This window comes from Ascaphus truei, chromosome 5 (genome assembly GCF_040206685.1).
Source record: "Ascaphus truei isolate aAscTru1 chromosome 5, aAscTru1.hap1, whole genome shotgun sequence".
Classification (NCBI taxonomy): Eukaryota; Metazoa; Chordata; class Amphibia; order Anura; family Ascaphidae; genus Ascaphus; species Ascaphus truei.
In genome coordinates, this window is record NC_134487.1 from 30,023,694 (window position 1) to 30,568,693 (window position 545,000).

The following is a 545,000-nucleotide window of genomic DNA, read 5'->3' on the forward strand; positions in this document are numbered from 1 at the left end:
CCCTTTCTTCTATCCATTTGTTTTCAGGTGTATCGAATATTAAATATTATATTTGAATATGTGATAGACTCAATTCAATTATGTGCTTTAATTTTAAATTTGCATTTGTTATCAGGATTTGTATGGCAGAATTTACTTTAAGTATATTAATACTGGGATTGATGTTTATTAAATATTATAATGTTGTATAAAATTGTTTAGATCTGCTATACCCAGTCCTGTTATACAGTTTTTATTGTGTTTTTAATTTATACATCCACTGTGATGATTGTGTTACTCAGGTAACCTGTTGTCCATTTGATTGGGCGGTTATACAGGTGTACTGGATTAACACACACTATTTAGGATGTCCTTTTCAACTGCCAGGTCACTCTTTGACAAAGGTCCTGCGGACCGAAACGCGTCAGAGGACCTGACAGCACGCTGTTTGAATAAAGTCTACTTTTAATCCACCATCAGCCTCTCTCCACTTCCCATTGCTGTGCTGCCGTTTGCCTGTCCCGTTTGCGGGAAGATTTCTCTAATTAAGGGTTTAACCCACCCTCCCCCGCTGCCCACGCTCCCTACCCGGGGATACCACCCCCACTACCCATTGATTGGCACAGTGTTAAAGCATGCCCATATTTAACACTATAGCAATACATGAGAAAGCTAAAAAAAAAAAAAACAGGCCGAAAATAAAACACAGTATTACATATGTAGCCCCGAGGTGAAATTTGACTTTCTGGCCCCCCTCCGCGAGTGCCATGCGGTAGCGGATGCCGCCGCAGGCTGCGACGGACCCGCCGGCACTTCGCGAGGGTGGGGGCAGTGCAGGGAGCAGATCGCGCTTGTGGTTGCCGGGGACGCGATCGGGCCGTCGCTAGGGCCGCGATCGCGTTGCCACCGGCTCGGCGGCTTGAGAAGAGGGCGCCGCCATTGCGCGTTAGTTCGCGCATGCGCAGTAGGTACAAAGCGCGCGATAGGACTCCAGGGATAGGGAGAGATCGCGCGAGAGTAGGGAAGTGTAGAGGGAGAGTGAGGCGGCCATTAGGGGTTCGCGCATGCGCAGGAGAAGCACGCACGCGGCCCCAATGCTTAGACAGCCCCCTGGGAACTACAATTCCCAGGAGGCTTAGGGAGACAGGCATCAGGTGCCTGAGAGTGGCCAATAGGGCTGGAGGAAGCTCAGCCCGGGAATATAGATACATTTCCCGGGCTTTGCATGCATCAGTCAGGCAGAGGAGAAGGAAGGAGTAGGAAGGGTGCAGGGAGCGCGTGGCTCCTGCATCAGGTAAGGGTTCTCCCTAGATCCCAGGCAGGCCCCAATTCCCAGGAAGGGCAGGGGGTAACTGAAGAGGGACGCCTTAGCTAGGAGGTGACCCTTGGGTGTGGAAGGTGCAGGTTTGGCAGTGCCACAGCGGAGAGGGCTGTGGGCACTGTCAAAGAGGCACAGTGTGCAAGCAGTAGATTTGCTGCGGGATCCAGGTGGCTGTGTGTGATTGCAGCTGTCTGTGTGTGTGTCGCTGCATGTGCTGGGCGCAGTGCGTGCAGTGTGTGTGAAGTGTGTGTGAATCCCTGCAGGCTGACAGTGTGAGCTGAGTGTTGGCTGCAGGTGCGTTAGGCTGTTAGGATTCAGCAGTTACAGTTGAGACTGGGTAGCTAGGGGAAGGGGGGGCAGGTATTGGTTCACAGGCCCTAGGAGTTTTCCCCAAGCCATCCCAGGTTGCGGTTCCTCAGGGACAGGCCCTAGGTTAGGGTTGCTGTCACTCTAGAAGTAGTTAGGCAGAAAGCTGATAGCGGCGGTTGCTGTGCCCGTGCGACGGTGGTGTTACCGAGAGACTGCTGAGTTCCCGGGAAGCGGTGGGACCCTCGTTGGGGGTCCCCCGGCGGAAGTACCTGAATAGGATCAGACGGACGTCTGACCCTTTGAGAAGTGCGTTGCGGTCCCGAGCATCGGAGTGCTCGGAAGGTACTTCATTATTAAGTGCACCAACAGGCCTATTCACATAGTGACTGCGCAGTCACCCACGACCTCCGTAGGATTTACGAGACATTGGGGTGTGGGGTGATCACAGGACACTGGGTGGGGGGACACCAGACATTGGGCTGAGGTGATGCGGATAGAGCATCGGGTTATGTTATGTTATGCAATGTGTTATGGTATGTGATATGTGTTCTCAAGTAAAGTGTTAGTATTGTTTTATCTACGTGTGTTATGGTATTTCTTACTCAGGGCTATCTTTCCTAACGGGGGATCCTGGGTAAGTGGAGGCGCTGCACCAGAGGTATGGTAAGGGTTTCCCCAGGCTCCCAGCTAGCGGAGGCTCAGATCTCCTGGAGCCACAGGTGTTACGCAGTACAGTAGTCCCTTAGAGCAGGTGTGTTGCAGGGAAAGGGACCGGTTAGACCACGAAGGGGCCAATGAAAGATTGGGTGGGTCGGCCGGTTCACAAAAAGGGCTACACATAGAAAATAAAAACCCATTAAAAATGCCAAAAAAACAATTGATTGGCAAGGTGGACACCCATGCCCTGTGAGCATGAGCTGCCACCATGCCAGGCAATATACAACCTGGCAATCACCAAAACACACCTCAAATTAAAACACATTCAATTTTAAGCTTAAAAATGTCAAAATAACAATACTGTAGTGTTTTAAATTAAATAAAACCCCAGCGATCGCCTGTTAGAGGTGCATGGGTAGAGTGACTGATTCAGCCTATTTCTTACTGCGCGTCTCTGACAGACCTGTAGATCCCGGTAGAATGAATACATGGGTCATTAGTCTGTCATGGCAAATGTTGAAAGTATTTTGGAGAGATCTCGAAAACCAATTAGAGAAATGGTGGATAACGGCCGCTGCATCTGTAGGCCAAAGCTCTGCCCCAACTCTTGTAGTGGAGTACTGTAGGGCAGCCCATAACCAGGAACCCTTCCTATTAATAAGAGCTCTGGTGACATTGCAAAGCAGGACGATCTCCAGTGTGGAACCCCTCACTCTTCAGAGACCACGTATGCAGCTGCCGGTGGTGAGGAGAGAGGGGAGTTGTGTCGGAGGCCCACATCGTGGGACGCTGTGTCTGCCTCCATCCAGGGAGTGAGGCAAATGTTGCACGAGCATCAAAGGGAAGGTACCCAACTGTGCACCAAACAACACTAAGTGGGGTAGTGCTACCTTTCACACACTATTGCACTGCATGGCTTTCCCAGGATTGGGAGTAGGGAGAAGGGATTGACATTGTGGGTTATCATTACTATTGCATTGTGTGTTATTATTACTGTTGTTTCTATATGTGTTGTGTTTATGCCCTGTTGGTAAAGTTTATTATGGTTTACATTATCGTGTGTGTGGTAATTCACCACAAGTATAGTTTCCTGTGAGGGGCCATCCCGTCTGTGGCAGGATCCTCACAGGTGGAGGCGCTGCGCCCTGCACCCCGAGCTCCCTATACGCGGAGGCTCAGGTCTTCTGTATACTAAACAGGTTAGCATCCTAACACCACATTGCCCGCTGATATCTCCTAGAGGGGGATAGGTTAGTTACACACACACACACACATATATATATATATATATATATATATATATATATACATCCTTCTGGCGTTCTATATTAATTTGTTAATTTACTTGCCTACTTTTAAGACTACTGAAATAATAACTCCCAGCACCTTTACCTCTATAGTAGTTGACATTATATAGTTACATATAGTAGTTACATAGTAGATTAGGCTGATAAATACATATGTCCATCGAGTTCAACCTACAGTATGTTAAATTTAGACAATTGACACTTATCCCATATTTGTATTGACAGTATTTGATCCAGAGAAAGGCAAGCAAAAAAACAGTGAAACATTATCCAATGTTGTTTCATAAGAGGAAAAATTAATTCCTTCCTGACTTAAATAATGACAATCAGATTTTACCCTGGATCAACATCCTTCCATGTTTACTTATTTGATATATCCCTGCATACCGTTCCTTTCTAAAAAGATATGCAAACTTTTTTTTTTAAAGATATTTATTGTATCTGTCATCACAGTCTCCATAGGTAATGAATTCCACATTTTAACTACAACTTACTGTTAAGAACCATTTCCTTTGTTGCTGGTGAGCTATCCTTTCCTCCAACCTTAAGGTATGACCCAGTGTAGTTTGTACTGCCCTTGGGAAGACTAGGTCTTTTGAAAGCTCCTTGTATTGACCCTGAATATATTTGTATAGAGTTATTATAACTCCTGTTAGGTGCCTTTTTTCTAATGTTAACAAATCTAATTTAGCTAGCCTCTCCTCGTGTCAGATTTTCCATCCCCTTTATTAATTTTGTGGCTTTTCTCTGCACTTTTTCTAGTTCCATAAAAAAAATGGCGTGGTGCCCAAAACAATACTTTATATTTAAGGAGTGGTCTTACTAATGCTTCATACAAGGGTATAATTACGCTTACTTCCCTTCCATCTATACTTTGTTTATTGCAAGATAAGATCGTGTTTGCCTTTGAAGCTATAGCCTGACATTGGGCACTATTGCAAAGCCTTTGGTCTACAAGCACTCCTAAATCCTTCTCCATCAAGGATTGGCCTTATTTTACCCCATTTAATTTGTAAGTAGCCTGTTTATTCTTGTTTTCCAAATGCAAAACCGTACATGTATCTGTATTAAACCTCGTCTGCCATTTACCTACCCAGGTTTTCAGTCTATCCAAGTCCTTCTCGAGAGAAGTTACATCCTGCTCGGATTATACTACCTTACACAATTTAGTGTCAGTGTCATCATCAAAGATGGAGACTTTGCTCTCTATGCCAACCTTAAGGTCATTTATAAATAAGTTCAAAAGCCGGGGTCCCGGTGTCGATCCTTAAGGTACTCCGCTTATAACTTAAGCCCAACCTGAAAAGGTTCAATTTACGACACCTCTCTGTTGTCTATCCATCAAACAATTTTCAATCTAGATGAAAATATTTTAACTGAAACAAATTTTATTTTATTTTGTACACAAACCTCGTGTGGCACCGTATCAAAAGTATTTGCAAAATCTAAGTAGACATCAACTGCATTAGCCTGGTCTAAAATCCTACCTACCTCCTCAAATAAAAGATTTATTTGACATGACCTATCCTTCATATATCCCTGCTGACTATTACTAATAATTTTGTTATCTATTAGTTATTCCTGAATATTATCCCATCCATCCTCCTCTGTATTTACCAAGGAGGATGGAATTGTAGTTGCCACACTTTTGACCATTCCTCTAAGCTACCTACATGATTAATTATTTTATTTATTCCCCCACTGGAGTGTTAACCTGTTGCAGATCTTTGAGTCATCTGCAAAAAGGCATACTTTCCCCCCCAGACCATTTATGATTTCAAGAATAAAGATATTAAAAAGAGCACCAGTGCAGATCCCAGAGTTACTCCTCTGGTCACCTTCCCCTCCTCTGAATGTTCTCCATTTACCAGAACTCTGTCACCTATCCTTCAACCAATGTATTTCATCAATCTTTAATATGGGACTGTATCAAATGCCTTACTAAAATCTAGGTAAACTACATTTACTGCTCAACCCTCCCTGATCTATTATCATAGGCCTCGGTCCCGCTGCGCTCGGTGGCGCGGGCGGCCATGTCGCGTGTTCCCCACCAGCAGGGGAATCCTCGTGAGCCGGTCCTGGTCCCCCCTGGCGGCACAGCTGACTACACGCTGTGGCGCGTCAGCCGCTAGGAGACACAAGAGAATGGTGTTTCCTAGCGTTGACGCGTCACGTGGTGTGGCTGTGAGCCAATGGGGAGGGGAGGCTTCGGGAGGAGGCGAGGCTTCGGGGAGCGGGGAGGAGTATGGAGTGAAAGCAGGTAAGTGCCTGTCTGTGTGTGTGTGTCTGAGTGCGTGCGTGCCTGTCTGTGTGTGTATGTGTGTGCCTGAGTGCGTGAGTGCCTGCCTCTGTCTGTGTGTGTGTGTGTATGAGTGCGTGAGTGCCTGCCTCTGTCTGTGTGTGTGTGTGCCTGCCTCTGTGTGTGTGTGTGTGTGTGTGTGTGTGTGTGTGTGTGTGTGTGTGTGTGTGTGTGTGTGTGTGTGTGTGTGTGTGTGTGTGTGTGTGTGTGTATGTATGTATAGCCTGGAGCTCCCGTGGCTCCTGGAGACCCCCCTCCCATGGAGCAGCTCAAGCGCGGGTGCCGAACGACCCGACGGCTGCTTCCAAGGGTGGGGGCTGGAGCAGGGAGTAGCGCGGCTTCTCCTGCCTGCGGCCGGTTGCCGGGGACGCGATCGGGCCGTTTCTAAGGCCGCAATCGCGTCTCTAAGGTCCCGGCTGCCGGACCAGCAGGGCGCCGCCATTGTAGTGAGGATTGCGCAGGGACGCGTAGGCGCATGTAGAGCCCCAGAGACATGGATAGTTCGCGCGAGCATAGGGACAGCTCAGGGAGAAGAGAGAAAGCCCGGGAAAGCTTGCGCACGCGCAGTGGAGGGTAAGGAAAGCCCGCGAACCCCTAGCCTACCAGGGAAGGCTCTGAGCTGGGACTACATATCCCATGAGCCTCTGTATGCCCCATGTGACACCAGGGAGCCAATAGGGCTTAGGGAGCTCCTGGGGAAAAGGATACATTTCGCGGGCAGAGAGCTGCATAGTCAGTCAGGAAGAAGTCAGAGGAAGGAACAGACAAGGGAAGGAGGTAGGGTGTAGGAGAGAGGGACTCCCCTGTATTAGACCAGAACCCCCTTGGTCCAAGATAGTTCAGCTCTCCAGTAAGGTGAGTGTTGCCAGGGGCAGCCCTCAGGTTAGGGACCCTGCCACTTACATTAGTGGGAGCTGGAAAAAGGAAGTCCGCAGTTAAGAGAGTTGGAGTCAGGGAGCTGTAGGGAAGGAAGGGTGCGGGGAGCGAGTGCAGCTTCTGCCCCATATAGGTACCTACACTCCAGGTAGGCCCCAACTCCCCACTAGTTGGGTGGGTAACTGCTTAGGGAGGTCCTAGATAGGGACGCGGCCCCTAGTTTGGAGTGCTGCCTTGTCAGAGTCACAGCGGGCAGTGCTGTGAGGTCTGACAGGCAGGCACCTTGTTGCGCAGCACGTTGGCTGCAGCCTCCAGTGAGCTACAGCTTGCTGCTGTAGGCGCTGGGACTAGTTAGAGAGTAGTGAGGCTGAAGGGACTTGGGTAATTAGGGGAGTGGGACAGGTCATTACCCCCTGCAGGCCATAGGAGTTCCCCAAGCCACTACAGGTTGCTGTACCACAGGGACAGGCCCTAGGTTAGGGTTCCTGTCACGTTAGTACCACTTATATAGATAGGGACACAGCGGCTGCTGCTGTTCCTGTGGAGCGGTTGGACCCACGTTGGGGTCCACAGAGACGGTTCCAGAGTGGGACCACCCTAGCGGTCCGCACGTGCAAGGAGTTCGGGTGGAGGATCAGACGGATTCATCACACGTCTGACCCTTTGAGAAGATTGTTGCTGACCCAAGCACCGGAGTGCTCGGCAGGTATTATACCATCATATGTGCACCAACAGGCCTAGAGGTTCTTAGTGACTGCACAGTCACCCATTGACTATCTCTGTAGGAGTACGGGACATTGGGTGGGGTTCTTGGGACACTGGGTGGGATCACCTAGTGTTGGGGAATCGTCCTGCGAGACGTCACTGTTAGTGTCTCCTCGTGAGAGGGACACAGTTTATTATTATTTGTTAGTAAAGTCCTTAGTTATATAATCACTGTGTGTGTGGTTTCTGAGTGGGTTCCTATGTAGGGTCATTCTACATTCCCATAGAATCCTACATAGGTGGAGGCGCTGAAAGAAGATACGTTCCAGAGGATTCACCCCAGGCTCTCACTAGCGGAGGCTCAGACTTCCTGTGAGCCTGCAGGTATACGCACAACACCGGTAACACCGCATGTTCTACTCACCCACACTATATATGCGATTGGGTGGGGTGGAATACCCGTTACATATGTATGAGTGCCTGCGTGTGTTTAATACTTACCCTCAGCAGCTCCAGCTCCAGCCCGAGTCCGTGGAGGGAGGGGGGGGGGATAGTAGCGGGTCCCTCCGCTCAAGCCACGCCCCCCCTCCCTGTCAAACCTCCCACTCCCGCCTACCTACCGCTCTGGCTCCCGCTCCCTACAGACCGCATATCGCGGTCTGTGTATGTCAGCGCACCGCCTGTCTGCAGTGCGGGTGCGCTGATTTTGGGAGCGGGGCCTTAGCCTTAGACTTCATTTTTACCACTTTTCTTATTGTGGCAGATTTTTCTGTCATGAGTTTGCAGATCCAGTCAGTGCACTGGCATAAGGGATAAAGAGGCAGCTGTCACAAACTGCAGGAGATGATTGTGTCCAAATTCTGGATTGGAGCTGAATTGGAGCTGGCCAAGTGCATGAATTGCCGTTGATCGCCAGGAACTTTTCATTTACAGTCTTTACTGAAGAATACAAGTAGCATACAAACGACCCCAAACATCTTGCCTAGCAAGGGTACTTAGATACCGGCAGTGGTGCCGGAGAATCTATACCAGGGGTTTGTTTGTTTAAGGATCAAAACACATGGCTTTACATTCTTACCATTGACCTCTAGCTCTATCCATGGACCCAGTGCTCTTCAGTACTCTGCTCCTTATGCTAAAGTAGAGATCAGGAAACTTGACTAGTTGCTCTATCCTGGATTCACACCCATATGCAGTATCTGCAGAAATAATATATAACTTATTCTATCCAGTGTTGCAAGGGTTAAGTAATGAGCAATGTTTAGAAAATTGCAAATGTTGCTATTTTTAACAGATCTTGGAAAATCATTTGTCTCTTAGAGCAATGGGGTGTGCAAAGTTTGCAATGAAATCCAGTGTGGAATGGAACGGGGACAACTCACTGGTGCAGTATTCCTAGATTTTGCAAAGGCTTTTGATACAGTTGATCATGCTATCCTGCTTAACAAACTCCAGAGCTCTGGAATAGGGAAGCATGCTTTAAACTGGTTTCAGTCCTACCTATCAGGAAGATCCCAACATGTGTCCATCTCAGGCTCTAACTCCAACCCCCTGGATATCACCTGTGGTGTCCCGCAAGGCTCTGTTCTGGGGCCCCTACTCTTCTCAGTGTTCATTAATGATCTTCCCACAGCTTGTAAGGAAGCCTCAATACACATGTATGCAGATGACACAATCCTATATGGACACAGCCATAGCCTCTCTGACCTTCAACACATACTCTAGTCTGACTTTTTGAGACTCGAAAACTGGATTTCCCAAAACAAACTGTTTTTAAACACTGACAAGACTGTAACAATGGTATTTGGGACCAAGACTAAATTTGTAAAGCTTCCAGTGACTGAGCTCCTGATTAGAACCAACGCTAACACCACCCTAACACCTGTCACTAGTTTTAAATACCTGGGCTTATGGTTTGACTCCCACTTAACATTCGGGATGCACATTGATACCTTGACAACCAAGACCTATGCCAAACTAGGGGTACTTTACAGGAACAAATCCTCCCTAAGTCTCCTGGTCAGAAAGCGTATCGCACAGCAGATGCTAATGCCAATTATTGACTATGGAGACATAGTATATGGCTCGGCTCCTCAAACCCACCTTTCTGCAGGGTGTGTTGCAATCCAGTACTCACCTCTGCAGACAGAGATATGGCTATCCATACCTCTCCCCTTATCATCTTTTCCTCTGCCCCCCTATCCTTCTACGATTACAGTGTAGTATTGCAAGGGGGAGATAGATGTAATTATCAGCCATATGGATCTCAGGCAAGATGGTAATGCCTTTATTTATCTGGCATCACCATTTAAACAGTTGTATACATTTTATTGGAGTTGCTGCTGCTCTCACCTGCATGTATATAAACATACTCTACTCATATGGTATGCGTTAATATTGGCCTGCCCTGGGTACTTCAACAAGGGGCAAACTATCCCCAAGATGTGTGCAAGCCACGTCACTCCCGAGATTAATCAATAAACTGCGAGACTGACAATGCATCTGATAGCCTAGCAGGCGACATAGGGGAGACACTCCCCCAACAGTCGCCATAACAACCAGTAGCTACTTAAAGTGCACGTTTACTATGTGCCTATACCTTTGAGAAAGCGCGATCACGCGCGAAACGTGCGTCAGGTGACCAGAACGTGGTGACGTCACCGCACCCAAGATGGCACCTCCGCGGCTGCAGCTGCTACTTTGAAACTGGGACACTTCTTCCTGGGCATCCTGCCTGCTTTCCCTTCCACTCGGGGAAGCAACGAAGGGGCTATGAACTTAGACAGCATCCAGGAGCTAAGTATAACACTTGAATAGCCTGTCAGATGCCTATGTCTAGGGAACTGGGACTACACAGCACTATATACCCTGCCTCCCTCCACATATAGCCACCATTCCACAATCACATCACTTGTGCAGGACATAGGGATCAATGGTTTAATCCCCAACACTAAGGGGCTGAGTCAGGGGTACTATTTACTTATTGTGAACAGCATTAGCTACTCATTTTCTATATATGCTCACATGTATGGAGATATAATACTACTAACCATTCAGTGAGTCCTACAACCTGTGTACTCATTAATAACTAATATTGACCCTGTTTGCCCTATGTCTTTTACTGGTTTCAAGTAAGGAGACTATGTTAATGATCTCTGCGCTAAATTATTAGCATGTTAATGAGGCTATAACTGGATACGGTCCTTGAACCGTGCCTCTGGGCATTCATAAGAGCACATTTTGTGCCTGCCCTTTGCAGAGCATTAACACCATCTAGCCAATTATTTTATAATATTCTGTATATTCGTACATTATTTTATGTGTGGTTATGTATTCACTTTATTTTCTTTTTGTTGTTGTTGACTTCACCCTGTTCTGGAGTTATTCTATACCCACCCTCAAAGTGGTCTAGTGATTACACACAGATTTATACTATCTGACCAGTCGGCTTTTAGTTTATCACCCCTTCAGATTTAGTTTCGGTATACCTGTACCATCCCAGGTTTATTGAATTATTGATAATAGGATTTCCATAGGTATTATGGGCTTTTTAGTCTGGAGTTTATACAGGGGATTTTCTAAGCGAGTAAGCCCACTTTAGGGTGGAGTACTGTTACTATCTTCCTACTAATGTTGAAGATTCTGTTGGTTTGTTAACAAGGGGCTGGTCCTGGACTATTTATACCACACACCTCTATACAAATATGTTTTAACTTTCTTATGTGATTAAAAGGTTTTTAACTATAATTACCACATCACCCATTTAGCCACTCTGAGTGCATTCAAGGAGGTATCTTTTGTTTGTTTGTTTCTCCTGATTAGAACCAACGCTAACACCACCCTAACACCTGTCACTAGTTTTAAATACCTGGGCTTATGGTTTGACTCCCACTTAACATTCGGGATGCACATTGATACCCTGACAACCAAGACCTATGCCAAACTAGGGGTACTTTACAGGAACAAATCCTCCCTAAGTCTCCTGGTCAGAAAGCGTATCGCACAGCAGATGCTAATGCCAATAATTGACGATGGAGACATAGTATATGGCTCGGCACCTCAAACCCACCTTAGCAAACTTGACACCCTCTACAATTCAATTTGTCATTTTGTTCTCCAATGCAACTACAACACACATCACTGCGAAATGCTCAAAGAACTAGATTGGTCAACACTAGAGTCTAGGCGCAAAGTTCACCTTTCCTGTCTTGCCTTTAAATTCTTCATGGGCAAGCTACCCAGCTACCTGAACAAGCTCCTCACCCCTACCACTTGCAGCACTTATCACCTGAGATCAGACTCCAAAAGACTGTTCATGGTCCCAAGGCTCAACAAAGTATCCGGACGTTCCTCCTTCTCCTACCGTGCACCCCAAAACTGGAACAACCTACCAGAGACTCTCACATCCACAACCAGTTTAAGTTCTTTCAAATCTAAGACTGTCTCACATTTTAACCTGGTCTGTAACTGTTTCATACGCTCATAATATATATTTTCTTTAACTGTACACGCAATGTCTTATACATAATGTATACCCTGTTCATTTATGTAACTGTACTTGTAACCATGTATTATTTGTTTTACTCTGTGCCTAGGACATACTTGAAAACGAGAGGTAACTCTCAATGTATTACTTCCTGGTAAAATATTTTATAAATAAATAAAATTAAAAAAAAGTTGGGGGCGTGCCTCCCCTGGGATTCGCTGTGAGGGGCGCAGGGTTTACAGAGGCCCCGTTCACTTCCCAAAGGCATTTCAATTAATGCCAGGGGAGCTGCAAGGCCTCTGTTAACTTCTCCTTACCTGGTTCAGACGCTCCTGGTGACGTGTCACCAGAGCAACACGGCGTCAAATGATGCCACGGGGTCTTGTGACGTCGCATTGCTGTGGAAACGTGATATAATGACGCCAGGACATCAGAGTCAAGGTAAGCAGGGAGGGGGGGCGAGGAGAGGGGTACAGCAGGCAGGGGGCGCAGGGAAAAAAGACTGCGCTCTCCTGTCTTGAGAACGTGCATGCTCTCTGTATGAGAACGTGCATGCTCTCAATGGATTTATTTTCCAGAGGTCAGGACATGGAGGACGGTCTCAATAATGGCCACAGATTCCTGAATCTGATGCAGGAAAAATGCATTTACAGCCACTTCTGTCTAACAGCTAAGGAAATGAAGGGGTTAAACACCCGTGCCAGGCTTATTGTGGGTAGCGGGGTTGGTGAAAATGTTATTTGGCCTTTGGTGGGGGTTTAGGCCTTGCGGAGGGGTTGCGAATGGAGTTAACCCCTTCATTACTATAGCAGTTAATACCGCTAAGTTAAGTTCCACGGGTGTTCCCCATGGGTGGCTGGGGGTCCATGGTCATCCCCATGGGTTTCTGGGGGCCCTTGGGGGTTCCCACGGGGTTCTGGGGGTCCTCGGGTTGTCCCTGTTGGTCCCTCGGGCCCCCACAGCTGTGGGGCGCCCAGTTCTTCCCTGCAGGTGTCCCCCGTGGGTCCTTGGGTAGTACCCGTGGGTCCCCACTGCCTGCGGTACCAATCCTGTATGTAAAAAATAAAATCATGGCCTACATTTCAATAAATACACCCCCTCCTCCCCCACCACCCCCAACAGAACACATACAGTACAGTAATGGGCAAAATAACTATTATCCAGATATGAATAATAGATTATTTGCCCATTAATAAACACAACATTAGCCGGCATAAATAAAGTGAATACAACCGTTCTACTTACCCCTGGCAATGTACTGCAGGTCCCTGTCCTCTGTTGCCAGAAAAATACATAGCAAAATACATTCTAATGTCCCCTAACCCTTTAATCACCTTAGCGGTTAATAACTGCTATAGTAATTAAGAGGTTAACCCACCCTTAACCCACCCTCCCCCTCTACCCACCCGGGAGGCCAAACCACCCACCCTGGACCCACTATACCCACCCATTGAGCAGTATAGTGGTACATCATGCGCATATAATATAGGCCTGCTAAGCCCTATAGCACTCAATGGGCACCCTAATCAAAAAACTTTAATGCACAAAAGACACAATAATAAAACATACAAAAACACCTAAACACCCCAATTTAATAAATTAAAACACTAGCCAACAAATGCAATTAATACAAGCACAACAATGAATTCATTCCACCCTTAACCAACAAAGAAATTAATTAATAAAACAACTAGGCTAAACAACAAGGAATTAATTCAACCATTACCCAACAAAGCAATTAATTAATAAAATAACTCGGTACCACAACCATTAAAAGCAGCACCCAACACAAGACATCATTAATTTAAAAAGATAATCAATCGCCAAAAAAATGACAAACAATTATAGCCACATAATAAACATACATAGAAACAATTAAAACCAAATTATTGGCCTAATAATGTATTGATCTGTACCGTAAAGTGGTACAGACTAATACATTATCAATCAATATGCAATGAAATAATTACCAACAAATAAATAAGCACGAAAAACCTGTACAAAAATACATTTACATACATTCAATATTTGACTTACCTTTAGAAGCGTTGGCCCTCCAAATCCCGGGGAATAAGGAAGCTCACGTACCACGAAGGCCTGAAACTGCATCCAATGCCGTCCAAATGGTAGATCCACAACACTATGTTGTCTCGTCGGCTTCTTGGGCTCAAATGAGGCGTCACAGCCTTAAATATGGCTTGTGACATCACATTTGGGCGGGAAATGGTTCAACAGCCATCTGATTGGCTTTTAAAACCATGTGCCATTTTTTTTTTAATGACGTCATTTAAAGGGAATGATGCCAGCCAATCAGAATGGCTGTGCTTCATTTCCCTTTAACATGACGTCACTAAATCCAAGCTGGCCGGCGTCAGATCGTGGGAACTAAATACCCAATCTGATTGGTTGTAACAGGTCCCATTATGGGGTGCCAGTATCTCCTATGCATTTGATATCCACGGTCACGTGATCGGGACATTTCCATGCATAGGAGATACCGGCACCCTATAACGGGGCCTGTATCTTGGGAAGTAGGGGGACCCTGAACCTGAATACAACACGGTTCTGCTCCAGAGACCCCCTGCTCATCTACACTAGGAATAACATTTATTTAAAAAACATAAATTTTGGGTGAGATTAGCGCTGGGAGAGGCGGCTCTCTCTGAGCAGCTCTTTCTGCAGCAGAAATGCACAAGAGAAATTGGGAGAAATGAACCCCCTGTGACACTAACAGATATGTCCATGTGAATTGCGTGCAAAGTGTAGCACCTTGAATCTTGATCCCACTCAAAAGACAGCTTAATTAGCCCTTTCGTGTGTCATCCCACGTAGTCAACCACTAATGATACATCACTTCATATGCATGTTCAATAGCCTAACACATAGGTAAATCTTATATGAACTTTAGAAAAGGTGTTCTGTGACCAGTGACTTGATTGTAGCAAACAAATGTCTAAAAGTATACCAATAAGTTGGTTACTCACTTGTTTGAACTGTGGGACTCCGGGAGCTGTCGGTGTGCTCCTACCAGGTAGATGCAGCATAAAGAAAGAGGTTGGAACGGTGGGGCAACTGCCACGAGTGGAAAGATGGAGATCGGACTGCTGGCTTCACAGTACACAAAAATGTATTGTAGGCACATAAAATGTAGCAAGAGAAACCTCTTACGCGTTTCGTGAGGGTGACCGCACTTTATCAAAGACTCTTTGATAAACTCTTACCTGTTTCCAAGCAGACATATCTCTGCAGACAGCCATAATGTGGCTTATTTATAAACACACTTTTGCATCTGGAAGGTAGCAACATAGTATTGGGCTCTTTGATGCACACATTTAGACATACTCAACTAACTGTGGCATTATACTCCTGATGGGATATTAACCCAATCAGTATACGTTGCTCAGTTTTGGCTTAGGAGGAGCCAAATATTTTTGCTATACAGCTTACCCACCACCCATGTTTTTAATGCACTTGTATATACCCTTCACTTGACTTAGGATTTTTATTATGTGAATAAAATGTTATTATTTGTCATTGCTTTGGCATATATAGTGTTATTATTACCTTGGACTATACATTGTCCAACCCATTTATGCCCCCATTGAGTGCAACACATTGGGATTCTTTCCCGGCCAGCACTTGTGTTTGACCGGACTCTGTATATATACATTTAGATAAACATTTAACTACATAACCAAATGATAGAAGAGTTGGCTTTTGTGTTCTATTTTTTGTTACGAGATCAGAAATTGTCACAATGCCAGAAAATCCTTCTCGGACATAATAGGGAGTTCTTATAACCAGAACAAACAGGGTCAGTCTAAAGAAGCCTCAACCTTTCCAATAGGTTTCTCGGGCAACAGAAGTGTGCATTACAATGGGCCTAACAGTAAAAGGTAGACAAATCTTCAGTGACTTCCCATGTTCTAAATACATTCAAAGGGAAACTTCCTCAGAGGGAACAGATCACTTCTGACAGCTGGGTTCTCGTTGACATCCAAAGGGACTTATCCCTTCCTCTCATCCAGCGCCCTTTTCTTGGATTCTCATTCACACAGTGAAAATGCAGTATTGCAATTGTAATGGGACAGCTCTATCAATTGCCCTAGGTCAGAACAAAATAGAACTGACCGACATGTCAAAATGGAGGTGGATAAGTTCCCAGATTGCTTACACTTCTCTGTCTTTAACATAAAACCTCTCAACCCCTTTATTTGCCACAAATCATTTGTTTTCAAACTCTAGTTCAGAGTCAGAGCTTTGCAAATCAGGATTTAGATTTGAATTCTAGAGTATATTGGAAACCCGTGTAGGGATTTGCATTGTGGAGCACGGAGTGAGGTAGATGTATCTAGCAGACACTGAATATGTGGGAGCACAAGAGAGAAAATCTTAGAATGGCACATCACAGAAGAAATGATGATTCCAACGTAAAGATAAATCTTTATTTGATCAGAAATTTAATTAGACTGGGAGACTGATTGTAATGTTACAGAGATCTATTTATAAGTGATGTCCGACATATAGACACACATTACACACTTATAGTGTGTATCGAGAACCCATACCTAATGTGACTAAAGTGAAATATACAAAAAAATATATAATAAAATATGAGCTGCGTCTGAGGTATAGTAAGACTTCGAACTAAGATTAAAGTTAATTGCTATGTATTTTAAGAAAAAAACTGCGTATTAACATTCAAAACTGTTTAAGTACTAATCCTGAATTGCTTGATAGCTAACTAGAGGATAAGTATGACACTGTATGATCAGTAGTCACTATCTAGTCATAAAGTAGAGAAGTAGAACTAAAGGATGAATATATATATATATTTTATATGCTTTAAACTTCTGCTACTTTGTAAGTAGAGATCTACTTTTGCGCAGTAACAAATACAAAAACATACTTCACCATATTTTGTCTCTTTTCCACTCTTTATTTCAGAGAACTCAATTAAGGATTCTAAGATTATCCCCAGTCTATCAATGCTCATATTTTAATTGTTTAGTCAACAATTTGCGCCTGTGTTTTCCCCTTTTCCCCACATATATATATATATATATATATATATATATATATATATATACACAGTGTTCGACAAATCACCCAAAAATCTACTCGCCCAACCAAAAAATCTACTCGCCACCTAGTCCCACCCCCAACCCCGCCCTAGTCCCACCCCCAACCCCGCCCCTAGTCCCGCCCCCAACCCCGCTTTAAAATAAAATATATAATTAAAATACATTTAATAAATTCCTAGTCAGAACAACATTCGTTTTTGACAAATGTATTTAGTGTGTGTGTGTGTGTGTGTAAGTGTCGGATCTAGAAATAAAAGCCAGGTGTGAATGACTAGTTTCCTGAACCCCTTAATCAGTGTCTGGACGTCCCCGCTTCACAATATCTAAAGCAGCAATCCCGCCTGGGATCTTACCTGATCCGCAGTCCCTCAATGTCCAGGTACCTCATTCCCGCAATGTTATAAGTTGGAGGGGATGTGTTCCCTACCTGTCTTCTGGGTTAGGGGGGGGGTTCCGATGTCTTCCGTGTGAAGCTTGAGTCAGATCTGGAAGAAAGCAGTATAGGTTATTTTGGTGTAGTATAGGACAGTTAAGATATATAGGGTAAATAAGATATCCAGATACAGAGAGGGGGAGAGAGAGGGGGAGAGAGAGAGGGAGAGAGAGGGGGAGAGAGAGGGGGAGAGAGAGGGGGAGAGAGGAAGAGAGGGAGAGAGAGGAAGAGAGGGAGAGAGAGGAAGAGAGGGAGAGAGAGGAAGAGAGGAAGAGAGGGAGAGAGAGGGAGAGAGGGAGAGAGGGAGAGAGGGAGAGAGAGGAAGAGAGGGAGAGAGAGGAAGAGAGGGAGAGAGAGGAAGAGAGGGAGAGAGAGGAAGAGAGGGAGAGAGAGGGAGAGAGAGGAAGAGAGGGAGAGAGAGGGAGAGAGAGGAAGAGAGGGAGAGAGAGGAAGAGAGGGAGAGAGAGGAAGAGAGGGAGAGAGAGGAAGAGAGAGAGGAAGAGAGAGAGGAAGAGAGAGAGAGAGAGAGGAAGAGAGAGAGAGAGAGGAAGAGAGGGAGGGAGAGGAAGAGAGAGGAAGAGAGGGAGAGAGAGAGAGAGAGGGAGAGAGAGGGAGAGAGAGGGAGAGAGAGGGAGAGAGAGAATGAGAGAGAGGAGAGAGAGAAAGAGAAAAAAGAGACAGAGGAGGGAGAGAGAAAAAGAGACAGAGGAGGGAGAGAGAAAAAGAGACAGAGGAGGGAGAGAGAAAAAGAGAGAGGAGGGAGAGAGAAAAAGAGACAGGAGAGAGAAGGAGACAGAGGGGGAGAGAAAGAGAGGGGAGATGGGGGAGACCAGAGAGAGGGGAGACCAGAGAGAGGGGAGACGGGGGAGACCAGAGAGAGGGGAGACGGGGGAGACCAGAGAGAGGGGGGAGACCAGAGAGAGGGGGGAGACCAGAGAGAGGGGAGATGGGGGAGACCAGAGAGAGGGGAGACCAGAGAGGGGGGAGATCAGAGAGAGGGGAGACCAGAGGGGGAGACCAGAGAGAGGGGAGACGGGGGAGACCAGAGAGAGGGGAGACGGGGGGAGACCAGAGAGAGGGGAGATGGGGGGAGACCAGAGAGAGGGGGGCAGGGGTGACTGACTGACCGGGGCAGGGGTGACTGACTGACCGGGGCAGGGGTGACTGACTGACCGGGGCAGGGGTGACTGACTGACCGGGGCAGGGGTGACTGACTGACCGGGGCAGAGGTGACTGACTGACCAGGGCAGGGGTGACTGACTGACCTGGGCAGGGGTGACTGACTGATTGGGGGGGGGGGGGGAGGTACCTCTGGTGTCACACATACTCCCATACACACATACACATTCTCCTATATATATATACATACACACACACACACATACACACTCTCACATACATACACACTCCCACACACATATATACACACACACACATATATACACCTATATACACACATATATACACACCTATATAAACACACACAGGCAGTGACCAGCACCACCACGCTCCCCCGCCCATCTCCTGCTCCGCTCCCACATGAGGGGCATCCCCCGCTCCCATCACCCGGCGCGCTCTCTGACGCGGGACCTGGGGGAAGCGGGGGGGGGAAGCGGGGGGAGGGGGGGAAGCGGGGGGAGGGGGGGAAGCGGGGGGAGGGGGGGAAGCGGGGACATGAGGGGGCATCCCCTGCTCCCATCACCCGGCGCGCTCTCTGACGCGGGACCGGGGGGAAGCGGGGGGGGGGGAAAGCGGGGACATGAGGGGGCATCCCCTGCTCCCATCACCCGGCACGCTCTCTTACGCGGGACCGGGGGGAAGCGGGGGGGGGAAGCGGGGACATGAGGGGGCATCCCCCGCTCACATCACCCGGCGCGCTCTCTGACGCGGGACCGGGGGGGAAGCGGGGACATGAGGGGGCATCACCCGCTCCCATCACCCGGCGCGCTCTCTGACGTGGGACCGGGGGGAAGCGGGGGGGGGAAGCGGGGACATGAGGGGGCATCCCCTGCTCCCATCACCCGGCGCGCTCTCTTACGCGGGACCGGGGGGAAGCGGGGACATGAGGGGGCATCACCCGCTCCCATCACCCGGCGCGCTCTCTGACGTGGGACCGGGGGGAAGCGGGGGGGGGGAAGCGGGGACATGAGGGGGCATCCCCCGCTCCCATCACCCGCCGCGCTCTCTGACACGGGACCGGGGGGGAAGCGGGGGGGGGGGACATGAGGGGGCATCCCCCGCTCCCATCACCATAACTGCAGGCAGCAGGAGCACCGGGGAGGGGAGGGAGGTGGAGGAAGGCACAGATAATACTTACTGTGTCCTCCATCCTCCATGGGAAAAAAATGGCCGCTCGTTGGGGGCTGGCTCATATAGAGCCTGGCCGCGCGCCCACAAAGCCTGGGAGCGCGCGCCAATCATCTGTCAGGCAGGGGGAGTTTTTTTTTTTTTTTTTCAGCCAGCGCGAGCAGGGAAATTTCAGCGCGAGCAGGGAAAATTTAAAAAACAAAACACGTGTGCTGCTTGGGCCAATAGTTACTCGCCCAGGGGTTAAATCCACCCGCCCCGGGCGAGTAAATGTATAGGATTGTCGAACACTGTATATATATATATATATATATATATATATATATATATATATATATATATATATATATATACACAGCTCAAACCCCTTATAACGCTGTGCTTGCGGTCCAAAGAATCACATTGCGTTATAAGCGGATCGCGTTAGAAATAATGTACAATTGTATGCATTGTACAATAAAGTATTTAAGATACCAATAATCGTGCTGTAAAGTATTCATAAATATGATAATTGGGAGCCACGCTTGCATCGTGTTAAAAGCGGATTCGCATTGTAACGGATAGCGTTGTAACGGGGATTAGCTATATATATATTCATACGTTACCGTTCCGAGGTCTGGCAAACCCTGAGGAAGGTCCCGTTCTGTAGGACCAAAACGTTGGGCTTTTTGATGTATCACTATTATCACTAATACACATTTGAAATACTTCTAAACAGAGTGCTGTCTCTTGATTACCAGACCTAGGAACAGTAACATATGAATACATTATCTATATGGGACAAGCACCTGCAGCCTACCAGCTTCTATAGGAGTGCCAACTGCTTTATCTGACTATATATATATATATATATATATATATATATATATACTGTATATATATATATATATAAATATATATGTAGCCCTGATGTAAATTTTCTCTTTCTGGCCCCCATCCGCGAGTGCCGTGCGGTAGCAGGTGCCGCCGGAGGCTTTGACGGACCCGCCGGCACTTCGCGAGGGTGGGGGCCAGTGCAGGGAGCAGATCGGAGCTGTGGTTGCCGGGGACGCGATCGGGCCGTCGCTAGGGCCGCGATCGCGTTGCCACCGGCTCGGCGGCTAGGAGAGAGTGCGCCGCCATTGCGCGTAGGTTCGCACATGCGCAGGAGGCGGCCAGCGCGCGATAGGACTCCAGGGCTAGGGAGAGATCGCGCGAGAGTAGGGAAGGTAGTAGAGAGGTTGAGGCGGCCATTAGGGGTTCGCGCATGCGCAAAGGAAGCGCGCACGCGGCCCCAATGCATTAGGCAGCCCCTGGGAACTACAACTCCCAGGAGGCTTAGGGAGACAGAGGTCAGGTGCTCCCTAGTGGCCAATTGGACTGCAGGAAGCTCAGCCCGGGAATATAGATACATTTCCCGGGCTTTGCAACAGTCAGTCAGGGCAGAGCAGAGGAAGGAGTAGGATGGGTGCAGGGAGCGCGTGGCTCCTGCATCAGGTAAGGGTCCTCCCTAGATTCCCAGGCAGGCCCCAATTCCCGGGTAAGGGCAGGGGGTAACTGAAGAGGGACGCCTTAACTAGGGAGGTGACCCTTGAGTGTGGAAGGTGCTGGTTTGGCAGTGTCGCAGCGGAGAGAGCTGTGGGCACTGTCAAAGAGGCACAGTGTGCTAGCAGTGTGGTTGCTGCGGGATCCAGGGGCTGTGTGTGATTGCAGCTGCCTGTGAGTAGTGTCGCTGTATGTGCTGGGCACAGTGCGTGCAGTGTGTGTGAAGTGTGGATCCCTGCAGGCTGACAGTGTGAGCGGTGTGTCAGCTGCAGGTGCTTTGGGAGTAGCTAGTTAATAGCTAGTAGCAGTTACAGTTAGGACTGGGTAGCTGGGGGAAGGGGGGCAGGTTATGTTCACAGGCCCTAGGAGTTTTCCCCAAGCCATCCCAGGTTGCGGTTCTTCAGGGACAGGCCCTAGGTTAGGGTTGCTGTCACTCTAGCAGTAGTCAGTGATAGGAAGGCGGTTGCTGTTCCCATGCGGTTGGTGTTGCCGTGATCCGGTTGCAGTTCCCGTGAAGCGGTGGGACCCTCGTTGGGGTCCACCGGCAGAGTACCTGGAAAGGATCAGACGGACGTCTGACCCTTTTAGAAGAGAGTTGCGGTCCCGAGCATCGGAGTGCTCGGAAGGTATCTTCAATATTATAAAGTGCACCAACTGGGCCCTAGCTTAACATAGTGACTGCGCAGTCACCCACGACCTTTCGCAGGATTGCGGGACATTGGGTGTGGGGTGATCACAGGACACTGGGTGGGGAATACCAGACATTGGGCTGAGGGGATGCGGATAGAGCATCCGGTTATGTTATGATGTTATGTACTGTGTTATGTGTTATTAAGTAAAGTGTTAGCTATTGTTTTATATCTACGTGTGTTATGGTATTTCTTATTCAGGGCTATCTTTCCTAACGGGGGATCCTGGGTAAGTGGAGGCGCTGCACCAGGTAACGTTAAGGGTTTCCCCAGGCTCCCAGCTAGCGGAGGCTCAGATCTCCTGGAGCCACACAGGTTATGCAGTACCAGTAGTCCTTTAGAGCAGGTGTGTTGCAGGGAAAGGGACCGGTTAGACCACGAGGGGCCAATGTGAGATTGGGTGGGTCGGCCGGTTCACAAAAAGGGCTACATTTGGAGGCGCTGCTGAGATATCAGACCTGGGGTGCCCTGTACATGTTTTTCTAAATTTGTGTCCTATTTTTGTTCCGCCATGGGGAAGCCCTCAAGGCGGAGGAAGCCACGTGCTAAGTTCCCGGCCGCGCGGGAAAATGTTGCCAACAGTCATCCAGGACTGGCGGGAAAACCCGAGCCCCGCCCCCACACTGTGAGTGACTTAGTACAGAGCTCGCAACACTCCCTGGAAGAGAGTACTGGATACAGAGAGAATTGCTCGCCGTCGTATGGATCCTGGCAGACCAAGGCTGGGAGCGTATCCTTTTTGTTGTGTCCATGTACAATACAAACATTGAGTATCTGGGGTAGTATGGACCTTAATATTTTGGCGTGCATGGTAAAAATGCGGTTGGAAGACGCGAACGAGGAGGGGTACCTAGACTGTTTTTGTAACCAAGGTGACTGCTCGTCTTGTAATTTGGCTTGGGGGCGTATATGTGGCTACTGCAGGGTACCGACCCTGCAACCCAAACGGCCGCAGCCTACAGAACGGCCAGTGGGAGGGGACACTGTTGTAGAAATGGAGTGTCCTTCCCCTGAGAAGGAAATAGACTGCCAGGGGTTACACTCCAATGTGTATATGCCCTAGCGAGCGCCAGGAATAGATGAAGTTGTGCTAGCGTGTCCCTGCCTGCAAAAAGCCCGTGCCTCGAGAGCAGTCCTGTCGCAGTTACCGCTCGACTTCAAGAACATCGAGTTGGATGGAGAACTGGGTATCCAGTGTTTTATGCCAAATTGTGACTGTCCTAGGGAGGCACTGGAGTGGGGGCCTCAATGTGAGTGTTGCGGGGCCTGGTTCCTACAGCCTATCCTGCCCCAGGCGGCGGAACCAGCCGAGGAAGAAGAGGAGGAGCCGGACCTCTCTCCTGAAGTAAGTGATGAGTGTCCCCAGTCTGTTCTACTTCCAGAGGCCGCCGGGGACCCGTGTGTCCAGACCACTGTTGCAGACCCTCTCAAAGGGGACGTGCAAATGGAGGAGCAGGAACCTCTGATGGCGGAACCTGCGGAGGAAGAGGCGCCTGATGGTGCTACCGAGGTGGGTGAAGCCGCTACTGATTTGTCCACTTCAGCCATGGAGGTGGTGGAGGGCCCGTGTGCCCAAATGAACTTTCTAGACGCTGAGCCAGAGCCGCCGAAGGCGGAGCTCCAGATGTCGGAACCCCAGATGTCGGTTCCAGACCCGGTTCCCGAGCAGGAACCCCCGAGACCAGAACCCCAGATTCCGGAAGGCCAGGGTAAGGTGCTTGTACCCCCGCCCATGTGTGATGATTCTAGCGACCCACCGAGCGTGGTGATGCGCCTGCCGGCGGACCACTCCAGTGAGGTCACCGAAGCGACCGTCTCAACTGATCCAGACAATGATGTGGGCACGTGTGCCCTGCAACTGACAGTCCGGCCTATCAACGAGGTACCAGCGGTCCCAGGCTTGGGATCAGTACCTGCCGACAACGACAGGGGTAAGTTGACTGCCCCAGGGGTGTCGGGTGTGAGCTCCCCGGTGATCGTGGAGCCTGGTGACTCCAGAGGTAGGGTCACCCGGGCGATGGGCTCACCCCGTCATCGCGTCCTGGTGGAGGTGTCTCCCCCAGAAGATCTCTGCAGATCATGGAATGAACTCGACCTCATGAAGGTATCCGGTGTAGCGGACCGGAGCGACCCATACTCCTGTGAGAGGAGTCTCCAAACGGGCCTACCCGAAGAAGTGGTGCCATCCGCGGACGAAGTCACCGTTAAAGGGATTGTTGGAGCGGACAAAGACTCTGTGGAGACCGCTCTGGTAGTTGTGGCCTCTCCCAGGTGCGCGATGGAGCGCTATGTTCGCCATGTGGTGGATCGAGGAAAGAGACTGAGCCTCCCTGTCTCCCGTGAGACGAGACCGGAGGAACCGGAAAGGGTCAATACCCCGGACCCCTTACTATTTTTTCTGCGAGGGGGAGAAGGTGGGTTGGTGCAAGGGACAGGTCTTGAGCTCCAAAAGACTCACAGGAGTCAAGGTGGGATACCCTCACCCAATCTGTTAGGGGCACTCCACTCTGAGACTCAGCTGGCCTCGGGTATCCATATGAGGATTGATGACAAAATGCATGTTACATGTGATGTGATTTATGCCATGTATTTTCCATTATATAATTCTCTGTACGGTTGCTACCCAAGCGAGGACGTTGGGATTCTGCGAAGGGGAGAATGTAGCCCTGATGTAAATTTTTTTCTTTCTGGCCCCCCTCCGCGAGTGCCGTGCGGTAGCAGGTGCCGCCGGAGGCTTTGACGGACCCGCCGGCACTTCGCGAGGGTGGGGGCCAGGGCAGGGAGCAGATCGGAGCTGTGGTTGCCGGGGACGCGATCGGGCCGTCGCTAGGGCCGCGATCGCGTTGCCACCGGCTCGGCGGCTAGGAGAGAGTGCGCCACCATTGCGCGTAGGTTCGCACATGCGCAGGAGGCGGCCAGCGCGCGATAGGACTCCAGGGCTAGGGAGAGATCGCGCGAGAGTAGGGAAGGTAGTAGAGAGGTTGAGGCGGCCATTAGGGGTTCGCGCATGCGCAAAGGAAGCGCGCACGCGGCCCCAATGCATTAGGCAGCCCCTGGGAACTACAACTCCCAGGAGGCTTAGGGAGACAGAGGTCAGGTGCTCCCTAGTGGCCAATAGGACTGCAGGAAGCTCAGCCCGGGAATATAGATACATTTCCCGGGCTTTGCAACAGTCAGTCAGGGCAGAGCAGAGGAAGGAGTAGGAAGGGTGCAGGGAGCGTGTGGCTCCTGCATCAGGTAAGGGTCCTCCCTAGATTCCCAGGCAGGCCCCAATTCCCGGGTAAGGGCAGGGGGTAACTGAAGAGGGACGCCTTAACTAGGGAGGTGACCCTTAAGTGTGGAAGGTGCTGGTTTGGCAGTGTCGCAGCGGAGAGAGCTGTGGGCACTGTCAAAGAGGCACAGTGTGCTAGCAGTGTGGTTGCTGCGGGATCCAGGGGCTGTGTGTGATTGCAGCTGCCTGTGAGTAGTGTCGCTGTATGTGCTGGGCACAGTGCGTGCAGTGTGTGTGAAGTGTGGATCCCTGCAGGCTGACAGTGTGAGCGGTGTGTCAGCTGCAGGTGCTTTGGGAGTAGCTAGTTAATAGCTAGTAGCAGTTACAGTTAGGACTGGGTAGCTGGGGGAAGGGGGGCAGGTTATGTTCACAGGCCCTAGGAGTTTTCCCCAAGCCATCCCAGGTTGCGGTTCTTCAGGGACAGGCCCTAGGTTAGGGTTGCTGTCACTCTAGCAGTAGTCAGTGATAGGAAGGCGGTTGCTGTTCCCATGCGGTTGGTGTTGCCGTGATCCGGTTGCAGTTCCCGTGAAGCGGTGGGACCCTCGTTGGGGTCCACCGGCAGAGTACCTGGAAAGGATCAGACGGACGTCTGACCCTTTTAGAAGAGAGTTGCGGTCCCGAGCATCGGAGTGCTCGGAAGGTATCTTCAATATTATAAAGTGCACCAACTGGGCCCTAGCTTAACATAGTGACTGCGCAGTCACCCACGACCTTTCGCAGGATTGCGGGACATTGGGTGTGGGGTGATCACAGGACACTGGGTGGGGAATACCAGACATTGGGCTGAGGGGATGCGGATAGAGCATCCGGTTATGTTATGATGTTATGTACTGTGTTATGTGTTATTAAGTAAAGTGTTAGCTATTGTTTTATATCTACGTGTGTTATGGTATTTCTTATTCAGGGCTATCTTTCCTAACGGGGGATCCTGGGTAAGTGGAGGCGCTGCACCAGGTAACGTTAAGGGTTTCCCCAGGCTCCCAGCTAGCGGAGGCTCAGATCTCCTGGAGCCACACAGGTTATGCAGTACCAGTAGTCCTTTAGAGCAGGTGTGTTGCAGGGAAAGGGACCGGTTAGACCACGAGGGGCCAATGTGAAATTGGGTGGGTCGGCCGGTTCACAAAAAGGGCTACATATATAACACACACAAATAGTAGCACTTTAAAAGGTGATAAAAAAAATAATAGTGCAATGTTAAAATAATAACTAGATAAATTAGTTGTGATAACAAATAATCCCTACTAAATAAATAATAAATAACCACTGTGATAAATGAAAAGACTAATGTCTTAAATCCAAAAGGATAAAATCCAAATAGTTCCACTCTGTGAACTTCAAGATAGGTGAAAATTGCAGCAAACAGATCCTTGGAGTATTTTGCAGCTTCAAAGAAAGTGGTATAGCCACCCACTGTAGAATCTAAGAACAAAAAACAAAGAGAAGCGCAGGCTCCATAGCATATAACTGTGTAAAATTGATGCACATTTATTAAAACAAGCAGTCCCAAGGAATTGCACTTACAGGATAATAAAAGAACACATTCATGCGAAAGAGAAATCTCTAAAGGGAGTCCCGAATATACAGGGTGCACTGAACAAATGGTATCCGCATGCAGCTCCTGCCACGAGCTGGCTTCATACCCTAAGCACGCACGCACCGTATCACCTGTCCTTATTAGGGATTCTTCCCACACCTGTCTCCTGCATCCATTCAGCCAACCACAGTCTAGTTTACTCACGTGTCTTGTTCAACCTGCTGCTCTCGTTGGTCCTTGCTCCCTTTATATGCTCAGCTGCCACACTGGCAAATTGACTGAGAATAAACCTTCCTGCTAGCGAAGTGTTCACTGTTGTCTTGCCTCCACTGTCTTGTCCTGCTCCTTGTTCCTTGTTCCTTGTTCCAGACCTTGGATACTCTACCGGACTCCGCTCTTCTGTTCTCCTGACCTTGGCTATGTACGACCATCCGCACCTCTCCAATACTGACCTCGGCAAAGTACCAGGACGATCCGCCTCTCTCCAATCCAGACCACGGCTAAGTACCGCCTACGATCCGCTACTCTCCAACACCAAACTCGGCAAGTATTACTGACCATCCAGACCTCTCCTACCCTGACCCAGCTACCTCGACCAATCTACACTTCAGACACGGCCAAGCAGCTGTGGGTTGGTGTTATAACAAATCCCCACCCCGGGCTTGTGGTCACGCCTTGTTTGTGGTGAGCACTCCGTTACAGGTAGATCCTATTAGTAACAGCATGGTAGAACATAGGAACACTTTTTTTTCTCCTTATAAAAAATCTTTGTTGGTCAGAATTATGTAACGGGTAAGCTTATGGCTGTTTTTGCTATCTTGTATCTGGGCCTGTATTGTGGTAAGCAGGGGACCTAGATTGTTTTTGTCTCGCTCTCTTCAGAATGTCGCAGCTCTTACTGCGTGGGATGCCTGGCTAGTGTTAGGCCAATTAAATACCTGGGGTGTGTTGTATGGTGGACTCTACCTCAGTTGTGTGAAAAGTAAGAAACCTAATGTGTCAGGTGATTGCTCTTTTCTATTGGGGCACAGCTGGTGTTGGATCTTGGCCCACTTTTTTCCGCCCATGCCAGCATCCACAAAGGACCCCCTTTTAGGCAGGTTTCCTGGAGCCCATTGAAACCGGCCAGAGAGACACTGTTTTGTGTTGAACTAAGCATTCCCCTCATAGCTGAAACAGTTCCGCTACGGTGCCACACGAAGTTATTCTACACATCTTACCAGGTCAACATTTTATGGGTTTGGATCATAACTGACCCTTATTAGGGGAAATTAATGTGCACACAGTGCCTTTTAGCCTGCATCCCCTGGCAAGCTTGGGTGCATTAGAGTATGGCTCATTTGGCAGGAGGGGATCTAGCTCCCACCTTCCGATGTAGAGTACACAAAGTACGTGTAGATTGTCCATGATGAGCCCCAACAGCCACCAACTCCACACCCCTCGATCTTTCCTGTTCATATTCTGCTAAGAAAGATATTCCCTCGGTCTACAAACCTGCCGAGTAGGGACTACAGCGTAAACTCATCCTGCTGGGACCACATTGACTGTTTAAAGCTCTTGCACAATTAACCACCATGAAGATGGGAGGGGGAGATGGAAGGATGCGCTCCCACAGTCAGGCCAGGTGAATTCCTTCAGATCCAACCATAGCCTTTTTCTTAACTGCTTAATACTGTCTTGGTGCATTCCCTCTTTAAAATGAAGTCGTCCAGATCACTCAAAGTCTCTCTGGGGATCTCTGGTGTCTCTGCCGGTAGCACTGTGCCGAGGCGTCGCATGAACTCCGGAACACAAGCAGTAATTATTTTGTTCTAAAATACTGGAAGCGGATAATTTCCTTGAGATTCTCTCCTGTTTGGGGTTTAGGCCCTGTGGCAGCGATCTAGGGACAATGCTTCAACTGTGCAATATGGAAAAATGGCTGTGAGCCACCTCAAAAGGTATTCATCCATCTCCAAGACCGACTTCGGGTCTCCCTGCATCTGGAGATTATCACGATTCTGTGTGTCTTCCTGCCTCTTGGTTATGTCCCGCATCTGTGCCTGGAGACGTTCCAGGCCCTGGTCCATTTCGTTTTGCCCTGCAATTGTTTCATCCATGTTTTCTCCGGTGTATCTGTTCAATCAGGCCGGCCATTTCTTGTTTGACTTCTTGCAGTGCTAACTGAAACTCAGAGTGAAGCAGGAACTTATGGTTATTGAATCTTCATGTCTCATTTTGTGCTGTTAAGTTCGTTATTTGGAAGCTCCTCTTCTCCTATCTCTGATTCAGAGCATGCATGTGGCGTGAGGCCTCCTGTTTGGGTGCCATGTGAGGTTTATTGGTGGTCAAAAACACTCCTAAGTTCTTCTGAGGCTTCTTTTTACCTCTTTTGGAGGTGAACATTAATGATTTTGTGGGTTTAGATATACTAAATTGCCCAGAGTGCCATGGAGCTCAAACTCTATGCTGCAATCTTCATCAGGTTCCGGAGCGCCCCTCCCCCCCCCACCCCTCCCACCATGAAATAACTTTTTGTTGTTGTGTATCTTGCTATATGTTATTTCTTGCTTTCTTTTGGCATTTCTCTATTTATACTTCGCTAAAAGGTCAACTCTATTTAGGGAATTCACCTTCAGAAATGATTGATCTACTGTACTAATTTCTCCCTTATCTGAAAACTTGGCTTTCAATAAGAATAATTGCCTATTAAAATCCTCGTTTGAAGAGCAGTTCAGTTTTAGTCAGCTAAACTGTCCATAAAGAAATTAATCAATTTATTGTAATAGTTACTGATTGCTTCTAGATAGCTGTTACAGGACATCAGTTTTAAGTGCACATTTGTCTTAAGATGTTCATACTCCTCTAGTGAAAGAGTGAAGTCCAAAAAGACAACAGATATAGGGTCAACCACAAATGAAAAATATTAAGCCTGAACCATGATAGTTAAAGTGTGAAAGCAACTGAAACAATTCATACTCATCCCCATCCCAAATAATAAGATATCATTATGTAACAGCCATAGTATATAAGGCTCGGCCTATAGAGTTTGCCCGTGCAGATAGAACTGTCTTTCCAGAAACCCATGAATATACATTGGCGTAACCTGGGGTGAACATGGTCCCAATGGCCGTTCCACAGATCTGTGGAGGTAAAAACAATTGGGAAATAAAAACTTAGGATGACATGAAATAAATTGAATATTGTACAGCAAAAATTGTTTGTGTTGAGTGTATAGTGCTATATTTGTATAAAAAATATTTTACAACATATTGCATGTCGACCACTTCTATTAAATTTTCCACTCAATTTTGGAGATTGAGTCGATGACATGCAGCAAATTGCTGATGTATGATGGTTAAGTGACCACATAAGATTGAAGGTAGTGCTCCACATTCTTGGACAGGCTGGATGTTATCAACCTGATCCCCGATATAATGGTTTTTCCTGGTGGATTTAAAAGGCTCTCGTGCACCGTGGGTAGGTGATAAAAAAATAGATATTAGGATTACAGTATATATAAAAAATATGTAATCCAAACACAAATTTGAAGTAATGTTATAGTGAATATCTACGTGCAAACTATTAATATTGAATCAAGCATGTAAATATGTGTCAAAATATTGAAAACCTTAATATACAATTCCAGTGATAACAATAAAAATATTATAAATATAAAATGTAATTAAAGCATTGTTGTATAAAGGATATATGGGAATCCATGAGTCTCAATCAGGAACTCTTATGTCCGTCAACATTTTCAAGAAATAGAAAAATATGGAGAAAGAGGGCAGCTTCTTGAAGGATGTTACCGGAACAAAATGAATAGCTAAAATGCAAAGAAAAAAAGTGTGCGCTCCATAGTGTAAAAACATTTAATTACACAGCTGAAACTATTGCTCACTTACAAGATAAAAGATAGATATCAGCATAAATGCAAGACAGTGCTTGTTACCAGCTGTCCCGGGGTTGTATACAGGTGTCTTGTAGTGTTCACAGGGCTAGACAGCACACAGGAAAATCCACATGCAGTTTCTATGTTGTTCACACAAGGGACCAATTTCATATAGTCCTCTCGGCAAACTTTTTCTCACCCACTCCGAGGTACTCCACAGTTTCAACACAACAAACGGAATGACGCGAGCAAAGTCGGAAAGATTGGACATCCAACACGTTTCGTCACTGATGACGTGACTTCATCAGGATTGTTCACTCCTCCAACATGTGGCCTCTTATAGTCCCCCAGTAAATTATCAGCCGATCACAACAGAGCTAGACAATCTCTTCTCATGTGCAGTTTCTATAAAAGGTGCAGTGAACATTACAAATAACAAAATTGATCAATATGCTAAAACAATAGATATATGTTGTCACATTATAAACAACACAAACCCTCCTACATTTTGACTTATTTCTACAATGTATTGGTAGCCACGTTTCCAAAAATGCTTATCATAATTAGGGAGAAATTATATAGAGTAAAGCGGTATATTATTTATTTACTTTCTAAATTGTTTACAAACAAAGCTTATTGCATGCTTATTGCATGCTTATTGCATGCTAAACTGGAGCAATTCTAATACAGAAAAAGAGAATCAACAATGCTTTCATTTAATTTGTGTTCTGAACACATTTATTTCACAACACGCTTTTCTCCCAACCAGGCTCCAAGTGTTTCACAAGAACAATAAAGCGTGTGACAGGCAGCACTGGATGTAGAGTTTTACAGGCAGGGTCCCTGCCCCAATGATTTTATAATCTATGTTTGGTGCCTGAGGCACAGGCAGATAGGGTCAAGGGGAGCCGATGCATGGATTTGATTGGAGATCCTCTGCTTGCCATTCAGTGGCCTTATTTCAGAGTCAGTGCCTTTGCTCACTAAACCAATCCTTCACCACCCTCCCCCCCACCCCCCGAACAAAGTTGCTATTCGTGGTCTGGTTTTGCACAAATGTTGCAGCTGTAACTTTAATACACACTGCCATTTAATAATGTCAATTGCTGTGCTTTTTTACTTTGGTTTATATTTCCTTTCCCATTTTTACTCTACTCACTTCCATGCCTCAGATGTGAATTACACGAGTTTCAAAAAAGGTTGAATTTGTAACTTTGTATGTGTTGAAAAAGTAAAGATAGTAGATAGAATGACAATATTATTTACCCATTTTAGATCCTACTCAGAATGTAGTACTTAATAGTATACCAGCAAATTATACAATGGTAATTCAGCACATGGCATTTAAACTCTGAAAGGAATCTATGAGCATGAACTTCGACCTTACAGAAGGGCACTCCTGCCTAGATACTCTGAACAAGGTAAGATCTGTTGCATGTCAAGGAGCATCTAACTATTTCAGCATGCTGTCTACAAAATTAAATCATTTGCAAAAAAATTCACTGACATTAATTATAGCTGATCAAGAGTAATGTGGTTTTTCCATAAATTGGGAGGGAAATATGTGCGTGATTTACGCATATGCATGTGCTACATATCTAAATGTACATATTAACCATAAAAGGATGCTGATTGCTAAAATAACTATAAGAGCATTTTTGGGGGGTTATTGTCATATAAAAAATATGTCAGACACAAAACCTCACCATTAATAGTACCTTGAAAAGAAGGACAAAACATCTGTCCAAATATACAAATGTACTGTGCTTTTGTTTTCAAGTACAATGGTTCAAGTCCCAACATGAAAATATTTACAGTGGTTTGGAAGAAATATCACAATCAGATAAGATCTGAGATGGAATAACTTAGTTCATAAGGAATTTATGAAGCCCGTTTCCTTTGTTTGCTTTTCAAACCATGACACAAACTTGTAATTGCTACAGTGATTTATGAGGGGGGGGAAAAAGCACAAACGTAAGTTACTTGAAGTTTTTAAAAATGCAATTTTTACAAGAAACAATTATATATTAGACACAGCAGTTAAATGCATATCTACGTATATAAAATACAGATTTCACTGCATGAGCCTGCAAATGTATGCAGTACTCTGCATTATAACAGCATAGCACAGTTAAAATAAATGAAATGTATTTAGTTAACTCCCTTGTCAAAGGGGTAAATAAGAATTGAAACCATTACAGGTTTTTTTTTCACAGATTGCTAAATTGCAAGATGTTCACTTCTGTTTGTTGTTACATTTTGGAGGAGGAAATACAGAGATTAAAGACAGATAAGAGTGGATTTATAACTCCAGATTAAGACAAAAGGCAGTTTGATTGTTAAAGAGAGTGTGATGTGATTGAGGATGTAACACAAATGGGGGAAAGACATTTAACAGTTTTGTGTTATCTGCCCTGCCAGCACATTCACTGTCCTTAGAGTACAGCCCTGAAAAATCAACCACCTCCATTGTTGATATATTCAGATGAAGAAAAGTGCATCGTGCTCCCCACATCCACTAACATTACTTAGTAAGGTTTAGCTCAACAGCATAAACTGGAATCAAGACAAAGTCAACATTGTCAAACCATCTCAAGTCATGTAAAATGTATTTTAAAAAATCGGAATGACAGCTATGCTATTTTAAGGCTAGCTACCTAAGCAGTTGTTTTTGCAATCACCATAAACTCTTAAGAAACACTAACTTTAGTCTTCAATAGCTTTCTTCCTCATTAGCAAAGCAATGCAGATCATTCCTGGCCTTTTTACAAGTCATACATGCATGTCTACAACAATATTGAGATGGTGGTTGGTGAAGTCACAGGTAAGGTGAAACATTCTTTTCATAAGACATTTACAGGATTTCCCCACAAATGCATATGTCTGGGGCTGACCTACAACAACCTTTAAGGAACCAGCACTGTTTATTATAGCTTTCTCACTTTTTGGAGGAATGGATGGATCATTGCTTTAGGGAAAATGACTGCTAGGTTAATAATTCAAGTACATGCAGCCCATTATGGCTGCCTTCATTTGAACTACTTTGCACCAAAGCGGAGCAATTTCTGCAATGAGGGGTCAGATCTCCATTGCATGTTTAAAAACCTTAGTCGCTTTTATAAAAACACAGGAATGTAGGGTGTTCTCAGGTTAAGTATAAAAGTAGGATTAGTTTTCTAAATCCCTGCATGGAATTAGTAGAACTTCCCTAAAGCAACTGCTTGCCTAAATCTTAATGTGAAGACAAAAAAGGAATCCTTGAACTATTGGATAAAGCAAAGGAGCTAAAAGTTTGATGGATGAGAGTGGGAGAGTCAAGAGCTAGAGATAAGCTTTTTTTTTTTTTTACAGTTTGATGTTAGCCAGTGTTGTTTTGACCTCTATTTACACACGAAAACACACTTAGTCAAATTAGAACAGCAGTAATATAGTGTGCTGTAAAAACAGTGTTAGAACATTGGGCAATGAAAATCTTATTTTAAGCTAAATGGGCTTTAGGTAATGTATACAAAGTTATTCTTCCACCGGTTACTTACTTCAACATCTAAGATGACCAAACCTAAATGTCTTTGCAGCCAAATCCTACCTCATCAATTAGTCAGGATTTATCAGTTGCTTTAGAAGGTGGGGTAGGGTTGTTTGGGCAGGCTATGCAATTACTTAATTTGTCAACTGACCGCAATCCTTTAAAGTAGACCCAGCATGTAGTTTTCATATGTTTTCAGTACACTACGGGTGCCATTTCGTTCTCTTTTTAAAGCTTTGAAAGGGCTTTCAAAGCATAATTTTCAATGTTAGCGGTGCATTAAAGCTCTGCCAGCTACTAACTAATGCAGGGGCAGCCAACTCCAGTCCTGAAGAGCTACCAACAGGTTAGGTTTTCCGGATGTCCCTGCTTCCGTACGTAAGTGGCTCAGTTGAAGCCTGAGCCACTGATTGAGCCGCCTGTGCTGAAGCAGGGATATCCAGAAAACCCAACCTGTTGGTTGCTCTTGAGTACTGGAGTTGGCTACCCCTGGTCAAGTAGAAAAAGAAGGGCTAAACCCAAAGTGATGCTGCAAACACTGTGTCTAGTAATATCCGTGGAACTGTTGAAATATCGTCATAAGTATAATGCCGGTATCTGAATGACTGAGGCAATAATAGTCCGTTCACTAAGCCTAGTATGTGTGGGATAGTGCAGCAACCACCGCACCTAAACTCCATCCGGAGGTAGCAGCCCGCGGGGAACAACAAGATGATCCGTACCCGCGTGATAAGAGTCCTGCGATGAACAGATCTCCCCCTCTCAGCAGGTGCCTGTGTCTCCTCCAGCGGTGTCACTGCTGGTGAGTGGAATGCCGTAACCACACTGGCGAAGAAAGGACCGGAACGCTGCTGGGGAGTAAATACAATGGATAAGCAGCTGTATGCAAAACTCTTTGATAAAGCGCCTCTGCGGCGGGAAAAGCGTAAGAGTATTTTAGATTTGTGTCTTCATTTTTGGCATATATGCCTAATAAATAGTTATTGTAAAAGTTTTTTGCCTCCAGCACTTGCTTACATTTACAGTGCTCTACCTTCCACTCCTTCTACCCCTGGTCAAGACACACTGCTATTTTAACAAGATCCTTCCTCTGCATTTGTTTATTTTACCCTCTTTCTAGATAATCAACTGGGAGTATACTTTAAAATATCCAAACTGCACTGTTATACTAAATTTGTGCATGAATCAAGTCAACAGAATACACAGCATTTTCTACATCTGGTTCTGCTCCTTTTCACAAAAGTAGACATTAGATAGGGGGATATTTATTATAATTAATTAACATTTATTGATTTATAGCACAAACCAGGTATGCTGCACTTTACAGTGGAAACATAACTACTACTTAAATGATCATTTTTATAGTTTATTTGGAAAGCGCCAACATATTCCGCAGAGCGGTAGAATGGGAGTACAGAAGTTTGATGATTACATAAACAGAGTTACATACAAATAAGGACAAATGTACACATAGATACAATAGGTAATGAGGGTCCTGCTTGTGAGCGCTTACACTCTAGAGGCAGGGAATGAAAGTACATATGCAATCAGGAATAAGATCATTAAGAATTAATAATATTAAGGGTTGCTAGGTGTCCAGTATTGAAACGGACTGTCCTGTATTTGTACACTCTGTCCAGTAAAATATTAGAGGTAATTCTGGATGTGTGTGTCCGGTATTACCTCTCTGGACATAGTGACCTGACCGGCTGTGGGATTTCCCTGAGCAGGTGGAGAGCAGGGCTGTTGCTATGGGGCTGGGATGCTTTCTCCATCCTGATGAGCTGCTGCTGGGCAATGCAGCCAATCAGGAGGAGATGGCAGGAGCCCAGAGGTGGGGCCAGGGAGAGGAGGAAACAGCATGGAGCGGAGAGAGGTGTGTGATTCTCTTGCGCGTGTCCCGCCTTTCACCATTGTGTCCAATATTTTTATCCCTGACACAAGGTACTCAAATTTGAAATGGTTGTCCATATTTATTTAAGTATCTTGGCTGCAAAACTGGTGTAAAAACAGCCCCAGGTTTAACCGAGATAAACAAAATTCCACTCCCTTTTCTTTGCGCATACAATGCTTTTGTTTCTCCTTTCAAACACATAACTTTGAAGATGCGTTCTGTGATGGGAATACCTGTTAACTGGGAACTGAAGTGAAACCCTACAGATTATGTCACATAGGTCACTGATCAGCTTTTTAAATGGTAATGTTATTAGGTTAGAATCAACATAGGTCATATTTGATCACTCAACCTAGAGATGAAGGGATTTCCCTGCCTGTGTCAAACTACTGAGCCATTCAACTGACTAGCTTACTGGTGCTTGATTAATGCGACAGCTATCCTAACAGAACATCGACAATTTTTTTACTTCGACAGAAAATAAACCCTTCTGTCTTATCAAAAGAACACTTTTTTTGTCAACATTTTCTTTTAGTGACCTGCTCTTGTTCTCTTTGACCTGCTAACTATTTTATTAGACGTACATTGCAAAATTATTATTTAAAGGAACATTAAGAGAAAAGAATTAGGTTGAGAATGAGAAGAAATCAACACAAACATTGAATCAAGAAATAGAAAAATACATTTACAATGAATATCTTGAAAACAATTGCAGGGATTCACTAAGGGTCACTAAGGGGCACTACCCCAGTGTAGTGGGTCAAAAAAAACTTTTTCATAAATAACATAGTGTAATTGGCTGCATTCAATCACCCTTAAAGTAACTGTCTTACTTATTTGTGTCTTGTGAAAAAATAAATATGGATTTTAACTGGGAACTCTTGATTCAAGCATGCCAGCAACTTATGCTTATCTTAAGGTTATTGACTGATTACCCCATAATTACTTGGTAAACAAAGACACAGCAAAGCTAACAGTTTACCTGGGGCTTTGACGACTGTCAAACAGTCATGTCACCAAAATGAATTAGATAAAGATTGGAAATAGTCATCAAGGCATTTGTTTACCGTGGAAATGTTAACGGTTTCAAAACGGATTGTAAGAATACTTGTCACATTTCAACCAAAATAAATTGTTACGGTTAAAACATTTTAAACATGCCACTGTCCCGAATCCTCTTCTACAGGGCTGTCCCTTATATTGGAAGTGTTGTGATATCTGGTTACATCATACCTTCTACATATCTGGTAATATCATCACTTATTTTTTTACAAACCTATTCACTAAAGCAGAGAAAATAAACGTTGTGCAGCAGAAATATTGTTATAGCGGTCAGTGCATACAATGAGCATGTAAATAAGTAATTATTACAAGTTACTTATTCACATGCTATTCATTAAAATCCGATACTTAGCAGCATCGGGATACTGCCAACAATAACTACCATGTTTTATCGCCCACCCCAGACTGGTTTAAGGCATAGTAATCTTGAGGAAAATATCCACCAGGGTGGAAAAATCGCAGTGCACTGCAAGAACGGGCTAAAGCAAAAAGCTACTAAAAACAGTTAATTAATCTCGTTGCATGAGCAGTGCAAACGGGACCAAAAGACCTCTGATGTGTTTCGTGCTATAGGCACTTTATCGAAGTGGCTCTAGGCATATCTTGACTACGAATATAATGACAAACAGATAAATTAGACCGTTCTCGCTAGGTGTATCCTAATAATGAAAGTAGAAGATAAAGCAGGTGCATGGAGATATACTGTATGATCATGTAACAGTTTTGATCCAAGAAGGATCAAAAGATTCTCCATCTAATTGCACTCAATGCTGGAACTGATTATGAAGACAACAGTGGTCTACCAGATCATTTTACTGTAAGTCAGTCAAGTGACCCATTAGAATCGGAACATTAGAGCAAAATAATACAATGTTATTACATCAATTATATTCAATACAATCAAAAGATTAAAAACATATGTACAATATTAAATTTCCCTGTAGTCGAGTGGATAATAGAGTAGCAATTAATGGTGCTATATACCTCAAATGGGTTAAATAGACTCAATAAACTTTATACTAACATCATACATACTAATATTGTAATTCCTGCTCAGTGGTATATATATATATATATATATATATATATATATATATATATATATATATATATATATTCCCTAAGACGGGATATCAGAGATTTAACAACATTTACTGAATGTGTTGCTGTGCCCTCTGGCAATGAAAGAACTGGCTTCTTGGGTTGCAGAATCCCTGTACTGTGATGCTTAACATGCACTGGGGAGCTCCTAATGCAAGGGGTAAGCAACGCCAGTCCTCAAGGGCCACCAACAGGTCAGGTTTTCGAAGTCAAAGACTGAGTCACTGATTGAGCCACCTGTGCTGAAGCAGGGACATCATGAAAAATTGACCTGTGGGTGGCCCTTCAGGACTGAAGTTGCCCACCCCTGTCCTAAAAGGAGATTAACAAAGCTATGATAAGGGGTGTTGGAGCTCAATCAACATTAACTGCCATTCAAGTCAGTAGCCGTTAACCCCAGATCGAGCTCTCATACCCCTTATTGGAGCTTCATGAATCTCCAATGTGAATTCACTGTATAACCCTGTTCTTTTAATGTAACCATGTATTTTTTATAACTCTGTTCCTGGGACATTCTTGAAAACGAGAGGTAACTCTCAATGTATTACTTCCTGGTAAAACATTTTTATAAATAAAAATAAAAGAACTAATGCCAATAATGGGTTTAATGGTAAAATCTTGATATATAATAAAAAGAGAAGTATAAGACATTGAAATCACAACTGAGATGCTGAGGAAAAAGGGTTATTACGTATCTTCTTTCACCCAACACCAGCGATAAGGTAATAGGATTATGAATGTCCTATCACTGTCAGGGAGGGTGTAGAAGCTAAGATAGTAAAGACAAGGCAGAAGATAAAGGAACTAAAATAACTCAAAACTCTCAGTTTACATGGTTTTTAAACATCCTCCCAGACAACTTTCATATATATAACTTGATATACTTTTGTGTAAAGACATACAGTACAGTTTGTGTAGTACAAAGATTTAAACCATTGAACTTCACGGATGTTAGTTCATTTTGGTCCCATGTGGGGCTACAATCACTCGTGTGTTTTTATTATTTAGATGTGGCTATTAACTTTTCCAATGTAGGAGCGAATCCCTCGCTCTAAAAGCAAAAAAATATTGTATACAATAAATGCTGATGCAAGGCTGATAAAAGGATGCTGCAGACTTCCCACATTTACATTGTTTAGGGAAACTTAACAACCTACTCTTAAAACATATGGCATCCACATTTAAACTTCAAAAAATGTGATGTTTAAACAAAACTTCTCCAAAAATTAATGACTACTGAAAATTTTCACTGAGAGATTCCATCCAGATGCAAAAAAAGAGGAGTAAGTCATTTTGTAAAGGGAAATATTTTTAACAGAAAATACTAAAAAAAAAAAACTACCCCATGCAGCTGTGTCTACTACTAGTTAAATAGTAACCCCCTTAGTCCAAATACTTACCAGAAGAACGTGTGTAGTTTTGAACTCAATAGGGGGTGACATTTGGTAAAATAGGCATGTGGGGTTGGAGTTACATATATGACAAGAGCTGAACAGATGACATATTGGGTTCATTTACATTCCTGCCAACTAATTCCATGTCAGTTGTGTTATTACAATCCAGGGAGAAGGAGTGGCTCAGTGAGTAAAGACACTGACTGGCACTGAGTTTGAAGCTGGAGGACCTGGAGAATTCCCAGTGTCAGCTCCTTGTGGCCTTGGGCAAGTCACTTTATCTCCCTGTGCCGCCTCAGGCACCAAAATCATAGATCGTAAGCTCCACGGGGCAGGGACCTGTGCCAGCAAAATGTCTCTGTAAAGCGCTACGTAAATTTATTTATTTATTTATAAAATATTTTACCAGGAAATAATACATTGAGAGTTACCTCTCGTTTTCAAGTATGTCCTGGGCACAGAGTAAAACAAATAATACGTGGTTACAAATACAGTTACATAAATGAACAGGGTATACATTATATACAAGACATTGCATGCACAGTTAGAGAAAATATATATTATGGGCGTATGAAACAGTTACAGACCAGATTAAAATGTGAGACAGCCTTAATTTAGAAAGAACTTAAACTGGTGGTGGATTCGAGTGTCTCTGGTAGGTTGTTCCAGTTTTGGGGTGCACGGAAGGAGAAGGAGGAACGTCCGGATACTTTGTTGAGCCTTGGGACCATGAATAGTCTTTTGGAGTCTGATCTCAGGTGATAAGTGCTGCAAGTGGTAGGGGTGAGGAGCTTGTTCAGATAGCTGGGTAGCTTGCCCATGAAGAATTTAAAGGCAAGACAGGAAAGGTGAACTTTGCGCCTAGACTCTAGTGTTGACCAATCTAGTTCTTTGAGCATTTCGCAGTGATGTGTGTTGTAGTTGCATTGGAGAACAAAACGACAAATTGAATTGTAGAGGGTGTCAAGTTTGCTAAAGTGGGTTTGAGGAGCCGAGCCATATACTATGTCTCCATAGTCAATAATTGGCTGCTAGTAAAACTAGCAGCGCTATACAAGAACATATTATTATTATTTTTATATATTTCTGTTTTTGATTTTTATTCTACCTGAGGAAGGCGGCATGTCCTCATTTAATGTTTCACCCTTTTATTTGCATGAAGATTATGTAAAATCTATTGTGTCATAATTGTAATGTGTGTGGCTCCCCTTTTATTTACATTTATTTACAATTCAAGCATACTTCAAGTAATGTTTTCTGTTTACATAGGAGTTTTGATTTTATTTTAATAATTCACAGGACGATTTAAAACATATGCTGCATTAGCAGCAAAGTGAATGCACTCAGGCATAAAACATCTTATCTAACAGTTTTAATGTTTATTTAATTGGTTAACCAATCTCTGCAAGCAAGCTCAGTAATGTAATGAACTTGAATGATAAAATATGTTTAATAGCTTTTCAAATTCATGGTGCAAAGTCTGAATCCTTCAAGCATGTTCCACGGAACATACAATGCATGCTGCTTTGTTAGGATGTGTGTGTGTGTGTGTGTGTGTGTGTGTGTGTGTGTGTGTGTGTGTGTGTGTGTGTGTGTGTGTGTGTGTGTGTGTGTGTGTGTGTGTGTGTGTGTGTGTGTGTGTGTGTGTGTGTGTGTGTGTTCAACACTTACCTGGATGTGCTATGTCTCCTTTACCAATTCTATGGGTTTGGGTGACGCATTACCTATGTCATGCACTCTCTAATATAGTGGTTTCCAACCTTTTTTTGGTTAAGGAACCCTAATGGAAATTCTGAGGAACCTATAACCCTCTGTAATAGCAACTCTGTGATCAAATGCATTGTAAATTCTTCTGTATTTGATACAATTTTCAAATGGAATCCATACAACAAGGGAGTGGGGGACACATACCAAGGAAAGAAGGAGAAATTGGCATAGGGTAGTATATCACAGAAGATGGACAATTGTGACAGTAAAACTCCTATGGTTACAAGCCAGTAGAGTAAGAAGGCATTTCCAACACTGTGGCAGATGTAGATGACTAAATTCACTCGTACCAGTGAACCAAAAAAGAAATGGCAATAATAGGGCAGATGGTACTAGAAACTTTTATAAACGGCACATAGCCAGCAAATAACCCTACAGATTTGAGGCTTACATCAATTAAAAAACTCAACTCGTTTCTCTGTCAAACAGATATAAAACACTGAGCCTGACTACAATTACAACTATGTTAATTGGCATTTGTTTTAGCATGTCTATAGACAATACTCTACAAAGACATGCTAAAACAAATGTCAATTAACATAGTTGCAATTGTGGCCGAACACCCCACCTTCGCTAAGTTATGGGGGTATGAGATTTACTCTATCGTATATATGCATCAATATTGGTCTTTCATACAGTGATAAGTTCACATTAGTGACGGTTAATAATTAAAAAGATTGTATTTATTGGATCTAATATCTGTCTTTATGTTTATGTCTCCTTCCTACCGACCGCCATATGGACTCATTTTCCTCATGTGAGTATACAATTAGATCTGGATGATTCTATACGAGTCCATTAGTATAGTCAGGCTCAGTGGGTTATAACATATATTTTTATATGATATAATATGGGACTCATGAATTCTACTAGTGTTAAATATGTGTCTATATTATTTTATGTGTTTTATATCTTTTATGTATTTTTGTATTATCATATTAATGTATTGATGTTGTTTAGGACTATGTATACAATTGTATTAAAACTGAATATGTTTATTAATGGAGGTGCAATATAATTCTTATGACTAATAGACTTATGCACTGAATCAGATACACAGACATTGATAGCAATTGTCAAAATATTAGAATCCTGATCTCGATGGGGTATATATAGTTCAGTAGGTGAAGGTGGGGGCCAGAAACTCCAGACGAAGCTACTTGACAGAGAAACACGTTGAGTTTGAGAGTTTGCAACGGCCCCATCGGAGACTCAGGAGAGAGAAGCAGTGCAGAGGAGAGCGTCATCCTGGTCACCGAGCGACCGTAACCGGATCCAGGAAGTGACGTCACTGGAAGACGAAGTTCCGCAGAGGGTGGTGAGAACGTGACTCACCTCACTTGCAAGACTCGCTGTTTGAGCACTACCATTGCTTTTATATTTTTTAATTGGTATAAGCCTCAAATCTGTAGGGTTATTTGCTGGCTATGTGCTGCCGTTTATAAAAGTTTCTAGTACCATCTGCACTATCATTGACATTTCTTTTCTGGGTCACTGGTACGAGTTAATTGTGTCATCTACATCTGCCACAGTTTTGGAAATGCCTTCTTACTCTACTGGTTTGTGTGTAAAACCATTGGAGTCTTACAGTCACAATTGTCAATTTTCTGTGATATACTGCCTTTTGTCAATTTCTCCTTCTTTCCCCGGTACATGTTCCCCGCTCCCCGGTTTTGTGGATTCAAGTCGATTTGGATATTGGAACATATCTGGTTCAGGTTTGAGTGGAGGAATTTATCATTTATTGTGTTCCCTTTTTTGCACATTATAAACACTTTATATATCAATTGGTACCATTATTTTTTGATAATATAACACATTGTGTTTCCTTTATGGTTTTGTCATTCATTTGACACAACCATCATTTCTGCAGGTGGGTCCTGAGAATAAGGACTCACATTTAATCACAATCACTGCACTTACGTTTTAGGGCCACTTTTGACCAGAAAAAAGAAAATCCACAGCACTCGCTTAGTCTTCAGTAAAAATATAAATGTATTCCATCAGATACCAAAAAATGGTTACAAATGGGTGACATTTAGGATCAACACGGTCCTTTGTTAAGCTTGAGACAGGGCTGTCACCCATTTTATATCATTTATTGTATCATTTATTTATTTATAAAATTTTATACCTTTAAGTAATATATTGAGTTACCTCTCGTTTTCAAGTATGTCCTGGGCATAGAGTTATGATGACAATACATGGTTACAAATACATAGTTACATACCGTAAGTGAACAGGGTATACATGATATACAAGACATTGCATGCACAGTTAAAGATAATATATAATATAGGCGTATGTAACAGTTGCAGACCAGATTAAAATGTGAAACAGCTTTAGTTTTGAAAGAATTTAGACTGGTGGTGGCTGGGAGAGTCTCTGGTAGATTATTCCAGTTTTGGGGTGCACGATAAGAGAAGGAGGAGCGGCCGGATACTTTGCTGAACCTTGGGACCATGAACAGTCTTTTGGAGTCAGATCTCAGATGATAAGTGCTGAATGTGGAAGGGGTGAGGAGCTTGTTCAGGTAGACGGGTAGCTTTCCCAGAGTATTTGAAGACAAGACAGGAGAAATGAACTTTGCGCCTAGACTCAATTGATGACCAATCTAGTTCTTTGAGCATTTCACAGTAATGTGTGATGTAGTTGCATTGGAGAACAAAACAGCATATTGAATTGCTGGCTAAGGTGGGTTTGGGGTGCCAAGCTATATACTATGTCCCCATAGTCGATATTGGCATTAGCATATGCTGTGCGATATGCTTTCTGACCAGCAGACTTAGGGAGGATTTGTTCCTATAAAGTACACCTAGTTTGGCATAGGTTTTGGATGTCAAGGTATCAATCTACACCCCAAATGTTAAATGGGAGTCAAACCATACAGGGTGCCCAAGTATTTAAAACTAGTAACAGGAGTTAGGGTTGTAGCTTTAAAAATGTAGCCTTGAGGCGCATGCGCGACGGGTATGGAGATGGAGGCTTGAACTGACAGCTCCACTGCCCGCCGGCGAAAAGCAATAAAATTATAGCGAAAAATTTAACACAGCCGAAATTAAAAAGCTGCCCCAAGATCCCCAAGTCACCCCGGACACACAGAGATGGCGACGACCCGCAAGAAGCCCAAACAAAAGGTGGATGTCCGCGCATACCTCTCGGGGACGAAGAAGACACGGGAAGCTGAAAACATGGCGGCCACCGATTCTGACTCCGCACCGGAGCTAGAAATAGCCACAGAGGAGCATACCGGGTCGCTCAAGAGAGAAATAGCACAGCTTCTCTCTGACTTGAAGACATTTTTCCGGGGAGAAGTGGAACACCTGAGGAGAGATATCCTCAGCATCGGCACCCGCACGAACGATTTAGAGGAGAAGATGGAGGTTACCACCAAGTGCCAGAGAGAATCCAGCTCCCGGATCACTAAACTAGAGAGGAAGGTGGCAGAGCTGGAGGAGCGCCACGAAGATAGTGAGAACCGGGACAGAAGAAATAATCTACGGGTCAGGGGGATCCCAGAGGAGATTCTTAACCCAGAGCTGCTACTCAACAGATGGATGTCATCCATCATGCCGGGGAAAAAGGAGGCTGAACTGGTCATGGACCGGTGCCACCGAGCTCTACGGGCCCATCCACTGCCCAACAATCCCCCTAGGGATATCATCCTCCGCCTCCACCACTTCACCACTAAAGAGGAAATATGCAGGCTTACCAGGGCCACTCCGCTAGTGCCGTTCGAGGGGGTAGAAATGGCCATCTACCAGGACATTTCTCCAATAACGCTAGCGCGTCGGAAGACCCTCCAACCCATTACCAGACTGCTGAGGGACAAGGGGATAAGATATAGGTGGGCCTTCCCCTTTGCGCTGATAGTGGTGCAGAATGGCCGGTCACATGTGCTCAAACAGCTGTCGGAGGGTCCGGAGTTTCTGAAGAGGCTGGGTCTCCCTGACACACTGCAGGTACCTGAGGCCCCGGAGGTCTGCCCACCCCGACCGGCAGAATGGGAGAGAGTGGGCCCAGCGGCAGGTCAGAGAAGAGAAAAGGCGGGAACCCCGAGACCCATTTGAACTTCGCCTGGTCTGCTCCCCTAAAAAGTTCCAAATTGCCAATGTCTGGCCCTGGTTGTCCCCCTCTGTTGATAGCTGGCTCGAGTTGTGGCCCGGTTCCCCTCCCCTTGCTGTAGCCCGAACTTAAAACATCACACCTCTAAGAATGAGCCAGCGGTTGCTGAAAATAATCAAGGCTTTACTCACCAAAATGGCGGCCCAGCAGGATACGCAGGACGAGCAGGTGAAGGCGCTGAAAAGAATGGCGGACGTCGTTTTAGCGCGAAGCGGCAGAGCTCCAGCCAGCTCCGCCCTCAGGACATGCCTGCTTCCCTCTGTTGCTCGTGGGCGGATGTGTGTCCCCGACGACGATGATGCCGGGGGGCGGGTCCCCACAGAGCCCCGTCTGACCGGAAGTAGCAGCACCGGAAGCACCTGCAGCATACTGGAGGCTCTAGGCGGAGACCGGGGGGGGCTCCCCGGGGGGTACAAGAATTCCCATGGCGGGGAGGGAGGTGAAGGATAGCGGCCGCGCGGGGGGGGTCGGACTGGACTTGGGCCTCAGGCCCGGGGGACACCTGATGGGGGACTTGGAACAGGGAAGACGGGAGGCGAGGGATGGGAAACATAGTTAGGCGCAGATAAATTTAAGATTAGGGACAGTTAATACCCAGGTAAATCTGGAATAGAGAGGGGGCTTGCACCCGCAGCGGAGAGAAACAATCACCTCCACACACATTGGGGCAGGCTGCGCAAGTAGGGCAAAGTTAGAAGGGGTTCCAGCTTAGGTATCTTTAGCTAACCTTAGTAACCCTTAGTTATCCTTAGTTATCCTTTTTACATCATATAGATTAGAGTAGATAAAACAGTTGGTATCAAAGCGCAGTTGACCGCGCAGTTAAGGTACAAACAAATCCATTTACCGGTTGAGTTGGATTAGTTCTAGTCTGAGTTTAGTGTTAGAAACAAATACTATCTAGAGAATGTGTGCTTCGCCGGTGGGGGGGCAGGTGACTTCCCTCGTCCCTGCTTGTTGGCATGTGCCCTTGGGGCTGGGCTGCAGTCTTAAACCACAGCCCAGTCAAAGACCTGGGAATTCGTGGGCAGGATCAAGCCCCACGAGCCTGGACAGGAGGGTGGGAGAGTCGAAGGCATGGGCAATATTCCCGGGCAGCAAACCATAGGTCGGTTAGGACCAAATTGGTTTCATATGTTTATGTTGTATGGATATGTGTTCTTTGTCATCCCCCTATGTGTTTCCCTTCCCCATCCCCAGGCTCCCACAGAGGACGTGCAAAGGCAACAAGAAAACCATACGGCCGCCCCGGGCGCTCTACCTGGATACAAGGCACGGGTAGGACTCGACTTTACCATATATATGCAGGATCTATATATACACACACATGGCACTAACGTTCTTATCACAAAATGTTAAGAGTTTTAACTCCCCGCAGAAGCGCAGAATCGCCTTTGCTGAGTTCAAACGCAGGAAAACAGACGTTCTCTTCCTCCAAGAGACACACTATAGCTCCAAGCAAAACCCAGGGTTTATAGACAAAAACTATGCGTCCCAAGGTGGTCCTGATTGCCTGTATGTTATAATTTGGTTGCCTATTGCGAATCCTGTTAGCTAGCATAGTGTCAGGCTTGTTGGCTTTCTCAAAGAATTTCCTCTTTGTCCAGCTCAAGTCTCTCTCAGCCTGGGATGTGAGGAGGAGGTTAAGCTCAATCCTTGGGGTTAGAGACAGACAAGCGGCCGATAATACCAGAAGGATAATAGATATTATTGATTTCATTAATGCCAACGGGATCCGCGGACTGGCACTAAGCTTAGATGCGGAGAAAGCCTTTGACAGGATAGACTGGCCATATATGGAGTCCACGCTTGGAGCTTTCGGATTCGGGGAGAAAATCCTAGGGGCAATAAAAGCATTATATACAACTCCGTCTGCCAAGGTGGTTCACCAAGGCTTCCTGTCGGCGCTGTTTCAAATCAAAAGCGGAACCAGACAGGGCTGCCCACTCTCGCCCCTGTTGTTCGCCCTATGCGTGGAACCACTAGCAGCACACATCCGTAGCAACCCGGACATAACGGGAATCCAAATCCACTCACAGGAGCATTAAGGAGCTCTATACGCAGATGATATCATCTTAACACTGACAAGGCCGCTTACCTCGCTACCCAATCTGTTTGCCCTTTTGGAAAGATTCAACCGAATCTCTGGTTTTAAGATCAAAGAGACCAAATCTGAGGCACTCAGTCTGAACATGCTGAAAGAAATGGAGAAATTAATAGAGATCAACTTTAACTTTCAATGGCAGCCTAAATCTATAAAGTACCTAGGGGTACACCTTACCAAACAGAGTTCCTCTCTTTATCAGGCGAACTATCCAAGGCTTCTGAGGGCCCTGACGAAGGAACTCAAAGCCTGGTCCACCTTCGGAATCTCCTGGATTGGCAGAATCTATTGTGTAAAGATGAACCTTCTCCCCCGCTTATTGTATCGTTTTCAAACTCTTCCGATACCCGTGGTGCGATCAGAGATCAAGGGTTTGCAGAATTTAGTCACGAAATGTATCTGGAAAAACAAATCGCCACGGGTAAAAATGACAATTATGCAAAGACCTAGCAAATCCGGGGGCTTGGCGGTGCCGAGTTTGCTGGCATACTGTAAGGAATCCGCTCCTCGGTTTACTGTTTGTCTTACCTTGCTGAATCGTGCAGTCCTGGAACACTTCCCCTGATATTTACTGCAGCCTGGATTCACTCACCAAAGCAATACTGCCACACGCCTCTTCTGCAATTGGTTCTCTGACCTTTAAGTACTGCTTTCCCACAATGCTCCCTGCCGAGCAAAGTCCTTGCTGGATGTCTCTGTGTTCTGCCATAAGCCTTGTCTTGTCTGTCTCCTTGGTTCCTGAGACCGGCTGCTAGTGTCATGCAGCGGTCTGTTCCTGTGCTGAAGCAGAGTACTCTCCTTGTTGTCTTCAGCTCCCTGGTTCCTGTGACCGGCTGCTAGTCTCATGCAGCGGTCAGTTCCTGTTTCCTGTGCTGAAGCTGAGTACTCTCCTTGTTACTTCAGCTCCTTGTTCCCTGTGACCGGCTGCTATATTCACGCAGCGGTCTGTTCCTGTCGCCTGTGCTGAAGCGGAGGTTTCCCCTGTGTTTCTTCAGCTTCCTGGTTCCTGGGGCCTGCTGCTCTTTCCCTATTGCAGAGGCCGTGTCCTGGTTCCTGCGCTGAAACGGAGGATTTCCCAGCCCGCTCAGGACTCTTGCGCTGAAGCACTGGTTTACTAGTGCAGCTAGGCGGTGTGCTACTCTGGTCTGTCTACCATCTCCTGAGACCAGTACCATGGGCCATGGTCGCCGCACGCGCAGAGGCCACTCCCGCGCTCCTAAGCTGAAGCAGGGCTCTCCTGACTACCTGTTACCGAACTCCTGCTTGAACAACGTTTACCCTGATGTCTCCAGTCCTGACCCCGGCGTGTTCACCGACGATGCTGTCTTCTCCTATCCTGATCCTGCTACGTATGACTACGAACTGCGCAATCCGGATCAGCCTGCGCAGTCTAAGGTCGGTGCTTTTACAACCCCACCTCAGCCACGCGGTCCGACCCAGGTTAGTGGCGAGCACAGCCGTGACAGTATGCTCGGCCCCACAAACTCGGACCGCCCTGTGGTGAGGGTTGGTAAGTTTCTGTCTGAAATCCTGTCCCGGCCTGTAGACCAGTCCCAGTTTGAAAACCAGTATCTGTGCGAAATACTACCCCTGATTGAACAACAGATTATGTATGAAGGTTTAACCCCGTTGCAAAGACAATGCCGTAACGATCTCATTATTAAGGCTTACTGCCTCAAGGACTTAAAACGGTCTCTGGTCGCTTGTGTTTGCTCCCCTGGTTCCCCTTTAACCTGGGATAATGTGAATCCTATCCAACTTGCCAACGCCCAAGATATACTCTTTGCCTTGGCCTTATCATTGGACATTCCCGTAGTACAACAGGACCCTCTCTTCATGTTGGTTCATGCTCAAGACACACTCCGTGTACTTTCCCAGACTTTGGACATTTGCATAAAGGAACAGGACCCTCTCCTCGTCAGCTACGCTGCCGCTTGGCAGTCCACCTGTGCTGCCAGTCCTGTCGCTAAACCTGGGGACGTATCTCCCTCTCCAGGAAATGACCAAACTGACCCACTATCACTGCCCCCTAACGTAGAAGCTGCCACGGTCCCTAGCCCTGATTGTACACCCGGGTGCTCTGACACCAATGATACGTCTACGTTAACCCCTGCTGATAAGTCCTGTGAGGTTCCCCTGGAATATACGTATATTTTTCTATGCCTACACTAAGGCTCTAGTATCCGAGAACAAGTCCCTTTGTCCCTCTATTCCTAACTCTGAATCTCCCTTTTCAGCCCTTGGAGTTTTTCCTGCTTTAACCCCTGCTAGGCAGTTCTGTATGCCTTCCCTGTCAGAGAACAAATCCCTCCTACCTCCACGTACTCAGTTTGAATTTCTAAATTCTGTTCCCAGGGTTATTCCTGTATTAACCCCTGTGGGGCAGCTCTCTGAGTCCCCTTTGGTAACCCCCTGTTCTCCGCCAGCCATGGTCACGTCCCTAGCGCCAGAGGAAAAATCCCTTGTCTCACCTATTACAGAGGAAAAACTCTCTATGTTCTACTCTCTGGTACTGTCTGCATTAACTCCTGTAAATTCTTGCTGCCTCCAAGCTAATGCCTTCGTTCTAGCCTCAGAGAAAGTGTCCCCAAGTCCTACAGCAGAGGTTGCATTAAATGACTTCCCCAAGGTTGCTGAATCCTTAGTTAGTTTTTGCTATAAAACCCCTGCTTCAGCTCAAGTCTCAGCTGCTGTGCCCCCTGAAACTTCGGCTAAACTTCTGATTCCAGTTAAATGTATTCAGTTACCAAGTTTTTCCCTAAGCTTGGTCGCAGAGTTCCCATTCCTGGGTACTTCACTGAACCAGTCTGTCACCCAGAGAGCGATGATCCCTGCTTCAGCACATAGTCCCCACGTCGTGGAATCTGCAGTCATTTCTGGTTTCCCAGACACTCCTTACCAAATACCCACATCAGAGACCAGTACAGTTATGATTACCCCCCGTGTACTGTCTGTGTTCTCCCCTTCTCAAAGCTTAGGGTTAAAACCGTACAGTGGTCAGTATGCCCCTCCTGGGGTTCATGTGGTGTTCCCAGGAAGGTTTGCTGACACACTGTTTTCACTCAAAAGTGACGCTTTTTCATATGTGCTAGCTAGAAGCCTGCACACAGTTTCCCCTCTCTCTGAAATTTGCCTTGCCGGCCCTGATACTCGGAGAGGTAAAAACCTTCCTTCAGATTCAGAATCTCTTTCTATAGAGGTCGTCCTTGCTGTTAGTTCCCCTGATTTCTCTGCCCATGCAAACCCTCCAGGGATCAGCATATCTGTTGTTACCCCCTTAGTACAGTCTGAGACCACCCTGCATATATTACAAGTCCTGGTGTTTAAATCTGAGCTATTTAGTTTTACTGCCCTTGCTAAACCTCAGTCCCTAAGCACTGCAGCTGAACGTGCTCCAGCAACTGTTGGGTTACTCGGGGAAAAAATTAAAATTCCTGTCTTAAAGGGTACTTTCTCACACATGTCCAGCAAACATAGAACCTCAGTGATTGATTCTAAGTCACTTATCACTGTATCTGATTTTCTCACTAGTCAAACCCTGACACCCTCACCACTGGCTAGGAGTCCCGTTATCAGAATTTTTGCACTAGTAAACACGCCTAAATCTGTTTTTGTCATGACAAGCACTCCTGTTGTTAGGGCCCTTGCAGTTTTGGATAAGACTCCTTTTACTTCAAAGGTTTCTGCTATTGTGAGTTTCCACGGTTCCAACTTACCGCTTATTGTCTCTTTAACTCCCATCATTACTCTCCCATTACCAGTCACTGATTCCCAGGCACCAGCTCCTGACGCTAGTTCTCCTATCGGTACCCCTGCTTTGCGATATGTTTCTGTTATGGATTCCGAGCCTCCAGCTCCGGAGTCAATTCCTTTACTCGCTGCTGTTTTTATAGTCACTCAGGTCCCTGTCACTGAAGTACAGACTTCAGCTTCTGAGGTTAGCTCCCCTCCCTCCGCTACCCTTGCTCTGCCTGATTCTCAAGTTTCTGATATTAAAGTCCCAAAGCCTATTCCTACTCCCCAGACAATACTATCTCCCACTGAGGGTTCCCCAGTATTTGGGAGCTCCACTGCTGAGTGCTTCTCTGCCTCTGTGAAACCATGGTTTTTCTCCTCGGAACCTTCTGTTTCCCCTGTTATTTCCTTTGAGTTGGAAATTCTCTGTACGTATCCCAAGATTTCGGTCCATATGTCTGGTTTACTGCTTGCCCTGTCACCTTCCATACCAATACCGAGAAATGCTCCCACCCTCCCTATACCCTCGCTTACCACTACCTGGGAGACCTCTGGAGGAGAAGTCCCTCTCAAATTCCTACATGGAGAGGTCAGCCAAGACTTTGTTTGTCCCGAAGGTCGTCCTGGTATATTCGATCAACTATCAAGGCCGCTTATCCTAAATTCTGGTCCCATTACTATAAACTGGGTTCCCAGTGGGGGTTCTTCTGCCGTTTCTGCTCCGGAACCCTCTGGTTCTTCACAGCCTTGGATTCCCAAGCCATTTCGCGGGGCGAGCCATGTACCAATGATATCTCTACCACCACTCTCATATCCTAGAACAGTACTCACCAAGGAACTACTCGTTTACGGATCCTCTTTCCGCCTAAAAACTTTAGGAACAACTCGATGTCCCCGAGACCCATGGATGGCCCTGTCTGGCCGCAGTTCTATCCGGGGGGTGGGAGTACACAAAGGAGTGATCACGAGTCTCTGGACCATGACTCTAACACCAATCCTAGACGGTTCAGGAACAACTCCTGGTCCCCCAACTCTATGAGTGGTCTTGTTCGCCCGGAGGTCTCACGTGAAGGGGGGGGGGTACTGTAAGGAATCCGCTCCTCGGTAAACTGTTTGCCTTACCTTTCAGAACTGTGCAGTCCTGGAACACTTTCCCTGATATTTACTGCAGCCTGGATTCACTCACCAAAGCAATACTGCCACACGCCCCTTCTGCAATTGGTTCTCTGACCTTTAAGTACTGCTTTCCCACAATGCTCCCTGCCGAGCATAGTCCTTGCTGGATGTCTCTGTGTTCTGCCATAAGCCTTGTCTTGTCTGTCTCCTTGGTTCCTGAGACCGGCTGCTAGTGTCACGCAGCGATCTGTTCCTGTGCTGAAGCGGAGTACTCTTCTTGTTGTCTTCAGCTCCCTGGTTCCTGTGACCGGCTGCTAGTCTCATGCAGTGGTCAGTTCCTGTTTCCTGTGCTGAAGCTGAGTACTCTCCTTGTTACTTCAGCTCCTTGTTCCCTGTGACCGGCTGCTATATTCACGCAGCGGTCTGTTCCTGTCGCCTGTGCTGAAGCGGAGGTTTCCCCTGTGTTTCTTCAGCTTCCTGGTTCCTGGGGCCTGCTGCTCTTTCCCTATTGCAGAGGCCGTGTCCTGGTTCCTGCGCTGAAACGGAGGATTTCCCAGCCCGCTCAGGACTCTTGCGCTGAAGCACTGGTTTACCAGTGCAGCTAGGCGGTGTGCTACTCTGGTCAGTCTACCATCTCCTGAGACCAGTACCATGGGCCATGGTCGCCGCACGCACAGAGGCCACTCCCGCGCTCCTAAGCTGAAGCGAGGCTCTCCTGACTACCTGTTGCCGAACTCCTGCTTGAACAACGTTTACCCTGATGTCTCCAGTCCTGACCCTGGCGTGTCCACCGACGATGCTGTCTTCTCCTATCCTGATCCTGCTACGTACGACTACGAACTGCGCAATCCGGATCAGCCTGCGCGGTCTAAGGTCGGTGCTTTTACAACCCCACCTCAGCCACGCGGTCCGACCCAGGTTTGTGGCGAGCACAGCCGTGACACATACTACAAAGCGGCACAATTATGTCAAATTACGCTGTGGCATGGAGACCCAGATCTGAGGCGATGGGTGGCACTGGAGAAGGTGGTGTGCACCCCGCTGCAGATCAAGGATTTAATTTGGTATCCTAAATCTAGATTAAAAGACCTACAGATCCCGCTGGCCTCGGTGCTCAACTCGTTATCGGTCTGGGAGGCGGCCAAAAGTAATCAATCATTAACCTCAAAACACACTTTAATGGCTCCCTTATATGGGAATCCGGATTTTGCTCCGGGGCAAGATGGTAAGAACTTCACACTATGGCAAAACATGGGGCTCAGAAGGCTGAAAGACCTGGAGGGGCGGGACACTATCAAACTATTCGATTTATTACAGTCAGAAACTGACATCACCAACACAGAATTCCTTAGATACCTCCAGGTCCGGGCATTTTACACCAAACATGTAAACAGACCACCGCTAACTAATTTTGAGAGGCTCTGTGGTCGGGGCGCCGACACACGGGGACTCATCTCTGCTTTGTACAAAGAGGTGGTCAGGACTGACATCGACGGCTCACACAAACCCAGGTTCATGACACAATGGGAGACAGACTTGACAGGGCCACTAGAAGACGACGGGTGAACAGCGATCTTTAAGGCTGCGGCCAGAAGCTCGATTTGCACGACATTGAAGGAGAACTCATATAAAGTATTAATGAGGTGTACCTCACCCCAGTTAGATTGGCAAAATTCGTAGCGGGAGCTTCCCCGCTCTGTCCCAGGCAGTGTGGGGAACAGGGAGATCTGGTGCACATGCTGTGGTCTTGTCCACGACTCATACCCGTCTGGACTCAAATCAGAGATTGGCTTCAGAGGCTTTTTTTGGGCCTCAAAATTCAGCTAGACCCGTGGGTGTTTCTGTTAGGTAAACCCACGAAAGAAGTGTCTAGATCAGGGAACAAATTAATTGCACACTTTGCTACGGCTATGAGGTGCGAGACCGCAGCACTGTGGAAGCAGAATGCAATTCCATCAATAGATAAAATTCGAAACAGAATTTGGTTCGTTTGCCAGATGGAAAAGTTGACAAATCTGGTCAACGACACTGGCCCAAATTTCCAAAAAGTCTGGCTGCCTTGGCTGGCACAGACGGACATCCCAGGGGTGAGCAATGCCTCCGTATGGCTTTGATAAGAACAGGTGAGTTCTCTGTGGATGGTAGCCATGAGCCGAGGTTGGTAGCACATGAGGGTGACATTAGCCCCGCCCCACGAAGTCGCCAAGGGCGGTTAGATTATCCCCCCCCCACTACCCGATGCCACGAAGACACGGATGGGCGTGATACTGGACCATCTGTGTAGGAGCGGAGAACACGGAGCATTACGGATATTTCCTCTACCTCCCCCCTCTACCTTTTTTCCTACCCCAATACCTTCCTGTCTGTCCTTCCCCCTGTCGGTATGGATGTTGTATGTCCCACAATACGCTTTTTACGGTATTCATGTGATAATTGTATGTTATATTTTGAAAAACCAATAAACAGAATGTAAAAAAAAAAAAAAAAATGTAGCCTTGGTCCCAAATACCATTGTTACAGTCTTGCCAGTGTTTGAAAACAGTTTGTTTTGGGAAATCCAATTTTCAAGTCTCAAAAAGTCAGATTGAAGTATGTGTTCAAGGTCGGAGAGGCTAGAGCTGTGTGCATATAAGATTGTGTCATCTGCATACATGTGTATTGAAGCTCCCTTACAAGCTGTAGGAAGATCATTGATGAACACCAAGAAGAGTAGGGGCCCCAGAACAGATCCTTGCGGGATACCACAGGTGATATCCAAGGGGTTGGAGTTAAAGCCTGAGACAGACACATGTTGGGATCTACCTGATAGGTAGGAATGAAACCAGTTTAAAGCATGCTTCCCTATTCCAGAGCACTGGAGTTTAAGCAAGATAACATGATCAACAGTATCAAAAGCCTTTGCAAAATCTAGGAATATTGCACCAGTGAGTTGTCCCAGTTCCATTCCACACTGGATCTCATTGCAAACTTTTAGCAGGGCAGTTACCATGGAGTGTTTGGGGAGAAAGCCAGATTTGAATTGGCTAGGGAAATTAGGCTTGGTATAGTAATCGCTTAATTGGGAGTGAACCCATTTTTCCATGACTTTGGATAGTATTGGGAGAAGAGATATTGACCTGTAGTTTGAGACAGTGTTTTTGTGCCCAATTTTGAAGATTGGGACAACTCTGTCAGTTTCCAGGTCTTATGTATATGGCCTGCAGACAGAATAGAGTTGACTATGGAAGCAATAGGTTTGGCAATGGGTGGGGCACCAAGTCCTAGGAACTTAGATTGCAGTAAATCAGTTCCACATTGGCTGCTTAGTTTTAATTTGAGGAGCGCTTGTGTAATCTCCTCTTCGGATACTGGGACAAATTGAAAATTGTGAGCAGTGCTGGGAGAGGATGGGGCTATAGGGGAACTCTCAGAATGAGGTTCATGTTTGTGGTTTGGGTTGCGTTTTGCTAATAAGTTAGTAGCACACCCCACAAAGTAATCATTGAATGCATTTGCAATGTCAGTGGGGTTTGACCGAGTAATATCTCCTTAGTGATATTACTTGTTTGTTGATGATTAGAAGGCTGGAATATATTGTTGATAACCTTCCAGAAGTTAGCTGGGTTTGATGTATTCTGGCGAAGATTCTCAGAGTAATATTGTGTTTTTGCATGTCTTGTTTGCCTTGTGCACAGATTCTGCAGGCATCTGTAGTTATTAAGATCCTTGGTCATACTTGTTACTTTGTAGCTTTTCCACATGAAATGGTAGAGCGCTACAAGGTCAGTTGTATCCACAGAAGCCACCCCGTACTCTTAGGCTACGCTTATAGTGCCGGCGATGGCGATGCGACGGCAACGATGACGTCACTCCATCACGCCGCGCTTACTATAAGCGCACGCGACAGCGACACTGTATTTATTTTGATGTGACGTCGCTGTCGCCGGCACTATAAGCACAGCCTTATTCTGTGTAGTGGGGCATGTTTATCACAGAGTTTTAAGAACTCGGATTGGAAATAGTCGAGCAGAATCGGGGTCGGGAATTAAGTCGATTCTGTACAAAGGGCAGTAGGTCAGCCAGAAAATGTTGTGGGTTAAAGTTTCTAAATGTTCTAGGGAGGAGAACTTTAGGGCTTGATTGGGATGATTTAATTTTCCTTACACAGTACACTATTGCATGGAATACATTTATATTTTTACTGAAAATAGGGAGTGTTGTGGATTTTCTTCACATATATATATATATATATATATATATATATATATATATATATATATATATATATATATATATATGTATGTATGTCATGTGTGTAATATGTATGTGTGTAATATGTATATGTGTGTAATATGTCATGTGTTGTTGTTCATCTGAGGTTGTATTTAGCTAATTTTAAGACCTGCTAAGGAACAGAAGATTGTAATTATGTCCTGATATGTAAACCCATATAATTCAAAGAGGGTGTACTTTCTTTTCACACAACTGTATGTGTGTGTATATACAGTATATGTATATACATATGTAGCCCTGCTTCCTATCACTAGTAAGCCGCTACTATGTGCTGTATTACCTGCCGGCTCACAGGGCCTAAGTCTCTGCCACGGAGAGCCTGGGGTGCGCGCAATATTTATAACGGGTGCAGCGCCTCCAACTGCGACAGCTCCCACCAAAAGGGGAGTGGGTCTTCGCAGGACGTATATGCAAGAATTACACTTACACAGCCAAGCTCTAAAACCAATCTCTTTTACTTGCAGACCAAACTCACAGTACATTATATGCCATAACATTCCTATATCTATATATACGTTATATATAGCGCGCCACAGCGGACGCCAACACTACCTAGCGCCACGGCGGATGCCCCACAACATGTGCCACGGCGGACGCCAACAAAACTTCCCACACCCGCCACCGGGTGATCCCACCCCTTGTCCGATCCTTACGGATTAGTCCTCCCGCTCACAGCAGGCCCTATGTGTGTGTATGGGTGACTGCGCAGCCATTGTGTCTCGGGTGAATGAATGGTACCGTTGGTGCACTTGATGAAATACCTGCCGAGCACTCCGGTGCTCGGGACTGCCACGATCTTCACAAAGGGTCTCTGTACGTCGACACCGATCTGTCTCTCTCTCTCTCTCTATGGTCCGGGGCGCTCCCACCCGGACTCCGGCAACACCAGTGGGGGTCTGAGCCCAGACCTCCCTCTCGACAGTATTGTCCCGGTCAAGGCTTACAGATACTATGGGAACAGGAACCTCACTAAGGCGATCCCTAGCTCAGCTTGTCTCTAAGGTGACTCAGGGCTAACTGGGCCTGGGGCACCTGGCCTGCGCAGGGGCGGTTCAACCTCCCCTCACAGACTCTCCGTCTCCTCTCCTCTCCAATCAGCTCTGGCTCCACGTGCACGCAACCACAGCCTATATCTCTGGCACCTCCGCAGCCCATTGGCTCGACTCTCTCATCTGACCCTCCCCGCAGGGCTGCTGGGTCAAGGGACTGCTCCCTCCCACCAAATGCACTCTCCTCCTTCGCGGGCTTTTGCAACTACTCTTTGCAAGCGCAACCTCCCGCTCTTTGGGGTGAATCAGGGGTCATGGCTACACATATATAACAGTGTTTAGCAGGAAGTTTAAAACCTCTAAGTGTTTTGACAATAAATTATGTAATATGGATGACAAAGTAAAAGAACAAATGTTTTTGAACTGTCTATATGTGACTGCTGCTTTAAAAAATATTTAGTCAAAGGCACCGTGATTTACAGTATATCAAATAACGTTATTCTGCTTCAGACTCCTGCAAGGTGCTGAACATCTCTCAAGGACTCAAAGCCTTGTCTTCTTAACTGTCATAATTGAGTTACCACCCACGCAACTTAGCGAATATTTCAGTAACACTTGGCAACCTCCAATGTTTGTCCTCACAGAATGATGGAGTAAGTGCTAAGTTCTTACATTTAGCATAATCACTTAAGATATTGAAAGGAATTATTGCACCCACACATTTCTTAAAAAGAAATCATGTTTCAACCCCCCTTGATCAGGGAGCCCCATTAAAAGTGTTTCAAGCAGGTGAATCAAACAGGGCAAATGTGTGATCATGACAACCAGTTTCCATAATTGAGCACATTCCATGTCTGTGTCTTACAAAGAATAAATCAATCCTGACTGAAAAGTAGAAGAATGATACAAGCAGATGCTGCTTAAAGTGTGATTGTATTTATTAGCACAAAATGTAACTGAAACACAGAGGGAGGTTGTGCACTAAACTGCATTAGTACCGATCAGGGCACCAATAGAAGTTTCTGTGTGATAGTGCACTGATTGGCACGATCACAGATTAATAAATAATGCACAGTGTGTGCAGTAGCACTTAAAAACATATATAGTAGCAGTTAACATATTTTGCATATAATTGCAAATTGATACATTTTAAATGTTTTCAAAGGTACAAAGGTCATGGCTTTTATTAAAACATATAATATACCCCGATAAGTGCCAACCCAGCCAGCATGCTCATCCCCCGGGTAAAGGTCGATGGTACCCAAACCATGGCACGCAAGACTCACCAGACCGGGAACCTCGCGGGCCTAACCGTTTAGCGAGAATGAGCACAAGGGAATCCCGCACAAATGAGCCCAGACCACTCACCAACCCCAGCCACTCTGCAACATAGAGCCCCTGTCTGGCAAGGTTAAAGCAAGGTTAAAGCACACTTACCCACCAACAGCAACCGCGACAAAGGCACTGGAAATGCCCACTTCAACATGCCAGATGTTGTCATTCTTTCATTTCTTCCTTTTAAAAAAAAAAAAAAAGAAACATCAAGTAAAAACAACAATAATATAACAGTATAACCATACAACCGTAACGGTATCATGCATAACAAAAGGATGGATGGGCGGGAACTGTCCTGTCAAGGAGCAAAAACAATAATATAACAGTATAACCATACAACCGTAACGGTATCATGCATAACAAAAGGATGGATGGGCGGGAACTGAACTGTCAAGGAGCAAACTGATTTTCCCGCTCCTGCATTGGATTTAAATAAACTACACCAGCCCCTCCCCCTTTCTCCATGTCACCCCATGGCACGTTGATGGTAGAGGAGGGGGGCGGGGGGAGAGAGCATGGACAGACTGCGAGACCATGTAAGAACAGCAGGAAGGGGAGAGCCTAGCCCCGGCCATGTGCCCTGTTGCCTAAGGGGCTCCAGGATGCTTTTATGAGTTGGGCAAATGCTCAAAGATAACTATGGAAGTTGTGCTGCCTACAGTACTTACCAAAACGGCTCTAATCAACTTTGAGTTATTCACATGTATTGTGTTATTTATTTACCAAAATAAAAAACAATAGTGGTATGGCCAGGCCCCTGCCTGGTCACTTTGCAACATACTAAAGGGGCAGGTGTTCAATATCTAAATTCTTCAACACTTTAAAAAAAAACAGCAGTTCAAACAAAAAGAGCTGCCAGATGTTTGTGGATATAAAAAGGCTTTAATGGAAAACACAACATAGAGTGTTCTCCGTAAAAAAAAAAACTCCCACGCGTTTCACGCCTAAGTGGCGCTTTCTCAAGGAGTGATCACTCATTTTTTGTTGCATTCTTATGATCCCCCCCTGCCACCAGGTCCACTACCTCTTTATAATACACCCCCCCAGGTCCATAACCCCCTTATAATCCCTCCCAGGTCCATTACCTTTTTATAATCCCCCCCTCTGTGCATTACCTCGTTATAATGCTCCCTCAAATCCATTACCTCTATATAATCACAACAGGTCCATTACCTCTTCATAATCACCCCCCCCCCCCCAGGTCCATTACCTCTTTATAATCCCTCCTCCCCCGGGTCCATTACCTCTTTATAATTCCCCACCAGGTCCGTTACCTCCTTATATTCCTCCCCCTCTCCCAGGTCCTTTACCTCCGTATTATCCCCCCCAACCCCCAGCCCAAGTGCCTCCTTATAATCTCGACCCCCCCGGTCCTTTACCTCCTTATAATACCCCCCCCCCCATTCTATTACTTGCTTATAATATCCAACCCCAGGTCAATTATGTCATTATAATCCCCCCAGGTCCATTACCTCTTTATAATTCTCCCCCCCGCCCCCCCCCCGCTACACATACCCGCCCCCACAAGGCGTGCATTGGTGGTGGGGCCCTGCTTCTTTTTGTCCTGGGCCCAACGATTTATATTGGTTGCCCTGATAGTGCTTACTTAAGGGTGTACATAGCCTAGTTACAGGCCTGTTTACCTTTTGGAGAGATGGTGTCCCGTGAAGGAAAATACAAGTGTCGGCTTGTTGAACCGGAAGAAAGTGGTACTCTTTGAAAAAGGGCAGCTTAGCCGGAAACGCATTAGAAGCTCCTCTCACAGTACTTTGTGAGTGTTTTGTCTGAATGACCCAATAAAGAGTATAATTTTTATTAATCCTTGATCCACCCACCATCGTTTTTCTGGTTCAACAAGCTGTGCACTGTTTGTATTTTCCTTCACCGGACACCATCTCTCTGATCCAAACGGAACAGCAGCACGCTCATTACAGGACACAACATTGCTAAGTGTAAGTACATCTAACTTCTAATTGTTTATAACCTACGAAGTACTTTTTGGCCATCTAGTCTTGCACCAGGGGAGTCACTTCTATGCAAGTTTCTTAGGTGGGGTCCGGCTGTTCAATTACTTTGTCAGTTTGATCATCCCACCATATGGACTTTAACTGTCATTCCTACCCCTAATTGGAACATCATATATGACTAGCCACACAAGCAAGCATTTTATTCGCAAGATGCCTGTACTCGTTGTTGATACTTTGTTATAACATAAGGTCACATTATGACTATCTGAAACTGCTACAATTTTTTCGCTTCATGATACTTTATGCTCGCTTTTGAGCATGGATATGGGAGCCATGCTCTAATCTTCTCTACTGCTTACCTTTTAGCAGTCCAGCATTCTTCTTGGGTGAACTGATAGTTTACAGAGCTTTTGAAGTCTCATACATTTCCTCTTTAAAACAGTACCCTTGAAGAAGAAACCTAATAATCTGCATCTACTCACGACTAATACAGTTAATAGAACTTTGAACTACCCTTAATTACTAATAATTACTCATAATTTGTAATATCTTAAATAGGCTCCAATGTTCTGGTCAAGATATCTTAATTAATGTAATATGCTGTCCTGATATTACTTTGACAAATCCCACTGACATTGGACACGCATTTAATGACTAGTTTGTGGGGTATGCTACTTCCCTATTATCAAAGCGCAACCCGAACTACAAACATGAAGCTCAATCTGGGAAAACACCCATAGCGCCACCCTCTCCCAACACTGACCACAATATTCAATTTGTTCCAGTATCTGAAGATTACACAAGCGCTCCTCAAATTAAAACTAATGTGGACCTGACCTGCTGCAATCAAAGTTCCTACAACTTGGTGCCCCAGCCTTTGCCCAACCACTTGCTTCCCTAATCAACTTTATGTAACATATGTTCCCCCCCTCTCTGGAAGATGTTGCTGTTACTACTGATGTTTGTGGTGCGGTCATACCTGTGTGGGTCCAGGAGAGTTGAGTGGTCCGCAATGGTGTGGGGAACAAGACAGGCTTCTCGTGGGCTCCAAGTGGCCCCCTTACCTCCACGGCGGCGGGTGCTACCGGAGGTGTACTGCGGTAGCTAATGCAGGGAAGGCTCCGTGGGAACTACAAGTCCCATCATGCTCAGGGGCTAGGAGTCACATTACCTATCACAGCCAATCAGGTTCTTTTATTCTTCTTTTCACACATTGATACATTTCGTGCGCTGGAACCGCGAGTTAGTCAGAGCTGGGAGAAGGAAGGGGTAGGTTGAGTGTTCAGGGGTCTGTGGCTCCTGCACTAGGCCAGATACCCCTATTAGGCTATGCCCCGACTCCTCTCAGCTTGTGGTTGCTGCAGGGACAGGCCCATCGATAGGGACACTGCCCTGTAGTACTAGAGTGAGGGACACCGACAGGACACGACGGTCTCCTGTTCACAGGTGATCTGGGACCAGACACCTGCAACAAAGAAATACTGCATACGGTGGTACAATCCATGCGGGACCCACCCACTGTAGAGGCGGAGGCTGCGCAGTTAACGTTACTGGATCCGTGGATCCCATCAGCATCACTGCGCGCTGGGTGTGGACACACCCGTCAGGTACCTTTATCCAGCAAGTGCACGAACTCAAAACTTTAGTGGGGGCAGCACTGTCTCACACATTCGGTGGGTTGGATCTTGGGAGCACTGGGAAGGTTCGTGTCCAAGAGCACCTCAACACCTTGGGGACAGTATACCCTACGGGTTGTGGACACGGTGTTGGGAACACGGTGGGGGGAGAGGGGGTTACGGCCCCACGAGGCTTGGCAGGTAGCTGTACCTCATTAGTGTTCACCAGAAGTGTTGATAAAATAAGCGTGGTTCATGTATAAGTCAGTTTATGTGCTTATAGTAAAGTATTCTTGTTTTACCATATTATTGTGTATTGTTCATATATGGTCCTGCCCAGGGTTATTCCACATAGTTAGGATCCCACAGGTGGAGGCGCTGTCACCTATCAAATCAGGTACACCCCAGGCTCCCAGCGGCTTAGGTTCAGGCCTCCTGTGAGCCACAGGTAACGCACCACACACACCATAGTAACCTTATCTCCCAGGGGGTGGGGGAAAGTGTGCTACATAAATAAATAAATAAATAAATAAATGACCTCTCTGGTTTAACTCTCATGAAAACCTAGAACAAATCACACTGAAATGTGGTTGTGATAGTAATAGAGAAAGATAATTATATTTCCTTCAAAGTGCAGATATTCACGTAGAAAAATGAATACAGGTACATGGTTTTTAGTATATAAACTCTTGAACTTCTTATAATTTGTGATGCGTTTTTAATGGACCGACAATTTTTGTTGTCTCTTAATGCAGTAGATGAAATGATAGTGTATGTGTACAGCATGTATTAAGAAGAGATCTGTGATGTTTCAAAGTTTCTGTACTGTATAATTTCATCTATGTTGAACACTCATGTTTGGGATATTAAAAGGTGTCACACATACACACAAAAGGGATATCACATAAAAGGCAGTAGCCAGATGAAATTAAACCACTCCCAAGTCTAATATCATGTTTACATGCTAACATTAAAACAGTATTAAAAATACTTATAGCTGTCATAGTTTGGTTTAAAAACAAAATCACCCCGATTTAACTCTTTAAAAATGTCATAGTCATTAGTATATTTTGGTCCTAGAAGTGACTGCCTGTTTAATTACTATAGACCCTACATGATAATCATGCCTGGCGCTTATGAAATACCTGAGCTTTATTGAAAGCAGCTCAGTCAAAACCATTTCTAGTAGGACATACATTGTCTTTTTTTTACCAGAAGTGAATGCACCCTTAAACAGATGTTTTAAATGGACTTGCTAGTGAGTGAAAGTGGTTTCGGAAAGTGGGCTCTATGTATCAAAACAGACATATAAGTGCAAGCTCTTTATTTAACACAAATTGTGCTGAAAAATACATGTGTCAGGCTGCATTTATGTAGTAATCTTAGTAGCATCCTTTTCGGGTATGTCGGTGACGAGATTGTTATGAGTAAATGGGAGGAGATACGGCGGGGTTATATTTGCATATTGGCCATGGTCTATGTATTAAGGAATGTGCGACTTGCGTTACTTTTTTTTAATGTTTTTTTGCTTTGGTTTTCTCCGTCACCTTAAAAGTCGCAGAATAATAGTGCAGCCTGAGCCAAATTCTATAACAGGAGAAATACACTTAAATCAGTACGCCTGGTGACACTTTTTTGGCATTGTTTTAAAAAAATGGATTAAAGCAGGGGTTTTCTGGAGCTGAAGCGCGTTCATTTCAGACCAGGGGACCCCCTGGTTTCCTAGATAATAACCTTGGAAGGTGGTGCCAGTAGCAACTCCGGCTCGGCTAGCTAGAGCTAACATAGTGGCGGCTTAAATGTCTTCAATCGTTTCTTCCTATTGGTCCACGTGATGCAGGACTTTTAACTTGAGCAGAAATACTAGCAGCACATATGCAGGTTAGTATCTCGGGAAGTAGGGGGTCCTTGCAGCTGAAATTAACACCGTTAACACAGCTCTGAAGACCCTCTGATTCAACCCTATGTTAAAAACAAACAAACATGTAATGCTGCTTTAATATGTTGTGTTTTAGGCAGAAAAAGAGGAGAACCACATTCCCAATACATAAAACCCAGAGTTTTAGTAACTGGTTTTTTTTTTGGTATTTTTCCTTGTGGAATTGATCTTTCAAATGCCGCTTTTATTATCTCACTTTGCATGTACCTATGGGACATATGACCTTAACCCTCCAAAAAAGGCTTTGTTGTCCATAACCATATAAAGTAAACTACTAAATAAGCATTGAGATGAGCTCATGGACTGTGGTCACTTCAAAAGAATACAGAGGCTAAAAAGGAAAACAAATACAATTTGGCTGTAATTGGAAATCATGGGGGTTATTTATCAAAGGAGACACAATGGTGTTAACACCAAAAGTCACTTTAAAAGCTTGAAGTTTGGCTCGTGTGTGTCAAGTGCAATTTACTTGTGCTATTCTCAATCAATTTTCACACTACATTTTGAGCACCATCTGACACTGCACTTACGGCTTTTTAATTATATGAAAAGTAGGCGCAGAACTTGCACATTCTGAGACCCTCTTAGTGACACAATAAAAAGGGAGGCTAGGTAAATAAAGTGAGATCATTCACATCTGAATTTGATGTTACCACTATGTTAGAGCTGAAAGTTCAAACTGGTCATGGTCCTTAACTTTCAATCAGAATGGTAAACAAAGGGACCTGTATTTGTAGCTGATTTTCTTTGGAAACCTGATTTTTACTGAATATTTTACAAGAAAAAAAATATAATTTGAGATAAAATACCACAATAAAAGCTGAAATGACAAGAAGAATGCAAGAACAGGAAATAGCAAATTAAGGTTAGCCAATATATAAAAATAAAAATAGTAATGACTACAAAAAGGGAGCAAGAGAAGGAGAAAATTAATACACAGTGGAAAATATGTTTATTGATCATATTACGTTTACACAAGCCAATACCTTCACGTTTTTATTGATGCACAAAATAGAGAACCATGACGGCTAGCGTAGCAAACATTGATACTGATAGCGTTGTATGGAAATCAAGACGTTCATCCACCGACTCGTTGCTTCATACTGTATTATCACTTTTCATATATCTCAGACATGCATGCATGCATGCATGACAGTGCATGTAAATCAGAACAGTGTTATATGTATGTACATCTTTATTTATTTTGCACCACCCATGTACATAGCGCTTCACAGCAGTAATACCGTGGCATAATAATACTGTATAACACATAATGGGAATAAGTGCTGCAGACATAAAAGTAACATTAGGAAAAAGGAGTTCCTGTCCCGAAGAGCTTACAATCTAAGTGATCACAGAAAGACAAAGAGTAACTATCATTATTACATTACAAGGAGAATAAATGCAGATCATAACAAGCAGCAGTTTGGGTTTAGTAAACTAAAATCTCATAACCTAACCTGTTGAAATGTAATTATTTATGTATGTGCTTTGAATATTATATACCGAACAATCTCTTCAGTTTATCAATTCCAAGAAAAGAAGCCAGAGCTGCATGAAACAATGTAAATATGCATTGAGGTTGATATAAGATCTGACCAAGTCCTTGTTTTCTCCCCCTAATCCCACAACATTCTGCCTTTCGATAGTCCTTCATTTCTAAGGAATTTGAGGCTTTGAAAGTTTATGTGAAAACTTTGGGATCTATTTACTAAAGTCTCCAGACTGCAAAACCAGTGCAAAAAAAAAAAAACAGAGCCAAATTCATCAAAGAAAAGGGATCCCATTGAAAGATGAGAGTTGTCCCTGGATAAATCTGGGGCAATTTTTTTAAATAGACATTGCCCCAGGTTTGTAGCTGGGGAACTTTAGAAAATAACCCTCATAATGCAATGATGTTGAAACTCTGAGTGAAATGTTAAGTAGAAAATATAATGTCCTTTTCTACTCCAGACATCACAGTGAAGACTCAGATGAATACTAGAAAGTCTTCATTTTCTCCAAACAGTGAATATTCTGTTGCTGACAAACTCTCTTTAACAGTTTGTCATCCAGAGTGCGGTTCATGCTCAATCTTCATTCTAATGATCAAGGGCTGTGTTTGCAATGGGATGCAAATCGCTGTGAGCTTACCATTAATAACACTTGGTGAATGTGTGGCCATTTGCAAGCATTTTGCAACATTCAATGCTAACCATATGTGTGGCGTACACTGTACAGGAAATATGACAGATTTACATATGTGGCAGAAGAGTTTTCTCTCTTTACACTGTCTTGAAATGTTTTCTTTGCTGTGTGACGGTGAAAAAAACAGGCGCTAACACTATTAGTGACCACTTAAAATAAGGTGATAATATACTATAAATGATGATAGTGCAAATACGTGAATAATAAACGTGACGAAAAATAATTAATTAAAACCCCTGCTCAAACCCATCTGGCAGGGACTGTTTCCTCTGGTCCCCAAATCGTAGAAATGTATTCGCAATCCAGGGGGAGCATAAAAGGGAAATAAAACAAAACAATCTAAGTGCAGACAGTATAATAAAGTGAATTAGATCTGTAGAATTCTTGGCTCCCCGTGCCTGCTCTGCCAAGAAAGTGACTCCTCCCGTGTTCCCACTCTCGTGGATGTGACGTGACGCCTCAGAGAGTCACCAGGAAGCAGGGAGCTGACCGCAGAGGCGTCCTACCACCTGATCGCTGAACGGAGGCGGGGGGTGAGCCAGGCACACATCGATTCTCCTTTATCACATTTTGGTGATATAGGCGGTTTTTTAACTTTTTTATTGTAAGTGTGCATTTTTTAGTACCATTATAAAATTATGTTTTACTATTGGTCTGCACTATGGATATATTTCTTTTTAAATGCACCTTCATCTCGCTGTGATTGGAGAATAACATCACTCCTGAGCCTGAAGTTCTTCCTGTTATCCAATACTGCTCTTTGTTGCCTGTTTATTACTGAAATCCTGTGAGTGGGCTGCACATAGGAGCCAAGAATTCTACAGATCTAATTCACTTTATTATACTGTCTGCACTTAGATTGTTTTGTTTTATTTCCCTTTTATGCTCCCCCTGGATTGCGAATACTTGAAATATTTTCTTAACACTGGGATATACTGCTAGGAATAAAGTGTTTGGTTTATGCCACATTTCCTTTCCTCTTCTACTAATCAAAAAGCAGTGTTCTTGTTACTGACTTTTCTGAGGCTGAACATAGTAAAGCCAGTCCGCCATAAAACAAATGTGAACAACGGACAGTGGCATGTTTAATAGGTTAAATGTCGCTGATTGATACCTTGTACCCCTTAGGCTATAACTATACCAGCTCCGGATAGGCGTGCGCGCGATACGGTGACATCATGAATTCACTTCGGCAAAGCGGCATGCGAACTGCAGGCAGGAGGCTAACGGAGGAGATGGGGAGGCATGGCCGTGAGCGGCTCGCCCGCATTGGCTGAACCGCTCGCGTGACGCGGCCGTCGCCTGCTGAGAACAAAATTCCAGGTCTGTTCTCCTGTCTGCCGCCCTACAGTTCTAGTATGTGCGCGTGTCGAGCTAGGTATGTACACATTCATAGTATTGTACCAATTTGTTATTGAGGCGCACAGCGTCGCACGGTCTGCAGTTTTCTGTATAATCACAGCCTTACAGTGCCAGGCGTATGGCAGCATCAGAGGTCTCATGGTCACTCCACTTCTGTTTCGAGCAGGCTAGCCACTTCATCAGAGCGATCAGCCTGATCTGCCCCTAGAAGATGAGCAAGTGTCCATACCTGGCACATTATAAGAGCACTTTAATTGTAAAATAAAACAAAAAAATCGGACAAGTTAAGATAGGTTTTTTCCAACTTGTAATATTTCTATTAAAAACAAATGTGTTATAATTGGGCTTTTACATGTCTCTTTGGTGATAACACTGTTTGTTAGTCCTTACAGCTAGAGGTGAATTATTGGTTTGGTTTGTCTATTGTGTAGTAATGAGGAAGTTGACTTTAGTAGCCAATATGCTTGACTTCAGTATATTCTGAGAAAAGGGAAAAACATTTGTTTTTTAACGGATTACAAATAAGTAAAACTGTCACTTTAACTGTGATTAAATCTTTCTAGGGCAGTTGCTTGCATTGATAAGTTGTTTAAACATGCTTTCGAATTGCTAGAGAAATGTTTTATTTTATTTTTTTTTGGTTAAGGAACCCTTTATTTATATTGTGAAATTCTGCAGAACCCCAACCCTCTCTAATAGCAGTCTGTGATCAGATGTATTGTAAGGAACCCCAACCCTCTCTAATAGCGCGTCTGAGATCAGATACATTGTAAGGAGCCCCAACCCTCTCTAATAGCGTGTCTGAGATCAGATGCATTGTAAAGATCTCCAACCTCTCTAATAGCGCGTCTGAGATCAGATACATTGTAAGGAGCCCCAACCCTCCCTAATAGCGCGTCTGAGACCAGATGTATTGTAAGGAACTCCAACCCTCTCTAATAACGCGTCTGAGACCAGATGTATTGTAAGGAACCCCAACCCTCTCTAATAGCGCGTCTGAGATCAGATGTATTGTAAGGAACTCCAACCCTCTCTAATAGTGCGTCTGAGATCAGATACATTGTAAGGAACCCCAACCCTCTCTAATAGCGTGTCTGAGAACAAATGCATTGTAAAGAACTCCAACCCTCTCTAATAGCGTGCCTGAGATCAGATGCATTGTAAGGAACCCCAACCCTCTCTAATAACGTGTCTGAGATCAGATGCATTGCAAAAAAGCCCAATCAAACCCTTTACGATGTACTGTACGTGTCAGGGGGCTTTCATGACCACTAACTAAATCGAAGTAGGGGACATTCAGTTTTCGTGAACGGAATCGGGAAGCGATGACGTGAGTGCTGAGGAGAGCAATCACGTGATGGCTAGTGCCAGAGAGTCCATGGCCATGAAAGTGACATCCCTCTCCAACACTGACAGGGTTAGGCAACTGGCACTATTTTCAAAATGTTTAGCATATATTTATGGAGTAAAAGAAATGACCATTTCTTTAAAGAAATGAAAATGGAGGTTTTTAAATAAATGTAGAAATATTTCGCAATTCTAGTATTACCACAATTTAAGTACTGTAGCTAGATAGATAAGATTGTACAAGACATTCAAAATTCTGTCCACCTTTGGGCCAATATGAACCTTAAAATGACAAAATATATTTTGTAGAAAATCTTCTTTGTTTTCATTCCATGAGGGCTTAGGGGGGTGTCCACCTAAGTTGAAGGTATTTAGATTTATGGATGTCCTGCCACCCTATAACCGAAAGACAATTAAGGAGGCACTAATAATGCAAATATACAGGCAGTCATTTTTTTACTTCATATAGCACTCTTCTCCCAATGGGACTCAAAGTGCTTTGCAATAACAGTATACTGTAGTGTGCAGTAAGCAGCATTGTATATAGCATTTTTCCAGATACAGTCCCTGCCCAGATCAGTTTACAATCTATGTTTTTGGTGTCTGCGGTACAGGGAGATAAAGTAATTTACCCAAGGTCACAAAAAGCTGACATTTGGATTTGAACCCGTCTCCCCTGCTTCTGTCGTTGCTATCAGAGCCAGTACATTTTGTCACTGAGCCGATCCTTCAGTAATTCCTGCCCTAAACTGCAGGTTATGCTATATATTTTTAGGGGTTAGTTTGGGGAATTTTAGAAAGGAAGTGAAATAAAAACTACAGCAGAAATTAAAGTTGATTAACCACTAATTGCCTCTCTCGCAGCCTGCTCCCTCTGACAGCAAAATTGTTACGTTGTTAAAAAGTCATAACAGAAGAACAGAAGGTATATTAATGACTCCTAACACATATTGTTTATATTAATATCAAGTAGTGTGTGGTCCCGTGGGGTCCGATGGCGGAGCACTGCAAACACAAGCAATGGGGGCTGCAAACCAGTTCCGGATTAAAAAGAATTTATTGGGTGGTCATAGCGAGTACAAAACACTCTGACGCGTTTCAGGACCTAAGTCCCTTTATCAAAGAGTAGATGCGCGTCTGCTATGTACCCCGTTATAAACTCTGGCTCCCGCCCCCAACAATGACATCACGGGGACTCCAAGTATCGCACGAGTTGCTGAATAAGCTAGCCCATTGGTAGACATGATAACCAATGGCGCAACTGGCTAGAGAATAGCCTCCCCTGTAGGAGTGGCCTGGGAGCCATGTGTATAATGGGGAGATAACAATATATACAAAACACAGCGTGAATAACAACAAAAACTGCTTACTAAAGCTATACTAGTTTAAAAGCGCGATCATTAAAAACACAAGAGATGGAGAAACTGTCTAATATCTAGCACATACACTATTATGCTAGTTCTCAGGAAGTGAATTATATCAGATAAGCAAACAGAGTTATACATACAAATTGGTCCATAATGAGCAAACATCATAGCCATACGTATATGGAAGTGTATATAACCTTATCTAAGATTAATAACTTTCTAGAAGCCACCTTCTCATACCCCAAATAGATAAATGGGTAGAGCAGCTCTGTAATAAAAGTAGGTGTATATATATAACATTGCTATATGGAAACCATACATATAGAGATTCGTGAGGACAGAATATTGTATTCCCAGTGTATAAGACGTCTAATCAATACATTAGAACTAGATAATACAACAAAGTTTTTTCAGTCTTGTCACTATAGCACAATCCATTATCTGTGCATCTAATAGCCACACTAGATGCATGAGGGTATATGAAACATAAACAATGGTTAAACATTGGTAAGTATACATGACATTGCCATATGTAAACCACACAAGGAGATATTAAAATTAATGCATATGAACAAGATAATACTACAAGATGTATAGTCTTATTACCATAACAAAATCTATTTTTCGTGCATCTGATATCCATACTAAGTACATCGGGGTATATACATCATAGACAATAGTTTGATATTGGTCTAAAAACCATCTTGATGTCCATCAAATGGATAAATGGGCAGCACAACTCCATAATGAATATGAATGGATGGATGTAACATGACTGTGTACAATCTATATATGTGGACACAGAATACTATTGCAGATGGCTATGCAGGTGGTATATATGCCTTGTTGTTAGTATATGGAGACAAGATTACATAGCACCTAATTTAACCAAGGAAATGTTTGAGTTCCCAGTCTAGATTCATGGTCACAATCATATCGGTGGGTCACACTTGATGTGACCTCCCTTTACACTATTATTAATCACACACTAGGTATTAAAGCTGTAAGTTATTTTCTAAATCACTCTAATATTCACTTAGTACTTAGTATGGATATCAGATGCACGAAAAATAGATTTTGTTATGGTAATAAGACTATACATCTTGTAGTATTATCTTGTTCATATGCATTAATTTTAATATCTCCTTGTGTGGTTTACATATGGCAATGTCATGTATACTTACCAATGTTTAACCATTGTTTATGTTTCATATACCCTCATGCATCTAGTGTGGCTATTAGATGCACAGATAATGGATTGTGCTATAGTGACAAGACTGAAAAAACTTTGTGGTATTATCTAGTTCTAATGTATTGATTAGACGTCTTATACACTGGGAATACAATATCCTGTCCTCACGAATCTCTATATGTATGGTTTCCATATAGCAATGTTATATATATACACCTACTTTTATTACAGAGCTGCTCTACCCATTTATCTATTTGGGGTATGAGAAGGTGGCTTCTAGAAAGTTATTAATCTTAGATAAGGTTATATACACTTCCATATACGTATGGCTATGATGTTTGCTCATTATGGACCAATTTGTATGTATACCTCTGTTTGCTTATCTGATATAATTCACTTCCTGAGAACTAGCATAATAGTGTATGTGCTAGACATTAGACAGTTTCTCAATCTCTTGTGTTTTTAATGATCGCGCTTTTAAACTAGTATAGCTTTAGTAAGCAGTTTTTGTTTTTATTCACGCTGTGTTTTGTATATATTGTTATCTCCCCATTATACACATGGCTCCCAGGCCACTCCTACATGGGAGGCTATTCTCTAGCCAGTTGCGCCATTGGTTGTCATATCTACCAATGGGCTAGCTTATTCAGCAACTCGCGCGATACTTGGAGTCCCCGTGACGTCATCGTTGGGGGCGGGAGCCAGAGTTTATAACGGGGAACATAGCAGACGCGCATCTACTCTTTGATAAAGGGACTTAGGTCCTGAAACGCGTCAGAGTGTTTTGTACTCCCTATGACCACCCAATAAATTCTTTTTAATCCGGAACTGGTTTGCAGCCCCCATTGCTTGTGTTTGCAGTGCTCCGCCATCGGACCCCACGGGACCACACACTACCTATTTATGCTACTGGCGTGACGCACGCATTCATCAAAGACTGAGTAGCTGTTCCACTGAGGCTCCAACAAGGACTGCTTATTATGGTATGTACTTTGGTTTTACTGGGGATTTAGACAGTACCTTTATGGTATATATAGAGATCTGTGTCATTCCTCCAGCATAACTAGTACACCTTTCTGCTTATATTACCATAGTGAGTCTCATACAGCTTTCATTTATGCTCAAGTGTCTGGATGGATTTATCACTGTTGTGATCAAATGTACATTTATATATATGTACCTAGGATAGCTGAGCCCTGAACACTGGGATTATATCCCATACAAATAGCATATATTAATATCAATGCCCAGTGATTTGAGATCAATCGTAATGAAAATGTAAAAATGGAAAGGCAAATTGTGAGACAAAAATATTTGTTCCCCTTTAGGTAAGGGAGATTGCAGCGGGTCTTTTCCTAAAACAGAAAGATGGTCATTTCTCACAGTCTCCTGGCTGCAAAATTAGAGGAAAAAAACTATACTATAAATATAGAGGATTTTCCATTGAATCCAATGGGAATGTTTGCTTGGATAAATCTGGTGCATTGTGTTTACATTAGTTTTGCCTCAGGAGACTTGGATAAATAACCCACAAAGAGTTAGCAATCTACAGATTAGTGGCTAGCGTTATTAAACATTGCTATACTTTAGCCCACCTCAAAACAAATTCTGATTAATTGCACCTTAAGGTGAACTAAGGCTTATCACTTTGTAGTCAAATTGGCTCTGAAAAAAAAAGGCTGGCGCTGGCTGTCACTTTCATGGCCTTATCTTGCATGAAGATCATAGTACAGTAAATTGTCTTGACTTGTGCACTACATTATAATTAGGGATTCCGGTTTTAGGTTTTAACCAAAAAAAACACCACTGACTGATTATCTTGCACTAAAAACCAATAAACACTGGAAATGAAGCATCCTTTTTTTCCTTTAACATGTGCATCAATACAATCCACACAATGATAAGTAATTAGCTAAGTTCCCGGTCGATCCGTTCTCCTGTGATCGATCAGTGAAGATTCGGCTAAGGGGTTCACTAAATGGCTATCTGCAGCAGAAGAGGATCAAAGATGCAAAGTTCTATGAGGAAGATCATGTGACCAGGCAGTCACTAGATACAATTGGTGCACTGCTAGAGAGAGGGCAGGGCTCAAAAAGGGGTGTGCCAGAGTCTGTTTCAGAAGAGGAAGGGGGTGTGGCTTTATAAATTGTTGCTATTGAAATAAAAAATGCTTGTTACATTATAATACATTAAACATGTAATTTAGAGTTGTTTTTTTAACAACAAAAAATGCTACAAGTATTTTCTCATACAGTAGTATAGTATAGAACTGATTTATTTAAAAAAAACACACATAAAGGATATTGCTTGGTCTGCAGCTTTAAATTCCACCTCTTGCGCCAGCCCATCCACAGGTGGGAGACAAAGGCCTCACCGGGGCGAATGGAAACTAAACAAAGTGCGCCAATAAACCCCAAATTCAAATGCATGTCATTTTTTTTCATGGTTAACACTGACTGTTTTTAAATAAAATAAAATTTAAAAAAAAACACCGGAACAAATAAAATAAACACCGATTTTTAAAAAATATATATAAACACCGAAAACTGGAATCCCTTATTATAATTATATGCTCAATTAATGAACTTTAACATAAATGACACCTCTAGGACTGTCATCTAAAATGATATAGGGAACATATTTATCAAAGTCTCCAGGCTGCAAAACCCGGGCAAACCTGGCGCACAAACACTGCAGCAGATTCATCAAGGGACACAAAAATCCCATGGTTTAAATGGAAATAAATGTCATTGATAAATCCAATGCAGTTGTTTTATCCCAGTTTTGCAGCTGGGAGACTATAATAAATAACCCCCTACTATTTGATAAAGTTCTATCAATAGAACGAAACGCGTCAGAGTTTCACAGCTATGTGGATGTTCTTTTTCTTTTTGATGTATTAAAGTATTTTAGTTTTTCATGCGCCTGGTTGGAGTTTTTGCCAGAGGAGCAGTGACCGCCGTCTCTTCACTTACCTTATAATAAATAACCCACTACATTTTGTAACATGCTTTGCATGGCTAATATGGGAACAGATTATTAAAGGGGAGTACTTACTACTCACTCAGCAGCAAAACTGGGATACAACTAGATCATATTTAATCATTTACTTAGATTGTAAACTCTTTGGGGCAGTGACTCCTTTTCCCATTATTTCATGTCTGAAGTGCTTATTCACATTATATTATTATGTCCCATGTATTACTGCTGTAAAGTGCCCTGAACCTGGATGGGGCTATATAAATAAAGATATACATTTATACATTTATCAAAGTAAAAAAACACCAATTGTTTTTAATTGTTATTCATGTCATATCTTAAATCTGGTGCTGTTTATGGCATTGGTTTTGCCATGGTGTTGTGGCTGGGAGACTTTAGGAAGTAGACCCCAAAAGATCCCGGCTGCAAACCTAGGGTATAAATGGAGCACAACGTTGCACCAGATTTACTAAAGAAAAGGAACACCATTACGCCTTTCGCTGCCAGCGGGGCCTCCTTGGCAGCAGAAGGGTTAAAATCAATGGCATATTTGACTTTAATACATCTGCTCCACTTTGGCTTGGTTCTGCAGCTGGGAGGCTTTAGTAAAGAACCCCCCACTAAAACTAAAATGAAGTTTCATAATATAGACAAAGTCCTAAAAGACACCAATCATGCAAGAAACCTTGGAACACTTTCTGCAGTGAAATAACTAGAGGGCTGTGATTTTACACTAATGTCCCTGTCACACAATGCTCGGTGCAAGATTTGTTCTAATAACCTAAATGTGCTGTCAGAGGTTAACACTACACGTAATTATGTGCTAAACATCATTGGACAAATTACTCACATCTACACAACCTCTCAGAGTCTTTCTTGTATTGGAGGGTTTGAAATTGTGACCTTTCATCTTGATAGCTGTACCTTTAATGTAATTACACCATTTGCATATCCAGTGTGGTATTTTTCTGCCCAGCAATGACAATGTAGCATCATTTGTGTGTTCTGTACCCAGTTGTTTGAGGTGTATAATGGCGACAATTAATTAGGCAAATGCAGCAAATAATCTCAAAATGGCATGAATTCCTTTACAGAATGGATGTCTCTGGTAATCCCTGCAATACAGACAGGAGTCTCTTGTCATTGAAGACATTTAATCCACTGCCTGGAGCATGAAAGTACTCTGCAGTCTGGATAACAAGTGTGGGAATCACTAAAATCAACATCGTTTTTTTGAGGGGGCATTTTATTTTCACAATAATAGTTCTGATCAATAGAATTGCTGAATTTGGCAGATACAAAACCGTGGGAGTCATGAATACAACTCAGGAAGCAGAAGAGTTTGTGAAAACTGAAATTTTTTCCATTGTGTGCAGTGGTGAGCCAATAATAGCACTGGTGACAGGATGCTTTGGTTTTACTTTACCATGAAATTAAAACCTTTTACAGTTTTAGAGACTAATGCTGTTTAATTAAAACAAAGCAATTCTTTTACTCTAAATAATGTGACCGCTTTTTGTGGACTAGGGTTTATTGTTCTGGGTGTGCATTCTCAATGAGAGGTTTTCCAGCATTTTATTGCCATGATGTGATTTCAAAGCATCTGCTTTTCCCCTTCATTCAAGTGTAATTGAAAAACATTGAAGGGAATCCTTAACCTGCTTTGAGTACCTCGTGTGTGTGAAAGGCTCAGTTCTCTTGTATACAGGAGCATGGCAAGAAAACGGTATCTCTTCAACTAATAAGGCATTTGACACATTATTGTAACCCTTTTTGTGTTCCTTGTTTGCAGTGAGTACTGAAAACCACAGTGATTCCAATAATGAAATAATCAACGCGAATCAAAAAAAGGTTGGAAGTGTAGAGATATGTTTCAATGGTAGAAATCATTTGGAGAACAAACCAATATAATTTATAAGTCCCAGTGGAGTGATTCTTGTCTTGAACAGATTGTTGTGTGAGCTCTAACTAGGAAATCCCCTGTGGGATTGGCAGGAAAGGGTTTTCTAAGAAGGCTGTTAAAAAACATGAGGTTTATTGAGATACTTTTTAACTACTGACATGTCTATCAAGGTTGCAGTGAGGCTTGAGGCACAGGATGGACAGTGCTTAGTTGTAGCATTGACCTTTTTATTATCAAAGAAAGAAGAAGGAAAAAAATACTATTCATAAAATAGCATATGCCTTTAAAGGTAAATTTATGGTTTCATGCCTTTCACAGGCTTGGTGCAGGTTTCTGTTCCCTCCTCTAATCTCTCCTAGATGTTTTTTGCATGTGTTGTGTGACAGCAGGGAAGGGGAGTGGGTTGAGCTTGCCTGTTCTCCCATTGTCAGTTTGCCTTTGCAGTGTGGGGAAAACCTGTCTGAGAGATCCTGTGTCATCTCTCTGCATGTGGACAGGAAAAGTCACTGCTGCTCTTCTGGCTTCTCTCTCCCTCCTCTCTGTGTATTTTCCTTGCATTCAGTCAGCTCCCACACGTCCACTGAAGCACAGAAACCAGGATTAGTTTCTGCAACCGGTCAGCACAGCATAGCTTAGATGAAACGGATGGATCTGTAAGCTCCACTACTGTAGCCCTTGTGCATTTTTCCTTTCCACACAACAGTTGTGCCTCATTATCAAGTGCCTGCCTGGTTCATTATTTCTCCAGAAGGGCTGAAGTTTCATATATTTTTTCCCCCTCTGTGCCTGTTCTACAAGGAGAAATGAAGAGGTCTAAATTGCCTGCGTTTAATAAATGAAACGGACCTAAGTCACCTGTTACCTCCACTTTATAGATTCCTTGGACTTCACCAGACTGCATCAGAAAGCAGCCCAGTCTGCATAGGGACCTACAGGATCTGTTTGCTCCTCGGCATGGGCTCTTTCACTGGGATTGCATTTCTTTTCTTGGGAGTATCAATAACAACAAGGGTGAGCTGTCAGAATGTCAAAAATAACGTGCCAAGGCTCAAATTATCCTATAAAGGTAAGTTTTTTTTTTATTACACGCCTTTTGATTTTTCTTTTCACTTGTAAACTTCATTGCATTAGTTTTATTTCTTTTGTTCACACGTGGTTCCTATCAGTAACTGATTAAAGCACTTTAACTTTACAAATCTGTGTTAGATTTGTTTTTCAACGTGAATTACAAATAGACATTCACGTGCAGTGCATAGCCAAGAGTTTATGGAAACCAATACCATTGTTCTAGTTGTGTTTGTCCTACAGGGTTTAACTATGCCTTCTATTAATCAATTACAAATCTCTTGAGATGGATTAAAAGGTAATAAAGTTAATATACGGAATTGTTTTACCCAACCGTTCATCAGCCAGAAGAATATGAAGTTTTGTGCTGACAGTCAGATGTGAAACTCAACAAAATAGAATACAATTAAAAACGCAGATTTGGGGCTGGTGTGGATGTAGGGAATGGTTACATTCATTTACATTGCCAGTGTAAACAGGTCTGGAGTAAAATCATATTATTTATACTACATTCACTTCAGAATCATTACAAAAAGGGTAAAAAGAAATCTGGAAAGAGTATAAGTGCCCTGGGGAGGGTGGTAACATATTGCAGTGTTATAAAGGTGAACATGCCCTTACTGTAATTGCAGTGATACTACAGCCTTGCAAACAAAAATCTCCACTGGGGTTATTTTTGTCTACTACAAAAGAACTGTAAAGTAATATGATCATTCATGTTTATTTTACATTTTTGCACTTGAAGCAATACATTAATTTTTTGCACTTGAAGCAATACATATGTATAAGAGATATTTGAGCTTTTGCAATTGTATAAAAGGGGCAATTAAGGTAAAGTAATGTTAGATATGAAAAATGACAATGTACATTTAAATTCCCCTTGTATTGCAAAACATATTTGTGTATATAGATGTGTGCCTGTTTCTGTAATATATTGTAAAATCTTGTGCTATGAGCAATAAGTTCTGTCATTTTCTCTTGGTACTGAAATACCATATTTGTGATAGGAAGGGATGACACAAGTGTGAAAAACACATCTGTGCTACCAGAATGCTATTTTCACACTTCATTTCAGAGAAGTAGCTGCTTGTAGATTAATTTTATAGTCACAGCACATTTCATCCTATCATTTATTAAACATTATATATCGTTTCATAGCTCTGTAGGGATATATATATACACACACACACACACACACACCACAGACATTTAGTTATGTATGTACTTACCCTTCGAGGTGCAGGGTATAGTTTACTCATTATTGAAAATGCTTTAACTAAACATATATTTATGGTATTTGGAACAAGTTATTCATAGTACAGTACTGCAACTTGCATTTATAAAATATACATCTTTGGCACAGTGTGCATGTCAAATATGTGTTAACAAGTACAAGAAATAAAACTGTCACATACAATAACTCCCAATTTCTTACATTAATGAATTCCTTGAAGTCCAATTTTGTGCTACATTGAGTCTGTTTTTTTACAGACTGTCACACTCCCTTTTCAAATACAGCAATTATTCATGAAGATAGGTATGGCTGCAATAAAATGATATGCAATAAAATTTCAGCTCAAGATTGAATTGCGCATAATAGACACTAAATGAGTAGGTTGAATTCTCTTATGTGAAGTGATGATTCCTAAAACTTATTACAGCATGGGCCATGCTTTCACCAGTGAAGGCAAATTGTATTATATACCACATACAATTAGTTTACATCCCTTCAGATAGAGCACTTACTGTAGATGCTTGAAAGACACTGTGAGTTAATAATACATTTTCAGATAAAAAAAATGTGATTTGTATTTTTTTCTTTTGATATTTGATTGCACTGTCAAGGGCTTTATTTCCACACGCACCATTGTTTTGTCAAAGTAAAAGCTTTGTATTCAGTTGTAAGTATTTTGTTTTGAAGAATAATAGTACGTCCTAGCTCCTTGTTTTTTCGAACTAATTAGATGTCAAACACAGTTGAGATGTGCAGTACTTTTGCTCCAAAACATCTCCAAAGTGATTCATGAAGGGTTAACTTCCCTGCCAACCCTAATTTCCTGTGGTCACTTGTTTTCAAAGTTCCCTTCCAAGCTCTGTCATTTCTCAGGCTGCCAAACACAGGTCTTCATGGTGAAAGTTACCATGCACACTTATTTTTTACCTAGGTTCCTGTCACTTAGTTTGCAACTGGGGGGGAAAAAAGAGGAGATGGGCTAAAAGTAAAGAGTTGGATATTTACCATATGTTTACTTTATATTGCTCCATTCCTGCAAGACTGCACATCTAGGATGAGGGAATGAAAAACACACATTTTCTTCTTCAAAAGTTAGCATGTGAACAAAATGTGATCTTGGCTCACTTTTAAGTACTTGGTCTATTAGGGCTGCTTATTTGGATGTGCAAATGTGGGAAGACTGTAAATCTCAGCTTTCTGAAACATTTTTAGTTCAGTCTTTGAATTGCAAAGAATCTTGACTATAGAATAGTTCTTCATTTCACAATACAGACAGAATATCACCAGGCATAGGGTGAGCTGTTTAGAATTAATGAAGGGCAAAGTGTTTTTTTTTTTTTTTTTTACTTTGTGTAGTTGGTCTCACTGATACGAAGCTTAGCAAAACCATATGTCTTTTTTTAGAACCACTTTACTTCTGTTAGGGTCTTAAACACAACTTGATTGAAGGCCCGTTGGAACTAAATTGGTTTAATGATGTGAGGCTTTGGCAAATAATTTACCATACAGAAGGAAACTCTAGATGTTTTTAATTGGTAAAATAACACTATATTGATATGTATAATATTAAACTGAGCATTATGTAGCCACAATAGAAGTCTTCAAATGTCCCTTAACCAGTTTCTTAGCCCTCTATCCAGCAACTGGGAAGCAATTGTTTCCTGTATAACTAAGATTATACTGTGATGTGAAAATGTCTGTTAGGTGTTTATTGGATGCCATTTGGAATGGCGTTTCCTAAGATATGTGATATTAACAGCACTGTATCCAATATATTCCAGAATTGAACAAATGTGGCGCATTTAACTATATTATCAAACAAAACCAGCACTATTTATAATGTATATTGGCTGTTAAATTAAACACAACCTGAATTGAGTATTTTAGGTTTCTTGTGTTTCATAATATATAGGTTTAACTCTGTGTAAATTGTGATACTTTTTATTGGATTAACATTGAAATAATACACATGTTCCTAATGCATAAGAGTTCAGGACTGGAAAACGTAATTGTCTCAGATGTATGAAGTTTCACAACAAAAAAACATCGAACTTGTTCTGGGATGAATCCAGCTATGAAAATTCACCACTCAACGTAAATATGAATTTGTCAGTGTGTGTTTTTTGTGTATTCTTCGTGTTTTTTGTGTATTCTTCGTACTACTCACATAAACAATTTGGAATCATCTTTTCTTTTATATACTCAACATGTTCATGTTAAACTTACATTTTTATGAGTGTGTTTCATGGTTAAGTGATGAAATTCGAGATGGTGCTGAAGATGGCAAATGTACCAAGTGTCCAATGAAAACACATCTTATCCAGAGTATTATTTATGCCAGTCAATTAACTTAATATTTTAATGGGTATTTGAGAGTATGGGTATATCAATGGAAAAAAAAATCAAATAATGCTTTCGGTGATACTGTGTTACAATTGTAAGCAGAAGGGCCACATAGTTGGCCAGTTCCCTTTTCAATTAATCTTAGTTAATTGGGTTAAAGCACTGCTTGCTCTACTGCATATGTTCTACCACCCTACTGTATGTGAACTTTTTGTGCACAGGGTGACTTCTACTGATACATACAATAGGGTCAGAATAGCACAAACATGCCATTCGAGGATTCAGAATGCAACTGACATTTTAATGGAATAAAGGTGACTCTGTGTGCTCATTTGTATGTCATTTCCCAGAATCCCTTACTGCAGTGGAAGCAATGTATGCTAAGAGATAATGGTGAAAAGAAGGTTTGCAGACCTGTCTGAGACACGTGAAAGTGCTCACAAGTGATATTTGTATTTCATGGACAAAAAAAAAAATACATTTAACATTTCCCGATAAAACTTTTGACTCATCCAAAAAGGAAACACAATTAGAAAAACTTTACAAACCTATTAGTAGCAACACTGATTACACAACTTGAAACTCCTGTTCTGCAGCCTACAATTTTCTAGGTCATTATCTCTGATCCCCTAAGTACTGGGGGTCTAATCATGACATTACATTTGGCAACAGGTAGTGCTTCCTACTCGCCATTTTACATAAATAAGGTAAGTAGGAGGTACGGTTTCTTAAAATAACCTCTGGTCTCGTTAATCTTTGTTAATCAAAAAAATGGATTCCCTAACTGAATTTATTTCCTCCAAGAGATACAAAAGCTTGGATCCTTGTAAGGAATGTGGAAGCTCGGGATAATTTACTTTTAACAGTATCAAGTTCTTCGTAGCATGACATCTGACATAATATGGCAACGCAATATGCTATCAATTTGTTTCTAGGCATACAGTGTGTGATGCAGACTTGTTGAACGTAAAACTATGTGGGCTATGGTTATTTATTCTTTAAAGTCTTCCACAATCTTATTTTATATCTTGTTTGAAAATCAATTGCGTAATGAAGATGCGTCAGTAATATAAAAGAGATCCTTTCGCAGTAGTGTTGAAGCAAAACATCTTTATCGGTAAAGTGTGACCTGTCTAATTTACAAAACAAATATCGGATGAGCAACCTAGAAATGTCTATTTTATTGTGATTCTCTTTCCGGATTTCCTGTATATCTCCAGTAACGTGGATCCTTTTCTGCTGATGAATTAAATATACATTATTCATTGAACCCATAAAACGTATGTTCTGCATTTCAAAATATACTTTGTTTTTATGAGAAAAAATGTGTTTGAGACTTGATTATTTGTCTCTGTGGTATGGATGAATGCACCTCCTATTGAATCATTTCCTGTTTTCTTCCTCTTTCAAAACAAATTGCTGTAATCTGGGGAACATGATGAAGGCTTGTTAATGCATATTGTCTTGTAGTACACTTTTGTTCTCTAATATTAGAAGCAGTTGGCTTAAAAATCAAGTATCTGGAGATAACTGGAACCAGTAATGTGTAACAAGGGAGCTACCTGTGAAGCTCTTTGAAAGTTTGACCCGATGCACAGCCTTTATTCAATCAATCAATGTTTTTTAGTGTGCCGACTTGCAGCTGCAATAGTGTAAGAAAAAAAAATATTTATTCCGTGCACTCCTCAATAAGTATAAAAGACCATTGTTTTTACAAAAAATAGATACATGCTGAAAGCAATTTGACATCTTGGGCAAGAAATAAGTCCTGTTTAGGGTATAGGTTTATAAGTTTTATAAAGGGCTTATTCCTTGCCCGAAATGTCGCCCTGTTTTTAGCATATTTCTATTTTTGTAATAAAATTGGCTTTTATACAGTATTTATTGAGGATTGCTGGGAATAAATATTTTTTCTACCGTTGGCTTAATACCGGGAGGTGGTTTCTGGTTATTTGTCTTGCACCGCGGACACTATAAATAAGTAGGGCCTTCTCATACTTTATGTATTTACAATAGTGTAAGAGACATGTTGATTAATAAGTTCTTTAAATTAACCACAGATCTTTTATGTAGTGAAGTTTACACAACCGGGTGCTATATTGTAATGCAGCTAAAGAGAAGAAAGCTGATGGCCACCTTCATTTTCATACTGTATCTCATGTATCCTCTGCCTATTGTTATGTTTGGGGTGAAATAGGGTAAAAATAAACACATGAGCTAAAGTGAAGCCATTCTCAAATGGTGTTGCTTGATATGTACAGGAGCCTCTAGAGCAGGGGTGTCAACCCCAGTTATCAAGGGCCATCAACAGACCAGGTTTTATGGATATCCCTGCTTCAGCACAGGTAGCTCAATCAGTGGCACAGCCATAAGGATATCCATAAAACCTGGCCTGTTGTAGCTCTTGAGGACTGAATTTGACACCACTGCTCTAGAATTTTTAAATAGGTGATGTACAGATACTGTATTTGAATTTCAGGGAAGAGGAGAGGAGTACACATTCTTAAATTGAATCACAAATAGAAATAGTCCACATTTAAAATTCAGCAAACTGTATAAATACTGACAATACTGTGTCTGCTCCTACATTAACTTGGTGTTTGTATATCAAGGAAGTCACTTGCCTGCCACAACCACTACAAAGTGCAATAACTCACTGCAGAGACAATACATTCATACATTTGTAGTCAATTCTGGGAAACAATACAAACACATACTTAATGTAAAAACCTCAAAATCTGGATGATATATGGAATCCTGAAACACAGGATTTTTTGTGACAAATACACTATCTGTATTTTTTTTTATGATCCACTTACTATCTCAGAATATGTGCTATAAATAGCTCCAAGAGTGTTGTATTGATTCCTGCTTTACATTGGGAGCTGAAATTAATGTCTGCTTCATTCCCCAAAAAATAACAGACTCCATAGGGATTTCGGCTTTCTGACACAACAGTAATTCTTTATGATATACAGTAGTATTATCAATTTTAGCTGTGTGTGTGTGTGGGTGTGTGTATGCAGTGCTTTTTTTTCTGCGAAAAAAGGTAGGGATACTGAGGTCCTCCAACAATCTTTTTGTGAGAAGCTATAATACAGTTTATTTATAAAATGTTTTACCAGGAAGTAATACATTGAGAGTTACCACTCATTTTCAAGTATGTCCTGGGCATAGAGTTAAAATTACAAATAATACATGGTTACAAGTACAGATAACACAAAGAAAAGTGCTTAGGCGCTACATGCAATAAAATAAAATACTAACAATAATAACACAATGTGTACAGGGCAGCCAGGAACACTAGCAGAACAACACCAGAGAGAACACAAAGAACATATACAAACCAGCGCCCAAAAAGAGTCCAAAACCCTAATAGAGTCCAAACAGATGGAAGGGAAGATAATCCAAATGCTCCAATCACTGAAAGATCTCCAATCCGGGGGTCCGTGACATAGGGACAGAAACAAAGAAAAATAATAGTGTAATACGTAATGTTAAAATGGGACAAACAACATGAAACACTTAACAGAAGACAAACATAAAACAATCAAGCTGAAAGAAAAATAACTATTTAATACAACAAACGGAGCCTGCTGCAGCGGGTCATCGAGGGGTTAAAACCCAAGACCCTACTTACAGCAGGACTGGAATATACAAGCATGTGTGACCAAGTGGGGCAGAAGCCTTCCCCTGAGGAAGTGACGTCAGTCACGAAACGCGTAGGGTCAAAGGTCACGGTGCCTTGGAGTAACACTGGTTGTGAGAAGTGTCAGTCAAGTGAAGCAGGAAGCAGCATCATCGAAGCTGCAGTGCTGGCAAGCAGTAGAGTGTGGAGTTCCCTTACTCGGCGTCCATCTTGGAGAGTGTTTTGGAGCTAGAGGGAAAGATACTACACATCAGGGAGCCCGTGAGGACCCCGAATGCTGCAGGCTTCTGCCCCACTTGGTCACACATGCTTGTATATTCCAGTCCTGCTGTAAGTAGGGTTTTGGGTTTTAACCCCTCGATGACCCGCTGCAGCAGGCTCCGTTTGTTTTATTAAATAGTTATTTTTCTTTCAGCTTGATTGTTTTATGTTTGTCTTCTGTTAAGTTTTTCATGTTGTTTGTCCCATTTTAACATTACGTATTACACTATTATTTTGGAGATCTTTCAGTGATTGGAGCATTTGGATTATCTTCCCTTCCATCTGTTTGGACTCTATTAGGGTTTTGGACTCTTTTTGGGCGCTGGTTTGTATATGTTCCTTATGGTTACAAGTACAGTTACATAAATGAACAGGGTATACATTATATACAATAGATTGCATGCACAGTTAAAGAAGTCAGTGCACAGTCGGTGCATGCGGTAGAGCTCACGCATGCGCAGACAACTACTGTGTTAATAGCTTACACCAGGGGTGAACAAACTGTTTAAGTTGAGCCCCACTTTTAATCCGTGATATTAGTCAGACCCTCCCCCTGCCTGATGTAATCCAAATCACATGAAAAACAATTGTTATTAAATCGGTATACAATATAAATGTGAATACAAATACCTAAAAATACTTGCATATTTCAAAAATTTTAAAACAGCAAGACAAAAAAATCAGTGCAGTAATATAAGATAATTCTAACAAAAAAAATCTCCCTCACCCTCCCTCCTCTTCTCTCTCACCCTCCTCCTCATCATCTCACTCACCCATCCTCCTCATCTCTCACCCACCCCCATCACCTCTCATCCCCCCCACCCTCGTCATCTCTCACCCCTTCACCCTCATCATCTCTTATCCCCCATCCTCATCATCGCTTATCCCCCACCCTCCTCATCTCTCATCCCCCACACCCTTCTCATCTTATCCCCCCCACCCTCCTCATCTCTCATCCTCCACACCCTCCTCATCATCTCTAATCCCCCTCCTCATCGCGTACCTCTTATAATCCTGTCATCTCTCATCCCCTCGTCATCCTTCACTATCCACTCTCCTTATCATTCCCTTCATTTCTTCCTCATCCCCGCATTTCCTCATCTCTCATTCCTGCTCCTCACCCTCTTATGCTCTCACCTCCCTCCTCTCACCCTGTTAATACCTGGTTTCAATGAAGGACCTCGGGAGTAGAGCAGGGCGGCAGAGGCGGGTGGCGGAAGAAGATCATGGCGGCCACCAGAGTGGAACAGGGTGGCAAAGGAGTTGGACGGCGGCAAAGGAAGATGGCCAGGGAGGAGCGAGCTATAGCATTGGCAGAAACGGAGTCAGTGATAACTTCTGGGTTGGACTGCTTTGGTGCACTCTTCGGTTGTCCTCCTCTGTCGCCAACTCCTCTGGTGCACAGCTCTGCTCTGACTGACCGCCATCAATTTCTCACAACATCCGCCTCTGCTGCTGCCGCTCTGCTCCCACAAATCGGTGTCACCCCCCTAAAAAATCTTGCACCCTATACCCCAAGAGGGCGCAGTAGCCATGTGAAAATGGTGGGGATACAGAGTATTCCCGCGTACACCCAGAAAAAAAGCTCTGTGTGTATATATGTTTGTACAGATGTAGTAAGGGTTATTGCTCCCGCTGGGGCATCATGGTAGGATATTCTGTGATATTCTGCATTATATATAAAAAAAACACATATATATATATATATATGTTTTTTTTTTAAATTTTCAATCATATTTATTTTTTTTTACATTTTTTGTCATATTTTGCCAAAAAATCACAAGATTTTCATGACATTTTTTGCAATTATACAGTAGGTCTGTCACAGTAGATTATTACATTTTAAGAATTATTTGATAATCTAATAAATGTTCTCTGTAATTGGTGATGGCATAATGACCTCATCAAGTTCATAGTTACAAAAGGGTGTTTAGCAAAGAAGATAAGCACGTTATAAGCTGCTTGGGACAGAGCAAGAATTATAGTCCAAGACACGTATAAAAAATGTTTCCTGATAAAGGATGGTCGATATGAAGACTGGAAAAAATGAATTTGGATCGTTCAGGAGTGGGAGCAGCTGGATCAATGTGTTATCGATTATGCAATCAGACAGTGGCGTTGTCATCTTCGGGCATGCGTTTTAGCAGGAGGACGTTTTTATCCCACACTTTGAACTGAAATTTATAGTAATCTTAGTGTTTCAGATAAGATAACATCACTTTTTGAGCTATGAAGGAAAACTCCTATTTCTTGTTTAATGAACATGAGCCTACCGCAGTGTGATTGTACTTGTTGACATAATACAGTGACATCAATTTAGCTAACACCAGATAATTGTCTACAGTGTGCTTCTTATATAGTGTTAATCTACACAACAGACCTACAATTGTGCAAATTCTCATGGGGATTGAGCGAGAAATATATAAAATATGATGAAAAACTAAAGGAGTCCCCTTTTTCCTCAATATGGTATTGATACATAATCATCTTCAGTTGTGAAAACAAATGGTTATCTATGTGGCGCTTAAATATAATCAGTGATATTTTAAATAAATATACAATATACAAAATAGTGTAATTAAATATAATAGTGTAAAGTGACAAAAGCACGCAAAAGGAAATATGCAGCTCAAATTCTAATGTTAGATTATCCTCGCAATCCAAATGAAAGTTGTAGAAATCCAGGTGTTTTGGGGAGCGCAGGTATATAAAAAGACAAAAAACACACAAAATATAGTGCAATATGTCTGTGTTTTCAATTAAAGTGATTCTTTTCTTCAAATTCTGGTGAAGTGAGTACTCACAAGTCTCTCTCTTGTGTGGTGTATATAAAGGTATCTTTATGGCATCGTGCCTGGCTTCTCCATATAGGTAATTTCCTTACTGCTATAATAAAGCAAGGGAACTCTGACCATAGTGTGATCAGAAAATAAAGACTTTATATTAAAAATATGGTAAAACACACTCACATGGTGTCAGTAGATAAAAAAGCAATTTGATCATAAAATGTTCCACGCCGGCAAACAGAAACCTAGTAGCTGGAGCAGTACACCACGTCCACTCTCCCAGCTGGTCACTCTTCCCGTCTACTTCCGTTCCGGCGAAATCCCCAGATGATGCCAGACGATGGGTGCCGCAATTGGACAAACAGGTCGCGCTGTAATCAGCCTCCCTCTTGGTACAGGATACACTCAACGCATGTTTATATACCTGCGCTCCTCAAAACACCTGGATTTCTACAATAATCATCTTCAACCCTTGTCCATCCACTGCTGGATGAAGCCCACCACACTAATCTCAGAGTTACCGCAGTTGAGAGCCTTTCTTTTTGGTTCACGTCCTGGTCTTTTGAGATCCCTTGGAGTCCTGTCAAGTACCATCTTCATCCAACAATGGTAATTCTTTCTTGCAAAAAAAAAAATGCTTTTCTTCACCATTGTGATCATGTCACAGATGTCACTTTTGTTTGCTTCCCATACAATTAGTTTGTTAATATGACCAGGTAAGAAGAGAGATGTCATGTCAAAGTTAGAGGTGAGGATACATTATATGACATATGGTAACACATGGGCAACAACTAGTAAGACCTCTGTTTGGAGGAGAGGAGAAGGGCATCCTGAGAGCTGAACCATGGGGACCAGATGCGGCAAAATAATTTAAATGTGTTGCGGACGAGGCTGGTAAGCTTCTCCAGTGTGCAAACTTCCCAAATGTTAATAATAATTTGCAGAATAGATGGAGGGCTGTGATGCGCCTAGTGCCTGGCTATGACACAACTAGTTGTTAAAAAGATACGTGAAGTATTTTCTGTCTTGCCCAAATTGTTATGAAGTCTGTGTAGTAAGCAGAACCACAGAGCTCTTAAGATGGGTATGTTACACATTTAGCTTACCATGAGAATAGTAGCGTCCCATATAGGGACTATTTTAGAACAATTCCACCACATAAGTACTGCATGTAGGAGAGTCTGGTTGTCCATGCACCCCTGTAGACATGTCAGGCTTATATCTTGACAGGTGTGTAGGAGTGAGATGCCATCTCTGAAGCCGTTTAAAGCAATTCTCTTTAATTGTGGTACTAACCGTGGTCTTTGCTATATATTCGCATACTGTATATCTGACCAGTCCTGATCATCCAAGAACTCTCCCAAATCCCTCTACAAGGCAGATATGAAATTGGGTTTTCTCTAGAGTTGTTTATTAGCAACATTTGATCTATGAATGAAATCAGCCCTTTAGAGTTAGGACCTGACTTACAGGTATTTTGAAATATGGTCAGTTTTCTTGCTGTGGGCCGGCAGTATTTAGGGAGAGAGAGAAATGCCTGATGTGTATGTATTCATAAAAAATATCCTTCCCAATGTCAAATCTGTCCTGGATGGGCTGGAAGGGCTGATGCGCATCCACAGAGACTTCTACGGTTTAAATAAGTAGTTCATCATTCCTGGGGGGAATTCCAGGTTCGAAATGAGAGGGATTAAAGGAGAGGGATCCAACAAAATGTCAAATTTAGATCTTAATTTATCCCATACATGTAGAGAATGCAAAATTACCGGGTGTGCCTTGGTCCAAGCAGGGCGGTTTCAGCATGGTTACCACATCAAAGATCTTTAATTAACCACTTGTGAGAGTTAATTTTCTAAATTGGCACATTATTAGTTGCCCAGGAGCGAGAACCAGGGTAGTAAGTTGCTCAATTGGGCAGCCCAGTAATATCTGAGAAAACATGGAGCTGCAAGTCTGCCTTCTAGGGTAGGCTTAGTTTGTAAGGAACTCCTAATCCTAGGTTTCCTTCCTGCCCAGATTTAATTGGAGACTTTTTTCTTGAAATCTTCCATTACCTTATATGGAATTTGTATTGGGAGCGTGTGAAAGAGGTATAAAAGCTTTCAGAGGTCATTCATTTTAATGTTTATGACCTACCTACCCAAGAGTTAGAGTTGTGGCTCTATTCCTCCAAGTCTTTTTAAGCGTTCTAAAGAGCTGCCAGTAGTTGGCTACACAGAATGTATTATAGGCCTTAGACAATCTAATCCATAGATACTTCATTGAGGACTTGCCAATTAAAAGAGAAATTCAGCTTGAGGAGTTTAATTGTGTGATGTGGTATGTTGTGTCTCCGGACATCAGTTTTGTGGGAGTTCATTTTGTAATTGCAGATTTGGCTAAACTTGTCCGGTTCAGACATTGGATAGCGAGATTAAATGGTGCGAGATATATAATAAGAAAAAGCTTTGAGGAGTCACTAGGGTCAGCGGAACAAGGGGAAAAATGCCATTTGAAAGGAAGATTGACACTGTCCCCAAAGGGAGAGGAAGCCAATGCCAACTTGCATTGACCAAAGGGAATTGTTTAGGCGCAAGTAATCTTTCAACTAGAAACATTGAAAAACGATTACCAAGGAGGAGAAACAACAGATTTCTGAAGGCCAGAGCGCCATAAGTAAAATACACAAATAGATTAACATTTACAAATTATAAACTGGTCAGAAGACTTCAAGTCTATAAAGGATATGGGTGGATCAGTTTTTCAGTCTTTGAAGGGAGGCCGCTAGATGCACCTTCTTTTTTCGAGCCCAGCCAATCTTTCAGGCTCCTTTTAAGTAGTGTGGCCTTGGACCAGGATGGTTCAAAAGGCCTCTTCTCCGCATGGTCTGTTGCCCTATTGGTAGGCTATGAGCCTTGAAGACCCAGTGCCCTCATGAATGCCTCTTCCTCGTCCGGGGCCTTCATTGAAGCTTAGGTGCCCTCGGTTATAATAACGGAAAACCTCATGCAGTATCAATGTTATCAAGCGGCATTCCCTGCACCTTGCCAGGGTAATCAGTGAGACATCACTGAAAATATGGAGATCAGAGCTCTCAAAGGTTATCTTTTCTTTGTTCCTACAAGCTCTTAGCAAATCCACTTTAATTTTAAAATAATTCCATGCAGATTATTATGTTATTTCTTTTTCTATTTTTGTGTGGAATGATGATGAAGGGTTCCCTGTGAGGGAAACTCTGACCCTGAATTAGTAATGCAACCAGATGATCTTTGCAGGTTGTAGCCCTCTGGCTTGTTTGGACCTGATACCTATCCCATCATTGTGTGGTGCTGTATCTCTTGGGTTCAATAGAAGAAACTTTTTAGAGGGTTCCCTAAGGGCTCCAGATCTGTGAACAGTGGACCTGTGAGGATGGTTTTTGTGGCTAGGGGAAAAGTTAAATGTCTTTAAGGGCTTCAGTTACAAGAAAGGGAAGAAGGTTGGGCAGTACTTTCCAGAGCAGTGATGCCGTGTAGTAGCTCTGCTTGGGTAACCAGACTCCATAAACATTTTGTGATGTTCTCTGCCAGCAACAGATCACGATTTCCTAAAGATTTCCCAGCATAATCTTTATTTTTCCTCCGGGACAGCTTTTCTCACCACTTTGATTTGTAGATATTCAACCTAACATTTCTCACATCATCTTTATCTCGAAAGAGCTGTTGTTCAGTGTAAAATTGTAGATGAAAATCTCCTGGGGCTTGAGACCTTCTGGCTGAGATTCAGTCTTGATCTCTACATTTGTCTTTTGGGGAAGAATAAGAGCAAGTGGCAACATTTCTCCCTCGAGATACAGTTAAGTTTTGGCAGCCATATTTGTGCTTGCTTGTTTGTATCTTATGCTACCTACTCTTCGACTGTTATAAATATATCTTCTTGCAAACTTTGGCTTAAGATACTGTTCAGCTCCCCTCTGAGCTTCTTTCATCAGAATTGTGCATGATAGAGTACAGTTATTACTGTATATAATATAAAATATGGTTATTGTCTACAACACTGCTTCTCACCAGAGGTCCAAGGATTCTATTCTATTCCTTTTATTGTTAATACTCTGGTCTTGCTGAAATTAATTTAGATGCCCACCTTCTTACTTGTTTCGACAAGTTCTTTGATTTGTTACTGGAGCTCATCTGGACTTCAGGCATAAATAATGTTATCTGCAAATCGTAGGTGACTCAAGTATGCCCTATTGATTTGATGCCTTTTTCTTCTACATTCGTCTTGAAAAATTCTTCAAGTCTTACTGTGATTGTGAAAAACTTTTGGTGACACAGAGCCCCCCTTTTACACACCCTGGCTAACTCTTATTTTGCTTGCGTCTTCATGTAGTCTTATGGTTGATGTGGCGTTCTCATAAATGTTCCTTATAATATCAATGTACTGTACACTTGGTTATCCAACCTAAATGGGACCAATATAGTGTCGGATAACCAATAATGTCGTATAATATGGGAAGTATTATCTGACATTTCTTGCCCCTCTCACCTTCTCACTTGCCGTTGGTGGTGGAAGTCAGACGCCGGTCAACTTCCGGTGTTACAGCGTGTTCCTCCCCTGCCATCTCCCGTGCTACTCTGCTCCTGCTCTGATCACATGTCTTCTCCTTCCACCGCCGCCGCTATTTCAACTTCCCTCTGCTGACATGGTCTTCTACTTCCGCCAGCTGTCTGACTCATGTTCCGCTTTGCTCCCGCTGTGCCGCCGGTAAGCCTGGTAAGTGAGAAAGGGGTGGGGGAGCATGTCAGATACATGGGAGACTCTACTGTGTGCTTCTTCAATATTTTGACTTCTTAATTCATTTAAAATAGCTGAGGTGTAGACAGAATCAAATGTTTTTTCATAATCTATGAATCCTAAAATGAGTGATAAATTGTATTCATTACTTCAGGAAATCCTTTGTTGTGTAACTTGGATGTGCTCCATTGTGCTGTATACACTGTGAAATCCAACTTGTTCTCTATGCTGGGCAAAGTCCTGGGTCTGTTGCAGCCGAGTACAGAGTATCTTCATAAAAATCTTGTAAGTGATAGGAAGTAGTCTGATTTTTTCTATGTATGTATGTAATTATCATATTCTTCAGCCGTTGTTGATCCACTGCTTGATTAAGGCCTCCCCAATGATCTTCCAAGCCTCTCTTCTCCATGTTGCTCCAACAAATTTTCTGACTTCATCCTCCTATGTTACTTTTGGTTGTCGTCTTGTTCTTTTTGAGAAAAAAAATATAAATTATTGGCAGGATTTCTGATTTAATTTATATGGTGTTATAGCCAGAGCATATTTTGTTCATGAGCAACAGCTGAGCGACAACAGGTTAGGATGGAAGTTACTGCATAACCATTTAGTCATGAGGTGCATTAGTCATCAGAGAAATATTGGGATGCCAGGTAACAGATTTAACACTCTTTTCGGCGGCACATCAGCAATATATTTTTATGCAGTTTTATCACTTTTCCTTCCTATGCTTGTCATTATTATAGATAATCCAAGGAAACAAAGAATTTTCCAACAAATGTTTCCGCCAATGCAGATTCCAAGAAAAAGAAATTATATTGGAAATGCCTTAAGATAAGATTTATTCTTTTAATTTCTTTCTTCCAAGAATAATTATATAGACATAAAAAAAACACAACAGGGGATGACAGTGTAAGTCATATTGAAGAGTACCAGCTGTGAGATATCCAACATAAAAAAGAAACAGTCCACTATATGAGTAAGAGTAGCCATGTGATTAACGCTCTGGTGATCTTTTGTGTACTGGAGCTCACTTGAGATTCATTGCCACAAAGTGTCCCTTACCAAGACACTCATCTCTCTGGCAATTATTCAATAAACAGTGGTATCGCCAGTCTGGCCTTATCGCATGGAATGCCCCATTGACTTTAATGGGGCTTTATATGCAATACTGCTGGATCAGTGCAAACGCAATTTATAGAATAAGGGTCCTTGGGTCTCAGGCACTAACAGCAGTAGTTTGCAGATTTTCTATACAGAATGTAATTTGTTCTACAAAATGCCAACACTTCATACAAACAAGTAATAATTAATCATTTTATTATTCTGTAAATTTGAGGATAGAAATGTATATTTATGCTTCCAAAGTCCATCCTTTTTGTAACATTACTAAAATATATGTATTTTTATCTGTTCAGGAACTTTTAAACCATCTATATCTGCTACTCTTTGTGCTTGCAATTAATGGCAACTAAAAAAAAAAAATGTCAGAGAAAAATCATCTGCCAACTGCCAAGAGACATTTCAATGACAAAGCTTATATAAATAAAGAACCTGTTAAAGAGATAGATTAAACCATATCTGAAATAAAGCCACTGGAATTAATAACTTCTAAAAGAATAAACATCTCACAAAGATTCCACTTGTAGTGCACTGTGACTAAGTTGCCATGGAGATTAATTGGGAACAATTGAGTAGTTAAATAAATACATGTAACTTGTCTCTGTATGTACTTAAAGCATGTAAAAAAAAAAGAAACAGTCTGTTAGTTTCTTACAGCTCTGGAGAAATACACTGTAACCGTGCCACATACTAAACCACACAAAAAAATATGTATGTGGCACTTCCATTAATAAATGCTATATTTATCATATGTTTATTCTCCATCTTGAATTTGGGATTTTCCGAGACAACTCTTTCAATATTATTGCTATTTTAGGGGCTCTGCAATACTTTGGAAATATGGCAACAACAAAAAAGAGATTACCTGAATAAAAATGAAACAAAGACGTAATATTTCATTACTTGACTTATGGAATTAAACGGTTAAAATGACCTAAAATATGCCAACATGTTAACAAGTCTAAATGATTTTAAAGTAAAAAAATTAGACCATTAACAAGATCAACTGAATACACAGGAAATTGTATTTGTAAAATATACGGTACATCAAATTTACACCTAAATATTTGAGCAATTCTGCTCATTATCAACCTTGTTAATCCTGTACTTCACTAGGCCACCATGAGAATGTAACTTGAAAGGCTAAATTTGTAAAATAGTTCTCATGCGAATTAATATGAAGATGGTGCATGCGGATGTGTTTTAATCCTGGCCATTTACTGCAATTACTAATTAATTTGTTAAGGAAATCATACGTTTTCATCAACAGCAGTATATATTTGAATAACTTCGTATTTTACAATAGTAAGTGACAAGAAAAGGCAGACGGAGAGCAGCTAGTACTCCAAAAGTTTTTCTAAAAAATCCCATCCACCCTGACACAAACATACAGATGATCAGAGTGATGAGTTTCCATTATTTGAGTATGTGTAGCCTAATGACACGGATTAGCAGCTGAGATCAAATCAGACCTAGATTCCTTATGTCTGCTGTTTTCATGCTTCACTGCAGGGTTGAGTGTTATATTTTAAGCACCTGTTTGTAAGAGAATCGGTTAGTTTGATCTCACATACAGTATAGAGTAGGGTTCTTTTTTGGCAATGTAAACTCATACATGTTCTCGTTTAAAAAAAAAACACTCACATTTTTGGGGGTAATTTCTCCACTGCTAATGTAAATTCCATTAACTACATTCCATCCAAGTTATAGTTTCATATGCATCATTCCATTCTAGCACGTCTTGTGTGGTGAGAGAAAAAATTCTAAAATCCATCAAATCTCAGGACGGAAGAAAAAACAATGTCATAGTTCCATAGTTACATAATTACATAGTTACATAGTAGATCGGGTTGAAAAAAAGACATGCGTCCATCAAGTTCAACCTATACTAAATTTAGACAACAGATACTTTATCCTATATCTATGCTTCCAGTATATTGATCCAGAGGAAGGCAAACAAAAAACCCCAGTGACATATCATCCATTGATATCTCATAAGGGGAAATATAAATTCCTTCCTGACTCCAACAATTGGCAATCAGATTACTCCCTGGATCATCATCCTTTTCATATTTACTTATTTGGTATATCACTGTATACCTTTCCTTTCTAAAAAAATATGTCCAACCTTTTTTTGAACAAATCTATTTTATCTGCAATAACAGTCTCCATGGGTAATGAATTCCACATTTTAACTGCATTTACTGTAAAGAACCCTTTCCTTTGTTTCTGGTGAAATCTCCTTTCCTCCAACCATAAGGGATGGCCCTGAGTCCTTTGTACTGCCCGTGGGATGAATACTGTAGTTCTTTTGAAAGCTCCGTGTACTGTCCCCGAATATATTTGTATATTGTTATCATATCCCCTCTTAGACACCTCTTTTCTAATGTAAATACATCAAATTTAGCTAGCCTCTCCTCATAAGTTAGATTGTCCATCCCCTTTATTAATTTGGTGTCTGTTCTCTGCTCTCTCTCTAGTTCCATAATATCTTTTCTTATGGAGTGGTGCCCAAATTTGTACTCCATATTCAAGGTGTGGTCTTTCTAATGCTTTATAAAGAGCATAATTATGTTTACTTCCCTTCCATCCATTATTGCTCGTTTAATGCAAGATAAGATCTTGTTTGCCTTTGCAGCTTCTGCATGACTTTGGGCACTATTGCTAAGCCTGCTGTCTACCAGCACTCCTAGATCCTTCTCAATCAAGGATTCCTCTAGTTTATCCCCATTTAAATTCTAAGTCACTTGTTTATTCTTGCTTCCCAAATGCATAACCTTACATTTATCTGTATTAAACCTATCTATCTGCCATTTACCTGCCCAAGTTTCCATTCTCTCCAAGTACTTCTGGAGAGAAAATACATCTTGCTCTGATTCTACTACAGATGCAGTGGCCGTTATTCAAACATATCAAGCGTTGTATACCTCGGAATATCCATGTCATGGCGCGTCATTACCGCGTGTTGACTGGTTTTTATTGAGTGCAGAAAATGGAATTTTAGTGTTCTGGTTTTTAAAAACCTGCAAAATTGACACATTACGGTACTGCACACATCACAATTCATTCATTTCTGCCATGGAAACGCGAAGAATTGCACCAAAAGAAATCGGAATCCATGAAATTCAAACAAAGCAACCTCGTGATTGGCCGCATGGAGTACAGCAGCGCACTCGAAAACGGCTCAGTGATATGTTCGAATAACGGCCGCTGTATCTGTACCTCAATTTAGTGTCTTCAGCAAAGATGGAGACTTTGCTCTCGATGCCAACCTCAAGGTCATTAATAAACAAGTTAAAAAGCAGGGGTCCCAGCACCGATCCCAGAGGTACTCCACTCACGACTTTAGCCCAACCTGAAAACGTTCCATTTATGACAACCCTCTGTTGTCGATTCCTCAACCAATTTTCAATCCATGTGCATATAGTTTTACTGGGTCCCATTTGCTTTATTTTGTACACCAACCTCTTGTGTGGAACCGTATAATTAATTATAGTTCATTAATGATCTTCCCACAGCTTGTAAGGAAGCCTCAATACACATGTATGCAGATGACACAATCCTATATGCACACAGCCATAGCCTCTCTGACCTTCAACACATACTTCAGTCTGACTTTTTGAGACTCGAAAACTGGATTTCCCAAAACAAACTGTTTCTAAACATTGACAAGACTGTAACAATGGTGTTTGGGACCAAGACTAAATTTTTAAAGCTTCCAGCGACTGAGCTCCTTATTAGAACCAACGCTAACACCACCCTAGTCACTAGTTTTAAATACCTGGGCTTATGGTTTGACTCCCACTTAACATTCGGAATGCACATTGATACCCTGACAACCAAGACCTATGCCAAACTTGGGTTACTTTACAGGAACAAATCCTCCCTAAGTCTCCTGGTCAGAAAGCGTATAGCACAGCAGATGCTAATGACAATTATTGACTATGGAGACATAGTACATGGCACGGCACCTCAAACCCACCTTAGCAAACTTGAAACCCTCTACAATTCAATTTGTCGTTTTGTTCTCCAATGCAACTACAACACACATCACTGCGAAATGCTCAAAGAACTAGATTGGTCAACACTAGAGTCTAGGCGCAAAGTTAACCTTTCCTGTCTTGCCTTCAAATACTTTGTGGGCAAGCTACCCAGCTATCTGAACAAGCTCCTCACCCCTACCACATGCAGCACTTATCATCTGAGATCAGACTCCAAAAGACTGTTCATGGTCCCAAGGCTCAACAAAGTATCCGGCCGTTCCTCCTTCTCTTACCGTGCACCCCAAAACTGGAACAACCTACCAGAGACTCTCACATCCACCACCAGTTTAAGTTCTTTCAAATCTAAGGCTATCTCACATTTTAACCTGGTCTGTAACTGTTTCATTCGCCCATAACATATATTTTCTTTAACTGTGCATCCAATGTCTTGTATATAATGTATACCCTGTTCATTTATGTAACTGTATTTGTAACCATGTATTATTTGTCTTAACTCTGTGCCCAGGATATACTTGAAAACGAGAGGTAACTCTCAATGTATTACTTCCTGGTCAAATATTTTATAAATAAATAAATAAGAATTAAAAGTCTTTGCAAAATCTAAGTAGACCACATCAACTGCATTACCCTGTTCTAAATTCCTACTTACCTCCTCAAGGAAACAAATAAGGTTAGTTTGGCATGATCTATCCTTCATAAATCCATGGTGACTATTACTAATAAGTTTTTCCATTACGTATTCCTGAATATTATCCTGTATTAAACCTTCAAGTAACTTCCACACTATTGAAGTCAGTCTTACAGGTCTGTAATTCCTCGGTTATGATCTAGCTTCCTTTTTAAATATAGGAACCATATCTGCTTTACGCCAATCTTGTGGTACTGAGCCTGTGGAAATGGAGTCCTTGAATATTAAATGTAATGGTTTGGCTATTACTGAACTTAACTCCTTGAGAACTCTTGGATGTATGCCATCAGGGCCAGGTGCCTTATTTACTTTAATTTTATCAAGCCGCCTATGAATTTCTTCCTTCTATGGCACTACTATTGCAATTGATTCTTCCCTGGTAAAAACAGAGGCAAAGAATTTGTTTAATACCTTTGCTTTTTCCTTATCTCCAATAATCTGCCTGCCCATCTCACACTGAAAGGGTCCTATATTTTCTTTTCTGATGTTACTAAAGTACATAAAGAACTTTTTAGGGTTGATCTTACTTTCTACTGCAATCCTTATTTTCATTATTTCATTTTTTTGTGGTTTATAGCATATCCCTACAAACATTTTCTTTATACTTTTACCTCTACTGCTAATTTCTATCCACAAGGTCTCTACATTTTCATAATTCCCTTTAGAAATATTTTCCCTTATAATAAGTTTTAGACTTAATCTGTTGGCCAATAATTTCGCATATATTTTGATATCGGTATTAATTAGAGATATTGGCCTATAGCTTTTACAATTTAGCGGATCCTTGCCAGGTTTATGTATAAGTGATATAGACGCCCGCAGCATGTCCCCAGGAATAGGGGCTCCTGCTAAGATAGCATTAAACATTTGGAGCAGCCTCGGAGCAAGTGACTCGGAAAATTTCTTATAATAAAGCCCCGAAAAGCCATCAGGGCCTGGTGCCTTTGATGGCTTAAGCTCCTTGATGGCCTGCGACACTTCTTCCAATGTGAAGTCAGCGCCCATAGCTTCTCTGTCTAGCTCTGTCAATCTCTCTAGTTTTGAGCTGGCTAAGAAATCTCTCAGTGCGCTGCTCGTGTTATTATTGTGTGCCACCTTCTTACCGTCGTATAGGGAGCCATAAAATGAACCGAATTCTTACACTATTTTTTTAGGGTTGGCCGTAAGTACACCCGATTTTAAGCGTATAGCTTGGATATTAAACTTAGATTGCCTATCCTTCAGTGCGCGCGCCAGCATCGTATCCGGCCTGTTAGCTTTTTCATAAAACTTCCTCTTAGACCAACATAGGGAGTTATCCGCCCGGGAAGTCAATAACATATTTAATTCAATTTTTGTATCTTTAAGTTCCTGTGTCGTAAGTGGATCGGGATTGATCTTATGACTCGCTGAGAGGGAATGCAATTTGGATTGGAGCGTCCGAATTTTGGAATCCCTCACTCGTTTTCTTTTAGCAGTGAGATTAATTATTATGCCCCTTAGCGTTGCTTTATGAGCCTCCCATAAAGTCGTATGGGATTCCACAGAGCCTGTGTTTATCTCAAAGAATTGAGTTATTTCTTGACCTATCGTTTCGCAGGTTTCGGGTATTTTAAGAATAGATTCATTAAGTTTCCAGTTTGCGCCTGGTCTATTGGTCTGAATATTGTTGCACCTGAGCTCAATTGGTGCATGGTCAGACCATGAAATATCATGGATCATTGTTTGAGTGACCTTAGGAACCAAGTGGCACGAAACAAAGAGATAATCGATTCTGCTGTATGAGGTATGTGGGTGGGAATAGAAAGTGTAGTCCCTTGTCGTAGGGTGGAGCTCCCTCCATATATCTACTAGTTGAGTATCTTTTAGGGCACTATGTAGGGAGTTTTGAGCTTTCTTGTTATCGGAATCACTTCCACCCGATCTGTCTAGTGAAGATTGCAGTGTGATATTGAAATCTCCTGCTAATATAATATATCCCTTAGCTACCGAGGCCAATAAGCGGAAGAATCTGTCAAAGAAGGACGCATCCTGTGTACATGGGGCGTAGAGGGAGGCCAATGTGATGGGCTGTTCATGTATGGTTCCTGTTAAAATGATATACTGACCCTCTACGTCTTTTTTGGTTGTCTGTAGCACGAATGGGATTGAGTTACTAAATAAGATGGCTACTCCTCGTTTTTTGACTGATGCTGATGCTGTGTAAAATTGGGAGAAGCCCTTATCTAGGAATTTAGGGGAGTTACTATTACTAAAGTGTGTTTCCTGTAGGAATAACACATCCGCTTGTTTTCTCTTGTAATCTGTAAAGGCAAGCTTTCTTTTGATTGGGCTATTAAAGCCCTTCACATTGTGAGAGATTAATGTTAACGCCATGCTTTACGGTGCAAGAAATTATATGTGTAGTGAACTGTATACTTACTTGTGATATCATGTCTGAGGTTTCCTTCGGTTGTGTCCATGTCCATCCTGTTGGCAAGATGTTCTGGGTGGGATCCATACGTCCTAGAGAGGGGGGGGTAGGGGAGAGGGTAGGGAAAGGTAGACAAAACAGGGAAAGCGACAAGCGGGCTAAAACGGGAACGGGAAAATAATAATAAAAAGGAAGAAAATGTGAAAAGGGATGAACAAAAAACAAGGGCGTATCTCGGGAGCCCCCGAGAGTAGCCCTTGCGCCCAGAGGGTGGGTCATCTGACTCCATCCTAAAGATGGACCAGTCTCCTGTGTCATATCCTACCCAGACTAATACACCCAGATCAGGTCGGTTTTGTTAAGGGGAGGCAGGCAGCGGATAACACCCGACGATTTATTGATCTGTTGGAATTGGCTAACAAAAATAACACACAAAGCATGCTATTAAGTCTGGATGCAGAAAAAGCTTTTGATAGGATAGACTGGCCATACTTAAAAGAGACGCTCGCGGCATTTGGCTTCGGAAATCGGGTGAGTAGAGCGATTATGTCACTATACTCAGGCCCAACCGCCAGGGTCATACATCAGGGCTTCCCCTCGGTCCCATTTCAAATCCAGAGTGGCACAAGACAGGGATGCCCTTTATCTCCCCTCCTGTTCGCCCTATGTATTGAACCCCTCGCGGCACGAATTCGAGATAGCCCGGATATCTCAGGGTTAAACGTTTACTCCCAATCACATAAAGCGGCCCTGTATGCTGATGATATCCTATTAATCATCTCCAAACCCCTTACGTCATTACCTAACCTGTTTGACCTACTAGATAAATTCTCCAAGGTCTCAGGTTTCAAGATTAACCAATCCAAATCTGAAGCTCTGAATATCAACCTCCCTAGACATACAGAGAAATTACTGAAACTAAATTTCAATTTTAACTGGCAAAAGAACTCGATAAAATATTTGGGGACCTATATCACCAAAGATGCAAAAAGCATCTATAAAGCAAATTATCCCAAACTGATCTGGACTCTAAAACAAGACCTAATCAGATGGTCTTCCAAGAAGATTTCTTGGATTGGAAGGATTCACAGCGTTAAGATGAATCTACTTCCCCGTATCCTATACCTCTTCCAGACACTACCTGTGCCACTCAAACTGAAGGACATACTCTCACTTCAGTCTGGAATATCTAATTTTATCTGGGGAGGTAAAAAACCGAGAGTAAATAAATTATCTATGAAGAGACCTATCTTAGCGGGTGGCCTAGCGGTACCCTGCCTGTTGTCATATTTTAAAGCGGCTCAATTAAGCCAGGTCATACAATGGCATTCCGACCCCAAATTAAAAAGATGGGTAGAGCTCGAACATGCGGCTTGCTCCCCTTTAGAGCTTAACAATTTGATTTGGCTACCTAAAACATCAAGGAAAAACACTACTCTACCGCTCACCTCAATGACTAACTCCTTATCTGTTTGGGAAGCATCAAAATTAAAAAACTCACTTACTTCAGCAAATTCCCTGATGTCACCCATTTGGAATAATCCTAGCTTTGCACCGGGTCTTATTGGTCATAATCACTCAATTTGGAAACAAAAAAGCTATACTAGACTCAAAGATCTGGAGGGTCATGATCTAAAATGTAAATCTTTTGACCATCTCAGACTAGAAAAAGACATTCCCCATGCTGAATTCCATAAATACCTCCAGCTCAGATCATTTTATAATAAATTTGCCCCATACCCCCCATTAACGAATTTTGAAAAGCTCTGTCGGGCAGAAACCGACACTAAGGGACTCATATCTACGATATACAGAGAGGTAGTCGAGCCTGCAATCTCAAAGCACCAATCACCTACATTTCGTACCCAATGGGAAAGAGACCTAGGGGAGACCTTGGACGACGAAGAGTGGAATGCTATATTCCTAGGAGCCGCAAAAAGTTCTATATGCACCACACTGAAGGAGAACGCATATAAAGTTCTTATGAGATGGTACCTCACCCCACTCAAATTATCTAAGTTTGTACCAGGGTCCTCCCCATTGTGCCCTAAACAGTGTGGAGGAACAGCTGACCTGTTACATATGCTGTGGTCTTGCCCGCTGATATACCCGCTATGGGAAAAGATCAGAAATTGGATTCAGAGAATATTTGATCTCACTATTCCCCCAGACCCGTGGCTGTTTCTCATGAACAGACCCCTAAAGGGCCTATCAAAATCACACAATAAACTAATTGCACATTTTGCTCTAGCTACGCGGTGCGAGATCGCAGCACTATGGAAACGCCCCGATATTCCAATTATCCCAAAGATTCGGAATCGTATTTGGTTTATCTGCCAGATGGAAAAGTTAACGAGCTTAGTTAATGACACTGGCGACAATTATCTAAAAGTTTGGGCCCCCTGGCTTGCCCAAACAGACATCCCTGGGGTAGAGCGTAACACAATTTGGCTATAATAGTAATAAATGCGTTCTCCTTTGGGGACATAAGAACCAACCCCACACCTAGAACCTCATACTCCTTACGCCCAATCACTCTACCGAAAGGCCTCACTAGTTGATACATAGTCCTCACGTTGTCCAGGTGTTCCCCGGAGGCAGATGTATTGTTATCCTTGGATACACCTTCCCTCTCTCCTCCCCCCCCACCCCCTCCTTTACCTCCTCCCCCCCACCCCCCTTTTTTTTTTTTTATTTTTTTTTTTATTATTATTATTTACCCCAGTACCTTACACATGACGATTCCCACTCACGTGGTTAAGTAGGGCTCGAAAAACTACGTGAGTTTATTATGCTTTTGTTATTGTATATGATATGCTAAATATGCACCTGATGTCTTTTTTTTTTATGTATATCATGCATTTATGTATAATAAAATACAAGTTATAAAAAAAAATAATAAGTTTTAGATTCGGTTTAACATAGGTAACCCAGCCCCGCCTCTGGGCTCCCTTCACTTTCCCTCTCGTCCGCTCACCTCCGCTGCGGTCAGGAGAGTTGCGGGCGGTTGCAGTGGTGATCGGGTCGCCAGCGCTCCTAGGCGGGACGTCGGGTTGCAGTGGTGATCGGGTCGCCAGCGCTCCTAGGCGGAACGTCGGGAATGGCGCCACCATCTTTATTATGTGGGCACATGCGCAGTAAAGTCGCGAATGCGCAGAAGGGTATTGACAGCCTGGCGGCCATTACAGAGCTAGGGCACGCGCAGAAGCAGCTGCGGCGCCATTGCAGGAGAAGGGCTCACGGGGAACTACAGTCCCTACAATGTATAGGAGCGAGAGACCACATGGTGCGCATCAGCCAATAGGGCTGCAGAGATTCCCTGCTCAAAGAATGGATACATTTGGCGCACTGTGAGCCAAGTCAGTTGGATCTGGGACAAGGAAAGGGTAGGTTATGTGTGCAGATGTCTGTGGCACCTGCACTAGGCTAGATACCCCCTATTAGGCCCCAGCTAGGCCCCAACTTCCCTCAGCTTGTGGTTTCTGTAGGGACAGGCCCATAGATAGGTACGCTTCCGCTGTAGTTTTAAAGTGAGGGACACAGCTAGGATGCGGCTACATCCTGGCCTCAGGTGCTCTGGGAACAGACACCCATTTACTACAGAGACTATCAAAGGTGGTACAATTCCTGCGGGACCCACCCACTGTAGAGGCAGAGGCTCCGCGGGTATTCCTTGGATCCATGGATCTTTTCATCGCGGCAACTGTGCGTCTGGTTGTGGACACACTCGGCAGGTGCCCAACTAAGTGCATGAACTCACCTTCACACATTAGTGGGCAGCGGTACAGACCACACATTGGGTGGGGGGATTGACCTTGTGGACACCTAGTTGGTTGGGTGCCCCAAGGGCCCCTAGGTACTTTGGGGGACAGTGACTCCATTGAGAGGGGATGGAATATTGAAAGGTACGGCCGTGCGAGGCCTAGTGGGTAGGCTGTGACTATATTAGTTGTCTATAGTAAAACTGTTCTGCTATACCAAGTGTGTATATATATTATGTCCTGTGCGACGTCATTCTACACTATAGAATCCCGCACAGGTGGAGGCGCTACCAAGCATCGTTCCAGGATACACTCCAGGCTCCCAGCAGCAGAGGCTCAGGCCTCCTGTGAGCCACCAGGTATTGCACCCTACACACACCATAGCTACACATCTCCCAGGGGGTGGGGGGAAAGTGCGCTACACATACAGTATAAGCATACTCCACCTCCTCTTCATTTGCTCAATCCTTCCTAAAAAGGGAATAACCCTCTAAATTAACTGCCAAGTCATGAGTTTCATCATGTTTCAGTAATGCCTATGTTATCATTCTGCTCCTTTGCAGCTATCAAGTTCCCCCATTTTATCTGTCAGGCTTCTTGCATTAGCAAGTATGCATTTAAGTTGGGGTTTTTTCAGCCTGTACTGTCTTATCTGCTCCTTCCTTTCCGCACCAATTTGGTTTAGTTTTTTGAAGTTGTCTAGTATTATCTCTATTTACTATTACTATTTACTACATAGTTGAACAACTTGCTGCCCAAGTGAATAGGACTGCTTCCTGACAAGACATAGGTGTGTGTGTAGAAGCACTCCAAAGTACTTTGAGAGAGCTACAGTAAGTGCTGTGCTTATGATGACACCTGCAGGATAGATAGTAAGAATAGTAGGTAGTAGATGTTTGATTTCTGCAACAAGTTTACTCAGCCACTAGATACCACCATATGTTCCTTTACATGTATGAAAAGGGAAATGTAAGTATACGCGGCCTCATTGAGATCTATGCCATTGGCTCTTATGTCATGATGTCAAATGTAGAGATGGGTGAAACTGTTGGAATCCATTCTGCAGATTTTCGACACTGGTTTTACAAAAATGTAATCCACACACCAGAATCTAAAGGCAGTTTGAGCATTAAAAAAAATTTGATCATATACCTAGGAATCCGCCTCAGACGGATTTCAAGAATCCACGAGAGAGAGAGCGAGAGAGTGGGACCTATTTTACTAATCTCATGGTCTATAGATCCCCTCCAGAGAAACATAGTTAAAATGAAGTCTGATGGTGGATTCCACAAGATCTGACCGTAACTGATTCAATGGCTGATTCCTATGTATTCGGATGGATTTTTTAGTGCTGGTCATGATAATACTATTATAATATTCAGTATTTCAATAGTATGGCACACAAACAGTTAAATTGCGTTACAAGTAACAAGTAACAGCGTAACAATACATATATTATTTTATTGCAGGTAAAGCCAGTGACCCAGACAGGTTTTCTGTGTTTGTCTAGAAGTGAAGTTATCTGGGGGCAAGCCTAGTCTAGAAAATTGACATAAATGAAACTCTTTTCGACAGTAGAAATAAGCACAATCCTTTTAATGTAATTTAAAAGGGATTACTCCAGTGAGGGAGAAAGTAAGAGTGTGCAGCAGCAAGATATGTAAATGTACTCAATTTAAAATATGCTGAATCTTTTATTATTCATGAGAATAACAAATATATCTTTGTAACATTTGCGATCAGATTAATTAAATAACGCTAAACAATCCACGCTTGTGAGGGTGCAAAGGTCAGATATTTGTATGCCCCTCAAAATTATGAGTGGAGCTGTGAACACACCTATGATAAACTCACATGAATGCAATAAGATTTGTTTATTGTATTTATAAAAGGTTTTACCAGGAAGTAATACATTGAGCGTTACCTCTCATTTTCCAGTATGTCCTGGGCAAAGTTATAATAACAGTACAAGGTTACATTAAATTAACAGGGTTATACATTTATATTTAAAGACATATCATGAACAGTTAAAGATAATATATGTTATAGGCATATGTAAAAGTTACAGACAGATTAAAATGTGAGACGGCTTTAGTCTGGAAAGAATTTAGACTGGTTGCGGTTTTAAGAGTTTCAGATAGATTGTTCCAGTTGTGAGGTGCATGGTAAGAGGAGCGACCGGATTCTTGAACCTTTATGTTGAACATTGGGACCGTGAAGTTTTTTTGAAGTCAGATAGGCGGGTAGCTTACTCAGAAAGAATTTGAAGGCCAGACAGGAAAAATTTAATTTGAGCCTAGACTCATTTGATAGCCAATCTAGTTATTTGAGCATTTTGCAGCGATGTGTGTTGTAGTTACATTTTAGGACACAGCGACATTGATTTGTAGAGAGTGTCTAGTTTGCTGAGGTGAGTTTGGGGTGCTGTACCATATACTTTGTCCCCATTGTCTATAATTGGCATTAGCATCTGCTGTCCAATGCGCTTTCTGACCAGATGGCGCACGGAGGATTTGTTTCTATAAAGTACACCTAGTTTGGCATAGGTTTTGGATGCAAGAGTATCAATGTTAAATGCAAGTTTAACCATGCCCAGATATTTAAAACTATTGACAGGGGCAATGATGGTATTAGAGTTGGTTCTGATCTGAAGCTCCGTCATTGGTAAGTTTAGAAATTTAGCCTTGGTCTGAAATACCATTGTTACAGTCTTGTTAGTGTTTAAAAAGGGTTTGCTATGAGAAATCCAGTTTGCAAGTCTTGAAAAATCAGATCAAGTACACGTCCAAGGTCGGACAGGCTAGGGCTGAGTGCATATGAGATTGTGTCATCCGCATACATGAGTATTGAAGCTCACTTACAAGCTTTAGGTAGATCATTAATGAAGACTGATAAGAGTAGGGACCCCAGAACAGAGCCTTGCGGGACACTGCAGGTGACATCCAAGGGGTTGGAGTTAGAGCCAGAGATAGACACATGTTGAGACCTACCGGTTAGGTAGGAGTGAAACCAGTTTAACCATGAAACCATGTTCCCCTATACAAGAGCACTGGAGCTTGTTTAACAAGATAACATGGTCAACAGTATGAAAAGTCTTTGCAAAATCTAGGAATGTTGCAGCAGTACGTTGTTCCAGTTTCATTCCACAGTGGGTCTCATTGCAAATTTTTAGGAGGGTAGTTACTCTGGAGTGTTTTGGGCAAAAGCCAGATTGGAGTTGGCTAAGGAAATTGATCTTGGTATAGTAATCACTAAATTGGGAGAGGACACATTTTTCACTCTCCTTCTCCCTTACTTTCCTCCTCCCTCTCACTTCTAACCCTTCTCTCCGTCACTCACTCTCCTTCAGCCTCTACCTGTGCTGCAAGTGGCTGAGGAGTCAACGAGAGTCATTGCAGTGGCATAGGAAGCAGCAGCGTGGCTTGAGCCCAGCCAGGCCGTGATTCTGGAAGTTGGGCCTGACTTCTGGTCATCCCTAACTTTCTTGTTAGGACTGCCTTGGTGGGCTACAGTCGTACTGCTACCTCTTCCACCGCACTGCGTCCTCCGCCGTTGCCCGCACCACAGGTAGGGCCACAGGCAACCATCGCACAGGATATGGCTGTACTTTGCCCACCCCTGCACTAATTAATCAATATTGTTTTGTTAATTTGCCACCAATTGTACCAATTATTGCTACAATCTCCCCCAAAATTATAATGACTAATGTTGTTGCCTTAACATAAGCCGTAAATCTAACCCTTCTTCTCTTTTAGGAAAAAAAGAACAAGTCTTTATTAGTGTGTGATGTGGTTAAACATGATAACAAATATTGAAACAATCCAGAAATAATATCTTTTGTGGTTTGGGTAGAGCAAAAGGAAAACATCATATTTAAAATGCCCAGGATAAAAGGATTAATGAAATGAAGCAAAGAAAAAGACGGTGAATAGTAGAACACTTCATTTAACACACCAGTAACTGGAAAAAATAACACTTACTGTAGTCAAATTGTGTCGTGCAGTCTAGCGATTGGTTAATTTTTTGATTGGAATTGGATCCGTAGCGGATCAGCCAGTTCCTTTGGTCCATGGATTTCAGCGGATCAATCTGAAAAAGGCCGATTCGCGTTTTGCATATTTTGTATTATTCTTACCAATACACTCCGCGAATACCGCAATCCATTGCCGGATTGTTAAGAATTCGCCAACTGATTGCTGAATCCGTGGATTTGATTCTAAAAATCCATCCACACGTTGTATCCAATGGTGGGTTTTTTAAGAATCCGCGCAGATGGAATCTGCCCAAATTCGTTTGCAGATTTTACACCGCGAAACAGATTTTGGGTTGTAACATAAGAGAAAAACCGGGAAACGGATTTGGGTGGATTCGCCCATCTCTAGTGCAGTACCAATTCTGGCAGTCAGTTTCATTAAGTCAAGAGTGTTTTAAATAAAAGGGGTGTTCAAGTAAAATGTTACTATATTGTTAGACTATTCAGTGTAGACATCCCAAAGAGAATCCCTGCACCTAAAGCTAATGAATAGAATGAAAACACAAATGAATAAGTGAGACTGACACAAGAAATAAATGGCCTTTTTGAAAAGAGGTGAAAAATGACAGACTGACAGAAACAGGTTTATTCAAGTAAAACTGTGGAGGTGAAACTAACCACAACAATCGTTAAGTGGGAATTTCAAAAGGATGAAACTACTTTGAAACACTTTCTGAGCGGCCGGAATACATTTTTTTAGGCCATGATGACAAAAGTTAAATCTTATTTTAATGTGTGTTACCAGCATTACTGCTCACACAAACTATTCAACCAGCTGCCAAACATGTGGAAGTGATCAGATTATGTAAATGTCAATACTATAGCAAGGTATATATATATTGGAATAGCTTGTGCCTTAAAGATGTGTGTGGTGTATGTGTGTGTATCTGTGTGTGTGTGTGTGTGTGTGTGTGTGTGTGTGTGTGTGTGTGTGTGTGTGTGTGTGTGTACTGTATATATATATATATATATATATATATATATATATATATATATATATATATATATATATATATATATATATATATATACATATATAAATATATATGTATATACACATTGATCTTAAAACCACTTCTTAGGAAGATTCATTTCTTTTAATAGCCTTTAATTTTACGTTTTTTATTTAAACATAATTAAATAGTCTAGTTTTTGACAAATTTAGTTCATCTAAAAAAAAAAAAGAACATTTGATGTATCAGGAATGTGTAATTTAGACTTGCAAGTTGTTTTTCAACTCGTACTTTTAAATTGAGGTATTTTCTAAATTAAGAATGGCTTCTAATTACCCTTTAGCTGCAGTTTCACTATATCCTTTTGGTAGGGAAGTATATTCAATGATCGATAAGCTAATTGTTTTGTATCGGAAGGGAATTACATATAAATAGGCAGTTGTTACTCCAAATAAAAAAGGTATCACCTAACACTGAAGTACAGTATCCGAAGTGTAAGCTTATGACCTTTTATACAGAAATGTATTAGACATCCTAGAGAATATAACTTAATATTGCTTTTTTTTTTTTGCTTCTTCATCTCTATATCTCTGTTCTGAGATATTATAAATGAATACCATGATACAAATTTCCTATGGTTATATGTTTATATATATTGCTACTATTATTACAGTGTGTCTTTCTGACATTTTCCACTGTTATATGGATGTGAGATAAGATGATATACTATGATTGATTATAATTTATTTATATATATTGTTATTGGAATTACTTAGAGTAAATATATGTTATTTTTATTTGTTTTACTTTATTTTTTCATTATTGTATTATTCAATATTATTTATAGCTGGTTATATCCAGTTATATTTATTATTATTATTTTTTACCTTATTATTTTTATTCATTTTTCATTACTGTTATATCATCTTATTCTCAATTACACTTATCTATGTGATTTATTTATTCATTTCTTTATCAATTCGTGTCCTTGCTTTTTAACCATGTTGCTTGTTTGTTGGGTTTTAAATATTATTCATTTGCTACAATTGTTCTTCCTATTTACATTATTGTTGCAATAAGTTGTTTATTCAATTTCTATGTATCAATCTTGCCATATTTGTTATATATGTTTGTTAACTGTCTATGTATTAGTTACATCTGTGTTGCTTTTTCCTCTATATACTAATATGTCTGTGTGGGTTATTTGGCACCCTCATTCATTAAGACTCAACTGTGTTAGAGGTGTTGCCATTTAGATCGTTTTGGTATTAGACTATCACAGTATAGTTAGTACTTTATAGAGGAGCACACAGACGTTTTACCACTCACTCTTTGACAAAGTCCCTTGTGGGATGAAACGCGTCAGAGGTTACCTAGCCATGTGATTTTTTTTTTTTTTTTCAATAAATAGCCATTTTTGTTAGAGCTGCGTTTGGTTTCATCTCCTTCCCTCGGTGCACCGCTTCTCCTGTTTCCTTGTTCTAATATTGCTTTTTGCCTATTGATTATTTGTAGGTTATTGAGAAACAGTTAATGTCCCATCAGGTTTTGATCCTTTATATACAACTCAATATTAGTAGTGCAATGTGAATGATAAGAAATTATAGTACTTGACATTTTATAGATTCAAATATATAGCATAATTAGGGATAAAAGGTAGCACATTGTGTCTGACGACTTATGTTTTAAATTAAATACATGTTTGAAACATAGTGTAGAATCCTTGAAGCTTCCCAGAAGTTCTGTCTGTAAATCATTGTACGGTAAGGGAGTCAAACTAAATATTTCAGAAACCAGCATGTGTCTCATATGATTACTCATATGGGAGTGAGCTTCCATCTGAGACCTACATGAAGAGAGTTTAAATGTAAGAGATCGTAATTAATAGCCTGTGATTGCAAATGCAGGAAAATGCAGAATACTTCCTTACTAATGACTATGTTGTGGATATTCATAAAACAGATACTGATTCAGAAGGAATTAGAAAAATTGGTACAGCGGTAAGGTCCAATGATTTCAAGATGGAACTAAATCACTACACAAATGTTGTTTGTTATACACATTGTTATTTGTTTACAAAAACATATAGTAAGAAGCCTTTGATAAATAGCCCCGTCATATAAATGCTTACAAATGTGATTTCCACAATGATATTCTCCTCTATGTAGTCTTCATTTTTCATGTTTTGTGTTGGTCATTTGTGATCCTTGACTTACTGGTTCATTTGCTTAGCTACAAATATTATCACCATGGAGAAAACTGATACATCTGCTTTGGAATTGTATGTGAAAAGCTTTTAGATAAATAGCTAATTAGTTATCATGGTAGATGTCTAAATAAGTTTTGATATGTTTTTGAGATGCACAGTGGTCATGAAATAAATGGCGTAGTATGTATCATTATATATGCCAAGTTACATTTAGCTAGGTGACTATCACAGAGGTCTGTTACTGTAATTCAGGGCTCATAACGTATAGTTATCAAAATCCATAATGGATGTTATATTCGCTCAGGATAACGTGAATCCACAAAGCCAATTATATGTAAATTCAATGTCTGTTAGTTATCTCATTGGCATAGGCTTACAGTTAAGTTAGCAATGCCTTGTGTTAGCTGCAGGACTGGCCTTAAATGAATACATGACCCTGTCACCCAGAGGTGGCTTCACTCCCTTCCAGATCAAGAAGTTAAAGTTAACAAGGAGAAGACGGGAGAGGAAAATAACCCTGTCAATAGCAATAGTTCAATCATACCTAACTGTGGTCTACAAGTCATTCAGACCCTGCAAACGACCTATTTTCTGGTCTGGAAGTGAATAACGGCCGGTTTAGCTATGACCTAACTAACGTATCGTTAAATCCCTGTGTTCACTTTAACAGACTTCGTGGATATGTATTTTTAGTAGGAACACCTCTTTTGCATGTTATTAGCACTAATGTTCGCTATAGTTAACACAAGGGCTCGTTACAGCTTAAAACAGCACTTAACACTGCGTTAGTGAGCTTTGAAGATCCTCATTAGCACCTAACAATGCGTTAAGTTAGCGTCTCATTAAGTCAATAACAGAGCTTTGTGGATCTAGGCCTTAGTAGGTATCACAACAGGTGCTTTATAAGGCTACATTACTACTTGTGACTTTACACCACAAAAACACACAGAATGCCTGCTCAGCCTGCCTTACACCACAAAACAGTTATCTGATTATTTAACATACATTCTATTAATTTCACATTAAAATAGTCTTATACAAAATGTGAAATCTCCAACTGTTGTAGAAATTATATGAATAAATATAAATACAATGTTTTTTTATTTAGTTGTATAAAGTTACTGGTGTCTGCATCATGGCCTTGTGATGATGTTTCTGTAATATACGGTCGGCACAGATAGGCTTGCGCCATATGTGAGGCATTTAACATCATGATTTCTTACTGAAATGTGGGCAAAAAGGTGTGACTACTGCTTTCAAGACTGAAGACCTTGAATGTCCGTAATTTTACAAGTTAGCATGCATGTCCGTGCCAGGAATACTTTGCAGTCAATGAAGTGTGAAAAAAAACCAGAAACATATCGGAAAATGTACTTACCACTTGGATGATAATAAGGTCACATTTTTACCATACATGTTGAATTTATATATTTTCTGTTCTTCTTATTAAAACCTTTTATCCTTCTGTTATCATTTTTCAGCATGTATTAAAAGTCCATGCTGTGACGAGATGAAATGAGATTAGACCAGTGCTTGCAGTTATATTTTATGATGCTTGGAGATGCGTGATTTTGAAAAAATATATTCTGTTATAAATTATGGCTTCAGAAAAACTTGTTGATTTATTGTAAAAAATTGCAGAGGAATAATCCAAGAGGACTTTATTGTACGTGTGTATTGAAAGCATATTTTACCTGTACGCTATTTGATTACAAAAATCTTTCAAATGTCATTGCGTTGCCTAAAGAAAAGAACAAATATAGTGAGAAATCACTTCACTGAAAGGTATTATAAAGAGTACATTTCCAGCAGAATGGTTTGATAATCAGTACAGGGTACTATGTGAATATGTTCCACATGTTGCATGCTGAAACCATCATTTAACAGTAATATAACACTCAATGATGGAGGTCGGCAGACTTTAAGATGAAGACTGCCCATAAAAATAATGGACAATAAGCAGGGAAAGTATTTGAAAGTTTGAACAAACAGTGCAATAAATATTATTTTTATAAATCACTTAATTATGTAGATATTCCCAATAAGACAGCTTCCTATTTCTTAGTATTTGGCCAGAGTATGCCGAGGGATTTTTTTACTAATGGAACACCTGATCTGAATTTGTCATAGGGAGAGGCCTTTTCTCATTTATATGCCAAACAGCATACTTTTTATATATTACATATTAAAGTCTGTTTCACATTTTCAAGGCACCACAATCAAGGTACGGTTTTTTTCTTCTTCCATAGCTGGTTGTGTATGCTATGACAGGACAAGTTATGTGACAAAATACAAACTAATACAACAAGCGACAGAGAAGCCCAATGCTACATCCAATATAACAAAAATACACAGTAAAATACTTATATATTCTCTTGAAAAAAAGGTAATTTAGTTTAACCCTTTGGCCAAAGCATTGTATGCTTGTGAGCCACGACAAGGCAGACCCTGTTCACAGGTCCTAACACTACTAGATAAAATACTAATATACCTCTATTAGGATTAAAATTCTCATTTACCTCTATTAGGAGGGAGAAAGACCAACATTGGATCTATATCCAGTAAAATGAAAGGAGCCTGCTGACTTGGGAAGTGGGGAGGGGTGGGCTTAAAACCTGGGAAGGAGGAGCCACTAACCTGCAACAGCTGAGACAGCTGAAAATAAGTTAACAGACTGTGTGTTAGAATACAATATCATCCGGAAATAAAGACTAGAGATGGGCAAATCTGTTTTCCGGATTTTCTCATATTTCCCCCTTCCCCAAAAATCTGTTTCGCGGTGTAAATTCGCAAACTGATTTGGTCGGTTTTAATCCGTGGGGATTCATCGAAAATGCCATGGGATACAACCCGTGGACGGATTTGTAGAATCCAATTTGCGGATTCCGCAATTCGGATCCCAATTTGCCCCCCAAATTTGCCAATCTCTGATAAAGCATTGAGGACTTTTGGTGATTTAGACTTGCAATTTAGCTAGTCATAGGGTTAGTAAAATTCTCTTGAAACTAGTGTCATTCATTAAAAGGGAATAGGGGACAAAAATAAGCTACAAAAGGGGCACTTTTAAAAATAGAGAGTTGCATTTGCATAATGTTGATAATAGATAATAATTACATAGTACTGTGTCAATAACGTGTTATAATTTACGTATAAGCACATTCTAGCATCATAATATACTATAATATACTATAAACAGCACAATGATAAGGAAGATCACCAACATCTACAGTAGATACATTATCACCTTATACATGTGCAGGAATTGGACGTTTCTGTTGCCACTGTCTAAAGAGGTATTTTTTGATCTCAAAATAAGTAGCCATTGTGAAGAGAGAAAAAACACCAAAAATAATATGGCCCAAGGTCATCAGAAATACAACCCGGACTGTCATTTAAGTGCTATGTTTTCCCATGCTACCAATGGAAAGGGATGTTATTCAGAATTATTTCCTGTGCATAACATTGGAAGAGCAGTGCATTCGTATGCAACATGTTCCCATTGTTAAACAATTTGGGTATTTCTATACACAAAACGCCACCTGAAAATGAAAGCTTTAGTTTTTCATCTAGAATACCATTCTGGGAAAAGATGACACATTTTAATATAAAACTGGTAATAACTAAATACTGTAGGAAAATAAGTCACTATCATGGGTGAAATGGAAGTGTAGAAAGATGAAAGTTGGAGTAGTGTGAACGCTAAGCTTTGGAAACAGAAGAAAATGAAAAGGAGAACATGCCGTACCTCTGACTGTTTCATGGTGCATGTAGCCAATCCATCATTTGATCTGATCTTGGAATCCTAGCAACTCTGCAAATTAAAAGGATTTAGTCTAATTGATACATGCTGTAACATCTTAGTGTTTGCCTCTATGAACTGCTTTCTGAATACGTAAATCAAGTATACATATCTGGTTACCGAAAAGCCACAAATTCGAGGGACAATGAGGTGCAGTATAAAGGCAAAGTTGGAGCTGAACTGGTACATATTGCGTCATTTTCCTCTTGTATCTGCGTTATTGTATCCATTTATTTGCTTTAATTGTTGTGCTGCGTGTTTCAGCTTGTGATTTGGGGAACAGGTAAAAGGTAAGGCAGTGCACTGCCAAAAGGAATAGAAGAGGCTCACGGCAAGCAGCATCAAAATGGTATTTATTCCATGTTGAGTGGATCAAAGGTCCCCCCTTAGGTCACAACAGGGGTCCACCAACGCGTTTTGGGCAGTATGCCCTTTCTCAAGGTGTTACTGATTTGGGGAGTAACAATAGGAGGCGTTTAAAAGGAGTTACATGACCACAGATAATAATAAAATGTATAGCATTTTTCTTCGTGCGTCAATTTTTAAAATCATGTATTTGCATTAAGACCTTAAAATCTTCGAGGCGGCGTTATCTTTTATTGTTCACAATTTGCATTGAATGTAAGAAATACATTCTTACATTTGACACAATCTCAAACAGAAAATGGATCAATGCATAAAAACAAATGCCTTTTTGCACCCTCTTTAGGGTGAGACATCTCCCCCATTAAGTAATCCTTATTCAGTAAATGTAATTATTCTTCATTGTTATACATGTTAACATTATGCCTGATTCTTAGTCACGTGGACATGTACTAATATTGGTTAACAAAAAGCATTTGGACAGCAATTCTTTGTTGTAGATTATACATGTATAATTAAATTGGTAACTAATGGTCTTGCAATATGAACACCCATGGCAAAATTGAGTGTTTCTTTTTTCTCTTGGGAGAACAATGTATTGTCGATGTGATACCAACTGTTACCTATTTGTTACAGGGTATTTGTAGTAAATGCCAGAGAACAGGATGAGGAAAAACGTCAATGTTTTACTATTTGTGTTAAATACAGTATTCCTTAAAGGCCACTTTCCATTTTTAAAGAATGAACCGCAGTGCCTTAGAAGATCGTATCAAGACACATCAATTAGCCAATCAAGGAATTATCTTAACCGCACTAACTGTTTGCTCAAGGCATTTATGGTGCTCCGTCCTCAATATCTACCCCACATCCCACAAACATAATTATACACAAATATGATATCTCAGTTATGTTAGAGGATGGAAACAAAATCCACATATTAGGATAGACACCTAAAGTTAAGGGGAATTTTGTTATTGTGTTCGGAGATGAAAACCAGTTGTGGTACAAACCCCAATAGAAAACACATTTACAGCATATCTGATCTAACTTACTGCGTGGATTCTCATATTTGGCACTTGACTGTTTGATGTCTTAATATTGGGTTGTGTGAATCAATTTTGGTAAATTGATTAAATAATTTGACCAACTTGATAGCAAATCACTAAAGGGATTTTCCAATGGATCATATAAGCAAGATTTGAGATCTAGATATTGGGGTATTTTTTATTTACTAAGCAGTGCTACTCCATAAGAGTTCCTATACCGGAAGGTATAAATAAGGGTTCCTATACCGGAAGACACCTCAAGGAATTGCACCACTTAATCAATATGGACTAATATGTGTGCTGTCTTAGGGGGCAGTTGATCTTGCCAATGCTGCAGTGATATAAAGAGGCTGATGCTCTTAATGTGGGAAGGAAAATATATCAGACACTGTGCACACAAGTGCTGTGTCTAGGCCAGTGCTTTTCAACTAATATTCCAAAGGGACTTATTAGAAAAAATGTACAAGTAGAAGCACCAGAAGTGTACATCATTTAAAACCTATTTAATAAAAATGTAAAAATGACCATACAGTATTTCAACATTCTGTAATCATTTATAACACATGTGTTTATTACCTTAGGTTTATAGTGAGTCTCAGTGAGAAAAATATCACTTAGCTGCTTGAGCAACAGCAGGGAAATTAGATGGTGCAGAAAGTTCGAAGCTTACTCCAAGGCCCTCTTGGGGTCAGATTTGGCACAAGAGTCACAGGTTGAAGAGCCCTGGTGCAGGCTATGTACAGGAGTCTGTATGTAACCCCTCTTTCCATTTCCTTAGACTGATTTCTATTTGCTAAGGTGGGCGCCCAAGTCCTACTCCCCGTCATAACTGTGCAATCCTCCATTCACGTGACCCAAAGGTCAAACAATAGGACACGACACTAGGCCTTGAATAACAAAACATTTTTATATAAACATCTTATTGCCACAGATATACAGACATAAGTGATCCTCAATCGGATGATCATGCACATACTATTAATGTATTTCTAAAATGCTGCGCAGTCGAGTCCCAATGTCTCTCCCAAGTCAACACAACCCTGTGTTATGGGGGGCCTCTGTGATGGTGCCGAAACAAAGTTAGAGCTCTAAGTAACTGTGAGAGTACCCGTGGCAGGCCTGTTCTTTGCAAAGACTTCAGTACCCTTGCTTGTAATTGAGGATCCCCTCATTCTTTACTCACGACACCGGTGACCCGATTGCTTGTTGATTGTCCATACCTCAAACAGACCGTCTCAGCTCTCTCTCTCTCTTTGCGACTGCTATTGCTTGAGATTCTAGGCATCTTTCTGGTTCTGCATGTTTCACTGGGCCTCCTCGCGTAATCGACTGATCCTGAGATCACTCAGGCTCTCCCCAAGACTAACTTAATTTGCTCTCCCAGACACTTTTTATCGGCTGGCTCCTCTGTCCTTAGTCCAGCTTCTTCCACAGCCTTTCCTGATAGACAGAGAAGCAGCTACTAGTAGTCACATACTCGTACTGCATCCAGGGAGCAGTGTATGTGTGAAAGCTGCCACTTTCTGGTGAGGGAAGGGAGAGGATGTGTAGGAGGGTACGGAGTGGGAGAGAGGAAGAGAGATTCTGAAACCGGTTGTAGATTTAGATTCCAAATCCGTTCGACGGATTTTCAGGTATTGGGGAAAAAATGTGAATTCTGCCGCAGTCGCAGCTTTTTTCACGACTCAAAAAGGGCAAGTTTTGCATGGTTCACAACCTCATGCATAGGTTTCACACATCTGACATATATTTTACTCCTATATTTTCCTAATAGGTGTGTGAATTGGTACTAATATTCTTTTTGATATATACATTCTTGAAGCAAACACAAAAGTTGCAATACAATAGTTGTAATAGAAAATCAAATTTTAGTGCACACACAACCTCTAGGATCTGAATTGCAGTCATTTCAATTGGAAGGAACATTGTGCAGGTTACATAAGCATAACCGAAAACATTTTGTGTGGTATACGTAATTGTGATTGTTTATTTGTTGTGAAATTTTTTACCCTGTACACAGCACATCTAGCATCATTCAGGGCAATTTACAGTGCAAATACTGCTTTGCAACATCATAACAATAAACAGCATTCCCTATTCATCACTGCAAAAATACAAGGAGAGCACAGAAACCCCCCACAAATAAACTTTATTGCTATCAGGTTAACCGTATGTGTGTTATATATCTTCAGTTACAAAATCCAGAAGATACAGTACCATGAATTTTTTAACGTGTTTCTTCAGTCATGAGGTTGCATGCACATGTTACTACGCCTAAAATTAGTGTACAATAATTATCTATATCTCCCTAAAGCACCAGGTGTAATGTTACAATATATACAAGATATTTCTGCCACTTCATCATAGAACAGCAGATGCTTACTTTGTAGCACAATGTAGAATAGTTATTTCCTTAAAAGTAAATCCATCCATAGTATACCATAGCATAAGCATAGATTTAAACAAATTCACTGATCTACAGTTTAACATACAGTCTTACTTCCATAGAAGCATATCTATGCGGTCCTATGGGAATGCATTATAACACTGGGTTCTACATGGACGAGTGTTACAAGCACTGTAAGGTGTCAAGAAAGCCTCATTTAATTTTACTGACTGGTCTGCTAATGTAAAATATTGGAATGGAAAATATATATTATAATGTACTCCATAGGCCCACATCAGTCCAGTAGTTTTAAGCCCAAATCCGATGAAAGCCTTTTTACTGCATGCTATTCTATTTGTAATCCTTTTCTCATTGCAGATCACAGGTGCATTTAGCAGTGTCAATACACTGAAAGGCAAAAGATTATCAAGGGACACCTTGGTGTGATCACAAAAGAATGACTGTTTTCCAGGGCAATTGAGCTAATCACATGGGATCAGTCGTAGATAACCGTGAGGTGTGTTATTTAGGCGGCACTGGTACAAGTAATAGAAACCATTTCGGGAAAACATAATCCCAGGTTGAATGCAAGTGTTAAGGAGGAAGAATACACTTAAGTAAGTAAGTATAGTAGAAAAATGGGTAGTTACATCATGCAAGGTGTTGCTTACAGTGGAAAATGTCTTTGATGCTATAACCTTTTTTTGTGAAATTATTTCTTACAAGATATTACCATTTTATTCTCGGTCACTGTTTTTTGAAAACTTGTTTGGTAATTGCAGACAGATACAACTCAAAATATACTGTGATGTGGTTGCAGTCTGATTCAATATGCTTAGATAAATTAAAATATACCTACATTTGTACAATGCATGTAATTCTTAAACAACACCTTCATTAAAATTCAAAGCAAACATAGTTGATACGAAATAAAAAATACTGAAAAAAATATGCATTAATACATTTTATATGTATATAAATATATTGCATTTTTTATACTATAAAATATGTCAATTTTTTGTGTTTGTATTTTTGGGTATAGCTGTAAATATTGTAGAGTGTGTAGTCGTGGGGAATTTGGGATTGTAGCAGGACATTGATCCTACCTTGGTTATTACACTGAACATACAGTATGTGCACCGTGAGCTGCTTCAGACCTTCACATCTCGCATTCTCAAATGCCTAAACGCGGAACAATATTTGCTGGTGTGTGAGTGAGTCAGAAATGAAATCCGCAAATGTAATGGAATCAAGATGTTGGGGTCATTTTTTGTGAAACTACATTAACTCTGACAGAAATTCATTTTCTCCTCTGTATGTAGCATTGTAAATACCAGCACTCAAGTTAATATGTACGTAGAGGCACAGGAGAGAGATTCTTCACCAGTTTTGTCCACTAGTCTGAGTGGCGTTTAGAGAGATGACTTTAAAAGCACAGAAAGGATTATGGGCTGTATTTCTTCCCTTTACCGTATATGAGACCAGATGTTAGATAAGATTCAAATATTTTATTTGTCATGGAATGTTAACATTGAAACAAATAGTTTAACAAAGAGGCTGTGTTATGGAAAATTAGTTATTTTAAAAACAAGATCGAAATATTTCCCAGCTACAAAAGCAGTGCATTTCACATGCAAAAATAGAAGCAGTCGATGAAATTGAGAAAAACATCCCCATACATATTTTTTTTCCTTTTTAAAATAAATGTAGTGATGTCATTTTGCCGTAGTACCTATTTGCAGTGGGGAAAATCTGTGGAAATAAAACACAGTGTTAGACCACTCACCCTGAAGCTAGGAGAAAGGGAACATCTTTGAGCATCAGACAGAGAACGTGGTAACCAGGTATTAATTATTTTTTTTAGCTCTTTTTGTCTGGAGTGAAAATATCAAACAAACAGAACACATTTATCAAAAATAAAATTGTACCAAGTATAGTTCATTCGTCTCCCAGCTACACAACTGGGGAAAACCCAGTACGAAAACTGCTTCGGATGTATCAAAATAAAACAAATCTTATTGCTTTCTCCTATACTGTGTGCTGTGTTGTACCAGTTTTGCAGCTAGGAGACCTTTATAATACATCCCTCACACATTAAAGTACATCTTCAATTGTAATAATGAGCCGACGATGCCATCTTTCACTTTAAAGCCATTATCTTTATTATTAGTCCTTAAGGCAAATTGTTATTATTTTGATCACTTTGCACTACTTGATACGTTTATTGATATGTTTAAGTTATCATTGTATAGGTCCTTTACTGTTAAGCAATACATATTATTATTATCTGCCCCCCCCCCCCCCGTGACCATTATAAAGCTGAGTTGGACACCTTTTTAACATAGTCTGCCACATGATACCCATGATGTATTCATACCCAAAAATAACAGTTCTTCTCATTCTTTTACAGAGATATAACATATTCTATGTAGTTGCTGACACACACTTATCAACACTATCCTTTCTAATTCTCTGTATAGTGTATGGGAAGGGGGTACATGTCATATGCGCTCCAACTATGGGGAACAATTACTAAGCTTCGATAAGGGATATCAGAGCTTGATTGTGTGTTATGTGCCATTCAAGTCAATGGTAGTTAACACAGGACCAAGCTCCAATACCCCTTGTCAGTGCATAGTGTCTACGTTCTTTCAAGTCAAAAGCTGTCTCACATTTTAAACTGGTCTGTAACTGTTACATACGCCTATAATGTATTATCTTTAACTGTTCATGAAATGTCTTTAAATGTAATATATAACCCTGTTCATTTAATGTAACCATGTACTGTTATCATAATTGTGCCCAGGACTAGAGATGGGCGAAACTGTCAAAATCTGGGTTGCCGAATTTCCCGAGGTTTCCATTAAAAATACAATCTGCGTTGTAAAATCCGTCAATGGATTGTGTCCATTTCAATCTATGCAGAATAATGAAAAACCACAGCTGGATACAATCCTCTGGTGTATTTTACCAATCCAATCCGCAGATTCCGCAATCAGTGGGTGGATTGTAAGAATCCAAGCCACAGATGAATCTGATGATTGATCCATGGTTTGGATTGTCAATGATTTAAAAAAAAAAATCCAGAAAAGGTGAATCGCCCTTTTTTGAGATTGATCCGTGGAAATTCGCGGACCAAAGGAACCACCAATTTGGGGCAGATCCAGATCTGCCCCAAAAAATCACCCATATCTATCCAGGACATACTCAAAAATGAGAGGTAATTCTCAATGTGTTACTTCCAGGTAAACCATTTTTTTTTAAAAATACCAATAAATAAATAGTGAATCCCAGGTATGGCAGTTTAGGCATAAGAAGGACAATACCTCTACAAAGGTATCACAAACAAAAGAACTCAAAGCATTACCATTCGACCAGACTATTCCCTGACTAGCACCGCTAAATAGCAATATGACCCCTTCTTGGTGACCTTTGGCAATCCGTTCTACTGTAGTGCCGACGAGTATTCTAAAACAAATCTGGGGCAATCACCAACAAGACCCAGGTACATGCTGCAACATTTCAGTGACATTTCTGCAGACAGACTAATGGCCCATCGGATTAACACAGCGGAGGTCCCTGGCAGTCCAATTCAAACTGAATGGGGCTGCCAGGGACCCCTGCTGTGTTAATCCGATGGGCCATTAGTCTCTGCAGAAATGTCACTGAAATGTTGCAGCATGTATCCAGCATGTATCTGGGTCTTGTTGGTGATAGCCCCAGATTTTCCAAGGCAAGTTTTAGAATACTCATCGGCGCACCTGTATGTCCACGTGCATCCACAACATACATATTGGGAGAAGGACTCCTTGCACCGGCAAAGCCTTCTATGCAATGCTGACAAAAATGGCTGCACTATATTAAAAAAATAAAGTCAATGTGAGTTGCATGGGAAACATGCAGAGACAAACAACCTCAAGTACAAATCGAAATCAGCAGTCGTAAAATTCTACTGATAAGTGCTTGTTAAACCCTGATAGATACTGATGTGGGTCAGGGGGCTGTTGAGATGGGAATCATGCAAAGTCAGTTTGACAGACCTGGCAACTGTTTATGCCATAAGGCTAATTTATTTTCTCTAATGAGACAATTTTAGGGTCTGGAAATGTGTAATGAACCAGATACTTAGAGTAAGTTGTATGCAATGAGTGAATAATGTCCAGTTTATTTTTGGGGGTGTAAGTTCATAATAAATATAAACGTCTGCTTTATTGTACAAAAGGAAATAAAATGATCACATATTTTACTTAAAATTAAATAATATGATCTACAATATACATGATATAAATATGAAATAATATAGCACTATTGAGTATAGTCTCTTGATTGCAAGTTTTAATTTATGATTTTTATTGAGCTTCTCAGATTGAGACGGAAAATGTACATAGCGCTGATAATAAACTCAGAAGAGGAAAGGGAAACCTTTTACTGTATTAAAGAAATGAGAGCCTTTTTATCCCTTTTTGTTCTGGAATATTTGCAAGTGAATCGGGAAAACAAGTGTATTGTTTTATCTGAAGTATACAATCATTGAATTAGGTAAAAATGTTGGAAGTTATATGGGCTGCAAATGAAGGAATAGGTTATTGGTTCCTCAGGTGGATAGTTAAAAGAGTCAGCCATAGCAGGTCAATTTTTTTTTTAGCAATTTATCAGTTTATCTTCCTTAGAAATATACAATTAGTCATAAAGTAACAATTGTACTTGTTTGTAACAAAAAAAAAATTCCCAGGTCCATAATAATATAATACGTATAATAAATAATAAATGAATAATATAATATCAGCTACTTATAGTTATCTGTTTGACTAACGATGGCTTTATAATTAGTATACAAACAATAGACAAAACAAAAACAACAATTAACTACTAGTTCTGAGGACTGACAAACAGTCTTATCACCAAAATACATTATATAAAGATCGTAAAAAAACAAAACAAAACATTTGTTTACAACGGAGAAGTGAAACGCTTAGAAAATTATGTAAAAATACTTATTCTTGTGCATTTTCTGTGTAATATGTAAATCAGCTACATTTAATCTATTGCATTAAACATGCCACTATCTTTAGCTCACGTTCATGCTTTGGGGAGACTGCGCTGTTATAAGCAAGCCATATTCGCTTACCTATTTTCTGTCGATAATATTGCTAAATGACGAGATGTACTAAATGTAAAAGTAAACCTTTTAGAGCTTGGTACATAACCTATGAGATTGTTTCTACCATTCATTGGGTTAGTAAATAAACTGTATACATCAGGTGGGAGGTAAAGTGAAAGATACAATTTATTGTGCAGGCAGTTCTTGACATTTTCATACATTTACTGAAAATTAGCACTTTTTTTCATAGTTCCAGTCTAAGACTAATGAAACTATTGCTGCACATTAAAGCAGCAGAACTAGTGACACTTAAAAAAAGAAATTATATTGAAGCAAGGGGTCTCTGGAGTTGAACCATATTCATTTTAGCTCCGGGGACACCCTGCTTCCCGAGATACTTACCTCGGAAAGGGGTGCCGGTATCTCTTTGCAGTTTAAATGTCCCACGTCACGTGGATAAATAGGAAGTCACAAGGGATGACATCATGGCTTCCTATTGGCCGAAGTGACATGGGACATTTAAGCAGCCATTTTAATAACCCCAACTAGCCCAGCCTGAGCTGCTACTGACACCGCCTTTCGAAGTAAGTATCTCGAGAAGCAGGGGCCCCCCATCGCTAAAATTAATGCGGTTTAGCATCCGCACACCCCCTGCTTCAAATTTGGTGCGTTAACACTAATTAGTGTTCAATGATATTTGAATAACCCAACAGTATAAAAGAAAAATTTAATTATATGATGCCTAGAAATAACTGAGTATAAAGATTGTTATCAAATTACTTTCACAAAATAACGCTATTAACATTATAAAACTCATAAGAACATTACACATCATTTAATCATTAAACAACACAATTATTTGAAAATAAAAATATAGAGGAGCAAGTAATGTCTCAAGTTCAACAACATGGAACAAGGTTACCAAGTATCAGAAAAAACGATCTGTAACTTTCACAAACCCGAGATGAAAAAAAAATGTGCTTTACAGTGTCAGCAGCATATGATAAGCCATTCTCTCTCACAAGCAGCGATCCATTTATCAAAGGGTCAGAGAACTGCTTTCCACACTTAATGACAAGATCATGCTTACAAAGCCATTTTTACATGAAGCCCCATCTATCTTTACTATAACTTACAATTGTTCAAACGATCCTTTTCCCTTTGTCTGTATACTGTTTAAAAAAAAAAAAAAAAATATATATATATATATATATATATATATATATATATATATATATATATATATATATATACTTTGCCCTTTGGATATAGTCCAAAAAATAAAAAAGATATATATAGAAACGCATGCCCCATAGTGCTTGTTGCTATACAGGCATACCCCGCATTAACGTACGCAATGGGACCGGAGCATGTATGTAAAGCGAAAATGTACTTAAAGTGAAGCACTACCTTTTTCCCACTTATCGATGCATGTACTGTACTGCAATCGTCATATACGTGCATAACTGATGTAAATAACGCATTTGTAACAGGCTCTATAGTCTCCCCGCTTGCGCACAGCTTCGGTACAGGTAGGGAGCTGGTATTGCTGTTCAGGACGTGAGCTGCCGTTTGCCTATTGGGCGATATGTACTTACTCGCGAGTGTACTTAAAATGAGTGTATTTAAAGCGGGGTATGCCTGTATATATATACATATATATATATATATATATATATATATATATATATATATAGCAACAAGCACTATGGGGACATTTTCATTATTTGTTTATATTATGTTTACAAATCTAAGCGCTACATGCTTATAAGCAAATATACACCTAATTGTATTCTGTGCATTGTCTTTAGGTGATAGTAAAATAAACTTTTTTTTATGTTATTTTAGCTTTGAAATTATATTATTTATAATTTATGATATAATATTAACATTTTATAACTAGCTAGCCTGTAACCAATTTTATGGTCTGGTAATTTAATAGCAATTTATCAAACTTTGTAATTTAATAACAGTGGTTGTTTTGCCATGCATAAGTAGAATATTATTATATTATTCTGAAATTATAAAATCTAAGTGATATGAGAGATTATCTGTGTTTTTGTCACAATTCCCCCCTTAAATGTCTTATAATACTGCTAGGTATTTATCTCGCATACAGTATGATAGTGCAAAGGCACGTGTGACTTCCTCAATATTATTAGCATGCAACAATGTATGTACACAGCTATAGCTCTCAATAATCCTGAACTAATATGTACATCTTTTTATGTATTTGAAACATGAAGCAATGCAGCTACACAAAACGATGACTTATTTCATAAAGTGCAATAGTGTCGATCCTTTGTTATCGCACATAAAGCCCCACTGGCTTTTTGTGCATTAGTACCAGATCTGCACTATTGCACTTTATAGAATAAGGCCCCATGTTGTTTAAACTTGCAGTACAACAAGTGAAATGGGTTTGTGATAAAAGCTCTGTAAAAAAAGAAAAAGCACTGATCACCAGTTCTGGAAGGGTCAACAGAAAATAGTAGCACTAAGTAATAATGATTATTCTTGTTCCATGTTGAGTGTTGCTTTCGTAGGAGATACATGAGCAAACACAATGACTGTCTTGCAGAGACCTTTCAAATGGCAGAGTCTTGAAGCTGCTCTATTGTAAGTATTTGCACACTTCTATGTTGCACAGTAAATGTGACAACCAGCATCCGTTAGTAAAATGGTTATTGTGATAATCACTGTCTCTATCTGCTAGAGTAGTGCAGCAAGTGTAGTTTCCAGCACACAAACAGTCAAATTCCTCCTGGGCAGAGGCTAGCTACAGGTGTAGCTAATTAGCAGAGAACTCCTGAAGGAACAGGAGTTTTAAAAGGCAGACAGAGAGCTGCCACTCGGAGAGATAGCTTTCCCCCAAAGAAGGGGGGGAGAGAGAGAGAGACTTCTCCCGATCCAGGGTGAAGCTGGCTGGCACAGTCCCCTAGGCACACTGGACAGTGGTCTCAGAGCCTGCTGGGACTGCCTGGGTTGTACACCCAAGGACGCGAGATTGCTATGGAAGCAAGGTTGTCATATCCAGTTGTTTGGATCCGCAGTGGGATTTCCTGGACTCTCATAGAACCGAGTCCTCAATAAACAGATAAGGACTGTGATAGTGACATTCATATGGTATATCTGTAAACCGTATTATATGTTTTGAGCTAGGAACCAGGTTAGTTGGCCAGCGACATTTAGGCTTATGCTGATGTGTAGTCAGTCTCCTGACAGGATTAGGTCTTTATTTTATGATTTGTTTTCTTAAAGGGAAGGTGGATCTGTTGTATTGTTGTATTTTTCCCTGTAAAATAAACCCTGCATAATGAAATGGTGGCATCACAATATATAAACCTAAAATGCACCATGTAATGTTTTTGAATTAAATAGAAAAATAGAGCAAGGAATTCATGTTTGTAGTCAGACAGGATATAGACATCACTTCAGATTGTTATAGGATTGTACTAAAGTTGCAGAAGATAAATCAGAATAGCAAAAACTGAGAGTGAACAACTATTTCAATGGAATGCAAGCGTAATATATTACTATCAAATGGTTAAGAATACAGGCCACTTTCAGGGGGAGATCTGTAAGCAGATGTGTTTAAAGAAATCAGATGCCTCAATAGAACCATAGAGTATTCATTAACAAGAAAATGAAGCCCCAACACTTATAATACCTTCATATTAAATTACATTTGGGTAATAGAAGAACTAATGCAAAAATGTCTTTGAAAATAAAGGTTTAAAAAAAACAAGTAGTCTGGTTGCCATTCAACCAAGGCTTCTTATGGAGTTTAGCTCTGTCATTGCTACACTATTATACTTGATATAATAGGATTATATTAATACAGATTCAATTCAAGAGTGCCCTATAGCAGATGTTGTCTTTATTTAATTAGATGGTGCTAAATTGCAACCAGTATCTAGTAAGCCTTTTAACTGGCATGTATCAGTGTGGGGCCTACTTGAATGTTCACAAAGGTAACAAATGTCAGGAGTATCATTTCGATTCATATTAATAATAGTATGGTCATCATCATGATTGACGTAAAAAGGAATTTATGTTAAGGCAGATGTAATCTGCGTAGACCCAGATCCACAAAGCTTTGTTTAGTCCAGGCTCATAACGTCATTTAACACACTTAGTTACGGACGTTATGTTCTCTGAGATTAATGCCGATCCGCAAAGCTTATTTTATGCAAAAACAACGATAGTTAGAATAGGCTTAACGACATGTTACATTTGTACTGATTTGTGTTAGCTAAGCTTAACATGACTCATGTTATGCTGGTCATATTAGGAGAAAAAGACCTATTATATTGGCGCCCTAATTGCTATATATCCCCTCTAACCGAGCTGGAAATAACACATGGAGACTCCGGTGTACAAAAAGGAGCACACCTGGGATATATACTAATAGGATATGCAAAGTATATTTAAATGACTCCTATTTGCATATATCTCAGGTGTCACAAGTGTACTTCTTTATCTCTCTCTCTCTTTTTCTCTCTTTTGTAATTTTGACTAATGCCACTTTGACGAACTTAAAAACGTTCATGCACTGCCTGAAATCTGGGTGTGAGAGACAGAGAAGCTAAGTTTGATATAGGTATGTAAGATTATGCATCTACAGTATATAGCAACGGTAAGCAGGTCAAGTCTAAACTTACATACAAAATTAGGTCATTCTTTTGTGGAGATGTATTAAGAAGTAAGAAGTTAGGTACATAATAGGTTTAACATGAGTGCTCCGTGTCAGCCAAACTGCGAATGTGAACATTTAAAAGATACCACATACTCTACGTGCAAGCACTGGGGGAAAACAGGGAGAGAGATCCCCAACTTTTAGGGAGCGGCCAATGTCTCCCTCAACTCTTCTAGTGATGGATAAAAGCAGTATTTGTATGTATGTTTCACTTCTCCCCTGCGGTTCTGAGTCAATAGCTAAGCTCTGTGCAAAGGTTCTGAGCATTGGCAGGTGTCAGCTGCCTGCATGGAGACCATGGGGAGAAGTGAAACATCTAAACACTATCCACATTGGGCTGAGCTGGGGGAGGGACAGCAGTCTACATTCCTCCAGACATAGGGCACTATCTCTGCTGTTCCTCCTCCCGGCTCTATACAGATATAGTTTGTATGTGTAAATGTGTGCATGTCTATGTATTCCAGTGTGTCTGTGTGTAAGTGTATATATGTCTGTGTGAATGGGTATGTGAAAAGGGAGAGAGAAAATAAGTGCCAAGATGACCACATATACATAATGTGTAACCATCGGTCATGTCCCTTCCAACTTTTTAGCCACGGTTGCATGTAGGACTACCATGATATCATCATGCATGCAAGAGATTGTAGCAGGAAGCAAAGCATACTTGGTCCTTTTTTTGTAAGACCACACCTTCAAGTAGAAATCCCCTCCGGAAGTCTATATGAGTTTAACTCGTATAATGCAAATATCTTACTCAAGCATTCCCTGCTCTTCCCCCCTCCCCGAAAAAAATATTTGCTAAAAATCATTAGTTTCCTCATTTCTACCGTGGACTGCACGGAACTGCATGGCACAGCACTGCATGGCACTGCATGGCACTGCATGGCACTGCATGGCACTGCATGGCACTGCTCTGGGCTCTAAGGAGACATCCATTTTAACCTACTTTATATTTCAACAGCTTATATCTCCTGAATACAAAAATATGCAAAAAACTAATTTGCGATCAGCGTAGACTGGTTCTTTAAATAAGGAGCACCGTTTTATCCCCCTTTTTGTAAATAGATGCCCAGTTTGACAATTGCAAAAAAGTGCAGTGAAAAGCCATTACATTGATGAAAGGAATCGGAAAGTCTCATTTATCTTGAAAGACTATATTTTTTGCAAATGTTGCATGGCTTTTGGCATTCTTTACAGCATTATTTAGTATAGATCCATGGACAAATGATTTTTTTCCCGACCTCACCTATAATATTTCTAAGTTATATTAATAGACATTAGGATTAGTTTAATACACACATTCACAATTTATTTTCAGGTTAAACTCTTCTAATAATAATAATTATAAAACTAGAAAGGAATTTTCGGTTCCTTGTTGTATAAACTATCACCTGTGAATAAGGAATATAAACAAATGCACATTATATGTATGCTTTGAAAAAGAAACTGTTATTAATTAAACAAATCACTAAGACAATATCATTAAGTAGAAAGTGGGAATCCAAGTTAATCATCCAAATAATATTTTTGTCCAGGGACATGTGGAATTCACTATTCTGGAATTGTTTAAAACCAGTATTTTTGTACAAGATATTTATTGTTAAAACTGGACCCAGATGTTTATTATCTAAGTCAATAATTTGTCATGGATCTGAAGAGTTTCTGAAATGAAGCAGAACTGAAATAAATCAGACTGAGTCTATAGCTACAGCAACAATTACAAAAGTAGCTGAGTGTGCTTAATTTGAGCTCAACCAATTTAGAATCCAACTAACTCTCTCTAATTCTCACATTAATGGGGTTATGCTCTAAAGTGCGAGTGCCAATTAGGCACTAATGTAGTGGAATACCCATTCAAGTCAATGGGAGTTTCCGTATGTTCGTGCCCGATCGGAACACACTTTAAAACATAACCTCACCATAATGGCCTAGGACTCTGTTGTCTCCTCGTTCATGTCAATTACAAATTCATATACCTGTAGGTATGAAGTTATTACAGGAATAACAATATGCACTGATATTGGAATTAGGAATAGCAATGATATATTTGACTATTTGATTAGTAAAGTTTAATATGCAATGTTTAATTAGGTGTCTTGCATATATGATAGGTTATTAGGCATTTGTATTATAATTACTCTGACAGATAATTGTAATCAACATTAAAATTGTATGATGTTGGTACTAGTATTATCTGTTGTTTAATGCAAAACTCTCAGTTTACCACAGTAAATCCAGTTAATGAACTTATTGCAATGGTTTTTTTTTTTTTAATCACAAACGACACACCTGTGTGCAAATGACCTGTGTATGTGAAAAAGGTTAAAACCTCCAGCTATCCAGCTGACTCACCTCCCAGCAGGGCACTAAAAAGGATCAATAACTTCCACAAAACCTTCACACTACACTCAATACGCTGTCACCACCAAGAATAATGTAAGGTCTTACTCTCAGGAGTCCTTGGTCCCGCTTGCTTGAAAAATATATAATTAACACAAAAACCCAATGTAGCAAAATGTGTCCGAAAATGCGGTTAAGGCCTTCAAAAAGGTACTAGGTTCCATTAGAGCACAAAGACAGTATTTGTTCATTTTTAGATTTAATAATCAGTAACTGTACAGTGCTTGTTTACAGAAAAGGAATGTTAAAAAAACATAAAATACATGAATGCAGATAGTTTCATAAAATAATAAAACTGGAAACATATACGGTTTCAACGATCAATATTAGATTCCTTCAAAGAGATCTGGACGTTGAAGATATGAGAACTCACGTGTTGTAAATAGAAACCCCCTTCTTTTGAATTCTGCTTTTGATACTCAAATGCATTGTTTTTATGCTCAAATCTTTGCCCCTGTGAAAAGGATCAGTCCAACCTCTTGCGGTGTGTCTTATCTCCCACTGATCAATCTTCCGTGACATAGATGGGAGAGAGTATGATTTTAAAAATGAATCTAAGCATATAATACCCTATACCGCTCTCCTTATAACCCCTAGAATAATGCTACCTTCTCTGCTGCCTTCAAATGATTTTTGCCAAAGGCCTACATATCATTTCTGCTAACGCAACTTTTAGTTTTGAGGAAGGGGACAAATATCTGAGATATGCAACAGACACCCTGTCATTTTTTATATTGTAGCAGTCACCTAATTTTGACCGCCACAAATCTATGGGGTTTATTCTGTAAACTCCGTTATCGCTGTACCGTGTGTTCTGCGGGGAAAGCCCCATTCAAGGCAATTACAGTACTACTCCACTACTCCAGTCTAATTTTATTTTAGGGTATATTAGCTATACTCACCAACCCGCCTGTCCTATCCCCCTGGCCATGGACATTAATGCTTATTAGGTCATTAGTATTTTATCAATTAATTGCTGTATTAGCGTTAGGAAATTAGTGTCTTTTCCAAGCAACCTTAGTGAATGTATATCTGTGTTTATTTGGGTTTTCACTACTTTTAAGCACCTTTCTTGGGCATACATTATTGTTCATTAAGGGCAATCTAGTGCCTGCCTATCTGTCTCCACAGAGTTATTGTGGACAGGTTGTCTGTGGCTCCTCACTCCTCTTCCCGTCTATATTTGTAGCATCTATATCTGCAGCGTTGTCATTAGGAATACCCTCTCCTCGTTTAGTACTGCGGTAGCTACAAACACAGGATTAGGGTATATTTTAACCGACCTCCATTTAATGTTGTGTAAACAGTGTTCACAGGGAGGTCTTGTTACACTATAACCTCCTGTTGATACTATACGCTGAGTCACAAGGAGGTTCTGTATTAGGCTGCGTCCATAGATAGGCAACCCCGCGGACGGGTCTGCACGCTGAGCGATCAGACTTCCTAAGTCTGCACGCGGAAGCAGGAGGGTTAAAACTGATTTCTCGCGCGATTGGGCGAACCGCTCACGTGGATGGCCTATGAGGGCGAACCAGCTCCGTGACGTCACTGGCCCGCCCATAGACATGCCCCTGGACGGCAAAAGCACCCGCTTTCCCTCAGCCTCCGCACGGCTGCAGTGTCTATGGACGCAGCCTAATGTACAAGTGTCCCTGTTATTTTATAATGGTCTAAGGACCTATTAAATTATTTTAAAGCTATTCATTTTACAACTGTGTGTAAGGGACTTTCTCCTTATGTATATCTAGTCCTGACTTCAGATTTGGTACTATTGTTATCCACTCTTTGGCTGTAGAGTGCATGTTATTAGGGACCCTTTTTCTCCTTGCCCACACTCCCTTCTCCTTTAGGGTAGGACTTGGAGCTTTTGGCAATATATAATTATTTTTCCGCATTGCACCCTCCACTCTTTATTTTATACAGAGGCTGAGCGGGCTTCACCCCTTCTTTGTTCAGGTCTGCACATACATTTTTTCTGACACAATTATGAGTCCCTATCTTACAATCTTATTTTTTAATGCATAGATCACGTGGAAATAAAATGCCTTGCCTCAGGTTGCTATGAACTGGAACTAAGAAACACACAATGATCTCTTTCTTTGTGAAAAATAATAAAGTGGATTTTTTTTTTTTAATTTGAATAAGTCCTAGATTCACTAAACTCTGCTAAAGGGAAGTTAATATAGCACCTGATTAAAAAAAATGTGTTTCCAGCGCAAGCATATCATGTAAGAATGAGTAAAACATGTACAGTGAGCGAGATCAGCTATGTGGTATATAACGTTTTTGATAAAATATGTGTTAACCTGTCCCCTCCCTGTCTGCAGAAATTACTTGCAGCCCCATTAGCCAAACGTGGCTGTAAGTCTTAAACACAATGAAAACTACACATAGTATGACAAATTATATTGAAGCAAACACTACAATAGATATCAAAGTTTTCTCCACCTCAGACTGAGCAGGGATTTTTTTTAAGCAACATAAAAAATGTGACACCGAGAAGTAGCCAGACTGTGCTGCAAAGCAGTGTAATGCCACAGGCATAAGCTTGTAGGGGGTCCCTGCTAAAATGGATTTGAAGCAAAAAGTGACACAGTGTGCTCCTTTGCAGGTAATTTCCCAGAATCCCTAGCTGCAGTGGAAGCACTGTATTCTAGGCGATAATGGTGCAAAGCAGGTTGCAGACCTGTCTGTGACATGTGAATGTGCTCACAAGTGAGATTTGTATTTGCAGTATGCTTTACGGTGCACAGTTTTTGCCACTTTTTTGTACCCACCATAACTTAATGTGTGAATGACACCTACATCTCATTATAATCTGTGCATCATGTAACTCTTGCTAACGCCTCCGGTTGACACTCCCCAAATGGTAAACTAACACACACAGCCCAAAACGTGGAGGAAATACAGTAAAGCAAAGAGACTCAATTTGCATCAGTTTTGCTCCAAGTATGCCTTAAGGCAGGGGTGTGCAAACTGGGGGGCGCGGGCGGTTGCAGAGACCCCGCGCTCTTCTCCAAGGCATTTAAATTAAATGCCAGGGTATTGCATGAGGCCCCTGCAACTTCACTTACCGGGATTCAGAGGCTTGGTGTGACGTGTCGCCATGGCAATGCGGCATTAAATGACGCCGTGGGGTGACGTTACAAGACCCTGCAGCGTCATATGACACCGGCAAAAGAGGTATGGGGTGCTCGAGCATGGGGGGGAGCAGGCAGGGGGGGCATAGCTCAAATAGTTTGCGCACCCCTACCTTAAGACATCTCCCACTGACCTTTATCAGCATACTGACAAGCTCTTCATGGGGTGACACATGGGGGAGGGGGGTGACACATGGGGAGGTGTGGAAGAAGGGTTGACACAGGGGGAAGGGGGTGAAAAATGGGGGGGGGGAGTGACACATGGAGAAGGGGGGAAGAGGGTGTTACATGGAGCAGTAGGGGATGAGGGGGGACCAGGGAAGTTGTGGGGGACAAGGGGGTGACAGGAGGGACAAGGGGGGCAGTGGGGTGATTGTCCCTACCTTGGATTGTCCCACCACATGGAGCTCTCAGCAGGCAGGGTGTATACTCACTGTACCTTGTGCTACATGGGAGTCCACCTGTGGACGCTGGTCCATAGGAGCTAAAGAGAGGAGCTGGCTAGGGGGCGCTCTGGCTTCTCTTCCATGTCTCTATGGTCTCTCTGCACTGTCTGCAGTCAGAGCCCCCCTTTTTTGTTATTTTTTCTTTCAGGGGCCACACATGAAGCACTGAAAGGCTGCATCCGACCCTTGGGCCGCATGTTTGCCACCCCTGCTGTATGTGAATACACCTTTAAACTCTTGTGATCAACAACCCAGTGTATGTGTTTTGTTGAACAAATTAAAGTAGCATAAACATCATATAAACAGACCTTCTAACTGTGACACTTTTTTCCTGTGTGAAACTCTACAAGCCCCTGGTTCTGGCAGGGCCGCCAACGAAATTTGTAGGGCCCAGGACAAATGTAAAGAACGGGGCCCACATTCTCTGCTCGTCTACAGTTATGCTCTGGTTTACTTTTCCCTGTCATGTCTCTTTTTATTTCTCACCTCACTCCTCCTAATTCCTTTCTCCCCCTAATTCCTCCACCTCTCTTTCTCCCACACCCTTCATGTCATTCTATTTTTTCCCCTTGTGTCCCCTCCTCTCATGTATTTATCTTCTTTCCAGCTCATGTATTTAACTCTTTTCTTACCCAATGTATTTTTCTTCTCTCCTTCTCCTGTGTTTCTAAATGTATTTCCCCCCTTATGTATCTCATTCCTAAAATGTATGTCTTCCCCCTCCTGACTATTAATTAGGTCCCCCTTCATGTTTCTCTTTTCCTCCCAGCATCTTTCTCCCCTCTCTTCCCACTAATATCTTTCTCTTTCTTCTCCCCTCCCCCCAGCATGTCTTTCTCCACCCTAATATTTTTCTCCTCTCCCTCCCCCAGCATCTCTTTCTATTCCCTTTCCCCTAATATCTTTCTCTCTCCTCTCCCTTTCAGCCAGCAGATTTCTGTCCCCTTTTCCCCCAGCATATCTCTCTCCACCCCCAGCATGTCTTTCTCTCCCCCCCATCATGTCTTTCTCTCCCCCCAGCATGTTTTTCTCTCCACCCTAGCATGTCTCTCTCCCCCCAGCATATCTTTCTCTCTCCTCTTCCTCCATTATCTCTTTATTTTCTTACACCCTCTTTTTCCCCCCATCTCTCTTTTCTCACACATGCTTTAATACCCCTCATACCTTTCTTTTCCCTCTTATTCCCTCTAATCTCCTTTATTTTCACTTTTTGTTTCCCCCCTATTCCTTTCCATATCTCTTCCTCCCCTTTCATGTCTGTTTTCCCCCCTGATCAGGCCTTTCCCTGTCACCTCTCAGCCTGTCTCTGCCTCCTTCTCGAGCCATGCTGTGCTCTCCTCCCTGAGGCTCCTCCCACTGACCGAGGCTCAGCCCACTCAGCACTCAGCAGAGAGGAAGGGATTTCCCCCCTGTGCCTGTGTTCTGCAACTCAATGACGTACGGGAAGGGGGATGGGCCCCTAAACCCACCACGCCCGGAACAGCAGTACTGGCTGTCCCCTCCAGGGCTGCTGACCGATTTCCTGAAACCCAGCACTAGAATTTCGACTGTCCACCCCCCTTGTCAGCGCCCCCTCCCCCATGTCAGCAGCCTTGCAAGCCCTCCCCTTTCACATCTGTATTTCTCTCATCCCTCTGTCTCTCATTTTCCCCCCACGGTTACTCACTCTCCCTCTCCCTGCTATCACTCAATTACCTGCTCTCACTCAGTACCACCCCCCCCCCACTTATTTCCCCCTCCTCCCTTGGCCACATACACACAACAACCCCCCAATGCACACAATACCCTCCCAAATACAGACACCACTACCCACCTCAAATACAGATACCTCTACCCCCCAAATACAGACACCAGTTTGCCCCCCGAAATACAGACACCAGTGCTCCCCCCAAATACCAACACCATTACACATACCCCCAGACACCATTACAATCCCCCCCCCCCCCCAGATACAATTACCTCTACCCCTCCCCCCGGATACAATTACCACTATTACTTCCCCCTTCAGATACAATTACCACTACTACTCCCCCCCTTCATATACAATTACCACTACTACTCCCTAGATATAATTACCACTAATACCCACCAGATGCAATTACCACCCCTCACAAATACAATTACCACCCCCCCCAACCCCAGATACAATTACCACCCCCCCAACCCCAGATACAATTACCACTTAACTCTGGATCTGCTGTTGCTGCTGCCTCCCCCGCTCTCCCGAGCCTGCAACCACGTTAGACCCTGTCCTCAGGTCCTACACTACCAATATTCTGTCAGGCAACAAAGCTCCTGCTCTTAATTTCCCTGCTTAGATCACCTTGTAATTTTGGTGTATCAGAAGAAGGAGTTACAGACACATTAAGAAAAGCACTTGTTGTTAGGAAAAGTTTCAATTGAAGTATTTGAAAGACATTTTCCCATTTTCTTTCAATAAACATCTCTTCCAAACTTGTCTCTCATGGTTTCGTAGCTCCTATTGTATATGTCAATCATCTCCCAATATGAATTGTTTAGTTATTTGCAAGACACTGCAGAACTGCTTGTATTTCTACCAACAAAAACGTGGGCAATGGACATGTGCTGTTATTGTTTTAGTTTGTGTTTTGCTTTTCATAGCTATGGTGACTTATTAAATCTGCAGACCAAGCAATATCCTACATGTTTTTTTTAAAATAAATCAGTTCTGTACTATGAGAAAATTCTTGTAGCATTTAAAAAAAACAACTCTGAATGACATTTTTAATGTCTTATAATGTAACAAGCATTTTTTGTTTCTATAGCAACTATTTACAAATTCACATCTCCTTCCTCTTCTAAAACAGGCTCTGGCACACCCCTTTTGAGCCCGGCCATCTCTCTAGCAGTGCACCAATTGTATCTAGTGATCACGATAGTGATCACTTGATCGTAGTGGTCACATGATCTTCCCACAGAACTTTGGTCCTGATCTGCTGCAACTGACAGCCATTTAGTGAACCCCCGAGCCAAATCTTCGCTGATCGATCACAGGAGAATGGATCGATTGGCAACTTAGCTAATTACTTATCATTGTGTGGATTGTATTGATGCACATATTAAAGGGGAGAAAAAATGCAGCTTGGACTGCTGTTTAAAGACTATTCTGATGGAAAACATCTAGTAGGCATTCAGTTAATCTCCTTGTTAAAAGCCACAGCAGCAGTGATCACAACAGGGGAATTAAATTATATATTTTATTTTCTAAGTCAGGTTTCACCTGGGTTGAAAGAATGGAAACCCCCATTATTTATTTGAATTAACAAAGTCTTTGTCAGGAAGCTTTGGCTTTCAGTTAATAAGGAAACAGGCTTTTGGGCATATTGTAAGAATTAGGGGAATTCCTACTGTTGGTAACCACCAGTAATTGGTATTTTAATAAATGAACATCAAACAATAAGTGCCAGCAGGCTCAATAAAACGACACAGCCGTGGCTGCTGAAGAATTGCAAAATGTCTAAGTTTGTACTAAGTTTTTATATTTAGGGTTTGGCCGGGAACACTTCTAATTTATTTTGATGACCAGATTAATATAGCACCAAACATATAGTGGCGAGAAAAAGTTTATGAACCACATAGGATTTTCCCATATTTCAAACCTAAAATGTTATTAGATCTTAATCTAAGTCCTAATAATAAAAGATAAAGATAACCTGTTCAAACAAATTACACAAAGTCATAGACTGCCTGCTCCGACAACCCAGCTCTGACAAGCCGTCTTTAAATGTCCCGCACGGGGCCGCTATTCGTCCTAGACTGCCCACTCCGATGCACCATCTTTAAATGTCCAGCACGGAAATGTAAAGATGGCATCGGAGCACACAGTGAAATGTGAAGCGGTGAGGTGCCTTGTGGCCAGGTGTCCCACCAGTGAATTGTCCCAGTGGTGACATGTGTGGTGGCGGAGCACCGGCTGTGTTTTGGCCATGGCCAAATGAAACATTCTAGACTGTTCTCTCTCTCTCTCTCTCTCTCTCTCTCTCTCTCTCTCTCTCTCTCTCTCTCTCTCTCTCTCTCTCTCTCTCTCTCTCTCTCTTCTCTCTCTCTTCTCTCTCTCTTCTCTCTCTCTTCTCTCTTCTCTCTCCCCCACATATGTCAGAGTATGGAACCTTTAGGCACATTTAATTTCTGTGGGTGGATTTTATAATATTCGCATGAAGGGGAAATGATGGTGGTTTCAGGAGTATTCACCCACATTTTTAAAAGTTCAAACCATCTCGGAATCATATTTTATTAAAAACCCAGCAAAGAATTCATGGCTCGAATTTTGACACATTTGCCGATTTCTAATTATTAAGCTTTCCCTTTTGGCAGACCTTTCAATGGTAACAGCTATCTGATGGAGCACCAGAATAATATACCTATCTAAAAGTACTGGATGTGAATCTGGAAATAACCTTTAATACGGGTATTCTAGAAATTATAGAAAAGCCACAGACTGCATAAGAGAGATGTATAAAGTAAAAAAGTGTTTTGGAGACCACTGATGGACTAAGAACCACTGTTTGATAATGCCTGATATGTATGACATGTCATTCTGTATTTTAGACGCAATAATGTTTGCCATTAGTGCTAATGCTGAATCCCTGTTACCTGATTCCTGTCCTCTATCACCTACATTCTGTGTTATTCTTTGATAAAAATGAAGCTATTGAAGCTAGAAAGTAAGATTATTGGAGTCGGTATTGAGTTTTTGGAGGAGGAAAGATTTGAAAAACATTTTGGGAATATACATTTTGTCAATCTTGCCCCCACATTGGGTTTTCTTTTACATAATTTGACCTAGAAGTTCTGAATTATTATTTACCTGGTTAGTTGCCAGTGTTTCTGCTCCCACTAGAAAAATCACATTGGAAATCAAAATGACCACCAAATTCCTTGTGTCTTGCGAGATATTATCTGAGGGGTGAGGTTGTGGCTTCTTATTTGATGACCGTGCTGTTCATCTTTTAACATCAAGGAAGGTACATTGGCAACAACCCAGTAAATATCTCGGGAACTGGGTATCCCACAAGCTAAAAATAGTGCGGCTGAGCTCTGGGGGACAGTGCGGTTCTAACTGTAAAAAATCTATAGGTAAAATGGACATCTATAAATAATCAATTGGAAATGACAGAGCAGATTCAATGTCAAGATTATGTTGCCTATTAGACAATGTTGTGCTACTTTGTGTATGTTGGGCAGCATGATTCAGCAAGCATTTGCACATTACCTGTACATATAAACAACTTTATTAAATAAGAAAGATTCCTTGTTACGTGACACCTTTTAGAGGACCACCATAATAATTATTCATCAGTAAAATGATAGTATACATAGCTTTCAAAACCTCACCATACAGGTACAATCAGTTGTATTGTACCATACACATACAGTAAAAATGTGACTTCTGAGGTTTCAAAAGCTCCTATGCCTGGTCTGACATATAAACATTTCCTTTGCATTTGTTAATAATGTGCATTGAATAAGCTTGAGGAGACAAAAATATGTGAGTACTGTAGCTGCCTGAATGCCTACTGTATTGTGAACTCTGTGGCAATACAACAGGTAGAAGAATTCGCCTACAGGAAGAAAACTTTTTTGACATTCAAAAGCCCATAAAACATAAAAATCAAAATCAGAAAATGATGTGATCTTTCATATCAATCTGTGTAAGAAAATTTAAATCTACTGTACTGTTTCTAAGTTTGAATTGATACACAGCTTAACTAATTTTTTCATCTTTCTAAATTACTCCTAATAAATATCAGTTTCAATTAGATAACATTAAAATGTATATCTGTTACCTTATCTTAAAGCACTTTGGATAAAAAGTGTGCTGTAAGAAACATATAATATTAGACAAGCTCACATCTCCATTTTTGTGGTCTCCTGTCTATAATGAATAGTCTTGGAATTCTTAAATATCAAGATTATAATAAATATCTACTGTTGCGTCTATGAAAAAAGAACAAAACTCAGTGAAATGGTCGATAATAGTTACAGAAAGTTAGAATCAACATACAGAAGATATCTGTGCTTTCAACATGGTTTATTGATCTTATCTGTGAATTATTACTGTGAAAACAATGTAATCTTGGGGTTTAAGTTGTAAATCATTTTTCCTTGTGGATCTTTCATATCAGTTAGTGATAACTGCTCCAACACATTTACATAAATCTGGAGAAGGCACTGAGATCCAAGTTGCACCATCAGCAAATATATGAATAGTGATGTTGGATTCTGTCCCAACTTGGATTGTGAATTATTTCACTTTTTTTTTTTAAATGCTATATATTTTGCCAAAAATCACAAAATCCAGAACCTATAATGTGGCTTGTGTAGGTGAGAGAGCATATCCATCCATATTATCAGAGCCCGATTTATCCAATATTGGGCCTCCGACCCCCACCAGCACGCCACATTCCGCCGCCGTCACCTGTTAGGATTTAAAATTAGGTGTTTAAAGTCAGCTTGAAGTCTCTGTTTAATGAAAAGCTTCTGATAACAACGGCAGCCTGCAACAATTAAAGACAAACTGCCCCAGACGGATAAATAATGTGTGCCGATTTACGCTATTTCTGCCGTTGATAATTTAAGTTCAACAACCCGCTGGCGCTAATTTTCTGGCGGCACCCATGTCTAAGGCAGAATGTAGGGAAGGGAAGAGAAAGAGATGGATTTCAGATTAATGTTTTCAGGGATGCAAAAAATAAAACTAGAGGCAAGCCCGGCCAGGCCAAGGCCTGGTGGGCCTATTGGGAAATAGGGCTCAGCATATTATATACCTCCAACAACACTCATCTATATAACATGTGAACACCACTGAGATACCTGGGAAATATACCTATGTGCATAGTTACATTTGCAAATCTGCATATTGTTATTAGCACGTTTCCCAGGTATCCACGTGTTGCATAGATTAGGGTGTTGCCTCTTTTGCAGAGTCAAAACAAAAAATGTAGCCAAAAAGTGGACCAGTTTAGCATGATTAGCAAAACATGGGCGAAAATTTTGCACATCACTATTTATCAATCTTGCTACTTTCTCTTTCCACCAATCTCATGAGCAACAAAATGAATGCCACCTCAGACCTGGTGAACAGAAATGAGACGGTGAGAAAGGAAATTGCATCAATTACTGAACTTTACTTCCGTTATAATATTATGTTAAGCAACTCTTCCAAAAGCTGCGCCAAAAAACCCTCCCAGATTACTCACTGACGCAAATTGAGCAATTTCAATGCAAATCACCTCAATACATGGATGGATGCAATGTGAAATGAACACATTTAGTGCCAATTTGAATTCATAAAATGCACAGCTGTGACCTTTTTAATATATATATATATATATATATATATATATATATATATATATATATATATATATCCTAATTAGGATGTCATCCACGAACTGTGCTCACCTTGAAATTAAGAGACTAGCCAAGTGTTGTAACAAGGGCTCTATGAGACTATTATAGGATTGAACCAGCTCGTCTTCAGAAATTCAAGATAGGAAACCATGCTAAGTATTGTCTGTAACAGTGGTAACAGGGCAAGTGTACAAATGTTGACCTCTTCAAAAGAATGAATGTCATGTTTTATTATGCTATTTATTCAATATATCTGTTGTTTAGACTCTGAGAGCTTTCATGAAAAGTCTGTAATAATATTATCTGCAAAACATAAGAGCGCTTGTCATTTTTATATCTACCGTATGTTCAGCTAGTAGAAGATGACATAAATGGCATGTAATCATAAGGTGGGAAAGTGTTTATTTTTGGCAAATTAAGTCAGAGGTGATCTCAAGCAGAACATGTCATTATTAGATAGTGAGCTAGGGAATTAAGGTGTTGGTCCTAGAAGGGGCTAAATTAAGCTTTGCACATTTTCTCACAGAGTGGGATAAATTATATTTATCTCGGTTAGGGAAAGGGTGTTGGTGGCTGCGTTATAGATTTGCTTCTTAAAGAAAAAAGGCTGGAGATCTCTGGCTCACATCCTTCTGATAGAAAGCTGGAAACACTCCATGTAAGGCAGCTGTGCTGTAATAGATATTGTACTATAGGGATGAAAAAATTAAAGTTTACCCTTTATATTTCAGGTAATAGATGGGACTGCGACTTTAATGGGAGTTTCTGTGCGATAGGGCCCCGATCTGCACTATTTCAATTTTATAAAGAACCTCATAGTTATCTTTTCTCAGCTATAAGATATTTAATTGTTTAACCCCAGCTTTTTCACACATGCTTTACTGTTCTGATGCTTGAGAAATTCTTTAGGTGTTAATGGTTTAATTACATAATAATCACCCAAATAACAGGACATTACTTGCCAATAATGCCCTGACTGGGGGAGTTGAAGGCCCAAGGTGACATATAACTGACCCCAGGCTCCACTGGCAGTGTCTCTCTTCTCTCTCCTCCTGACCTTCATCCCTGCAAGGTCAGATGCACAGAATCTGTCTTCGGGTGCTGTTGCCACCCACCCCACTACTTGTTCCAATGGCTAACTGCAGGTATACCCACCCCCCACTTAATTAATGACTCACTGTGGACATTCCTCTCTGTTCTCTTCCCCCTCCAACCTCCCACTCAGCCAATGCCCATACCACCTCTTTAAAGCAACGTGGGAAAATGAAATCTTGCTCTGGGCATTAATCTCAAATATTGGGCATTTCCAGGTTATTAACACCAACAATTTGAAATATTTGATTTTCTAGCAAAGCTCAATGCAAGATGTCCCCTTTCCTTCATACCCATGCTGCCCCCTACATCATTCATGCCTATGCTGCCCCCTGTATTAACTCATGTGGGAGCAGCCCGATTGCCTCATCATCATTATAGTCACTATTACTGCGTAGTCCAGGCATGCTCAACTCCAATCCTCAAGCCCTCCCAACATGTCAGGTTTTCAGGTATGCCAGCTTCAACATGGCTTCAAACACAACTGTTGATTCTATTAGTGGTAGCAGTATCTTTTTCTAGTCTTTTCTTTAGGATGTCACTTCATACTAGGCCTTTCCTACCACAGCCACAACAATCACTATGCCACCTATCCAACCCTCCTCTTTTGCCAAAACACCTAAAAAAAAATCCCCATCTACTGGGTGTGTATCTGTATAAACAATACCAATCCCAAACCCATAAGCCAAATGATGTGTGCTCTATTTATAGCCTCTCCAGTAAGCTCCCTGCAGCTTGAAGAAAGCAGGATGCTTTGCTTCCATTCAAAAGGGAATTAAAAAACCTTCCTTTTTAAACAAAGCATGGCAAAGAGACCCTAATACCCTGACAGACAGCTTTGCTGATCCCTGTTTTCCACCATTCGTTGGTCTTTCTCTCTATGTTTTCAGTAGATCCTGAATGTAGGTTTGTGATGGGTGTCCTCCCTATGTTCCTGCACACGCTCTATTACTGAGGTTTCTTGGTGATTAGCGCGTTAGAAAAAGTTCTAAATAAATAAGAGTCAAATATGAGAGAAGTCTATTATTTTTGCATAAGTTTCACAACACAATATCGGTGGATATCACCTGCTTCATGAACCCCTGTGAAGAGTTTGCACATCTCTAATCACAAGATAATTGCCTAAAATTGACAACAGAATCCATCAAATTGAATGTCAGGATTAAAATTTCACAACTGAAACATATTGTTTTGCCATGAGACAGAGCACAAATATTTTGTAAATATTTGTTGGAATCTTGTATAACAAATCATTATGAATGTTCAGAACATTATAATGTATTAACAATAAAAAAAAAAAAGCAATGAAACCATTTTGATATAAAAAAATTAAGACCTCCCTCTTTGGAGGAGCTTCTAATAAAAAGAACAGGAATGCAGTGGGGATAACAAGGTCATTAGAGGCCATGGCTGCTCACCGTGTGTCTTGCACTTAGGGGAAAACCTTCACTCGTGGCAACAAGTAAAATATGGTGTCAATACTAGAGATACAATCTCAAGAGCATTGGGTTTCTTTTATAAAGTAAACAGTATTGTCAATTGTGAGGGGGTGAATCTTACAGTTATGAGAATTGGATTCTAGATGTATGGTGGTCTGAGCTTGGAGACTGGTCCGAGGCTGCGGTAGGAGAGTGGCAGAGGGATAGGTTTTGAGCAGAGTAGAAAGAGCTTTTAAAGAGGCACTCCTGGAGGCACATTTAAAAAAAAATAGGTTTGAAGCAAGGGGTCTCCTGAGCTGAGCCGCGTTAATTTCAGCTCCCAGAACTCCCTGCTTCCAGAGATGCTTACCTCCGTAGAAGGTGCGGGGGTAGCAGTCCAGACTGGGATATTTGGGGCTACCGAAATGGTTGCTTCAAAGCTCCTGCGTCCGGTGGGGCAAAAGTCAGCTGTGGCGTAATCCCTTGCGGCTTCCTGTTGGCCCACGTGACGCAGGATATTTTACCAGATCTGAGATACTGGCACCCATAACGGAGGTAAGTATCTGGTGAAGCAGGTCCCCGCAGCTGGAATTAATCTGTTTTAGCTCTCGAGACCCCTTACTTCAAATTATAATTTTTTTTAAATGTAATGTGTCCCCAGGATTGCGCCTTTAAGAAGGAATGTATGCATGTAGGAGCTGTGTGATGGAGAATTTTTAATGTGGAGATGAGAATTTTTAATTTGTATAATGTACTGGAAGATAATGGAAGCATTAACATTCAGGCCACTTAATGTGCAGTGATATTTGGTAATAAAACGGGTTATATAGTATGTCATTTCACTAGATTACATTTTCTCTTTAGTACTATACATTCCGGCATGCTCATTTCTCCCAGCTATATTACGCAGCAGTAACACGTCTTACATTTACCAGTTAAAACCGAGTTGATGAATTGAGTCTTAGGCCATTATTGTGTAATGCAGGGGTGCTAAACTTCAGTCCTCAAGCCCCTAACAGGTCCGGTTTTCAGGATATCAACTGAGCCCCCGATTAAGCCACGTCTGCTGTAGCAGGGACTGATTGAGCCACATGTGCTGAAGCAGGGATATCCTGAAAACCTGACCTGTTGGGGTGTCTTGCGGACTGCAGTTAAGAATTCCTGCCATATGGAACAAGGGCCTTAGTGAGAATGTTGCATTTATGGGAAGATATGTATTTTTGATCATAACACGACCAACCTCACTGCTATGAAAATCTGAACTGCGGTGTTTAAAAATAGCTCCTGTTTTCATTATGGGGAATCAACATAATATTCTGTTCTTTTATTATGTTCCAGGCCTAATTAATGTTTTGAAGAATGACAAAGTGTAAAGAATATGTTATTGTTTCATGCTACATTTGTATTTCTTATTTGGATTTCTATTGGTGTTCCTCTCTGTGGAAGGGTACAGCTAATAGAAAACAAATGTTAACTCAAACTACTTTTCCCCATAGAAAACAATGAAGACCTCATATAAAACTTTTTTTTTTACGACTCTTTTGGGCACATTGAAAAATTGTTGACCTCAGCCCATTATGCAAAGCTTTAAAGTAGTTAACTGCATGTAACTATTTTATAACTCCTTTTATTTTAATAAAAAAAGGGAAACACCCGCTGAAATCAGGTAGCTTTACTCTGAGTTAAACATCAAAAAGCGAATACCAGACACGTTGATGTATATGAGAAGTGTATACCACACCTTGTTAACAGCGCCGCCCTAATTTTAAAAATATGTTTTAATGGACGTGTCTTTTGTTCCACAAAATGTGATTCCATAATACTGTGAGTGTATAAAGGCCTAATAAAGCTAGAGGAAGATTGACTATTTGATTTTGGTACACACTCATTTTTATGGTTAATAGTCAACTTTTACCCTTCAACAAAATATTTTACTGACATAATAAAGATAGCAAATTGACTTCGCTTGTATGTTTTTGGGTGGAGGGAGGATTATGGTTGCAAATGGGGATTGTGGCACGTGGAGATTCGTTGGGATATGCATATATCCCAACTGCAACTTAATTTTGCATTTAGTGCCAAAAAAATCCTATATTCAGTCATAAATCAACAAGACAATAGCATACACTCACCATTTTGAGGGTTCATATCCATTTGGGCAGGCGTCGTGTTTCTGTTAGTTATTCTATGTTTTGCTGATCTCTATCTGTATAAAATATGTTTTTCTAAAGGTGAAATGAAATTGTAGACACAGAATGGTGGGTAGCCGTGTTGGTCCTTACTACATGGAAGAAACAAAGGAGGGAGAGGGGGTAAGTGGTATGCTACCTTTTATTGGACCAACAAGTAGTTGATATGTCACATGCTTTGAACCTCCTGGGGTCCTTTATCAGAGATATGAAAGCTTGTAACACACCGGTTGTTTTGGTTCACGGATTTTCCACGAATCAGTCTGAAATAGGGCGACTCAACTTTTCCAAATTTTCGGGGGGTCACCGACAATCCAATCCGCTCGCGGGTTGCTGAATCCGCGGATTGGATTCTTAAAATCCACTAGAGGATTGCGGACCATGGATTGGATGGTTAAAATCACCAGTGGATTGTATTCAATGGCGGTTAGTATTCATCCGCATGGATTGAAACTGGAACCATCCGTCGACGGATTCACACCGCGAAATGGATTTTCAATGGGAAGCTCCGGAAATTCCACAAAACTGATTGTGACAGCTTCGTCCCTCTCTACTTTTGTGTCACTTTTTTTTTCATACAGTATAACACACTTGCGTTCCTAAAAGCACAATGCACAATGTATGTCCTCCACTGCTGTTATGCTTGAAACATGAGGCTATTTTCATTTAACGTGTAAGTTAGTTTTACACTTCTGCTGGAAACTAAGAATCCCTGCATAGCTGGTTATTTCGTGATTCAATCTGTTTGACACAATCTTGTTTTATTACACAATAACCTCAAACAAAAAATAGAGATTTCAATCAGCTCAACTCTATGGCTTCCAGATTTCCATCTGATTGACATCTGTCATGATGAAACATTTAACAACAACATGGAAATTTAAGATTGATTGAGCAGATGGGAAAAGAACCACAGTTAATGTCCACTTAGATTATTGATAAGATACATTTCCCAAGGTGATTCATTACCATGAAATTACAATAACAGACACTTTCAGTGAACAAAGCAGACACTTAAAAGTCAGCAAAGTTAAGTAATTCACAAAATGTTTTCCTTCTTCACCTTTCAAGGCAAGTTGTTCTTCACACACACACGTGGGGCCATGTATCAACATCTTGCTGCAAAACTGGGGTAACATTGAATGTTTCATTCTTTTTCATCGATATACCTGATGCTGTAGTTTTGCATCAAGTTTACCCCAATTTTGCTGTTGGAGATTTTGACACATAACCTCTACTGTACATTGTGAATATCCAAACACCTAGGAAAGATAATTTCTGAATAATAACATTCATGCTATTAACTCTCAACTCATCTTTTTCACTGTACAAGTTTTTCATCCACAAAAGCATACAGTATGTATTCTGTACTTTGCAAAGAGCTGGGACTGTATGCAATAGATTACTAAAAAAAGGGTTACAATGTAATTGTTCAAAAAGTTATCTACTTTTTTTAAATACCCATCTCTTTTTAGAATCAGATGAAAATAATTGTAATTGATATCAAATCAATTAACATGTTAAACATAATTTAATTTTTGTTTGTACCATTTAATTATTTTGTTTGTATGATAGTACATGTTTATACTTTCTTAACTTTTGTCTTAATAAATGATAGTATGGTCAAATGCATACAGATCCACACAGTCACAAAACTAAATTGTAAGGGTGCTAAGATGTAGACTCTGCTGATGCCTAAATATGTGACCCTAAAATAAAGACTACAAACGTAAGTATGTATACATTATTTTACTCCAAAGTTAAAGAGATTGGTGGATTAATTTTTTTAATACTAACCCTAATATAACACACAGGGAATGGGCATAGGCCCATATTCACTAAGCTGTGCTATTCAATAAGACCTCTTCTGGTGCTGGAAGACACCTTACAGCCCATTCATTTAAATACACTCAAATGTGCCATATTTGCTTAGAAGAGTCGGAAAGTGTCTTATGGAGTAGCATTGGTCAATAATATCTTAAAGAAAAATATAATTATGTATAAATAAAGAAGCTATTGAATAAGGTACCCAATTCAAAGAATCAAAAGTTCTGTCATAGACCACTTAGGGGTGAATTATATATACTCCAAAAAGACCCCGAATGGCCCCTTCATCAGATATAGAATAATGTCCTGAGATTGAAAAATGTCAGTTACTCCATACTGAGGACTGACAGCGGACATACCCATGCTCTTATTGAGGGATTACCAGTTTTAATAATGATCGTTTTCATATAGTACATTTATGAGAAGTTAAGGTATCAATACTCAGTGAATGATGAAAAAGACCATGATAAACCTTTATATATTTCAAAACAAAAACTCATGTTGCAAAAAAAAAAATACAAGATAAACAAAGAATCCAAACAAATCCAAACAACAATAATAAATTGGGACAAAACATTACTACAGAACTTGATGCCTACCTACTACATTACTACTGTTATTTATTGGATTATGTGTATTGCAGAGATTATGAAATAAAATATTTACAAACATTGATATATTTTATCTATGAATGAACTTCTTAAGGGTATAAGAGTTGTTAAAATAAAAACTCATATACAGTACTTCACCTTCCTATGTTACAGTGGTCTAAAAGTTACGTTAAAAACATGCTTCATATCACTGGTGTTTGTAAATGATTACATTTATAATACAATTACCCCAAAGAAGTATAACATTCCTGATTTGATACACTGCTCCACAAACGTTATTATCTTCCTTTAGTGGTATAGATGTGGTTAATGTACAATATGTGAACCATAAGATTAGCTCATAAAAGAACGCATACTACAACATAAGGTAACCATGAACATCAAGTTTCAAGCCATTTGCAATCTAATATAATTCTGATTCTAATGATCTTTCAGTACAGTGGATAGGACCATTTACTGTTACACAAAGAGAAGACGGGTACACTGTGCCTGAGGTGGTCTTTTGGATCTTCTTTATATTAGTTGCGACAAGGGTTCCCATGGTTTGAATAAGGAATGGGAACTGATATGCTTCCTTCTACACAATTTTTTCTCTCCCCTGTTTGGAAACATGTGGTTTAATGTTCTTTGCTTTAATTCATTCCTATGTTTATGTATCTCTTTTTCATCTTGATATTGGGCAATATTTCTAAGGCAAAAGGCATGTGATTATGGGGACAGCAATAAGCCCTTCCCCCAATCTCCTAAAATACCCACCTGCTCCTCATCAGTCACTGCAGTTTCGGCTTCCCTCCACTCTCCCCTCCTCCATATTCTACCATCTTTACCCTAGAGTGGGCCCTTTTTTAGGCCTTACCCATATTTACGCTCAGGCCGAAGTATTTTTCTATAGTTTCAAATTTTGCGCCAGAAGTCACCATATGGCCTATTCACTTTAATGTGCCGTACGGTGTCTTCCAGCATTGGAAGGTGTCATAGTATTGTGCCACTTGTGCTTATTCCCTGTGTCTTTTCATGGGGCTATTATTAAGGTGTATTAGTGAACCCATCACTTTGAGTTTGGGCTATAAAGGGATATATCACACCCAATGTAAATAATCTCTGATGAAGTTCTGACTGCAAATATAAAATGCATCCGGTGTTACTCCATTTTGTCAGCATGTTATATAGAATAGAATCAATATTTTGTAAACTTTCTTTGTTGGTTTCACACAGTTTTTAGTTTTGGTAAATGGCGTGGTGGTGTGATTATTTATAACTACAAAGCTGGCCAGCGTGTGTAAGAGAACAGAAACCCAAAAACACATTGGGGCCTATGCAGAGAGCAGCGAATTTTAAAATTGGCGAGTTTAATAAAAAGTAGCTTTTTTGGAGAGTTTTATTCTCCATATGCAGAAATGTGCGAATTCTGCTATGTTTAACATGAATGCGTGTGGCGAGTTTAAATTGGCGAGATGCGCGCTGCAGAAATGTGTTAAAAAAAATTTGCGCCTTTTTTTTCCCTTTGCTATGGCCGCGAGCGGCAGCTTCTTGCCAACTTTTTCTGGCGAGGCAAAAAGTAGACAATCGCGCCATTTTATTGGCGCGAACAGCCGCTAGATGCCGTTCGCGCCTCTCTGCATAAGGATATTTTTAAAACTGGCGAGATGGAGGTTCTCGCCAGCCGCGAGGCGAGTTTTAGAAATAGAAAAAAAAAATTGGCGCGTTTTTCGTAACTCGCCATTTTCTGCTGTTTTCTGCGCGATTTTCTCCAAAAAATGGCGAGTTTTGAAATAGCGCTGCTCTCTGCATAGGCCCCATTGTTGGAATTCTTCAAAAATGGTAACAAATTACCCTTAATGCCAGGCCCAACGCCCTCTAAACTTTTTAAAATACCAATGAAACACCCCATGCAGTGAAGTAGAGAGAGATGTGGGAATGTCTTCAAATTTGCTTAGCAAAATATTCTACCAATATATTTTTGTTTGCGAAAAACTATGCCTGATTTGCAGGAAAAAAACGCATCTCTTCTTGATTCTGTGTTTGAATAAACACTGTTCATTGACTAGAGTTGTGTGAATATCTTCACAAAATATTTTGTGGGGGAAAATTTTTTGCACATTTGACCTGGTTCACGAACTTCTGGTGATCTTTACTATGGGTCAGAGCTGCTGTAGTTCTGTTTTCTCTAAGACAACTGAACCGTGCGAGATTAGAAGAGTATTCAGATTCTACAACATTCTACAGTACGTGCATAAAGCATGAGCTTGAAAAATATCCAATGAAAACCTATCAATATGACTCAATGTTGAAATACGGTGGAGTTTGCTCAAGTTATCATATATCCAGGGATGCACAGAAAGAAAATGTCTCATTTCAGATGTTTGTAACTCTAAAATAAATAGAACATTTTGTATTGACCGATGTTTATCAGTAAAATATCCGCGGGAAAAATACCACATAATCACATGAAAACAAACTGAAATCTAATCATTTCAATACACTGCCATAATAATGTACTGCATGCATTTATTAAAAATCAGCATTTGATTATGAAAGTATATACTGTACATGCTGATTAAATAAATTATACCAAACATGTCAAAAATGATTAGTGGACCATATACAGTATAGACTGTAACTCTTAATTGGTTAAGAATGTCTTAATATCTTGATATAGGCTGTACATAACAAACAGTTTTGCAACATATAACATCTTCAAGCTATGTCAGATTATACAAGGATGTTTTTTTTCTCTGCAGAGCTTACAGTATGTTGATGAAAGAAAAACACGTGATGACAGGGTAGAAACATTTTGTGGCATGTGGAGATAAGGTGGCATGAAACCCAAGGTCACAAAGAGGGTCAAAGCCCAAGACAGTATTAGAACAAAGATCTTTTGAACCCAAGTCATGTGCCCTATATCACTGCACAAATACTATTCTTACATACTGTATATACAAGCCACTGCGTTATAGCAAGCTTTCTTAGCATTCATTCACATGTAAGAGTGTTGATAATTAGGGTATATAGATTTTCGCCTAGTTGAAGTTAAAACTGACTCAATTCTTTTTCAGCAAAAAATAGACTTTTCTCTGATTTCAAAATATATATTTGGGCAGAAACAAAACTGTATGCATGAAAGTGTTTAGTTATCATGAAGACAGCTAAGCCGGCACAAATATTGATATCAGTTTTGTGATAGAAATACGTTCTTTTACATTTAAATGTACATAATAAAAAGCACCTTTTGCAGATGACATTGATGGCTCATACTAAAGAGAAGAAATGATGACTGCACCATAGATCATAAGCATTATCTAAAGGATTTAAATAGCCATTTTGACATAACATTGACTTTAAAGGAGTCATTTATAAAACTCTACTGGCTGCAAAACTAGTGCAATAATGGAAAAAACAGCGCTGTCATTTTTTTAAAATGCCATTTTTTTGCAATGGGTTTTTTTTTTCTTCTTTAAATCTTGTGACATGGTTGCACCAGGTAGACTTTGATATGTAGCCACGTGGGAGAGTTGTTTTTACCATGTGTGTTTTGGAATTTGAAGCCTTTTTCACACCTGTTTGGCCTTGCTTGCTTGAGTTTGTGAGGTGGTAACACGGCCGGGTAAAGAGATTCACATATTGTAATAGGATAAATCTGTCTTGTGCTGATTTTCCTTTTAGTTTCTAGGAACCCTGTCAGGTCTGCAGTGGAGTACAGGCATACCCCGCTTTAAGTACACTCACTTTAAGTACACTCGCGAGTAAGTACATATCGCCCAATAGGCAAACGGCAGCTCACGCATGCGCCTGTCATCACGTCCTGAACAGCAATACCGGTTCCCTACCTGTACCGAAGCTGTGCGCAAGCGGGGAGACTATAGAGCCTGTTACAGATGCATTATTTACATCAGTTCTGCACGTTTATGATGATTGCAGTACAGTATATGCATCGATAAGTGGGAAAAGGGAGTGCTTCACTTTAAGTACATTTTCACTTTACATACATGCTCCGGTCCCATTGCGTATGTTAAAGCGGGGTATGCCTGTAAACCTTTGGCTAACTATTTGCATGTCAGTTTACCGTGCAGCAGCTTATCCTGAATTTACTAGCAGATCCAAGCATAGGAGATAAAAAGCGAAGCAAACTTCTGGTTGACTGGTCTGATTGTCTTGCACTTTTTAGGGATTATAGATCAAAGTCTCCCAATTCTGATTTTGCCATTGACGGCTTTTGATATATACAGTTTATTCATAGTAATCATTGGATTTTTTTTTATTATTATTGCCAATACACTCAGTGGATTCCACAACCTGTGGATGGATTTGTAAGATCCAATCCACGGATTCCGCAATCCGTTGGCAGATTCTTAAGCATCCGTAACATGACACGTAAGATTTAAACAATGCAGGGAGATACTGGCACCCCGTACTGGGGCCTGTAACGTGGGAAGCAGATTAATGCAGTTCAGCTCCGGAGACCCTCTTTTCAATACTGTGTTATTATTAAAATTAAAAATAAGTTGTTTATTATAGCGAATAGCCACTAAGGTAATGAAGGGGTTAAACCAGAGTAATACAAAAAAGACACAGCGCACAATGCTCATAGTGCATTAAAAATTATATTCTCATAAACAATAAATGGGTGAGTAATGTGCGTACATCAAATGCAGTAACAACAAGCAGTTTCGGGATATGTTACCCAACGCCTCTGGAGATCGGAATAGGTGTAGAAACGCTGATATCTCTGGTGCAGGGTCCTAGTGGGGTAGATGCACAACCTCTGCTGGTCCTTGCTCCCCAGAGCACGAGTAGAACGGGAGCTACTGGCCCATGCAGTGCTAGTCCCTGATGAAGAAACCTGTTGGTTTCGAAACGCGTAGGACATTCTGGACAAGTGCTCTACCTTTCTACTAGCACCCTACTGCGCGAGCTGACTGAGTTTGAACGGCGCCGAAATCGGCGACTCCCCGTGGTGACGTCATCAACCAGGAAGTGTTTCACACGGAGGAGAGTGCCAGCGCCCAGCTGATGCTTAGTTTCGCTTTGCCAAAGCACTGCATGGGCCAGTAGCTCCCGTTCTACTCGTGCTCTGGGGAGCAAGGACCAGCAGAGGTTGTGCATCTACCCCACTAGGACCCTGCACCAGAGATATCAGCGTTTCTACCCCTGTGAGGACACCTATTCCGGTCTCCAGAGGCGTTGGGTAACATATCCCGAAACTGCTTGTTGTTACTGCATTTGATGTACGCACATTACTCACCCATTTATTGTTTATGAGAATATAATTTTTAATGCACTATGAGCGTTGTGCGCTGTGTCTTTTTTGTATTTATCTGTTAGCTCCAGGGGTCCCTGAGCCCCCCCTCCATTGCAGCTGCAGACGCTCTGTTCAGGTCACGTAATTTAATTTATCCTATTGTCACAATTAATCACGTCACGTTTATAATAGTTGCGCACTTTAATTCTCTTTTTTCACGTTAAACCAGAGTACCTGGTTTGTTGGGGGTAGAGGGGGTGGGTGAAGGGTGTATTTGGCCTGTGGTGAGTGTTTAGGCCTACTGGGTGGGTAGCGGGAGGGGTAGTGACCTCTGAGGTAATGAAGGGGTTAACTCCTCCCGCAACCCTCCCAGTAGGCCTAAACACACACCCTGGGCAACTCCAACCTTCATCCACCCTCCAACAAATCGGGCACTGGCATTTAACCCCTTCATTACCTTAGCGGTTAGCCGCTAAGGTAATGAAGCTGCCTGCAAATGTATTTTTATTACATAGGATTGAAGCAGGGGGTCTCTGCATCTGATATTAATTCGTGTCAGCTCCGGAGACACTCGGCTTCAATCCGATGTAGTAAAAATAAATGTTTTCTTAAGAGTCACATCGCGGATCCCCTGAACGGTGGCGAGATCAGAACCTGTGAGTTGCCTGCAAGTTGCAGCCACGATGTCCATCTCGGAGCTACCTGAACAGCTTGATATTTGTAAAAAATGCGAGTTTGAGCTACAGCTCGGTTTGACATTGCGAGAGGTCTACCGATCGGGAAGAAGCAGTTTTATAGCGAGTTTGGCATGTTATCAAAGCTTTCTGATACACTTGCAAACTTGCTAGAAAAGTGCTCAAAACTGTCGATAAGTCACTTATAGAAGTTTACTGCATAGGCCCCTATGACTACTTAGCTCTTGGAAATGTATGGAGTCTTCATATAATCCAGGGATGGCCAACACAGTCCACAAGGCTCACCAACAGGTCAGGTTTTAAGGAAATCCAAGGGGGCTCAATCAGTGGCTCAGTCTTTGACTTTGACTATGTTTAAATATATGCGAACATGTTCCTATATCAGACCATTTCATTTAAGGGAAGAAGCAAACTCTGTTATCCTACAAGCATTTGGGGCATTGTAGTATGGAGTATGTACAATCACTGTTGTGACTCAGAAACCTACTCCAAACAATCTTGGTGGCAAATGGTCAGCATATGTACACAAAAGGCTATGAACAGCGTGTGTGGAAAGAGCTAGAGCAGACCCAAAGAAGCCTTATTTTAGTAAGAGGAAAAGGACTCCACCACTTTTTTGTGAGCCTTTTTTGTCTATTTGATATTCAAAAGTGTCCTAAATTTCAGATTTTATATCAGCAATATAAAGGGTACTAAAATTGTGTAATTTTCCAGGGTATATGCTACACGTCCAGACATCCTTTCCAGCGTCATGACTTTAGCCCTTATTTAATAGTTAATCACTGTCAGATTCCTTCGTTGTCGTGACCTGTTGTGTCTACAAATATTGACTCAGCATGGTTATTTGTGTTTTAGTAGCTGATATGCTCTCTTGGTAGGACACAAATGCCAGTACAAAGACTTCATATAGTTAGTTCCCTGAAAGATCCTGTAATATCATTAGCTGAGAGCTAAGCACTTATTTCTTTCTTTATATTGCCTATGAAATATTTTCTACAAATGTGCATTCTATACTACAGATCAAATGAATGGACCAGTTATCCCCTCGCAAGATTCTAACTCTTCAAATTATAAAAGGGGGAAATAATCAGGGCTCCAATTAAATATTTTTGTTAGGAAAAGATAAAAGGAAAATAAGTAATTGCTGTTGTGGTTTATAGTGCATGCGGGTCATTAGCCAATAATAGCTGCAGTATTCTGTGTTCTTGTTACAATATGGGGACCAACCACATGGAATTTATTTAAAAAAAAAAAACGTATATGTTATTGAAAGTTTTTCATGTTTAGATAGACATTAATCATACAAGTGTACATGTTTTGACCACTATTATAAATAATATTTATTTAGCTGAACAATCAAGTAAGGAATATAGAAATAATGGTGTTAATGATTAGATACGAAGATAACATTGGAAACGTTTGAAGTAAACACAAAATAAATAATTAAAGTGTTGTTTTGGTTTATTTCCAAACAAATGACCAATTACAGTGTAACCTGTGGTGTGCTTTTATGTTAAATATAAATAAAGACATACAAGCATGTTAAGGCTGCATGAAGTCAGAGATGTTAAACATTAAAACAACCAATTGTTAAACACAGATATTGGTTGGATTTAGTACACACACACTTCCAATATAATATTGCAGCAGTAAAGCTTTCATCACCTAAAAAAAAATAATAATCAGTGAGTACACATACAGTATCAAAGAAAGACCTAAACCACCCATTTTCCTATTTCTTCATCTTGCAATGCCAACGACCTGCTTTACTTGCATGATTTTGCTCCTTTGATTAACAAACATCCTTCTAATGTTATTTGATTTGCTTATCTCTTATAGAAATGCTGGACTCCAACAATTTAATCACATTCAACGGCATGGCCAACAGCTCCAGTTACCACACTTTTGTGTTAGATGAAGAACGGGGAAGACTGTACGTGGGGTCTAAGGATCACATATTTTCCTTTAACCTGGCTAACATCAAAGAATTTCAAAAGGTATTATTTTTATTCAAATACATATTGTTTCTCTTTGCGTTGCACTTCATACATCATTCAGTGCCAAAATATTTTCAGTTTACGTAAAATCTTAGGGCCCCTATTCAAAATGCTGGGAAGCCGTCCTCTCTTTGTCAGGGAAGATGTAAGTCTCATCTTCCTGGACAAACAGAATACAGTATGCCTCCGCAGCATATTCAATTGGGGCATATTCAATGTGTGCTAAATTATTCTTGTACTCCCATTGCTTGAAGTTTACTGCATCTCGCCATCAATTAGTTTATTATTATTATTATTATTATTATTATTATTATTATTATTATTATTATTATTATTATTGTTTAGATGAATAGTGGAATGATGTTTACATGTATTTGAAGTAACTTTAAATGAATAAACATTGCACATTTGGAGCTACGTGACTTTATAATACACTATTAACTTTCCTGTATAGACTAACTTTATAAATGTCCTTATTTTTCAACAGATACGTTGTGGTATATTTAAATAATATATGTAATCAGCATTATGTAATGTTGCACAGGTTATCCAGGAGAATCACCCATGGATTCATCTGGAGTTAAAACATTTTTTAAAGGGAATGTTTCGACAACCGTGAAAATGCAAAGCAATAATCATAGAGTTAAAACATATTCTTTCCTATTACTGCCCATTCAAGTGTTGTACTCCAGAGATCTGGCTGAGAAGAAGGTTGGGTGTCACATACTCTCTGAAATCCACCTCCACTCGTTCAACAAATTCTAACACTCTCTTAAGTGGTGCACGCCAGAATATGATGCAGAGATAACAGGCAGCAGCATATGGGGCGAACCTAAAACAGGAATCACATTGTTATGGACTGCAACCAAAACAAAAAAGCACACACATTTACACAGATAATAACAATAAAATGATCATTACAATAGGACATCTGTGACCAAAACATTTATTTTTGAATGCTCGGTTTTCACTTGAACTTATGAATATGCCTCATAAATATTTTTGCACGATTATAATTATAGTTGCTAAATAAAAAAGGCAATACTCTCATCATGCAGTTACTTGGAAGGGCTTGATTGCATATAACAGTCACTTGGTGTAATGGCTGGTGTAATGGCTCATTGCATGTGACTGCCCTTACGTAAAACAATTAGGGAGGGGACTTTGTCTCCACAACAAGTTCATTAACCTCTTCTGAGGTTGGAGCCTGAAACTTTTACGGGCCATAAAATGTGTCTTTTGTTTAATAATAGTAAAAAAAAAAAAACATTTTGGAGGGTTTTAATGCTCTATCAACACTATATGGAATCAATTTTAAATGAAAAGAAATTGGGCTTTGTTAGTGGTTAATTTTGCACTGCATTTTTCCATTAATAAAATCTATTGTGCATTATAAACCAAGAGGGAAAAAAGCAAAGAGTTAACAAGTGGCTGAATGATTACCACTCTATCTTGTCTTTAGTGGAGCGCCTAATATAACACTCAGTGCCGGCGTCTTTGACCTTGGGCATGTTTCTCTGCTCCTATGTACCATGATAGGGTTCCTTGTGAGGTTACATACCCTGTAAGGATAAAAGAATTAGGACACGTCCTGTTAAAGATTATCTGAAATTACACGAATATTAAAGTAAATGTATGTTTCATCCTATTCTTTCCGTGGCATTGTATTTCAGAAGGACATCTATTCTTAATCATAGGCTGCTTTTATTACATTAAGTACCCCGTGTCAAAATTTGGTCCACAAATTACATGCGGGCCTTTTGTTAATATTAGAATGTGACGATGTTGTTAAGAAAATTGCGCTAAGGTATGCAATTTGACTTGCCAACTACCTGAAATATGGGTTTTGCAGGAGATTCAATTTGACATAAACCTTTGATTTACCCAGAACGTGAAACATGGGGATTATGCGCCTTCTCTCTTCTCTCTTCTCTCTTCTCTCTCTCCTCTCTCTCTCTCTCTCTCTCTCTCTCTCTCTCTCTCTCTCTCTCTCTCTCTCTCTCTCTCTCTCTCTCTCTCTCTCTCTCTCTCTCTCTCTCTCTCTCTCTCTCTCTCTCTCTCTCTCTCTCTCTCTCTCTCTCTCTCTCTCTCTCTCTCTCTCTCTCCTCTCTCCTCTCTCTTTTCTCTCTCTTCTCTCTCTTCTCTCTTCTCTCTACTCTCTCGTCACTGGCGGTACTGCATATATTCAAAAGATGATACAGTAGGCAAATGTCATTTTTGAAAATCAATCTGTGAGTATTCATGCTTGCGAATTAATGCCAAATGATTTGCCCATTTATAATAATGAGCGGTGGCACTCTAGGGGCCCTTATGACATACAGGGTAAGTCATGTGATTTTTGCTAATTTTCGAGAGGGAGAGGAATCACAGCTCCAGCCGACAAAGGATTTTCACCTTATTTTCAATGTTAAAAAGCTTAGAATAAAATGTAATGATTTTTAAACTCAGTGTACACGTAGAGCACGAGTGGCCAACTCCAGTCCTCAAGGGCCACCAACAGGTCAGTTTTTAAGGATATACCTGCTTCAGCACAGGCGGCTCAGTTAATGAATATGTTTTTATATACAGCTGAAGACACAGATGTTCCCTTCCCCTTTTCATGGGGGGTCCCAGTCAGAAGAATGCCCCGCCCCCTACATTAACAGCCAAGGCTTTTACTGTCCCCCCGGAGCTGCAGCGTTTTATATATATATATATATATATATATATATATATATATATATATATACAAATATAGCTGTATGCTCATCTGCATGTCTTAGGCAGGTCTGCAACCCCGCCTTTCCCCATCAAGGTCGAAACAGCTGTCTGTGGGTGGTTTTCTGGGTATGCACCTTAACCCTGGCTGTGCTCAAAGCTGTGACCATGCAGCAAGCTTAAGCCTATAGGGAACCATGTTAAAATGGTTATTGAGGCAAAAAGTGACACTGTGTGCTCATTTGCATGTCATTTCCCAGAATCCCTTGCTGCAGTGGAAGTGCTGTATGCTGGGTGATAATGGGGAAAGGCGGGGTTGCAGACCTGCCTAAGACATGCAGATGAGCATACAGCTATATTTGCATATTTGCTTTCCTGTGGAGGGTTTTTGTCACTTTTTTTACTCACCATAACTTAACTCAGTATTATGTTTTATATATATATATATATATATATATATATATATATATATATATATATATATATATATATATATATATATATATATATATATATATATATATATATATATATATATTGTACACACATAAAGTATTTTATATTTTACATTCAAGCCCTCATGCCTCTGTACTTCTGACCCTCGGGAACGCTCTATGGAAATCTTCTTCCAAGTTTTATGCTTTTTTCCCATGTATATAATATCTTGACAGACAGAACATGCAGAGATATAAAGACTACGGGGTTCTCTTTTATGAGTAATAGAGAGCAGGTATTTTATGCATAAGGCTCAATAGATCATAATGTATATTTTCCCCTTCACTAACCTTTTTTTGTCTTTTGTTAAAATTCAAGCAAGTTTATTTAACGAAGCAGAATAGGGATTCAATGTACCTGTAACAGGGTTCTCACTAGTGGAGCAGACATCAATGATAACATGTTATTATTCACTTGTCATTTCAATTCCATATGTTGGACAGAGAGAAAAAAAAAAACGTATATTCACTTCCTCTTCCCTTTTTAATGAATAGAGAGGAAATATTTTGAATCATACACAAAATGTGCAAAGCATCAGGATTAATTAGGAATCTTGTATGAAACTGAGAACAGTGTATCTCTTGGAATGGATTAGTATTGATATCATATGGAATGGTTTAATTGTGTCTTTTTTTGGTCTGTGCAAGACTCAGTGTATAGAATGGTTGCAATGTGCACTAAACAAACACTGCTATTTGTGGCAGTTCTTGGTTATTTACAGAAGGTACTGTATATATTGTCACTTTTTCATTCTTAGAAGATACTTGAGGGGTTCAGATGTCATGTGTTGTTACAGTGAAGTGTAACTATTCAGTGGTCAGAATCTTAAAGCACTATTGCCTTTATAAACTAAAAATGTGTGCCCACCTTAGGTGGAAAGGAACGGGTCTCCGGAGCTGAACTGTGTACATTTCAGCTCCAGGGACCCTGTGTTGCTCGAGACAATTACATCAGAAGGTTCCCAACAAAAAAAAAACAAGATATACACCACTTTAATACAGATATGCATTTGGTTTGCACTTGTTATTCTAAGCATATAGTTAAACAAAATACTAAAATACTAGCAGAATATATTACTACTAGGAGACATATTTACCTATTTTCAGTTTCAGTGACTGCCTATTTCCTTTACTTATCAGTGAAGTTAAAATCTCCCTCAGGGGAAACAAAATGGTTGCCCAATAGGAATCTGCAACATCATAAGTTGTGGTTTCCGATATAATGGCCATTTTAAATCCCCTTTAAAAATCAGGTCATAATACAGGTAACTTCGCCAGTAAATATCTCGGGGAACTGTGGGGTCCCCAAAGCTAAAATGAGTGTGTTTCATCTCAGGATCGAATACCCTAATCGAATACTATGTAAAAAAATTGAGGTTAGTTACAGTGGATTGGTCCTTTAAGCCAAAACATCAGAAAACCTGGGAGACAGTCAAACACCAAAACAATTAGAGCAAGTAACCACATGTAGTAAATATGCTAAAAAGATTTATGAATCGTTACCTTTAAAGGTCATACCTTCACCTTTATGTTGTACTGTATTTTCACACTAGCTAAACCTACAGTGTAGTCTATAGTTCTTATATTTTGGTTAGTGGGTTGACATACATGTTTTCAATGTAAAGATAATTACTGAATTACTTTCTAAAACTTAACAACATAAAACTTACATACCCTGGTAAATATTACAATGACTAAATGAGAACTGTCTGAATATATAACAGGTTACAACTGTATTAAAAGTAAGCCAAATCCAATAAAACTATAATGCATAGGAAGTTAATTATCATCCAGGTGTTTAGGTAATTTGTCCTACCAGTACCACACTAGAGCTATCTGTTCAATGTCACATGTAAATAGTCTGGACTGAAAATCATGTCTGTAATGCAGCCTTGCTTCCATTTATATTACATTATCTGAGGCTCCCAACTGAATCATAGACTGGTATTAAATGAGGATCATGTTTTATTCTATACGTAATTCCTTAAAGCTTTTCAACAAGCATGAATAATTGACTGTGAGGATCTCTGGATTTTCCAGTGGGTGAGAAGCCTTTTTTTACTTTGCTAGAAGTACTAAGCTTAGGTAGTATTAAAAGACTAGCAGTAATCATTGCCTGCAAAGATATCCATCCGTGTAGCCATATCTAAATATCTATGTATTATGGCACAATGCCAAGCAAGCTTATACGATAGTATTTAGTTGCTGACTCTAGATTACCTATTGTCATTTCCTCCATAAACATATTGGCAACCAAGATCTAATAAAAGTAGTAAATAGCATTTAAAAATATTTAGGCCCATATTTACCAAGCAGTGCTATGCCAGCTTTGGGCACTGAAATATACTTTGACACATTCAAACAAATGGGTCACAAAGGTGTTTTAGGGCACACAAATCTGCTTAGTAAAGATTATTTGTGTAGACATTTGGTCTTAATAAAGTGTATCTTTTTAACAGACTCAGTGTGAGCATCATTGGACCTGTATATTTTATGGTCTGTTGTGCACCAATAATAGGGATTCTTACTAGTGGCAAGTACTCCCTAGTTACAAATCGCTATTCTCTGACATTCCGTCTATCTCCCTGGTAGCACGCAACCTCCATACGACCCTTCAAGGTGAACAGTGGTTAGTTAGTGCGAGGTACCCTAATCTATTTCATCTATAAAAGTACCCACAGCCACAGTCTGATGATATAATTCAGTATAAGACAGCGCATGCTGCAGTTCCCAGACACCTTGTGTGAGACTCTGATAGGCAGTAGCATCGCACAACCGCAGCGTGACGTCAACGTGTTTTTTACTCTATGTGATTTGTCGTCGTCATAACTGAATGCGTCACATACTCTTTCATTCCCATTACTTTATTGATACAAATTAAAAATACTATTAGAAGAATTGGTAAAGAAAAGATTAGAAAAAACCTATATGTATAACTATAGTACAAAAGATACATTAAATATTAAGTGTGAAAAAATGTTTGCAGTAATATACAAATTTAATATTTATATTTTTAAATAATGTAAATTTGTCTAATTGTACAAATGTACAATACAATAAGGATTAAATTATTTATATTAATAAAGTGAAAATGCATAAAAAGTGCTTAAAAGTGACAATCAAAAGTGAAAGATATATATATATATATATATATATATATATATATATATATATATATATATATATATATATATATATATATAAGCCAACCTCACATTGATGATACCCATCAAGGTTGAAACATGTCTGTGAGTGGGTTTACTGACTTTACATCTCCAAAGCCCTTGCTTAAAAGCTGTGTTTAAAGCAGCATGCATTGGCTAAGGGTTGCTCATGTAATGTGAGCATGAGATAAAAGGTGGCACTGTGTGCTCATTTGCATGTCATTTCCCAGAATCCCTTGCTGCAGTGGAAGTGCTGTGTGTTGGGTGATAATGGTGAAAGACAGGGTTGCAGACCTGTCTAAGACATGCAAATGAATATATAGGAATATTTACAGTTGCTTTATGCTTTACTGTGGAGGGTTTTAGTCACTTTTTTTACCCATCATAACCTTAATAAATATATATATATATGTATATATGTATATATATATATATATATATATATATATATATATATATATATACATATATATACATATATATAAATTAAAGTTATGGTGAGGGAAAAAGGCAACAAACAACCTCCACTGTTAGCATATAGTCAATAAAGAATATAACTTGTGAGCATGTCTTAGACAGGTCTGCAACCCTGCCTTTCAACCATTATTACCTAGCATACAGTGCTTCCACGGCAGCAAGAATCCCTTGCTGCAGTGGGAGTTTTTTGTGTTGCCTTTTTCACCCACCATAACTTAAAATGTATATGGAAAACCTACCCAGCCTAGAAATATTGCAAAGCAAGTATAAACCAACCTCACACTGATGATACCCATCAAGGTTGAAACATATCTGTGAGTGGTTTGGTTTGTTTTGCTAGTCCCATGCTGTGCTTAAAAGCTGTGTGAACGGCGATGCATTTGCTTAAATGGGCTCCATGTGGATTGATATTCCAGGCAAAAGGTGACACATTGTGTGCTTATCTGCATGTCATTTCCCAGAATCCATTGCTGCAGTTTGAGCACTGTATGCTAGTGATAATGGTTGAAAGACAGGTTTGCAGACCTTTCAAAGACATATGAATGTGCTCACAAGTGATTTTATATATATATATATATATATATATATATATATATATATATATATAAAATATAATTATAATATATATATATATATATATATATATATATCATAAAACACTTGGCTATAATACCATAACTCAGTTCAATTACACTTGACCAGAACTCCCTTTACGATAATAATAAATAAATAATTATATATATATATATATTTAAAAAATGCAGATAGCATTAAATACAAAAAACATCTAAAAATAGAGTAAGATTCACAGCTTCATTAAAACCCAAGGAAAACCTAACTTTCATCTTGACGATCCAATATTGTTCTTTCTTAAGAAGTAATAATTCTGCATCTATTCCCAACCTGATGTTGGCTTTTTACTGATTATATACCCCACAAATGCAAATGATCAGGATTGCAATCACGGACTTTAGAATAACGAGTTAGTAAATAACTAAGAAGTTTATTTGGGCTAAAAACGTTGGAATATTTAAAAACACCCCAACATTTTTACTTCAAGGTTTCCCTTAGTATTGCCTATATTTTGCAGGGCATTTTTACTATAAATTAAATACATTAATCAACAATACAAGTTTTGCAATTGATAAAAAGCATTAAAATCATATAGAGTACCAGTTACTATATCTTAGAGATAAAAGTACAGGAAGGTACGATTAATTCACTAACCCTACATTTAGTACACTTGTAACATCCTTCAAGTGGCGGTAACCCATATCAGTTTATCCTGACTGTTATCCTTCCTCAAACGTATTGGTCACATGATGCAGGAGTGCCAGAGGGATACTTGGCACTATCAAGGTTAATTAAAGAGGAGCATTGTTTAAATTTAGACTTGTTTAAACAGTTCCTTTTCATTCTAATTCATTGACTGTAGGGAATATTGTCATTGTGAAGCGCTATGTACATTAATGGCGCTATATAAATAAAGACATACAATAAAATACATTCCATATAATGCCATGATTAGAAATGGGATCAAGCTATGAAATAACATTTATATTTTTAAGTAATGTAGTGGTGGATATATAATTCCCCTCAATATATATTCCACATTAAACATATATATATATTTTTGAGAATTGACACAAGTTAACTGCATTAATTTTCTTAAGGTTTTCCACAAAATTTACAAGAAAGCTCTCACGACCATTCCAAATAATAAAATGTTATCAATGTACTTCATCCCAACAATAATCTGTGAAAGCTGTACATTGACTTTCCAAAATATTAGATCTTCAATATCTAGTCTTCAACATACTGTAATTTGTAAGTTTCTGTTGGTTTTTAGTGAAGCTGTGGATATTATACTTTTTTGAGATTATTTTTTGTCAACATTTTTTTAAATATATAATTTAGTATTATTAATTGTAAGGGAATTATATTATGGTACGTATTTTATAATATATCATTCTTTATTCATATTTTCTATATTATATTTACACATTGGGACATTATGTTAGAAAATACATAAAGTGGTTAAAACGTTCTAAATTAGCATGGTATTAGATAAAATGCAATCCATTTATATATTACTATATATTTGATCAATCAATTGTGCACTTTTTATTTTTATTATAAAATATAACTATTGAGTCTTCATAAAGTATACATAAAAAAATCACATTAATAATATGAAATTGATAAACAAATATTAATGTACATATATTTATTTTCTACTATGGTGGTACATATATATTGTTCCATTCTTGTCTTTACAATTTCCCCTAATTGCGTTTTAAATTGTATCAATAAAGTCATGGGTATATAATGGTGCGAGGCACATTCGGGGAAGAACCCCTGACAAAGCATGTAATACCAAATGCATTGCGGTCAAACTGTGTTGTTGCGCTTTCCTGCAGTGAAGCTACTGATGGAGTCTCACACCTGGTGTCCAGGGACAGCAGCAAGTGTGGTCCTATGCTGAATTATATCATCAGCTTGTGGATACTTTTATAGACTGTTGGAGCTTGCCAATACGTAGTGATATATGTTATCTTGTTTCTATTAATAAGTATATTTACTTACCTCCAATGCATCTTTGAATCCATCCAATAGGAAATTGCATTTGATTATGCTGTGGCACCGTATGAGTCCACAGGACTGAAAGTGCTTTAATTTAATTTCTCTGGAAGGTGCACAGACACTGGTAACTACACAGATTAGTGTCTCATAAACCAGGGGGTTTCGGAGCTACAAATAAAGCTGTTTGGCTCCAGAAGACCTGCAGGTTACATTCATTTAAAAAATCAGGCAGGACTGCTGCATTAAACTCTCTAACACATTGCAGTGGGATATTTTAAAGCAACTTTTAAAGCATCATACTGGTAGAGATACTACTCAGAATAGCAGAGCTTGCGAGTTCTGATCTTGTTGGGTCTGATACCAGTATCCCATTCCTCACAAGGTGCCTTAGATTTGTCAATATAGTTCTAATGGAAATCCTTTTAGGATGTATGGGATGCGAGTCATTTCAATATTCTTTGCATATCTCTCAGATACCTCAGGTGTGCTCCTTTTTGAGCACAGGTTTCTCCATGTTATTTGGAGGGAGGTTTGCAGGGGATATATATATAGTGCATCGGACTCCAATAAAATACTCTCCCAGCGACACTCCACATAGCAGTGACCCAGCGGCTCCCGAGCTCAGCAGCCACCCGATCACTGCTATCCTTCCTCTCTCTGCTCCGGTAGGCGTCGGGAGTCATATCAACTTCCGGCTGACAGGAGGAAGAGGAGGGATTGGGTAAGAGCGTGCACTCCCTTAAAGTGTGTGTGTGTGTGTGCGTGCGTGCGCGCTCGAGAGAGAGTGTGAGAGTGTAAGTGAGAGGCAGAGAGGGAGCATAAGTGGGAGAGTGAGACAGGGGCAAACGGGGGGGGGGGGCGAGAGACAGAAGCAATGTGGAGTAGGGAGACGAGAGACGTGGGGTGAGGGTTGAGGTTCCCCAGAATTTCACAATTGAATTTTGGGGTTCCATATCCAAAAAAAGTTGAAAACCCCTGGTCTAGGCCATTGAAATGCTTCATTTAAGAGAGGTGATTTTTTAGGTTTGACTTTAAGGTGTGAAGAGAAGGTACTTGGTGCATACGAGTGTGAGGGAGTTCCAGGTGCAGTCTAAATGTTACCATGATAACCTCAAAAGCTAGGTTAAGATTTTTTAGCTTTGTAACCCTAAAAAAAAACATTGTAATAAGTGTAGCACATTCTCAGGGGGCATGGTACTAGTATTATATGAGTTAAACTCATATGGGCTTCTGGGGGGACTTTACGCTGCGATAGTGCTGCTTGTGATGTGATCACATGGAAACTTCCATTGAGGTCAATGGGAGATTCCATGAGATACTGCACAAATTAGCACTCTCGCAGCTTAATGAATAATGTTCCTAGCCCCATGAAAATGTTCATCTTTTTCTGTTCATTTGTTTTCATTCCAACTCGTTATTTATTACTGACATCTTTACAATAACGAATTCCAATATTATCTAGTACTCAAACTCAAAGATATATGAAGTACACTAAAAATGATTTATTTTTCTCTTATTTTTAAGATTGTGTGGCCTGTAACTAACACCCGGAGGGACGAGTGCAAGTGGGCTGGAAAAGATATTGTGGTAGGTACAAATCATTCTGCCATACTTTTTGTAAAGTCTTTTAATATTTTATGACTTTTATGATGTTTATTTTTGAAAGACTCATATGCACACACATGCATGTGTTTAACACAGTCATGTTATCAGATGTACTGTATTAACCCCTTCACTTCTACAGTGAAGTGAAAACAGGGCAAAAATATGAGAAGATGAATGTAAAATTTTACTAGTGTTTATTTTTTTTAAATAAGTTTATTTTTATATTCAATTAAATCTCCAAACGTCACTGGGGACAGCACCTTGGACCGGACTGCTGCCAGTTACATCTCCAAATGCAGATTAAGATTAAATCCTCGAGAAACGTGGGGTTTCCCTCTTTCTGTTTAGCAAGTTATCTATTACAGTATATGTATAGTGTATAGTTTTACTTACATGTAATGCATACAACAAATAAAAATACACAGTTACCTATATACACAAACATATATATGGATAGATATTGTTTGTACAACTAGTGCACACATCCTCTTTTTTTTAAATCTTTCTTTGTACTATATTATGGATATATCTAATTTCCCCCCCTTAAATATTTGGACATTTATTTGTTCTATTATATGTGCAGTTCTTGGTATATATGTATGTATGTATGTATGTATGTATGCATGCATGTATGTATGTATGCATGTCTTTATTTATTATTTATATAGTGCTATTAATGTACATAGCGCTTCACAGCAGTAATATACATGACAATCATATAAATAACACATAATACAAATAACACATAAAGGGAAGAAGTGCTTAAGACCTAAAAGAAACATTTAGGAAAAGGAGTCCCTGCTCCGAAGAGCTAACAATCGAATTGGTTGGTAGGAAGAACGTAGTGACAGTAGAAGGGTGCCCTAAAATAAAATGCTCTTGTTCTTAGTAAATAGTTGATGTAGAGTTGTGAGTAGAACCACTTTATGTAGTAAAATATTGCCAATTATTATGGGTTTCTTTTATTGTAAAAGCCACAACTAAAGGTTAAGTAGTTACTGCAGTGTTATTGAACTGAGAGTGCAAGGTTCATCAAGAAGGATTTTTTTTTGCATGCTACTGCACAGACCTAGAAGCCTTTGATCTATAGGGCAGAAACACACAACAAATGTCTGATCTGAAGTCTTTATTTTTCCTGCCATAAACCACTAATATATAAACAAAGAGAGAAACATCTGTTTTATTAACTTACTGGAGTCGTTAACGAGACGAATTTCTCAAACAAACAAGGTTCCCTTTAAATTGTAATATAATGATAGACAAATAAAAAAATCTACAAAATCTACAATATATCATATATATGTATATCAATATATATATGTAGCAATACTTTAGTATAAGTTGGTCAGGTAGAAAATAGCATAATTATTTCCATAAGCAGTGTGCTAGATCAGGGGAACGCAAACATTTACAGCTGCGCCCCCCTTTCTGTCTGCTCCGGAGATTGCGACTCCCCCTCCTACCTTTACCACTGCATCAAATGACGCTCCGGTGTCACATGATGTCAGGTCACATGACCCACGCCGTCATTTGATGCCTATGACATCACGTCACATGACCGCTGACGCCGCGTTGCCATAGAGACACATCACCACTTCTGAATCCAGGTAAGTTTTTTTGTTGCAGGGGTCTCACGCGATTCGCCGCATTTTACATTTTATTTAAATGCCGGGGGAAGAGCGTGGGACCTGTGCAACAGCCCGCGCCCCGCCCCCCCCCTGGGGGGCGCGCCCCTCAGTTTGCGGACCGCTGTGCTAGATGAACAGACAACGGCAAATACATTATTACAATTCTTTATATAAAGAGGCATGCATTCAGTATTCACTTAAAATTTAAAATCCTTTACTTTAAGGAAATCATTTCCAAGGACAGTAATAGTAGTCATTTATTTTTATAAAACATGCCTCTTGTATTATTAAAAATAGGTTTTTATTATTATTACTATATTTAATGCAATCGTAATAATAATAAAAAAAAATCATTAATTTGACAAGGAATAAAACATCAGCAGAGAGAAAACCTCCTTGGAGGGAGGATGAACAGTTTCTTAGTAATTAATTATATTACTGACTCTCCAATAGTAATTGAGTTGAAAGTAGGACTATGCAGATCAAAATGTATAGATGGTGGGTAGATGTCGCTAGAAAGAAACCATTTTATCTTTGCGCCGGGGCTTCAAGACCAACCAGTTGTCTGATATATGGAGGGAACTACATCCGGCAGACAGGGATTACCCTTTCTTCTCTCACCCACACGGCTCGTACAGCAGAATTGATTACTTTTTTGTGTCCTGTCAACTGGTTCCTAGGGTTACCCGAGCAGGGATCCATGATATTTCATGGTCAGACCATGCACCAATAGAGCTAAGGTGCAATAATATCCGAACTGATAGACCTGGGACGAACTGGAAACTTAATGAATCAATCTTAAAAATACCGGAAATATGTGATGTTATTGGCAACGAGATTGACCAATTCTTCAATATCAATACGGGCTCTGTTGACTCACAGCTTGTCCTATGGGAAGCCCATAAAGCAACGTTACGCGGCGCGTTAATAAATATCACAGCCAGACGAAAGAGAGAAAGAGAGTCCAAAATTATCAATCTCCAAAACAAATTACAGACTTTCTCCTCTAACCATAAAAAGAATTTAGACCCCAAAACCTTACAAGAGGTAAAAGATGTCAAAATTGAACTTAACATGCTACTAGCTTCCAGAGCTGACAATTCACTGAGTTGGTCAAAGAGAAAATTTTACGAGAAAGCGAACAGGCCGGATACAATGCTGGCCCGCATGCTAAAGGACAGGCAAGCTAAGTATAACATCCAAGCTATACGCTTAAAATCTGGTACCCCCACGTCTAATCCTCAGAAAATTGTAAACGAATTCGGCTCCTTCTATGAAACACTGTATAACGGTGAAAAAGTGGCACATAACTCTACAACGAGCGGTGCCCTAAGAGATTTCTTAGCCAGCTCGGAACTAGGGAGATTGACGGACACTGATAGAGCAGTTCTGAATGCTGACTTCACTATGGAAGAACTATCTCAGGCCATTAAAGAACTGAAGCCATCAAAGGCCCCTGGGCCTGATGGATTCTCAAGGCTTTACTATAAGAAATTTATAAAGCTGCTCGCCCCAAGGTTGCTCCGCATGTTTAACGCTATTTTAGCGGGAGCCCCCATCCCCAAGGAGATGTTAAAGGCGTCAATATCACTAATTCATAAAACTGGGAAAGACCCGCTAGACTGCAAAAGTTACCGGCCTATATCATTAATTAACACTGATGTTAAATTATATGCTAAATTATTGGCCAATAGACTTAGTCTCATCCTACCCAGACTTATACACCCAGATCAAGTCGGATTTATCAAGGGCCGGCAAGCAGCGGATAATACACGACGATTTATTGATCTGTTGGATTTGGCAAATAGTAAGGCAACTCAAAGCATGTTGTTAAGTCTGGATGCAGAAAAAGCTTTCGATAGGATAGACTGGCCATATTTAAAAGAGACGCTTGCGACATTTGGCTTTGGAGATCGGGTGAGTGAGGCGATTCTATCGCTGTACTCTAGCCCCACCGCCAGGGTCATACACCAAGGCTACCCCTCTCTGCCATTCCAAATAAAGAGTGGCACGAGACAGGGCTGCCCATTATCCCCGCTTTTATTTGCCCTATGTATCGAACCACTGGCGGCACAAATCAGAGGAAACCCAGACATCTCAGGGTTAAACGCATACTCCCAGACCCATAAAGCGGCCCTGTATGCGGATGACATCCTCTTGATTATCACAAAACCCCTTACATCCCTACCAAACCTCTTCGACCTACTAGATCGATTTTCTAAGGTCTCCGGCTTCAAAATCAATCAATCCAAATCGGAAGCCCTCAACATCAACCTCCCTAGACACATGGAGAAATTACTAAAATTAAATTTCAAATTTAATTGGCAACAAAACCACATAAAATACCTGGGTGTCCACATCACCAAAACTGTAAAAGACGTGTACAATGCAAATTACCCCAACCTGATTCGGACCTTAAAATCTGATTTACGGAAGTGGACATCCAAAAGGATATCCTGGATTGGACGTATCCATAGTGTCAAAATGAATTTACTCCCCCGTTTATTATACCTCTTCCAAACTCTCCCAGTGCCACTCAGTTGGAGGGACTTGCACTCACTTCAATCTGAAATATCCAAATTCATCTGGGGAGGTAAAAAACCGAGAGTAAGTAAATTAAATATGAAAAGATCTGTGGCGGCGGGCGGCCTAGCTGTACCCTGCCTGGTATCATATTACAAGGCGGCACAATTAAGTCAGATTGTACAATGGCATTCTAACCCAAAATTAAAGAGATGGGTGGAATTAGAAAATGCTGCATGTGCACCTCTGGAACTGAGCAGCTTAATTTGGTTACCTAAAACGGCGCGAAAATTTACCGCCATGCCGCTCTCCTCGATGACCAACTCAGTGTCAATTTGGGAGTCTACGAAATTTCGGCATTCCCTTACGACAAAAAATTCTATGGCAACACCCATTTGGAATAACCCTGATTTCGCTCCAGGTCTATCAGTCAGTAATATCTCAATCTGGAGACAGAGGGGCTACAATCGGATTAGAGATCTGGAGGGTCACGACAGAAAAATCAAAACATTCGACCATATCAGGGAAGAAAAAGAGATCCCTCACTCAGAATTCTTTAGATACCTCCAGATCAGGGCATTTTATAACAAACTTGCCCCATACCCCCTATTAACATCTTTCGAAAAGCTCTGTCTGGCTGAGACCGACACGAAGGGACTTACATCTCAGCTATACGGAGAAGTGATCAGTTCTGGTGAACATGAGCAGCAGATACCCTCATTCCGTTCTCAATGGGAAACAGATCTGGGAGAAAACTTAGAAGATGAAGAATGGAGCGCCATATATATGGCCACAGCGAAGAGCTCCATATGCACCACGCTCAAGGAGAACGCATATAAAGTCCTAATGCGATGGTACCTCACCCCACTGAAATTATCAAGGTTTGTGCCGGGTTCCTCTCCCCTGTGCCCCCGCCAGTGCGGAGGAACAGCCGACCTGTTACATATGCTGTGGTCTTGTCCACGGATCTCTCCACTGTGGGAGGCGATTAGACATTGGATACAGAGACTGTTCGATCTCACCATTCCCCCAGACCCGTGGTTGTTCCTACTGAACAGGCCATTGACGGGCCTTTCCAAAACAAATAACAAACTAATTGCCCATTTTGCAATTGCAACGCGGTGCGAGATTGCAGCATTATGGAAACAATCTGATATTCCAACCATCCCAAAGATTCGGAATCGAATTTGGTTAATTTGCCAGATGGAAAAATTAACGAGTTTAGTTAATGATACTGGTGACAATTTTCTAAAAGTCTGGACGCCTTGGCTGGCACAGACAGATATCCCGGGGATTGAGAGGTCCTCAATATGGCTCTGATAACAGTAGGTGCGTTCTCCTTTGGAGGGGCTTACAGGAAGTATTCTATTCACCCAGGACCCCTTATAGTAACATTATAACATAAGTAATAAGAGAGACGACTCAGCTTGCAAACATATGTGATGCTTAGCACGGAGCCACGTGTCGCAACTACTACCAACGCACTTCCCCTACCTCACCCCCAACCTACCCCTTTCCCCTCCCCATCCCGCCTCAACCTTCCTTTTTTTTTTTTTTTTTTCTGTGAGTATGTATTGTCTCCCCTTTTAAGTTGAGTTATATGTGTCTGTTTGTCCATTTAAGTAGAGTCGGCTTGGACTATATAGTCCACACCAAAGTACCCAGAAGACCGGGTCCCGAAGCACAGCAGGGCCTCGTTGTTACTTATATAATTGTTAAAATATTGTTTGCATACAAGACAAAAGTATTCTGTAATGTATTTTATGCTGTCTTGATTCAATAAAATTTAAGTTATAAAAAAAGAAAGAAACCATTTATGAATGTAAAGTTTATAATGTGGAACAAGAACCATGGGAGCACGGCTCGCTCTGGCGGCCAATAGAAAATCTCAAAGTTATTGATGAGATTGCCACTTTCTATTCATGGCCATATTTGTATTTTTTGTGTGTCTAAAACCAACATAAAAAAAACTGTAAATATCTCAGGAAGCGGAGGAGGGGAGTCCCTGGAGATCAGGGAACTACGAATCATCTGTGAAGGCCTCCAAGGTCATGTCAGCTAAAAAGAAAATCATTTTGGAAGTGGGTAGCTGTATTAAACATTAACTAAGCTAATTATTTGTAAACATACAAAATATTTGTTTGTACAAAATAACTTTACAAAAACAGAAAAAAAACTTTTTAGGGCCCTTAGCCTATTTAACCTAACGTTAACCTTAAGGTCAGATCATTCATGACGGCTATCCACTAAAGAGAATAGCCAAATGTTAACCCAGTACAACTCCTTGAAATAACGTATGGTTAAATTTTGACAGCTGTTAGTGCTAATGAGATGCAGAAATAGGCATTCCCCCTAACATTTCATAACCACTACATTTACATATACTTTGCATATCCAAATTGGCATATAGCCCAGGTATCTCAGGTGTTCTCGTCTTTGTGCACAGGTGTCTCTCCACGTGTTGTTTAAAGGTGGGTTTTGGGGAAGTATTAATAACACTTTGGACTTTAACAAAGAAGAGGGTTTCGCTGTCCTATGCTAATGAGGTAATCAACCAGCCTTACACTGATGAGACCCAAAAGGTTGAAACAGCTGTGAGGATCGTTTCTCAGCCTTTTGGCTAAGATCAAGTGTATTGTCTATCCTACCTGTGGCGCAGGAGTAGGATGGACAGTGGCACACATTTGATCGCCTGGTCGAGAGGTGAGATGAGCCCAAGAACTTTTGGGTCCATGCACCCCGGCTCGAGAAGTCCCAGGTGGGGAGTTCTTAGTACAGTACTGTCTGTGTGAAGCTTGCAGTGGGCAAGGTTATACCCTAACGCAGCGACACACTGGTACGTGAAACAATTCCCAGCATTGGACTCTTGATGCCAAGGATTTACTTTCCTTATTCCTGTCGTTCCTGGGCCTTCTGGCTAAGGGGGGACGAAATGTTTTAACCTGAACGGCCCATCATGGCTGGGGTGCTCTGGCACGACCCAAGCACTACAGCTAGTCACCGTTCCTCTTCGGAGGGAAAACAACAAAGACTTGGACTTTCTTGCCAACCTTTTGGGTGAAGGGAGGAAGAGATGGACGTTCTGAATCCTGACAGAGGATGGTGTCAAAAACCCTGAAGACCTAAGCCTACTGGCTGAAGATTTTTGGTGAAAAGTAACAAGGACTTGTTCGACTTCGGGAAGACAGTCTCCAGGAGAAGCACCCAAGCCGCTGAAGCAGCTTGAGTTAACGGGGAAGGGAAAAAATGGCTTTCTAGGTAACTTGACCTTGTTTGCCCTGATTTACCAGAGCATACTGCATCTAAGTCTTACCTTCTTAGATAGTTTGGTATGATAGAGAACCAATGTAGTAGTCAGATAATATTATTGCTTTGCCAGTAGGTGATTGAAAGAAGATATTTTATACTACAACATTTTAAAACATTTCAGGCCCCTCTGGTCTGGTAGCGAAATTGTTAAAACGCTCATGATTTTATTTAATAGAATTAGATGATAAAATATCACTATAGTGCGCAAACACCACCAATAGTATGCCTGGTAACATATCTAGTACCATTTAAACCCTATGCAACAAATGTTCTGTCTCTCACCTTGAACTGCTCGTTCTGTAAAATAGTACTTGGCATCTGTATATAGATCCTTCTCTTTAATGCCAATAGAACTTAATGGAGCCATAATCTACAGATAATCTACAGGTTTTTGCATTGCAAGAAATTAAGCTTTTACTTGGTGTCCATATCTATCTACTTCCCATTAGTGCATATTCATAGCCAACAGTAAAGTCCTTTCTAGGGATAGAGAACATTCCATTAGCATTTGGGAACGGTTAAAGGTTCAGTCTCGGTCCTGCTTAAGACCAAAAGGATTGATAACAAGCTGTTAATGGTCTCTACTATGTTTGTGATGCATTAAAAAACGAAGTATTCTTAAATCAATTTTAATAGTCTTTGTTCTTTGTATATCTGAACCTTTAAAGCGCACTTCTACATTGTGGGGGTTAGCATTTAAAAAAATTTAAGAACCAACTTCAGTCTTGTGGCTTATGCCACCGGGCAAAATGCAGGCATACTTAGTTTTTATGGTGCACGTTAAAGCAGTAATCCTGCCTAAAAATATATATTTGTAACTGCTTTGGAACAAGGGGGTCCTCTGGAGCTGAGCACTCTGTTCCCAAGATATTGAGCGGTGTAGTCACTTGTGTTTAAATTGCCATCAATGGGATGACGTTGCGTCTTCCAATGGCCCAAGGGACCCACTGCCAAATTAAACTCTTAAAAGAAGAGGAACACACTGGTGCCTCCACTCATAAGTATCTCTGGAGCCGGGGGGGTTGCAGGATCTGGAAATAAGTTAATTTCCAGAGGGTCCCCTGCTTCCAGTGCTGTTAAAATATAATATGTTGAACAAGTGGTATCCCAGGCTTTTTTGCATACACATGTAACCTTCCCTGCCTGGCTCCTAGGGAGTTTACTTCAAATGTCTCTTAACTTGGCTTGCTCAGTGTTGATTGCCTTGTCAGGGTGCTAGATTCAAGCCGGCTGGGTGTTGAGTAATGCAGTGGTGGACGCCAGGAACTTTATTCATACATACAGCATCTTTATTGATCACCATCGATAAAGTCTAATTTACACGGTACACATCACTTCACTATAATATTATAATATCATCACTATTCTCTGTATATGCTGACTGTATCCTCTTCCCTAGCTTACCCCTATCTCGGCTGCTAGCAAGGTGCTGAGGCTTGACTAACTGTTACCCAAGGGGATCCCTCTGCTTTGTAGCGTCTATAGTGCTCCATCTTCTATGAGACCCTGCCAGGCATTGTACTTCTCTCTGGTTGTGGTCAGTACCCTTGTCGCAGCTACTGAATGCCATCACGCGACATTCTGAGTGAGAGTCAGCTCTGGATCCTCTGATGGGGCTGGTCCAACTATGCCTTGGGGCTGCAGCTCAGGAAGCCACTGGCTGCAAAGGCTGCCTCTCTGGGAACCTTAAGAGTAGTGAGGAGCATTCCTGGGAACGCTATCTAAACAGGGAACTGTCCATAACTAGAAAACAATAAAGGGAATCCTTACCCTATTATATATATATATATATATATATATATATATATATATCCTACAATTACATCGCTATCACTGGGCAGAAGAGGACGGGAATATGCCAATTATCGACTATGGAGACATAGTATATGGCTCGGCACCCCAAACCCACCTTGGCAAACTTGACACCCTCTACAATTCAATTTGTCGTTTTGTTCTCCAATGCAACTACAACACACATCACTGCGAAATGCTCAAATAACTAGATTGGTCACCACTCGAGTCTAGGCGCAAAGTTCACTATTCCTGTCTTGCCTTCAAATACTTTCTGGGCAAACTACCCACCTATCTGAACAAACTCCTCACCCCTACCACATGCATCACTTATCATCTGAGATCTGACTCCAAAAGACTGTTCATGGTCCCAAGGCTCAACAAAGTATCTGGCCGCTCCTCCTTCTCTAACCGTGCACCCCAAAACTGGAACAACCTACTCTCACATCCTCCACCAGTTTAAGTTCTTTCAAAACTAAGGCTGTCTCACATTTTAACCTGGTCTGTAACTGTTACATAAGCCTATAATATACATCTTCTCTAACTGTGCATGCAATGTACTGTATATAATGTATACCCTGTTCATTTATGTAACTGTATTTGTAACTATGAATTATTTGTCATATTAACTATGCCCAGGACATACTTGAAAACGAGAGGTAACTCTCAATGTATTACTTCCTGGTAAAACATTTTTATAAATAAAAATAAATAAATAAATGATTCTGCCTAACTGCCCCACACCATGTGATGGGGAAGGGGTATTACTCTGCGTGGGCCCACACAGTTAACCCCTTATGGCCATAGCAATCCCAAAGGGGGGGTTACATGAGATAATTCAGTTTCCATTACAGTTAAACTTTCCACAATTAGATGTTAGAAAAATCTGCAGTTGAAGCAGTAGGTTTATTATGTGCGGCTGTGAAACTGGAAGAATGAGAAGTGTTCACAAAACATTTTTCCATCTCGTTCCTTTGCCTCACATGTACACAGGCAAACTGTTATACTTTTTGGCTTATGCTATTCTTGTAAATCTTTTCATTCTTGAAGTTATGTACACCCATGCCTGAAGTTTATGGCCTGTATAAAAAAAAAATCATCTATCTGGCGTGCTGTGTGTGTCTTAAAATCTGGATATCAAATGTCTAAAGTAATCCTCCAAACTGGGCTGGACCACAGGCTTCCTGTTTGTAACAAGTTAATGTATCTTCCGTTTTGATATTACTTATTTGAAAAGCTATAGTGAACAATTGATGGCACAGAATTAAAAGTCTGAAAATAAAATAAGTAGTTGTACATCTCTGAAGTCCCATCGCCAAACTACACATTTCTTATACAATTTTCTTTCTTATGCTCATTAGTCAAAGTGCAACAAATTACTTAATCCTAATTCTCCCATTTAATCCTCTGTCGTAAATAGTGGATCAAACTACCTGGATCCCGTGTTCAAAAAAGGTTACTATATATATAGTTTCTTGATGACTTCATCCAGCATACAGTCACTTTTCACCCACCATAACCTAAATAATGTGTGTGTGTATGTGTATAGAGATATAGATATATAGATATATAGTACTGTATATGGACATTAATCTAGAGGCCCATTTTAAATGTAATATAATTTCCTTTGCAAACACTGCAGTGGGAATTTGCATATAACAAGCATTGAAAATCTTTTTCATGCATGCTGGAATCATTTTTTCTTTGGTTTTAACATTGCTGTATAAAGGCACTTTCACCGGGATTGACCGAGCTCCGATATGGGTTATTGCACCACGATACGCTGCAGAAGAGGCAATTGACTTGAATGTCAATTAACGCAGGATTGTGGAGCGGTAACCCATATCAGAGGTTAGTGCAGCTCTCCGTTTCCTTCCACGTCAGAGTGAATTTAATAGAGGTTATAAAAGTAGATATATGAGGAGTTACAGGACACAATGTTATAATGGGATGTATAAAAATGTGTGCCTGTAATGAACACTGTTTTTCTTTTTTGATGGAGCCCATGAGATTTAAAGTGGGTTTTAACCTCTGCACCTAAACGATTGCCACTAAATGTATTAAACAAGATGGGCCACTTTCTTGTGTGTGTCTTTGATGGTAGAGAAAATGATTGTACCATGTCAAGCACAAAAATCCACATCTGTATAAATGACGTCAGCAGTACGTTTAGATTTGCAAATTAGTGTGGTCAATAGATAGTACCAGTAATATCTATTAGACCTATAGTTCAAATAAAGTGCTATGATTGACATTATATTCTGAGCTAAATAAAGAATAAGATCAAAGGCGCTTTCAAATTAATAATTCTGCTTAGGGACCCCATAACACTACCACCTACACTGATTGATTGATGCTTTAATGATAGCTCCAAGCTTGTAGAGCCAAATATTTTGTTTCACCGTAGGCTCTCCATTCATAATTGTCTGGCTCCTGAGGCATTTCCACATAGATTTATGACAAGCAGAATTTTACTTTAAACCAATAAGAAACTTAGATATAGATAGTTATGTAACCTGTCGAGTCAATATAAATTTGTATTGTATTTATATTTGCAAAATAATAAAAAAATACATGAAAGGCTACTAATTGTGTTTTATTATTCTCCGAACCAGTGTTTTGCATGAGAAACTATTCTTTTATTCTTCTGGAAATTATCTTATTTTGTCAAATTTCCATAATTGCCTCATTTTTTATGCAATTTTTTAGAAGGACTATGAATGCATTTTATAGTACAATGTACCGTATTGTGTAGTTACTGTAACCAAGACATCATTTTTTCAGTGTTTTAAGTTTAATTTTCCTGTGGGTTCCTTTCACGCTATGCTTTTTTATTATTAAAGATGCTAACTATTTTTCATGTGCGTACAAGTTTTCTGGTTTATAAATAGTTCTGCAAATTACACTATAATAAGAAATTTCTTGTTCGTATGCAAACAAAAAATATCTCATTAATTTCTGTCAAAAAAATCCTACTGCAGTTGCCTGTAACTTAAAATGTTAACACTGTCGCAGTGGGTTTGCAAAAGCAAATTGTAAACTAGCATACCTAGCATATTTACTAAAGTTAAAACCAGTGTGAAAAATAGCACCATATTTACCAGAGGAAAGGAAACCCATTGAAAGCAATGGGATTGTGTATGTTAGCAAATGTGGTGCAATTCTTTTTTACAGTTGTTTCCCCTAATACTGCTGCTAGGAAACTTTAATAAAGAAAAAAATCCCTTTATCTACACATTACGGCGTCTGTTTACTAAAGCCTCCCAGCTGCAAAAGCTGGCCAAAAGTGGAGCTGAGAAACGGCACCAGATCTGGGATTGACACATTTCAGTTTTTCTTATACGGGACTCCCCTCCCATAGCTAGGGTGACCATATTTGTGCACGCGCAATTGGCACTTGCCGTGCGCACGTTTGACCGGCAACTGCCGATCACGCACGTGCAGTCAGCAGGATAGAAAACCAGGACAGCACCCCAAAAAGTTGGGGCAGAGGCCTTAAAAACGGGACTGTTCCAGCTAAACTGGGACATCTGGTCATCCTACCCATAGCACGCAATCCTCCCCTACCCCACAACAAACACACACAATTCCTCCCTCCCCCACAACACACACACGCACACACTTTTATCATGAGTGGGAGGCCTCTGGTGTGTGCTGGCTGCACGCAGATGCAACTTCTGGGTAGGCCCAACTTCCGCCGCTGACCGGTGGGTGGGTGGGGAGGCCCCTTCACAGCAGTTGGGGCCTGGCAGCAAACAGAGGCCCGTCTACCGGATGCAGAAGTTGTGCCAAACATCTGGCCGGGCACAACTTACACCGCCGGTCGGCTGTGCCCCACGCAGCCACCAGGCCCAGGAAAATGCAATGAAATAAGGAACAATCTTGTATATATATGGGGCATTTGGCAACCATAACCAGATCAGTGCAAGAAATGCCATTGACTGTAATGGGATACCTTTTTTTTGGGTGTGGGGGGTAAATCTGATACCGTTTTCACTACTCTTTTGCCCTTTTTTCAGCTACGAAACTTTTATACATATCCCTTTTAAGAACATATCTTAGGGTCTAATACAAGCAAGTCCCATTTAGTCAAGAGAAGTAGTTTCACAGCATATTTCTGACCACAATACAGTACTTGTTTTTCCTATATTTAAAATAGATAAAATGAAAGAACACCAATGAGTTAGTTTCCTCTGTACAGTTTAAAATATGTAGTTAACAACCATATTGCTAAAACTTCAAAGTGCAAAAACCTTGTGGGTGCAAAAATACTACTTACAATGTCACTCATGTTTTGGAAAGAATTCTGAAAATATTGTATGATTTTTTTTAGAGCTTTAAGACACATCAAAGAAAAAATCCTATTGATCCTTATGTTTGTTCCCCTCATATTTACTCACACGTCTAATAGCGTATATCATTTGTACTATTTCCATTATTCAGCCAGTGTCATTATAATAATACTCACATTTGTTTGCAAGAATAGTGGGTGCATACCAAGTGGCAAAATGTACTGCCATGTTTTCTTTGCCAGCTTCTAGGATAGATTTTATTTTTAAACCACTGAGTTTGTATAGAATAGTAACCAAGCTTATGGACTTTACGTTTTGACATCTTTTTTAATGAAAAAGAAAGGTCTTACACATCCACGGTTGCTGTATTTTATACATATATATTAAAAAAACACCTCAACAATTCAATAATGTAGGGAATTTGGTTCATATCTAATATAAACATGTGCATACATTGTATTGGTTAACCAGCGTATACTACAGTTACTGTCGTCATTTTCTTGGTGATATTCGGTCATAACTTACTCGTTGTTTTGCACTTACTCAAGCAAAATTGGGCACCTCTAGGCCACGATTATAGTTGCCACCTGCGCGCGATGGAGTGAATGACGTCACGCTGCCCTGTTGCTCGCGCGAAACATGCACTGAGGCTGGAGGCGATGGGGAGGCGTGGCGAACCAATCACCAGGCTGGTTCTCCCTTATTGGCTGAACTGCTCAAGTGACGCGGCCGTGGTCGCTCTGCAGCACTCACGCGCACTATGGGCGGCCTCGCTGAGGAACACACACATTTGTACTCGCGCTGTGCCACTACAATCGCATCCTTAGGTAGCTTTATAAGTCTGTGGCAACCCTATAGGAAAAATGGTCCCCGGTAAGGCCCCTGAAACAGGCTATATTTATATACAACAGCTGTGGTTCTCAACATAATTATATTTTTATAAACAAAACAGCCAAATGTTGTAGAAAAGCCATTAAAAGATCTTCCTTTTACACTGATGTTTTGTTTAAAGTAAATGCATGGGGATTTAACTAGGGATTGTTGTGAACCAATTCAAGTCAAAACTTTTGATTTAACAGCTATGGGGGCTGAAGAACTCTGATATACACTGAAAAGAAGCACAATGTTTAAGGCTTATTTTGTCAGATCTTTACGCAGATCTGCTTTTATTTGTCCAAAAACTTTGGCAGAAAGCTGTGATTTATACAAGGAGTTGTAAGAAAACAGAAGATAGGGAGACTGCTTTGAAGAGTTCACTTGTCTTCTGCATGCCAAAAATAAGCAAGAACTCCATTTTCTGAATTCATTGTAAAATATGTTGATATTTCCCAAACTAACCTGATCTCCCCCTGTAATGAGTTAGACATTAAAACTTAGACACTCAGTATAATGGTTGTTAATCACACAAAATGATCAAAAAATGTGTAATTTCAGACCAAAAAGGCAAAATATTACTGTGCACTCAAAATATGTATTTAGCATATGGATTAAGTACGTAGTAATCAATACATGTTTAAAGTCAGTTCCAATACATTTATAAGGTAAGAAATCACACTAAAAAGTACCCACATTTTGAGTAACATTAATACAGTGTTTTGTCTTTGGAGTTTTATTGCCTTCATTTTTATATTTTCATTGTTTGAAACGAGGAAGAATTCGTTTTCATTGAATTGCATTTGAATCTGAGCCAATCACACTGTTAGTTAAATGTAAAATGCCTGACATTCCACAGGCTAGAATTTCTTTGGCAACAACAACGGTGTTCTTTAAGCACAGACCAATTTGAGAAGTCCCAGAGTGAACATTTTAGGGTGACCACCTCTAAGAAACTAATCTGTATTTAGAAATAGTTAGACAAAGCTAAACAGTGAAAACACATGTCCAGCTTTTGGATGTGTTGGTCTGAGAGTTCTCTCCCCTTGCCATTTAATTCTGCTTTTCTTGGAAGCAGTGACTCTACTAAAATGGGCAGAATAAGCTGAAACGGTGACAAATATTCACACCTACCTGCAAAACAGTATCCCAAGAAAGTTTTAAACTAAAGAGATTATCCAATCTTTAAACACTTGATTTGAAATATTATGACACTCTAATGGAACAAGTCAGTCTGCGTTATCCGGTTTTCCCAATCCATTAGCGCCTTTATAATGATAGTGCTTAGGAACTCTTGACAAATGAGTGAGTGATGCTTAATATCTTGCTTATCACTTCTCCTATACCATTATGTCTCTGGTGTGATGCCATCCAGCTAGATGACTTTCATTCTCCTATCTACTCTTCTCCTAACATTTCATGACCGGTGACTTCAAGTTGTGTAAATGGAAACACAATCGTTATCTGAGGTCATTTAGTCTCTGCCACCTTCCTGTCTGACTTATCACATTTAACAACACAAAGTGGGTGTGTTGAGAGGATGAAAACTAATTATCTTATTGCAATGAACCAATTTGTTTCCAAAATGTATCCTTCTATCACCAAATTGACATTGCTGGAATCAAGATAGTACACAGGCACAATATGATGTACATCACTATCCTCCAAGAATCATTACATATTTGAAATAATTTTTACAGACTTATAACTATAATGTGCATAGTGGACATTATGTCAAAATGTATATTTAACAATAGGCATTCCTTGTTATTAATTCACAAAATAGTTAACATAAATAGGAGGCATTTTTTTTTTAGAATGAGAGAGCCCCTTTGACATACTGTATATACAATAGCAGTTTCTCCCACAGCACTTATGCACACACACACACACACACACACACACACACACACACACACACACACACACACACACACACACACACATATATATGTATATATATATATATATATATATATATATATATATATATATATATATATATATATATATATATATATACTGTATATATATATATATAAGAATATCACTTGTGAGCATATTCACATGTCTTAGACAGGTCTGAAACCCTGCCTATCACCATTATCACCTAGCATACTTTGCTTCTACTGCAGCAAGGGATTCTGAGAAATGACATGCAAATGGCCACACCATGTGTCATCTTTTGCCTGAAATCCATTTTTGCATGTAACCCTTTTAAACAAATGTGCTGCTGTTCACAGCTTTTAAGCCAGTCAAACCACTCACAGACAGCTGTTTTGACCTTTATGGGTCTCATCAGTGTGAGGCTGGTTGTACTAACTTTGTAATTTTCAAGGTTGGGTAGGTTTACTATATACAGTTAGGTCCGGATATAATTGGACACTGATACAAGTTTTGTTATTTCGGCTGTGTACCAACATAAATTCAGGTTACAGTTAAATAATGAATATGGGTTTAAAGTGCAGTCTATCAGCTTTAATTTGAGGGTATTCACATCCAAATTGGAGAAAGGGTTTAGGAATTACATCTCTTTAATATGTAGCCCCCTCTTTTTCAAGGGACCAAAAGTAATTTGACAATTTACTCAAAAGCTGTTTCATGGACAGGTGTGGGATATTCCTTCGTTATTTCATCATCAATTAAGCAGGTAAAAGGTCTGGAGTTGATTCCAGGTGTGGCATTCGCATTTGGAAGCTGTTGCTGTGAACCCACAACATGCGGTCAAAGGAGCTCTCAATGCAAGTGAAACAGGGCATTCTTAGGCTGCAAAAAAAAAGAAAATCCATCAGAGAGATAGCAGGAACATTAGGAGTGGCCAAATCAACAGTTTGGTACATTCTGAGAAAAAAAGAACGCACTGGTGAACTCTGCAACACAAAAAGGCCTGAACGTCCACGGAAGACAACAGAGGTGGATGATCGTAGGATCCTTTCCATGGTAAAGAAAAACCCCTTCACAACATCCAGCCAAGTGAAGAACACTCTCCAGGAGGTAGGCATATCCTTATCTTACCAATAAGAGAAGACTTAACGAGAGCAAATACAGAGGGTTCACCACAAGGTTCAAACCATTCATAAGCCTCAAGAAAAGAAAGGCCAGATTAGACTTTGCCAAACAATATCTAAAAAAGCCAGCCCAGTTCTGGAACAGCATTCTTTGGACAGATGAAACTATAATCAACCTGTACCAGAATGATGGGAAGAAAAAAGTATGGAGAAGGCTTGGAACGGCTCATGATCCAAAGCATACCACATCATCTGTAAAACATGGTGGAGGAAGTGTGATGGTATATATATGTATGTGGAAATATCTGTGAACACATCTGATCTGAGATACCTGTGAAATATGCTCATTGAAATTGTTTGAATATTCTTTTCATATTCAGATTAACACATTTACATATTCAAATAAACATATTTCCCAGGTATGTATGTATATCTATTTATATAGCACCATCCATGTACATACCTGGTACTTCTCACCTGTTACACATGTGACATAATAGAAGGCATAATAGGAATAAGGGCTTCATAAAAGTAGACATTGGGAAAGGGAGTTCCTGCCCTAGAGAGGTTACAATCTCAAATGTGTTCCCAGGCATTTCTCCACATGTTGTATGGATGAGTTATAACTTGCACAATATGGATAGATACTGCCTAGCAATATGTTTTGGTATAGGGAATTGTCTTTAGGCTATGTGTGTTTGAAACATTTCCTGTCTAGCGGGATCATAAAATATTAGCAATATGCTTTAAATTACATAATGATTACTGTTTAGCAAATGTTTTGCCAAATTTCAAATACTAGGCATTCACTGCATTTCACCCCCAGCTCCTCCCCCTACCCCCCCCCCCCCCCCCCCCAACACACACACACACACACACACATTTTTGGAACTTTTGCAAAATTACCAAAGTTGGGAAAGAAATGACCATTCATTACCCTCCTACTGTCTCTGTACGTTCACCCTACAATTAGATTGTAAGCTCTTCGGAGCAGGGACTCCTCTTCCACAATGTTACTTTTATGTCTGAAGCACTTATTCCCATGATGTGTTATTTGTAGTTATTTGTTATTTATATGATTGTCACGTATATTACTGCTGTGAAGTGCTATGTACATTAACGGCGCTATATAAATAAAGACATACATATTACTTTTTATTTTTGAAAGCGTGCTAATTACCATTATAAGTATAAAAAGGAGTACCCACATATGACCACATTAGCGATATCACTGCTATTTTTGGAAATAGGTTCTCTAACAGAATTGGATACATTCGCTAGAAATATTTGGTTTAGTTCAGACTATCAAACATATAGCGATTGTTCTTTTTTTTTCTTGATAGTTTGGAGGAAAAAAACCCACAGAAAACCCAAATGTTTCGACGTCCACCCATCTCTAACGTAATAATGACACTCTCCAGTCTTATATCAATAAAGGGTGACCTCACTCAAAATTGTATAGTGTATAAAGGTTGTGTGCTACCTGGGAGGTAGGCAGACTGCTAGAGAAAGAGGAAGCACAAGAGTGTTCTCCAAAAGTTATTCCTTGGGTGGTGCCCTACAACCTATTCCTGATAGTGACAGTAGTAAATCAAATTTACAAACTTTATTAGCACAAAATTAACAAATGACAACGTGCAGGACAAACATTTTAGTAAAATTGGATGGTGTACAGGTCCTAGTGAATAGTACCAGGTAGTTAAAGAGATATTGGCACAGTATACATAAGTGTAACAATACACGTATAGACACAGGTACAGTACTGTATATAGTGATGGGGCACCTAAAATTTAATTCTAACTTATATAGTGGTCCCTCATTATTACTCTTTATAGAGTGTACCTGGTAGGGCTCCCTAGAGTATCACAACAGTGTGAGCAGATTTACTGACGTGTAGCTTGGGGTCTTTATGAGTGCACAATGTATAAACGTCCTAGGGCCTCATGCAGAGAGCAACGCTAACAGGGAAAGCGGCATGTTTTGCCGAAATCTGCCTTTAGAAATCTCGCCGCGCGGCTGGAGAGAACCTAAATCTCTCCAGTGTTGAAAACGGCCGTATTCAGAGAGGCGCGAACGCCATCTAGTGGCTGTTCGCGCCAAAAAAATGGCGCGATTTTCAACATTTTGCTTCGCCAGCAAGAAGCTGGAGCTCGGCGGCCGGTGGGGGAGAAAAAAAAACCGCGATTTTTTTCCCACAAGTTTCAACAGCGCTCATATCGCCGATTGAAACTCTCCATATGCATATGATTTTAAATGCAGTTTTATGCCCTTTCTGCATATGGAGATTAAATCACGCCAAAAAAGGTACTATTTTTTTCTTTCTCCAATTAATTCCACCGCTGCTCTCTGCATGAGGCCCCTAGTGTGTGGAGATGTTGAGTTGCAAACTGCATCACTCCCCAGTCCTGCCTTAGAACTCAGAAAAGAAACACAGAGCCCGTTGAGACTGATCTAAATATAAAGGACATGGGTAACTGAAAAAAAAGGAACGCGAGGTTACCAGTGGAATGAAGGAGCATATTTCAATGAAGGGATAACATAAGTATATTAGCACATTTAAAGCTGCTCATTTTTGCTTTCTACTATTTCTGCATGGCATCAATTCTCAGTATGAGTTAACAATGGAAAAGCAACGTTTTGAACCTAAAAACACATATTAAATACTAAATGGATCATTCCAAAGCATTTGCACGTGAAATAAAAAGTTGGAATTTAGATAAAGTATTTATGTATTTTGGCCAGTGTTTTAATGATAACATTTCAAGTTAACCCAAGTTTCTTCCATTCATTCTTTCATACACATCATCACTTGATATGAATGCAAACATGGTGGGTGTGACATGTTACATTGTTTGCTGGTGAAGCACTAAGATTGGTGACATAGCTTCAAGATAGAATCGCACATTGAGATTGCTTCTAAATCCTTTCACCCCAAATCCAGTCCGCACCAGATTTAGTAATACGCCCCAGTGAAAGCAATGGACAGTGTTTCTCTCATACTGTATACATAAATCTGGTGTGTGTTTTACAGCTGGTAGACTCCGATACAGCTGTATCATCCGTTATTGCTCTTACCAAAGCATTTCAATGGGACACACAATGCACTAGCGCGTGCAACCACCTTTCTAAAGGCATTAGATGCGTGCGAAAAAGGGGGGGGTAGCTCCGTGTGAATATTTCTGCCTTCGAAGTGTGTAGATCCAGATTGAATTCTAGTGCCAGCTCTTCTTGCAACCACGGACAAGTTACTTTATTTCCCTGTGCAACAGGCACCACAATTAAATTGTAAGCTCTCTGGGTCAGGAACGTATTGTGCCTGCAAATATTCTGTACACCGTACAGCATTGTGTACACTGTCAGTGCTAAAAAAGAAACACGGAAATATTATGTATATACCCCCCTTAGGAGTAGATCCGCAGAGCTCCATTAATGACTGATTTAACGTACTGTTAAGTGCTAACGGAGATCTTCAAAGCTCAGTAATGATGCGCTAAGTGCTGTTCTCAGGCGTAACGAGCCTTTGCGTTATTATTATGGACGTTGGTGCTAATGATATGCAGAAGAGGTGTTCCCTCTATCAACACAAATTCAAAGAGATCCGTTAAAGATACCGCAGGGATTTAACATAACGTTAGTCAGGTCAGAGCTAAAGGTGGCCTTACTCACACCCAGACCTTGAAATAGGTTTCTTACGGGGTCTGGTAAGTGTTAGACCACAGTTAGGTATGATTTCATATATAATATTGTTATTTACAGCAGGGATGCGCAAAGTTTTGGCACTGCGCCCCTGCCACCACTCCTCCTGTGCTCGCGCCCCCCCATTGCCTTCCTAAAGCGTCAAATTACGCTAGGGGTCATGTGACGTCACGTCACCACAGCAACGCATCTTCTGAGCCAAGGTAGGATAGAGTACAGAGGCCCCGCGCTGTCCCCCGGCATTTAATTTAAATGCCTTGGGGAACAGCACAGGGCCTCTGTATGCACCGCGCCCCCCCAAAAAAATCTTGCGCCCCCCAGTTTGCACACCCCTAATTTACAGGGCTCTTTTCCTCTCCTGTCTATCCTCTCTTTTTACTTTAATTAATCACCTTTTCAGGGTCTGCATGGAAGTAACGCCACCTTTGGATAAGACAGGCTTAACACTATGTTATTTGAAGATATCGCTGGCAGTGCTCACTTGGCATTAAACCTCTGCTAATCAGATCACTAACGACCATTGTTTTTGCCCATATTTAGCTGTGTGGATACCCGTTACACTGATAGACGCTAACGAAGGTTACCTATTTAGGTAACGTCACGGCAGTAGCCCAGATTTAGCGCAGAATCCACACGGTGTTAAAGTGTCGCGGCAAGATGCGCACTCTGTGTATTGTTTCCAATTACTGGCAGATGTAATTTGCTTATATTTTATTTAAAAACGTTTCTCTTTTATTCTTGCCAAAGAGGAAGCCACTATAGCGTTTCTTTTGTGAAAATAATGCCTGGGATCTATCTAAACATTCCTACATTTTGTTTGAATCTCTGTGTGTGGCAGATGTTTGACAGATGGATAGACTTTATTTTTGTAACTGTCCATGAAAAGTCTGCCTAAAATAGCCAAACCATTGTTCTATATCTGCCTTGTCTGGTTTACCAGGGCCTTTTCTGTTCTCAAGTACACATACAAGCATCTCCTAGCCCAGGGGTGGTCAATTCCAGTCCTCAAAAGCCACCAACAGGTCAGGTTTTCAGGATATCCCTGCTTCAGCACAGGTGGCTCAATCAAAGACTGAGTCACTGATTGAGCCACCTTTGCTGAAGCATTGACTGATTGAGCTACCTGTGCACATTGTGTATTAGTAACATCTGATTTTTTTTCTCGAAAGGCACCTGCAATAGTGATAGCGCAAATACTGTACAGCTGAAGAACCCTAATATTAAAGGATTAAACAGAAGGGGCCAATATGTGCTAGGCCATTAGCCACATTACTGTGCAATCAATTAACGTGGGGGGCTTACATTTTTTTTAGTGCACTGACTACCCAGCGGTTTTTACAACATAGCACCACTTAGCAAATTTGGCCCTAAGGATAGGGTTATAATAAAAGGAGCAGATATTTCTGAAAATGAACTAAATGTAGACTAAAGAGAACGTTGAAATACCCAAATTGGCATATTGATGAAAATATCTACAGTAGGACTTCTGCTTTAAATAATAAATTAGTTAAATATGCATTCCTGTGCAGCGGGGTTGTATTTCTGTTTACGGAACATGCCAAGTTGTAGTCTTTGCTCTCATTGTTTATTTAAACCCTGGAAAGACCTGGACCTAAAATATTAATGCATTTGTACATGTTTCTCGCGGTCGCGCCATGCCACATGGCCGTATCGTATCCCCTGCAAGTTAACTTTTCTGAAACAAAAAAAGTAAGATTCGCGTGAATTGTGAACAGCGAAAATGGTCAATAATGGAAAGTTTCTCTGTATTCACTGTAACTTCTTGTTTTTGCATATAAAAGAGGACACATCGATGAACGTTTCTGTGGGAACCATTTAATGAATCTATTTATGAGTTTTCCATGTACTAATGAGCGGGGACAAACATTACTATCTGATTTATTATATAATATAGTATTTGACACACACACAATTTTTTTTTTCAATTAATTCAAGTGAATATCATCTGCGGATCATTATTTGCTATTAATAAAAACACAGAATGTTATAATAAATCAGTCTTCAGATACATAGTCTGATATAAATATTTGGAAACTTGCAGACCGTGACCTGGGAAAGTTTTGCCTAACCTCACAAAACGAGTCATTGTAATCTTTTCAGAATGATATAACAAGGGATTTTTTGCCCCCCTGGCTATCTCCATCATCACAATTCAAAAGTAATCTAAATTAGTATTGCACTTTACAGGATGGTGAAATATTGAGAATAAGTGGACTAAAGAAATATACTGCTGAGATCACTGTGTGTTCTTTCTCTTACACTAGAACCATTCATACCCCAGTCTGTTCCAGCCATTCTTTCATGTGCATGTACAGTAGTGAGCTGATGGTTCCCAGACGTGGAAGAATTGACAGGTGGGGGACACCAGTTATGAGGAAATGTCATTTTAGGCTCTGAGCCAAAACTAAGGAGAGCCATGCACTGTGGTTCTGACACACGCTCAGTAACGCACCTTTGGAACTGTTGGTTTTTAAGCTGGGATTTCTGCACACAGCTATGCTAGGCAACTTGGTTAAAAAAACAAGACTTATAAAGACATTTCATACTCTTCTCAGAACATAAATATTAGTGGAGTCAAAAAAAATCAGATGGGTCACACAGGGCCAGCATAACATTACAGCCCACGAGCTCAACTCCGATTCCCTTATTTTTGTTTTGCTGTTGTAGCTTTGTCTGTGAACAAGTAGAACTTTGGTTTAAAGGTAGGACAACTATGTAAAGGTTGCAACACAGAAAGCACTTGGCCATGTTAGTACTGAATCTTTCCTGTCATATTATCATTTATTTAATTAACAATGATGTATTGGCTCCATTGCAGCATAAAGATAAAACTAGCAACCCCCTAAACCTCTTTTTGTCTTCTTATCATAGTTGAATAAATCACATTCCCCCCACCACCCTGTTGTCGATATAGCTAACTTTTTAATTCTGCCAGGTTCTTGCAAAAAATTGCCAATATGGCAGCCGGGGGTCACCAGGAGAAGAAATCTTTCTATTGGCCACGCGAACCAAAACTTACCTGGCGTCCATATTGTTTAAGGGTTAATTTAATGACAGCTGGGGGGTGTCCCTTAAAATGGGAACAGTGGGGTCAAACTCCACAGGATCCCCCTGCAGCCACTAAGGTAAGGCGAAATACCACCACCCAAATAGAATAACAGCAGCTGCTTGAAATCATTTTTTAATATAGACTTGGAAGTCCAACCCTGAAAGCATAACAACAGAAATACACAGAATATTTCTGTTGTTATGCACATGTTGTTATGGGCTTGTAAGGGACTATCATTATTTCAGGAAAGAATTCCAAATTGAGTGTGATTAGTGCAAAGTTAACAGAGATTTTACCAAGGCCAACATATACTTTTACAGCAGTGCTCACAGACACTAAACTAACGGAGGATTTATTAATAAAATTAGCAAATGTTAAAATAGAAGACATTTAGGAACAGCAATTATTTTGACATATATATGTTGGCGTTTATTTTTTTTTAACCAAAGTACAATATTCATCAGTCCACACATTTAATGCTAATTTTGTGTATTTTTACTTCTACAGAAAGAATGTGCAAATTTCATCAAAGTTTTGAAGGCGTACAACCACACTCACTTGTACGCCTGCGGGACTGGGGCTTTTCATCCTGTCTGTACCTATGTTGATGTTGGACGCTATCCAGAGGTAAATTTATCAAATGTGTTTATACTGCCCCTCGAGTAGATGTTACTGTATGTGGTAGAGCATTAGGTAACTGTGTCATCACCAATAGTAAGCCAACGCCCAATAACAGATGCCATCTTTTTATTCATGCATAGAGAAAAGACACATGGGCGGATTAAAATGCATAAACGTTGTTTATATATATATATATTTATTTTCTAGGTGAGGGAATTCTGACGTGAGGATAGAGAGATGGAGAGACACACACAAAAGGGGGAAAACAAACGGAAATGTACGGTTGCATAAACATTTAGCCCCTTAAGTCAGTATTTGGTATTCGCTTTGCACAGTAGGATGCTGATTTTTTTGCCCATTTTTCATGGGAAAATTGATCCAGTTCTGATAAGTTTTTTGTCGATTGTCGACGGACTGCAATCATTAACAATCGCCATAAATGTTGGATTGGATTCAAGTCAGGACTTTGACTGGGCCCCTCAAGAACATTAATAATCCTGTTCAACCACTCCAGCGTGGCTTTAGCTTTGTGCTTCAAGTCATTGCCCTGCTTAAATGTGAATTTCATCCCCAGTTTCAGAGTCTTGGCTGATTCAAACAGGTTTTCCTCAAGGATTCACCTGTACATTGTACCATTCATTCCCCCCTCTATCCTAACAAGCTTCCCAGTACCTGCTGAACAGAAGCATCCCCATAACATGCTGTTGCCACAACCATGCTTGACAGTTGGGATAGTGTTGACTGGGTGATGGACATTGTTGATCATGCGCCAGATGCAACGCTTGAAATTTAGACCAAAAAGATGCATTTTTGTTTGCGAAAAAGCATATAGATGATACTGCAGACGTGGAAAAAGGTTGCCGCCAGACAAGACAATTTTTTTTAACTTTTTGGTCAAAATTCCAAGCGTTACGCCTGGTGCAAGCCCAACACTGCACATCACCAAGTCAACACCATCCCAACTGTCTAGCATTATTTATAAAATATTTTACCAGGAACGATTACATTGAGTTACCTCTCGTTTTCAACTATGTTCTGGGCAGAGAGTTAAGACAAATAATACATGGTTAGAAATACAGTTAAATAAGTGAACAGGGTATACATTATATAGAAGACATTGCGTGCACAGTAAGAGATAATATATATTATAGGCGTATGTAACAGTTACAGACCAGATTAAAATGTGAGACAAATGTGAGTTCAATATCTAGTTGGATATTTCCTTTAGATAAAACTGACTGTTCTGAGCCATTTCTACATGTTTTTTTTTTAAATGTTTGAATGAATTATATGTGTGTTTTTAATGAGTAATTGAACTAATAAAACTTTTTTATTTTTTGGTTTATCGGTTCCCTTAGGGTTAATAGACCCAAACGGAAATTTTTCTGTAGGATCACTGCTAGCCATTTCATTTCTATCCGGCATTGAGTGCTATGTTAAAGGGGACCCTATCTGATCCTCTTTGGATCACCACTGTTAATAATATTTCATTGTCCCTTTCAAGCACCTGCCTGTATTTAATGCTATATCTGACTTGTATAAAGGATGAGCGGTCTCATCCCCTTTATAGTTTAAAATGTGAGACAGCCTTTGTTTTGAAAGAACTTAGACTGGTGGCGGAAGGGAGAGTCTCCGCTAGACTGTTCCAGTTGTGGGGTGCACAGTAAAAGAAGGAGGAGCGGCCAAATACTTTGTTGAACTTTGGGACCATGAACAGACTTTTGAGTCAGATCTCAGATGCTAAGTGCTGCATGTGAGGGGTGAGGAGCTTGTTCAGATAGGTGTGTAGCTTGCCCATAAAGTATTTGAAGGCAAGACAGGAGAGATTAACTTTGCGCCTAGACTCAAGTGATGACCAATCTAGTTCTTTGAGCATTTCACAGGGATGTGTGTTGTAATTGCATTGGAGGACAAAGTGGCATATTGAGTTGTAGAGGGTATCAAGTTTGCCAAGGTGAGTTTGGTGTACTATGCCATATACTATGTCCCCATAGTCTATAATTGGCATCAGCATTTGTTGTGCGATGCACTTTCTGACCAGAAAACGTAGGGAGGATTTGTTCCTATATAGTACACCTAGTTTGGCATAGGTTTTGGATTTCAGGGTATCAATAAGCAACCCAAATGTTAAATGGGAGTCAAACCAAATGCCCAAATATTTGAAACTTGTAACAGGGGCTAGGATAGTATTAGAGTTGGTTCTGATCTGTAGCTCCTTCATTGGAAGATTTAGGAATTTAGCCTTTGTCCCAAATACCATTGTTACAGTCTTGTCAGTGTTTAAAAACAGTTTGTTTTGGGAAATCCAGTTTTCGAGTCTCAAAAAGTCAGACTGATGTATGTGTTCAAGGTCGGAGAGGCTATGGCTGTGTGCATATAGGATTGTGTCATCTGCATACATGTGTATTGAAGCTTCCTTTCAAGCTGTGGAAAGATCACTGATGAACACTGAGAAGAGTAGGGGCCCCAGAACAGAGCCTTGCGGGACACCACACGTGATATCCACGGGGTTGGAGTTTGAGCCTGAGATGGACACATGTTGGGATCTACCTGATAGGTTCCTACCTGGTGGCGGAAGGGAGAGTCTCCGCTAGACTGTTCCAGTTGTGGGGTGCACAGTAAAAGAAGGAGGAGCGGCCAAATACTTTGTTGAACTTTGGGACCATGAACAGACTTTTGAGTCAGATCTCAGATGCTAAGTGCTGCATGTGAGGGGTGAGGAGCTTGTTCAGATAGGTGTGTAGCTTGCCCATAAAGTATTTGAAGGCAACTGAAACCAGTTTAAAGCATGCTTCCCTATTCCAGAGCTCTGGAGTTTGTTAAGCATCTGTCCAGGTCCGCTAGAACACGGTATTTTAGAGCGAGTAGATAGATGAGACGTACCACAGTGTTAGCTTTACAGACTTTAGCCTGCTTTATCAGTCCCAGGCAGTGGAACTGCAACACGTTGATGATAATACAAAAACAAAACCCTGCTCAACTGAGCTATTAATAAGCAGGTTTCCCTGAATAGGGTTGAGCAGCTTGTCCCTTCCAACAAAATAAAGTAACAAGCTCAAACATAAATATATGATAAGGGCGATTTACCGAGGAGGGAGAGGGAGAGAGAGAACAGGGATAGAGGGAGAGAGAGATCAGGGAGAGAGAGAGAGAGAAAGACAGAGACAGAACAGGGAGAGAGAGAACAGGGATAGAGAGAGAGAGAACAGGTTGAGAGAGAGAACAGGGAGAGAACAGGGATAGCGAGAGAGAGAGAGAGAGAGAGAGAGAGAGAGAGAGAGAGAGAGAGAGAGAGAGAGAGAGAGAGAGAGAGAGAGAGAGAGAGAGAGAGAGAGAGAGATCAGGGAGAGAGAGAGAGATCAGGGAGAGAGAGAGAAAGACAGAGACAGAACAGGGAGAGAGAGAGAACAGGGATAGAGGGAGAGAGACATCAGGGAGAGAGAGAGAGAGAAAGACAGAGACAGAACAGGGAGAGAGAGAAAAGGGATAGAGAGAGAGAGAACAGGGATAGAGAGAGAGAACAGGGAGAGAACAGGGATAGCGAGAGAGAGAGAGAGAGAGAGAGAGAGAGAGAGAGAGAGAGAGAGAGAGAGAGAGAGAGATCAGGGAGAGAGAGAGAGAGAGAGAGAGATCAGGGAGAGAGAGAGAAAGACAGAGACAGAACAGGGAGAGAGAGAGAACAGGGATAGAGGGAGAGAGACATCAGGGAGAGAGAGAGAGAGAAAGACAGAGACAGAACAGGGAGAGAGAGAAAAGGGATAGAGAGAGAGAGAACAGGGATAGAGAGAGAGAACAGGGATAGCGAGAGAGAGAGAGAGAGAGAGAGAGAGAGAGAGAGAGAGAGAGAGAGAGAGAGAGAGAGAGAGAGAGATCAGGGAGAGAGAGAGAGATCAGGGACAGAGAGAGAAAGACAGAGACAGAACAGGGAGAGAGAGAGAACAGGGATAGAGGGGGAGAGAGAACAGGGATAGCGAGAGAGAGAGAGAGAGAGAGAGAGAGAGAGAGAGAGAGAGAGAGAGAGAGAGAGAGAGAGAGAGAGAGAGAGAGAGAGAGATCAGGGAGAGAGAGAGCAGGGAGAGAGAGATAGAGAGAGAGAGCAGGGGGGGGGGGAGAACAGATGGCTTGTTCAAATAGATGGGTAGCTTGCCCAGAAAGTATTTGAAGTCAAGACAGGAAAGGTGAACTTTGCGCCTAGACTCAAGTGATGACCACTGTTATTAAGCAAAAACCTTTCTTGCTTTATCCATTGTAACATCTCCGGAAGAAGAGATCAGTGTAATTCGAAAGCTCGCAAAAATAAAAGCATTTCGCTAGCCACAGAACGGTATCATCTATTTGTTTATGTATATATATATATATATATTTATATGAAAATATATATATCATATGATGAAGCTTCAGTTGTGTGCTGATTATACACTGTATGATGTGTTGTATAAACAAATAATGTTTTACTCAATATACAGTAAATGTATCAAAGTGTAGGAGGATAAATACAGATTTAACCCTTTGGCTGCCAGAAGGGCCAATGTGTTGCAGCCTCCTTTGGCATGTAATAGGTTAATATCATATATAAAATGTGTGACAGAGAGGAAATCGTTAAGGGGATCAAGAATGAAAGGAAAGGGGAGAAGAAAAGAGGAGGACTGGTAAAAAATATATTCTCTATATGGCTATGATTTTCCTTAAAAAGATATGATGTTTTTGTGTGATAGAACAGGAGTTTGGCATATACTTGATCCTATCATTAAACAGGATGTACAGTTGTAATCCTAAATGTGATGTTTTTGTCTTACACTACTTCAAACGATCTGATTTAGTGTATTCCCTGGTTTGCATTTTTTGGTGAGCTCGCAAAAGGCTTCTTCCTGGACTTTATGTACAGGGGTCAGATACGTGTGAATAAACTGAACAAATATAATGCCTTCCTAAGTGGGATGTTACCCCAATGTGCTGCAGCATGGTCCATAAGGAGAGATGGTGTTAACACATAGTTAGAAATGACCCAAATATGTGTTAACATTGCATAATCCCATTGAATAGGGTGGGTAAGGATAATAATGTATCACAGATTAACCACTCAAAGCAGTAATCTTGGCCATTTTGTCAGATTAACCACTCAAAGCAGTAATCTTGGCCATTTTGTCCAAATTTTTTTTTTACAGAATTTGTATCTGGAGCTTAAGCACAGGTTTTTTTTTATTTTGTAGCTCTGGGGATCAACAACCTTCCCCCCCACCCCAAGATATCTACCCTTTTAGTTGACAGTTTACATCCTGGATTTTCAAAGATGGTGCCTGCAGTCATCTGTTGCGGTTTCTTATTGGCCCCTGAGATCTGCGTGATTTGTGGCCATTTTGTTTTGCCGATTCTGAGCTGAAACAAGGGCAACTAAAACAGTTACAAATAGCGCGGTTCAGATGCTGAGAACTAGTTTGAATTAAACATATTTTTGTAAATAACTATAGGCGGGATTGCTGTTTAAGGAGTAGAGAGCATTGCTGGGAGTAATGTCAATTAATCCAAATCTCGAAAAGTGTGGTCGTTTTCAGAAATAGGAGATTCTGTTTACAACTACTACATACCCTCCATCCATCATTGTTGGAGAACAAAATACATATTTTAGCAAGACCAGGCTAATATTATTTAAGCAAAATGTAGTGGCAAAGGCATTTATGGTTTATGTCAGGAAGGGCGTGTTTGTTTCTGTTTACAAACTGCGATAGTGGTTTTGAGTATTGTAATTTACTGCTCACGAAACTACTTCTATGGTTGACTGAAAAACACAACTATGTTCAAGGGAATAGGGCATTTTCACAATACATTGTGCAGTGTAATTGCACCAAGGTATTACCCCCTCTTCTTGCTCATACTGTGCTCTGTGCGGGAGGAAGTATACTACTGTAACACCCCTTCCCTCCTCCCCAGTGAGATTTAGCTGATATGGGTGTTATGGTGCTAACCTGTTAGGCTTACTAGAGGCCTAAGCCTCCATGCTTGGGGAGCCTGGGGTGGCTGATGCAGCGCCTCCACCCGTGAAGATCCCTACGTCGGCGGGATAGCCCTTCACAGGAACCGGCATATGGTATACCTATATGGTATATCTCCAATAACCACAATCCACACAAAGCATATGGCACCTATTTACTATGGTCGAAGAGTTCAGCAATACAGAACATACACAATAGCAATGTCAGGTAGATACCAACAACCCAATTGTTCCCCCAAAGTACTGAGGGTGCCCTGGGCACCATAAACCCGATGTCCGGCAGAACAATCCCACCCAGGGATATGTGAGGGCAGTGCTACCCTCCTCGTGTGGTGTTGGTGCCCGTGGGTACATTCCTGGGTACTCAGGTACACCAGGGTATGCTCAGACAATTCGCATCCATGATCCCACGATGTAGGGCCTCCGACACAATACAAGTTTCGCCTTACGTTCCGGTAGCGCTGCACAGCCGTTCCACTAGGCCTGGGGAATCCTCTGCCACGGTTCCGTCTGTTCCACTGAATTGTCTGCACACTAAGGGGCAAGTTACACTGTTAAACTGCCCACCAAGCCCACCCTCTTTTGAAATTCTAGTTGGCAAAATCTGCCTCCCCTTTTCTAAGCCCATCTTGCTTGCTGGCATCTACCGCCCCCCTAAAGCCCCTCTACAATCCCTGACTGATATCACCCAAATTCTTGGCTCCATTTCCTCTCTGAATGAGAAGAGTGAGCTGCTAGTTCTAGGGGATTTCAACTTCAATTGGCTTGACCCTAAAAACCACAAAATCCAGATACAACTCAAGTCACTTAACCTATCGCAACTCATTTCCCAACCCACACGGATAAACCTGAAATCGCATAACCATTCCTTGCTAGACTGGATTCTCTCCTCAAACCCCAGCAGAATCCAATCCTCTGGCATCCTTCCTGATATTTTCAGTGACAATGCAATAGTGTACTGTGTAAGAAAAATTAAACCGCCCCATTCAAGCCCTAAAGTTCTCCTCACTAGAACATTTAAAAACTTTAACCCACAACAGTTTCTGGATGACCTTACCAACTGCCCATGGCACAGAATCGATTTAATTCCCGACCCTGATTCTGCACTTGACTATTTCCAATCCGAGTTCTTAAAACTCTGCGATACCCATGTTCCACTACGCAAAATAAGGGTACGGGGGGCCCACCTTCCATGGGTTACACCTGACCTTATAGCACTCTACCAGTTCAGGGATGCCTTGTGGAAATGCTACAAAGTAACTGGCACTACCAAGGATCTCAATCACTACAGATGCATGCGGAACATGTGCACAAGGCAAACAAGGCATGCAAAAGCACAATATTACTCTGACAATCTCCACCAGAATACATCAATCCCAGCTAACTTCTGGAAGGTTATCAACAATATATTCCAGCCTCCTAACCATCAACAACCAAATAATATCACTAAGGGGGATATTACTCTGACAAACCCCACTGACATTGCAAATGCATTCAATGATTACTTTGTGGGGTGTGCCACTAACTTATTAGCGAAACGCAGCCCAAACCACAAACCTGAATCTCATCCTGGGAGTACCCCTACAGTCCCACCCCCTCCCAACACTGCCCACAATTTTCAATTTGGCCCAGTATCTGAAGTGGAGTTTATACAAGCGCTCCTCAAACTAAAACTAAGCAGCCAATGTGGACCCGACTTACTACAATCTAGGTTCCTACGACTTGGTGCCCCAGCCATTTCCAAACCAATTGCGTCCATAGTCAACTCTATGCTGTCTGCAGGCCATATCCCTAAGACCTGGAAAACTGCCAGAGTTGTCCCAATCTTCAAAAGTGGGGACAAAAACACTGTCTCAAACTACAGGCCAATCTCACTTCTCCCAATTCTATCCAAAGTCATGGAAAAATGTGCCCACTCCCAATTAAGCGATTTCTATACCAAGACAAATTTCCCTAGCCAATTCCAATCTGGGTTTCGTCCCAAACACTCCACTGTAACTACCCTGCTAAAAGTTTGCAATTAAATCCAGTGTGGAATGGAACGGGGACAACTCACTGGTGCAGTATTCCTAGATTTTGCAAAGGCTTTTGACACAGTTGATCATGCTATCCTGCTTAACAAACTCCAGAGCTCTGGAATAGGGAAACATGCTTTAAACTGGTTTCAGTCCTACCTTTCAGGAAGATCCCAACATGTGTCCATCTCAGGCTCTAACTCCAACCCCCTGGATATCACCTGTGGTGTCCCGCAAGGCTCTGTTCTGGGGCCCCTACTCTTCTCAGTGTTCATTAATGATCTTCCCACAGCTTGTAAGGAAGCCTCAATACACATGTATGCAGATGACACAATCCTATATGCACACAGCCATAGCCTCTCTGACCTTCAGCACATACTTCAGTTTGACTTTTTGAGACTCGAAAACTGGATTTCCCAAAACAAACTGTTTTTAAGCACTGACAAGACTGTAACAATGGTATTTGGGACCAAGACTAAATTTGTAAAGCTTCCAGTGACTGAGCTCCTGATTAGAACCAACGCTAACAACACCCTAACACCTGTCACTAGTTTTAAATACCTGGGCTTATGGTTTGACTCCCACTTAACATTCGGGATGCACATTGATACCCTGACAACCAAGACCTATGCCAAATTAGGGGTACTTTACAGGAAAAAATCCTCCCTAAGTCTCCTGGTCAGAAAGCATATCGCACAGCAGATGCTAATGCCAATTATTGACTATGGAGACATAGTATATGGCTCGGCTCCTCAAACCCACCTTTGCAAACTTGACACCCTCTACAATTCAATTTGTCGTTTTGTTCTCCAATGCAACTACAACACACATCACTGCGAAATGCTCAAAGAACTAGATTGGTCAACACTAGAGTCTAGGTGCAAAGTTCACCTTTCCTGTCTTGCCTTCAAATACTTTCTGGGCAAACTACCCACCTATCTGAACAAACTCCTTCTCCTTCCGTGGACCCCAAAACTGGAACAACCTACCAGAGACTCTCACATCCACCACCAGTTAAGTTCTTTCAAATCTAAGGCTGTCTCACATTTTAACCTGGTCTGTAACTGTTTCATACGCTCATAATATATATATTCTTTAACTGTGCACGCAATGTCTTGTATATAATTTATACTCTGTTCATTTATGTAACTGTACTTGTAACCATGTATTATTTGTTTTACTCTGTGCCCAGGACATACTTGAAAACGAGAGGTAACTCTCAATGTATTACTTCCTGGTAAAATATTTTATAAATAAATAAAATAAATAAATAAGTCCCTTACTATTGGCCAGCCCTATGACTAGCTACCTGGACACCACCTCTCCTCTTCCTGCAGTTCCAACCTCAAGATGGCCGCTGCCTTACACACAGTCTATATGTATGTGGCTGTGCTAACCACAACATGACAGACACAGTTCACTAAACCTTCCCATGCAACGGGACCACTGCCAGAGAGAAGGCAAGGGAGGGTAACCTGCTACACTACAACAATACTACATTTGCTACAATGGCCTAAGACCACCATTGACTGGATCCAGTCGTAGAGATTAGAAGCCCAAATGAAATTATTTATTTGAATTTATATATAATGTTATTTGTACAATGGGCATTAGCTCTATACAATGATGAAATCGTTATGTAAAAAGATCTGACATACATGCTAAATTATAAACCTTGTAGGAAAGAAATTAATACTAGTCCCCCAGAACATATGGCTCTTTATAATTATGACAAATAGCTCTTTAAACTTCTTGACTTCTGCATCTCCCTTTTCTTAGAGAGAGTAAATGGAAACGAATAAAGAGAAGTGTTGTTTTTTTTGCAGAATATCCCCATGGAATGTTGATTTTTGAGTTTTACCTGTCCCCTCAGGCTTCTAATCCACAGTAATAACTAACAGGAAATTCCTTCCCAACAGTACAGTTTATTTTTTTCTGGTGGTGTTAGCAGAGGGTCAGAAAGCATTTTGGGTGTGGAACTGGGGTCAGCAGTTCTAATTATTGTCAGAAGCCAGGAATGTTCTACGGGTCTCATTTCTTTAATAGGAAACTGTTTAGTGAAGTATGTGGGTATACTATAGAATAGTTTTGTTTTCACTGATGATGTTGAATATGGGCGCATCTTGTAATGTGTACTACTAATAAAGTTACTGTATCAATGCATTGTGTTTCTCATTGGACAGTGCAGTGGTCATTAGTTAATAACACTCTCTATATTTAGATACAGATCTACTCTTTTTGTATCTAAATCCATCTCCCGGCTAAAACCTCACTACACGACACCTCTAGAATGCCCTTCTACTCAATATCCGACTGGCACCCTGTCTCTCCCCCTTTAAGGCTCATCTTAAAACACACCTCTTTAACAAATCATATGGGTAGCTCCATGGCTAATGCTATGCATCTCATAAGCACTGACCGTGGCCCTCTGCAGACGTTCTTTCCAGAACACCCTCACTGTCTGTAAGTTCTTACCACTTACCACTTAGATCCTAAGCTCTTCGGGACAGGGAGTCGCTTTCGTATTGTTACTTTCATGTCTGAAGCGCTTATTCCTTTTCTGTGTTATATTATAATGCCACGAGTATTACTGCTGTGAAGCTCTATGTACATAGATGGTGCCACATAGATAAATAAAGATATATATACATGAGAAGTGCAAAGAACATTTGTATTCAATTACAGTTGGTCTACTCCACAGTCTGAACAGAAGAAGTAACTATATGGCTGTCAGGTGACAGTGTACAGTGGATTTGCTACATCTTAAATGTCTTCCAGTGATGGGAGCAATTTTGAAATAAAAGCTTTTCGGAACTGGAGGTGCTGCTCTGTGATCCGCCGACGTCTGGGGATCCCTTGGTTCCCTTGGTCTGGTACTCCCGCAGTCAGGGCTTGCTCCCGCAGCCAATAAAACGCTGCGACATCAGTAGAAGATCCCAGCAGCCATGTTTGTTGCAACTTTTTTCTTTTTTAAGTTAGTTAGAATACATTAAGTGTTGTCGCTCGAGAACCAGTAAGGGAGCGGGGAGATGGGTGGGGGGGAATGGGGGGGGGGATTGGGGAAGGGGAAAAGGCGGAAACGGGTGAGCTCCTGCTGCATTCAAATATCTCTTCCGAGGTCATGCTTAAATCATTATGTAGAAATTAATCATCAGTTCTTTTCCACTGTCACATAGCATATTCAATAATTATACATTAGTGTTTTTTCAATCTACTTGTGTCTAAGTGACAGGTGTACCAGTCAGTAATTATATTTCCTCAGCTTTTTGAATGGCACTGCTCATGCATTTACTTGCAGGAAATAAAAGTCTGAAACTGTCAGAAACGGCGGAGTAAATTTGTCCACTTTCCATCTTGTTTTGTTCAGGTATTTGCTCTAGTCTATAATTTGTCAGTATCTGCTTTGGAAATGCGCCAAACATTTATACCCCCCAAAAAACAACTCTTAATGCAAATTCATGTCCCAACCACCTACAAAAATGTAAAGGCTATGGCATAATGAGTCCATTTAAAGGAAGCATTGATGGTGTAGGAGTGGACAACGCCAGTGCTCAAGGGCCCCCGACAGGTCAGGTTTTAAGGATATCCCTGCTTCAGCACAGGTGGCTTAATCAGTGGATCAGTCAAAATGACCACCTGTGCTGAAGCAGGGATATCCCTAATACCTTGCCTGTTAGTGGCCATTGAAGGCTGGAGTTGGCAACCCGTGGTGTAGTGGCATGATGGCAATTACCGCATCTTTGAAGTGAGAGATCCTAATCCGAATTGCAGTGAACAAGTAACTTCATCTCCTTATTCCTGAGCTCCATAAACATGGATTGTAAACTATTAAGGGATGTAGGCAGACTCTTCATAGATGTACAATGACTTGCACATAGCTATGTACACTAAATTGCTATATGTGGAAAATATGATTAAAATGTATAATTAATAATCAGGCAGCCTGTGATTGTGTGAGCTGGAGCAGCTCCACCTTCTGCTGCCTATAGATTCCGCCACCCTTTAATCCTTCTTAGTCTACCTTGGGAAACTCATACTGTACCAGCTATAGCTCCGTCTCCTGATCCTGTTCTGATGCTCTTGCTGAATTTGGGCCGTTTATTAAGTCTGACTCTATTCGATTGAAAGGAAATATAAATGGTGCAAAATGTGCAAATAGTTTCCAGCTGACCCATCTGCTTTTTCATAACTACTGTACGGAAGCCACACATTTATATCACCTGAAATACATGAGAATAAATATTGGAAACAATATTACATTTGGCCAGATTTAATTCTCGGATGGATAGTTTGCAAATCTTTATTTGTAACTCAAACAAATTTGGTCAATGATATTTCCTGCAAAGAAAAAATTAGGAAAGGTAGTCTACAATATATCATTATTTTTTTAAATTTGTATAACTTTTATATACGATTTCTTACAATTTTTTAAGGGGTACAGAAAGAAGAAAAGGGGGTTAATACATAAGCCATATATGAAATAAACCATGTTGTTGAAATCATAGAATATTTGCTTGTAGGAAGGGGAGGAATATGTTCTCTTAAAGCAATAATCCCTGCTGCTTGTTATTTATTTTTTTTTAAATTTAAACCCTACCTGAACCTCAGGGATTTCCTGAAGCTTTTCTAGGATCCTAGGATCCCCCAACATCCAGGGAGCCCTCCAGTTCCCGATCACTAAATGGGGGATTAGGGCTTACTTGCACCCCCAGCACACCCTTCAGGGGTAAGTATCTCTGGAAGCCAAAATGTATACAACAAAAGACAAAAATACCCAATGCTACATCCAATGTGACTAAATATATAGTTAAATATTACAATGTCCGTATTCTCATTAGTAAGGGTCATTTAGTTAAACCCTTTGACCAAAGCGTTATAAGCCTGCATGCCACACAAGGCGTGACCAGTAAACAGGTCCTAACACTACCTATGCAAATTCTCATTTACCTCTGCTGTAGGGAGAATGACCTCAGTGCGTGTGTCCACACAGGAACATGAAAAAAACTACTTAAAAAGTGGGGTGGTGTGAACTTAAACCCTGGGAAGGGTTAGAGATTGCTGTGATTGTGTGTTAATTAAATTACATTTTCAACTGGTATCAGTTGTTTTGAGGTTAGTGGCCCCTGCTTTCTGGTCATGACGCCGTGGCTTGCAGGCTTATAACGCTTTGACCAAAGGGTTTAACTTAATGAGAATACTGACATTGAGGTATGTAGCATTGGGTATTTATATATATGATATATATTATATGAAGGGTGAAAAAGTGGTGCACTATTATACAGACATGTGAATATCTACAATGTGTGATGGGAAAATTACTTTCCAAAAATTATTAACAAAATTTACAGTGCCTAAATCAAGATGAAATTAAAGACGCGAGTAGAACAAGGACTCAACCCGTCAGTGATGTGTCAGCGGAAGGTCATACTCTTCCAGGTCTGTAGTGTCTCCTCAGTAATCACTCATCCATCTGGTTAGGTGAGAGAGGCCGGCAGAGCGCCACAGTAGTCCGGCACAATGGGTTAAACCAGTTGGTACAAAGAGCGGACACAGAGGACATCAGGTAACACCGTCACACGCCAACGGTAGAGACGTCTTCCCAATCTCGGCGGTCACAGCCAAAGTGCGTAAAAGAAAATATTCTCCTGAAATGTATTTGGAGCAACAGAACATTCGAATGCAGTGATCAGTCCAGTTGCCACTTGGGCAGTGAGGCAAAAAAAGAGATGCTGCGCATTTCGTGGGAATCTATATATATATATATATATATATATATATATATATATATATATATATATATATGCTGGGTGACAATGGGGAAAGACAGGGTTGCAGACCTGTCTAAGACATGCAAATGAACATACAGTAATATTTACAGTTGCTTTATGCTTTACTGTGGAGGGTTTTTGTCACTTTTTTTACCCACCATAACCTTAATGACAGTGGTGATTACCTAGTCTAGTCTCAAACCTGCTAGCCATTAAGACCAGCCTCACACTGATGATACCCATCAAGGTTGAAACATGTATGTGAGTAGGTCTAATGGCTTTGCATCTCATCCCAGCCTCTGTTTAAAAGCTGTGTTTAAAACAGCATGCATTGGCTTGAGGATTGGCTTGTGTAATACGAGCTTGAGACAAAAGGTGGCACTGAGTGCTCATTTGCATGTCATTTCCCAGAATCCCTTGCTGCAGTGGAAGTGCTGTATGCTGGGTGACAATGGGGAAAGACAGGGTTGCAGACCTGTCTAAGACATGCAAATGAACATACAGTAATATTTACAGTTGCTTTATGCTTTACTGTGGAGGGTTTTTGTCACTTTTTTTACCCACCATAACCTTAATGACAGTGGTGATTACCTAGTCTAGTCTCAAACCTGCTAGCCATTAAGACCAGCCTCACACTGATGATACCCATCAAGGTTGAAACATGTATGTGAGTAGGTCTAATGGCTTTGCATCTCATCCCAGCCTCTGTTTAAAAGCTGTGTTTAAAACAGCATGCATTGGCTTGAGGATTGGCTTGTGTAATACGAGCTTGAGACAAAAGGTGGCACTGAGTGCTCATTTGCATGTCATTTCCCAGAATCCCTTGCTGCAGTGGAAGTGCTGTATGCTGGGTGACAATGGGGAAAGACAGGGTTGCAGACCTGTCTAAGACATGCAAATGAACATACAGTAATATTTACAGTTGCTTTATGCTTTACTGTGGAGGGTTTTTGTCACTTTTTTTACCCACCATAACCTTAATGACAGTGGTGATTACCTAGTCTAGTCTCAAACCTGCTAGCCATTAAGACCAGCCTCACACTGATGATACCCATCAAGGTTGAAACATGTATGTGAGTAGGTCTAATGGCTTTGCATCTCATCCCAGCCTCTGTTTAAAAGCTGTGTTTAAAACAGCATGCATTGGCTTGAGGATTGGCTTGTGTAATACGAGCTTGAGACAAAAGGTGGCACTGAGTGCTCATGTGCATGTCATTTCCCAGAATCCCTTGCTGCAGTGGAAGTGCTGTATGCTGGGTGACAATGGGGAAAGACAGGGTTGCAGACCTGTCTAAGACATGCAAATGAACATACAGTAATATTTACAGTTGCTTTATATATATATATATATATATATATATATATATATATATATATATGAAAGAACAAGAAAAAACAGGCGCACTCCTAGTGTGATAATGTACAAAAAAATATTTTATAGGACTAAAAACATATAAAAAGCGCACTCACAAACAGAGCATATAATCAAGCATTTATGAGATATACTCAATCGCCATAGACTGCAGGGTTCCACGCCAGCCGTTCCTCAGGTGCCTCCTTTGCTGAAACCGATCACTCTCCAAGAGGATGATGTCACCACTCAGTGTCTCATTGAAGGTTCCCTCCGGCAGCAACACTCTTTGCTGGTAATAGGCAGCTTAAGAAACTGCACACACCACAGCTAGGGGGGTATCAGCGATCCAAATGCAGTCCACAATAGTAAAACAGATAGCCTCTCTGCTCGTGAGTACTAGATAGCGTGCTCGCTTCTTTAGGAAACGCCCTACGCGTTTCGTCATTAATGACTTCGTCATTATATATAATATATATATATATATATATATATATATATATATAGTCGTTTTAGAGCTAAAAGTCATTAACTACATTATTTGAGCACTGAGGAAAAGGCGATTAAATGTTCTTTTTGCCATTATGTCAAAATCATACTTAATGAGTTTTATGTTTCTGTAACTCTGAATTATGACTTCAGTAAATAGGCACTTAATGAGTTTTTCAATAGAAATATCAAGTTTTGCCAAAAATGCACTTAATGAGTTTTACATCTACAATGAAGATATATAGATATACAGTGTGAAGCAATTTGTGATTTCATGTAATTTTTAACTACATTTTTAATACAGTACATGCTGTAAGACAGTGACACTACTATGAGGATAGGATAGCTGTTATTGTTTTTTTGCCATTTTTTTCTCTTTTATATCTCTGTTGGGTTTTAGTATGCTACTTTGGTACTGCATTGAGAATAAAAATAAAAATGTATTTTCATTCCAATGTTAAAGGGCTACATTTTAATTTTTTTCAACTTTCAACAATGACAGTAGCTATATGGGCCTTCGGAAAAATGTAGCTCTTATATGAAGTAATTGGTTACATAAACAGTGGACTATAAACATTATACTGAACTTTTAAAGAACTATTGTACACTTGTAAAATTGTCAACGTCAATGAGAGGTTTAAAAATCAAACTAGAGCTAAATGAGTTCAGAGTGGTTAAGTCATTGATTGTTTTTAACGAGCATTTTTGTGTATTAGCTTGCAGAAGATGCTTACAGTATTTGACTTCACCTAACTAAAACAGTACCAAAAAATCTCTATAACTGTCTCTGCTGAATCTGTCTACCATTTGAGTCAACAACTTATAAACGCCCCATCACCCTAAAAATGTAAGTCTTCAGCACTGTTATGCTTTAATAATTGATTCTCTGCATTGTATTGTTAATCTATTTTTTTTATTTAAGCGCAGACTTGAAAATGTGAAATATATATCACCTTATCTTTCCAGATAAGATATAGAGCAAAAATGATATGAGTAAGAGGGAAAATAATAACAAATCCCTGCTGTTTGTATTTTCTAATCGCCGTCTTCTTCACTTCCGGGTTGACCATATATCGTATATGTGGGCGTCAATGTACTATAGCATCTGTTCCCCAGCTCCAGTCTGGTAAATTTCATAATGAAAGAAACCTGCAGACAGAAAGAAATGTGTCAGTAATTCTTCTACAGCAAATTGTGGGTTACCAGATCATTTTGCCATCTGCAGTTTAGTCAGAGTTGCAAAATTAACTGATGGTGAAATTTGCTGGAGGGTGGAGGGGTTACAGTGGGTCACATGACAATGTGCAAGTTACATTGGTCATGCAACCTTGTTTCTTTTTATGCAATTAACAAAATACTGATTAAAATAAAAAAATGCAATTGTTGCCAATTCTTTTTTTTACAACAGAAGGGACATTTTAAGCATTGTTGTGCAAAATCCTATCACTGCAAATATTTGCAAAATTACTAAGCCAGTGGTAAAAAAGAAATCATTAAATGCAAACAAAACCAGCAAATTTATACATTTCTAGTTGCTACTATTGATAAACTAATACCAATCGTGATGTGGGACTCGGGTTGGTGTCATTGTGTTGGCATGATTAGTTGCTTTAATGCACTCTGACAAAAAGTAAATAGTGGAAAAATGAAGAGCATATAAAATGTGTGTGTAAGGCAGTGAAAGAGCCATGAATTGATGTCAAATCAAATCTAATTGCCACATGTGGGTACATGTAATAATAATAATAAAATTATTATTATTATTATTATTGACCTTGTGACCTTGAAAGTGAATGAAGAAGAAATTATACTATGCCAATTAATTCAAATAAACAAATGGCAAACACTCTAAAATATGTATTGGTTTTTTAAATCTTTTAACACCGGCATAATGTCATACTTGTGTTCCCTGCACAATATATATATATCGCCGTAATTATCCATCTGATGTGTGTTACAGCTATAAAAAAACACAAGAAACACAAAGTAAATAGTTCTGCCCAAAATGTCCTGTCAAGGAGAAAATAATAGAACCTTGCAGGCATGCTGTACAATCCTATCTTTGTTCCTTGAAACGTACCTTCCAATGAGTAGATAGGAACAATATAGAACTTTGACAAGCATAGATGGATGCAGTCAAGCTTATTAAGATATTAAATGTAAACTCTCCATGGATGGGAGATCCTTTCCTATTTTTTTTTTATAGATATAATGTTTCACCATCACCAAAGCATATCAAGAATTTAGTTGGCACAAGATGACACAGCATTAGGTATGGTACAGGGAGATTAGGGAATATGAAAAGAAGAAAAGAACCTCACGAAGCTTGTATTAATGACTTTCTTTGCAGTCCAGGTCAGACACTTGCTGAGTGTTTGATCAATAACACACATAATCCAATTTGAAGACATGGTTGAAAGACTACTTGTGTGATAACTGCTCGCAGCCAAACGTTTAAAAGAAAATGCAACATAGTTTTTTGTGTCAATTATTCAGCGCCAAAGTGGCTGTCCATATGCTCTCCCTAAACTGATTTATTTTTTAATGTAAATGAATGTAAACGTCCATACAATAAAAATAAGTGAGAAATGTATTTTTAGGAAAACGCAGAAAACTCTAGAATATTTGCAGAGCACAACAGTGATTTATTTTTTTATTTTTTAACAAAACTGCAATTTAACAATAATGTACAGCATCAATATATTTTCTGAGTCTTTTACAAAAGCGCCAATGACTTTAATTGTATGTGGGTTAAATATTTGAAACATCTGAAAATCATGGTTTTGATTACTCTAGAAATGGTGACTATATGTAAATCCTTGATTTACCTATTGCTATGTATACATATATATTTGTGTGTATTTGAATAATTCTTATACTGTATGTTCTGAAAACATTTCACTCATTAGGGTTTCAATTCTTTTAATTTTCCACCAATGTTTATTTTATTTTTATTTTTTTACCATTTTCAGGTTGAAAAACATTTAAATTTTAAAGGAACAGTTCAAATTAGCAGGTCAACAAAATAATGAAACAATTTAGAGCTTATTCAATAAACCCTGGAGTGGCCGATGCAATTCAATTGGCCTTTGTGGCCACTTCAGGGATTATGGAATAAGCCCCTTAGTGGTGTAAATAGCTTCAATCGCCAACAAAGTAACTCTCTTATTTCTATTTTCGGACATTTGACAATAGGAAGAGTGCAGGCCATCCATTGAAACATGTTACAAAAATATATTGCAAAATCACTTTAGAAGCTCATTGTGTCTGCCTTTTTTATCTTCACTGTTGCATTCCTAAGAATTACATATTATAAATGTATAGCTTTTTTTAGTCATACATGTTGCAGTTGAATTTTGGGCACTCACTCCCTTGCATTGCAACATCCATCCGGAAGGAATCTAAGCAAGATCACTTGACTACCACATGTGATGGATTTCTGAAATTAAGGGTTCAGAGTTTTAAAAAAAACACGACAATTTATTGAACTGCAAAATGTCTCTGTAAAGCGCTACGTAAAACTAGCAGCGCTATACAAGAACATTCTATTATTATTATTATTATAATTATGGTCAATCTTTCATTCATTCTTAAGAATTTTCACCTGCAGTGTATCTGCCATAGAGAGCTAAGCACTAGCAATGAATTATGTGCTTTTGACTGAACCTATTTAGTAATGGAGAGGTGCGCTTTTTGGGGCAGGTTAGCAAATCTAGCAAAATTTGACAATACTTTTTTGTGAAAGAGGAAAACTTTGCCGGAATTTTTTTTTGCATCATTCAGCGTAAACGTGCATTGTAAGTTCCAACACTGTAGCAAACAACATAAGGTCACATAGGGGGTCATGCACTAAGCTCTGATAAGTCGTTTTTAGACTGCGTAGTACTCTTAGAACGTGATGTTGCCCTGAACACGATTCACTAAGCCACGCAAAGAGGCACTTTGCGTTCCAAAAGTGACTTTTGTCTGGAAATTTTTCTAAATCCAACTTTGCTCGTTCATTACCCTGTTTAGGTGAAATTCTGCCCTTGTGCCGGATGCACTAAGCTACACAACCTTAGCGTACGCGAAAGTTGCGTTCAAGAAAACACGTCAGCTCAAGGTAGCCGCAAAAAAAGCTGGAATTAGAAAAAAAATTGACTTAACATTTTTGCAGACGCAACACACATCCAACAGGCCGGCATGTGTCCCCAGCTGACCCCGCGGGGGTCCCCAAGGGAGGCCGGGGGTAGCGCGGGTGTCCCCGACTGACACTATTATTAAAATTTATTTATTTAGTGTACGATCGCCTGAAACAGCCTTGCATGGAGATACAGAATCTCCATGCAAATGTTACAGTCGGCTTATTTTTTCTATCAGCTAGCGTACGTGAAGGTTAAGAACGCTAGCAGGGGGAAAAAAAGCAACACGTATGCTGTGGCTGTTTTGAGCACGTACGTTAAAAAATGGGCTCAAGGCCTTAGTGAATCATGTCTCCGGCCTCACTTTTTAACGGACGTGCTTTTTTCTTTCATCCGGACGCAAAAACATTGAGCTTAGTGCATAGCCCCCATAGTCCTTTAAATACTGCCATTTATTCTGCTGAAAGCTGCGACATTTTATGCTAGTTTGAAAAAGACATCGCCCCCGAGCCCATTTTCCAGGCTGCCTAAGTGACAACTGTCCGAAAAAATGCACAGATTAAGAGAAAAACACCAAACAGATGGTGAAGGAAATTGGAAGACATTTACACTATTCCGCAGAAAAATAATGTAATATATTAATACCTCATTGTTGCTCTCTTTTGCACTTCACCCCCAGTAATGCACAAATACGTAAGTGCACAATATGACTAGAATCGAAACACTCTTCGGTGTTTCTTCTGTAAAGTGTGATGGTGCAGATTACGTGCTATCACATGAAATGTCCCATTGACATTAATAGGGCTTTTCGTGCCATAGCACATCATCTGTGCTTATCACACTTTACAGAATAAGGACCTTAATCTCTAACAAAGGTGACGATAGCACGTGAAGCCCATGGAGTTTGATGAACAGGAAACCGATAATAGTCCTATTCCTGCATGTTTTATATTACCAAATGGGCAAATGAAACAAGCTGGCAGAAGAAAATGTGAAGCACATGTATTAGTTTCTATACAAGATTGAATTTCTCGTGCACTGAAGAAAAATTAATAATTAATGCACTTGCCACTTACCTAAATCCATGAGATTTGTAAAGGTTCAGGACCATAATGAATTAATGATAGCAAAATATATACAAGGTTCAAACTAGGTGATTTGATACTGTTTAACAAATCAGGCTAGTTTAAGCATTTACAATAATTTGTTAAAGCAGCAAAACATGTGAAGTCTTATGTTTTTTTTTTTAATTAGTTCTGTAGTATTAGATAATAGTGACTGTGTTTTTGTTTTGTTTTGTTTTGTTTTTATTCAACTCTTAATGCCATTTTTAATGAGTTTTAAAGCATCCTTTGATTTCTATAGCCCACCTCCCAAGCAGTGCAAGATCATTGTAACACTTTCTTGTTTGGGATAATTTGTTGCAAATATTCCCAGCTGTTTGAGCTGCAAACTGTAACAATAGATGATGTTACCCTAGTAATATGTGGATACATTGTAGCTGCTGAGTTACATTGACTCATTTAAACTGAATGGCGGCCATTATGTTAGGCACACAGGTAGGATTTGACAGATTTATAACAGGAGCACCAAACTATTGCCATCTTAGGTAAGAATGTAGAATTACACATTTTCGCATGCTTTACATATGCAAATAATACAAAAAGGAGAGAGAAAAAAAGTGCGAAAGTAGTATTCCTGCGTTAAACTTAACCCTAACCATGTTCAGAAACATTGTAACCAGAAGTTTGAGGTGGAATTTACAGTACTTCTTTCTACCGTATCGATCCGTTACCGTTGCCCACTCAGTGAATTCGCTTCCGTGACATGGATCTCATATCCAATAAACTATGAAGCTGCTTCTCCTTGCCGGGGATTACTGAGTTAAACGTTAATAAAATATCATTGAAAACTTTATTTATTTTTTCCAAACCCCGTCATTGTAGTAATAAAATAAGATCACACCCTAATGTATTCAGCTGTGACTTATGCAGGTAAATTAATGAGCACATTTATAGTCACACACTGTCCTGATAAATACTCATAAATGCTTAGAAAATATCATGTGTTTTTACTCAAATCTTTCTGTGTGTGACAGCTATTATTCTTGAAACCAATGATTTAAGAGCATCACCTGTTGCCAGTTGGAACAGTTATCTATTGATTTGATTTTCATGGACACACCCAAAACCAACTTCAATTGAACCTTGAATGTCTTATTGTCAAAATAATGTCCGGAAAGATATGTTTGCCGTGCTACAAACCACCTGGCGTTTTACTATCAGGGAAAATGTCAGATGAGGTGTCGTTTGTTCTCTTCAAATATGTTAAATGATTTCAAACGAGTACAAAATATTCAATCAGTTTGACATTACATTTAAAAATATGTCATTATATTACAGCATAAGGGCTGCACTTTACTGTGTATTTAAGAATGCGGATGGTACATTAAGTCAATGTTAGAACAAAGTTGTTGCAAAGTGCTTGTGAGTATTAAAATACTCCAGTTTTGCACTGTGTGAATCAGGGGTGCGCAACATTTTTAACTTGCGCCCCCCCCCTTCCTGCTTACCTCCTGGCTTGAGCTCCCCTCCTCAGCTCCGGCGTCAAATGACGTTGCGGGGTCATGTGACGTCACATCACCCCAGGTCATTTGACGCCAGTTACCATGGCGACACATCACCGAAGATAAGGTAGGAGGAGCTGCAGAGGCCTCGCGTGGTCCCCCTTGGCATTTAATGTAAATGCCTTGGGGGAGAGCGTGGGACCTCTGTAGTCGCACGCTCCCCCTGAAATTCTCCTGCCCCCCTGGGGGGTGCACCTCCACTTTGCGCACCCTTGGTGTGAATCATCAGTTTAGAAAGTGTCAGTACTGAGTTAGGTTGGAGGTATATGACACACTATTATAATAGATGTAGCAAATATAATTTTGGTGTTCAACAATTGTTCATGTTCACCTTTTACCAGCGCAATAAAATTCTGCCTTTGGGGTCATCTTCAATGGTTATAAGTCTGCATCAAGAAAATCCTATACATTGAACATAAAGGTGAGCAGGAAATAGTGCAATGTGTCAAAATAGGATTTTCTTTCGGTTTGATACATCACCTCCAATGTGCCTAAGGATACACGGACATTAGGAGGGTTATTTATCAAAGCCTACCAGCTGCAAAACTACACCAGATGTATTCAAGAAATACATTCCCATTTAAACCAATGGGGTTTTCATAATTTATAAACCTGGTGCAGTGTTTTTCCACCAGTTGTGCCCTGGTTACACAGCTGGGAGTTGTGATAAATTACATCACAAATGGGTTAAACAAAATGTTCCATAACTAATAATCTAGTTATATCATTGTGACATGAGTAGCCCGTATCAATATGACTATCTATGTATCTACGACTTATATGGATTATGTCAAAAGTGATGCAAATTTTTGGCAGAAAACAGCACAATACTGTATGTATAAAAGAGAAGAATCCTATTGAAATAAATAGATACAGTTGGAGTCAGGTTTTTGCCCCAGAAATTCATCACTTTTGTCCGAACCTTTTTTGGGATGCACCATACTTATTGCACAAGAGCTAATGGGCTCTCTAGCTCTGCATTCTACACGGGCATTCTACACTACTTTTTGGATTTATTTTCAGGTTATCCATGTGTTCCTCCAGTTCCCTTCAATGTGACCTATTTTAAAAGTAAGCTCATTGTGTTGCCCTTTAAAGTTGATTTCCAACCTTACTTTTTGTTTTTCCTAGCTGATTTTCATTTTATTTAAATTGTTCATTTAAAAAAAGGCCCAAAGCCGTCTCACATGGTATCTTCTGCCATTTATTCTCACTTTCTCCTGCATTCTTCTCAGATGAGGTTATTTGAGGTCTACTAATGTCACTAGCAGACATATTAGTTTAGGTTTCGGGCTCATTTTTATAAGAATAAAATACACTGTAAAAAATCAGTGAGAAAACTAGAGGTGAAAACAGACTTCTTCATTGTGGAGATATCTTTAAATGAGATGGTGGAACTGCTCCTTTAAACCACATGTGCAGAGTCAGACTGGTCAGCCAGAGAACCGGGGCAATCCCCAGTCGGCCACTGCCCTGGTGGGGCCCCTAGCAGGGATTCTATGTCCCAACTCCCCCTACCTCTGCATTCTCCCCTTGTTAGCATGATTGCCACACAAGCGGGTCTTGCCTGGTGGGAGTGGGGTAAGGGCATGGAAGGGTGGAAGGTAGGGGGAATGGGAACTATAATCAGATAGCCCCGGTGGTTCCTAGATGCCCCAGTCAGACACTGTATGTTTGGATGGCCATTAAAAAAAATATGGATCCCCATTTGTGGATTTACTGCGCCTAAAGTACTGCTGTGCTGTTTCATTTAGAAAGCATCTTTAGTCCTAACTAAGTATAACAGTGCATTCTGTAATCACATTCAGCTAGTGCCAGTGTTGCAGTACATAGAATATAATAGGTTAACTGTCTGCTGGCAAGAGACAAGACTGGAGGACGTGTGCCGGGGCACCCATGCTTTTTCATTGTCTGTAGCTTCCACAGTGCAGAGGAATTAACAGTAGTATCCTCAGTGTCTGCTCAGTCACTTGTAAAACTCTGGCTATTCAGCTGTACTTAACTTCCCCTGCAGGCTCGCCAAAATGTTGGGAAATTATGCAAATCATTGAATGGGAAGGGAGAGGAATAGCAGAGAATTTGGCAGCATCTGTGCTATTTGCTAAACAATACATTTGATAACAAACAGTTGATAATATGAACATTTGGAAAAATAAAAATGTTGGTTTCAGAATAAAGTTTTGTTTGAGTACAAGAAAATATTGGTATAGTTACCAAGTGTTATAATCAATGAAGCAAGGCAGTCTATCATTGCAAAATGTAAAATATAATTTGTAAGAATGTAAATATGCAATATAATTTGTATTTAACCAATGAGTCAAACTGCTTTATTCTATATAGTAATTTTCAGAGTTATTTTACACATTTAGATTATCGTGAACAGTATTGAAATGTACAAATATGTTTAGAACAGTCAGTACAAGAAGAGACCTGGGAAGGTTTGAAAGTTCTCATTTATGTTTAACTCTTATGTTTATCCAGCAAAAGGCATCAGAACCTGCAAGAGATATAAATACTGTACACTATGTTTCTAATTCATAAGTGACTTAAATTTCCTTGTACATTTATAATAATAATAACTTTATTTCATATAGCGCTTTTCTCCCGATGAGACTCAAAGTTCTTCCCAATTACACTACAGTGCACTGTACACAGCACACAGAAATTGTTACAGACGCAGTCCTTCCCTAAATGAGCTTACAATCTATGTTTTTGATGCCTAAGGCCAGGTCCTCACTGGCCACTGCAGCGCTCGCTATGGCGGGTGCTGCGGGGACTAGAGTCGCCCCTTAATGGGGCTGGGCCCACTGTGAGGTGGGGCCACCGCGCTGCACGGTGCGTTTTTCAGCCACATTAAAATTGTGAGTACAACTAGCGACGAAGCGCTAGGCCACGCCCCCCCGGCGGTTCAGCCAATGAGGTCGAACCTGCCGGGTGACGTCATGCCCATGCCCCTGTCACTCCCCCGTCACGACCGCCCCTGTCTTTCCCCCTGCAGCTCTCTGTAGACCAGGGAATTCCGCCGCCAACCTCGCAGGCGCGTGTGCAGCGCAGGCACTGGGGCCGTAGCCTTAGACACAGTGAGATAAAGTGATTGCCTAAGGTCACAAGGAACTGGCACTGGGTTTGAACCAGGTTTCCCTGGTGTTGTTATCAACACCTTCACTCACTGAGCCACTGAATCAGCCATAAGATTGGTCCTAGGAAAACAATATATTTATATTTTACACCAGGTTTTGAGATGAGCAAGGAAACATTGCTTTTATTATGTCAAGCCATCTTCTCCTCTCCTCTCCATTTCCTGGGACCACCGACCTCTCAACCTTCACACTGATAGGCTGTAATGTCATGTGTCCCTATTTCAGACTGTAACACCCAGAAGCCCCTGCTGTTGCTCTCAGTTATTGGCTCATTACCAGCAGCACACACCAGAGGGGAGCCAGTCAGGGGGCAGCATTCAAAGGATATAGAGATCAAGGGGGATACATCTATGTGTGTATATAGGTACATTATGTAATGTGTAGCCCTTTTGAGCGCTAAAGGCCGTTAAGGTATATCATGTTGCCTAGGGCCGTGTCCATACTCCTGCCTCTCGTGCTGAGGCGCGCTCACACTGTGTCTGGCCAGAGGAAGCAGGAGCTTTCGCCTGGCCCAGCCGGCGAGGCAGTGAGCGTGCTTGCGGGGCGGGAGGTGGGATGGGAGGCGTTACTCATGCGTCACCCTTGGGACACTTCCCCCCCCGCAACAACTCACCCTGTGAGCAGCAACTCACCTTGCGAGCAACAACTCACCCCGCTGCCAGGCAGTCTCTCCCCCGTCCACATCTCTCCCCCGTTCCACTCACCTCTTCCTCATTCACTGCTTTGGAGTCACGTGAGCGGACTCAGCGCTCAAACTAAAATCCGACTGTCTGTCGGGTGAAAGTCAGCACGCTTCCGCACGCCTGCGGAAGCGTGCGCGAGCCCCTGCTAAAGCCGCTCTCATTGCGGCTGCAGGGGCTCACTGCCGAGCGTCAGCGCGGGCGCTGACCATGTCCGTGGCCTAAAACTGTAAACCAGGTATAAAGCAAATTATAAGGTTGCTTCATTCTTAATTCTAAAAATGATTAAGAAGTCAATGCCTAACAAAATATAACCGTTAAATATATTACAAACAAGCTTTGTTATGCCTTGATCATTGCAATTCATACCTTTAAAACTAATAGATGAAACAAGCAGTATTTCGTTTCTTGGTAACAGTATTCATCAATCAAAACTGTTTATCCATACATAACATCTGTAAAATGGGGGGGGGGGGAATAAATAAGCAATCTGATCTAGTTGCTTCCTGGAAGCTACTCGGTCATTTTCCTCAGACAGGTACCTGTGATGAGATAGGTGTAATGTTTATTGGAGGTGGTCAACTAGAAAATCAGACTTTCTCATTGAAGCTTGTAATCTTGTTTGTGAATTGACCCATTTCTTTTTGAGTGGCAGCTCAAATTACACCATCATTTGCTCAGTGCAGGGATAGGAGATGTTTAACAGGTCTCAAGTGAAGTTGGAGGTAATTTTGTCGACAGGAGAGTTGAAACCATCAAGCGCAGATATAATTTTGAAATTGTAGCTCGGTAAACGCATACATTTAAAGTTGTTCGTCGGATGCTTTAGACACATTGTGATTATGTGACTACAGTATAAGTATAATATATACATTGCCTACACTGCAAGCTATCCAGGGCAAGATATCCTCACATCGGGGAGTTGATTCACAATTGTGACTATCTTATTTTGTTGTAAATCTCCCCCATTGTTTCTGCTTTTGTCGGTACCAAATAAATTTTTTGGGACCCATGCGTTATTCTTGTAATTTTTGTTTTAACCAATGTTTATTTAATGGTATGCAGAGCTGATTACATGTGTAGTATTCACTTGGGTATATTATTCTATAATAATCATTTTAATGAGATATAATTTGTGTGTTTTTTTTTATCCTGCCTATTTTATTTCCCTATGGCCAGTTAGGTGCAATACCATGTAGCCCAGCAGAAACCAAACCTTCTGTAAATAATTTAACAGTCTAATTGGTTGCCGTAAATAAATCCAACCTTGCTAATAGCAAAGGTTTGACTGCTTTTATTTTTTGGGAAGTGAATTACAAGTTGATTTTTTTTTCAGTGCCCCTTATTAAGGAAGTGATAGTCCATAAAGTGTTTTCTTTACCCTTATCCCACCCTGTTCTTATCAGAGAGCCAATAAAGATAAGAGGAGTGGGAGATGTGGTTACATCACACATAAATGGGTAGACAGAGGAAATAAAATCTCAGCTCATTATGTTTACAAACTAACTTTAAAGCAGCAAAGCATGTGAAATCGTATATGTTTTTTGTATAAATAAATCAGTTCTGTAGTATTAGATAATACTTACTGTTTTTTTTATTTTTTTATTATTCAACTGTTAATGCCATTTTTAACAAGTTTTAAAGCATCCTTTGATTTCTATAGCAGGCTGTAGCACAGCTCCCCAGCGGGGCAAGATCTTTGCACTACGTTCCTATTTGTGATCATTTGTCGCCAATATTACCATCAGTTTGAGCTGCAAACTGTAACAATAGATAATGTTACGTTACTACTGTAATATAAGGATACATTGTAGCTGCTGAGTTACACTGACTGAAGTAGCCATTATGTTAGTCACACAATCTGGATTTTGATAGCTGTATAACAGGCGCACCAAACGATTGCCAGCTTAGGGAAGAATGTAGCATTATACATTGTCACATGCTTTACATATGCAAATAAGTTGAAAATAACAGGGGAATGTAGTATTGCTGCTTTAAAATGCTTGTAAGCAGCAGATTTGTGTAAAAAAGACATCAGTTACCCCTGGGGTGCGCAAACGTTTCAGTCTGCGCCCCCCTGCTTGTTTTCGGCGTTAAATGACGCTGCAGGGTCACGTGACCCCACAGCGCCATTTGACGCCATGATGACGCGTCACCGAAGGTAAGGGAAGTTGCAGAGGCCTCATGCGATTCCCCGACATTTCATTTAAATGTCTTGGCTAAGAGCGTGGGACCTCTGCAACCGCCGCGTCCCCCCTGAAAAATCCTTGTGTCCCCCAGTTTGCACACCCCTGAGTTACCCAGATGTAAAGCCTAAACATAGTACTGCCATTAATACACTTTGGTCCTAAAAAATGATTGATCACTATAATAATTAAAAAAAAGGATCCTCCTTGCATCCTAACTTCACATACAGTATATGAACAATTCCTCTTGCACACAGATTTAGCGTAACAATAAAAATGTATCGCCTAATTCACATTTTATGTACATCTTGTAGAGAGCCCAGAGGGGCTTTAAAAGTCATCCGGAGATTCTGCTACATTTCACTGATATATTTTGGATACTTAGTAAAATACAAGACACAAAGTAAGGAATGGCCTGGAGGGGATTGAAAGTCAAGTTATGCTGCAATGCTTCACTTATTTGTGTTGGATGCTGAATAAGATACTAAGTTCACGGTCAATATGAAGTGAGTAATCGTATTTATTTTGAATTGAGATATGGAATATTACATATACCATAGTAATATAAACATTTTACGAGTAACAAAATTGGGGAACGCTTGAACAAGTTACTTTGATGATTCTGCAAACGTTTATATTGACTTGTAACATCAGTTAGCCATTAAAAGGTATCATCTTTACCCTACATTTGTTTTTAATTGTTTATGAGCAACAGGTAGCAAAATTATAACGAGATAGGTCCAAGGTCATTGCTGACAATTGGTTAATTCTATATCAAGTTAATAATTATAAAAATAAACAGTAGGTAATCCTTACGAAGAATGAGTGGCTTACTGAGTAAAGACACTGACTGGCACTGAGTTTGAAGCAGGGGAGCGTGGTTGAATTCCCGGCGTCGGCTCTTTGTGACCTTGTACAAGTCACTTTATCTCCCTGTGCCTCAGGCTCCAAAAACATAGATTGTTAGCTCCACAGGGCAGGGACCTGTGCCTGCAAAATGTCTCTGTAAAGCGCTATGTAAACTAGCAGTGCTGTACAAGAACATGCTATTATTATTATTATTATTAAGATTCATACTTTCAAACGTTTATAGGGCCAGTGACATATCGCTACCCATAGCTGAGTCCTTGCTGCGTTTGTGTTATTGTAGCTCAATGTTCCAGGAGCCTCGCCGTATCTGAAAAAAGCCAGGGCGGTCGGACCGCACTGCGAAGGCTTCTCCTTTTTAATCTGCGCTCGCGGTCACATGCGGTATTGTTTTATTTTATTATTTTTATTTTGACCTAACATGATTTGTAGAACACTAGTTAGAAAGCTGGTTATATAAACACAGCGCTGTGTGTTTAATACATTCCACAATCAAGGGCACAGCGTTGGATTGTGTATGTTATTTTACCCTAGGGTCTTATTTATAGTTATCCTTCTGAGGTAATGAAAGAATAGGGTAACCTTCACTGAACTTAATCCAGCAAATATTTCCACCTTATTATCTTCTGGGACAAGAATATAGACACATTTCAAATCTCTTCTGCAAATAAATGTTTTGCAACTCTGTCTCCTTCGGCATTCTTATCTTACTTCAGTGTGATCCTTTAATTAGCCCCTAATAAAATCATGAAACGCCGCATATTCTGCGGATTGTGTAGCTATGCTTTATGGAGTTAGATTTTTGAGTCTGAATTTGCCAAGGTTAAACCTAGCCTGCCCACATGTTAAGTAGATGTGTCACATACTTGAGTGCTTTTATTTTACTGCAGATGCAATGTATATGTTATAAAGTGTAATTCCACTGGGACTTTAGTGGAAAACTAAGACAACCTGTAAAAGAAACATCATTTGCAGGATTTGGTATGGGATTTGCATCCACTTTAATCCTACTTAGCCAGCTTCCTAATCTTTTGCTGCCTCGCACAACCCTCTTAGTGCTGGAGAGGCTGCAGCAGCCGCACAGAGCCACAGCCCTTCTGACAAGCTGCGACCAGGCGTTCCTCAGCGATAATATGATCGTTACCGCTCTAACATGAACGGAAGCTTAGGGTCCTCCTCTTACGTTCAGACCCGGTCAGAGCGCCGCATGCGGTCTCCTCTAGAAAATCACGAAAATGAGGTATGATGTTCACTGAACATCCCACGAATCTATACCTGTGTTCCGGCCCATGTGACATGCAGTGAACTTCGGAAGGGCACTCAACCGATTAAAGGCGCAGCAACCCATTGTGTTAGCGCACAAATTAACAAATGGCAAGAACAGTTTAAGGGATTGAATCTCGGTGCCAAAATCAGTATTTTAAAATCATTTAATGAAGATACTGTAGTTGGTAAAAACTGGGACTTGGGGAGGGTGATTTCCTCTGGCTTTCCCTTTTTGTGTAATGTCGCTGTGAACTCAACAATGCATTCCCAGACAAAGCCCCCGCTGTCCCTCTTCCATTATCTTTATTGGTTCTATAACAAGGGCAGTGTGTGCTTCATTTGGAGCAAATACTTTAATTGAAGAAGCACTCTCTCATCCACAGGCACTTCACAGGTTACATTTCCATAAAAACAAAAACAGCAGATTTTTCTGTAAGCATGACATTTTTGTTTGTTTGTTGTGCACCTTTTAATGTTATTACTGCTGAAGCTTTACTCGGGCCAAAGTCCTGCTGCAACGTTTTGCTTTCCTACCCACCTACAATCATTGGTTCCGTACTAACATTTCTTACTGACGTTGCTGAGGTTTTAGCATCAATCTCCAGGCCTTTATATAACAAACATTGTTATATACTAAATGTTCAGAGTCTTATATTATCAATTGTAGAGATTGTGAGGTTTCCCCTTAAAACTTTGTTGACATGATACGGATATTCCAGATGATGGATCCGCTGTGGATTTCTGTTTTTACCAGTGGTGGCCAACTCTAGTTCTCAAAGGCCAACAGGTCAGGTTTTCAGGATATCCCTGCATCAGCACAATCAGTGGCTCAGTCTATCTGACTGAGTAGGGATATCCTGAAAACCTGACCTGTTGGTGGCCCTTGAGGACTGGAATTGGCCACCCCTGGAAAAGTTCAGTCCTTTTTCTCCCTTTCTTCGTATTTACTTTTCTTCTTGTCTCCCTTTCTTTCTATTAGGCAAGGAAAGTATGTATGGAATTTATAGCGAGGGGCAGGTTATTCTCATGTTGGTTTTCATCTTAAAACACAGTACTGTAAACTGGGAGCTAAAGTTAGAATCTATGAAGGTGTACAGCTGGGAAGAGAGATATCAAAAGACTATTGTTAAATGTAGGAGGAAAAGTGACTATTGAAGCTGTAGGTTGATTTGTTGGAGAGAGCTCTGCCACCAACATAAACTTTGAAGTTGACATCAAAGCACACAACAACTTTGAAGTCATCTTGAGTGTCATAATATATATTGTTGGTTTTGACACAAACCTATATCTTTCTTGATATGAACTTTCGAGACTACATCGTTTTTCATTTTGTATATGTCCATGCATAGCACGAACAATACCCATTAATAAGTCTATATGCTTTGCACATGTGACACAAACACACCTTATTTATAGAAAGTTTTTTTTTTAGACACTTTTAACTTGGTGACAATGCAGGTAATCATAAATAATATCCACCAGTGATATAAATAAGTCTCCTCACCGGAAGGTCGAAGTCCCACTACCTATTGCATACTGTAACACAATGCATCAAATTCAATGTTTGGACCTTTATTCTGAACTCTAAAATGCACATTACAGTACATTTTTTGCACACAATGAAATCTCCTTCAAATCATTATGACAGCTACCTCACTGCCCACAGAAAAAAATGCTATGATTCTAATTCTCTTCTTTTCCTTTCTTCAAGCTTAATAAGTCAAAGACTGAACCTGAAATTAATATACTTGGATATACTTGTATATCTCTATATAAACTTTGAAAGTTATAGTTGTGTAAATAATTGCCCTTGTCATATATCTGTCATATGACATCTTATACAATAGAGGCTTGCAAGAGAAAAAAACCCAGGAATATTGAAACAATATATGTTACTTTTAGTTCAGTTAGTTAGCATTAAACTTTCCATAAAATCTCCCTTCGTCCATCCAGTTCCTGTTCCAATTACTTTGCTTGTTAACAGAGCAGGCTTGTTGAACAACAAGGTTCTGGAATTTCTCATTCAAGGACGTATATTTTCCTAGGGAATCGGCTGTCAACCGGGGCTCCTGCTAAACCTGTCATATCTGAATTAAAACTGATCTCACCTTTCAATGGAAAAGTCTTAAAAACAAATCTTTAACTAAGAATAATATGGCATGTGTTTTATTTGTTTCCCTCTATTATATTCCTTTATGACATAAAGCAGAGGAACCTAGTTAAAAAGCCATTATGCCTAGCATGATCGTATTGGAAGTAGTTAGGAGTCACTGACCCATTCGATGTGTAACCTCTGTTTTCAGTCACATAGGACGTTTGCATTGAATATAGAGAAAAGGTAATGTATACACCGTCATTCTTGTTGAGATGAACGTTTGTCATATTTCCTGATTTTAAAGACGTGAGCGCCAAAGTAAATTTAGTATAACCATAAAATGATTCAAAAGCCTTAAAAAGATGTGGATATGCTTGAAAAAATCTGCATATGTATGGAAAAGGAATATTTATCATGTGCGATTAGACCGTTTTATAGGAATAGTAATGTTATGCATTACAGGTAATTTGTGCTTACTATGCTAAAAAAATAATAATAATAATACTATAGCATTTAGCTTGTGTGCATTTCAAATAGTCTTATTAACCTGCAAAAAAAATTATGTAATTGATTAGCTAATGGTTATATTGTGGGCCACTGTTACATCATGTAATACAGGGGTGCTTAACCTTTTCCATACCATGAATCACTAAATTGTTAATAATCATTTTGCGGACCACCATACCTACACTTTCCTCTATTCATCAATATATTTTTTATACAGGTATAATATTTATTTAAAACATACCAGCTCTGTATCTAAAAATAAGCCTAAAGTATTGATAGAAAATACATTGACTGCTGAAAAAAGCTGCCTGAAATACATTTTGACGGGTTTGAGGGACTACTACAGTAGGGCCCCACTCATACGGTGAGTTCCGTTCCAGGCCGCCGGCAAAAAGCAGAAATCGCTGAAAAGCGGAACATAGCATTTGCTATGTCCACTGGCGATTTCCCGTCTCTCCTACCTTCTACACCGTCCCAGAGTGTCCTCTTCTGCACATGCGCAGACTCGGCGGGCTCCCTTCTCCGCATGCACAGACTCAGCGGTACCCCTTCTGCGCATGTGTGGACTCAGTGGCCCCCCTTCGCAGTACCGCCATATTGGCAGATCACCGAGAAGCGGAACGCCGAGAAGCGGGACCCTACTGTACTTACAGTGTATTTTTGGGCTACACTGTTTGAGAACCACTGATATAATACAAGATAGAAAATTACTGTAGATGCCAATTTGTCTGGATTGTCTCACAATCATGGTCTTTCCTGGACTCCCATACTGGATGTTTACAGTCCAATTGGTAGAGATTATAATCCTTTTGTCCCATTTTAGAGTCCCTTAGTCATATTTTCTATTTTCTATGTCCTGGGTCAGAAGGATAGAACTGGCACATTCCTCCTTTTTCTTTATTCTCTGACAATATTTTAGTGAAGTGGAATAAAGTAACCGGTCTTGCTTTCAATGTAATGCATCTGCAAACGTTTTTCCCCAAATCTTCACTAAACTGTTTTTGGGAATAATCAAATCAGTAGAATATCACTGGGGTTAGGTATTACTTTTTACTAAGGATGCTATGGCATGTGATGACGTGTGTGGTATATGCAAGGGCCATAAGACACCAAATAGCACATAAAAGTGTGGGAATCGTCTTATAGTATAGTATCATCATGTAAATATGGCTCAGTGTCTGCTTACCTGTGAGTCAATTTCAAGTTTTCTATTCTAGTATTCGGTGCTACTACAGTATATAAATGACCTTTTTGTCATGTTTGTACCACTCATTATGTGAACAATTTAGTAGGCAGTGAGGATAGCCATGTTGGTCCTTTCTTCAGGTTTTCTGTATTTCTATCCTATCTGATGAAGCACTCGTGGAGGTTCTACAGATTGTAACATTTCAACTACTTCCAATACAAGGTATCATGCCACCGACTCCCTCTCCTTTGTTACCATGTAGACGGTTATGGGAAGAGTTAAACGAAGAGTTACCTGATGCTGTGTTCCAAAATAGTGCATAGTGCAAAAAAAATTTGTTTGCTTTTCTTTGTGTTAATTAGACCAGTCTGGTCTGAGGTGGAGTTAATCTCTGCCAAATAAATTGGTACAGTATACAAAAACAAGGAAATGGTAAGGAGGATCATTCAACACTCAGCTAGAAAAGTCATCCAAATCAGGACATAACACTGTTTATTCTTAGATTATTTAAAAACACGTTTCGGGGAGATTTGCTATCAGGTGCCTAAGCGTAATTGATTGAAATCAAATCTGATTATGAACTTTATTACTTGGCAATCTGTTACTGGACAAAATTATTTCACTGAGTCAGGACGCAAATATCGTCAGAATGATATGTAGCCTCAGATTTCTATGTACCCATTCCCATTTGCCAAAAAGTTACAATATTTTGAATAAGTAACATTTTGATATAGAATTGTGAAATATTCTGTACAGTTTGCTAATGACGAAAAGCAACACTAGGTTACCTAAAAATGCGTCAATGTGTGGGATAATTATACTGTAAAGAACTGTTGTCACTATAAAGGTTATAATTAGAAGTCTATTGAACAGGCATGTTATTTGTTCTGCCTAATTAAAACAATAGTTCTATATGTTTTCATTCTCCTTTTCACATTAAGTACTTGCTTTTGAAATTCTGCATTCTGTATGAATATATGAAATCTTCATTTTCAAAAATAAAATGCACTTGTATTTATATAGAAGGAAATTGAGCCTTCGGGTCAAATTGATCAAGATGCCTACAAACTTAGCATCGGCTATTTGTGAATCCTACTTCCCTAAAAAAGAATGAGTGGAGAAGATGATCGCTACGTGAATTTAAATTCCTGGTGCTCTATTTTAACACAATTATAACTGTAACTATTAGCTGGTATGCATGAAGTGGGCACCTAATAATCATTATTAATTCCTTTACTTAGTTACAAATCATAATCCCCCTAAGGTGAATTGTGTACAGATGCAACGGCCGTTATTCGAACACCATGCTGTGTATACCTCGGAGTACCCATGTCATGGCGCGGGATTTCTTCCAACCGTACCGCCTTAAGACGCAAGTGCAGAAAATGGCATTTTAGTGTTCTGGTTTTTAAACACCTGAAATTGACACAGTAGCACAGTACTGTACACATTACAATTCATTCATTTCATTGCATTTAATTGCACACAATCCATGAAATTCAAACAAAGCAACCGCGATAAACACGTGTGCCTGGGGCGATTGGCCGCTTTAATGCTGCGTGGAGTTCAGCAGCGCACACGAAAACGGCACCGTGATTTTTTCGAATAACGGCCTCTGCATCTGTATGTCCCACTGCAATGTGCGACTGGGCGCAATAGCATTGGCTACATCTGTACACCTATCAATATAGGATAATTAATTAAATATTTAGATCCAAGTCACCTGGATTAGTCCTAATTGTATCACTATAGTTTAACTCACTAATATATTTGAACATCCACATGTGAATACTATGGGGCGATTCACTAAGCTCCGTTAAGTGGCTTTAAGAGCGCAAAGTACCCTTTAAGCCCGATAAGGCTGCAGTGCGATTCACTAAGCAGTGATAACTGCGCTTTATCGGTCTTAAAAGGGCTTTTTTTTGCCCTCGGCGCAAAATGCGCACGATCAGCCTATTGCGCTGATTTTTGCCAGTACTACCGATTTACTAAGCAGCGCTAAGTGAATCGGCCTTAAAAAATGTGCCAAACAAACGCGCCAGCTAAAGGCAGGCGCAAAAGAAGCTGGACTTAGAAAAAAAATATTTGTTGAGCTTTTTGCTGGCACACCATCCATACAACAGGCCCGCGGAGGTGTCCGGGGGTCCCAGCGGGGGTGTCCGGGGGTCCCCGCGGGCGTTCGGGGGTGTCCGTGGCCATCCGCGGGCCTGCGGTACCAATGGTGTGCCCCGAAAAATTAAACAATACTCTATAAAAATACTCCCGTCCCCTAACACATACTATACATTAATGGGAAAAATTACTATTATCCACATATGGATAATAATGCATTTGCCCATTAAATATACATTAATCACAATTAAAACATTAAATACATTTTGTACTCACCCTTGTCCGGCACCGACGATGAAGGCCACCCGCATCTTCCTCCCCGTCCATACCCTGGGGTGCTGAAAAATATACATAATAAGCAAAACTAATGTCCCCTAACCCCTTAATGACATAAGCGGTTATTAACCGCTACAGTCATGAAGGGGTTAAGCCACCGTGACCCGATACCCACCCTTCACCCATTTATTTGTACAGTGGCTTCATCATGTATATATATATATTAGAATATATATATATATATACATACGTACATATATACATATACGTACATATATACATATACTGTATATGCATGATTAACCAATATACAAATAAATACTGTACATGGCCAAATATAAATCTCTCCCAATATCAAACAGCACCAAGCTAAATCAACATCTAATAAATCCAAATACAAACACTCAATTTGACAATCTGTACATGATACAATTAATCTTTGCATCATGTATACTATGTCAACCAATGCTCCAAATCAAATACACTAATCCAAACAAGATACAAATACAATCATTAAAGAAAAACAAAGCATCAACAGAATTAAATTACCATCAATTAATCCAATCACCAATCAATTACAATCCAAATCAATTACACACTTCAAATCCTACAAGCAAACCATTGTGAAAATTAATCTATGTCAAAGTAACCATCAAAATAAATCTATATTCCAAAAATAAGCCAATACAATAATCTATAGCAAACAGCCTTTAACTAAACAAAGTCCTTGACGGGACGAAACGCGTCAAGAGTTCACTCTGTAGCAGTTTTTTTGTGTATATGCACTAAATAAATCTTTTTATTGCCTTTGCGTGTGGGACATCCACTTTATACCCCAGCGGCAGCAGTGACCGCCGAAAAAAAAACCATTTTTTGCAAAACACGGTTGGAAGCAAGTGAAAAGCAGCATCAACCTCAGTGGACATAAGATAGTAGATTGTATTAAGAGAGCAAGGAACCTTTTCTCTATAAATCTTCCGCCCAGGCCCCCTGTGTGCCCATTTTATAAAAAAAGAAAAAATAATGCCGGCGATTCCCCGTGTGCATGCGCATAGCTGCTGCCTGTGGGTCCATTCCCTTCACCCCCCGCTCCAAACGTGGAACAGAGGGGAAGCGCCGTTGCGAGTCCACATGTGCCAACCCAGCTTCCCCTCTGCTCCTTTCATTTGTCCTATGCCCCATGATTTCTGTTGATGGCCCTGCTGACAATTAAGACTTATTTACGCTGGTGGTATCATCTAAAGTTGTCAAGATGAAGAAGTAAAGTACTGCATACAAGGCGTATTTATTAAGGAAAACCCTTTTTTCTTGTGTATATAGGTGGTAAGCAGGGGTTCTCCGGAGCTGTACTGCAGGGCCGGCAGGAAGTATTAGGCTAAGTCCCCGGTGGGGACAGCAGCGCACATGGTGGGGTGCGCGCCGCTGACACCAGACACTCACCTCAATCAGGCAGGCCCCAGTGGGTTCTACAGTCTTGGCTCACGAAGTGCTGTGGCGCGTCAGCCAGCAGGGAAGACAAGAATTTTGTCTTCCTGTGTGGCGACGCGGTCACGTGGTTTGCTCTAAGCCAATGGCAGCGAACGGGGGGGGGGGGGGCGAAGGGGGCAGGGGCGGAGCTCCAAGCCAAAGCTCTGAAAACAGAGTGAAATCAGGGAAATGAGTGCCAGAAGAATTCTCTCAATGTTGGTACAAGACAGATGGCAGAAATACTGTACTTACGGTGCCACAGCAACTGAGACAGCTTCGTTCGTTCGCCCCCCACACCCTGTTTTGGCCATGCCCCCTGCACCTCCTATCGCTCCCTACAGACCGCAGATCGCGGCTTTAAGCTGTGCATGCACCGCCAGGATGCCAGGCGCGCGTGCAGCAGCCAACACCGGGGCCGTGGCGGGGCTCCTTACCTTCTCCAGAGCCGCACCGCCTCCTGCTATGTCACATTGTCATGGTAACGCAGTGTCGTGTGACTTCCTGTTGTCATGGCGATGTGTCGCCATGTGATGTCACTTTGTCACAGCAGCGTCACATGATTGTAGTTGGTGCCGGCTCCGAAGAGAGGGTAAGAGGCCCGGCGCTGTCCCCCGTCAATCAGACGTTGTGAGGAAGAGCGCAAGGCTTCAAAGCATGGGGCTAGGTACAGTGGCAGCGTTGGCACTGCCATCAAGCTGGCCATTTCTTTTGTCTCTGGGGAGCCCCTGCTGGTGGCACCTTCCCCAATAAGTATCACACTAACCAGTGTGTCTCCGGAGCTGAAATTGACACTATTCAGCCCTGGGGATCCCCTACTTCCCATACATGTAAAAACAGGTTGGGGTTGGGGGAGACCAGGAGGGACAGCTCCTTTAATTGTTATCATTTACAAGTAGGCTATATGTAACTACAGCTTTCCTTGTATTTTTATTTTATGTTCTGATGCAAATCTGTAGCAAAGGATTCTTGTACTGAGAGTCAGAAATGTCCTGGCACAGCACAAACATCACTGCGATATATCTGGCAAAGTTTCCTGTTCTGAGTCTACTCTAAGTTATGTCTTCCATAAATCATAGGAGCTTTGAGCTTCGGAAAGGTCTAGATTTACAAAGAAATATCCTTGTACTGTGCTGCATATTCATAAATAAGGCAGTGGGGGAGATTTATTTGTTCTTGGATAAACATGTACTTTATTGAAAATAAAATATATTGAAAATATACAGTTTCTTCACAGGACTAAAAACAGTAACAGTACTTACTCATTCTGCAATTGCAGCACAAAGCTGGTATTAGCTGCAAAGTGCGGTCAAAAGCCCTTCATATTTTGCAGATAAGGATTTATCTGTGCTCCAACTACACAGCATTCTTTAATGTCAGTAATGGATTGAAAATGTCTTTGATTAGGATGCAGCCTTAGGCGGTACATGAGACTATCAAGTAGATTATCTTCTGACAAATAATATTAACCTCGGGCAGTTATTTAATTTCTGGATAATATGGACCTATTACAGGGAACATGGCAAATGTTATTGTTATAAACAAATGAATGGAGAACGCCGTGTATCGAATTTCATTATTTTAAAATAAAATCATGGTGCTAACTCAACTAGAAAAAGCATCCTTCTAAAAACATGAATGTGAGCAGAGCCTATATATAGAGAGCAGTGCTATGCCATAAGAATTCTTTTGGTAGACATACCTTATGTCCCTTTGAAAGGAATGGGCTATAAATTGTCTTCCGGGACCTGAAGGTATCTTAAAGGACAACTCCACGTAGTAAATATTGTCCTAGATGACTTATACTGTACGGAAAGTGTTGTTTAATTATTAGTTTCATGTCATTAAGGGCGTATGGCTGCCTTCCTCCTGGAAATGAAAATATCAAGATAATGACTATCTCTTTTCATTTATAGTCTCATTATCACTTGAGAGAAGCAGGTAGTGAATACAATGCTGATTATATGCAATGCCCATTTCTACTGCCCTCTAACCCAGTGAAATAACAAATAGGACAGAGGTTACCCTGTTGATGTATGGAGGGTATTAGAGGGCAATAGGTGGGGGCGCTGGGAGTCAACAATTTTGGACAAACTCAGCAATGATTTATTGATCTCAGCTCTCTCAGTAGAAGCCGACATTTTGTTTTGTAGAAGCATGTAACCATTCTCAGATTGGGTTCAGCATATTCATTTTCACATTGTATTTTTGAATGCTTTGCCACAGATGCAGCTCTATATTGTTGTAATCTGACCTTTAACCTTTTTAAGTAGTAGCCTAATGTCCCTGGACAGAATGTAAACCTTTGACATCAGTTTTTACGAAGTCGCTGAATATTTAAACTGTTTCAGATATAATAATATGACAACACAGTGGGTCACAGAATATTTTGAATGACAAATATATTAGAACCATAAAATCGCTAATTGCAATCTGTAATAAAGAAAGTTATTGTCTTATTTTCGCAGTGAATTTACCAGACACGACAACACCATTGATATTACAAAAACTTACCATGCATAAAACAGCTATCTCCGTATAGTGATTGAAACTCTGAACATCATTTAAGTCAGTGGCAGTTAACCATATGCAATCCCCCAAATCGGAGCTTGATAGAGCGTCACATTTTGTTTTTTATCCACTTTTACATGGATCCCTTTAAACATATACATGCTGTTTCACATGGACTTTTAAAAAGCAAAGCGGTGCCTGGCAAAGAAGGTCTCATCAGTGTGAGGTTGATTGCTGGCCCTGCACCGTAAAGCAGAAGATATCATGATACTATCATAGTCATGGCTACATATCAGTTACACAACAAAGGTCAAAACAGGTGTCTGTGAGTAGGTTTGCTGGCTATGTACAAGCAGGCATAGGCTTAAAGGGAACCATGTTAATGCGAGTGAAGAAGCAAATAGGGACGCACCCATGGGGCTTACACTAGTAGCTCCGAAGTTGTGATTGCCAAACAGCATGCATTGCAAACCACTTCTTCTAAACCGCTTCTAAGAAAAAAAAGTGACAAACCGCATGATTTAACAGCCAATCCGCCTGGCTTGTACTTGCTTTTGAAGCGTAATGACCAGGGGTGGTGCTAACTCCTTCTCCCAGTATGATTTATGGGTTTTGCTCTCTCAGCTAACCCCAAATTTCAGGCTCTGGGTGTAACTCGCGATACAAATCTCGCCACCCTTTAGGTGATGTCAAAAAAATGCTAGTTTTAAGAAGCGGTTTGCATAACAGAGCTACTATAATAGCAATTGTGGGCAAAAAATGCCAGTTTGAAACAGATTCTAAAACAAAAGTTTAGACATGGTTTGGACATGCGATAAGGGCTTACAGAATAGCAAAGCATGTCAATCTGCTTCTAAAGTGCCCTTTAGACGTGGTTGGTCACACTTCAGAGCTACTGGAATAGCCCCCTAAGAGTGCTCTATCGCATGTCATTACCCAGAATCTCTTGCTGCACCTCATCTCAAGCACCCTCCTCTATCCCCCCCTTGCACACCTCCTTGTGAGCTCCTTCCTCTATCCCTCCTCTCGACCTCATCTCGAGTCCCCTCCTCTATTCCCCTTGTACACCTCCACATAAGCCCCTTCCTCTCCCCATGTTTTTCTCTTCCCCCCTCTGTCTCTCACTCTTCCCCCCTCTCACTCCTCCACCTCCCTCTTCCATCCCTTTTCCTCTCACACACTCCCCCCTTCCACTATCACTTAATTACCCCTTCTCCCTCAATACACAAACACACACTACCCCCTTCCCCAAATTACAATACCCCCACACAAAATACATCTCTCCCCTGAAGTACAATATCCTCCCCACACATGATACAATACCACCCCAAAATACAATACCCACCCACACAAAATACAATACCCTCCAAAACATGAAATACAATACACACACCACCTTTGAGGTGGTTTGAGGCCTCCGGTACCCCGGCTCTCCCCAGCTACTGCTGGGTCTCTCTCCCACGCCAGGCCTCCTCTGTGAGATCGGGCCTCTCTCCTGCCGTCAGCACCGGAAGCTGTGCCCGCCTGTAAGTTGTGCTCAGCTTCCGGTGCGCACCGGAGTGATAGAGACCAGGCCTGTTAGAGACGGACCCGCAGGAGCTGGGGAGAGCCGGGGCCCAGCGGCCGTCAACCAGAGGCCCAGTAGCTGGATGCAGAAGTTGGGCCTGGGCAGGCCCAACTTCTAGGTCTGGCCAGGCCCCTCACAGCCGTTGGGCCATGACAATTGTCCCGGCTCTCCCCCCTTGTCGGCTGCCCTGCATGCATATACAGTGCAGTATAGCAGGGAATGCTTTAAGAGTCTCCTGAGACTTGTATCCTGTTACATACATCTTTAAAGGACAACTTAAGCAAATACAGTGCATAGCTCCATTTTAATCTTCAGATCGCATGCGCTGTCCATTTAACTTTACGAAAACAGGCACTCATTGTGTAGCTTATGTATGTGCACAAGTTCAACAGTGATTTAACACAAAGAGCTAGGTGATATGTTGTACATGACAGAAAATGTTGTAAAAAAAATCTAATTGCTTGTGTCCTCTGAGATTTTCTACATTTCCCTCGGGTTATTTTTTGTCTTGAGCAGTAAATGATGACATCAGTACATCAATAGAGCCCAATAGTGTCTTGTCATTGAGATAAAAGTAGTCCATAATTATTGTTTTTCTACATGCAGCTTGCTTTCTTTAGGGCATATGTAGCACTTTTGCTGTAATGCAAATATTTAGGGGTTATGTATCAAAGGCAGCGTATGTATAAATATCTGGAACAAGGGCATATAGCTCCACTGCTATTTTTGTTCTCTTTGCTTCAACAACATACTTAAGACATTACTGTCTGTTTCTGGCCCTCTGGCAGCTCAGGGTTCACACAAAGAGATTATGCGAAGTCAGATTTGGAGAAGATTTGTGATCCACTTAAAAATGGGGGAAAAGTGACAGGTGCTGTATGCCGGGTATCTCCTCCTATCCCTCCGTACACATCACAACTTGATGTGCCGTGGCAAAACAGGTGAACATTTTCTGTATACACCAACATAGAGGGTGTATCAAAGTCTGCCAGCGGCAAAACGGCAGCAACAAATAACACAGGGTTTATCTCAACAACAACAAATCTTTTTAAAAGCAATTCGTTTTTATTTGTTTGATAAATCTAGTGCTATTCTTTTTGCCCGGTTTTGTAGCCAGAAGATATTGGGGTCTGTTTATCAGAGTTGTGATATCCTCCTGTCCATTATGTTTCCACGTACCCTTTCTTATAGATTGTAAGCTCCTTGGACAGGGCCTTCCTTACCTACTGTAACAATGTATGTTACTGCTAGTCAAAGCAGACAGATGAAACACACTGTTGCAAGTTACGATGCTTAATAATATATGCGGATTAATATATTTATCGTAGGCTATTGCAGGAAAATGCTGTATAATATACAGATGTAGCCAATGTTATTGCAACCCGTAGCGTGCTGCAGTGGTACAAGCGGCTTTTGTTTTGAATCTGTCACACGCACGTGTGAGGAAGAGGAAGAGGCGGAGGAATCATGCTTTTTCACAATTTGCCCATTTTCAGTCACAAAACAATTCTCTGCAATTTCATATAGAGAGTTCTACTTAATAGAGCAACCCTTTAATTGTATACCTCCAAATAGAGTCACTTGTACTCCACATGGAGAGATAGCTGTGAACACACCTGGGATACCTGGGAAATATGATCTTTTTAATATATTTCGCGTATTTAAATTAGCCTATTTGTCAGGTATTTCAAGTGTGTTCACAGGTACCTCTCAACATGGAATATAAGTCACTCTATTTAGAGGTGTAACATCTCTTTCCCCAGCCAATAAACAGTGTCACATCAAGGTGTATTGGTTATGTGCAGGTGGTGCTCAAGGTCTCTTATTTACCTTTTTTAGGGTGCTGGCATCCGTGCAGAACTGGCATGTAAGCTGTGAAAGAAATGCTAGGAACTTTTCTATATCTTTAGTCACATAGACAGTAAAACTACTTATTCTTTGAGTGCTCACACAGCACATTACTTATGATCTGATTGTCACATGATTTATGGCAATCCATTGCCTAGCTGTTGCTGTTCTTTATCCACTGGGGCCTATTGGTGCTCTCTTGCTTGAGGATCCACACCCGATCACCCTAACATAGCTCTTTGGATTCTCACCTACAAAGTAAAGGGGTATCTGGGAAACTTGAGTGTTGCAGCTCCAGGATGACACTTCAAGGTAGGAGTAACACTAGGGAGCCTCTTATAGAGTACCTTGCCATCCCATTGTGTGGGCAAAACATGCGTCAGTGTCATATATAGCGAACCTATTTTCCTAGAGGTGACACTTCCCTAACACTAAAATAACAAAGGTGATCCTAATGCTACACATATAGTTTCAAAACAGGACTCACTCTATGTATTAGGAGATTCCCCATATTAGTCTCCTCCGTAGTTCTTAACCTAAAATATTCTACCTCACTATATACAGTATACCAGACGTGACATCACTAGTCACCATCCCAACTGGGCGAGGGGTTTGGATTTTGCTTTGTATCTTAAACCCAGTGACAAACTAGACATCTTCTAGAAGGTGGGCATGGCTAGGTTTCTGCCTAGTTACTTTACACGAGTTGATGACTAGAGCTTAACACTGTAGCTACCCCTATAGTTAACCTTTAGGGCCCATTGACCCCTTGGATAAAAGTAATAATCCCAAAGGGTGGCTACAGCAGTATATACAGTAGTTAGTCTACTAAATTGTGTTCTTTCGCTCCACATCTCTCTGCACCACGTCTTTTATTCTCTTTCTCCCCACTCTCTGTACTTATGGCTCAGATTCATCAAGCACCGGTATGGGTTATCGCACACGATGCAGGATTCACTCTCATTCAAGTCATTGGGAGTTAACACTGGATCGGGTGCTGCTAGCCCATACAGGTGCTTGATGAATCTGGGAATATGTTTGAATATAGTCTCTCACAAAATTCGACAATTATTTATTTCTAAAATGTTTTACCAGGAAGTAATACATTGAGAGTTACTTCTCGTTTTCAAGTATGTACTGGGCATAGAGTTAAAATGACAAATAATACATGGTTACAAATACAGTTACATAAGTGAACAGGGTATACATTATATACAAGACATTGCATGCACAGTTAAAGATAATATATATTATGGGTGTATGTAACAGCTACAGACCAAATTAAAATGGGAGACAGCCTTGGTTTTGAAAGAACTTAAACTGTTGGTGGATGTAAGAGTCTCCGGTAGGCTGTTCCAGTTTTGGGGTGCACGGAAAGAGGAGGAGCGGCCAGATACTTTGTTGAGCGTTGGAACCATGAACAGTCTTTTGGAGTAGATCTCAGATGATAAGTGCTGCATGTGTAGGTAGGGGTGAGGAGCTTTTTCAGATAGATGGGTAGCTTGCCCAGAAAGTATTTGAAGGCAAGATAGGAAAGGTGAACTTTGCGCCTAGACTCAAGTGATGACCAATCTAGTTCTTTGAGCATTTCGCAGGGATGTGTGTTGTAGTTGCATTGGAGAATTAACTTTTTAGCTACAAATGTTTGGGCAAAATTATGAAAAATAGAAAAACATTGGCAACCAGAGTTTTGGTAGGTTTAAACATCTCTACATGGGAACCTGGTCCTTTCCTACACCACAGCATATTCAAAAACTGTGTTTTCCCCAAATACATTTGGCTGTATTTTAACAATGTTCTCCAAGCACTGGGTCTGATAAGAGGATGCAATTTGATGCACATTCCATTAGATCAACATTTAGATTTGTAGCACATGTACTAAATAAAAAGCCAAAATAATAAAATAAGAACCGTCTTCTATGTATTTTCCTACAAATCATTTTGTAGATGTAGATGCATATCATTTTATACATATCTGTTTAGATATGAAAACACATGTTGTGCCCACTCGTCTATACCTTAATATAGTTCAAAATATGCACAGGCATTTTAATGCTGTATTATGTGATGTTCATTTGTGAAAGGAATTCAGTATTTGCGTGTTCATACCATACACAACTTTTTTGCCCGGTAAAAGCCCTCTGACCTAAAGTATTAAGTTTACTTTTGTGCTAAATCCATATCCCATTATCTGTTGAAATGTATAGCATCATAATATTTAAGCTCTGACATGTTCTGTAAAATGTCTCTTCTAATCAGCTTGAAATGAATGGAATGCTGCATAAGAGACAAATGTTTTTATTGCTCTGTCCTGTGGGTCTCCTTCTGAATCACTTCAGAGTGTGCATCCAGTTATGATGATGGTTGTTAAATGATACAGAAATAGACTTCACATGTCAGTAATGTATTTGAACTGAAGCATATAGACACTCAATATTCCGTCCACTCATTCCACCCTAATAGCTGTTTCCTCTTCAATGTTAACAGATTGAATGAGTCTGGAAGAAATTGTAATTTTAAAATAGTAGCGTTTTCTTTTACATAAATTGAAAGCCATTAGAAAGATTGCTAATAATTATAATCATTATTAGCCAAGAGTACAAAACAATTGAAAACTAATTGTACAGCATCAATCAGATCCCCATTTTGATGTTGAAATTCTAGGTTGCTAGCAAGGCATGTAATTTAGTTTGAGGTTGGATGCTTTAAGGACTATACAATAGAAGTCTTTGTCCTCGTTTGCAATTATCACATGGAAGATGTCCCACCTCTGATCTCTGTCAAAAGCCTGATTTCCCTGAAGAGGCTGACCGATTACTGTACCTGATACTCAAATACAGTAGTTTAACATGTATTTTACTCTCATGAAGTAAACAATCACATGTTCACAATTAAGCTGTTTTTCATTTATTACTTATTTCACTCATGGAGTTACTGTATGTTTAAACCATGAGATACATTATGAGATCTTTAGCTATCTGTGCTTACAACAGTCAGCCCAACACTAGCATTGTCATATATATACTGTATATATGGTGCAAGCCTTATATGCACTGCTTAAAATAATTAACATACAACCATTGGAGTAAATGGACTGATATTACATTATGGGGATTATGGGAAAAAGGACTATAGACATGAAAAATAAATACTAGGAGATAGAAATCTTAATCAAATGATATTGATGTATTTTGCTGTGCACTTTCAGTGCTGCGTGCTAACCACACATGGTAAGCCTTGTGTATTATATGTATCATGTATGCCAGTGAATGATATTTTACTAAATATGAATTTAAAAATGTCATCTTTTTATTGATCTTTTATAAATTCCACGAGGTTGAGTCCCAAATATTATACAATGATCAATCTGGGTAGATTTCTGGAGAAGGAAGAGTATGAGACTACATACAACTAGTAGGCAGATATTAGCTTTACTATTGTTTTACTAAAGCTAATAGGGAATCTAAATCATATTAAACGAGTCACTAAAATGTCAGAACCTGTATAGCTAATCGTAATCAGGATTATCCCATTGAGGTAATGTTAGAGAAGGGTCTTGGAAATGGAAATGGTAATTTATACAGTAACAGGGGGTTTCAATTTGTTTTAAGTAGAGTTATTGGGCAGCCAAATACACAGATGCATCATTTTCCTAAACACATTGGTCTTGTTTTCATCAGCAGGATAACGTTTTTAAATTGGAAGATTCACATTTTGAGAATGGCAGAGGAAAGAGTCCGTACGACCCTAAGCTGTTAACTGCTTCCCTTCTAATAGGTGAGTAATATGTGATTAATAACATTGCATTTTGTTTGACTAATCCAGCCCAATTATTCTGTCTCTTGGGTTTTATGTAACATACTGGGTATGGTAAATAGATTTGTGTCTTACAGAAAGTCTGCACATCCTACAATATAAATCTCTTTAATGTCTTATTGATAAGACGGAAGACTTTGGTTCATGCTCCTCTCAGCCATAGGGCATATTCTTAAATTGACTGCTAGATTTGTGTTGGCTGAAAGCTTTTGCATATCTTTATAGAGGAGCTAATGTTTATAATGTGCAAACCAGATCTACTTTAACCTTGCAACAAAAGATAGAGACCCATTTAATTAAGCGGTGCTATGTGATAGGACACCTTCCGGCGTCCGGGAGGTCTGATAGCATAGGACCGCTTAGTCATTTTGGCCTATAACCTTGTAAATCAATCTACCCTTTTTTTTTTTTTATCAATATACTGATCTGTATCTTAATCTTTTCTTAACTCAGTTCTGGTAAACCATCATTTACCTAATCTAATAGCTTAAAGTGAAGTTGACTGATGCATGTTTTTCAAATCAAACAAGTGAAAATTATTTGATCACATATTTGAAAGTTTATAGTGAGGATATTTAGACAATGTAACCTAAACCTTTGGTTGGCCTTTTTTTCCATTGGGTTTTCGCCTTATATTTTTGGATGCATCTACAGATCTGAATGTCTTATCGTGTGGAGTCAACCATTGCCCAGATTCAGAGTCCTGTTGTATCTGTAACACCCTAATTCTTGAGAACAAAGGGGCTGAAAAAGCACAACTACCAAATAATTAAAGTCCCTACCGATTGGCCCTGTGTAATACAGGTGGTGCTCCCTGGAGTAAAGTAGACATGTGTAACAACCAAGAGAAAGTTGTAAGTCCCACAGAACAGGACTTACAGAATCTCCAAACTAGGGCACTCTAAGGTAGGTACAATATATATATATATTTATTTATTGAAAAAACAATTGAAAAGGACAAGACAGGCTAATTATGATAAAAAACTAAAGCGCATTTAGTGGACCGTCTCCATGTCCTGCCTATATTAGGGCAAGGACCCTCCCATAATGGGCAAAAATACACAACTAACCCAATGCTGGGGGAGGGGACAAAAAGAGATGCCTCTCCCAGACACAGCATGTAACTATGTAGCTAGCTAAAGAATAATTAACCTAAAGAGAGTTGAGAAAAAAGTATGTAAATACATGTAAGCTGCAACAAGGTATACATATCCAAAACCTTGATGGAACTACAACAGTGTTCAATGCAAAGGATACAAATAGTGCAGAGAGTAATTACCTAAACTGCAACAGTGTACCAGCATTACTCCCAGAGTGAGCAGGGCAGATATGTCTCAGGCCAAGTTCAGGGTGCTTACTACACGACGTGCGTGCGCTTACGTGCGCGGGCACGATCAGAAGAATGACATGGTTTTCAATGAACCATGTCAGTTTGCAATTTCTTGTGGCGGCAAAGTACAGTGTTGTCGCTGCTACATTTTGCCGTTACAACCGGAGTTGATTTTTTTTTGGGCGGCAGTTGCGTCACGTGAGCTGGTTCAGCGAATCAGCTCTGTGACACGTTGGCCACGCCCCCCGCCACACCCCCAAACGCCGCAACCCTACGCCTGCAGCCTGAACACAGATCGCTGGGCTGCAGTAGCGTGCGGTGAAGGTGCGCATGGGAGCACGCAACCGCAGCATGCACCCTGAACTCGGCCTAAGACAAGAGGGCAGAAGCATATCTATAGTGTAAATATATGACGATATCAGCCCTGGAACCAATATAGGTAGCCAGAGAAATTATATTACACATGAATAACCATATTATCTCTGAATACCATCATAGTTATATGGCTAAAATAGTTCGGATGGCTTACATTTAATCCTTTTAAGCCCACAGTCAGCCAGCACTATACATGGCTCGTATAATCACGAGGTCCATAAAACCCTAATCATGGGCAGTAGCGCTACCAATTACTGAAACCTCCGACTGTAAACAAGTATATTAAATGTCACGGAGCAGGGCTAAATATAAAAATTACCCATTGCAAAGTTGTATACTGAGGTGCAGTGAGCGTGCAGGTAGCGTGGAAAGGAACTGCTGGGGATAGCTGTGATGTGCAGTTACTGCCAGTGGCTGCTGCTCAAGACCGATGTAAGATCATTGCAGATTGCCACGCAGATCCGGAAGCCAGAGTTGCCGAAGCTGGACTGGCTAATTATTCTTTAGCTAGCTACATAGTTACACTGTGTTTGGGAGAGACATCTGTTTGTGTCCCCTCTCCCAGCATTGGGATCGTTGTGTATTTTTGCCCACTATGAGAGAGTACTTGACCTACTGTATTACAGGCAGGATATGGAGATGGTCCACTAAATGTTTTTTTAGTTTTTTTTATCATACTGATGCAGCGGCCGTTATTCGAACACATCTCGGCGCCGATTTGGAGTTCTCTGCTGTTCCCCATGCAGCATGAACGCGGCCAATCGCCCCAGGCACCCGCGCTTATCGCGGATGTTTTGTTTGAATTTCATGGATTCTGTTTCTTCGTTTGCAATAAAATGGATGCATTGTAATGTGTACAGTACTGTGCTACTGTGTCAATTTCATGTTTTTAAAAGCCAGAACACTAAAATTAGTTTTTCTGCACTCGCCGCGCTCGCATCTTAGTGCGGGAAGGCTGGAATTCATCCCGCGGTTTCAAATCGGGATTCCGATGTACATGACGCGTGATGTGTTCGATTAACGGCCGCTGCATCAATAGTTAGTCAGTCATGTCCATTTCAATTGTTTGTTCAATAAATATACATACATATATATATATATATATATATATATTGGTACTGTATCTCCCTTAGAGTGCCCTAGTTTGGAGTTTCTGTAAGTCCTGTTCTGTGGGACGTACAACTCTCTCTTGGTTGTTACACACCCACATTCCTGTCTGGAGTTTACATCGAATAGTTTAGAAAAAAAGTTTAGAAAAATAAATGTTCAGTCTTTCAACACAAAGAAAATATGTGGCATGTATGAAGGAATCAATAACTTGGGGCCAAGCACTTCTGCAAAATGGAAATTAATATTTATTAGGACAGTCCAGAACTCACATCAACAGGGGTCAGTAGTAAAAAATAAGACACACTAGGGACTGGGTCTCACCCAAAGATGGTATTACACTTGACAGGGAATTGAAATGGGGAGTGATGTTCCATAGAATGAGATTATGCATTAAAAGAGCATACCTCTTAGGTACATACACAGGTCCAAATTTAGAGGAGACTTCAGAGTTATTGCTTTGTCTGTCCCAGCCAAGGTTCATCTAAATTTGGGACAGATATGGGTCCCGATTAAGAGGACCTACCCAAGGGGAAAGTGCCTGAGATTGGGGTGGTGAACATGAAGCCGGACGTGGAAATATATAGGCGAGGAAGAGTGAGAATAGCTATCTACCTCCAATAATTGCCTGATTTTTAATTATATATTTTTGTTTAGCAATGTCTTCAATCACCTTGTTTAACCTATCACATCACCTATCACCTATCACATCACTACTATATTTAACTCCCTACTGATGTTTACTCTGAAGTAGGGAGGGATCTTTAATTGCTGGAGCCCTGACCCTGAGAAAAGTATATAGATAAGCGATTATGAGGACAAATGATGATATATATTTTTTGGTAAGGGTCATGTTTGTATGCAATATTATAATCAAACGCACCATGCACGGACAGGTCAGTAGCCTCTTATTAGATGTGATTTGTATACACTTCCATAACTATATTCCTGTGTATGCTTTAGCAAATCATTGCTGTATTTTAACCATTTGTTTACTACTCTTAAGAAAATAGCTATTATTGGTCCCTTACAATACATATTTTATATGTGTAAGTGAGAATACATCTGTTCTCCTGTTACATTTGGTTTTGTAATTCAGTCACTCCACAGACGTTTTCCTTGAAGCCAATTGTTGACCTTCCTGCTAGGAATGGCAATAATTTTTTTCAGAATATTTCGCAGTTAATAACCACTGACTGGTTTCCTGTGAGAATAATTTGAGTCAACCACCAGCTCTACATGGTTGTGTGGAAAAAAAAAAAAAAATCATGTATATATTTTATTTATATACAATTATGTTACGCTTAACATTAAGTTATGATTAATATTTAACTTTCCCATTCATATAATAATTATTAATACGATTTTTCATAAAGTCTATCCTGAAAAGCATTAAGTGTATTATGAATTATAGAGATCATATATAAGATAAGATGTTAGATAAAGTAACATATACTATACTTTTACTCATAACGCTTTATTCAGTGGAAACATATTGGTTGCCACCTGGTTATTAAATAGATGCTATCTTATTCAGATTGTCTATATCTTGTTTGGAGACATGTTGGCCATGATATATCTACATAAAGAAAGCACGAAGCAGGGATTATCGATCTTAAATATTCATTTTAATTATGGTGTCTCCACTTAGAGAAAACATCTTTTCTTCTGGGTGGTAATACCAAAAAGGTGGTGTTCATTGGATACCATTTTCAAAGATTAATTTACAGGGATGCTTGCAGGGACGGATTGCCCATTAGGCACAGTAGACACGTGCCTAGGGGCCCCAGAGTGACTTAATCCAGCACTGGATACTTGCTCATGTGGATAGAAGCAAAACGTTTCTAACAATACGTGTTCATTTGCATGCCATTGCCCAGAATCCCTGGCTGCAGTGTACACTGTGTAATTATGGTGTAAAGCAGGTTTTGAAAGCTCTGCACACACTATTGTATTATCTATGTAACCCTGGTCCCCAGCAGCTCCTGGAGACCCCCCTCCCCTGGCGCAGCTCGATTGCGGGTACTGAACAACCCGACGGCTGCTTCCAAGGGTGGGGGCTGGAGCAGGGAGCAGCGCGGCTTCTCCTGCCTGCGGCCGGTTGCCGGGGACGCGATCGGGCCATTGGTAAGGCCGCGATTGCGTCTCTAAGGTCCCGGCGGCCGCAGAGCAGGGCGCCGCCATTGCGCTTCAAGTCGCGCATGCGCAGTGATCGCGCGAGGGCAGGAGAGCCCCAGATAGGTCGCGCATGCGCAGATAGGGGTAGGGAGCTAAGGCAGCTCTTAGGAGGTCGCGCGAGAGTAGGGAAGCATAGGGAGAGCTTGAGGCGGCCATTAGGAGTTAGTGTAGGCAGAGGGGAGGACCGCACGCGGCCCCAATGTTATAGTAAGGGCCTCGGGACTACAATTCCCATGAGGCATAGCGAGGCAGGCACCAGGTGCTTGATAGGAGCCAATAGGGCTGTAGGACTGCCCTGGAGGAAAGAGATACATTTCCCGGGCTTTTGCATGAGTCACGTCAGTTGGAGCAGCGGAGCTGAAGGGGAAGGAAGGATGCAGGGAGTGAGTGCAGCTCCTGCATCCTGATAGGTACCCTCACCCTCCAGGTAGGCCCCAACTCCCCACCAGGTTAGTGGGTAACTGATAAGGGACGGCCCTAGATAGGGAGGTCGCCCTTAGTGTATGTAAGGTGCAGGTTTGGCAGTGCCACAGCGGGTAGTGCTGTGCGCACTGGCAAATAGGCACAGTGTGTGCAGTGTGTTTGCTGCGGGTTCCAGGTTGCTGTGTTGAGTGTTGTATGTGACGCTGCGTGTACTGAGTGCAGTGTGTATGCAGCGTGTGTTACTGTCTGCAGGCTGACTGTGAGAACTGTGTCGGCTGCAGGCGTGTTAGTGTTAGGATTAGTGAGTTAGGAGCTAGTGTAAGGGAGGATTGGGGACTTGGGTAGATAAGGGAGTGGGGCAGGTTATTAACCCCGCAGGCCCTAGGAGTTTTCCACAAGCCATCCCAGGTTGCGGTTCCTCAGGGACAGGCCCTAGGTTAGGGTTGCTGTCACTCTAGAAGTAGTTAGGCAGAAAGCTGATAGCGGCGGTTGCTGTTCCCATGTGGTTGGTGTTGCCGTGATCGGTTGCAGTTCCCGTGGAGCGGTGGGACCCTCGTTGGGGTCCACCGGCAGAGTACCTGGAAAGGATCAGACGGACGTCTGACCCTTTGAGAAGAGTGTTGCAGGCCCGAGCATCGGAGTGCTCGGAAGGTATCAATATTATATGTGCACCAACAGGCCTAGAGGTTTTAGTGACTGCGCAGTCACCCATTGACTATCTCCGTAGGAGTACGGGACCTTGGGTGTGGGGGTTTCACTGGACACTGGGTGGGATCACCTAGTGTTGGGGAAACGTCCTGCGAGACGTCACGGGTAGTGTCTCCTCGTGAGAGGGACACAGGTTATGAGGATATGTAAAGGCGATGATATGTTCTATGTTCGAAGTAAATTCCTTAGTTATTATATAATCACTGACTGTGTGTGTGGTTTCTAATTGGGTTCCTATGTAGGGTCATTCTACACGTCCATAGAATCCTACATAGGTGGAGGCGCTGTAAAAGAAGATTCGTTCCAGAGGATTCACCCCAGGCTCTCATTAGCGGAGGCTCAGACCTCCTGTGAGCCTGCAGGTATACGCACCACACCGGTAACACTACATGTTCTACTCACCCACACTATATATGAGATTGGGTGGGGTGGAATACCCGTTACATTTGGAGGCGCTGCTGAGAGACACCTGGGGTGCCCTGTCCATTTTTTCTAAATTGTCCCGTTCCTATTTTTGTCGCTATGTTTGTAAAGTCCGGAGACGAGGTCCTTGCCTGGGCGTTGAGGCAGTATATGGAGCCTGGCCAGGTAGTGGCGGTAGGAAGCATACCCACTAGTATACCCGCAATGAAGGTCCGGGAGGGTATGTGTAAAATTCCTGGGTGGCCGTGGGCATGTGTCCTAGAGGAGGAACAAGATCCCACGTCCACATGGAAAACCATACTTTTTGTTGTAACTCACACTGAGGATATATGCCTGGCAGAGGCACCGTCCGCACTGTTAATGCCCGGGGGCCCCTCAGAAGGGTACCCCCTAGTCTATGCCGACCCAGCAAAATGGCGTCTCCCGCCAAATCAGGAGAGCGCACGTGCTGCTGACTGCAAGCCTGCACAGAAAGATGTCGCAACATTCTGTCCGGGTTTGGCGCGAAAATCAGAGCCCCTCCCCTGTGCTGTGAGTGACTCAGTGCAGAGCGAAAAACAATTCCTTGTAAAAGGTGCCCTTCCTTTAGATTCCACCAGGGGGAGCAAGCACGGTTATCTTCAACCATACGTGGACGCTGTGATAGACACTCTGATCTCTAAGGATGAGGATGAGATAGACTCTCTGTTCTATGATGAGGATGAGATAGACTGTCAGGGGATACACCCTAATGTGTATGTGCCCTGGCGAGCGCCAGGAATAGATCTCCTTATGCTACTGTGCCCCTGCTTGCAAGAAGCCTATGAGGAGGGAGCCGTCATGTCCCAAGTGCCACTAGACTTCAGGATCACCGAGGTAGATGGGGAGCCGTGTACACAGTGCTTTAGCCCCACCTGTGACTGTTCTAGGGGAGCACTGGCGTGGGAGCCCAGATGTGATTGTTGCGGTGCAATTTTCTTGATGCCTATTGTACCCCAGCCTACAGAGCCAGCTAAGGAGCTAAGTGAACCCTTGGCGGAGAAGAGCGCGACTGCAGTGGAGGTACCGGAGCACGCCAGCTTCGTACCCACAACCACTGGCTGCATTTCAGGAGAATCTGGTGACTACCTTGCGGAGGATACCGTCATGATATCTTCCGGGGAAAAGGTGGAAGTCCCATCGGTGGCGATGCGCCTACCGGCGAACCACCCCAGCGGTGATGCAGAGTATACAGAGTCTGCTGATGGTCCGTGTACCCTGGAAGAGGTGTCTTCTGATGTTGCGGACCCTGCTGTGGGCCCGTGTGCCCTACAATGGTCAGTCCGACCTACTACAGAGGTACCATCGGTCCTAGAATGGGGACCAGTACCTAACGCCGACAAGGGTGAGTCGACTGCCCCAGGGGTGTCGGGGGTGAGCCTCCAGGTGACCGCGGAGCATGATGGCTCCTTAAGTCTGGTCCCCCGGGTGAAGGGTTCCCCTCTGCATCGCGTCCTGGCGGAGGTGTCCTCACTAGAAGGTAGCTGTCCAGAGAAGAGAGTGGACCAGTGTCTACCGCCGATCCTTCCGGAAGAAGGGAAGCCCATCGTCAGCCAGCCGAGTGGTAAGGAACCCCCTTGTTCCTCACAGACTCCGATGGAGGTGGCCGTGAAGAAAGCCAAAGCTATGGTTCCTGAGCGGAGTGTGAGCCCGTGTGCTCCGACACAAGTGGTCCCAGGACTGGGATCCAACGCTCCCGAGTTTTCAGCGCGTAAGTGGACTGCCCCAGAAGTGCCAGGGGCAGGTCCCGATACCACCAAGGTGGGAACTGACAGCGTCCCCGAGGACCTGTTGGCCACCATGAATCACCGCAGGGGTAAGGTGTCTACTTTTTCCCCCCTGCCAGGTGAAACCGAGACATTTCCCAGTGCTTGCTTCCCAGTGGAAGCCTCGCAAGTCCGTAGGGACAAGGACTGTGTAAAGGACGATCCAGGGAGACTGGCCTCCTTTACGCCCAAAAAGGAGCGTGCCATTCGCCAGGTGGTGGACCGCGGGAAAGGTCCTGGCCTCCTGGTCTACCGCATCCCTGCCGCGGATGACCGGGTAAAGGTCTGCTTCAGAGACACTGGGCTACTCCTTCCACCAGGGGGAGGAAGTAGCGAAGAGCCAGAAACTGTCGCCTTAGAGTGTGCTCTCCAAGAAATTTTTCTGGGGGAGGCTCACGGACGCAAAAGTGAGGTACCCCCATCTGATCTGGTAGGGACATCCCACAAACGGTCTCAGCTAGTCTCGGGTATTAATGGGTGTGAAATGCATTGTAACCTGGGGTTTAAAGTCACCATTGATAAGTTGTACATATGCACTGCCTTTTCATTGTATAACTGTGTACCATGCTATGTCGTTCCCCAAGCGAGGGCGTTGGGTGTTTCACCAGGGGGAGAGTGTAACCCTGGTCCCCAGCAGCTCCTGGAGACCCCCCTCCCCTGGCGCAGCTCGATTGCGGGTACTGAACAACCCGACGGCTGCTTCCAAGGGTGGGGGCTGGAGCAGGGAGCAGCGCGGCTTCTCCTGCCTGCGGCCGGTTGCCGGGGACGCGATCGGGCCATTGGTAAGGCCGCGATCGCGTCTCTAAGGTCCCGGCGGCCGCAGAGCAGGGCGCCGCCATTGCGCTTCAAGTCGCGCATGCGCAGTGATCGCGCGAGGGCAGGAGAGCCCCAGATAGGTCGCGCATGCGCAGATAGGGGTAGGGAGCTAAGGCAGCTCTTAGGAGGTCGCGCGAGAGTAGGGAAGCATAGGGAGAGCTTGAGGCGGCCATTAGGAGTTAGTGTAGGCAGAGGGGAGGACCGCACGCGGCCCCAATGTTATAGTAAGGGCCTCGGGACTACAATTCCCATGAGGCATAGCGAGGCAGGCACCAGGTGCTTGATAGGAGCCAATAGGGCTGTAGGACTGCCCTGGAGGAAAGAGATACATTTCCCGGGCTTTTGCATGAGTCACGTCAGTTGGAGCAGCGGAGCTGAAGGGGAAGGAAGGATGCAGGGAGTGAGTGCAGCTCCTGCATCCTGATAGGTACCCTCACCCTCCAGGTAGGCCCCAACTCCCCACCAGGTTAGTGGGTAACTGATAAGGGACGGCCCTAGATAGGGAGGTCGCCCTTAGTGTATGTAAGGTGCAGGTTTGGCAGTGCCACAGCGGGTAGTGCTGTGCGCACTGGCAAATAGGCACAGTGTGTGCAGTGTGTTTGCTGCGGGTTCCAGGTTGCTGTGTTGAGTGTTGTATGTGACGCTGCGTGTACTGAGTGCAGTGTGTATGCAGCGTGTGTTACTGTCTGCAGGCTGACTGTGAGAACTGTGTCGGCTGCAGGCGTGTTAGTGTTAGGATTAGTGAGTTAGGAGCTAGTGTAAGGGAGGATTGGGGACTTGGGTAGATAAGGGAGTGGGGCAGGTTATTAACCCCGCAGGCCCTAGGAGTTTTCCACAAGCCATCCCAGGTTGCGGTTCCTCAGGGACAGGCCCTAGGTTAGGGTTGCTGTCACTCTAGAAGTAGTTAGGCAGAAAGCTGATAGCGGCGGTTGCTGTTCCCATGTGGTTGGTGTTGCCGTGATCGGTTGCAGTTCCCGTGGAGCGGTGGGACCCTCGTTGGGGTCCACCGGCAGAGTACCTGGAAAGGATCAGACGGACGTCTGACCCTTTGAGAAGAGTGTTGCAGGCCCGAGCATCGGAGTGCTCGGAAGGTATCAATATTATATGTGCACCAACAGGCCTAGAGGTTTTAGTGACTGCGCAGTCACCCATTGACTATCTCCGTAGGAGTACGGGACCTTGGGTGTGGGGGTTTCACTGGACACTGGGTGGGATCACCTAGTGTTGGGGAAACGTCCTGCGAGACGTCACGGGTAGTGTCTCCTCGTGAGAGGGACACAGGTTATGAGGATATGTAAAGGCGATGATATGTTCTATGTTCGAAGTAAATTCCTTAGTTATTATATAATCACTGACTGTGTGTGTGGTTTCTAATTGGGTTCCTATGTAGGGTCATTCTACACGTCCATAGAATCCTACATAGGTGGAGGCGCTGTAAAAGAAGATTCGTTCCAGAGGATTCACCCCAGGCTCTCATTAGCGGAGGCTCAGACCTCCTGTGAGCCTGCAGGTATACGCACCACACCGGTATCACTACATGTTCTACTCACCCACACTATATATGAGATTGGGTGGGGTGGAATACCCGTTACATCTACATGTTCAGCTAAAAGGCCTCACAAAATGACACAAATCTAAATACAGATACCAATGTGTACTGTATAATTTTGAGCTACAATAATAGCTACAGATTCAGTTCCTTTCGCTATTTAGTGGTACAGAAAATAAAAACACTGGAGCGCACAAAATTGCTGATAAGTGAATAGTGATCAAGTGACTAGTTGGAAATAAATCAATAAGTATGGGAATAAGTGAAACAACATAACCACATATGAAAACATATACAAGGTATGTAATGTGCAAAAGTGAAAGAATATATATAGATATATGCACACACGTGTTTAAATAAACAAATGCATCCCTTACATGATGTTTCACAGCCAATGGATGGCCAGTGATAGGTTTAAAAGGACTGAACCACCATTGAGGAATTATTCCCCCCGATTAAGTGGCGTAAAGCCACGAAACGCGTTGGAATGTATTGAAGGAAATTAAGTGACTATTTGTCCCTCTCGCTAAGCATTACGCTATTGAATTGAAGTTTGGCCACACATTGCCCCTTTAATTTGGGACTTTTGCTGGGCTATCAGCTGGAGCTGATGTCATTATGGAGCGCCTCCGTTCACTCTTCGGGGGAGGTGAGGACTGAATACCGGCATTCTCAGAGAGGTGTGCTGCATCTTTTGCCGACATCTTAGAGACATTTTGCCGGGCTTTCCACTGTGTCTAAAGCTGTCGTCATCGCCGAGTGCCTCGTATTGCTCTTTTGGGGTTTCGAGGACGGAGTGCCAGCGGAGTTGGAGAGGCATGCAGTGAGTCTCTCAGACATCCAGGAGAGATACGTCCTGGTGCTTTGTGTGTCCCCACAGTCGCACAGACATCGGTACAGGGAGAGGCAGCAGTTTCCAGTGCTACAGCGATCAGTATATATGATAAGCCTATTTTTGTTATTTATTCTGTACGTGTTTTTTTTTACCTTCTTTTGTTTTGATCCATAATACAGTAAACCGCTATGAGAGTTGTGCACTCTTTTGTAATTCTCTCATTCAAGGCATTAACCCTTTGGCTTCTTTAACCCTTTGAGTGCCCTAGGATGTAACTACTATATTATGTCTTCTGGCACCCTGACGTAGTGGCTATGTCCCCTCTCTCTCCCCCACCCCCCTGTTCCCCACAAAATGCTGCTTTTTTAGGGGAGATTGTGTCCTGCACCCAGTGGAGCTCAGGACGCGATGTGAACTGGGGGTGGATGGAAATGAGATGACTCCATGGCTACTGCGGCACTTAAAGGGTTAAAAAATGAACCGTGAGGAGGTTATTCATGAAAGTGCTATAGTCTGCAAATCGACACTATCCTAGATGCGGTTTAATGATAATAATAAACTTTGTTTCTTTGATATTCGGCAGGACATACATCTTCAAGATATGTTTGTCAAATTCCAATTTCACCAGTTTATTTATTTTAACCTCATTACTTTGTAATGCTTTTTTCCGTCTGATCTGTTTGCTCACACAATCACAGATCCCCTGTTAAAAAATAATAAGCATACCATGCAATGTTCAAGGGGTGAATCTATGCTGCAGTGTTAGGGTAGCATTTGTGTGCCTTGATCAATCCATTAATGGAGTTCTTTCTTGTTTAAAGCATCAGAAATTATAATTGAAGCAAAATGTACACAGCAATCATTCTTCATGTCTTAGCTTCAGGGCCGCCGACAGCTTTCCGGGGCCCAGGACAAGTGTTTCTATTGGGGCCCCCCTGTCGGCGATCTTGCGAGCCCCCCCCCCTCTTTCTCACCTCCTCACCACTCTCTCACACCCGCTATTTGCTCCCAAAATTCTCACACACTCCGCATGTATTTCTTACTCCCTCTCTTGCTAACTCTACCCGTCTTACACTCTTCTTTTCTCTCACTCCCCCCTTCTCTCACTCACACACTCTCCCCCTTCCTTTAACACTCCCCCCCCTCTATCACTCAATGCCCCCCATCCTCTCATTCAATCCCCCACTGGCCACAAACACACACAATTCAACCCCCCCTTCTGAAAATACCACCACACACACAATTTAACCTCCCACCCACAATACCCACACACAATGCCCACCACAATATACACTCCCCAATCCCCATCCCCAATACACACAAAAAGAGGTGCTTTGGGGTGGAAGGCTTCTGTGGAACGCCGGTTCCGTGCGCAGATGTGGAAATTGGGCCCAACTTCCGGCGCCAACTGCTCAGGGAGGGAGGCTCACTGCAGCAGTAACTGGGTCCCAGCAGCAGTCAGAGGCTTGATAGTTGGGCGGAGATGTTGGGTCTGACCTCTGACGAAGTCCAGGAGAGTTGTCCCGGCTCTCACCCCTGTTGGCGGTCCTGCTTAACACCATATATGTAGTAAATAATGTATGAAAGTTATTAAGCACACATTATAATTGTTATCTATTGTTTTTTGGATGACCACATGTGGGTACTGAAGAGAATGGAAAGGTGCCTTGCCTCTTTATACGAAATCCCATGGATTTGTTCAGGCTTATGTGGAGTAAGTGACAACAAAACAGGGATAAGGTTATGTAAAGGTTAAGAAAAGCATCAAAGTCACTTTAATACTTAAAGATTTTTAGGTTTTCCTTGAAATTATATGGGAAAGACTGTAATTAGGGGGATTTTTCCACACCAAGTTAAAACCCACACACAAATTCTTAATAAGCTTATGCAGCACTAGAACATTTTTGATGATGTGCTTCCTGCTGAGCAAGCTGGATCATTTATAGTACTTCTAATCTTTGAAGTGAATCTATTTAATTCCAGGTCTCTTATTACTGTCATGTGTATATCCTTCCTAACTTTAATGGCTATCCTATCATTTGTAGCTTTTTTTAAACTTTGAATTCAACAACTAATTCCACATTTTTATATGTCAGGGAAATATATCCTATTTTTTCTCAAATCATAATTTTAGAACATTTTCTAGTGAAAAAGAATGAAAACATCCTAAAATGGGTAATATTTTAAGCTGCATTCTTGTTCTTTGCTGAATACATGTATTGACCTCACCCCTTACTATTGCATCATTTTAAAAGACAGTTTGTATAAAACTGGAGCAGCAAATGTAGAAGAAATAAAAAAACATCTTTTGTGCATAAAAATATTTTTTTTCCTCAAAACCTTTGACCGTTTTCTTTTTGCGCATATGGTGTTTTTTTGTGGCTTAGTTTAAAAATGTGACACTTGCCTACTTTCGTTCAAATGTATGCAATACCTCTGTCCGCAAACATACTATATGCACATACGATTTAACCTAACATTTAATTCATGCGGAAGTTCCAGACCCTGAAATATGGGTTTGGAGGAGAGGAACAGAGTCCTATTTCAAGTGATACAGATGCAGCCACCAGTATCCAAACACTTGTCGGAAAATCTGGGGCAATCTCCCAGTAATGCTGCAACATTTCTGTGAGATTTCTGCAGCCAGACTAATGGCCCATCAGATCAACACAGCGGGGGTCCCTGGCAGTCCCATTCAAGAGGAATAGGACTGCAGGACCCCTGCTGTGTTAATCCGTTAATCCGATGGGCCATTAGTCTGTTTGCAGAAATCTCACAGAAATGTTGCAGCATTACTGGGAAATAGCCACAGTATTTCACCAGGAAGGTAGAAGGTAGAAGGTAGAAGGTAGAAGGTAGAAGGTAGAAGGTAGAAGGTAGAAGGTAGAAGGTAGAAGGTAGAAGGTAGAAGGTAGAAGGTAGAAGGTAGAAGGTAGAAGGTAGAAGGTAGAAGGTAGAAGGTAGACACACCTTCAAACAACACATGGAGAGACACATTTGAACAAAAAAGAGTATGCCTGAAATACATGGGGTATATGCTAATAGGATATGCAAAGTATATTTAACTGATTCCTTAGCATATATCCCAGGTGTGCTCCTTTTTGAGCACAAGGGCCTCTCCACGTGATGCTTGATGAGATATACATCGCACTTGGGAGCCTTTTAAAACAGGGCTCCTCCTCTCTTCCTTCAACCCCATATTTGGTCTGGAACTCCTGTGTGAGTTGAATGTGTGATTGGTGTGTGCTGGCAAAGCTGCATACATTTGCTTGACATTTTTTTTGCAACATCTTTGCATTTGATGATTTGTCTAAAACTCTGTGAATAATTTGGGGGTTGAATTTTGACACATTCACCCATCTCTATTCTTCAGATATTGTTCTAATATTGATTAATGTGGTATCGATAGTTGTGCAAAAGTAATACAGAGGAGCAACTGAAAATATTATACAAATGACTCAGTAAATTGCAGCTTATAAAGGAGAAGCAGGTGTTTCAAGAGTGCTACTCCAGGATAGGAGGAAAGAAAGGAAAGAACATGCACAGTTAAAAGAGGATAAAAAGCTTATTAAAAGGCAACCTCAAGCAAAAGGATATACAGTAATATTTTGTAGATGTCACTTTTGATCAGAGTTAAATAATTCCACTGGACATAAAGCAATCGAGATATTTAGAATGTGAGATGTCACATTAAGAGTGTAAAACGCACATATTGCCGTTGACTTTCTGCATTTTGATTTGTGTGCTGTTTCTCACGGGTTTAATGTTACCACTCAATTACTTTTTTAAGTAAACAGAACTGTAATGTGACAAGTTACTCAAAGCAAAATAATTGTTATCTATAATAATATTCTTTTTTGGACGGGTTTTGGACATTTTGCTGGAGGATCATGAAAAGTCTTTATAACTATGTATATTTATATGTAGCAAAGGAGGGTGGGTTGCTGTATTGGTCCTTTCTTCTATGTACTGTAGTAACAAAGGAGGGAGAGGGAGTGAGTTGTATGATACCTTTCATTGGACCAACAAGTAGTTGATATGTTACACGGTTTCCACTCTCAGGGTCATTAATCGGTGAAGGGCCCTGAGAGGTTCGAAAGCTTGTAATATATCAACTACTTATTGGTCCAATAAAAGGTATCGTACCCCCTACTCCCTTTCCCTCCTTTGGTACTATATGTGTAGATACGTAGACATTCAAAAGAAGCTTTTTCAGATGTGTCTTCTATGAAGTCTTTATATAGATTTATAATAGGTGATATGAGTCATAGATATCATTGATGAGGTATGAGCAATTATGAAAGGTGAACTCAAGTTAAAAATAAAAGCTTTGTTACTCATCTTGAGGAATTTGTTGTTTTTATGTTGTTTGATGCAGCAACCTTGCTGGCAGTCTCAAGGTTGATTGTTTTAATTGCAACAAGAGGTCACAAAAGGAGCATATTACATGCAATAAAGACAAGAGTCGATGGATAAATATAGCTGGACAGATGAGTAATTTGTACTGCAGGAAATGTTAGTTGGGTTATATTTGTATCTCCACTGTGACCATTTGCTTATTTTTCTACATTCTTAATCTACCAATCCCCCCACACTATATGTTACCATATTTGTTCCAGAAGTCTTCAGGTTTAAATGCTGAACTCCACACTCTGGAGATATTTAACTGGGGATCCCCATAGCTTAGAGTATCACAGCTACACGGGTTCCGTATCAAATAATGTAAAAATAATAATGAAAAAAATTAAATAATCAAAACAAAAGAATAAGGTCTGGAGTAAGAAAGATTACAGAAATGGTTTAAACTTGAATTAAACCTAAAATGCCCCTTTTACATGAAGACATAATTCAGTCATTATATATTCCAGCAAAGTGCGGTTAGAAGTGTGATATAGCTGGTAAAAAAAAAAAACATTGGCATATTTTTTTTCCATTCCACAGATGGAGAGCTGTACTCTGGAACGGCAGCAGATTTTATGGGAAGAGATTTTGCCATTTTCCGCACGCTTGGAAATCATCATCCAATTAGGACAGAGCAACATGACTCCAGATGGCTGAATGGTAAGCATAGCACCAACTATGAAATGATGTCGTTGTGGAAACACTTGCTTTATCACTGGTTCCAGCCTAGGTCAAGCATCGAGAATGGTAGCACTCAAATATTCTCAATAATCCCAAAGTACTTCTTCAGTTAATTTTATTTATTGGTTTCGGTACAGAAGAATATTTTTTTTATTATTTAAATAATAAAAGGGGGGTTTTTTGGCACGAGTTTTCAGGACTTGCCTTGCCTAGTGGTAATAATGTACCTTTCCCTGATAAAACTTTTTACTAGGTAAAATCTTCTTTGTGTAATGAAATGAACAGGGGTCGTCCATTTTACAGATTAGCATTTTTGTGAAATCTGCAAAAGACTGGTTTGTTGGCAGAATTTAGCAAAGCAGGAGTCCCAGTAACCATGCAAAAACCAATCAGGGGATTTTAAATTGCAATGCACTTACTGACCACTGGGGATGGGATTAAACAATTAGAATGACGTTTGAAACATTGTGTGTAGCACATGTTGAATTTTTATTAACTTTCCGAAAACATTCTCGTCTTGGCTTTAATTTTGTACTTCTTTTTATTTTATTTTTCCTTCTATTTTTAGAGTTGTATTGTTTTATAACCTTCAGTGGATTGTTTCTATTGTGCTTTGGCACACTAGAGAGTTAAAATGCTTCCAACACTTTCATTACAAAAGCAAACTTCCACTCACCTCCCAGAGAACAAATATAATCACATTAACAAATTGAAATTTCTTCACTTTTTATGACTGAGGACAGATTTAATAAATAACTATAAAATTAAAAATCAGTCATAAAATTGCAATCATTGATTATGACTTGCAATAAACTGGCTGCTAGTTTGATAGGTTCTACTATTTGAGATTTTCATTTAGTACATTTCCTATTCCACTGACACTTAGATTACAGCTTGTAAACTCAAGACAAATTCTTTAACTATGCTAAATATTTGATCGCTGTGATTCTCTAAAAGCACCCTAAAGTCTGTAGTTAGCAAGCCACCAGTATAGTATTTCTGTTTGAGTATATAGAGAATATTATGTTTCTTTTCCATAATATATTAATATATTAAGAATTGTAGATCCAGATTCAAGACGTGTGTGAAGCAGTGATGAGGGGCGTTTACCGGGGGACTAGGTCAGCAGTATTTTGAATGCAGCATATACAAATAACAACTAAATGCCATAACTTATTCACATGTTATTCACTAAAGTCCAAGATCAGACTACTGACAGAAAATATTGCAAACTTGTATCAAATACCCCAGGCTGGCATTCGGCTGATCACCCTAAATGACCAAGATAAGGCAAGAAAAGGTAGTAAAAATACTGAGGGTTGACACTTTCCCTCATGTTTTGGTTTTGAACCTGAATTTTTTTTCATGTTTTGGTTCTGGTTTTTGCCAAAATGCAATTTGCTTGGTTTTTTTTTTTGATTTCTATTGAATTATGGAAAAAAAATCAAAATAAGCAGAACAATGCTAAAATAACTTAATAAAGTATGAAAACATGTTTCAGTATAAAATCTTATAAACAATTAGGAAACTAAAATAAATAACGAGCTTCAGTAGTAGGGTATTTTTATGATAGTGGCTAATTGCATATAATTTGCATATCATTTCCCCAAACGTCTGTTCTTTACAATGTTAAGCTTTTAATGTGACGGTAACATAAGTTACCATTACTAAGACGGCTTATTACATATGGCCCCATTAAAGATGCCATTGTCATTAGTTCACTTGAGGTCACTTGTAAGGTAGGCAATCTACCCAGAGGAAGAAAATTATTATCACTGGAAGCATGACTATGTTTCTGGTACTGTACGTACTGGGTTTAAGAACAACAATTGTTTGGATCAGCACTCATATATATTAAAGTATATAAAAATTGGGTCAAAACAACTTACAGTATTAGTGTAGCTGAACTGAACTAACTTTTATTGCAGAATCTGTTAGACATTTTTTTTTTTTTTTACAAAAATCAAAAAATAAATGTTAGACTTAATCCAGACACTGCTCTCAAGCACAAAAATTGCAACAAGTTTTGATTGTTTGTGCTAGAGAGCAGTGGATGCCTAGATTAGGCCAAACCCCTGTTTTTATTTTGGTACTAAAAATGTCCTATACGGATTTTGCAATAAAAGTGAGTTTAGTTCAGCTACACTGATACCATAAGTTTTTTGAATATTCTTTAATATATTGTCAGTACCGATCCAAACCATTGTCGTTCCTGGTTTGTCTGAATGCCTACTGGTGTAGGCATAGGGTTGCCAGGTGTCCGGTTTTGAACCAGACAGACCTGTATTTTGCCGATCTGTCCGGTAAAAAAATCAGAGATAATACTGGGCATATATATGTCCGGTATTTTCCCTCTCTGGACGTGCGGGCAGCGGGAGTGTGAAGGGTGGCCGGGTGCAGGGGCTCTTACCTCTGATTCAGAAGCAGGCTGTAGCATCTGGTAACCAGGGCAACGGGCGGCATCATCCCTCCCCTCCCAGCCAAGGAGAAGACTAACTAATGGGAGGGCTCAACTTCATTAAGGGGCATGCACAGCTCCCCCATTTGCTTGCTGGAAAATGTTGTTTCCTTCCAGCTTTGCATGTGGTAGAGGAGAGAAGAGAAGGATAACCTCCTAGAGAACCTCCACAAGTAAGATACCAGGAGGGGGAGAGGATGAGGAAGGAGGATGAAGAGGTGGTGAAGAAGGAAGGATGGGGGTGGTGGTGAGGAAGGAGGAGGAAGGGGTGATAGTGAGGAAGAAGGAGGAAGTGGTAGGAAGGAGGAGGAGAGGGTGGTGGTTTAAGAGGAGGAGGATGAGGGAGGGTGAGAGGATGATGGGCAGTGAGAGGTTGAGGGGGGTGAGTGGGAGGATGAGGGGGTGAGTGGGAGGATGAGGGGGTGAGAGAATGAGAAGGGTTGCAACAATATTGGATGTTGTGGGAGAAGAGCATTAAGATCAGTCTAGCTGGCCATGTATGACTGCAGGTATATTATTTATAAATATCTGACAGTTATATAATTTTTTCCTAAGTTTCACTCCACGTATGCACCAATTTGCACTATTTCATATTCTATTTCGTAAAAAATGCTGGAAGGGCGCTCAATCCCCAAAGCCTTACCCAGAATGTTTTACGAAATAGAATAGGAAATAGTGTAAATTGGTGCATACATGGAGTGACATTTAGAAAAAATTACGTAACCGTCTGAGAATTTATAAATAACATACCTCCCCACCGACATTTTGAGTGCGCCGCATTTTTCACCGTTGTGTCCAGTATTTTTTGAGAAGCCACCTGGCAACCCTATGCAGGCAGTGGAAAGAAAATGCTAATAGTGTGTACTCGGTTTAAGAAATATTTAGATTTATTAACTCATATGATTTGGCAGAAAATTGGAAAATAACATTGATTTATTTGGCCTAATATTATGAGGTATTTTAAATGTTCACACTGTTTTTTTGTTTTTTTAAAAAACATGCATCTTAATGTCTTTTATAAATCAAATTATAAAGTAATTATTTGTACTGTAATCCTTTATCTTCTCAAATCCTGTATATGAACAGATCTATTCTCACATTAGCTTCCTACTTTTTCCAAACCACATGTAGCGATTGTGCATTGAAATGAAAACTTTTGCTACTGTACGTAGAGTATGAGAGATACTCTTATTATCTGTAAAATTCATTTAATGTCTGTATTTTATTATTCTCATGCTGAACCTTGGGAAACCCTGCAGTCTTTCAAGTCAAAATTCTTCTTATTCAATATGTGATTATCACAGTGTCAGCTAAGAAAGGTTTATATGCTGTTGGAAGTAACAGTTATGATCCATGTCACTGTAACTTATGCATGATATACAGAGGTATAATTCATGGGTAAGTTCTTATACATACAGGTGGTGTCTCTAAAATTCTCTCTTTCATTTAATCCTTATCATTTTTATTTCTTCTTTTTCTTACAGTGCATTTGTTTTGCCTCTTACCGACTTGTTTAATCCTCAGCACTTTCTTTTTTCTACCATCCTCACGAACACTGAAAATTTATCTTTCTAAGTTAACACTCAAGTTACATCTGACAGGGTGAAGAAACTAACACCTCTTGCAAACTGTAGATGCAGAGAAGGATAAGATTTCAGTGAAGGTTAAGGAATTTCATACCATTCTGGTAAATTATCAGTGTGAGGTGTGAACACACCCATGGACTTTTATACCGTTTTGAATAGAATTTGGTGGCGGAAAAAGTTCTCATGTTTTTCATAAGAATACAAGAGACAACTTTGAACTTGAAGAGACTGCCCCTTCTTAAGTATCCTTCACAGTGGATTTTATATATGAAAAAAAAGGGAATAAATAGGTAGTTCTTTTATTGCAAAACTTTATATAATCAGCAATATGTAAATACAATGAAATGCAAACTAGCTAGACATAATTCTCACCATCGGTGTTCACTAATGTGCTTTATTCAGGACATCACTTTGAATGTTCAGCTGGTGCTCAATAGAGATTTACTGTTGACTGGGTAATTTGAGTTCATGTGCACAGTGGAAGTTAAGAGATTTACCAGGAGGAGGATGTCATGACAATGCATGTCACCATGGTGTGACTGGCTTAGCTGACATAGCTTTCTAAAGATCTCCTTCTGTGAAAATAGGCCCATTTGCAAATTAATTAGTTTCTGGCATCAGCTTGATTGTTGACCTAAAGTTTGTAGAATAGAAAAACAATCGGATTAGTGTGTGCTATACAAAAGCCTGCTGCGGCAGTTGAGTACTGTTTTCCAATCTGCTGAAGACGTGAATGGGACAAAACGATTCCTCTACGGAGAAGCCACAGTGAAGGTTAAGTGTGAAATAACTATCGGAACAGACAGAAAGAAGAGTCCTATGGTCCACTGAGTCTGTCCTTCCCACTTTATTCTAACTACAGAGCATGCATACTATATAGTGTGAAATGAAGTGCTACATGATATTCAAATTAGCCCTACATTCATTAACTGACCAAAGAAAGGTACAAAAGAGAGACAATTCCCCCCCTGGACACAATCTTTGAAACATGTACAATATAAACGTATGCCTTTCTAGCTGTTTTTTTTTGTGTTTTTTTTTCATTTACATTTTATTTTAGAAGGCCCAAAGCCTGCAGGATAGTGCTGACATAGCAATCCCTGCAGTTTTTTGTTATTTTTCCTCGCTTTTCCCCCTCTGCTAGGTAACACAGAGCTGTCTTCTGTGCAGATTACAAAGAGTTTAATCAGAAAAATATCTTGTCTTAATCTTCTCAGAAGGTTATTTGAGGTCCATTAATATCACTAAGTGGGAGGTGATTAGCAGCCCTCTTAATTTAGCATTTTTTAGGAATAAAATACATAGTTTAAAAAAATCAGTGACCAGGAAGAAAAAAACTTGAGGTGAAAACATTGTACTTTACAGGGCTGTAAAATAACCTTTAAACAATAACAATGAAGACGCATCGGGAACATTAAATTACCGTAGTGCTTATTATGGCACTATTGCAGGGAAACTCGCATTGATAATGTCATCATCAGCTCTATCACAGTTTCATGAATAATCCCCACAGTATCTTGAAACATTGATACAAAAAATGTGTAGCATGACAATGTTTCTCTCGGGGTTGGATTTTGGATCCAAAAAGCTCAGTTAAAGCTGCAATCCAAGCGCTTGAATTTTTTTTTTTAACATTTATTTCTATTTTTTTTACACCGGATTGAAGCAGGGGGCCCCCAGAGCGGAACCCCATTCATTTCAGCACCAGGGTCCCCCTAATTCCAGAGATACTTACCTCCATAGGGGGCGCCAGTAGCTGCTCCATCAGGGTTCCCATTATAGCGATGTTTCAAAGCTCCCATGCTCTCTGGGCCAATAGGAACCTGTGACATCATTGGTGCGGCTTCCTATTGGCTCGCGTGACACGGTAGCTTTAAACTTTAAAACCCAGCTAGCTCAGCCGCAGCGGCAACCGGCACCCACTACGGAGGTAAGTATCTCTGGAAGCAGGGGGTCCCCGGAGCTGAAAGGAATGGGGTTCATCTCCGGTACTTCAATCCTGTGGAGAAAAAAAAATTGTTACAATAAAAAGCGATTTAATTACTCCTTTAACTCGACGATAACTAAAATAGAAACAGACGTTATAGTATGTTTCCGGAGGTTAACACATATCGTCAGATCTAATTATATGCAAGAGCAATCGCAGCATAGGATTAATGTTAGCTTATTGTAGCATGACGTTGCGTTATCTTCCAACAACATGACAGTAAGTATGTTGTGACGTTACTCTGATCCAGCCTCTGTACGGGAGAGTGCATGGCTTAGGCCGTGCTTAACGTGCGCGCGACGGCAACGCGACGGGTGACATCACCCGTCGCCGTCGCCGCTATCGAAAGTTGGAATTCGCTTTGCGGCGACGTCGCGGGCGACCAGGTCATTGATTGGTTCAGAGGCTGTCACATGTGGCGACAGCCTCTGAAAAATCAAAATTGACCGGCTTCCAAATTTCGCGGCGCTGCCGTCGCTCCGTCACATCGCGCTTACTATAAGCGCACGTGACGGCGGCAATACATTTGTTTTTGGGCGACGTCGCGTCACCGTCGCCGGCACTATAAACGCAGCCTTATTGTTACTGTATGATATTGTCCTTTAAGATACATAATTCATCTTAATGTGACAGTAAATCCGGTTAACATTACGTTAAGATTTTAACAGACCTTTGTTAATCTGGACCTTATTATGAATTTTAAATAGACCTTTTCAACCTATTTTTTTTTTACTATCTGCATCGGCTTACCACTTGGGGATTTATGTGAAGCAATGGGTAGTTATGCGGGGATTTTAAATTTTAAAACAAGGATTATGTACGAATTTCCAAAAGTTTCATATTCTTCAATGTTTCTTTTTCCTACACTTCATTGCTGGGTTCTTCAATTTAAGCTTAATTACACAAGTGTTGAATAGGGAGAATGTAAATCATTTACTCCAAATCTGGTCAAAGGAGATTCCCCTCCACCATTGAGAAGGCCCAATATACTCACTTTATGGTGCACTGTACCATTGTGTGAGTATGATCGCTGAAAACAATGTCATCAAGAGTGTTTGGCGTAGTTTGGACGAGTGTATTGCTTAGAATTAATTAGTTCGTATAATTGTTTAAGAGGAAAGCAGGGACTATGGGAATCCCTGGATGTAAACTTGTAACCGTCGTTCACTACCTCCTATTATTTTATTTTAAAATGATGGTCAAATAATCTGTTTTAAACAGTAAAGATACTGTAGTCCTGTGTAATTTGGGGTTTACATACCTCTCTCATTCTGTGCAGTAATCCCTGTTAAGAGGGCAGGTTTGCCAGAAGTCATCATGGAGGTTTGCCCTCAACCCCTGTGATGTGTAAGGTGTAGCAAAGGAAGTGACAGCATGCTCTGTGTCCACTATTAGTGACACAGGGGTGGGTCTTCTGGAAGCTATATATTACACATCACTTCCTAAAGTTAGTAGTTCAAGTCTGCTCTGTCTGGAATCAAGTCTGTGAAGTTCAAGTGTCAGTAGTGACAGAGTGACAAGCTGACCCCACACTGTGTCCAGGGCTCTGGCACAGCTGGTGGCCCTCCCTTAGGGGAGAGGTGGCAGGAATATCCCTGTCTCTATTACAGAGTCAGGAGGGGACTTCCTTGAGGTGTGCAGCTACATGATGTGCGGCTAAGTACCGGCCGCTATGATGGGCATTCTGCCATGCATGATGCAAATAAAGATGCCCTTGATTCAAAGACCCTTCTTGCCTGTGACTGGAGTTAATCAGGAAGAAGATGCACCCAGGAGTTCTCTTCCAGAGACTCCTCCCTGCTATCGTGGGGATCTGGAAGGGATGGAGGCGCTGTAACAACTGTGAGTAGAACTCAGCACTACCTCACACGCCTGTCATGGTGAAATCCCCACTACCAACGAGCGGGAGACTCAGGAGTCCTGTGAGCCAGCAGATGCACCACACTACACGGACATGTAACGGGGGGCAGTTTCTAGACCTAGGGGCCCAGATGAGATTGGGTAGGGGTCGAACCGTTACAATACATTTACACTGAAAGGCAAAATTATGAATGAGGAAATATTAACATTTAGGACGGTGACCGGAGATATTTCTCCCAGAAAATGTTTAAATGCAGAAAACATGCTACTGAGTGTTATGTTGTCAGTTATACTGAAACACTTCTCTGCTGTCTTCTGAGCACACTTGATAGACACAGGTAAGTATGAATCAAACTTATTTATTGGTCCGAACAGAGTATTTATTGAACCTTTAAGGCTAGACACTGCACTGTAGTTTCCTGAGGCTTATAATAATGAGAATAACATGTCTAACAGCACTGTAAAAAGAAGTGTTTACTGTAAGTGTAAAACAGGACACAATTGTAACGATGACTCAATATTTATAGTACATCCAGTTTTCCTGAAAACTACTGAACATCACAGGATGTAATAAACGCATTCTTAGACATTTGTCCAGGGATTTTCAATAATTGATGTAGAGGATCTGTGCTGAGAATAGCTTTGTGTTTTTAAATGCTGGCAGTTTTCTGTATATTCTCAAACTGGAAAGAACTCTAATTTTCTACTGGTGTTCTTAGCTCTTAAGGAGTGTAGAGTAGTACTTCTACATTCTCAGTGTCCAGATTGTCTTAGATCAGTGTTTTTCAACCAGGTTCCTAGGAACCCTTGGGTTCCCGGGCATCCCTAAAGGGGTCCCTGCAATTTTTTGGTCATTTAAAAATGGTATCAACTACAGAAGAATTTACAATGCATCTGATCACAGAGTTGCTATTAGAGATGTTTGGTGGTTCCTCAGATTTCCACTTAGGGTTTCTTAACGAAAAAAAAGGTTGGAAACCACTGTCTTAGACCAGCGGTGTGCAAAGTGGGGGGCGTGAGAATTTTTAGCGGGGGCGCGGCGGTTACAAAGACCTACGCTCTTCCCCACGGCGTTTAAATTAAATGCCGGGGGAGGCGTGAGGCCTCTGTAACTCCCTTACCTGGTCTCTACCGGGTCTTCGGCGATGAATCGCCATGGCAATGCACGTCAAATGACACGGTGGGGTCACATGATGTCACATGGCCCGCGACGTCATTTGGAGCGGGGGAGGAGAGGCGCGAACGCTGCGGCTCCCGGGCAGGGGACTATCATACTAGATTGAGTTTCTCAGTACAGATGTTAAATAATTAGCAACAATGATGCTCACAACATAGTTTATTTACGTTTGTTCCAGTAGAACCTTATGTGTGCTCATGTATAGCTACAAAAATCTTCCATATTGATCTATTGCAGAGCATAATATATTGTGACTGTGGTTTCATTTACATTATTTAAGTCTGTTTATAATTATAAATTGGTATGATTTATTATATGCCACTAACACGTATGCACAACTATACAAAGAATTTTGCAGGCACAACCGCTGGGATTCATTAAGCGCTGATGTGGGGTTTCGAACCTCAATCAGTCTTTAACTACTGTTGACTTGAATAACAGTTAAAGTGACAATCCAAACCAATTTTTTTCCACTCTTTTTTTTGCATTTGAATGAAACAGGGTCTCCAGAGCGGAACGTCATTAATTTCGGCTCTGGGGACACCCTGCTTCTTGAGATACGTTTCTCTGTAGGTAGCTGCTCCGCTTGACTACCAGGATTCAGATTATGGCAGAGTTTCAAAGCTCCCGCACCAAGCGGGTCAAGAAGATGCTGTGACATCATCAGGTTAGCTCCCTATTGGCCCAGTTAGCTAAGCCAGAGTGGCTACCGCACCACCTTCAGAGGTAAATATCTACAAAAGCAGGGGTCCACGGAGTTGAAATGAATGGGATTCAGCTCTGAAGTCCCCCTGCTTCAAATCTGTGTTAGGAGTGGCTCAGTGAGTAAAGACTCTGACTCTGTAAACAATTACGCTGAGTTTGAATCAGGGGAACTTGGTTCCCTGGCTCCTTGTGACTTTGGGCAAGTAATTGTATCTCTCTGTGCCCAAGGCATCAAAATCATAGCCTGTGTGGGCAGGGAATGGGTCTGTAAAAATTCTTAATTACCACACACTTGGGGTTGCCAGGTAGCTTGTCCAAAAATACTGGGCACAATGATGAAAGGCTTGACACACACACACACACACCTACACCTCCATGCTGTTTCCTCTCCTTGCTCCACCCCTCAGAATCCTGACATGTCCTCCTGATTGGCTGCGGCTTGGTAATAGAGCCAATCAGGATGGAGGAAGCTGCCCAGTCCCCTAGTAATGGCCCTGCTCTCTCCCTGCTCGGGGAAATTCTGTGGCCGCCCAAGACGGTCACTATGTCCAGAGAGCTAATATATACACATACAGAGTACAAATACAGGCATACCCCGGTTTAAGGACACTCACTTTAAGTACACTCACGAGTAAGGACATATCACCCAATAGGCAAACGGCAGCTCACGCATGCGCCTGTCAGCACGTCCTGAACAGCAATACTAGCTTCCTACCTGTACTGAAGCTGTGCGCAAGCGGGGAGACTTTAGAGCCTGTTACAAATGCGTTATTTACATCAGTTATGCACATATAGGACGATTGCAGTACAATACATGCATTGATAAGTGGAAAAAGGTAGTGCTTCACTTTAAGTACATTTTCGCTTCACATACATGCTCTGGACCCATTGCGTACGTTAATGCGGGGTATGCCTGTACATGTGCAGAGAGGTAATACCAGTATACACATACATGTCCAGTATTACCTCTCATTTTTTACTGGACAGTGTCCAAATATATGACAGTCTGGTTCAATACTGGACACCTGGCAACACTACACGCACTATAATGTAATTGTGAAGCAGTTTGAGTCTGTTTGGGAGAAACGTGCTATATGAATGTATCCATGGCTGGGTGTGGCTACTATTCTGCCCTGTCCTTACATGTCAATCCTGGTGACAGCAGGCAGTGTTAGGACCAATCATGGGTTTTCCCCACTCAGGCAGTACCCTTGAGCGACAGGGGAGGAGGTGCGGTCAGGTCTGTGTTCTACCCAATCCTGGGTTCAGACCTGGTACCCTCCCCCTGCTGTATTCAAGGGGGTTGCATCTCAAAGTTGTTAGTTTTCTCTACCATTGAGAGAGACAAGGTATCACACCCAAGCTGCTGTGTACTGGCAGGCCCAGTTTAACTTCCCTTCGGGAGAGTGAGTGATTACCTATACCCCTGGTCCTACTAGAGGATCAGGGAAGAGCTAAGACTGCTGCGGGGGCCCTTGACCCATAGTGACGGTCCAGGGACCATTTGATGTTTGAGACCAGAGCTGTGACTGCATTGGGCAGAGCTGCTTTCGACTGTGCTGCACAGAGAATAAACCGGTTCCTGTTTCATATACTGTACCTCCTGCCTGGTGCGTAATCTTTCTGGGGGGAGAGGAAACCGTTCTACTGTGGGAGATTACTTTCATACATCTGGAGCCTACAGCAAATGGAGGCGCTGATTACCATGGAGTAAATGTCGGTTATGTACCCCAGAAGCCTGTTCTGCAGCCCCCTCAACCATCGCCGGAAACCTCAGCCTCTTGTGAGCCTACAGGTAGCATGCACCATACACCTGGTAACAGGGGAATCTCCCATAGGGTGGGTGAAACACCGTTACATGAAATAAAGATATTATTATTTAAAAAGGGACAACAATTAAAACAGCATGAATTACTCCTTTGAGGCTGGATCTGGGTTTGACAACCCACACTGCTCTTGGTGAATCTCCCCAATGAATCCCTTCACAAGAGCTTGCTATCTAATTTTGGTGCCTGAGGAATAGGGAAGTGAAATGACTTGCAGAGTGTCCCAGAGAGAGAGTTGACACTGGGATTTGAACTGGGTTTCCCCTTGTAATGTATACAAGTTACTGTTAGAAAGGATTGCTTGTGAATTGATGTATTCTCCATTCAGCTGATTAAAATGCAGCTTTACTCTGCTTATTATTGTTTGCGAAATTGTTAACATTTTTCAGATTAATAAAGTTTTATTGTTTTACAGAAACAATTATAATCTATTGCTTAGCTAACCCCAAGGAGAAATAACACATTATTACTCAAATACTTACAAAAGAGGGACTTCTGGTTTCAGTGTCAGCAGCAAGTATCTGGATTGTGTACTTGTTTATTTATTTTTTTCTTTAAATAAGGAATTCACATGATATTTTCCCACAGTGATCAAGAAATGTAGTTGACTATAAGTTGTTCCAGATCATGATCTGCTATTTGTTAACAATAATGAAAACAGGGAGCGTTACCTTAAACAATTAATTATCGGATGCCCTATGTCAGGGGTCATCAGCTCCAGTCCTCAAGCCCCCCCCCCCCCCCCACGTCAGGTTTTAAGAATATCCCTGCTTCAGCACAGGTGGCTCAATCAGTCTCTGCTTCAGCACAGGTGGCTCAATCAGCCCCTGATTCAGCACAGGTGGCTCAATCAGTGTCTCAGTCTTCAACTGAGCCACTGATTGAGCCACCTGTGCTGAAGCAGGGATATCCTGGAAACCTGACCTGTTGGTGGCCTTTGAGGACTGGAGTGGAGAACCCCTGCCCTATGTGGGATCATTTTGAACATTCTCCAAGTTCAAGTTAAGATGCAGTATAGGCCAGGTGGCAGAATTCAATGTGAAATATGAATCTTTGGCCATTTTGGCACAAGTAGTCATTTTTATTGTTTGGGGGGGAATTAGAAAACACCAACGTGGGAGGGAGTAACAGTGCAGATTGATTTTCTGAGCTTTTATTATGACCAAGATCCTTTCAATAGCAGATATCCTGTCTGAAATGCCTAACAATGCAAACAATGTCAAAAAAAAAAGCCATAACAGAAAAAGTCAAAACAATGTCAAATTGTCTGTTTTTGGAAACAAAAATCCATAATTAAATTAACTTTTTGGCATGAGACAGTGAAAATAAAAATGTTCTGTGTTGCTTTTGTATCAGTCTTCAATTTCAAATGAGTGGGTACTGTTTATATATGAAGAGGTGTTCATTTCAATATATGTATCTGGTAAATAATATATATTAGATTACATTCATTTAATGATTGTACTGATTGGTAGATCTGTTACTCTTTTACTGCAAATCCATTCTTCAAATATCCTTTGACAAAAAAACAAAAGGCTGATTCTGCTGTGGCCTTATCAAATCAACAAATACTGTATGTGATACGTGACACACTAACAATTTTTATTGTTAATTTGTATATATATATATATATATATATATATATTGTGACATAGTCCAAAGATGTTAGGCAGCTTTCTGCCCCATTTTAGAGCAGAAAGTGCAGGAATAGTTACAAATGATCCGTTCCACAGCTTCCCATTACCTCAGGCAGCTGGATGGAAAATCCAGACCACAGATTACAATGGCTCTAGTTCTCCCTCACCTGCTCTTCTAATCACATGCACAGGTATTTAGAGCAGAGAGGTTTTGCATTTCACTCTCTCTCCTTGGAGCCTGGGGGCTGGGGGTGTCGCTACTCTCCTGCATCCAGTATCGAGGTTGACGGCCTCTCCACGTATGACAGTACCAGAGGATTTGCCTGGACACCACGAACAGATAAGACAAAACAAATGATTACTGCTGTTGCTAAAAGACTGTGCTGTATCTTGTGTCCCTAAATGAGAGAGCATTGTTTTAAGCTGGGGAACCAGTTTAGTTGGCCAGCAGCTGTTAGAGAGACTGATTCTGATGTGTAGTTAGATCCCTGAAAGGGATAGGATTTGCTTATATGATTTTGGTTTTATTTCTTGAAATAACAGTGTGGGAAATATTGTAACACTGAAATGTGTGAACTGCTGAATGAAAGTTTCTGAGTACCTCTAACCGACACATGTTAAAGCTGCAGTACCTTACTTGGATGAAAATAAAGCAGGCAGAAGCCTGAGTTAAGCAGCATAATACTTTGCATGATCCTGTTTGTTGTATAATTAACCCTAGAAGACTGTGTCGGGAAGAACCCAGACAGACGTCAGCACTACAAAAGAGGGGCGTTTGTCACATATGGTGGAGAATGCGGGCAGACACTAAAAAGTCTGTGGGTTTTCAAATAAATGCGGGGCTTTAAAATGGCCGCCCAGCTGAACTAAAGTACAGATGCTATGAGTGAAGTCTGTCCCAATGTGTATATCAGTTGTGCTTCTAGCATACACAGAGAATGTGCGAAGTGTGGATGCAATAGCACCCTGAACCCAAACAGAAAACCAAAATGTTTTGCTGAAGAAGAAAAAAAAAAAAAATTGCATCTAGCAAGTGCTGTTTGTAAAGCTAATGCATTTTGCTGAAGTGAGTGAATTTGCAGCTAGCAAGTGCTGTATGCAAGTTGCTGAAGGGAGTGAAATTGCAGCTAGCAAATTGTTCCTGCCGGGTTTCTAAAATGGCCGACGTGAAATGTTTATTTTGTAATGTACATAATCATGAAAAACAGTGTCCCTTCAGGCCATACGATGATGATGATGATGATGACGACTCGTATGTGGCCCCTGGAGGAGAGCCGTACCCACAGATGAATTTAGTATGCTGGGCCTGTCATAAAGTAGGTCACATGGAAGATGTGTGCCCCAAAATTTTCAAAGACAAACAGCTGCAAAAGCAAGCAACGCCCTATGTGTGCAAGCAAGATGTGGAAGCTTATACCAGTGAGCGTGTGCCCAGTACCACTGATATCTCTGGAGCTAATAAAGCAAAAAGAAAGAAGAAGAAAAAGAAAACTGTCCCTCAAGTCACAGGGGAAGTGACCGAGCCACTTGAACCTGCGCTGTCAGGACATGCGTCAGAAAGGCGCCGAGATGTGCTGCAGACCGGAGTGATCGGCAGAATTGTCACGGGAACAGTGGCAAAGGAAAAGGAGGAGCAGAGGGAAGCTGAATCCTTGAACCAGGATAAAGAGGCTTTGGTTTCTGCACTCCAAGCTGCCCGCCATAATTATGAAGTCCTGTGGCAGGATTTGGTGAAGGAGCGAGAATGTTGGAAGAAGGAGCAAGAATCTAACAATAAGGTGCGAGAAGCGAACGCCGAGTTACAGAGGTGTATACTTCCAGCTTTACAAGAGCACGAGGCTTTGAAGAAAACAGAGTCTCTCTTACGGAGTGAGCTGGAAGAGGTGACGACTAGTCTGGAAAAGGCCAACACCGTAATTGTCACCATGGATGAAAAACAGATTAAGTCTGACAAATTGATTGCTATCCTAAAACAGAAATACGGGAAGGCTCTACAAGAGGTTCATGCGCTCAGCACAGAGGTGCAACACTTGCGCCTGGAGGGCCACGGTCTGAACACAGAGCTGGGAATGTTGAAGCAAACCCATGAGATTGCCCTAAGTGAGTTAGAGACTGTAAAGCAAGAAAATGAGACTCTGAAATTGGAAAATTCAGATTTGACTGACCAAGCAGAAAAAATAAAGAAACAGTTGACTCAGGAAAAATTAGAAGTGCAGGAAGCACTGATGCACACTCAGAGCCAGCACCAGGAAGAAATGGACGCTCTGAGAACAGAATTGCGAGATGTATGCACAAAACAGAATTCTCTCGTGGAGGAACTTAACATTTTGAAAAAGGAGAAAAGCATTAGAATAATTCAGAAGCACTGCAAAGCTCTTATCCAAGGAAGAAGGGAAAGAGAAAATTATCAGCGTAAACGCGCCGCAACTATCATCCTACAGGCTGCCTACAGAGGGATGAAAATTCGTGTGTTCAATCACCGGAATAAAGCAGCCTGTGTTCTTCAATCATTCTACCGTGCCCGCATGGTACGAAACAGGTTCCTCATTATGAAAGGAGCAACTATAAAAATCCAGTCTCTGACTAGGATGACACAGAACAGGATTCGCTATCAAACCCTGAGAAATGCGTCACTGGTTATCCAGCGGTACTTCCGCCTGAATAAATGTAGACCTCAGGAAAGAGAGGTCCAAGACTACATGCCTGCCGGCTGCAAAGGTAAAATGCCACAGGGTACAGCCAGAGTTAGTGAGAGCCCCATCAAGGTGAAGGTGCTCCAGGTAATCAGTGCTTCATCTTCTAAATACCATATAATTGCCCAAAGGAAAAATCCCAAATCTCTGTGAGTGATGGTCATGAGAAAATACATGGCAGTAAGAAGTACCATAAAGGTTCAAAGGTCGCAAATCAAAAGCGACGAAGGTCAACGCTGGCCTTGAATTTTTCCGGATCTCGCCACTCTGGGCCACAATATAAAGACAAAGACTATCTGGGCCCAGAGTTCCGTCAGAAGCTAAAGAAACAGTCCAGTCATTTGCAGTTTGCAGCGGCCTATGAAATAAAGTCAGGAAATGTAATGGACTGGAAGTCAAAGAAAAAAAAAAAAAAAATGTGTTTGGGGAATTGACCGATATTTTTTTTGTTATTACACGTGTGGACTATGTCACGGACACTTAACTATGCAAATAAGCTATTGTAGTTAAGGTATATTAGGCCTCTAGAATAAGCATTTTGTCAAGGGTACAGTGTTATATTGGTTCTCTGTGTTGAAAATGTAGCTAAACTACAAATTAATATACAGGGTTGATGGACCTTTCAGTTTGTAAATTATATAATGAAGTTCATATTCGTGTCATGTGAATACTTAATGTTGTACTGAGGAGTTAGCTCAAGTATTTCAGGTAGGACGCTCACCCCAGTGAGGTCCATGGCCGCTCACCCCAGTAGGTGTGAGCTGGGGAGGGGGATATGTGACATAGTCCAAAGATGTTAGGCAGCTTTCTGCCCCATTTTAGAGCAGAAAGTGCAGGAATAGTTACAAATGATCCGTTCCACAGCTTCCCATTACCTCAGGCAGCTGGATGGAAAATCCAGACCACAGATTACAATGGCTCTAGTTCTCCCTCACCTGCTCTTCTAATCACATGCACAGGTATTTAGAGCAGAGAGGTTTTGCATTTCACTCTCTCTCCTTGGAGCCTGGGGGCTGGGGGTGTCGCTACTCTCCTGCATCCAGTATCGAGGTTGACGGCCTCTCCACGTATGACAGTACCAGAGGATTTGCCTGGACACCACGAACAGATAAGACAAAACAAATGATTACTGCTGTTGCTAAAAGACTGTGCTGTATATTGTGTCCCTAAATGAGAGAGCATTGTTTTAAGCTGGGGAACCAGTTTAGTTGGCCAGCAGCTGTTAGAGAGACTGATTCTGATGTGTAGTTAGATCCCTGAAAGGGATAGGATTTGCTTATATGATTTTGGTTTTATTTCTTGAAATAACAGTGTGGGAAATATTGTAACACTGAAATGTGTGAACTGCTGAATGAAAGTTTCTGAGTACCTCTAACCTACACATGTTAAAGCTGCAGTACCTTACTTGGATGAAAATAAAGCAGGCAGAAGCCTGAGTTAAGCAGCATAATACTTTGCATGATCCTGTTTGTTGTATAATTAACCCTAGAAGACTGTGTCGGGAAGAACCCAGACAGACGTCAGCACTACAAAAGAGGGGCGTTTGTCACAATATATATATATATATATATATATATATATATATATATATATATATATATATACAGTGTTCGACAAACCTATACATTTGCTCGCCCCGGGCGAGTGGATTTAACCCCCCGGGCGAGAAAATATTGGCCCAAGCAGCATACGTTTGGTACTAGGTGGCGAGTAGATTTTTTTGTGTGGCGAGTAGATTTTTTGGTGATTTGTCAACCACTGTATATATATATATATATATATATATATATATATATATATATATATATATATATATATTATACACACAAAAATATACAGGTGTATATAGAGTCTCAGTCCCCTGCCCCTGTTGCTATCATTTACCTGTAGTTGCTTAGCAACACTGACCCACTCCCTTTCTTTGCTATTGTATATTCGCGCATTTTTCAGATATTTATTGTCTGGCCCCTATCTAACATGTTAACCCTGAAGTAGGTCTGAATTATTGTGATCTCATTTTGACTATATATATATATATATATATATATATATATATATATATATATATATATATATATATATATATGTACAGTTTTTTCATGTTTGTTAGATTGATTAATACAGTACAATCTAATACAAAAAAATACATTAATCTCATTCTACTGTCATTTACCCCTTTTTTCTAAAAAGTTAAGTTAGGAAAATATAGTGTACAGTAGAAAACAGTAAAGGACTTTTTAAAAACAGACTAAAAAAGGAACATTTTTATTAGGTTTGTAAAGCGCTGAGCACACTGTGGGCACCAATTAAATAAAGACATGCATACATGCAAGTATGGGGAAATACTAGTGGCAACAGATAAAATAGATGAGAGGCGATTGAACCTGGCCAAAAAGTATGTACTGTATGAGGCACAGCCAGGGAGAACCACAGATATTGAAAAAAACTTGGAAATGCAAACCCAGATAGAGCACAAAAAGTGCACTCCATAAATTGGCAAAACATATCTATTGCACTTTATGAATTACATACAATAATAGAAGATGTTTAGAACCAGAAAAAAGAAACAGTTGTTAGAGCAGCATGCAAAATAAGAGACTTATAAGAGACCCATTCATGAGTCTGGCATGCCCTGACTCTAAAGTTATCTAGAGACACATATAGTATATGTATAATTGTAAAACATTTCAGAACCAAGATCATTATAAATGGTGAATTAAAATGCACAGGTTTGTAACTCTGCTACCACGCAATTATAAGCAAACAATTGGACAACACATTAAATTTTTAATTCTAACGTATATTATTCTGTTTTCATATTGGACAAACATATATGAATTTAATTAAACTTTCCTGCACTGGTGTTTTGTGGACGATTGAAATTAGAGTTATTTAAGAAAATTATATGTTTTAAATGAGCTGAGGAAATGTAACTTTTTTTTAATGTCTAGATCCTAGGTTTGTTGGTGCCTATCTAGTCCCAGAGAGCGACAATCCAGAAGATGATAAAGTCTACTTTTTCTTTCGTGAAAATGCAATAGATGGGGAACACACTGGAAAGGCCACACATGCTCGAATAGGACAACTATGCAAGGTACAATTGAAATTCATTAATACCTAATGTAACAATGAGATGATATACTTGATTAAGTAGGTGATGCTGCATATACTTTGTCTTAGAGTATATTACCATTCTATATCCTTTGATACACTTTGTGAAGTGTATTGAGACCTTTAATGTTGAAAGTATGTTATTCTTTTAAGTAAAACACAAAAAACGGGTTTAAATCAGCACACATATACTTTTACTTTTTGGCTCAAAACTTATTACCATCTGTAAAGTAAGAATGACATTTAGTTTTTAGGCCTACATGAAACCTAGTTCACAGTTCACAGTTCACAGTTCACAGTTCACATAACCTTTACAACACATAGGGTTAAATATTATTAAATGTTACCATTTTCAACCTATGTTAAATGTAGACGACAGATACTCATCCTATATTTGTATATACAGTACATTGATCCAGTAGAAAGCAATTCACCCCTCTACCTGTAAAACATCCAATGTTGTCTCTGTTCAAGAGTTAGAAGTAACATGTCTAGTGTGACAAAACATGCATATTGTATCAGATTTCAGTGGAGTAGTTAGTAGCAGAGCACAGCTAGCCGACATCCAAACTTGGGAAAAAAATCAGAAAGATCCAGGGCAACTCAGAATTGACATAAGTTTAATTGCAAGCAGAAAAAAGATGGCCTAGATGAATGCGCCTACGCGTTTCATGGTGGAGCACTTTATCAAGGTACCAACCTGAGTTTGGATGTCGACTTGCTGTGCTCTGCTACTAACTACTCCACTGGAATCTTCTCAACACTCCAGACTGCACGCTGTGGATGCTACAGGATTGTCATTGAAGCTGACAGGTAACGGGCCAGGGTGCCCTGTTATACACTGTTCTAATTGAACTATATATTGTTTATATGATTGGGTGCTTATTGTTGTGTCTCAACTATATGGCTGTCAGTTGGACACCACTAAATAGACACACATCCCTTTCAAGTGACACTATGGGCCTCATGCAGTAAGCCCCGATACAAAATTTTCGGCACGAATTGCGAAAATGTTTTTTTTGGGCGATTTGCCCTCGCAGTATTCAGTAAGGGCCGAATCCTTCCGATCCCTGCTGAAGCACTGCGAAAGCAAAGCTGCCGATGAGCTGTGGCGATACAGCCTGGCTCCCGATAAGGCTCCTGATAAGCCTTTGGTGCCGATAGATGTTTGCAGCTGAGAGAGACAAGTCGCTCTCTCAGCGCAAACTTCGGCACCAAAAAAAGTATTTAAAAACAACTTTTATTCATAGTGTACATGTGCAGGGGGTCTTCGGAGCTGAACCGCGTTGGTTTGAGGTCCGGGGACCCCCTGCCCCCCGAGATACAGGCCCCTTTATGAGGTGCCGGTATCCCTCGGCGTTTAAAGGTCCCGATCACGTGACCGCGACCTGTAAACAAACCAGAGGGATACCGGCACCCCATAAAGGGGCCTGTATCTCGGGGGGCAGGGGGTCCCCGGACCTCAAACCAATGCTGTTCTGCTCCGGAGACCCTCTGCACATGTACAGTATAAATAAAACACACACACATCAATAAAGACTCGTTCCTTACCTTGGCGGCTATGTGCAACGGTAATGAAGCAGCATGAATGTCTTTTTAATTATACTGTACAGTGAGCAGGGGGTCCACTGAGCTGAACCGCATTGCTTTGTGGAGCAGGGACCCCCTGCTTCCCGAGTTACAGGCCTCGGTATGTGTCATCGGGTGGCAGTGTCGCCGCCATGTTTATAGCGTCCCCGCAATTAACATGGCGTCCACACTGTAACCGATGGCCCAAACCGGGGCCTGTAACTCGGGAGGCAGGGGGTCTCTGAGCCACAAATAAATGCGCTTCAGCTCAGGGGGCCTCCTGCTTCCGCACAATATTATTAAAATACATTAATGCTGCTTCATTACCATAGCGGATAGCCGCTAAGGCAATGAAGGGGTTAACGCATAGTAGCATGTTTATTGGGGACAAATGCCCCCAATAAACATAGCATCAATACACAACATACAGTATAGTAATGGGCAGAATGACTATTATCCACAAATGGATAATAGTGCAGTTGTCCATTTACAATACATACACAACAATAAAGACTTTAAATACATATAGCACTCACCCATGTCCCACTGCCACGATGAAGGCCATCCTCATCTTCATCCTGCCCATGCCCCATCCGCTTCTGCAAAACAAACACAAGAATTACAACATCCAAATTAATGTCCCCTAACCCCTTAATCACCATAGCGGTTATTAACCGCTACAGTTATTAAGGGGTTAAGCCACCATCACCCACATACCCTCCCCCACAAAGCCCCCCAACCACCCTCACCCAATACCCACAGGGGAGTCCTACCAAATACCCTTGGGCCTAATACCCCCTCCCCCAGCACATACAGTACAATAATGTGCCAAATAACTATTATCCACATAGGGATAATACATTATTTGGCCATTATTAAACACATTCAATAACGTTAAAATGTAAAGAAACTTGTACTAACCTCATCAATAAGAAGTCTCCGTCGCCAGCATCATCCTTGGGGTCCGTTGCCAACATTAGAAATAGCCACAACATTTCAATATCATTAACATAACACTGAACCCCTTAATCACCTTATCGGGTACTAACCTGAAAGGTAATTAAGGGGTGAAGCCATCCTGCAATGCCTACAACAGTTATGCATAATATCCTCAGTGAAATAAAAACCAATTGCCTAACCAAATTCCATTTAATCATTCAATCTGTAGGCTCACATGCCTCATAAAACATTGCATTTACAGTGTATACATGTAGCATAACATGTAAACTGCATGTACACGCTGCAAATCAATGTTAACAATACAATAATGCCACTCAAATCGCCATACATCACAAGAAGTATATTATTTAATACAATAAACTCACCATCAATGAATTACCACACATCAATTACATCCCTAAACAATTAAAATACCATCCATACCAATTACACAATGAACTAAAGCTATCCTAACAGAGAACAACTTCAAAACATAGTCAAAAGTACACCAACAATTACAATATAATAAAGCAAGGCTTTCCATATCCTACTGTACGGCCTGGAAGCCCAAAACTTACATCTGTCTAAAAATAAAATACATTTAGCACACATCAATGCATAGCCACAATGATTAACAATACAGAATTAGAAGCTTTAACAACACTATCATTTCTTACCCTGTATATATATCTGTACACATACATACAGACATACATACAGTGGGAAGAAATGATATGCATTGTAAAAAATGAAAACATGAAAAAGCAACACAAAAAACAGTTACATTAAGTACATTTCTTTATTTAACTTACCATTACTTGCCCCCACCGACTCCCGTTGATCAGCTTACTCACGAACCAATCCACGACACCATCCACTACACCATCCAGGAACAAATCCACGAACCAAACCAGGAACCAATCCAAGAACAAGTGCAGGAACCAATCCAGGAAGCAAGCCACGAAGAAATCCAAGAAACAATCCACGACACGATCCAGGAACAGGAACCCATAAAAGAAAAAAAACATAACAAATTAAACATTAAAATAATAAAACATGACAATCAAGGGTTGTACTAGTTTTATTCTTAGTGAATCTGTATTACAATACCTTGTTCCGGGTCTTCTTGACGTCCGGTGCCACGCCCTGGTCTTCAATCTTCAGGAGGAGGTCCGTCCTCCTCGGCATCTGCCTTCAAAATGAGACGACATAGGCTTTTATAGGCCTATGACGTCACATTTGTCGTCATATGGTTCCCACGGCCCTGATTGGGCCGTGAAAACCATGTGTTTTGGCCGATGTAAAAAAATTGATGACGTCACTTAAAGGCAATGCCAGCACAGCCAATCAGAATGGCTTTGCTGCTATTGCCTTTAAGAAAACGTCATGAAATGACACATGGCCGGACTCACATGGTAAGCCAGCCAATCAGAGCGTGGGAACTCCATCCCTACTCTGATTGGTTCAAGTACCATGTGAGTCCGGCCATGTGTCATTTCATGACGTTTTCTTAAAGGCAATAGCAGCAAAGCCATTCTGATTGGCTGTGCTGGCATTGCCTTTAAGTGACGTCATCAATTTTTTTACATCGGCCAAAACACATGGTTTTCACGGCCCAATCAGGGCCGTGGGAACCATATGACGACAAATGTGACGTCATAGGCCTATAAAAGCCTATGTCGTCTCATTTTGAAGGCAGATGCCGAGGAGGACGGACCTCCTCCTGAAGATTGAAGACCAGGGCGTGGCACCGGACGTCAAGAAGACCCGGAACAAGGTATTGTAATACAGATTCACTAAGAATAAAACTAGTACAACCCTTGATTGTCATGTTTTATTATTTTAATGTTTAATTTGTTATGTTTTTTTTCTTTTATGGGTTCCTGTTCCTGGATCGTGTCGTGGATTGTTTCTTGGATTTCTTCGTGGCTTGCTTTCTGGATTGGTTCCTGCACTTGTTCTTGGATTGGTTCCTGGTTTGGTTCGTGGATTTGTTCCTGGATGGTGTCGTGGATGGTGTCGTGGATTGGTTCGTGAGTAAGCTGATCAACGGGAGTCGGTGGGGGCAAGTAATGGTAAGTTAAATAAAGAAATGTACTTAATGTAACTGTTTTTTGTGTTGCTTTTTCATGTTTTCATTTTTTACAATGCATATCATTTCTTCCCACTGTATGTATGTCTGTATGTATGTGTACAGATATATATACAGGGTAAGAAATGATAGTGTTGTTAAAGCTTCTAATTCTGTATTGTTAATCATTGTGGCTATGCATTGATGTGTGCTAAATGTATTTTATTTTTAGACAGATGTAAGTTTTGGGCTTCCAGGCCGTACAGTAGGATATGGAAAGCCTTGCTTTATTATATTGTAATTGTTGGTGTACTTTTGACTATGTTTTGAAGTTGTTCTCTGTTAGGATAGCTTTAGTTCATTGTGTAATTGGTATGGATGGTATTTTAATTGTTTAGGGATGTAATTGATGTGTGGTAATTCATTGATGGTGAGTTTATTGTATTAAATAATATACTTCTTGTGATGTATGGCGATTTGAGTGGCATTATTGTATTGTTAACATTGATTTGCAGCGTGTATATGCAGTTTACATGTTATGCTACATGTATACACTGTAAATGCAATGTTTTATGAGGCATGTGAGCCTACAGATTGAATGATTAAATGGAATTTGGTTAGGCAATTGGTTTTTATTTCACTGAGGATATTATGCATAACTGTTGTAGGCATTGCAGGATGGCTTCACCCCTTAATTACCTTTCAGGTTAGTACCCGATAAGGTGATTAAGGGGTTCAGTGTTATGTTAATGATATTGAAATGTTGTGGCTATTTCTAATGTTGGCAACGGACCCCAAGGATGATGCTGGCGACGGAGACTTCTTATTGATGAGGTTAGTACAAGTTTCTTTACATTTTAACGTTATTGAATGTGTTTAATAATGGCCAAATAATGTATTATCCCTATGTGGATAATAGTTATTTGGCACATTATTGTACTGTATGTGCTGGGGGAGGGGGTATTAGGCCCAAGGGTATTTGGTAGGACTCCCCTGTGGGTATTGGGTGAGGGTGGTTGGGGGGCTTTGTGGGGGAGGGTATGTGGGTGATGGTGGCTTAACCCCTTAATAACTGTAGCGGTTAATAACCGCTATGGTGATTAAGGGGTTAGGGGACATTAATTTGGATGTTGTAATTCTTGTGTTTGTTTTGCAGAAGTGGATGGGGCATGGGCAGGATGAAGATGAGGATGGCCTTCATCGTGGCAGTGGGACATGGGTGAGTGCTATATGTATTTAAAGTCTTTATTGTTGTGTATGTATTGTAAATGGACAACTGCACTATTATCCATTTGTGGATAATAGTCATTCTGCCCATTACTATACTGTATGTTAGGGGGGTATAGGTGTTGTTGGGTATATATATATATATATATATATATATATATATATATATATAATTATTTAATTATTTATTTAATTCGTTATTGTGGGGCTGGGGTGTGTTTTTTTTTATTATTGTGGGTAGTGGGGGTGTGTGAAGGGGGCATTAGCCCCAACAGTGGTTGTTTAGGGCTTGCGGTTGGGTAGCGGGAGGCCTTAACCCCTTCAGGACCGTAGCGGTATTAACCGCTACGGTCGTGAAGGGGTTAAGTGCCCCCGCATCCCCCCCGCAAGTCCTAAACTCACACCCAGGGCCAAATACCCCCCTCACCCATCCCCGCTACCCACAATAACGCTGGCACGGTGGGTTAACCCCTTCATTGCCTTAGCGGTTAGCCGCTAAGGTAATGAAGTGGCTTTTAAATGCCTTTTTCCTGCCTCGGATGCATGCCGGGGGGCTCCGGTGCGGGTATCAGCTCCGGAGACCCCCGGCATCAATCACAGGCAGGAAAAAGGGCTGATTTTTCCTAAGTGTCGCCCTTGCCGATGCTTCTCCTTCAGCAAGTTGCCAACTTTAGTTGGCAGGCTGGATTGGCCATAAAATCTCCAATCTGGCCTGCCGATCAGCACCAAAAAGCTGATCGGGGCTTACTGAATTCAGGCGGGAAAAAAAAGTCCCGATAAGTGGCTTATCGGCAGCCGGGTGGCGAAAAAAATTTTTTCGGAAGAAAAGTTGCCGATAATTCCCACTTATCGGGGCTTACTGAATCAGGAGGGCAAAAAACGGCTATAAAATGCCGAAAAAGCCTTATCGGGGCTTACTGCATGAGGCCCTATATCTTTTTTATTGGACAGCTCACTAGCATCTGGACATTTATCAATAGAAACCAACAAGTTGTTTATAGAACCATATGTGATTATGTGAGCACCACTCCCCACACTACATAATCTATATTGTATCAGATAACAGAAATAATTTCCTGTTGAAATCATTGTTGCCTTTGCTAAACAAATTGTGTATATTAGGCTTCTGCTTCAAACAATGCCTTCTCTGCAATGTCTTACTTAACCCTTGGCCACCTCTTCACTTCGACTTAGGGCTTCTTATGTCACACATATCTCTACCCTTGCCTTTGCACACTGACAGACCTAGGCCCCAGGATGTTGAGCTAGAAGCGGGAAGAGGGGCAAGTTGTTTTGTGGGGGTGGGGGAGAGAAGCCAGACGCTTGCTGAGTATAGGGGTGGTAAAGCGACCTGCTCAGCGTGAGCGGTGCCTGTTTGTTGAGTGTAGAGCATGCAAAATATTGGGGCCAACCTTTTTTCTAAAAATGGCCAGGCGCCCCTCCGCCACAGGCGGTTGTATTCATGCAACCAGCTCTCTTTCGGTGTTGTAAGATTACCTTTGAGTATGGCCACCTTCAGATCGTTCATCTTATGGCCAGAGTCAGAGAAATGTTCGCCGACTGGACTGTCTCTTTTTCCGCGTGTGATGCTGTACCGATGCAGATTCATTCTCTTGTTTAGTGCAGTTCCCTGAGGAAGGTTCTCTTGCTGGGACCGAAACGTTAGAGTTTGTGTGTCATGTTTGTGTTTTAATACACTGATTTACTGATTTGAATCATTTATATCTGAGTGCTGCTTGGTGATTGCTATTTTGGTGGGGATCGCAATATTGTATATACTATGTATATGGAGCGAGCACCGGACCATATTATCTCTATTGGAGTGCCAGCTCGCTTTTATTATATACATATATATATATACATATATATATATATATATATATATACCATATTTCCTTGATTGTAAGACGCCTTCGATTGTAAGACGCACCATCGATTTGGCCCTTACAATCGAGGAAAATTAAATTTTCACTTACCATGAAGCGGGCGACGGCGGCAGGAGAGGTCCCACGTCTGCAGATGGTTGAAGATGGACAGCGGGTGGGTGTGCGGCAGCAGGACGGGTCCAAAATCTGCAGGTGAATGAAGATATGAAGACAGCGGGCGTGCGGTGGGGTGCGGCGGCAGGAGATCATAATAGCAGGAGAGCTGAGCAGGAGCAGAGCGGCATAGGGGGAACGGCTTGGGAGGTGCACACTGAAACCGGAAGTCAGACACCGGTCAACTTCCGGTGTTACAGTGTGCACCTCCCAAGCCATTCCCCTTTGCCGCTCTGCTCCTGCTATTATGATCTATCAGCCGCCTCCACCACCGCACGCCCGCTGTCTTATCTTCATTCACCTGCAGACTTGTGATTTGTCCTGCCGCCGCCACTGCACTCCCGCCCGCTGCCATCTTCAACCATCTGCAGACGTGGGACCTCTCCTGCCGCCGCCGCTCACTTCGTCCTCCGCTGACATGGGACCTCTCCTGAAACATGTTAAGTGAAAAGAAGGGGTTAGTACTGTAGACACTTTTTTTAATACATCGATTCTAAGACGCACCCCGATTTCAGACATGTGAAAATCGAAAAAAAGGTGCGTCTTAGAATTGAGGAAATAGGGTATATATATATATTTAAAAAATGGAAATATAACTGTATATATATATATATCAGGGGTTAGAGCGAGGTTCCTCTCTATATCTATATATATATATATATATATATATATATATATATATATATATATATATATATATATATATATACTGTTTATCATATTTAAAGCAACAATTCCCCATATTTATTTATTTTTAAGTTTTCTTCTTCTTTCATAATTGAAACGGGGATGTCCAAACTTAACAGCAGTATCATTGCTCCAAAGAACCCTCCAGTTCCCGAGATACTGTATTTACCTTGTTTGGGTACCAGAAGTTCCTCTGAGCTAAGAACAGTTTGGTTTAGCTCTGGAAGCCCCACCTAGATCTATAAAACAAGAAAGCAAAAGCCAATAATGGGGTGATTGCTGCCTTAATAAGCTGCTGTTTCATCAAAGTTATGTTTGTAACATTCTCCTGTTAGGCCCCGTTCCTCACATTCTCATCTGGCTCTTATCAGAATGCCATTATGCACAGCCTATAGCCTGCAGTGATTTCTCTTTTATTGTTCTGTAGAGGTCACAAAATGAATGTCCTCCTGCCGTGCATACACTACGACGTGTATCTTCTAACAACAGCTTTTTGGTGTTATCAACAAACAGAATAGGATTTATCAAACCTCTTAGTTGCTATGAAATATTGACATATTTTTTTTTATACCAGTGATAAAAATTTGGCAACACATTGCTGTCAAATATTTTTTCACATTCATCATAAAAAGATATGTTACTATTTTTTTAATAAGGAACATGGTGCCAGATGTTTGAAGTGTTTGGGAGTTACATACATACATACATTTATGCCCAATGGCATTTGTATATGTTATTCATCAAGAACTCCTCTGAAAGTGTGTGCATTGATGACAGAAATCATAAATCCATATAGTGTGAGTAACACATTTTAAACATTTTCCAAATGTAAATATTCTTTTTTTTCCCCCTGGAGACTACACACGCTAACACTCTGCCGCAGAATTATTTCATTATTTCAAAGTCTGACTCTTCCAATGCTGTAGTGGCCGGTAGTGGAGATGGAGCGGCTCAGTGAGTAACGACACTGACTTGCACTGAGTTTGAAGCAGGGGAACCTGTTGTGACCTTGGGCAAGTCACTTTATCTCCCTGTGCCTCAGGCACCAAAAACATAGATTGCCACAGGGCAGGGACCTGTGCCTGCAAAATGTCTCTGTAAAGCGCTACGTAAAACTAGAAGCGCTATACAAGAACATGCTATTATTATTATTATTAGTGCACTTTTTGCTCTGTAGGATCTTCCAGTGTTTAGAGCTGAAGGACTCGCTCAGTGCCTATTCTAGTAGCTGCAAGAAGTGCATATCTGTGAGAAAATTGCTCTTTTCGCTTAGATATGCAAATCACCATATTGTAAAAGCCCTTCTCGCATTTCCACACCATGTATATTTTAGAAGTGGAAAATCTTTTAGAATACAGCAATCACAATTCAGAATTTCCCCTCGCTACTTACGGTATTGACATTTATAATATCGCAGCTACTAGAATAGTCCCCACTTACTCTAAGGAGAAAGAGTGGCTCAGTGAGTAAAGACGCTGGCTCTGTAAACAATGACACTGAGTTTCAAAAGCTGATTTGATTCCTGCTCCGTGACCTTGGGCAAGGCACCCTATATCCCTCTGCTTCGGGCACCAAAAACATAGATTGTAAACTCATCCGGGCAAGGACTGTGTCTGAAAAAATCCTGCACACTATTCTTTAATTCTAAGCACTATTAATCCCACTTGGAGAAAAGTGTTCCAGTATATGACTATTATTTTAGTATTAAAAACAATGACATTGACATAGAAGCAAGGGCCTGGTTTGAATCCTCACCTAAGCTCCCTGGCCAAGTTCATTTTTCTCCATGTGCCTCAGGCACAAAAATGAGTTCTACAGAGAATGGGCTCTTTGTGCCTCCACAACTCATTGCCCAGTGCAGTAGAAGAAGAAAATATTAACGTTACCTCACCTTTTTGCTGCCAAACATACCTGAAATACAATGTATTGCATACCCTTCTGGCACTGAAAAGGTTAAGCATTGACAGAACCAGAGCAGTGTGTAACAGTAAATGCAAACTGGGAGATTTTGTTCTTACCAATTTGCCTGACTTGTAGCATCCTAACCATACACCTTTCTCTGCAGAATGACTTTGGTGGGCACAGAAGTTTAGTTAACAAATGGACAACCTTCCTCAAAGCACGACTGATATGTTCTGTGCCTGGTCCTAATGGTATCGATACCCATTTTGATGAATTACGTAAGTATACGGTTATTTGTGTGTGTAATATGTATATGTCAGAAATGTACAGTGATCGATGGGGTACTTGGGAATGGACTTGTAGTTCCAGGAGTTGAGTATGAAAACATTTTCCCCTCATACTGTGTTTTTTTGCTACAGAGGACGTGTATTTAATGAACTCAAAGGACCTCAAAAACCCAGTCGTCTACGCGGTATTTACAACTTCAAGGTACAACATTGATGATGTTTTTTTTCAGTCGACACAAAATGGTTTATTATTTGATCATTATGGATATTTTTTGTGTGTATCACTACCTGATGTAGTAACAAAGGAGGGAGAGGAAGTAGGTGATATGATACCTTTTATTGGACCAACAAGTAAGTGATACCTTTATGTCACAAGCTTTCGAATCTCTCGGGGTCCTTCATCGGGTATGGCAGAACTACAGAAACACAATATAATACACAGTGTGTAAGATGGATATCTGGTATCACTATCTGATGTACACCGTTGCATATATAAAGCTACCAAATATGTGAAATGCTGAACTGGAGGCGTGTTCATGTGGTGCAGCAATAAAAGTGTACAATAAAAGACAAAGAATCCCAATGCTACATCCAATATAACAACAAAAATATAGATAAATACTGTTTGTCTTCTCATAAGTATGGGTCATTTAGTTAAACTCTTTGGCCAAAGTGTTATAAGCCTGCAGTCATGTCACGGGATGACCACTTTGCCGGTCCTAACACTAGCTGTGAAACTTCTCAATTACTTCTGTAATGGAGGGAGAAATGTCTCAATAGTTAGTCTTCCACAGGTGCATAAAAATATATGTAACCAGGTAACCTCTGGTCCCCTGGTTCTTTTGCTTTCACCCCCCTCTTACCTTCCGGTGCAGGGAGGTTGATGCCGGGTGAGCGGGTCACCGGAGACCCGCGGCGAATGCCACTGCAGGGCGCCACCATGTCAGGGACACTCGCACATGCGTAGTGGTCCCAGTAGTTGTGGCGGCCGTTACAAACAAGGCTCCGCAAGGGGCTACAAGTCCCAGCAGCCCCCTGGGCTGCTTGTACCTGTTGCAGCACAGCCAATAGGGCTTCAGGGTTAATGGAGGAGGGGAAAGGATACTGTTGACGCGCTGAGGAGCACGACAGTCGGAAGCAGGACAGCAAGAGGATAGGTAAGGTCCAGGGAGAAGTCCTCCACTGGACTATGGATTAGGCCAGAATACCTCCTTCAGGTCCCAGCTAGGCCCCGACCAACTAGCTTGTGTACTATAGGGAAGGCTCCAGATAGGGACGCTCCCCTTAGACTTTTAGGGCTATTATTATTGCACTGGTGACGGATGCCACGTGGTGCGCATGGCCGTGGTCTGAGACCAGACCACTGAGACGCTGATAGAGACTTTCTTCTGGTGGCAAAATCCAGCGGGAACCCACCCCCCGTGGAGTCGGATCTTCGGTTGACAGATTGACTGTTTGTGTGTTATCAATCAGCAATACCCGGGGCTGGTGCGCCCAGGCAGGTATCTCTACAAGTGCACCAACCATTCACGTGGGCAGCGCTGACTCACACTTGGGGTGGGATAGGCCTTTGTGGCCTGGACACAGGGACACTGGTGCCACTTCACCCAAGTTCTGTGGGGATATCCTCGGGGTTGGTGTTCAGACATACTTAGTATAATTACTGCCAGTAAATACTGTTACATATACTCCTGTGTGTCAGTACAAACTGTATGATCTTGGGAGGGGCTCTCCTACTGTGTGAGGATCCTTCCCAGGTGGAGGCGTCGTTAGTATACTCATTACACATACTCCAGGCTCCCATTGGCGGAGGATCAGGCCTCCTGTTTGCCACTCCGGTATAGCAGCACAGATGGTCACCCTAGACACGGGGAAAGGGGGCTACAGTGCATACAGTATATATGTTATGATGTGGTGGTGTTGGGGTTAGAGATGGCAGGGATTGTGTATGGCAGCAAGATAGTGAACATAGAATAGGTAGCTGCTCTAAAAATGTAACCTTACCTATTTTATTTAAAAGAAAATCTAAAACAAGTTTTCATGCTGGTTACAGTCATTCTTGACCTTGTGCTTGTATATTTGTTATACAAATAAAATATGATTAATGACCAATAAATTGTTGTCGAAGTCACATTTTAATAATTAATTGTCAAAAACATATGCATCAATTAGGAATAAAACAGTTGATGGAAATATACTAAATATAGAGATACTCATGGTCAGATAAAGCTAAACTAGTACGTGATTGGAAATGGCTACAAAAAAATACATGTTGAAATAAATAAATATAGGTGATCATGAAATGTTGTTTAATATATGTTTAAAACAAAAAATATAGTTTTAATCATCTGAAAAACAAAAAATAAAGACAAAAAAGGTATTGTTGATCTAGTATCCTGAAATTACGTTTCCTCAAAATCCGAACAACATAGAACTGTTGTTTAGAATTTTGCTAACACTGTTGATTTTTAGATTTCACTTTAATATTCAATGGCCATAGATTCGATTGGTTTAATGTACACATCAAACTTAAGGTCTTTGTAATTAGAGATGGCTGAAAATCTGTCCAAATCCGATCTGTGGATTTTCCGCATTGTTTTTTTTTTTTAACCAGAATCCTATCTGCACATGAAAATGTGAAGGCGGATTTGACAGTAACAAATTGGGCGCAGATGCTTCCTAATCCGCCATTGGCTGCAATCTTAAATTCCATTGCGGATTTTGAAAAATCAGTTTTGCCCAGACCCTGAAATATGATTTTTCGGAGGGGGAGAGAGTGAGAGAAAGAGGGAGAAATACTTGTGCTCAAAAAGCAGCACACCTTAGATAACTGGGAGATATGCAAAGTATATGTAAATGACTCACAACCCACACTATCTCATTTGCATATCTCCCAGGTATCTATGGCGTGCTCGTTTTTTAACACCGTATCTTTCTATAAGTTTTTTTGGAGGGAGGTTTGATGGGATATATTATTATTTTTATTATTTTTTAAATGTTTTACCAGGAAGTAATTCATTGAGAGTTACCTCTTGTTTTTAAGTTTGTCCTGGGACATACAGCACTTGGGACTTTAAAAAAAATGAATCTGTCTTATTGAGACTTAGCTGAGCCTCGAATGAACTTGCGCATTTGTATTTCTGTGAAAATGTTACTCTAACATAATGTTATAAACAAGATATATTTTTTTTCTTCTAGTAATGTCTTCAAGGGATCAGCTGTGTGTATGTACAGCTTGTCTGATGTGCGGAGAGTTTTTTTGGGTCCTTATGCTCACAGAGATGGTCCAAATTATCAGTGGGTGCCATATCAAGGAAGAGTTCCATACCCTCGCCCGGGAACTGTAAGTGCAATATCATGTGAACTGAAAACAGATAGTAACATCTATTACTAATGTATAATACATATTGCTTTTGTTAATCTAGTTGGGGGCTCATTCGTTAATGGCACCATCAATATATATATATATATATATATATATATATATATATATATATATATATATATATATATATATATAGAGGTATCAGTACCGTGTTAGCCGAGCTTCAATAATCAAAAAATAAATAGATGATACCGTTCTGTGGCTAACGAAATGCTTTTATTTGTGCGAGCTTTCGAGATACACTGATCTCTTCTTCCGGCGATGTTACAATGAACGAAGCATGGATTACTTAAAAACAGTGTCTCTTGGAATGTTATCTGTGCTGTTCCTTCCCCCGGTGTGGATGTGTTTTATGGCTAGATATGTGTTATATATATATATATATATATCAAAAAGAAAACAGCGCGGCTCCCATAGCGTAAAATTGTAATTTAATATTAAAAATGACGTGTAGATGAATCACGGACACTTACAATGTGCAGGTAAAATAAAGACAGGAATATAAGATCGTTTGTAGTCACCACGATGGAGCCTCTGTGGAGAGATGGTACTGGCATGTCCTACACACTCTTGCTACGAACGCCAGGTGGGTGCGCGCGCACCTAGTCTCCTCCTGGAAATAGATCTCGCGAGAGTGTGGGTCCCCTCCACGTAACAGGATGCTGACACAGAGGTCAGGCTTCTTGCGTCACCATGGAATAATCCAAACGCCGGCTCCAAATGGAATCGTATAACTGATGACTAATAAACTAAAAAGTTCATAGATAGTTCATGAATGGTAAATGGATATAATAAGTCCAATACTAGCTCCTTCCCTACGCGTTTCGTCGCGATATGCGACTTCCTCAGGGGTTGAGCTGAACTAAGAGAATTGCCAAATATATATACACCTGTACAATTGATGCACATAGAACACTTGGATGTTAATTAATGATAAAAACCATTAACTCTTGCAGGGCTGGGTCAAAGGGGAAAGTGGAGGGAAGGGAAGGGGGTGGAGGGGGAAAGGAGGTGGACATAAAAACATGAGGTACAATAAATAGTGGCATAAAACATGATAAAAGTGTTGCACCCAATGTATACATATAACAAACATATATAAAACATGCATATGATCTATATTATACAATAACAACAGTATATATATGATACTACTGCTAAACTCACTTAAAACATAATGGAAATATACATAAATAGGGTATAATTATACATTGTAACATAATAAATATACTATATTGCTGTAGGTTTAATGAATATAATATTGTGTAGAAGATGAAAAATGAATAAAAATAAAAATATATATATAAATATATATATAATGAGAAGATATAAGGTGAATGAACCAGTATACAATGTAAAAATGCAGAATGAGATAAAGGTCATTAACTGAAAAATGTATGAAAAAATAAAAATAATAAAAACTGAAATGAAGATAAATAATAAATAAAATGAAAAATAAAAATACAATTAAAAATAAAAATAAAACATAAAAATGGAAACAAAAATGATGATATTAATAATGACCTAAGTGGTGAGATATGGAAATGGAGATATATATATTTCCCAAAGAAATAAGCACAGACGCATATTAAAAGGAGTTATTAGGTGTTATATATGCCACCAAAGATGATACAGTCATTGAACGAAAACACAGGGGCTATGAAACACTAAACCAGTGTGCTGGTATCTATGTGTTCATTAAACCCTTTTGGTGCCAAAGTATCCAGTGTATATATCCAAAAGGTCTCTCGCAAACATAGCTTCTTGAATCTATCACCTCCGATATGGGACATTGGTATATGTTCAATACCCCTAATGGTTAGAGACACCGGATCCCTGCGGTGGCAGATAGAGTAATGTCTGGAGAGACTATGGACCACATTAAATATTTAATGAGTTCTATGTGGACCAAATTGTTCTTAACTGATGTAAATTTCAATGTTTCTATGAACTTTTTCGAAGGAAAGAAGGACTCAGCATACCAACAAACTGTTAGACAGAACTGTATTTATAAAGAAAATGCACATTCTATCACTTTTCTGGTAAACAATTTTGTCAATAAACAAGGATTAAAAAAATTGAAAAAAATCTGTTTATATCAGCATTTCTGCAAAATAAAATCGACAGAAACAAATCCACAACACAGCTTATAATACGGATGAAAAGGTAATGGTGTCTTTTACATACAGCGTATCCTTGTCTGGCAAAGTAAAGGAATTCCCTTACTATACATATCTATAAAGATTAGCGTACGAAATGCATATTATTTTCCTTGGCTGCAGATATTGCTTTACATTCTTGTAGATTTTTGCTGGTATTGGTAGGATTTCACTTTTAATATACCCACCACAATATTTGGGGGGGGGGGGGCTATTGCAATTTGTGGTATGTGATCAGAAATAATATAGTGATTCTGACTGTTCTTAACCCTGTAAAAAAAAAGAACATGGAAAGAACCAGTTTAAATTCTAAATGTATGTGCTTTCATGGTCGTATTTAACCAAAACTATTTTAGAAATTCCAAAGAAGCTTTTGATTGCTTTTGCTCTTTTGTGCAGCTTATTTTCCTTGGGGCTATAAACTGATCTGCTGAATGTCAACGACAAGATAAAAAGGGTGTAATCAAAGATGTTACAGTATATCATCTTGATTTGAGTGTAGCTGGAGTAATCACTATCATTTCATAAACTAATCACTGGATCCGGAAATGCCTGTTGCACTTTGTTTTAGATGTTATGGAGCATATGGATCAAGGCAGAAATGGTGACATTCTGTGTCCAAAAATGTGCACCATCTTATATATTTTAAAGAAATCTTTTTTTTGGTTGTTTTTTGTACTTTGATTCATCTAGTGCAGTTTGTTTTGCACCAGAATAATAGCACTTTTGTCTTGCTAAATAATGGGTTATTCATTAAACGGCAATAGCAGCCAATCAGAACGCTGTCACGCGGAAAACTCCTATTGAAGTCAGTGGGAGTTTCTGCGCCATAGTGCCCCTATCGGCACCATGGCAGTTTAACCCCTTGAGTTCCCCATGACTTTGGCTCCCACATCATGGGATCTGGCACTGGAGGGAACCCATGACATAATAGCCATGTCATATTCTGGTCTTGTAGGGGAAATCACGTTCTGCATATACCTGTGGAGCACTGCACGCTATCTGCCCGGCTGAGACCCTTTCCACATCAGAAGTCAAATGTAATATAATGAATGTATTGTGGTAAATGTTATACCATGAAAGTTACAGTACATTTACATTTCAACTGAGTCCTGTGAAAATCAACTTCATTACAGATTGTGAAAATGTAACCTGTCCAGTGGAAAATAATATAAGAAATCAATGAACTATTTCAGCCAAACTGATGTGCTAGGGAGGGGTAAAAAAAAGATTATAATGAAATACGCTGTTTAATTACTAGAATTTTAGATGTCACTTTAATTTCTTTAACATGCTTTTGCTTTCTGTGCAGTTTTCTCTAGCGGTATTTGCTTCATTCAGAGAACAAGGGGAAGATAGGAATGGGCCTTTATTTGGGACAGTATTGATTTTTTATTTCATTACTATTTAATTATTAATACATTTGGATCAAGGTTAAAACAAAGAGAATTGATTTTTTTTTTCCCCCATTGTATTTTTAAGAGAATCCTAGATCTCCTTTAGGGATCCTTTTCTGCAGGAATTTACTGTACACATGTAACAAAAAAATCACATTACAAATAGACACAAATTTACAGCATACAAAGAGTATTGCCCTCCTTCAGCTTAAAGCGTAATGCACATTCAATGGGAAAGTGACCTGAAGCTTATTTTAACTGGAAACTAAATACTCTGGACTAAGTCACATTAGTATTCAATCTTGTGTCAATTGCTATGAATGCAATAAATGAAAACAATAGTGTTTTTGTGTAAATGCTTAAATGATTTATCACGGTAACATATGTAATTCTGCTTGTCACTTTGCTGCTAATATCTGGTCTCACATGAGATGCTCTTTGTTGACTAACTAATAAACTATGGAGTGAAACTAATTGGTGGGAGCTGATGCAGATTTGTTAGTACTGTACTTATTCGAATGGCTCCAGATGTACGAGACATCCGGTTTTTCCTCCCAAATATAACGGGATTCCAAGTGTTGTCGGATTGAAACTTTCTTGACTATAAATATAGATTATGAATCAAATTGGGGGCTACTTGTGGTTAGCGGTTGTATTTACGTAAGGGCACACGTAATATGCTTTAGCTGAGCATGAAATATTGTATTTTTAAACTAGTTTCAAATGTATTGTACATGAATATGTATATAGTATTTAAGAGAGCAAGTGATAAAGGAAGATGATCAATTACTAAAGAGGAGAAGAGACCTGGCAGAGGAAGGAATGTCACTGACCTAATGAAGCTAGGAGGACAGAATAGACGCTGTTATTGTGGCTGTCACCTACGCTTTTTTTTAAAGCTTTTTGAACTTGTTTACCTGTATGTAAAAATGGGGGAAAACTTGTCATTTACATTTTATTACAGCTTTTCAGTAAACTATCGCATATGCAATACGGAATTTTTACTAGCCCAAATTCTGCAAAATTGGCATACAGCCAATTAGAAAATATCAAAACACAGAATTTTTAAAGTTTCACCAAGTCAAACTGGTTTATTTTCTGTTCAAATCTAGATTTTTGGTGGTATTCATTTTATAATAAGATTATATTTTATTTTATGCCCACAGTGTCCAAGCAAGACCTTTGGAGGCTTTGACTCAACAAAGGATCTCCCAGACGATGTTATCATGTTTGCTAGAAGCCACCCGGCCATGTACAACGCTGTTTTTCCTATCAACAACCGTCCAATCATAATCAAAACAGATGTGGATTATCAATTTACACAGATCGTAGTCGATCGAGTAGAAGCAGAAGATGGTCAATATGATGTAATGTTTATAGGAACAGGTAAAGGTTTAAAATATGGCACTAAGCTTTACTTTTAGTTACAATTTGAATGCTATTTATTTACTTGAACAAGATAAAACAGTGTGCACTTTTAGACATCAGACTAAACAGGAAAGTGATAGTCACTGGTACAAAATGTGTATAAAAGGAATAGCTTAAATATTAGCACTGGGATGAGATCACAGTGAAGAGACGTGTGTTGGAAGGGATCTGTTTCGTTCTATGAGTGTGATATTATTGCTAAATGCCGCCATCAAAGAATGCAATTGGGTACTCGGGTCAGTTTTCAGATTCCTGTGTTGTAAATCTCCTGACTCAGTTCAAATTGATGCCTGATATAAATCACCAGAAAACTGAACACTGTGCTGAAGCTTTAGTTACTAACATTTTACATGTGTGGGAAAGTCTTACAGTTAGTTCAGGAAGAGGACAGTTGTAGACTGAGAATTAAACTGTAAAAAAAAATCGGCTATGGGTATTATAGCGTCGAGCTCTTACAATTAGTTCCTTTCCCACTAATCTGATTCTCTGGGTGCTATAAACATTCTTTCTCCCACAAATAAATTCCAATGTAACTTGACTTCTGGCATACATACATTCAGCAAACAAAAGCATGAACACCCAGTACAATGAGAATTGTTTATAGCCGTACCTAAACATTAACCGGTGTGACATAATCGACATGGCTCAAGGAAATTGCATAACTTTGCAGTGTGAGCATTCAGTCATATTGACATTTACATGGGCTTTAGTTGTACTTGTAAAGCTTAGTTATTATCAGAAACAATACGCCAAAGCTACATTGCTATAATTTATCTTATCTAATATTCTTAATTTGGGGGGGCAGGGGGTCCCAAATATCCTCATTTTGTATGAATAATTTTGTCAGATATGTTTTTCTTTAATATTTTTATATTGGGAAAATATGAGTAAATATTTGCAGTCTTATTTAATGTATCTACAAATAGACTTCAGGTTTAAATGTAATACACAGTTCAATAATTAAACGTCACAGCCCCCTCATGGCATAAATGGTAGACGTGAGCTCCTATTGATACCAGGTGCACCTTGGGCACTTGCTAGTTTTCTAGGGGCAGCTTGCCTTGAGATAGGGGGCAGCTTGATCCAAATGAAAGAGGAGCACCCTCCATTTCTGGCATCCAGGTCCTGGGCACGCCATGTGATCGCTCCGGGAGTCCGTCCCCCCCTGTTCCTGCCCAGCACTGAAACGGTTGGATAGATAGATGATTCATTATACTGTAACTGGTGGAAAAGCAGCACTTAGTAAACATGGTCCTAAGTGCACTGGCAGAGTATGGGAGTGTAGGGAAGAATATAGTTCTGTAGCATATTTGCATATATATACCAGTTTCTTTCAGCAGTTGTTTTTTTATATCAAGTGCACATACTTTTCCCTTTGCCATGAAAAAATTAAAAAGAGAACAAATGAAAGCTTTTAAAGAAGATTGATAACGTTAATCGGATCAATAGTAGCTTACTGTCTACAAGCTCTCCAGTATCTTCAGCTGAGAAAAACGGTGCTCCTTCTCTATGCCTGAAGAGGGTGCTTTCCCCAAAAGTGCAAACAATCAAGCCCAAACTAGTCTGCATAAGGTATTACGGTGAATTGCTCTCACAAGCTGTGATTTACGCTTACTAATCACACAGGATGGATGGATTAAATTCCCGTAAAATACAAATATTACCTATTTGTATCCTGTATTAATATATTGTTCTTCAGGGCTGCTGAATTCATGCAAATCAGGGAGTTATTTTTACCTGTTTGACTGATGATGGTGTCATTATTAATCGACAAAGAAACACAAAATGACAATGTATCTACAGACTTGAGAATTTACATGATTATTCCTCAAATAGATTTGTTTGGGAAATACGTCTTCAAAACATTTCTTTACTAGGAAAGTTATAATCTCTAAAAAATATAAAAAACGCTTGATTTATATTTTTGAAAAGAAATCAACCCCCGTACATGTAACTTATTGAACATGCCAGTGCCATTAGTTTTCCTTTGGTCCTTGAAGGGACAGCAAAATAGTAATTGAACTTGCAAGTCTCTTCTTCATATGTATGTGATTGTGTTTTCGGACTTTTGAACAAATCTACTCTTATGAACTACCACAGAAAGAATAAGGATGCAAAATTCTGCCTCTTGCTTCCTGAAAGTAGAATCCACAGGCTGCCTCGTTAATACAAGACCAGGAGAGTACTTCCACCCAACTGGAAAAACAAGTCATCAACATCTGCTCGCCTAAGCACTATCACATGTTGAGAAAAATTAAGTTTCACTTTAATTAAGAGAAGAAAAACTAAAGCTTCCTGGATTTTGTAATGCAGACCTCACATCAGTTAGATATAGTTTTAGCTGCAGGATTTGTAATACAAGCCCTATCTTTTGCAGACAATGCAATGCACCAACAAAACAAGACAATACCAAACCATATTATATGGTTTTTTTCAGGCTCGATATTAAATTACATTGATCTATGTGAGAGTGCATTTATAGTGCTCAAACTGTTTTCTCATAGATTGGAAAATTGCTTTGTTATAGTTTAGCAGACACTTGCAGATGTAGCAGACATCACAGCTCCCATTAACGTGATACGATTGCGCAAACGCTGGTGTATTATTTAACAGTAGCCCTATTGAAAGCAATGGCTAAAAATAGGACGCACTTGTTAGTTAATGCATTATTTTTTGCATTATTTCGCATTTACGAGGGTAGTAACGTTTGCTACTTCTGTACATTACTGTTCCAATTGACTTAAAAAGTACATATTAGGGAGAAGCTAATCTGTGTTTAATTTTTTTTTTCTATAAGGTGGTCAGTATATACTAGAGATGGGCAAGTGTAGGTGATTGGAGTAAAATCTGATTCTCCCTAATCAATGGTGCTTTGGAGTGATCCGAATCACAGCTCCGTCCTTCATACCACGTCCCATGGTGCAGACAAAGCACAAACTTGTGGTGTTCACTGATGCTTACTCTGTAAATCCCTTCTACTAAACTAGTGCGAACTTACCAAAATTTGGTTTTAATATCCCCCCCCCCCCACATTTTTCAAAAAGATCAAAAAGTGGCAAAAACAAAACAAAAACGTTTGCTCAAACTTTTTACCCCCAAAATTTTTTGGGTGTAATTGACTTTAGTCAAGTATATATTCTAACAACATCCGCATCCCGAGATAGAGAGAGACAAAGAGACCAATTCAAAAGAGTACACTGACTTGTAGACCTCCAAATATATACCAATGTAGAAACATGTTGCTATTAAAGTCAAAATACCATAATTAATGGATTTGCTTTTTTTCTGTAGACCAAAAATGACAATTTGATAGAATAGCTTTGTACGGGTGAAGCTCATTTAAGTGCCTCCATGAATCATATTTATAAATCAGGTTGACGATTACCTATTTTTCTTCAGCTTCAATATAATAAAATATATCCGATATAGTGTATTGAAAGTGGGACTTTTGCAGTACACACGTGGAGTTGATTTCTACATTTGTCCGTCTTCTTTGTAACAGTGACAATGTAGAATCAATGTCTTGGTGGATCAATTCTCTGAATATCTGACCTGAGGTATTATTTCAAATGGTGGAAGCGCATCTGTCATTAAAGTGAATTAATAGCCCTCTTATCCTTTAACTGAGCTCTAAACTGGAGCCTATTGATCCTAAAAGAAGTGAATGTATTAATTTGTGTGAAACTATTTGAAATTCTACTCTGTAAAACTTGATCTGTAACTCAGATAGAGTTTATCTTTGGTACCTGAGGCCTGATCTAAGTCTCCGTAGTGATTAACTTATGTTACCTTTGACCTCTAAAGTTTCTGCAGATGCAAAGGCTGAGAAATATATGATGTATATTCTAAAAAGAAAAAACATACGTTTTAATTAAGGTGCTCAAAGGTTAGCTGTCAAATTTCATCTTACCCTTATTAAGTTCCACATCTATCCAGGAACTTTTGAAACCTTCATACATAGTGAGGAAAGTTCAAGTCATTAAAATCTTTGTTTTCAACACATCTATTTTTACTATTTTGGGGGAATACGGTCCTCAAAGCATAAGTATTAATTTCATATGGGTTTTCATATTACTGAAAAAGTTCTCACCAGGTACTTAAAATGAGTTGCTGTAAAATAATCTCTTAACATGAGATGAGCTTATAGTTTAATAAACGCCTTGTTATTCATCACCACTAGCATATTTTAATTGTGCTGAGCGCTATCATTTTACCATTGAATATTTGCAGGGCAGTTGTAGCGCTACTATTGTTCCTTGTATTCACATTCAGCGGTCCTGCTCTTTTGTCAGATTTAAACCTTACTGGCTTGCTCTGGTAAATCACTTTCTTTTCCACAGTACAGCAGAATGTAAGTTGGGCTATGTCTTTATGTAGTGTAGGATTCCAGGTGGGGGAAACTAATAATGGGGAGCAATTTTTATTGGAGGAAAGGGTAGTTACTGTGGGGCTTGTGCTAACACACAAGATCAGTGGTAATGTCACTGCCTTTGAAGCTTATAAACCCAGTTTACATGCCAGTGTAGTTTACATCCCAGTGGAAGCTCTCTGTGTGATCTTGGGCAAGTCAATTTATCTCCTTGTTCCTTAGGCGCTAAAATTAGATTGTAAGTTCTGCAGGTCAAGGGCTCCTTGTTCCTCTAACATTCTATGAACAGTCCTGTATACAGTCAGTGGTATGTAAGAAGAAAATGATTATACATTATTATTCCAGTATAAGTAATTACCAAATTAGGACTTACACTGTCAGACACCTGAATCAGAATTTTGAAACTACAGTAAATGCAATAATTATTGGAAAAAAATGTCATATACACTGAATAAGGAAGGGTTACAAATCACCATATAGTATTGCAGAAATGTGCTACACACATATATGTTTATTTTATAAAAATATATTTTAACAGAACAAGTACTATAAACATATCTAGTCATCGTGTGGGAATTATTATTATTATATAATTTATTTATAACGCGGCAACATATTCCGTAGCACAGGACAATAGGTTTGGAGGAGGAAAACAATAAGTAACAAACATAAGCATACATTGTTACAGTAGGTAAGGAAGGTCCTGCCCCAAGGAGCTTACAATCTATTAGGAAGAGTAAGTGGAAACATAAGGGGGATGAGAAGGTTTGTGTGTTTCGGACAGCTGCGTGTTAATTGAAGGAGTTGGCGTTGGGGAAGAAGTAAGTGGGATTATGTGGACGTAGAGCTGTGAGAGCAGGTAATGTGTGAAGATGGAGAGGCTTCAATATATATATGAAATATTTTAAGAAGTCCAATAACAGAGCAGCTGTAACATCAGTGAATGGCCACAAACATCTGACACCCTTTTCTAACCCTTCGGCTGCCGCCAAAGGCTGCCTCCTTTGCTGCGACTGTGGGTGTTGTTTCTAAGAGCGCCCGAGGTGAAGTGAAAACAGTTGAGCAGCAAACAGACCTACACAGCAAAGACGCAGGGGGGATGTGCTGACGATATCCTAATCTTTGAAGTTGTATCTGTCTTTTCCTCATGATATCAACCCTGTCCACACTGGCATAGTGAATAGGAGCAGTGACGGTGAAGCATATTGGGGAAAAATCTTAGGGGGCCGCCTTTGCTGCGACTCGGGTGTTGTTTCTAAGAACCTCTGAGTTAAAGTGAAAACAGCTGATCAGCAAACAGACCCCCAAAGCAGAGATGCAGGGGAGAGGTGCAGACGATATCCAGGTCTTTGAAGTCGTGTCTGTGGAATCCAATTTAATATGCCTAAATAGCAGACCCAATATTCTGTAAGAGTCTTCAATTAATTTGACTATAATGGTCACATTGTAATAAAAGGCATGATATGAGCAACTTACCCTAACCAATGAGAAAATAATAAGATCCCTTTTCAAGAAAACCATATTCCTGCAGCTTACAGTATATTAGTAAATAGCATTTGCTGTGAGCATATGTAAACACTGAAATGTGTGAGCAGTGAAGTATGTGGCTTAATATGCGCCAAATTCAATGAAAGTTTGGGGCCGATAATGACATGAACAGCCAATTTGGACTACATTGAATTACGCCTTTCCTCTGTACACAACTAATAACATTTTGTAGTTCTTATCTGTTCAAGCAAATATATGTTTCCCTTGGCTTATTATGTCTATATGATGCCATATTCCTATTTCAGTTGTGGCAATAAATATCTCATATAAAGGAAGCCCCAGACACCCAACTTTAAAAGGGGTTGTCATAAATGAAATGTGTGTATTTGTCATGAAAGGGATTGCCAAACTCCTACCCTCATTTTTACAGGGACAGCTCATGGTAATATTAAATGAACTGCCTGGAGCATGCAGCTGCACGGATTGAAAGTGTAAATGTATCTGTAATTCTACTTGACAAGTGCCCTGAAAGATCAACAAAGATGTTATCTGGACATTTGTACATTTGGGGCACTTTTCCTTGTGTTTAAACCATTTATAAAAAAAATAGACGGAAAATAAAAATCAAGGTGGCTATGTTACCAGTGGAATTTGTTCGCTTATGGTATTTGAGGAAAGCATTACAACATAGAAATGTTTTTTTCTCAGTCAGGCAACAACCAGAAAAAGGAAAGTAATTTCCAATGAAAAGAAGCTATTATCATTTATTAACAAATGGGCATATTCGGTGCCTTAAGGGCAAACATGAAGATGGTGTGAGTTTAGAAGACTTTCACTTGACACAAGATCTCCTTTCTTTCCTCCAACATTCTTAACTCTTTGACTGTTTTCTAAAAAGATAAAGTTCACAAACCTTGTTGTGTTTGCTTGTGCGTAATAGACAGATATCAAAGTGAAACACGAGATCTTCATGGAAAGGCCTGAAATACTGAACAATATAGTTTCAAGGGTCGACATGTAAAAAATAGATTGTGCATTAACGCAAGCGTAATACTTGGCCACACGACAGGACATAGATAGGCAAGACACGAGAGTGGAGCATGTCGGGAACCGTACGTCATTTCAACCCGGAAAGCTCACCAAAGTCAAAATTGAACAAGTATACTTGCTTTCTCTTTTTGTGGTTTAGTAAATTGTGATTTGAATTCTGTGTTTTATTAATATACAAGCAATCGGAAGTATTCACCTGTTATTTTGCATTTGATTTTGGGGGGAAGGGGATGTGGTGACTCATCTTCTTACCTCTCATATCTGCTTCATTGCTTTAGCTTTACATGTGTTTATTTTTGGTTCTGTTTAATTTTCACTTCAAAACTTCAATGATGCCTGAGCATACTGCTTCCCTTATAAGCTCTACAGGACACTGGCCCCTTCTCTCTTCTCTTTCATTTCATTTTTTTTTCTCTTCTCCTTGTTCTTTCTTTTCGCTGTATTTTAAAAGTGATCTAAAGTGTTGCATACTGTACATGGTTAATGGTTGGTGCTATATAAAGATGAAGTGGTTTAATTACTAGGTGGTTTTCTGCCATAAAACACCTTCTCACACCAGAAGACATCTTACAGCCAATCAAAGAAGCTCGTCAAAAGAAGACATCTTAAAGTTCCGGCCCTGTAATATTACTGCTTAGCCTAAATTCTACTGCTTGCCCCACTTTTGCTTCAAAATTGCCTTAGCCCCCAATGTATCTAAGCCTCCCTCAAAATAATTGATGGCTTATGGATGCAATTGCCTTGAAAATAGCACAGTTCCGCATGTCTCGTGCAGATAGAAACTTTCTGCGAGAAGGAGAGTAGGTGAGCAGGTTGCATACATTTACAGTATGTGGAATGTTCTCATGTGTGTTTATGTGTGTATATATATATGTATATATAATATATACTGTATATATATGAGAAAAAAATATATGTATATACCTGGCCCAATGACTGACACTTTCCCTTTTTCTTAGCCCGTGGGGTGCTACAGTTAGGAACAAGAGAGTTAGGCGCTCTTAATTCTAAGGAAATGAGTACTGAAAAAAATCACAAGTCCTTATCCTGCTGTTGATCTATTTGTCTCCCATGTACTGTTTCTTTCCACTTAGCACATCTCTCATCCTGCTCCTTCCTCACCCTCATTATGTCTGTGCTGACTATGGCATGTTGCAGCACATATGTTTGTTCTGTATTTATATGCTGCACATCCTTTATCTGTCTGGGTATTTTTTTAGTATGTTTAGTGGTTGATATCAAATGTATTTACAACAATAATAATTGTACATTATAATGAAGCTCTTCACTCAGATCATCCTATAGTATTTACTTATTTACAACATTTTGCTGGGAGAAATATGAACATGCAATTCGTTTTATTTAGTTTAGAACGTGTGTGTCCTAATTTTAGCTTAACCACTTCCTTTATTGACTTTATTGACTTCAATAATATGATCACAACTATAGGGGTAACACTAAATACTCTGGAGCAACCGTTTGTGACCTTTTCCTGACGAAAATGATAGCATTTTAAAAATAAAATTGTAGAACTACAAATGTCCCGGTCAAGTGGGACGTGACGCGGGACATTTAAACTTGCAGGAGATACCAGCACCCCGTACGGAGGCCTGTACGGAGGCAAACAGGGGGTCTCTATGTTGTATAGCTACAAATGTGGTTTAGCTACAAAGACCCTCTGCTTCAATACTATGTACAAAAAAATAAAATAAACAGTGTGAACACCTGTAAGAGTTGTGCAGGGAGATGTAGCTTCTCTCTCTCTGCGCTACTCTTCCAGACTGCTAGAGTGAAATTGAACGTTAAGTTCATTTTGCTCGCAAAGCAATTACAAATCAGTGCATTTTTGTAACAAACGGTAAAAAAATGTCATTTACTTTAGTGAATATCGTTTTTATACAAATGTCATACCGTTCGGTAGAAACATGCCAACACTTTCGATGTTGCAATGAACTTATCGAAGTTGAATGAATAGGCCTTATGCCTCCTACGATGGCTATAAGATATGATTGTCTAGGCATTTATGAAATATAAACCATTGCATAAAAAACACATATATATCAGGGAATTCTGGTGTCTGATATTTTGTGCAGTCTGTTTTGTTTTTTTAGGACTGTTTTATCACTGTATAAATATTCAGTTTCAAATAAGCAGCTGATAAATAGCACTACCGATAACCCCCCATAAAGGAATGGTTTCACTGTTAGTATTTCAACAGGCACTCCAGTGTAATGAATAACTCGGTTTTATTGTAAACATATCAATATTTAAGCCTTATACATGAACCTCTACAGTACACTGGCATATTTATAATAAAACCAAGTAATGTATTTATTACACCAGGATGCCTGTACTGTATGTTGTAACTATTCCTTTTGCAAGTTGTGTCGTGACAATGTTCTATGATTATACTTTTCATGCAGAATTCAGGTATTTTAGCAGTTTTGTCAATTGTTGCTCAGGAAAAAGTTTCAATGATCATGAATTTAAAAATCTTTAGTTCAAAACAATAAATTGATGTGGGTGATCTTTACTTGTTTTTCGTGCTTTTTTTAAATATATATATATACAACACATGTCCTATCATTTAGTTCATAAATAAATAAATAGGCTCAATGCTAAACGGACTGATGCCTAGACCAATATTAGTCCTACATGCACCTAAAATAACAGAAAAATGTGAGCTAAATTCTTTATTTTTCTTTCAAAGATATGGGAAGAGTTTTGAAAGTAGTTTCTGTTCCCAAGGAGACCTGGCATGATTTGGAAGAAGTCCTACTGGAAGAAATGACCGTATTCAAGGTAAGTACTACTCAAGTTTTCTTTTGATATAGTAGATGTATGCTAAATCTTTTCCATGCATTAAGTGGAAGATTAGAGTCCAGTCCTGGTAAATCATATTGTGCCCCCTTTTATAAGAAGCACATATTTCTTGAAATAGGTGCTTTGATTTTTTTATTGACTTTTCCATATCTTTTCTATTCCTTTCTGTCATAATTTACAAACATTTTGACCATTCATTTAATACCGTTTATATAAACGTAGGCCTAAATTCACCAAAGGGTGCTAAGCATTAGCACACCTTAACTACAATTCAAATGAATGGGAGTTAATGTGTGCTAAAGCCTAGCACCCTTTAGGGAATCCGGGCCCTAGTGTCATCACTATTTTTAGATATAGGGATTTACACGATGCCATAAAGAAAAAAAGGGTAATTCATACTGTAGCTCATACTATACACCCAATGAGCCACTAAGCAGACTTCTTATCATTTATTTATAGCAATCTCTTTATAGCGCCCTTATCCAGGGTGTTGTACATTAGTTAGTAAAACAAAAGAGTGGTTACGTATAGATTACATTATAGAGTAATTGTTAAGATGTCATTGGGGTGGGTAGGGGTGGAAAAATTATGGTCAGGCTATGGGATAGGAGCATTGAGGGCTTGCTTAGCTGGTGTGCAGGGGTTGGGTTCAGATCTCTGGATTTAGTCTTGTTTGTGGCGTGGTGATGGGTCTGACAGTGGAGACAATTGGATTGGTGAGGCGGGTGAGTTTGGAGGATTTTTGAGAGAGGAAGGGGTACGGGTGAACATGGGCTTTCGGTGGGGTAGCGGAGGGGAAGGGCTAGGAGGTTAACGGGATCATGGAATGTGATGGAGAAGAGATGAGTTTTGAGTTGGCTTCTGAAGATAGTTAGGGAGGGTACAGATTGAATGTGGCGGGTAGCTTGCTCCAATTGAGGTGGACATGTTAAGCAAATGATTGGAATCGAGAGGTGGCACAGATGGCTGAGGGGGAATAAGGATTGTGCCAGTCAGGGAGCGAAGAGGACGGGAAGGGCTGTATCGAGAGATGTGCTGAAAGGTAAGCAGGGGCAAGACCACGGCGAGATTTTTAGACCAGGGTGAGGAATTTGAAGAGGGAACGTTGTTGGATGGGTAGCCAGTTGAGTTGGGAGAGGAGAGGGGTGACGTGGGCAGAGAGGGGGAGATTGAGAAGTGCACAGGCTGCAGCATTTTATATTTGATAGAGGGGTATTGAGGAGTAGAGGAGGAGACCAAGGAGTAGGGAGTTATAGTAGTCGAGATGGGTGAAGATGAGAAGTTTGGCCGAGGAGAGAGAAATGAGTGGACACATTTTTCTTATATTGCATAGGTGGTAACAACAGGTGGTAGTGATGGAGGTTATGTGGTGGGCAAAATATTAACAGTGGGAGTAGATAAAATAGCCAGTAAAAAGAAAGAAACATTAATATATCTATATATATATATATATATACATACTTAGTTAAGTTTTGGTGGGTAAAAAAAGTGACAAAAACCCTCCACAGCAAACCATATAGCAAATGGAAATATTACTGTATGCTCATTTGCATGTCTTAGACAGGTCAGCAACCCTGCCTTTCACCATTATCCCCCAGCACCCAGCACTTCCACTGCAGCAAGGGATTCTGGGAAATGACATGCAAATGAGCACACAGTGCCACCTTTTGCTTCAAAGCCATTCAACGTGGTTCCCCTATAGGCTTAAGCTTGCTGCATGGTCACAGCTTTGAGCACAGCCAGTAAACCCACCCACAGACAGTTGTTTCAACCTTAATGGGTCTCCTCAGTGTGAGGTTGGTTATACTTGCTATGCAAAAATGAAGCAAGGGATAGGTTTTACCATACTTAGTTAAGTTATGGTGGGTAAAAAAAGTGACAAAACCCCTCCACAGCGAAGCATATAGCATATATATATATATATATATATATATATATATATATATATATATATATATACACACAAGAACAGAGGGCAGTTGGCACACTGTAAACAGATAATCCACTGATGCTTGTCCCATATATGCACATACACAAACAGATTTTACCAGATGGGGGTCCGGGAAAAACGAGACAGCACCTGTCTCTATTTTCCCGGACCCCCATCTGGTAAAATCTATTTGTATATATATATATATATATATATATATATATATAATACTTGCTATGTGGTTATGTATTGTAACTCATAAAATAACAAATTCGCAACAAAAGTTAATTTATGACAGCGAAGTTGCTTAGTAGCCTTAGTAGACCTAATAAAATCTTAAACATATCATTTAATATGGACTTTTATAAAAACAACAAATATATTAGAGTTGAATGAAGACAAATACTTGAAATATGAAACTGACAAAGAATAACACTATTTTCAGAAATGTATCCATCTACTGGGATTACTCCAAAACATTCAGTCATCATGGACCACAATTACATTTGATAGATTTCTATCTACTGAAATTCAAAGACTTGAGTTTGTGGATTTGTCTGAAATCCAATAATTCATTTGACAGACCACAGCGTCTGTTTCACTGAAGACAGAAACCTTTCAAGAATATGGCACTTTGGGCCTCATGCAGTAAGCCCCGATACAAAATTTTCGGCACGAATTGCGAAAATGTTTTTTTTGGGCGATTTGCCCTCGCAGTATTCAGTAAGGGCCGAATCCTTCCGATCCCTGCCGAAGCACTGCGAAAGCAAAGCTGCCGATGACCTGTGGCGATACAGCCTGGCTCCCGATAAGGCTCCCGATAAGCCTTTGGTGCCGATAGATGTTTGCAGCTGAGAGAGACAAGCCGCTCTCTCAGCGCAAACATCGGCACCAAAAAAAGTATTTAAAAACAACTTTTACTCATAGTGTACATGTGCAGGGGGTCTTCGGAGCTGAACCGCGTTGGTTTGAGGTCCGGGGACCCCCTGCCCCCCGAGATACAGGCCCCTTTATGAGGTGCCGGTATCCCTCGGCGTTTAAAGGTCCCGATCACGTGACCGCGACCTGTAAACAAACCAGAGGGATACCGGCACCCCATAAAGGGGCCTGTATCTCGGGGGGCAGGGGGTCCCCGGACCTCAAACCAACGCTGTTCTGCTCCGGAGACCCTCTGCACATGTACAGTATAAATAAAACACACACACATCAATAAAGACTCGTTCCTTACCTTGGCGGCTATGTGCAACGGTAATGAAGCAGCATGAATGTCTTTTTAATTATACTGTACAGTGAGCAGGGGGTCCCCTGAGCTGAACCGCATTGCTTTGTGGAGCAGGGACCCCCTGCTTCCCGAGTTACAGGCCCCGGTATGTGTCATCGGGTGGCAGTGTCGCCGCCATGTTTATAGCGTCCCCGCAATAAACATGGCGTCCACACTGTAACCGATGGCCCAAACCGGGGCCTGTAACTCGGGAGGCAGGGGGTCTCTGAGCCACAAATAAATGCGCTTCAGCTCAGGGGGCCTCCTGCTTCCGCATAATATTATTAAAATACATTAATGCTGCTTCATTACCATAGCGGATAGCCGCTAAGGCAATGAAGGGGTTAACGCATAGTAGCATGTTTATTGGGGACAAATGCCCCCAATAAACATAGCATCAATACACAACATACAGTATAGTAATGGGCAGAATGACTATTATCCACAAATGGATAATAGTGCAGTTGTCCATTTACAATACATACACAACAATAAAGACTTTAAATACATATAGCACTCACCCATGTCCCACTGCCACGATGAAGGCCATCCTCATCTTCATCCTGCCCATGCCCCATCCGCTTCTGCAAAACAAACACAAGAATTACAACATCCAAATTAATGTCCCCTAACCCCTTAATCACCATAGCGGTTATTAACCGCTACAGTTATTAAGGGGTTAAGCCACCATCACCCACATACCCTCCCCCACAAAGCCCCCCAACCACCCTCACCCAATATCCACAGGGGAGTCCTACCAAATACCCTTGGGCCTAATACCCCCTCCCCCAGCACATACAGTACAATAATGTGCCAAATAACTATTATCCACATAGGGATAATACATTATTTGGCCATTATTAAACACATTCAATAACGTTAAAATGTAAAGAAACTTGTACTAACCTCATCAATAAGAAGTCTCCGTCGCCAGCATCATCCTTGGGGTCCGTTGCCAACATTAGAAATAGCCACAACATTTCAATATCATTAACATAACACTGAACCCCTTAATCACCTTATCGGGTACTAACCTGAAAGGTAATTAAGGGGTGAAGCCATCCTGCAATGCCTACAACAGTTATGCATAACATCCTCAGTGAAATAAAAACCAATTGCCTAACCAAATTCCATTTAATCATTCAATCTGTAGGCTCACATGCCTCATAAAACATTGCATTTACAGTGTATACATGTAGCATAACATGTAAACTGCATGTACACGCTGCAAATCAATGTTAACAATACAATAATGCCACTCAAATCGCCATACATCACAAGAAGTATATTATTTAATACAATAAACTCACCATCAATGAATTACCACACATCAATTACATCCCTAAACAATTAAAATACCATCCATACCAATTACACAATGAACTAAAGCTATCCTAACAGAGAACAACTTCAAAACATAGTCAAAAGTACACCAACAATTACAATATAATAAAGCAAGGCTTTCCATATCCTACTGTACGGCCTGGAAGCCCAAAACTTACATCTGTCTAAAAATAAAATACATTTAGCACACATCAATGCATAGCCACAATGATTAACAATACAGAATTAGAAGCTTTAACAACACTATCATTTCTTACCCTGTATATATATCTGTACACATACATACAGACATACATACAGTGGGAAGAAATGATATGCATTGTAAAAAATGAAAACATGAAAAAGCAACACAAAAAACAGTTACATTAAGTACATTTCTTTATTTAACTTACCATTACTTGCCCCCACCGACTCCCGTTGATCAGCTTACTCACGAACCAATCCACGACACCATCCACGACACCATCCAGGAACAAATCCACGAACCAAACCAGGAACCAATCCAAGAACAAGTGCAGGAACCAATCCAGGAAGCAAGCCACGAAGAAATCCAAGAAACAATCCACGACACGATCCAGGAACAGGAACCCATAAAAGAAAAAAAACATAACAAATTAAACATTAAAATAATAAAACATGACAATCAAGGGTTGTACTAGTTTTATTCTTAGTGAATCTGTATTACAATACCTTGTTCCGGGGTCTTCTTGACGTCCGGTGCCACGCCCTGGTCTTCAATCTTCAGGAGGAGGTCCGTCCTCCTCGGCATCTGCCTTCAAAATGAGACGACATAGGCTTTTATAGGCCTATGACGTCACATTTGTCGTCATATGGTTCCCACGGCCCTGATTGGGCCGTGAAAACCATGTGTTTTGGCCGATGTAAAAAAATTGATGACGTCACTTAAAGGCAATGCCAGCACAGCCAATCAGAATGGCTTTGCTGCTATTGCCTTTAAGAAAACGTCATGAAGTGACACATGGCCGGACTCACATGGTAAGCCAGCCAATCAGAGCGTGGGAACTCCATCCCTACTCTGATTGGTTCAAGTACCATGTGAGTCCGGCCATGTGTCATTTCATGACGTTTTCTTAAAGGCAATAGCAGCAAAGCCATTCTGATTGGCTGTGCTGGCATTGCCTTTAAGTGACGTCATCAATTTTTTTACATCGGCCAAAACACATGGTTTTCACGGCCCAGTCAGGGCCGTGGGAACCATATGACGACAAATGTGACGTCATAGGCCTATAAAAGCCTATGTCGTCTCATTTTGAAGGCAGATGCCGAGGAGGACGGACCTCCTCCTGAAGATTGAAGACCAGGGCGTGGCACCGGACGTCAAGAAGACCCCGGAACAAGGTATTGTAATACAGATTCACTAAGAATAAAACTAGTACAACCCTTGATTGTCATGTTTTATTATTTTAATGTTTAATTTGTTATGTTTTTTTTCTTTTATGGGTTCCTGTTCCTGGATCGTGTCGTGGATTGTTTCTTGGATTTCTTCGTGGCTTGCTTCCTGGATTGGTTCCTGCACTTGTTCTTGGATTGGTTCCTGGTTTGGTTCGTGGATTTGTTCCTGGATGGTGTCGTGGATGGTGTCGTGGATTGGTTCGTGAGTAAGCTGATCAACGGGAGTCGGTGGGGGCAAGTAATGGTAAGTTAAATAAAGAAATGTACTTAATGTAACTGTTTTTTGTGTTGCTTTTTCATGTTTTCATTTTTTACAATGCATATCATTTCTTCCCACTGTATGTATGTCTGTATGTATGTGTACAGATATATATACAGGGTAAGAAATGATAGTGTTGTTAAAGCTTCTAATTCTGTATTGTTAATCATTGTAGCTATGCATTGATGTGTGCTAAATGTATTTTATTTTTAGACAGATGTAAGTTTTGGGCTTCCAGGCCGTACAGTAGGATATGGAAAGCCTTGCTTTATTATATTGTAATTGTTGGTGTACTTTTGACTATGTTTTGAAGTTGTTCTCTGTTAGGATAGCTTTAGTTCATTGTGTAATTGGTATGGATGGTATTTTAATTGTTTAGGGATGTAATTGATGTGTGGTAATTCATTGATGGTGAGTTTATTGTATTAAATAATATACTTCTTGTGATGTATGGCGATTTGAGTGGCATTATTGTATTGTTAACATTGATTTGCAGCGTGTACATGCAGTTTACATGTTATGCTACATGTATACACTGTAAATGCAATGTTTTATGAGGCATGTGAGCCTACAGATTGAATGATTAAATGGAATTTGGTTAGGCAATTGGTTTTTATTTCACTGAGGATGTTATGCATAACTGTTGTAGGCATTGCAGGATGGCTTCACCCCTTAATTACCTTTCAGGTTAGTACCCGATAAGGTGATTAAGGGGTTCAGTGTTATGTTAATGATATTGAAATGTTGTGGCTATTTCTAATGTTGGCAACGGACCCCAAGGATGATGCTGGCGACGGAGACTTCTTATTGATGAGGTTAGTACAAGTTTCTTTACATTTTAACGTTATTGAATGTGTTTAATAATGGCCAAATAATGTATTATCCCTATGTGGATAATAGTTATTTGGCACATTATTGTACTGTATGTGCTGGGGGAGGGGGTATTAGGCCCAAGGGTATTTGGTAGGACTCCCCTGTGGGTATTGGGTGAGGGTGGTTGGGGGGCTTTGTGGGGGAGGGTATGTGGGTGATGGTGGCTTAACCCCTTAATAACTGTAGCGGTTAATAACCGCTATGGTGATTAAGGGGTTAGGGGACATTAATTTGGATGTTGTAATTCTTGTGTTTGTTTTGCAGAAGCGGATGGGGCATGGGCAGGATGAAGATGAGGATGGCCTTCATCGTGGCAGTGGGACATGGGTGAGTGCTATATGTATTTAAAGTCTTTATTGTTGTGCATGTATTGTAAATGGACAACTGCACTATTATCCATTTGTGGATAATAGTCATTCTGCCCATTACTATACTGTATGTTAGGGGGGTATAGGTGTTGTTGGGTATATATATATATATATATATATATATATATATATATATATATATAATTATTTAATTATTTATTTAATTCGTTATTGTGGGGCTGGGGTGTTTTTTTTTTATTATTGTGGGTAGTGGGGGTGTGTGAAGGGGGCATTAGCCCCAACGGTGGTTGTTTAGGGTTTGCGGGTGGGTAGCGGGAGGCCTTAACCCCTTCAGGACCGTAGCGGTATTAACCGCTACGGTCGTGAAGGGGTTAAGTGCCCCCGCATCCCCCCCGCAAGTCCTAAACTCACACCCAGGGCCAAATACCCCCCTCACCCATCCCCGCTACCCACAATAACGCTGGCACGGTGGGTTAACCCCTTCATTGCCTTAGCGGTTAGCCGCTAAGGTAATGAAGTGGCTTTTAAATGCCTTTTTCCTGCCTCGGATGCATGCCGGGGGGCTCCGGTGCCGGTATCAGCTCCGGAGACCCCCGGCATCAATCACAGGCAGGAAAAAGGGCTGATTTTTCCTAAGTGTCGCCCTTGCCAATGCTTCTCCTTCAGCAAGTTGCCAACTTTAGTTGGCGGGCTGGATTGGCCATAAAATCTCCAATCTGGCCTGCCGATCAGCACCAAAAAGCTGATCGGGGCTTACTGAATTCAGGCGGGAAAAAAAAGTCCCGATAAGTGGCTTATCGGCAGCCGGGTGGCGAAATTTTTTTTTTCGGAAGAAAAGTTGCCGATAATTCCCACTTATCGGGGCTTACTGAATCAGTAGGGCAAAAAACGGCTATAAAATGCCGAAAAAGCCTTATCGGGGCTTACTGCATGAGGCCCTTTGCCTGGTCGGATGGTATAGACACCACTTTCACCAGATATTTCAATTCATTGTAAAAAACTAATAGCTTCTCCAGCCCAGTTTATAAAACCAGTCATGATCAGGAAACAGGAAGACTACGGCTACCAAATGTCATGGTTTGCACAGGTCACTAGGATAGCAATGTAGATAAAATATGTTGGAGGCTCAAATAAGCCTGTTACTGTATGTTGAGTCTTCCAGAAATGTGATGGCTTCAAGGAGGAAGGCTTTGAAGTCTTGAGTGGGAAAGAAAAAATGCAGTCCCGTGAAAACTGAAATCATCAAGGTATCATTTGAAGCAGGAGTCTGCACAGATCACCATTCGTTTGCATGCTATATACTTTCCTTTAAGATCTTTTCTTGCCCTATAAATACTGTTTTCATTTTTAAAATCTAATGCTCAGTGCAGGAGATATAAACGTTTGAAATATTAAGTAAACATTGGGGTTTAAATGGAGCTCTACCCAGAGCTCAGTGCAGTCTTAGGGCTGTTACATACTGTGTGCGGCTGTGCGTGCGTGCGCGCGCGCGTGCCTGTGCAAAGGCGCGTGCACGTACCGCACACATTTTGTGTGTATACTGTGCGCGAGTGTATGTGTGTGTGTGTGTATGTGTGTGTATGTATGTGTGTGTGTGTGTGTTTAAATGCGTTTTCTAATAAATAAATGAATCCTTTAATAACATTGTACATACACCCACACATACATACACACATACACACACATACATACACACACATACACACACACATACATACACACATACATACACACATATACACACATATACTTAAATTTTCAGCGGCGGTAGCGGCGCAAATTCTTTCTTTTTCTCATCTTCCCCCCTGTCGGCCGTTTTCACGCTCCCTGCCATGCGTGCGTGCGGCACCATTATAGAATGGCTGACTACTAACCTCAGCCAACTAAAACTGCCGCGCGTACGGCGTAGCACACGCACGCACTATAGAACCGACCTTAGGCTGCGTCCATAGTAGATCCGACGGCGCGAGCGACATCTTTCGCAACCAATACAAACAAATGGATGCCAATGCGCTTGTGCATAGATCGCAAGAGCAGGGCTGGGGAGACCGGTACAGTACTTTGCACGACAAACTGGTTTGAATTTGCCACGCGATGTCCCGGTCACGTGTGCGGTTCACCCAATGAGGGCAGGCCCCCTGGTACGCCCTCACCACACCCCCATCGTGCAACCCTGCAGAACACAGATCGTGGCAAGTACCGCCATGCGCGAAGCCATATGTGCGGTCACGTGCGTGCGCGCCGCACTATCTACGCGCTTTAAGGTTACGATGATCATTTTAACACTAGAACATTAAAATAAAAAACAGCAGAACATGATCAGGGGTAAGATACTGGCATTGTATGAGTTAAAGTCATATACTGTAGACTTATTGTATTGTATGTTTTTATTTATATAGCGCCATAAATATACATAGCGCTTCACAGTAGTAATACATGTTGTAATCATATAAATAACAAATAATATAAATAACAGGTCATGGGAATAAGTGCTTCAGACATAAGAGTAATATTAAGGAAGAAGAGTCCCTGCTCTGAGGAACTTACAATCTAATTGGTAGGTCGGGAGAACGTACAGAGACAGTAGGAGGGAATTCTAGTAAGTCATCTGCAGGGGGCCAAGCTTTATGTATCATGTGTCCAGGATTATCCACAGTGCTATTCATATGCTTCTTTAAGCAAATGTGTCTTAAGGTAGGTCTTAAAGGTGGATAGAGAGGGTGCTAGTTGGGTATTGAGGGGAAGGGCATTCCAGAGGTGTGGGGCAGTCAGCGAGAAAGGTTTAAGGCGGGAGAGGGCTTTAGATACAAAGGGGATAGAAAGAAGACATCTTTGAGAAGACCGCAAGAGTCGGGATGGTGCATAGCGAGAAATTAGGGCTGAGATGTAAGGAGGGGCAGAGGAATGTAAAGCTTTAAAAGTGAGGAGGAGAATTGAGTGTGAGATGCGGGATTTGATCGGAAGCCAGGAGAGGGATTTCAGGAGGGGAGACACGGAGACAGATTTAGGAATGAGTAGAGTGATTCTGGCAGCAGCGTTTAGTATAGATTGTAGGGGAGACAGGTGAGAGGCAGGGAGGCCGGACAGCAGGAGGTTACAGTAATCGAGACGGGAGAGAATGAGGGCCCGAGTCAGAGTTTTAGCAGACGAGTAACAGAGGTAAGGGCGTATCTGTGATATTGCGGAGGAAAAAGCGTCACGTTTTAGAAACGTTTTGAATGTGAGAGGAGAATGTGAGTGAGGAATCGAGTGTGACCCCTAGGCAGCGTGCTTGGGCTACTGGGTGAATGATCGTATTTCCAACAGTAATGGTACCAACATGTCAAGGTTATTGCTTCTTGAACTATTCTTATATTTTGAGCTACTATTAATTATGACTGTAATGTATTCATGCAAATGTGGGTGTTAAAGTAGTATACTACTTTCCCCCTTTTCTTCTTTTTTTCTATATGTAAAGCGTGTGACAATATATAATTCTACATTCTTACCTATGATGGTAATCATTTGGTGCTCCTGTTATAAATCTATAAAAATCCTGAATGTGTGGCTAACATAATGGCCTCCTTTCAGTTTCAATCCATCCTTCAGTCAGTGTAACTCAGCAGCTACAATGTGTCCTTAAATTACTAAGGTAACAGTATCTATTGTTACAGTTTGCAGCTCAAACTGCTGGGAACATTGGCAACAAATTATCACAAACAGGAAAGTGTTGCAAAGATCTTGCACTGCTGGAGAAGTGGGCTAAAACCTGCTATAGAAATCAAAGGATGCTTTAAAGCATAAAAAATTGCATTAAGCGTTGAATAAAAAAAAGAAACCGTCACTATTATCTAATACTACAGGACTGATTTATTAAATAAAAAAAACATTGGATTTCACATGTTTTGCTGCTTTAATGGAGTAAATGTTATGTTCATTGAACATTGATGTAGAATTTAGAATTCAAAATGATAAAATGATGGTTCTTTTATAATGTATGACTTTAATTTGTGGCTAATACTGTATGGGCAGTTGGCTAAATATAATCCCATCAAGTGTTCGTGGCGCAAATTGAATAAACAGTGCAGTAAAATGTGCAAAATAACCCAGTGAATAAATGTAACACTGATATCACATATATTGTAGCTCCATACACCGGAATCCGCTGGTGTGGGGACTCCTTGTAGACCTCATAGGGAGAAGAAGACACAAATGCATAGAATATGGTGCATTAACATTTTACGTGTATAACAAACAACACAGAGGGGAAAGGGACAACTCACACTTTCCCCGCTGGTAAAAAGCAGAGAGTGACTCTGGGCGCACTCCTACTCTTCTCCCGAATCGGCTTCCGGCGTGTGTGTGCACACGTGCACGGTCTCCCTGGTCTGCACTTGCGTCTGGGATCCCTTTGCCTGCTTCACACACCGATCGCACCAGCCGCCTCAGCCAGTTAGATTCTTCACGGAGGTAGTATGGAGTTGGCACGGTGGCCTCAGACGCACAAATAGCCCAACACGTTTCATCTTTCGACTTCTTCTGGGGTCATGCTTACTACTCTCTGCAGCCAGTCTATATACTTAGCACCATCACAGAAAAATCAGACGTAGCTGTCCTATTCTAGCAATAATTCCAATGGTGACCCACCTTACAGTATACTAATAGATCTACATAGTTAATGCTCGACTCATGGAATACAGTTGTCTCTTAATTGAATGGCGCAAATATGAATTGCAAGTTCTTATACATTGATAATTAAATACAATAAAACTTTATTAAAAAGTAAAAAAAAAAAGTTATTGTAACTTACATATAATATATATTTTTTTATGACACATGTAATGAAAGGGTTAAGTCCTATAATCAGTACAATCATTTGAGTACCACTTTAGACCTACCCTTGACCTTGCGTACCCTCCCAGCGTACACCTCCTCATAAACTTACATATAAATAAATAACCACACAACGAAAGCCTGGAGGTACAATGGCCACAGCTTTTATTCAAACAGATAATGTACCCCAGTAAGTACCAACCCTTAAACTCTTCCTCTACCTCCCCAACCAGCACTGTGAGACCCAAGCTCATCCCAGAATCTCAGAGATGCCCCAATGTCACTCCCCTCGGGCTGAGATTGAAACCCCAGCCTTCATCTCAATTTAACTGATGAAATCCTGCAAACTAGCCCTGTGAGCTTCAAGCTCACCTTATACGCACTTCTAGCCAACGCTTCCATAAATCCTGGCCTCAAAGGTATTGTAAACCCACCTCCTTTGATCTCTTCTTCCCCATGGCCGTAAATGCCCCAATCAACTGGTGCCTCACGTATAAGTCTCCTTAAACAACCATGAGAACCTTTACCTGTTTCCCCTGAGCTCATCGGGGGCCAGGCACCACCACCTCTCCGCCTGGAGCTGGTGCAGCCCAGCCCAGGTAAGACTGACCACCGCTTGCCAAGGTGGGGGCACCACCCTGGAGGCCCAGGCATAGGTACATGTGACAGTGCACCCCATTTAACCCTCGTATGACCCCCTCCCCCAAGCTCCCAATTTTAACCTCACAGGCTGAGATTGAACACGGCCAAAAACTCCCCCTGCTTGGTGCAGCATTGCCGACCGCCCTGTGAGACCAAATCTCATCCTAACTTCCACAGATGTCTCGTTTTTTTCCTTCTGACTAAAAGACCTTTGCCTCAACTCAACTTGAGCAATGCCAACATCCAGCTCAAGCTAACCACCTTTTAAATAGACACCGCCACCGCTCTCCTGAACCTGTTCGCTGATACCATGAAATCTCCCCTCTCTGACTCCTCTACTCCACCTAGATTGTAAAGCTGCCCAAACCAGCTGTTAATGCACCTATGCATGCCCAAACAGTGCTCATCATCAACTTAGCCCCTGTCAGCCTGGCCCACTGAGGACCCAGGCACCCAACCACAGCCTCTCCACCCGAGGAATGGAGGGCTTTCTCTACCCCCATCACAGGAGTGGGGGGGACCATCCACATTACTGTAGCTGGGGAGGGACACAGGGCCATGGCCCTCCACTTACACCCCCCACACCCTCTCACCCCGAGCCATATGCGACCAGGCACCAGCACTCCCAACCACAGCTCATCCGACACAGATTCAAGGCCCAGACCACCTCTGTTGTTCCTGCAATCATGCCCATGGTTGGCCACTCAGTGCATGCACCGCTCCATCACCTCCCTCGCCCCTCCCCCGCCTCTGTGTCGGGACAGACCAGCCCAACAGCCCCAACAAGGCTCCAATGCTACCTCAGCTGCATCCAGCAGCCCACATGGGAGCAGGGTGACAAGCAGTTCCAGACTGAGAACCTTCCTGGCAGGGCCCGGACGTCGTGCCCCTTCACAGGATTTTAATCCTCCAGCCCCTCCCCCACATCACCCTGTTAACGTGGTGAGGTGGAGACTGGGGGCAGAGCATGCGAGGCTGCAGGAACCAAAGTGGGGGGGAATGGGGTGGTGAGCCTAGCCTAGCAGTCATGTCCCACCATAACCTAAATAATATAACACACACACACACCGTATATGGCACACTGATGTTGAAACATCATCAGTCCATCCTTACTGGTAATTTATTTTTATTCTGACTCGATCATGTCAGTGTCAAATTTGATTTGGAGGTTTTTTTGATCTTGATAGTTTAGCATAACAGACTTGATTTTGTAATATTTATCCATGCCCCCAATGCTTAGGTCACTTATTCTGCACTTTTGGCTACAGTTACTGGCATATCGTTTGCATTATCTATCCTGTCAATGGGGCAAAATGACAAACAACTTTGACAAATCCTAGCCCCAAATGTATCTTTTTAAAATATAAATCAAATGTCATGCTAGTACCTATTACTTGTAGGAAAGTGCATTTTTTTATTCAGTGAACTAAATAAAACAAGTTTTCTAAATTAACCATTTAAAAAAAAATCTTGTTGTTATAGCAACCAAGCTACGAGCGCTTGAGGTGTGTGATCTTTGTTATGATTATCTATTATTTTTAGCTGAGATGGTTTCTGACTAAATCTAACAAAATGCAGCAACACATATATTTTTCGATATTATACTAGACTCGAAAGCACGGGTACTCAAATCCAGTCCTCAAGTCCCTCAACGGATCAGGTTTTCAGGATATCCCTGCTTCAGCACAGGTGGCTCAATCAGCGCTGCTTCAGCACAGGTGGCTCAATCAGCCCTGCCTCAGCACAGGTGGCTCAATCAGCCCTGCCTCAGCACGGGTGGCTCAATGAGAGAGAGAGAGAGAGAGAGAGAGAGAGAGAGAGAGAGAGAGAGAGAGAGAGAGAGAGAGAGAGAGAGAGAGAGAGAGAGAGAGAGAGAGAGAGTTTCCACAGCACTTTCAGTTATAGTTAATTGTCCATTTATTTACTCCAGCAAATTAACAAGTGAAAGACTAGGCAGGCCTGACATGTCGCCCCTTTTTACCTGTTCTCTGTTCATTTGATGGATTATATAAACAGACATTTTAACTACAGTATACCTGAGAGTGCGTTGGATCTCCTCCTTTGCTTCACACATGATTTGGGATTATGTGGTGATCTTAGTCCGTCCAGCGTTCACCCCATCAAGATGTCATTTGAATCATTCTGTACTATATTTTCTTTTTGAGTTCTCCACACATATACATACATATATATATATATATATATATATATATATACATATATATATATATATATATATATATATATATATATATATATATATATATATATATATATATACAGGTCTTTTAAGAATTAATTTGACTAATTTGAAATCAATAGATATACAGGGTGTCCACACTAATAGAGGCACGGACCATCGTAAACATAAAACAAGTCTCTCATTTTACAGGTTGCTTTTGCACTGAAGAGGTCCCATTATGAGTTGGTAGTATTTTGAATACACAGTTGGTACGATTGTCAATACAGCTGATCATTAATTTTGCATTCAATTGTTAGAATGGTGTCATGCAACATAGTTTTTTCAGTACGATGGTCCGTTCCTCTCTCTGTGTTGACACCTTATGCAAATTTAGTTTATCTATTTAGGAAGACAGAGTGACATTTGTGAATATAAGGGTTTGTACTGTATATATAATTTGTGGGTTATCAAAGAACTGTACATTTGTGAGTTAAATTATTTTACCTCAGCATGGAGAATAAAGCGGCTAAGCAATACAACCCGTCAACTAATAATTATAAAAATGTAAATTAGACCAAATCCCTGATATCCCTAATATATCACTGGATATGTAATGGGGTTACGCATTAAGCTGCAACAGTGCCCGATATTGATAGTAAAATAAATGAACGTTTATGTGTAAGAGTGCCCTACAGTAATTGGCATTATCCCAGTATAAAACATAAGCCCCTAAATTACTGACTTAAATAACCACCAAAAGGCTCAGTTAAAAGTCTCAACTTTTTTCTAAATGTATTATATTGGTGACATTAGCTATTAACTAAACATAGTCATCGCTCCCCTTTTTTACCTGTGATATCCCAGCCAAACTTCCCAAACCCAACTTTACTCAAATACCTAAGTTTCTAATACAGAAGTGCTGAGGTGGAACATTAACTCTTATGATGCCTGTTTTAGTTTAAGAAGTTATTATATAATTGTAATATATTTCAAAATTACAAGGCTGTGAAAAGCTATCAGATATCTTCCAGCTCCAGAAGACACCTTGCGGATAATTCTCTTACATAAGGTTTCTTCATGCACTGTAAAGCATCTTATACGGCAGCATATGGAACCGCCTAGTGTGGTTACTGGTGAAGTTTTATCCTACTACTCGGAGTGAGATAAGGGCTTTCAGAGGTATAAATGGAATGTGAAATTTGGGAAAAGGTATTTATTTAGAGTGAAGATGGAGACTCTTTTGAAAGTGAGAGGCAAAGGTGATCTTCAATGTTAGGTAGGCACATATAAAAGCATGAACTTTCTGTTTAAACAACTTACTGTACTCAAAATGATTAAAGAGAGTCCATACAGTAAGTCGGTGTTTCATTTTGAGTGATTCCCTTGAGTTGGATAAATAAAGGTTCTAACCTCTCATGTATATGCCATTCAATCTGACAAAATCTTTTAGCTGGAATGGGAGAACACGCCTTTGATATATTTAATAACTGCTTTGTGTGCTTTTTTGTTTGAGGTAATGGGATGCTAATGCTGACCTAGTTCAAATGTCAATACATTCATTCACAGATATTATCCTTCCTGCATCTCTTGCTTCGCTATGCCTCTGGGGTTTAATACAGCTATTACTATGCAAGAAATGCCATTCTCACATAGAAAGAGGAATGTACTGTTATGTTATGGCCACAATGAGCAATTCTTCAATAAAATAAATAAAAATGGTCACTCATAAATAATAAAGTGAATCCAATCTCACTAAAGAAATGTTCAATGACAGTGAAGTTGTATTCGTGTTTGATGTTGGTTCCACTCTTTACTAACACTGATGTTATCATGGCTTTCTTTGCTTCACTTTAAAAACGAAAAATATTTTAATCCATATTTTCTTTTATAGGAACCGACTGCAATTTCAGCCATGGAGATTTCCACAAAGCAAGTATGCAATAGTTCTAATTCATTTGCTCTGCTTTCATTATCCAATTGCTTTTATGTCCTCTTGACAACATCTTGGCAATCACTAAAGTATTAATTATGACAATACATCCTTTTCCTTTACATTGTACTTAGTGGCATTCCAAGAAGTAATATCTAGGCCAATGTAAAAAGGAAACCATTAGTGCCCATGTTCTTATTAAGCTGTAAAGACAATATAAACATGTCAACTGGTTAACTATGAACTTATGTCAGACTTTTTCTTGGATAATGAAACTGGCATTTCATTTAGTTTCCATGAGTAAGATCCTATTTAAAGGAAACCCATGTACTTTTATGTAAATTACCTGTACATTTTCTTTCAATGAAGCACACTTTCCTTTGTAAAAGAAAGTTAAACCTGATCCCACACACTGTGTTTACTTCACTCTTATACTGGACAGCTACATTCAACACTTACTTTTAACTGTGTCCTTCTTGAAGCCAAACCAAATGTATGAGTTCACAGAAATCTCTCATGGGAGACACCACTGCTTGTAAGCTTTGTACTCTCATAAAAAGAGCAGCGAGTGGTCGCCATTTAATGAAAATAATAAACATACCAATTTCTTGATGTACATGAACACTTCGGTGATCTTAGACAACCAACAATATTGATTCTGGAGGCGACGGATTTAACTATATTTCAAAAAAGTAACTTTGAAAGTAGAAGCAAAACTTAAATACTAGCAGGTTTGCCGTCCCTTGATAACATCTTTTCACGCTCAAATGCTCATTTCTGAAATTCCAGATGAAGTTATGCATAATACATAGTCAAAACAATGCAACAAAGAATTTATATTAAATGAGGATAATGGCATAGTTGTCACATAGCTTTACGCTGTATTACTATTTAGATGCCCACACATAATGGCCCACGTATAGGAGTTTATGTTTAATGCATATATTACAGGCATAACATTTTGGCACTTAACTGGTGCATTATAGCAACAATACAAATAGTTCAAGAAATACCACAAAGCATTTTGGAAACAGTTTTATACTATCCATATGGGAATTTTTTTTGATGTTTGAGGAAAAAGCATCTGGCATGCAAACACTATATTTGAGATGAGTGAAGGATTCATTCTGCTGGCAGATAAACAATTCATTTCAGCAAAAACATATATGGATAACACTGGAAAAACAGCTAAAAGATGGAGCTCATGGGGTAGGCTTTAAAAACGTTTCTGCAGAATGGTATTTAAATAATCAGGCCCCCTTCCCACATTCTATGGAAAAGAGTTTATAGTCATATCCTGTATACATTGGATCTGGCTGCAATTGAAGTGAACGTTGATATAAAACAGTACAGCTCATGTTTTTAATACAAGCTATGAAGTACATAAATATTTGTCAACTATTTATTTTCTTAGTGTACTGTACATGAAAAGATGTTTGTATTGCTGTCATCTCGGGTGTACTGTTCCTGCATATTTCATTTGCATACAATTAAGGCAAATAACAGCATTACCTACTCTAGAAAATGTAAAGGAAATTGCAAGTCTAATTAGAAAAGATTTAAAGGTTGTTGCTTTTGTTTGCAGTACTGTATTTACGTGTGTTAGATGTAACACATAGTCTTAGTGGAAGATTAAGAGTTTCCCCTACTCTGATTGTATCATTAAAAAAATTTGAACACATGATTGCACTTAACTTATTCTATTAATAACAATTAAATCTAACTTTTATAGCAGCAACTGTACATTGGCTCATCCGTGGGAGTTTCCCAGCTCCCAATACACCGCTGTGATGTTTATGGAAAAGCATGTGCTGAGTGTTGCCTTGCCAGGGACCCCTATTGTGCCTGGGATGGATTTTCGTGCTCTCGCTACTTTCCTACTGCTAAAAGGTGATAACCTCCAAACCATACTGCTTATTGTACAATGATTATATTATTACACCCTGCAAGTTTCACCATGTTGTGGACATACCAGTTTCTTCTGATATACAACAAGTTAGTTAACACGAGTGGGTGAGATGAATATTTACTGAAATAGCTGTTCATTTAGCAATACGTGTTTATGTCGATATCGTATGTGCTGAAAAAAATGTTGCACTGTCAATGGTTACCAAGGTCCTACTATATGTTAGGGGGTTTAAATGTCTCCCGGCTGCAAAACTGGGGCAAAACCAGTAGAAAGACAGTACCATATTTATCAATGGAAAGCAATGGGCGTTTTTTCCCCGATAAATCTGGTGCGATAATTTAGCAAAAAATATATTCATATGTATTGTTTTTATTCCAGTAACATTTATTTCAACAAAGATTTTAGGTAGCCAGATAAATCAATCACCACTGGAGCACCACATTCACACAGTTACAAAGTCAATGCTGGGTTGGCTTCAGTGTAGCCAATGTTTTTGGTGAAGAAATTGGGATAGACATTACCAAGCTACTATCTCCAAAATGATAGTATATAGTTTGTTTTAAAAAAAAATGTGTTCCACCTTTCCAGTGGCATAACCATATTTTAATAAAATTTCAGAAGTGTTGAGAATGGCAATTAGTGGAGGCATTGTGTAGATACTTGGATTAAAGTAATTTCCCCTTCCCTAACTGCATGTCTTTGAAACTGATTTTTTGAAGCTGTTTCCCTTCTATCCCCTTACCATTCATTAGATTTTCAAAGAGCTTGGAGAACAGTTGAGAGCTTACAAAGTTACCACTTAGCTGCATGCAAATGCTTTGTGGGTCATGTTTCATAAGCCCGTCTGTTGACTTAATTTTCAAATGTGACATTTGTTTGATATCCTAAGTAATTCTATAAATAGACCTCTATAAATAGGGGGCACTGGTTTGTGGAATTTCTGATTAAAGTGATAAAAACAAAAGGCAACATGCCTACAATATATCAGGGTCAGTGTATAATGTATGGGTCCTGTTGTGCTCGAACCAGTATTATACCAGACAACTAATTTAAATAACCTGAGTCTTTATTCTAGGTACAGGTTACCCCTCATGTCTTCCTAAAGTGTTCTTGGCAACTGAGGAATTCTCATTCTTAATAAAGTTCAAAAGATAAGATGAGTGATGTTCCATATTAAATTATATCACTTCTCACATTACAATCCCCTGGAAAAAATGGATCACCTCTATACAACGTTAGAATCAAATATTAATGAGATTTCCCCCCCCATATAATCTGTGAAATAACATGGAAACATTATAATTTGATATCTGATAAGAACCACGTGGCCCCTATAGACTGCCCATGTTCCCACCTTCTGTACCTCCGACACTATCTGCCTATTTGGCTTTTATATTTATGGTGGCCGTATGTCTATCCCAATTATTTTGTAATTCCCTTACTGTATTAGCCTCTATCACCTCTGTTGGGAGACTATTCCATGATACTGTATAACCACCCTTTCCATGATACGGAACCACCACCCTTTCCATGATACTGTACCACCACCCTTTCCATGATACGGTACCACCACCATTTCCACGATATAGTACCACCAGCCTTTCCATGATAATGTACCACCACCCTTTCCATGATACAGTACTTCCACCCTTTCCTTGATACTGTACCACCACCCTTTCCATGATACAGTACCACCACCCTTTCCATGATGCAGTACCACCACCCTTTCCATGATAAAGTAAAACCAGCTTTCCATGATACAGTACCACCACCCTTTCCATGATACGACCACCCTTTCCATAAAGAAGTACTTCTTCACATTTCCTCTATGTCTGCCACCCTCCAGTTTGAGAGCATGGCCTCTTGTTTTTGCACTTCTCTTTCTCTGAAATATGCTTCCCTCCTGTACATTGCTTAAACGCCTTATATATTTGAAAGTTTTACCCATACCCCCCTCTACCTTCTCTCCTCTAAGCTGTACATATTGAAGTCATTTAGTTTTTCTCTCTCTGCTGCTAACACCTTTCTTATTCAATGTAGCATCATACTGGCTTTCCTTATCTATTTGTTACATTGCTTGCCCTCTTTTAAGACAGCTGAAATAATGACACACATATCATTTTCCTCTATAATAGTTGGCATGATAGCACAATTAATCCTGTATTGTGCCTTTGGATTTTTGTGACTCCTGCTCATGATTTTTCACTTTTTGGTATACAATTGTAATTGACACACTCTTGACTATTCTTCTAATCTACCTAATCCATTCATTGTTTTTTTACTCCCAGGAGTATCAACCCTCTTGCAGATCTTGGTTTCTTCTATGAAAATGCATAGTTTACCTCCAGACCTTTTGTAATGTCACTAATACATATATTAAAGAGCACAGGTCCCACTACAGATCCCTGATGTACTCTACTCCTCCTGTTGATGTACTCTATTTACCACAACTCTCTGTCACCTGTCCTTCAACCAATGCTTTATCTATTCAACCACCGTATAATCTAATCCCAAGTATTGCAAATTGAGTCTTATATGTAGGACAGTGTCAAAGTGCTTAAAACAATCTATATACTGTAAACTACATCTACTGTTTTACTATCTAAGGTTAATCTATTAATCTAATAGTCACCCAGTGAAAAAAAGGGAATCACATTTGTTTGATACAGTATGAAGTCTTTCTTTCAGCAACGTTTCTATTACATTCCCCACTTCTGATGTCAGGCTCACTGGTCTGTAGTTACCTGCCTCTTTCTTACTTTCCCTGCATCCACTACATTTGCGCTTCTCCAGTCATCTGGAACGAAATCTGTCAATGGTGACTGGTTAAATATTTCTTTAATAGTGTTGCCAGCAGACTCCTAAGCGCTTTGAATATCATCAGATGTATCCCATCTGTCTCTATTAACTTGTCCACGTTTAGTTCCATTAGGACCTTCTCCACTGTAAATAGACTTGTGCCCACCACCTTTACACTTGCTTTTCCTAATCCCTCCTATTTCTGCCTTAAACCTACTCCTGCCTGTGATATTGATCTTTTTTTCTATTGAAGTTGCATTCTGTTCCCCTGGATATGTTCCCTGCTGAAGAATTGCAAACTATCACTATCTCTTGTGAGTGGAGAGATAGCTCGATTTATCCTGACTCATTTTACTGCCCTCCTCAACTGATTTAAAATGTTACTAATAAATCATCTGAACTACTCACTAAGTGTCCTGGTTCCCTCCTAGATTGATGTAATGTAGTCCATTTGACGTATATAGGGCCATATCCTTCCAGGTGGAAGAGCTATTTCCAATAAATCCCTCCTCTTCGCATCACTTCCTCAACCACATATTAAATGTTCTTGTACAAAGAGTCTGGCTTTCACCACCCTATTACACCGGCAATACCTGTGTAAATGCCACTGAGAATGTTACCTACCTAAGTGCAGTCCCTAATTCCCTACATTCTTCCTGCCCTACTCCAACTTCCTGTCCAGGCCATTAGTCCTTCAAGGTATACAAGGCACACAGCACTTCCTTTTCAGCTGCGTGAAATAACTTTCATCCTCAGCAGCAAATAACTGATTATCCCTCTGCAACAGCTGACATGACTGATGCACCGAAGTGTCTCTGCACCAAGGATACTTGACTTTTGTATACAGGAAGCCGAGTGAGATGATTAGAAAAGGATTTACAGCTCCGTTCTAAGACTAATCCCGTTTGCTGTGTCCTGACTTTGTAAATCCTTTAGCAATTTTCTACAGTGACATTTTGCTATTTAAACCGACCTTTGTTTGCGCTGCTTTTCTTATGAATGAAGTTCCTTTCCGGTAGTGAATTAGTTTTGTGTTAGGGATTTTTAGTTACATAGGAAGGACACTAACAAAACAGAAACATAAAAAGGAAAGGGGCAAAAAAAAAAAGAAGAAAGAAAGAAAGAAACGGAATAACCTGGTTTAGATTCTTCTATATCCTCAAATAACAGTAAACAAGAGCCACATGCCAACGGTTTTAGTAACGTATCACTAAAAATGTTCGTTATGTAACAGAATGGGGCTGTCCACCACACAAAAGCTTCCAATAATTGCTGCTCCACTAATGCTTACTTCTTTTAATACTTCTGTAAAAAAAAGCTCGCCCCCCATTATTAGCCTGTCAGCTTTACAGAGTAAACCATGTGGCAAAAAGAAGCAAGAATTTCTGTTCTCAAATAATGGGTAGCTTTGCACAGGGCTGTATTCTTACACGAATGAATGATGCCACTTTAAATTCCTTAGGTTTTCCAGAAAGGTTAAAAAAAAAAAAAGCACTTTATCTTGGAAATGCTGTTGTGTCTTATTGAACACAATGTCAGCAGTCAAAGTCATGGATTTCGCTTAAATCAATATTTCCAATTGCTCTGGAAGAAGCCGCTGCCGCCGCACACCTTCCCAATAAACGTATTCTGAAAAACACCTATTGATCGAATTGCAACATTCTATTACAAGTGTAAAGAACTTTATAAGAAACTAATAAATGACAGTAAATGGAAAAATAACAACTGTCAATATCTTTCTTTATCAAATGTGTGGCTGCTGGAAAGCTTTCTAGTACCTATGTACATTTCTAAAGGTATATTACTCATGCAACTGTTCAAAGGGTAGCTTAAAAAGGTCACTATTCAATTAGAATTTGAGAATTGTGTGACAGTGAACACACACACACATATATATATATACGGAATTAGCCGTGTTAGTCCAGTTGCGAGTATTTGTTAGTCCAAATAAAAAAGGTATCACCTAATACTGAAGTATATATGTGTATATATGTGTGTGTGTGTGTGTATATATATATATATATATATATATATATATATATATATATATATATATATATATATATATATATATATATATACACATATACACATATATACTTCAGTATTAGGTGATACCTTTTTTATTTGGACTAACAAATACAAATATATAAAAATATATATAAATGTTACAGTCATCAATCGTCCACTGAGACTTGAAAGTTATTTCCTGATATTTAAATGTTTTATTTCAAATAACTGTTGACCAAATCTATCCTTTTACATTCACTTCATAGACGTACAAGGCGGCAAGATATCAGAAACGGGGACCCTCTAACACACTGTTCAGATCTACAGCACCATGGTAAGTCAATATGTAAATATACGTATTACGGTACAGCAAAGAAGATGCCACTTACAGTAGCAAGAGTTTTGTGAAACATTCATGCACATTCACTTACTAGCTGAATGCTGCACATTCGCACACACGGAAAGTTTCACAAAAATGAATTTGCCAAAAAGAATGCCAAGAACCACAACTTCATCGAAAAGTCACCAACCAACCATGTCCAATTAATTTCAAATTCTCTTATTTATTCAAATAATGTATAAAGGACACAAGGGAGTCATTGCCATGTGAGTCCTCATTCTGTGTCACCCTGATTACAGAAAAGCCACCGACACTTGCACTCTACAAAGCAACACGTAAAGGGCCTACAACGCGGTTTAATTCCACATTTTTCAATATTGTTTTCCTAATTTTTGTTTGAATTACTTTCAAGTTATTTTTCGGATCTTATTACGCCCCAGAGCCTAACTTAAAAATAACATAAAATAAATATAATATATTATATAGTGTTTTCGTCAGGGGTTACACAGGGTCTCATATTGTATCTAGTAGAGAAATGAATAAATACAAATGTCTATTTCTCATGTGATTATGGTTCAAGTTATAAAGTCGTTTTTAGATAGTAACAAAATAGAAAAAGTGTTTGCATCAATATTCCTCCAAGACACCAAAGCTATAGAATTTCCAAAATGAAATGTATGATCGTGGTAATAAATAACACGTGAAGGCAGTTTGGACATGTTCTGGGACTGGCTAATAGGGAGGGACATGCACTGGAAGTAATTATTTTGCTGTGTATTACTCACATGGGGCAGACAAGATATGTTGGGAACAAAGTAACAATGTAATATGCTTACACATTTTTTTAATTAAGGAAGGGGTTTTTTTTTACTTTTCTTTTTAGCAAGGTTTGAAACATTTAATTTATCATTTATTTATCTTTATCACCTTGGTATATTTTTTTTGTTAACTGTATTCTCCTTGTGTGATTTTGATCACTTTTCAAAGTCTTGCCCTTGGAGGAGTTAGGCTTGTGATGTGATTTACATTCTTTTGTATGATATCTAATGAAAAAAAATCAGTAAGATATAAATAAAATAGAGTCATGTATAGCTGTTAAGACAGCTTTTTGAAAGTGAGTATCATTATTGAGTTGCACTGATGGTGTGTAATAACTAGGGAGAATAATATATATCTAGAGTTGTTTCATCTGGTTTGTAATTACATTCTCAATTTCAACTGCATCTTACAGCAAAGCATTAGGTTTCATAGAAGACTGACCAATCTTCTGTAATTCAGCTGGTCGATATCCATAGAAAATAAAAAGATATTTTATTAAAATTGTAAAGGCCTATGTATGTTTTTTTGGGACTATATAATCTGACCATTTCATATGCTTTCCTTGCATATTCAAATGTGCTATAAACGGGAGGCATTATTTTCTCTTGAACAAGCTGTAAAACATACGTGTGACTATACTGTACAGTAGGTATACTGTAGGTGACTACATGTAACATACTGATAAACTGCAGATGAGTAGAGATGGGCGTTCCAGTCGAAATCCGTTTCCCGTATTTTTCTGAATTTGCCATTCAAAATCCGTTCTGCCGTGTAAGATCCGCTGACATTGTTACAGTTTCAATCCTCTGACGGATTGTTACAGTTTCAATCCTCTGACAGATTGTTACAGTTTCAATCCTCTGACAGATTGTTACAGTTTTAATCCTCTGACAGATTGTTACAGTTTCAATCTTCTGACAGATTGTTACAGTTTCAATCCACCAACGGATTTTTACAGTTTCAATCCACGCGTATGAATGCAAAACCGCCATTGGATACAATCAGCTGGTGGATTTTAAGAATCCACGGATTGGATTCTTAAAATCCGTCAGCGCATTGTAGAATCCGCGGATGGATTGTCAGTGTTAAAAAAAAAAAAAAAAAAAATGTGCAGTACAGGGATCGCCATTTTTGAGACTGATTCGCTGAAATCCGCAAACCAAAGGAACTGGCCGATTATTGCGGCTGATCTAAATCCACCCCAAAAATTCTCCCATCTCTACAGATGAGTAGAGTTCTTCAGTATGCAGTTTCATGACTTTTTAGCTGATGTAGCCAGCTCCCCCTCTTACCTCCTAGTCCTCATGAGGGGGACGTCTGCGGGTACGCTCGGGTGCCGCCGGTGCGGCATGCGGGCATGTTAGGGTCTGCAGGCGGTCATTGGGGTGACCGGGTCGCCAGAGCTCCACAGCGGACGTTGGGACAGGGCGTCGCCATCTTGCCAATGCTCACGCATGTGTGATAGAGCATATGCACATGTACAGTGCCCCATTAATTGCTGTGGCCATTAGGCAGGCTTCTCAAGGGACTACAAGTCCTAGAAGCCTGTGGGGCTGCTAACAGGCGATGTGCAGTAGACAATAGGGCTTTAGGATTCTCTGAGGCACCAGATAGATACATTTGGCGCGCTGCGAGGACCACAGAGGAGAGGTAGTGTCCCAGGTGCCATTAGCCCTGGGACTAGGCCAGCTTTCCCCTTCAGGCCCCAGCTAGTTCCTGACTCACAGTAGTGGCAGTAGTGGCAGTGCATGTATAGGGAAGGCCCTTTCAGTTAAGGACACCCCCTTTGTGTGCTGATAGTTTTGCTTCATCAGTGATAGAGCCACGCAGCAATTTGTGGCCTGCGGTCTGGGACCAGACCATGGGCCATTTTAGACACTCATAGGGACACACTCCAGCGGGAGCTCCCTCAGAGGCAAACGCCTTCGTGGAAGGGAGAGGAAGTGGCTCAGTGAGTAAAGACACTGACTGGCATTGAGAGTTTGAAGCAGGGGAGCCTGGTTCAATTCCTGGTGCCGACTCCTTGTGACCTTGGGCAAGTCACTTTATCTCCCTGTGCCTCAGGCACCTAAAAAAACATAGATTGTAAGCTCCACGGGGCAGGGACTGTGCCTGCAAAATGTCTCTGTAAAGCACTACGTAAAACTAGCAGCGCTATACAAGAACATGCTATTATTATTAGCATAGATCGTGTCGTGGGATCACTCCGTGGTCCGACGGATCCACGCTGCAGCTGCAGTTTGGAATGGTCTGGCCTAAGACCTGGAAGATACCAACGTGCACCACCGGCCATACACAGGGGTAGCGCTACTCCTCACACACTTTGAGGTGGGCCTTACTTGTGTACACTGTGTGGTTAGGTGCCCAGGGCACCCTTATAACGTTGGGGAACACTCACCGGGGTGTGGACCAAGTGAAGGTCGTACAGTGGGGGTACTGTGTGGGTACGGCCATGTGTTGTATATTATAGTGTTATCAGTTATATGCCAGTAAAAATAAGTTAGCCATACAGTGTGTGTATCCTTATTCCTTACTGGTGGGTTCCTGTAAAAAGTTATCCTACTGCGTTAGGATCTCTCTCAGATGGAGGCGCTGTATACCAATGAACATGGCCCCCCCAGGGCTCAGCGGCGGAGGTTCAGGCCTCCTGTAAGCCACAAAGGTACGGCAGCACGGGTAGTTTCCCTTTTACATGGGGAAAGGGGACTACACTAGTATACATCAAAGCACTGTCTGCAAATCAACATATTCTGGAATACACAGTCGCAGAGAGAGTCATCTGCTCAGATGGTGTAGTGAAGTGAGGAGAGAGAATGCTCCAGCAACATACTGTATGGTATAAAGTAAACCATAACATTCAAAATGAAATTATAATTCACAGACTAACTATTTATAAAGATTTTGAGTTTAAATATTTAATAGTGTCACAGTTGCACTAAAATCTATAATTTAATTTTTTCTTTCTCTGCCATTCTCGGAACTATATAAGTATGTAAAGGAGATGTAAGTAAACAACTCCCCAGCAGGGGACAAACCGGTGCACAGCGAAGGGATGAATGAATAATCAGAGGGATTTATTTAAATAAAAAACATGGACAAAAAAGCACTGATACAGTCACTCTAACATGTTTCACACGCAGGGTGCTTTATCAAAGAGTGATAAAAGAACTCTTTGATAATGCACCCTGCGTGTGAAACATGTTAGAGTGACTGTATCAGTGCTTTTTTGTCAATGTTTTTTATTTAAATAAATCCCTCGATTATTCATTCATCCCTTCGCTGTGCACCGGTTTGTCCCCTGCTGGGGAGTTGTTTACATACTGCATGCAGATACCAGGGAGCACGCCAAGCAGAGGATCCACTATGCTGTGTTCATTTGGCAACTAAAAGACACCATACCTTTACTTCATCCATTGAGAGAGATGACATCAAGCAGCTTGGGCAGAGAGGTCTGAGGGTTCCGACGCTGAATACTTCTGGCTGCAACGCAGAGTTATGAGAGCCGCTAAAGAGTTGACTTTAGCAACTTGGGAGGCGTGGATACCACACTCGACATCAACAGTGCCGTGAGAGATGTGCCAGTCGAGGATTACTCCCTGATGTAAGGCGTGCAACAATTATTTGCTATACCAGACGCTCCCTCTCTCTCCAACAGCCCATTTGCCAAGTCGTGAGTACTATTACCCATTGATGGGTTTTCTGTTACTATACAGCGGAACTTCTGCCTTATTTTCTCATCTGTGAGTGACTCTTGAGCACCGGTTTCCTAGAGCACAATATGCTCTGATATCTTAAAGGAGATGTTAGACTGACTATAACTACATTTATTTCATTTACGGACCCATTTACAAATGAGGGCGGTAAATATCAAGACGGCTACTACGTGTGTGTGCATGTGGTGCTTTACCTGTGATTCACAGGACACCTGAACCTCCGCTGCTGGGAGCCTGGCATGTACCTGATCCGTCTGGTAATAGCGCTTCCACCTGTGCGGGCTTCTAAATATGTTGCATAACCCCGTCACAGGACCCAATACAAGAATACACGCAATGGTATAGATAACAGTTTACTACATGCAGATAATAATAGGAATAACAAGGTAACACCCTCACCAAATATACCACGCACAGCCGTAACCCCACCGTGCCCTCCAACACAATGTCCACAATGAAGAATGATTTATAAACTGGATACGATGGCTCCTAAAGGCCTGAATGAGGATATGAACCTAGGATGTTTTCTGTAGGATCCTATTACAGTTTATATATTTATATATACTGTATATTAATTTTACGTTGTTGCTTGTGTTCCCTGTACCTGTTTGGGTTACTATGTTGCTTCAGCTGTCATGGTACTCATTGTACATTTTTTTTGACTATACTGTATTTTGTAGCTATTTACATTTTTTGTCCTCTGTGCAGCATCTTCCATTGATTTTATTACTCCCCCCTATTCCCTTCCCGTTTACATCACTTGCCCTCACTTTTGGTTGGTGTATTAACTGTTTCTGCACGTGATCTGTGCAGGTTTATTCCATGTTTCAGGCCCCACTGCCATTTCCAGTACCATAGCATGCACATTGTTTACTTTGGTTGCTATGACAACCCGTGCGCTTTGCGGGTTTTATTATACCCTGTTGCAGGGTACATGCAACTACACACGTGGGTTTCTTGATAAGGCTCTTTTATTTTGCCTTGAAAAATATACAGCACACAAAACAAAAATAGCTCTTTTTCAGCAACAAACGAAAATGGCTTTTCCTTCAGCAAACCGAACAAAACAGTTTCTCTTTAGCAGACAGTTTATATATATGCAGCTACCCTTTTTCTATGCAGGGGACAGACAGTTCACAGTTTCACTACTTTGCTACTCAGACCTTGTTTTCAGGAATCACTTTAGCAGCTTACTCCTCTCTCATCAACAGCAAGCTCCATGTGTCTACAACCTGGGTTTTAACACACCTTGATTAGGCAGCTGGGATCCAACTAATTGTCCTGAGGTTCCCAGCTGAAGTTTAACCTAGTCAGTGCTGCACTGCAGACTAGACATTGGTTTTCCAGGCATATAACTGGTGGCTTTTATTTACCCTGTCACATACCCCATCAGGTGTTGTGCACCAGAACTTTACTGCGGACTTTGCTTGTGGATGTTCCTCCTATTTGGACTGATCAGGGCAGCGACATCGGCACCTGACTTCAATAAGACATTAACGGAGGAATCAGCAGAGGAATTCCTGGAGCACGACGATAAGCACTCCGCAAATTCACATCGCACATGCGCCAGAGCATCACCATGGTATCGAGGACGCTTCCCAGGACATGGTCATGTGAGCGGGTTGGGACCTATAGGAGGGCTACATCACGGCTGAAGCTGGTTCTCTCTGATTATGATTTTCACATGCATTTTTGCCCGTTTTTTGTTGTTTTTCAATTAGTGGGTGTGCTCTTGGTCACTAGGGTGGTGGGTATATATGTCACTAGCTGTCACTTGTTCTTTGCACCCCCCCCTGAGGAAGTTCCCCTTGGTCATATGTGCAAATTTATTTAATACAATTATCATTTATTGATTCCTGTTGAGTCCTGTCGCCTCTTTGCTGCTTTTGTAATGTATGCTTTATTTTTTTCTATGGTACAATCACCTGTACATTACCACATTACTACAGGAGTGCCAGTGATCCTCTATTCATATATATATATATATATATATATATATATATATATATATATATATATATATATAGTCAGATAAGACAGTTGGCACTCCAATAGGTGCTGGTAAGCCACAGGTGCATGTCCCATATAGAGAATGTAGTTATACGTAACCGTTCCGAGGACTGGTAAACAAGAGACAGCACTCAATGTTGAAAATCAAAGTGTATTAGTGATAGTAAAAAGACATCCAGAAAAACCCCTGAGGAAGGTCCCATTCTGTAGGACCGAAACGTTGGGTTTCTGGATGTATTTTTGCTATCACTAATACACTTTGATTTTCAACATTGGGTGCTGTCTCTTGTTTACCAGTCCTCGTAACGGTAGCGGGGTACCCCCTGGCTACAATTCTACCCGAAGTGCTGGCAGTAAACCCTGGTATTTACAGGCTTGCCAGTAGTTGGTATGGGGTTTTCCCCTTCACCTTTAGTACTGCACTTGAGTGACAGCAGGGGGTGGTACATCCTGTTGTTGCTGGGACAATGGGGTGCCCGCCTTCTGGCTGTACTTAAGGGCAGGACCACCCGAGATTTGGAGGTTGTTCCTTCCTCTGAGGAAGGCTGGTCACATGACTGGGAGCCTGAGATTGGGGCCTACCCATGTGCTCTTCCCTGCGGGGAGGAGTGAGTGTGAACCAATACCTCTGCCTCCGCTAGGGAAGTGGGGAAGAGCAAGGACGTCTGCGGGTGCCTTTGGCCTGTTGTGACGTCCAGGGACCATCTTCAGTGATAGCTGATCTGAGAGACTGTATCCGGCAGAAGACTGCTGAGTGCCTGTTGTGTTACTGCAAAGTGTGTAGTAATAAACCATTCCTGTTTGCAATATAACTCCGGCCTGGTGTGTGATCTAACTGGGGGGGAGAGGTAATCAGTTCTACCATGGAAGATCATCTCATTTCCCTGGATCCTATGGCAGATATAGGCGCTGCACTGCTAAGTATTATGTGGGATATGAACTCCAGAAGCCTGTTTCTGTATCCCCAAGTCATCGCGGACGACTCAGCCCTCCTGTTGCCAGCAGGTATATGCACCATACACCATGTAATGGCCCCTATCTGCGATTGGGGGTGGAATACCGTTACAATATATATATATATATATATATATATATTTATATATAATCAAAAAATAAATAGATGATACCGTTCTGTGGCTAACGAAATGCTTTTATTTGTGCGAGCTTTCGAGATACACTGATCTCTTCTTCCGGCGATGTTACAATGAATGGAAGATACCACATTGTACCGCACTCAAATTATTGAAGCTCGGCTAACACGGTACTGATACCTCTACATATATATATATATATATATATATATATATATATATATATTGTTTCTTGTTTCCTTTTTCACCCACCATAACTTGAAACATATATACACACACACGTGGGAAAAAGAAAGTACACCCTCTGAATTCCATGGTTTTACATATCAGGACATAATAACAATCATCTGTTCCTTAGCAGGTCTTAAAATTAGTTGAATACAACCTCAGATGAACAACACATGACATATTACACTGTGTCATGATTTATTTAACAAAAATAAAGCCAAAATGAAGAAGCCATGTGTGAAAAACTAAATACACCTTATGATTCAATAGCTTGTAGAACCACCTTTAGCAGCAATAACTTGAAGTAGTCGTTTTCTGTATGACTTTATCAGTCTCTCACATTGTTGTGGAGGAATTTTGGCCCACTCTTCATTACAACGTTGCTTCAGTTCATTGAGGTTTGCAGGCATTTGTTTATGCACAGCTCTCTTAAGGTCCCGCCAAAGCATTTCAATTGGGTCGAGGTCTGGGCTTGACTGGGCCATTGCAACACCTTGATTCTTTTCTTTTTCAGCCATTCTGTTGTAGATTTGCTGGTGTGCTGGTGTGATCATTGTCCTGTTGCATGACCCAATTTCGGCCAAGCTTTAGCTGTCAGACAGATGGCCTCACATTTGACTCTAGAATACTTTGGTATACAGAGGAGTATGGTCTACTCAATGACTGCAAGGTTCCCAGGTCCTGTGGCTGCAAAACAAGACCAAATCATCACCCCTCCACCACAATGCTTGACAGTTGGTATGAGGTGTTTGTGCTGATATTCTGTGTTTGGTTTTCGCCAAACGTGGCGCTGTGCATTATGGCCAAACATCTCCACTTTGGTCCTGTCTGTCCAAAGGACATTGTTCCAGAAGTCTTTTATTATTTTATTTTATTTATAAAATATTTTACCAGGAAGTAATACATTGAGAGTTACCTCTCGTTTTCAAGTATGTCCTGGGCACAGAGTAAAACAAATAATACATGGTTACAAATACAGTTACATAAATGAACATTGTATACATTATATACAAGACATTGAATGCACAGTTAAAGAAAATATATATTATGGGCGTATGAAACAGTTACAGACCAGATTAAAATGTGAGACAGCCTTAGATTTGAAAGAACTTAAACTGGTGGTGGATGTGAGAGTCTCTGGTAGGTTGTTCCAGTTTTGGGGTGCACGGAAGGAGAAGGAGGAACGTCCGGATACTTTGTTGAGCCTTGGGACCATGAACAGTCTTTTGGAGTCTGATCTCAGGTGATAAGTGCTGCATGTGGTAGGGGTGAGGAGCTTGTTCAGATAGCTGGGTAGCTTGCCCATGAAGAATTTAAAGGCAAGACAGGAAAGTTGAACTTTGCGCCTAGACTCTAGTGATGACCAATCTAGTTCTTTGAGCATATCGCAGTGATGTGTGTTGTAGTTGCATTGGAGAACAAAACGACAAATTGAATTGTAGAGGGTGTCAAGTTTGCTAAGGTGGGTTTGAGGTGCCGAGCCGAATACTATGTCTCCATAGTCAATAATTGGCATTAGCATCTGCTGTGCGATACACTTTCTTGTGGTTTGTTCAGATGCAACTTTGCAAACCTAAGCCGTGCTGCCATGTTCTTTTTAGAGAGGAGAGGCTTTCTCCATGCAACCCTTCACAACAAACCATACTCAATCTTTTTCTAATTGTATTGTCATGAACTCTAACATTAACATGCTAACTGAGGCCTGTAGAGTCTGAGATGCAACTCTTGTTTTTTTTGCAATTTCTCTGAGCATTGCACGGTCTGACCTTTGGGTAAATTTGCTGGGACGTCCACTCCTAAGAAGATTGGCAACTGTCTTGAATGTTTTCCACTTTTGAATAATCTTTCTCACTGTGGAATGATGGACTTTAAATTGTTTGGAAGTGGCCTTATTACCCTTCCCAGATTGATGGGCAGCAACAATTGCTTCTCTAAGATCATTGCTGATGTCTTTTCTCCTTGGCATTGTGTTAACACACACCTGAATGCTCCAGACCAGCAAACTGCTAAAACTTCGGCTTTTATAGAGATGGTCACACTTGCTGATCAATTAATCAAGGGCATTTGATTAGCAGAACCTGTCTGCTACTTAGCTTCTTAATTCCTATGGAAGCAGTAAGGGTGTACTTAGTTTTTCACACATAGCTTCTCCATTTTGGCTTTATTTTTGTTACATAAATCATGACACGGTGTAATATTTCATGTGTTGTTGTTCATCTGAGGTTGTATTTACCTAATTTTAAGACCTGCTAAGGAACAGATGATTGTAATTATGTCCTGATATGTAAAACCATGGAATTCAAAGAGGGTGTACTTTCTTTTTCACATAACTGTATATATATGCTTCAAGTTATGGTGGGTGAAAAAGGCAACAAGAAACTTCCACCGTATTGCAAATAGCAAATAAAAAGATCACTTGTGAGCACATTCACATGTCTTAGGCAAGTCTGCAACCCTGCCTTTCACCATTATCATGACAACAAAAGAAAAATAGCCCCAAGGAGAGCACTCTCACACTATATGTAAGAGGTGTACCTAAGAACCATGTGATGAATGGGAGGAGTGAGTGAATAAAATACATTTTATTTGAGTCGTAACTCAGAATGATTAAAATATAGGGGAACGCTGTGGGTCAAGTGAAATACTCTTATGAGCCTCCCTTCCCCCCCCTCCCCTCACCCGCCCCTCCCCTCCCTCCCCTATATATATATATATATATATATATTAAGGTTATGGTGGGTAAAAAAAGTGACAAAAACCCTCCACAGTAAAGCATATAGCAACTGTAAATATTACTGTATATTCATTTGCATGTCTTAGACAGTGTTGCAGACCTGTCTAAGACATGCCAATGAATATATAGTAATATTTACAGTTGCTATATATATATATATATATATATATATATATATATATATATATATATATATATATATATATATATATTTATATATATATGTTCTTTCTGTGTTTTGTCTTCTCATAAGTATGGGTCATTTCATGCCTAGAACTATGCCAATGTAAATCCTATCAGCAGGTCCAACACTACCAATGTTATACTATACTATATATATATATATCCACATAATAAGTTCAAACAATGTTAAGTGGGACTGAAACTTCAAATATTTGTGGGTTAATGGGGAAAAAAGATAGACCAAGGTCTCCCCCTGGTGGAGGAACTTAGGTAAGGCTGGCCTGAGTTGAAATTTAGTAAAGGGTGAATGTGTGTAAGTTCAGCCATCAAACTTTATTATTTCTTCGTTTAAACCTTTTGTTATTACAAAAATTTGCATTTTTACATCAGTAAGCTATTTTTTTTTTATTTCTGTTAGTCACATTTTTGAAAAATCTAAAAAATAAATTTTTTTATAAAAGACAGCTTTTTTTTTTTTATCAATCTCAGATACATTTGTGAAAAGTCAAACTTGTGAAGAAAACGCCATTTACGCAGCGGATTTGAACTTTTTGCAAAAAAAATGTCTACCTCTATTGAAATGACAATAATTTATGAAGAAAAAGTAATATGTAACACATACGATCTGCCTTACACTTTAGCAATCCAAGCTCTTTCTTGAAAAAAATTTTTTTAATGCAGCTTTGAAGCAGGGGGTCTTTGTCGCTGAACCCCATTAATTTCAGCTCAGGGGACCCCCTGCTTCTGGAGATACTTACCTCCATAGTAGGTGTCAGTTGTGTCTCTGCTTGGCTACAAGGGATCATGTAATGGCTGCAGTTCACAGCTCCCGCACCCTACGGGCCAATTGGAAGCTATTACATCATCAGGTTTGGCTTTCTATTGGCCCGGGCAATGTGGGACCTTTAAACTTTAAAGTCCAGCTAGCTCAGCTGGATGGACTACAGGCACCTACTTTGGAGGTAATTATCTCCAGAAGCAGAGAGTCCACGGAGCTGAAATGAATGGTGTTCAGCTTCGGAGACCCCCTGCTTTCAATCCTGGGTAAAAGATTTAAAAAAATCTTTTAAAAAAAAAGTTTGGATTGCTCTTTTACTGGACCCACAATATAAGCACTATGTACTGTATAATTCATGATACTGGTTGTTGATCTATGTGGTGTTAAGTTTTTAAAACTAAATTTATAACAAAACAAACATTACAATTGTAGGAAGTGAGGCTTTAACTTTATTGCCTCTTGCATATCCAGTATTCTGCACCTTAATAGAACAATTTGTGTATGATATCCTATGAAGACTTCTGGTACTTCATGTATGGGTATTCCATTCTTGGCAGTATGTAGTACCACTACTTATAATAACCAACTCAGAGAACCACTACTGTTCTATTTATAAACGGAAATAGTTCCTTGCTTTTGAAAGAAAATGGCTCTCATCATAAATATTCCATAAATTTTCTTTTAAAATATGGTTACGCCAAGTACCAATATTTTTTAAATGTAGAGTTTTTCCCAACATCTAATTATGATATGTATCATGATGCTTTACAAATATAATCTTGTGGAATTGTAATTGAATTTCCTACTATAACATGGATAGTTCCTGATTGGCTGAACTTTAGCACGTTCGTGCTTGTTTCTGTAAATGCTACCCAGTGTATTCTTAAGTTAACATAAAGAATTTAAAGGCCATCAGAAATCCTTAAGCATGAAACATCTTCCAGTACTCACTGGGTTCATAGGCGGCAGCATATTTCTCTATGTGCCTTTCTTTTTTACTTCTCCCATAAGCATTGTAAAAAGAACAGATAATTACTTATTCAATAACAAACTGAAATTAATAATTGAAATGTTACACAAAAGACAAAGCCCTTTATTCCACTGTAATTCAAAATTACCCCAAATAAAACACAAAAAAGGCATTAAATCAGTGTCGTGACCCCTACAAAAGCATGTTTCTCGTCCCTATGTTGGGGAGTTTGTTTATTGCTATATGCATTTTTGAATATATAGTTCAGTGGAAGTTCTTGCCATGTTTGTATAATTAGAAAATGTGATTGCCGGGACATCTGAAACCATTAACATATGATATTTGCTTACTTTTATTTATTTTTTTCTCTGTGTAGTTCAGCTGACTGTATCCACCATCAAAATGATGAAAGCTAACAAAAACAAACACAAAGAGCTGTTTCACACAAGTTTATTTTTTTTTTACATTGGCTTCTATTTATACAGTTTTCTTGGACTCGACTTCCACATACACAATAAAATAATACAAAATGGGGTGTGCACACCAAAGGAATGATGAACAAAAAAACGAGAAAAAACTAGTTGAAAAGGAAAAAATAAAAGCTATTTAATGAGATGCACCAGTACATCAGGGTATGCCCCAAAAGGTAGCTTATAAAATCAAGACAATTCCATGCACGCTTTACATTGTATCCTGTGCCATTTATTCTAAATCACATATACTTTCCAAAAGAATCAAACTGAGCAATGATGTAACTATTAAATACACAACTCTTAGGTGCAGGTACACTAAGCAGTAACACTTATTAATATATACAAAGCATTTTCCAATTATTTAAATTAGCATATTTCCAAGATAGCTATGGTACAGTACGTTCAGTTTTTTTTTACAGGAATATCTCTCTCCGAAAATCTTAACCATGTGCTATTTAAAGGAGTAGACATTTTTTTTAGTTGAGTTATTCCCATTAGTGGATAAGTACAGCTCAACCCGATTATAGCGTGATCCGCTATAACGCGGATTCGCTTATAACGCGGTCTGAGTGTGGCTCCCAAACATCTCCTACCTTTCTTTCCCCCTCACAACCATGCAGGCTGAGGACGCGACCCAGCTCTTCAAGCGGTGCCATGTGAATGACATCAGCTGGGGTTGGTGTTGTTGTTTTTTTCGCGATCCCGGTTATAACGCGGTGGCAATATGTGGACCCCAACCACCGCGTGATAACGGGGTTCAGCTGTATTACTATTACCATCAATTTAGGTTAGAATTGCACTAAATAGCCTAACAGAGCTTAATGTATCTGGGCTTTAAAGGAGCAAATCTGCCGTTTAATTGTTTTTAATTTTTTAACACTGGTTTTAAGCAAGGCATCTCTGGAGCTGAACCCAATTAATTTCAGCTCTAGGGACCCTCCACCCTAACTCCGTAGAGAATGTCGTTAGCAGATCTGGCTGAGCTAGCTGCCGTTTAATGTTTAAAGCTCCTGCATCACGCGGGCCAATAGGAAGCTGAACCTGATGTCTACAATAGGGTGCAGGAGCTTTGAAACTCTGCCGTTACATAAACCGTGGTAGCCGAGCGGCGGCAGCTACCGGCACCCCCATGGAAGTCTGTATCTCCGGAAGCATGGGGTCATGGATGGCTGCTTTAAGCAGCATATAAGGGTGATGAAAGAAAAAGAATGAACTCAGCCATGTCAATTTTCTTTACCATTTTAGCAGATTTCTGTGAAAATCTCAAAACAACAAACCGTATTTCCTCGATTTTAAGACACCATCGATTTTAAGATGCACCATTGATTTAATAAAACATTTCCCTCCCTGCTGCAGCTGATCCAGCTTCTCGCCCGGCCGGTACTCCAGCAGAGCCTCCTTGCAGCCTGTTTTTTTGCTAATATGATTCTAAAACGCATCCCGATTTCAGAAATGTTAAAATATGGAAAAAGGTGCATCTTAGGATCAAGGAAAAACAGTATATTATACAATGTACACTAGTGATGTACCCGGCATACCCGGCCATATTTTCCCAACCTGGAAATTACCCAGACCCGGCCCAAGGCACTGGAACTCGGTTCCGGGTAATTTAGCAGAAGAGGAGGACCGCAGCTGACGGTGGAAGGGGAGGAGGATGTCAGCCAGCGGAGGATGACTGCGGGCAGTAGAGGCAGAGAAGGATGGCAACCTGCACAGTATGACAGCAGCCAGCGGCGCAGGGAGAGAAAGATAGCAGCTTGCGGCGCAGGGCGAGGAAGATGGCAGCCTGCACAGGATGACAGCAGCTGGCGGTGGAGGGAGAGTAGGATGGCAGCCTGCAGAGGACAGCAGCAGCGAAGGGAGAGAAGGATGGCAGCCAGTGGCGGTGTGAGAAGAGGACCATGTGAGCAGAGCGGCATAGGAGGACAGCCAGGGAGGAGCTACACAGTAGCAGCGGAAGACACTGGATACCCAGTGTAGCAGCGTCCGTACCAGGATACCCGGCCGGGTAATTTTTATTTTTTATGGACCCGGTCCATCACTAATGTACACTATATCGTCTGTTCTTACTAGTATGTCTTAGAAAAATCCCCCTTAAGAATATAAAAAAAAAACATACCATTAATCCGCTAGTTTTGGGGAAATAATGAGTACGTTAGCCATATTTGTCTAGTAAAAAATGTAAAAGAAAATGTATCAGCGTATATTGTTTGAGATGCTTTTTAAATGTAATTGTATATAGTGAGTTGGACCGCACCTTAAGATCAGTCAATGTCTCAAGCTCCATATTTGGGAGCATTGCTCCAGTACTTGCATTAAATATGTAATGCAGAACATGTTGGATATTAAAGGAGTTAATTATGGAGTTTGTCCTTTGTTTCCATTTTTGTTCATTTTTCAATGTCTTTTTAAACCTCTTCCCTGTCAGAGAGGCAAGGGAACCTGGGAAATACAGTACATACCTGGCACCTCTGACCGTGAATGCCTTAATGGTATCTTAGGTTTTCTGTTGTTGTGTTTTATGCCAATTATATTAGATTAAATTCTAATATGTAGATCTGACTGCTGCGTTAACCATCCAGATGTGAGTTGACTCCACATGCTCTGCTCTGATTCCTCTCTATCTGTTGTCTCTTGGTTTCCACCTTTTCTTTGTTATTTCTACTTTACTTCCCCCAACCACTTGTACTATCATTAAAACATACGTGTCCTAAAGGGGAAAACTAGAGATGATGTTTCATCTTGGGTGGTTTGGTGCAGTGCACCTCTACTTAGAGATCGCATTAAAAAAGGAGTGTTCTGATTGGCTACCAGAATTCTCCTTATTTACAGCCTCTTACAGGTTACATTGGAATTGTGACCCTGTCACTTTGTGTACTGGTGGTCTTTCCATAAATTACAACGTGTAGGAATGTTTCATTACCATTATGCTTCTATCATTGAGATCCTCATGCTTTATGTCAATCAACTGCCATGAACACTCATATTTTTTTTTAATTATGTGGTTGATTTGTTTTAAAGTTTAAGTGTATAAACATCTTTTTCACTAAAGTCTGCAATGGGGATAATAGCATGTAATTGCAAAGGGATTTTCACAGTGTGATTAATAATCAAGAAACTGTGATTTTGTGAAAGGAAATAATTAGTACAACAATTTAAACAGCATTGTTTGTTTTCCCAATTCATTGGCTAGAAATATATTATGGAGATAATTGATTGGAGATTGCTTCCTCAATAACATTGCCACTGATTGTTAATTGTTCCCATAAACCTGTATGCAACAATATCCAAGTGCAGTATGTTACACAAATCCTGTTTTGACCATACAGTCACAAAATGAATTTAGCTGAAAAACCACAAGGCTTGATTACATAAATTGCAAAGTCTACCTCCCAATCTTCTTGTAAAATGTGTTTCTGAAGCTAAAGAACAATGTAAGTGCTTTGGGGAAGGATCAGCTCTTATGCTTTATACAATTTACATGTCCTACATTTTCCTCAAATAAAAACATTACAAGTTCTACTAAGTGGGAAAAAGGAGAAAGACTCATAATACTCATTACTGTGAGCCAACATGTAGCTTCAAACATTTTTGATATTTCATGATTTTAGAATATCCTCTTTTGCTGCATTAGAGAATTGGGAATACAGTTTGCTTCCTACTTGGCTGGCCCTCTACAAATTAAATCTAGACTGCTATCACGAACACGTAAACTTAGCAGAATGTTTCCATTCATTCACAGTTCTTTACTAGCGTTTACCAAAAGGACACCTCTTAGTGTTCTCGAAGGAGGACACATTGTTTTATTAAGCATTGTGAAATGTGGAACTGCTCTTTATTCAAAATGTTTATCAAATATTGATGGTTGAATACACATAAGTTATTTAAAAGGTACTTAGAAACTATTAAAAATTAGTTTTATTTGTTATTTATATTTCTGGGCAAGCTGCTTGAATTAGTTCACAATCTGGTATTTAAGAGAATAATTTACACGTGCTCATGTGCAGACCTGTCTGAAACATGTTAACGTACTCATAAGTGATATTTTCATTTGCTGTATGCTATACGGTTAAGGGTTTTTGTCACTTTTTTTACCCACCACAACTTATTTAACACATACCCATGACAATTTAAATACATTTTTGTTGCAGAATGCCATTGATTATTATTTTTATTATTATTATTATAGACTGATTTAACAACTTGACCTTTAAACATACCTGTAAAGTTACCTATTTATTGAATTAAATATAAATAGCCTTGTTTGTCCAGTTGCGATAGTGCAGAGAAAATTACTATTTCAGTTTTAGGTAATACAGTTGTTATTTGGACTAACAATAGATATTATAAGACAAGTTTTCGAGAGTTCTCCTCTCTTCCTCAGGTCAGCAATACTGATTTACGGAGATTCCATGAGCTCTGTGACGTAGCTAGACATTCACGGTCCCCCAGGCAAAAAACATTCAGGCCCCCATTAATATTAATACTGACTGCAATTTTTTCTCCCTCCCCATCCTCTATCTCATCATCCCTCCTCATCTCTCCCATCCCTCTTTGTCATCATCATCTCTCCCTCTCCCCATCATCATCTCTCGCAATCATCATCAGCTTTCAGTTGAATGCATCTAATTTGCATATGAATAGACTGTTGGGTTATTGTTTCAAAAACCCAGTGTGGCCAGGGTCCATGGGGACAGATTTGGGAACCACTGCTGTGTATACCGTTACTTTCTAAAAAGATCTCTAACCTTTTCTTAAAGATATCTACGATATCTGCAATCATGGGTAGTGAATTCCACATCTTGACGCCCTTACACTGCCCTTACTCCAAAGAGCCCTTTGCAGCTGGTGTAATCTCTTTTCCTCTAGTCTCAAAAGACGACCCTGTGTCATTTGTATAGTATTTGGTATGATAAGTTCACCATTGTATTGATTTTGAATATATGTGTTTATATTAAACATATCCATTTGAGATGTCTTTTGTAATGTAAACAAATCCTAATTTAGTTTTCTGATAAATCAGACCCTCCTTCCCATTTATTAATATGTCAGCTGCTCTCTACACTTTGACCAATTTTATAATGTATTAGTTATAGTAAAGTGCCCAAACTGTACTCCATGTTGAAGGTGTGATCTTACTAAGGACTTATACGGTAGCCAAAGTATGCTGTCTTCCTTTCCATCTATATCAAGTGAACCAGTTGCCAGTGCTGGTGAAAAGTTTAGTTCCATCCCAAATAATTCCAGTACGGTGGCTTCCTAGCATATTACACAAGGGCCATTTAGTGATTGCTTTCAATTTGGAATGTGTCAAAATAGTTCTATTAGATTCATTTAGATCATTCCACCTCCCCCCCCCCCCCCCACTCTAAGCTCTTGTATTCATTCAGGGCCTAGATAACACATGTAAATAGAACTGTTATTCTATCAGCATGGAGAGACTCAAAATCTGGCAACACGTTTTATTTATTGATAGAAAATAGTGTAAAGATGAAGTTTCCTTTAGTAAAAATATTGTTCTGGCACGGTGTGTTTCCTGCTTGCAGATGATCCACACAGTCAAAACCTGGAGGAAAAAATCATCTATGGTGTAGAGAACAGTAGCACATTCTTGGAGTGCAGCTCTAAATCACAGCGTGCCCTGGTCTACTGGCAGTTCCAGAAGCCGAATGAAGAGAAAAAAGAAGAGGTAAGAAGAATCCATACTACTTTCATTTCATATTTTACATTGCCTGTATCGTGCTGTGTATTTTAATGTGTCTGTACAGTATGTCTTTATGGCAAATCCCTTTGTATGTAGTTATTGTAACGTAAAAAGATCGTCTTCATTTGGATACTGTGTTCTCATTAATATTATTCTTACTTACACTGATAATGACATGACATCATTAATAAAATGTACATAAATTCTAAGATACATTGTGACTATATTAATATGGATATTTGATGCTTAAAGAGGCGGTCCAATGGGCCATTTAAAAAAAAAAAAAACATAAATCATTTTTTTTTGTTCTAATACAGTATATGCAGCCTTTACTTGCCTTACCGTTATTGAAAACGAATTACCTAAGCTGCCGATCGATTCTTCCTCCCGTAATTGATCAGCACAGATCCTGCTTCTCTGGGTTTACTAAATGGCTGCCTTTGAGTTTCAAATCAATCCTTCACTCAGTGTAACACAGCAGCTACAATGTATCCTTATATTACTACGGCAACATTATCTATTGTTGCAGCTTGCAGCTCAAACTGCTGGGAATATTGGCAACAAATTATCACAAGCAGGAAAGTGTTACATAGATCTTGCACTGCTGGGGAAGTGTGCTAAAACCTGCTATAGAAATCAACGGATGCTCAGTATATTAAAACATTAAACATGTAATTGAGTTGAATTGAAATAATGTAGTAAGTACCATCTAATAGCACCGAACTAATTTATTAAAAAAAAACAAAAAACACATGTACAGTAGGATATTGTATGGATTGCTCCTTACAAAAAAAAAAAAACACTTGTTTATGTAACACCTTCAGTACCATTTTGTGATGGCTCTTTGATCATTTAAAATATGTACTAGTGTAACTAGCGTTGAAAATAGCTTTCCTGGAAACCTGATTGCAAAAACGTCTTTCCTTTGGGGCCAGTTCGTGATTTTTATCTAACAGGAAATAATACATGAGAATTGCTAAAGTTGCTGTGATCATGACTAAAAGTTATAAAGCAGTTTTTTTTTTTTAGAAAATCACAACTGGTGTTTTGTTTCAAGTATCCAAGAATAACAAATACAACTAGTAACTTAGTAAGTAATGTCATAATGTGGCCCTAATCTGGATGAAAAAGGATAGTTAAAGCAGCATTTTATTCAAAAGAAATCAGTTGTGTGGTGTTAGATAATATTCCCTACATCCCTACAAAAAGGCCCCCACCACCCCAATACATTTTAAAAAGACCCCACTACCTCAATACATTTTAAAAAGACCCCCACCACCCCAATACATTTTTAAAAGACCCCCACTGAACCAATACATTTTAAAAAGACCCCCGCTGCCCCAATACATTTTAAAAATACCCCCACCACCCCAATACATTTTTAAAAGCCCCCCACTGAACCAATACATTTTAAAAAGACCCCGCCACCCAATACATTAAAAAAAGACCCCCACCACCCCAATACATTTTAAAAAGACCATCACCACCCCAATATATTTTAAAAAGACCCCCATTGCCCCAATACATTTTAAAAAGATACCCACTGCCCCAATACATTTTAAGATGACCCCCACCACCCCAATACATTTTTAAAACAACGCCACCGCCCCAATACATTTTAAAAAGACCCTCACCACCCCAATACATTTTAAAAAGACCCCCACCACCCCAATACATTTAAAAAAGACCCCCACCACCCCAATACATTTTAAAAAGACCATCACCACCCAATATATTTTAAAAAGACCCCCATTGCCCCAATACAATTTAAGATGACCCCCACTGCCCCAATACATTTTTAAAAGACCCCCACTGCCCCAATACATTTTTAAAAGACCCCCACTGCCCCAATACATTTTTAAAAGACCCCCGCTGCCCCAATATATTTTAAAAAGACACCCACTGCCCTAATACATTTTAAGATGACCCCCACCGCCTCATTAGATTTAAAAAATAACCCTACCCCCCCAATACATATAAAAAATACACCCACCCACAAAAACATATTTTAAAAAAACAGACATACCGAATACATATGGGGGGCCCTGCAACACCACTACCGGACGACAGCAGAGTAGCCTGCTGCAGACGGCTCGCAGAGGACAGGCTCAGTGCCAGGAAGGTGGGGGGAGGGAGGCCAGGGCAGAGTATGCCGGTAGGGTCCAGGGGGGCAGAGTATTCCAGAAGAGGGGGGTGGCAGAGGATGCTGGTAGGTTCGGGGGGCAGAGGATTCTGGTAGGGGGGGCAGAGGATGCTGGTTGGGTCTGGGGGAGGGGCTGAGGATCAAGAATGCCTAGGGCCTGGGTGGCTTTGAGGGAGGTAAGACACATTGGGGGCCTTCAGGCTGCAGCACCACTGCCCACGGCCGCCGGCTGTGACACGTGACCGTCGGGGAGCACTACCTCTTTTGAAATAGACGGCCATATTACGTGCCCTGGGAAGCACAAGCTTCACCGATTGATCACGAGAGAACGGATTGATCGGCAGCTTAGATAACTGCATTAAAGGCCAGGAATTGCTGCATTTATTAAAATAAATAATAATAAATTGGTAAAGAGGAAATTCCCCTTTATATGTTTCTGCTTTTTTATGGAGTAAATGGAAATGCACCTTAAAACAGGGCGCATACAGACCCCCATTCAAATTATAGAGAGGCTGAAATTGGCTACTGATTTATTGTATTACCCACGGGGGGGCAACTCCAGTCCTCAAGGGCCCCCAACAGGTCGGTTTTCAGCATATCCCTGCTTCAGCACAGGTGATATTGCACTGATTGAGCCTCCTGTGCTGAAGCAGGGATATCCTAAAAATCCAACCTGTTGGAGGACCATGAAGGCTGGAGTTGCCCCCTCCCCACCCCCCGTACTGTATGACCTTTGCATTGGCATTATCTTGACTTTCGATGGGAAGTGCTCGCTAAGTTATTATTCTCTGTGGTGCTGCGTGCAGTATTTGTAAGTGTTTCTGGTTCATATAAAGTCTATAGGAAACATTTGCATTTAATTTAGTCAAAAGAAAAATATTTATTTTATTTTGCTTCTTTGCTGCTAATGGAGGCTTTAGAGTGGTCTGAACTTTTTTTTTAGAAAGCTTTCAAAAATAAACATAGTTGAAATCACTGAGGCATAGATACTTTTCAGGTGTGAAGCCTAAACATCGGCAACATTTTGGTTTTCACGGTTCTGTTTACCACCCAGCAGGGACTGCATGTGAGGTTTTTTTTTTTTATATCTGTCGGACCCATTTTTAAAAAATAAAATAAAAATGACACCCAGACCACCCTAAATGTTAAGAACTTGGAAAATAACATACTTTGTTCAGTTGGGAAATTAGGATGATCTGGGAAACAGACCATATTTTGCACTACTCGGTGAAAACAACTGTTTGTCTTTATGTATGTCTTATTTATATAGCTCCATTAATGTACATAGCGCTTCACAGCAGTAATACACGTGACAATCACATAAATAACAAATAATACAAATAACAGAACATGGGAATAAGTGCTTCACACATAACAATTAACATTTAGGAAGAGGAGTCAACAATATGTTGATTAACAATATAATACTCGAAATACAGAAAAAAGAAAATGATCAGGGAGGAGTATAAATTAAAAATTTGCAGTTTTTGCATACTCAAAAATAGTAGGCACAAGATACTAGAATTCTACATAGGGCATAATCTATGCAAGCTCCAATGACTGCCCAGCAACTTGTTAAATGATTAGCAGGAGAAGTGTTAAATCAAAATAGCATGATTAATATTGAGGCAGGTATTACCCTTTGAAGAATATTGATTGCTAGTATTTTGGAATGTCTTCAAATTAGCTTAAATGTTGTGTTTTTTTATCAAATGTTTGCAAACATTCACAGTGCTTACAAATTGTACCAATTTCATCCAATTATGTCAACAGAATTTCATGAATTTTGACAAGATGTTGCCACTTTAACAGAATGTAGTGAAAAAGGAAGTATATTAATTTCACTGTGTTAAACTTCTGCGACAATTTGGCACGTTTGCCCCACTATCTCCTTCCACATTACTGTTGGAAGTTCACTCATACACCCAGTAGTGCAAGCATGATGCCTAGGGGTCACACTTGACTCCTCTCTCTTTCTCCTCTCACATTCAAAACATATCTAAAACCTATCGGTTTTTCCTCTACAATATCACAAAGATACGCCCTTTCCTCTATTGCTCACCTGCTAAAACTCTGACACAGGCCCTTTTCTCTTTCGTCTCAATTACTGTAACCTCCTGCTGTCCGGCCTTCCTGCTTCTCACCTGTCTCCCCTACAATCTATCCTAAACACTGCTGCCAGAATCACGCTACTCTTTCCTAAATTTGTCTCAGTGTCTCCCCTGCTGAAATCCCTCTCCTGGCTTCCTATCAAATCCCTTATCACACATTCAATTCTCTTCCTCACTTTTAAAGTTTTACACTCTTCTGCCCCTACTTACATCTTAGCCCTAATTTCTCGCTATGCACATCCCGACTCTTGTGTTCCGCTCAAGGATGTCTTCTCTCTACCCCCTTTGTATCTAAAGCCCTCTCCTGCCTTAAACCTTTCTCACTGACTGCCCCGCACCTCTGGAATGCTTTTCCCCTCAATACCCGACTAGCACCTCTCTATCCACTATTAAGACCCACCTTAAAACACACCTACTTAACAAAGCATATGAGTAGCTCTGTGGCTAACACCTGATACATAAAGCTTGGCCCCTTGCAGACGCACTTACCAGTATGCCTTCCTACTGTATCTGTATGTTCCTCCTACCAATTAGATTGTAAGCTCTTTGGAGCAGGGACTCCTTTTCATAAATGTTACTTTTATCTCTGAAGCACTTATTCCCATGATCTGCTATTTGTATTATTTGTTATTTATATGATTGTCATGTGTATTACTACTGTGAAGCTCTATGCCCATTAATGGCGCTATATAAATAAAGACATTCATACAGTACATACATACAATGACACACTATTTGCTAATCTGACATGGTTACAGAAATACAGAGTTTGGATTTATTTATCTGATTTTTGTTAAAAATTACTGAAGGTGGGTAGTCTAAGTTTCCATTCCTTAAACAACATATCCCCCACCATTGATAATGGTATTTTAAGTATAAGGCCTCCCCATAATGTAGTCCCCTTTTAAACATTAGTTACACTTACGTTTGCAATTTTATATGAATATGTTAAACTGAAGTTTTAAATTCACACCCAAATAACGGTAAAAATGTACGTGGTTATTTTTATATTTTTCAGATGAAAGTGGATGATCGTTCTATAAAAACAGACCATGGCCTTCTGCTGCGCACTCTCAAGAAGAAAGATTCAGGAATTTATTATTGTAACGCTGTAGAACATGGTTTTATGCAAACCCTGCTCAAAGTAACTTTGGAGATTATCGATACGGAACATCTAGATGAGCTTCTTCACAAAGAGGATGATGTGGACCCCCATAAACACAAAGAACCATCAAACAGCATGTCACCAACTCAGAAAGTCTGGTATAGAGACTTTATGCAGTTAATTAACCACCCAAATCTCAATACAATGGATGAATTCTGTGAGCAAGTTTGGAAAAGGGACCGCAAACAACGTCGGCAAAAAAATGCCAATGCCCAGGTTAGCACCAATAAGTGGAAGCACCTACAAGAAAACAAGAAGGGTAGAAACAGGAGGACCCATGAATTTGAGAGGGCACCAAGGAGTGTCTGAACTGCATTACCTCTTCAAACCTCATCCGAGTAGGATTTGTATAGACATTTAACTGGAAAAAATGCAATATTCATGAACTTTTTCATGGCATTATTTGGATGTTTACAAGGTGGGAAGCTCACACAATTTTCCACCAAGTCGAAATAAAATACATTAGTTACTTTCCAAACAGACTTAGACTACATAGTCAACATTTTAAAGACAACGTAGCTCAGCTTGGTTTCCCCATTTCTCAAGCAATTCTGCCAGTTTCTTGTTTTTCATGCTCCCTTCCCTTCCAAGAAGAAACAGTTCATTTATCATCCTGCCATTGAAATGATAAAAGCCTTTTTGTCGGCCATCAACACCTTTCCGGAACTAGAACTGATGCTGTACATCCTTGTTATGACGATAAACACCGTAACATTAGATTGGATACATGAATTTATTTTTATCTAACATTCATGCGTTTATTTGTAGAAGGAGATGGGACTTTATGTGGGAATATAAAAAAAAAATACAAACCAATAACTACAACAATTAAAATGTCCATCATTCAGCATACCAGTGGAATTTACTGATCTACTACTGATGTCTCCTTCCAGCTTTGATCTAAAGTTGTATTTTGCTAAACTATAATTTAATTGTACTATGACAAATATGCAGTAAATGTTAGCTCTCTTTTTTTTTATAACTGTAGCATAGACTTTGTCTTGCAGATATTCTTCTTTGTAATTATTTGAACACATTTCTTTATTTTTCTTGTTTTGTTGGAGAATTATTGTAAGCAGTAATGCATTGAACACTCACCAAGCCTATGATGTATCTATGAAAATAACATCTTTTACAATTCTTACATAAGAAACTCTCTTAGGGCTCCAAACTGAGAAGATTTTTTTTTTAAATTGTTTTGTTTAAGATATTCTGAATAAAGTAAGGAATGTTTTTGGATCCAATGAAGAATCTATGAGGAAGATAAGTAATAGATCACATGAACTTTTCATACGCTTTGTGATACATAAACTGGGGCCAGGCTATTAAAAATACAAACACACTACATTTTCAGAACATATGGGAAACTGTTCAACAAGAACATTTTCAAAAATGGAATAGTTTGCAAAAAAAATAAAAATACGAGCAGTATTGACCATAAAAGAAGAAACAGTTTTCAACGTTTTGCCCAAGAGCTAAAAACTGCATTAAGATAACATTGTGACTTCCCTGGTAGAGTTCTTGTTTTAGTTTTTCGCATTCTTTGTAAACAATACCGAGAGTATTGTGCCACTACCTGAATAGACATGTTTTATCCAGGATTTGAAAACGTACAAGGTAAATCATATGCATTAGGTATTCGACTTATTTACTAAACAGTGGTAGCTATGCAGTGCACGGTAAGAACCTTGAGTGTTATTCAGTAAACACACACAATAATAATAAAAAGAAATGCAGAGGGTATTGTCACATTGAAGCTCCCACTGAGCTCAATAAGAGTTTCTGTTTGATAGTGACTAAGTAACCACTCTCATAGTTTAATTAAGTTTACTACAGTTACTAGATATACAGCAGTATAGCTAACACTTGCCTTTAGATCCAAAAACTTTAGTAAAAAATCCATGTATATACTATCATTTACATTAGATAAACTTGTTTTGCTTTTTAAAGCGAATCCCATCATAAAGCCGAGTCTTTAAAAGAGTTTAATAATTCTGTTTTATAAACAACATTGCAGTTAGCTTCAATTGAAATTATTTGCTGTTCTAACAGATATTGTGTATTTTTTTTGGCCATATTGCATATCAATGATATATTGGAGAATATTGACTGAAGTGTGATAAACATTGTGGCTCCTTAACAGTGATTCTAGTGCAGCAAATGGCCTATAAAGATAATTGCACTTGATTCACTGTTCTCTGCAGTTTTGGAACGAATGTAAAGGTACAATATGAGAAACATTTGAAGGTGCAGATATACGTAGTACAGTTTTTGCACAATTTCAATTTTAAGTTCCTTGTTCATCTATCAAGTATTAAAATAGAACGGGGGGTGAACATGAATTAGGCATGAATGGGTCACCTTATTTCAACTCCAATATATGCCCGATTAAGACGTCCTTCCATCTCTCACTGATTCTGAGTCTCAAAGATTTCAATGGAGCCAAAATGACCTTTCCACTGATTTGGGTCCTTAGAAGCTGGCATTAAAGCTGCAAAATGTTAAACAAAAAACTCCTATATGTTCTTTTTAAAAAAAAAAAAATTACATCAGTTCTGTAGTACTATATAATATTGTCTGCATTTTTTTAAAAACTCCTAATGCCATTTTTAATGATTTTTTTTAATGCACTGATCATTCTGTGGTTGTTATAGCAACCATTTACAAAGCCACACCCACTTCCTCTTTTGAAACAGGCTCTGATAAACACCTTTTGGACCTCTGCCCTTTGGCAACAAAGTATCACAAATAGATCTGTTGCTGTGTTCTAACCAGCAGAGTGTCTATTAATCTGAAAGCTGGAACACTAATGTGTTACAATTAGTAATATAATGTTACATAGTTACAGCATTTCACAGACTGCAGCACAAATTAGAAGGCGGCAACTTTGTTAGTCACACAGATTTAGACAGATTATTAACAGGAGCACCAAACGATTGCCAGCTTAGGTAAGAATGTAGAATTATACATTGTCACATTGTCACATGCTTTACATTACATTTAAACATAAGAGAAAAACAAAAGGGGGGGGGGAATATACCAGTTTTGTCCAGTTATAGCTCAAAGTTTTTTCAGTAAAGTTAAGTTGAAAAGTACATACTCTCCTTACAATCCTGCCCCGCCCACTTTGCGAGCCAATCAGCAGTTGGATGTATGAGGTAGGAGGGTAAAACGGAGGAAGGTCCACCTTTGGGGAGTCTCGCCACGTGTGGTTTCAAGGTTGGTTTGATGGAATACACGCACATGCACACACTTGGGACTGTTAAAAAAAACTATTTTCTCCCCCCTCCCCTCCATCTCCCCCCTCCCCCTCTCTCTCCCTTCCCTCCCCCTCTCTCTCTTCCCTCCCTTCTCTCTCTCCCTTCCCTCTATCCCAATACCTTTTTCTCTCTCTCCCTCTCTCCCTCTTTTCTCAGGGTGGCTACCTTCTACTGAAGGGCAACCCGGAGAAAAAAAGAATCCCTTACTTGGTGTGGCATGGTGCGGTGGCGTCTCCTGGCATCCTTCTACAATTCCCTCTCCAATCGCAGTGAACATGTCTGCCATGGCACCCGGACGCTATGTGACATCATGACGCTATGCTGCACGCCGGGTAGCGTCATGACATCACGTAGCGTCCGGTTCAATGCGGCGTAATTTCACGCCGCGCAGCCATGTTCACTGCAGTTGGAGGGGGAATTGAAGGGGAATAACAGAGAATGCCTATAACAACGCGGCCACACCACACCGCAGCCCTCCGCCACCAGGAGATTGACAATGCCAACCCATAGCCTAGAGGTAAGTGCCCGAAACCCGGAGTCTTCGGGTCAAACCCAGAGAGGTGGCAACTCTGCCTTTTCTCCCTCTTTTCCCCTTCTCTCCTACCCTCCCTTCCCCTTCTCTCCATCCCTACCCCTTCCCTCTTATCTTCCCCCCCCCCCTCCTAATAGGAGCATGGGCTCTTTTTGGATATCATGTGGCTCTCCACGTGTTCTTTCAAGGATGGTTTAATGGGATATATATATATATATATATATATATATATATATATATATATATATATATATACTGTATATACATACAGTAGCACTTGGGACTATTGCACACAATGATTCTTCCCCAACTCCCTCCATCCCCACTCTTTCTATCTATCCCCATCTACACCTCTCCCTCCAGACATATAAAAGGTAGGCGAAAGTCGCTTGTTGAACCCAAACTGTGTAGAAACGCCATATTCTTGGTGAATTCAAGATAGGAAATCTTGCCCATACCCATTTATTCCTTTATATTTCAACATGTCAACCCATTTGTGCCCTGGACATAAGTTATAGCAACAGTAGCGTTGTTGTAGATCTTCATTAATGAATGGACAATAACTGCATCACAAGGTGGATGTGCACAAGCATATCTCACCAACAGTTAACATGTTATTATTTACAGTTTCGTTTAATAAATTAATCTCTTTTATTTTTACTATGGAACATACTATACCGTCTGAATGTTAACACATTTAAAAACACAATACAAATAAAAAGCTCTTTTTAATTGTGTCCTAATCTGATGTGATTAACGTCATCATGAATTGAGGATTTTTTTTTTGTGAGAGATGCATTTTTCCCCTCTTTGTTTCTTTGGCAAATTAATATAGCAGAAAAGGAGTGATTACAATGGCAACCAGCCAGAGACTCATTTTACACAGTATATAGTGTTATTTAAATTCTCCGTTATTTATTTTGTGATCATGTCTCCTCATTTTAAATACTTGTGTAAAAGTTTCTACATTGTACGAGATCACTGTGGATCCAAAACCGGTATTTGATTCAGAATATTTTTGGCTATGGGTTAATTCCTGCACATATATTTTTTTGCCACAATGCCTCTTTTCAAGGGTTCCCTTAGCACAAGGTGGTTAGATAATGGCACGCGTGTGCTGTACTCTCCTTATACCCACATATCCTGTATTACCAATGCGACCAATGGCATGTGGCATAGAGTGCAGAGTTAGGGACATCCAACTTCTCTAATTAACTGAAGCAGCTGAAGGTAGGAAGCACACCCTTAAAGAAATAATTCTGCATATCCTTATATATACAACCTGTCTTCCTCTCTCATTTTCATGAACATTGAGCTTTTTTATTTTATTAGCCACCAACGACTGCAATATTGAATAGAATAGCAAGCATAGGTCATTTAAAAATTGGCATAATAGTTACTGTACAGATTCATGGCCCAAGTGGAGCAGCTACTGTATGTAAAAAGACATGAAAGAAACCAATTGCATGTGAATGAGCAGGTTATTGTGATCCCATTTATGCAGTATTTAGTGATATCAATGGTATGTGTTTAATAGTTTGGTTTTTGCTACCTAAACATTAGCCAAAAGAGATGTACATATTTTTGAATAGATAAGGAGGTACAATGTAATGTACTGATAATTATAGGTACTCCATTTCAATATGCTCAAGTACATACGAAAGGCCGATCGTCAGCTACATACTGGGGCATAGCAGTGGTTATTTTGCTGTCTTAGTGCACACAGTGTATTTCTGTCAACACGCCGGAGAACAAAATATGTTTTGTGACTATATTTATCAATACATTTTTAAGGGGGAAACAATAACTGGAGAGGAAATGTAACAAGAATTGCTGCTGTAAATTATTCTTTTTGGCATGTACTCAGTTGTTAAATAAACATTTCTTCAAAATAGACAAATCTTGCCATTTTCCCTCTTTTTATTATAACTGCAAAAAAAAACAAGTAAAAAGTGCATTCTGCCACATCAATTCATTCCTAAGTGTATGCGTCATGACAGTGTTTTTAATCAGCACAATCATTTACGTCAAATATGTTTCTTGATCTGCATTCAGTTTAATTGTTGTTTCTCAATAACATGTGCTTAGGGCAGCATCGCCAGTGGGAAGACTTGTTTGTACTGGAGAGGTGCAAATCGCTTCAAACTCGCTTTGCAAAGTTTTTCATATTTTATTTTTCTTCATTTTCCATTTTTTTAATTTAATTTAACATACTTCGGCATATTGCAAACGTTGCCACTTTTTACGAGAATTTAGTAAAATTATATTAAGGCCCCTTGGATATTGCACATTAACTTGTATTGCTTGATATTTGTTGTTTGCACATATTGCTGTTTTTGCTACATTTATGCACACCTGTGCAACATGTTTGCACATCATCAATTCGTACATCAAATAGATACTATATCTTATGAAAATTATGAGCTGTCCTTTGCATGTTGCAAACACAATTGTGTTCTGATTTTCTATTACATTGTCTACATTTACGAACGCCCACAGGCAATTTTGTGTCAGAGATTTCTCTAATATTTGAAAGGGTAAAGTCTATAATTGTTGTGCAGGAGAGTAGCGATTCTAGTCCTGGGTTTTACTTTATCTGCGGCAAGCTGCAAATATTTATACATAGTGGATCCATGTTCTTATACTATACATGCAGGTACTTCCCAGTATCCCTTTGTTACCTGGAATCCATCATATACTGTACTTCTCGGCCTTCTTCCATACTCTGCTCTCTACTTAGTACAGTATAAGCCCTACACATGCTACTGTACCATCAGAAAGAAGAAACTGCACTTTCTTATTCAATAAACTGCTTACAAGATCTTCCACATGTGACAATTTTTTTAAAGGCAGGTTAAAGAAAAACATTTTTTTTTTACGATCTGTGTATCAAGGTCGACTACCACCCACAAATATCATGAGGTTTATCAAAGATGTAATGAGCCGTAATGATCAGTCGGAGAGGTTGATGCATATTGTATATTCAGTGTTACAAAGCTGTGCTAAAAAAGTTGCTTGTATTACAGCTGCTCATTCCAATGGATATTACACAAGCAAAACCGCTTAAAAAAATACGGATACATACTGTAGCTATACAAATAATTTAAATCAAACTTGTATACAAAATAAAACATAGTGGAGGATTTATCACGAGCCGGTGAGTTAGTGCAGCTGATCCAGTGTTAACTCCCATTGACTTTAATGGATCGGGTGTGTTAACCAGTACCGGTGCTTGAAGAAATCTGCCCCATAATCTCCAATTCTTTATGTTATGTATGAAAATATAGATGATTGTTTATGCAGGTGAAAATGGTATATACTGTATTGTCAAGTAGCTTTGTGTAATCAAATAAGATCACAAGGTCAGACAGTTATTGTAAACACACATAACATATAATGTTATGTGTTCAACATATAAAATTTTGTGTTCAATATAATAAAATATATTGAACACAAAATAAATGTACTATTAAAAATGAGTACAACTGCCATTTACTATTCATTAAATATAATTAAAGGGAGCTCACAGTACCAACTGAAAACATGGAAATAATACAGAAATGTAGGTATTTTTTCAAATAGTTTGAAGTTTAGTTGAAGAAAAAAATATATATACTAAATAAATATATATATATATAGAGAGAGAGAGAGAGAGAGAGAGAGAGAGAGAGAGAGAGAGAGAGAGAGAGAGAGAGAGAGAGAGAGAGAAATAAATATAATTATAATACTTCTGCACTCAAACCCATAATTTCCACTGTCTCTGACAAACAATCTGGGATAAGTGCTGTAAATAAAATTCAACCTTTGGCATTTTATCCTATTTGTTAAACAGGAACCTGGCCTTTATACCATCTGGGGATGTTCTGGGGTTTTGCTTTGTTGTTTGCTTATGCACAGAGTTGTTCTTGTGTGTGCTGTACTTCTTTGCTGCTTTGCCAAGTTGAAGACAGGCCAATACATCATAAAAAATAAATTGATAATGTTTTTTAATCTAATTATATCAGCGTTTGTCTGACAGAATTCTAGATGGGGTTAGGATGTAAACCTACAGTTATGGGAACAGTCGTGTACCACTTACACCAGGGGTGTAAGTTCATGAAGGATAACAACAAGTTAGATTTGTATCATATATCTACATAAGATCAATGGTTTAATACCTCTTAGTATATGTTGCCCACAGGGGCAGGCTGGCCTGAAGGACAGTATGGCAATTGCCTCCTGGGCAGGTCAGATTTTGAAAAGTTTGTCAGGTGGCAGAGAGGAGAAAAGCAGGGTGCATGTGCAGCTTAATGCAGATTCTGGTCTTTAGGTGGAGTTGTAGAGCTAACACAGCAGCTCCTCCTCTCCCGGGCCAGCTCCTCTCTGCAGTCTCCTGGTAATGGTATGTGTATATATCAAATGAAAATATCACTTGTGAGCACATTCACATGTCTTAAACAGGTCTGCAACCCTGCTTTTCACCATTATCGCCTTGCATACAGTGCTTCCACTGCAGCAAGGGATTCTGGGAAATGAAATGCAAATGAGCCCACATTGTGACCTTTTGCTTTAAATCCATTTTGACATGGACCCTTATAAGATTATGCTCGCTGCATTACACAGCTTTACAGCACAGCCTGGGTTAAATGCATAGCCAGTAAACCTGCTCACAGACAGTCATTTCAACCCTTTGGGTCTCATCAGTGTGAGGCTGGTTATACTGGCTTTGAAATTTGAAGCTTGGATAGATTTCCACCACACATTAGATAAGTAATGGTGGGTGAAAGAAGTGACAATAAACCCTCCACCGTGTAGCATGTAGCAAATGAAAATATCACTTGTGAGTACATTCACATGTCTTAGGTCGAGCTTATAGTAGCGGAGTTGACATGTGCGCGCACACGTCAAGCACACTTCAGTACTTGGCTAGACGACACCTGCGATGGCTCCCACCAGAGGGGGAGTGGTTCCTCGCAGGACAATTTATATCACTCAGCACACAGTATGTAAAACAACCAATGCCTTTACTAGTGTAATACTATGTATTACAATCATACTCATGCATAACAATCAACAGGTGCCCCTCCCTAGAGGAGACACTAACTACTGCATCTCGCAGGACGCTACCCCCTTCACCAGGTGATCCCACCCCATGTCCAATAACCCCACACAATATGTCTCCCACCCTTCAAGTGAGATAGATATGTCTGACTGCGCAGTCACTGGTCCCGTGTGAATCTACTTATAGTATTGTTGATGCACTTGGTGAGGGTTACCTGCTGAGCACTCCAGTGCCCGGGCCTGCAAGGAGCTTCGCAAAGGATCTGATGGCGGATGAACACAGGAACTACCGTCCGGGGCGATCCCACCCGGATGGCTGCTGCAGCAACAGCGAAGGTCTGAGCCCAAACCTCTGGAGGGATGCGCTGTGTCCCCTGGGTCCATAACTGGCTCTGAATAGTAAGGGGCAGGGTCCCTAACCTGGGGCCTGTCCCTGACACAACTCACACTACTGGTGGCTCAGGGCTATCTAGGGCTTAGGGGGCTGCTGGCCTAGTGCAGGGAGTCACTGACTCCTGCACCCTACCTCCTTCCCCTGGCTGCTCCTGACGCTGACTGACTAACGTGCTCCAAGCCCGCAAAATTTATCTATTTTCCCTGCAGGGCAATCCTTCAGCCCTATTGGCTATTTGGGGGCACCTGCTGCCTTTCCCCCTTAGCCTCCTGGGAATTGTAGTCCCGTGGAGGCTATTTCTATTTCTATATTGGGGCCGCGTGCGCGATTCTACTGTGCATGCGCAACTCCCTAAGGGCTGCCACGACTCCCTAGCCTGATCCACGCATGCGCGATCACGCCGCATGTGCGCGCACCCACAATGGCAGCCCCCGCTATCCGGGTACGCCGCCGAGCCTCCTAAGGCTCGCAACACTCCCTGCTCCGGCCCCCACCTTTGGGAACAGCCGGCAGGTCCGTCGCTGGCTCCGGCGGCACCCGCGACCGCGCTGATCCAAAGGAGGGGGGTCTCTGGGAGCCGGAGGGTACCAAGGCTACACTCTCCCCCTGGTGAAATCCCAACGTCCTTGCTTGGATAACAGACATAACCATGTGCAAACATTATATAATAAAAATGCAGTACATAGAATATACAACATATCACATGAGCTTTAACGTTATTGGTACATGGCATATCACATACAGTAATACCCGAGGCCAGCTGAGTGTTAGCTGTTTGCCGAGACCAAGCGTGGGGTGCCCCTAACTGATCATGTGGGGGTACCTCACTTTGACGTTTGTGTGCCTCCGCCAGGATAATCTCTTGGAGAGCATGCTCTGGGGTAACAGTCACAGGGTCCTTACTACTTCCTCTACCTGGTGGAAAGAATAGTTCAATGTCTCTTGGCCAGACCTTTGCCCGGCCATCCGCATCGCATATGCGGTTTACAGGGAGGCCCTGACCTTTTCCTCTGTCTCCACATGATGAATGGAGCGTTCCTTTTTGCGCTTAAAGGAGGCAACTTTCACTGAATCACTCAATACACAGTCCTTGACCCTAAGAACTTGGGAGGCTTCCATTGGGAAGCGAGCAAGTAACAATGTCTCTATACTCAAAGTCCCTGTACTCAAAGTTCCGGTTACATCCTGCAGGGGGTAAAGGGTTACTACTGCTTTGATACCTTGATGCCTTACTACTGCATTGATGCACGGTGGCCAGCAGGTCCTTGGGGACACTGTCAGTTCCCACCTCAGCTGTCTTGTGACCTGTCCCCAGCACTTCTGGGGCAGTCCCCTCACTGTCTTGAAACTCGAGAGCGTTGGATCCCACTCTTGGGACCAATTGAGTTGGAGCACATGGGCTCACACTCAGTTCAGTTATAGCAGCACTGGACGTCATGCTGGTGCTGACTTTCCTCTTCACCTGGACGATAGGCGGCGGGTACTGGTCCACTCGCACCACTGGACAGCAATCTTCTAAGGGGGACACCTCCGCCACGACGCGATGCCGAGTGGAGCCAATTGCCCTGGTGGCCAGACTTAAGGAGCTACCGTGCTCCTCGGTCACCTGGAAGCTCACACCCGACACCCCTGGGGCAGTCAACTGACCCTTGTCGTCGTTAGGTACTGATCCCAAGCCTAGGACCGATGGTACCATCATAGTAGGCCGGACTGGTAGTGGAAGTGTACACGGGCCCACAGCAGGGTCCGCAGAAGATGGGATAAATGTCTCTTTATTTTCAGCTTCACTTGGGTGGTCTGCAGGCTGGCGCATCACCACGGCTGGTTGTTGGTCGCTGGAATCACTAAGAGAGGATGGGGGTAGCGATATCTTACCCTTTGATGCCAGAATCTGTGGTTCTGGAAGCTGCGGTCCTGAGGGTGGAACTGAGTTTAGAACTGGGGTGCATGGACCCCCTGGAACATCTGGTACAGCACACTGACTCTGGGCGACCACAGCGTTGCAGCTGTCCATTGTGGTCAACGTAGCTAGAAAATCTTGCGGTTCTAGAGTCTAGAACCGTGGTTAAAGCACTCGGGCCCTCCGAAATTTCTGTGAGGAGGGTAGATTGGTTACCTGCATTGACCTGTCCACTTTTGAAATCGACTGCTTCTTTCTTGGCAGGTTCCGTAGGCCGCTGCCACACGGGCCTCAGGTACTGTGCTCCACAGTGAGCACAATCTGGTCCCCAGGTCAACTGTCCAACTGGGCAGTTACACATGTGATTGTAGCATTGTACACATGTCTCCCCACTCACGGTTGTTATATGGCATCTTATTGGTAGCTGAGAGAGGTCTGCACGCATGACAGCAGACATAACTACACTTTGCTGTAAGCACGGGCACAAAAGAAAAGGTACAGTCATTCCTTGTAACTGCCAGGATACATACAGCTGGGGGGGTGGTTTTCTGCATCTTGTAAGGTGAACAGAAGTTGCTGATTGCTGCTCAATGTGCTCACTCCCCCTGGTGGAATTTAAAGGAGGGGCGGCACACTCTTTCAAAAATTGTTTCTGGCTCTGCACTGAGTCACTCACAGTGCGGGGGCGGGGCCGTGGGTTTCCCTCTAGTCCCGGACAGATTTTTGCAACATAATTTGGTGTAGGAGGACACTCTGCAGCACATGTGCTCTCCTGATTTGGCGGGAGACGCCATTTTAGGTGTTACTCACTGTTAGCATTCCCTTGTGAGGGAGTCTCCATTTTGATCACAGTTCTGTTAATTTCACTAGGGCTCTTTGCATATATAAGGGAGTAGCCTTCTGGTGGGGCCTCTGGGGCCTTCAACCTCAGCGGGGCCTTTTCCTGGCATATTTCCTGATCTACCGCCCATAATATGGTACACCAGTAAGAGGTGGGGCCATACTTTTCTCCTATTGCTCGCACTTTGCCTAAGCCCAGAAGTTTCCCTAGGGATTCCTGAAGTGCACTCCCCTCCTCAGGCCTGGGTACATTCCCTACTGCTACCACATGACTAGGCCACTCCTGCAGCCTGACGACCCAGTCATGAACCTCCTGGCTTGTGGGAAGTAACATATTGCTGCAGTCCCCGTAGGGTTGGGGCTCTGGTGTTTGCACCAGACCAGGACAGATTTTTGCGGCACATGTCAGTTCAGGTTGAAGACAAGCAACACGTGCGCTCTCCTGCTTTGGCGGGAGACGCCATTTTACTGGGTCAGCGTAGACTAAGGGGTACCACTCAGACGGAGCCCCTGGCATAAACAGTGTGGATGGTGCTTCTGACAGGCATATATCCTCAGTGTGGGTTGCCACGAAAAGTATCGTTTTCCATGTGGACGTGGGATCGTGTTCTTCATCTAAGACACAGGCGTGCGGCCACCCAGGAATTTTACACATATAATACCTGACCCTGGCAGCGGGTATAGTTGCGGGAAGGCCTCCTACCGCCACCACCTGGCCGGGTTCAAGATATTGCCACAAGGCCCAGGCAATGACCTCGTGTCCGGACTTTACAACCATGATGGACAATTTGACAAAAAAAATAGAATAGGGCACACCAGGTCTGATCTCAGCAGCGCCTCCAAATGTAACGGGTATTCCCCCACCCAATCGCAGATATAGTGTGAGTGCGGAGAATCTAATGTTACCTGGTGTGGTGCTTTACCTGTTAGACTCACAAGAGGGCTGAGCTTCCATGACGGGGAATTTGGGGCAAGTATAACATGAGTAACCTCGTGCTCGGTGCAGCGCCTCCACCTGCGATGGCTCCCACCAGAGGGGGAGTGGTTCCTCGCAGGACAATTTATATCACTCAGCACACTGTATGTAAAACAACCAATGCCTTTACTAGTGTAACCATACTCATGCATAACAATCAACAGATGCCCCTCCCTAGAGGAGACACTAACTACTGCGTCTCGCAGGACGCTACCCCCTTCACCAGGTGATCCCACCCCGTGTCCAATAACCCCACACAATATGTCTCCCACCCTTCAAGTGAGATAGATATGTGTGACTGCGCAGTCACTGGTCCCGTGTGAATATAATTATAGTATCGTTGGTGCACTTGGTGAGGGTTACCTGCCGAGCTCTCAAGTGCCCGGGCCTGCAAGGAGCTTCGCAAAGGATCAGATGGTGGATGAACACAGGAACTACCGTCCGGGGCGATCCCACCCGGATGGCTGCTGCAGCAACAGCGAAGGTCTGAGCCCAAACCTCTGGAGGGACGCGCAGCGTCCCCTCGGTCCCTAACTGGCTCTGAATAGTAAGGGACAGGGTCCCTAACCTGGACCCTGTCCCTGACACAACTCACACTACTGGTGGCTCAGGGCTATCTGGGGCCTAGTGCAAAGAGTCACTGACTCCTGCACCCTACCTCCTTCCCTTGGCTGCTCCTGGAGCTGACTGACTAACGTGCTCCAAGCCCGCGAAATGTATCTATTTTCCCTGCAGGGCAATCCTTCAGCCCTATTGGTTACTCGGGGGCACCTGGTGCCTTTCCCCCTTAGCCTCCTGGGAATTGTAGTCCCGTGGAGGCTATTTCTATATTGGGGCTGCGTGCGCGATTCTACTGCGCATGCGCAACTCCCTAAGGGCTTCCGCGACTCCCTAGCCTGATCCGCGCATGCGCGATCACGCCGCATGCGCGTGCACCCACAATGGCAGCCGCCGCTATCTGGGTACGCCACCGAGCCTCCTAAGGCTCGCAACACTCCCTGCTCCGGCCCCCACCTTTGGGAACAGCCGGCGGGTCCGTCGCTGGCTCCGGCGGCACCCGCGACCATGCTGATCCAAAGGAGGGGGGTCTCTGGGAGCCGGAGGGCACCGGGGCTACATTAGTAATTAGTTAGACACTCCAATATTTTGCACATAAAAGTAGGTACCACTGTGTTTCCTCTTGTCATGCTGGATAGAGAGACTTCCAAGAAGTTCCCTAATATGGAGCTTACCATGCAAAAATATGTCTGTGTAATAAATTCTTCTTGTCTTTTAGGACACAAAAGCATGTAAATGCTAAATAGGTATAGTTTAAGGGTACCTAAATATGGAAGTTGCTGCTTTTGGGCAGGAATCTAACATTTTTATTGATGACCTACTCACAGCCTGCCTTAATTGCAGTCATTGAGTACCGGTGTTATGCAATGCTAAATTATGTTTTAAGAGAGATTTTAAACACAGCTTGCATTGTTGCAACACACTGTCTTTGGAAAGACATTTAGGAATGCCAGAACCTTTGGGCTATGTATCAAGGAGATTACTTCCAAACTAGTAATATGCCATGTAGCCTGACATTCCTTACATTGTCATGCTGATAAATAATATTTTTCCTTAAGCAGTACATTTGAATGCCAGCCACCAGCTTTGACCAAGTACTGCATGTTGCACAATAATTGCCACATTCAATTATCATATATGCAAGTGTTTCAACGTTCAACCGTGGTCATTTGTTACTATTTAGAAAACATAATCCCATACCAAATACCATTTAGCATTACATGATCTTGTCTTGAAATCCACAAAAGGACACTCAAAACTGCAAAATAAATAGCAACACGTTTTCTACTCACTCAGATTGCAGTCAACTATCCACTGAATCTAACTGGATTCCTTATCCTTAAATACTTAATCAATATAATTAGTGTACAGAACATATTATGAAATAACGGAGGCTTTTTATCATAGTTTCTCATGTATAAATAATAATATTGCCTTCTTTAAAAAGTATCCCAGTCATTAACATTGTTTTTATATTGATTATTAGGATATTACTTAAGTTCGATGAGTCACAATTTGCCTTAAAGGACGTTGAAGTGATTGGTATACCACCAGAGTTATTATGTATGACATGTAGGGTGACTGCTTAAGTTAACTGAAATGACACTTTTCAGAGCAATGCAAATTCGTTCAAGTTGGCATTTTCATAATGATAATGATCTCATTAAGCTTGATTTTATTAATCATAACACTAAATTGCATCTAGAGATTAAGATGAATATGATTAATCTTGCAAGCAAACTACAATAGCCTTACCGCAGGCGCTGCATTATTCATTAGGCCTTCCTGGCCTCACTAGGCAGTGTAAAAATGTAAGTAGTGCATGTGATAAACTTACATATTTGTGCTTTGAAATGGCTGAAAAAGTTTTCTTTTCACATCAATGTGCCTGGTATCATGCGTAAGGATCATAGTTATTATATTTCAAGTAGCTGTATTAGGCAGAAGGTCATTGTCACCTCAGAGTCAAACTGTCTGGACTATGATGACGATGATTAACTTTCCAGACATCTAACACTGGCCACATTCATGAAGAGGAAATTTGTTGCACCGATTCAAGCAGCAAACATAAGTGTATTAAAGAGGACCCATACAGTTTCAAACTACCTACTATAGTGAGAGTTAGTGGTCAAATGATACCAGCTGGGAAAACACAGATACATCATGCAGAAGAAATATATGTTTAAAGCAGACGCTCCAGTTTCCATACTGTAACGTTAATAAGTCTATTGGCTTGGCACTGTCCTAACCACTGGGATGACTCCTGGCTGCAGGGTGCTGTTTGACATTGTTTGTAACTCCATTATGTAACCAATGCCACATAATACCAAACATCCGACTTCTTTGGGGGATCTTTCGAGGGTTGAAGGCAAAGGAAATTGTGTCAAAACATGCATATTTATTATAGAAAAAAAAACAATATAATAGGTACAGTACATCGTTTGGAAATGCAGATTTATGGGACTTTGACCTATCACCTTCTACCATTGAGTTTTCATGTTATCACAAATTATTGATGCACAACACATACTACATTTGTTGCAACTTGTGGTAACTTTTAGATGAACAACATAAGACTTTGTAGATGAAATGAACGTGTACATAGCTTTTGAATCCTCATAGGTTTCTTCTTCAAGTGTACTGTGGTAGCATTTTAGCATCGTCTAATGGTTATTGAAAAGAAAAAAAAGAACAGGGTGTATATTTTTAATAGTGCTTCAATGTTATCTGCCTATTTTTTTTTTACCTGCTACGTTTACTGACACTTTAAATATTGCCATAGTGTGCCCAGAGTCCAGTATCTTCATTTGTCATTCTTTTCCGAGTCCAGAAGATAAATATATTATAATCCCCTTTAAGAACTAATATGAATAAGTCAGACGATAAGTGCCCTGCTTGGGAAAAGTTATTTATCAGAACCTACAGCCCATCCGCAATTATCCAGGACGCGAAACGCAACTAGAACTTTGATGTGCAACATATCTCAAATTCCTAGCTTTAAAATGAGATTTAAGACACACACAGTCAAACAGGTCATCAAAACATACTGACAATCCAACTCAATATATTGATACAGTAAATGTGTCTGAAATTAATTCAGATATAGATCAAATTATAATTTCCCCAAATTTATCATGAAAGAGTATCCACCATTGTCGATCAAATACGTCAAAAATCCATGATCGGAGCCCAAGGAAATAATGAGGCATTTAACTTCAGAATACTCCACTGAGGAATTTAAACCTAATAGAAACCTACAGCATAGATAAGTGATATTTGAAGTGGGAGATGCTGTTTTAAGCACAATACATCTTTGTGTGGCTTTAGCAAGACACATCTTACAAAGTACTACACCTACATGCTTGTAAGGTCAGGAATTTTCTTTTTAATCATGAGCCTCAGTAGGTTTACACACTTGCTTTAAAAAAAAAAGAAAAGAAAAGAGACAACACTGGAATTCAAGGTCATAAAGTCTTGCACTTGCCCAGCAAGGCATGACTTACTCTTCTCCTAATCTCCTAATGACAGTTATCATAGTCATTTGATACCTTTTCCCCTAAAGTGTGGCTGAATGATAATGAATGTATGATTATGGGTGTGTGTCCTGCAAAACTGTCAGAAGAATTTTATTGTGTTTTGTTCATATATTAATTTATTTTTATTTATAGAAATGTTTTACCAGGAAGTAATACGATGAGAGTTACCTCTCGTTTTCAAGTATGTCCCGGGCACAGAGTTAATGGTATTCAGTCACACAAGATGACAGGAAATCATTGGAAGTCTTGTGAGATGGACATTACTACTACTGTATAATGTGGCCCCAAATATTTATAAATCTGTTGTTACAAAATCACAGATCCACTACATTTGTTAAGGTCTTCTCATGGCAAAGTAACATTTCAAGTGAAATCCCTCTTTGCTTTCCTCATCAACAAAATAATGTCTTTTTAGATGTCTAAACTCAAGACAATATTTAATATTGCTACTCTGCTTTCATTCAAAGTTTGAATTCCTTCAGAGGACAATGATGACTAAAAACCAAACATCAACTATGCATACTTCACAATAATATTGATAAACATACTTCTTAGGAGCGCTATTGGAAGTAACATAAGGAATAGCTGCACAAACAAACAATGCACATTCACAATAATCAATGGAAAATACTAATAATATTGCTACCATAATAGGGAGCCTCAGTGTTCAACACTGTTCTGTTTTATATCAGAATGGGGAATGTTGATGACATATTTTGGTAGGCTTGCATGAGCTTCTACATTTGCCCTATTGAGCCCACAATACACTGCTGTAATTGCTACAATGGATTGCAATGTTCAAGCAAAAGGGTCTGCAAGCTTCAAATGTGTGAAAATGAAATAAAGCTCTTAGTTGTCATCTGATTCTAAAAGTGTGAGCTTCTTGAAATATTTTCACATCATAAAAATATTCCCCCGTATGGAATTTAAACTGACCTTTGACCTCTGCCTTAAAAAAAATTCTATTCAAACAAATTAAGTGTTCAAGAAGAAAAACATTTTGCCAGTTCATTTTTTTTTGACGAAGTATTTTATATGAACTGTAGCAGCTATGATTTTATTTTAATTAGTGCTCCGTGAGTTGTAATAAACATGTCAAACTCAGCATGCATCCATGTCAAAGCTCCACCAGAAGCACCAATTTGCAGCTAACATGTAAACACTGTTAGCAGTTTATAACGCGTTGCAGGAGCAGTGGTAAATGCAAGTGAATCCGCTACTATAAGTGTTGTTCATTGTGTACAGGAAAAAAAAAATACTTATTTTAGAAAGCATTCTAAGAGAAGAACACGGTGCCAGAATTCTAAAATAAACACACAGCTAATGCACTTATTGTATTTTTATGGTCAGTAATACACTTTTGTTCTAGGTATTCTGTTTGCTCACACCTCTTGTACCTATTTGTCTATGAATCCATTCCATTTTGGGTGGTTGATACTACATGTAACACAGCTGTTGTTGAAGAATCAAATTGTATTTCTGTATTTAAGGGGCTTCAGCTCCATTCTCAATAACAATACTTACAGTATGGCTCCACAAAAGACTTTATAATAATGTGACTTTTACTTACGTTTCTAGCATAACTTGGAGTACGAAACTGCTACTGAACCTTCATACTATGTGTATACTACACATGAAGAGCAGACCTATGTGGAAGTATCTAAAACATATACAGCTCAACCCCGTTATAGCGCGATCTGCTATAACGCGGATCCGCATATAACGCAATTTGAGCGTGGACCCCAAATATTTTTTTTTTTGCGAAACCACACACACACACACAAACACACACACACTGACACACAGACACAGACAGACACAGACAGACACAGACACACAGACACACACACACACACTGACACACACACACACACACACACACACACACACACACACACACACACACACACACACACACACACACACACACACACACACACACACACACACACACACACACACACACACACACACACACACACTCTGACACTCAGACACACACTCTGAGACACACACACACAGGGGGAGAGAGTGGGGGGATGGGAGGAGAGTGGGGGAGAGTGGGAGGAAAGGGGGGGTGAAAGATTGCTGACCTTATAAAATAAGTATTTTTGGTATTGTTTTTGTTGACCATCAGGTGTGCTCTGGTAACCCCTGATATGCTGCCATCTACAAGGAGGCCATGCAACATGTCGTACTGTCACCATGAACCCCCCCTTTATCGTGCTGCCTGAAGCTCCCTGGCCTGCGGCCGCCCCAGTGACCTCCGGCTGTACACTGTATAATGATATCCAGTGTGTGTGTCCTCTCCTTTGTCTGCTCTCCAGGCCTCTGCACCCTATTTGCGCCTATCCCGTACCGACTCCCAGCAGCAGCAGCGGCATCCCTGGCCCTCTCACTGCCACCGACGTGTGAGCCCCGGCCAAGCAGGGGGTTGGAGGGGCTGATGGAAACCCGACAGCCAGGTGGGGGGGTACAGGTCCCTACTGCCACCAGCACACTTTGCCTCTCCTCCCCTGGAATGACATCAAGACGCCCTCCTTTCACCATTGGGAGGAAGAGGGTGACACTGGGCGCATCCCGCCCTCTGATTGGCTCACTGAGAGGAGGAAATCCTACCTCCTGGAAAGAGCACGGCCTCACCATAGTTACTGTTGCTAAGGGGTACAGCAGTGCAGGGCCTCCCATCAGCATGCAGCCTGCCAGCAGTGGCTGGGACCCCTAACCTGGGCCATGGTGCATGGGGTGTCAGCAGTGCTCTGCTGTGCAGCACCTTGAGGCAGGGGAGGGGGACACCTGCCCCCCATCTCCCCTGCCTGCTTGCACCTTACCACTGAGTTTATGTAGCCATGCTTTGCATATTAGCTGTGATCATGGTGACCAACATGGAGGCTTCTGTTTGTATGGTGCCTCTAGAGATCAGCAGCAATCATGAAACCAGGCACCAATTCATGTTGGAAATTTGCTTTTTTTCTATACCTAAAACACACACACACACTCAACAAGAAACTGAGCTGCTCGAGACTAAGCGGAACCGGAGGCATGTGGGGGGCATCAGAGGTATGTGGGAGACATCGGGAGCATGTGGAGGACATCGGGAGCAAGTGGGGGGCACCAGTTATGTGGGGGACATCGGGAGCATGTGGGGGACATCAGGAGCAAGTGGGGGGCATTGGAGGTATGTAGGGTAAATCGGGGGAAGTGCTGGGGCTGCTCGGGGAAGTGCTGGGGCTGCCGGCGCCTCACTCCTGCCTCCTCCCTCCCTATCGGGCACGCTGCAGCCATTTTTTTTCAAATTAGCGCAACGCCGGTTATAGCACGGTCGGATCGGGTGGCCCCCGATGACTGCATTATAACGGGGTTCAGCTGTAGTAGCATATAACATTTAGTATAGATAAAGATCCTCTAAGGCAACTGCTTAACTGGTTAAAAAAATCAATAAAATAAAAATTATATTTTTAAATGCCAAAAATCTAGATATAATTCCTGGTCTACTACAGTCAATCAGATTGGGGATTTAGTTCCCACGTTCTGATTGGCTCAAGTACCATGTGACGGCGGCCATCTTGCTTTTGATGACTTCATCTTAACAGACATTTGTATCATGTACCCTCTACCATTCAATTGTTTGATTGGCATTTGTTATATATTTAATTGGCTATGTGTTGTATTTGATTTTGAGATGTGCTGTATTTGATTTTGCAATGTGCTGTGTTTTATTTAGCTATGTGATGTTTTTATTTGGGCATGTTTTTGTAATCCTTACCCATTTCTTTGTATATTGGTTAATCATGTCCATATTATATATATTATATATGGGCATGATGTACTCACTGTACAAATGAATTGGTGAAGGGTGGGGGTAGTTGCCTGGGGAGTGTTGTTAGGCCTCCCGGGTGGGTAGCGGGACAGGGTGGGTTAACCCCTTAATTACATTTGTCGTTATTAACCGCTGAGGTGATTAAGGGCCTGGGGAACATTAGAATGTATTTTTGCTATGTATTTTTCTGGCAACGGAGGACAGGGCCCTTGCAGTATCCTGACGAGGATGCCCATCATATTGCAGGGGTAAGTAGAACGGTTTTATTTACTTTATTTATGCTGGCTAATGTGTTCAATAATGGGCAAATAATCTATTATCCATATCTTTATGCTGATTAATGTATTTTAAATGGCAATTGCACTATTATCCATATGTGGATAATAGTAATTTTGCCCATTACTGTACTGCATCTGTTACGGGGTGTGGGTGGGTGTATTTATTTAAAAGTATTTATGTATTTTTTATTTTTTTGGCACAAGTTTGGTACTGCAGGCATGCGGGGACCCCAGGACACCTGTGGGACCACCCGAGGGCCACCGCCGGCCTATAGTATAATTCCTGTATACTGTACAATCGCCTGTAAGAGCCGTGCATTGAGACACAGCGTCTCCATGCAGTTCTTACAGGCTTTTTTCCCTATCAGCTATCGCACTTTACAAGTTTAAATGCGATAGCAGGGCGAAAAAAAGCAGCTCACGCGTTCTGGCATATTTTTGCTCTGCCGGAACAAAATGCCCTGAACTTGTTAGTGAATTGTGCCTTGGCTTCACTTTTTAACGGCCGAGCAAAATTTTTCCAATCGGGAGCAAAAACGCGGATCTTAGTGCATAGCTCCCAATGTGAGACGTCTTTAAAATACACTTAATAATTGAATTACTATAGAAAAGAATTAGGGTTGAGAGAGAGAATGTATTTATTTCTATTTATTTATTCATTCATTTATTTTTATAGCTGTTAAAATGGAAGCACCTTTATTTTATGGCAGTGACTGGGTGGGTGGCAAGCAGTGACTGGGTTTGGAAGCAGTGACTTGGGTGGGAAGCAGTGACTGGGTGGGAAGCTGTGACTGAGTGACTGACCATAGGAAGCAGTGACTGGGTGGGTGGGTGTTAAGCAGTGACTGGGTGGGTGTTAAGCAGTGACTGGGTTGGGTGGGAAGCAGTGACTTTTGGTTTGCAGTGACTTTGGATGGGTGGGAAGCAGTGACTGGGTGGGTGGGTGACTTTGGAAGCAGTGACTTTGGGAAGCAGTAACTGGGTGGGTGGGGGGTTAGCAGTGACTGGGTGGGTTTGTGGGTGTGAAGCAGTGACTTGGGTGGGAAGCAGTGACTTGGGAAGCAGTGACTGGGTGGGTGGGTGTATGGGAAGCAGTGACTGGATGTGAAGCGGTGACTGGGTGGGAAGCGGTGACTTTAGCGGTGACTGGGTGGGTGGGAGTGAAGCGGTGACTGGGTGCAAAGCAGTGACTGGGTGGGAAGCAGTGACTGGGTGGGAAGCAGTGACTGGGTGGGAAGCAGTGACTGGGTGGGTGGGAAGCAGTGACTGGGTGGGTGGGAAGCAGTGACTTTAGCAGGGACTTTGGGAAGCAGTGACTTAAGCAGTGACTGGGTGGGAAGCAGTGACTGGGTGGGAAGCAGTGACTGGGTGGGAAGCAGTGACTGGGTGGGTGGGAAGCAGTGACTGGGTGGGTGGGAAGCAGTGACTTTAGCAGGGACTTTGGGAAGCAGTGACTTAAGCAGTGACTGGGTGGGTGGGTGTTAAGCAGTGACTTGGGTGGGAAGCAGTGAGTGGGTGAGTGACCTGTACGGTTGCCCGACCCCCCCGATTGGCTGTCCGAACCCCCGCCTGGCTGCCGACACCCTGCCTGGCTGCTGACACCCCACCTGGCTGCCCGACCCCCCTGCCTGGCTGCCCGACCCCCCCATCTGGCTGCCGACCCCCCCACTTGGCTGCCCGACCCTCAGCCCGCAGCTGGCATGTGGAGGACAAGGCCTGGATGAACAGGTGGGCCACCTCCCTTCCAATGAATACTCACCCAGTGTGTGTGTCTGTGAGTGTGTATGTCTGTGAGTGTGTGTGTCTGTGAGTGTGTGTGTCTGTGAGTGTGTGTGTCTGTGAGTGTGTGTGTGTGTGTGTGTGCGTACGTGCGTGCGTGTGTGTGTGTGTGTGTCTGTGTGTGTCTGTGAGTGTGTGTGTGTGTGTCTGTGTGTGTGTCTGTGTGTGTGTGTGTGTGTGTGTGTGTGTGTGTGTGTGTGTGTGTGTGTGTGTGTGTGTGTGTGTGTGTGTGTGTGTGTGTGTGTCTGTGAGTGTGTGTGTCTGTGTGTGTGTGTGTCTGTGAGTGTGTGTCTGAGTGTGTCACCCTCTCCCTGTGTCACTCTCTCCCTGTGTCACTCTCTCCATGTGTCACTCTCTCCCTGTGGCGCCCTCTCCCTGTGTCGCCCTCTCCCTGTGTCGCCCTCTCCCTGTGTCACCCTCTCCCTGTGTCGCCCTCTCCATTTCCCTGTGTCCCCTCGCCCTGTGTCGCCCTCGCCCTGTGTCGCCCTCGCCCTGTGTTGCCCTCGCCCTGTGCTGCCCTCGCCTTGTGTCGCCCTCACCCTCTCTCTCTCTCACCCTGTCGCACTCACCCTCTCTCTCACCCTGTCGCCCTCACCATCTTTCTCTCACCCTGTCGCCCTCACCCTCTCTCTCACCCTGTCGCCCTCACCCTCTCACCCTGTTGCCCTCACCCTCTCTCTCTCTCTCTCTCTCTCTCTCTCTCCTCACCCTGTCGCCCTCACCCTCTCTCTCTCACCCTGTCGCCCTCACCCTCTCTCTCTCTCACCCTATTGCCCTCACCCTCTCTCTCTCACCCTGTCACCCTCACCCCCATCTCTCTCACCCTGTCGCCCTCACCCTCTCTCTCTCTCACCCTGTCACCCTCACCCTCTCTCTCTCTCACCTGTCGCCCTCACCCTCTCTCTCTCTCTCTCACCCTGGCGCCCTCACCCTCTCTCTCTCTCACCCTGTCGCCCTCACCCTCTCTCTCTCTCTCTCCTTGTCACCCCCATCCTCTCTTTCTCCCTGTTGCCCTCACCCTCTCTCTCTCCCTGTTGCCCTCACCCTCTCTCCCTCTCTCTCTCTCTCTCTCCCTGTCGTGCTCTCTCATTGTCTCTCTCTGTGTGTCTCTCTCTGTGTGTCTCTCTCTGTGTATCTCTCTCTGTGTGTGTCTCTCTGTGTGTCTCTCTCTGTGTGTGTCTCTCTCTGTGTGTGTCTCTCTGTCTCTCTGTGTGTGTCTCTGTGTGTGTGTGTGTGTGTGTGTGTCTGTGTGTCTCTCTCTGTGTGTGTCTCTCTGTGTGTGTCTCTCTCTCTGTGTGTCTCTCTCTGTGTGTCTCTCTCTCTCTGTGTCTCTCTCTTTGTGTGTGTCTCTCTGTGTGTGTGTGTCTCTCTCTCTCTGTGTGTCTCTCTCTGTGTGTGTGTCTCTCTCTGTGTGTGTCTCTCTCTGTGTGTGTCTCTCCTCTGTGTGTATCTCTCTGTGTGTGTCTCTCTGTGTGTGTCTTTCTGTGTGTGTATGTGTGTGTGTATGTGTGTGTGTCTGTGTGTGTGTGTGTGTGTGTGTGTGTGTGTGTGTGTGTGTGTGTGTGTGTGTGTGTGTGTGTGTGTGTGTGTGTGTGTGTGTGTGTCTGTCTGTGTGTCTGTGTGTCTCTCTCTGTGTGTCTGTGTGTCTCTCTCTGTGTGTCTGTATGTCTCTCTCTGTGTGTCTGTGTGTCTCTCTTTGTTTGTGTCTGCCTCTGTGTGTCTGTCTCTGTCTCTGTGTGTCTGTCTTTGTCTCTGTGTGTCTGTCTCTGTCTCTGTGTGTTTGTCTCTGTCTCTCTCTTACCCACACTATGTCTGTCTCTGTCTCTCTCTCACCCACACTCTCTCTGTCTGTCTCTCTCTCACACTCTCTCTGTCTGTCTGTCTCTCTCTCACACTCTCTCTCTCACACTCTGGTTCTCTTATTTACCCTATATATCTTAACTGCCCTATACTACACCAAAATAACCTACACTGCTTTCTTCCAGATCTGACTCTCGAGCTTCACACGGAAGCCATTGGAATCCCCTCTAACCCAGAAGACAGTCAGGGAACACCTCCCCTCCAATGTATAACATTGCGGGAATGCGGGTACCTGGATATTGAGGGACTGTGGATCAGGTAAGATTCCAGGCGGGATTGCTGCTTTAGATACTGTGAAGCGGGGTCGTCCAGGCACTAGTTATGGGGTTCAGGAAACTAATCATTCACATCTGGCTTTTTTTTCTAAATCCGACACACACACACACACACACACACACACACACACACACACACACACACACACACACACACACACACACACACACACACACACACACACACACACACACACACACACACACACACACACACACACACGTAACAAGGACTAATTATAGTGTAATGTACTACAATAAATAAACTTATGTCAAAAACTAATGTTGTTCTTACTAGGAATTTATTAATTTTTTTGTTAAAAAAGCTGGCCTGGAGGCGGGGCTAGGGGCAGGGCTAGGTGCGAGTAGATTTTGTTGTTGGCGAGTAAATTTTTGGGTGATTTGTCGACCACTATATATATATATATATATATATATATTACATATTTTTAATACTTTTCAGGTGGTGAAGTGGATAGATATGATTGCAATTGAGTAAGGGGGTTAATATTAACTAATTGCAAGTACCTTGTGTAGGAGAAAGGTGAATTGGCTAGAGTAGCCATGTGTATTAACCCTGGTTGCATATCTAAGCCACGTGTTCACGTGTGTGCTGTTCGTGAGAAGATGGTATATGGGGACCGATTGAAGGGATATATTGTTAATTTGAGGGATCTTTACGAAGGTGAAAAGTGGGCCAGCTACAGAGCTGTGTATTAACCCTTGACCCATTTGCATGTCACATGCTCACAGGTGTGCCATACATGACAGTGGTAATTAAAAAAATATTCTTGTACTTGCTTTCCTTGACTTATTGCCAGAAGTCTGAAGATCTTTGATGTATCATTCTATAGCAGGCCTGCACAACTCGTAAAGCGAGAAGGGCCAAACTGCTCCAAGGAAAAAAAAAATTGGGCCGCACGGGTAAAATCATCATCATCGTCATCATCATCATCATCATCATCATCATCATCATCATCATCATCATCATCATCATCATCATCATCATCATCATCATCATCATCATCATCATCATCATCATCATCATCATCATCTCTCCTCCAGCACCTCATCATCATCATCCTCATATATCTCCCCCAGCACCCCTCATCATCATCCTCATATCTCCCCCAGAACCCCTCACTGTCAACCTTTGCGATACACCCCATCTATCTCTCATACCCCCATCTCTCCCCCTCACCCACACACATAATACTCCCCCTCCACATCAAACACACAATACCCCCCTGCACACCACACACATCCCACCCCCCCCTGCACTTCACATCCTTCTCCCCCCGCACCTCACATCACTCTCCCCCCCTGCACCTCACATCATTCTCCCCCTTGCACCTCCAATCACCCCCCCTGCACCTCCAATCACCCCCTGCACCTCCAATCACCCTCCCCCTGCACCTCCAATGACCCCCCCTGCACCTCCAATGACCCTCCCCTGCACCTCCAATCACCCCCCCTGCATCTCACATCACCCCCCTGCACATCACCCCCTGCACATCACCCCCCTTGCACATCACCCCCCTTGCACATCACCCCCCTGCACATCACCCCCCCTTCACATCACCTCTCCTGCACATATCCCTCTGCACCTCACATCACCCCCTGCACCTCACATAACTCCCTGCACCTCACCTCCCCCCCTTGCACCTCACCTCCTCCCCCCTTGCATCTCACCTCCCCCCCCTTGCACCTCACCTCCCCCCCTTGCACCTCACCTCCCCCCCAACGGCACCTCACCTCCCCCCCAACGGCACCTCACAGCGGCAGAGCAGGCAGGACTAGCAGTCCTGAGAGCAGGCTCGAGGAGGAGGAGGGGGGAGCGGGCTCGTGGGCCCGTGGGCCGGAGAGCGGCTCCCGGGCGGGAGAGGAGGGGGTGAGCGGCTCCCGGCCGGGTGAGGAGGAGGGAGGCAGAGCCGCTCCCGGTCGGTAGAGGAGGTAGGGGAGAGCAGCTCGCGGCCATGAGAGGAGGGGGGGAGCAGGCTTGGAAGGGAGGACGGGAAAGCCACCGCAGGCCGCACAACGAGTGGAGGCGGGCCGTGGGCCGCGTGTTATGCAGGCCTGTTCTATAGGATCTTGTGTGTACCATTACTGTTACTTGTACCCAGGGCCGGCTGGGATGTTTTTGGGATTGGTGCAGGCACATTTGCGGGGCTCGGCTCTTACCTTCTCCAGCAGTATCTCCTCCCGGCATCTCCCTCTGAATAGTCCATTCATCATGGCTATCAAACGTCCAATGGCTTTGCGTTGCCATGTCAATGTGACGTGGTGCAGAGTCATGATGGCTGCACCATGCAGGAGGAGATGCTGGAAGATGCCGCCAGAGAAGGTAAGAGAGTTACAGAGGCCTCGTGCTCTCCCCCCACATTCAGTCATGGGGGAGAGCATTGGGCCTCTGTAACCGCAGTACTAGGTGCAGTGACACCGATGGCCCCACCATCACGCCGGCCCTGCTTGTACCACAGGTTAGCAACCAATGGTATGTAGCGTTGTACACTGCTAGAGCGGTGCTAATTTTGGAGAAACATTCAAGCAATGAAAGGGATTTCCATTTTTAATCTGTTAGCATTAACATCAATGTATCAGGATAGCTCTATTTCTGTACTAGCTTTCAGTGGGGGGAGATTCAATAACTCAGCACAGTGCATCAAATCAAACATTTTTTTCCACCAATATATATTTGAAGATGCGCAAATTGTATAGGATTGTGGTTTGCAAAATTTTGAGGACATTTTTCAAAAACATTTGCAGGTTTTATGTATATATATTATATATATATATATAAAGACCTTCCTATCAAAATGTACTGAAATGTCACAATTTTCGGTAAATCTTTCATAATGTTTTTAATCTGGCCCACATGACCAATGCAACTTACAGTAATGTTCCATTTTGATCCCTGATTTAATGCAGCTTCTGCTAATACAAATGCTAGAAATCAAGAGGCACCCACACCCACCCTGTAAAGCCATTATTGGTTATGCAAAAATAATATTTGTTTGAACTGCATCATATTTTGCTTAACTGTCATTTGACTGACAATAAAGACACATTTCTCTACTCTAAACGGTAAATCTTTTCTTAATGTTCTGTAGAGTAAGACATATTTATATGAATTACATTGAGATTTTGTCTACTACTGTTGTGAATACAACACACTACTTACAGCCGCGGCCCCTTTTATTCTCCAACATCCAACATTTTTTCTGAATGCCACGCACTTCACCGCGTTCATGCCGCATTTATGTTGCATTCATGCCGACGTCACCCGCGGTTGATGTGTTTATTGATGTGTTTATTGATAATGGTTCAGATTTAATTGGTTGCAATTCTTCGCGTATCCGTCAGGTGGCAGATATTCATGAATTGTAATGCGCATGCGCTTCAGTAATGTGTCGACTTGCAGGTGTTTAAAAAAAATACCACAGTGGTCCATTGTAAATTGACCTTGGTACTGAAGAAGTTACAATTATATATCAATTTAGGCTTTTCATATTAAAAACTAAATGCGCAGTGTCTGGTGTTCTATTGTCCTGAGAGTTCCGAGATGAGTGCATCGCTGCAGTTCATGTTCCTAAAACCCGACATACTGTAATGTACGCTTTTTTAATATGGGCCGCGATTAATGCAACAGATGATAAGATGGCAACAGTTGGTCAAATTTATCAGTATTTTATCGAAAACTATGACTTTTACAAATTATCACCAGATGCTCATGTGTGGAAGCGTGCAATAAGGAAAAAGTTATGTATCGATCTGTGTTTTTTTCGTATTGATCCCGCACACGGTGTTAAATGAGGGTATTGGTGTGTAGCACCAGATTTTTCCCGTATCTTTGATCATGGAGACTTCAAAAGGCGAAAGGTCATGTTAAAACCAACTAAGAAACATCAGTCGTAGGCAAGCAATGCGCCAGCGCCAGCACCGGCTTCCAATAAGGGTCCGACCGTCAGTGAAAACCTGGTGACCGGCAACCCTTGCTGTCTGTCCCCGCCCGGATACCTGCAGCCTGAGCCGGATTTCGCGTACAGATTCCAGCAAGCTTGCATGTACCAAAACAATTTCCAGACTCATCATCTGACTACAGGTGTAGTAGTCCCGCTGTCACCTGTCAACTACATGTATAATCAAGAATACAGGACTGGCAGTGGCTCGGCGCCAGCTGATTGGCAAAGTCTATGGTGAGTAATGTTGCCGTATTTTATTCTGTTTTTGAAATATCAATGCACAGTCATGCGATTCTCCTTTAAGCAATATCAAATTAAGCGATTTCTATACCAAGACAAATTTCCCTAGCCAATTCCATTCTGGGTTTCGTCCCATACACTCCACCGTAACTACCCTGCTAAAAGTTTGCAATGAAATCCAGTGTGGAATGGAACGGGGACAACTCACTGGTGCAGTATTCCTAGATTTTGCAAAGGCTATTGACACAGTCGATCATGCTATCCTGCTTAACAAACTCCAGAGCTCTGGAATAGGGAAGAATGCTTTAAGCTGGTTTCAGTCCTACCTATCAGGAAGATCCCAACATGTGTCCATCTCAGGCTCTAACTCCAACCCCCTGGATATCACCTGTGGTGTCCCGCAAGGCTCTGTTCTGGGCCCCCTACTCTTCTCAGTGTTCATTAATGATCTTCCCACAGCTTGTAAGGAAGCCTCAATACACATGTATGCAGATGACACAATCCTATATGCACACAGCCATAGCCTCTCTGACCTTCAACACATAATTCAGTCTGACTTTTTGAGACTCGAAAATTGGATTTCCCAAAACAAACTGTTTTTAAACACTGACAAGACTGTAACAATGGTATTTGGGACCAAGACTAAATTTGTAAAGCTCCCAGTGACTGAGCTCCAGATTAGAACCAACGCTAACACCACCCTAACACCTGTCACTAGTTTTAAATACCTGGGCTTATGGTTTGACTCCCACTTAACATTCGGGATGCACATAGATACCCTGACAACCAAGACCTATGCCAAACTAGGGGTACTTTACAGAAACAAATCCTCCCTAAGTCTCCTGGTCAGAAAGCGTATCGCACAGCAGATGCTAATGCCAATTATTGACTATGGAGACATAGTATATGGCTCGGCACCTCAAACCCACCTTAGCAAACTTGACACCCTCTACAATTCAATTTGTCGTTTTGTTCTCCAATGCAACTACAACACACATCACTGCGAAATGCTCAAAGAACTAGATTGGTCAACACTAGAGTCTAGGTGCAAAGTTCACCTTTCCTGTCTTGCCTTTAAATTCTTCATGGGCAAGCTACCCAGCTACCTGAACAAGCTCCTCACCCCTACCACTTGCAGCACTTATCACCTGAGATCAGACTCCAAAAGACTGTTCATGGTCCCAAGGCTCAACAAAGTATCCGGACGTTCCTCCTTCTCCTACCGTGCACCCCAAAACTGGAAGAACCTTCTTCTTATACCACTAGCCATGCTTCAAGGACTACACCAGTTGTTGGAATGACTGATGTTTATTTAGTAATGAGGTACCTGCACTGGATCACATATCAACTGCATCCTATCCCTAGGGACTAGGCCTCAGTCACTTCTCTAGCAGAAGAACTATCTTCTACTATCTTCCTACTTCTCCTTCCGTGCACCCCAAAACTGGAACAACCTACCAGAGACTCTCACATCCACCACCAGTTTAAGTTCTTTCAAATCTAAGGCTGTCTCACATTTTAACCTGGTCTGTAACTGTTTCATACGCTCATAATATATATTTTCTTTAACTGTGCACGCAATGTCTTGTATATAATGTATACCCTGCTCATTTATGTAACTGTACTTGTAACCATGTATTATTTGTTTTACTCTGTGCCCAGGACATACTTGAAAACGAGAGGTAACTCTCAATGTATTACTTCCTGGTAAAAATATTTTATAAAAATAAATAAAATCATTGGCTGAGCAGCTTCTACAGTAGATACTGAACAATTGGTGGAAAGCTAGGCGCATGCGCATTGGAACCTTCTTGAAACGCATATGCATGTCATCACATCGACAGTAGGCGCATGCGCATGTGAACAGGAGGCGCCCCCCGAGAAAATTATTGGTGGGACTGACTGGGAACTTCTTTAGGGGACTGACTGACCATTACAGTAAAACGTGTACTTTTGTTTTTCCTCAGAAAAGAAAAGTTTGTCATCTCATGCGGAAAATGGCAAATGGAGGGATTTCGATGGATAATATCGCTTTGTGTAACAATGCCTGCACATTGCTGAATTGGATTTAAAAAACCAAGTACCGTAGTCAACAGTTTAGTGGCCGTTGTTATTGATTAGGATAGAATACTGTAACTGAGAGCTTCATAGAAAACCTGAAACAGTATGCTGTTGTTTTCAGACCGTATACAATACTTTTTTTTATATATATACTGTATAATAAACCCGAAAAATAAAAAGTATGCATTTATTCTACATATATTCCAGTACATATGTGTATTCTATACCCGTACAGCTGGATTGTTTTAATACTCTTGTTATGTACTGAGCATGCCTACAGTATACAGTACAGTACTGTACAGTATGCCTAGACAGTACTGTACTGTATGTTCTAGAAACACTGTATTTTGTTACAGTATAAAAGGAGACAATGGAACAATTTAAAACAAATCAACATTTTCTTTTATTGGTGGATTAAGTACAAAAACATTTATGGAGTAAGTAAAAACATTTATTTACAAATACAATTTAAAAACATTTAAAGTGTACAGAAATTCAAAACATTTACAGGTGTATGGTGTACTGCTAGTAAAAACAGTTATGTACAGAAAGTCAAAACATTTACATGTGTGTGGTGTACTGCTAGTTAAAACATTTATGTACAGAAAGTCAAAACATTTACAGTAGGATGATGTACAATACAGTGTCAGGCCTGCACAACTCCAGTCCTCGAGGGTCGCAAACAGGCCCGGTTATCCTGAAAACTGGGCCTTTTTGCGGCCCTCGAGGACTGGAGTTGTGCAGGTCATCTGTAAGTAAAGACAGAGGATGAGACACGTACTCAATATCAAGGGTAATAGAGGTGGGGTACTTAGCTGCCAGTGCGCTGGTCCTAGGGAGCTCCTGTAGTCCCAAATGTTCCAGTACAAAGAAGAAGAAGCAGGCACACGGTCTTACTCAAAAGGAAGTTTAATATGCCATAAAGTCCAACGTTTCGGCAGTCTAATACTGCCTTTCTCAAGGTGAAGGCTACCAAACACAAGAAAACAATCCAAATATATACCACCCCCCGGATACTCACCCCTCCCCGTTCTGCCACATAACCAGGACGCTGACGCCCACAGCATAGAGCTGTCTTGGAGGACTGCAGCCACAGCCATTGTTCAGTCTGGGGAGAGGTGTGGCTGTGGCTGCAGTCCTCCAAGACAGCTCTATGCTGTATTGCCAGGGATTTAGACCTAGACCTCTGACGTCACCACAGGGCGCCACGCGGTCGCTCTGACGTCATCACGTGGGCGTCAGCATCCTAGTTATGTAGCAGAACGGGGAGGGGTGAGTATCAGTGGGGTGGTATATATTTTGACTGTTTTCTTGTGTTTGGTAGCCTTCACCTTGAGAAAGGCAGTATTAGACTGCCCAAACGTTGGACTTTATGGCATATTAAACCTCCTTTTGCGTAAGACCGTGTGCCTGCTTCTTCTTCCTTGTGTAAGTGAAAACATTTCTTTATTAATAAAATTTAAAACACGCAACATCTCCTTTATTAAAGTACAGAAAGTCAAAACATTTACAGCACAACAGTATGGTGTTAGTAAAACATTTCTTTATTAATACAAGTTAAAACAAGCAACAAGTCAAAAAATAATCAACATTTGAACAGTCACGCAAATTCGATCCCCACCAGATTGTCCTTCCAGGGCCGATGCCTTGTATGATGCAAAATGCCATTAATGGTGTCTCTCACGATTTTTATTACAGGATCTGTAATTGAAAAATAGCGCCGCAATTCCTCCACAATAGTCCTTCTTAAATTGTTAGGAAGCGCCCTTTTTTCACGATTTCCTTCGTAGTTTACATTGTTGGCCCACCCGCAGTACACCAAGTAGGACACGTGGTGCTTGAAAATTGACATGTCATACTTCTAGGGTAAACCAGCACTCATCACCCTAAACTTCTCCCTGAGTGGATTGGGCAGCTCACGCAGGATGATGTCGGGCACCGTATCGATGCAAGCGTATGTGGGTTGGATTCTAGGAGCGGGTGTTCTTCTGGGAGCGGGTGTGCTTGTGGTGGCGGGCGAGGGTAGGTTGTCTGGGAGGATGCTTTCCTCCTGTCTTGGTCATCGTGTTGTCTCCTGGCGTGGTCTTGACGGGGTTGTCATGTCATTCTCGTCAACGGCATACATGTACAGATATTCTTCTGGTGGAGGGGGTGCGCTTGGTGATGGAAGGTGGTCGAAGGTCCCATTCATCCCATCCATGCCACCCTCCTGCTCCGGCGTCAGAGATACAGGGGCATGAACTCAGAGCAAATGATGTATCCCCGCTATGTCAGTCTCTATCTTCTCCATCCGTTGATCCATCTTCTCCATCCGTTGATCCATCTTCTCCATCCATTGATCCATCTTCTCCATCCGTTGATCCATATTTAGCATGGTCTCTAATAGAAGATCTATCTTTACCAGCATAGTAGAGTTCCCGGGGATATCGACACTTAACACATTCAGCATGCGGTCTAACGAGCTGGATCTTGTGCATTGGGTGCTGTGGACATCTGAGTGGATGGGTGCTACGGAGGATGAGATGGGGGTTTTCTGGAGAGAAGCGGCAGCGTCGTCGAAGAAGGATGGAGGAGGTGACCTGTGGATTTCCGGGAGAGAAGCGTCAGCGTCGTCGAAGAGGGATGGAGAAAGTGACCTATGGATTTCCGGGAGAGAAGCGGCAGAGTCGTCTAAGCGTAATGGAGAAAGTGACCCGTGGATTTCCGGGAGAGCAGCGGCAGAGTCGTCGAAGCGTAATCGAGGAAGTGGCCTGCGGGTTCGATGGGTTGGCTGCCATTTGTTTTGCTTTGAGTGTACATCACCGAATTTTTTCTTGACATACTAAGGCTTACGTGTATTAAAACCCTTAGCCTTTGGGGTCAGCAGAAGGTTTTCTTTATTAGCCTTAGCCTTTCGCTTTGGCCTTGGCTTGGAAACGGCTGCCGCCTTTCGCTTTTTCTACATGACAGGCATGGCAGAGGCGAGTGGGTTCCTGCGTCCGTAGAATCGGGATTGATCCATGGAAGCAGATGGCACAATGCAGTATCTGGACAAGGGAAAGTTCAGATAGAGATCATCGAGTGGTGGGCTATGCAAAGTGTGTAACCTTTTATGCATGGCGACGAGGTACAGGTGTTAAAAGTGGGCGTACTCTAATGTGAGTCATTAACGTATAAATACACCATCCATTTTGTGTATTGACTGCACATAGAATACACAGACTAAACATCGAATTTACATTCTTGTGCTTGTATTTCTTTCTACTCGCAGCAATGCCTGTTAAACAGATTTCAAAGGATCTCAGCATGAGAATTAAGGAGATGTACACGAGCGGACAACGAATTGCAGATATCCAACGCTGGTTAGCTGCTTCTGGCCTCGTTGTACCAACAACCACCGTGTGCTATCATGCACACGGTAAGACCAAACAATGCACGAGGACACCAGCGGTAACTAACGCGTAAGTATATTTATATTACTATACAATACAGTATATCTATCTATTATTGTTTATATTGCTGCATATTAATATTACTATATAGTATAGATCTATCTAATATTATAGTTATTTCTGTTTATTTATATTACTATATAATACAGTATATCTATCTATTATTGTTTACTGTAAATGATGTGCTGTACTTGTGGCCTACTGCACTGTAACTTACAGGATTGTTGTTTTTCTTTACTCTGTGGGGAGACAACTCTTCTGGTCAACAAAATAAGTGAAGAGAATGGTAAGAAGAGTGCCTTAAGGGTCAAATACACAATGCTGCAAAATCACAATCTCACTGTATCTGAGACCAGCATAAAGAAGATGAGACGCAGAATTGGATGGAAATATGGACGTGTGAGGTTAGTACTGGACAGTACAGGAGGTTAAAGTGTTGTTTAAGAAAGTGTACCTATAAAATTATTCCTTGTCATTACAGAGCGTACCCTATGATAAGGGACGTTAACAAGATCAAGCGAGTGGTCCAGGCCCAGGCATGGATAGACAGTGGAGAAACTTTCCAGGATTGCATCTTCACTGATGAGTCTACTGTATCGCTGGAGAGATTTGCCACCTTTGCAACCACAAAAAAGGTCGCATATCTATGAAGCCGCGTCCAAAACACCCAGTGAAGATGCATGTGTGGGGTGCCATCTCTAGGCGTGGACCAGGATGCATTGTCATCTTTGAAGGTAAAATAAGTCACACGCGTTTGCCTTATGCACAGTGCTGTACTAGTGTGCAGTTTTTTGAGCACTTTTCTTTTCTTGTTATAGGAATCATGAATAAAGCTTTTTTCAAAGAGCAAATTGTGCCTGAGATTGTGGAATACATCCCACGTGAGTTCCCAGATGGTCACCATTTCTACCAGGACAACGATCTGAAGCACAACGCATCAACAGCGCATATTCTTGAGCGCAGTATCAACTGGGTGAAGACGCCAGTGGAGTAAGTGTGGTTACCGTGTCTCATTTTTTCCCACTGTTTTTACTGTGTATCTCTTTAACTAATTGTTCTTTTTTCCCCCCTCCAATGACAGATCACCAGACTTCAATCCTATCGAAATGGTCTGGCATCAGCTGAAGGATCATATCCGAAAAGTCGTGAAACCCTCCAAAAAGGATGAGTTGGCGCAAGCCATAATGAGTTTTTGGAACGATGTACTCACCGTGGAACGATGCAATAAATATATTGACCATTTTGCGACTGTGTTGCCCATTGTGAATGAGCGTAATGGGCAAGCATTAGGAAGGTAGTATGGTATAGTACTGTACTGTAGTATGGTAAGTACAAGCAGACCAAGTACAGTATGTTACAGGTAAGTATGGCACAGATTTTTTCTTTCCTGAGAGAGCAGCACTAGCCATCTGGTTACAAAGTATTTAACAGTAGTTACAGTATACAGTAGTTCCAGCATAGACTAGTTTGACAGTACTATCAGCATACTGTAGTCCAATATGGAGTAGCTATACAGTACACAATGCCATAATACAGTATGCACATAACTGCACTAATTTTTTCTTTTCTTGTCTTTTCAGAGAAAAAAGGATGGACAGGGGGAGGGGGGTATCATGTGTAAATTTTGTGAACTGTGTGTACAGTTAAGTGTATCTAAACTGCAGTCATGATTTACACAAAACCTCCCCTCTCTCAATGAACTACACAGAATGAGGAAGAAGATAAAGACGGAAAATTTGTATTACTGTTTTTATTATTATCAATGTGCATTATTCATGATTATCCACCGGCCCTCAATTTTCAACTGTGCTGTACTATTTTGTTATTTCTCTTCTGCATACTTCAATAGTGTATCTACAGTCATGATTCACACAACCCCCCCCCCCTCTCTCAATGATTATTTGTATTTTTCTTTCCTGATAAAATAAAATACATATTTAATTACATTAAGATTTTATATCTTTGAACTTTAAATTCACTGTGAATGTGTGTGGGGGGGATTCTTCAAGGAGACAAACAGTTTTAATAATTGGTTACCTTTTTAATAATTGGTTACATAATCAGATTAACATAAGGGAAAGCCAACAATAGGAAAATTAACGAATGGTCTGAGAGAGGTTAAAAAGCACAAAGACAAGCTTTTGAAAATGAATGGTTTTGGAGAGGTGTCGATAAGAGGTTGAAATTCTTGAGCGAGCCTTGTGTGTGTCTGCGGGGGGAGGGGTGTAAAGCTGCATGAAGGATTAGCTGTACTGTAGTTCAAAGACATGACATATTTTCAACAGGCAGGTCATCATAATAATTTGATCTCCACACCCCCAAATACATAAAAATCACACAAATCAATAATGTGCAGTCAAACGCACAGTGTTGCAGTCAAAAGCTACAGCACAAATTGAATATCGTAATATCAGGATGGTTGAGGCAGGCACATGTTCATGTTGAGAAAATAAAAATAAAAAAATTACGAGAAAAAGGTCACTCACTCTTGAACTTTTTTCCCCAATGAGCATTAATAATCAACACAGAATAAATCAAACCAGGCTCTGCACTGCACTGGACTGTACGTTACACAAGCAGGAATGTGATGACAGGAATGTGATTGAAACCAGAAAGACACCCATTCAAAGGAATGGTGTGGGAGAGGTGTACTGTAGATAAGATAAGAAGTTGAAATACTGCAGTGCAGTAAATTAACCTGTGTGTGGGGGGGCGAGCGAGGGGAGAGCGCTGTATACGCCGAAATGTGATACTGTTACAGTAAACGCCTATGCGTTTCAACAATGTTCAAATGAGACATACAGCACTGTACTGTACATGCATGTATAAATATGCAAATTTACAATCACTGCGCGCACACGCAGACTGTGTACTGACGTAGGTTGAACTGCTAAAGTATTAGACTTTGAAGACAACAGCTCGCGAACACCCACCTGAGTTTTAAAACGGTATTGCAGTATTGCAGACAGCGCTAATAATATGCTAATATTACGAGCGCTAAAATACCGGAACATATTCCGGAAAAAAAAATATACTGCATCTGCCCGCGGTTATCAGTGTTGCGCCGCTACGGCCGCATTAGGATAAAGGCGGCCACAACTGTAGGTTGTGTCAAGGACTCTTGGATTGGCCAGTGTGGGATGGACATCAGTGACCGAAATAACAAGGAGAAGCAAAGATGTAACGGGGTCACAGGTAGGGGTCCAGGGCAGTGTTTTCAGGTCATGCGCAGAGGTAAGAGGCAGGAAGCATGTAGGCATCATCAGGGTCAAAGGCAGAGTTCGGCAGTTAGGAGGCAGGATCAGAGCTGGGATAAGGAACAGGATTGGACAAACCGAATACAGGCAAGGACCTTTAATTATAAACTAGGACTCAAACACTACTTCCACTTTTGTGAAGTGGGACTACATTTCCTTTTCTCCAGTCATCTGGAACTACACCTGTTATTAATGGCTAGTTAAATAGCTCTGTTAACGGTGTTGCCAGCACACCCCAAAGCTCTTTTAATATCATTAGATGTATCCCATCTGTTCCCATTGACTTGTCCACTTTCCGTTTTGACAGTTCAAGTAGAGCTTTCTCTGTAAATAGACTTGTTTCTATTATTTTCAATTTATATTCCAACCATGGCCCCTCTCCTTCATCTTCAGCTGTGAAGACTGAGCAGAAATTATTAAGGTGGTCTGCTATACTTTTTTCAACCTTAACAAGACTATTCCCTTATGTCTTTAGTCTTACTATTCCTCCTTTTGTTTTTCTCCTTTCAATTATATACCTAAAAAAAATTTGTCCCACTTCTTTACTGACTGAGCTATTTTCTCTTCTGCTTGGTCCTTTGCACGTCTGCTTTTTTGCTTTGCCTCCTTCTGCCTAGCCTGATAACCTGCATCCTCTGTCTGCTTATATTTCATAAAAGCTAGATTCTACAACACCTATCCTTTAAAAACCATATAGGCTTTCTGCTGCTTGTATTTTTACTAACCTGCCTGATGCAAAGGTCTGTTGCTTTTAGTATTGCATCCTTCAGTCTTTCCCAAAGCACCTGCACTCCACTCAAAGAACTCCACCCTGCCAAAGAATCCCTTAAATAATTTCCCATATATGAGAAGTCAGCCCTTCTTAAAATCTAACCCTTATTTTTTCTGTGGTTTGACTAAGCCTCTGTCTTTATACCAAACCACACTGATTGATGGTCACTGGAACCCAAGTTCTCACCCACAAGTACATCTGATGCTCTGCCCTCATTGGTAAGCATTAAGTGCAGAATTACTTTATTGTCAGTTGGCTCTCTCACCAATTGCCTGAGAGATTGCCTTTGCATGGAATCCAGAATGTCTCTGCTTCTGGCTAAACCTGCAAAAGACACATGCCAGTCCATATATTGCAGATTGGAGTCTCATAATAATTACCTCTCATTTCATATACCCTGTCCAATTCCGTCTCTTATCCTGGGGGAACTGTAGACCCCTCCAATATGAATTAAAACTTTCTCACCAGTTTCTAGGATTACCCAAAGTGACTCAGTCTTTTGTACCGTGTACTGAAGTAACCTTTACATTGGTTTTCACATAAAGGGCAACTCCACCTCCCTTTCTTCCTATCCTGACCTTTTTTAAATATAGTGTAACCTGATATAGCTACAGTACTGTATGTCCCAGTCCTGATTTTCATTCTGCCATGTGTTACTAATAGTCACAATATCCAAGTTGTCCCTTGTCATTATTACAATTAGTTCTGGGATTTTATTTCCCAAACTGAGAGCATTTGAGAGCATCCCAAACTGAGAGCACATTTCCCAAAGGTTTTTTGTTACTAATTTTCCTAATCCTTCTTGTTGCCCTTGTACACCACCTTCTGCCAGTGTTGATCTTTTTCCTATTTAAGCTGTCTTCTGTTCCTCTGGATAGGTTTCCTGCTTTAATATCCCACCAAATCACTACCTCTGGAAGCAGGGGAAGGGGGGCAGTTGGATTTATTTTGACTTATTTCACCTGCCCTACAGCTAGTGTAAATACTTGCTAATTAAGCATCTGAAGTGCTCACTGAATATTCCGGTTCTGGTGCATGTGCAGAATATTTTGTTTTTAATGTCTTGAATGCTGAAGACTAGGGTGGCCATCCCCAATGTACTGTAGACTGTTGATAAAATACTAACACTTGAAACAACCTAACATATTTTTTCATATATTAATGAGCTGGCATTAGAGTTGTGTGAAACAATCGAAAGTGCAGTTGCAACATTTTTAGTTGCAATATGTTTCACAGAACCTCAAAGGACTAAAAATGTCGCCACATTAGAAGGATTCCAGCAAAATATCACCAGAGCAAGCAAAACTGGGGAGGAATCTTTGGTTTGTGCACAGTTCCTCCAGAGTTCAGTCGCAGCATCATCATCATAATTATTATTTAACCCATCCCTAACCACTTTCTCAATGGTCTCACTCACAGGTTAATCAGTAACGGTGCATCTGAAGTGGGGTATGGAGTATGGAGTACAATGGGCTACCTGACTTCTGTTGATGGAAATATGAACATACAGTTGAAAAAACAGAAGAATAAATAGATGGTGCCTTGTCTGACTCAGGACAGTACATATTAAGTTTTTATCATTTGTAGCAATGGGTTATATTTACGTGGGTTTAACATAGAAGAGGACAGAGGAAGAAGATGAAAAGATGATTGAATAAATAAAAATTCGTCACATTTGATTTTTTATATTTCTGTGGAAAAATACACGGTACCCTAATTTATTACGGAAAAAAAAGGCACAAAAAAGAGAGAGTGATGTGAATAGCGCTAAAAAGACAATAATAAGGAGTGAGCCCTGGCTAGGGAAAAAAACCCTTAATGGGGTACTAGGCTGCCTGGTGGAATCTGATAGCACAATCAGGATGGAATAACGAAACAAAAGGGGTACCGGCGCCTTGAAGTCCAAATGGATAATAGTCCTGGTTCCAGTGACAGAGGATCCGGTGATGTCACATCCGGGACTTCCGTGGAGCGATCCCACCCACCAGTGACAGAGCATCCGGTGACGTCACTTCCGGTTGGAGCGGTACGGAGGCACAGAGTGTGGAGAGGTGCACCGGCTCACTGCATGATCTGGGCATCTAAGGATACATCACATCTTTAACCTATTAACCATCGCTCATTACCCTCAGTCATCTTGTGACTAGCACTCTGACTTTACCCCACCGTATTGGCGTACTCTGAGTTACTCGTCCATCAATTTTATATTTAATTTTAGAGTTGTATTAAACTAACTTTTTTTATTTTTCAGCCTTGCTTTTGTGTGTTTGTTGTTAGTCTTGTGTTGTGTTGTATTGTTTTTGTTTGTTTAATGTTTATACACTTGTGTGTTTGCTGTGTTGCACTATATTTCTCTTTTTTCGTTTCATATCGTTCTTCACATGGATGAAGCCATATCTGACTACCTAAAAGACTGAGGAATTGCTTATTCATCTCCTTGGACACTCATCCTTCTGTCTCTAATGTATTGCGAAGCACATTTTTTGCTTTTGTTTGCACAGGAGTAATTTTTCTGTTAAACATGTACAATATTTTGTATTAACAAAAAAACTGCAAGTAAAACGACACTGTCAAACAAAAACTGATTGTTTGGTGAGTGTATAGTGTGTATAGTGAGTGTCAGACCTATGCATCGGCAAAAAGCTACAATCGGCAACAGCAAGAAAACCTGCCTGCACAGGAGTTTATTCTGACTTGAATACTGCAGTCGTCCACTGGGATTAAATCCCAAAAGAACTACATCTCCCAGAAGCATTGCAACTCAGGACCCTCCCACATCTTGGCCAAGCCCTATTTAATGGTCACAAGGTCATATGCTCATTGTGTTGCAACTTTTTTTCTGAACAATTCACGTCTACTCCTGTTACCTGTCAAGCTAAGTACCCGGTCTGTGTCTCTTTGTGTTTTCACCTTGACTTCCTTTGGACTTTGCCTCTGCCTAATCCTCAAGTACCTTGCTGCTCAATTGTATATGACCTTGGAACTAGATTTTGCTTTAGCCTAGCCCTCAAGTACCCTGCTGTTCAATCAATTGTGTATGACCTTCAATTTGTACTGGACTTTGCCTGCTTTAACCCTTCAAGTACCCTGCCTGATAAACTTTGTATGACCCATGTTTTCCCGTGACTCTGCCTTGCTCTTTTCCTCTGGTAATTCCTTCCTGAGTTTTGTCATCCTCAGTGTTCTCAGAGTGAGCAAGGACTGGGATGGAGTTGAGAACTGACTAAGAGGCAGGACCAGCAGAGTGGGATACCATTGAAGCCGTACTGTATCTCTAGCCATTGTTTGGAATAGAGTGCATATTCTGTTATCAAACAGTCAGTGGAGGTGAGTGTTGCTGATGAAAGAGACACCATAATGGAAGACTACATGTTCAGGTATCATTCCATAGCGTATGAGCAACCCAGGCAAATGTGGGATTGGGACACAAGGTCAGTGTCATTCATCCTCTTTGTAGGAGATGTGTGCAGAGGTTTTTTAGAACAGGAGACATTTTTAACAGAAAATAAAATAGGATTTTATTCGCCACAATTTTCAGAACAAAAACAGCTTGTGATCAGCAAAAATAGAGCTAAAGAAAAAACAGACCTAGCTCTTATAGGGAGCGCTGACTAAACAGCATAGACCCTGTCTATGGGTTGGGGATAAGCTCCTTACCAACAACAAACATACTGTATGAAACAGAGTGGAAGTAATTTACCTTTGGATGGGGTAGGGATCTTTAAGTCCTCGTGCAGGCTTCTATCCACAGCGGTCCAGTGTCTTTTTGTGGGTAACTGTGGTTAGCCACTGCGGAATACCATCCCTCCACTCTCCTGAGAAACATGTAGCTCATAAGAGGTAGGCTGGAGTGAGAGATACCATACTTTATCAGTTCGTGACCATGATATGTGGACATGATTGAAGAGGACACCGGGACAAAGTCCTTGTAGTCAGTGTACATAACCAATGTCTCCTCAAGTAGGGGCTTTAATTCAGCATGCTTCTGTCACTAGAGGGTTACTTTTCCAAAGTGTTTTTTCCACATTGTACGTAGCTTCCTCAACCCAGCGGAGGACTTCTCGCTTAATCTCCTTTATCCATCTTGCCAACTCTTCTTTTTTTCAAGCATTGTGTGATATTTTCTTCCCTGCCACTAGAGGGACTACCCGCATCTGACTCAACATCCTTGATCTTGAGAAATTCAATATTGGTGAAGTTTATCAACTCCAACTCCTATGGCATCTGTCTTTGGCAGTCAACAGATTTATTGTCATCAGACTTTCTTTCTCGATGCATTAATTTATCCAGCCTGTCTGCTTTAATGTGTGGGGAAGTCCCAAGTGATATATGGTGGGGTCTCTACCACAGTAGCCCTATCTTGAGCCTCCTTCAATGCTAGGGGACCCTGGCCTTCAGCTTCCTCATCCATCATGGACTTATACACAGAAAGCACGACCCACTTATGAGTAGAGAGGTCATTTGCGTCTGGTTCAGGATCCGTAAATTCCAGGACATCAATCTTGCTGCATTTCTCCTCACACCTAACCATTCCCCACAGCCTCTCTTTTTGGCACATTGCAAGCCTGTAGTCTTGTGCCTTTTCCCTTTGCAAAGATGAGTGGGCAACCAGATTGGCATCTTTAGGGGTGTACAGTATTGTGTCATCGTAGTCAAAGACTGAATCTTTATAGTGGCTTTCATTGTGAGAAATCTGATTCAGGGCGTGGTAGTAAGACTGGATTTGTACTGTGTTTCTCAGTCGTAATTCGGTTCTTCTTTCCTGAATTTTGTGCAAAGCCGATTGTAGCGCTGAGACGGCATTGCAAATGCTTTTGTAGCAATGCACAGCTTGCCCGGTTGTGATATAGTACCTATATTTGGACTGAATCACACAAGCAGCTTCCGTCTATTTTCTATTACAACTTTGCTGCATATGCTTCCTAACATTTGAGTGGAGCACGATTACACATTGTTTCAAATGTTCAGACTTCTTTCTTGACTGGAGAAGGCAGGCTGCTTTATTCTGGTAATGAAGCTAAAGAGCTTTCATTCCTCGGTAGTCAGCCTGTATGAATAGCGCTGCAGAGCGTTTGTGCAGATACCTTTCTCTCTCCAACCTTTCTTGGATAAGAGCTCTGTAGTATTTCTGGAGTGTTAGAATACATCTCTTTTTTTTTCTTTCCGAGTCTGCTCTGATCTGAGAAAGTTCTAAATGAAGACATAGAGATTTGCTATTTTCCTAATGAAAAATGCCATCTGCTTCTTCCAGTACTAACTGTGTACTTCCAAATTTTCTTGTTGAATTTGTTTCTTCATCTTTATTTCTTCGTGAAGCTTCTCATTTCCCTTACTGACTTAATCAGTCAGATCTTAAACCTCTTCTGCCAGGTTTCTGTTCTCCCTTTTTACAGTCTCTTAAACATTCATGACCTTTTCGTAGTCATGCTTCCATTTACACACCTCTATGCTGAGACTTTGGATTTCCTGGTGCGAGACTTCTATTTATTTATTTATTTATAAAATATTTTACCAGGAAGTAATACATTGAGAGTTACCTCTCGTTTTCAAGTATGTCCTAGCTCTGTGTTGAGATTGTGAAGCCCTTTCTGAGAGACTCCCAGTTCTTCACTGAGTCTATGAAATTCCTTTTGAGAGATTTTCAGCTCTGAGCTGAAACTGCGCAACTCCTTCTGTGAGAGTTCAATCTCTATACTGAGACTGAGGGTCTTCTTCTGAGAAACGTTCAGCTCTGCCTCCATCTCTTCATAGTTCTGTTTCCAACAGAAGAAAAAGAGAGCAAAAACAGTGCATTGCCAGGGAGCCAGGTGGTAAGGAAATAAAATTCTATTTATTCAGCATCACTCAGTAAACATAACCCCAGGGGGTAAGACAAAAGCTCCTACGCGTTTCAGACCGTAGGGGTCCTTTATCAAGGAGTATAGGGGACTGGGAGAAGGGGACCCCTTCTATATACCCTGTAGCCACACAATAACAAATCAGAAGCGGACAAAATGGCGCCAAAACCGCTGCGCGCAGGTCTGACGTCATGAGGGTCGATCCTGCGGGCACTGCCCCGTCACAGCCAGGATCGCGCATACTCAGGGTAACCCTTGTCACGAACGCCAGACCGCGCTGAGAGATCAGGCAGCCAGGCTACATAGTAATGAGTGGGAGATAATAGAAAGGAGTATCCGCCTCTCCGGGGAGGCCCGCGAGGGCTGATAGGACCAGGAACGGCACAACAGCCTATAGAAATCTAGGCTGCCATGCTCGTCCCGGTGGTCCGACATGCCCATCATCCATTGGCCTAAAACCCATGGAGGGCTGCACCTCTCTGAACCTCCCACTCATCAGTCCCAACGGGACTACTGTATATATGAACATTAAATTAACGATCACACCCCTTTAGGATGAACCCCAATATGCAACACACACTGCTGGAAGTTGTGGGTGTGATCACACAAAACATTATCAGGGTACCCTTAACCCAACCCCCCAAAACAACAAACACATATACAGTGAAAAAACACATGTACCCCTGCCTCTCATAATACAACAATGAAAAACATACTATCTATAGAGGAAAAACGAACATGATAACAAACCAAGAAAAGTTAAAAACATAAAGTGGAATATATGAATGTATACAGTTGTTCCACTATAAAACATATTTCACCAGCCTGGGGTGAATTGCAGGATAATAGGCAATGAGGAAAATATATCCTAAAGTACATCTATTACAAAAATGAATATCAACAATCACTATAGGATAGTAACTATGCAGGTAATCATCAAATATGAAAAAGGAGGGGAGGGGAGGAAAAAGGGAGAGGGGGAGGGAGAAAGGGGGGGGATGGAAAGGGAGGAGGGGTGAGGGGAAGGGGAGGGGGGGAGGAATAGAGGGGGTGGGTAAGGGGTATGGGGAAGGGGGAGGGGAGAGGGGAAAAGGAAAGGGAAAAGTGGGAGAGGTGAGACCGGTTGCGCTTGAAGTCCCACCATCTCTGGAGCACCCAATTCTCCATATACCCCTATAGTTCTGTTTCCAGTCTGCAATCATTTCATCAGAGCGACTTTGTTTCTTTTTCGTGGTGGTAATAATAGCGTTCACCTTCTTTAGATCAGTCTCAGGTCCTTCAACTCTGTCCTGGACTCAGAGTAAACTGCGAGCAGAGCCCTCAGTAACTTTTCTTCTGTTCCAATCGTTCACGGTGGAGATCAGTGATGTTTGGCATTTTGCACTGCATCTCCAGGGTTGTTTAAGGGATCGTTACATATTTGTACCGGTTACGCTTCACTGGTATTATTTGTTGAGGGTTTCTCACTGCCAGAACCAGACAGACACTTCTTCATGGTACACAACTTCTGCCTTGAGCCCTCTGAAGATTCTGCCACTTCCGGGATCAATCTTCCATTCATTCTAGTCTGCACGGTATCTTGGCCCCATTCTGATGCTGCAGGGTCATCTTTTATTTTTATGTCTCTTTACTTTGGAAGACTCTGGTGCATCAGGGATACTGAGGTCCCCTTCTTTGCTTGAAAATTCTGTAGTTTCACTGTGCCCAGCATGATTTTCTTGCACTTTCAGCAGCAGGTGGAAATATTCAGCGTTCCGTGGGTCCTGCCTTTGCTGCGTGCATTCATGTTCAAGGATGTAGGGACACGACTCTTCCATGTGCCTAAGGTCCAGTTACCCCCAACATCCTAGCTAGAGAGGGCCAATTTTTTTGGGCGGGGGCGAATTTGGATCCGCAGCGGATCGGCTAGTTCCTTTGGTGCACGGATTTCAGCGGATCAGTGTAAAAAATGGCTTTTCGCGGTTTGCGGATTTTTTATTATTACAGATGCAGCCAGATGGTTTGTCGCATAGTCGTCCAGGAAACCGCAGATTGCAAGTTCCTGACCACTGCCTGAATCCCCGCAGCCAGACAAATTGCCATCAGGATTAACAGAGTGGGGGCCACTGCTTCTGAATGGGACTCCTGCTGTGTGAAACCTACCAGGCTGCATCAGTCTGGAAGAGATGTGCAGAGATAGCAGGCAATCGCCCTTCTTTTATTTTAATTACATAGGGTTGAAGCAGGGGTCTCTGGAGCTGAACTGCATTAATTTCACCCTGGGGATTCCTGCTTCCCGTGTTACAGGTCCTGTTATGGTGTGCCGCCGGTATCTCCGACAAATGTAAATGTCCCGTCACGTGGGAGAATTAACTTGCCTGAGCTGCTTGCATCCTATACTGGGGCCTATAACTCGGGCTAGTCGGAGGGAAGGAACTACAGCCCTGCTACCTTCAGTGAGCGGGGAGACACAGATCCAAACAGAGAGATGCAGAGATGGCAGACAGGGACCTGTGCAGCTCATCTGAAATGTGGGTATGGTTTTTCTCTTCCTGCAGATGGCCAAGGAGGATTAACACTGCAGAGTCGTATTCAGAAGCATGGGACCCCGTAGAGTTAATCCTCCTTTAAAATGTACTTTCTTTGCGGCTGCAAGAGCTGTAACCGCAATGTGGCCACTCTCCTGCTGCACCAGAGCAATGCAAATTGCGGCACTGAATACATTAAGTCTGGCTACATCTGTATAGCACATTTATTATTGATATTATTGTGAAAAAATAATCATAAGATTCATTATTAAGCTTCCAGAACAGTTTAATTGTAACTGACCATTTTTGGCAAGGACACTCAGGGATAATATATCCAGTGCTGTACTGCAGCGTTATTTTCTATCATTCTTTACTTGTACACTATTGGCGAGCGACTAAGGGTGCTGATTTAATGCTTAGTAACACTAATAGAAAGTCACTGTAGTATATAAAAGTATGCCATTTTATTTACGAAAGAAAGTGGGACCTGGTTGTACCATTAAACAACAACCAGGCAGGCATTAATAAATAACAAACTGTAAATGACTGAACTTTCAGTAAAGTGTGCTCTGCATCTGGCCCCCGTGCTGTACAGGTTGCTGTGATTGTAGTATATTAACTCGAATATATAGCAACATTTATTATTAGTATTGATATTACTGTGGAAAATAATCCCAAGAATAATTATTAAGTTTGTTGAACAGTTTAACTGTGCACATGTGCCAATTTGGGCAAGGACAGAAAGGAATAATATATTCATTGCTGTACTGCAGCTTTATTTTTGGGGTCATCTCTTTGCAGATCTGGTTCAATAACGCGGCACATTCATAACGGGGTTCTACAAAATAATATGAGTGGGGGGGAGGGGAAGAGAAGTCCTTCAATTTTTGGAAAGGCTGTGACATCACTCCCTTTGGATGATGTCACATACTTTCAAAAAAAATTCTCTGTCACATGGTTTCAAACAACCAATCAGATTGTGGACATCGATCTCACAATCTGATTGGTTGAAGTAACATGTGACGGCAGCCTTCTTGGTTTTGGTGTCATCATCTTAAAGGGAAAGGAAGCACAACCTTTCTGATTGGCTGTCCAAGATTTGCGCAGAGGGAGGCGACTCTCTTTCTGCAGTAGAAAGTAATCACCGGGTGAGCCCTTTTCAGAGAGGCGATCATCACGTCGCCGGCTACTCGCCAGTTTTGTAAATATTGCTATCACAGGTATTCTGGGCTTTCTACATACCGTGATAGCAACGCCAACGCTGTCAAAACAGCCTGGCGATTTATTTTCCCGGCGCTTAGTGCATAGGCCCCATAGTCGGGCGCAAATGCACCGATGATATCACTGCTTTGTGAATAGGCCCCATAGACTTGCAAACTACCTACAGTGTATAAATTGTGCTCATCGGATGACCAGAGAACCAGATCATAGAAACCATTGTTAGTTTGTATAGATTTAAGTTGCTAGACTCTTGAATAAACTTACGAGTGTAATTTGCAGTTTTTAGAACATTGCTTCTATATAAAACATTGGTTGGCAATTTGTCAAGGAAAAGTGTATCTGGGAGCACTTAAGTCAATTCCAATTTTAGAGTATGTCTGCTAAGATAAAAAGGAATGAACATTTTATTGACACATAATTATACTACAATTGGAAAGTCTGACTAAAGGACAAACCTATCCAGAAATGTCTCTTTGTAGACATTGCGTCTAGTTTTTAGTTACCTCAGAAATGTCTGGAGGAGTGATTTTCACCTGGATAATGTATTCTCATTTGATCATTTTAAAGAACAGGAAAAAGGAAATTGCACATTGGCTGGCTTTATGCTACGAAGTCCAGCAAACCCCTTATTGTTTAAACACACCAAATTCATATTTCATCGTGGTGCCCTTCCCTCCAAACAAAAGACCAAATTACATTAATAGACAGAGTATGTATAAAATATATTACTTTTTCTAAAACAGAATGCTGCTTTACAGTATCTGGATTTATGTACATCTTGAAAGGATTAACTGCACCTGCATTTCCATGCATGAAAAGAGCCCCGTTTAGCCTGCACAGTAACATTGTGTGTTGCTAGAAAGACTGAGATGAAAGTAAAAGTAGGAACAGTAAATTATAAGGTATAACCCTGCCATCTAGTGACAATTTGTCTTCGTGCAGGGAAATTCCATAAATGTTCAGTGTTCACAGAAAAGGGAGCTATATATGACATTTACCCTTTAGTTTAGGGTAACTTTTAAAAAATAATTAGGTTATTTATTAAATAAAAGATAAAATAATTACAGATTACTTTAATAATGTGTTTTTTTTCTGACTGCTGCTCTGTTAGATCTTAGAAAGGGCTTGAAAAATGTTCTTAAGTTTCTCTCAAGTTTATTCTTTCTCACGTTACACACCACATCAGACACAGAAATGCTTTTTGCTAAAGGATAGAGGAGACAATTGATGGTAGAATTGAATGCACATCATTTAAGTTTTGTGCAATTTAATATTTTATTGAATGTGCAATTTCACTGAAAAACACATTTTAAAAGCAAATATGGATGCAGAGTGGGTTGAAGCTAAACTGTCACACATACATTTCATCTTGTGTCTATTTGCACTAATGTACAATGGTCATTTGCTGTAATATTTTCTCTGTGTGCACCAAGTTGAGATTTAGGGATTATACAGTATGTTACATATTACAAAGAGGTTAATAAAATTATGCTTCATAGGTCTGAGATTGTGTATCTACTTTCTGGCTACCAACCTGTGTCCATATGTTTAAAAAAAAAAAAAGTTTACTTTCTTTCATCCATTTCTATTGGCAGTAAGAAATTGTACAGTATGTCAAATACTTCCACCAATTTTTTAAAAAAAAACATTTGCAATATGCTATTGATGGAAAGTTGTAAAACTCTTGCATCTCAAAATTTTACCCATATTCTGGATTTATTGCAATGAGTAAATAATATTGTAGAACTCTGTCCATAAACATAAATGTGTTAGGGGTTTTGATACATAGTTACCGGTGTCTGAAGTGCCCAGTTTCCTGCTTTTTATTCTCTCCAGCTTTATTGTATACCATTGAATCCTGCGTTACCACTGTTTCTTTGCTGTTTCATAAAAACATCGGGGTTCCTTTGTGGCCATAAAAATGTTTTTTTTATTGTATTATTTTTCTTTTTTCTCCTCCACCCTGGGAGTGACAAACTGTTGTAGTCTTACATTTGCTTCAATAGTTTGTACTTCATGAATTCTCCTTGCTTTTGCATGTCATTTCCCGGAATCCCTGCTCAGTTGCCATAGCAACATAGACACTATATAACGTCTGAAAAGTAAGAACCCTGTACTCACCTTCCCCTGACGAAGCCCCGTCTGGAGAGAAACGCGTATGGCGTAGTGACGTGGTGATGTCACATGTGGTGCATGCGGATCCAGTTTGCTGCTGTGTGAATGACTCTCTGCCTTCAAACCTTCAGACGCTACATTGTAGCTACTGTAAGTATATTGCTGTTATTTCTTACATACTGATACTAATGTTGCAGATTGTGGGATAACTTGAAACATTATGTGAGTGTATGGTAAATCTATGCAGTGATGTTAGAGCTGTGCTGTTTAATAAATAGCATTGGCAGGTTAGATAATCCTATGTTATCCCACTCCACATAAATCATTGTCCATTGCTAAACATTTTGTATTATCACCATTACTATTTGTGCAAGCGACCTACAACAAAGCCTTATGTTGTGGATTAATTAACAAGCAGATCGCTGCAGCTGTGACTATAGAGTCTTGTATTGGACATGTTTCATCAGTGCACAGCCTATGTATAGGATATAGAGTTATTATCATACAGCTCAACTAAACAATGTGTAGCATCACCAATTATAATTATGCAAGCAATCTATATTAAAGCCTTAAATTCGCGGGCGGATTGTTGCAGCTGTGATTATACAGCTTTCTATTGGACATGTTGTATTAGTGTCTATCCCATATATAGATATTAGAGCCAATATCATGCGGCTCATTCAATCTGGAGTAATATAAATGTGGTACTTGTTCACTGTCTTACTAAAGGAGCTTATATTAGACTCTAGCGATAAGTAGTATTGAACAACATAGGTGGGTAAGTATTGCACATTTATATGGCAGCTGTCAATTGATGGTATATAGATCAATTGGTTGTATACACACCACCATACTCATTCCTAAATTGTAGGTAATATACTATATTTTCACTTCAATAGAGACATATATCTCTTTCAGCAAATTATTATAGATACAGCAGCACCACGTTTTATTTTAATATTTAGATTTTTATTCACTTATTCACTTGTTTTCACTTCATGTAGTCACTTAATGAAAAAAAATTAAAATTAGCCCTGGAGTGAACCATTGAATGTACTTTCGTTTGATGTTTCACTGACCTTGTGTCAGTTATTCATTTATCTGGTATCTATCAACCCTAGTACATAGGTTGCACCCATTACCAATTCTGTGTATTTAGGCATCATTTATAGATTTATCAAGAATTTCTTTATTTTGATCCCAGTGAGCGGTGTGCTCTCTTATGAGTTTTAACAAAATAACCCTTATGCGTGAGATCACTATTTTATTTTAGCCTAATTGGTAGGAGCGCAGGAATCATTCTTTTTGTTTTTTTCTATGTGTAAGGCCTATCTTTTTACCAGCAGCAAACTTCTATAGGGAGGAGCGCGGTAATATGTATCCATACAAACTAGGGGTACTTTACAGGAACAAATCCTCCCTAAGTCTCCTGGTCAGAAAGCGTATTGCACAGCAGATGCTAATGCCAATTATTGACTATGGAGACATAGTATATGGCTCGGCTCCTCAAACCCACCTTAGCAAACTTGACACCCTCTACAATTCAATTTGTCGTTTTGTTCTCCAATGCAACTACAACACACATCACTGCGAAATGCTCAAAGAACTAGATTGGTCATCACTAGAGTCTAGGCGCAAAGTTCACCTTTCCTGTCTCACCCTCAAATACTTTCTGGGCAAGCTACCCAGCTACCTGAACAAGCTCCTCACCCCTACCACATGCAGTACCTATCACCTGAGATCAGACTGAAAAAGACTATTCATGGTCCCAAGACTCAACAAAGTATCCAGACGTTCCTCCTTCTTCTTCCGTGCACCCCAAAACTGGAACAACCTACCAGAGACTCTCATATCCACCACCAGCTTAAGTTCTTTCAAATCTAAGGCTGTCTCACACTTTAATCTGGTCTGTAACTGTTTCATACGCTCATAATATATATTTTCTTTAACTGTGCATGCAATGTCTTGTATATAATGTATACCCTGTTCATTTATGTAACTGTATTTGTAACCATGTATTATTTGTTTTACTCTGTGCCCAGGACATACTTGAAAACGAGAGGTAACTCTCAATGTATTTCTTCCTGGTAAAATATTTTATAAATAAATAATAAATAAATAACACACAGGTAATAAGAAATCCTGGGATCCTTAGCACAGTACTAGGACCACCACATACTAAATACAACACATCACAGTTCACTCAATCACTGCACATGTATGTGTAATATAGTCACTGTAATAGGCCTCCCAATCCTGGGTGATCGGTCATTCGGTGTAGTCCTGGTATCTCGTTGGAGCTTGTGTATTGAAATGTAAGTTGCAAGCCAATACTTCACAATGATATGTGCTGGTACCACTTTTCCTCTGACACCATGGGGGATCCCCTCCGTCGGCAATCCGTCACCTGCTCCACTTCTCTGCCCGCTGAGTTATCTGCTAATCCACTCTCCTGTCTTCTTGTGGGACACGTCCAGGACCCGTTATGCTGGGGGAACTGGATCACAGCCTCACTTCTTTGGCTCTGTGCATATCTGAAGTTATACAAAGGTCATAGTATCGGACCTTTATTCAGAGTCAAAATCATTTTTTCTTCCTTGATATTTTGACCCACCACTCCATAATAGACAGCATTTAATACAGTCAATGAGACAAACATATACTGTCAGTGTGGTCTGCTGGCAGTGTGAGTTTGCATAGAAGATTTTGGTCAGTGTGTCATTTTGTGTTCTTGTCATTACACTGTTATAAGTAGAATCAGTGGAATATATCCTTACTGAGGACACATCAATTATCGTTGATGTAATTGATATTTCCTGATGTTCAGATAACTAAATATATACTCAATATCATATTAAAAGTGACTCAATGGTTACTGAGTATAAGATATGGGGCACTAGGTTCAGTTGATAACTAATCTATATTATTTTAAGTGTGTAGCAGAGTTAATCTTGGAGTTATAATCCCTGGATGTTTTCTTTCTATATCTTTAATCATGGATGCATTCTGAATATCTGGACTAACACTCTGACTTATTTCTTCAAACAGGTATGTGTGAACTGGATTCTACTATCAATTTGCAAGATCCTAAAATGCAATTAACAATGTGGTGTGGATGTTGGTTAGGCAGACCCCTCCCTTAATTATTAGTCAATGTGGCAATGTTTTAGCATACTTAAGGCAGGATACTTTAGCTGTGAGCCATATGGCTGTGTAACATCAAAGTGTAACATTTAAGTGTGTAGCAGAGTTAATCTTGGAGTTGAAATTAGAGGTGAAGATTGAGGAGGATCCAAACTCTACACAACAACTTTATAACTGTGAGAACTTTACTTTCTAAAAGCTGTGATTATTTGTACTCTTCCTATCCTCCAATAACTGGCCAGTCTCTCCTCCTGTATCTCACTATGCCCTCCCTATTGCATTTTCTGTTTACTGTTTCCTCACTCCTTTGTGAACATTTCTGTTCTCTCCAACTTCCCCACTCCCCACTGCACCATTATTTATACACCTCTCTCCCAACAACTTCTTTACCCCTAAATAAAAAACACCCACACAAATCCTCTATTCACACCCTCTATCTACTCCTTCCTGCTGCTGGGGGTCTACCCTAAGCCTGAACCAGACATACACACCTGATCTTCCCCACCCCTCCCTGCCATCTCGTCCCCTGTAAATGGTGTTAAATGAAATGGTTAACACTGACTAACCTTAAAACATGCCCCACAAATCAAGCATCCCAAAATTCTGCACTCATGGCTACTGTCCCACAGTCACTTATACCACCCATTGTGGCCAAGCACACCCATCTACAGCACTTATTCCCTCACCTGCTCTCTCTGTATGTTTCCCCACAAACCTCTTAGATTGTAAGCTCTTCGGGGCAGGGATTTCCTTTCCTATTGTCTGATTTTTGCTGCACTTATTGTATTATAATTCCCTGTACTGTATTCTTTGTGAAACGCTGAGTACACGTTTGGCGCTATATAAATAAAGACATACAATACAATACAATACATTATCAGTTATTATAAATTGATATAGTGACGTAATATACCAAATCCTTAATTTATTTAGTTGTTGGTTGTTAATAACATAATAAATGTTGTTGCCACATAGATAATACTGTGTGTACTAAACATTTGTTTTGTCAGATGGTATTTTAGGTATATATTTGTATGATGTTATTATTGTATGTGTATTTCTGCAGCATGTTTTGTCTAGCAAGTTCCCCTCCATGTTTGTGATCTAACATGTGGACTTTCAATGAACATTAATAGGACACTAGTCGTTAGTCCATTTTGTTAATTGGATATCCAGTATAAAAGAGAGGAAGAGCTGATCTTCTGCAGCACCTCTGAAGAAGAGACGGAGAGTCTTGAAATGCGTAAGGTTAATCTTTTTGATTCTCGAGGACCCCGAAGCAGCATTACAGCTGATTTAGAATAGCTGTGATGTCACCAGCAGAGCTGGGCAGGGAGACACCTGCTTCCCAGCAGCAACAGCTGATTGGAGATGCCAGCCGCACGCTGCCTTGCACGGAGAGACAGCCATGGTGATTCCAGATACAAAGAGTCCTACTTACAAGGCGCAAGTCCTAGTGACTAATCGTAAGTAGGATTTCAATTTTAAACCAGCCGGAAAGTCGATCCCATCTGGAACCATTATAGCTGATGTGAAAACTCAGCTCACTTTCACAGCTTATTACTGTTTATTGCAGCAATGTTTTATTTTTTTTACATTAATAAATTGCACCACTTAGGAGCATTTTTTGTCATAATACCGCAGGACATTCAGCTTTTTCAATCTATCAGTCATAATGTACTGCAAGCACTTGTTTAAAGATAAAGCATCAGTGCTTGGTTTTGTCATCTCTTATCATTCACCTGTATGCATGATCAGATGAGGTAATCCCCACAACAATCTTCAGAACCAACAGATCAGCTGAGCAGACCTAGATGGACTTCCCACATATGGGTTTGTTTGCTTGCTGGTAAGTACCATTTCAGTTGGATTGTCATCCTAGGAGCCATATTGGTCTTTTTTTGCATCCTAATTTTCTGGTTTGGAGATAACCAGCTAGACCGGTTTTGCAGCCTTTGGACTTTAAGGACTTTTGGAACTTTATCACTATTAAGTCAATTATTATGTTTATATATTCACATAACTAGCGCTTGTTCATTAATTTTCACTGAAGTGCCTCTTACCAGACTGATTTTAAGAATACTTTACATAAAAACAATGAAATAATAGTGTTTTTGACAAATTGTGATAACATGCATATGGTATGGAGCTCAGGTATACCTGACTAGTTTGTGATCTTGAGGACTGAAATGAGAGAACACTTTTGAAACAAGCATTTTGTTTAGTCAAACCTGATTCCTCAAAATTGTCTCAAATACACAGTATAGCCTAGTCTTCTGGCCGCTACTTCTTTTTCCTGGGCCTTTCCAGTGTCAGTCCTGTTAGGTGCAGGCAGTGGAAAGGTTAATTCCTTCTTTAGGCTCTGTGTGTGTATTACAGACTTGGACACAATTCTGGTATCCAAAGACAGGCCTAGCAACCACCAGAGAGTGTCAGCCTGAGAGAAGGATACTGATTGGTTAATCTAAAAGCAGTGATCATCGATCAGTATTCAACCTGTGCTGTTATGGGACAGGGTTCCAACCCCCAATCTCAGGTTATAAATTATGACACTCTCCTAAATTAGTTAGTTCAAGAAGAGTTATGTCTGGAGTGTGATCCTGATCCCCTCCACTTGTGGAGTGGGGAGTTTCTTCCTCTATCCTACCAGGGGATGGGAGGGAAGAGTAACAGGCCTGAAAGGGGCCAAATGCCTGAGTCAGTGCTCTGACCAGGAAAAGGGAGAAAGGAGAGAAAGGGGATGCATATGTGTTTGCTGTCTGATAATCATCTATCTGCAATAAAGCCAGTTGTACCTAGCATCATTGTAATTACTGTCTGCTGCCTGCTGTAAAGGAAGATCAAGGTGTCAGCATGGCTCATCCACTGACCCTGCAGAGATCCTGTGCTGACTGGAGGTGCTGCACCACTCAGGAATAAGGTAACCTGCACCCCTGTTCTGGCTCTCCCCACTCTATCGCAGACCACTCAGCCCTCCTGTTCACCAACAGGTCACAGCCCAACATACCTAGAAGTAGCTGGAGAAGGCATACCCATCCCAATCTCACTTAGGAGTAGGGGAAACAGGGCTACAACAGTATGAAAGTATTTTAGCATACACATATTAAGAAATGTATCTTCATAGACCATGTTGTTAAAGATTAGTAACAGTGGTACTAGGGTGTATGGATGGAGTACCACTATTTATTTTTATGTTTATAAATTTAGAATAAAAAATAATTTTTAAGGGCAATAACTGCTTAATCTGTATAAACTGCACTCCTAGGAATTTAATAATAACTTTATTTCACATAGCTCTTTTCTCCCAACAGGACTCTAAGTGCTTCACAATTACAGTATGGTATGATGTATGCAGCACATAGATTGTAAACTCATCCCGGGCAGGCACTGGGTCTGTAACAATGCTATGTTTTTGTTGCCTGAGGCACTGGGAGATTAATTGATTTACCCAAGGTCACAGGTTCCCCTGATTCAAACGCCCGCTGTGTCATTGCTTACAGTCAGTGTTTTTACTCACTGAGCCACTCCTTCTGCCGCAGAAGAAAAGATGTTCTCCAGCGCGTTGTCTCGAGTATATTCGTTTTAGTCCAAAATAAAAACAAGAAAAGATAGAAATGTATCAATACAGGTTAATTAACCCTTAAATTCATACATTTGAATTCATGCACTTACAATTTTGCATAGCTTGTGTTGTAATTATTTTCCTATCCAGAGTGTCAGAGGTTAATCTAGACAGGCTAGGTCTCCAATACATACAGTATAGAGTTGCAATGGAAATAGAAGAGAGAAAAGATCATGGCACAATACATTTATTACAAAAGACTAGATTAAGAACAATATTGCACTTACTGCCAGTATCATCAAAAACAGCGTTTTTGGATAGCTTCCCAGCGTGTGGTAGTAACTCTTTGCTTTGATGGTAATGTTGCTCAAATATTGTAGATTCCACGGTCCCCTTCCCCTGTGTGTCTGCTGCGTCCGTCACATCCAATTTCCTTGAGGGGGGACACTGCACCTCTCCTATTTCCCTGTACCTTGCGCACGGTCTGGGGTGCTGGGAGGAAATGTTACAGCAGCAGTCTCATTCACACTCGTATTTGCATACAAGTAATTGCAGGGCCACCAGCCAGTAGCTTCAGCAAAGGGGAATCCTCTCCACACGTCGCACGTTGTGGGGAGATATGGTGGGTCAGTAAGTCCAAAAATCTAACATGTTTCGCCAATGCTTCATCAAAGAAATCGTCTCTTATTTTTATTTTGGATTAAAACGAATATACTTGAGACAACGTGCCGGAGATCATCTTTTCTTCTTTGCTCACATTTGGAGGGACGTGGAACTCTCTCCTGGACTCTGGCTACTAAACCTAAGTATATATATATATTGGACTCATTACCTTCCTCCGTTAGCACTATTAAGTTTGTTATCACTGTATATTTGTAATTAACTCATTTATATTAGATTATGTTCAGCGCTGCTTTTTTCCTTTTGTTACATTGTACATCATGGCCTTTTCAGGGGTTTCTACTGCAATTCACAGTGCTTCCATTTCATCGTCAGAATGACCTGCAAGTGGCGTGGCACTGAAAGAGTTAATAAAGTAACTTTCTAAAATCAAGTACAGTACTTTATTCCAAGCTATTTCAACCTTTAAAATGAGAAGAGACAGATTTATATAGTACTGGTTTGGCACCTTTTAGCATACAGTATTTGGTTAATGTTCTGTAACGGAAAGTCTATAGATGATATGTAAAACCTGCCCTGGCTGAGGTTTTAACTAATATTTTGGAGATACGTAGTTCAGAAACGGCACAGTACTTGTAAAGCCTCTTATGGAGACAATTCAATTTCCTATAACCTGCTTTCTAGCTTGGCTCATTTTCCTGACTAACGTTTGCAAACCAGACGAGCTGCTCCCTTTTTCTCCGCAAGCATATTTGAAAGCATTTGCACAAGGGCTATTTTCATACATTTTTGTGCATTTTTCAGCGTGTGACTTTTCCACTTTTCTTATCATCAAAAATATCTGGTAAGTTTGAGTTTGGCAGCCTTGCAAAACCCGCCCCCTCCCCCCCACTTTCTCGTACACACCTCCTCGCTTTCTCACCCCCTCCATTTCTCTCCCCATTCTCACACTACCCCTTCTCATCCTCCAATGTATTTCTCCTCTCTTCTGTCTCTCACTCCCCCTCTCACTCTTCGTCCTCCTCCCACACCGCTCTCTCTCCTTCTGTCACATCCCCACCTCTCCTCCCCCCTCTCTCTTGCTCACTCACTCCCCGGTCACTGTTTCCCCTCTGTCGCACTCCTTCACCTCTCCCCTTCCCTCATACACTCCTTCATTCGCTCACTCACTCTTCCCCCCTCTATCCCTCCTCTCTCACTGAATCCCACTACCTCAATCCCTTTCAAATTCCACTCCCTCTCTCAAATCCCAATCACAATCAATTGAACACTGCTCACACTCGATCCCCCCACACTCAAACCCCTCTCATGCTAAATTCCCCTGTCCGTCTTCACAGTGAATCCGCCCTCCTATCTTCACACTCAATCACCCCTTCCCTACACCCACACAATACCCCCAACACACTCAACCTCCCCTCCCCACCACCACCACCACCACCACCACACACTCAGTACACACACACACACTCTTGGGGTGAAGGCCGTGCTGCAGTTGGGGAGAGCTGGGGCCCAGCAACAAGCAGAGCCCAACCTCTAGCACCAGTGGGTCTAGAACAGATGTCCCAGCTCTCCCCCATTGGTGGCCCTGCCTGTAAAGCTACTGGTGCCTGTGCCAGGTCCTGGGGAAATAAATGTTGGTTTAAATTTCACATTTAACGTGGACCAATAGAAAGCTGCAACATCATCTGTTGAAACTTCCTATTGACCTGCAGGATGTGTGGGATTTAAATATCAGGAAGTAACAACTGTACTGTACTTGAATGTACAGTAATTGTGTAAGTTGCTAACAGAGGATCCCTGAAGCTAAAAATATTGTGTTTTTCTCCGAGGATCCCTTGATTTCCATTTTGGTAAACAAAGGAAAGTCTGTTAGGGGGAACTTCTGTTTTAAGCAAAAGAAAGATTACTTTAAACCAAGTAAAATTGATTTAGAGCAACAGCACCTCTTTCTATGTGGGGCTCATCTCAGTAGAGTGGGAATAATAAAATAAACTATGTAGGATTTTTATTTTCACGATGCAAGTCTCCGTTTGACCTTAGATAAATAATGCGCAAAGAAGTACAGTACATTGGATTCATAATTTATTTACATGCAGTTACCATAGTTGGCCACTGTGTCCCAAAATACAAATGATGACAACCACTGCACTTTGTTTGCTTCATAGAGGAATAGCTATTTTCTGCAGCTAGCAAATAAGCATAAGTTTCTCCCCATAGAGTTGTGTAATTGTAAGGCAATATGTCATGTGGCATGTATAAACAATCTTACCATGTGTTGACATCCCCCTTGAATGTTGTTGTTATTACAGCTTTGCTACCACATGGAATTTTCTCTGAAAACAAGAACAACCTTTTTTTTTAAACGAATTACTCTCTTGCTATTTATTTTTTATTTTTTAATAATTTAATATACCAGTAGGCAGCAGTAAGGAAATTGTACATGGGAGCTGTTCATTTTCAGGGAAGATCAGATGCAAGCCTCAGGAGGTCATTGATACTATACACATTTGCTCCACATAGTCAACTATTAGCACACTGAATCTATAGCAATCGGAGGCCTTTTCCAGCTGTGTTGCTTAACCTCTATAAATGTCTGTGTTTAGTCAAAGGTACCCAGCTTGTGAGTTCATGCTGTCCATGTCATTAGGTTCTTCATAGAACAATTATTTTGCTGTTTATTCACTAAATGGAGCAGTTGGAGGTAGCTGAGACATGTTCCCCTCCAGCTATGGAATTCAGTTCTTGGAATGATCACCCACTGATAGAGGCCAAGTGTTTTGTAAAAACAAATATCCCTACTCAATAAGAGTTGAAATATGATCATCACAAATGATCACCACAAGTTCAACTATGATTTAAGTATAATAAAACATTCAAAGCAGATTTTAATAAAGTTAAGTGGAAAATGTTACATACATTGCCTGTATGTAATTGTCTGATGTAAAGCACTGCGTACATTGCTGACACTATAACAATAAAAACAGGCATACAAAAAATAAATATTAATTATATATTAGAAAAAAAAAACATTGGGGTAAGTTGTTAGTAGGTATTGCTTATTATTGAAGACATAGCCCTGACAAAACTGACTACTGTATGAGGCTTATTCTATATCTGCTGGAGCAGCCGAACAGGCCAGTTTCGGATGAAATTCCCCATTGACTACAGTAGACATAGAATAGGTCCCCCATCTTTAAATCTTTGGTTGCAGGGCTTAATCAAGGCTACAAGTGACCAACCTATCTGTAATTGGCATAGCCAAGAACAGATAGCACAGAAGGAACATGGTATTCTAGTGTAGCCCTGTGTGGTTTGGGCTATAGTTCTGCACTCCTCCTTGCAGTAATCCCTCTATAATGGCAGGTTTGCCAGGAGTTATCATGGATTTTCCCCACCTCAAGCAAGTGCCCTGAGACAGTGAAGGCAGGTCACCTGACTCTGTGTCCAATCAAGAGACACAGGGGCAGTGCCGGTTGAAACTACTTAGGGCATTGCACTTCCTATTTAGTCAATTGAGAGTAAGGTTCAGTCACTGTTAGAGAGAGGAGGATGAGTAGGGCTGTTAGAGTTAGAGTGCAATAGGTGGACCATATACCTCCTACCCTGCATAGGGGGTAGGGGAAGAGCTAGACCCACTGGGTAGCCCTAGGCCCAGAGTGGAGCCAGGGGACAACCTGCTGGGAGACAGCTGGCTGTGTGCAACTGTCTGCTGTGTATGCTGTGATAAGGAGGAATAAAGAGACTGCACTTTTTATACAAGCTCCTGCCTGAGAGTAGAGTTTATCAGGAGAGGGGGAGACAAGTTCTTCTGTAGGTACTCCACCCCATATTGTTGGGGGCTGCAGGAGATGAGGCGCTGCACCAGTGAAGAGAATGGAAGCACAACCCCAGAAACTTGTCCTGTCTTCCCCCATGTAATTGTGGGAGACTCGGGGCCCTCTGTTGCCAGCAGGTACGCACCATATACAGACATATAGCTTGAGCTTAAGACACCCTAGGACACCCTATGTGAGATTGGGGGGGGAGGGGAGGGGGAAATTGGTTACACTAGTACAGTACAGTATTTGTAATATTTATTTATACAATGTTTTACCAGGAAGTAATACATTGAGAGTTACCTCTTGTTTTCATGTATGTCCTGGACATAGAGATATGATGAAAAATACATGGTTACAAATACATAGTTACATTAAGTGAACAGGGTTATACAGTATATACATCTTTGGGGCAGGGATATCCTTTCCTATTGTCTGATTTTGCTGCACTTATTGTGTTATTATAATCCCCTGTACTGTATTCTTTGTGAAGCGCTGAGAACACTGTTGGCGCTACATAAATAAAGACATACAATACAATACAAGACATTGCATGCACAGTTAAAGATAATATATGTTATAGGCATATGTAATATTTACAGACCAGATTAAATGTGAGACAGCTTTAGTTTTGAAAGAACTTAGACTGTTGACGTCTGTGAGAGTCTCTGGTAGATTATTCTTGTTGTGGGGTGCACGGTAAGATAAGGAGGAGCTACTGGATACTTTGTTGAACCTTGGGACCATGAACAGTCTTTTGGAGTCAGATCTCAGATGATAAGTGCTGCATGTGGTAGGGGTGAGGAGCTTGTTCAGATAGGCGGGTAGCTTGCCCAGAAAGTATTTGAAGGCAAGACAGGAAAGGTGAACTTTGCGCCTAGACTCAAGTGATGACCAATCTAGTTCTTCGAACATTTCGCAGTGATGTGTGTTGTAGTTGCATTGGAGGACAAAGCGGCATATTGAATTGTAGAGGGTGTCAAGTTTGCTAAGGTGAGTTTGGGGTGCCGTGCTGTATACTATGTCCCCATAGTCTATAATTGGCATTAGCATCTGCTGTGTGATATGCTTTCTGACCAGCAGACGTATGGAGAATTTGTTCCTATAAAGTACAGTTTTGTCTCTCTCAAACTTATTTTGTTTGGTGATCATGATGTTTTTTTTTCTAAAATATTGATCCTTGTAGCTAACTCAGAATCCAATTCTTTAAAACTGTCAAAATGTGTACATTCTTGTAATGTGTCTTTAAGTCTTTGACTTGTTGTTCAATAAGTGTTTTCTCTCTCTGTTTATGTTGAATAATCAAACTCATTAACTTAAAAGAACATTTGTCAAGTATCTTGCACCAACGTTTTTCAAATTCTCCGTTTTCAAAACTAAAAGATGGTGCCTTGGTCAGGCGAAGGCCCCTGGGTATACATTTATTATTAATATAGTTTTTCAATTTAACTATATCCCACCAGGAATGCAAGTCTTAAGTCAAATATTTTTCTAGTCAAGAGAAATTTTAAGTAGTGTTGTACCGGGTAGTACTTTTAAAAAAAAAAACGGGTAATGGGTACCTGGGCAAAATCAATTGTTCTACCCAGCCGGGTACCTGGTTAATCGGTTGGCCCTTACCTGCAGGGTGGAGGAAGACCGCAGCGACATTTATGAAGGGCAGTAGAGGTGCTGTGGTAGTGTCAGCAACCGAAGTATGTCTTCAGCCAGCGTGGGAGCAGTAGGAATCCATTACACAGCACAGCAGCAGGTAGTAGTGTGAGCCGGGGACCCATGTGACCGGAGCAGGAGCATTCCTATTGGGCAGCTGGCTGTCCAACAATTGAAGGCAAAATGTGATGTTGTCTAAGGATGGGGATCCATTTTGAGACTCCACTAACAAAATGTAAATAAGTCTAAAGTCTTTATACCTTTATACCTTGTCATTCCACAGTCAGCTGTGTCTGATGAAGTTTTCTTAATCACTCACCCAGCACCTATATAGGTAGCTGTTTCCTGTATGTCCAGCACTCCTTGAGAAAGCGCAACTGTTGTGTAAAATGCGTGGGAGGACTCTATCTCTTTCAGACTACCACTTACAAATATGTTCTAATAAAGCCTTCACCATTTTTTCCATACCTGGGTTCCCTGTCTTTTTGATCGAGGATTTCTTTGCGTGAGTGCCCTGGATTTCCTGTTGCAGATTTAATGCATATCATAGTTTACTTGATTCAGAGAGTAAGAAAACAGGAGGGCCATAGACCCGAACGGGGGGTTTGAGAAGTTGATAGCTGAACAGATGACTGCCGTTAAGGAGCAACAGGTGATAGAAGCCAGCCCCTTCGGATAAAAACAAGGTAGTTCCTGAGTGATACTCACCTTCTTCTTTCAAAGATCGGGCTATCAAAGGAATAGAACAAACGAGAGCAAGAACTATTACACAGATCAAGCAGAAGACGTCTATGGGAGAAGTTTGATATCATTTATGTTGATATGTGATTTTAAAGAATTTATATTGTAAGGGCATTACCTATATTTGCACTGATTACCGCCAACTACCGATTTCTGTGTAATGTGTATCACAGTTTACTTTAGCTGATAGCTGAACAGATGACTGTCTCTTTAAGGAGAAACAGGTGAGAGAAGCCAACCCCTTCGGATAAGAACAAGGTAGTTCCTGAGTGATACTCACCTTCTTTGTTGTATTCCTTTGATAGCCAGAACTTTCAAACGAGAGCAGCAACTACGCTTATAGTGCCGGCAACGTCAGGCTACGGTCGCTGGAAAAATCAAATTGAGATGACTTCTAGCGATCGCGACCAAGCTCCGTCGCGCCATCGCGTCATGCTTACTGTAAGTGCATGCGACCGCGGTGTCAGGAAGCAGGGCTCACGCAACACCTCCTTACCTGCCTCAGAGGTTGTTGCTGCCGCCCCTCGCTCCCTGCTGGCGTATCCTCGGCGTGGGGTTCGGCGATCCCGCCCGGCGCTGCCTCTTGCGGCCGCCATCTTGTCGGGGCGCGCGCAGGAGGATCTTACACAGCGCGCGCCTCCGGCAGTAATTTATTCACCCCTCTGGGCTTCTAGCCACGCCCCCCGTGTACAGCTGCAGCCCCGCTCCTGCTTTCACGCTTCACAGCTGAACACAGGCAAGTATCACAGCCGGCACCAATCGCAAGGCGCTTCGCGGCACCCCCCCCTGCTCTGCCTCCTTCCTTGATTGGTCCTTCCACATATATTACTCCTGTTCTCCCTGGGAATCATTGCTTTGCATAGCATCTGCTAGTTGGGCTAGTGTTCGTTTGTGCTCTTGTTCTTCCGTGTACTTCAGGTTTGACCCGGCTTGGCTTTCGGCTCTCCCTCTGGCTCTGGACCCTGGCTTATTCCTCACTAAGCAGTCTCTCTCCGCCCCTCGCTCCTCTACCTCCCGGACCTCTGGCACCCTCGACCCCCGGCTACGGCAACCACCACGATCCTTCTATCTCCAGACATGGCCAGTACCTTTGGTTCCCTTACTAAAGACTCCTGGCCTGGCAACGAATCTACCACACTCCGGACACGCCCCTCTGCTGCGGGTGCGTGGTATTATACTTTCCACCTCAGTCTAGGGACGGGTATGGTCTGGGGCAGCACTACCGTGACAGGCGGCAATGCAGTTGTTTTGAAGCAACGTTGCGTTGCTGTCCCTGGCACTATAAGCGCAGCCTTACACAGGTCAAGCAGCAGACATCTATGGTAGAAGTGTGCTACCATTTATGTTGATATGTGATTTTAAAGAATTTATATTGCAAGAGCATTACCTATATTTGAACTTAATGAACTATGAGCATGAACTATATTTGAGTTCTAAAAGTAAAAGGTTAATGCACCATACATTAACATTCTTTACATTTTTCCTTTTTTTCTTATATTAAAATTATGGTTTTGACATGTGATAACTGCTTAACAAAGACTATGAGATGAAATTATGTGGAAAATCAGCCAATTTTGCACAGAAATACCATTATTGATATGTAACGGTGCTTCCCCCACCTTGTGGGAGATTTGGCCATTACCACGATTTATAGTGCATATACCTGCTGGCAACAGGAGGGCTGAGTTATCCGCCAATGGTAGTGGGAAAGAGGACTAGGCTTCTGGGGTTCATACCCTACATATCTCTTTAGCAGTGCAGAGCCTCCATCTGCCATAGGCTCCAGGAACTGAAGATGATCTCCCACGGTAAAACCGATTTACCTCTCCCCCCAGTAAGGTCACGCACCAGGCAGGAGGTATAACAACAGGAACGGTTTATTATCTCTTCTGTACAGCACAGTAACAAGGCCGGCATCTACCCGATGCAGTACTTCTCAGGTACCACTGAAGGATGATACCTGGACTGTCACTACAGGCCAAGGGCACCAGCAGCCATCCTAGCTCTTTCCTGCCTCCCTAGCAGAGACAGAGGTATGGTTCACACTCACTCCCTTCCGGAGGGAAAAGTACCAGAGAAAGGCCCAATTATCAGCCTCTCTAATGTGTGACCTACTTTCCTCAAGTGGGGAAAGGCACTGCTAAATTTGGGTGGTACCTGCCCTTAAGTACAGCCAGGAGGAGGGCATCAGGTCTGACTCATGATTGGTCATGCCCAGGCCTGATGTCACCGTCTCCCGCTGTCACTCAAGTGCAGTACCAAGGAGGGGGGAAACCCCATATCAACTACTGGCAACCTGATCGTGCCAGGGCTTACTTCCAGGAGGGAAACAAACTAATAGCCACAGATGGCATGGCTACAGTAGTTTAATAAAAAGGCCTCTGTACGTGTTAATTTGTTGATGGATGAAAGTTGACTATCATATCCAAAAGACCACATTATGAAACCTGTCAGACATGTAACTTTTTCTCCTGGACGTCATATCACCCAGCATTGGGCAATCTTGGACTTATTTCTGCTGCATATCAGTAGTAGATATAGAAAACACCAAGATCTAGTGGAAATGTCCCTTGGGACATGCCCATTTTAAATGTTTTGCCAGACATGAAGCAGGCTTTTGGCCAGCTCTCGAATGAGCTTGAATTTCACACTTAAAGGTTTGTAAGGAATATATATTATACATAATGTATTATGTATTTTGTAAGGAATATGAAAGATTATTTATAAAGCCACATGAGAAACAAACAGAAACTCAATATTAAAAATATTACAGACTTGAGCTGTTTTTATAAGCATTAATTAATTTAATAATTTTGCATTAAATAGTACCCAATACATTGAACACCAAGGAGGTCACAACAGGTTTATGTCCACATCAGTCCAGTTATTTTCTCCCTTATTTGGAAATAAAAATATTTTAAATGTTTGCAATTTCTATAAGCAGGTCTGCAAAATTAACACTTTTATCAATTAATGCGTAGCCATCTAACCCCTGGCTACTAAAATCCTCTGCCCTTACATATAAGCCCTGGTAGCAGTGCAGACAGTATTAGGGTTAATTCATTGCTTTTTTTTGCTGCAGTAAATTAAGCTCCAGTAGTGACACGGGGGGGGGGGAGGAGGTTGGGCCCATGGCCGAGGTGCTGCCCACCTACCGGGGCTAAGAATCTGGGACCCTCCCCTGGTAATAAAAAGGAGCTGCAGCTCAAATTAGTGGTTGTTGGAGCCAGGGCTCTGGTTCTTTTCTTCCCTCCCTCAGTGGAAGCACATCACCTTATCCCACCAGGGGTTAAGGGAGCTAAGGAGGGGCACTTGGGGCCTCAAGGCCCTTAGTTTGCTCCAGGGACTAGGAGAAATCTGTATGCTGTCAGACCAATAAAGACCCAGTTGTTTTATCCTGCCTGAGTAGGAAGTTATTCAGGGGGAAAGAAGATAGTTTCCTACAGGGACTACCCCTATCCCTGATAGGGCCCTGGAGGATGGAGGCGCTGCATCAAAGAGATAGAAGGTGAAACCCCAGAAGCCTGACCTGTTGATCCCCAATACCAACGGCGGACACTCAGAGCTCCTGAGAACCTACAGGTGAGTACCACACAACACCAGGTAGCAGACAAATCTCCATAAAGGGAGGGGGGTGGGGCGTGCTACATTATTACTATTTTTATTATTACTATTGATAGCCAAACTGGCAATCCAGGCCCACATTGATGGTCTATCTATCCACAGTGCTAATCAATGGATTTATGGTTTAACATTTATTTTAAATGTATGTTTAATGTTTTTGCTGTGTTTTTTTACATTATTTTATAGATTTCTATACTATATTGAAGCAGGGGATCTCTGGAGCTGAACCCAGTTAATTTAATCTCCAGGGACCCGTGCTTTTGGAAATATATACCCCCATTGGGGGCTGCCGGTAGCAGCGCCGGCTGGAATAGCTTCCTATTTGCCCACGTGACGCGGGAGCTATAAAATCCAATCGGAGCGGCTACCGACACCCCTCTGTGAGGTCTATATTTCTAGACGTTGGGGGTCTCGAAGCTGAAATGAATGAGGTTTGCTCTGGAGTCCCCCTGCTTTAATCCTGTATAGAAAAATAATGTAAAAAAAAAGGTTTGATTGCTGTAAGATCTGCTTTGGGGAGAGAGAGACTGCTTCGCTCCTGGACTCCTCTGCGCAGCTCTTATAGACACATGGCTGGGTTAGCAGGATTAACGCCATGGGTGTCCCATTCAGAAGCACTTTCTGTTTTCTGGGTCATAATCGAGCACAGCTGAACTGGGTCAGTAGGCCGCAAAATCTCGCGGCCACGAAAACAGTAAGTCATGACACATCTGTATTTGGGGGAAATGCTTAAAAAAAATTACGAATAATTGCTCAATTAAGAAGTATTATTTTGAGATAATAAAATATATTCATAGTCATTTTCTATATTAATCAAATTTGATCAACTATTCTTTATTTCTTAATGGAAAAATTAGATGTACAAACACAAAACAGAGCACACCGCTCACACAATTAATTATTATTAATATGTAATAATTTTTTTACATAAATGGGTGCTACCTATGTACTCAGGTTAATAGATTCTAACACATAAATGAAAGACTGACAAAGTCAATCTGCCATTCACAGAGTGAACTGTGCAACTAGCTTCCCTATTCCATCTTTGGGGGCCAGTTTACACCGTTGTGTACCCTTCCTGTCACGATTTTCCATCGTAACCGGCATCCACAGACGCCTACAGGGGGCTTTCCTTACACACATGTGCATTAGCGTTGGATACCACACCACTACCTGCATACATGCAGAGGCGATTCCTGCAGCAAGTGCTATAGAGTGAGTCCCAGCGCGCGGGATTTCCACATAAACGGAACTGAAATTGCCCCCCTGTCTGACTGATGATGATGCCGATCTGTTGAACATTTCGTTGACCTGGATACTCATTTATTCTTACTTACATGTAAGTTATTTTATTGCCTTATTGCCTTATTGTTTAATACATTTACAAATTTTCCTTACCTTGGTGCGCTCCTGTGCTTCTTTTCTTGGTCATGTACTCCTAAAGCTAATACCAGTAGTAGGGAATAATGCAATACACATTAGATAGACCTGACTTCCAATTAGTCATGAATTCACATAGAATAGTGTTACTATTCTGTGAATTGGTGTCAAGCAGCCATATGATGATTATATTCTTATTTTACAGAAATCAATCAGTTACCCAAAAGATCATATTGATATCTGGTTGTTATAGTACCACAAGCAGCAAAATGTGACAACACAGCATTACTGCTTTGTAGTTCTTGCAATGTCATATTTGCCACAGTAAATGCCACATCACAGGATTGCAGGTTAGTAACAGTGGTGGAGTCCCTGATCTAGCTAAACTCAAATATGAGAAATCTGCTTATTGGGGGCAGCGCAGTTCCAACATCACTGCCAAGATTTACTTTGGACTCACTTACTCTAGTGACAATGATGTTAGATAACTTATACCTGCAAGATAAACGTGTATGGTACTGTAACAGGGGAGAAATCCCTGTTCAAGTAATGTGCCTTTAATCTAGCAGTGTGGTGGTTAACTGCTGGTAGTCAATTAATAAACACCACCTGCCTGATTTAAATTGCTTAAAAAAGCCTGTCTGCTGAGACAGGAAGTGACTCCTTAGCTCACTTGTGAGCTGACCTTTGGAAACAGAGCAGGGGTTCTTGAGTCTCCCATGAGAGACTGACCAAGAGAACACAGATCTCTGGAGCTGACCATGTCTTGAGCTCTGCCAGAAGACACAGCAGAGCTGATTTCAAGACACAGGGGAAACTACTAAACCTGAAGCTGACACACCCTGAGAGAAGGGAGCTGAACCAGGAACTGAGAAGATTTTCCCTCCAAGAAACAGATAAGACTTTCATTCTTAAGAGACTTATATCTGCTTATTTCATGCTATGTGTTTGGGGCTGGGAGAAATGCTGGACTAAGGGAGATGTGAATTATTGCATAGTGTTTCACTAGAAATACTCCCAAGTGAATAGAAGCTTTGTTTCCCCCCCCCCCCCCCCATCCCCTGTGTTTGGATGGATTTTCTGATGAAAAGGAAAAGGCACAATAAAGCCTTATTATAATTTCACCTTATAAAAGTCTCCAATTGTGTACCTCTGTGAACGTCCGTCTACAGGTACTATCAATTGATATGCTGTACCTAGATATCTCTATACATATGTCATACCACAATATATGCTACATCACAAAATTTGCAAGCAAATAGCAGTGGGTTGGAATCCCTTATCTAACTAAGCTCAAATATAAGGAAGCTGCTTGGTAAGGCAGCGCAGTTTCAACGTCACTGCCAAGATTTACTTTGGACTCACTGACTCTAATGACAGCGGTGGTAGCGCATTGATGGTTTACAAATAACCAAAGGTATGTTGGGAGCTGATTAAAATTACTTAGCTGTATAAGGCACAGCATATCAATTGATAGTACCATACACGGTTAATGGCGGCTAACTTAAGGCATCAGCCACTATTGATCTAGGCACCACGTGTTAGATTTTAATGAGTTTTCTATGTATTTTTCACTTATTCACGGTTTGTTTCACTAGAATGTATTCACTATAAAATAATTAAAAATGAGTGTGGTGTGCACCATTAATGTACTTTCTGTGAATGGCAGATTGACTGTGTCAGTCTTTCATTTATGTGTTAGAAAGAATAGATGTAGTTTTACACTTAATACTATTTTTTTAGTCTGCATACTAAGCGGGGCACTCTATTCTCAGAATGTATGTACGTGTATATATATATAGTGTTATTTATATAGCGCCCACAGTGCTTTACAAAAGACACAATAAGATACAGGGAATTATAATACAATACGTTCAACAAACAAAATCAGACAATAGGAAAGGAAATCCTTGCCTTGCAGAGCTTACAATCTAAGTGATATGTTGGGAGGTCTACAGAGACAGCAGTGAGGGAGGAAGTGAATGAGAGATTTAACCCTTTGCTACTTTCCTATGGGGAGATCGGAGGCACTGCTCCATTGGATATAAAGAATAAATTAGATGATGGAATATTTTTTAAATAAAGTGGAAAACATATACAAATACATATTACATAAACATTTCCAATTTTTAAGATTGGTTGATTTATCATATTGTACAGTAACTGTTCTTACAGATTACGTCACATGGAGAAAAATGTCCCAATGACGTCTGACATCAGAAAGAGTGGTTATTACATGGTAAATATGCCAATCTTATTGATTGATTTACCACGAGAATGACTAACATGTGTTATGCAATGGCAATTGGCTATGAGGATGGGCTTCTCTTAAAAAGACTGAAAAAAAGAGTATTTGAGAAATTTTCCATGAGGATTATTTATCAAGCAACTGCGGATCCTGATTGCAAGGTAAAGGATGGCTGCAGTAAGTAACTCCCTAGTAGCTGTGGGTGGCGGGCACTTGGCCGAGGTGCCGCCCACCTACCGGGGCTAAGAGCTGAGACCCTAACCTGGTAATAAAAAGGGGCTGCAGCTCAATTTAGTGTGTCTGGTGGAGCAAGAAAAACAGGTGGAGCCTGCTCCAGTAACTATTATGGCTCAACGAGTTGCTACCCAATATGTGCTACCAGGAGGACTCCTGTTGGTGAAAATAAATGGGAAGGACTTTCTCCAATGTGTCTGCTCATGATGTGACTGCCCTGGCGAGGAATTGGAAGTCAAGTCCCGCTGTAGGAGGTGTGGTGTACCATACCCAACCACAAATGCCGCCTCAGGCCTCGTTCAGGGTTGGAGGGCGGGCGTTCGCGAGGGCGGGCGGCAGTCTGCTGGGCGATGTGTGTTCATCCTCCCCAGCAGACTTTTTCAGGTGTTGAGGAGGCGGGGAGGGGTCGGGGCTACAGACGGCAGGTTAGGGATCCAAGTAGCAGTCTTGAAATCATTCTCAAGAATGATTTCATTGGCTGCCGAGGTCCCAGTGACGCTGCTGCAGCTTCAAAAAATGAATTGGTTTGTTTATTGAAACTGTAGCAAGCGTCAACTCCGTACTTCGGAGACAGTGCAGCTGCTACCCTGACAAACAGTATTCAATTTGAATACATTGTGTCCCACGGCAGCTCGCACGTCAACACACCCTCCCTCCGAAGCCTGCACCCTGAACGAGGCCTCAACCTGCACCTAGCCCGACAGAAGTGAGGGGCTTCTATGACCTAATCTGTGGGCTACAAAAACTCATGGAGGAGAGCAGGTCTGTCTAATGGCTCTATATGACCTGTGTCATGCAGACCAGCGTTGCCTGGACATGGGCCTCCGAGATTCGTCCAGTTCTCCCACCTTTGGGTTCTGGACTCATCTCCTCATTCCAGTTTTCACATTCTCCCATTATCCCTAGCCTTAGGGGCCTATCCACAAGTCCCAGGTGTTCCAGAACTGCTGCATTTTTTTGTTTAGCATGGCGGTTAGCTTTTCCATTGACATTACCTCATCTACTCGTCTTATGACCGTGTTTCTTGCCGGGGCTTTGACCTGCTTCCAGGCTGCTGCTATTGAGCACCTGGCCGCCATCAGAATTGACGAGACCAGTCTACTCATTGGTGGGGGTAGGTCGTCGAACGGTTTACTCAGCACCAGGGACAGTGGATCCAGGGGGAGAGGATCCCCATTGTCTCATAGAGCAATGTCTGGATCTTTACCCAGAACCTCTGAATCTCCGGACACGACCACCAAATATGGGCCCTGTCCCCCTTTTGACCACATCTCCTCCAGTACAAGTCTGATGTGCCGGGGAAGATCTGGCTCAATCTAGCCGGGGTCAGGTACCACTGGAATAGAATCTTGTAGATATTTTCTTTAGTTACTGTGCAGATTGAGGTTTTTGCCGCACCAGCGGTCCTCTTCTAACAATTTGGTGACTGAACCCTCACTTCTGTCTCCGGTGATGAGTATGGTGTCCTGTCGGAAGTTTCTGACTCAAGTATCGGACTCTGTGCTGCTGAAATCGAGGCTGGAGGCTCCATCGCGGTACTCCTGCCAGTGTCGCCACATCATTCCCAGAGTGGTGAGAACGGCTATCCGGTGCGAGAGGGAGCTTCGTCAACCGTCCATGATGACATCTGAGGCATCGTAGGTGCCTGGTCCTGGCTGGGAGATCCCCGAGACTGCATCAGCCCAGCAGAGCTGTGAGGATGTATCCGATCCACAGGTTCCTGCGGATACAACAGCCCCGCTGAACGACGAGGATGCTTCAGCCCAGCTTATTCCCGTGGAGGCGACCATCTTAGAGGTACCGGCTGGTACTTCTTTTCCTGCAGATGCCACCACCATTCCGGTGCAACTGGAAGTCATCATTGAGGATTTGTCCGCCGGGGCGGATGCGGAAGCAGTGACCCCCGCTCCGGTGAGTAAGGCCGAGGCCGACCTTTTGTTGATGCAATGCCATGCCCATGGAAAGGCCCGAGAGCGTCGGGCGACTGAGGACCTAACTACCCACAAGGTACTTGTGGCAATGGGCCGATGTCGGCGCAAGGTGCCTGAGACATAGGGAAACGTTTCTAGGCTTACGGCTCTATCAGACTGCCCAGGACACTGACATTGCCTCAACCCCTAAACAGGACAATATAGTGTGGGGTGGGTTTGATGATGATGTGCCTTGGGGGATGTCGAATTATGCTGTGTCTTCCAGAGAGAGGTCCTGTAAATCTGGCAGTTGCAGACCACCATCCACTGTGGGTTCGGTACATGATGAATGTGTTATTGTGCCTGGTTCTAGTGTGGAAGAAGATTGTACACTGGTGGGATCCAATGTTCCAGGGATACGTGTCACACATGAATAGGACTAGCTTTCTGTTAATACAAGATGATGCAGTAGATCAATGGTGGGAACAGGGAAAGTTTACCCCTGAGCAAACAGCAGAGATCATTAGGGATTATAGCAGAGATATCAGCCTGGGAATTAAATCCCCTTCAGGCCTAGAAGTGTGATGCATGAGACCCTACCCAAAGAGCCACTATTTTGGGTACTGACAGGGCAAGCCTGTGGGCAGAATCTTATTAAAATAGCAAGGCGCATCGCATAGTGGGAGAACGCTATAGGAAATCTCATGGATATGAGTATTATGTACCTGAACCCTTAATGAGAGAAGCTGAGGCTAATAGGGAGGAATGGGTCAGAGATGCTGTATTAGATTACCTGTCTGCTCACTCTAATGTGGTGTGTTACTACAACGAGGAGAAGGTATCCTACCTAGTAAGAGTGTGGAAGGTAGGCAGGAACATCTACCTAGATAGGGTGGAATATATTTTAGAGAGGGGCCAAATGCGTTGCTATTCGGTAACAGTACTGGATGGTGAGGGCAGAATGGTACGCAAGCCTGACCCAGCCCATTATTATTAATGTACTGAGTATAGATTCTCCAGTGTAGGGAGGATCATGTTTTTACTTAGGTCATTAATTATGTTATAACCATGTTATTACTGTTCTGTTTTTCCTGTTTCACCAATTTATTGAAGGTGCATAAATTGGGTGCCTCATGCGAGGGTGTGAGTGTTCCACCAGGGGGAGCATGTAGTCATCTAACTCCTGGCTACTAAAATCTTCTGCCCTAACATAAAAGCCCTGGTACCAGTGCAGGCAGTGTTAGGGTTAATCCTTGTTCTTGCTGTAGCAAGTAACTCCCCAGTAGATGCAGGGGGTGGGCCCATGGCCGAGGTTCTGCCCACCTACCGGGGCTAAGACCTGGGACCCTCCCCTTGTAATAAAAAGGGGCTGCAGCTCAATTTAGTGTGTTTGGTGGAGCAAGGGATCTGGCTCGTGTTCTCTCCTTCCCTCCCTCAAGGGAGTGGGAGCAGATTCCCCTTATCCCACTACGTGATAAGGGAGCTAAGGAGAGACTCTTGGGGCCACAAGCTCCTTTGGTTGGCTCCAGGGACTAAGAGAAGACAGATTATGCTGTGAGACCAAATAAAGATGAGTTGTTTTATGCCTGCCCGATATGAGTTATTCAGGGGGATGAAGAGTTTCCTGCAGGGACTACTCCTATGTATGATAGGCCCTTGGAGGATGGAAGCGCTGCACCAAAAAGATAGAAGATAAACCCAAAAGCCTGACCTGTTGATCCCCAATACCAATGGCAGGTGCTCAGAGCTCCTGAGAACTTACAGGTGAGCACCACAAAACACCAGGTAGCGGACAAATCTCCCTTTGGGGTGGGGGGGAGAGAGAGGGGGAGGAGGGGGCAGGGGTAGGTGCTACAAATGTATAAAATATCACTTTAGAATATATTCAACTAAGACACTGAATACAGTTTTCACATTCCATTCCGTTGGTATTTAAATGATTCAGAATAATGCTTTAAATAATGTTTTACATGCTGGCTTAAAAATCAAGTCCCTGAATTGTAGAATATTCACTACTATAGTTGCAATAACAAATAAAGAGAATTCCTTGAGGCATTTTTCCTTGTCTTTTAGTTTCGGGTAACATCTTAAGATGTAGGTTGATCTATCCACCCCTGCCAAGTACAACAAAAGCAATATTACAGTTTGCACTGGAGGTACCATTTGTTGAATGTATTTGATATTCAATGCATGTTAGAAAAGTTGGAACGGTATACAATTATCTTGGAAACACACAGTAAGAGTCTTTATTTTCTGAAGAAGACAGTTTAATTGGGATATTTCTATGACATGTACCATTTAGAAGTTTGATTGTGGACCAAAAAACCTGTGCATGTTGTCCCCAACCCATTGGAGATGAGTATAAAGATTAACTCTGAGGCCTCGTCCAAGTAGGGAAAAGGCGCACTGGCACTCTGGCGCTGCACCCTTCTCGGCCGTGCTTTTCCTGGCCAGCTAGATGCGCCTGCGTCTGGAAGCGCGGCCCCCGACGTCACGGAGCTGGTTCACCCTCATTGGGCGAACCGCTCACATGACGCGCTTGCGTGCAGCATGAGCGTGCGCGCCCGCTCAGCACCACCCTGGACGAGGCCTAATGCAGGTAAAAACACACTCGTGTGAGCTTAGGCATTTCATAGTCTGAGAACCCCATACGCCATGTCAAGAGGTAGGGTGTACATTATATTTACTGACACCCCCCTAACCTTGATGCTTGAAACACTAAAGCAGGGAGGGATGAGACATGAGAGCCATTGGTTTCCTCAAGTGTTTTGTCTTATCTATCTTTCTAAGGCCCGTATACAATGTGCAGTGAAGCTGCTTCCCAGATCTATTCCAATAAATGGGACTAACATCTTCAAGTTTACGGAAGCAGCTTCACATTATATTAAATATGGACTTAAAGAGGCAATCCAAGTAATATCTTCCATGTGTGTGTTTTTTCTTTTACTAAATCAGTTCTGCAGTATTAGATAATGCTTACTGCATTTTATTTATCCTTCAACTCTTAATTACATTTTAGCATTATTTGATTTGGTTTGGTTTCAGAACGCTTCCCCAGCAGTGCAAGATCTTTGTAACACTTTTCTGTTTGTGGTAATTTGTTGCCAATATTCCCAGCAGTTTGAGCTGCAAACTTTAATAATAGATGATGTTACCTTAGTAATATACTGTAAAAATACATTGTAGCTGCCGAGTTAGGCCTCGGACACGCTTACCGCAAGCGCTCTCAGCAGCCGTCAGGGGGCGGTCCGGGGGCGGGCGCGTCACTGGCCGGGGGCGGGCCAGTGACGTCACGGAGCTGGTTCGCCCTCATTGGGCGAACCGCTCACGTGACCGGCCTGTCTCGCCGGCAAGCGGGGGAATTTTAAATTCCCCCAAGACCTGCGCTTCGCAGGTGAGCCCCTACTAAAGCCGCTCTAATTGCGGCTGTAAGGGCTCAGTGCTGAGCGGGAGCGCGCGTCAGCACGCTTCCGCAAGCACGCAGGCAACATGGACGAGGCCTGACACTGACTGAAGGATTCATTGAAACTGAAAGGCAGCCATTTAATGAACCCCGGGAAGCAGGATCTTTCCTTACCGATCATGGAGAACAAATTGATCGGCAGTTTAGGTAATTCATTTTCAATAAAGGTAAATAAAGGCTGCATATATTAAAAGAAAAAAAAGATTATTTTTTTTAAGTGCCACTTGGATTGCCTGTGTAAGATGATAAGAACAATATTGTCTATAAGAAGGCAATATATTTAAATAAGAATCAACTTGTAAAAGAGAGAGATTACTGTACTATGAAATCAGTCTCTTTGGAGAAATTACCATCATGCAGATGCAGAAGATTTGCTGTTAACATAAAAGGAAATTTGGAATATTAAAACCAGAAGCCTTTGAATGCTGTAGTCCTGTTTAATAGACAAATCAAATAACAATCTAAACGAAGTCAAGCTTGTAGCAATAGCGAATAATCAATTCACTTAGATTGTATGCAAAATGCTATTAAATTAAAATTAATGCATGATGTCTGTTTAAGAATGACTGAACTCTGTCATTATGGAGATATATATTTTGTCATATTACTAATGATAAAGCATGTAGAAATGGGATTTATTTTTATTTTCCACAGCATATATAATGGGGTATGTACAGCAATGCATAATAGTCAATTCCAAGTATATAAAACACCCATTTTGAAATTGGAAGATTCAGGAAAGATACATTTACTAAAGAATTGATACCAGACTATGGGGCCTATGCACTAAGTGCCGATAAGCCAAGTATCGAGGCCTTTTGCCAAAAAGGCCTACTGCTATTCAGTAAGACCCGAAAAGTCGCCGATAAAAGCCCTTTCCGACAATTTTTTTCCCCGAGAATTTTTTTTTGCCAAATGAGCATTGAGAAGCCATCGGCAGATTTTAAAACTCGTGCAATTCTACTAGCCCCGATTAGCTTATTGAGGCTAATCGTGGCTCTAGAATAGAGATTTCCTCTCAAAATCCTCCCTCCAGGAAAAGTTAGCAGGAAAATGGTGAGAAGCGGCGAGCGGGGACTTAGAAAAAAAAATGCATTTTTCCTGCATCAGATTGATGCCGAGCGTCTCCGGAGCTGATACCCATTAATATCAGCACCGGAGGCTCCCGGTATGAATCTCATGCAATAAAAATGCATTTACAGGCAACTTCATTACCTTAGCGGCTAACTGCTAAGGCAATGAAGGGGTTAAGGAACACCAGCAGCTTAATTGGGGGCAGAGGGGGTGAGTGAAGCTGGTAATTGGCCCTTCACTCACCCCCTCTGCGCCCAATAAACGTTACAATATGTACTAACCACCAATACACAACCCACCCACCCCTTGTGCCCCCACATAAAAGCCTTTTTTATTTTTTTTACACAGAGGATTGATACCAGAGGCCATCAGAGGCCCTTAGGTGGTCCTCGTGGGTATCTGGGGGCCCTTACGTGGTCTCCGCGGGTGTCTAGGGGCCCTCGGGTGGTCCCCATGTGTGTTCCCCAAAGGTGTCTGGTGGTCCTTATGTGGTCCCTGTGGGTGTCCGGGGTCCTCAGGTAGTCCCTGTGGCTGTCTGAGGGCCCTCAGGGGGTCCCCACGGGTGTCTGGGGGCCCTCGGGTGGTCCCCATGGGTGCCTGGGGATCCTTAGGTGGTCCCCATTGGTGTCAAGGGGTCCTTGGGTGGTCCCCACGGTTGTCAGGTGGTCCCTGCAGAACCCCGCTGGCCTGCGGTACCAATTCTGTTGCAAAAAAATACAATCTAATGGCCCCTAACCCCTTAATCACTGTAGCAGTTAATAACCACTACAGTAATTAAGGGGTTAACCCCTGTCCCACGCTACCCACCCGGGATGCCTAATCACCAACCCCAGACCCACTATACCCACCCTGTACCCATTGATTGGCACAGTGGTATATCATACCCATTTAATATGGGCATGATAAGCCACTATACTACTCAATGGTCAACCTAATAAAAATAATTAAGGCCAAAAATACACAATAATCATATAAATACAGAAGCATGTAGACTCCCAACAATAAAAGAACTAACTAGCCTAATAATAAATAGTTATCTATCACCAAAATAGCTAAATTATTATAATTATGTTATTCCAAAACAATACAATTAAATAAACAACTATCCAAGCAAACTATTAAACAAATACAACTACTAGCCAACAAAACAATTAATTAATTATAATAAGTAGCAAACAAAACAAATAAATAATTAAAAATGCTAATCAATCCTAAAATGTACAAAAAACAAGTCATCCAAATTCAAAACAATTTAATCCAAACAATAAACAGAAATTGAAAAAATAACAATCAATAGAAAACAAGCATTTGCCAAAAAATGCATTGTCTGTCACTGTATTTATCTGTACCCCAAACGGGCACAGATTAATACATTATCAGTAATGGACAATCACAAACATAAAATTGAAAAACTACAATAAAAAAACCTGAAAAATTAAAATTACATACATTCAATATATTTCTTACCTTTAGAAGCGTTGGCCCTCCGAATCCCAGCGGTTCTGAGATCTCTTGTACCGCGACGTCATCAAAGTCAATCCAACGCCATCCACCTTGAAGATCCGGAACAGGTAACAAAAATCTGTAATTAGTTCTTTCTTTTCTTTAATCTTCTATCTTCATCTGTCAATCCAAAATCCAATGGTAAATCCAGAACAGAAAGGTCATCTTCTTCCTGTTAAAATAGATGTACAGGCCTTATATATGGCCTGTGATGTCACATTTTCAAGTCAGATGGTAAAGCTTCAATCTGATTTGACGCTGTATCATGTGCCCACCTCCTTTATTTTTGTTAAGGATGTGACGTCATGTCCAAGGGAGGTACGTCACATCCTTCAAACCACATGCCTATATCACATGGTATTATAGCCAAGATAATCCCATTGGTTGCTGTACCATGTGATAGGTTACATTAGTTTAAAAGGATGTGGCATCACTTTAAGGGATGTCCCTTATTATTGTGCTGTTTTGTCTCCAAGTGTTCAGATCTTATTCTGTCTATTGTCCTTGTATTTTTGTTGGGTGCCTTCCTTTTGTATAGATTGTAATTCCACTGTACAATTTATATACAGCAATATGCACATTTAACATTAGCCTTGGGTTGATAGCATTTTCTATTATGTTTTATCATTTTGTACTACTGAATTGTGGTGATAGCCTTTTCCAAGAGAGTAGTGGGACTGAGTGCAATGGTTAGTTAATATGTTGTTTTATTCTATGTGATCTGTTTTAAGTAGATTGCCTTCAGGCGGCCTCAGCAATTCTCATTGGTCAGCTTCTGTCATTCCTCACCTGCTTTCGGGTAATTAGCCTGATCAGGGGTGGAGGAGGGTTTCCGTTCCCGCAGGGAGGCTGCTACTTAACGACTTTTTCCTGAACACCAGTTATTCTTTGAAGCGCTATAGAGGCGGGAAACACATCAGAGGACTCTTGTCTGTTTGTATGTAGTTTGGACTATTATGCCTAATAAATAATTGATTTTATACCTCCCTCCAGCCCAGCTTATCTTTGCAGTGCTCAAGCCTTCTCTCACAATTTGGATGTGCGTAATGGCAGCTTTTGGCTTCACCCAATAATTGTTCCGTTATTTTCATGCGCTAACCTTAATTTAAGGTTTGAGAATCCACGTTCCTAGGTTAATGACTGATTACCATATGATTTGATTAGAGTAAGTCAGACTTCTGTTAAAAGGCATCGATGCGATCCCTTTGGGGATACGCGTTCCGGATATCAATAGATAAAATAGCGATAACGTACGTAGAAAAATGTTATGGAGTTTTGAAGATCTGCCCCTTTGTTTTAAATATATAGTGCAGTTTTATTCCACCGGTATTGACCACGTTTTCGAGGCTCCAATAGTTTACAGCAGGGTTGCACAAACTGGGGATTTTTCAGGGGGGGGGGAAGGGCGGCGATTGCAGAGGTCCCGCGCTCTTCCACACGACATTTAAATTAAATGCCGGGGGATCGCGTGAGGCCTCCGCAACTCTACTTACCGTGATTCAGATGGCTGGTGTGAAGCGTCGCCATGGCAACGCGGTGTCAAATAACGCTGCGGGGTCATGTGACGTCACATGCCGTTGCCATGGCAACACAGCATCAAATGACGCCCATCAAAGAGATAAAGGGGGCGCGAGCAGTGAAGGGAGCAGGCAGGGGGGCGCAGCTTAAAAAGTTTGCGCGCCCCTGGTATACGGCATGCCTCCAGGATGACCTTTTCCTACGGTGAGATCAGGTCTGCAGCTATTCTTCTCATCGGTGCTATGACTTTTAGAATAAAGCTGAGGTAGCCTGTTTCATGCAATAAATACAGTAACTATTGTAATTATGCTGTAGCACTCTTGCATGCTTAATTGTAATCATTATAGTTATTAACTCCATTAGTGGATTGTGAGCTTAGTTCCTGGCCTCCTGCCTGTGTATTTCTCTGTTCACTGACCTGGATTTGCCATGCCCAGTCTTTCTAGAATTGAAATTTGTGCTGTAAGCCCATATGAAAAGAGAAAGGGCTTGAAGCCAGCAATGTTTCACTGATATCTAACTGTATATCAAAGCTGTATATAACATTCTGAAGGCAGAATGCTTATTGCACAAACAACCTTACAATATCATTTTTGAATTACAATTCATTGAAATAAATTGCATTTGCAATCTAAAATGAATGGTAGCTAGGGACTTCATAATTGATTTAGCTCTTTTGTGCCAAATACAGTAAAACTAAACTTAAGGGTTGAAAAAAGCACACATTTCAAAAGACGAATCAATCGTACTGGGGAAGGTACATATGTTATTATTCCCAGCGGAAACTATCACGTATGGAATTTATTTATGGATACCATGTAGGTTAGAACTAGGGCATAAATTGTATCCTCATGGATTAGAGAACCAGGTTGCACTTCATAAGATATTAGGTAAGAATTAAGGGACGAACTCCGGATCAAAAAGGTTATAATAGGAGAACTTTAGAAATATAGGACCAGACTTCTGTGAAAAAAAAGAAATACATATCTTCTCAATAAATCTAAGAAAGAATGTGCTCTAAACGTGGACTGGCTGTACACATCCTTTCAACATGTTCAGTTTAAAGAATACCTGCATATGTTTTATTTTAAGAAATGAAAAATGTTTCTTCATCGAATCCAAGAGAAATATATGCAAATTAAAGTGAGGTAGTAAGTCAAATCTTTCCATATGTGGCCTTTTTAAAAGTATTGCGTAATTCTACTATAGAAGGTTTTTCATGTCTATGCGCGCGCGTGTGTGTGTGTGTGTATATATATATATATTAACACAATAATTAGTCTACTCTTTATCTTTCATTCTAGTTCTCAATATGCTTCATTATACTGTACAAAAATACAATAAGGGAATAGCGCACGCAGTGGCCCTCATTCTGTAAGCTGCGATAGCACCAAATCATATAAAATGCCCCAATGACTGTACAGACAGGGCTAATATTAGTTACTCACAACTCTAAATAGATCAGTTTTTGTAGCAAAAAAAAACTTATTTATTTAATATCGTCAGAAGTTAAGAGCAAAATATTTTTTCTTCCTCATGTAATCGGTGTGGAAATGTCATGCTGACACAAAATGTTGTATTTTGCTACTTTTCTATAATCCATTTTATTTCCGTGATGTGTTTTTTAGCTTGATATACAGTGCACATCATATACTGAACATGTATACACAGCACACATTGGGTCGCAGTTGAGAACAGACATTGTGAGCAGCATGGGGCTTTCTGGCGTCCTTCCACTCGCTGACGCATTCCTCCCACAAACAAATCCAGGACTGTGGACGCTTTGCATACCTTTGGAGGACTATGCAGTGGACAGTAGGGTGATATGCAACATTAACTCTGCCCTATTCACACACACTGTTGGACCAATTGGTTCTATCACCTTATTCTTGAGCTATATCATGTTTCTTCTCTGTGCACTTTAATACAGATTATGCTAAGGTTATTTTTGTCTCATACTGTACCTGGGTGCTTTTAATAGGGAACCCTATTGGTTTCCTCCCTGTAACCTTTTTATTGCTGCCACACTTTATATTTGTTATGGTATTTTGTAATTATCTGGTCTCACTGAATCATGTTTAGATTTGTTAAGTGTTTTTAATGTTTTACGCCCATTGCCTATTATGAAGTAAATTATTGTTATATTTCTACACACCTTAGTGTGTCCTATTTTTGGAAGATTTCTACACCCCTTTTAGGGATATACCTCTTTATTTTCATACATCACACACGGCTCTGCTTTTAATAGAGAACAATTATATATTTTGGTGGAATTACTGCAATATTACACTTTGTTTTAATATTAAAGCAGTAATCGGTGCCACTCTTATTTGGGGGTGCAGGGTATTTTTTTCTTTTTACTACATAAGAGATTATCCAAGGTCCCCCAACCTCAAAAGACACCCCTATAGTCAAGTAGTAAGTAGTTTTATCCACCAAGCAAGAATACTTGCCTCATGTATGCAATATGGGTGCTGAAGTCACCCTAAGGGCCAAGAGAATGTTTCAATGTCAACGAGAGATGATGTTGTCGAGGTGACTCAAGGTCATATTTGTACTTGTTTGTCACACACTGTTGCAGGGACAATGCAACAACACATGGGTTATCTGAATAGGCTTGTTTATTCAGCCACAAAAACATAGAACACAAAAAGAGCTTCAGCATAGGTGTAAAGTAACAAACCCCCCAGTTTAGAACAGTCCTGTTTAATAGTCCATAACAGGGCTGGTTCAAGCGCAAACCAAAGCACAAAGAACACAGGCAAGTGTCCCACTGTAACAGACCTTGTCTCCCTCCAGCGTTGTAGAATGTGTTTCTCTGGATCAAGCCAAGAACCAGGAACAAGTGGGAGCTCTGGGTTCCTAAATCCCCTTAACGAGGCAGCTGGGACCTGATTAATTAACCCAGCATTTTCTCAAGCTGTGATTAACCAGGTCACTACTGGACTCCAGACCTACATAGGTCTCTGAGGCATAGTGAATTCACCCTGACACACACACAACACAAAATAACTATTATCTTGGGTTCCTGGAAGTCGGTGGACAGTGGATCAGCTTTGAGGGGTCCTCAAGTTCATGCACCGTTAAAAATGCAGTGCTGCTTCCTTTTAGATCTAGGCTTAGATGCTGTACAGTATTTTCATTTTTGAAACATTCCTTTTGGATTCAGTGCAGTTATCTTCTCATGAGTTAGACCACTCCTTGATGCAGAAATCAGCTAGCCTGCCTTACAAATGAGACACTTGATGGGCCTGGGGAAAAGAATTGCTGATCCTGATAGTTAAAAGCGCCAACTTCCAAGCGCAGAGGGATTTATCTGCTGAATCTGCTGAAAACTCACAGATGAATCAAATAAATAAATGACCTAGAGACTACAAACTGTATACTTTTCAATATTCACTTTTAAACATTATGAACAGTTTGCCATATTTTTACCTAGTAAAGAATAAGTCATATATTACACCATAATATATTTACTCAAATATAATATCTATTCATATGAGTAGTGAGCTACATGGTAGTGTCTTTCTATTGCTAATTTTACAGCGCTATTTACCCAGTATTTAAAATGATTACATGTTGTCCCCACATGCAAGAGACATTCGTGTAGCTTTGCATATTAATGTGATTACAAAGTAAATCCATTTGCACTCTTAGGAGGAGACCCACAGAGGTCTGTTAAATCAGGGCAAATAACCCGGCAGAATATTAAATATCACCCATTTAAACAGCCCTCTTTACTCACACATGTTGTTCATCCAGGGTACACATGATATACCCAGAAAACACGCACTGTGTCAGGAAACACCATACTGTACATTAAAAAAAAACACACTCCAAACTGCCTTGATTCCAAAATCTATTTCTGCTTTTCCTGCCTAAAAACAGCACATAACAGAAAACTAAGGCTACTACTCTCCGACTCTAGCACCGTGAATGTATTTTCCATACAATGACAGTATGTGAACATTATGCTGAATTATAATATTTTAGCTAAATAGAAGAGGATCACCGAATGTGCTGCAGTTTTCAGCCAAAGTGTAATAATTTGCAATATAACAACAATGTGGCATATTATATGATGAAATAGAATACTTTGGCTTGACATTAAATAGATCATTAAGACCATCTCATATAAAAACAGTGTGGAAACACTATATCCAGAGTTAGAATATGCTTTGTAGGCATTAAATAGAAAATAAACACCAAGGCAAACTTCAAAATGCTCTGATTTCCTATTCAGTCAGTGTGGAAAAATGATATGACAAAAAAAAGAATTTTGCTGAATTTTAAAAAGGAAATAAAAATAACTAAATTCAATGTTTGGCCAATTTATTTTGATTAACCATATATTAACAATAATAATGATTAAACATTGTTTTCAGTCTGTTATTACATTGGACATTAATATACTTTGAATGCAAAGGCCCAGATCCTCAGTACTTCGATATTGACTTAGCGATGCGCTAACTGAATGTGAAGTGATAACGGGGATCTTCAAAGTTTCATAATTCAGAGTTTACAGCAGTTTCGGTAAGAGAGGGCATTGCGTTAGCTATAACGGTCATTAGTGCTAATAATGTGCAAACGAGGTGTTCCCCTAAACATCACCAATCCCCAAATCTCCTGTAGGAGATGTGTGCAGAGGTTTAAACCAGAATATTGCTTTTCAAAGGTAAATGTAGGCTTCATTTCGCCCCAAAGCTTTAAAAATAAAAATATAGGCTTTTAGTAGTGGATTAAAGTCTATATGCATCTACAGTATAAACGTCTGTGCAGGTACTTGGTGTCCCTATGATCAAGGAGACGCACCTGTGGTCTGCACAGCTGGACCATCCTTGCCCAAAATCCAGGGTTCCTGAGGCCAGAATCCAGCAGCATAAAGTCCAGGGTTTTAGTGACCAAAGTCCCTCTGTATCAAGGACTAGCAGATACAGACGAAGACGAGATGTCATTGTGTCTGTATCAAGGACACTGGCATGCGGTCTGCATGCCCAGGTGTTCCTAGGTAGCAAGGACATATACTGTACATGCAATCTGTATGCAGACCAGGGGAGAGAGACAAATACTTCCCTTTCCTGCCTTTTAAACCATTGTATAAGTATAAAAAGGATGATAGCAAGTACTATACAGTTTTTACTATCATGAGCTTATTTACAAAATGTAACCCTTACCCTAGACCTCCTTTACCAAAGTCATACCCACCAATAAACTCCTAAATAAATGTCACAGCAATAATATATGCCATTACATACTTATTTATAATTTATTTTATTTTTATTTATTTATTAAATATTTTACCAGGAAGTAATACATTGAGAATTACCTCTCGTTTTCAAGTATGTCCTGGTCACAGAGTAAAACAAATAATACATGGTAAAACAAATAATACATGGTAAAACAAATAATACATGGTAAAACAAATAATACATGGTAAAACAAATAATACATGCTACATATGTAAATATTCATGTTATCTAATAATTAAAATAATAGAAAATGTTAAAAAAAGGCTTTACATTTACTTCACAGTACAGTATTTAGTAAGGTGATATAACACAATTAAAAAGAAAATGCAAAAAAAATGGCTAAATAACATGGAGAAAAATAAATACAAGCCGTGTGCTCTTTTCTGCCTAGCAGGAGTGCGGGTTCTGCCCATGTTGGCCTCATGCCATACCGCAGCTCCTGAGGTGGTACAGTATAACAGTAGCCTCAAATTAAGTGGGCACTCCGCTGAACTGGCTTACAATAAGGTGTTGTGCTTTGGGAGGGTGGTCTGAAGATTTAAATCACCCGCTGCATGACAGTAACTATCTCTTTGGTTAGATTCTGAGGGGTCAGTGTAGATGCCCTTTGGACTGCAATGACCTCCAGAAGCTGTCTGCAGTGATTCCTTATTTGAGGGAATAAGTAGCGCACATGTTGTCACAGCAAAGACACCAATTCCTACTGGTAGTGTAGAAATTGGGAATCTATAGCCCAGGCCGGCTGGTAATATTGCGGGGCTCGGTGCGGGACCTTGTACCTTCTCCTGCACGATGTCTTCCTGCAGTGTCCCTCATCATGGTGCTGCAACATCAAATGGTGGCGTGTTGCCATGACAACATGACATCACGTGACATTGTGACGTCATGTGGTGTCACATTGTCATGGCAACACAGTGGCACAGGGCACCCCATTGTCATAACAACGTGATGCTGCATGACGCCAGGATGTCACGTGATGCATGTTTTCACGGCCATGCGACGTCATTTGTAATTGCGGGGCTCTGTGAAGTGGCACCGACTGCACTGCAATTAAGCCGGCCCGGTCTACAACTTGGGCAGCAAAAGGTGGGGCAACAGGAGCAGCTGGAGCACCAGCCAGAAGAGCCACAGGGACAGATGGAGGTCCAGCATCAGATGGATGGGCAACAGCTGGATCATTCACCTCTTTGAGACTTACTGTAGAATAAAAATCTCCTCTCAGTCACCTGCAATGTTTTCATCTCAGATCCATCACCCTCCGAAACTGGGGGTTTTCTGTGAGATGGCCCTATGCAGAAAAGGAAAAACATGATCGACAATAAAAATTATTTGAAATGATGTGTTAAATGTTGTTCCTAAAATGTCAATATGCTGTATAAACAACAGTATAACTATAAATTAGGCCTAGATCGATAAGGGAGTAAATCCCTAATTGGGTGCTCTAAAATCCTCCTGGTGAGCCGTGCAGTCTCAATATATACTTTATTAAGTGAGCAGGGTTCCCAACCGCATACAAATGAATAATAAGTGTTCAGTGATTGATTCCCAGCATTTGTATAGTCACAACAGAAGCAGAGCAATGCATGCCAACACAGGGAAAAGCCTTCTAACCTGACCGGTGAACTTGTTGCTCCACCCGGCGGTCCCTCTCTGGGCGGACTTCACGATCCCCCGTGGCTTCTCATGAAAGGGAGTAAAAATACTCACAATGCTGCTTGGGCTCCGGTAAGCTGAATTGGGGAGAAGGGTCACCTCTGCTCAATCGCGTGCGTCCGTCCCGGCTATAGTATCCAAAATGAAAGTATTGGGACTATGAGCACTGCAAAATAGGGTCGGGCTGGAGGCAAGGTGCAATACGAAAAAACTTTATTACAGCATATGAGCCAAGATTAAAAAGACATAAAGAAAAATCCTCTGACGCGTTTCGTCCCTAGGGACTTTATCAAAGAGTGATTTTTTGGCAGCCAGACCTTGCTATTTATAGCCCTATTTCATCGCGCGCCGGTGAATGGTGCCTCCCTACAGGCTACATCATCGCAACAGCTGATGAAAACTAAATGTTGATTAAGGCTTTACTTTCACGCCCCTGCACACTATGTATTGACTATGAAAATCCAAATATCCTAAGACAGATCATGGGCTTTAAACCTCCAGGTTGATAGATATATACAGTATATAATTGTTTCTTAGGCAAGGATACAACTTAACAGTATGGCCCTAGAACCAACACAAATAACATTCAAAGGGTACACAAACGGAAGGTCTGGCTACCATGGACAACTGATATAAGGAGGATACAAGTTAAAAATAGAAAAAATACATAAACAACCACAAGAAATTGCACACCCTACAGTATAAACTTACTTCAAAATGCATGAGAGTATCTTAAATTATATCAGAACCATCACAGTTGTGATGGGTCTATATATAGTCATAACTCCCCTCAGATTGACGTCCTCTCATACAGATTAAAACTAAATGACACAGGTGGTAAGCAATCATAAAAAAATACAACAAGCGTACATGCTCTTGGATTCTAAGCTTTAGGGGCCTAATTGCCGCCCAATATAGACCTTGTTACATCCACATCGAATTACATAGACTACGTAACTGCATACAGACATTTATTAACTGCAACACCAGTTACGTAGTCTATGTAATTCGATGTGGGTGTAACAAGGTCTATATTGGGCGTACAATTAGGCACCTAAAGCTTAGAATCCAAGAGCATGTACGCTTAATAAAGAATATGGAAAATAGCTGAAGCGCTCAAATGCAGGTATATCTCAAAATGATAATAAGCCAGACCACTGTACCAGGGTACTAACAATTGATATAGTACCTATTGTGTCATATAATGGGTACTATCCTCCTGAAGACAGGTGGTGTGTGGTGCAACCCACTCACCATATGTCTCATTGGCAGGTTCCCCTGAAAAATATGCAAATACTCACATCCTGGTAGGGCAGGCAGGCAGGCTGTGCAGCTACTCAATGCAATACAGGGAAAAGGGAGACCAAAAAGCGCACCAGCACAAACGGAGCAGGAAGAAACCAGAACAAAAAAATGATTAAAAGGGCACTTTAATGTGGCAAAAGACCCATCCAATGCATTTCGAACGTCGCAGCGTTCTTTTTCAAGGATAAAACACAATGTGATAACATCCATTATATACCCTCTTACCTGTGGGCCATTTCGCGCCAAAAATCAGAACCTGATGACGTCATAACAGAGCGACTCAGTGCCGATCTAAGGGCAAAAGGAAGTACCAAAGGCAGTGTGGCCATTTTGGATGTGGGCAAACATAGGAACACAATAACAAAGCTTTATTGACCATTCCAGCAGAACAAAATACATTGCTGCTAACTGGACAAGCATATTTAAACGAAATAAAGCTATATTAAACTAAACTAATGCTTAATAAAGGGTACTATTATATCAAGGAAAAACATGAACAAGGTGGATTAAAAAACTAGCTGTGTTGCAACTAAGTTATATACAAAAAAAAAAAAAAAGTTAAAAATAAAAACCTCTAGACATGATTAAAAAAATGTGCAAGAAAAGTAAATTTAAAGACATATTACACATACATACTGCATAACACAGATTGTGTACCTAAATCATAGGAACCAGGGAAATACAACCATTATAAAATATGAAGTATTATTCACAAGATACATCAAAGAACAATTTAAGCTTACATATTAGCATAATATTTGCATGATAAGGCATAGGTTCAAAGGTTATAATGACAAGAATATAATGTCCAATATAATGACAATTGTCTTATTTAATCTGTATTACCAACTAATTACACCATAATACGTCTATCACAAAAATGTTTACAAAAAATGTGTTAGTTGCCAGTCAATGTTCAAGCCCATAGGGAAGCGCGTTTGGAGAGTGAAGATCCAATACGCCTCCCTACGGTCCAGAAGGTTGATATGATCACCTCCTCTAGATTTAGAAATAACTGATTCAATCCCCAAAAAGGAAAAATTATTAATTCCTCCCTGACCACATTCAGTGAAATGTTTTGAGACTGGATGATTAGTGTCTCTCACTAGTGTTCCACTATGAGTGGTTTCCTTTCTCAGTCTGAGGAGCTTACAAGGAGATTTTTGGAAAGGGGATACCCCAAATCACATTTAGCAATTGCATTTGAAAATGCATTACATACAGAGAGAGCATCATTGTTGCCCACACATCCAATTGAAGATTCTCGCCTTGTTAACAATGTTAAGACAATTGGTATTAAACAGGACTCACATGGACTGACAGAATCAAAAATAAAAAATAAAATATTGAATATTATTGTAGAGTATAGTCATAGGATATGAATGACCATTTCCTGCAAAGTACACTGTCCATTGTATATGATGAAAATTAAATCTGTTATGCATTTATTGATTTAAACAGGTGTGTCTTATATAAACCGTTCAAAGTGTAGAATACCTAAAATATAGAAACTAATTATACACACCCTTTTCTGTTCTCTCTTATTATAATGATATATGTAATATTTTATAATAGTCTTTTTCCTTTTTCTATTTTGTAATTTTTATTTTAGTAGACATAGGATTTATTTTGAGTTATTAATAGTGCACATAGTTTAGATCTAATTGATTTATTATCTTATTAATTTTTTTTATTTAATATATTATAGTTAGTTTATGATTATTATTTTTTATGATTTTTTTGTTTTTCTTATATATATATATTTTTTCATTCACTATTTTTTATCTGTAAGTCCTGTACGTCTGAGTATATTTATATGCATGTTTAAATAAAAGTTGAGGTTGTATTTTTTTATGATTGCTTACCACCTGTGTCATTTAGTTTTAATCTGTATGAGAGGACGTCAATCTGAGGGGAGTTATGACTATATATAGACCCATCACAACTGTGATGGTTCTGATATAATTTAAGATACTCTCATGCATTTTGAAGTAAGTTTATACTGTAGGGTGTGCAATTTCTTGTGGTTGTTTATGTATTTTTTCTATTTTTAACTTGTATCCTCCTTGTATCAGTTGTCCATGGTAGCCAGACCTTCCGTTTGTGTACCCTTTGAATGTTATTTGTGTTGGTTCTAGGGCCATACTGTTAAGTTGTATCCTTGCCTAAGAAACAATTATATACTGTATATATCTATCAACCTGGAGGTTTAAAGCCCATGATCTGTCCTAGGATATTTGGATTTTCATAGTCAATATGTAGCGTGCAGGGGCGTGAAAGTAAAGCCTTAATCAACATTTAGTTTTCATCAGCTGTTGCAATGACGTAGCCTGTAGGGAGGCACCATTCACCTGCGCGCGGTGAAATAGGGCTATAAATAGCAAGGTCTGGCTGCCAAAAAAATCACTCTTTGATAAAGTCCCTAGGGACGAAACGCGTCAGAGGATTTTTCTTTATGTCTTTTTAATCTTGGCTCATATGCCGTAATAAAGTTTTTGCGTATTGCACCTTGCCTCCAGCCTGACCCTATTTTGCAGTGCTCATAGTCCCAATACTTTCATTATAAATTAGGCCTAGAGACATAAACATATGATACGTTTTAATACACCTTTTACTCTCATTCATAGAGAAGGGACTAAAGGCGTGACATTTGAGTGAATCTGGGCTTAATATGAATAAATATAGTAAAATGAGTTTTATAGCACAGTTTTTATAGCATTTTGATAATTATTTTTTTATTTTAACATATGCTAATGACCCAGTAGATGTTTAGAATCTACATTAAGTATTACATTTATGTTTCATGGATTTATATATTTATATATTGGTTGTGTCTCCATAGGATATTATAAAGTTAACATTGAATGTCATATTTATAATAATATTACTTATCAGCTTCCTCTGTCTGCAGGTCGGTATCAACTGTGCTAGGCAGTCCCACAACCAGTGCTGGTGAGATGACCTCCGTGATAGGTTGCTCATCGGCTGTGAGGTGCAGCTCAGCTCGTGGTCCCCCATCAGTCATCCTGGCTGTCCTGGCATGGTTCAGCAGCTTCTGCTTACATTTTCTTTTGTGTCAGCCCAACGCTACTTTGATATGTCAATTGTTCATTGCAGCATGCTCCAGAGCATTGATTGAATTCAGGACATTCCTCTGTGACATGTGAATGTGCTCAGAAGTGGTATTTTTATTTACTGTACACTTTATGGTGGAGGGTTTTCGGCCCTTTTTTACCCACCATAACTTATATAATGGGAGGATATTCCTCCAGATGCCTAGCTTTTCAGCAGAGATGTTGTTTTGTAATGAAGATCACCAAAACGTTTTGAGGATAGTGATCCACAATACCATTGATAAGCAAGTCTAGCTCCTCGTCTGTGAAGAGTTCTATCCTTGGCGTACCTGGCTAAGAACCAGGTGCTGCATCCTGAGAGTGAGACATGTCAGTATGTGCTTGGAGTAACTGCGTTAATTCCCATGTATTTGCACTTTTTTTTAAACGTTTCAATTGTTTTCTGACATAACACACATGCAGGTTAGACAGGTAAATGCACATGTACGCTAATATTTATCACACCTTTTGAGTCTCATCAGTGCGAGGCTGGATATCATCAGTGTTAATATTTTTACAATGATGCGCTTCTTGATTCTGGACTCTGGACTTGGAAAGTAATTTCTCTTTAATAATAATAATAATAATAATAGCATGTTCTTGTATAACGCTGCTAGTTTTATGTAGCGATTTACAGAGACATTTTGCAGGCACAGGTCCCTGCCCTGTGGAGCTTACAATCTATGTTTTTTGGTGCCTGAGGCACAAGGAGATAAAGTGACTAGCCCAAGGTCACAGGGAATGGAACCAGGTCCAGCTTCAAACTCAGTGCCAGTCAGTGTCTTTACTCACTGAGCCACTCCTTATTAGCAAAATGTAGGCATGAAAGCCAATAGGGCTACACCCACCAGTGCTCTCTAAACGTACAGTATACATCATGAGGGCCGGCATGCCAGAGACCCGTGTGGCATGTTTTGCACGTCATGACACTGTACTCATTTTCTAGAGGTCGATTGCAATTGGTGCTGTGTCTATAATCTGCATGGAACGGGAGAACAGCCCCCTCCAGCCTTGAAGACACCAGAATGACCTAGACATGAAGAAGTGCCAGAGAGGGTAGGTGAAGGGCTCAAACACGGATACATTTTAGCAATGTTTAAAAGACTGTAATAGAAACTAATGTACATAAGATTAAAATTCTTATTGTGAGTGGCAGACGAGAAAGATATATCCGACATGGTTGCTGCACCACTAAAGCGAGGTGAACCTCCAAGAATTAGATCAGTTAGATAGAAGATTTAACTGTCCATTATCATGCTTGTCAGAGCAGATTACTCAATAAAATGCCCATTTCCAGGCAATGAGAATACAAATGACACAATGCTGGTAAAAGTGCAATGTTAATTCTAGAAAAAAAGTAAGAGGTCTCTATAACAAGGGCAAATCTGCAATTCTGGGACAAAGCAACACACCAGATGTGTATCAAGGAATAATTGTATGTAGTTTTATGTTCCAGGTTGGCCCTAGTTTTAAAACCCAGAGACTTTGATCAATATTGTAGCATTGTAATTATAGCAATTGTAAAAATATACTCCTTCATTAGTAAGGAGTATCCACTCTTTTGACCAATGGATTGTTCCCAAAATTCACTTGACATGATAGTAAATATTATAATTTTTTTTTTTAAATTGCTGGCTTTTTCACCACATCACAGCTAGATAAAGTGAACAGCTCACAATCAAAACTTAAACAAGTTAAAGTTTATTCACTTCAAAAGCACATTTGTTACCACTAAGCTACTGTACTCCTTCAAACTCATATTTAAACAACGATTTATGTGTATATCTGTACACAGATTTACTGTAATCATGTTATTATGCAAGTACAGAGGGATCCAGATATACATTATAAATAAAATTGATGATTGAAAGTGTACAGTATAGTGATTCCAATGCCCCCCCCCCCCCCCCATAATTCAATGTGATATCATTGCATTAATGGCTGCAGATTCTACTTGTGAATATGAAAAGGAATTTCAAAGCCCAGCTGAAATCATTCAGAACCCTTTCACTCTACATCTGTGTCGCTCCAAAGGCACACGTCTGAAAGGGTTCCCTAAGAACTGCTCCCCTCTGCTACAGAACCAGCGCGTTAAGGGTTAGCATCCGGGATTTCTTGCTGCAAAGTGTTTCGTTAATCCAACCCTCTGCAATGTTTATTTCTGGATAAAGGAATTTCAAAGTCCAGCTGTTTTCATTCAGAACCCCTTCAGCCTACAACTACGTCACCCCAAAGGTGGACAGCCCTTGACAACAGCCAAAGTGTGATCACCATTTGGTGGTCTGCTGTTGTTTGGTAATGTTATAGCTGCTATACTGCTTCTGAAACTCCCCAACCCTCTGAACCCCTGTACCCAATGTCTACTTACCCTGCCTATAGATTGTAAGCTCTTTGAGGCAGGGCCTCTTCTAACACATTGAATGTCTATCCTACACAATTTTAATCCTGTCTGTAAATGCTATTTATGCCCATAATCATATCTTTGACTGTCCATTAAATATCTGTAAACTGAATGTGTATAACCTTTGTTCATTTAATGCAGGGGTCTCCAAACCAGTCCTCAAGAGCCGCACACAGGCCAGCTTTTATAGATATCCCTGTTTCAGCACAGGTAGCTCAATCAGTGCCTCAGTGCTTGACTGGGCCACTGATTGAGCCACCTGTGCTGAAACAGGGATATCTATAAAAGCTGGCCTGTGTGCGGCTCTTGAGGACAGGTTTGGAGACCCCTGATTTAATGCAACCATTATTATTATAACTTTTGCTTTTCCTGTCCGTCTCTTGTGTTACAAAATAATTGTATCAAATTTGTAGTTGTTCTCAAACTGACTGTAAAGTTTTGTGATGTCCCTTATGTAGCCCCTGTAAGAAATAGTGGACTACATATCTTTCTCCTACTGGAGTAAGTCCTGTTAAGGGCAGGCGCCAGTAGTAATCATGGGTTTTCCCCCTTCAAGCCCTGACCTGAGTGATAGAGGTAGGCTCCTGACTCTGTGGCAGGCCTGAAACAGAGGGGAGGTCCTGCTGACATCATAAGGGGCAGGGCTGTACTCTATTTAGTAGGCTGTTCCTGTGAGTGACAGTCTGTCTGTCCTGGGAGCTGAGAGAGAAAGGAGGACGGCTGTTATGTCCTGTGAGAGGAGGAGTGTGGTGAGGAGTTCTACCCTAGGAGTATGATCCAGGAGACAGGAGGAGACCCTCAGCCAGACTGAGTAGAGCGGATAGCACTATATTGTGTGGACCAATGCCCCTCACCCTGCTGAGGGGGTGAGGGGGGAGAGATCTGGCCTCATCCATAGGGCCTACCTTGGGTGGAGGCAGGGGTATTGCAGCCCCAAACAGACCATCCTGCAGGGGTACATTCCTGGAGGAAAGGAGAGGAACAAGCCTGTACACCTGTGGAGTGCATTGTGCATATGAACTGCTGTGTACTGCTGCTGTTGTGTGCTGCCACTGCTAAGCTGTAAGGACAATAAAGAGCTGCTGATATTTTACATAAAGACTGTGTGTGTGTAAGAGCTGGATCATTTGCCCTGGGACCAGGGTTTTCTCTGTAAGGGTCCTATCCTACATCCCTGGGACTTATGGAGATGGAGGCGCTGCACCGTTGCTAAAGAAGATGAAGGCAAATACCCCAGAAGCCTGGACCTGTTGTCCCCAATACCGATGTGGGAGACTCAGGCCCTCCTGTTACAAGCAGGTACGCACCACCCAGATACACGTAGCCAGCCCTCACTACACCCTAGAGGGACAATCTGTGTCCGAGGGAGGGGGGGGGGGTATGGGCTACACTTAGGTGGAAGCCTGTATTTACTTATAAAATAAAGGATGATGATGATGATAATGATGAATTATACTGTTGAGTAATAGCAATCCAATACTAGTAGCGTGGTAACACTGTATGTAACACTGTTCATATAATTTATAGAAACAACTAATCTCTACCACATACAGAAAAGCTTACAATTTAATGTTTCTGTTCAATGCACAAAGACAGAAAGGCAATAATACTGCATTTCAAACCATGTTAGGAAAATTAGTTTCATTACTTGGTCACTTTTTTTCCTTGAATGTGAGAGTAGTTTATTATTATCAGAGTCAACAACACTATTTAAAGAGCTGTATTACAGTATTAGGTAAGATGGTTAAACAATTTATGACTGTTAAACAATTTATCTATTCTAATGTCAGTATCTCTGTATATTCCTAAAGCAGACCTTCTGGAGAAAAACTAGTGGACTACATATCTTTCTCCTACTGGAGTAAGTCCTGTTAAGGGCAGGCGCCAGTAGTAATCATGGGTTTTCCCCCTTCAAGCCCTGACCTGAATGATAGAGGTAGGCTCCTGACTCTGTGGCAGGCCTGAAACAGATGGGAGGTCCTGCTGACATCATAAGGGGCAGGGCTGTACTCTATTTAGTAGGCTGTTCCTGTGAGTGACAGTCTGTCTGTCCTGGGAGCTGAGAGAGAAAGGAGGACGGCTGTTATGTCCTGTGAGAGGAGGAGTGTGGTGAGGAGTTCTACCCTAGGAGTATGATCCAGGAGACAGGAGGAGTCCCTCAGCCAGACTGAGTAGAGTGGATAGCACTATATTGTGTGGACCAATGCCCCTCACCCTGCTGAGGGGGTGAGGTGGGAGAGATCTGGCCTCATCCATAGGGCCTACCTTGGATGGAGGCAGGGGTATTGCAGCCCCAACCAGGCCATCCTGCAGGGGTACATTCCTGGAGGAAAGGAGAGGAACAAGCCTATACACCTGTGGAGTGCATTGTGCATATGAACTGCTGTGTACTGCTGCTGTTGTGTGCTGCCACTGCTAAGCTGTAAGGACAATAAAGAGCTGCTGATATTTTACATAAAGACTGTGTGTGTGTGAGAGCTGGATCATTTGCCCTGGGACCAGGGTTTTCTCTGTAAGGGTCCTATCCTACATCCCTGGGACTTATGGAGATGGAGGCGCTGCACCGTTGCTAAAGAAGATGAAGGCAAATACCCCAGAAGCCTGGACCTGTTGTCCCCAATACCAATGCGGGAGACTCAGGCCCTCCTGTTACAAGCAGGTACGCACCACCCAGATACACGTAGCCAGCCCTCACTACACCCTAGAGGGACAATCTGTGTCCGGGGGGGGACATGGGCTACACTTAGGTGGAAGCCTGTATTTACTTATAAAATAAAGGATGATGATGATAATGATGAATTATACTGTTGAGTAATAGCAATCCAATACTAGTAGTGTGGTAACACTGTATGTAACACTGTTCATATAATTTATAGAAACAACTAATCTCTACCACATACGGAAGATCTTACAATTTAATGTTTCTGTTCAATGCACAAAGCCAGAAAGGCAATAATACTGCATTTCAAACCATGTTAGGAAAATTAGTTTCATTACTTGGTCACTTTTTTCCTTGAATGTGAGAGTAGTTTATTATTATCAGAGTCAACAACACTATTTAAAGAGCTGTAGTACAGTATTACAGTAGGTAAGACTGTTAAACAATTTATAAGACTGTTAAACAATGTATCTATTCTAATGGCAGTATCTCTGTATATTCCTAAAGCAGATCTTCTGGAGAAAAACTATACTCATTTGACAATGTTTTCTTACAAGGCAATATTCTTTTTTTGACAAGTATTTTAATTTGAGGGGTATATTAGCTGCATACAGTATGTATCTAAGAAATAATCACATTTATAATATGTGCAATACGTATAATTCTCCACAGAAACCACCATGGCAATGCCATCAATTTAACGCCGGTTTTGTGTGCCACATCCTCTCATCATGTACGTTTCATATACATACGTTATCTTAGAAAATTGAAATAATTATTGTAAGCAACGTTGATATATAGTCTACGATGAACCCATGTAACCCTACATGGTTCCGCAACAACCCCACCCGGAGCAGCCCACACAGAAGTACTTTTACTTGCTATCCACTGGTAAAACTCATGGGAGAGGCCGTATAGATTCTGAAAATAAGGAAACAGAGAAACCCAACTGTAATATCATTTTTATTTTATTAATCTTGAATCGCAACCTCCTGAAAATAATTGAATTAATAACAAAAAAAAAAACCATTAAGCAATAAATTAATAATGAAATCATAAATAAACCCAAATATTTCCCTTTGTCTGTTAGTTCCTGCCATATGAGGGTATATGTGTAACATACAGTATTTCCCAAGTAGATCCATTTGACATTGCCTGATAATAATTAAAAATGTCACAAAAATCACCCAATCCCACTGAGAATTAGCAGTTTCACCAAGCCTTCCCCTTGAAACTTGAATAAAAAGTCCCGTGCTGTTTGGGCTGAATCCGGTGCTGTAGCTTGTGAAGAAAAGTTCCCTGCTCCGGCTCTTTTACCCTCAATCACAGGGTAACGTATAAGATTAGACGTTAAACCAGACAAAAAAAACAAAACAAAGAGAATGCAAAGTAGTTGAAGTAAATAAAAGTATCTTTATCACATAAAATAATTCATTAAAAAACTTACAATTATGTTAAAATCATCAAATGTAAAGAAATGCACACCGGACCGCATCCGTAAATGTTCCACTTGAAGTAAATGTTCTTGTAGGGAGCAGACAATAAGTCAGGATGGGCTATCCCCCATCATCTCTGTCCTGACTGCCACAGTGGTAAAGGCAGAGAGTCAGGGCACTCACCAAACAGCACAATGGTGCATACTGTCCAATGAGTAATAATAATAATAATAATAAAAAAAAATAAGACAGGCACTCCAATCTGCAAATAATGTGAATTTAATAGCTCGACATATATAACAGGGAGCCCTGGCTGTTTTTATATGAAATTACACAAATTATTTTATTTTGTAATTAAAATAAAAAAATTAAATAGTTATATTTCTAAATACTCATTAGTATTATCTATCAGAGAAATCCTGTCCTTGCCTGTTGTTATTATTATTATTATTATTATTATTATTATTATTATTATTATTACCGCATTTCATACAGTACATGGGAACATGTTTTAATTCACATGCAATAATTAGTGAATGACATGAAAATAAAACAATATTAAAAACTTTTTTATTTTCTAAATATGATTTTACTGTCATGTAAGTATTTTCTTTAAGAAGTGGGGATCTATTAAAAGAGCATCAAAAGACAAGTCAGGCTGTTTTAATGAGCAAGTTCCTTGGACACCATCATCCACTCTATGGTTTCTTTCTTTGTCAGTATACGTAACTAACTGCATCTTACCGAAGGTTATTTGTTATCCTTATATTGCATGGAAATGAGAGAGAGAGGTAGAGAGAAGGAGAGAGAGAGAGAGGGAGACAAGGGGAGAGAGATAGTGAGATGGAGAGACAGAGACAGAGGGATTTTGAGCATTAATAGACATAACGAGGTGTCTTTTTGATGTGATTTCTTGCAATAGATCATTCTTTGCATCCTTTGTCTTACTTATGAACATTTAGTTCACCTTTGATTCAATTAGCCCTGTCAATTGAATATGTACAATAAATATTTGACACCTCATTAAAGAGGAACTTTGCTCTAAGGGTGTTAAAAGGAATCTCACGTGACTTTTTTGTTAAGTCAATTTATCTCCTTCTGTCAAAGCAATATTATCTGAATCTACAATGTATATGCCAATGCCAAAAAAAGGCATTGTATTCAATATAAAGTGATTCCAGATGGCAATACCTGAGTCATGGAACGGGAATATTTTAAAGTTGGCTAGTTTTATGTTATTTCAGTAGCAAAATGGGATACGTAACAGAGCAAAAGGCCTCAGATTTTGTAATTAAAATAATACAGATATTTCTCATTATGTTTTAATTGTTAACAAAAACTGGAAAATATTACGCTTAGAAATACAATGTGCATATACTACATCAGGGGAGCGCAAACTTTTTGTGCTGCGCCCCCGTCTTCCCTGATGCGTCGCCCACGCGCCCTCCCTACTTTAGAGCTGCGTCAAATGATGCTGCGGGTTCATGTGACCCGCAGCATCATTTGACGTGTGTGACGTCTGAATCTGAGTAAGTAAAGTGTTGCAAAGGCCTCACACGATCCCCCGGCATTTAATTTAAATGCCGTGGGGAAGAGTGTGGGGCATCTGCAACGGTCCGTGCCCCCCAGCACAATCTCCCCCCCCCTGGGGGGAGCACCCCTTAGTTTGTTCACCCCTGTACTACATTATTCAAACTAATGAGACACTGCAAAGATACAGTAGTGTGCAAGTAACAGAAATTTCGTTTTCTAACCACCTAAACATGTATTCCGATTGTTTTCTTCTGAAACATATATTCCTCTGCTTTATTCTTGAAGAAGTTTGATAGGGATAATGAGCAAAGGCTATGAATATTGTGTTGGGAGCAAATCCTGCAGGGCCTGGTTATGTCATTATACTGTAAGTATATTAGCAATGCAGTTCAGGATTAGCCTGGTACTACAAGGGCCTATGCCTGATAGGAGGCTGGCTTACAAGCCACTCCCCTGGGATGGAGGGGGTTTTCCTCTGAGGTTTGAATTTAGCAGTTAGTTCTGTGCTGATCTCCCTGCGTGGAGGAAGCAGCTGTAAAGCCTCTCCTGGACACGAGTGGGCTGAGGCCTTGCCCTGTTAGGGGGTAAGGTGTGCTGAGGAGGGGTGCTTAGGGCCTCAGGCCCTGGTTACTGCCTTCAGGGAAATGGAGAGTTGTGATGTTGGATGTACCAAATAAAGTTCCAGTAATACTATCCCTGGTGTGATGCTTGTTTCTGAGCACTGAACTGAGTTGCATGTGAGGACCATCCTGGCTGCCCCAGGATCCTCATTGGATGGAGGCGCTGTGCTGACTATGAACAACCAGCTAAAAGCCTGACCTGATGTCTCCCCGCAACATCGCGGAGCCCTCAGGCCTTCTGTAACACCAACAGGTATGCACCCGAACACACTAGTTAGCAACATGATCTACCTTGGGGGGAGGGGGTGATGTTTTGTAAATTTTGTTTTTGTTTTGTAAATTTTGGCTGCTTTTGCAAAATGTTGTGACTTGCCAATGTCCACCAGTCTTGCAAATTTCAATGGATGTTTTGCACATCTCCTATTTATCAGCAGTCACCTATCAAGACACGAAGGGTGTACTTGCAACCTCACGGCGGGCACCACAGGGCTGCAGTAAAGGCACAACACCAGGGCTGCAGTAAAGGCAGAACACCAGGTCTGCAGTAAAGGCAGAACACCAGGTCTGCAGTAAAGGCAGAACACCAGGTCTGCAGTAAAGGCAGAACACCAGGTCTGCAGTAAAGGCAGAACACCAGGTCTGCAGTAAAGGCATAACACCAGGTCTGCAGTAAAGGCATAACACCAGGTCTGCAGTAAAGGCAGAACACCAGGTCTGCAGTAAAGGCAGAACCCCAGGTCTGCAGTAAAGGCAGAATACCAGGTCTGCAGTAAAGGCAGAACACTAGGTCTGCAGTAAAGGCAGAACATCAGGGCTGCAGTAAAGCAGAACACCAGGGCTGTGAATGCAAAAGCAGTAAGAAAAATTAGAACCTAACAAGACAATATGGGAAAAAGAGAAAATCCTGTCCTGCAACATCAACAGCACAAGGAACAGTACAGCGTCAGGATGGAGCTGCTGCATACAGTACATCTGTAACACATATTCCCCCCCCCCCCCCCCCGTCTGGGAGATTTTGCTGCTACATGGAGTGTGGTGGTGCATACCTGCTGGCTCACAGTAGATCTGAGTCTCCCGCATGATGGTAGGGGATGTCAGAACAGGCTTCTGGGGTAATAACCGATTCATACTCGCGGTGACAGAGCCTCCATCTCTTGCAGGCCCTAGGGATGTGGGGAGCAATCCCTGCAGGAGAACTTCTTTAGCCTTCCCCCGATAGATTGCAATCTCAGGCCGGAAGGTATAGTAAAACAGGAACACTTTATTGCACACTGCAGATTGCACAGCATACACAACAACAGGAACTTCTTAGGGCCTTCACCCTCATGATGTATCCCTGGACATTCACTCCAGGCCTAGGGCACCTGAAGCAGTCCTAGCTCTTCTCTTACTCCCTGGTGGAGTAAGAGGGACGGTCTCCCACTCCACTCCCCTAAGGGAGGGAGTCCAAACTTGCAGAGCCCTGCACAGTTATTCGGGTAGACCAGCCTCTCTCAAGGGTAGAGGCAACACTCCTGAATTTGGTAGTGCAGCCCCTTAAGTACAAGAAAAGCATGAACCAGGTCCCTGATTGGACACAAGGTTGCACCGCCTCCCCTGAGACTCACTGAAGCTGCAGGAGGTGGGGAAAACCCATGATTTGTCATGGTAGGCCTGCTCTTACTAGGGCTTACTGCTAGGAGAAGGGCAGACTGGTAGCCAGAAACCCAGCCATGGCTACACATCTAATCCAAGGATTGTGCTGAATAATATGCCAAAACATTTTTTAAATGAACTGTATTATACCTGTATAATAATGTAGATATTCTAGGACTTACTCAACACCTGTTTAAACTTTCATTCACAAGGGCAGAAAGATTGGAGTTGATGGAGAATAAAACACAAGCTTTCTTGAAGGAATGGAAAAAATGAATAGATAGATTGAATCGTATGCCTAGTGTTAATTTGATGAAAAATAGCAGTAAAGCAATAATATCATTACTATACAGTATGTACCCTAATGATTAGAAAATTCACCAGTTTTGTACCTGTAGTGCACTTTCCCCCAACCCCTGAGAGATATGGTGGCTACGGAGTATGTGGTGCGTTACCTGCGGCTCACAGGAGGCCTGAACCTCCGTGCTGAGAGCCGTGGGTGTGCCTGATCCATCTAGTGACAGCGCCTCTACAAGTACGGGATCCTACTATGTTGGATAACCCCGTTACAGGACCCAATACAGTAATAAACACACTGATAGTAATAATAACAGTTTACTGCATGCATAAGAAAATAAATAACAGTAGTACCTTGTCCTCACCAACTAGGCCTCTCAGGGCTGTAACTCCAGAGTGCCTCCAACCAATGTCCCACCTGATGGGTTATTCCCCCAAAGTACTGAGGGTCCTTGGGCACCCAACCACCCTGGTGTCCACAAGCAGCAACCCACACAAATGTGTGTGACAGCGCTGCCCACAAGAACAGAAGGTGTTATAGTTGGTGCACTTGGAGTACCTGCCCAGGTGCTCCTACACCCAGGTATAGCCGGAAGATAATGCAGATCCACTGATCCAACATTGTCGGCGCAGCCTCCGCCTCTATGTGGGGTGGTATCTTGCGTGGATGGCTCCACCATGAAGATAGTTTCTCAATATGGTTGTCTGGTCCCTGACCACCGGATTACCAGTTCACCACTGTGTCCCTCTTTCTGGCACTACAGGGGGCTGTAAACATTACTATGACCGACTTGATGTTACTACGAGTTCACTGCTGAGCCTCATAATGGGGTTCCCCGAAAGAATCATAGGCCACCCGGTTTGGAGGGTACCTAGCACGTTGGCTTCGGCGAAACCCTTCTTCAACTCCCTCTGGGGAGTAATGCCCATATTCCTGAGGCTCAGCCTCTACCATTGGGAGTACTAGTGTCTCTGTAAAGTCTCTTTTGGGTATGAAGCAAGGGCTTCTTGGGTTCAAAGGGTGGCTCATTGGAGCCGCCGGAGTAGGTGTTTGTTTTCTGGGCCCATTACTCATAGCTCCTTTGGGAGGTGCCCCTTGATTTCTGTGTGCCCTTTGAGAGGGTCCCTCCATAGGATCCTCTACTGTTTCGTTGACTGTTTCTTCAACTTCATCTAATCCTTCCGGCTCACCATCCAGTGGTGTCGCCTCTATTTCTGGCTCATCATCCCCCACTTGTGGGATAGGTAGAAGATGATTCCGGTGCCAGACCCTTACCCGGCCATCTGTGTATTTGGTACGGTAGACCGGGAGGCCCGGCATCTGTGACTCGACCTCGAACACTCCGTCTCGTCAACAGTCAGCCAATTTATGTTTCCTGGGGATTCCGAGGTTACGGAGGAGCACAGCGTCTCAAGGACGAATGTCCCGATGTATGACCATATGGTCATAGCGTTTTTTATTGTTAGCATTCAGGCCCGACCGAACATGAGAAAGTATGGATAGAATCCCGTGGACTCATAGCATGTACAGTTATGTGCATGTACCAAAGTTTCCATATGCTTGCTCCATTCACTTTTCTGAGCGCCTTTCAGGATGCCGAGCATATCAAGGATGGTCCTGTTAAACCTCTCCGGTAGAGCGTCTCCCTCTGGATGGTAAGGGGTTGTTCAGGACTTAGTGATGTTGAGTATCTTTAGTAATTAACTGATGCATTTACTCTCAATGTCCCGCCCTTGATCTTAATGGAGGCGGTTAGGTAGGCCATAGTGCACAAAATACTGCTCCCACAGGATCTTCGATCTAGCTGCAGTGAAACCATTATATGCAAGGATATAATGGCGAAAAGCAGGTTGCAGACCTGTCTGAGACATGTGAATGTACTAACAGGTGGTATTTTTATTTGCTGTATGTTATTCGGTGGAGGATATTTGGCACTTTATTTTTCCAATAATAACTTATTTAATGTGTGGTTGGTACCTATAAGTAGGACTGAAAGTATACGTGCAATCTCTAACAGGGCATGCGACTTGGTTGATTCAAAGGAATTGCACGGGATGTATTGATGCAACAATAATTACTCATGAGTAAGTGGCAACGCAGTCAATACATTGTATAAAGTTAGTGGTGGGGTGGTGCTAGTGCCTATGTGGGTCTTATGTTTCTATGTAGCTTCTATCAAGTTGCCATGAGCTTAAATAAAAATACATTGTTTATGCCAGACTTGGAGATCATGGGCTGCAGATCTATTTTGCAATACACCAAACATACTGTAAAGTAATTTACAGGGCAGTGAATATTGCTTGTATTAAAGACTTGACTCTTGTGGTATCAGTTGGGCCCACTCCCATTGCTTGTTGGATAAATAGTCTGACATACTAACAGTGATGATAAGAATCTAGATTAAAAACATATCTTATACTGGTATGTGGTGAATAAAGTTAAAAATGTGTACACAAGAGAATGGTGTATTTTTGAATGCTTGGGCTCAACAGTAAAATCATATTGTAGCTGGAAATTATTATGACCAAATAATGGTCAATATTGATATCCAAAGTCCTTGTATCCATTCCTTGTTATTTATTCAAGGGTAATCGACATCTATCCAAAAAAAAGAGAAGTAATCTACAGCAGGTAGGCCAGGAACCAAAAAAGCAATAGAACATGGACTTGAAGGTCCATTCTGTGAATGTTAATTTTATGCTAGTTTACGGTAAATAGAAATAAAAACATTGAGATGTAAATCAGCCCAATATTTACATTTTATACAAAAGGGTCTACACTTTCCTTTCTTAAGAAATGATGTTCTTTCTAAGACTTTTTCAAGCTGTGCTATTGAACTGAACCAGATTGTATGAGCAAAACTACTTGTGTGGTATAGTGAATCTTGTAATTTGTCATTTACCATATTTTGCCCATAGCCTCACTTAGAGACAAAGCAAATTCAAGCTTCCTACTTTTTGTTTTCTCATCATATTTGTTAAAACAAAAGGTTTGCTTTATGCCTCTCAATAATATTAGCATTTATATGAGGTTTTTCTCTTCCGCTGTTATTTAATAGAATACATTTAGAAAATGGAAGCTGTTAAGAAGTCTAACAATACTGATTTATATATTTATATATGGTGTAAAATTTACAGCATTTCATATGAAGTATATTACTCAAGGTTAATAGGCATATGACACTAAGCAATTGTTCGTACAGTAAGTGAAAAATGTATAAAAGGGTTTTCGCTAAACTAAAGGTTTGGATAATATATTGGCACTCTGAAGTGAGGGATACAGGAGGAATTGTTCAAACGCGTGTTGTTTTTGAGGCTTGTGAAGCCCATTATCTCCTGGTAAACATCCTCTTTTCAATTCTGCTTAACACATTAATACGAAGTCTAGGGTCAATGATGGTCTATTTGTCTATTCATTGTACAGACCAGTGGTGCTCACTAAGTCAAAGACTGAGTCACTGATTGAGCCACCTGTGCTGAAGCAGGGATATCCTTAAAACCTGACCTTTGGGGGGTCTTGAGGACTGGAGCAGAGCATGCCTTGTATAGACCGTAAATTGTGTTTGCATCAAGCAGAGGTTATACAGATGTGCATAGTGGGGTCAGTGCACAGTTAATGGAAAGGGCAATGTAGTCACTATCATAATAATAATAATAACAATAATAATAATAATAATAATAATATCACATTGGTTGCACTGTTTTTTCAAAATATAAAAAACATTTCATACACATAATGTTGTAGTCACAGTAGTTTATTGTACCTTATCACATAATAATAATAATAATAATAATAATAATAATAATAATAATAATAACAATAAGTGCACCTGTGTTTGCCTCTGGGCTCAGATTTCCAATCCCTTCAATAAATAAAATATTATATCAATCACTCTTACATAGTTATTGCAAATGGCAAAAGTCTCTGAATCCCTATAAAATGATCAATGCTGCCTCTCTGAGAGTGTGGTAGTTCTGCTTCTTTAACTCAGGTACAGTCCACAGTTTATCGACCATTTAAGTCAATGAGATGTGTATAGCGGCAAAAGGCTGCTTAGTAAATATGGGCCTGTCACGCTAGAGACAACTAAAAGTTATTAAAATAAAATATATGCCAAAGGCATAGATATAAAGTTATATCTGCGCCTTCGTAAAATCATATGAATGCTACGATTAGTTTGTAGATACTAGGACACAGCGTTCCCAGTGTACCGTGCTCAACTGCAGGAAATCTTTAGATGTCCATTTGAAATAATACCTCTATATGAGGGAAACAGGGAGACACCACTCTCTACAGATATATGGATATAAATGTGTCTCTGATTATATCTCCTGAAGTATGGGGGAACTGTATTATATTGGTGAGTGTCAGTAAAAAATCTCTGACCTCCCAGTAACACAGAATGTTGTATCCCCCCTGGAGAAAAGACAAGTGAATGAATAGCCAGCCGTAATAAACGGATGGATGTACTCACAGTAGAGAGAAATCCTGTGTAGTGAGTCCCACGGCGTGCATCACGTTTGAGAAAGCAGCAAAAAGATATCCTTGCGGAAAGAACGGAGCACAGCAAATGCAGTAAGAAGGGGGCTAGATACCGCTGTTAAAAATCCTTTATTCCATGGTAGACATCATGGCATGGGATATGTTAAAAATCTCGAACGCGTTTCGGGCCGTCGCCCTTTGTCAACGAGAATACTAAACAGACTGCGGCTACCGCAGCTGATATAGGAGTTCCCCTGCCTCCAGCTGATTGATGACGTCATCTGCCATTGGCGCGGGATCGTCAAGGTATAATCTGATTGGTCCATACCCTGGACCAATGAGCTCCTTAGGTTGCGAATGCTTCACTGATATCAGGGAGGAAAAGGGGAGTGACACCTATATCAGGAGCGAAGCTACTGCATGCTGTAAACTCAACATGCACTAATGACAACATACAGAGTTAAAAACAATACTATAAGCATGTATAGAAGCAATCTTCTACTCTGAAATGGAGAACATGGAGGGCATCATTATATCATTTGTATGGTTATGTACAATATTCTTCATTATGTCTAATATGTAGCTATATATAATATCATCCACTGTCCTTAATGTATGTATATACATAGAGCAAAATACATCTTTGCAGGTATAATTTTTACAAATGAGAAAGCTATACTATTTATCAAACATCTGTTGTAGACAATCAGGGGTATATATAAAATAATTAGGAGTTGAGCCTCTCTAGTGACATGGATAGATAATTAAACAGTGGTATACAGATTTCTATGTCAGAGACGTCCAAAATATACATATAAGATAGTAATTATATAGTTGGAAATAAGTAGGGAATGGAAGAGAAAACATGGGAAGGTGGGGGGAGGGGGGAAGGGAGGGGGGGGGGGGAAAGGGGGGCAAGGTCCGATGGGAATAGGGAGGAGAGGGGGAAAGGGAGGGGGGGGGGAAGAGGAAGGGGGGGGGAAAGATGGGAGGGGGGGGGGAGGGGGGAAGGGGCAGGGGAGGAGGAAGAGGGAGAAGGGGAATAAGAAAGGGGGTGGGGAAGGGAGAAGGAATTTTAATGCTACGATTAGGGCAGCATTATTCTAGGGGTTATAATGGGAGAGTAATGGCTAGGCAGAGCGAGAGAGACTGAAAGAGAAACCGTCAGAAAGAGAGAGACAGAAAAAGAGAGATGGCCAGAAAGAGAGAGAGAGGGAGCTCAAGAGACAACGAGAGAGAGAGAGAGAGTCAGAAAGAGAACAAAACAGCCAGGGAGAAGCAGAAAAAGAGAGATGGCCAGATAGAGAGAGCGAGACAGCCAGAAAGAGAGATAGAGAGACACAGCCAGAAAGAGAGCAAAACAGTCAGAAAGAGCAAGAGACCAGCAGGGGGAGAGGGTGCAAGTAGGGACGTGTACTCCTGAGTGGGAGGATACATGTGACATTACACCAGGGGAAATGTGGTACGTAGGTGGGGAGGGAGGCTGGCCTGTAAGTCAACTCTTCTGGAGCACTTAGTAGAGGGTAGATGTTACGCTGGAGACAAATATGTTAAGCTGTGTGAACAAATACAGTAGTCACAAAATAGGGTTTAGGATCAAAATGCACTCACACCATTTTGTTGATATTGTTCTGATATAGTAGTAGTGCAGGAAGCAAAAGAGTCCCAGCCACAGAGATGCAAGCAGAATAAATACCTTTACAGACAGAGCAGAGTACTCCTATTTTTTGGCACCAATTAATCTGACATAGACGTCACTCTCATTATGCATTCAGGGATGTCAAAGTGATGTCACTCCTTATTATCATATGGGTGCGCTAGACATTGGCAGTGCTAGGGACATACAGCTAACCATACATCAAGGAAAGGGCATTTGTACACTCTTAGCATTTTATATAATGGAGTGTAGTACCTACTCCTATGGCTATCATACATAGTATATAGAGTAAATATAGTTACAAACAAAGGATTCAGATATATTAGGTATAGGAATACATTAGCTATAAAGCTATGCTAAAGCATTAGGCCCGGGCCATAGAAGGGTGAGGAGATCCGAGCCGCGCTGATGCTGAGGCTCGCCTGCTGAAATCTGGGCGATTTCATGCCCATACAGGTGAGCCAGCGGGCGCGATCGGAGCCGGGGGGAGGTGGCTGGAGGCGGGGCAGTGACGTCGCTGGGCCAATCACCCGCGACGCACTGACGTCGACGTGCTGTGCTGTGATTGGAGGTTTTCAGCCGACAGCGCGCTGAAAAACAGCTTGGCGCTCGGCTGAAAACTCCAACTCGTCAGCACGCCTGCGGACGCTCGCGTGAGCCCCTCTCAAGGCATCCTCATTGAGGATCAGGGGCTCAGCGCGGAGCGTCCGCATGGCTCAGCACGGCCTGTCCTTCTATGGACTCGGCCTTAGGGACTCAATGGTAAAATAACCATTGTCAATATAATAAATAATAAATAATAATAATAGCATGTTCTTGTATAGCGCTGCTAGTTTTATGTAGCGCTTTACAGAGACATTTTGCAGACACAGTCCCTGCCCTGTAGAGCTTACAATCTATGTTTTTGGTGCCTGAAGCACAGGGGGATAAGGTGACTTGCCCAAGGTCACAAGGAGCCGACACCAGGAATTGAACAAGGTTCCCCTGCTTCAAACTCAGTGCTAGTCAGTGGCTTTACTCACTGAGCCGCTCCTTCTCAATATGAAAAATTATAATACTGGATGGTTATATCAATACAGTATGGAATTAATGAAATAATGAGGTAACACAGTAGGGTATACAGTATGGTATAGCTATGTATATAAATGATCACTCTAATATAAAGATAACATTTACAAAGATTCAGGAGACAATGTAAGAGTAACTCTTAATCAAAGAGCTAACATCAACAATTGTGATACAATGTTATAATTTAATGTGGGTCATAGTGGATAAGTCTCAATACAAAAAAATGAGGAGTAACAGAATACTGTATTTGTAATGAATCCAGGAGGGTAGAGGGATATATGTGAGTCTCTTCCATTTAGGATAGGCATACTACATGTAACAGTGGTCTATAAGTGTCTCTATGCAATAACCTACAGTATGTGTCAGTTCTCAATACAATACTTATAGGAATTAGTCTGTAGAAACAGTAAATTCCCTTACCAGTTAGATTGTAAGCTCTTCGGGGCAGGGACTCCTTTTCCTAAATATTACTTTTATGCCTGAAGCGCTTCCCATTATGTGTTATTTGTATTATTTGTTAGTTATATGATTATGCCACGTGTATTACTGCTGTGAAGCGCTATGTACATTAATGGCGCTATATAAATAAAGATGTACAGAATATACATGCACACATTAATAGTGTAAGTGAAAGGGTGATTTTGAAAGCTCTATAAAGTATATTTATTCTATGAATAACTGTAATGTTGGGAATTAATCACTTGGTGGATTTCTATAATAACTAAAAATGTATAAAACCTATATCTATCATTTGTAACATCAGGCCACTAAGTTCACATTTCCTTCTTGTCTGTGTTTACAAAGCTAGTATGATAGATAACATATGTAGTTAGAATGACAAGATGACATAACATGGAAAATAGAGCCAATGTGGTAATTTTAACTACAGCAAAAACAGATGGGAAAGCAAATATATAGAACCTTCTGACAATGCCACGAATTGATGGATATATAGGCATTTCAAACAGGTTAACCCTCAGCCAGTAATATGTGTGCGTCTGTCAAAAGTTCAATGGGTTCCATATGTGTTTCCTTCAAAGACAGTATTATAATCTGGTCTTGGATTTTGGTTGGCTACACTATTACTATTATAACTGAAGTCATGGAAGGAGTTCAAGGTGAAGTTTGCAGTCATATATAAATCTATAGCGCTAAGGATGACCAGTCGATCTGGGACAGCATTAGCATTGCAAACAAATAGCTTAAGCATTTTTAGCCAGATTATGCACAATATATCCAATTAAATTCAATTTGTTTTAAAAGAACAATATCAAATACCACACATACTCTCAGTTTACACATTTGCTTTTTTGGCTACTAATCTATCTTATTTTAGCCTTTTGATAAACGAATAAACCTAATAACAATTGCGGTTATTGAAATAAATAGTTCAGGTGACTGGTCCTGTTTTATTTTATTACTTGAACTTTTTGAAGTGTTCAAACACATACAAATAAACCTGATTAGGTCCTTTGATGGTAGGATGGTGATTCTCCACAGTGGTCTTTCTAAGGTTGCTTTATTGTAGAAAAGCAGCCTCAGGTGATTTATTGAACTAGTGCTCTGTCTTTAGTTACAAAGCAAATAAGCTTTCCTTTGCTTTTCATACTGGAACACAGTGAAGAGTTCAAGCCGAAACTGAAAGTAATGTTGAACTTATTTATGTTGAAAACGAAGATTTCAAATCTGCTTTTTTCATTCCAAGAAAGCATTCGAGTGCAAAATACTTCTGCTCACCTAAATAATAAAAACAAATTATTGTATGGCACTGCTAGTGCACATAGCACTGTACAGAGAATTCTTTTGCAGGCACATGTCCCTGCTCCATAGAGCTTACAATCTATTTTTTGTGCCTGAGGCACAGGGAGATAAAGTGACTTGCCCAAGAACACAAGGAGCTGTCGCCGGAATTTGAACCATGCTCCCCTGCTCCACACTCAGTATCAGTACTCTCAGAGTCAATGTCTTTACTCACTTAAATATACTGTAGGTCCTTTAACAACTGGACATTCACTTACAGGAGGAGTGGTCAGTGGGTTTATATCTGACCTCCCACAAAACAAACAAAACAATGTGGTTCATCTGTCACAGCACAGGGGTTAAGAAAGGATTCATTTTTACCTGTTTGTTCAAGAATGTTTAGGTTCCTGGCTGGTTGGCAGAGTCAATAGTATGTAAGTATTATGGGTAGGTCCACAGAAGTCTGTTATTTTTGCGCTAAAAACGATTGCTACCGAAATTGGGAAATTCCCAATCTTCCTTTTAATGAGTATCCTCAAAGCCAATGAGATGCCAGAATAACATACATTAGTAAAATTAGCTATTAACGGGGATTTCTATTTCTCATAGACACGTTCTCCAATACACTGCACATGCGCATTGGTCAGACCGTAATGTGCATTAAAGATGCGCTACTCATGTTACTATTTCCATTATTTATCATGTACTGCCTTCATTTATTTTAATTGTACATAAATAAAAATGGAGATGAAAAGAGAAAAAAGAAAGTGCAAAAACACCTATAGCATAATACATTTTTTAATAAAATATGAATAAAAACACGTGGTATTCAACTCTCAAGGTGCCAAGATTTAAACAGCTTTCACACTTTTTGGGAGAAGTGTGGTGCCGACAGGTTTCCCTGCTAGGTCTGTTTCTAGCTCCACGCTGACTCGTCTGTCCTCGTTCTATGCTGTTGCATCGGTGAGGTCAATGGCGGTGCACGCTCTATCCCGATCATTGGCTCGTGAGGGGGGAGGGAGAGGCCAATACTCCCCCGCAAGTTTTCAGCAAAGTCTAAAAGGTCAATTAATAAAAATATAATAATCGTTATTATTAATGAGGTATGGGTGGATATATATTATTATACACCCCTACAGATGTAGTAATCCTTACTGTTTTTGGCATCGCAATTGCACGTGGTCCTGTGACCACGCCAATTGTGGCCTGGGAGGATTAATGCTGCGGGGGTCGCATTGGAAGGAATGGACGCCCCCAGCCCCATCACGGACGTCTCCTCCCCCAGCACCGAGTTTTTCCTAGCTACATGTGTAGTTAATACAGTCATTATTACATTATATACCATATTAGGTCACAGAACATATCACTTTAATCACTAAAACCCATACTATAGTTTATATCGTGTTTCAGACATTTATATGGCGCCTAATATATATGCTAATATATATTTTTGTATGGCACGTGTAATTTTTGGGAAATAAATAAAAAACTTGATGTCAGGATGTAGGCAACGCCTGCTTTTGGAAGGTCAGAAATATTATAGCGTTATTCCCACGCACTAACATGAGGTCTGAGGATCTCTGTTGTTAGGTCAACTGATCATTACCATATGATTTGCCTATGAGTAAGCCACATGTTTGTTAAAATGTATTGATGCAATATTTTTAGCGCTAACACAAGAGTATCATAACGCAAATCACCTTTGGGGATACGCGTTACGTACATCAATACAGAAAACCTGCCTCAGCTGCCTCTTCTTCCTCCTCCATCTCACCTCAGGACTTTGCTGACTATTTAATGGAAAAGGTAGAATCCATACATCAGGACATCCCCTCTGTTTCCTCCTCCCATCCTACATCTCTTCCTAACTCTGCTCCTGCCTTCCTTGTCTCTTTTTCCGCTGTCACAGAGGAGGATGTGGCACTGCTGTTCTCCTTTTCTCTACCACTTGCCCTCTTGACCCCATTCCCTCCCATCTCCTAAAACTACTTGCTCCTACTATAATCCCTATGCTCACACACATTTTTAACTCCTCCCTCTACTCTGGTACCTTTCCCTCCTCCTTAAAACATGCAACAGTTATACCATTACTCAAAAACAGCAAGCTCGACCCTACCTGTCTTTCTAACTATCGATATGTCTCCCTCCTGCCTTTTGCCTCTAAGCTCCTTGAACATCTTGTATTTTCTCGCTTGCTCCATTTTTTCAACACCTATTCTCTCCTAGACTCTCTACAATCTGGCTTCCGTACTGCTCACTCCACTGTAAGAGTCCTCACTAAAATAACTAATGACCTCCATGCTGCCAAAGACAGAGCTCATTACACTCTGCTCATACTACTCGACTCTCTGCAGCATTTGATACGGTGGACCACCCTCTTCTCCTTCACATTCTCCATACTCTTGGCATTCATAACAAAGCTCTATCCTGGATCTCCTCTTACCTCTCCCATCGTATTTTCAGCGTCTCTTCTGCTAACACCACCTACTCCTCGATCAACCTCTCTCTGTGTGGGTACCCCAGGGCTCTGTCCTGGAACCTCTCCTCTTTTCTCTGTACACACTTTCTCTAGGTGACCTAATTGCATCTCTTGGGTTCAAATGTCACCTCTATGTTGACGACACACAAATTTACTTTTCAATCCCTGACCTTACACCTGCTATACAGACCAAAGTTTCTGAATGTCTCTCTGCAATATCATCCTGGATGGCCCTCCACCGACTTAAACTTACCATGGCAAAAATAGAGCTCCTCATACTTCCTCCCAAACCTGGCCCCAGTACCTCCTTCCACATTACTGTTGGAAGTTCAGTCATAAACTCAGTAGCAAAAAAAGGGTTTGTGAGGCGCTTCTAATAGAGGTGCGATAATTATAATTTAAACCTTTTGTGAAAAAGTGCTCTTATATATAAATGTGTAAATATTGTGAATAATGAATAATTAAATAAATTAGTGGACTTCGCAGCTCAACCCTTAAGGAGAAGATCCAATTACTCCTGTCGTTGATTGTAGAAAGAAGCTTGTGGGGAGCGCAGATGTCACCATATGTGGGGGAAAAAATGAAAAAATATATAGTGTAGTATGTTCTACATAAAAAACAGCTCAATGAATCACAGTTGGGGACTCACAATTTCTCAATAGAATAACAGCAGTGGATATGAACGTGTTGCATGGAAGGCTTGCTCGATATGAAGTATCAGGTTTCAGCAGGATAGGCCCTCAATGAAAAAGAAATACATACATACATACATACAAAATGGTGATAACATAATGATAACACATTAACGGACTGCTGAGGATCTACCACTAAGTGCTTCTGGCAGGAGGGCAAGAGGTTAATTTATCTGTGAATGTTGTATGTTTTTGTAAGTTATGCTGGTTTCATTAAATGTGCTTTAGCCTTACTACCACCTTATATTATGTGTCTTGTGTGAGTTATTTATAACAATGTAAGGGTTGTATAGTTAAAAGGTAGTGCATAATACAGTTCCCAAGTATTTTCTTTCCCTGTTCTTCTCCCCAAGTCAGAAACTCGCTAGCATTAGCATTACTTACTCTATCATAAAGGCTAAGGGGTTACTCGAAAGACCCTTATTATATTGTCTGTCCCAGGATATTCTTGGCATTCATTATATACTTAATTATAATAAGTATAGCCTGGGTCCCCCTGTTCCCCTGTTTGTCCCCTTATCTCTCCATAGGAGTATAGCACAGCAGGGGAACTACAAGTTTCAGCAGCCTCAGGGGCTGCAGGACGAATTGCCAGGCAACCAATAGGGCTGAGAGATGTATGGCAGTTAGAATTCTGACAGTTGGGATTCTGACAGTTAATTGAAAGCTGGATACTGAAGGGGTAGGGTGTGAGTGTGCAGGTGCCTGTGGCATCTGCACTAGGCCAGAGACCCCTGATAGTCCCCAGCTAGGCCCAATTCCTCTCAGTTTGTGGCTGCTACGGGGACAGGCCCAGAAGATAGGAAAACTGCCCCTGTAGCTTGTAGTGAGGGACACAGACAGGACACAGCAGCATCCTGGACCAGATCACCCCCACGGAAGAGACTGTCCTTGAGGTGGACATCCCACGTGGATCATCGTTGGGTCCGTGTACCCCATCGCAGGATGCAGCGCGCCTGGGTGCACTTGCACCCGGCAGGTACCCCATGCACAAGTGCACCAATATACATTATAGTGGCAGCGCTGACCACATATAAGGGTGAGGGGTTATATCCTTGTGGACAGAGTGGTTGGGTGCCCGAGGGCCCAATCAGGTTCTGTGGGGACTGTGAACAACTGTGTGGGACACTGGGCAGGTGGTTACGGCCCTGCGAGGCCTGGTGGGTAGGCTGTAACCCGTAGCCATATTATCGTTTTGTAGTAAAGTGGTTATTTTATGTTTTACCCATTGTGTGTGATTATTGTATATGTATATAGGTCTTGTAACGGGTAATTCCACACAGTAGAATCCGTTACAGGTGGAGGCGCTGAAAAACACCGTACCAGTTACACCCCAGGCTCGCTGCAGCGGAGGCTCAGACCTCCTCTGAGCCACAGGTGTTGCACCACACACACAATGTAGCCACACATCCTCCAAGGGGCTGGGGGAAAGTGCGCTACATAATATTCCAGACATACAGTATACATTTAAAAAATGATCCACAAAATGCTTAAGAAAGCAGACATGCTGTCATTCTGGATTATGTAGTTGTAGATGTTAATGAAACTAAGAACTGTACATGAGGGATCTATTTTGTATTATGTGTTGCTTATTTAAGGGAAATGGGTGCTACTAAACCATCAATAGCAGTGGTTCCCAACTCCAGTCCTCAAAGACCCCTAACAGTCCAGGTTTTAACTATATCCCTGCTTTTATCACAGGTGAATCGGTCAACATGTTTGAGCCACCTGTGCTAATGTGAGGATATCCTTAAAACCTGGACTGCTAGGGGTCATTGAGGACTGGAGTTGGGAACCACTGATCTATAGGATTCCCCTAATGGTTTTGTTTTTCGATGATATGGTATCCGAGACTACACGTACATTCCTAGTAAAATACCTCTGTGAATAAATGAACAAAACATACATACTTGCACAATTTCACTCAAGCATTGACAATGCAATGAACCATAGGTTTAGGCTCTTTATCTGAATGCTTTTAGAACACCACTGAATTGAAGAATGTGGTGTTGATATGTGACTTGCGCAGCAAAAGATTTATAAAACACATGGGGCTCTTTTGACCCATGGTGTTGGTGCATGTTTTCTTTACATGTCCATGTCAGTTCCCCACTATTACCCAGGATTCCTAGTAATTTGTTAATGTCATTCCTAGTCATACCTAAGAAGATTGTCTCCTCAGAAAGTATACTTTCCAGTTTCTCCAAGTTGTACTATTACTTAAAGACATACAGAACGTATGTTTCTACCTTCTTGTAGAAAGCACAAATATGTTGATTGATCTTCACTAAATAAAACTGAATGGTAAAACACAAATGATTGCTAATAGGTTTGGTGTTTAGTAAATAAGCCTCTGAAATAAGTGTAATGAGTAAGAGTGGATTTTCTTTCATATTAGGACTTTCCAAATATAATAACTTAATAGACAACAGCTTTCGAATTGTCTCTCATGCTACTTCCATGAGCCTTAACATAAATTCAGTAGTGAAGAATGCACATACTCTACTATCAAAAGGGCAATGTGCATAATACAGTACCTACATTTTGTAGTTTTGCTTTGTCAGTTCGTTCATTAAAATGAATTATGAAATGATGTATGATATATTATGTACGATGAAATGAACGGTTTATATCTGCTGCCATATAAAATAATATAAATGAATCACTAGCCAATTGTACAATATAATATAACTCAGCTTCTTTAATAAGTGCTGTACCTTGAGGTGGGGGAAAAATGAGGTTCATCCTAAAGAAAATTGATTGGCGGACGATTAGCTCCATAAAATATCAATAGTAGAAGAGACGTGGACATAAAATGTTAACTGCTTCTTATAAGAAGGCTATTTTCAATTCCAGATGGGAAGAGCAGAAGAGAAAATATGTTTCTTTTGGTCTTCAATCTTGAACACATATGTTACATGTGCAATTATCCCTAGTATCATGAAGTGATGTGATCAATACAAATCAATAAAAAAGCACCATTCTACATTCAGAAAAAAATCATCAATCATTGAGAGGCAAAAGTATATGAAATGCAGTAAAGAAAAGGCACAGGCTCACATGACTTTAATGGCATATAATATATTGTAGTAACACTGTATTGCAAAAACTGAATCACATAGAAAATTGACATTGTATTTTATGATGATTCCATTAAATCAGGGGAGCGCAAACTTCTGTTGCTGCGCCCCCCTGCATCCACTCCCCCGGTGCTAGCCTTCCTGTCGGCGCCAGTGGGGTCATGTGACGTGACGTCACGTGATCCGTTGCCATGGTGACGGGCGTCAACACGGGGTCATGTGTCATCACATGACCCCGCGGCGTCATTTGACACTGCGCTGCCATGTAAACGCGTCATCTGAAGCCGGATGAAACTCGGTAACTTCAGTTGCAGAGGCCTCATGCAATCCCCGGCTTTTAATTTAAATGCCTCTGCAAGCGCCACGGCCCCCAATGAAAATCTTGCACCCCCTGGGGGCCAAGCCCCCCAGTTTCACGCCCCTGCATTAAACCATCCCAATGGAGACTTCAAGAAGAGAAGGGACAGTCTGGAAATATTTATGAATTACACGCTGCATAAAAACCAACACAACCATCATTACAAGATTACATTTCATTCACTTACATTCATTTTCTGACCCAATTTGCACGATTTCTTATTACATTTGTCTTTTATCATTCAAATCTGATGATGAACAAGATCAGATTTGTTTTCATCACATAAAGTCATTAAAGAAAGTTTTTGACTGCAGATGGGCGAATATTTTGGGTGAATTTGGATCCGCGGCGGATCGGCGGTTCCTTTGGTCCACGGAATTTCAGGATTTCACGGATTGCTGAATCCGTGGATTGGATTCTACCATCCACGGGTTGTATCCAATGGTAGATTTTGATGAATCTGCACGGATTGAAAGAGCCAAAACCCGTTTGCAGATTTGACAGCGTGAAACGGATTTGGGGGTAACAGCGAAAATCCGGGAAATGGATTTGGGTGGATTTGCCCATCTCTATTTATGACCCAAGACATGATGCTAACAAAAGGATGTATTTTTTATTTGGCATTCTTTTGTATTGTAAATCAAGTGCAATATGTATTCTTCCAGTCTTGCAGCTGTAGCTTTAGACAAATAATTCTTAAAGTGTCAGATTGTTGGCCTTATTTAACCCTATAGTAGTTTGGCAAAGTTGCTACATGTTTTAGGTATTTTTATTTATATGATTCTTCACAAATATTTAATCTGTTATCATTTGAAACATAGAATTTGACAGCAGCTAAGAACCACTTGGCCTAAATCTGCCCATTATTCTATCCACTCTAAAACCTCGGACCCTATGTGATCATTGGCTTTCTTCATATTTAGGCTAGCCTTATGTCTATCCAACGCATGTTTTATTCCCTTTTTGTATTAGTCCCTATCACCACCTGTTGGGAGGCTATTCCAAAAATTCCCCACCGTTTCCATGAAGAAGTACTTCCTCCCATTTCCCCTGAGTCTGCCACCCTCCTGCTTCAGAGCATGACCTCTTGTTGTAGCACTTATCTTACTTTGCTAGAAAAAATAGGGTTTGACCCCAATGTATCGAGGCTACTAACCAGGTACTATGGAGTATGTCTTGATGGAAGATTTGACGCCAGTAAAATAAGCAATATAGGTAATAAAATAATTAATCAGGGTACCTCCGATACTAACTTGGGGAGCGGGGCACTGGAAAACCGGTAGAGGTACGAGGGGACACCTCCCAAGGGGGCGCCCCCAAGTAAATCACAACCCGGCTACCAATAAAACCTCACCTGTCTCCCCTGTGTACCGCGTGGAGGTCCTCTGAAAGCCGTTCCTGTTTGCACCGGGAAGCTTGCTCCGGAGGCTCTGTAAGCTGGAATCCCGCTGTAACTGGCATCTGCGTGCTCCAACCGGATATGACGTCACAGGTGAAAAAGGTTGAATACTTCCGTGGTTCACAGCACCTTCCACAGCCAACGTATGTGTATTTTTCTTTGAAAAAGTCCTGGTTTGGACGAAACGCGTCAGAGTGATCATGCTGATGTACATTGCTGGTTGTCAGTAAAGTTTTTTATATTCATACGTTGGCTGTGGAAGGTGCTGTGAACCACGGAAGTATTCAACCTTTTTCACCTATCTTACTTTGCTGAAAGATGTACGTACTTTCCGTAGACAGTGCAATTTTCAATGTTTATTTTAATTTGGCATTTTATTCCCCAATCTCCCAGTTTAGAAACTTTCTACTGCACTATGCTCTAACAATTTTGTACATCTTTCTGTCATTTATAGATATTTTCTCCTTGCTATTTCAACCTTCTTCCAAATAATCTCTGAATATTTTCTTCTTGAAGTTTTTACAGTTCTTTGCACTGTCTTATATTGATGTCTATGCATGATGAAACTCCATTATCATCAGTATCCAGAAAGGACCCTATCATCCTATCTTTTCAATGTTGCATTTCAGTAGTTTTGAAAACATGGCTACACCACCCTCTCAAAACATGCATAGTTACACTTTTAATCATGGGCTTGCTTATACTGTAATCCGCCTTTCCCCCCAACCTTAAATGCTTCAGCTGTCAGACTGGGCATTATTCTAACCTGAGCCACACCTTATCCTACAATGAGCAGTCACCTTACCTTCTTGTTTCAACATTGTCCCTCATTCCTTCTAGATTGTAAACTCTCATGAGCAGGGCCCTCATTACCTCTTTGTATATGTTTGTACATGTTTGTCCGCACCTGAATGTAACTGTTTATGTTTTTGTAGTATGCATAACTCTGTACCCCATTGTACGGCGCTAAGGAAAACGTATGTTGATGCTTCACACATGAACGATAATAATACTGTACCTTTTGATCTCTGTTTTGAGCAGAGAATTCTTTCATCAATGTTTATTTTTTATACTGAGTGTTTATATACTCTGATTCTTTGGTGTAAATCCACAGCAGTCCGTTAAATATTTATAGATCCGTTAAATTGGGTTAACGTGACGATAATTCATAGCGGACATCCACAAAGGGGATTAGCGCTACGATGTCCTCGCGTTAAACTGGGGAAAAAAGCTCATCGCTAACTTTTAACGGATGTCTGGCTCACTCATATGCCAATCATATGCTAATGAACAGTTTAACTAATAACGCAGATCCTCAAATCTCTGTTCATGTTAGTGCATGGGTATAACGCTGTTGATAATTCAGTCACACCAAAACCTGCTGTTGCTCACATTTAGACCGTGATTATTATAGCGTTATTTCAGGGATTAGCCTACAAGGAAAAAGGACAGGTCTTAACTGTTACCCACATGATTGTACTAAGTGGTACTTAACCTTTTCTTTACATAAGTCAGACAAATATATATATAGCAGAGTAATCCTCCGCACCTCTAGGGGGAACTGGTGCAGCTCCTTGGACTCTCAGGCGGAGGTGCGGCAGCCATTGCTGGAACACCCACAGGACTGGAGGGAGGTGATATCCCTTGGGGGAACAGGATATCCTCTAGAGACTGGGAATCGTGTGTCAGATTGCGTGTCAGACCTTCGGAGATGATTGTGTCAGGGAAGCCAGTAGGCGACCCAGGACTAGGCCAGTGAGCCCCATAGGCCCGAGTTAGGCCCTGAACCACCCTAGATGAGGGCTATAAGGGATGGCCATATCTCAGGGACATTCCTGGTAGTTGAGTACCAGTGGAGCGATGAAGCAGAACGACTCGTGGAGGAGTACTACCGTGCGATTGCCGGAAGTAAGGAGTGAGGGGCATATTGTTGGGAGGCCTTGCTATGTGGGATCACGTATACTGCTCCTGATATCAGCAGAGGATACCCTGGCTACGGTGTAGTAGTCAGGAAGGTACCAACATGCACCGACAAATACACCAGGGAGGGTAGTGCTGCCCTCACATACTTTTGGGGGTTACCTTTTTGGACACATAGCCTGTTGGGGTACCCACGGGAAGCTGGGGTACACTACGGGTTGTGTGCTATTGTTATTGCTGTGTTACTGCATTACTGTATATGTATCAGGAAGGACCTGCCGGTAAATAGTGTAGCGCATGTTCCCCCCCCCCCTCCCCTCTGGGAGATCATGGCTATGCTACTGCTAGGTGTAGTGCTGATTACCTGCATGGTACAGGAGAGATAAGATGCCTGCAATGGTATGGGAATACAGGGCAGACTTTTAGGGATCCCTCTGGTTCTTTCCTTCTTGGTGACAGCGACTCCAGACATAGGGGGCTTCAGCAAGGCTGAAGGGGGTCCCCGCTATGATAGTCCTTACTCTCAATATCTCTCTCCACACAGACTGCAGCAGAGCCAGAAGTATAAATGAGGATGATCTTTATTACAGCAACCACTGCTGGTGTTGTTGCAGCGTATGCTCCAATTGATAAGGTAGATCCCTGGTTTCTGGATGGTACTGGCCTGTGGGTAATGGTGAGACCTCGCTGGATTTGATTATGCACTCAACCCATGAGGGGCTGAGAACATCTCACTTCCAGCTGGGAATAGAAGCTGGGAGTCTGGAACCACTCCAACACTCAAACAACAACTGAAAGTCTCACCCCTAAGTGGATGAACTTCAATCTATAATTTAGGCCCTTCCTTCCTGAAGCTCAAAGAGGGAGGGCCCCGTATATGTACCACCATTGGCTATCACAGATCCCTGTGTCATCTCCACTTCGGTCACTCAGGAAGGCAGCATGAGGAGGAGGAAAACCCCATAGGGTAGCCTGTCATTGTCTACATCTTATTGGAACTTACGTGACAGGGAAGGTAGAGAGATAGCTGGACAAGCCATTGCTATAATAGTATTGTTGATCATTCATCCAGTGAGGAGCCATCTCGCCAATGCTGGGATCCCAATGGGTGGAGGCGCTGCACCTCGCACCTCCAAACTCCCAATATGCGGAGGCCCAGGCCTTCTGTGAGCCTGCAGGTTAGCACCATAATGTAGTAACATGCAAATCTCCCTTGGGGGGGGGAGGGGAGAGGGGAATAGGTGGTGTGTATATATATATGTGTGTAGCTAGGTCCGGAAAAAAATTGAACACTGACAACATTTTCATAATTTTGGCTCTGTATGCCACCACAATGGATTTGAAATGAAACAACTGAGATGCAATAGAAGTATAGACTTTCAGCTTTAATTCAAGAGGTCAAACAAAAATATCGTATGGAACGTTAAGGAATTGCAACCATTTTCATACACAGTCCCCTTATTTCAGGGGTTCAAATGTAATTGGATAAATTAACACAATCATAAATAAAATGTTCATTTTTAATACTTTGTCGAGAATCCTTTGCAGGCAATGACTGCTTGAAGTCTGGAACGCATGGATGCTTTGCCAGGCCTTTATTGCAGCTGTCTTCAGTTGTTGTTTGTTCGTGGTTCTTTCTGCCTTACGTTTTGTCTTCAGCAAGTGAAATGCATGCTCGATCGGGTTGAGATCAGCTGATTGACTCGGCCATTGCAGAATATTCTACTTCTTTGCCATTAAAATCTCCTGGGTTGCTTTCGCAGTATGTCTTGGGTCATTGTCCACCTGTAAAGTGAAACGCCGTCCAATCAACTTCGCTGAATTTGGCTGAATCTGAGCAAACAATATATCCCTATACACTTCAGAATTCATCTGGCTGCTTCTGTCTTCTGTCACATCATCAATAAACACTAGTGACCCAGTGCCATTGTAAGCCATGCATGCCCAATGCCATGACACTGCCTCCACCGTGTTTTACAGATGATGTGGTATGTTTCGGATCATGAGCCATTCCAAGCCTTCTCCATATTTTTTTCTTCCCATCATTCTGGTACAGGTTGATCTTAGTTTCATCTGTCCAAAGAATGCAGTTCCTAAACTGGGCTGGCTTTTTTAGATATTGTTTGGCAAAGTCTATTTGTTCTTTCTATTCTTGAGGCTTATGAATGGTTTGCACCTTTTGGTGAACACTGTATTTGCTCTCGTAAAGTCTTCTCTTTATGGTAGACTTAGATAATGATATGCCTTTCTCCTGGAGAGTGTTCTTCACTTGGCTAGATGTTGTGAAGGGGTTTTTCTTTACCATAGAAAGGATCCTATGATCATCCACCACTGTTGTCTTCCGTAGACGTCCAGGTCTTTTTGTGTTGCAGAGCTCACCGGTGCGTTCTTTGTTTCTCAGAATGTACCAAACTGTTGATTTGGCCGCTCCTAATGTTCCTGCTATCTCTCTGATGGATTTTTTTTTTTTGCAGCCTATTGATGCCCTGTTGCACTTGCATTGGGAGCTCCTTTGACCGCATGTTGTGGGTTCACAGCAACAGCTTCCAAATGCGAATGCCACACCTGGAATCAACTTCAAACATTTTACCTGATTAATTGATGATGAATTAACGAAGGAGTTGCCCGCACCTGTCCATGAAACAGCTTTTGAGTCAATTGTCCAATTACTTTTGGTCCCTTGAAAAAGATGGGGCTACATATTAAAGAGATGTAATTCCTAAACCCTTCCCCCAATTTGGATGTGAATACCCTCAAATTAAAGCTGATAGGCTGCACTTTTAGCCCATATTCATTATTTAACTGTAACTTGAATTTATTTTGGAACACAGCCGAAATAACAAAACTTGTATCAGTGTCCAATTATTTCCGGACCTAACTGTATTATATATATATATATATATATATATATATATATATATATATAAAACGACAAGAAAGAAAGCGCCCGAAACTAGTGTAATATGAAAATACACATTTAATAACGAATATTAGACCCAACAAATTTAAACTCACAAACATATGTGAATAAAATGCATGTAATGAGTATACTCATTCGCCAGCTGCCGGAACACACTGCTCTGCTCACACGCCAAACACGATCTTCACTGCAGTCCCAATCCGTCTGAGCCACCGTCCAGCAGGGCTCTCAGAGGGTAACACACACTCTCCCGATGTGAACCGGATGCAGACCGCTCCCCACATTACCCAGGATGGGAGGAAATGGTGACGTGACCCCGCAGGGGAGAACAAGCTAGTGTATCAGTTCGCCAAAGCACAGCAACGTAGGTAATGTCCCAGCAACAGCCACAGAATGTCCGAGTATACTAAGACCTGTCGGTAGCTCACACTAACATCCCTACGTGTTTCTTCACTCTAACGGTGATTTCATCAGGGGATCATATATATATATATATATATATATATGTAGAGGTATCAGTACCGTGTTAGCCGAGCTTCAATAATCGAAAAATAAATAGATGATACCGTTCTGTGGCTAACGAAATGCTTTTATTTGTGCGAGCTTTCGAGATACACTGATCTCTTCTTCCGGCGATGTTACAATGAATGAAGCAAGCAAAAGCTATACTATAAACAGTGTCTATTGGAATGTTATCTGTGCTGGTCCTTCCCCCGGTGTGGATGTGTTTTATGGCTGGAGGTGTCAAAAGGTTCCTGAAAGCAAGTGATGAAAGGGTGTGTATGTGTATCAGTGTGAATAACATGAATGGAGAGCCCACAGTATATACAGTGCTTTACAAAAGGTGTGTGTGGAGTGGGAGCGGATATAAATGGTGTGGGTGGGTGTGGAAATGTGAGAGTAGTAGCATAACTAAAAGTGTGTGTGGATACTATGTGGTCCCTATTGGTGTATAGGGATGGAGAAACAAGGAGTATAAGTATGTGTGAGAGACAGCTGTGTGTGCGTACATATAGCACAGTATGTACAGACATGGCCTATAGCGCTCATGGGAAGAGAGTTCACTTGTGTCAGTACTGACTCATAAAATTTTGATCTCTGTTTAGGCCACTGCTAAGTGTCCCAAACAGTTGCATAAATTTGTATTCAAATATATATATATATATATATATATATATATATATATATATATATATAAAACATAACATATTAATGGCAGAAACACAACAACAGATGCATCTGATATTGTGCAATTTTCATGTAATTAACTATATTATGTATTCTAATGATTATTAAAGGAAATGTAGAATAGGTTTATGGGGCGTAATATAGCATTTAATATTGAGTATATTAAGTATGGGTGTACATATTAGAACAAGAATTACCAAGTGAAAGAAGTTGGCAAAATAACCCTTATTAACACACAGTTAATTCAGTGTGCAAAAAAAAAAGAGGACGAAAATATATGTATTAACTATATAAATATATATATATTTGTATATATATCACACAAACAGAGAACAAAAAGCAGCGTTAACAGTGTGTGATATAAAGTGTGTTCTTTAACATGATAGTGATACAAATTGTGATAAGTGCAAAAATAAAAGAAACATTTTTTTAATGATTATTGTGCAAAAAGTAAAAACACAATTTGAAAAAAAGACCAAAAAGGAAAAAATAAAATAAATTTAGAACTTAAAGTGTTCAGAGTCCACTAAAAAATAGAACAAACTTTCAATCCAATGTTAGTATAATGGAAGAAATCAGGATCCAGATGTAAATAATCCAGTCACAGTATGGAGTAGGCAAGCTTCTATGATGATCTAGCCAGATAATAGATATCTAGAAGAAAAAGAGAAGAAGAAGCGCCAGCTCCATAGCATAATACTGTTTGAATAAAATACACATTTATTTAGAATCAAGAGAGGCCACCAGGACATGCACTCACTTCAAATATATAAAAAACATTCATTGGAGACAATCTGTAAGCTTTCAGGAACCGGGGAGGGAAGCTGCAGCCAGAGAGTATTACAGTAAATTGCTGGTATAGTAGGTGATGTAAATAAGTCTGACCAAGAGTAGGGAGGGGATGTTTCTTCTCCTTCAATGATGGTACAGGCAAACCCCCAATATAGAGACACTATCCAGCAGTGTGGCGTGGGTATCCAATCTCCTCTGTATCAGACCGGCAAAAATCACCAACTCAGCCTTCACGTGGCTGCTGCACAACTCCTCTACACACAGTTCCTGATCGGCTGATAACGTCAGTGCGTCATGCGTCACGACGTCCGACGCGTTTCGTCACGTGAGTGACTTCATCTGAAGTCTTTTTGACGAAACAAGTTGGGCCTTTTGATCCTTTGAGGCCACCATATCAACCCTCTAAGGAATCCTGATTGGGAGACACCAACTAAGGAGACTACAGCCTGTTCCTGTTTCTGCATGCTGAGTAGCTGAGCAGCTGATTGAGGAGCAGTCACCACGGGAGGAGGGTTGAAGTGCGCCCAAAGTCACTTCTTGCTCATATACCAGCAGGGAGAGTGTGAGTTTGTTACCATTCCCCTCTGTGTTGCTTGTCTTCATGAGTAAATGTTAATACACTATACCGTCTCCATTTGTGTTCTTGTCTTCATATGAGTTCAACTAGGAGTCTGCAGACCTGAGGATTTCACTATATGGAGCAACAGTATTTTGTGTATTTCAGTGCTATTTTTCACTGGGTTTATTTGCACATTTAACTGTACACTTTTCGTCACTTTGCGCCACGAGCACTTTTTGGTTTAGCACGTGAGATTATTGAAGACTACGGCTATCTAACCCATGCCATTGAGCTTTGCACTGGTGTGCTTCTGCAAGGCAAGCATGCTGATGTCTTGGTGGCGGAGGGCTGCTAGCTTCCTGTGGCATTACCTGACCTCAATCCCGCAGAGTTGGGCCGTGACACTGCAGAACCCACAGCGCTGCATCTCCAGCAGCTCCTGCTAATGAGCCATAATGGTACTCTCTGACAGGGGTGCAACAGGAGTGGCATCATCGGCAGCTATAGCAGCGGTTGGGGTATCGGGCGTAGGACAATGAAACTCCTCTGGAGTCACCTCGATGAAGGTTAGGATCACTGTCTTCTCCTCAACCTGCTCCTCGACCAGAGGCTCTGCAGCCTCAGCCAATGTCTGGATTCTTGATGGCCCTGCAAAAAAATGATAAATTCAAAGCAAATACAGTCATACAGAACGTGGGAACATATAAGCACATTTGGAAATATATTGTTTCGATAAAACAGCTATTTTTCAATATCTCTTTACTTAGAGAACATTTTATCAGGACAAAAAACAGAAGTCCTTATCCACAAACTGTTGCTAAACTTTTGAATGAGTGGAGGAATGCTACATTTTATCATGCTTTTATAGAGCAATTACAGTACATTTAGAAGTACCTCTCATTTTCAAGAACTGTATGTCCTGGGCACAACGTTATGTTAAGTACTTTAGCAGTGACTAATTATATATAACATGTTTGCAGAGGCTAACATCAGAAATCTGGAATGCCTTTAGACAGGAAGATGATTTGAGGGACACAGGTCAATAGCTAAAGCAATGGATCATTAACAGAAGGAATAGCAACAAGATTCTTCAGTGAACCTTAAGACTAGAAGCAGGTTGCTAATGGTGATTCTTAGGAGATAATTTCTGGGTTCAGTGTGTGTTTAGAGACCTTTCATACATGTTTAATCTGGGTTTATAGAAACTCTGAGATACTGCGACTCTTTAAGTGTTGATTAAACTAGTGTTATTTGTAATTAGTGATCAGTTATACAGTATGGCCCTCAAATAGGCAAAGGATAACTTTATACTGATTGTTACTGTAACCCTCCTCCTAAAGGGTTACTAGAAGGTCGCAGTGTATTGGGCCCCACCCTTTGTTGCCATGGGATCATGACAGCACAGAGGAGTATATTAGAGAAGGAGAAGGTTGGAGAAGTTTAGGTTCCCAGGAGACAAGGGGAATGGGGCCTCGGGGAGGGTAGATAGGTATGTTCTTAAAGAAATATTACTGACCAGACCCCCTATTTTATTGTGTTGTAGATAGGGGCAGTGCCCCTGTTAATTGGGATCCCAGCAGAATGTAAAGGGAGTCCAATATAGCTAACTTATAGGAAAACGGCATGCCACAGAAGACCTCAAGTCAAGAGGGCTCCCGGGTGTTGGCGGATCAGCTCTAACTACGTATCTGCATTAACGTTCCTCTCAGTCTTTAAGGAAGTGGCACTTCCAAAATAGGCTAAAGGTCTAGTGGTCACTTACAAAGGACCCACAAGGAATCCCGCATAGGCCAAGTGCAAATGAGGTTATAAGAAAGAGAATGCTGAAGCAACAATGGCAGAATGGGTCCAACACAAGAAAAAAAGTAAATTAATAAACCTCTATTATAGAGTTAAGAGTGGGCACTGAAGGGGCGTGGCCAGGGGTCTGAGCGTGCTAGTCGCAGCTTGCTCTGCTCCTAAGGAAACCGACAGCTATACCCGATCAAACCCGAAGATCAAAAGGCAAAACACCCCAAAAAACACTTGCCACGGTCTGGCACAAGTTAGAACACCTTTGGGCTCCCCCCAGCGTAATTGGAACTGGCCCCACGGCTGCCAAATCAATCGCAGGTTCCCCCTCTGCCTCCAAGCTGATCTCAAGATGGCCGCCGGGACCGGGAGGCTGCATTAGAAACAGCCGATTCCGGACTCACGGAAGGAGGTAAGGGGTGTCCCTGCGCTTCACCGAGCTAGGCGGAGGTGCGCCGTTGCAGTCGGGGGGTCGCCGCTCGCCCCCCCTCACATAACCCTCTCTAATAAACTTATCCCCACACGCCCGAGCCCGTGCCCTGCCGGAGCAGCAAGATGGCGCCGGCTAAAGTGTGAGGCGCAGACAGCTGCCGATCGGAGGCGCGGCGGAACCGGAGTGGGTGCCTTCCCTTGTGGCTCCAGGGCCCTGTGAGCTCCATGGGAGGAGGGGGGGGGACGATCCACCCAGAGGGGGGAAGACTTACCACTCAGCGCGGCCCTGTTTGAGTGGTGGCCGGCGGCCATCTTGGTTCACCCATCTGGCACATCACTGCTGGGAGTAGCCGGTGGCCATCTTGGTTCACCCATCTGGCACATCACTGCTGGGAGTAGCCGGCGGCCATCTTGGTCCACCCAACCAACACAGACTGTTAAGAGGTGGTTGGCGGCCACCTTGCTCCTCCCAAATAGCACAAACTGCATCTAAGTAAATAAAAGATAAAGTGACACTGAAAATAAAGAGCTGGAAGAAAGTGTTAATGAAAATTCACCCACTCTCCCTCCCCTACAAACCATCTTCACTGGGAGTCCCAACATCCTCCATTAACTTTCCACTGGGCCCAGTACAGTCTCTAAAATCGGCCCAGATGAGAAGGGGGAGAGCAAAATCACATGGAACAAAGGCTCAATTAAAAGCAACCATGGAACCGCTTCCAATGTTTGTGTGATCAGGTCTCCATAGGAATGAGGGGGCTTATTCCAATTTAACTATTCTCTTTTTTTTGCTTTTTTTTTTTTTTGTGCTACATCACCTAAATATATTCAGCTCTATTCAAAGTCAAAAAACTTACCAAGAGAAAACAACAAACATGCCATCCACTAAACAAAAAAAAACGGTGGCCAGACGTGAGGCATCCCTTTTCTTCAAAAAACAAAATACCAAAGATCAAGAAGCATCTACCGCAGGTGGAGACGCAGAATCAGATCTAGACTCTGGAGAAGAGACGGACGCTCCACTTACCCGCAAAGAAATGATGGGGTTTGTACAAGAACTAAAAAGCTCTTTCCACTCTGAGATGCAGAGCTTCCGCCGCAGCATCAGAGAGGAGATTGCGTCCATAGGTGACCGCATTGTGGACTTGGAGGAGAAAGTGGATAACACCGCCCTTGCACAGGAGACCCAAACGCAAGACATCGAGGAATTAAAAACTCAAGTCAAAACTATCTTCGAAAAACTGGAAGATACGGAGAACCGGTCAAGACGCAATTACCTGCGGATCAGAGGTATCCCGGAAGAAGTGGACAATGCCCAATTGGATGCTTATCTCATTCGGCTTTTCATGTCCCTGTTACCCGAAACATCGGATGAAAAACTTCAGATGGACAGAGCCCATAGGCTTCCTAGACCGAAAAGCCTAGACCCAGCAAAGCCACGAGATGTGATCACTCGCCTACACTATTTCCGTATTAAAGAAGAAATACTGAGAGCCGCTAGAACCACCCCAAAGATAGAGCAGGATAATGTTCCACTCTTCATCTTCCCGGACTTGGCTCAAACCACGCTGAATAAACGGAGAATGTTCACGCAGATCACCAACTCACTGCGGAACAATAAAATCCGATATCGCTGGGGTTTCCCGTGCAAAATTTTGTTCACTCATCAAGAGACGATGTACATCCTACTCTCATCTGAAGAAGGTGAGGAAAAACTACGATCATTGGGCTTACTCGAACCAGAGGATCCGGAGGCCTCTCAAAAGCCTCATCATTCACCTAAGGCACAACGCCAGGCATGGGTGAAAACACCAACCTCTGGGCGAGCAAAGACCCAACCCACTTGAAGAACTAGAGCTGGATACTTACTTAACACCCATTTAAGATGGCAGACAAGCCACAACGTGGTCTGGACTTAAGGTACTCACCGAGACGTGGCCCACTCCAGTAACCCACCTAAAAACTAACCAACATTTGAGGTACCTGGAACACATCTACCAACTCGGTCAAGCCACAATGACCACGACAAGTCCCAAAATCTAGGTTATTTCCTTGTTCATTGTGAAACTATTCTCCCAAGTTACCCACAAGTTCGAATCATTCAAAGTTGGACAATCAGTTTGAACTAACCCGAACACTTAATAGGACTGACATACAATGTTTGTTTGGAACTGTTTTCTAGACAAAATTGTATTTGTAATATAAGTTTATATGTTGGCTATAATAGAATTGGTCTCCAAAAGTTCAGCTACCAATTCTCTAGTACAGGTTAAAATATTAAAGGTTACGTTTTAGGTAATTTTTCCATGTTATTTATCCCTCTCCCCCTGTAAAATACGAATGCAGAGTCTGCCAAACTATAGTTGCCAGTCAACCCTACTCAATGCTTTTAAAATTGAGAAAAGACATGTTGCTGTAAACAGTTATAACGTTTAATGCCCCCCATTCTTGCTTTTATTTCCCTGATGTGTAAGATCACACACACAACCCACCCCGTACTCTATGGGGTGATTTTGTTTTCCCTTTTCGAAAGTTTAGCTCCTAAACAACGGAGCACTGCGACGTCAAGCCGCTGGGCCACTGCCCGCCCCCCTCACGTTCATTTAACCTGTGAGTACGAGAGACTTGCACCACGGGTCCTACCATGGCTGGTCCCCCCAAACAATGTTTGGAAGCCGGGGTCCTCGGTTTACCCCTCCCCTCCCTCTCTATCCCTCCCCTCCTCCAAGTTTTGCAAGCATTTGCCACTACCATGTAATAATATGTATATCTTCCGTTGTATATGTTCCCATACCAGATTGTTCCAAAGACGGATGTACCGACTCTTCAGCTGTATGTAAGTTATCACTCTGTTCATTTGTATTATAGAACCTTGAACCACCACCATGCCGATTAATATAATATCCCAAAACACCAAGGGCTTAAACACCCCCCGAAAGAGACGTATTGCTCTCTCGGAAGCCAAAAGACTGGCAGGAGATATAATCTTGCTACAAGAAACTCATTTGAAAAAAGAGGATCAGTCGCTGCTGTTCAGCAATGACTACTACCCCCTAATCTACCACTCATCAGCTCCCATGAAAAAAAATGGCGTAGCAACACTTTTCCATAAAAATTTAAACTTCAAAGTAGACAAAATTAAAAATGATCAAGCTGGGAGAATTCTAATTATTACAGGGTCACTGGACTCCACTGATATAACAATAGTCAACACTTATGCCCCCAATGAAAATCAAGAATCCTTTTTCCAGGAACTAACAAATTTAATTCTCTCTGTCCAGAAAGGTCTTTTAATTTTAGCAGGAGATCTAAACGCAATTATGGACCCAAATTTAGATAAATCTCCCAGTCCCCCCCCCCCCCCCGCCACAAAAAATAGCCCCCCCCACTCAGGGACTTGTATCTATGACCAAGGATCTATTGTTGGTAGACTCCTGGAGATTAGTCAATAGCAATGTAAAGGATTTCTCCTTTTTCTCTCACCCCCATAATAGCTACTCTCGAATTGACTATATCCTAATAGACCAACAAATTAGCAATAATATTTCCTCAGCAGTAATTGCCCCCTCTGCTTGGTCAGACCACTCTACGCTTATAACCAAATTGGCTGGCCTCACGTCCAAAAATAAAACAAGGTCGTGGTCCTTGAATGAATCCCTACTACTGAAACCACAAAATCTCCAACTAATAGAAAAAGAACTGGCCCAATACTTTGAATTAAACAATACCCCAGAGGTTTCCTCTTTTACCCTTTGGGAGGCCCACAAATCAGTGATAAGAGGCAAACTGATTGCCCTGGCTTCTCAGAAAAAAAAAAGAAAAAACAAAACAAATTGAAACACTAACACAAAAATTATCAGAACTAGAATCTACCCACAAGTCAAATCCATCTCGGAAAAATTACAGGCAGATAATCTCAGTGAGGGGCGAACTAAACCTTTTGTTAGTGTCAAACGCAGAAAGAGCTATAAGATGGACTCAACAGAAGTACTACGAAAAAAGTAATAAAGCAGATAGAATGTTGGCACGCAAATTAAAGCAAAAACAAGCTAAGGCTAAAATTCACAACATCTACACTAAAAATGGCTCAGTATCTCACAACCCCAAAATCATAAGTGATGCATTTAGGGACTACTACACATCCCTTTACAATCTACCAGGCCCAGTGGGAGACTCGGCTAAAGAGAAAAGAGCAATAAAAATTCGAAATTATCTAGCAAAATGCCGACTCCCTACTCTAGACCCAAACGACATCACAAACCTTGAAAAAACTATATTAAATATCTAGGGGTTCAACTAACAAAACATTATTCGACCCTATACAACGCAAATTTTAAACCCTTTTTTGAGCAGATAGTCAAGGACTTAGCCAATTGGAACCCATATATAATATCCTGGTTTGGGAGAATAACCACTATTAAAATGAACATTTTACCTCGACTCCTCTACCTCTTACAAACCCTCCCGGTTAAAATCTATCAGAAAGATCTAAACAATATTCAGAAGAAAATTTTGAAATTTGTCTGGCAAAACAGGCGACCTAAAGTCCGCAAAGATATTCTTTATAAGTCCAAATTAGAAGGAGGCTTAGCTCTTCCGAACTTACAAAACTACTATAGAGCAGCTCAATTAGGGCAACTTGTTAGCTGGCATTCAAACACAACCGAAAGGAGGTGGGTCGAGATAGAGGATTTGATCTGTTCCCCATGCAAAATAAAAAATCTTCTCTGGCTCAACAAAAAGTCTAGACCACCCGAGAGTCTCAAGAACCCGGTGATATCCTTTGCCTTTAATCTCTGGGACTCCCTCAAATCCAAGTTTCAACTAACTGGTTCCCCTTCCCTCATGCAACCCCTATTCTCGGACCCCTCCCTTCCTTTTTACACAGAAAACCCGCTCTCCCATACCTGGGTTCAAAAAGGACTCACGAGAGTCAAGGATATTCTCACTCAAGGGAAAGTCCCCCCATTCGCTTCTTTACAAACGAATTATGACATCCCCACGGCTGACTTTTTCAGATTTCTCCAGGTTAGGCATTATATCCAATCAGTCTACAAATCAGGTCAACCCCAGGCTTTGACTTTATTTGAAGACTGGTGTCTACACCAGCCCCATATGAAGGGCATTACCTCCAGGGTATATCAAAGTTTATCCTCTATCAAGAGCAACCAAACCCCCGATAACTATATGGTTTCCTGGGAAAAAGATCTTAATGTCTGTATAGATCTCGATACTTGGAAAGACATCTGGGAAGCTGCCTCCAAAAATTCATTGTGCGTTGTAATAAAAGAGAATATTTACAAGTTAATATACAGATGGTACATGACTCCTGCCAAACTGCACTCTTTTCTCCCAGGGGTCTCCCCACTATGCTGGCGTGGTTGTGGCGAAGTTGGGGATATTCTGCATATATTCTGGTCATGTCCCAAAATCCAACAAACTTGGACAGAAGTGTTCACCTTAATACACAAGATCCTAGAAATCACTGTCCCACATGACCCAGTATATATATTGTTAGGCAAGCCAATAGCCAATATTCCCCGAAAAAAAGCTAGAGTACTAACCCAAATGTTAAATGCTACACGGTGTACAATTGCCAAAAATTGGAAACAACCTGGGGGGCATCCTTAAACCAAATAAACAATAAAATCTGGCATATAGTTTATATGGAAAAACTCTCAGCCTATCTGAATGGCTCGACCTCACAATTCTCTGAGATTTGGGCTCCTTGGTTTCGCCATGCAGGTATATCCCCATACATAGATTAGAATACTTGGAACAGAGTGATATATGTGACAGTTAAATTGTTGTGTACAATGCTATATTTCTACAAATGCTATCCCTTCCCCCCCTCCCCTATCCCCCCTTTTATATGTTATATGTTTTGTTAATTTTTCTTTTGTATGAAAAAAAAAATGTTTAATAAAAATTTAAGTAAAAAAAAAAAAAAAAAAAGAGTGGGCACTGATGGAAGGAGCCGTAAACCTGCATGTTTGATATAACATTGTACAACATCTGGAAATGTAAATGCTCACAGTGACTGGTGATCTGAACAAAAGACTGTTGTATGACAGAAGTTCCTTGCGCTCTTGATTCCACAACCTTGCTATCTCATTGCCCAGCTGCCTGAATCCAGCACCATGAGTCAAGGTAGCCATGCAGAGTAGCCACATGTAGCCTCCGTAGAAGCCAGGCAGGGGGGTTACGCAACCTTACTACAATGTGCAAGGCATGGCCTATAGTGCATTCTAATCTTAGGAGGTTACACGTAACAGGAAGGAGGGAGAAAGGCAGAGCACTACAACAAATATCCAGCAAATAAATGATCAGGAGAGTGTGTCCCCCATTAAAAAATAGTTATTTAATGGTCATGTGGAAAAAAGAGGGCCAGAAAGCCCCACCAACATTTCATGCTACACAGAGCGCTTTGTCAAGGTATACATATCCAACTTTATTAACATATTTATAGAAACAAGCTGACAAAATTAGCCAATACACATAGCACAAAATAGAACCGCACTACCTGATTGCTAACAAGCCCATGGTGTGTTTCAAAAGGCTCCATAGTGCATCTGTGGGCATGGAAACCACAAGTCCCGCCCCTGACAACCAATACAGAGCCAGGACAGATCTGATATCCACCGTGGTACGCGCTTGCGCAATAAACACATTGTGGATAGATCTGTCCTGGCAATAGAGGTCGCCAACAGCAGGAAAAGTGCGGCGCCACTCCCACTGACAACAAGTTAAAAAATCGTACACCATAAGCCAGACGCGATGCGCTCACATAACGCTCATAGGTCCCCCCCCCCTGGCAACCAATCCAGAGCCAGGACGGGTCTGTCATCCACCCAGGTACGCGCTTGCGCAGTAACTAACTGTGGGCAGATCCGTCATGGCAATGGAAGCTGCCCAAAGAGCGTGAAGATGATGACGTCAACCCGTGCATCACAAGGGCTGCCCAGCCCTGGGTGTCAGACAGGGAGAGAAAATGGCAATGAGAATATCTATAAAGATATGATAAATTGCGCTTAACATGTAGAACAATCAGAACAATTAAAAATTTGTATGGTAATAAAGCAAAAGTGACATTTAAAAAAAACCTACATCTATCTTATCAAATTTTTATTATATTGAAATCTCTGAATAGAAAAGGTAGTATAAAAAATATGACTGTACGATATGTACATACATACTGGATCCTAATTTAGGGAAGCTGAAGGTAAAATCACATAACAAAAAGTAGAGATGGGCAATGTATAAGCATATGAGGAAAAGACCCGGGATCAGGGTCAGGCTATTAATAAACTAGCATTGTCAAAACTATTCTAGTAATATCCCATAAGATTTATCATTAACTCCAAGTCTAACCAAAAAACCTAAAACATTTAGCTGGTACATCCAATTTCATATAAACAAATGTATGGGAAGAGTACAATCTATGGGTTACTCAGAGTGTATTCATTTTTATCAAGAAAAACATCCATTGTGATGAGAACAAAGATATCTATAGACCTGGATAAAAAGGTGGAGCAAAATTCATATAAATACATATTCATTCATGCTCGATTATGGACAATTCAAGGATCTTGCACATAAAAAACTACAAACGGAAAATATCTCAATGTATATTCAGACAATATCCTTACACATATAAGTGTAGCCCTTTTTGTGAACGCCTGCAATAAGGAACTACTGTGGTGCATGTACCTGTGTCCTCAGGAGCTCTGAGCCTCCGCTATTTGGGAGCCTGGGGTCATACCTTTATTAATCGCGGTGCAGCGCCTCCACTTGCCCAGGATCCCCATGATAGAGATTATACCCTGAGCAAGAACATCACAACAGCATTTTGCAACACCAACCTTTTATATCATGCATAAAGAACAAATGATCTGCAGAATAAACATATAACATTACACACACACACCGTGGCTCGGCCACACCTTATTAGGGATAATGTCCTGTACATAGGTGGCTCTGCCACTCTCCTTAGGAGTATGTCTTATAACCAGTATAGGTATGGTACCATAGGATTTGCACAGTTGGCCCAATTAGTTAGTGGGAGGCGGGATAAGCGCCTGGTGACCGGTGTAGGTGCACTTATAAACAATGATACCTTCCGGTCACTGCGATGACCATCACACTCCACGCAGGGTCCTAGCGTTGCTCCAGCCTTTCGCCGTCACTCCTTGCTGCAGTGCCGTCTGTATCCAATCCAAGATGGCGGCCGCAGCTCCGCAGCCAAATCACACTAGTGGGAAATGTCCCTACCAACTAAGGCCGTCCTTACAAAACAGCACCCTACGGTGACAGGGGAATACTCCTCGGGCCGGGGGAATACCTTCCACCTAAGCGGACGGGTCACTGACCCTCCGCTCGCGCACACGAGGTTCCGCCAACCTCCTTCTTCGCCTCCCTCCCTGCTCTCTCCCACCGCCCACACGCATCCGGTTCCTCTATCAGAGTCTCGCACCCGATTGGTTCTCAGCCTCAGCTGACTCTCTCGTAGTTCGGAGTTCAGAGTTCAAACCCCCAAAGTCTCCACAGATTGGTTACCCTTCGCGCGCTTCTCTCGCGCATGCACAGCCCAGCTTGTACACAGTGACCTTGCTGACAGAATGACTAATATGGCGCTGCCTTTGTGATTGACAGCGCGGGACCTTTAGATATATATGCACATCCTTACATATATGCACATCCTTACATTCTCCCCTCTCCAGAATCCAACGTCCCCGCTGGACTACATAAACCACATATATATCTAACTATTTACACAACCCTTTCAGTCCTAGATCAGGTTACACATTCCGTTAATCAGTACCATCATAGCTTGCATCCTATGCCGAGCCCACTGCTGAGCCTCATAATGGGGTGCCCCAAATTGATCATATGCCATTCGCATGGGAGGCTGACAGGCTCTTTGACTTCGTCGGGGTTGATTCTCCTCTGCTTCTTCTGCAGAGTATCCAGTCTCAATTTGTGCTTCCATCTCTACCCTTGAGGGGTTTCCAACATTAGTACTGTCTCTTTGGGGTGTGAAACATGGACTTTGAGGATCTAGGGGCTGACTCGCAGGAGTCAAAGAGTCAATGTTCGGGCCAAGAGGCTCTTTACCCGTGGCTCCTTCGGGAGATGCCTCCGCGGCCGGAAGGCCCCTTTGAGAGGTTCCTTCCATTGGATCCTCAGAGGTGGCAATTTTTACAGTCTCTGGGCCATCCTCTGTGTGTTCAACTCCTCCATCTATGGGCGTGGCTGGGACTTCCAATTCATCCGTCCCTACTTGAGGTATGGGAAGCAGATGATTCCTATGCCACACTTTTACGCGGCCTTCAGAATCCTTGATCCTGTACACAGGAAGACCAGGCATTTGTGACTCCACCTCATACACACCCTCCCGCCACCGGTCTGCCAATTTATGCTTCCCAGGAACACCTAAGTTGCGTAAGAGGACCGCATCTCCGGGGTGAATTTCCTTATGACGTACTTTGTGATCGTAGCGCCTTTTATTTCCCGCATTCAGTTGCGCAGTCGTCCGTTCAGCCAATTTATAGGCCAACTGTAAACTGTCCCTTAGTCGCTGGACATATCGGAAATGCGTCCTATTGGATACCCCATCGGTAGATATCCGCAGGCGCACATCCACCGGTAACCGGGCTTCTCTTCCGAACATCAAAAAATACGGGGTATACCCAGTGGACTCATGTCGGGTACAATTATACGCATGTACCAATGCCTCGACGTGTTTACTCCACTCCGTCTTTTGCGGGCTCGTCAGAGTTCCTAACATATCTAACAAAGTGCGATTGAACCGTTCAGGCAAAGCATCCCCTTCGGGGTGGTACGGGGTAGTACGCGACTTGGCAATGTTCAGTAGTGTGAGCAACTCCCGTATCAGTGTACTCTCAAAGTCTCTGCCCTGATCAGAGTGAAGACGATTCGGCAACCCATAGTGAATGAAATATTTCTCCCATAGTACTCGGGCCACCGTTACGGCCTTCTGGTCTTTCGTAGGGAACGCTTGGGCATACCTAGTGTAGTGGTCAGTGATCACTAGAACATTACTAACTCCCCGATTGTCGGGCTCGATACAGAGAAAATCCATACATAGACGGACCGTCCCGTTCTTCTTGCGGACTACCACAATGGGTGAGGCGTAAGGGCTCCGAGATTCCTGCACGATGCCAGCCGTTTTCATCTCGTCGATTAATCCCCTCACTTCGTCCACATCCCTGGGGGCAAGCCGGCGGGAGCGCTCCCGGAAGGGGGTAGCGTCGCTCATTCGGATGGTATGGTGGGCGCTGCGACTGCAACCCACGTCCATATCACCAGTGGAGAACACACCCCTTCGGTCGTGTAGCTCGTTCTGCAGACTCTTCCTCCATTCATCCGGAAGTGCCGAGTCGCCGAAGTCAAACTCTAACACTGACTCGACGGTAGTAGATGAGCCCCTAGACGGTCCCGTCGAAACCTTCTCTTCGGGAGTTACTGGGTATATCCTTCCCAGCGTCTGCCGCCGGTCAATAGTCAGTGGGTACGGGGATATATTCTGCACGTACACCCCAGTGCGCCTTGGAATCTTCCCGGGCCATTCCTTGATAGAGGCCAATACTTTGTAGCCCCAACGTTGTTCGTCCTGGGCCACACTTTCCACGGTGAAGAGTAGATCCCCCCACCGTCGTCGGGGGTAACGGCAAGCGGCGACCATCATTCGTCCTTCCCCCGGGGGAATTTGAGTCGGTCCCCGTTCTTGGCTGTAAAGGACGCCATACTCTTCCTCAGTTGCAATTCTACCGCAGACCTCTTGGAGGGCGGGACAGGCCGCTAAGGCCAGCAGTGGGGCTTCTCCCGCTTCTTGCAAAAACTGGCGGAATACTGCACGTACAATGTCAGTGTTGGTCCCCAAGATGATTGGGGCGCTGGGGTGGTCCTGAGGTTCGGGGCACACTAAGGCCTCTACTTCCATGGGATGATGTTTACCAGTATTCAGCTGAAGAATATCTAACTGCACCTTCACTACGCCGTCTATGGGGTAATCTTCATGACTCAATCCCCGTAGTCGTAAGGCGTCCGCAGATAACAACGGTAGTTGGTGCAGGTGTTGGTCGTAGAAGGGCCGGTATACGATGGTCACTTGGGATCCCGTATCCAACAATGCGGCGGCATAGATGCCCTCGATGACGACGCGAATAATGGAGGCGGGACCAATTCGGGGGTTCCGAGAGGGCAGTAACGCCTTTTTATCCTCCAGGGGTTGGCACGGCATCGATTGCGCCGGTCGGGACGACGTCCTACGCGAGGTGGGGCAGTGGGCCCGCAAATGCCCCATCTTTCCACATGCGTAACACTGCATTTGGCTAAAGTAAGCCTCGTCTCTCCTGGTTGGGGAACTCCGCCCTGGCGGGGCACGAGGTCTGGGTGTCACCGGGGTAGTGACATCCTCGGGGACTGGATCTCCAGGTTCGGGCACGTCGGCCTTGGGGTCCACTTTCTTGGCTTCCTTACCCCCGGGCGAGGGCTTCTTCCCGGTGGCTAGGTCACGCCCTAACAACACCATTTCGTGCGCTTGGACCCGATCCATTAAATCGTGGAACGACAAGGCTTGTCCGGGCATTATGCAGCTACTGACCCGCACCGACACGGGGTGTAGGGGTAGGAGCCCCCTCAACAGCTGAGTGGTGCGTATCCCGTTGGCTTCCTCCCTTGGCAACACGCCTTTTCTCACCATATTCCAAAGGTCCAGGTGTAGTCGCCTGAGGAAATCTGATACCATCTCCCCTTCCTTCTGTGCTAACGCATGAAATTTTGACATCAAAGTGTGCATGTCCACCGGAGCTCCATACGCCTTTGTCAGGCAGTAGATGAGATCTGCCGCCTCAGCTTCCGGATTGTCATCTCGGTAGTAGTGCACCATGTGGGACGCGGGGGGTCTTAAGCACTCAACGATGCGCTGCCTGCGGACCGCGTCCGTGCAGGTCCATTCAGGCAGTACCTGTTCTGTATGATCCAGCCAGTCCTCTATCCCTACTTCCCCTTGGGGTGTGGGTTTCTCACCGGAGAAGGCCTTCAACTTCCTGTACTGGAGCGACTGGGTGGTATTGTGGATAGCGGCGGCTATGGCGGGAAAAGAGGTGTCTCCCGGTAAACTGTCCCCGACTGCAGGGTAAGCGTCCGATCTTGATAAGCTAAGTCGGTTGAGGCCAGCCCGTAGGCCGGACGGGGTGGATGAGGAGCCTAGGCTCAGGGCTGCTGGCCAGCGAGGGTGCAGGCCACGGTCAGGGGATGGGTCGGGGCCTCCCGTCGCGGCACCTACGGCGGGTGCATACTCTCTCCGGGGGGTGGAAGTGGCCAGGGGCACAGGGGTGTCCGCCTGGACTAGGGGGCAGCGCACCCCCGGGGCCTCGGGCAGCAGCAGTATACGGGGCAACGCCTCAGGGCATATGTCTTGTTCAGTGGCATACAAGACCCGGCGCCAGGTCTGGTCGCGGTCATAGAAGTGGTCTTGTACTTGGGCATTGTCCAGGAGCGGAAGCTTTCGGACTTGCTCGGTCACGGTGCCTAGCGAGATTGTGGCGGGGACGTGACCCAGCGTGAAGACACGGTTCAAGGGAATCCCGTGCCGTTGGGCCCACTTGCGCACCTCGAGTGCCGAGGGTACCGACATGATGTGGTTGGTTGCACAATGAGACACAAAAAAAATTGTGGGGGAGGGGGGGGCACCCCAGGTCTAAGATCTCAGCAGCGCCTCCAAATGTAGCCCTTTTTGTGAACGCCTGCAATAAGGAACTACTGTGGTGCATGTACCTGTGTCCTCAGGAGCTCTGAGCCTCCGCTATTTGGGAGCCTGGGGTCATACCTTTATTAATCGCGGTGCAGCGCCTCCACTTGCCCAGGATCCCCATGATAGAGATTATACCCTGAGCAAGAACATCACAACAGCATTTTGCAACACCAACCTTTTATATCATGCATAAAGAACAAATGATCTGCAGAATAAACATATAACATTACACACACACACCGTGGCTCGGCCACACCTTATTAGGGATAATGTCCTGTACATAGGTGGCTCTGCCACTCTCCTTAGGAGTATGTCTTATAACCAGTATAGGTATGGTACCATAGGATTTGCACAGTTGGCCCAATTAGTTAGTGGGAGGCGGGATCAGCGCCTGGTGACCGGTGTAGGTGCACTTATAAACAATGATACCTTCCGGTCACTGCGATGACCATCACACTCCACGCAGGGTCCTAGCGTTGCTCCAGCCTTTCGCCGTCACTCCTTGCTGCAGTGCCGTCTGTATCCAATCCAAGATGGCGGCCGCAGCTCCGCAGCCAAATCACACTAGTGGGAAATGTCCCTACCAACTAAGGCCGTCCTTACAAAACAGCACCCTACGGTGACAGGGGAATACTCCTCGGGCCGGGGGAATACCTTCCACCTAAGCGGACGGGTCACTGACCCTCCGCTCGCGCACACGAGGTTCCGCCAACCTCCTTCTTCGCCTCCCTCCCTGCTCTCTCCCACCGCCCACACGCATCCGGTTCCTCTATCAGAGTCTCGCACCCGATTGGTTCTCAGCCTCAGCTGACTCTCTCGTAGTTCGGAGTTCAGAGTTCAAACCCCCAAAGTCTCCACAGATTGGTTACCCTTCGCGCGCTTCTCTCGCGCATGCGCAGCCCAGCTTGTACACAGTGACCTTGCTGACAGAATGACTAATATGGCGCTGCCTTTGTGATTGACAGCGCGGAACCTTTAGATATATATGCACATCCTTACATATATGCACATCCTTACATAAGCATGTCACATACATTATTTAACTAAGTACTCTTCACCTGTATGTGTTAGTGCTCTGCAAATAAAATAGTAATAAGATAGTAATCTTTATTCTAATCCTCATGGTTGTGTATAAAGTGACATATATACATGAGATTTATATACTGTATAATGTATAATATATGTACAGGCATACCCTGCTTTAAGTACACTCACTTTAAGTACACTCGCGAGTAAGTACATATCGCCCAATAGGCAAACGGCAGCTCACGCATGCGCCTGTCAGCACGTCCTGAACAGCAATACTGGCTCCCTACCTGTACCGAAGCTGTGCGCAAGCAGGGAGACTACAGAGCCTGTTACAGATGCGTTATTTACATCAGTTATGCATGTATATAACGATTGCAGTACAGTACATGCATCGATAAGTGGGAAAAGGTAGTGCTTCACTTTAAGTACATTTTCGCTTTACATACATGCTCCGGTCCCATTGTGTACGTTAATGCGGGGTATGCCTGTACTGTATTTCCATTTATCAGGTCTCTCCAGATCCTCCGTTTCTATCAGTCCAGGAAGACCCGCTATCTGGGAGGTGCCCATGACAAAACTCAGAAATGAGTGACAGAGAAGCGCTCCTCTATTTGGGTGAGATACAGGGAAACAGGTGCCCACCCTTCCCCCCCGCCTTCCCTTTTTGGGCAGCATGGTGAGCCAGCTTGCATTTAACTTTACGCTTGCTGTCTGCCTAGTGCTTCTTCAGAATTACGATGCTACCGATGAGATTCACCAGGCCAATTATGCGGCTGAGTATATCGCCTCAAATCTGCTGTTTCTCTGCAGTGCTTATCCGGGACTGGGAGCATTAAGCCCCATGTAATTTGGACTGGTTGTCCACCACTCCATTTATGAGGATCTCCATCTCTTCCTCTGCAAATTTGAGGCTGTGAATCCACACAGCGTCAGACACTGGAGAAGTCCCAGCAGAAGAGATGGATGCCTGCTCTGCCATCTCAACAGTTTAGCTGTTATGGCTGAGTTATTCAGTTTGTAATGTCAATTTATTTGAAATTACAACATGTTCATGGGCGCACATGTGTAACGTGTCACTAACACGTGTGCTTATTGGAACGCACATTAGACTGTTCCCCCAATGTGCATGTGCAGTGTATTGTTTAACACGTCTCAGCGCTACATTACTCCCCATTTATACAGATAACATAACGGTGGTTGTTTTGCCGAACGGACATAATTTTTGGATCTCATTAGCCTTGAGGATACCCGTTAAACTGAAGAAAAATAACGTCCGTCACCTATTTCGATAATGGTCGTTATTAGCACAAAAGTGAAAGACTTCTGTCAATCTACCCCTAATATACAGAAGGGGTGGCTCAGTGAGTAAAGGCACTGACTGCCATGGCACTGAGTTTGAGAAAGGGATTCTGGTTCAGATCCAGGTTCAGCTCTTTGTGATCTTGGATCACTTTATCTCCCTGTGCCTCAGGCACCAAATAAAAAATAGATTGTAAGCTCTACCGGGCAGGTACTCATGCCTTTGAAAATTCTATGTACAGTGCTGCGTACACTGTCAGTGCGATACAAGAAAAAGACATTATATACGTTCAGTACACCGAGTACAAAAGTTCTATCATTTTCATTTACACTTATAATTTATTTGTCCACTAGGTGTCACTACAACAAAAGATCAATGTTAGCATCTAAAGAATCTCTTATGTCGCCTGTGTGCCTTTTTCTTATTCATCTCAAAGCATTTGATCAACAGCAAAAAAATATTCTTACAAAGCAGCCAAGGAAAAGACACTTCAATTCACGCCCTTCACATTTTCCCAGGTTACTGTATATCTTCCAACATTGCTTGCAAGTCGGCAGATTGTTATTTCTAGGATGGTTGGTGTCAAGAGTTAAAACAGGATATGTACACATGCTTGGGAGAAATATATTTCAGCTCTCTTTCATAAACAATGGCTTCATTTTAAAATAGTTAAGTACTCTGGACTTTGAAAATAATTATACTTACCATTCATCACATTTCTCATTCATTTTTTTTGGCGTGGGTGAAAAGGTGGCTTTCAAAGATTCCGTAATGACCTAGAAAGTCACATTTTTGATGTAAATCATGTATTGTACCAAAAGGTCAGATTAGCAGAATGTATGATCAAGTCTAGCGGTGCACAAACTGTGGGCAAGATTTGCTAGGGGGGCGAGGCGGTTACAGAGACCCTGTGCCCTTCCCCAAGGCATTTAAATGAAATGCCAGGGGAGGCGTGAGGCCTCTGTACCGTCCCTTACCTGCTGCCAGCCGGGTCTTCAGCGAAGCGTCGACATGGTAACGCGGAATCAAATGTCGCTGCAGGGTCATGTGACGTGACCCGCGACGTCATTTGACACCGGGTTCTAAGCGAGGGGGGTCACGAATGCTGGGGCTCCAAAGCAGGGTGGCGCACGCCAAAAACTTTGTGCACCCCTGATCAAGTCAACGATCAAGCGTAAATAGCCAATACTTGTCGATGGGCTAAACATGGAGATGTCATGTTGTTGCTGCTGCATAATGTAGTTAAAGATATAGTCCAATATTGACAATATTCTCTGAGATACAAATTGCTTATTTGCCCCGCTTTTGATCCTGATCATTTACCTCATTGTGAACATCTAATGTGAAATATTGTTGTGGGGACTCTTAGAAATTTCCACTATTGTGATTTGTAAGGACACTGATTTATAATTTAACTCTGGTCTGTGATGTTGCAGCATTATTTCCACAGTTTTGTCTAAGAACATTGAAACATTGAATTAAACATTGAAAGCTTCTATAAATTTGATACTGTAGAAATTTTAATGTTCAACCATTTTTGATGGTTTTGCCAGATGTTGGTGGAGACAAATGCAATTAGTTCATCACCCTGACCGAGCTGTATACTTTTTTTTTAAATCTGGGTATTTAAATGTCTGAGTTCACTTTGTCCCATTATCCATGGTCCATGTTTATGGCGCTATGCTTGTGTGAATTGCCCCTAGCATAGTTGAGCTTTTTCATCTTAGAGATTACTTATGGAATATATATAAACTAGGTGGATAAATAAGAGATGTGATAGATTCTAAACAAATACAAAGCACATGCACAAAACAAACTGAAGTTTGTTCTGATCAATTCAAACAAAACCCATCGAATCAATTTTCTGGGAGATAATCAGCACCATATTTAACTCCAATAGCTTGCGGGCATCCCCTATCTGAGCAGAGAAACCAACGTTGTATCTGATGATATAGACATGTCTAATACGCTTAATTAGTACCTTGTGGGGTGCCCTTAACTTCTAGACTCTAAAGTTGCATTGAAATTACAAAATAAATTGAAGTCCATCTTCAGTGTTCCGCAGTATTATTACTTCAATACACAAGGAATCTTACATTTTTATTTACCTCTGACAGAAGCTGATGTTAAACACAAGCTGCTCACTTTGGCTCAGATGCACTAAGCTTCGTACATGAGTGAATATAACGTGATGTTACCTTAAACATCATCGAACATCATGTTCGAAAGTTGCGCACATCCTTTCTCAGTCATGCCTAACTATAGCATTACACTAATCCAGTCACAGTAAGAGCCCAATTTAGGGTCTGGATGGGCAGAACACCAAGTTTAGCAGTGACCGAAATAACATAAGGTTAAGTCCCCACATTAACCTTAAAGGACTTTAGTGAATAAAAGATTATATGATAATGTCCCATTTGCATCTCATTATGATTAACGTCCGTTACAGTTAACACTATGCTCTTTATGGGAGAAGCCACAGTTTAATGTCATATTATTGTTCTAGTGGATACACCGTTGTTTTTAACGTGACATTAGCGTAAGTTATCACATTGAGTAGCCCAAAGAAGCTTAATGCATCGAGGCCTTTAAAGCTACAAAGTGTCTCTAAGAGCATTTAACAGCCTTTTGTTAAATGGATGATTCCCACAAGCATGAAAAAAAAAAAAAGCTACTACTGTATGTCATCATTACCAATCATTCTGTACAAAAAAGTACCAAATTAGTGACAAAGAAATTGTCTAATTATGGATCTATTTCAACCTTTGAAAAACTCTAGTCAAAAAAAGGGAAAGAGGGACGGAGATAGAGACAGACAGAGTAGACTGAGGGCTAAGAGATGAGAGTTTTGTATGGGATCCAAGGGTTTTGAAATGATTGCCCTCCTCTCTGCTGCATTTTAGAGAGGAGGAGATTCCTGGAATATTTCTTTTGAATCCATTTATTGTTAGTTCCCTAAGTGACCACTCAGGGTAGGTTATTAACCTATATTAAGCAGAAGTAATGCTGCTCCTGCTTTTGGTAACATATTGGGCTCATCAAATAATTTAGCCTCTGGGTCTTTTCAAAGTACTGTGGTTGCAGTTAGGGCCGCCAATAAGGTGGACAGATGCATTGCTCAACAAAGCAGCCTGTGGCATCCCTTGGCCCCAGCCACTCAACACAATGACTGGCAGCACAAATCATGTCTGGAGTCCTCGGTCATTAGCAAACCTCTTGACTGCTGCAATTTGAATTTCACAATTCAAATTCTCCCAATTTCTGCAAGCCAGGAAAATACAAACTGTGGAGTGTGGTTATTTTCTCACAGAGAGGGTTATATGGCAGGAGCTGAACTGATTTCTCTTTTGTTTTTGTTTTTCCATTGCTGGTTTACCCAATGTGCTGGTTGTTGTGATTTCACACACCTTGCCCACTCACTATCAGCTAGGGAGTGGGATCATGAATTTCAGCATAGGATTAGGAAGCATTTTCACTGTCTAATTGTGATGGTTTACAAAGGAGAAAAATATCTTCTGCACAGACATCATGAATAATCTTTAAAAAATGAGTGAAAAGTTCATATTTTATTCTAATAATTAAAACAATGTGTGGCACCAACAAACTTATATAACTGAAGACCCAAAACCACAAACACACTGTAACTAATTGATGACTAAACATCACTTTCACTGGGGGCCGTTATTTACAGTGATGCATCTATGAACATTTTGAATGTGGTAGCTAACCTTCCATGTTCTTCAGGCTTTGGAACTCTGGTGAACAAAGACATGGAGATGGGTGACTGTGTGGTATGTTTTTACAGACATGAATTTTTAATTTTAGGTTTGGCCCAGGATTTGGGTGCCAGACTTGGCCTTTGATCCCCCTTGCTTTAGACTCCAGCAGAGCACTGGTATAATGGGGCACACATACAGTAAACGCATGTTCTCTTACAGAGCAGATATGTGAAGTGTTGACAAGTCAAATCTGGTGCTGTTCTGGTGGTGTTCTATAGTTCTATCATGAGATCATGATACAATATTCTAATTTATACAAATTAGCCAACAAATATACAGGCATACCCCGGTTTAAGGACACTTACTTTAAGTACACTCGTGAGTAAGGACATATCGCTCAATAGGCAAACAGCAGCTCACGCATGCGCCCGTCAGCACTTCCTGAACAGCAATACCGGCTCCCTACCTGTATCGAAGCTGTGCGCAAGCGGGGAGACTTTAGAGCCTGTTACAAATGCGTTATTTACATCAGTTATGCACGTATATGACGATTGCAGTACATATGCATATTGCAGTACATGCATCGATAAGTGGGGGAAAGGTAGTGCTTCACTTTAAGTAAATTTTCGCTTTATATACATGCTCCGGTCCCATTGCGTACGTTAATGCGGGGTATGCCTGTAATATTCAAGGGAACAATGGGGATAATCTTGAATAAAACACACGTATTTACATGCGGGAACTTAGAAACACATTAGAGTATTAGGTACATTCAGAGCTCTTTTCCCCCCAACATCCCCCCTCCCCTCATGCAATCCCCAGTTGTGACTACCTGGCACTGAAGGTACTTTCCTGTCCGTGTCTCTCTATTCGTCTTCATGTATAGTTAAGTGCATAAAAAGAAGAAAATAGTACAAAACAAGTCCCTGAGGAAGCCAAAACGTGACTGGCTAAATGCACTAGATAAGCGAGGCAGATGAACAGTAGCTGAAAGTGGAAGACATACTGTAGGATGCAAGTCCAAAACTACTTTACCAGCCACTTCATTCAAAAAGAGAGAACAAATTTGGTGGGGTGGAAGCCACAGAGTGACGTGCCAAGCATCTGAGAGTGAGAGATCAGCTGTTTGAATCGGGAGTCCTAACCAGCAAACACTCAATTATCAAATCAGAGCCTATACTGAACCTGTACTGTAAATAAACATTGTTTAATGTAGCAATTAAATTAAAAGTGAAAATGCAAGCAAAATGAAAGATGGGTCATGGGCCTGCGTAGCTCAAGCAGCGATAAGGAAAAAATGGAGATATCTCCAGAAATTAGTGAAATATTGGTCAACTGGCATGCAGTACAGTACCCTGGCTCCACCACAAAATTGGTAAATTTTGATATAATAATATAATAACAATGTATAATGAGTTAAACAATATTGCTACTAGTCAAAATTGTAGAATTAGTAAAAAAAATTAGTAAAAATATGCATTCGTTCTATTTCCAATAAGGATCGCAATGGTCTTAACTGATTTGTTTTAGTAAATTATTTATCACCTACTTCAAGCTGTCATTAGCCCTGTATTTCCTATGTATGTACTGTCAAATGAAAAGGAAATGATATACACAGTCAGGATGTACTGCTGCGGCCAAGTTTATTCGAGCATTTGCCCGTTCTTGGCCGCAGCAGTATCCTGGCGCGCGCCGGAGGGTGACGGGCGCGCGCCGAAGCAGCGGAAGAGCGCCCTCCGATCGGGGCGCTCTCCCTACCGCTGCCGGGTCCGCCGGGTCCCCCGGAACCCCCTGCCGCCGTCCCGCGATCGCGGGACACCAGGGCTCCCTCGGGGAGCCCTGGACGCGCGTGCAGGGGGCGCAGGCTCCCGATGACGCGTGACCGCGCGTCGGTGACGCGCGGCACGCCGAGGGGCGGCCACTAGCAAGCCGGGAAATCTCCCGGCTTGCGGATCTGGCCGCAGAGTGATAAAGTGTGTCGGTAGTGTATGTAAACCTGCATGGAATAGATGATGAAATAGAATGTTAAAGCAGCAAAACATTTAACATGTTCCAACATGTAACACGTTACAACCGTATGTGTTTTTTAAATATATCAGTAGTATTACATAATATTGTTTTTATTATTCGATAGTGCCATTTGTAATCATTTTAAAACCATCCTTTGCTTTCTATAGCAGGCCCACCTCCCAAGCAGTGCAAGATCTTTGCAACACTTTGATGCTTGGGATAATTTGCTGCCAATATTCACAGCATTTGAGCAGTAAACTGTAACAATATCTAATGTTACCTTAGTAATTTCAGGATACATAGTACCTGCTGAACATCTTTGATTGAAGCAGCCATTATGTTAGTCACACAATCTAGATTTTTAAAGAGTGATAAAAGAAGCACCAAATGAATGCCAGTTTAGGTAAGAATGTAGAATTATACACTGTAACAAGCTTTACATATACAAATAATAAAAAAATAAAAAAATGGGTGAATGTAGTATTGCTGCTTTAATACGTGTGTGTGTGTGTGTGTATGTATGTGTATATATATATATATATATATATATATATATATATATATATATATATATATATATATATGTATGTATGTATGTATGTATGTATGTATGTATGTATGTATATATATATATATATATATATATATATATATATATATACAGTGTTCGACAAACCTATACATTTGCTCGCCCCGGGCGAGTGGATTTAACCCCCGGGCGAGTAAATATTGGCCCAAGCAGCACACGTTTGGTACTAGGTGGCGAGTAGATTTTTTTGTGTGGCGAGTAGATTTTTTGGTGATTTGGTGATCCCCTGATGAAATCCGCAAAGGCGGAAGAAACGCGTAGGGACGGTTTGCATTGCAACTACGGTGGCTGACCTGCCTTCGGCACCAGAGAGAGACACAGTAACCACAAGGAAAGTCCTTCCGGTATCCAGTACCACATGCGTGGGAGTAATGGCGGACACACGCTGCTGAGAAGCTCCTGACGGATGATAATCTATACACCTTGGAGAAAACGGCGTTCCCAACTACTGGGTCTCGAACTTATCGTGAGATTGCAGAGCGGAGGTGACTGTGGAGTCTTCGATTGGTGCATGGGCAGGTCCCATAAAATGCTTATTTTAATCAGACAAATTGTAAGTGTGCATTTGTCTTGTCCATGATTTATTAAAATGTTCATCTGATTTTACACAAGGATCGGGCGCTTTTTCTCTTTTCTTTTTCTAATAGGTACTATGGGAACTTGGTGAGCCCAAGAAGAAGCAGCCTGGACCTTTGTTTTATTCATTCATGGACTTCATTTGGACTTAAGTATCATTTTTTATAGTTTAATTTTTTGTATTTTTATGCTTTTTTATATGTTCAACAGACCATTTCATTTTTTTATATTTTTTGCACATTTTTTACAATTAGATTTTGTTTGATTCATGTTGCTATAATATATTTTATTACAATTGTTATAGGTAGGCACTAGTTGGTTCATGTAAACATCTTACTCAATTTTGATATTTGGTGCAACATTTTGGCACACGTCACCAGGGGGGCAGCAATTTGGGTGTGTTGAAAAAGGAGCGCTGTCTTTAAAACTGTTCATATATATATATATATATATATATATATATATATATATATATATATATATATATATATATATATATATATATATATATATATATATTTATGTATGTATGTATGTATGTATGTATGTATATGTATATATATATATATATATATATATATATATATATATATATATATATATATATATATATATATATATATATATATATATATATATATACAGTGTTCGACAAACCTATACATTTGCTCGCACCGGGCGAGTGGATTTAACCCCCGGGCAAGTAAATATTGGCCCAAGCAGCACACGTTTGGTACTAGGTGGCGAGTAGATTTTTTTGTGTGGCGAGTAGATTTTTTGGTGATTTGTCAACCACTGTATATATATATGTATATAGAATCCAATGCACAGCCGGCACACCATATGCAAGTACAAAAAAGTTTTGGTGCTTATCCCATAAAGCAATAACAGACCATACAAAAGGTTTTTGTGTCTTCTATCAAATATAGAAAATTTATGATTTACTTACCTGCGTGCTGTCCCTTGATGTCGTGTTGCAACCAGTATCGTATGGTCTATCTATGTATATATATATGTATATATATATATTTATATATATATATATATATATATATATATAATCAAAAAATAAATAGAAGATACCATTCTGTAGCTAACGAAATGCTTTTATTTGTGCGAGCATCAACAAATAAATAGACGATACCGTTCTGTGGCTTGCACAAATAAAAGCATTTCGTTAGCCACAGAACGGTATCGTCTATTTATTTTTTTATTATTGAAGCTCGGCTAACACGGTACTGATACCTCTACATATATATATATATATGTAACAAAATAAAAAAGGTGCGCAAAATGTCAGCAGGAAATTATTGGATATTATCACAGAATGCTGCCACAATGTAAAGGCTTATCAAAAAAGGACAGTTTCTGCAAATATAATATATATGTACACTAGTAAATTTAACATGAATGTATGTTTAAAAATAAACAATTAAAATGACAGGGTGTGAAGTATAATTATTTCTGCTGTGGTGGTGTTATTGTGTGTAAATGCAAGACCGTATGATATTGGAGGATGATACAATGGAATGGTAGTGTGCTATAGTGCAAGATGTATATACAAGATGGAGATATAAGATCTATATACTAGATATGAAAGTCACATGGAGCTTGACGCAGCTCTAACATCACTGACAAGTATTACTCCTCAACATTAATTTACACTAATCTCCATATATAGCACTGGTATGTGGATTTGTGAAAAAATGACAGTTGTGATCAAGATGATGTCAATACTGGAGTGTCTGGTGTTGAGGTGCAGTGGAGATAGAAATCTATATGTTAGATACAGTATGAAAGTCATGTGGAGCATGACGCAGCTCTAACATCACTGCCAATTATTACTCCTCAACCAATTATTTTAAGCTAATGTCCACAATGTGATAGCCTGCATATAGTGTTTGTAATAATATGTATAAATATTGCAGGTTTGTCTATTGGTGGTGGATGTGCATCTATGGCTTGATGGAATATATTCTCATAGAGAAGTCTCTATGGCTGTGGAAATATACAAGTTTGGAACACAGCTATATTGTGAGAGAGGAATCTACCTCAATGCCCTCAGTCAAAATTGCACAATAGAGTTGCTACAGTTCATCAGTCCTTGTAATTAGAACTCACTCTAATTGTTGTATGTAAATGAATCTGGGCTCAGGCATCTGATGTTATTCCCACCAACATACATGCAAACTAATTGCAAAGATCTAACAAATTGGCATGTTCACAACCATATTAAAGCACACACACTATCTAATAATCCCACAATATAAAGGCTATGCACAATAACCCAAAGGTACGATACGTGAAAAGAAAACAAAAGGCGCAATCAATAACATGAAGGTAAATCAAAATAGGAAAATAGCTACAGGGAAATGCATAAATGAGAGTCCACAAAATATTTCCAAGATGTACTGTAGTAGAACCTAAAAGATGAAAAGAGAGCCAATATGGTGAAATATGGTTTGTATTGATAATACAGCACACATAGACATCTACTTACAACAAGGTAGCACATTTGGGCACATCAGGATAAAATCCTATCTCGATAATGGAGAGGAATCCGGTAAGGTTGGATCTCCATGGAGAGTATTCACTGCCGTCGACACGGACGCCGCTGCCGCTTGGGAACTGCACCTCCAAACTCCCGAAGTCTTGCAATGGTATCGCGATGATGATGTCAAATTGACTCAGTAGTTTATTCAGCCGAGGGGAACCCATAACAGTCGTTTACACCTTGGCATGCATAAACAGCTTGAGATATGGGTTTTAAAAATCAGTCTTAGGACTATGGTTAAAAAATCATAACAAGGACCTCAGCCCTACGCATGTCATCATATAGGGGACTTCTTCATGGCTTTTATATATATATATATATATATATTTTTTTTTATTATTATTATTTATTATTTTTTTATTGACCTAAATACCTGATGAATGGGTAATACACAAAATAATATTAATTACCTACTCCACTTTGTCAACTTCATGTGTATTAGAACAGGGGTGCGCAAACTGGGGGACACGTCCCCCATGGGGGGGGCACTAGATTTTCTGAGGGGGGGGTGCAGATGTTACAGAGGCCACACACATCCCTGAAGGCATATACATTAAATGCCGGGGATCGCGCGAGGCCTCTGTAACTTCACATAACTTGGTTTCCATCGCCCTGGCAACCCAGCATCGAATGACGCCACAGGTCACGTGATGTCGTGTTGCCATGACGCCGGAGCCGAGTATGGGGGGGGTGAGAGCAAGGGGGCGCAGGGAGGAAAGTGTTCACCCCTGTATTAGACAATTGTTATTCACACATTTATTAAACATTAAGTTAATTTACATAGACAAATATACCCCGGGAGCACAAAACACCAAACCTGGGACAACCACAAACGTGACATACCCCCTCTTACTATTGTCCCCAACCCCCAGGCCCACTCACTCACTCACTCACCCATGTTGTGATAATGTAACAATACAAAGAAGCAAGTATGTTTTGTCATAAGTAAGATTTATTTAAAAGCAAATTGAGCAAGTACACAAACAAAAAAACACATTGGTGGTATAAACACATTTATTTTCGCCCGCTCTTAGCAGGGATAAGGTCCTGCTGAGCTGTAGATGGCTTGATTTAAAAGGCCACACACTTGGTCATTACTATTTTGGGTTTGTGAGGATATATTATTCATGGTGGTTCCCAATCGGTTATGTGAAAAAGAAAAAATGTGCACAAGCGCTAAAGACTAAAACACCAGTGTGACAATTGCAAAATATATATATATAAAGGCTGCCTAGTAATACTGTAAGTACTGACAGAGAAAGTGAAAGTGAAAACAAAGAAAAACCTGGCGCCAAAAGTTCATTGGATAATCCTGTACTCCTCAGGGGATCAGCGCACTTGCTTGACAGGCCATATAGGGGAAAAAACACAAACAGACACAGATCATAGTGCAACACTGTAGGGTTAAAACAGGTCTACACTAATACACACACTGCACATATAACATAGAGAATCCTAGTGACTATAAAAACTATTTATTAAATAAAAAGAACTATGCCATAAAATGGTTTGGACAAATGAGAACACCGCTGGTCATCCAGATGTGAAAAATCAGAGCCCTACTTACAAGCAGCAAGGCAAATACAGGCAATGCAACAAAGAGTCTTCCGGCTGCTGCTGATGTCTTTGCAGAGATGTGATTCCTGCTGCACCGTGACTCTCGTGCTGACTCTCCCTCCAGGGGTTAACAGGAACAGTGGCAGTGTTGGAGGCCTGCTTGTGGGGCTCACAGCTCTCCTCCACGTGAGGCTGCTCTCCTCACTTCCTCCTCCGGTTACACAGGCTGTCTCAGCGTGCCTGCACGCGAGTGTGCACGTGCCCTTAAAGGGACAGTACAAGCGTCCTGTATGCCAAGAACTAACGGCTGCAATGGGGCTCAAATGTGACCAAGTGTCCCAAAAAGTCCAATACCAAGCTCAAAGTGACTGTGTCACCTGCCCTACGCGTTTCGTGGATGTTACTCCACTTCCTCAGGGGCTACAAAGACTGACACTGAATGACATGTACATATACCCTAACCAATTAAAAATGAATTGCCCAATTAGGCTGTATAGCCTGCATGTCATTAATATCAAATCACTACGTCTCTAACAACATAATACACATACAATACATTAAACAACATTAAAAACATTCAGATATCAACTGATAACCATATATCCCAAAATTGAGGCCAGATGTAATATCATAATAGGCATTGATATATACCAAAATGCCAAATTGTGGCCAAAGGATAAACAAACCTGCTTAAGCCACTTAGTATGCTACTGCTGGTACAGAGTCAAATGGATAAGGTGTCATCCATTAAGTAATGGTTACATTTAACTAATGTTTGTTTGAGCCATTTCATCTACCTAAAAAGGAGCCCAATTCAAAATCAATATTGAACCCATATGGGGATAGAGTCTTAAGTTCATAGATCCAAAAGGCCTCCCTCCTATTGATGTGTTGAATGTTATTACCACCTCTCCAATTGAGTGTACACAATTCAATAGGTTGACAGATAAGGCCCTTTGGATTTTTGCCATGATGTACCAAAAAGTGGTGGGACACACTGTGTGATGTTAAACCCTTTTTGATGTTGTAGATATGTTCATATATACGTCTTTGAAACGTACGACCAGTGCGACCCACATATTGCAGGCCACAAGGACACTGCAACATATAAATGACAAACTCTGACTTACATGAAATATGTGACATGATTTTGTAGTTTTTGGCGGTGACATTAGATTTGAATTCTGTGCTACAACAGCTGTACTTACAGGCTATACATTTACTGCATGGTTTAAACCCATTTTTAACCTGATTGATGTTCATTTTTATTTCACCTTGGTTTAAAGGGTAACTAGGTGCCAGTTTGTTCCTAAAGTTACCAGCTTTCTTAAAAACAATAGATGGCTGTGGTGTTAGTATCTGTGACAAAGTTGCATCCTGTAACAATATAGGCCAATGTTTGGCAAAAATATTCCTTATTTTGGGGGCCATAGCGTTATATTGTGTTATAAAGGAAATATTATTTTTCCCTTGGCTGTCCCCTTTGTCCTTATATTCCAGGAGTTTGTTCCTGTCCATATCTTGAACTAAAGAGATAGTATTCTCTAGTTCGTCTAAGGGATAGTTCCGATCTAGAAACTTATTTTTGAGTTCACCCGCCTGCTCTACAAAAGATTCCAACCTGGAGCAGTTGCGCCTAAGTCGGATGAATTGTCCTTTCGGAATATTCCTAATCCATTGCGGATTGTGATGGCTGTTGGCCATAACATAATTGTTGGCCTGTACAGGCTTAAAAAATGTTTGTGTATGAATGTGGTCATCAACAATACTAATATTTAAATCCAAAAAGTTAATGGTGGTTTTATCATATTGGCATATTAGTTTCAAATTTCTGTTATTGTCATTAAGGTACAAAATGAATTGATCTAATAAATCCAGTTCCCCATCCCAAATAAAAATAACGTCATCTATGTAGCGCCGCCATAGCACGAGGTTTGCACCAAATGGGCAGTTGTTCCAAATGGCCTCCTTCTCCCATTGCCCCATAAAAAGGTTCGCATAACTTGGGGCAAACCTCGTGCCCATGGCGGTACCACATATCTGCAAATAATACTGTAAATTATAACAAAAATAAATGTGTGTTAATATAAATCTAATCCCATCCATCAAGAAGGCCTTAAGGGCAGAGGATAAGGTGTTGTCTTCCTCGAACTCCCTTTGGATGGCCTCACATCCCTGTTGATGGTCTATTATTGTATACAGGGATGTGACATCACCTGTTACCCATACATAACTAGATCTCCAATCAATCTCACGCAAGATTTGCAAGACTTGTGTAGTGTCCTTCAAATGTGAATCTAACTTCGCTTCTAGTGGCTGTAAATAATAATCTATAAATTGAGATAAATTGGACGTGAGTGATTGTATTCCTGAAATAATAGGACGACCGGGGGGGTGTGTAAGATCTTTATGAATCTTAGGGATAAAGTAAAATAGAGGTATACGTGGGTGCAAATTATTCAAAAAGTCAAACTCATCCTGCGTGATAGCTTGATTGGCAAGTCCCGTATCTAAAAGGGTAACTAATTCAGAGTGATAGATGTCCGTTGGGTCACTAGCAAGGGGGAGGTAAGTAGTAGTGTCACCAAGAAGTCTTCTTGATTCTTGGACATAATAATTACTGTCCATCACTACTACTCCCCCACCCTTGTCGGCTGGTTTGATAACAATCAAATCGTTACTGGCCAGTGACTTTACAGCCAGTTTTTCCTCTTGATTGAGGTTGTCGTGTTTGATTTTAAAGGTACGACTTGATTGTTCCAGATCTCTAGAAACCATCTCTACGAAGGTGTTCACAAAGTGGCCTTGGACAAACTTGGGATTAAAAGTGGACTGTTTTTTAAATGGAGTAGATTTATATACATTACTCACTCCTACAGATTCAATCTGGTTACTGATGGCATCTTTGGCGAAATACTTTTTTAAGGCCAACTTTCTGGCAAACTTCTGCACATCAATAAACAGATTGAAGCTGTTGGGCCCACATACAGGGGCGAATGTAAGGCCCTTACCCAAGACTCTCTTTTCCATATTGTTTAGGGAATATTTGCTAATGTTAAATATATTTTGATACATTTCTCTGCTGTCAGATTTTACGTTGCATCTCTTATTCCTACCTCCTCTTCTCCCCCTGAATCGTTTTTTCTTTTCTTGTGGATGTTCACATGAAGCATTGAATCTAAAGGAGGTTTTAAAACTTTTGTGATTTTCACCTCTGGAAATATATGATCCCTCTCCTTCCTCCACTCTAAAAAAGAGAAGGCTGGTTTGTTACTCTGGGAGGGGAGAGGTTGATATATACTTCCTTCTGCCTCTACTTCAATCTCATCTGTAGAGAGAACCTCAAACTGATTGTGGGTGGGGATAGGTTCCAACTGTGATGTTATATCAGTGTTCTTCTTGATGGTATGGTTGGGTTTGCGTTGCAGAATGAACTGCTGTGTGTTATGAATGGGTAATGGGGAATTTGGTATGGGAAGACTGGAGACTGTGGCATGAATACTAGGGCTGTTAACCGGAGCCTTTATATGATTTGACGCCTTTTTTTTGGTATAATTGTTATTGGAACGATAGTTTTTCTTAAAAGGTTTTCCCTTCGGATCTTTAATATCCTGTTTCCAATTTCTATAACACCCTGTGTCATAATCCACCTTGTCACGTAAAAATTTGGTCTGTTTATTACTTACTAACTCTAGTTCCATTTTGTCAAGTCTTTTTTTGACTACTGGTTCCAGAGCCAGTAATTCATTATTGTCCTTAAATTGTTCCAATTTGACTTGAAGAGCAATAATTTGCTCATCCAATTCTGAAAGGGACTTCTTACGTTGTTGTACCAACAATTGCATTAATTTAAATGAGCATTCATCTAGGGCTTTATTCCAATCCCTCATGAATACTTCATTTTTAGAGTCTGTGGTAGGAGGCTTGAATATCCTTAGGCCACGTGGTATGCGGTTAAATTCACCGTATTTACTAAGTGCTATGACTTCCCATATTTGTTTTGTTTCTAAGGTAAGCAGTCTTTCCAACTCATTAATGAGTGGATGAAAGTCTGCTGAAGGAGATTCCAGTACAGGATTTCCATCTTGGTTGCTGAAAATTTGGTCTATATTAAAACCCCTCTGTGAGCGTGAATGAAATAATGTATTCATAATATCTAAAGCTGCTACACAAATATGTACAATAAGCAAAAATGTGAAAAAGAAAAAATGTGCACAAGCGCTAAAGACTAAAACACCAGTGTGACAATTGCAAAATATATATATATAAAGTCTGCCTAGTAATACTGTCAGTACTGACAGAGAAAGTGAAAGTGAAAACAAAGAAAAACCTGGCGCCAAAAGTTCATTGGATAATCCTGTACTCCTCAGGGGATCAGCACACTTGCTTGACAGGCCATATAGGGGAAAAAACACAAACAGACACAGATCATAGTGCAACACTGTAGGGTTAAAACAGGTCTACACTAATACACACACTGCACATATAACATAGAGACTCCTAGTGACTATAAAAACTATTTATTAAATAAAAAGAACTATGCCATAAAATGGTTTGGACAAATGAGAACACCGCTGGTCATCCAGATGTGAAAAATCAGAGCCCTACTTACAAGCAGCAAGGCAAATACAGGCAATGCAACAAAGAGTCTTCCGGCTGCTGCTGATGTCTTTGCAGAGATGTGATTCCTGCTGCACCGTGACTCTCGTGCTGACTCTCCCTCCAGGGGTTAACAGGAACAGTGGCAGTGTTGGAGGCCTGCTTGTGGGGCTCACAGCTCTCCTCCACTTGAGGCTGCTCTCCTCACTTCCTCCTCCGGTTACACAGGCTGTCTCAGCGTGCCTGCACGCGAGTGTGCACGTGCCCTTAAAGGGACAGTACAAGCGTCCTGTATGCCAAGAACTAACGGCTGCAATGGGGCTCAAATGTGACCAAGTGTCCCAAAAAGTCCAATACCAAGCTCAAAGTGACTGTGTCACCTGCCCTACGCGTTTCGTGGATGTTACTCCACTTCCTCAGGGGCTACAAAGACTGACACTGAATGACATGTACATATACCCTAACCAATTAAAAATTAATTGCCCAATTAGGCTGTATAGCCTGCATGTCATTAATATCAAATCACTACGTCTCTAACAACATAATACACATACAATACATTAAACAACATTAAAAACATTCAGATATCAACTGATAACCATATATCCCAAAATTGAGGCCAGATGTAATATCATAATAGGCATTGATATATACCAAAATGCCAAATTGTGGCCAAAGGATAAACAAACCTGCTTAAGCCACTTAGTATGCTACTGCTGGTACAGAGTCAAATGGATAAGGTGTCATCCATTAAGTAATGGTTGCATTTAACTAATGTTTGTATGAGCCATTTCATCTACCTAAAAAGGAGCCCAATTCAAAATCAATATTGAGCCCATATGGGGATAGAGTCTTAAGTTCATAGATCCAAAAGGCCTCCCTCCTATTGATGTGTTGAATGTTATTACCACCTCTCCAATTGGGTGTACACAATTCAATAGGTTGACAGATAAGGCCCTTTGGATTTTTGCCATGATGTACCAAAAAGTGGTGGGACACACTGTGTGATGTTAAACCCTTTTTGATGTTGTAGATATGTTCATATATACGTCTTTGAAACGTACGACCAGTGCGACCCACATATTGCAGGCCACAAGGACACTGCAACATATAAATGTCTATTATTGTATACAGGGATGTGACATCACCTGTTACCCATACATAACTAGACCTCCAATCAATCTCACGCAAGATTTGCAAGACTTGTGTAGTGTCCTAGAATATTAGGACAAAGGGGACAGCCAAGGGAAAAATAATATTTCCTTTATAACACAATATAACGCTATGGCCCCCAAAATAAGGAATATTTTTGCCAAACATTGGCCTATATTGTTACAGGATGCAACTTTGTCACAGATACTAACACCACAGCCATCTATTGTTTTTAAGAAAGCTGGTAACTTTAGGAACAAACTGGCACCTAGTTACCCTTTAAACCAAGGTGAAATAAAAATGAACATCAATCAGGTTAAAAATGGGTTTAAACCATGCAGTAAATGTATAGCCTGTAAGTACAGCTGTTGTAGCACAGAATTCAAATCTAATGTCACCGCCAAAAACTACAAAATCATGTCACATATTTCATGTAAGTCAGAGTTTGTCATTTATATGTTGCAGTGTCCTTGTGGCCTGCAATATGTGGGTCGCACTGGTCGTACGTTTCAAAGACGTATATATGAACATATCTACAACATCAAAAAGGGTTTAACATCACACAGTGTGTCCCACCACTTTTTGGTACATCATGGCAAAAATCCAAAGGGCCTTATCTGTCAACCTATTGAATTGTGTACACTCAATTGGAGAGGTGGTAATAACATTCAACACATCAATAGGAGGGAGGCCTTTTGGATCTATGAACTTAAGACTCTATCCCCATATGGGCTCAATATTGATTTTGAATTGGGCTCCTTTTTAGGTAGATGAAATGGCTCAAACAAACATTAGTTAAATGTAACCATTACTTAATGGATGACACCTTATCCATTTGACTCTGTACCAGCAGTAGCATACTAAGTGGCTTAAGCAGGTTTGTTTATCCTTTGGCCACAATTTGGCATTTTGGTATATATCAATGCCTATTATGATATTACATCTGGCCTCAATTTTGGGATATATGGTTATCAGTTGATATCTGAATGTTTTTAATGTTGTTTAATGTATTGTATGTGTATTATGTTGTTAGAGACGTAGTGATTTGATATTAATGACATGCAGGCTATACAGCCTAATTGGGCAATTGATTTTTAGTTGGTTAGGGTATATGTACATGTCATTCATTGTCAGTCTTTGTAGCCCCTGAGGAAGTGGAGTAACATCCACGAAACGCGTAGGGCAGGTGACACAGTCACTTTGAGCTTGGTATTGGACTTTTTGGGACACTTGGTCACATTTGAGCCCCATTGCAGCCGTTAGTTCTTGGCATACAGGACGCTTGTACTGTCCCTTTAAGGGCACGTGCACACTCGCGTGCAGGCACGCTGAGACAGCCTGTGTAACCGGAGGAGGAAGTGAGGAGAGCAGCCTCACGTGGAGGAGAGCTGTGAGCCCCACAAGCAGGCCTCCAACACTGCCACTGTTCCTGTTAACCCCTGGAGGGAGAGTCAGCACGAGAGTCACGGTGCAGCAGGAATCACATCTCTGCAAAGACATCAGCAGCAGCCGGAAGACTCTTTGTTGCATTGCCTGTATTTGCCTTGCTGCTTGTAAGTAGGGCTCTGATTTTTCACATCTGGATGACCAGCGGTGTTCTCATTTGTCCAAACCATTTTATGGCATAGTTCTTTTTATTTAATAAATAGTTTTTATAGTCACTAGGAGTCTCTATGTTATATGTGCAGTGTGTGTATTAGTGTAGACCTGTTTTAACCCTACAGTGTTGCACTATGATCTGTGTCTGTTTGTGTTTTTTCCCCTATATGGCCTGTCAAGCAAGTGTGCTGATCCCGTGAGGAGTACAGGATTATCCAATGAACTTTTGGCGCCAGGTTTTTCTTTGTTTTCACTTTCCCAATCGATTATGTGACAAATATTTTTTTGTTCCAGTATGACATTATTTGCCTTTCTGGCCTGGAGTCGATCTTTTTATATTTTAATTGGCTGCCTCATTATTTTTTTTATCTAAAGCAGCTCTTTTTTTGAAGGATGCTGTGTGAGCCCGAAAGCTCCTATTCCCCTATGCTATGTCCTGGTGAAGCAGAGCTAGTCACGCATCAGTTGCTTCCGATGCATAACTTGAGATTTGTGGAGCTGCATAGTCTCCTGGGGAACACTCATCAGGGCTGCACGTGGAGCTTCACGTGGCTGTTCAAGAGGAGCCACTGTTTCAGGAGCTAGAGGTCTTGTGGTGTTGGCTCTAGTATAGTGTATATATTGCTTGAGAATTTTGTTCCGTGTCACATCCTTTGTATCCTCTGAAGAGGGTAATCAATGTGTTATGAGTTTGTGCGTTAAGCCAGCAGCAAACAGTTACAATAATATAACAAGAAAACTACAGCTCTGTGCAAATTAATATATGATAATTGATACTTTGCTGTTAAAAGGTATACTGCAGTGTTTAAGTAAATTATTTATTAGTTAACGACAATGTGTTTGGTATAGTTACATGGTTAAATAGTAGATGAGGTTGAAAAAAGACATACACTGGCGACACACTTTATTCGAGCTCGGCTAGTCCCACGAATTCGGGTATACCCGGGTGTATTGAGGTTTGTGAATGTTTTCTGCCCGAGTGAATTGGGTTATTTTCCGGCAGGGATTGAAGCATTTTATTCCCGCTGGCTGCAATACTGCACAGTATATATATATACTGCATTACAATTCATGAATTTATGCCATCTGGTAGACACGCGAAGCATTGCAGCCTATTAAATCCTAATCATTATCATTTAACAGATCAGCCGCCCATCAGCCAGGCATGAACCCAGGCTGGGAAGGCAAATGCAACGGGGCTTGCCAGAGGTGAGGAGCGGCGCATTCCAGGTATCTGCCAGGTACATACCGGGTATTTGCTCGAATAAAGTGTGTCGGTGCAGTACGTCCATCAATTTCAACTTATGTTAAATTTAGACGACACATACTTTATCCTATATTTGTACTTACAGTATATTGATCCAGAGAAAGGCAAACAAAAAAACACAGTGAAACATCATCTAATGATCTCTCATAAGTGGAAAAATAAATTCCTTCCTGACTCCAAATATTGGCAATCAGATTTTTCCCTGGATCAACATCCTTCCCATGTAAACTTATTTGGTATATCCCTGTATACCTTTCCTTTCTAAAAAGATGTCCAACCTTTTTTTGAAGATATCTATTGTATCTGCCATCAGAGTCTCCATGGGTAATAAATTCCACATTTTAACTGCCCTTACTGTAAAGAACCCTTTCCTATGTTGCTGGTGAAATCTCCTTTCCTTCAACCTTAAGGGACGGCCCTGTGTTGTTTATACTGCCCTTGGGATGAATAGTTCTTTGGAAAGTTCTTTGTATTGCCCTGAATATATTTGTATATATGTTATTATCCATCCCCTTTATTAATTTGGTGGCTCTTTCTCTAGTTCCATAATGTCTTTTCTAAGGAGTGGTGCCCAAATTATACTCCATATTTAAGGTGTGGTCTTACTAATGCTTTATAAAGGGGCATAATTATGTTTACTTCCCTTTCATCCATTGCCTGTTTAATGCAATATAAGACCTTGTTTGCTTTGCAGCTAATGCACGACTTTGGGCACTATTGCTAAGCCTGCTGTCTACAAGCACTCCTAAATCCTTCTCCATTCTCCTAATTGATCCCCATTTAATGTGTATGTTGCCTGTTTATTCTTGTTTATACTGTACATGCATAACCTTACATTTATCTGTATTAAACATCCTCTGTCATTTACCTAACCAAGTTTCCAGTCTATCCAAGTCCTTCTGGAGAGAAGGTGCACACACCTTGTATTACTTGACTTGTATATACTGTAGTTACACAAATAAGTGAGGGTAGATACTGTGGTGTTGTGAAGTTACATGTTCTATAGCTCAACCACAGTAAGCAAGCAAAAGATGAATCAAGAGTAGTCGTCCTGGTACATGGAAACACTATAGGGTTAAATATTATAGGGTTAAACCTGGCTATCCCTATACATTGGCCCAATAGTAATGGCAACATTATAGAAGTCACGTTGCATGGCCCCAGTCACATTTAACTCTGGAACCTTCCATAACAATGTGGATAAATTGGCCAACAAGTCGTAGCAGAGGTGTCAAACCAGATGAGTGGTTGCATGGAGCTGCGTGAAGTTGCTGCGGCAGGAGAAATACTGAGGCGCTGAAAAATTGTTGATTGGATGTTGTGTCAAGGGAGAGCCCAAGGGAAACTGATGAAAGATGCTGGGACTTTCAGAGAGACTTGAGATTATCTGCCCAGTGATGAAGAAAGGGAGATTACACACGAAGGGAAGAGTGCAGAAGAAAACAAGCTAATGAGGGGTAACATACCATCCAACACTATACATTCATCATGTCCACCCTTCTCGCCCAGATCCTGTGATATAACTGTATATGGACGATACCGGAGCTTTGTGGGATGCACAGCTGATCATGGTAAGTTATACTCTGTTTTCATGTGCAACTTGCACTTTGGGCCATTTTCACAATAAAAAGGCAAACCCAGGATTTTAATAGCAAACTAAGTAGGGCCTCATTCAGAGAGGGTTGATAAAAATTATCGCCAGGGAGTTTAAAATGCCTTTTTTTGGGTTTTGCTATCACGGTATTCAGAAAGGCTCGATTACCAGTGATAGCAAAATTCCCAAAACGGGCGAGTTGCTGACAGCGAGAGCATCGTGCCTCTGAAAAGGCCTGAACTGGCGATTCATTTCTGCTGCAGAGAGAGCGGCTCTGAGAGAGCCACCTCTCACAGCTGAAATGTCGCCCGGAAATTATTTATTTAAATATACATTTGTTTCATAGTGTATATGTGCAGGGGGTCTCCGGAGCTAAACCGCATTGGTTTCAGGTCAGGGACACCCTGCTTCCCGAGATACAGGCCCCTTTATGGGGTGCCGGTATCTCCTATGCAAGGAAATGTCCCGGTCACGTGACGCAGGACATTTCAATGCAGAGGGATACCGGCACCCCATAATGGGGCCTGTATCTCGGGAAGCAGGGGGTCCCCGGACATAAAACCAACGTGGTTCAGCTCCGGAGACCCCCTGCAAAAAGAAATGTTTATTAATAAATATTGTAATAAACATAAATACACGCCCCCCTCCGCCCAAACCCATACAGTAATGGGCAAAATAACTATTATCCAGATATGGATAATAGATTATTTGCCCATTATTAAACACTGCATTAGCATACAAAAATAAAGTAAATAAATACAGTTATACTTACCACAACAGCAGGTCCCTCTGTCCTCCGTAGCAAGAAAGCATATACAGTATACAGTACATAATAAAGACATTCTAATGGCCCCTAATCCCTTAATCACATTAGCGGTTACTAACCGCTATAGTCATTAAGGGGTTAACCCACCCGGACCCGATACAAACCCGGGAGGCCTAAGTACCCACCCCTGACTGACTATACCCACCCTGTACCCATTGAGTAGTATAATGGTACATCATACCCATATAATAATAATATGGGCATGATAAGCCTCTATAGCACTCAATGGGCACCCTAATTACAATACATTAATACACAAGACACACAATAATAAAACATTACTAAACTCTAAAAAACCACACTTCACTAAATAAAAACAGTAGCCAGCAAATCCAATCAATACAAGCAATAACAACATCAACAATGAATTAATTAAACTATTAACCAATCAAACCAATTAATACCTAAACCAACTCAAAATGAATAGTAACACTAACCAATCAAAACAATTAATTGCTACAACATTAATGCATTTAAACAGTAAAATAGAAAGAAAGAAATTCTAACAATATCTGAACTAACCATAAAACGCATTAGCTAACATAATATAACATTAACTACAAACGAACACCAATCGCAAACCTTTTATTAGCATTAAGCATGAAAAAACAAATAATCACATCCACATAATAAACGGAAATGAAAAAAAGCAACAGCAATACCAAGCGAGAAATGCCCCCCAAATATTGTCATAATAATGTATTAATCTGTACCCTATTATTAAAATAATAATAATAATAATAATAATAATAATAATCCAAGATGGCCGGTGTCACAAGGTATTTCAGCAAATCAGAGTGTGGAATTGGTTCCCACGATCTGATTGGCTGAAATACCATGTGACGCCGGCTCCGTGACGTCATCTTAACGGCAAATGAAGCAAATGAAGCACAGCCAAAGCACAGCCAAATGAAACAAATGAAGCACAGCCATTCTGATTGGCTGGCATCATTCCCTTTACGTGACGTCATGTCAAAAAAAAAAAATTAAAGTCGGAACATTGTTTTAACAGCCAATCAGGTGGCTGTTAACCATTTTGAGGCTAAATGTGACATCACAAGCCCTATTTAAGGCCGTGACGCCTCATTTGAGCCCAAGAAGACGACTAGACAACATCGGTTGGGATCTACCATGGGGCTTTTTGGATTACAACAAGAAGATAGAAGATAAAGATCAAGAAATGGTTACAGATGAAGATAGCAGAAGGTGATTAAAGAAAGAAAAAAGAAGATTTGGGTACCTGATCTGGATCTTCATGGCGGATGGCATCGGATGCTGTTGGAGGGCTTCAAGGTACGTGAGCTTCCTGTTACCCCGGGAGTCAGAGGGCCACCGCTTCTAATGGTAAGTAATATATTGAATGTTTGTAAATGTCTCTTTTTACAGGTTTATTCTATGGATGTGTTTTTTGATTTTTTGGGGGAGGCACATTGACTGATAATATATTAATCTGTACCAATTTAGGGTACAGATTAATACATTATTATAACAATATTTGGGGGGCATTTCTCGCTTGGTATTGCTGTTGCTTTTTTTCATTTCAGTTTATTATGTGGATGTGATTGTTTGTTTTTTCATGCTTAATGTTAATAAAATGTTTGCGATTGGTGTTCGTTTGTAGTTAATGTTATATTATGTTAGCTAATGTGTTTTATGGTTAGTTCAGATATTGTTAGAATTTCTTTTTTTCTATTTTACAGTTTAAATTCATTAATGTTGTAGTAATTAATTGTTTTGATTGGTTAGTGTTACTATTCATTTTGAGTTGGTTTAGGAATTGATTGGTTAATGGTTTAATTAATTCATTGTTGATGTTGTTATTGCTTGTATTGATTGGATTTGCTGGCTACTGTTTTTATTTAGTGAAGTGTGGTTTTTTGGAGTTTAGTAATGTTTTATTATTGTGTGTCTTGTGTATTAATGTATTGTAATTAGGGTGCCCATTGAATGCTATAGAGGCTTATCATGCCCATATTATTATTATATGGGTATGATGTACCTCTATACTACTCAATGGGTACAGGGTGGGTATAGTCAGTCCGGGGTGGGTGCTTAGGCTTCATGGATGGGTGAAGGGGTATTAGCCCTAAGGATGGGTGTATAGACCTTGCGGGTGGGTAGCGGTTGGGTTAACCCTTTTATTACCTTAGCGGTATTAACCGCTAAGGTAATGAAGGGGTTAAGTCCCCCCGCAACCCCCCGCAAGGCCTAAACAGCCACTAAGGGCTAAATTCCCCCTTCACCCACCCTCGTTAGCCACAGTAAGCCTGGCACGGGTGTTTAACCCCTTCATTGCCTTAGCGGTTAGCCACTAAGGTAATGAAGTTGCTGTACATTTTTCCTGCATCGGATGCATGCCGGGGGGCTCCGGAGCTGCTATTAATGGCTATCAGCTCCGGAGACCCCCGGCATCAATCCGAGGCAGGAAAAGGGCCTGAATTTTTCTGAGTCCCGACACATCGCAGCTCATCGAGGCATCTCCCCATCAATGTACCTAAATTTTAAGGTGAATTGGATTTGGGGAGAAGATCGCCTTTTAGGGCTGCGATAGGCTGATACAGCTGACTTGCGGGTAACTGAATCGCGCGAGTTTATGATCCCCCCGAAAATGGTCGATAAGCGGCTGATCGCCGCTCAATTGGTGATTTTCTTTTGATCATAAAATTTTGCGTCGATACAGGCCGTTATCGAGCACTTATCGAGGCTTTCTGAATATGAGTAGCCATTTTGGTCGATAAGTGCTCGATAAGGGCCTTATCGAGGCTTTCTGAATGAGGCCCGTAGTGTATATTTTAAAATCCATTAAACTACTCCTTACAGATCATATTTGATATTTCAGTGCATTTTCTAAGTACCCCTCTGCTCTTTGTTTCAGAACTGTATTCAATGAATACCATGCCGATAATGATTGCCAGAGAACTCTGGGTGAAATTCCGAGACCCAACTTGATGGATGTAGAAATGGAACTGGTATATCACGGTCATCATAAAGGAATGTTTGGGATTCATTGTGGGTATTGCAGCTGGAATAACAGTTGGATTGTTGAGCCTTTTACTGAGGTTTGTGTATGTTCATATGTATTACTTTTGATTTTCTCATGTGTGTGTGCGAATACTGTATGCTGCAGTTTTTATCAACTTCTGATCTCTTAAAAAATACTCTTCTCTGTTTGTAATTTTAGAGAACGAGGCTAGCTACAGATTTGCCTGAAAGGCCACTCCTTCTTTTGAATGTTTGTGTTTTATACCGTAGAATAAGGTGAAAACATGTTTGTATATATCATTTGTTACTCATACAACCCTGCAATACGGTTGCTTTTTATGCGATTGACAATATGACCTAAGATAAGACATAGCAGTGTTCACTCAATCTATAAGTTGGGGGGCTAAGTCCCTTACCAATGATAATACACAAGTCAGGCATGGGAGAGTTTTCCTTTGGGCCCCAGCTTCCTCCTTGTTGGGATAGGGGGTGAAAAGTCCATGTGCAGTTTGGACTCTCTTCAGCGGTCCAGTATAGTAGCTTCATGGATCAAAGAGTCCCTTGCAGTGATCAATGTAGGCTTTTTATAAGTCAAAGGCTGAATCTTTAAAGCAGCTGCTTTCAATGTGAGGAAGCTGGTTCGGGCCACATGGGCACGGTAGCATGTCTGGATCTGTATCGCACTTCTCAGTCCTAATTTGGTTCTTCTTTCCTGGATTTTGTGGAAAGACAATTGTAGCACCGAGCCAGTATTGCAGATGTGTATACTGTAGCAACGCACAGCTTGCTTGGTTATGCCATACAACATGTATGTGAGAAGGAGTGGCTCTGTGTGTAAAGAAGAAGCTTGTGGGGAGCGCAGAGTTTCACCATGTAAAAGGAATGAAATGAATAATAGTGTAATATGTCCAAAACACCTGTAGCAATGTGTATGGGGATCGAGATTCAAAACTCACATTCTCCCAGTCAAAATACAGCATTATAAGAACAATCTGAAGGCTCTGTGGTTTGCAGGGGGGTCTTGCTTAGGATACTCTCCCTGGTGCCAGTGGAACGAACCCTCAATGGAAACAGAGACAACTCTAGTGCAATATTGTATGTTCACTACTGATATATTCAATAAAAACAGTGGTAATCCACACTTACATTAGCACCATGTGCATAGACACGTAACAATCAAAGCGCAGCAGCAGTATACACCATCTACCCCACTCCCGGGATCGCGTCAACCCCACACTGATGAGACCCATAAAGGTCGAAACAGCTGTCTGTGGGTGGTTTTCTGGGTCCTGACGAAGCTGGCACGCCAGCAAAACGCGTAGAGTGAACTAGCAGCAACCCAGAGTGTGCCCCCCATGCCCCAGAACCCGTGTGGATCCATTTTAAGATCGATCGCGAAACCGGAAGTGACGCGACGGGCCGAACCGGAAGTGACGCGACGCGATCCCGGGAGTGGGGTAGATGGTGTATACTGCTGCTGCGCTTTGATTGTTACGTGTCTATGCACATGGTGCTAATGTAAGTGTGGATTACCACTGTTTTTATTGAATATATCAGTAGTGAACATACAATATTGCACTAGAGTTGTCTCTGTTTCCATTGAGGGTTCGTTCCACTGGCACCAGGGAGAGTATCCTAAGCAAGACCCCCCTGCAAACCACAGAGCCTTCAGATTGTTCTTCTAATGCTGTATTTTGACTGGGAGAATGTGAGTTTTGAATCTCGATCCCCATACACATTGCTACAGGTGTTTTGGACATATTACACTATTATTTATTTCATTCCTTTTACATGGTGAAACTCTGCGCTCCCCACAAGCTTCTTCCAAACAATCAAGAGAGGAGGAACTGGATCTTCTCCTAAGAGGGTTGAGCAGCGAACATTACTAGTATTATCACTATTTTTGAACACTGTTTATATTTATATATTTATTTTTCACTATATATTTATATATTTATCACACCTTTATCGGAAGCGCCTCACAATTTTTGTTTTAAACCTGTGAGTAAAGACACTGACTCGCACGGACTCGCACTGAAGCAGGGGAACCTGGTTCATATCCTGGTGTCGGCTCCTTGTGACCATGGGCAAGTCACTTTATCTCCCTGTGCCTCAAAAAAAACCAGATTGTAAGCTCCACGGGGCAGGGACCGGTGCCTGCAAAATGCCTCTGTAAAGCACTACGTAAAAACAAGCAGCGCTATACAAGAAAATATTATTATTATCATTATTATCATCATCCGGAATTAATCACACAAGCAGCTTCCTTCAAATTTTGGAACTAGTCCTTTCACTACAGATAAGATTTATCACTATTTGATTATTTTTACTCTATGGGACATTTATTTTATTGTAGGCTGCAAAGTATAGTTATTTATATCTGTCGACTGATTTTTGTTCTATAATCTTTGCACTTAATTCAAACCATCACTTTAGTAACACACTATATTTTTAATTTTAAACAGGTTTCTTCAAATGTTCATACTTCTTCCTTTGTAGTTGCATTCTCCAAACTGACTGAAGAACGCAGGCTGATTTATTCTGGCAATAAATCTGATGAGCTTTCATTCCTCTGTGGGTGGCAGGTATGACGACTTTTGCAACGTGCTTGCTCCGATATCTTTCTCTATCCATCCTACCTTGGATAAGAGCTCTGTAGTATTACTGAAATGTTAGAAAACTTCTCTCCTCTCTTTCAGAGTCTGCTCTAATCTGAGAAAGTTCTAAGTGAAGACAAAGGGATTTGCCTCTTTTCTGCTGCAATGTGCCCTCTGCTTCTTTCAGTGCTAAATGCACTTAAAGCTTTCCTTGTTTCATTTGTTTCTTCACCATTTTTACTTCGTAAAGCATCAGATTTCTTTCACTGACTTTATCTGTCAGATCTGAAACCTCCTCTTTCAGGTTTCTGCCCTCTCTTTTTACCCTCTCTAAAACACTCAGGACCTTTTGGTAGTCATCCTTCCATTTACACACCTCTGTGCTGACTTCAGATCTACTGGCATGAGACTTTTGGCTCTGTGTTGAGAGTGTGAAGCTCTTTCTGAGAGACTTCCAGGTCAGTACTGAGTCTGTGAACCTCTATTTGGGAGACTTCCAGCCCTACATAGAGACTGCAAATCTCTTTCTGAAAGACTCCCAGGTCTGCACTGAAACTGAGGGCCTACTTCCGAGAGACTTTCAGCTCTGCCTGAGCCTCCTTCTGCTTCCAGTCAGTAATAATTTCATAAGAGCGGCTCTGTTTCTCATCCACGGCAGTAAGACAGCGTTTGCTGTCTCCAGCTCAGTCATCAGGTCTTTCAAGTCACTACGCAAGTGACACTTTGTTATTTCCCAAGTTGCATACTCAATGAGAGCTGGGAGCAGAGACCTTTGCAGCTTGGCATTGCCTTCTCAGTTTTTTTTTGCAATTGTTCACGGAGGAAATCACAGCCATGTCTGGCAGTTTGTAGTACATCTTCAGGTCTGGTCAAAGGATCATTAGTTATTTCTTACGGCTTTGCTTCCCTGGTACTGTATTTTTAGGGATTCTTACTGTCAGAACTGAATAGACCGTCTGTAGCAGCCCTCCCCCATATCAGACTGCAGCGTTTGTTGCTTTATCCAGCACAGTGCACCTTGGTTTCCGGCCTGAATTTCTAGCTATTTACTCTGGTTACCTGTGCACGTGTTTATTCTGTCTTACTCCTGTTGTGCAAGCTGTTGCAGGAACTGTTGCAAAAAAAAAAAACCACCAAAAGATTTCCCTGACATTCTGCGTTGCCCCTTGGAAATCCAAGGGCCACCACTCATCACACTTAAAACACCTGTAGCCAGGTCCCCTCTGGCTCCCTGTTTCCCAGTTTCCCCTCCCTTACCTTCCCTACAGTAAGGGCAGTTACTGGTGGCGACGGACTGGCTGGCGGCTCCCTTTGCATGGCACCGCCATGTTAGTTAGGCTCGCACATGCGTGGAGGCTCGCACATGCGAAGAACAACCGCGGCGGCCATGTTGAGGTTGGCGAGAGGTTGCGCATGCGCAGCAAGTGCAGGAGGACCTGCAGGGGTCATTACAAGCTCGCGCATGCGTAGATGCAAGCAGCGGTGGCCATTACAGGGTTGCACATGCGCAATTCAGTCAGCGCAAGCGGCGCCAATATAGTAGAGGCTCTAAAGAAACTACATTACCCAGAAGCCTCTGGAGACTTCCCTTTCACCCCTAACACCTGCTGCATTACAGCCAAGAGAGCTTACAGATTCTCCTGCTGCAAAGAGATACATTTCGTGCACTGAGAGACAGGAAGTCAGTCGGAGCTGGGAGCAGGTAAGGGGAGGTTGTATGTGCAGGGAGCAGTAGCCCCTGAACTAGGCCAGGTTACCCCCCATAGGCCCCAGCTAGGCCCCAATCCTATACCCTAGATTGTGGTTGCTACAGGGACAAGCCCTTAGGTAGGGACCCTGCCCCTTTAGTTATTTGATAAGTTCAGGGACACAGCTCATCTGCTGCGCAGCCCTGATCATCGTGTCTGGGATCAGACATCACTCCAGATAAGAGACTATCTTCAAGGTGGGGACCATCTGGAGGGACACCACCCCACGCAAAGGCGGGGGATCTCCCTTCTGGATCAAGGGATCTCAAGTCCTGCTCATCTGCACGTCCGGGTGTGGACACACCCGGCAGATATTATACACCAAGTGCATCAACCTTCATCTCAAACTAGTGGGCAGCGCTGTCTCACACTTGGGTGGGAGGGGGACTTTTGGGACTCTTGTGTATATGTTGTGGGGTTATTGCCCTGAGCGGCCTAGTAGTATATAGTGACCCTGTTGTTATTGTTATGTTCTGCATATAGTAAACTGTTTAACCATAACCTGGTGTATGTGGTTACTGTGTGTGGATCCTGTGTCAGGGGTTATTCTACACTCTAGAATCCTGCACAGGTGGAGGCGCTGTGAGTATCGTTCCAGGATAAACCCCATGTTCCCATCAGCGGAGGCTCAGGCCTCCTTTGAGCCTGACAGGTATTGCACCACACCTGGTAATACATGTTGAGTCCCCACACATGGTCCCTATCTGCGATTGGGGGGAGGGGGGAATGTGTTACACACCATATGTAGGAGATTCGTGCAGAGGTTTTACAACAAGAGACATACAATTAGGGGGAAATAATATATTTGCCGATGCTTTGAAACATAAATACTGCTTGGGTTTAGCATACAGGAGTTAAACAAAATAGGCCTAGCTCCTCTCTGAAGTGCTGACTATGACAGTGTTCACTATATCTATAAATTGGGAGACTAAACCCGTTACCAACGTGAATCCACAAGTAGGAGAGTTTACCTTTGGGTCCCAGCTTCCTCCTTGTTGTGATTGGGGGTTAGAGTACATGTGCAGGATGGACTCTCTCCAGCGGTCCAGTATAGCAGCTTCCTGGATCAGAGAGTCCTGCGCAGTGAACTCTGTAGGCTTTTTATAAGTCTCTAGCAAGCCAGATGAGGATGCAAGCACCTTATTTGTGCTGCACCAGTTACAGCAATTCAGACCATAAGAAGATGTAGGATTTCTGCTGATAATTCCAGATGACCTATGACCTTGTAAATAATTCAGTAGGTAAAGAAAACCCAGTGGAAGCATCCAAAACTACGAAGTGCAAGGCTCTGGGACCAAGAAGAATCTTCCAAAAACCAGACATCCGAGTAAAGTTGGTTCTGCACCAAGTAAGTACACCTTTTGTAAAATTGCTTTGGTGTTATAAAACTGTGATTAATATACTATGTACTGTAATAGAAAATGCTTCTCAGTAAACAAGAGCAGCCATGCTACTGTAAATGCCCCTTCTTTTTATAACATCCAGATACAAAGATAGGGTCAATGGAAATCAAAAGCTCAACCGAATATGGACCCTCCTCAATCCACCGATCATCAACATCAAGCTCTTTCACACACATCTCACCCCACCTAAGACACAGCACACCTGATCTCTGACCCAGAACACCCCATTAAGGACCGAACTGCAATCTAAGTTTAACTGGCGACTTGTTCAGGAATAGCATTGCATGGCATTGTCAAGTTTGTTTCTGGTTGACAATTTTGAAGCTGGTATATCCTGTACACATGTGGCCAGACCTGCTCAGGTACCCGAGCATGACTAGAGAATTGACATAGTACAGAAAAAAAGTTGACCTCGTGTTAGAGATGATGGACCATATGCTATCTAAAGGTAGTTACCACTGATAGCGGTATGTCCCCTCCACGGGAAACAAAATGTTTAAGTCTCCTGCGCTATGCCGGGAAATAGGAAGCCTTGATTTGGCCCACATGACATGAAGAATTTAATTAACAGCAGCTCTTTTCCCGGTCTGTATCTCAGGAACCAGGGTACTGTCTGCTCCCCATCGATTAAAAAAAGAGGGGGCCCTGAGGGAGAACTGCTCCTTTAAATCTACTTAATTTTTGGTGCTAAAGAAAATAATCCCACAGGATTACAATAGGTAAGAGAGAATCCTTTAAAGGATCTTTACAAATTTTAAAGATTGGGATATTATTGTTTTGATTATATTCTAAAGTCCAATAATGGAAATGTCCCTTTCATAAAGTATTTGTTTTTACACCACATTGCATAAAATCTATTACTATGTCAAATAACTGGGACTGACTCCTGTCAAAATAGTGCACTGTATATTTTGGCTATCTTTGGATAGAGCAAGGAGATTAAATTAAATTGGAAAAAAAAAAGTTTAAATGCTTCGTTGTGAAATCGACACATGCTTAGTATTAAGGAATTGAATCAAATCATCTCCTTCATACTGTACCTACTGCATAGTTAAAAGTCTTCTTTAGCTACATTTTATATATATATTGTGCATTGTATCTGAAAAGACTCAATGGTTTCAACATGCTGTATTAAATAAACAGAATGGGGGGGGGAGGATATTATAGGAACTTTCATGTTCCTCAGTGGTAGCAGTAGATCAAGGAGCTGTAGATAGAAGGGGGTTGGAGACCTAGATGAAAATGTATGAGACAATACTTCCTTAATGAAAGAGTAGTAGATGCATGGAACAAAATCCAAGCCGGTCATATGTGCAATTTGAGGAAAGTAAAATGTATGACTATACAACATGCACAGGGAGAGCATTATTATTGGTGGTGTTTTGTCGTCAAAAAGGTGCCACAACCGTAAGCAAAGTACAATAAAAAAATCATATTTAGATGTAGCCAGGTCCCCCTCGCGCACTCGCCCCCTCCCTTGTCCCCCCCCCTCGCGCACTCGCCTCCTCCTTCACCGTTGCGAGCGCGCGGTGTTGCTGTGCGGCCGGTTGCTAGGGAAGCGGGTCGGGCGGTTGCCGGGGACGCGAGCGGCGAGCAGGCCGGTTGCCGGGGACGCGATCGGGCCGTCACTAAGGCCGCGATCGCGTTGCCACCGGCCCGGCGGCTAGCGGAGCAGGGCACCGCCATGACAGTTAGCTCGCGCATGCGCAGGATGCCAGCTAGCGCGGGAGGCCCCTGATAGCTCGCGCATGCGCGAGGATAGACGGCCAGCCCCCAGGGTGCATAGGGGCAGAGACACCTGACGCCAGGGAGCCAATAGGGCTGAGGGATTTGCCCGGGAAAGGAGAGATACTTTTCGCGGGGTTTTGCAGTGAGACAGGCAGTCAGGATCCGGACCAGCTAGGGGTAAGAGGTGGATGCAGGGGTCAGTGACCCTCTGCATTAGGCCAGCAGCCCCCAGGCCCCCAGTTAGGTCCTGAGCCACTTAATAGCTTGTGGAGTATAGGGACAGGCCCTAGATAGGGACACTGACCCATTTATTGGTAGCTTAGTCAGGGACACAGTGCTAAAGCCGTGCGGCCCTGCGAGGTGGGTTCTGGGCTCAGAACACTATCAAAGACCCTGGGACTAAGGTGATATTATCCGCGCTGGAATTCACCCAACGCGGTGTGGAGGACAACGTCGGATCGGGCGGAACTCCGGTGATATCGCGGTACCCGTGGCTGGAGCCCGGGCAGGTAACCTGCAACTCACGTGCACCAACCAGGCCTATCACCAGACATAGTGGCTGCGCAGTCACACATACATATGCAGACATTGGTATATGATTTTGGGAGTGCAAGACATTTGGGTGGGGGTTACTGGACACAGGGTGGGGTCACTCTGCGGGAGGTTAGCGTCCGCCGTGACGCCTAGAGGTGGTAGCGTCCGCCGTGACGCCTAGAGGTGGTAGCGTCCGCCGTGACGCCTAGAGTGGTTAGCGTCCGCCGTGGCGCATGTGTTGAGATGTAATGTGATAAGTTGCTGCATGTAGTAAAGTTAATAGTTATATAGAGCTGTCTGTGTGGTCATTGTGTATTGTCCTGCGAGGAACTACTTCCCCTCTGGTGGGAGCCATCGCAGGTGGAGGCGCTGCATCATTAGTATTGTAATACATTGCCCCAGGTTCCCTTAGCGGATGCTCAGCCTTCTGTGAGCCAACAGGTATTGCACCACGCACCCCCTTGGTAACATTGCATGTTCCCTCCACGCACGCGGTATATGCGATTGGGTGGGGTGATATGACCGTTACATTTGGAGGCGCTGCTGAGAGCTTAGACCTGGGGTGCCCTATTCAAAACCGAATCACCAAAAATCAGCATCATGGTAATTCCCTCACGTCAAGAGGTCCACGCGTGGGCCACCACCGTCCGTGAACCACCTAGACATGTGGTTGCAGTAGGGAACGTCCCGGCGTTAGTACCTGAAACTGACATCCGGAACTCACTGAGCAAACTCTTAGGCGCAGATAGAATATGGTACCGTGGCAGGGTGTTCGACTCTACTTATCACTTGAGTGCACTACTATTCACCGTATGCCGGGACATAGGCCCTGAAGCGGCCCCGAATATTCTAATAGCCCCCGAGTGCCCACCAGAAGGATACCCCCTTAAATACTCGGACTTGCCAGTAATACGGGAAATGTTCTCGCTCAGAGCCCCTCCTCAAGATCCCGACGAACCGTCCACCAGTACCTGGACGCCACTTACCCCCGTGTCCAGTACCCCAAACCGGGTTGACCGTCCCCAACCCAAAGTCTCCTTTACCCCAAGCGGCCTCCCGGACGCCAGTAGTTGGGCTGACAGTCCTCCCTCTCCACCCGACACCGTACCCCGCGAGGTAAACTCTCGGCCTATCGGAGAGAGAGCAACGAACGAAGGTTCCATAATGGGGGTGACGCTACCCCAATTCGTAGAAGCCCTCACTGTGGCATCCCAGTCTCAAAGTTATAGGAAGCTTAAGGCCTTCTCTGGAGTACTTCCAATACCCCAGGGGGAAGAAGGAATAGACCTGTGGAGGGAGAATGCAGTAAAAGTAGTAGAGGAGTGGTCGTGCACTGACACTGTAAAGCGGCAGCGTATTATGGAATGCCTCAGACCCCCTGCGTCTACTATGTTGACCATCCACAGGGACCAACACCCAGAGTTGACAGCGTTGGAAATGGTGGCATTCCTGTTGGAGGCGTACGGACTAGCAGAAGACGAAGGAGCGCTCTGGACGAAGTACTTCCGTCTTTATCAGAAGGAAGGAGAGGACCTGTCGGCTTTCATCCACCGCCTACAGCTGGTCCTCGGGGTCCTACTCAATCGTAAGCTGGTCTCCGCATCGGGGATGGATGAAGCTCTCCATAAACAGTATCTGCGGGGATCAAGCCCCACTCACCCCATAGCCAACATGCTCCGCAGCAAGATAATGGACGGGGGCCCCTACAAGTTCACCGAGTTGCTGCGGCAAGTGAAACTACAGGAGGCTCATGTTATGCTACACTCCACCGCTACACCTAAGAGCTCCTCTGCCTTCAAAGGAAAGGGCTCTACGGAAAAGAAGGAAGAGTCTACTGCCTTGTCCAAAGGGTACAAACCACGACCCCCCGACCGACCACCTTCCCCATCCACGAGTCGCCCGGAAAGCCGCCCAGTGGTATGCTATAACTGCGGCAAGAAGGGCCACGTAATCCGTAATTGCCCAGAAAAGGAAGTTCACCCTGAGGAACACCCTTCCGATAGAGGAAAATCAGCCCGATCTATGGTCTGCAGTGTACCAATGGCAGAAGCTGACCTCGAACTCACTCATTCTGGAACTGGAACCCCGGATGCCCCTTCTGACGCCGGCCCCAGTGATGACGCCCCATCCGGTGAAGCTTGCAGTCAAGTGGGCCCTGCGGCCATCGTGCCCGTGGTACTAGAAGGGATATACGCCTCGGCCCTATTGGACACAGGGTCACAAGTAACCATAATATATCGCAGGTTTTATGATCAGCACCTTCAACACTGCCCACTAAGGCCGGCCGAACATATGAAGGTTAGGGGGTTAAGTAATGAAGACTACCCCATCGATGGGATTGTAAAGGTCCAACTGGACATACTCCAACTGAACACCGGCAAGAAGCACCCCATGCAGGTAGCGGCCATGGTATGCCCGGAGCCCCAAGACCATTGCAAGTACCCAATCATCTTGGGAACCAATGCAGACATAGTGCAAGCTATAATCCGAGCCTACTTGAGAGAGACCAACGAGTTGCCGCTGGCCGATTCGCTCCTAGACCCCATCTTACGAGAAGAATGCCACCGGGTGTATGCATTGGAGCGTCATGGGGACCTCTACAATCGTCAACGAGGACTGACGACCATATTACCAGGGGGAGTGCAAAAGATGGCCGTCTGGTGTTGTTATCCCGACCGAGACCAGAACGACCAACTGTTCTCGCTGGAGAGTGAGCCTGAAGAAGAAGAGGTTCAGCGAGGGTATAGAATACTACCCGAAGTGAGGGAATGGACGGCTAAGATCCCTATTCGAACCCACGTATATGTGCAGAATCTCTCCCCCTTTCCGATGGAGTTTGATGTCGACCAGAAGTTGGGATGCATATATCCGGTCAGCCCGGTGGGAGCCACACCTCAGGTGAAGGCGGCGGCCGCGCACGAGCGGATAGTCGATCTGGACTTCAACTTCGGCGAATCGACCCTGTCCACAGAGTGGAAAAAACGGTTGACCACCCAGCTGATGCAACGACGACATGTGTTCTCCACGAGCGAGATGGATGTGGGGTGCAGCCGCAGTGCCCAACATACCATTCGGATGAGTGATGCCACCCCGTTCCGGGAACGTTCTCGTCGCCTTGCCCCTCGGGATGTGGACGATGTGAGGAACGCCATCCAAGACATGGAAACCGCTGGGATTGTGACGGAATCACGAGGACCTTATGCGTCGCCCATAGTGGTGGTGCGGAAAAAGAACGGGTCCGTACGACTGTGTATCGACTATCGGACACTGAACAACCGCACGATCCCGGATCAATACAACCTTCCGCGCATTGAAGAGATCCTGAATGCGCTGAATGGGAGTCACTGGTTTAGCGTGCTGGACCTCCGATCAGGGTACTATCAGGTGCCCATGACGGCGGAAGACCAGGAGAAAACGGCTTTCGTCTGCCCCCTGGGATTCTATCAATTCACCCGTATGCCCCAAGGTATATGTGGGGCGCCTGCTACGTTCCAAAGGTTGATGGAAAAGACAATCGGGGACATGATTCCCCGGGAGTGCCTGGTGTACCTGGACGACATCATCGTCTTCGGAAGGACTCTGGAAGAGCACGAAGAGCGGTTGTTTAAGGTGATCGATCGTCTGGGAAACGAAGGGTTGAAATTGTCCCTAGACAAGTGCCGATTTTGCCATACCTCGGTGACCTACGTGGGGCACATCGTGTCCGCCAAAGGGATCGCCACCGACCCTGCCAAGGTAGAGGCCGTGGTGAACTGGCCTCGCCCAGAGAACGTCACAGAGCTGCGATCCTTCCTGGGGTTCTGTGGGTATTATCGCCGCTTCGTGGAAGGGTACTCGAGCAAGGCTAAACCCTTGAACAATCTGTTGAAGATATACCCTTCCGAGACCGGGAAGAAGGCTGTACCAGCCCGCCAACCGTTTGGTGACAAATGGACCTCTGAGTGTGAGCAGGCCTTCCTGAAGCTGAAGAAGTGTCTGACCGAAGCGCCTGTACTTGCTTATGCGGATCCCGAACAGCCTTACGTCCTGCATGTGGATGCTAGTCTAAATGGACTAGGCGCCGTCCTGCACCAGAAGCACCCGGAGGGCCTGCGGCCGGTAGCTTACATCAGCCGAAGCTTGACACCCAGTGAGCAGAGATACCCCGTCCACAAGTTGGAGTTTCTGGCTCTCAAGTGGGCGATCACCGAGAAGCTCCACGATTACTTGTACGGTGTCACCTTCGAGGTAAGGACGGATAACAACCCCCTCACGTACATCAATACGTCGGCCAAACTAGATGCAGCACGCCACCGATGGCAGGCCGCCCTCAGTAACTACAGCTTCTCCTTGAAGTATAAGCCGGGGCCATTGAATATTGGGGCGGACGCCCTCTCCCGAAGACCAGGACTACTCGCTACCCCCGATGATGAGGAATGGGAAGAACTTCCCGGCCCCGGAGTGCGGGCTATGTGTAAAACTGCAGCCATAGTTAATGACCAAGTGGCCTTCTCCGAGTTACGAGTGATCGACTCTTTGGGATGCCAGTCGCAGGCTGTCCCCGCCGCCTACTGCGACCCAAAAGGGATGCACCTCACGCACGACAAGGTGTTCCGGTGGAAAGATCTGGTAGACTACCAAATTCGAGATCCGGTCACTAGCATCATCCGGCACGCCGTTGAAAAAAGGAACCCAGCCCTTCTGAAACGTGCGCCCAATGACTTGGTGGCCTTACTCATGCGAGAATGGGACAAATTTGAAGTGGACAACTGCTTGCTCTATCGGGTGGTGCAATATCATAATCACCCGGATAGGAGACAACTAGTCCTACCCAAGAACTTTCAATACCTGGTGTTGAAGTCCCTACACGATGAACACGGGCACCTAGGTGTAGAGAAGACTTTTGGGCTAGTCCGAGACCGGTTCTTCTGGCCCAAGATGAGGGAAGCGGTGGAACAACACTGCCGCCGTTGTTCCCGGTGCATTCAACGCAAGACGTTGCCTACCAGAGCAGCTCCCATGGCCCATCTTAAGAGTTCTGGTCCGATGGACTTGGTGTGTATGGACTTTTTATGTATCGAACCTGATAGCCGAGGCATCGGTAACGTGCTGGTCATCACGGACCATTACACCCGATATGCACAGGCCTTCCCCACAAAAGACCAGAAGGCTATCACGGTCGCGAAAGTTCTATGGGAAAAGTTCTTTGTGCATTACGGTCTTCCAAACCGACTTCACTCCGACCAAGGGCGAGATTTTGAGAGTACTCTGATCCGAGAATTACTTAAAATGCTGAACGTCGCCAAGTCCCGGACGACTCCGTACCACCCCGAAGGAGATGCTTTGCCTGAACGATTCAACAGGACCCTGTTGGACATGCTTGGAACTCTGAAGGGAACGCAGAAAGCAGAATGGAGTCGTCACGTAGAAACGTTGGTACACGCGTACAACTGTACTCGCCATGAGTCCACTGGGTTCTCCCCGTACTTCCTCATGTTTGGGCGGGAGGCAAGACTCCCCGTAGATGTGCGTCTTCGAGTCTCAACGGATGGGATACACAATGCTACCCATTTCCAGTATGTGCAAAGGCTAAAGGACAGTTTGCAGCAAGCTTACCAACAGGCTGAGAAGTCTACAGCTAAACTGAATGCTGGCAATAAGAGACGATACGACAATAAAGTCAAATATCGAGAGTTACGTCCTGGGGACGCTGTGTTACTTCGTAATTTGGGAGTCCCCGGAAAACATAAACTGGCAGACCGATGGAGAGATGGCGTATATGAGGTAGAGTCACAGATGCCCGGCCTCCCGGTCTATCGCATCAAAGACACAGACGGCCGGGTAAAGGTGTGGCATCGTAATCACCTTCTCCCTATTCCCCAAGTGGGAGGCGAAGAAGAAGAAATACAGGCCACACCACTCAACGGTGAGTCCGATCTATCAGAGGTGGGTCAAGAGACTGTAAATAACGAGACCCACTCTGAAACTCCTGAAGACCCTATGGAGGGACCCTCTCAAAGGGACTATTCCACAGAAGGGGCATCTCCCGGAGGAGCTACGGGTAAAGGGCCCCGTAGGCCAACGCCTACTAAGGTGGCACCAACAGGCCAGCCTTTGGATCCACAGATCCCGTGCTTTGTGCCTAACAGAGACTGTTCAGAGACATTTCTCCCCTCAAGGGACGAGGCTGAGCCTCAGGACTGTACTTATTACTCCCCAGAGGGAGTTGCTGAAGAACAACTCCGTAGGAGCCAAAGGGCCAGGTACCCTCCAACTCGGGTAACCTATGATCAAATGGGGGCACCCCAGTATGAGGCTCAGCAGTGGTCTCGGAGCAAAATCCAATCCGTGATTGTGATGCTCACAGAATTGTGTAACCTTGTTTAAAGTTGATGCAATGTGCTAAGTTGTATTCGTACCAGATGCATTTTTATTATATAACGGTTGTGTATAGTAGTAAGTTATGTGGTCCAAGCGGGGACGTTGGAGTTTCACCAGGGGGAGGATGTAGCCAGGTCCCCCTTGCGCACTCGCCCCCTCCCTTGTCCCCCCCCCCCTCGCGCACTCGCCTCCTCCTTCACCGTTGCGAGCGCGCGGTGTTGCTGTGCGGCCGGTTGCTAGGGAAGCGGGTCGGGCGGTTGCCGGGGACGCGAGCGGCGAGCAGGCCGGTTGCCGGGGACGCGATCGGGCCGTCGCTAAGGCTGCGATCGCGTTGCCACCGGCCCGGCGGCTAGCGGAGCAGGGCACCGCCATGACAGTTAGCTCGCGCATGCGCAGGATGCCAGCTAGCGCGGGAGGCCCCTGATAGCTCGCGCATGCGCGAGGATAGACGGCCAGCCCCCAGGGTGCATAGGGGCAGAGACACCTGACGCCAGGGAGCCAATAGGGCTGAGGGATTTGCCCGGGAAAGGAGAGATACTTTTCGCGGGGTTTTGCAGTGAGACAGGCAGTCAGGATCCGGACCAGCTAGGGGTAAGAGGTGGATGCAGGGGTCAGTGACCCTCTGCATTAGGCCAGCAGCCCCCAGGCCCCCAGTTAGGTCCTGAGCCACTTAATAGCTTGTGGAGTATAGGGACAGGCCCTAGATAGGGACACTGACCCATTTATTGGTAGCTTAGTCAGGGACACAGTGCTAAAGCCGTGCGGCCCTGCGAGGTGGGTTCTGGGCTCAGAACACTATCAAAGACCCTGGGACTAAGGTGATATTATCCGCGCTGGAATTCACCCAACGCGGTGTGGAGGACAACGTCGGATCGGGCGGAACTCCGGTGATATCGCGGTACCCGTGGCTGGAGCCCGGGCAGGTAACCTGCAACTCACGTGCACCAACCAGGCCTATCACCAGACATAGTGGCTGCGCAGTCACACATACATATGCAGACATTGGTATATGATTTTGGGAGTGCAAGACATTTGGGTGGGGGTTACTGGACACAGGGTGGGGTCACTCTGCGGGAGGTTAGCGTCCGCCGTGACGCCTAGAGGTGGTAGCGTCCGCCGTGACGCCTAGAGGTGGTAGCGTCCGCCGTGACGCCTAGAGTGGTTAGCGTCCGCCGTGGCGCATGTGTTGAGATGTAATGTGATAAGTTGCTGCATGTAGTAAAGTTAATAGTTATATAGAGCTGTCTGTGTGGTCATTGTGTATTGTCCTGCGAGGAACTACTTCCCCTCTGGTGGGAGCCATCGCAGGTGGAGGCGCTGCATCATTAGTATTGTAATACATTGCCCCAGGTTCCCTTAGCGGATGCTCAGCCTTCTGTGAGCCAACAGGTATTGCACCACGCACCCCCTTGGTAACATTGCATGTTCCCTCCACGCACGCGGTATATGCGATTGGGTGGGGTGATATGACCGTTACATAAATAAACTTTTTTTAAATAAATGTACGGCAGATTGAATTCCAAGTTGCATACGCTATAAAGGTATTCAATTATACTATTACTAATACATTCCATTATGGGATAGGTCTCAGGTCACCTGGTTATGTATTGTTAAATAGTTTTTTTTACAGATGTTTGGCCCCTCCTTTCAGGATCTGAGCTCTTTGCCAATCTCCAATTAGTAAAAAGTTATAATACACCTCAGGGTCAATCTAAACTTCACTCCCAAAATATACAATACCCAATGCTACAGCCAATGCGACAAAATACATAGTTAAATACTTCAATGTTAGTATTCTCATGAGTAAGGTTCATTTAGTTAAGTCCTTTGGCCAAAGCGTTATACTGTACTGTCAGCCTGAAGCCACGTCATGGCATGACCAGTATGCAGGTCCTAACACTACTTGTGAAAATTCTCATTTACCTCTGCTGTGAAGGAAGAATGGTCTCAATAGACCTGTCCTGCACAGAAAAGATTAAAATGTGAGACAGCTGAAGTCTTGAAAGTTCTTAAATTGGAGGCAGCTTTGAAAGTCTCTGGTAGGTTGTTTCAATCATGAGGGGCACGGTAAGAGAAGGAGGAGCGACCGTATGCCTTGTTGAACTGTGAGACCATGAACAGTCTTTTGGAGTCAGATCTAAGGTGATAAGTGGTGCATGTAGTAGGGGTGATATTCAGATAGGTGGGTAGTATGCCCAGAAAGTTTTTCAAGGCAAGACAGGAAAAATATACTTTACATCTGGATAGCCAATCTAGTTCTTGGAGCATTTCGCAGTGGTGTGTATTGTAGTTACATTGTGGGATAATGCAATATATTGAGTTGTAGAGGGTTTCTAGTTTGCTATGGTGAGTTTGCAGTGCTGTGCCATATACTATGACCCCATTGTCTATCATTTGAATTAGCATCTGCTGTGCAATGCGCTTTCTGATCAATGGACTTAGGGAAATCTGTTCCTATAAAGTACATCTAGTTTGGAATACGTTTTGAATATCAGAGTATCAATATGCAGTCCAAATTTTACATGGGAGTCAAGCCATATGCCAAGATTTTTAAAAGTAGTGACAGGGGCAAGAATTGTGGTAGAGTTTTGTGGTAGAGTTGCTTCTGATCTTTAGCTCTGTCGTCGGTAGCTTTAGAAATGTAGTCTTCTTCGCAATCACCATAGTTACAGTTTTGTCAGTGTTTTAAAACCGTTTGTTTTGGGAAATCCAGTTTTCAAGTCTTGAAAAATCAGATTGAAGTACGTGTTCAAGGCCAGAGAGGCTAGGGCTGTGTGCAAATATGATTGTGTCATCTACATACATGTGCATTGAAGTGGTCTTACATGTTGTAAGTAAATAATCTATGAAGACTGAAAATTGTAGGGGCCCTAGAACAGAGCCTTGCGCGACCCCACAGATGACATTCAAGTGATTAGTGTTTGAGCCCGAGATACACATATTGGGATCAGGTATGAGTGGAATCAGTTTAATGGGTGTTATCCTATTCGAGAGCACATAAGCTAGTTTAACAACATAACATGATCAACAGTATCAAAAGCCTTTGCAAAATCTAAGAATATTGCACTAGTAAGTTGTCCCAGTTACATTCCACACTGGATCTCATTGCAAACTGTTAAGAGGGTTGTTACCGTGGAGTGGTTTGGGTGAGAGCCAGATTGGAGTTGGCTAAGGAAGTTTGTCTTGGTATAGTAATCACTTAATTGGGTGTAAACACATTTTTCCATGGCTTTGGGTAGTATTGGAAGGAGAGATTGGTCTGTAGTTGGAGACAGTGGTTTTTGTCCCCTCTTGTGCATGTGCATATATTATTATTTTTCACTAAGGAGGAATTTGTGCACTCACAGTTTCCCTTCATAATGCTAAAGGGAACATTGTCAGTTTAATTGCACTGAATCCCATATGGCATTATGCTTCATTCATTTAACCATTTGGGCACTTTTCCATATATTGATCAAAAGATGCAACTAAACGGCTCCATTGTTATTAGACTTAGGATCAAAAATGTAGAATTTGACTAATACATTGCAAGTCAATTTAGGAAGAGCGCAGTAATTGTGTATTTCTTTTCCCTATTTAATTTAAAAAATGTGACAGAGGAAGCATTTATACACCCCCTGCCCCATTTCTAACAACGCCATCATCACCATATGGAGTTTCCTTTTGATCTCTAAAAAAATAATGTGCTGGAACTGAGTTCCCCGTCACCAGAAAAGTCCAGTTATTGCAACAAGCAGGAAACTATTCAGACAAAATCAGTCATACTGCATGTAAATTTTTGAAGACAATATCAGGATGAAAAAAACCCCATTAACAAACATATTGGTATTATTATAATTTTTGTCATTGTGTGAGCTATTCAAATATATTTGTCTGTTTAGTGTAATTTAATCAAGAAGAAAAACAAGTACTTTAAAACTATGGAATTATAAACCCTTTCACCCACAACTGGGTTTCTGTGCTTTAGATTTCACCAATATTTAAATGCAAGTTCTCTTTAATAGTTACTAAAAGTTAGCACATAATGCACAGCATTTATATTTCCATACTTTTCCTATTAGAGAACAATTGTGCCTCTTCTTTATTCATTAATACAATTGTTGCATCTTTTACTGAAAATCCTTAGGCGCCATCTAAGATTAGAAAAATGTTCATGATGCATATTCTTTCACGCTTTAAAGAATATAAATGAAATCATTTCCAGTATGTCATTACTTATTACAAAAATACAAATTATGTAAAATTTAAGACAAAAAGATTACTTTATAGGAAAGTTACTTATAGAAAAGTTATTGAAAAAACATAGACCTGAATAATCTCACATAGGTAATCATATCCAAAAGCATATAATGCACTGCAATTCATCATATATCAATTAAAATAATGTACTGTAAACATCACAATACGCGAGATCCACTACTAAATAATTGCAGAGAATACATAATATGAAATGGTGCCATTTTCTGAAATAAAGAGAGTTTTGAGGATTTACATGAAGTACAAGTATCCATAAGGTTCAAGTTCCAATGAAAGTCAGAATATGTATTACCAAATGAATGACTGCCCACTGCTGCCAAGCATGATGTCCTCCAAATGAATATCCACAATAGATATCCAGGAAAGACAAGTCTGGCCTCTTCAAGGCACACCCTATGTATCACCAAAATGAGCAAACATATCCATAATGTACGATCTTCAGCAGGAGAATACGGCTGACACACTTGAGATGTCACCTCAATATATAATCTCTCTATTAAAACACACTGTCAGGGTTCTGAGGGTCCACATGCACCCCATAATATAATCCTTGGATTCTTCGATGTGTTATTCAAGCTCATATTAGGTGAGTTGTTGGCCTCACTATCTAATCCCTTTTACGTGTATAATATTACGTAGAGATTTTGTGCAGCTTGTGTGTAGAATTCCATTTATGTGGCTATGCTTTTTTCCAATATATTGTAGAAAAAGGTTCAATCTCACCCACATCTTTAGTTAACCTCATACGAGTCTCTCTCTATATGCTCCATTTTCTCCTCCAGTGTGGCGATCATGAACACCAACATCCCATCGGGAATGCATTAATTCCCTGCATTAATTTTGGTTTACCTTGACGTGGTATGCAGGCTTATGACACTTTGGCCAAAGGGTTTAACTAAATAACCAAGTAATTATTATTATTGAAGTATTTAAACTTTATACTTATTACCATATATGTTTTGTCAATTGGATGTAGCATTGGGCACCCCTGTCTTTTGTTGTATACATTTGCCACTCTCAGTAGCACTCTTTTTGACATAAATATATATTCATGATGTGGTGGGTGTAGGAGTTTGAGCTAGCTGGGAATGTGTGTGTTAATCCATTTCTGACTGGAAACAGTTGTATTGAGGTAGGTGGCACCTCCCCCCAGAGCTCACTCCTCCTCACCTTTTTAACTTGGCAGGTATTTTCACTTTACTGCAAGAACAGGATCTACTATGGTTCTTTTCCCTCATACAGAGGTAAAAGGAAGGGTTCACTGCGTAGTGTAGGACCTGCATTAATTTTGGTTTACCTTGACGTAGTATGCAGGCTTATGACGCTTTGGCCAAAGGGTTTAACTAAATAACCAATATTATTATTTTTGAAGTATTTAAACTTTATACTTATTACCATATATGTTTTGTCAATTGTATGTAGCATTGGGCACCCCAATAAACATTACCATATTTAATAAACATCAATAAATAACCCATGTACCCCCCATAAAAACATGCTTTATTATTTTACATACAGGATTAATACCCCAGGCCGATGGGGGGCCCCGGTGGGCTCGACAGGTGTCCGCAGGTCTCACAGTGCACCCCGGGTGGTGCCCACGGGTGTCTGGGGGCCTCCGGGTGGTCCCCGCTAGGCGCTGTTGGCCTCGAGGTGGTCCACGCAGGCCCCAATGCAGGCCCCAATGGGGTCCACAGTTGGTCCCTGCGGGTCTCTTTTATTTTTTATTATGTGATTGAATTATTTTTGATGCCCATTTATTGCCCCTGTGTTTATGTATGTCTCTATGGATATACATACATACAGGGACAATCAATGGGTATTTGTGCAAATGCTTGTTTTGCTTGTTTTTATGTATTTTAAATGTAGTTTCCTTGTTTGTTTAGAAATTTTGGTGCAATGTCGTTTTTATTTTTATTTAGTTAGATGTATTTTTTAGTGGTGTTTTCAATAGTTTATTTCAGGGGGGATTGCTTTGTAATAATGGATTATTTTTCTTAGTTATATTTTGGCTAATGGTGGTTACTTTGAGCTTTCATTTATTTCCTAATGGTTTTGTTTTTTTGTTTTAATTGTAAATTGTGTAATTGATTTTGGATTGGCTTAATTGATTGTTGTTAATTTATTTATGTTTACTTGTTGATTTGTTTTTATTTTCTTATTGTTTGGAGGGCATTGGATCTTGTTTGTAATAGTTTCTTTTAGCTTGAGCATTGAATGGCATAGTGTTAAATAGTGCACAGATTATTTGCATCATGTACACACTGTACCATTCAATTATTTGATTGGCATTTGTTATATATTTATTTTGCTATGTGTTGGATTTTAATTTGAGATGTGCTGTGTTTGATTTTGCTATGTGTTTTATTTTGATATGTGCTGTGTTTTTTATTTTGAGATGTGCTGTGTTTGATTTTTATATGTGTTTTATTTGATTTTGCAATGTGCTGTGTTTTATTTAGCTATGTTATGTTTTTATTTGTGCCTGTTTTTGGAATCCATTA

General features: G+C 41.5%; 1 protein-coding gene and 1 long non-coding RNA gene across 4 annotated transcripts; one reads left to right on the plus strand and one right to left on the minus strand.

Moving 5' to 3' along the window:
• The first annotated feature begins 77,309 nt into the window (after positions 1–77,309).
• On the plus strand, positions 77,310–357,778 carry SEMA3A (semaphorin 3A). 3 transcript variants are annotated; one of them, XM_075599556.1, is made up of 17 exons: positions 77,310–78,000; positions 157,848–158,005; positions 168,945–169,007; positions 193,723–193,842; positions 241,581–241,677; positions 258,186–258,305; positions 277,207–277,349; positions 287,964–288,078; positions 288,220–288,289; positions 291,286–291,430; positions 296,195–296,414; positions 306,074–306,165; positions 323,123–323,164; positions 324,897–325,051; positions 330,146–330,213; positions 348,765–348,907; positions 354,195–357,778. In XM_075599556.1, the coding sequence occupies exons 1-17, from the start codon at positions 77,889–77,891 to the stop codon at positions 354,648–354,650; spliced, it is 2,319 nt and encodes a 772-aa protein (XP_075455671.1). In that variant the 5' UTR covers positions 77,310–77,888; the 3' UTR covers positions 354,651–357,778. The 3 variants fall into 3 exon arrangements, with proteins under 3 accessions (XP_075455671.1, XP_075455670.1, XP_075455669.1); XM_075599555.1 differs by having other exon boundaries at positions 241,584–241,677; positions 324,894–325,051; XM_075599554.1 differs by having other exon boundaries at positions 77,311–78,000; positions 324,894–325,051.
• A 109,178-nt stretch (positions 357,779–466,956) lies between these two features.
• Positions 466,957–469,889, minus strand: LOC142494367 (uncharacterized). Its single transcript, XR_012801398.1, has 3 exons — positions 469,684–469,889; positions 469,257–469,346; positions 466,957–467,184 (listed from the first exon to the last, which is right to left on the minus strand). It is a non-coding gene; the product is annotated as an uncharacterized LOC142494367 (long non-coding RNA).
• Positions 469,890–545,000: the final 75,111 nt, after the last annotated feature.

Bases quoted from the DNA above. Each gene is read 5' to 3' on its own strand.
- SEMA3A (XM_075599554.1), top strand. From the start codon at position 77,889: ATGGGCTCTTTCACTGGGATTGCATTTCTTTTCTTGGGAGTATCAATA. The intron at 288,290-291,285 runs GTACAACATTGA...TTTTTCTTCTAG, and splicing joins GCGGTATTTACAACTTCAAG to TAATGTCTTCAAGGGATCAG. The intron at 291,431-296,194 runs GTAAGTGCAATA...TTATGCCCACAG, and splicing joins CATACCCTCGCCCGGGAACT to TGTCCAAGCAAGACCTTTGG.